The following is a 545,608-nucleotide window of genomic DNA, read 5'->3' on the forward strand; positions in this document are numbered from 1 at the left end:
TACACAAAGTTTTAACCCCCAAGGCTATTGGCCCATTTTTTCACTCTTTCAAATAACCTTGCCTCTCATAAATCTGTTGCTCATTTAAAGCAAACTTTCTGCTTGCATCAGAAATTACTTCCAGCATTGGATATGAGGCATTCTGCAATATGTTATAAAATGAGGGCTGGATTCACTGCTTAAATAAAGAAAACCAGTTTTCTTCAAACGGATCATTTATTGCTACCTTCATGCTGTATATTTATTATGAGGATATTGTCACATTTCTTTCAGTTTTGAAAATGTAAGTTGGATTTTCTCTTTCAGGTTGCCATCTGGTGTATTGCGAACAGTCTCAGAGAGTAAGAGGCCATCTGTTAATACTTTTTCAGGAAGCTTTTTATAGAGCAGTGAAGTGGCAAATCTCAAAAACACGTTGTAATGACTTACAAGATCTCGGGTATGTGTACAAGTAAAGGCTGATATTTTATTCCTATCAACAATATAGTTATCAAGCTGGGAAGGAAAGGAAGAGAAGAAAGAGAACTTGCACACAAATGCACATGCATTTTAATGGCTCTATTGCATATATTTTTCTATTTTTGCATAAAATGTAAAGCTCTGATTCAGTTTATGCTCACGCACTTTAGCAAGACTGATTGCTTCTTTGAGAAACCGTTTCCTTCTTTAATCATTAATAGAAATCAAGTGACCCAGGATTTTGCCTAATAATACTAAAAATGTAGCTTGTGCTACTGTAGCATGTGATTTTGTGTTTCTAGTAGCTGGTACAATTAAGATGCTGATAACGTGTACTGCAAGATGGCTGCCACGTAGGAAGGTCTCCAGTTCAGACCTTCTGCTTTTAGTGCCAGCAACCTCAGGTTCAATATCTGGTGTATTCCCATGGCAGAAGGTTAGTTCCACATTCAGCTCCACAAGTAGAGAGATTTTTTTCAGCCCAAATTTGATATGTTCGGTCTGTCATTGATGGTAGCAGTAGAAGACATAACTGGCAGAAGTGTTTCCTGATCAGCCACTGAAGTATTTGGGTTGTTGTGGAACAAAAAAGATTGGGAAGGAGCTAGATATCAGAATTGCCACTTAAATGCATGCGATGATGCTCGCTGCAGGAGTAGTTAGTGTTAAAACCGGCCTCGCAGTGTGTCTGACAGAGCATGCCTCTTTTTTTCTGCCCATGGTTGTAATTGTGCAATGAGAGGAAGCAAGTAAAGCCTTGTCAGGTGCTGAGATACAGGTGATGGTTTAAAAAAAAAAGTGCTGATGATTGATGCCTTCTCTTTATATTAAGATAAATTGAATGCCTGAGGAAGAGCAGAGGTGACCTCTCTGAGGTTATCCATGAGGTTCTGGTACAACTAGAAGTAGTTACTGGGTTTCTTCAGAGGCTCTCTGTGGGCTATATATGCTGAGACTTTTTTTTCCACTTCTGTTGACTTCCTCATAATTTCACTGTTCTGCAGAAACAGAGAGCTACATCACGTGCCTGTTGTGTGCAGTGCTGAGGTCTATCTCAACTCTCTTCTGGTTTCTCTGAGAGAAGACCTGAGAAAACACTTGCTTCTTTCAGGATCAGGCCCTTGGAAAGCACTCAGAGGAGCATCAGAGTACTGATTTCTTTGTAAGCTTGATGGGCTGAGGAAGAAAGGGAAGTGCTGATTAGCTGGGCAGATGACTAGTTTTGCTACCACAGAAAGATGTGATCAGTTGTGTTTTGTGAGGTGCTGATATAAATCCTCGGTGAATGGTGTGTTCCACTTCCACCTGCGCGTTATCTGAAATGGCCCAGTCAAGCACGTTTTTCTGTATTTTAATGCTGTACTAATTCTCTGCTGTGTGTGCTGCAGTAACAGGATTCTGTGGTGGTGTTCTTGAGTATCCCTCTACAGAACCTGCTTCAACAAAGGGTAACAGTAAAATCTTTTTCTCTTCAGTGGTTCCAAATTTAATAGTGAGACATCAAAAATATCATCCCAGTATCACTGATAATAAATGTCAGTGCTGCTGCTTGTCAAGGTCATGTAAACCTGTAGTAAGGGCTGTTCAGACTGGCATTGTGCTTAAATATTATCATCATTTAAACAAAACTAGACAGCTTTAAAAGTGAAGGCAGTATGAATATCACCATAAAATTAAGCCCACTAGCCAGTAGTGAGAGAATCTGAAGCCTGCATGTTGGAAGAGTTTTAAAAGCAATGCAGGTTGGTTTTTCAGTGCTAACAACCCCTAGAAATAGAGAAATAAGTGAGCCCAACTGTGTTTGATATAATGCAAGTCAGCTCTGCATAATGGTGTCTAGCAGTGGTCAGAGTATCTTCTAAAAGTTTTATTTATAAAAAAGGACTTTCTTCCAAATTATTTTTAGAAGCATTCTCTTTTATTGAATGAAGAAAACCTAATCTTTTTCTTGTTCCTATGTTTTTAACTTAAAAGGAAGATAAAGAATGAGCAATAGGAATTGGGGAGGGGCTATTTTTTTTGTCCAGAGTACAATATCAGCTACAATTTTTAGTTATGAAGTATGCTTTTTTCCTCATCTAACGCCCATGCTATGTTGCTGAATGATCACGACCTAATGAAAGGCAATAGGCAAACAGTCATAAATTTATTACTGTGTTATTTGAGAATGTTATTATCAAGACGTACTATTGACTTGAATTCAGCAAAGAGTTGACAGAAATTAGTTCTGTTGATTCTATTCTTTCATCTCAAAACAAGCCTAGGTAGTCTTGACTGGCAGCTACCCTGGGCTCTAGCTTCTTCCTTTCTTTGTTAAGCATGTGTAACTTCTGAGAGATCTCTCGAGATGTCAGTCAGTTAAGTGTTGGTATGAAAATGTGCGTTGTGTCCTTCATCTATTCAGTGTCTATTAAGCCAGGTCAGCATGTAGGCAAAAAAGCTTATGGCTGAAAATGATTCCCCAGAGGTGGAGGCTCGTAGAAGTCCCCTAAAAATTACCTGCCAATAGCTCAGCACTGAGAATTACAGCTTATTGGGCCACTATAGAGCAGGTCACTACACTCTCTACAGGTGACTGGATTAATTTAATGGTGCATTATGTTGAATTTTCAAGTGCCTTAGCATACGGGGTACTACTTCTTGCCATCAGAACGGAGATGTTACCGAAAGTACATTACCATCTGTGAGCTACACCTGAGTTGTACTGGTGTAATCTGGAGCCCAGGCCTCTCGAAGTATCGGGAACGTAACTTCCCTGTGTTGTGGTTTGTCTTGTGTTGCTGTGCTTCACGTCTATTAGCTGGCATTGTGCAGATTTACTGGGGTAATGAAAAATGAAAGATTGAATCTAGTCCTATTTAGGGTTAAGAGTCTGTAAATCCGCTGTGCTTGCGGAGACTAGGAATAATTTAAACACTGCTCACATTCCAGCCTCCGCAGTAGGGATGGGTATTTTGTTTTGAGGATTTTTTTTCCCTTATCTCAACTGCTGTACCATTTGGCTATCTGAAGCTTTTGCATGCCTCACAAACACCATCTGTTACAACCCAAGACACAAATACTGCAAGTGATTAGTAATATAAGCCAATGTTGCAGCTGTATGTGGTGTGGAAACCTGATAGAACCAGAACTTCCTTTGTAAGCTTGACATGCTGAATAGTGCGTTTGTGGTTTGTCTAAGCTTTTGCATTCATCAAATAAAGATTAACTTTCTGCTGCTATGGAGAAATGTTAGATTGAAAAAAAAAAATAATACCAAAACCCAACCAAAACCCCCAAACCCCAAGCGTTCCTTATAGGAAATGTTATTGGAGCACGTAAAGCACCTAGGACAGAAGGAATCCCTAGCATGGAAATGGTTCCAACTGCCACATTCTAATACTGTATTAATGAATCTTTAATGGGTTGATTAGTCTATGTATTCTTATCAATGCTCTTCCTAAGGTTGTAAAACACTGAAAATATACATATAACAGGGGTCATTCAGCTGTTCTAGCCATGGGCAGATTGCAATAAATACCAGTATATTCCTCTTGTTATTCAATATGTGTTCACAGCATAGATCAATTCTCCTTGAGTTCCAGTACGGTTTTGTCTCTCTTTGTTTTATCCTCCAGCGTCAGCCTTGATTGCAGTAATGGATGAAGAACTGCTTGTGCTGGAGGATACCGAATTAGAGTGGAACGGCATGTGTGCTCATGGAGGTACATGAGAGATGAACAGGAAAGGAGAGGAAAGCTTATATTTGACTGCCCGCAGGATAATTGTGTTAGCGCATGATAATCCAGGATATGGTTCAACCACAGAGACTGAAATTCTGAAATGGTGGGATGAGTCCCTTTTTAATGGTGAATAAAAGAAGCCTTTTAAATCAAGAACCATAACAGTTCTGTTATTGCTAATCTTCCTTTCCATCTCTAAGCTATGCATGCCCCTTTACTATCTTTAGGCATTTGGATTTCTTTAACATCATTAGTTATGTGAATAGCAAATTTATGGACATAGTTTGTACTTTTCTCCATAAAAATTTCTGCAAAAAACCACTCAGATTCTTGTCATGTTCTCATGCCACATAGGGCTTGTTTTCAAAACCAGGAAGAGTTTTAATTCTAAAAAACTCCTCTTACTGTTACAGATTAATAGGTCAAATTTGGAAGAAGTTAGGTGTATGATTTTTGTGCATTACTGTTCTTAAGTATTTTATTTTTTTTAGTATTTTTTGTCCATGGAGATAGGGCAAGAATTAATAGCCTTAAACTGAAGCAAAAAGTTCAAAATATTGATGAAAAAACTCCTTACTGATGGGGAAGACAGTGAAAGCGGGAGAGAGACTGTCAGGGAAGTTGTGATGTCTGCATCACTGAAGACCTTCAAAAACAAATACCATATTTACAGCCCTGATCTCACCATGGATAGAGGGATGAACTAAATGGCCGCCTGAGGTGTCTGCCAGTACTATGATCTGGTAAGCTTGGTGACCCAGGAGGTCTTTTCCAGTCCTATGCTGTATGTGAGAAATGTCAGGATCATCAATGGAGAGCAAGCAGTGAATGCTGAGCTGCCTGACTTTTGGGGCGCAATCCACTGCTGTGACCACACACCTGGGGCTTTTAGGATGTACAGGAGAAATTAAATGCCTCCCAGTGCACTCTGGACAGAGGGCTGGCTGAGCAGGGAGGTACTTAGTCTAGCTAATGGGAAGAGCTCAAGAATGAGCAAATCTTAAAACTTTTTCTCTAGAGCTGTGGCAGCAAGAAAGCATCTGTGTCAGGCCGGTGTATACAGCTGAGAAGTCTTTGCTGTATTATGTTGTCCCTTGCTAAAATACAGTAGTTGATCCTCAGGGTGATGGAGGAAGCATATGTTCCTCTCTCCTTGCCCTTTTCATGGCTCAAATCTGGGGTGTAGGACATCCAGATTTGATGTGGTGGTGGGCCTGTGGGAAAGTAAAGCCACCCTTCCTTCCTTCTTGAGTAAATCTTAAACACTAGTTCTTTGAGTGTGCTGTGGCCACCTGGGCATTTGTAATTAACCGCCCAGGACTCATCACGCCAGAGGAAGGCAGTGAGACTTCCCAGCCTTGCGAGCAGGTCATGTCCTCGGGAAAGGAAAGGTGCTGTCTTGCTCCAAGACCCTCTGAGGCCAGTTCGGTGCCCTGCCTTTTATTATGGGCTAGGCTGTGATGGAGGGAGCTGGTATAACGTTCCTTCTAGTGGTTTGATAACTCACATTTAAATAACGGCAGCGTATTCCGGAGCACTGAGCAGGCACGTGTTTATGCTGTACTAGTTGCCCTTTACTGTGTATTATGAAGTGTAAGACAGCAGGATTGCAAGTGGCTGTGATTTAAATGACTAAATTTACTCTAGATTAAATGTTTGCCTTTCATGTTTGATTTCTCATTAACTGAGAATTTACAAAGTCAAGTGCACAGTCCTATTCTTATTTGTAAACTTGCAGCTTTCTCTTTTAATGCCTAATAATAAGTTCTCCCCTCTGGTTGTTTAATGTATCACTTGTGATTCCGTTTTGACAAATCTCTCAGCAGTTCAGAAAACTCTTTGTTAGAAGGAAATAAATATCCTGCTGACTCAATGGGAAAGAAACGCTTTTTGTCCGTTGAAAAATGTTGCAGCCCTGTAGATTGGTCAGTGTTACTTATCTGAATAGTGCTATTGTAGAGAGGAAAAGGGTACTTTATTGGGCCAAAGAGCATTCAAGGGTACTGAAGTATGTAGGGCAAGGTTATCGAGGCTTTACTTTGGTAATGTCTATTTTTGCTTTGAAAGATCATCTTACATGTGATACTCGTCTCTGTTAAAAACATTGCCTTTATTATTGCAGTAGCTTTTCTTTTTTAATTACAAAATGCTGACAAGATGTTTTGCAGTGACATATTATAACTACATTAACCAGGTGCATTAGGATCTGTGTATATGGCAATTGATGCTTTCTCTTTGTCACTTATATAATGAACCTTCTGCCTGCACAGAATAAAATATTTATCTGGAATGCAGGCTAAAGCAAATGCTGGAGACTGGAGGAGGAAAAAACAGGCTGCCTGCAGTGAATAATTGTTATAATCTCATTGTCCTTTGCAAAGTTGTTAATTAAGGCCTTTACTAAGCAGACTGTGCTTGCAGGAGTCCCACAGAAGCCAAGTTGTTGCACTCTTGTGCATCTGTTAGCTTGCAGTGTTTTTAGCATACTTAATGCAAGGCTCCCCAAATTTTATCTTCAGAGAGACTGCATGTTAGGGGGGGATGGCTTTTAATGCTCTTCCCTGCATTTCTTTCTTTGAAATCGGAAAGAAAACAACACCTGAAGGAGACTGGGAAACTAGTGTATAGCACTTGAGTATCCTCCATCATAGATATTGGCATGTAAGCCTGCTAGGGATGTGGGGCTGTTAGTTTATTTGCAGGTGGTCTCCGGAGTTTTCTCTGCAAGGAGCAAATGGTATAAATTGTGTGTACTTTGCCTACTCTGGTTCCAAGTTCTTTTTGTTATTTAGTATTTATATTTCTGTAGCAACTAGAAGATCTGCTTAGGGATTTTGACCATTCCTGGTAGGCAGCAGCACAAATAGCGTAAGGAAACAGTATTTTAGTTGAAGATATCTGAGCTAAAAATGATCTATTGTTGTCAGTTTCTTTGTAGACATTAATGGAAAGGAGAATTTCTGAAAAACAGAATGAATTAATTTTTAGGTTGTTTCCTGTGTGAGGGGACAACATGGGAGGAAGCAAAGAAAGCAAGAAAGTCCTAATTTTAAAAAGTAGCAAATGGGGAAGTTTGGTGCCAAGGGCTGATTGGAGGCAAGAACTGACATCTTGGGAGCAGATGAGAGGAAATGGGATGTGTCAGTAAATCATGAACAGCCTCAAAACTCAAGGCAAGCAATTCATAAATAATAGAGAAGGGAGAGCCCAAGGAGGAAGGGGAAAACCAGCAACACATGAGCTAAAAATAAAGCTATTTGCAACGTGATTTGGGAGGGAATGGTAGTGGGGAAAGATTCCATTAGGAAGGCCAGGGAGAAGAATGTTGATGTGACAGTAGGGTTGACCGGTTCCTGTGTGAAAAAGCTGGGGCAGGGGGAGGAAGCCAAAACCATGATGCAGACAGAATCAGTGCAGTGGGGATGTGAAGACTGGAGTAGGGATGGATCAACAGGTGGAGAAGCAAGCAGAGCCAGCGTGGGGACTTTCTGAGCAGGGAGGCATGGAATATGGTAATGCTGGGAGTACAAAGACACAGAGGAAAATAAGAAATGGGATGAGGATGAGAAGAATTCCTGGAGAACTAAAGAAGTTGGCAGAAGTAGTTTCTATGATGGGAAGGGAGGAGAAAAGAGGCAGAAAGAAGAGGAAGGCGTGCAACTGTCTAAAAGTCTTGTGCCTTTTTGGTTTTTTCTTGGTAGAAAGCTGGCAAAAGCTTGTATGGATAAAGAATAGGAGGCAGAATGAATTGTGGAGGTGGATTTATTTTTATCAGAAAAGCAAACTTTGCTAGGGGGATGGAGGACGAAGTAATTCTGGTCTCCACGGTTCTACTGGAGCTGTTTTCTTCTGTATGAGCAGAGCTGAAGTGGTGTAAATGGAGGTGATCTGGGATGGAAGCTTGGAAAATGAGACCTTGTTAAGTGTGAAAAGCCAAGAGACACCTTATTAATGGAGAGAGAAAGGAAGGCAGTGAGGAGGGGTCTGAAAGCAAATAAAAGATTTTCCTGTGTGCTAGACACCTGATGCAACGGAGTTGTGAAAAAGCTGACAGACACAAAGTGGGAATGAGGTGGAGAAAGCCGATAGTGCTAATAAAAGGCAGTTGTAGAAGAAGGGCTCTGCAGCAGAAGAGTCAAGCCAGACCTGCAGCTGTGAGGCCGGGGAAATGAGTGGCCATGAGCACAGGGGGCTGATCAGCATGGAAGTTGCTGTCATTGAGAGCTAGGCTGAAGGAGAGCCAAGAGTCGGTTGGAGAGGAAGGTTGATGAGAAGTTGGATCCATGGTAGACAGTAGCAATGCTGAGTGGGCGAGATGGCAAGACTCCTTGTTTACTAGAATGAAGTATCTTTCTGCTGCTTAATTAGTTTAATTAGGTCAGTTATTTTAAGTTAGAACACATATTTCATAGTTTTTGGCAGCGTCTGTAAAAATAGGATTTTAAAAGATCAACAAATACGTATAATTGAAAATGAGCTCCCAGTTACTGACTGCCTCAGCCAGCTGTTCCATATTTCTTTGGTGGCTGCGCCGGGATGAGCCAGGAGCTGCCCTGCTGAGCGCAGGGGTGCTGGCGGAGGGAAGGATGGGTGCAGCAGCCCTCCCGTGGGGTCTGCCCAGGGACCAGGGATGGCTAGCAGCACAGCACGGCTGAATGCCTCCCAGCCTACTGACCCAGCCTCCAGCAGTTTGGATTTTCGGAGCCTGTCAGGTCGTTTTTATCCTGATTTGTCCTGTCTGTCAGTAGCCAAAGCGCTGCTCGGAGGGAAGCCGTGCTGCCACCGGCAGAGGTTGCTGCTGTTCTCTTCACCTCCTCCTCTTTTCAAGCTCGCTAACCTGTCATGTCAAGCATTTAGCTGAAAGCAGTGGGAATTGTGAAGCTTTAATGTTTCCCAGACTGTAGTCTGCCACATTAACAAATCTTTCACTTTTCAGAAGATGATAGTGTCAATCACGGTGACAGGCTGAAAGACACCATTCATTGTTAATTAATTATTAGCTGTCAACTCAAAGACTTTGTTGAACTAAGAACATTCAGGCAGATTGTGGATTTCCTCTTTTTATAACTTTATGTTTAAAGGACACTAAATACCCTTAATTATCAAAGTAAGTTGAAATCCTTTCATACCTCTTTCTTCTGCAGGTGACTGCTTCAGGTACAATATTAATTATAAATAGAATGAAGATTCTGTAGCTTCTTATTGCTGATTTATGTTTTCATAATGGATGAACTAAAAAGGAAGAAGTTTCCTTTCTTTGGTAACAGCCTGTGATCCTTAGACTGCCTCCAAGTTCTGGTGTTTGGAGGAAACAAACAAAAGACAAGAAACCTGTGTTTTTGGAGAAGTCCCAAGGACTGTATAACCTGAAATGGGGGCTGTGACTTCATATCTGACTCCACCACATAGATCCTTGGATCTGAGTTGTTGGAATACTTCAGTTTCACTCCTTGTGTCCGTAAGACTTGGACCAAGAAAATGAGGATAGCTTTCTCACTGGAGATCCTGAGGGTGAGAATGAACTCTCGCAGCATTTTCCTAAGTAACAATCTGATTTCCCAGAAGTTCTGGGCATGCCCAGCCGTCACTGCAGAGTTTTCTGATATGAGAGCCTTACAGCTAAATGGGAAGATGCTCATATACATACTCTTCTGGTTGGGGCGCAATGGCAGCGCCCAGTCCAGGAAAGCAGCTTGCGCACATCAGAACGTGTCTGCAAGTTTGAAAACACCATCCAGTCCTCTCTCCGTTTGGCCCTGACAAACTCAGAGGGACAGAAAAATACTTACCTACCTCATAAGAGCGCTCTGGGGCTTAATTAATGCATATGGGTAAAATGCTTTGAGATCCTCAGGTCATAATGATACTTAGCACTTTATATCTTCAAAGCCCCATACCCAATGCGAAGGAACTAATCCCAAACTAATTAGGCAAAAGGCACTATAAAAGTGCCAAGTGTTGTTATTTGCCTTAAAGTATTATTATTTAATCACAAATTGCCTCAAAGTGAAGTGTGACTGTATGAGATTAGAGACATAGTAATTAAGGCTGTGATTTAATATTTTAAAATTATTCAGCATACTTCAATGCAGCTCTTGAATATTTTTTTTCATTCTTTCCCGAACACCCGGCACACATTTTAATTTTTATAAACATTGCATCCTCATCACTTAATAGGCTTTCCCTCTTCTCTCAGTTGTGTGCCCTTAGGATGTTACAGTGCTGAGGGAAGATAGTTTGGTGAACAAGGGTTTGGCCAAGTTGGAACATAGCAGACTGCTTGTGTGCGTGTATGAATTAAATACGACAAGAAGGAAATGTACAAATAAAGTCTTTCTTGCACGTGTAGCAGGTATATTTATGTATGTGCTGTGTAAGTTCTACAATGCAAAACCAGCTATGAAAGCATCTGTCACCCCACATTACTTATTCTGCCTTTGAGATACAAGCTGTGGCAGACCTTCTTAAAGACGGCACTTCACTGCATGTCAGGGAGCAGCTGTAGTTGTTATACTGATTTGAGAAGCAATGACTTTGGGTAAAGAGTCTGGTGAAATTCACCCCTCTGTACAGAAGCTCGGCAGAAGGTTCAAGTACCACTTCTCCCCTTGATAAACCTCTTTTACAGGTGGAAGTGAATGTGAAGATCGTGTACAGGGGTAGATTTCATCCACAGTGTTACAGTGAGTTTAGGGAAAATCTGTGGGTGGGAATTAGCTTTCTCTCCTTTCTAAAGCAATAGAAGAAATTTATTTTTCAGATGCAAATGACTTGAAGCTCATGGTTACATGATGACTGGATGCAGCATGTCCATACTGTGCCACTGTAACTATATAGACCTCAGTGGAGATAATCCTGTCTTCTAGTGCTGTGACGGGAGATTATAATTAACAGTGAGGTTGAACAAGCAGGTTTATGGGATAGGAAGGCTTCACAGTGACAGGGGAACATGGAAATTTTTGACTGAGTGAGCCTTGTGGTGGCATGCAGCCAATATGGTGACATACTGAAAACTCAGTAGCAGCCGTGCAGTTAAGTCTGCAGAGTCGCCATACTCTAGTGAGAAGACATGTCTGTAGCAGGAGAAAGGGGGGATCCTGTAGCCCCGGACTGCAGTAACGCTGTGGTTCCTGAGCAGTCCTATTGCAACGGGTGCAATGTCTTCAAAAACCAAGTAGTGTTCAGCATGACAGCAGCACCACCGACGACATGTTTATATCTGTATTTATACATATTATATATCTGTGTATATATATGTATTATATACATGTTATATATATATAATGTATATAAATGCATTTACATCTGTAAATTATAATTATTTAATGCTTACCCAATCAAAATAAGCTTTAGGAAGTTTGGGGTTCTTTTGTAGAGCGATGGTTTCTTGTAAACCATAGCAAAAGGTTATAAAGTGAATTTTCATAGAGCCATGAAAACACGTTGTCTCTGGACTCTTACCTTCTCTCCAGTTCTCCTGCAACTTACAGCATTTTTATTTTTTTTTTTCATGTCTTGGAAGTTTGTGGATGCTGTTCTGTTCCCAGCTGGTCTCAGAAAAGATTTGAGACCAAAAAGCGTTGGTTTTGGTCTGTGTGAAATCAGAGAGAATTGCTTAGGTAGAAGTTGGTGAGGCTGGGCCTAGCTGTGGAAAAAAATTGCAGGATATTTGTATCTCTGTTACTGAGACATGCAAGAGATTGAACGCTTGGATTCAATTTTGAAACAGGCAAATTTTCAAGGGGTTCATGATTCACTTCCAAGGCTCAGGCTTCTATCCCTTGTGTTCTTTATCTTGCATGATACAGTAGCTGAAAGAAATTCAGCCACTGGAATGCAAAGCCTGTTTGCAGGGGACCAGATGCTCAGCTGTGAAACTAAAAGTAACTTCCCTGACTTCACACCGGCTGAGGATGCAGTACCGTACGGTGGGACTAGGGCTGCAGGATACAATTCTTTAATGGTTCAAAGCTTGAGATGGTTTATTTTTTCAGCATGAAGGGCCAGCAGGTTTCTGTTTATTCTGAGCTTGCTTTTACTGAAGTGTTCAGCTGTCTTTTGTGGTGTAGGTGCATTGCTTTTGCAATGAAAGCCAAAGATCAACTAACCTTTGCCATCTCATGGAATAAAAGTAAAAATCCTTCATTCTAACAGAAACCATCAATGTAAGAATGATCTTTAAGATGAATAACTGAATCAGGAATTTGTGCTTAGATACACAAGTGTGGTTTTATGCTAATCTTATTGCCAGCACATATTTTGTTAGAACTTCAGGCGTGGAGTGGATCTACTGTAATGCAGGGACAATTGAGTGCTCCAGATAAGTTGGTTCATTGTGGAGAACTGAAGCTTTTATTGAAGAGGCTGACAGGAAACCCTCTCCTGATGCTTACCTTTGATGGTAAGTGAGGAAAAGGTGAAGGGATGAAACAATGAAGTCTGCTGTACTGTACTTGGGATCGTATTTTGGTTAAGCTTCAACAGTTCCTTTTGTCTTAGAAGTAAAGGGACCTAGGTGGGTTGTGAAGGAAAGAGCTCAGGCTGGTGAAAGTTAGTGTGACTTGACTGAAAGGACATCAGCTCTCACCAGCTCAGCACCTGACCTGTGTGCCTTTACGATGATTCAACCTGCTGAGGAGCTCAGAACATGGTGTTGTCACATCCAGACATACACTGTGGCGAGTGACATTAATGTCTTCCCACTGCTTACACACCTTGGGGAAAGATGAGGTGAACTGGAGCGTTGACCTAAAAGACAAGAGCCCCTGAAGAGATAGGTGCTATCAAAATGTCATCTAGATAAATAAGGACCCGAACTCCTAGTATCTTAAGTAGCTAGACTATTGATTAAAGAATCATGATAAATGAGTATAAGGCTGTGAATTAGATCAATACCATCAACCTTAAAAGTCAATCTCCTGTACCATCTTGAACAGAGACACTAAAAAAAATGCACTCAGGAGAACCACAAATCCTTGGGCTGATGGTGGCCTTGAGGCTTTAAGTTTCTCTCTGCCATTTCTTTTTTTCTTTTGTTTCTCTGAATACACTTTAAAGAACTGGTAGAAGAAATGTTTATGCTTGCAAATATTTTGTAGTTTATAAAATTAAGTAAAACTACCAGTCATCAAAATCTGGGCTTCGGAGTAGCTAAAGATATCTTTAGGATGTTATCCAGCTCTTAGAAATTTTTATGTGGCATTCTTTGTGCTAAAAGGGTCAAATCCTCAGCTATGGTGGACAGATGTTGACCCTCTTGGGGTAAATTCACACCAGAAAAGAAGGAAGTCCTAAAATTTCTTTCTCAGAAAGGGGAATGTGTGCTTGGGAGATCTTCAAAAAAAGTCGTCTTTCTACAGGGATAAGAAAGAAAGAAGAAAGAAATCATAGAATAGTTTTGGTTGGAAGGGACCTTAAAGATCACCTAGTTCCAGCCCCCTACAATGGGGGCTGCCATGGGGGGAGACACCTCCCCCCAGCCCAGGTTGCTCCAACTCCCATCCAGCCTGGCCTTGGACACTGCCAGGGATGGGGCACCCACAGCTGCTCTGGGCAACCCGTGCCAGTGTCTCACCACCCTGTCAGTGAAGAATTTCTTCCAGGTATCTAATCTAAATCTACCCTCTCTTAGTTTAAAACTATTACCCCTTGTCCTGGTGCTACAGGCCCTACTAAAAAGTCTGTCTCTGTGGAGCCTTCTCTTCTCTAGGTTGAACAACACCAACTCTCTCAGCCTGTCTTCACAGGAGAGGGTCTCCAGCCCTCTGACCATCTTCATGGCCTCCTCTGGACTAGCTCCAACATGTCCATGTCCTTCTGATGTTGGGGCCCCCAGAGCTGAACACAGCACTGCAGGTGAGGTCTCATGAGAGCAGAGTAGAGGGGGAGAATCACCTCCCTCGACCTGCTGGTCACGCTTCTTCTGATGCAGCCCAGGATGTGGTTGGATTTCTGGGCTGTGAGTGCACGTTGCCAGGTCTTGTTGAGCTTCTCATCCACCAACACCCCCAAGTCCTTCTCCCCAGGGCTGCTCTCAATGCATTCTCTGCCCAGCCTGTATTTCTGCTTGGGATTGCTCTGATCCAGGTGCTGGACCTTGCACTTGGCCTTGTTGAACTTCATGAGGTTTGCATGGACCCACCTCTCAAGCCTGTCAAGGTCCCTCTGGATGGCATCCCTTCCCTCCAGTGTGTCAACCACACCACACAGCTTGGTGTCATCAGCAAACTTGCTGATGGTGCACTCGATGACTAGGTTTTGGAAAATAAAGTACGCTTGTTTTATGTGTTTTTCTGGATGAGACTTGGGAGGGTGTAGTTGGCCATTTTAGCATGCCAGGTATTGGAGCAAACTAAAAGTGGTGGTGCTATGCTGAGTCAGAGCACATTTTCCAGTAGTAAGGGTTTAAGGTCTGTTTCTCAGGTCATATTGGGCTTTTTGTGTAAGCTTCAGCAAAGTCACATAACCTTTTCCCATCTCTGTTTTTGCATATATAAAACAGAAATTATCTTTTATGTGCATGCCTCATTGGATGCTGAGATGATTCATGATTTCCTGTATCTTATTACTTCTTTCAGTTATTCTTGCAGTAGAATTGCTCCAGGGCTTCTTAAAGTACTTTCTTTCATTTGCCTACATCTCTACAAAACAAAGATGTAGCAACCACTGTGCAGCTATGGCTGTTGGTTGTAAAGACTGCTAAGGATGTTTGTAGGAAGTATTTCTTTTGTTTTCTTTTTGTGAAGAAAAGTCCTGGAATACCCAGTCCTTATTCTTGCTCTTCAAAGTCTTTTGTTCTTTAATGATGGTTAATTTCAGAGGTTACAGGTATGTTATTTGTATCTCACTGTGAGGAAGATACTTTCATCGGTGCTTCTGCACTGAGATAGGACTCAATTAGCACAAACATTACCCACAAAGGTGTATTTTTGTGATGCTGTTTTTGGAAAGTTTTGTACCAATCAGTCTGTGAGCAACCTATCTACTTCTGACTATACAGCCATTGCACTGAGAGTTTTTCTTAGGATACTATTAAGATGATTTCCCAATACTAATACGAGAACTGTATCTGTGCTGGTAAACCGTATGTGTGTTGATTTTAATAAAGCACCCTCTTGTCATCTGACTTTTTAGACAAAATTAACCTCCTGTGCAGATATCTGGCACTTATGCATCACTTGAGTCATCTTTTGATGTGTTGATTGTGATTGATAATGGTACCTAGCTCTTCTGCTGGTTTACATCACAGAAGCAAATTTCCTGTGAGCAAGTTAGCAACTCTTAAAGCAGAAACCCTCTCCTTCCCAGCAGCACCCTCATCTTCATCTTCAGAGTGCTGATGCTCCCACTTGAAATGAGGAGACAGGATTTCAAAAAACTGCTGGAGAGTAGTGGTCTGGGGCATTGCTCGGGAGCAAGCTGTCATTTATGATCACTTATGGAGGGCAAGTCTTAGTGCATAGGAAAGAGGGTTTCATCACAATTTAGGTGTGCACTCCAGGGAGTTTCAGTTCCTTTTTCCATAAGGGTGACGGTCATTCAAAAAGATCAGTGGTGCACTAGAACATCAAATTGCTTTTAATCTTTACGTGATTCTTTTCATGGCAGAAATTTGTATTAAAGAAGGAAAAATGTTAAGGAAATACTTGCTGTTGTTGGAAAGATTTTCCCAGATCATGATTCTAGAAAACTAAAAAAAAAAAATAAAAAAAAATTAAAAATGGACTCAGTTAGAAGTGCTAAATGAGGATCATAATGAGATATCCAAAGTCTTGCCAAGTGAATTTAATCACTTTCTGATCCCAAAAGCCACACAATTCAACTCTTTCTTACCATAATTAAGCAAGTGACAATGAGGATGCTATTCTAAGACATGGTAATGAGATGCTGTGGGGCCTGAATTCAGCTGGAGGGGATTTTCTATTAAATATTTATTGTATGTGCAGCTTCTTCAGTAGCTAGAAATACAGAAAAAGAACTTTAGCCAAATAGAACCTCTTTTCTGAAATTAATCTGTGAAAAACTGAAGAACTGTGATCACTTGGTTTTGGACTGACTATTATTTTTGGCCTGCGGGCTGCATTCAGCATCAATAAAAATCATAGTTTATGTAGGAGGGAAATAAATGGGAGGAAGTTAGAATGTAGGAAAATAAAAATGGAAAGGGGATGAAGAGGAAATAGGAATGTGACAAACCAATTAGGAAGAGTACAAATGATAAAAGTCAACAGAAATTAACTAATGATTGGCTGTGGAATGCTGAAAAACTAGAAGTTTTAAGGGGGAAAAAGCCATGTAGAAAGGAAGTAATTGGATAACAGAGATGATGGTATGAGCCAGTGAACTAAACAGTAAGACTTTTAAGCATAGTAAACATTTAATTCTGGATCCAGGGAGAAATGAAGTATGCTTTTATCACATTACTTTAGACACTTCATGGGGGTTATGGAAGTCATGGCCAGCCTATGTTTAACTGAAACTGTAGAAGAAAAGCTCTATCAAGGCCCAAGGGATGTACAACGTGTTTGAACATACACAGGTACAAGCCAAAGAGGAATGCAGGAGAGTCCTATTTAGGGTATAAAACTGAGCTTGGGCCTTCTCAGCTGTTGATTACCCTGACTCCAAAACCCAGCCTGCTTTAATGTTCCTCACACGTTCTGGTCATCTTCTGTGCTGTCTTATGGTCATCCTTATAATAAAAAGAAAAGTAGAGGCAGAGCAGAGTTCATTCCTGATTAGTCTAGGAGCACCTAAAATTATGTTGCATGGTGTTGCTAGTGGCTTCTTTATAAATGCAACTGGTGAGTAAAAAAAACGTGTTCTTAAGTGCCTTCTTGTTCCAGGCTGGAATGTGCAGGGACAACAGGTCCTGGGGATCAACAGAGCAGTGCAGGTGCAGGGGGACTTCAGGCTATGGAGGTGGTTGCAGACTGTTCTGTGCAGTCTACCAAGCTGTGATGTTGGGGGAGCAGGCTCTGACCCTGCCTCTGCCGTGCCTGCCCTCGGGAGCTGCCTTAAGTGCAAGGACTGCAGTTCTCCCTGGCTTTTGCCAAAGTCAGTCCACTGGATGTTCTCTGCACCCTGCTTGTATTCTCCGTGGTTTTGAGAAGCAGATGGACGGCTGAGGAATAAATGAGATCTGGGAAAGTGGCGGAGTATTATTAGCTCTGATGCAGAAACGGTGACCTTCCCTCTTTGCTCCTTCACCCATCTCTTCAGCTCTTTGGGCTTACTGACCATCTTCCCCTGGGTGTTTGAACGATGTCTCTGGGGTTTGTGGGAATCCCAAGGAGAAACAGCTATGTAAATAATAATAATTCCTGTCATATTTGCTAAATGGCACTCATAATTTAAAAAAGTTTTTGGCAATAGGATCAAATTAACTCGATGAGAAAGCTCTTTTTTCTTGTAAAGTACTAGGAAAGCTGTGAGACAGGAGGTGCAATTAATTATCTCACTTGGATTAAAAGCTCTTTTATTTGATATTTGATCTCTTATTACTTGATTTCCCACAAAATTGCTGGTAACGTGCAGTCCCACTTAATAGCTCATTAGCACTCCAGTGCGGTATTTGTAAGGTGGTCAGGTTTGTGTATAATAAAGCAGTCGCGGGCTAGCAGTGAATGACTTCAGCCATAATTAATTAATTAAATGTGTGTAAACCATGGTTCGTTAGCAAGGTGTGTGACAATCTCATGGTGTCCAATGTTGTCCCTCTAATCGTGTAATGGGCGTGATGCTACCACAGCATTGCTTCATTAGTTTCCAGCTTCTGCTAGTGTTGTTTAGGTAAAATACCTCTGATTTCCAGGGCTCATTCTAGTGACCTGATAGCATTAGAAAAAAATAGTTTACGGTAACCAATCGAACAGCATTTCTTACTGTTTTCACTTAAAACCCACACAATTAGAAATTATTACTATAGCTTAGCAGCAGTAGCAGAACATTTGCTAGGGAAGCTGGAAATCTCAGTTCAACTGTAGTTCAGGCAATAACTATTCTTTATACTCAATTATGCACTGTAACCCATTAGGGAAGTCTGTGGTTTCCTGATGTAGGTTTTTTTCCCCCCTTCTATGTTACAGCAAGGTTGCAGCCAGCTACAAGTATATTAGAAATTGCTATGATTGTACAATTATTCTGCAGGCTATCTAATTTCTACCCACTGTATTTATCTGGCATGTTTAGAGGCAGAACAAAGCCAGGAGGTTCAGACCTTTAACCCAGATGTTAAGTGTGGGAGAACGCTCATCTGCGGGACTGATGCACTTGTGGTGTAAAGCCTTTAGAAAGTCATTCTTCAGACCTGCTGCATCCAGAAACCAGTGAATACCTTGTCTTCTGGGCCTTGATGGTGATTGTCTGTTTACAGAGGAAGAGCTTGATGAGAAGTTTACTTGTGCCACTTGAAACCTTTTGCATTCAGCCTCTGTAAGAATGGGGTTGATTAGTTTTATCAGCATTTTGTTTTGCTGTCGTGAGCCAAGTAAAAATGTTTGCGGGCATTTGAGAGTGTGGATGTGATGATAACAAAACCAATTAAAGGAGGTACGCTATTCCCTGTTGTAGTGAATAGAGGCATTAAGAGTCTTGCTCTTCCTTTGTTTTAGATAGGTTCAGTCATGCTGAGCGTGAGCTTCAGGTTCTGCTGCTCGCATAGTTGTTCTTGTCAAGGTGTTTGTGTGCTGTGTTGTTCTGTGGTTGGGAAGGCAGGTGGGTTTGTGGTCTTAACATTCTGGCTTTCTGCTGCCTTGTGTCCGAAATGAATTCCTGGGGAACTTCAGCACCCTGTGATATTGATGTAAAAAACCTGCAGTAAAGATTTTGTCGATGCCTCTGACTTGTTCAGCAATACAGTTTTACAGTGTTACTGTCATATTTGACTGGTACTTAATTAGCTTTCTGTTCTTGATGTTTGCTGTACTCAGAGCAAGCGCAGGCAGTCTCTCCAGTGGGTGCATTAGAGGTCATTGAAGAGGGTTGTGATGGGACTAGAAAAGAACAGTGTGTGTCCTCTAGTTCTGGTGTCTTCTGTGCAACAATTTTCCCACCTGAGGCATGACTGACTTCAGGACTGTTTTCTTTTTGGAGTTAGTGTACTAAGTTCTCTATCAAAATAACCCTTGTTAGTTTTCTCCTGGCTGGCACAATACTTCTCCTTCCTCTGCAGGAAGGACTTTCTTTTTCAATTACGCAGGTCACTGTGGTGTGACTTTAACCCAGGCCCTTGGATTGGGTTGTTGGGTTGTATGGACTGGCATGGGAGACTTCACCCAAAATGTTGCTGAAGCACTGCAATACGCTCAGAAGTTTTATTTTTTTACTTGAAACATACCTAGCTATGAAGGACAAAGAGAAATAAGGTAACCAGCTGCATGGGAAATGGCACTGAGAGCAGCATCTCCAATTTCAAGAATTATCTGCTTGCCCTAATTCCATTTTATTGCCATAAGCCTGAACATGAGCAGGTAGTTACAGGCCAGATATGAATGTGCAGAGCTGCTGTTACCACCCCTTTACCCTGAGCACCCCTCATGCCAGTTTGTGCTGCCAATGCCTTCAAAGCCGATAGTCCTCATTTCAGTGTTTTAAAGTCTTATCTTTCAAGGTTCCCCTATAATATGTTTCTTTCCAGAAGTAGGCAGTGAAACCTGTTCTTTTTGAGTGGCGATTTCTAGAGGTGGTGGTTTTTGTGGGGGTTTTTGGCTTTGGTTGTTGTTTTGCTGGTTTTTTTTTTTTTTTTTTTTTTTTTAATGCAGAGGGTTCTTTTAAAGAAGGATATATTATTTCCCCCTCCTTGAGTCTTCTTTTCCCCCATTATTACAATTTTCAAAAATGTAGATGCTCCTAATACAACAGAGACCGTTCCACAGCTCTGCCTTTAATGGAGTGAGCAGATTGCAGTAAGAATGCGGTGCTGCTCAGTAAATTTAATGACTTTATGAAGATAAATGTTTCCCTTCCAAAGCCCCTTCTTGTCAGAATACATTTAATACTGCCATTCCTTTGAGAACTAAATTCCTGTAGCACTTTGCAGCGTATTAGCATGTTTTTCTCACCACATGAAATTGCACTTCAAGCAAGAAATAATAATGTTTCTGCATCCCCTTGTACATTTTTATTACTGCCAATGAATAGGAGTAAATTAACTATTATGGCTAGCATTATTCACAGGGACAAATTCCTAACTCATTTTACAGAGAATAATAAATAACTGAATAAATAAGATGCCTTTAATTTCACATGTGAATTATCAAAGATTCCTCTGAAAAGGAGGAACAGGGGCCAGTTGACTTTACAAACAAGATACAAGTCTTTAAGAGAAGTTAGATGTGTGTCCACTCATCTTTATTTTCTTTTGTCCTCCTAAAAGTATAATGAAGATCCTTATTATTACATGTGATTCCTATGAAAACAGGTTTCCCTTGTCTGATTATTTGTTTCTATGTGTGTTTATCCAAATACTAGTCTGGGAGATGAGCCACATTTTGCTGTTAGTTGCTTGGATGCTGCTCTGATTGATGGCAATTATCATATGGTTTACTTCATCCACAGACCTTAAATGCTTTGTAAAGACAGAGTCGTCGTACCCTTTTACAACAAGGGAAGCTGAGGCTCTAAGTGATGGGTGTCTTGTAGTAGATTACTCAGCATACCAGAGCCAAAGCTCCAGTATATCATGATGTCTTAGGCCATCCTAAAGATTACGTTGTCACTTGACAGAAGAACTGACCCTGTACGAAAGTCTTTTTTTCAAAAGAAAAAAATATCCTGATAACATGATCTGGTTCAGAAGGGGTCAGTCTTTATTTCAAGCATTTTAAATTGTGGTTATAAAAGATTATAAAAATATAAGTGTACTTTTGTATTATTCAGCAAGAACAAACATTTCAATGAAAACAAATAGTCCACAGTTTTGTAAATGGCAAAATGGGAATATTTACCCATGATTTTTTTTTTTTTTACTGTGGGAAAAAAAACCCTAAATTCCTGCTTCTTCAAAATCTGATGACAATAAAATTTTTCATTGAACCAAAATGGTATTTAACAAGGATATTTTACAATTTCTTCTTGAGTCTTTTAAAATTATATTTCAAGTCCATGTGCTTAATCATTGTGTCTGCTTTTCTGTCTGTGTTTATGCATATGCATGCACACATGCACACATTTACTTCAGCTTCATTCCTTACTGTTGCTGCATTTTTTTTTTTCTTCCAGCAGTACATGCGGATGCAGCAGTACCCTGCAGGGTGCATTTGGCTGCAGGTGGCTGACGCGTGCGCTTGCTCACGGTGGGAAGATCCCTTCTGACTGTATTTGCCACCTACTTCTCTTGACTAACCTGCGAGGGTCTGCCTTAAACCTTCAAACTGAGGAAATACAATTTCCAGTTCTGCGTATTGAGGTGAAAAGGGCCAGATTTTGTATTAAATTTGTTCTCAAAGCGCTACCACTGGGTGTTGAAGGTGAGGGAGGAGGCAGGTGTGTACCCACACATCTCCATGCAGCATCTGGGTTTTTGGTTGAGTGTGTGGAGCAAAACCTGCCCAACGTCCTTGGGTTGTTACTTACTCCTTGCGGAGGGTGTCTGCGAGGGTGGAGTCTCCATGATTTAACATACATCCCCACAATTGTTTTGTTATAAGTTTATACTTCTGTGAAGGTATGAAGATGTGTGGGTGCTGCTGTTGTAACTTAGAGTTATTTAAAGACAATCCATGAAGACCGATTTTACTGAATGGAAAATTGCCAGCCAATAATTGGTGAAAAATGTCTGTTCTTGAAAATTTCAAATTCTTTTTTGGAAGCCCCTCCAACCCCCAGCATGAAGAAATTTTTGTCGTAAAGGATTACTTTATTTGGCTGGTCTTTTTAGTTTGTTGAGGAAAACAACTCTCCTCACTGTTCTGTCAGCGTGAAGACTACTCAAAGCATCACACCAAGGAGGACCACTGCTTTCCACCCAGCCCTGATCCTAACACCTTGCTCATTCCTGGCTTGGCAGGTTTACTCAATGAAGCTCCTAAAGGGTTTCCTACCACTGGTAGCGGCCGGCTTTCCAGCGGGAAGCGGCGGAGCTGGCAGTGCCCTTCGGCAGCGCTGGGCTGGTGCCACTCTCCCCACTGGGGGGTCCTGGTCCTGTCGCTGCCCCCAGCGTGTGGGGCTGAGGTCAAGGTCAGGGTCAAGGTCAGAGTCAGAGCTGGGACTGCGCCAGCGGTGGATTGGGTCCAAGCAGTGGGCTGCTGGCGTAGGTAACGCAGCTGAGTAGCAGCACCAAATTCTCCTTTGTGCCCGTTAGTCATGGTGGTTTTTGTTTTTTTCTTTCTTCCCCTCCTCTGCTCTTCTGCAGTAACTGTTGTAAATTAAACAGTTACTTCTCTTCCTCTGGTTTCAAAGCATCAAAGATGTCTGTGAGCCCATTACCTTTGATGCTGATTTCCTGTTGGAATGCATGTTTTGGCGTTGCAACATCCTGAAAAAGTTTAATCTGAAGCAGAAGAACTGTAAAATGAAGAGAGCAATTATATACAGCCCAGAGCTCTGAGCAGCTGAAATGACAACAAAGTTTCATCTGTTTATTAGGTTAGCTCTGTTTCGGATAAAATACTATTAGCAATTTATGAAGAGGAGAGTAGGACTTTGAAATTGAATATCTGTCAATTAAATCTGAAATTCTTAATATGAAATGCTTTTAAAAGTCAAATAGCATCTATTAAACCTCCAGATTTAGTCAATGAGATCAGGCTGTACCCTGGGTATACACTGAAGGAAAAACAGTGTATACGTGACAAAACCTTATCTGGGAGTGGGAGAGGATCTTCTTGTAGGCAGAGAGGAAGAATGAAGAATTAAAACAGACTTCTACTCTGCAAAGAGAATTACTATGTAAAGATGGCTACAGTTGTCAAGGCAACTTTGCTTTTTACTAGTGCTCCAAATACAGGCTCTGAAATCTCTTCCTTCTGTGCCCCGCCCCGCCCCCCCCCCCCCAAAAAAAAAAAAAAAAAAAAGAAACCAAACAAACCCAACCATAAACCAAAAAAAAACCCCAAAATACCAAACCCCAACAACCCCAAACAACACCCACCCACCCAGATTTCTTTAGGTCATTTTTATTTTGCAATAGAAAATGATCAAGAAAAAATAGCTGAGGATTGACATTGCTTCCAAGAGGAAATAATAGAAAATCAGCCAATATTTGGAATTGATGTTTCTGTCTGTAACTTGTTCTTGGTAGTTAGTGATCGAGGTCTAGTGTTTAACAGGGCAGATTAGGGAGCCTGCTTGGAGTAAGCAGCAGAAGAAAAATAGATATTGATCATCTTTAACGTCGAAGTAACTTCTGAGCTCATTAGTTTTGATAGTGTCCTTTTGTCCTATGTTTGCGCACCACTTACCTATTGTGCGATATCGGTCCACTTGCTGTGATAAGTCACTAAAGCCTCTTTCTTTAGGCTTGAAGGCAAGCATGGCAAAGAGCACAAATGCCTTAGCTGACTCTATTGACGAAGCTAGCAGGGCAGCCTGGGTGAGCGGGATTTGCTGTTCTCTTTGCTGCAGAGTGCCCAACTGACTTGCCGTGCAGGGTGGCCTTTCCTGCTATGTTGCATTTTCACCTGGCGATTGAATGCTGAAAGACTGACAGCACAACAATGGCTGTGCTTACTGACGCATGGATCTTGCAGCTGTATCCTGGTGGGACCCTTTGCTTTCCAGACCAGAAACCGTCTTTTGGTGTGTGTAAATGTATGCACGCTTACGACATCCAGCAGAAAGGGCGTAGGGTTTTTGATCAGGACCTTCAAGTTTGACAGCAGTAACATCAGCATTTTCTGTCTCAGCGCCTATGGGCCAAACATGTATGCTTTAAATGATTTGTATGCCACAACATAATCTTCACTGAAGCTGTCTCAGCTTTTCTTATTTGGTCACAATAATACTGTCAATAATCGTTGTTTGTACTGATAACGCAAAAAGGAGGACAATCTTGTACCTAAAGCCTAGGGTTGAGCTTCCTGACTTGTACAGGAATAGGAATAATTTCTTTTTCTCTCTGTCTTATGGTACTTAAAATGAGAGCTCTGCAGGGCAGATGCTGTATCTTAGTGTGTGTCTATGTGGTACCCAGGACGTGCTCTGATCTCAGCAGAGCCATCAAAGTGATGCTTTATCACCTGTAATGTCAAAGAACAGATGTAGCTCAGTTTTTTCTGGACCATGAGAAGGGTTTATATTCTGCCTGCGGTGTCATACTTGAAAATCAGTATGGAAAAGCTGTTGTTTTTGAACAAGTTAATAATGTACAAAATTTTTTATAATCCTAACTTTAAATGATGGTTTCTGTGGTTTCATTTATCTTGGTGATACATTTGCATGACAGTATAAATGTCTGCTGAACAAACTCCTGACATTTTTAAAATGGTCCCAGAAATTGTCTTTGCCACGATACTTTACTGGGTGAACTTGATTGCCAGAGACCATACTGGGCAGAGACCATTACCCATACTTTTGAGGTGAGGACTTTCTGCTATGTATCTTGTAGAGTATCTTGCATGATCCACTGTGGCCTATGAGTGGATCCAAAACAGTACTGTAATACAGGATGGTGAGTGCCACTAACAAGGGTGTGATATCAATTTCCAGAGCAGATCAAATAGTTTAGTGTTGGATGGTTAAAAAGATACAGACAAAAAGTTCATCTGTATGTGCTTGGGGGAATAAGAAGAAATACGGGTAGCTGTGATGCAAAAAATTATGATGCAATGTGTTAAGGAGTTCCAGGACCACTATTCACATTGGCAGAATGAGTCGATTGTATGTTTTCTTTAATAGAATCATTGACAGGGATAAGACTAATATGGGAAAATAATTTCTTGCTGTAGGAAGGGTATATTCTTCACAGATGTTATCTTCACCGTCTTGGGTCTGGTTTGTGGACAGTGAAGGTCTGAGACCTTTGCTCCTGAGTTAGTTTGGAAACAGTGTGTGTTCTAGGCTGTGATTCATCTCTTTTTGATAAGGGCCTTAGCGTGCAATAAGCATGTAAGATCTCTCTCTCTAGGGCTATGATGTGCTGGACAAGTAGCATAAATGGAGAAGTGCCCACTGTAGATCTATGTTCGGTTCCTCCCCCATCCATCGGGACCATATAATCCTAAAGACTCAGTTGCCCAGGGGCTGGACTGGGATGGGTGAAAATGTATTTCTGAAATCTCTTTGTTTGTCTATCAGCATTGTCAGGAGCTAACTGCCTTTTGGAAGTCCAACCTTAAGTGTGTAGCTGAGTTGCATTATCTGAGTGTCTCCTCCTACAGAGCTATTACTGCTCAAAGGCCTCAGTGGGTACCTGCCTGCTGAAGGGCAAATACGGTTGTGCTGAGGAAGGGAAAAAATTCCCCAAACTCATAGCTGAGCTCTTTACAAGTTCCATATTGCCAAGTCACTTTTTTGTGTTAATATGACTCTCATGTACGTATGTTGGTTTTGTTTTTTTGGTGGAACACATAAAGCATTGGCACTTGTCTCAAGTCCTCCGGGATTGAATGTGCCTGTGATAAATAGTTCAGAAAAACATTATAGTAAGAAACATGTAGCTTAATGAAAGTTAAGCTACACTGGCATTTGCTGCTATGTAAACACCAGTTGTTAGGAAACGATAAGCATTATTGATATCCCAAATGTATGTATTAGTGGGAACAATGTTATGTAAAATGTTAACATCTGTCAAGACAATATAAACAATTATAAGTAACTTTCTTTTAATGATGCAATTATACCATAACAAAAGGTGCACTGTAAATTAACATGACACCACACCAGGTTTGTGTATTTTAGGGAATAAATTCCAACCCAGCTAAGAAAACAAATAAAGTTTCCAGAGAATCCCTTCAGAAAAAACAAAAAACTCTGCTAAACCTTTACGAAATAAAATCTGGGAACTGAGATTGTTATTAAATCTGACCTTGATCAGATTTTTATTATGTCAGAAAAAATGGTTCTTGAGAGACAGAGTTGTCATGGGATTAGAGTACATCTACAGGAAGATGTTTCCATGGCAACAAATCAAACACCATTTCCTAAGTCTGCAGTCGTCTGCTTCAAAACCATGAACTTAGCATTGAATAATTATAGAGAAACGCAGTAATGTTGTGTAAAGAGAGGGGGGGAAATAAATCAATCTGGAGGCAGTGATTTATTTTAAAATGCCAATTAACCCCATCAGTGTGATTGTTTGGAGCTTCTGTTGGTGGCGACAGGTCCCACGTAGGTATTTGGTTTTACAAATTGAAAGCATAATTTTTTTGTCACACGTAACCTTAAAAAAGTGAAAGACGAATCATAATTCCACCGGAATTAATGAAGTCTGAAAGTTATGTATAAAAGCTGTAATAGAAATTCAGAGTTGTGTCAGAGACTCCAGGCGGCAGTAGCACATGATACTCTACCTGAATTCTCCTCATGTTTGAAGGATCTGAAAACATACTTGATACGAGTACGTGTTTAGTCTCCTACAACCAATGAGCTATCTAAATTCATAGGCTCCAATGTCACACAGCTGTAATCTTGGTGGAAAGTTAAACCAGTGAACACATCACCACTTAGAACTTGGGGAGTGAGTTAAGGCTATTTAGTTTATCAGTCTTTTTCCCATTCTGCCATAATTGTATTATGAATGTATTGTTCTCCTCCAGAAGCCGTAGCTTCTGAGCTTCTGAATTTATCTGCTGCATGGTGACATCTGTCTCTGCCTTTTTTTTTTTTTCTCCCCCCCCCCTACAAAATGGAACATGCTCTTCCCCCCAGTTACTGGGATGTTTCCTAGATACATCTGGGACATATTGTACCACCAGGTTGGAAGACAAGTTGTGTTTTGACATTGCGCTTGATGAATGACCTTTAATAAAAGGACACAGCAGAAAAGCACAGCCTCTGAGCATGGAGTGCAAACAGCCTGTGCCTGCTTTCTTCATTTTGGGGGTGTGTTACTCCAGTGTGGAGGCTGGAAGGGGGTGTTAGCAGAAGTTTTGGAAACCCTAGGCTTGACACTCAGTAGTGAACACTGTCTGCGCTGTTGTAATTGCTCACACAGCTGCACATTCTCTTCTCCAGCAAGGTCTTGCTAACAGAAAAATCCTAGGATGGGCCACTTCTGTGCTTTTATTTCAGCTACTGATAATTTGATTAGTCACAGTCGGTGTCTCACCATTAGGTCACAGAAAGCCAGCAGAGATAGAAATGTGCTCCTGTTGGATTGTGGACTGCAGCAGCAGATCTACTGTCACAAATAAGGTAACACTAAATTGGCTTCTGAGTGCAAAATGAATTCTGGCAAAAGGTGTGGATGTTATGCTGCAAGGTAGGAGTGGTCTTAAGAGGAACTAGTGTAGCCCTGCATCTCATCGCAGCTGCTGCTTTCTCCTTTGCTGCTGGTTGATGGGTTCATTCAACCCATCCTCCACTTGTGATTCAGCTGCCCTTGCTCCCGGTGTGGCACAAGGGAATTTGTTGCCTGATGTGGTGACGAATCAAAGTCCTGCTCCAAATCGGGTCATTGGATACATGGGGGGTGCAGGTACAACTCAAATTTTCTCAAGAAACACTTGTTTCAATGTGGAAAAAATGCTGGAATCTGGATTTGTACAGTATTAATTTGCCTACCTCAGGAGACTAACTTCACATTTAAACCAAAAGCTGTATCTTATTTTAATTCAAAAGATCTGTGGGGGCATTTGTGTAATTTTAAAATCAGTGAGTCAGAATAAGGTAAATGCTGCAGCTGAAACTTTCATGTAGATTGAAATGATAGGAATCTTTCACTTCTTATGTGTGCACAATTTACAGCCATTAAAAGTATATTAGTGTCGTAGAAAATGGGAAAATTGTTTGTTCCCTGAAGGTGTAAGGAAAATGATACTCTTCTTGTTCACAATAGGGAATTATTAATAAAGATGGAGAAGTGATCTCACTCTGAAATACATGCTGGTTTTAACATAGCTAAAAATAATGGTGGTGATCTGATTTTTTAATGGAAATATACTGATAAATATTTGTATTTTCTTTCCTTCATGCATATTTTTCACATTAATAAGCCCATCAGTGAGAGAAATAGCCCAAAATCAAAAGGATCTCCATTACCACGGCATCACAGATTTCAGTGAGTTTCTCTTCACAGCAGCCCTGTGAGGTGGGATGAGGTCTTCCTCTTCATTTTTACCATTGGAGAATGCAGCCACTGAGAAGAGAGATATTTTATATTTTTTTTCTAACAACTACCTTGATATTCTGCGAATTCCAGGTGGTGCTTAGGTGCACCATTAATTACATGAAAACTCTGGAGTCTAATGACTTCCCCACACTACACAAGCTATATTTAGCAGATCCTGAGTTTGAACTTGCCATTTGCAAGGCTGTGGTTGCATTTCTATGGGCTGGCCTGCTCTTTTTGATGAGGCTCATGCTCTTAGGCAGCAACATCCCAGCATTTCAAGACCACTGTGCCACCTGCAGGTGGACACCACGTGGAGTGGGCAAGCCTCTGTTAGAAGAAACCAGCTGCCAGTTGAAACAATTGATCACTGTGCTTCAGCACTCTCCGATGAAGCAAAGTTACGTGAATTTAAGGGACATGAAGGAGTCTCATTAGAAACAGCGTATTTCCGTAGGTATCACAGATAAACCAGGCAATGGAAGGTTGCTGCAAGAAATGCATGCAACTTGGCAAAGCCCAGTGGGGTTGTTTTGGAGCTTCTGTGAGCCATTTGTCTCCTGAAATGAGGAGATGATGGTGCCTTAGTCTGTGCACCCATCAGGGCCTCCATGAGCTGGATGGTTTAGGTCCTAATTTAAAATATGCAAAAGATGAAAGCCACGGACGGCTTGTGAAAATGTGTTTGTGGGTGGAGCGTGGCCCACTAAATGGCATAAAAAGTCCTCTGGGAGAACACAAAAGATCTGAGCCATGTCCTTTTGTTGGTTTAACTCGTATACACCTGCATCATCTACATGTTTCTGGAAATGTCACCCTGTTACTCAGTAGTTTTCAAGTTATGTTGAAGACTTGAGTTATGTTTCCAAAACCCTTCCTTTCCTATTTTTATTTCACCTGTGGAAGTATGTAGAGATGCCGGTCCCACAAACAGCTAGATGGACCTGACATACGAGTGGGCGTACAGCGGAGATGGGTTCTATCAACCTGTGCAGATTAAAAAGCAAGGAGTAACACAGGGACATTAGGATTTCATTGTCATTCTCAGGTCAAACTGCATGTTTATTGCTGCTTGTTTACAAGTTGTTTTTTTGCAAACAGACTTGAACGTGCTCCAGCCAGTTCTCAGAGTTTGGTGTGTTACTGTGAGATATTATTCTGGTGTGGAGATGTCTAAATATTACTTAAATTTCTTCCATTATCCTAGCACTGAATTTGGCACTTGCCTGGAGAGTGTGCTGTCCTTGAGGGATGGAGGACAGGAGGGAGCACACAACCATCTGTAACCGTGACTCACCTGGAGTGAGGGAGGAGACCGCACTGTGCAGGCGAAGAGGTCTTGGGGCAGTAAGCTCCTGGCTGGTGTGGTTCTGCTGTCGGGAGGCTGTGGTGTGCTGAGCCACTGAAGCAGGTTTGGACAGTGCAGGATTGTGGTTCCTGGTTCTCCTGTGCAGCCGGGTCAGTGACTCGCTGTGTAGTGAGACAGAGGATCAGTTTTGGAGCATGATTTCAGAAGAGCTACCTAGTTCTCAGGGTTTTCCCATAGGGACCAGGTACCTCCTCCCTGCCAGCTCAGAAAAACTCCAACTCTCATTCTTCATAATTATCTGAGAGCCCTTGTGCCAGGTGCCAGCAGGAGGGCACGTAGTTATGAGGTGAGGACTTGTTGCTGTCAGTGTTGCTGGTACTTGGATAAATAAAAACATTCTTGGGCAAATGACGTGAGGTCAGAAGTCTGAAAAGATCAGTCTGGATGACTCAGACTACACTGAGGCCATCTATTTATGTGTAACATTCCTGGAACATCTTTCCATTTCATCAAATCTTAGATTTACAGGTTGCATGTCCTATGTAAACAAAGATGAATGCTGGAGCAACCAAACAAACTGCAAGTGAGGATCATAATCTGAGTGATTTTTCCTCTTTAAATAGAAGGAGGAACTGGCCCTGTGTTACCCTTAATAGATGATTCAACGTGCAATGATGATTATATTGCTTGAATTACTGCTGGAAAGGAAGGGCTGCGCATCCGAGCTGACCATATGGGATACCTAAGGGCTGGTGGTGCAAATGTTTGGGTCGGCAGGGCTGCAGGGGCCCCACCGTGATCCCTGGTACTGGTGGCACTAGGTTAAATATGATGGACACTTCACGTAATGAGGTGTGGGTTCATTATCCGCATGCTGGATTCAGGGTAAAACTTTCATGTGAGGAGAGACTGAAATAATAACTGGGATGATTAAAAATGGAAATACAATAAAGACCGTTATCGCAAAACTGAATAGCGTGACAGCAGCCACCGGCTGCTGGTTCTCGAGAAGGTATTGAAACGGGAAGATGCCACGGTTAACATTAACTGAGGCTACGCGGGTTTTCAGAAACAAGCCCTCCGATTAACCTGCTGCATTTACTGCCTCGGGATTTAATTGAGGCCACAAGCTTAGCCGGGCTCGGGAAGGATCAGGCGGTTTGCGTGGGCAGCGGGGGCACCCGCAGCCACCGGCGCTCCTTCAGCGTCAGGGAGCGAGCGGGGCCCTTTGCGGCGCCGGCGGACCCGGGCGGGGGGTCGCGGGGGCGGGCCCGGCCCCCGGCTCGTCCCGGCCCCCCGCACGTCCCGGCCCCCCGCACGTCCCGGCCCCCCGCACGTCCCGGCCCCCCGCACGTCCCGGCCCCCCGCACGTCCCGGCCCCCCGCACGTCCCGGCCCCCCGCACGTCCCGGCCCGCAGCCGCTGCTGCCCGCGCAGGGCAGGGCAGGGCAGAGCGCGGCGCCTGCAGCGCGGGGCGGCGGCAGCAGGTGGCGGCGTCCCCCGCCGCTCCCCGCCGCTCCCCGCCGCTCCCCGCCGCTCCCCGCCGCCGGCGCAGCCCCCCCGCAGCACGGCAGGCCCCGCACCGGTAACTCACGGCAGCAGGTCCCGCCGGCAAAGTAACGGGGGCCGCAAGCGCCGTTAGCTGCGGTCGGTGGGCCGGTCTGTTTTTAAGCGTTAAACCGAGGTTTTCTACCGAGGCCGGGGAGCCTGGCTGAGAATCTGCTAGAAATGACAGCGCTCATGAAAGTGGTTTTTCTCTTGCGGGTATGGTAATGTTTAAAAATTACTCTGAAGGAGTTAACACGTTAGCGATGGATTACTGACTTCCTGCTTTACATCTCTCTTTCTGCCCTGTTTTAGGAACGCCGGGGGCAGCCAGCGCAGCCTGCTGGGGATGGCTCTTGTAAACCTTAACTCGCAGCTACAGGTAGACGTGAGCTCCTAGAGGTGCAGTATAGCTGTTCCGGCTGTGGGACGTGGATATCCATGTAAACTTCCTGAGAGCTCAGCTGCCCAAGGCGAGTGCCGGCTGGCTGCCCGCAGGGCTCACCGATGTAGCTGTTTGGCCACTGAAGCTTGTGCGTGGCCACCAGGCTGTTCTGGCACCGGGGTCCCTCCAGTCACCCCAGCCGGCAGTGGGAGCGAGCGCGGACAGTTCGGGTATCTTTTCCTTCCAATCAATCCACCTCTCTATCTTCTGCAAGTATCGACTAGCTCTAAGGGCAGGAGCCATAAAATATTGGACAAGGGTTAGTTCCTGAGAGAACGTTATGTCGTTATGCTGTCTTTAGACGAAGACTGAAGACAGTAATCAAAAGGGCTATTTTTAACCATGGGTTGATTTATTTGTTTTTCTTGTACAGCTATTGCACCTGGAGCCGCTGATGATGGCTTGATTAATTCTCAGTGATTTTTTTTTTTTTTTTCCTCCACCTTCCTCCACACGACCCTGGTGACTGGCATGAAGTTGTGTTGCAGCGGGCGCAGCCACTGGGCTCTCCCCTGCAGCCCCAAGCACAGGCAGCATTGGGCCTGTCGGCGAGGGCAGAGATCCTGGAGCCCTGGATGTGTTTGGGGAGCGGGTGAGACCTATGGAGGTGAGGCAGCTGGGAGGGTTTTTCTGTTCCTCCAGCAGGCATGAGTGTAGCTGATCTAGCTGCAGGCCACCTACCCTGCGTACCGTGAGCCATGTAGCGAAGGATAGACAGTGGCCACTGTTGATTGCAAAGCTCTCCCAGGGAAGGGAGTGAACTGGTGATGGTTATTATCCAGCCTATGCTGGACAATGTGTTACCGTCATTGCTGGCTGTACCGCAGCTTGTTTGAAGCCAGTCTGAGTATCTGTGCAACACTATCATATGAACTTTGTAGCCCTGCACTGAAAGAAAATGAATGATCCTGAGATTTTTTTTTTTCTTTTTCATCTACAAAAGTTGGGCAGGTGCTGAGGAATCTCCCTTTCTCTTTGAGCTTGCTGCCTGCAGTGAGGGAGAAGAGGGTGGCATGGCTTCCCTGCCATATCCTGGCGTCTGAATCTGCCATTCCGGACACAGCAGCTTTGTAGACAGACACTGGTCTTGACTCTTGTAGCAGCACTTAATGCTAAGTAAATTCAAGGCTACACAGCTATTGGAGCACTGTGGGAACATAAAAGGAACCAAGATTTTCAAAAGTGCTGGTGGAATTTGAAATCTCAAACTTCAGGCATCTATCCTGAGAAAACCTAGGGAAAGCGAGTGGCAAACCTGCACCAAAGCAACCACTTCTGCAAAACCAGTGCTGCTAGTGTGTCTGCCCCATCCGGAAGTATTCTGAAAATACTCTGCCTCCTAGGATTTTGTAAATATTCTCCATTTCCCCATCGTAATTCACACCTTACTTTTTCTCATCTGTGTGACTCAATAACAGTCACCTCCCTTTTTATTTTCCTTAGTTAAAGGTCAGCCAGAGCTGTGTATTACAGATGAAAGGATGCAGCCCAAAGCCAGCCTAGGGGCCCAGTTTGTGTTGTGGATCTCTCCTGAGGGCACTCTGTTTGCAAGTGTGTGCCTTGCAACTTCTGAGAAGCCTACAGAGATTGCTATTGTTTAGGATAAGTTCTGTCAAATTTATATTCTGCTAGTAATTTTTTTTCTTTTCATATTTCCCTCACAGAACCCAGCCACTTTTAGGCTGTAGTTTCGAGCTTACTCTGTGCCACGTGTTAGGAATGACTTTTTGTCCTCAAAGCTGAAGAACATTTCCCACCAGTGCAGATGACGTGTCTCTTCCCTCCAAGGGCGTAGAGGAGGAGATGTTGAAGAGGGCAGAAAGTGAGCTAAGTTCTGTTCTCGTACTTGAAGGTAAAAAAAATTATGGTTTTTGTCCATCTACACATGTTCCTTAAAACCTAATCTTGTGGTATCTGATCTAAGGTACTTGAGCAAAGGGTAGGTAGACACAGTGGAAAGGAATTCAAAGGCAGTTGCGGTAAGCCCTAGGTGTAAATGCAACTGAGGAGAAATAAAAAAGGACTATTTCCTACTAAGACCAACCCTCAAAGAGACAGAACCTCTACAGGACTTCCGATAAGGAAAAGACGGGTTCACCATCCTCATTTTTCTCTGTAGCTCTTGTTTTCACCTAGGTTGCCAGGTGGATGTTTACTTCCAAAGCAGATGTCTCCTTCCCCCTGCCTGGATCCCGTTGCTTGTGGACAGCGTGGCTGCTAGCACGTTTGAAACACCTGGTTCCCCCCCTGATTAACACTCAGAGCCGCATCGCTCCGTGGCTCTGTGTTTTAAATCTGAAGCGTTGCCACGTGTGTCTTTATTTTAGTTTCCAGACAGCCCATGCAGATATGGGTGGTAGAAACATTATACATACCTTTGAGATGCAAACATATAAAGAGAATGCACCAAAATCTCCTAACCTTGTATCAATTGTAAAGAAGGAATTCTGTCGTGTGTCTTTTTTTATTCTTTTGGGGGGATTTTATCTATAAATTGAGTATGTTAAGGGAGTTTACCTCGCTGCAGGTATACCTACACTTTTGTTGTGATGGAGCATAGACTGCACCATGATTTCTGAGGAGGCTGCTCTTTAAAGAGGTAAGAAACAAAAATGACAAGCACATATAACAGATCATCTTAAGGTAGCACATTCTGCCTGACATGTAGCGTTCTGCACATTTTGAATTGTCTCCTGCCAAAATATTCAGGCCTGCAGGGGGAACCCTTGTTGGGAACACAGGACAGACGGATCTGAATCCAGTCTTGAAACTCCCTGGGGCCAGCAGTGTGATGTTAATGATCACACCACAGTAAGATGTAAAACATACCTTTGTGCAGCTCAGTGTAAACAGCAACTCCGGTATTATGATGTAAATGAGAAACCAGCGAGAGATGATGTGTGAATGGAAACACAGCAAGGTGCTCTGCGAGGGAGCAGGAAGCACAGTGCAAGGGGAAATTCTGCACAAGGCAAGTGAAGGTGGAATTAAAATGTGGGCTCGCTTTACTGCAGAGATAAACTTTAAATACTGCTTGTGCTGGTGCAGAAGGGAGGGAACTCACCAAGTTGAACCTGATCCCAGCTGAGGTTCTGGAAAGGCAGTGGACAGGTTACAGTGAGGCTTGGGTTCCTGGAATCGCCAATTAAGAGCTGAAAGATGGGGCTGGGTCCAAAGACAAGATAAAAATCACCTTATTCTAATATATTCTGTGGTCCACTTTCCTGCTCAAATCAGGGTCAACTTCGAAGATGGGCAGTGTTGCTCAGGACTTTGGCTGACTTTCAGTTACCTCCAAGGGTGGAGATAATTGTCTGGGAGGCTTGTTCTCATGTTTGAGCACCTTCATGGTGAAAACGTTTCCTGTAGCATTAAATAAGTCTGAAATGGCTCCATGGTTGGAGGGCATGAAAGATGAGAACATGACAACAGGCAGGTGTTAAAGGAGCTTGAGGGGGTATCCAAAGGTGCGGGATGTGCAGCTGGGTCCTCAGCTTTATTTCAGATGTCCCTGGTGTCTCTTTAAAAGTCCTCCTCTGTGTGGGTAGTGGCAGCTTGCCTGCGAGACACGATTTGCATTGGGTCCTTGTAAAACAGAAAATGCAGTCAGGGAGTCTGGTGTCACCAATGTAATTTAAAAATGTGCTGGGCAGCCAGAGCGGTGCTGTGTCTGCTGCTGGCTTTTTTGTAACAGTGATGTGCCTCTTTGTCCCAGAGTTCCCCGTCCTCTTCTTCTCATCTCTAGCAATGAAGTGAAGGGCTTGCTGGGAAGCTGAGCTTCAAGCTAGAGGAGGTCATACTTAACTAACCTCCTGGAGTTCTTTGAAGATATTACTGCCAGGCTAGATAAGGGGAATTCAGCAGTGCGCTTAGAGTTTCAAAGAGCATTTCACAAAGTTCCACATCAGAGATTAATAGCTAAGGCAAAAGGTAAAGGAAGAGGAGGTAATAGAGGCTGTTGGATCAAAAACAGCTCAAGGGCAGGTATGAGACAATAAGCACAGATGAAACTTTTCAAGCTGGCAGAAGGCTGTTCTTGGGACTGTTTCAGGACCTCTGTAATGTGTAATCCAGACAGCACAGAGGTGCCCCACCATGCTGGTGTCGCTAAAGCAGCCCAGGTTTGGCACCACCAGCAGCAAAGCATCCTAGTTAGACCCCCTTGTGCCTTCCCAGCCTGATCAGCTTGAGCCCTTTCATGGCTTTCTTGGGTGGGAACAGTTGTCAGTGTGGTCTGGAGTCACCGGTGTCCCTGGGGCTGCAGCAAGGGGCTGCCAGTGCTGCTCTGCTGCCGCGTGTTCCAGAGCAGTCAGTGTATTTGTGGGCTTTGAAAACAGTGAGCCTGCTCCTCAGAAACACTGTAAATGTGGAGCTGCTGATGTCCAAGAAGTTACTCCAGCTTTGCAGTGGGCTGAGGGGAGAGATCGTCTGGTGTAAGGTCTCCCCAAGACCGGGCACAACCTAAGAAGATTCACCAGGGCCAAAATCTCTTCAGTGTCTGCTAACAAATGGCAAAATGGAGTTCAATGAGGAGAGATGCAAAGTAATTAATCTGTGAGCAGGGAATCAGACTGGGGAATATGTACTAAACAGAGCAAACATTCAGCAGAGGGATTAAGAGAGGGATTTGATGGGGGTGGGGGGTTAGTTTCATTTGGAAAAATCATTGAGACTGTCCCCCTAGATCACAGCTGGAGTAAAAGGGCAAGCAAGAGACAAGGCTGCATTAATGGAGGGACAGGATGAAAACTGAAAGAGGTGATCTGTGTCTGCTGTAAAAGGCATTAGATCCCACCTGGAATATTGATGGCATCATTGGTCACTGTACCAGTGTGCTGCAGCATGAGGCAACAAAGAGCAGCCCTGCAGAACCCAGCCTGCGAGCAAGGGTGAGAGCACTGGGTTTTCCTCCTCAGGCTTCTGCCCACCCTGTCCATTCATCATTTAAAGATGAAATCTGAGGAGCACGAAGAGTTTCCCTTTAATCTCTAACAGAGGTTGAGAGTTTTGAAGTCAGTTATATTTTTTTCCAGAGTATTTATTTCTCCCTGTCTTTCTCTTGCTCTCTTCCCTCCTTCTCATCTTTCTTTATTAGTTTTTCCTCTTTTCTTCCCTCTGTCTCTCCTACTCCCAGTCTGGGGGTGGGGTTGTCTTTTCCCTAATATAATGCTTCTCCTCCACCCCTGCCCCAGAAGTGAGACTGTTTAGTCACCTTGCTGCTGCTGATTTCTGAAGGAGCTCCATCTCCAGCGAAGATGGTTGTTACTTTAAGTCATACAAGTTTTACAGGCTGTGCAGGAGGGGGAACAATACTTCCCCCCCCCCCCCCCCGCCCCCCCCAGATTTGGATGAAAGGAAATCAAATTCCTTATTGTAGAAGAGGAGGATCTCGGCAATCAAACTGAAGGCAAGGCATGGAATGTTACACAAACTGACCATCAAAATTCTCAGATGTGGCTTTCCTTCCACGCTCAAAGGAGTTCACAAGGCTGTGGCTGTTTCCAATCATAAAAAATTCAGTACCCAAATCTTCCTTTGTTTTCACTGGTGTACATTCAGGGCAAGTTCAGCAAGTTGCTCTGAATTTACCCAGCTATAAAGGACAGCTGATTTCGTTTGAGCTGTACAAGAGAATCTTATTTTTGCTTTCCGTGGATTACGGTAAGCTTGTCAATCAATGCCCAGAGCCAGTAAATACAATGCAGTTGTGCCAGGTAAGAAATGCACTTGACAAACTGTCATAATACCCATTTCTTCTGCTCCTCTCTCAGTAAGCCCTGACCACTGGAGGAAGGCTGAGCATTTTAGGTTTGTGTCTACCTTAAGCTGTTCATATAAGTCAAAGTCATGACAGCAGCTTAAATGATATCAATTAATTTTGTCTAAAATACTGGGTTTTTTCTTTTCATTAACTGATACAACAATCAACAGGCTGATGCACAAAAGGATAAAATAGGTATCTAATAAGAAAAGGAAACTTGTTATTATTATTGCTGTTTAAATCCGCTGAAGCAAAATCAGCTATTGCTATATTATCTGTGGAGTTATCCTTGCTATTTCAACTTGCCAAACCAACCTTTCTTCCCTTTAAATTCAGATCTTTAGAGTAACTTGCCAAAATAACATCTTGGCACCACTGAGGTGAGGATCCATGTTGTGCTGCTCATATAATGTCCCTGCTCCTAGAACCATTCATCCTGGAAAGATTTTGACTGGAGACTTCTGCTTTTAACTCTTTTAGCTGCTTTTGAAAATACTGCCTTGCTATCCTGCGGGAAATGGTCATGGCATAATGTACCATGACAATGGTTGTTGTGGAGAGTGTAAAGAAACATTTAAATAGAAATTACAGCTAGAAATGAAGGCGTGCGAGGAAAAGCCAAATTGTAGGATTTACCTTCCAAATCTTAAGGGCAAAGAGAGTCATTTGGCCCTTTTATTGGATGTAGCTGGGCAAGGGAAAGAAATGCCGAGTCTCATATGATCTTAATTACACGCTGTGGGTGCCAGCAACTTTCAGGGTACATGTGGATTCTTGACTGAGGCTCAGTGTGTGAACTTTGTCACTAGAGGAGTATGTCACACACAGAGCTGGGACATGAGCCATCATTCACAATTCAAACAAACCCCAAGCCCTTCAGAGATTGAAAAGAAATGTTCAGTTAACCATAAAAACCGTGGCATGGTTCTCCATACACTAGTGCCCTTTGGGAAAAGAAATACTTCAAGCTCCAAAATCAGGCCCTTCTTGTGAGGCTTTTTGACTAGACTGGAACTGTCAACTATTCAAGCCATTGTACAAAATCCTGCTCTTTCGCAACTCCCAGCAGTTTTTTCTAGACCAGGAGCACTGTAATTCTAGGGTGTAGAGATGCAAGTCCACAATGTCCCTCTAAAACCTCCCCCTTGATTTCAGGGGTTTCTTGGCAGAGGGTGACTTTGGACACGATGGAGTCTGGAGGTCCCTGCCTTGCCGTGGGGTGGAGCTGACTGTGGAGCAAAAGGCCAGGTGCTGGGCACAGGATGCTCTGACTGTTGCTGACCGTGGCAAAAGTGCCTGTTCCCCATCAGGTTTCAACAAGAAAATCTAGGTGAAAGAGATGATGTTGGGAACAAATTGTTTTTGCAGATATTTGGCCTTTGGATTGTCTTGTCTGAAGGCCTGCAAGACTTCACCTGTCTGGTATAAGCCACTCAGTGGGCTGGGCAGCAGCCCTGAGACATGAGAGACGGTGCAGCTGCTTCCATCCTCTCACTTAGAGCCACCTGTGCTACAGCGAGATGGTTGCATCCTCACCCACAGGACATATCTTACTTCGGTCTCACAAAAGGAATGTTGTGAGGAGCAACTTCTGTGTTTCAAGCGGGAAAGCGTCCTTCACGTCACCTCTGGAAGTGAAGTTAGGCCAGCTTCATGTTCCTACCTGAGCTGTGTCTGGGAGGAGGATGGCTCAGAGGGGTGTTTGTGTGCTCCTCTGAGACTGCATCCTTGGCAGAAAGCATAAACAACCGGGGGGATGTTCCTGTGGCCAGCTGTGTGCTAGCAAAATTACTGCTCTCATGATCAGCAATAAAGGTTTTGCTGCTGCTCAGAAATATACTGAAGGTTCAGACCAGAATGAAAATCAGTTCTACACACATTGAGTGCTCTTTGCTGTGCACGAGGGCTCCTCGTACTGTCTTCAGGGGGAGAAAGTCTGCTGAGGAAATCCATCATGTCCTAGCAGTTCAGTAGAATTACAGGGAACAGGCTTACTTACCTAAAAGAACAAATGTGAACATATGGAGATAGCCTTTTTTTTTCCCTGAACCTTAGGAAGTACCAGCAAAGATTTTCATGTTTGTAAATTGTCATTTTCTTAGATCAAAGCCTTATGGAAAAATCAAGCATTTTTTAATGAAAGATGTGATGGAAACTGTTACAGCTCTGATCCTCATTATTGCTTGAAGAGCAGAGGTAGCAGCAGAGGAGGAAAGTAAGCACCAAAGGTCAGGTATGAACCACAGGAAAAATGATGGGACCTCATCAGAGTTTCTTTGGCTCCCTGAGGTCCCTACCTGTCCCCTCAGGCAAGAGAGCCCTTTCTTCACTGGCTCCTGTGCAGGTCTGTCCCCTGATGCCTGAACCAATTGCTCTTCTCAGAGGTGACCAAACATGAGAATAACATCTTTGCTCATGAGAAACACATCTGGGGAACTGCTATTATCTTTCTCTGTCCTGCTTGCTCTAGTTCTCGGCTCCTTTTGACTTGGAGGGGGAGAGACTGGCGATTCAGCGTATGAAATGCCAGCTGGGATCGAATCAATGCCATTGATTTCATCTTGTGCCTCCAAAGAGCTGGGAGTTTTCCTTTTAGTTTTTTGTTTTCCTCTGGCTCTATTCTTTGAGAAGTAGAAGAATGAAACAAAGGCACCGAGTGCTGCCAGTGGTCCTCAGGCATAGTGGCCGGAGCCAGGGTTGCAGAGCCCTCCGTGGGTTTGAATAACTTTGCTCTTGCTGGACTAGATTGGGTTTGGATGTAGGAACTTGGTTTTCACTTTCTGGATTGCTTTAGTTCGCCGTTTGTGAGCCCTAACAGGACAGAGTACCCTTACTCACTGGTGCCAGTCCCACAGCCGAACCAGGGCAGATACCCAGCTGGTGTACCGGACAGCATGCTTTAGAGAGCGATGCTAGTTTACAGTTGCTGACGTTATGTCTCTATATGTTGGGGTTTTTTTGACAGATTGTGGTTGTGCCTACACTGACCGCTAAAGACAGGCACCAGTGACTGCTGTCGTGGCCAGAGCAAGCCCTCCGTGGCAGCAGGGATGGCAGGTTGTCGATGCGTTTACGGGGCAGGCATCAAGGGTGGGAGGAGGGTGCTGCACCCATAGCTGTCTGCTCCCTGCTTCTGGGGCTGGTATGGGCACAGCCTGTAAACCCTGCTGTGGTTTACCAGGTTAAGGCCTGTGCAGTGGTTGTTAATGCTAAACTTACACCAGGATCTCATGGACCCAGTAGTTAATGAAGTATCAGGAGGCAGAGCAGGGCAATTCCTAGTGAGGCAATTATAGTAAAATATAAACGGAAAGATGTAAACTTGATAATGCAAATGAGTTCACTTTCCTTTTTATACAACAGATGTTGTTTGACCTAGGAAATAGAATAATATTATAGAAATTGAGATCAGTCTGGGGGAAAAAAACAGTCGTCTAAAAATAAAACACAAATAGCAGCTGCTTGAATTGTATTTCTAATATATCAGTGATGACAGCTCTCTCTTTTCCCCAGTTGAGCCAGGAATCTTATGGAAGTGGCTGGTAAAGAAGAGCTGTTGCCTGAGGAGGGATGCGACCAGAAGTGATGGAGAGGCGGAGATGACACTGCTTTGTGTCAGTGTGCGTCCTGGGCAGGAAGAGTCCTCGGAGATGGGTGAGGCGTGCGGATGGCATCGCTGCGCAGGCACACGGAGGTGCTCAGGGTCAGACGGTCTCACTGTCGATTGCAGTAACGCTCTGCTGCAGTTAGGAGCAACACCAGAATGGGGTTGAATAGAGAATAGTAAAATAAATAAAGTAGTCCAAAACTGTGTTGTTGCCATAGTCTGGATCTCCATTTGGGGTGAGCTTTCTGAGCGGCGTTAGTTGGTGTCCTGTGCTTATCTAAGCCAGTTAAGCTGAACTCGGTGTGTCAGGGTGGTGGGTTGCGTCCTTTTCAGGTAAGTGCAAAGCCAGTTTCTCGCTCTGTAGGCTGTCAATGGGAAAAATAAGAATAAAACATGTTGACTTTTTAGTCCGACAGCTAGTGGTTTTGGACTGTCAGGCTTGGGCTGTTCAGCCAAGACTGTGTGCCTAGGTCTGATTTGCAGCGAGTGGTAAACACCTTCTTTTTAACAAGATGTCTTTGATCGGGGCTGAAGTTGAATGCAAAAATTAAGACATTCCTTCATCGTTTGTGACCAGTTAGGCTGGAACTGGCATAATATGACTGTGAGAAAAACTGGATGAGCTTTCCTTTGTGTGTGAGGAGCTCTGCCTTCGGCTGCTCGGTGCTGGCAGCATGAACAGGCGCTCTGCAGCTCCTCAGTGCTTGCAGTGCCCTGTCCACAGTATGCTGTAGAGCAAATAACACATTTTTATTTTTATACAAATGTGCATAACTTCATCCATTTCTTGTGGCTGCTCTGACAGGAAAAGGAAATTTATGACGCACATCACCCATTTATTTGGCACAGGCAGTGTTTATTGCTGAGGGAGGCATTCTCATGGAATTGATTGCACAATTTCCTCTTGGTGTACTGTTTTCAAGTAATATCCCAAGACCTCTGTGTACTAAGATACAGGGACACTTCTTTAAGGCCTGCAGAATACTACAGCAGAGGGGAAAAAAAAAAGCCACACAGTGGAAAATATAACATGAAATGTAATTTTCATTACACTGTAAATCTGGAGCTTTCTCCAGTCTGCTGGGAGTCTCTGTGGAAACACCCATTCCCAGTAGGTTACATTTCTAGGTTTCTCCACAGACCTAAGAACAGCTTTGGATTTTATGGCTGTTCCATTTTCACAGGTATGAAAGGTGGTTTTGGTTTGGGGTTAGTTCTTGTTCATGCTTTAGGCATGCCAGGATTATAGACATACAGTGGGGGGCAAAAATTGTGCATTTTGGAAAAACGAGAAAGGTATAGTGTGATGGCTTGCTGCAAGGGTGGGACTGTTGCCTGTCCCAGCAGACAACAAGGGGTTCGAAGATATTAATGTCACAAAAAGCAGGAAGAGAATGGTTGTTGCCTTGATTCAGAGGACCGTGTGGCAACATGTATCTTAAACACCAGGAATGGCACACAGTAGAGAGAGAGAGATGTATCTGTCCTGGAAAAGCATAGCTGTTGTTAATGTATTCATTATTTTTTTTTTTTAATTACTTTAATCTGCCCATGCACAGTCATTTGTACCAAAGGTTTGTTATAATAGTTGTCTCATTTGCATGTGGAAAGTTGTGTTTGCACACAAATACGTGCCAGGTGGTGACACTGGTTACAAGTAATCATGGGCTGAAGACTGGAAGCAGAAAATCTGGAGCTCTTCTTTTGAAAGGATGATGCAGAGTGAAGGGATGGAAGAATGGTGTCACGTAACAGCAGTTAGGGACGATAGGTTCTGTTCCCTTCCACTCCATAGGAAACACCAGTGACAACCCCGCACATACCTGCACGCTGAAGGTACACATCTGCTTACGGAAGGGTTGCCTGATGAATAACTTTTCTTTCCTGACTGCCTGGTGAACTGCTCCTCACCTGGATTGCTCTCCTAAATTTTTGGAGGGAGGTTTGGCAGCCAGCACAGCTTTAATTTTATCATTTCATTCCTCTGGCGACTCTGTCGGTTTCTGCTAACTTCCCAATTACTCTTTCAGGCTCCAGAAGCAAGCCGTCTCCTCCTAAGCTTCTGTTTTCACACTTCTGAACGGCAGCTACCACTTCTCAGCCTCTTGATGCTGCTGCTGGGGACCACCTTGAGCACTGAGCTGCACATTCTGCAGCTCTGCGGTTTGGGGTTGCAGTGCTGGTTTGCAGCGTGTGTGTGTTAGCAGAGGTGGCTGGCTCACTGGTAACGGCCTTTTGTACATGCTGACCTCTGAACCAGAAACAAGACTCAAACCTCAGAGGAGGCTGGTGATTCATCAAATCAGGGATCGACTGTGACTCAACCTTCAGATCCCCAGCTGAGGTTGTGTCCGTGGCTGATTACAAGAGGAAAACGTATTTAGCTATTTACAGGCTGTATCTCCGTTGACTGAGGACAAGGCACCATGGCTAAACATATTTATGTTTGTTAGATGTGCAAATTGCGGTTCCTTTGAAAACCTCACAGTTTATCAGAAAGCCTCAGAAAGCACATGGCTGTTTATTGACGCTAGAGGACTTCCTGAGACTATGCCGTGGAAGCGTTTGACACAGGCTAGCACGTCCACAAGGGAAAAAAGCCCAAAAGCCCAGACGCTGCCATCTGCACATGAAAGACTAAAGGTGGCTCTAAGCAGTCCTCTGTAGGAGATAATTTTCTCCCTCCAATTAGGGTACACTTTTTAGATGCTGTACTTCAGAAGCCTACAGTGTTCCCAAGCCCAGCTCTACAGTCAGTTGGTGGTGAACAGAACATATAAACTTTATATTGCTAATATATTTCACAGTGCTGTGTGATATTAGCAAATTCCAAATAGCTGTCAGGACCTCAAGGTATTCTGGAACATCCTTTGATGCTACAAAGTAATGCATTTTCCATATTATTCCTTTGAACACATTATATATGCAAAGTCTAGCACTTCTTATAGGAGAGGTGGAATTATCATACAATAAGATATTTTTTCCTCTAGTTCTTTCATGGCACATAACATATAAAATTTCTTCTTAAAATCCAGGCTAAGAACTCAAACTTAATTTATACAGTATTGAAAACATTACAGGGCATAAATCAGTTCAATTTTTAAAGTTCCTGTATGATATTTTCAGAGCAGCCAAATTCCTTCATTTGCCTGGACTCCTTCCAAAATTCTGCCAGCGCTCATGGAAATCTAAATAACTTTGGAGAAAAAGCAGGTTTTCTGTGGAGGCTCAGATTACCTTGTCACCCTTCCTCCACAGCAGACAGGCCTCTGATAAACATGGAGAATAGGGACAGGGAAATTACTTCATTACTTCGTGTCCTTTTCAATTACAAACATCAAGGAGCCTGAGCCTCCTGCCAGCTCACGCCCCAGACCCTTGCAAATTTGTGGCTTTCAAAAGCCAACAGTTGCATTTCCTTTGCCAGCAGGGATAAGTGATAGAAAGCGAGCAGGGGAGCTCACTTGAATTTTGTTCCTGAGTGTTATTTAAAAAGTTTCAAATCTCAGCTCTGTTTATTTAAAGCATGACTCCAGCTGAAATGGAAGCCTGTAAACCAGAGAAGTGATCAAAACAGGGTTGCACTTTTTTTTTTTTTTTTTTCCTGAGAATTAATCACTGAGTGGTGGTTGGTGTGTTACTGTAATTTTTCTGTGATCACTTAACCTGGAAGCGGTACTTCCAGGTACCTTTGGAATATTCTCCCACTGGCATCTTCAGATCGACTATTTGTACTGTTCATCTGTTGTCAAAGCACACGAGGTTAATGCATGGGTTTTCTGCTGGCTTTGCTTTGTGTTTTGATTTACACCTAAAGAAACAAGTGTGTTTTCTTTGATGTCATTTTTCCATTATTGACGAACTAATATTGCAAAAAATGGCTGTTTAAGTTCTTACTCTGAAACCTCATTATTTCTACAACAAAATATAAAGTAAAAGCCGTTGTCAGAACATTGCATTACAAAGGGGGAAAAATGTGGCAGGAGTGAATCTGATTTTCTGCTCTGAGTGTAAATCTTACAGGCTGAGCTTCAGCTCGGGGTTTCGGTCTGTGTCAGAAGTCACTGCAATAGAAGCCTGTGTTTGGGTTAACCATAGCTCTCTGCATACAGCTCTGGGGAGGGCTTGCTGAAAGGTGGTTGCAGGGTTTATTCTGCCTCTCTTTTATTTTTTACACCATGATTCTGCAGTGTGGGCTCAGGTGACTTGGTACCTCAGGCTGGTCAGATGTCTGCCCTGCAGTGGTATATACCCTGATAACCTTTGTGATCAGGAGGGAGGGAAGGGAGGAGAGAAAGGACAAGGAAAAAGGTTGGGAGGTTCTTCAGTGCCTCACAATCCAGGTTTTGCTTTGATATGAATTCAAAAACTCAGGCATTCTTGTGAAATGAATCGCAGTGGGCGTGCACGGAGCAAAGAGCTGAGCGCATGCAAACCAGGAGGCCATCCAGAAGTTCTCACTACAGCCTTTCCCAGGTTTCACTTGTTTCTTACTTACACATCACTTGAACACTTCTGTTTAAGTTGGTGGGAACTTTTCTAAGTGAAATTAAAGTGTGGGGAGTTGTTAGTTAGGAGGCGTGCAGCATCTTTTTTGTGCTATCAAAGCTTCATCCCTTGGCTAGAGCTCTCCTGGGTGCAGACTGTGTGTGGGGGGGTGTGTATGCATATGTGTGTACGTGCGCCTGCTTCTTTATACTCCCTGGTACCTCTTGGGCCATAAATATTGCGTGAACCACAACAGAGATATGTCTACTGCTGGTATCAGCCCAAATGTAGAAGTACATAAAACAAACAAAAAAAAAATGCTAAGGAAAAGTTCACCAGACTTGGAAAATCCCAGCTGGCCATGTCTGGGCTTGGGGAGCTGACTGATCTGAATGATCTGTACCTGAAATATTTTCGTGTACTCACTGACCCCCTAAGACTTGATGCCAAAATTCTTTTTTTTGCATATTGCTAAGGTCATAATGTGTAGGTAATTTTTGGTTAATGGAAATTTTGGGTGCACTATGAGCAATTTTTTCCCTTTAAGAAGGAAAGCTGCAGATGGACCCTCATTCTATTTGGTGATGTATATGGTAAGGGAAAGCATATCACCCCAAGAATACCTGTTCCTTTGGCAGATCACAAGAAGTGGAGAAAGACTTAGTGCCTGCTAAATTTAGCCTGTGCAAATCCAGTACATTCCAAGTCCATGGAGTGAAATACTGTTTGGAGTAAAATATGATTGAAACATTTCTGGGAATAGAACTCCACTAGCTAGTTTACCACCTGGACTTAGTTTTCATATTGTAGGATAGGAATTAAATTTTTTATTATTTTTAAACTATACACACACACCCCACCCCCACCCCCCAATATCAGGCCTCTTGTCTTCCCACTGAAGCAAGCAGTTAAGCTGCTATAACTTTAAGAGCATGAAAGCAAATGTTGTAAAGAGGTCACTGTAAAGGTCACACAGCAGGTTTGATGTGTCAGTGGATAAATGATGGGATCACATCTGGAACAGTTTGGTGAATAAATAAAATGTGAAAGCTCATATATCACTGCCCACCTTCCAATCTGTAAGGGAAAGAGAAAATAAATTCTCTAATAACCTTGTAAAGCACATAAAAGATATTGAATAAACTCTTGAAATTTTGTGACTAAAACTGTCCGTATTAAATAATGATTTTAAGAGTGGCAAAAAGCTTGAAATACAGTATGAGTCTTCCTTGTAAAATGTTGTTTTATTTTATGGTTTATTTATTAGACTATACTTGGATAGCTTTGAAAAATATAATTTTGAGTTTAACTATGTGTTATTGAAACACTCTTCCTTTAGATATGTCCCCCAGAGGTATTTTATATTTACACTTAGGGAAAAGAATTTTCAATTTTTATTACACAGTGCTGTATTATTGCTTATACTGCCACTATATTCTGCCTTCTGCAAGTAACATTAGTATATGCATATTTTACTGCCATTACCTTCAAAAGGCCTTAGAAAACTCATAGGTCTAAAATGATTTCTCTAAGTTGGTCATTACTGACTACTGAATTAAGATACAACAGGCAATATATTGTTTTACTGGGCCATTAATAATAAGCCCCTGTGAATTATAAGACAGCAAGCTAGAAACTGAGTAATTTCAGTCACCCAAGAAATGTACAGTATTAATAAAAGGCTCATAGAAACCTGTTCTGGAGTGTGAAAGCCTTTGGTGTCTGATGAGAGACTGAAGGCAGTGGGTGAGTTTTGATCTCCAGGTTCTTGCAGGCAGCTCCTTGGGATGCAAGTGGCAGGGGCTCGTGTAACTGCAAAGTATCACACTCGTGTAGAAAAATAATACATGGAGATGAGATGTATGTATGTATGATGTATAGTCACTGCCAACGGCTACAGAGGAGACTTTTGCTGTTCATTGCCTTCCCTTGTTGGAGAGTGTTGCAATGCCACAGCTGCGTGCTGAGGCACGCAGATAGCCACGCACACCCACGCACCACTGAAGTCACCAGCGTCCTGGGCAGGCAGGGGGTACACCCAGGCTGCGCCATGGGAATAGCAGGCAAATTCATCACGTCACTCCCACTGTCTTGCCAGGAAGAATAACCAAGGCAGTGCTAACGCAGTCACGGAGAAAGTGCCTCATCAGCTTCAGCCACAGCTGGTTGGGAGCACCAGGGTGAGTGCTGCTGGTGGTGGGCATGGATGTAGGAAGGTGTGGGGTGGGTGCGTGGAGGTCCGAGGTATGGTGTGTAGGCAGTGGGTGCTGGGATAGTTCATGAAGACACCTGAAATGTCATCAACTAATTATTCTTTGACTCCTACCTTTCATTTGTGCCGTGCTAGGCACTTAGCACCTGAGGTAGATGATGGAACGGTAACTAAAAAAAATACTGCAGGCAAAGTCCAAGTGGGTTATAACTAGAAATATGGCATTTATTTGGGAAGACCGTGTTACCTGTAACCTTTAAACTGAACTGTGGCGGCACTTGGAAATCACAGATCACCCTGTAACATTGCTAGACGTCCACTGAAACCGATGCCAGGAAACAAATCGATGACTGACAAAACCACTTGATTTCCCCAAACATGATTTTGTTGCAGATAAGTCTGTCCCACAATTTCTCTTAATTCATTTATTAAGCTCCATCCTGAAGTGGGTTTGGTTTCTTGTCCTTGTCGAACAGCTGTTCTAAATATCTTATTCCTTTGATGAACCGAAAACCTCTTCAATACCCAGCCAATACTTCATACGGACTTAGCTCTATTAAACTTCTGGCAAATGTATGGTCACGTGGTCTTCGAAGACAACCATATTTATTATGACTCTGTGCAGCTCTTTTCCTCAGAGGAAAGGTATTTAACTTGCAGAGAGAATCTTGTACTTAGCCCTGATTTCTGATTCCCTGAGCAGATCAGGGAGTGTGTCTGCCTGGCCATGGAACTTGGAGCTGTGGGTTTTTCTTTTTCGTTTTCCTGTGAAGGCGGCTGGTTGCTCTAAGGATGAATGGGAGCATGTGAAATACTCTGCAGAGTGGCAGGGCTGGGGCAAAACGTGACGCCTGTCCTAAGGCAAACAAAAGTTGTAAAGGCAACAATGTCTTAGCAGAGGCATGTGGAGAGGGTGCTGTGTTGAGATAGTGTTGGCCAGTAGCAGTGGGCTGTGAGTCTCTTTGCAGAAATTAAACTTACTGTTTTCTCAACTTTATTCAGCTTAATGTTTTCTTTTTGCAAGCTGAATACTATTCATCTCGACTTGGTCTGTCTGAGGGTCGCATAATAAAACCATGGCTTTCTCTTCTTTTCTCTTAAAGTTCCTCTTTAGAGTCCCTTTTTATTGTATTGCCTCTTCTCAGCACACTGTTGCTGTGGCTGTCGATAAACCTTCATGAATTAACCTGTTGAGAGGAGGGGTGGGAGAACCTTACATTGCAGCTATAAGTTTAAATGCTACTGTTGACCCTGGGACAATTTCTGCCACTGATCTTTTGGTCTACCTAATATCACTAGACATGCTACCCAAACCCTTTACTGATGGAAATTGTACCTAGAACAAGTAAGCAGAGAAGTGAGAAGATTGGGTGGGTGATAAATACATTAGGAAGAACTATTTCTGGCTGTGTATTTGGCAACTTTTTGAGGGTACACGTGATTTATAGATGTCACCTCTAAACCTATGTTAAGAGAATACTATGGCTGAAAAATAGCAGAATTTTATATCTGTACCTAATAATAGGAAGTTATGTAGGAAACCTCATACGAACAATTACAGAGACAATCTTCCCATGCTGAGTTAACGTCCATCCCTTGCATGTCCAGTCTTCTTGCTTCTTTATCCACCCCAGGCTTAGAAAGGATGTGGATTTGTAGGTCACATGTAGTTGTATCTGTGAGGCCGTTTGTATAAGACTGTGTAGTATACAGTATGTATAATATTGTATGTACAATAGCCATATGTACAATAGCAAGCAAATTAAAGTGCCCAGGAAATATAATAGTAGTAAAGCATAACTTTTGCTGGCTCTTCTGGCAATCTGAAAGGTTTTAATATTGTTAACGCTTTGAGCAGGGTTTTTTTTGTTTCAAGAAAACTGTAACTCTTCCCATCTGAGCTCGGGATGATCTGCACCCGTAACGACCATGGGGACAGCCTGCGAGGAGAAAGACATGACACAGAATTTGCCTGTGTGATGACTTGACTTGCGCAACCACCGAGAAAGCATCTGAGAATGGGTGGCTATCAGAAGCTTCATTTTTGTCACTAGCTGACGATTTTTTTACTAGCTGTTTCCGAGATCCAACCTCTACTTTCAGCCGGCTATGTCAGCCTGTGAGAAACTTTGTGCTCCTGGAGCTGGCTAGGGTTTCAACCCTCAGCTGAGAGCCAAACCTGCAACTCTTGCTCCCGAGTCCCCCTGCCAGCCCTTTAAGGGTTCATTCTACCTTATCTGGCAGCTGGGGGGGCGAGGAATAACCTAGCCTTAAGTCAAGTGGTTCAAAGTCCAGAAATTAACCCTTGCAAGCACTGGTTGTTACTATGCACACAACCTTGTGGGCAATCAGTGGTGAAGGTGAGAGGGAAACCCAGGAGCCCTAATTTCATGGCTGTGTTTCTGGCCGTGTCTTTCTAGCCCAGCATGGGTCAGTGTCTCTCAGATTTCAGTGGTGGCTAAGCCCATAAATATCACAGCTGACCTGGCATAATCCTGCAGTTCTTTGCCCCATTGACACCCTCACTGAGAACAACCACTGTACTTTTGGAGCCAGTCACTAGTTTCCTGTGGGATGTCTTCAGCTTCCCCGTACTTTTCTGAGAAGTTTTAATCTTGAGGGAATGTCTGGGTTTAGAAACATTGCACAGGAGAACAACTGTGCTGTGAGGAATATGGTTTTAATCAGAGTGAAACAATGGTTTTGCTAATTATGTGGTATACAGTGTGACAGATGATACCCTGTGCTGTTTCCTCTTTCAGACTATGCAACATCTTGCATTTTCTATTCCCTGCCAGAAGTCATCAATCTTTTCAAAATTCAGTTGAACAACTGCCCTTGCAAACAGACAAGAGGTTAACGGATGATACCGTAGGCTGAAGGGAAGTTATGAGATTGAGGAAGGAACCAGAATCTTCAGAATGGCCAATAAACTCATAAAACAGGAGCTGATGCCATGTTGTCAGAAGATCCAGTTGTTTTCATTTTGAAACATATCAGCACATTTACAAACTGTGGTCAGTTAAACACACTGCTAAATCAATACCTGAAACACTTTTTAACTTTTTCAACTTGGTTCCTGCAGCTGACTTTTCTGGGGGAGGGGGTTGGTCTTTGAAAATTTACTGTAACAGAACATATATGAGGTGAGATGTGATGCATGGCCGAGGCGGGGATCAGAGCAGTAATCCATTGTAGGGCTACATTATGGTTCTACAATACACCATCCATCTGTGTCAGGTGGGTATGCTTTAAATGGGAAGCGGTAGCCATTGGAACATGTAAGATTAATAGGTGATGTGTGTGTTAATCACAGGATCATAGATGTGGGGCTTGGAATGGTCTTTATAGATTGTTGAGTCAAATCACCAGGATCTCCTGCAGCTTATCCCAGGTATTTTCCATCTGAGCGTGCTAGCTAGTGTTGGCTGGAATGTGTCTGTTTATAATGCTTGCGCTGCTTCTCTCTTCAGAATGATACGCTGTTGAATCACTGTTCCTCTTGGAAAGTTTTTTCTTGTTATCTAATCTAAACTTGCCCTTCTGTAATTTAAAGTCATTACATCTTGTAGTACATTGCACTTGGGCAACCTTAAATAAGTCTTTCTACTCCTTTACCTTATTTCCTCTCAAGTATTAATTACCTCCAACCTTCTCTTTATTTCTCTGAGCTACTTAGGTTAACTTCCCTTAACCTTTCTTCAACCCTCCTCTCAAAGGTTACCGTTAGCTGACATATTGTCTTGAAAATGTTAACTGTTGCTAAAAGCACTTCTTATAGAGCACACTTCCTATGGACCTTACAGCCAGATAAATACATGTGCCTTTTTTCTAGGAGCTCTTATGGACGTAACACGGTCATGTAGGTGTTCTTAACTACTGGACTTCCCCAGCAATGTACTTGGTGTTCTCTGCTTTTTATTTGTAGAAGAAATCAGGGTTAACTTAAAGAGTAAAGGAGCTGACCTGAAAAGTACCCAATACAATTGCTCAAAACCTGAAGTGAAAACCTGAGAGTCGGTGTATGGCCTGGCAGTAAAATTCAATTGTGACCATCTAGAAAACAAATTCTGTCCATTAATGCCTCAAGATACTGAGGAAGCATGGCACAGCGCAGAGGGTTTAGTGCTGGGCTCCCTTCTCTTCAGGGGATCTGAGGGACTTGGATGGCTCTCGGAGCTGAGGCTCAAATCCTGTCTGCGGTCAGGACACCTCAAAGGTCAGTTGGTGGAATAACTGGGGTTTGCAACTGGCATTAGCTTGTAGACCCCCAAAACATAACTGCTTATAGTCACTAGTCAGGAAGTGAGGCAATCCAGAAACCCCTTCACTGTTGACCTGTCCTTGGCAGAATTATTCCTACCAAGAAATGCCTACTTCCAGAAACCTATAGAGGAAGGTGCCTGTGCTGCCCTGGGCACATGGGCTAACTTTCCAGGTTCTAATGCATGACGCTTATGGAGGAAGTGCCATCAGGGTATTCCTGCTCATTTGCCTTGGGAATTGCTTAGAATCTGGTCCTTAATTAAGAATCATTATGTCAGGAAGAAAAATTTTTGCTGTAGTAGTCTGAGTGAGGCGCACAGAGAGAGAATTTGTTATCCCCTTAACAATCTAGCCATTAAACTCCACACGGGAACATCTGTTTCCTTCATATTCTTTTGCAGAGGATGGGAGTTTGGCTCCCAAAGACAAGGAGCTTTGCTATCACATTGTATATTTTATTCTGTTCCCTTCTTTCACTTTTTCCAGAGGAGGCTGGAGGTGTTATTGATACCTGTCAGGAAAGAGCCCATCTCATACAACACAGGCTTCTTGTGTCGCCTTTGAGACCCTCCAGTGCTGCATGTGTCATCAGGGAATTAAGACGTTCAAATTGATGCAGACGGGATGAGAAAAAAACTGAGATTCTGGCAGAATGTTTTTTGTTCGCAGTTGTTCCCAAGCCAACGAAATTTGAGGATCCCTGTGTTTTAGGGGAGAGTAGAATTTGTGAGAAGACACCTCCATCTGACACGTGTATCCAGTCTGCTGGCTGACAAAAGCCACATATCCAGTGTGCCCAGTTTCTCCTGTGCCTGACAACAGCTTTTCAGGATCTGTTCTAGAAGCATATGAACACTGGTAAAACTGAGTTTTGCTGAATTCTTGCCCGGAGCTTTTCTGACTCATCATCTGGTATATTCACATGTAACTGATTTTCCCAGCAAATCTTTACTCCAGACCTCAAAGAGGATACAGGAATGAATGAAGAGTTGCTGTTTCTTTTCTAAACTTTCTGTGGAACAGATTGCTTCCTATTCTGTGGTCCTGATTGCATTCTCAAACCTGGTGCTGCTCTTTGTGCTGTTTTAAATCCGATACTTGAAAATGTTCCAGAATAAGGGAAATCCTTACAGTAGTTGTACAGCTGAACTGATCAGGTAGCAGGTGATAATTTGGTGTAAAAAGGCAAATGAAGGTGTATTTATGAATATGGCATTCTCTCAGGCAAATGAGAAAAGCATCCTTATTAAACTGTCTTTTGTGCCATATTATAAAAGAATAGGAGGCAAATTGTCATCTTCAGGTCACTTGCATGAAATGTTTTAACCTTGCAAGAGCTGCTTACTTTTTCTGAGAGAAGCCAACTGGCATTGCCTTCTAGTCAGAGATGAAGCATGGGGAGGCTCGGTGGTGGCTGCCCAGGGCCTGGCTGCCTTAGTGATGGTGTTTTCAGTTTGGTCTCCTGTTGCTCTGGTGTTTCCTCCTCCCAAGCTGTGTTATTCTCTGCAGTCACAAAGCAGTGATCTCTGCTGAGGTAACGTAATTTCTGGAAGGAATCCCCTAAAGAGAAGATTCAATACTGATTTTGAATCCTAAAGCTGAAAATATCTTTATATATTGGTGCCGCTTGACCACTGGATGTGTTGGTGTGCAGAATAGCGTAATGAGCAAGGACACAACAGCGAATATGCTGGTAAGAATCCTGGAAAAACCTTTATTTCACCAAGCTGAGCAGAAGGCTGGGGAGTGAATTCTTTACATCTAATAAATTAAGGCTGCTCTCTGTCCCCTGCGGAGGAGACAGGAGAACCTTCTGCAGATCTAGCATTCCCAGAAAGTGCCGATTGGCTGCGAGGAGTGCACCTCGCTGTCTGGCTGGGCACTGGAGCCCCCCCAGCAGGGTGGGTGTGAAAGGGGTGTACGTTCGAAGTACAGCTCTGTTTGCTGCTTGCTGGATTGCTCTCTGCAGGGAGGTAATCGATGGAAATGCGGGATCCTACCGTTATCACATTCGATGCTTGTACAGCAGTGGCATTGTTCGGTAAAGGAACCCTCCTTTGAAACATTCCCAGAACTCCAGATTTTGCCAACCTCCTGATGTCTGCCAACACACATGCACTTTTAGTCCCACAGAAGCCTGAAATCGCAGAATCCTGCAGAGACATCTCCAGAGGATCATCTTTGGCACTAAAATGGGGAATGATTATTCGTACAGGATGTGGAGAACGGGAAAACAAATGTGGCACCTTCTTGAAGGGTTGATTATGATAGCAGAAGAGTTGGGAAGTACAAAGCTGCCTTCTGGGACCAGCTAATTTCATGTTTTAGTTGCTTGTAAATAAGTGCAGTTTCAGATAAATGCACCCATCTAGCTGAGTGCACGTTTCATTACTGGGGGATTAAGCTCGTTTAAAGATTTAGGAGACTGCTGTGCCAAGTTTCATGTTTTTTAAAAGTGAGGACTGCCAAGCCCAGTGGGTGTAAGAGCTACTTTGGAGCACTTTTATGAACTATTCCTGATGATATCTTCAAAATATTTAAAGCAGCACCTGTCACAGACCGTTCTCTCTTTATTTTCTACTCATGACAAGTAATGGTACCATGTGCTCTCTACAACTGAAAATAACTCTTGGAATACAACATCCTGCAGCTTGGTGTGCAGTATATGTTGGCAGGACTTCTTTTTTTCCCTTTTTTAGCCCCTCTAGGGTTACTGCATATTGCGTATGAGTGCTAATAAACTGCTTGGGAGCCACTATTATCACACTAATCTGGATTTGGCATTGTAAGGATATTAAAGCTATTCCATTATCCGCCTGTGAATGTAAAATGCCATGGACTTTTAAATATTTACATTACTGTCAGCTACAGACCAAAGGTCTGAAGGGGCTGTATTCAGGCCTCCCATGATGGCGTCTCAGGCGTAAAGAGGGATTTAGCCTCCTGACTATGCAGGATAATCCAATCCTGTCTCCCTATCTAATGAACGGAGAACAAGTGATTGTGTGGCTAAGTTATGTGTTTATAGTAACTGATAATATTTTTTTTTCCTCTGATTTGAGAGGGAAGCGGGATCTGAGCAGTAGGTTAAGCCCTTGTTGTTCTGAATGCAGCTGCCTGGATAGCTTTCTCGCTTGGCATCTCGGGGTGCAGGTCTGCACCAAGGTCAGGCTGTGGAAAGTTTGGGGTCCTGTGAGCCCGGGCTTCAGGCTTGCTTCACCTGCTTCTCATCCAAAGAATCTTAACAAAAAGGTAAGCCTTTACCGGGACAGTTGTTTTACAATGCCACCGTGTCCTTTTAGGGCACGTTAGCCATTTTAGCCAAGAATTATTTGTGTTTGTGCTCTGTACCTGGTGGCTTGCGGGTCTGGGGGTGGCTGGCACAGCATGGCTCTTCCCTGTGTCTGGCGCAGTACCTCCATCACCACCCGACACACTGCAGGCCATGTGAGCGGTAATAGTGTAAATCATCATTAGCAGATGTTTATTGTTTCTTTTCAGAAAATCAGATTTGACTAATCAGCCTAAGTGAAACATATGCTGAATTAATACAAGTTTGTCTTTAAATAATTTGCATGCTTATTGCTTTTAACTGATTGTAATTGGGGCTTTTGAATACTTTTTAACAAACAGAGTCACCTAGGTTGAGCTTTTCAAAGCACTGACCTGGCATGTTGCCATACATGTTCCACTAATATTTGCTGGCTAAATGACCTGTATTGCACCGAGTCCAATCCCACTGTATCACAGAAAAAGAAGGACGTGTCATTGTTTCCTATTATGCCACGTTGGTTTTGTAATGAGTACAACTGAGGAGATATGTGTGCCATGATGAAAGATGTGATGATTACAGAGTAACTGAAGACCAGCAGAGCTTGTATGAATAATACACAGAGTTGACAGCATGCCTTAAGCATCGTGTGTGGTGGGACATCTCATTATTTTGGCAAGACTGCTCACCTGCAAACATAACTTCCAGCCACCTCTAGCATCCCCCCTGGACAACAAAGGGTATGTCAAGATTATTACAGAAGCCCGCGGCTCAGGGTTGCCCTACAGGTAAGCTCCCTGACCAAGCCGCACTGCCGAGGTGCTGTCTGACACTCTGATTTGAGCCTGCAGGGAGCCAGCTGGCTCAGCAGGCAGGGACACTTTGGGTGGGAGGGACTGGCATCCTCTCAAGTTCTGTCCCAACAGGCAGCATGGCTCAACTGGCTCAACCCACTTGTCTCTGGGAATCCAGCAGAACAGCCAAAGGCAGCAGAAACCTTGCCAGAGCATCCTGGTGTCTCGCTTCTGCTCCTAGCCAAGACGCCTGGGCTCTACGTCTAGCGCTGCTGTTGACTTATGGGCTTAACATCGGGCAACTTGCTTCTGTTTTACTCCCACGCTTTTTTTTAGCTGAAGTAAATTCTTGGGTGCAAGAACTGTCTCTCTTGATAGCAGCAGCTTGCACAATAGGGCTTTGAACAGGCACGTGCTTTTAACTCGGGCACCTCACTGGGAGCCAATGAACTGTGTGCTCCGGGGCTTTACATGGGCTTCTTAATGGTCTCCAGGTGGAGATGAAGGTGTGTGTTATGACCTATAACTTCCTAAATAGCCTGGGGCTGGCCCAGCCATGGTACTGCCTTTCTCTTCACAGTGTCCTGCCATGGTAGGCAGAAATGTGCTCCTTTAAGGAAATAATAAGCTGAGCAGCAGCCTGCAGCTAGGCTCCAGAAGCGGTCCCTTTTCCTGCACCTGCGCTGCTTTGGTTTGAAATTATCTGAATTTGGTGACTGTCAAAAATGACCCAGGAAAAATATGTGTTTGAGTGAATCTGGGGTGCCTAGGGGACAAAAGGCTGCCTAGCCAGCCAGCTGAGCTCTTTTCAGTAAGGTGGAAGTTAAATTTAATTGCAGTTCAATTTAATTGTATTTAGTTTCACACACTTGACAGCCCTGATCTGGAAAACTTAAGCAGTCCTGAGGACTTGGGCTCCTCGTACGCTGAGGGGGCCCTTCGGTGAAGCCGTGTATCAGCATCCTGCCACTGATCAATACTGTTCATTCCAGCAGAGGATCTGTCTCACCAGTACGACTTACTCTGCAGCGGAGCTGGCAGGGTTAGCGCAGGACTCAGTTTGTTCTTTTCATTCATTAGCTCGCTTAGATCTTTCTCAGACCATGCTGAAGACAAGAGGCACTTATTAAGAGCAGCAGTTTGTTTCAAGTGCTTTCTCATAAGTTTTCAAATCTTCCTGCTATAATGTCACAGCATCACTGGCTCCTGTGATGGAGAATAACAGTGGTTCATTAGGCTCATAAATCCAAAAGGAAGAAAGACTCTCCTGGAGACATGAGTAGCTTTATAACAAACAGAGCAGCGGGAGAGCCTGCAAATTATCAGCCCAATGCTTTATAAGCATTTTATCATCAGTTGGGGGAAATTACAATAAAGAGCAATGAGTAAGTGAAACATAAACTATGGCATAAACATGCCCCATGTTCCCTTCTGTCCACATTTCATGTAAAAGCTTATTTGAAGTCACGGTGCTAGGGTGAGAATCCAGGACAGCTTCAGAAGCTCTTCCTCATGCAGAGGTTTGCCCAGGCTGGAAATTACACAGGGTTATATGCTATGTGTACAAATTCTGCCAGAAGAGAGAAAATATATGCAACATTTAACAATATCTCCCCCTATTATTCCCATGCAAGTGCTGCATGACAATGAGCTTGATGATGTTTACACCCTATCCAACAGTTTTGCCACTACCACATTTTTAAGTGTGCAGCTTTGATTTATGGCTATTGATACTAAGATCCCAGCCTGTAAATTTTTACAGCAAGCAGACTTGAATTATGTGTTGAGTCTGCTGCACTGGATCAAAAATGTTCAAAATCCTCTCTGGGAAGATTTAAATGTATACGGTCTCTAAGCCATGGAAATATTGCTCTAATGTGCTTATGTGATTTTTAACAGATTGTGAGTTCAAATCCATTTATCAGCTGATGTCTAATGAGTTTGGCAGGCCCTTACTACATTAAGTATAAGAAAAACTATGAGCATAATGATGTAGACTGAGGAGAGTTTAATGAACAAATAAGTGACCTTCACGTTTATGTGAGATAAAGATTTCATGCCAATTTTGCATAATATACAGTGGAAATAGTAGAGTATTTATTAGATTTCTTCTCTCCTTTCTCCTCTTTTACACAACGTGTTTTTTGCATAGCAGACCTGTGTCATCCATGGTACATGACTGGGAAGACTGCAGCTGACTGGCAGTGGCTAAACCTTTTAATTCTACCTGGGGAAATCTGACAGAACAAAATAAAGGAGTAAGTCACCCAAGGCCTGCTTTAGGGTGGCAGCTCTGCTGGAGGTGAGCACATGGTTGCCACGTGTACTGGGGTTCACCTTTGTGTTTCCACTGCCATCCGTGCTTAGCACCTCTGCAAATCATGTCGCTCATTTTGATGCTTGAATATGTGTGTAGGAGCTTAATTACAGGCACTTGTCTCTGTAGGATGCATCCCAGCATTCTGGCCTGAATCCCAGTTGTTCGTTGCACGGTGTTTCCTCACTAGTAACTCTAGTGACTGCCTCTGGTGCTTTTGGAGAAAGGAGGGTTCTCCTTGGGCTGAGGAAATCTTGAGCTCAAGGATGCAGTTGAAGTTGACTGGATCTGGGCTTTATTTTTAGGGCTGCTTTGAATGATGAGGATGGAAGAGCAGAGTAAGGCTGCAAAGGTCTCCTCATCCTCCTGCCCTGCCATCTCTGGTTAAGCTCAGCTGCTAACTGGTATTTAAAATTCCCCTTCTCTCTTTAAATGTCACACCCTGCGTGGTAAAGGTCCTAGATGTTGTATCACCCCAGGCCAGTGCCCTGACTGCACAGGCAGCTGGACAGTAATGAAGGTGGAAGACCAGTACGTCTGGGTGCTGCTTTGCAGGCTCTGCCTGGTGCCTTCCACGCACCCGCTCATGAAGAGCCCTGGTGCTCTTGGCTGGATCCAGCTCTCCTTTCTGCATCCAGATTGGGCTGCACGTCTGGGTGCCAGCAGCTCAGACCAGCGGTAGCTGTGTCTCCATCCCACACCTCACGGGGGCCTGTTTGTGTACAGGTGTGGGGGTGAAAAGCTGTTAGCTCAATAGTGCTGTCTCCACAGCTCATCCTATCTCCCGTGATGCTGCGAGTCTCTCCCAGCGCTGCAGCTGGAGACCAGCAAGCATGAAGGACAGCCCACGCTTGTCCTTGCTCCTGCTTCCACCTTTCCACAGGGGTGCCTGGTTGCTGCTGCCTGCCTGCATAAAGCCATAAATAGACAACTTGCATCAGCCTTTGCTTGCAACAGTGAGATGGACTGGCAGGAAAAATAATAAGCTGTTTCTCGAGGCTGTGGCATTGTACTTTCATTAAAAAGTAACCAATCCGGAGGATATTTCCACCAGAGGCAATGGGGGTTTTCTGAGGCAGTCCAATGTGGTGGGAAGAAGAGAGTCGTAATCCAGTCGTTAAAAAAGGAACAGGGTAGAGAGGCAGTTTTCTGAAAGAAACCGACTGAACCACGTGGTAGGAAAAACAGTATCTTATTTACCTTTTTTCCCATCTTTTTTTTTGTTTGTTTTTTGTTTGTGTGGGAGCAGGAAAACCTGACTTCATTTTTCTATTTGCAGTGACCTGTGGCTTTGCTGCATGTCCTGTATGTCGCTCGGCAGGTATTACAAACTGCATTTCCAACTAATGAACTGAGTGAATAATTTATTTAATGTGTCAGACGTGGCAGAAGGTACTGCAGCCAGTCACTGCTCGTGAAGCTAATTGCCGCACTAAGAAAACAAATCTGTGCAAGTCCTCATTTCAAAGTTATTTCCAAACATTAACTCAAAAGTTATTTCAATAACGAGGCCTCTTAAAAGAAGCATCACTTTTCACAGCGCATTGCGTAGCTCTGTTGACCCTCCAGCACTGTTCAGCTGGGTGAAGCGTAGTTCAAACAAAACTTTAACCGTAAAACTTGGGCAAGGGGGAGACTGTGTAAAGTCTGTGATTAATTAGCAATTAGCAATATTGAAATGCAGTGAGAAGGGTGAGAACTGGTTCTGTGCAGAGATTTCTGAACCCCTGTTTGCTCAGAAGTGTTTATGCTGAGCCTGTGGGCACTTAGGAGGTCTGAAAGTCAGGTCTTCAAACAACCCAAGCAGGAGCAGCTTTGTGGCTTGGATGAGCAATGGTTTAGAAACTCATGTAAATATTGTTTTTATATTGCAGTTGCCAAAGTTGAACACACAGTTAAATTCACCACCGAGCCGAACTTTTCCCCAGCAGATGTGAGGTTGTGCGGTGCCCGTGGAGCGCTGTGTGTCGGTGCAGGAGCATTCAGATTGCCTGTGTCAAACCCGTGCTGCCCTGAGCTGCTGCAGATCCCTGTTTTAAGGCATTTAAGTGGTGTCTTGACTTCGTGTCAGTCTTCTACAGAAGGTGAGTTTCCTCGTCAGTAAGTGGGATTCATGCTATCTCTTGCCTGATGCAAACAAGATAAGCAATATCATGGGATTCCTGAACCTGCTGTAAATGGAAGCTGCTGGCCCTGTCCCCCACTAAGCACTGTGGTCTGGATGAGGAATAAGACATATCACGGGCAGAATTCCCTCCACCTCCTGTCCTGTTTTCTTAAGATCTTACACAGACCTCCACCGACTTGAAGTCACTCTTGGCTTATCTTGGAGAGATTCTAGGGGTGTTTCCCAAGTTGTTCCTTAACCTCCTAACCTGATGAAAGGAAGATTTTCAGGAAACACTTAGGCAGCTGATAGCAGGTAACTGGAACATGATGAGCTAGTAGCCAGCTCCTGCTCACCGTAGCTGTTCCTGGGAAGCAACAGGGGGAGATGGAGTTAGCTGCCTCCCTTTGCTCCACGGCCAAGGGATGTGTCAGCCTTGGTGTGAGTGAGTGTAACTCCATTAATTTGCATTTGATTATACCAAGGCTGAAGTTGGTCTGTGGTGTTTTATTATGTTCCTTTATTTGATTTTGTTTTATTTCTGCTTCCTATACCATAAAGCTGACCAGCTGAACCATACAGCATGTAGCAATTTACGGTAAACCCTCCTTGTTCGACTCAGTAATGGATGGAAACAATTCTGAAGTTAATGGTATTAGTGAGGAAATACAGTCATTCTTAACCGATCTTGTAATGCCCTTTTGGAAAAATGATACTTAAGACTACTTTTATCATTCGATTTACAAGTCACAAATTTGTGCAAGAAACTTGACTTTAAGTCAGTCACACACCTTATAAACTGAGCAGGGCCGGTTCACAAATGGTTTTACAGCTCCATACACTTCCCTGGAGGAGCCATCTCCTTCCTGCTGGCCAGACACATTGCCTTGAAACGGCTGCCAACTTTTTAAGAGTTCCTTTTTGGCTATATTCTTCTTTTCATAGCAGCATTCATGGCCCCAGCCCAGGTTCATAAGGAACAAAGTGTAAAATTAATCAATGGATTGATGCACTGTTTAGAATAAAAACAGCCCAGTTTTGGCTTCATTTTCTGCCCCTCCAGCCAAAAGAGTGCATGTGTGTACTTGAAATGTAATTTAGTTTTTCCTTTGCTGCCTGTTGATTTTCCTCTAATTCATTTTCCTTTTGCCTCTTATTGAGTCTCCTCTTGTCTGGGTAAGCTTAACCCTGTAGTGCCTGGTCTGTGCAACACTCGGCAACCCCAGGGACACTGCAGGTGGGACTTGGGATGGTTACAGGCTTCATTAGCTGCTGGAAGGGATGCAGCGATATCCAGGGAAGGGACGATGTCAGCTCAGCAAGCCACAAGTGAAGCCTTTGGTAGGTAAAATCTACCTGGAGTTTTAATGACTTGTAAAGCTCTGAGAAAACCTCTCACTCGATATTTATGGCCTTGAATGTCTTCCAAATGAACTTTATCTAAAATGTAGCTCAGCCTTTTTTTGGAAACATGTGTGTCTTGGTGGGAGCTGTTAACACACAAAGCTGTTCCTCCCCTCCGTGGACAGAAACCACAACTTCTCAGACACGATGGGATGTAACCTGAAGCTCTGTGTTACAGAGCTTTAGTGCATAAACATGCACATTCATACTTTAAAATTGCAATTATTAATCAAGCATCTTGAGGCAGAACGCGAGCCCATGTAGCATCTGAAGCAAGAGGAGGGTTTAGGTGGGCTGTTGGAAAATGGTTCGCATCTCAGACTCCAGTGAGCCCTTCTCAGACAGGGGAAAGTTGCCAATAGCTGTGTTGGTAACCTTAATTTCAGAAGTAGCTGGTCTGGGGAAAAAGTTAATCATATTGTAGGCGCTGTCTACCGCCACTCAATCTCATTTCTATCACTCTCAAATTCATGTATTTTTAAAAATACCAAAAGCAATTTAAAAATACATCTAACAGTAATCACTTCATTGGAAACAACACACTGCAATAACATAAAACAGCAGCCACTTTCCTGTGAAGATTTATGAGACAGACTAGTTTTCTCACAACTTATGTTATTCCTGCCTTATTGTTTTGTCAGCATTGGATATGGAAAGTGGATGATATGTGAACACTCTCCAGCACTAGAAAGCTTCAGAGTTTTGATTAGGTAACAAAATTGAAAAAGTGAGTTTGCTTGCCCTGTTCAATCTCTGTGATTTAAATTTGGGTGTAAGAAAGATACCTAAGCAGCCAGCTGCCCTCTCCCGAGCCCGTAGCTGTGGCTCTCACAGATCCCATCCAGACCCTGGTTCTGAATATTCCCTGCTGGGTCTGGAAATCCAAAGGGATTGTAAATGTCTCTGACTTTGCAGTATGATGAGAGGTAAAATGATAGCGATGGCAGACAAACAGAGACATGAAGGTGTTTCAGGGCATGTCAAACCATGGTGAGACAGGCCTGGTGATCGCATCAGTGTGAATGGCTCACACCGTGCCCAAGGGAGCTGCTGTCCCAGGTTTGCGGTGGCTGGCTGCTGTGGTCCCGTAAGAATCAGCAGTGGGACATGATGATGATGGGCCAGAAATGAAGAGCCTGGATGGAAAAAATTCTTCGGTAGTTCATGGGGGGAGCTTACGCCCTGTGAAAGCTGGGTAAATGCAGCCCAGTGTCAGTCACTTTGGGGACAGAAGGTAACCGAGAGGCTGCTTGGCAGGACACATGCTGCCAGCTTGCAAAGTGAAAACAGAAAGCAGATATTTTCGGCAGTTGTGTGTGTGTGCTTTGGGTTCACTCCCCCACCCACGCCTTCGAACCAGGATAAGTCTTCCCTGAATGTGGATATGAAGTCTCTATCAGATAGCCGGTACTCCCAATTACAAACATGCCTCTCGTAGCTTGCGTGTTCTTACACCAAACGCCTGTTGCATCCTCAACAGTGATATGCAGCAGCAAATGCTACCTATGGCTTTTAAATCTAGACCAGTAATAGAAGTGAAATTATTCATACATGTATTATATATCTCTCTATATACAGAGAGAGAATGTATAAATAATAAAATGGGGTTTTCTATATGCAGTATACTACCCTGGGACATATTACAAAGCACTTTTATTATAATCAGACAGGAACCAATAACATAAAAATGCACTATGCTTGTATTATTGCTTTTGGTTTCTCACACCTTTTAGTCCACTTCCCCAGTGGCACCCCCAATGGCGTCTTGGATGGCCTTTTTGTAAATTAATTGCAACCTTCTGAAAAAAGTTTATTGTGGAAATGTCATGATTCAGTGTATTCTCTACTGGCCTTAGGATGCCACAAGTCCCAAGTTCCTTGGGTAGATCTATTCACTGCACAGCTGGCTGCCATCTACCAGGCACATTTACTGATGTGAGACTATTTTGTACGCTCAGGCCATATATTCATAATAATTTGTAGCAATTCATTAAAAAAAGTTGCCTGTATTCCTAACAGAACAGCAATTAATGTGTATTGAAATAGTGATTGCTTTGCTGTAGTTCATTAGGAAGTCAAATTTTAATTCTTATTTAATTACAATGCAGTTACTACCATTTATTACCAATGAGGCAAAATAAAAGAGGTATTGAGAACTAATGATAATGTTACAAAGGTTCATTTGAAATTCACACACAAATTCCAATTTAATTACAATGGAATTACTTCTACTTCATTCGTGTGAAGTGGGACGTGGTTGCGCTTCTTGTTGAAGGATCAGCCTCTGCCAGCCATGGCTGTTGGTTCATGATCCTCTGTGCTCCCACCTGCCGCACACAGACCTGGTCCGGCGGGGGGGCAGCCGCTGTGCCTCACCCACAGCCCCCTGTGGCACGTCAGTTCTGTGCCAGGCTACACTTGCCCTGAGCCCGTGCCCACCCACAGCACCGTCTCACAAGGCCACCAACTCTTTGAGCTCTGCAGATGGCTGTGATGGAACAGGAGGAACCGCAGAGCCGGGCGGAGGTGTGCATGGGGGCAGCCGGTGGTGAGTGCCCTCTGCCTTGGCTCTCCTGCAGGGAGGTGGGGGCTCAAACACGAGCCACGAGGGCTCAGGAGATAAAATATGAACCACAGGTCCCCTGTCCAGCATTTGTGTGGAGATGATTTCTGCGTTAGAACAAGAGGTAGGTGGTTGTGTGCAACGGGGGAGGGACTGAGACATCCATGAGAGGGCACAGTGAGTTCCACAGGGGTGTAAAGCTGGAAAAAAAAGGTGGAAAAGTGCTGTCCTTGATTTTGACTGAGCGCAGCAAGGACTCTACTGGGTAATGGGGCTGGTAACACAGCTTTTCTCTGATAAGAGCTCTGCTGTGCTCTACCTTTGAGAGGCTTCGGAGCTACAGATATGAAATGTTTAAGTGAATTGCCCAGTGCCCTCTGAAAAAGTGTTTTCAGAGAAGATGGGGATTTATTAAAAAACAAACACCACCCATAGAGCCTAACGAGGCAGGGTACTAAACCCCAGGCAGGCTTCTTAACTCTGGGTCTGAGGGTCTGCCCTGTGTTTCCAGAAATGGGGCTGCAGTCCCTGAAGTAAAACGAAACCTGTGTCTGGGCTGCCCTCCCCTTCCCACCTCCAGGAAAGTTTGGCTCTGGTCTAACTTTAGACTCTTGCTTTGAAACAAAGTTAAGGGGTCATTTCTATTCGTAGCAAGATGACCTGGTAAAGGGGAATGTGAGGATAGTAATTTTTGCTTTCTGTTATACAGCCTGAAGTGTTTGTTACCGTGTGCTTCCCTTGCTTGTATTAAGGTTTCATGCCTAAAATTCCCCTTAAAAGAAATGATCCAACTCTGTCCCTGGTGTAAGCTGTTTACTGTAGTCGAAGGCACTCCACCAGGGACTGATTTGGTCAAATGTGCCTGATGCCACAGTCCTAACTCAGCAAAAATATTCCCTTTCTATCATCAGCCTGAGGCACAGGATATTTATAACACTCACTTACATAGGCCCTCATATTTTCCCTCATTCTAATTTCCCCTTCTCTTTATTTCTCTGTGTGTCTATCACCTTTTTCATGTCTCTCCAGATGCATTTCCCAGCATCAGATAATTGAAAGTCAGTGAACTGAGTTTCAGGTTATTTTGCTAAAAGATGCCTATTATTTTGATGAAGCAGGTGCACAGAATTAAAAAAGCCCTCCATAATTGCTACTTTACTATCAAGCTTCTGCTGCCTAATCTCCTTTGATGTTGGTAGAACAAGCTTTCTATCTCCTCTAGGATGATTACAGGGAACATTGCTCTGTTCCTCCTACAGAATCCATTGCTGATGGATATTAGACCTGGGTTATCAATTAAAGTTTCTTTATGTGCCAAGTGATTAGAACCAGATTGTGTGTGATTTCTAGCATAAAGCAAGTTGAAGTGATTTCTGCTATTAATATTAATTAATCACTGATATGTCAAATGTTCACAAATGGATGCACGAGGTGAGCATGTACAATTTGCTGCAGTAACCCTGGGACTGAAATAACAACTGAACTGCTCTCATTTAAACATTTGGCAACCGTTTCCATAAAGTCTTCCTGATGTAATTAGCTGAGGGGAAAAAAAAAAAAAAGAAAAGGAGAAGCTGAGGGAATAACTGGGGTGATAAAAGTATGGCTGACTCTTACCAAAATGGCTGACTCTTCCCCTCTTACACTCTGCTCTCACTTATGGGTCTGACACGCTTCAGAATTTTGGTGTAAAATTTTGGATACTGGTTATTAACTTTTCTGGGTGCAAATAATACCCAAACTGGACATGATGAAAGTCTTAAAATGTGCATGTTTTTAAAGAGATAATGTATTGAGAATGCTTGAGAGAGCAGGTGTATCTGTATAGACTCAAATCTTGGCAGGTTCAAATTTTTTTACATTAAAATCTAATCTCACTTCATTCACATCTTCTAGCAATGACCAGGTGATGCCCACCACCTCCTCTCAACTTCTGTGTGGGACTAGGCTACCACTCAGCTTACTCTGTGCACATGGGTAGGCATGTCAAACACTGGCAGAGGCGGAGCACATTCAGAAATGTGTGTATATTAGCAAGTTTGCTTGCACTGAGTGAGAGCATAGTGATTACCTTATCATATAGAGTGAGACAGGCATGTTTACAAGTATTTAAGCAGCACTCACTTCTGTTGTATCTGATTGCCTCCTAAAGGGCAATGAAATCCGGCAAGGAATCATTAAAAGTGTCTTCCAACCTAAATGAGTCTATGATTATTCCTGTTTTGGAGATGGAAAATACGAGGACAAAAAAGTTAAGTGACACCAAATACCAACAGCAGAGTTGGAAAATAGATAAAGAATCTTCTTAGTGTCAATCCCATGCTTCAGATAATCTTGGAGCCACAAGCTCGTAGGACCATATTATTGACATAATGGTAAAGGGGCACAGCGATGACCATTGCACCTTTGCCTGTTTAAGCCAGATGAATAGCTGGCAAATGGGATTGAACTATCCCACAACACTAATCACACAGCCTGTTCCCACTGATGTGACTTCTACTGTTGGCAGGAGTACAAACAGTGCTGCCAGGCATGAAGGGGCTGGGGTTTACACCCCCCCCCCCCAGGCATGTGATGTTCTTTACACATAGAGCATCATCAGATGCAGGTGGCAAAAAAACGTGCAACTGCTTAATCAGCTGTATAGTTATACCCAGGACATCTTCCAGATGCTGTCAAGGTCCTCTTCTCAGCTGTGAGCTGTTCAGGTGACTGGCCTGTAAGACCCAAATTTACCACTAGAGTAAGCCAATGCATACCTTTGGCCTCCCTGGAGGTGTACGTGTTTGTACCAGCAGTGAGTGTAGCCAGGTGTATGTGGTAACTTGTGGCTCTGGCAAATGCTTTCACATTTCTCCCAAGAAACGCATCTCTTAGTTGGACACTTCCTCTTTTGCATTGGCACATCTTAGATCTGAGTCTTGTTCAGCAAGTGCTCAGTTTATTCGTTACTCATATTGTCATAAATCTTATATAAAAGCAGTTATGAGGAAAGCATATTTTATTCTTTTATGGAATTCCTTAAAGCTGATGAGAGCAGTCAGGTGGCTACTTTTATCAATGAACCTTTGACAGAGCATTAGGAAACAGAGATGGTGCCTTTTAATAGACCGTTATTACCTGCCTTGGGTGCAAGGAGCTCTCATGCATTCCAAAAGTATATTAATGGCAGAGTAAAACCTGACTTAGAAATAATATCCCTGCAAAGGGCCTTATTTTCCCTCTCAAACTAATTGTCAATGGATTTAGCTGTTACTACCTACTGCAGACACCCGGCATGGGGGGCAGGTGCAGTGACACTCCGTTTGTAGCCCACCGACACGGAGCCGCGTGGCTGCTGCTGCTGATCCATGTCAGCGGAGGTGCCAAAGGCAGCGCGGGGCCTTGGCAGGAGGTGAGGGCACACAGCCGTGCCACGGCCCAACGTGAAGTCGTGGGTCCTCTCGCAGATGGACCACACGATGGCACGATAAACTGGCCCCCTTTGTCTTTGACCAGCGGAGGAGCCTGTGCGAAGTGTTTGTCTCCCTCTCCACCTCCTTCACCCCCCAGCCTGCCTGCACCAGCCGCTGGATTTAAAAGTGGAAAGAGATGTTGGGGAATGGAGTTATTTCCCAAAGGATCTGGAAGGGCAACAGGTGTTTGCAAAGCTAGAGTGCCACTGCATAGCATGCTTCTTTCTCTCACCGACTCTCTGACCTTACTGAGTTTGCTTTGTCTGTCTCCCCATGTCAGGGTGGGCTAGGAGAATGGTGTGGGACTGGTGGAGGTACCTGCACTGCCGCCCGCTGGACTCGTTTTTGACTTCAGAAGATCCTGGATGGAGCTTGCATGGAAGAGCAGCCCTCCGAAGGGCTTCCCAAGGTCCGTCAGGGAATAGCCTCCAAATGGTGAAGCTTGGAGAGAAGAGGTTCAAGAGAGGGAACAAACCCAAAGAAACATAAGGGAGAGTAAATGGGGAAAATGGACACTAATGAGGAAAATGGGCTCTGATGGGGAAAATGGACAGTGACTTCTGCATTTAAGCAAAGCTGCTGTCTGTGGGAGATGGTGATTCCAGGGAAGGATGAGACAAAACCTCTGGGAAACCCTGGATGGGATTTGACTACAGCAAGGAGCAAATGGAAAATTCTGTGCTGCTTCCACGGGAAGCTTGGAGGAATGAGGCTGATGATAGGGAAATGGATTTTTCTGTTTTAGGATAGGTAAAGCATACATGTTTCAAAGTCTAAAGAAGGGAATGATCAGAAATGCTTGCAAAATTGCTTGCCACAACAATGCAGCGTGGTGTGCGCAATCGCCACGGTGGTTCTGCTGCGGCGGGCACCTTTCCACAGCAGAAGAAGGGATCGATACAGCAACAGGCACCTCTGTGCTTCCAGCTCCATCCATCGGCAGGCAGGAACGAGATGAGCAGTAGGGGCCTGTGCAGCACTCGCGAGCACGTAGCAGTGTAATTCAGGAGATGAATGTGTGTCTGACAACAAACATACATTAACTGGCATTATCTCCTAAGATAGGGAGGCTGCAGCTTTCCAGCTTAGCAGCAGCTGAGCCACAACGTCACCTGGGGGGATATGGTCTGAGGCCATGTGATGCTGAGGGTCATGCTGCCTGGGGGGACTGGACCCCCCACGGTCACTGCCTGGCGCGGGTGCCTGTGCCGAGCGAGCCGCATGGAGCTGCCTTAACTACACTTCTGCACACGCGGTGTTTTAGGAAGCAGTGGGAAGACAAAGCTGGGTAAGGCAGGGCATTTCCAGCAAATTAACAAAATCAATAATAATAACATTCACCCTCTTGTATCGCTATTGTTTGAAGCCGAATTATGTTTTGCTATAAGCCAGTCTTAAAATAGTACTGCCTTTCCACGTGTGACTCTTAAATAAAGTTATGAATTTTATTGGGATCTTCCCCCCTCCATCCCTGCATAATGTGAATTTCTCCTCCTTTCTACTCAGGTAGCTTTTGCTTTAATGATCTTCACAGGCCATCTTTAAGGAAGAGGCGAGCAAGCAATTAATAAAAGTGTGAACAGGTGGTTGCTCTGCTACTAAAAAAGATCAGTAGTGCAATAATTTTCTAATTATTATTATACCTTTTAAAGGTTTTTAAATACATGATAATATATTTCCCCATCGTTTCTTCTGGCACCCCTCTTGCTGCTGGCATTATTTCTCATTCAGAATAATAATTAGTGACAGCTGAGGTATCTAATATATATTTTATTCCTTCTGTTTCAGTCCCTTAAGTAACCATCTTGTCACATTTGTTATGCAAATTTTCACACATTGCGTGTAATTTCAGCAATATGTGAGAATGCCTCTCAAAAATGCCTTGAGTATTTTGTTTTATATATTTGTAAAAAGTTATATTTTTTTTTTTTCTTGAAAGCAACTTTTTTTCGTAGCCCTTTAGAGAAATAGATGAAGCTACATAATAGCTCTTGCTTTACTGAGGTAAAGGAAAGCAAAGAAACATTTCTAAGTGTAAGGTGGTAATAGCCCTAGCAATAGCAACAATAAAAATTATTAACGATAATAATTAACAATAATATTTAATAATAATTATCAACAACAACAACAACAACAATAATAATAATAATAATTAAAGAGAACACTCTGGTCTTGCTTAAAGGCTGTAAAATGTACCATTAGAGAGTAAGTTGGTCTCCACTTGGACCGGTAAGTGTTCTGTATGTAAGTATTCTATATGTGTTTAATTAGAGTAAGTTAATGTAGATGATGGACCATGCAGACTGTCGAAGATACAGCGCACTAATGAGAGTTCAGTGCATCCATTACGCATTTGTCAGCTTGTAAAAGTTTTGTTTTCTGACAGCATTTGTCCTCACTGTAGGGTAAGTAAAGGGATGCTTAGACCCAAGACTCCGGAGGGACTAGCGGAGCAGCTTCGGAGCATGCTGCGGCACGGTGCCTCGGCTCAGTCCCGGTGCAGGTGGCTGCGGGATGCCAGCACGGCAGGAGCCTGTCCCTGGTGCTGGGCTGGGGGCTGCCAGGGCAGCGGAGGGCGATGCACCCCAACAAGGTGTTGGTGATCTGAACCCTGTTTGGTACTGGTGTGGTGGTTGTGGGTTAGCTAATAAGCCCTGCTTTCCTGCAGGAGTTCAAGCGTAGCGCTGGCCAGTTGAGGCAGGTGGTATCCAGGCTTGGACTTACTGATTCACATTTCCACAGGTGCAAACACCTCTGCGCAGAGAGTGGTGTTGCTGTGCAGATATACTCCCTGGAGTATCTTTTTTCATCACCCTGGAGCAAGAAATGCAGCAACTGCCTGGTTTTACCTGCCCCATCTGATTTTCCAGCTAGCACCTCAGATAGGACCTTCTGCTGTGCTGACGGTGGGGCCTCTCTCAATGGAGCAACTGGTAAAATTCCCATTCCCGGCTGCGGGAGCAGGATGCAAACCCAGTGCACTTCTGGAGGCATTTCCTTACACAATGTCCTGGGCCAAGATCACTTCCAACTTACAGGATTGAGGAAGAAGTGGTTGATCAGGCTATTCATCTCTCATTTAGTCCCTGTACTTTATTTTGACTCCTTCTGGCAGGTCCACCATCCACCCATTGGGCTCTGCAGCCGTACCTCTGCACTTGTGATAGGAGTGTCCCTAGCTTCAAAAAACAGCTGCGTGGGCTCAAGCCAACCTGTTTTCTTGCTAAGTTTAGTTGTACTTTTCTCGTATGAAGCTATGGATTTCTCTATGAGATTGCAGATGTGCACGAAGGCATCTATTAGGACTGTATCTTGGATTTCACAGCCAGAAAGTGTTCACCTGGGGGCATAAGACAATTTTTTCCTGAGCCTGTTTAACTTTAAACAAGTGTGGGCAGTCTCAGTTCAAAAAATACTTCCCTTCATTAAACTACTGTACTCAGGACCTTGCAGAATTGAGCCTTATTTGGAAAGGCATTGTAAATTCGCATGGGATATCTTAGGATACAGTTCAGGGGTATATGTGAGGAAGAGAAATATCTAACCTGAGCAGCCAGTGTGACCTTGTGTGCACACATATATATGAGGACTTGGACTTTCATTCTTGAAGGAAAGTCGCCTGGGTGCTTGCATTGCTTGCAGCCATGCAAAAATAAAGGAACCTGGACTTCTTATGCAGCAGGCTAATAAGAATATTATGAGTCTCTCACTGCTGTGCAACTTAGTGAGCAGAACTTTTCTCTAAAGATTTCACATATCACCTTCCAAAAAGAGTGAGTCAGTGGGCCTGGAATACTTACTGAATGTTTTTGCTGCGGTTTTTCATTGGCAAGGATCCTGGGGTCATGGAACTCTCCCACCTGGGCCTCCCTTTTACCTTTAATCACACTTTTGCACTGTTGGATAGTGACAAGCATTTGCCCATAGAGTCCCTTCAAGGCCTTAGAAATCTATTCTGGTGACCTTTTTCCATGCTTTGTTGGAGATGTGGTCAATGCTAGCCTCAAATTACCTATGAAGGGAATGATTAATTAGGCAATTTGAGGGAAAGTCAGATCAATTTTAAAAAACTGTTCTACCTTGCTGAAGGCTGGAAATTCTCTGCAGAAAAAGAGTGGTTAGTTTCTATAACCAAAATATTCAGGGAGGTTATATGAAATGAAAACTATGACAGCAATATTGTTGGCACTGTGATGAGTGGATGTGGAGAGCTGAGGTTTTGAGTCTGGGCTTCTGAACACCACCACCACCCCCCCCCCCACAGGTTCAAAACTAGTATTTGTTGTGAAATGAAAGATGACTGTGTTTGAACAACTATAAAAAATGTTTTTTAACATCTGGGGGGTTTTCAAGCTGGTACTAAAAGGGGGGGTGTACGGGAGGACGGAGGGTGGCATGGCTCTGTGTGTGTCAAGTGGGGAGAGGGAAGCAGCTCTTTCCCTGTCACCCTCCCACAGTCCCCAAGGCTGGCATCTTCCACAGGTACATCAGGTGTCCCTAAATTATGCCGGCGGTCTATCTTGTCAAGGCTCGTGTGCCAAGTGCGATACGTGCCATTGACTCCTGCTTCACGCTCCTCTGCAGCCAGGCTGGTGTCCCTGGCATTTGGGATGCAGTGCTGCTGCCGCTCTCCTTCACTCTCGCCCGGCAGCCCTGCTGCGGGACAACGGCTGGCCGCTGGTCTGCAGCCCCTGGGCTCCTGGTGGGGCTGGGAAGCTGTGACCCCCCGCGGTGGACCCCCCAGCAGCCCGCTCCTCTCCCCAGGGCAGCCCCCAGGTAGCACCTTGGGGGACCCTTCCAGCGTGTCTGCAAGGACAGCAAAACACTGCAAGGGTGGTCTGAGGTCCCACCTCCTGCATGACGAGGGATATCGCCAACACCAGGCTACATCAGCTATGGTTTTGCTTATGCTAGTCTTGAAAATTTCTTGGCCTTGACATTGGAAGATTTTAGCAAAAAATTTAAATTACTTGTCTTTGAAAATTAAGCATAAATCCCTAGAATTGCTCTGACCATAAAAGTTGGCAACAGGAAAGCAGATTAAGCAGCACTCTCAGGAATACTGTGTCATGAGCGTGCTGGTCCCCTGTCCACTACAGCCCTGGCTACCAGGGTTGGTGGCTTTGCTGAGAGCTGAGATGTGCTCGAACAGCTCTACGTCTGCTCCAAGTTACTTGTGGTCAGTGCTCGGCACCCTTGAGGATCAACTTCAGGGGGCTGTGACTGTTTTAGCACCACTGATAGACTTTCCTCCCACACAAATGAGTAGGAAATAGCAGGTCCTGAGCATCTGAACGCCAGCTTCTGCTGAGAACTGTCACTGCCTCCGAAACAAACCCTGGGGTCTCAGCAGCAGCACTTCGAGCAGAGCCTGGTGCATGTTTCAGTGTGGGGTGCTCTCATTTAAACTGGGGGAGCCCAGAGGTATAACTTTGGGGCTGCTTAGTCTGGCACTTTTTATGCAGAACAACCCCCCTTCCCCAAGCATAGCAGCTCTCTAACTTCCAAAGTTTTTGGAAGCAGATTGGGAGGGAGCTAAAACCAGCCTTGTGGAGGATAGAGGAGGGGTATTTTGCTCTCCCCATCCTGAAAAGCCATGCAATAGAAATGTAAATATCTGCCTTGAAGGCTTTCTTAATAAACCCTATAATTTCCTTAAAATTCTTTCTATAATATCAAAATCCTAAACCACTTTGAGATGAGCTATTTTAGACTGTAATTGGGCTATTCATTCCCTATGCATACAGCGATCCTAATCTAATATGTAGCAAGAACTTAAAAGCTAATCAATAATGGAACACGATTCTCTATCAGTAGAGCTGCCTGTTGACTCCTGTGAGAGGGATCTTCACAAGACAGCTCAGCTCTGATGACAGCCTTATATTTATTTTAAACATGAAGTTGAAACATCATCTTTCTCTGTATTGTCACTTCCAATTATTTTTGGAACAAAAACACCAGGGGGAAATGAAACGCTCATCCTGAAAAGCGCATTCATATTTGATAAATAGCCACAGATTCTGGAAAAAGTTTACTGAAATGTGGGCTTGAAATGCCTTCACATGCATTTTACTAGAGCCATTGATTATCTATTGTACCTTCTGTCTGGGTCACTTTACCAGGCTGCCCCTTTCCTATGCCGTAGAGGTTAAGAAAGAAAAAGGGCAGATTACCCTGGTGCTGGGCTTCCATGTTCTCCCTGAGTACAACTAAGGTGAAATTAGCACTGAAAGGGAATCAAAGTGAACTGCCACTTATTGTCCTTTGGTGGAAGGCAAGAAGCCTTTTATACCCTCACGTACAAAAGACAAATTCCCGTTTTCCACGTTTATGCAGTGGCTTGGGATGGAGTGGGTGGAGAAAAGAGGGTTAAGTGAGTACACAGATGTGCCTAAAACCATATCAATCATAGGCATGAGAAAATGCCGCCCTTTTAATAGGCAGACTGAACCAATGTGCACAGCTGGATTTTGAATTTTATGGGCTCACTCAATAAAATGCAAGTGGAAGACATCTTACATCATTCCCACAGCTCTGGCCATTTGTGCGCTGCACCACTTTCCCTCTGAGCCGCCCTGGGGATGGAGGAGCTGAAGCCCAATGGTTGCAGCCACGTACAACCCCCTTGCCGCTGTCTGGAGCCAATTAACGTGCGTTGTGGAAATACATGGTGGGTTTCTGATGTCACGTACACTTCCACAAAGTCAGTGGATTTAATCTGGAATTACTCAGGGTATGAGGGATCAGGCGCCAGCTGGGAAAGCTCCTCTCTGGAGGGTCCTAAATGCCAGTGATTTCACGTGATTATTTATTGAGCTTTATAATAGTGCATATATCCTCATGCACGCCCTTTCTCCTACAAATTACCCTACAACTTTCCAGTCCTTCATTATGTTGTAGAGGTTAAGGCTTTCCTAAGTAATCAAAACATCTAGGAAGGAAAGCTTGCTAAACGCTGAGCTAAGCTTAAACACTGACCCTATCTCTTAACTGTATCAGGAATTTTATGTACATCGTAAAATGTAATAATTACTATGGTAACTGCTCATTCATATTAACTGAAGGTGTAAATAGAGTTGTGTAACACAGCCAGTGCTAATGTTGGGAGCACAAGGGAGGTGTCCCCATCAAAAAGTTTAATTGATGCATGTGCCCTATAGGAAAATTTTCTTTTTTTTCCCCTTAATAGTTATATTTAACATATTTACGACAATTCTCTTTCATTCTGCTCCCACTCCTGCCTTGCAAACCCTTTGGGTATAGAAGGCAATTAGACAGTTGCAAGGAGATGGCAGATCAAGCATGAGGCTGTGTTTACCTTTGTTTCTCACTCTCGTTTTTAATAGTTCAACCTTTAATAGTTCAACCCTGCGATAGTTCAACCCTGTCCTTTTCTCAGATGATGCCCCATACTTCAGCTGAGCCACACAGAGGGAAGGAGAGTGAAAGTATGTATTTCTCCTTTTTGTGTGACCAGTGGTGGGTTATTCCCAGGCTTGGGCCCTCTGCTGCCATTGATTCCTTGCCTGATTCTTTTCACATCATGTTGCCACTATTCTGATCACTTCCATAGTAAAATTAATAGTTTCATGTCAGATGCTCTGAGAGGTCTGTAGGAAGCAATGCCCATGGAATGACTGGGAATTTTATAAATGCCAGTCTTGAACGGTATAATGTGCACCTCCCTAGCTTCTTAGCCATGTAACGCTTAGGAATTAGAAAGTATATATATGTGTACACGCACAAAGGCATAGTGATACATTAATTGCCTCTTCTAGTTGTCATTTGTTGCCTGAAGGCTAGTTTCACTGTTTGAGAGACTGTCATCTCAGGTTTTACAGGATTGAACATAAGGCTTATGCCTTTTGTACAGCTCTGATGGGAAAAATCAGTGGCATTTTCAGCTGCACATCCCACTCCTGAACAGGGCTTGCATGTTCTTGATGATCATTGCTGTGGTCAGCAGCCAGGTCTGTGTACAGACAGCTAAACACTTCAAAAAGCTTCACCAGGTCTTTGGTGACCATTGAGAATGTGGGCTGTCTATTTCCTGGCCGTCTCAGAGAAGGCAAGGACTGAGACGTGCTGAGATGCTGAATGGGTAAGTTACGGTGGTCTTAGGTTGTTTTAGGGCTTTAAAGCATTGGGGTATGTGTGTGTGTGTCTACCTTCCTACTGGTGGAGAGTATCCTTCGGTGTGGGAGCATTCAAATGGTGGATCACTGTGCTAAATCTGAATTGCAGCTCCATTGTTGTTGCCTTCTTGTTGGAAAGAAAAGACATTTTCTTGATGGCAGCTATTTCTTTTACTGCATGCTACAACTGGCAGCCGTTAGCTGCTGGACTACTAGCACTGAGCTGAAAGCCTCTGCAGCCCTGACTGGGTCCTGGAACCACACCATGCCGATGTATTTACCCCACCTCCTAAATGAGACACTATGGGTCAAATTAATTCCCCATGCAGTTGGTAAAGTCACATCTGACTCATCTAGTCCCAGAAGCAGAACGAATGTGCTTAGATTGCAGAAGGTATCTCCCATCTCTTCACAATCACACTCTCCATAATCCTTAGTTTAGTATTTTCCCTTTGCCTAGCTGAAGCTCAGTCTGCACCTTGAATAATACCTGTAAGTTTTTGATTGACATTCAGTCCTAAGCATTTAACTATCTTGATGTCTTGTCAAGTCATCCTTTGATAAAAGCATTTTAGATGCCACAAAATGTAATCACTTCACTGCAGCATTCTACATTGCAGATTCAAGTTTCTCTGCACATTTTTCAGCTAAGGATCTTGGCACCGTCAATAGATGTGTTCCATGGGTGATTTCGGATGGATCTATTAATACTGCCTTTAAGAGTAATAAGTCCTGCTCTTTTACAAAGTGAATCATCCGTCTCTCCTGTGGACAAGTGAAATTCTCCCTCATTGGACTGGCAGTCCACAAGTTGGCAGGGTATCCTGTTTTGTTAACAGTCTTCATACAGCAGTGAAGTAATTTCAAAAAATGTTGAGCCTAGTTTTGGGGCCAAGTAGTATGTCTTTTGGTTATTTGTTCTTCTAGACAGGCCACGTCACCATTAGTCATACTTCAGAACGATGGTTTGCTTTCATTATTCACTGACTGCACTGCTTCCGATTCAGCGCTTTCCAACTCAGCAAGATTTTCCTGTGCTAATTCATCCAAATAATTTCTAGAAGAGTTTATATCAAAGGATGCGTTCGCAATGTTAACAAAGTGCAGGGGCTTTGAGACAGCTTGTAATTCTGGTTCTTTAACAATGAGCTTTTTAGAGGTGTTTATGCCATGTATGTGAGCACAGTATGTGTCATAGGCATCGTAATGTGATTGATAGCCCTTTCCCTTTCTATTTATGTTCTGTTTGGGACACCTAGCACACACTCTGTGACCAGAACTGGGCTAATGTGGCTCCAGACCGGACATTTGGTGTACTGTGGCAAACCCAGCAGCCCCGGTGTGGTTTGGGACATGGATCAGACACCAGCACTCATGAGGGTCTCTAAACCTGGCCACCTGTTACCCCTTCACCCTTGTCTTACCTGACCATGACTTCAAACGAGCGTGATTGAGATCTCAATACTGTGGATTTTTGGTAGGGCTTGTGATCTGCGTGCTCTGATGTGGGTCCGTCTCCTCCTATGTTTGTTTATGGGGAGCGCAGAGTGCACCCACACATTTATATGGCCCACATCTGGCTCTACACACCTGTGACTCAGGGCAGAGGCTCCTTCTCACTGGTTGCGTTTCTGAATGGGTTTTTATTCACTTGAAGGCTCCTCGGTTTGGTTGCTGTTTCTGAACTCACCCCACAAACACGAGTCTGTCATGTTTCGTGTATGCTTACATTCCTGGGTTGTCAGCCTGCCTGTAGCAGCAGTGAATTGCAAAAGGAAAAAATTAGCAGGAAGAGCCAGTTAAGCAGAAACGTAACCGCCCACATCATCTGGTGTGTCCTACTTCACTGAAGCCATCTCAGAAACTAAGGAAACAAAAGCAAAACAAAGGGCACTTTGTATCTCAGGCTGATAGCATAAAATGAAGCTTTCTGAGAGCTCTGGGAAGAACCCAGAGGAGTTGCCCCAAACCTGGAATTTGGAGAGTCAGGGTACAGAGAAGGAGAATTTTGACAATTGAGAAAAAAAAAATATTTTGCTCTGGAACTAGAACAAGAGTTGCTCAAATGTTCACATTAAACAGACATGCTGTTCCTTTTAAATTTTCCAACCAATGCTAATAACCAAGAGTATGTTCAGGATGTGACTCTTCACAGTAGGCTCCAGTGACCCTTAGGACTGGCATCGACAACATCAACTTAAGTCTAACAAAGCTCACATCTCTTGACTTTCTATAAAGTCAATGAAAAGAAATAGGATGTTACATCTACTCAATGTTAGTCATTTACAGATTTGAGTGTAGACTCAAGATAGGCTCAAGAGACTGTATTTAGATTGCTCTGAGTGCTCTCTTACCACAAAAAAAGCCAAACCCAAGTATCAGATTGGTTAGGGTGAATCAGATTCTCTGAAGCTGCCGAGTTTCTCCTCTTGGTGATCAATAGATGGACTAGTGTATCTAGTTGGTACAAGTGGGATGCTTTTTCTGAATATTTCAACAGGTTTTGTCTTGAATTTGGAGGTGGCTATTGATTTTAGGTGCCTGGAGGCTTGTGTGTGGTTGCAGGCTGCCCTGCTCACAGCCTGCTCAGCTCCATTTTGAAGAGGCAAACATGGACCTCAGCTTTCACCATCGCTTCCCAGCCTCAAGGACTTGGCTTTTCCCTTTGACAACACTTTATGCCCATTTTCCCTCTTCCTTCCATCCTTCCTTTCCCACCCTAGGACACTTTTTTGGTGTTCCTGATCCCCAGCTGGTATGGCTGACATTTCTGAGCCCCACGATTACTGACTGTGTTTGTTGCTGCTCAGATCCCTTTGGGCTCTCCAAACCAGTACAAAGCTCTGGGCTTACAGCCAATTTACTCACAGGTTTATCATATGCTGACATTGTTTCTCTATAAATAGGTCTACCTTTACTGACATTATTGATTCAAATGCCTCTCTTCTCACTAATACTCCTTTTAATGTATCCAACCTGCCTTCGTATTTCACCTAATGAAAGGCTGAAGTTGGAGAGGTAGAGGTCGAAGAGGTTAAACTGCAAGCATAAGGGTCCTAGGCGTTAAAGTAAGTGTTTTCTGTGTGAGATCCACAAGCTTGTCAGTGGAGCGAATCTGCAAGTCTGAGCTCTCTTTTCCACCAGAAGAAGTAAGCTGTGAAGCCAATCTCACATTCTATTACTAATAATATGAATTAAAATACACTTATTTTGTAAAACCCACCCTCTGATCCATGCATGGGTTAACAATGATAACACAGACGCTGATCTGCCCATCTCAGACTCTGTGATTTTGAAAACAAGGAGCAAATTTTCCCTCACAGATAGGGTCACATCTCATGTGCTGTTTGTCTTGGAGCTAATCCAAATTAACCAACCAAAGCTGTAGTTGTTTTGCTTGTAAATTAAACTCATCTTTAATAGGTCACTTATGAATTTTCTATATGTAGGGTGGTGGTTTGTTTTGTTGGGGTTTTTTTGTGACTGACTTACCGGGCAGTTTTTTGTATGCAGTGTAGCTCTCTAGTGCAGCAGGGACAGAAGTGCCCAGCAGTGTGTCTCGGTGTCTACACAGGCAGCAGCACTTCCCTGCAGTGTGGTGGGACAATGCTCTGCTCTGGGCTGGGGACACTTGCATCCTCAGCGGATCGCTGCAGAGCAAGGCTAGTGGGTGACTTGTGCAGTGTGGCAGCTGCCAGGTCATGCATTGCATCCTGCAGGTGGCTGCAAATTCATTGCATCCTGGCAGAAAACGTTCTCCACAGACAGGGCTTTAGAGAAAGCAACATCAGCTGAGAGCCAAAGAACACACTGCAGACGGGTGGTGAGTGCATGGGGAGGTGGAAGGGCCAGGTATCCCATCTGTGCTTGCCAGCGAGGAGAAAGAAAGAGAAAACTGCAGATTGAGATCAGGGTAGGAGAAAGTCGTCCATTGCACGGGACTAAAAGTCATTCAAGACGAGCTCAGCAGGGCAAACCTGGCAGCAGCCCTGCCAAGGGCTCCTGGAGCCATCAGGGGCTTTGGGGAAGCTCCACTGGCCCCCAGCAGCACGTGCCTGATGGGAGGGCAGGTCTCCAGTGACAGCATCACCCCGAAGGAGGTACCTGGGACCTGGTTGCTCATCATCTCCACAGCATAGCTATCTCCTGTCCTCACCGCGTTCCTGTGCTAGGCTGGCAGAGTAAAACCCCCGACTTTGTTTCCTAGCTCACTCTGTGACCTTTGGGCTGCCGGACACAGCTCTGGCATGGCTCCCAGGAGCCACGGTGGCCGTGGCTGCAGGACTGGTGGCAGCCAACCCTTCCACCATGAGGCTGGGTGCCCATGGTGTGCTGGTGGCACCTTGGAGATGCCTTTGGCCAAATGGCCTCTCTGGGGCTGGCGGCTGAAATCAAACATGCAGCTCTGGCGAGGGACACTGCCAAGGCTGCCAGAGCAATAGGCCATTAGCCCCCCCGAAACCAAACAACAACCCCCACTCCAAATACATCACAAGAGAAGAAAACCTTTCACATTGTTAAAAGTTTATACTATCTCTGACTTCAGACATGTTGCCATTAACCTGGGAATTAATCAGAGATTTTCATTTACTCCTTGTTCTGAGGTATAATGAGCCCTTTAACAGTGTAAATAAAAAGATCTAAAGATTCAATAAACTATAATGTCACAAATGGCAATCATCTACCATGTGAGGCCTCTGTGTTAAAAAGCATCACACAGCTGGAAACAAATGCTTCTGTATAACATTGTAAATAACCTCTAAGCCCACTACTAATTAAACTGAAGCTTTGCTTCTCCTGGGCATTGAATATATGAACCAATTAAGAAAATATAATTTCTTTTCTGAGAGACCTGTGCTGTTGCCCTTAAAAAAATGGGGGTGGGGATGGGGGGGAAGATAGAGAAAAAGCCAGGGACAGAGAGAAATAAGGGGAAAGAAAGGATAGGGGAAAAAGAAAAGAAGAATGGGGTTTCACAGAAGGGACCACACTGATGCGCTGGGGTTACAATAATGAGACATTTCTGCTTTAAGCAAATTTTGCACCTGTAACCTGCAGAAATATAGCCATAGCACTTGAAAAATTACTTCAATGCTGCACAGTGCCATGAAAATTTATCTTTGAGATGATTTTATTGCATGGTTACCCTAGGCAATTAAATCAATAAATCTTAACTGTCAGAAAGGTTGGCCCGCTGCCAGGAATAAATGAAATGCGCGGGATCAGTAAATAAAAGGTTTCTGACAACTCATTCTAGGAATTATTTAGCAGTTGGGCTTTTTGTTGTTGGTGGTGTTGGTGTTGCTTTTGTCTCCAGCATTTATTGACGTTCTCCATGAGAAATGATTATGCTAACGTAAACAATGTAACACAGGGATATAGATAGATGGGAGAGTCAGGCTCTTCAGGGTAATGAATTACCCTCCTGGAATCACATGTGAACAGCAACTTTGGGGGGCTGATAGTGCTGGCGGAGGCGATTAGAGGTCTGGGGTCCGAGCCATGGGCTGGCAGCACTTCAGCAGCCCCAGTGCCAGACACCGGGAGGTTTGTGCGCTGGCCCACGATGCTTTGTTATTAAAATAGATGTGCTGTTTTCATTGACTGATACAGAGATGATTGAGATTGAAATGCCTGCTTGAGACATGGAGGTGACATTTCTGTAGGCCTAGAGAGTCCAGTGTTCACCACAGGAGATGCCAGTTTTGACAGCAAAATCATAGTTACACGTGTGTAAACCCTGAGTAGTCAATGCAGCTGCATTGTTTTTCACGCTGGTGTTACAAATCTGAAGATGTGAATCTCATTTCACTTACCCTGGGATTTGACAGGTTAAGTCAGTGTGTAATAACCTGGATTTAGACCCAGGCTCTGTCTCTCTCCAGAAGACATTGTGGTGAGAGCAGGTGACTTGATTAATAAACTAATAGATTTTTAGTCATTGTGGTCATCTACTTTAACCTCTTGAATAGCAACAGGTCGTTAAAATTCACCTGGTAAGTCCTGGTTCAAGCCTACCTTTCCTGGATAAAGGAGCCCATTCCTTCAGCAGGGCAGTGGCTGCCGGGACAAGCACAGCCCCTGTGGGGACAGCACCAGCTCCGGCTCTGGAGGGGGTTGGCATAGTCCCAGTGCCATTGGTGACAAGGACACTGCTGCCAAAGGAGGGAGCAACCTGCCGTGCAGCGGAGGAGGCCTCTCCTGCTTGGAACAGAACTAATTAGATGGTCTGTGAGGCCAGTCCCTCATCACCGTCACGTCAGGGCAGCCTGGGGAATATGGGTCTGTCCTTGAACCATCGAACACCAGCTCTGTGGAGCCAAGAAGGGATTTATATGAGTAGCATGGAAAAAAGCCTGCTGCCAAAAGGTCTGTAGCCAGTCTCTGGACACCCAAGCAACCTTCAGACGTAGGAGCTCTTAGGGAGAAACTCATCCCTCTGCCTGGGGCTGGCAAAGGCTTGCTGATGCAGCTTGCTCCAAGCTGGAGACATCATGTCATCTTGGCTGTGGAGCATTTCATATGAAAGCATTTCCTTCATGATACCCCACGGTTCTTCAACGCCAACGCCAGACCTTCCCAGGCATATTGCTCTTCTGACACATCCTGTCCCGGTCACATTTTGCAACCTTTGTGCTCCTGCCCCAGCAAATCTGCTGCCTTCCATTGCAGCTCTGCGGAGGCAAACAGGCTGTGGTAGGATGACACTCATGATCAGCAGCCCAAGCTCAGGGCTGCAGCACTACTGGGTGTGGGGCTGGGGCACCGGGGATGCCCTGGACACGCATCTGGAGAAGGCTCCTCTTGGCTAATCAGCTCCCAAACTATAGCGGGCGTGGGAGATCTGAGTGCTACACTTAATGAGTCCCATCCACTTCTGGGTACAGCTGAAGCCAAGGGGCTTTTACAACACTGATTGGCAAGCAGCTTCTCATTGTGGATAATTCCCTGCCAGCACATCCCGAACGCATAGGTGATTGCTCTTAAATTGATGGCTCGAAGCACAATAACAGCCTTTTTATTTAGTTCCTGCTTGATAGGCAGCAAATGTAGAGTTGCCAAAAAGAAAAAAAAGAAAAGAAAAGAAAAGAAAAGAAAAGAAAAAAAATACAGGAAGAAAAAGGTGCTGCAGTATTTGCTCTCTGCTGTACTACTGTGAGGCTGACATTCCTTGGAATGGAGAGTTAAAAAGGCTCCCAGTGCTGCCCAAAGACTGGGATCAGCACTAAGGGGTACTGGGGGCATGCAGAATTTTCCAGCAGCCCCTGCTGCAGGTGGGAACTGCCCTTCAAACACAGCAAACACTGGGGGGCTGCATTCTCACAGCAGATTAGAGCCGGCAGGCAGAGAGAGCAGCTGGCACTGCGGTTTCACTGAGGGTGGCAGGGCAGAGGGAGGCTGGCACCCTGGCACCGGGGCAGCAAGACTCTCTAAGCTCTCTTAGAAAGTGGAAAATGGAGCATTTTTCATGTGGCTTCATCATGTGCATCCACACCCTTTCCCCATAGTACCCCCCAGCCAAAAGGGTGACCCCCATCTGCCTGCAGCTGGCTGAAAGATGGGGAGCAAATGGTGGTGGTAGTGGTGGCTCTTGTGGGTTTTGTTTGTTTGGTTTTCGGTTGTTTTTTTTTTTTACTTTTTCACTCAAATTATCTTTTCAAAATGTAAACTCTTGAGCAAACCTTCATGTAATCCTATAAATACCAGCAACCGCATTTTCAGGCAGCTGCATGCCAGCAGCTGTGAATCAATCATCACTGAGTCTGGCAAAACACACAAGGTGCCCAGGGACAGCGGGCAAACTCGTGCGTAAGACACGTAACCAGAAAGCAGCTGAGAACAGCTCCAAAGTTGGTTTCACAGATGAATGACATATAACCTGAAGGAAAAGTGATCCTAAAGGTTTGTGCCCAAATTTGCCAAATATTTCTGGCTTAGGAAGGCCAATGCTGTCAGGTAATTTCTTTTCTTCTGAAGTACAGCTCCTGAGCTCTAACCTACTAACTCCTCCTTGTGTTTAGCTGTTTTCGTGTGCTAGGTGTACAGGTTCCCTAAAGAGAGAAAACATCTCTTTTTTAGAAGGCCAGTCTACATACATGCCTAAAAATATCAACAGGGACTATTCTGTAGCTCACATGAGCACGAACTTCTGTTTAATGTTAGCTTCACATGTGGTTTGTGTGCTGAACACATTTACATTAGCTGTAATAAAGGCCTTCGAACTGCGTGGGAGGAGGATGGGGGGGAAAACCCCCTGAAACTCCCCATGCACATGTGCCTTTTTCAATCAAAGGGATAAAAGGATATCTAAATTCACTTTGAAATGCAGCTGGTAAATGAAATTCCTCTCTATTACATGGAGTTGATACTGCATTGCTTTCCTTTTGGACGACGTAGGAGGGATTGAAGAGACTCTCAGACTTCTAGCGAAAGGATTTGGGCTGTGCTTCCTACTCCTCAGCTCCATGGGCCGCAGGAAGCTCCAACCAGACTTTTCAGATATAAATAAGGCTTCACAACCTCTACGTCTTTCATGCTGGCAACCAAACATCCCGTGGTCTAGAGCAGCTTGTCATGGGCCAAATTAATTCCTGAGGGAGTCGTGCAGTTAAATCATCTTAGCTGGCTGAGCAATTGTAGTGCTTCCATCTCTCTCGAGCCTTGCATAGCTCTTACCAACATCCTACTCCAGTGCCTCAGCTCCACGCAACCAGGGAGGAAGGGATGATGTCTCCCTGGCTGGGGAAAAGGGCACACAGTACCTTGCCTGAGGTGGTGAAATTGTGTAGGAAAATAAGCAGCCAAATGCCCACCTTCCATTACCTCTGTCATTGCTGTGTTCGGAGGAGGCAATTCTCCCTGTAGCATCTCAGCATCCAGCAGGCCAGCAGCTTTTGCTACTGTGGGAATCCCCCGTACTGGCTATATGAATAATTCTTTTTTTTTTTTTTTTTTTTTTTCCAGAGGGCTTTTTTTCTGAGTTTTGGAGTCACACTAACAGTGCTGTGTAGCACAGGTTTATGTGGAGCCATTCATCATTCATAGGCAGGATCACAGAACACTTCACAGCCAATTACAAGGTTACATATGCAGGGAACGACATGAGCTGCCTATCTGAAGTCAAGCTTCAAACTGGTTTCTGGGCACACCCAGAGGATGGTGAGGACTCGGGGAATGAATGGTGCAGGCAGCAACAGACCTGTCCTCCCTCCCACTGACCCAAAAGATGTCTGAGATATTCAGAGAGGATGTTTTCTGGTTCCTTGAATGCAAAATGGGCACATGTGATACACAATAAGCTCCAAACGCCCCTTTCCAGCTTTTCTTCTGAAGTGACACATTGCTAAGAAGGGCTGGGGCTCTAGCATGTTCTTCACATGTAACTATTTACACAAACAGGATGAGGGACACTGGAAAAGCCACAGCCTCGTTGGACCGGACAGCTTTAAGCAGCTCCATGGGATCAGAGCAGTGCAGAGAACTGGAGGATATCGGCGACTGGCCCTTTGTTTAAGGAGGCCATTACGATAAATGGTCAGCCTTAAACGCAGCCCAACGGCTACTGGGACGTCTCTCAGAGCATCCTTCTGCAACACCATCTGCATCCTGGGCTCACCGCCCCCCCTCCCCGGCACCGATGGGCTGAGACATCCCCGCCAGCTGCCCCCTGGCCCTGCCTTCCTGCTGCGCCTCCAGAGCTCCCAATCCGCCAGATGAAGATGAAAAGGTTTTAAGCAGAAACGTAAGTGCGAGGGGCTGGACAGCAAACCGCAGTGACGGCTTCTTTTGCTCAGAGACAGCGGCCCGAGCTGGACTTTGTGTCGGGAGCGCGGCAGTGCGTCCCTCCCCGGCGGGCGGTTTGACCTCACTTGCTCCACGCTCAGCAGCACCGAGCACTCAGCCCGGCGCTGGGCAGCCACATCACATGCTGCTTTGCATCTCTTGAGAGCTTTTTACATCTCTTTTGAGCTGGTATTCTTGGCACAGGCTCTTAGAGCTATTTCTGCAATGATGATATAAAACCTGGCGTTTCTAGTTTTGTCATCCCGGGAAGCCCCTGGGAAGAAATGCACCCCTGTGCAGAGGGTCAGCACGCTGAATTGCACCACTTTAGTCACGCTGGAGCCTTGGGCTGCTTGTCAGCCAGCAACCAAAAAAATCCTGCCTTTGAAGCCTGGCTCCTTTGCTCTTTAGGTTGGGTTTGGGACAGACAGGATTTAGGCTGCCGACTTGCAGCTGAGGCCCCTCGGGGATGGGGAAAACACACTATTGATCCTGTTACCTCACAGCTGGTATCAGCGCTACGTTATTTTCTAACATCAAGTCGTTTTAAGTCTCCACAATGACACAAACACATTGATTAAAAATTAAAACCAATGACAGCTCTCCCACAAACAGTACTTACTGTACCATACTTACTGTATCTTGGGAGGGGAATGAGAAAATAGCAGAAGACAGAATAATTTATAGTGATAAAATGGGTTACATTTTCATAAAAATTTTATTTTACCTTTTTTTTTAAATAATTCAATGCACTGGCAGTATAATTAATCCCTCTATGAGAGACACAAATGTACCAGTTCAACCAATATTATTTATACAGAGACATTGTGTTTAAAAACAACAAAAGTACATTTAAAATGTTTGTACATAAAGTATTACTGTTATTTCTTTTTTTCTGAAGAAGGAACAAATGTAAACAAAATGCGTAATTGTGCAACACGCTGGAAATACAAAGCAAAACAGGCAAGATACAATTTTATACATATAAAGCAAAAGAAATCAAACTTTTATAACTATACAACATTTCAGTAATTGCTTGACATTTTAACAGTTACCTTGGTCTGTACAAAACATCTTAACTTATACTTAAAACTTTACAAGAATAACATGCTTGTTCAGAACAAAGACACTTTGTGGAATTGCAATGATTATTGATATGATATCTGCACACATGAGGAAAAAAAGGGTACTTCAATAGTAAATAAAAAGTAAGAATGTAAGGTAAAGGGCCATTTAGTAAACCATAATCTAATTCCAATAGCTAATTCAGTTGCACTGCAATGCAGAAATTAAATCTGACTTTTGCTGGAAGACCGTAAGGTCATAATGTTGCTCTATTTCCAGGAGCCAGAAGAAAGCATATATAAATTTTCCTGATATTTTGGTTGATTACATGCGCACACGCACACACACACACAAATGGGGGGTGGGGGGAGCAAAAGGAAAAAGTAGCATTTGCCAGAACAGCCAGAAATGGTGGGCAAGAGAACGCGCATACTAGACTACTCCCCACATGGCTAGGTTAAGAAACCAAGACAACTAGAAAGAGAAAACATCCACTGAGTTTGCCAGGATTACTTTTCCTAAACCTTAGTTGTATTTAGTTTTTTTTTTCTTTTTTGTTGTTTGTTTGTTTTTTTTCCCCCCAGAAGACAGGAAGTAACGCAAATTGAATTGAGCCATTTTTAAAATACCAGGAGTACCACAGCCAAAGTCAAAACACAAATCAAAGGAGAGCTTAAAACCAAAGCAAAAAATAACCAGATCTTTCGACTCGTTTTCATATTCTGTAATGATATGGCCTAGACCTTTCGAATGCGGGTTTTAAAAAAACAGCATTTAAGATTCAGTAGAAGATATGCAATCCAGAGATGTCAAAAATACAGACAGGAATAAATTATACAATTTTTCATGGAATTACAAGGACTGTCAGCTTGGATAAAAGGTACATAATTTTGAAACGTCCTCAAATGATACATATGGCTAAAATTAAACTCCTGATTGCATCAACCTAACATATTCGGTGCCTGATTCTGCAATCTGTGTGCTGAGCACTAATTTACAGTTACTCCTGTGGACTTCAGTGGAGCAACCTGCCAATTAGGGTGCTCAGGGGAAGAATGGCAGAATCGGGCCTAGATAAATATTTGCCGTGACTTTTAAATGTACAAAAAACATTTGGCTTAGAAAAACCACTTTAGCCCGCTGCAATGTCTTTGAACTAAAGTAACAGACTCCATCTCTAGACTGAGAGCATTTATGACACGTCTGAATTTATTTGCCATTTTTCTGTGCAAGCTGATGCCAGTAAATATTTAAACTCAGAGGTAATGAAATTGCAACATGCCTTTTAGTTAAAACCAAAACATATGCAAGCCTAGATGGCAGGCAGAAATTACCCTCCAGTTCTTTTAGCCGGTATTGTCTGGTGCTGAACCAGAACAGTTCAATATATACTCAGCTTTAGTATGTGTTTATAAAGTTGTATTAGGGCATACAGCACAGTATGAAAAGGGAGAGGACTAGTTTTTCAGCTGGTGTAAATCAGTACTGACATCTATGGAGCTACTTAAAGGCACATCAGCTGAAGCTTTGGCCCACAGTCATCAGAAACATATAACCGTCATTCAGTCCACAGGTAAAGCTCTCAGTGGTGGAAGTGCAAGGTGAAAGTGTAATCGACATCAGATAAAAAGCTGCGCTGTTAGTCTCATTTCTGACAACACTTTTCCAGACTCTGTGGTCTAAAGCAGTTTTATGATGTGCTCTATACTGCATAGCTTTGCAAAGTACTATATTTCCTTACAGACAAGGATTATGGTACATTAATCGTTTCGTTGGCGCGATCAGTAAAAAAGGCATGATGAAAAAAGCTTTGGGAGTTTATCTGCATAGAGATATATTGGCAAAAATTAGTTTGGGGTTAGAGGGTTTACTCCTCCATGTGTGCATATTGGATTAACTCCACTGATATCAGTACTCCTGTATCAGTTTACACCAGCTGAGGAACTTGCACTCTACCTCTGTCATAAATAAAGCATGTGTGTTGCTATCCGCTGTTCAGTTCATTCATAAATTCAAGGGTAAATGCCTCCTGCCAGTGGGTCAAGGCTTCTTCATGTCCGTAACTCCACGTTATTTGTCACTGAAGTCAGTGGTGGTTTCCCTGAGCAAGGGCTGAGTCAACATATGGTCTGATTGAAGAGCAAGTTTGCAATTATTCCAGCACTAGTCCAGAGACCTTGAAATAATTTCAGTGGGGTGCATGCCCAGCCAGAACAAATATCGGTGTAATTCCATTGAATTAATTGGGTTAATGCAACTGAAGTTCTGGCCCAATCAACTGAACTCCAGTAATGCTATGCCAGTCTTGTTAACTAGCTTCTCCTTTGATAAACGGTGCTCAGCAAGCTCCATAAGACTTGCATGATTGCCATATGACAGCAGAATTTGGTCCCATGAATTCCACAAGCTGAGCTAAGTTACTTTACACTTGCTTAGCCCAGTTTGGTCCATTGCAGTTACTCTTGTCCATTAAAACAATGAAATTCACCTCAGAATCTGACTTTCCTTCTAATTCAGAGAAGAAAATAACTGAGTAGAAATTAGGGCTATCTCTGCTTGATGGGTTTTTCAATGGAATTTCAACAGGGTGACACACAACTGTGAGTAAACTTATATCCAGCAAAGAGAGCTTACAGAACTTGCATAGCAGGGAACTCAGTTAAAATCAAAGAAGAAAACAAGTCTCAAACAGCCGCATCATCCACTCACATGGCTTTTACCACTGGCATCAGTAGGACTCAGCTAGAGTCCTCTAAGCACGAGTGGTCCTGTGGACACTACAACTGAAAATGCAATTCTGCATACAGTGAATATTGCCTTAGGTTTATGATGTTACTGCATGCACCACTTCTGTCAGCTCATTTGGTGTTTCCAGGTGCAGTGCAAGTAAAAGTGAGTGCTCAAATCCAAGTCCCACCTGCAGCCGTAGAGGACCAAGACCTTGGTTTTAGGTCTTTAGCTCTGCTGTACCCAGGCAGTGGGGCTGGGGTCCCTCAGCCCTGTTGGGCACAGCACTGGTCCCCCAACACGTTCCTGCACACCAATACCGTGGCCAGGGCTATATGGGGATTCACACTGTGCAGACCTGTAGTAGTCCAACACCATGAGCAAGCTGAGGGCTCAGGGAGCTCTGTGGTAGGCAAGGTCAGGTCTTTTCTGCGGCTGCTCTCCAAAGCACTGAGTACACACATCGCTACTTGAGCTGGCTGCTGGGTCCCTGGCCTTGGTCCTTGCTGCAGTTGTAAGGGAAAAATGTTTTAACTGCATGGTGACTTCAGGGCAGTGACAAGCATTAGCTCTTTGCAACATGTGGTGGCACCCTGAGGTGGAGAAAGGAATCAGATGGGATGGTGCCATATTCGGATTCTGTAGGATACCATGGTATAGGTGTTATTTGGCGGGACATAATGAATGACAGTAATTCAACAGTAATGAATCCCCTTTCCCCAGAAGCACACTCAGGTTAAATTCATAATGCCAGACCACACCAACTTGCCCCAGTTTCTTTAAAACACTCTTCACATCTTTACTGTTGCCTAAGATGATTACAGTGTCAATGAGCTGCCTGAGATGTTGCTACATACCCCGTGGTTCTTGGCACAGCTTATCTTCATAGTAACTCTGTTGAAGTGCCTCCTGATGAGGCCAGGTGCGATTCTCACCCGACACCAGCTTTAGGCAGTAACTCATCTGCACCTGATTTTCCTCTCATTTCTATCTGCAGAGCCACAGGATCCCCCTGGATATACACAAGATCTGAACTCAATCTCTTCTGACTTCAACAACTACCACCATGGGTTTAAACTGGTGTGAGCTGATCAGAATCACTGATCTTGGAAGACAAAAGAAATAGCCAAAACATCTTTGACACAGGATGGCTGAAGTAAAGCTACCAAGTCCATCAGAAAGGCAGGTCTGACAGGAACACTGTAGAGAAGACGGCTACTCTGTAAGTCAGGCAGGAATGTTTTGCATTCAGTAGCAGAGGGGTTTCGATAATGGAGAGCCTAACTGAGCTTTTAGCCTATACATGTAGGCTACGAGATTCAAGCGATATGTCTAAAATATGTCACTATTACCGAGTGATACGTATCACTGTCTGGCTATATCATGGAAGTCCAGGAGGAGTATTAGAAACAGAGGAACTGAGCCCTCCCAACATTAAGAAGACTTGGTTTATTTGTGTTTATAAAACAATATGTAAAGTAAAGCTTGAAGATGTCTTAAGGACAGTGGACTGGCTTCTCATCCTCATCCCCTCTGCCTCTCTCCCAGCGCACTCCGGTGAGGTCAGAGAGATGCTGCGAGAGGCAAAGGCCCTTTGCAATGGCACCTCAGCCAGCGGGCCTGCCCACGTGCAGCGCATTTCTACACTTGCTTCAAAATGACAAATTAATTTTCTTTGGTGACTTGTGACATATTTTGCCTTTCTCAAAACTTCAAGACACTGGTCTATTGCAAATGACAACCTTCTGAAAAATAATACGTTGACACCACATTCAGTTTTGACACTGACTTCAGGGACCACAGGACCAAGATGACAGAGATGTTTCTATTTTCTGCCATGCGTTCATTGCCTGCAAGGAGACAACAGACGCAAACAGGACTATACACAAACTACAGAGCAACACGTTAATAATTCTGCTGCCACTCGGCAGTGGTAAGAGTGTTTTCCCTTCATGGCTATTGCATCTCTTTTTCCTGTGCTATGAAGTAATGACCAAGGACTTTCTGCTGCAAATCCACATCCAAATCCATACGTGTGTGAGTGTGTATGTGTACACACACAGACACAGACACAGTCGCTTCAGTACTGTGCGTACTGGAGTTTCTCCTGAACTCAAAGCAAACAAGTATATTAATACCTAAGTCAGAATCCTTACCAGCCCGATTTTTGCTGTCTTTTAACTTGCACTCACAAAACTAATAATTTGATTTAGACAGCATTAAATACTGATAAAATTACAATGAAAACATTTCTTCCAAAGTACCTAAAAACTTGTCAGTGAATCTAAACTGCTATAATGGAAGAACAACATAAAATCTGTGAAATTAAAAAAGCGTAGAAATTAAGGTCCAGATTCAGTTTCTCAGATTTTGTTTCTTTAGGAGGAATGACGATCTCCATCTTTATTCTTAAAAGAACCCCACACTGATATCAACAGACCTGTCCCTGTCTTTCAAAGGAGATAATTTATAAATTAGACAATATATTCACAGAGAGACTATGTAAATGGTTAAAAGTCCAAAGACCATGTAAGCAAAAGTGAAATTGAGCTATAAGAAGCAAGCTGTGAAAGTTGCCACTAACACTATCAACAAAAAGGCTGTAAACTAAACCAGAATGACTTTAAAAAAAAAGGATAAGACAAAATGAAATAAAATAAAATAAAAAGCACAAATACTGGGCCAAACCCAGCTATTCAAGCTCAGCGTGAACCATTTACACTGTTAGCTTGCTAAGTGTGGGAAGGGCAATTTGTCCTTTGAAAGGAGCCGAAGGAGCATGGCTGAGATCCGTGACCAGTGGGATATTGCCTAGGGGAACATGGTCCATACGGGAAACAGCATCTCAGGCTCTGCCTCTGATCCCTGCTCTCAAGGACCCAACACACATCACATGGCTAGAGATACTCATTGCACTCAGAGCAGCATATTCTGCCTGCACCTTGTCAAATACTTCACTTAAGACCTGCTGCAGCTCTTGACATGGAGGTTAAGTGCTATGTAAATGCTTCACTTGAGCACTGAGGACTTTGCTGCCCTTGGATCTCATGCCAACGGAGCTCCCAAATGCTTCTTTTTAGCCCTTTACTGGCACGCTCCTTTCACCGCTGAACTATTGATATTGCTCCTGAAGCATGGGACACAAATGACAGTCTTGTCAGCTCTGGCAATTTTTTCTGAAGCTTGGTGTCCTTCTTAAACCCCAGCTGCAGAAATCAAGAGATTACATCACTGTCCCAATTTATCGCTATTAAAAACAAATGTGTCATTTCTGGCCCTCAGCATGCTTGAAAAATGCCTGAAATCATGTCATGAAATCAGTCTCAAAGCTCAGTATCCAGAAGGCAATAACAAAACCAAAAAGGTTTATTTAAACAAAAAATCCCATGATCTCAAGCCAATCTTGTAAATTTTGGTGCTGGGTTCATGAGTTTGAATGCCTGAAGTAGGCAGTGTTTACAGCAGATATAGCAAATGCCCAAGCAAACACATGCTGCTTCCCCATGGATTGAAACAAAGAAACAATCTCATTTGATTAACTCCTCTGGAAGTAATATTTTAAGGGGTAAAATGATTCCATGAAGATGACATGTTGGCATTTGAAATGAGATGAATATAGTGCCTGTAAAAGTGCAATAATCCTTAATAACTAACCCAAAAGAAGCATCATCCCCAGGGATAAGACAGCAATTCACTCCCCATATTTAATTTGTTTCTAAGCTGCTTTTGAAACAGGATGGCTAAATAGTAAGTTGGCTTGTGATGCTAGATTTGACTGCTGGACTTATTATAATCATGCCATTGATTCAGCATACATTTCAAACTAAGTCACGGGATACAAAATCAGGTGGGCTAACTCCTTAAGCTGTTTAAGCAAAAGATTGTGAACTTGGGGTAAATTTAGAGATAGGTGTCTGTTTACTGCAAACAACAGGGGAAAGATAACACACTGTCTTTACCGAGTAGCTGCAGCTAACTCTTTAAACAGTCTTACGTCTGAAGATTGTATTTCAAGACGCTATCCTTCATAAATGCATGGAAGTCTAGGATTTCAGTCTACATTAAAGGAACAAGTGACGACAATGCACTTTAATTAGACTAAATAGTTACTGAATCTCATTAGTGAGATCTTGCAAAAAGAATGGAAAACTGGCTTATGACAAAACCACCCCAATACCACTTCATCTCAAGTATCCACCCTATTAAAAAAAATAAAAAAAAAATACTTCAGGTGTTGTCAACAACCACCTTTCATCTACATTTCTGAAGAGTTCTCACTGTTGTGGTTTTGTTCATTAGCTACTGGGGCCAGAATGATCGTGACAAATGTGGTCAGGTTCACGTTTCAGCCACGTTCCCGAAACCCTCAGAGAACAGATGAGAGTGTATTGACCACTTCAGGAGCAGGAACCTGCAGATAATATAGGATGTGCATATTCTGCAAATGTCCTTTGCAGACAACCTAACTGGATGATTTCTCTAATGACACACCTTGGCTACATTTACAATACAGTTTTGTGGAAAGAAATATTAGGAATTACTGTTTTTTAAGAAAAGGTAGTACTACAGGGAGCTAATATACAACAGCAACAGTAATGTTTGTCTGAAATGTGCATTGGGCAGAGTCCTTAAACTGCTCTTATTGCCAATATCCAAGGCCTGCTCTAAAAATTGTAACAGTCTGAACCTTTTAAATGCAAATTTGTTCTATTTGTCTGGTCACAACCCAGTGAGTAGAATCCAATAACTCACCAGATTAAAGGATATACAAGTTTATATAGCAGAAGGTAATTGCAATTAACTAATATCTGGATGGCATTTAATACACATATTGTATTATTTCAATGAGATGAGACAGAATAATATTTACATTGCTATGAGCATTTTCTGTTTATAGAAATGGAATTTACAGTTCAGTAAGGTATGCAGGCGTTATATCAAGAATGAGATGAGACCATTTAAAGTCTTGTGAATTATTGATATAAATTCATTTTGTTTTGTTTCATGCACCAGCGCTTCTTGCAGTGGCACCAGAAGAGCAGTGCAGTTTATAACTGGGGAAAAAAAGAAGAGGAAAGAGCAAATGTGAAATGGTGTAATTTATTCACAATTGCTTTGAAATTCTATCTGAATTGTCTCATTATTATTCACGCATTAAAGGAATGGTCCAAAACATGACAGCATGGGTAAACAGATGCAGAGCTTGGAAAATAGGTAATCTGACTGAAGAATTCATGGCCATTATTAAACAAATGTTATATTGCTTTTGGGTAAATCTGGTGATTTTATTTAATTTGACATTGTTTTCAAGATAGCAAGATAATACTGTTTGTTTCTAATGCTCTGAAATGAACAAAACAGGTGAAAATTGATGCCACATGGAATTATAATGTTTCAACAGTAGCTGGTTAGTTAAACTAGAGAGTTTCATGAAGAATCTGCATACACTTATTAATGGACTTTTACATACAATATCAATGCTTAGAGTGTAGCGGTCCTGTTAAAATCTGCTTTCACTGAGTCACTATGCAAGGAGAGATTGTTCTATGAAGAAAATTCTTGGATGAGTATTTGTTTCAGACTAAACAGTAAAACTGAAATAAAATTCACAGATTTAGTATAGGAATGGTAGATAAGACTATGAAAGCTAATATTTTGAAATTGCCTAAAAACTGCAATAAATTCTGCTGCCTGCTGAAATTAAGCCAACAATAAACAGGAAGAATGGAATATGAAAACCTCATTGCATAGTGTCATCGCTCTTTAATGAGGCATTCCTTCAACCTTTTACCTCTTAACACCTTTGGTGATCTTACATTATGTACCTGTAACATAGTCAATGTTCTCTTTTAGAGATTAAGCCTATAGGAAGTATGAAATCTTAGGAATGTACTGTGTCATGTAATGATGCCAGAATTAAGCGTCGAAAAGCTTGGTTCAGGTTCAGAAGATGAGTTTGAATGAATAGCTATAACTTCTACTAATTTATTTCAGAAGGGACTTCTCATATATACCCTCAAATATTTAAGACGCTTTGTACTATTTCTCAGGAATCCGTATCTTCTCAAAGTGCTTTTTTGTTTTCACTTGAAGGCAGCATGGACTTAAAACAATACTGCAGGGAATGTACCGTTCCATAAAGCACATAAGGATGGCAGGATCCAGGAGACACAAGGAATAGAAAATTGTCGAAAATGATTAGATGGTACAACACATACTGCTCTTGAGTCATAAGTTCCATTTATGGTGACTTCTACTTCCAATAGATAGGATATTAAAAAAGGCAATAAAAATGAAGTTACATGAATAAACTTCCAAAAATGAGTGGAATTCCACCAGTGATCGTCTCTGCGCTGGTAGAGGTAGAAGAATGGGGATGTTATGAACAGGGCAGCAGTCACTACAACAAATGAGCCTCAATGCGGAGCCAGTGGAGTCCTTGGCGAACATAACGAACCAGATTGGTCATACTGCTGTGTTGTGTTAAGGGTCCCATCACTGAGTCCAGGTCTACAAAGAATTCTGCAATATACAAGAAACAGAAGTCACTGTTTCAGGCAATGGTACAGAAATACGGGTATTACCATGATTTCCCACTCAGTAGCAGCAGTGCAATTAGTGAGTTCTCAGGATGTGGCACACATGAGCACATGGTTGGTAGGAAAGAAGTTAAACAAAGGCAACAATATATTTAAACAGACCAAATTAGATTATCCATGTTGGCAGTCAACCACAACATAGTAAGAGTGGTTGCCAATGGTCTTACTTTAGCTCTGACGATCTGCACTTTCAGTTTTTTTGAGCCTAGGTTTGCTGACTGCATGATTTAAATAGCTGGCAGTGAACTGTGGCGTTTCCTTTTCCATGCTGCACCCTCTCCTGGGCATGAAGAGCTAGTCTGGGTCTTGCAGAAGACCTTGCTTGCTCTTTTCCCCACCCTCCAACCTCTGTTACTGCTGTTGCAGCAGTTTTGGCCTTCTGTTCATTCTGCTGCACCTGCAGGCCCCAGGGGATGTGTGTGGGGTGGGAGGGAAGAAGGAATAGGAGAGAGGGAATGCAGCAGGAAAATATCATCTAGGAGACAGGAACCTATAAGGGGAAAGAAAAGATGGGTAAGGCTACTGGGATTTGGTGCTGGGGAGGGTTAACAGGAGGTCAGTAAAGAGAGAGACATAGGAAACACCACACCACTTTATGCCAAGTGTTAGATGCTGTCTGGGTGAACGACTAACCCTGTTAGGGCCAACAGACCTTCGTAAATGCTTTCAATGGAGAACCGGATTGTTTCCTCTGTTCTCCTACAGCTTGTCTTTTTGCTCCCTGGTGCACAGGCATTCCCACATAGACAACACTGACACTATATTTAGGCAAGTGGGAGCCCGCTCTCAGCTAAAGCCCCCCAGAGCTCAGATAACAACCAACAATCACAATAACCAGCGGCTGAGTCCTTACACCCTTACCCTATCTAAAATCCAGCGCATGGCATTCAGCCAGCTAACAGTATATTGGCTGCAGTTCGGGAGAGCAGATGCTGGGTACAAAATCAGTATCAGTACTTTCTTCAGCAAGTAAGTGCCGCTTTGAGGTTTTCTGTCCAAGTATTGACAGCCTGACCCTGGTCAGCTTGGGAGCTACAGCAGTATCACAGCACAAAGTGATTTGGCTGGAGGCAAGCAGAATGAAAGCTTAGGGCTATCACCAGTCATGTTAAGATGCTGCAGCCAGCAGTTACTTTTAATCTTCCTTCCTCTGTCTTTTATTGCCCTCCTCCAGTATAAAATCAATACATTTAGAAGTGAAATAATGCACTGTCTTGCTTGCATTCTAGAGATCTTATCCTAGGCTCAAATAGATAATAATTGCTTTAAACACTGAGAATTCACCTTAAAGCCCAATTTCAGTTCAACATTTCTTGAAAAAGCTACAAGTGCTGAAGCCACTTATTAAATTCATACGTGAAAGAATAGGACTTTGTTACTACAGAGCTGAGAGTTTTCTGCTGTAGCAAAAAAGTGCTGCTATCTTTGGAAGCTTTAAAAAAAAATATCTGATTTTGCAAAGTTAGCTGAGAGTTTGATGTTATAAATGGTGAACAGCTCTCCAGGTGATCCAACACAAACCAACCCATGGGCTGGCTTTGGGAAGCCTGCAGTTTAGCCCTGCCTGTGACAGATGCAGAGTTTATGACAAACTCCATCTATTCTCCCACATGCTCTGAACTCTACCAGCCAGGGGAAACCCAACCAGAGGTACGCAGCAGTATGTTCCCACTTTCCTTTGCGAACATGATCAGCTTGGTGGCTCACAGTTCTGTTGTTCTCTCTCTTGCTATGCCTTTTTATTTTAATGGCACATCTTTTGTCAGGCTGACAAGAAAGGCTTCTGTCTCCTGCTCTGAGCCAGTTGGACATGAGTCAAGTCCAAATGGGGAGCATGCAGCCATACTCAGAGGAGCACAAAACCTAAGCTGACAGCTGTGGACAAGCGGAGGCTGCACAGCTCCTACAACGTGGAAGAAATCTCTTCTGTCTGCATGGGCATGACCTAAGAAGCATCTATGACAGCAATAAGACCCAGAGGTAAAGGCTAATAAACATTACAACCACGGGCCCACATTTTTATACCAATCTCTATTAGCTCATCAGGGATATGTTCTTGGGCAAGACACACCTCGTGATTCAGAAGACAACAGAAAAAACGCAAGCTGACTGAAAAAAAAAAGTGACTAGATCTGTTTTTTTAAAAAAGAAAATTCATTTTTATCTTAAATGTGGTTTGGTTTTTTTTGTGGGCTTGTGTTTGTTTGTTTGTTTCTTGAGACCATTCTTATTTCGGGGGGGGAGGGCACGGAGGGGGAAGAATCTCATTTTTTGTGATGAACTGACTGCCAACCCCCTGACAGAGAGGCCAAGAGATCTTCCTTTATGTGGGACTCATGGCAGAATCTGGGCTTTGCACATATCTTGTTTGCTCTCATGAGGATTTTTGAACTCACAGTCCGCACACTGGTGTACCACAGCTTGGGCACTGCAACGGCTGGTCCGGCTGGCAAGGGTGGATTAGAGATAGCTATTGGGAAAGGGGCAAGTCCTGTCCCAGCCAGCAAGACATAGGTGTTTTGAATTATTTGAGAGCTGCAGATGACATCTGAAATAATTACAGCTAGGTTTCATGAAACACTGTAACATTCTTCACATCAAAGGTCTTAAATATATCCTTCTGTAAATGGAATCTATCACGTGACATGATGAAGATTTGCAGAGTACCACAGCGGTTCTTACATACTTTTTTGTTACACGACGCATTTTTCAACTTGCAGTTTAATTGTGTTTCAGCATAGAACTTTAAATTGAGTACTTAATTAGAAATGAGGTATCTTTCCAGACAAAATGTAAAGACAGACATGCTATAACATGTATGAAACTGATCTCTCTCCAATGGTTTATAATGCTTAAATGAAATTTGAAGTAACACAAACTTTCCATTCCTTCTAACATGGCTGCAGTTTGTGTAACAAGATATGCAAGAACAGGGCACAACCCTAGATGTCTGGTTCATGTGAGAAACCCTTATTCATGCATCCAGTCCCACTAAGGGACTGCTCATCTGAATAAAGACCATTCCTATATGGCATTGCTGAACTGGGTTTATTTAATCGTAAATCACAATGAGAACAAAGAAGAGTGTAGGGAGGAAAATGCAGAAAGGGAGTCAGCAGGTTTTTTCTCATCCAGCTCTAGGACTGATAACAGCAGTGGCTGGGTACATTTTCTGTCTGCTGGCTGAATGCCTAAGCTATTTTGATTCAATACGAAGTAGAACATTTAACAACTCCACAACACACAGGGCTAATTACAAGACTATCACCATCTCTTTCTCCTGTCAGGGCATCCTTCTGCATTCCCACTGTAACATTCTGCAGTACATTTGACAGGGAATCACTTTCACATTTTGTGAAAATGGATGCAGCTATGGAAAAAATCCAAAATGACTGTACTGCTACTAAATTAACCAATGCGAACAAAGACAAGAAGCAGTGGGGAGGACTGGACAGAACTTCTATTATTGTTCCTCATCCAGGGATAGATCATTATGACCCACCATCCAGACATAAAACTCTATAAATCTCAAGCTTAGTTTCTCTAAATCAGTGGAAATTTGCCACTGACATTAATGGGAGTAAGATCAAACTGCATACAGTGAGCACATTTGTCAGGAAAAGTCAGCCATCTGAAATCTCAGTATAATTTAAGAGAATGAGCCAATTCACGGTGAGAATATTTCCCAGTTAGTCTCTGTACCTCTAGTGTCAAAGAAAGCTTTGTCAATGATTTGTGTAAGCCCAAAGCTGGATTCTGAATAATTACATTATCATGGGGACGTTCACAGCTGGCCAACAATACGCCAAATTTGTCCTTTGGTAACATCTCAGCCACTTCACTATACTCAATATAACACAGCCACAAACTGCTTGGCAAAATTTCTTTTAAATGACTGTGGTAAAGACTTACATTTTGTTAGGAATAGCCAAGCAGATTTGCAATCCAGCCATAGGAGAGTCAAGGTCAAGGCTTTCAGTGGACATCTCCTAATCGGACTCCCTGCAAACATAACATCTAACGTTTGCTTATTATCCTGGCTAACGTTATAGTAGTCAAACCAGTTGACAAAGCAGTCTGAAAATAACCTCGGTGCTCTACGAGAAGCTGAAACTGTGAACAAATTTGCAGACTCAAAAGCTCCCATCACTTGGGGCTCATGTTCGCTAAATTATTTGCCAGCTGCTCTGATAACCCCATGTTCAGTGTGTGTTACACATCCCCCCTCTGTGCTTGACAAGAGAAGATATGCATTGGCTACAGTGACCAGCAAGCAGATTTGGTCTGTTTGCTCAAGCTGTCACAGTTGTGCTCTTAGATACGGTGGTTCTGGGTCCAATTCCCAACAACGCCTACGAGAACAGAAAGCAAGCTAAAGCTGATGAGCCAAAGGGGAAAAAAAAGAAGCGGAGTTGGGCACCTTTGTTCTCCTTAGTCAGCTTGTCAGCCATGTCCCAGTGCTCGTAGCTCCGCAGGACATTGTTGGTGATGTTGACGTGGCTGGCAGCCATGTGGTGGATGCGCTGAGGGATGGTGATGGTCCCCGCTGAGGAGGAGCTGGTGGTGCCCGCGCTGCTTCCAGCAGAGCCAACGGGGGATGGGCTCAGAGACATGGGTGATGGTGTTTCTGTGCTCCTGTGAGAGGTAAAGGGAGAGTGAGTCCCCCTCACACACCCCACTTCACTGCCATCCTAAATGCACTTGAAAAAGTAACTCTAGACCCCAGGCAGAGGAGAGTGTGCAGTAGTATCTCCTGGTTTTATGAGAAAGGAGAGCTTATAAACCAGGAATGATTGAAAATAAAAAGGGATTTAATTCTCCCTATAAACGAACCTGTTATTTAAAAAAAAAAAATATCTATCATAAAAATAGAGCAATTTTTCAGGGAAAGAAGTATCTCATAGCTGTAATGATTTTTCTACCTGCTGCCAGAAGCTGCAACGGCAGTTAGAAAACACTCAATGTGCAATATTGGCTTATTATCAAAGTATTTTGTGGAAACCACAATGACAGTTTGCTCCAAATACAGTCACCACAATAAGTAAAGTGCAAGTCTTAAAGCACCCCGTAAAGCAGTATTAGGAGCTGAGGGTACTGTAGGATTATGAATATCTCTATAGGATTCTTTAAGACTGGCTATGGAGATTTGTTTCTAATTGCCTACAGTTCATCCACACACTTTTGTACAGAGCACTGTTTTAAGTTACCTACTCAGTGCAGCACAAATGTTCTAATACAGATTTTCCTGTAATTCTAACACTAGCAATTAGGAATTGCCTGCTGGTTGCAGGGAGTGCAGAGGCCAGCACAGCAAGCCCATGTTTAGAGCTGTGCAGTGCTGAATGCTCATACACAGCTATTCCCTTCGAAAATTCATAGAATCACAGAATTGTTTTGGTTGGAAAAGACCTTTAAGATCACCAAGTCCAACCATTAACCCAGCACTGCCAAGTCCACCACTAAACTGTGTCCCTAAGTGCCACATCTACATGTCTTTAAATCCCTCCAGGGATGGTGACTCAACCATTTCCCCAGGCAGCCTGTTCCAGTGCTAGCCACACTGTTCCTGACACCAGCCAGGCTGCTGCTGGCCCCCGTGGCCACCTGGGCACAGGGCTGGCTCCTGCCCAGCCGGCCCAGCCAGCCCCCCCAGCCCCTTTCCCGCCGGGCACCTTCCCAGCCCCCTGCCCCAGCCTGCAGCGCTGCCTGGGGCTGCTGTGCCCCACGGGCAGGGCCCGGCACGGAGCCGGGTTGAACCTCACACAGCCGGCCTGGGCCCCTCGCCCGGCCTGCCCAGACCCCCGGCAGGGCCTCCTGCCCCCCCGCAGGGCAGCACTGCCCCAGCCTGGTGTCCTCCGCAGACCGGCTGGGGGTGCGCTCGGTGCCCTCATCCAGGTCGTCGATAAAGATATCAAACAGGGCCGGCCCCAGCGCTGAGCCCTGGGGACACCCCGTGTGCCCCCACCAGCGGGATGTCACCCCATCCCCCACCACACTCTGCCCGGCCGCCCAGCCAGCTCTTAGCCCAGCGCAGAGCACACCCGCCCCGGCCACGGGCAGCCGGTGTCTCCGGGAGATGCTGCGGGAGACGGTGCCAAAGGCTTCGCTAAGGCCCAGGCAGACACCAGCCACAGCCTTTCCCTCAGCCACTAGGCAGGTCACCTTGTCACACAAGGAGATGTGGTTCGTCAGGCAGGACCTGCCTTCCATAACCCCACGCTGGCTGGGCCTGATCCCCCATTGTCCTGCACGTGCCGTGTGACGGCACTCAGGATGATCTGCTCCAGAACCTTCCCCAGCACCGAGGTCACGCTGACAGGCCTGTAGTTCCCCGGATCCTCCTCCCCGCCCTTCTGGTAGGTGGGTGCCACATTTGCTGACTTCCAGTCAGCTGGGACCTTCCCCGTTGGCCAGGGCTGCTGGTTGATGGAGAGTGGCTCGGTGAGCACTTCCACCAGCTCCCCCAGTACCCCGCGGTGGATCCCATCTGCCCTGTAGACTTGGTTTAGCAGGTTGCTGACCATTTCCCCTTGGATTATGGGGGCTCCATTCTGCTCCCCATCCCTTTCTTCCAGCCCAGGGGGCTGCGCACCTGGGGAACAACGGATCTTGCTGTTGAAGCCTGAGGCAAAGAAAGCATGAAGTGCCCCAGGCTTTTCCTCAGCCGTTGTCACTACGTTTCCCTCCACATCCAATAAAGGATGGAGATTCTCCTTAGCCCTCCTTTCACTGCCAATGTGTTTATAGAGATGTTTATTACTGTCTTGGAGCAGTAGCCACATTCAGTTCTAGTTGGGCTTTGTCCCTTCTCGTTTTCTCTCTGCATAATCTCACTACATCCCTGTAGTCCTCCAGAGCTGCTGCCCCTTCTTCCAAAGGTGGCAAACTCTCCTTTTCCCCCTGAGTTCCAGCCAAAGCTCTGCTCAGCCAGGCCGGTCTTCTCCCCGCCGGCCCGTCTTTCGGCACACAGGGATAACCTGCCCCTGCTCCTTTCAGATTTCCTTCTTGAGGAACGTCCAGCCTCCCTGGAGCCCTTGGCCCTTGAGGGCTGCCTCCCAAGGGACTCTGTCGACCAGGCTCCTAACCAGGCCAAAGTCCGCCCTCTGGAAGCCCGAGGCAGCCGTCCTGCTGATCCCCTCCTTACTGCCCCAGGAATGGAGAACGATCACTTTGTGACGCTGTGCCCAAGGCGGCCTCTGACCACCACATCCCCCTCCAGCCCTTCCCAGTCTGTAAGCAGCCGGCGCCGCGGGGCATCCCCCCGGCTGGCTCCCTGCCCCGCTGTGCCAGGAAGGTCAGTGCCACACACTGCAGGAACCTCCTGGGCTGCTTCCCCCCCCTGTGCGGTGTGTCCAGCAGGCACCCGGTAGGGTGAAGTCCCCAACGAGAACATGGGCTAGCAATTGTGAGACTTCTCCCAGCTGCTTGTAGAGTGTTTTGTCTGCCTGTTCATCCTGGTTAGGTGGCCTGTAACAGATTCCCACCATGATATCTGCCTTGTGGGCCTTCCCCTGATTCTTACCAATAAACACTCAACCCTATCATCACCAGCATTAAGTTCTAGACAATCAAAACACCCCCCAGTATGCAGGGCTACCCCACCGCCTCTCCTTACCTACCTATCTTTTCTGAAGAGTTTATAGTCATGCACTGTAGCATTCCAGTTGTGCGAGTCATCCCGTCATGTTTCTGTGATGAATTTGTTTCAATGAACAAGATTAAGGGTTCCAAAAATCCCTCTCTTGCTCCCATTTGGAACCACTTACCTAAACAAATGCATTTGACTTGCTGTGGAATACATTTGAAACACAGGGCTGAGACGCTCCAGGCACTCTCCGCATGAAGCAAAGACACCAAAACTCTGCAGACAGGGATGTTGCAATCCCTCTCTTAACAGGCAGCCACTGGTGCCTCATGCTGTGCAAAAGCATCAAGCTCACTCTGACTCACTATGGGCTTGATTCAAACCCCAGGATAGAAAGGCTCCTCCTCTTGGCTTTAGAAGCAACTGTCAATGGTCCTGAGCATGAAGGCTGGGCGCAGACCTGCTGTGCTGATACCTTGCAGCTGCTGTGGGACAGGCTGCCACAGTGGCACAGCCTTGGCTGGAAGGCATTTACGGCAACAGCTTTTGCTGCAGATTTTCCAGCAGTGCTCTGCTGTTACCTGTGCTCAACAACAGGCTCTTGTGATACATTTCTTTCCCAGAACTAGAACCACGTTAATTCAGCAGCTAGTAGCATTTTACACTGCTTATGTGTTATAGTTTAAGCATATCCTACAGCACAAGCTCTTTAAGTCTCAAAACATCCTGGTTACTTGACATGCCACAGCATCTTTAATACACAGAAGAGCTGAACTATACTAGATTAGGTCTGGGAGCAGTTAAAAATCATAAGTATCTGAGGAGACCAGGAGTATTTTGTTAGAGCCACTTAGAACAAGCTGACGCACTTCTGCCAAATAAAGCACATTGTTCATTGGATTTACCCTGTTGTGCACAGCCATTATTACTGTGGTGAGTCTATTAAATCTCTCTATTTTGTGCTTTCTGTCACTAGAGGTGGGAAACATTTCTGTAATGAAACCAGGGAAAATTTGTTTCATTGCCAGCCTGGAACTCAGGCCAACTTTGTAGAGGTTCACAAGCCTTTCAAACAAAAGTGGGCAGAAATTCCAGTAAGCCAAGCTGAGATTTTTGAATGATTTGAGATCCTGAGCAGACTGCACTTCATGGCAATGAATAAGTTTTACTTTGTTAAAAAATAAATAAATTAAGAATATCCTGCTGTCTCCTCTTTCTGAACCAGGCTGCTGATCTGTCTCCAGTGGTGCCATACCCTGATGGTGTTTGGTCTCTGCTCTGTGGTGTGCAACCTCTCTTCCCATCTGGTGCAAAATTGCAGGGGAATAAGAGGAAACTGCAGAGTGAGTAGCCCTGGGGAAGTCAGAGCACACACTGCAAGTGGCAGCACCAGGCCCACGACAATCTTTAGGGCCACCAGGAGACAGGCGAGATATCAGCATCATGGAACAACTCTGAGCCAGCTGGAGAGCTTTTCTTCTGAGACTCCAGAGAGAAGGAATGAGAGACCTGAGTTTGGACTGTGGTCCTTGTGTGCTGGGTCACAGGTGTCACAGTAACACCCGTTAAAACAAGGCCATATCCAGTTTACTTCCTTATCTCCAGAGTTAGTGGGAAGAGGGAAGAGACTGATCAGCTGGGTATTATGTTAGAAGTGATGCTGACCTCAGTGCTGGGTTTTTGCTGCCCACCTTGTGGCCAGACAAGACTCTTCCCCAGTCAAAACCCACTGATTCTAAATCCTGGGCACCTAAACGGCTCCTTTAAATAGCAACAGAGATGTCATCACCTGCAGAGCACACACTTCATAGAGGTCTATTATAGGACAGGAATACAAGGATAACTTCTGGTCCACAAAATTTTTAGGTATAAGCTGCTTCTTAAGGAACAAAAGAGATGTAATGCTCCAGTGGTCTGTTTCGGCACTAAAACTTTATGTAAAACTTACTGTATTTTTATTGCAATACAAGGTTTCATTGACATTTAAATGCCTTGAAAAACTGGCACATATTGAATAATTTAATTTAGTAGTTGCTTTTCCAATGTTAAAATTATCTTTTCAGGTTTTTTTAAAGTGATTTTGTATTTCACCACTTTGTGTTATAATCTATACTTAAATATCTATATACACATACATATTCAAAATAATTTTGTGTATTTGGAGTGTGTGTATAGATATGTACACCCCAAAATATTTTTAGTTATCTAAGACAATATTTTCCTTTAAGCAAAATACTGGAATTTTTGGTTTTGCACTGATTCAGAACAAAGTCTGTTTGAAAACTTCAGTTCTTTGTGTGCTAAACTTTAACCCCTTCTACTGCTTTATTATTTTGTCTCCTTAGAGTGTCTAGTAGTCCTTTCTTCTTATCAACCACCAGAAAGAGACCATTAACAACAAGCATTTTCACCTAGACTTCAGCCTACTCTAATAAAGAAGGAAAGAAAGGTGAAGTCCTTCCCCTTTGTTTTACCTGTACCTGTATGCGTGGCCAGGAGAAAGGAGCAGGAGGAATGTGTGTCAGGTGGCAACAGACATTGCAAGATTAAGGCAAGGTTGCAGCAGCAATGCACCTTCATTAAACAGCATATCATAACTGCATTACCCTGACTTCATATCTGAGGCAAGGGTGTTTTAACATTAGTATAAAGCCACTGATAATTGGTTGACTAAGTGCCTTCACATTTTCACCACTATTAGGCCTTCAGTTTTATTAAACAGCACTTACCATATATCAATGAAATATTCATTGGTCTTTCATTACTGAACGAATCATTGAAAAATCATTGCAATGAAGGTTAACTTTACTTTGGCTTCCTGAAATGACATGGTACTTGCTAGCTAATTAACAGATATTTTTATGGCCTTCATTTGGCTTGAGAAGCAAACTATCGAAGAATTCAGCACAGACCCACCACAGCTGGTTTTAGACTTAAGGGGGCTTTGCACAAAGATGGAGGTGTGCTGCAGCTCTTCCTTCCCACCCACACGGGTACCTGATTTAGCCAAGGGGGAACCCCTCACCCCACAAGCCCAAGGCAGCTGTAAGATCAATTCTGTAGTGCAGAAGAACATTTTCTACCTGCTACGTATTTGAAACACACCTGTAGCTCCCAAACTACTGAGTCATGGCCTGTCCTTTGCCTTTAGAGGCACCAAATCATTCCCCCCCCTCTTGGAACCACTCGTTCCCAGACAGAAGTACTCAGCGGAAAATACTCACTTTCCGTTGCCACCCCAAGGTGAGGGGGCCTGTGAGGCTTTTGAAGAGTTCTGTAAGTACAAAACCAAAACGTAAATAAAGGTGATTCAAATACATCAATACTGATGACACAAGGCTCAAAACTCCCGGTTTTTGTAGCAAAAGCTACAGTGCACATAGCAGAACAGCTCTGCACATCAGTCCCATAATTAAACGGCTGGTGGAGGATTGGTAGGTTCCAACCAGTAGCTTGAAAGTCACTTGATGAAAGAGGGAATACAGTAAAGTTCAAGTAAAAGCAGATGTAGTTCACAAAAAAAGTGGTTTAATTACCACCAAAACAAAGTTCTTCAGAGTGCAAATGACTTCTTATCTTTAGGAGGACCTTCAATCTTCCAATAAGAAAGAAAAATAATTTGAGTTAATGTCTTAATGAAATCAGTCCCTCCAAGTTGCTAGGGAAGGTGGCTTGGGATTCAGATAGTAGCAGAAATAAAACTTCTAGTAACGATCTGCTTGAATACCCTTATTTTTATGTATTTTATTTGCACAAATTGCTTTTCCTTACCTGCTTACTCATTCTGCCTTTCACGTCTGTGTAGCACCTTGTACAACCCTGTACAAAAAGATTGCCCAGCAACAATAAACCCCAGATTTTTCCAGTCACTCTGACTGGCTGGTAACTTTCTTAGTTCCTACAAAAGGTGGTAGTATCAGGGCTGAAGCTATCTATGTATGCTTTCTGACGACAACCATTTGGAGCTCCCTTGCAAAGAAGTCAGCATGCACTGTGAAAATTCAATCAAATTTTACAACTCCTCTGCAAAGTATTACTGCCATTATTGCGAGAATCATCTGGTTACTGTAAATCACTATTTTGCCTGTGAGGCACAGAGATTCAGTGGAGCACAGAGCAGCCCAGGGCATGGCCCAAGGTCACGCAGCTGACTCTGGGAGCAAAATCCTACCCTTGACTTCTAAAACACGGCTAAACCTGCCGACAGCATTGGCCAAAGCAGAAAACACTGCCCAAACCATGATACTGGCCTTGCCTGTATGTTCCTATACAGCATCCCACTGTGTTTCATTAAAGATGTGAGCATAAAATGGAGTGTTCTGCAATACAAAGCATATGTAGTATATATATTTGCCACCCACTCATACGTAAGAAGGGGGGAGATCCTAAACTCCCCTGGAAAGTCTTCAGGGATGAAGAAGCAGCTTTGATGTTAGTTTCTACTATCTGGGGATCGTTCCTGACAGTATCTGGAGACAAACAGTAGGTCTGCAAGATTAAGACTAGATCTTGATTTGGAGGTGTTATTTGACAATGAAGGTATTTGAAATGTTTTTGCCAATTACTATTGACAACATATTTTCAAAAATATAGAAATCTTGTTCAAACTTCTAGGTGAAATGCATCAAAGGATGCTACTTTTTCTAATCTTAGAAGTTTCATTTCACTTAAAAAATATCATTTTAGTTGTATTTTACATCAAGTTGTCTCTAAATTTCAAAACTACTTCATGATTAAATGGTTATTTTTTGTTTTGAATTGTCAAACCCATCAATTTGAAATTTTTAACTGGATATTAATCAGAACCAGTTCTGTCCACAAATGGTTTCAATTTGGACAAAATGGCATTTGTGAGGAAAAATATGAAAGACAATTCTGCCAACAAATTCCTTTCCAGCTCTGCTGTAAACAGGGTTGCTTTTCAGTTAGAATTGGGCAAAATTTTGAGTAACAACTCTTCTCAAACAGTTAATCTACTTCATTTGTATTAAAAATTATTGCTAGTGAGCACAGTGAACATTGGAACATTGTGCAGCAATACAAAGCTAATACATAGTTAATAGCTCTTTTTCTCTTCTCCTCCTATGCCTTTACTACAAAAAGATCCTGAACATACAACCTGTACACACTCAAACACTACTTCTAGCAAATGAGTTACAGTGCCCATAGCGCACACACAGTAACATTAGCTGAAATACTCAGCTCCAACTGGATGCCTAAACCCAGCATTCATGATTTGTCTGTTTTATTACATTTTTTTCTTATAATTATTTTTCTCATATTTTCATTTACATTAAAAAACATTTTCTCCTGCGGATGCAGTAAAATGCTGGGAGTAGAAACATGTTCTCCATTGTACCTATTTGCACAGCTAGAGAAAGTAAAGTGTCTTTAAGGGAAGTGAGAACCCCCAACCCTTTTCTTTTCTTTCTTTTTTTTTTTTTTTTTTAAGAAATCATTACTTTCTGCAGAAAAAAGTTTACTAAATTTTTTGTCTAATAACCTTTTTTTTTTTTTTAAGACACTATATACATTCATCCTGGATAAAATCTGAAGTGGTTGGGATACATTTCATGAAAATGCTGAGGCTATAAATGTGTCTAGTTCAAATTTAATTTGTTGCACAAATCCCTGACTGAAAACTCCGTGAGTACAACACAGGCACTGCTAATGACTTCAAGCGAGCCTCAATTTGAGCAGATCAGGAGTAACTACTGAAGTTACAGAAATACACACAGAGGACACCAGCAGTCAGGACTAAGTGGTGGCTGCTAGTGTGATAGTACTGGCGTTTTACAGCAGTAGGACCATTTTATCACCATTCACATGAAAATATTAAAACTGCAGTGTTAAAAGTTTTACTGGTTTGCAGTACTAATATGTCAAAGCCTGGAACAAATTCACAGGGGCTGAAAAAAGCAACAAAAGAAGACTGATGGGCCGACCAGTATAATTACATAATTATAGAATAGTATGTAGTAATAATGTACAAGAATTAATGTATGCTTCAAACAGCATTAACCAGTAAAATATAAATATCAAAACCTTGGCAGAGCTGAAGAAAGAGTCTGTTTCTTAATTTAGAAACAGTGTGGACTTGTCATTCTTACACTGAGTAAACAGCATTTGACAAGGTAAAGGAACACATCACACAATCATGACAATCAGCTGACCTCCACTCAATTGAAGCTAAAGGCAAACCTTCAAGATGTGGATAAGGCAACCTGAAGTTCCATAGAAATAAAAGGAGTAATCTCTGAGTCTGCAATAAGCTTCAGCAAATCTCACAGAATTTAAAATCTAAATTTATCTAACTAAAGCCTAATAATTGCTTTATTATGGTTCATTGGGGGTCAGTTCATAATCATTTGCACATTGAAATCTTGAAAGAATCAGTCTCCTTTATAGAAACTTGCATAAACGTGACATCGTGTTGAGAATAATCTTATGTCAGTAGAATTACTGAGTATGGTCTTTTGAATCAAGTCACTAATCCAAAAATTCCCCAAATCACTCCTGTCCCCACTCCCTGGCAACCATCGTGCCTGCATTTCCCAGGGGAGAGGTTAAATGTGGGGCTTTTAAGTCATGCAGTTATATATCTGAGAGCTCTCAGTACTGGTATGAATTTCATTTCATATCAATAAATTAAAAAGAATAAAGATTACCTTAAAATATTCCATCAAAGATCTGGAGTACTTCATAGCATGGTCCTTCTTTAGTTTAAACATTCTCAAGTAGAGAAGTGATAAGCATCGGTAGCTGTGGTAATTAGGAAAGGATTATGTTAATTCCATTGCTTAATGAAACCTATAAACTGTAAAAAAAAAAAAAAAAGCTGACCTATATTTTGCAATTTCTGTTCTAAGGTTAGATTTTGAAACATAAGCAAATGGAGAAAGGAAAAAAAAGTGGTCAAAAGCATTAAAATCCCATCTTGATAAGAGTATAAATTAGCAGAATAAATGTTTAGTCAGCTGCTGAAGAAATCCATTAGTTATCCTTTAATAGTTTAATGGAAAACAAGAATAATGATCTTCTGTAAGCTGCTTAAGTAATTCAGTACTTTTAAAGTCCTCCTTAAGATTTTAGCTGCTTCTCTCATCATCGCAATGGGACTTACCATAAAACTGCTAATTTCTTGTCCCCTTCCGTGGCAGAAGAGCCTGTGAAATTCTTGAGTCTCATTGCATACCTTGTCAGAAAGGTGAGGAGAGAAGAAATTGGGAATTAAGATGTTTCCCAGAATACTAGTGACACTGAAAAATAACAGCCACACAGAGATAATCTTCTCTGACTGCAATAGCTAAGGGTCACACAGTTCTGTAATGATGAGATCAATGTAATATTCAACAGAAGGCACCACTTAAAATCTGGAGGGTTAAAGTAAATCATCAACTCATTTTCTGGGCCAAAATGGTAAACTATTCTTGGGCATATAAATGATATCATAACCAGCCATCCAGGCTGAGTCCACAAACATGTGATGAGTGTTGGACAGAGGCATAAGATCTTGGTCGTATATGTACTGAAGAGTAGAGTAATATATAATAAGGTTTTAGATATATAATACTTTGGGCTTGAATAATACCTTCAAAATCCTTCTTATAAATGCTTCTTCAAAGCTTTTAATATATTTTATATAGAAAATGGTTTTAAATACAGAAAAGGTCATGCTCAAAGCTTTTTAAATTCTTAGGTCCATTAATTTATGAGTGTTGTATACTTGGTCTTCCTTTTCTATTTAATTGCTTCTGTCCAGCATCTGGATGATCAAAGACTGAGTAGTCCTACCTTCTCTCTCTTCCCCTCCCCCCCTCCGCCTCCTTAACTGAGCCCACTCCATTCCATGCATTTAGTCTCTTGAAAATCAATTCATCGCATAAAATCATTGTTCTGAGCCCTAATGCAATTTCACAGGTACTTGTGTTAGAATAAGTAATAGGGTTCAGCGTTGCGTAAGAAAGTTTTAAGGTACCCAGGCAGTCTGGATGAGTTCTCATTTACAAGGAGGTAATGGAGTGCAGGCAGGCAGTGCTGCTCTCGCTCTGCCTTCCTCCCACCACCTCCATCATCAGCCCCCAGCCTGCAGCTGTAGCACACACCACCTGATGTGCTTCCTCCAAGTCCTATCTCATCTGCTCTTTGGTATTGTTCCAGACTGATCAAACACAAAGATAGATGTCTTTTTGGGGATTTTCAGTGTTTCATTAGGGAGCTTAGCATTACTATTAACTTAAAATCCTTTTGCCAGTCAGATGTCTGATATTCCCAACCTCTTTGGTGCTCCACTTGCTTTCACAAATAGGTGTCTGATGCAGATACTCAGGGCAGACACAGCTAATGCAAAAGGGGAAAATGGTGCCTCTGATGAACGGAGGAGTAAAAGTGAGAAAAATCTTCTATTTCTTATCTCACAGTAAAAATATATGTTAACATTAGGAGCCACACTGAGAAAGGGTGCGTGCAGAGCCACTTACTTGGTTTGCGCATTCAGCACCCACTGTAGCCCACAAAAAGTGTGTATTTGTCCATGGAGTTTACTGAACTTGTACCAGACTGCTGATCATCTGGGAAATCACCTTTTCCCATGTCTGACCACTGACAGAAATCAAACGGGCAAACCAGTCTTTCCCTGGCTGCCTAAAAGATGCTGCATACAAGAGCTGATAAGTTAAGATCTACCTTTGATGGTAGGTGATAGAATTCATCTCATCTGACTTTAGCTATTTAGAAGTTAGAGATCTACTATAACAAATTCCTCCAGATTCATCCATAGCCAAAATCAGTTCAGGTGCTGCTTCCACGCCAAGGTCTATCACGTAGCCTGCAGCAGTCCTGTGCTGATACAGGAGCTTCTGGGAGGAGCAAGGCAGAGGGGCTTCGTATGCTGCTCAGGTGCCTCTGATCGCCCCAGCGCTGCAGGATGGAGGGGAGCTGCAGGTATCACACATCTGTGAGCTGCTCCTAGAGCTGCCGTTCTCTGAGTTGTGGTGCACATGTTGTGGCTTTTGAATGAACAAAGATTTTTTTGGTCTGTCCGCCTCTGAACAGACAGACTGCTGGACTGAGGAACACCATTTTCAACTGTGCTGTGTGGTTTTCTTAAAAAATAAAAATAAAGGAGGGCTCCTGCAAAGAAGCATTCATTTCTTTAAAGAATATTTCTTTAAATACATTTTCTCCTGCCATAGAACTGTAGTTGTTTAGTTCAGGACACAAAGTACTGAACTGTCTGTCCACTGCCAGAGTGCAGGAAGAGTTTCAGAAGAGTGGAGCACCTCCTTTTCTTAAGTCCTTTGCTCTCCAAGGGTTTGACTTGGATCGTAAGTGTTGAGTGAACACAACTTTTTGTTGAGTAATCTCTTTAGATTTTCCTCTTCTCTTTATGAAGCATAGAATGTAAAACCACGTTTTTAAATATTGAACAGGCATATTAAGAGCTTCTTAAGATTTGATTCATTTTGTTATGCAAATACCTTCTTACTCTAAATGTACAACATGCATTATTTTTGGCAGTCCCTAATAGCTCATCTGGCATGTTAAAATCCTGCATGTTAAAAAAACCACCTTTGTCATATTAAACCCCAAACATTTAGGGCCTGATTTGTCTCCTTTTCTTTCTCTTGTGTAAATTGTCAATAATTACACTGACATTAATGGTGGTATTCCGAGCATACACTGGGGAAAGCAAAGGTGCATCACAGTGAAGAGGGAAAATCCTGTTGTCCTACTCACAGGTAAATTTAATCCTGCTTGACTTCACTTTGATAATTTGCACAAGGAAAGCAAACAATCCCTTAGTTACTCAGGAGACTATTATTTCTACAGAGCCAACACTATGAAACAGCTATAGGGAACAGTAGCAGATTTTAAAATAATAATTCAGACATTTTATTACTAAGTAAAGGTGCTCTCATCCACATTCTAGCCTATGAGTCTACAAAACTGTATTAAAACTAATTCAGCTGGTTCACATTCCTTTAACATTAAAAAATATACTTTTAAAATGCAATACATGTGGAAAGCTTCCTCTCTGGTTATCATCTTATGTGCCAAGTTTCAGCTTCTTTTTTTTTTTTTTTTTTAACAGCCAAGTTATAAACCTCTAAAACCAGGTTTGTAATAGAAATCCTGATAGACTCACTTTAATGTTTTGAATTATAAAACTACACCTTTTAAGAGACAAGTGTCATTGCCAAACAGTGAAATTACTATACTTTACTTCCACCCACTACATTTCAATTTTAATTTTATGAATATTGCAAATTATAACACTCACATTATAACCTCTAAAGGGGATAATTTATAAAAGCAGTGTCCATCAATTATAAATTTTCCATGACATTAATAAAATGGCAAGAACTAATTATGATGACTTCTGAGATGAAGATGCCTTGGACAAATCATTAATACGTCGAAATGGTATTTTTTAAAACATAGCAGGTTCTAATTATGACTGAAATGAGATGATGAAAATGATCACAGAAAGGACATTAACCTGATGAGTTCCACAGTCTCTGAGTACATGGTGTATGGAGATTTAGCTTCTAATGGATCTCGCTCCATAGCGTTCCCGCACTCGATGAAGGAGAGGGCAGCATCAGCATAATTCACTGCTTTGCCGAACTTCTCCAGCTGAAATGGGAATGACACCATCAAGAAAATCCTTCAGCTTTAATTTCTAGGTAGACAGATCATTATACAAAGCAACGCTAGCATTAGGATAAAAGCAAAGTGAGGCTGGTAGTTAAGAATGAATTCATACATTAATTCAGGTAGGGTCTATGTTTTTACCAAATATTTTCAGGTAGTATATGACCATACGCTCACAGAGCTAGGTCAATGTATGTCCATTGACAGGTATGGATTTAAACAGGCAATGACGTACACAAAGTATGCTTGAACAAATCCATATTAGGCCGTGATATATGAACTAAGTTTGGATGTCACTATGCAAGGGTTAAGTAACAAGTCCATGCCATTTTTCAGACGTCACACTGTGTTAACTGTTGATCAAAAAAACCCCTCATCACTTATGGTGATGACTGAAAGAGCAGGGAAAAAAAAAAAAAGACAAAATATAGCACTGCTAAATATTTTATTTTACTGGGATTTTATTGCAAAAGGTTTTAGTCCTCATAATGGTTGTGATTAAACTGACTTAGACATACTGATTTCTTTTTTTATGTGTATTGAATATTATATATGACATTTTTATAGTAAGTATTTTATAATAGTATTTAACATTTTCAATTTTTGATGGCTGAATTCTACTAATGTGGCATTTGATATAGGAGATCCAATGTACTTTAAATAATTTAAAAATTTCTTAGTATGTCTCTATCAAAATATTTTTGATGCATCTGCATATGTTTTCCATTCACAAAATGGAAGCCTATCATAGCAACATATTAAGCAGAACATTTAGTATTGGTCCAAGGTAACAGTTTATTTGCCTTTGTGGCTACTTCTAAGTAAACTTATAACTAGTTCCCCCTGCGTACATTTAATTCCAAGTTCTGCTCTTGTGCACAGATTATGTACAAAGCCTTTGTATAATTGACAGGTATTACTTGAACGATCACAAAATGGGAAATACTCCTAAATGTTTTCTCTCTATTTCAATGGCTATTTCTCAGAATAATCTTAAGATTCCTTTACTTCAAGTCTTCCAAAGACAACTTTTCTTGTGGTATAAAACCCCCAAAGAATCTGGCTGCCAGCAGATTTAGTACAGACAGGCAGTTTGAGCCAGAAATGGGATCCAGTCCTGCCCTTTGTGCCACGCTGACTCTAGTGGAGTAGGTGGAATAACTCCAGCTCATCACAGCTCAGCTGAGAACAGAACAAGGTGCCCAATTTCTCTTCAATATGGTACAGTCAGCTGCCACTGCAGCAGCCCATCCAAGTTAGCTGATTCCTTACTGCTATCCCAGACAAAAATAGGTTTTCATGGGGTTGCTCCCATAAGATGCAAAATGCCCTGCCTTTCACCAGAAATCTATTTTCCATACAAGCTCAGGAACTGCATTGCCACAAATCTCATTAACATTTGCTGACACATTTTGAGGTCACATGCATTATCTTTCTAGCCACTGCAACACATCTTTCAGTGCTGCGTGTGCTTTGTCATGTCAGCACCAAGTAACCAGAAGCAATTGTTTCCATAGGACAACTAACACTACGGGATTGCACAGCAAATGTGTTACATGGAGATAATTTGTGTGCAGCTGTATTGGGTGGAAAAAAAACAAAACAAACAAACAAACAAACAAAAAAAGTTGAGACCTAAATAGTGGAAAGAAAAAGCAGACACTTTGTTCATGGGTATTTATGCCTGCCAACATCATACCGGGTGGCCTCACATTCCCATAAGAGCACTCAGGGTGTCAAACTGCATGTGACAGGCAAGGCCTGCCTGTAGGCAGCAGCACGATGTGCTGTGCCTGCTCCTCTTAGTTCTGCTTGAAAAACACCCCTGATTCTGCAAGGCATAGTCAAAGGTAAGAGGATGGGAGGAGACAGGTCAACACTTTCTGAGTGAATCAGGCTGTGGAGGGAAGTGGATTGACATAGCATGTTGAGATCATCAGGAGCCTGAGCCTGTAAATATTTGCTAGCATAGAGCAGGCATCCCTGTGCCAGAACCATGTGTATTTTCTTTAAAGGTCAATCAGCTGTGGGAGGTGTTGTCAGTCTGCTTCTGCCAGCCTTTCCCACCTGCAGATGTCAGGGCTCTGGCTGAACACACTCTGCTGAGTCGGGCTGCAGGAATCAGGGCAGGACACCTCCTGCCAGGGGCAGGTTGGGAGGGACGACTGCTAAATTACTGACAGTCACCGTGGGTTGCCAAAACACTGAACCCACCTCCCACAGAAAACACACTTGGTAACGCTGTGCCCCAAGTCAAAAGGGAGGCCAGAGAGCTGAAGCAGTCAGCTTGACATGTCAAGCCTCCTTGAGCTCACCAACAGCAGAGGGAGAGCTTTTTTTATTTTTACATTTGGATGGTTGGTTTGGTTTTTAAAAACATAACGTGATTGCTTTGGAGGTTTTTTTGGACACACACCTATTTCCAGGCACAAAAATCTCTAATGTGGAATGATATGATATGCATGCAAAAAAACCACAATCAAGACAGTGAGAGGTGAATAATCACCCAGTTCTTTTTCACTCGTGATTTTGAGGGGCAAAGGGAATGGCCACGTTCCATTTTAGACATCCTAGTTTAAATAAATAGAGGAGTCAAGCTCCACTGAGCCTGCCTAAAAGAGCTGCTGTTCTGCACTCCATGTAGCATACAGGAGCAATGACCCTACCCACAAAACAAATGGCTATCAAAGGCACTTCAGTGCTAGCAATAGCTTGGATTGAACAAACTAACAGCATAATCTGTCAGATTAAGCAGTTTTATCAAAAGCAAAACGCTTTGCAAAATTAGGTCAATCTTGCTGGAATTTCATCTGGGATAAAATGAGAGAAAAAGCTTTCCCAACATTGAACTACCTAATTGAAATTTTTTTTGGGAAGAAGTGTGTTGAGCCTTTATTTACTAGCTCAAAAGCATGCAACAAAAATGAATATACGATTTAAAAATCAATTGTTGCAAATTTTAAATATTTGGATCAGAAATCTTCTGATTCTTCTACCACATGATAATGGGGTGGAGGGTGATTTGCCTTTCTTAACTTTCTGTTATGGAATATTTAAACACTTTTGATTTAGGCTCAAAGTGAATAGGAAAACAAATTTCAAATACACATCATCTTTCATGAATTTATTTTACATCCTTCACAAACAGCATGACTGTTGCTCCTGCTCAGAAAAGATACCGACTACTGTAAGGAGCTTCTCTTTTGCGGAAAGAATTGTTAATGGTGCTCAGGGTTTGAATTGTTGTGGACAGTGTGTTTATGGAGTACAATCTGAAGCATGCTTTAGTCAACGAAGAGTTCCTCTTGGTTTCTGAGGCTTTAGATGACATTCAGAATGTACATTTTTGTAACACCCAGCTCCGTAGTGGAAAGAGAAAAAAAACACCTGTGATAACCTACCAATGCATCTGCTTTATGCTTTAACTTCTTAGCCTCTTGCATGTAATAATCCGCATTGTGAAGCCTAAGGAGACAAAATCAATTTTTTCAAGTTGGACAAACATTGTTTGAGAAAATTGCTGTTTCCAAGAAAAATTTTGACATATATGCCCACTTATCTCTTTAAACCTTAACCTGGTATTAAGCTGCTGTGTGCAAAGATATGATGGGTGATCAGAATGTAAAATAATTAGCTGTAGAAACTGGCCACCCAAAGGACCCATTAATGTGTGCTGAACAGAGGAAAAGGAAAAATAATTTAAACTAATATTTAAAAATAAAATATTCTAAATTAAGTATCAGAAATTTCCATTAGAGGAGCCAAAATAAAAAAAATGAAGAAGAATTACCATGAACCAACATTCATGATCTGAAAACATTTATCAACAGAGTCTTCATTAATCAGTGACAACAGTTCATTTGTAATGATTAAAACTGTGCTTGCCTTTGTGCAGCGCTATCCACACAGGTGCCCAATGCTAGTGTTATAATCAAAGATAGTCTTTTTCACTGGGAGCTCTGCTGGCATGAAAATCCCAACTACATAACATGCAGCCAGCACAGAGATCCAATAATACTCACACATCATCAAATGTTATTTTAGGTCTTCTGGGCTCAGAATTCCCATTGGAAAGTGTTGGCATTGCAGACCAGATGTCTGTTTCTAGATGGCTGGTGTCAAGAAGAGTGTTGGCTGTTGGTGTGTTGTGCGATTCTTCCTCCTAGAAATAAAGGACTATTAACTCTTCGTAGTTCAATCAAACACCTTCTAACAATATTAGTGCTCACACGCACCCCTCCAAAGAAACCCCAAACAAACAAAGGGCCAAGGCACAGAGCAGTACTCACATATACCCAACAACATCCAAGTTACCTCACAAAACCATGCTTCCATCCTTTATAACATAAGCCCATTATATTAATTAGACAATATGACTCTACCTCTGACCCTTCACTTGAACTCATTAACCTATACTCTTAGGTGAAGTCAGCCTGGATACCACAATGTTACTGCCTGGAGACACTGGTTAAAGCAAATGTGGGGAAATCTAATGCAGAAGGGCTGGATGTATATCCACCTTCAAGGTATATCACATAAAGTAACCTTTTTTTCTATATTATTAATAGTTAACTGTAAGGTGTCTGAAAAGTCTGCTTGGATTTTGAGCAAGGAATGGTTTCCTCACCCTACACAGGACAGAGAAAAGGATGGAAAGCAGAAGTAAGGAGTTTTGACTTTCCATTGATTAAAACCAGAAGCATAACAGAAGGTTTTAAATCAGGCAACTGCAACTTGCAACCTAGGTCCACAAACTGATAAACTAAATTACAGATTAACCAATGAACTAGGGAAAAAATTCTAACATATTTCAGAAGACAAGTACTTCATGTATTAGGATAATAAAAAACCAAAGGATAAATCTGACTAGAGATGCTGGGAGTGAGAGGAAGTGGCCCTGCTGTTTACATAGCATTGTTTATTTGCTGACATATGCAGTTCATTTTGGCATTGATTTCAGTTGAAGGCATGTGTATTACTCTCGCAGCTTGAAGTGACACAATGATATCAGAAAGCAACAGGGATGAATGAATAAGGTGAAGTGATTTGTCACCTACGATCCAATGCAACTTGTGAGTTTTACTATTACAGTGCATGGTAACAGCCTCTCACAAAGCAGCGAACTATGAAAATTGGGGCTATGCATGTCCTTTTTTGTGGCAGAACCTTCTTCTTGTCTTTTAATTTTGACAGTGATACTAAGATACATTTTGATACTGTACATATATAGTTTGATAATGATATGTTTGAAACTCTAGAGGGAGGGCTATTTTCAAAAATGGAACAAACCCCTGAAGTTTCCCTGTTTAATCTAAAAGATGACAAGCTGATGTGAAATTTTACTATGCAGCTTCTAGTTTTGGCTCTTTTTTCATGTATTTTCAGTCAAAAAAAATCTGAATTTGGTGAAAAGCAAGTAAGAAAGAATTGTCTCTGTGAAAACCTTTCACGGCGAGATGGCCCAAACAGAATGATTTTTTTTTTTTGGGCAGGAAAAAAACCCAAACCTATTTACATGGCTTCTAAAAGCTTACATACATAATTCATGGATAGAGGTGTAAATAAACCTTACTGCTGGAAGCTGGGAGTCTACAAACCTGTGAGAAGATATTTCCTTGTGAAGTGTGCTATGGACAGGTAGCTTTTTGTTAGGTTTTTGTTGTCTGTTTAGTTTGGGCCACAATATTCAGTATACCTACAGTGCTTAATTCTAGCTGAGAATTTGCAGTAATTATTCAGGTGATGAATACCAAAATTCTTGAAGTTTTATTTTCAAAATGTGTGGTGTTGTAGTTACAGAGTTAAGGGAGTAACTGCAGTTACTTGGTGGCTGCAGGGGCTCTCCTCCAGGTGTTTCAGGGAGCAAAACACAATGCCAGGTAGATGCCTAATGCTGATGTAAAAATGGAACCTGCAAGAATTACTTATGCCCAGCTCTGCAAAGATCCACTCCTTGCTGCCCTGAGTGAGGCTACATACATAAGCATTTGAAAATAGATATTGGGGGAAAAAAAATCAAACAGAACAAAGCTAAGTTAATTTTATTTTATCTCGTTCACTTCCAGCAACTGAAGTTGGTTACTTACACAGATTCCTTTGGGGTTAGAGGAGGATTTATTTTCATTCTTTCTGTGTTTAGAAACAGAGGAGGAAGAGCTGCTGGTCTGAGAGGTGTTTGTGGTGTTGGTCTCTTGGCTGAAGGAGCTGTTGTCACTGCTGTGCCGCCGGTGCACAGGCTCATCCAAGAGGGGGGATAATGGAGGAGGGAACAGCTTCTCTTCTCTTTTCTTTGCCACCTTCTTGACCGAGCTACCGCTGCTCCTGGGACACAGATAAGAACCAGTTGCATTTTCAAGAACCTTGGTTAATCCTCCATGGCACAAAGCTCTAGATTTTATTTACTGAGAAGCCAGCTCTGCCCTCAAATAGGTCCTGCAGTCCCCATGTCCTAGGAGCTAAGTCAAAAGGGGACTGGCAGTGATAACAGAAGAGCCACCTTCTGCCTTTTCAATGGCTGCAGAAACCTCCTGCTTTGGAGGACGACTTCCAGTGCATTAGTACAAATTGCACCCAATTTAAATGCTAATTTGAGTCAGTCTTCATTTGAGAGGTCACAGAGGTTCTGACTCAGCAAAGTGCTGGAAAGTTTTATGCATGGGGTTAGTTCCTTTGACATCAAGTATGATTATTTATGTGTTTAACATTAAGCACCTTTTACAAAGGTGGATTAGGGCCCACATAAGCAACCTTTGCAAAAACACATACTAGCACGTGGCATGTGAACAACAACAACAAAAAATTATAATAACTACAAAAGGATCACTATAACAAGATAATAATTATTTGACCTCTAGAATAAAACCATTGTTCAACACTATGTTAAAATGATACGTTGTAGATGGCAAAAGCCCTTGAGCAAATATCGGTTGATGAATTGAACGTGATTCAGAAAATGAATGTGGTTTTGACATGAAAGCTCAAGTAATAGGATAATCTATTGTCTGTTTTATGTACAGAAATTGTTAGCTGGCTAGAAATGGCAGCTGTGGTACACAGTAAACCCAAAAAACCCTGCTAGACCTTTCTCCTCTCAAATCCATCAAAAAGGAAAACCCAACACCCCACAGACTGTTTAACATGCTTATCTACTAATAGATTTTTATTTTAGGTACTGTCCTAGTTCAGTCAATGAAGATAACCTCAATTTTAATCTTTTGTTAGACACCTAATATTGCACTACACGATCATTTGCTTTTCATGATTATTGACTAAAATTTCAATAACAAATTAAGTCAACAAGAATTTATGTTTTGTTCCCAGTCACTCTCAGTCAGTGTCAGGAATTATAGATCTATTTTGCCATAAACAAGGGGAAGAAGAGAAGGTAACCCAAGTTTCCTTACTCCTCATTTTGGAGCTTGCTCTCATTCTAGTCTGGCCTCTTTTGCAGTTTCACCAACAGCATCAATATCTCCACCTGCTTTGATCATTTGAACCTTTGGTGATACAAAAATATTTTAGCCTGTCTGTGATATCACATAGTGAAATCAAACTCCCCATGTTTCAGGTTTTATACTCAACTCCTCTACTCAAAACTATTTTAATTCGACTGAAGCAGAGTTAAAAATATCTTATTTGAAACTCTCTGATATTAAAGATCGTCAGACTAAAGAAAAAAAAATGAGCACAGAATTCATATTGCCTTACAGTAGGACAGATATGGATGCAGTCCTGCTCAAAAAACACATGGGCCTGAAGAAGATCAAAGGAAAGCAAACATGTAGGAAGAGACTGTCGATTCTTCAAGGAGACTGATTTTATGCACATGTGGTCCTGTAATATGTCCTCTAAAAAGTTTGCATTCAAAGCCCACTCTGTTAGCTTTCTTACCCCAAAAGGGCATTTTGGAACCCAGACAAGTTACCATAGCTATAGCACAATAATCCTCTGAACTTTTTCCAGAGGAAAGTTTTCCAAAGGAGGGTAAGCAGTGCCCCAAGAAAGCATGCACATGTTACTGGATTATACAGAAGCAAATCAGACACAGTTAATGAAATACCCAGGAGCAGAATTCACACCCTCTGCCTCCCGAACAAGTTGTCCTACACAAGGAACCCTGAACATGCATATAAGGGTGGGAGCACAGAGCGAAGTGCTCCTTCATGCCCCTGTGCACAGTTGTGTGCAGCTCTTCTTTATCCCTGGTACAGCTTTGCAAAGGGAAGAGCAACTGAGTCTGCCAAATCTGTCTCAAAAGCACCTGAAGAAAACCTGAATGAGAGCCACTGGCCAAGTCCTCTTTAGGATCTGACCCTGCATCACTACATGAGGCTCCTCAGCACATCTGTGGCTATTTGCAGGGCTAATGCAGGACTCTGTCACTTGTACAGTCTACCACTGCATGGGGGAATTTAAGGCACATATAAAGCAATCAAAGCAACATTTCACAGCTGCTACACGGAAGTGGAGGGATTAAGAAAGCAGTGCAAGAAAAAAATAAGAAGACTGGAAGGTACCGTAGTTAAAACTTCAAACTTCAAAACTTAAAACTTCACTAGATCATCTTTGGGCTCAAATATAAGATGGGGCAAACTGAGATATAGCTGCAGCTACTCAGCTCTGGCACACAAGTCATTCTATGGGTGGGAAGACTTAACCCCAAAGGGAAATACATTTGAGGATCCTTTTTTTTCTATGTAACTCAGATTAAAAAAAACCCAAAACAACCAAACAACAACCCAACAATATTTTATGGCTATAATCCTGTCTGGGTGTTTTCCTTTTTTTTTTTCTTTTTTCTTCTCTCTCCGCCCCTTTTTTTTTTCCTCTCCCTATTGCCCACTTAATCCTATGAGGTTTTGCAGAAATTAAGTTGACAATTTATTTAGCAATGTTCCCTCCCTCAGACTTACACCAAAGCATTTATGTTAACAATAACCTCCATGAAATAGGTTGTTACCAGCAGTTAACCAGATTGTCACTTTGCTTTGGGCTGTTAATGGCCTAAGAAACTGGTCTTTGATTGCAGTAATCGCTAATTTTGAATGAATTTATTGCAATAATTACTGAGACTCAGTGGTTTAATTTGCTGACATGATTGTTAGTTTAAGTATATTTAAAATCTAGGGAGAAACACAATAAAAGTGCAAGGAAAAAATACAAGCTGAACTGATGGTCTTGTGGCTACAGGGTTTTAATCTTTGTGTCCAAAAAGACCAGTTATCAAGGAATGAGAAGGCTCCCCATCTGCTTTTTTTTTTTTTTTTTTTCTTTTCCCAACCTGATTTCTTTTAGGGCAGAAAGCAAGGAAGCAGGCAACAAGAGGTCAGTGCATGAAGGAGAGAGAATTTCCATCTGCTCTCACAGTTCAAGCTGCCTTTCCTTGCCCTTTTTTTATCCACTCCTTGCGGTATGCAGTGGTATCTCTGGCCTATTAGTGAGACAAAGCCATTGTCTATACCAATCACTTGGCTTTCTTTTGCCTCTGCTCTCCCTGTCCACAATGAAATGCTGCACATTGACGGTGTATCTGATTTTCTGCAGGGGGTTAGCAAGGAAAGGTCACCCCCGCAATAGCCTGGACCATATGGCAGCAACTGAATGAAGCTGAAGTCATTGTCCTAGATGTGAAGGCTGCCTTTGCCATGAAGGAACCCCAATGAACGCTGTTGTGACTACCCGAGGGATGGGCTAATATATGTTGCCAAGTACAGGTGCATCTTTTACTAAAGGTCAAATAAAAGGGAACAGGAAATCTTGAAAAACAGGCTGAAATGCTTGCCTCAGACTTCCAGCACGCCTGTTGGTCGGCAGGCGTGTTTCACTGATATGAGCTTAGTTTGAAATTCACTCACAGTTTGCATCAGCAATTAACTCTCTGTGTTGTTACAAACTGCCAAACGTTGGCGAAGAGTGCTCTGTTTGGATTGGGTCTACCAATCAGGTATTCAGATATAAATGGTATTCAGCAGTACATACAATTAATGCTTAAATTAAAATTGCTCTGGCAAGCAAGTAAATACATAAATAATCCTCTGCTGCAAAGTGGGCAGCTGATTTGACAAAAATCCAGCTACACAGCAGTGTTTCAATGTATTACTATGAATTACTTGGACAAAACACAGTATCATTTATTCCTTCCTTTGGTATGAAATATCAGAAATAAGGAAAATACAGTGGCAATAGTTTGAATAATTATATTTTAAGTGTCATATCAGATTTAGGAAAATGCATCAGCCCCCGAGAGTGTGTGAGGGAAGGAACAAACACAGAGATAACTAGTTGGCTATGCAATGATTATAAAATGTGAACTGGCTTTTTGGTTGTGTGTACGACTTTGAAGTTCACAACTGGCCATTTGAAATTTCTACATGCAAATTGTACATGCAGTCATAGAAGCTTGTGGAAATTAGGCATATAATTGCCCATATTAGACATGTAACCCTTTAAAAATTAATTGTGCATCTTTCCTTGCTTTATTGAGCCCATATATTTAGGGAAGGGGTATGAGAGAAATGTATTCAAATGCCTAAACCACAGATATGCAGCCAGTGGGAGCTGCAAAAGCACAGGTGTGGCCTGTCTTTCACTGATTCCTCCAGATTCCTGAATGCCTCCAAATTTTGGCCTGGAGATCACAGTCTTTCTGTCAAAACACTCTTGTATCTATGAAAAAGCCCAGTAAAAGTCTCTGAAGTCTGCCTTGGGGAATTTGGCTTGTTGGCACAGGGATCAGATTCTAACAGGAGAGATCTAAGGTTCCTCCCAAGTGAGAACACCCACCATGAGCAGTAACACCTTCTTAATGGATGAACATCATCATCACACCTACAGCTGAATCACCCTCATGTCTCAAAGTCCTTATGTAAAGACTTAGGAGTTCTGAAAGAAAATACAGAACCTTTGGGAATAAAGGAGCAAAGGGCAAAGCCTGTCTTTCAACCTTTTACCACTGAAGTGTTATTTTCCCCCATGTCCTTGAACAGTGTACTTTCAGCTTTCCCTTTCTTCTGCCTCCCCTTATAACTCAACTTAACCCTCTGGAGAGTAGAACTGCTTGAAAACAATCTGGGGCTCTCCAGAAATTTGTCATCACACAGTTCAGCCAGCTCCCTAATCTTCCGGGAAATAAGTTGATCTACATTCAGTTGCATGTCTCTGGGAGCTGAAGACCTGCATTATCAAACAATATTGCATTTATTTCAAGCGAATGCAGAAAACACTAATAACAAATGCAGTGTGATCCAGGACTCCATCACTGTAGTGGAAAAGAAGTCAGAAAATTTTGCTTCAAAACTTGAGGCAGATGAGAGGAAAAGCTAGCATATGGAAATAACTATTGATGGACACAATTATATTTTAACAGACAATACCAAAGGCTTGAAAGCTCTGAGGAATCAAATTAATGACCTGGAAAACAAGCTCAAATTAAGAAACATCAGGTTGGGGGTGGATCCTTAGGGCTTGCTGGTGACAAGAATAGAAAGGTTTTTTTTAATGATTGCAGAGGTGTTGGGGATGGATAATCCTGGATTCCCTCTGCAATATATCTCTGCTCACTGTATTTCTAGCAATGACAATCAGGCAACACCCATCATGATGTTTATCAAACGTGCAACATGTTACAGATCACATGGTAATTCTCAACTCTGCTGCCTTTTCCAGACTCCAGCTTCGATTTTCTCAGTTGTAGAATGAGGCATTAGTTCAAGGACTGAAGTTACTCTGTAATTACACCAGTATAAATAAAATGATGCTGAACCTTCTTTATGGATTTTAAAATTTGTGTATTTCATTTCATAAATGATTTTTGAACTTCATCTAAATTTAAGTACTACTACAATCAAATTGTTTCCTGAAGCACATTGTGGGTTTTGTTCTTTGCTTGTCCTAGTGCAAAGCACAAAGAAGTGCCTCATCTCACAAAATTGATGACAGAAGGGAATTGGACTCTTTGGTTATTTATAGAATGTTAATCTTGTGATTATACTAATCAGAATCATTATTTACGTGGCACCTGTTTGCTCAAGCATTATAGCCTTCTCTCAAAGACATTCTGAAAGGCACAAACTATTTGATTATATGTCTGCTGAAATAAAAAGCATGTATGTCTGAAACATTTAGGATGGTCACCCCTGGCACTGCTGCATACACAGTTAAAGAATAAAAGCCACTGAAGTGGATGGCAAAGTCACTATTTTGTTCAATAAAACTGAGAACTGTCTCTTATGAAAATGAATTCAACAAAATAAATTCCAGGCAATCAAATAAAGTTCACTTTTAGTAGGATTCTCTGGCCATAGAAGTTAAGGATGATGAGGGCAAGAAAGCAAATTGAAAGGATGCAGTTTGGGGGTAGAAGAGTACACCAGGATTGTGGTGGCACTCTAAATTCCTAGTCCCCTCAGAAGGATGAATGAATCTCAAAACCATGTGGATCCTCTTCCTGATGGATGGGAATAGCAATGCTGGGTCACTTATGCTTATGGGCTGTAAACCCCATCTGGCTCTACAGCAAAGACATTTGTAGAACAGTACTGTGAAATCCCTTGTGAATGTTACGTGGAAAAAAAAGAACTTACTCTTTAGTGCTGGTTAATCTGTGATTCGGTATTGGAGAGATACAAGGTGGGAGCAGGCATGAAGCTGAAGGGTCCTCCAGGCGCTGCTTCTTGCTTTCAACAAAGGTATCCAGGCTTTCTGTCTGCTTTAATAAAAAAGGTGGAGCTTAACAGATCCAGCATCTATGCACAATTTCACTTGCCATTAAGAGGAGCTCAGGAATCTCAGTGTATTTCCTTTACAGTAGCAGCAGTTAAAATACTGGTCTAAGAGCAGTGAAAGTCACCTGAAATCAGGGCTAAACATGCTCCAAACACATGACATGAAGTTATATAACAAGTGACATAACCAGATAATTAGGAAGCAAAATGCCTCATGTGCTATAGCTTTCTTCTGTAGTGCACTGGAATTTAATTAATAATTCAGATGGAATGACTTGATAGCACCAAATCTTACTCGAGTAAATAGCTTTTACTCATTGACTTAATGGAAGTTGATGGGAAAACTTCCTTGAGTAAGTATTCCTCACAGGACTAAAAGGCTACAGGACCGAGCTGGGGTAGTCATTAATGGTGATAGCTGGTTTAAAATTTGCTTTGAAAGATTCCCTGATGCATGACTTTTGTGCCTGAACTAGGATGATACAAGCAAAGCTGATTACTGCTCTGTCACTGGAACCTTCATATCAGCCTTCAAGCCCACAAGTAGATGGCTAAAATAAATCTTTTAATAGCATGAATTAGAATCACAAATCAGGCTCTCCCTACCCTGTTTTAACTGTTGATATACCCTCAAGTCATCCTAATTGGTTTGTTTCCCCCTTGGGTAGCAGGGAACAATCATACAGCAACTGAACGGGCTGTTTCAGAGCGTAGCTGGTGTTTGTACAGTCCCAGAGTGAGATTCTTCATTTTGTTACTTTCTGATTCAAAGTCCCAGCTAATGAATTTATGAAGTTCCAGCTTTCATAGAACCCTGTTTTGGTTTGGGTTTTTTTGTTTGTTTGTTTTTTGTTTTGGGTTGTGTTTTTTTTTCCGGGCAGTCCTCAGTTTAGTTGCCAATACTGTACTCGTTGTTTTAGCCGAGACACCTTCTTCATCATACTGACACTCCACTAAGTTAGCTAGCAAGGTTTTCTGTATAATTAATATGCACTCTGGTACACTTATACATACACGTAAGCATGGACACTTATACATCCCTTCCCTTTCTAGTCTTTTCTCCTTCTTTCTTATATCTGTGCCTTTAGTATACAGCTAGACTATAAACTAAATAAAAACCTGCTGAGTTTACTTATGTGATTATTTCCACTTAATTCAACAGGGAAGGAGCCAGTGCAGTGACTCATGTAGGCAGGGGTGCAGACCCTGTGTCTGTCTGGCATTGTTTGTCTTTGTCTTGTGTTAACTCTCTCATACCACTGGACTGCTCAAACTCAGGATTTCAAGAAGTCCACTAGAAGAGACAGCTGAAGTCACATTCCCAATAATTTATAAAATTTGGGGTAAAAAACACCATACGCTATGACGACTTCTCACAGACAGAGCAGAGCACAACGATTTCAGCTGGAAAAACTGACTACAAAAATTCATTTATGATATAAAACTTCAGTTTCTTTTCTGAAAACACATTTAGTTTGAAGTGCACTGTCATATCCCACAAGATAGGATACCCTTGGGCATAAATAACATAAAACACATGATAAAACATAATGCCTTAAATCAAAATGTATTTGCTTTTTCAGGTAGCTTTGTAGAGAAAACAGCCAGTTAAGCAAATGGTATTTCTATGAACCACATTTGTTTATACAGCAAAACAATATAAAGACTAAATTCACCAGAAGCATAAGCAAGCACCATCCCATTGAATTTAATTAAGCTACGCCTGTTTAAGCCAGTGGTGAAAATGCCTTAATTCTGCAGACAATAAACCCCTGCCTTCCAAATAAAAGTCACATTTTTTAGGTATGGCTGAACCTATAGTAATACAAACTCATCATTGGGAATCTTTCTGCAGATTAAAGAACACTGGAAATTAATGGGTAAGTGAGCAAATACAGTGAAAACGCTTGTAAGACAAATCTCAAAAAGAATACACTATTCATTGATTTTGTCAGTTGGATTTTTTTTTTTTTTACTAGTTTCTGGTGTTAATTTGTAACATACTGGTAAATGCATGTCCTTTGTGAAAACAGTAAAGGCTTAGTGTTACGGTGCCTCCTTACAGCTCTGCTGCAGGTGCAGTGAGGAATCACTGACTACGGTCCTGACCTCGAAGATGCATGGAAACTCAGTGTTTTTCTTCAAATGATGAAAATTACTTACCTTGTGTTTCCTTTTGGATTTTGTGGGTGGTTTTTCAGCTGCTGGGGTAGGGGACTCTCGAGATGGTCGCCTGTGTTTCACATTTGCCTCTCTTGGTTCACTTTTCACAGACGTGGTCTCGAAAGGCTCTTGTCCAGGTATCCTAGAGAGTAAACTAAGGTCTATTTTCACCCACAGAGATTTGACTTCTTCATATTCTCTCAGTGGGGACAGAAGTTCATTTTGTACAATTGGGATAGGAGAAAAGAGCTGCTCCTCCAGGTCATTGCTGGTCTGGTCAATGGATGTGTTGCTGCCATTGCTGGTTAAACTACTTACGCTGAGGATGTTACTGCCAGAGTCCTTCACTTTGACACCGTTGCCAGACCCAGTGCAGGCTGGCAATACCTTAGCCTGCAAGCTCTCCTCCTGGTCTGTGTTTGAGTCAGAAGTAGATGAATCTGTTTCAATGAATTCCCGGGATTTGGGGACAATTTTGCTGGGGCCTCTGTACTTTTTCTTCTCTGAAGTGAGACCTGTGCTAGTTCGTGGTTCTTTCCTTGGAGCAGTCTTCCCAACTGCTGCTTTAGTTCGAACCTTTGGCTGCTCGGGGGGTTCCTGTGTGTCTTTTTCTTTGGGAGTGTTGCTGGTATTATTTGGTTTGGGCCAGTTATACTCTTCTACACTGGAAGTCCTTTCTACCTTTTTGGGTTGCTTTTTCCCAGTAGTCCTTTGTGAAGTTGGCTCATTATGAGCTGGTGACTTCTGCTTGGAGCTTTTTGCCTCTGGGGTTTTCTGGGCAACCCGCGGTTTGGCTTTCTCTCGGATGGGACTAAGGATCGCCCGGTCTTTGGAATCGGTCGGGGGCAGGCTGCTGTTGAGCTTCCCTTTGTTTGGCCCTTCGGCCTGCTGGTTGCTCTGGGCCTGGGCACCACTCTCGCTGTGAGGCTCATTCTGATTGTTGATGATGGTCTTGTTGTGGGGGTTAACTTTATTTAGCCATTTATCCAGCTGCCATTTGTTTGTTGAGGGAGGTTCAGGCTGCAGTTTGAAGAATGACAGGGAACAAATCTCAGACAGAAGCAATGCTTTTCCCTTTAAATGAGAACGTTTTTAACGTACCCTTTTATTTCAGTCAACTAGTGGTGACTGCTACTTTTATGGGAGAATTTATGGAGTATTTATGGTTAATTAGGCTTCCTTATCTGGTTTACAATGTGGCCCTGGAGAAATTTAATACAACTAAAAAGTTTAGCTAGTCCCTGAAGACATATTTTTGTCACGTTGCTTTTCCTTAGTCCCAGATGAATACTGTGTCAATAAAATCTTCTCTAGCTACTGGCAAAAATCTAAATATTTCTTTAAAGCAATTCAAATGTAGGCCAGAAGGATTCTTCCAAAAGCTAGAATGAGTATGTGGGTCATACACATAAAACTGTAAAGTACAAAAAAAGTCGACAACATCAAACAGCACAGAACTCCAACATTTTCCTAACAGGGAGCAGGATTTCACTCCCTTCCACTCTTTCCCCTCTAAGGCCCCACTGGGAGGGAACTGGGAGCGTGGCTTTACCTCCGGCGTGGCACTGCGTGACTCCTCGTTGCACTCACTGTCGCTGGAGCTGCTCTCGCTGTCGGAGTCGGACTCAGAACTGCTCTCGGACTCACTGGAACTCCCAGAGCCGCCGCTGGAATGGGCCAAGCTGGTTGTGTGTGCCACCGGCACTGGCAGGCTGCTGTAGGGAGAAGATCCTCTTGTGTCAGTATCTGCCTGTCTTTTTTAAAGTGTTGCCTTGTGGGGAGCCACCCAGGGAACCCTGTTGCTGCTGACTTTCCGCAGGGTCAGCTCCCCCCCCTGCAGTACAGACCCAGCGATAGCTCCTGCAGCCATGCCACAGCACAGCCACCAAAGGGGCCGGCTGGGTTTATGCTTCATGGCACACACTGATACTGGTGTTAATAGCATCACCATCACCCTTCAAATGAGAAACACTTCAGTGTCACAAGCCTGAGCTTATTAGCCCAATGACTGCGAAAACTAACAATCACACTTAAATAATTCATTAATGGAATCATGGTTTCTTCATTTTTTCCTGGTTCATTTATAATTTATGATCAAAGGAAGGACATCAGGCAACTAATATTGGACAGGGCATTTTAAAATTTAATTTTAATGAATACTTTTACACTGTGGCATACAAAAACTACGTGTTTTTGACAAATCTCCAGAGACTACCCAAGAAATTTTTATTTATAGCTGTTTTTCTCTCATGTTTATGATAATGCAGTGAGAAAATGGCATTCAGGCTGAAAATAAGCCTCTCTGTGAAATCTATTTTTCTGCGTGTTCAACTGTCCTCCAAGATGTATTTATTAGCAGTGCACTGGGCGTCATTGTTTTTCCTCAGCATTTATTTCTAAATTGAGAGGTTGGCTGACCCCCGTTTTTAGCACTACAGAATTCTGCCAGTCTGAGTCTTTACAAATTCATCTTTAATTTCAACTTTTTTTGTCAGGGAGATAACTGTAAGGTTTTATGTCTCTTCAGCTGATCTATACAGAGACTTTTTGATGATTGATTTTAAATTTGTGAAGCTGACAAAGCAAAGTGTTTGAAAATTGACACCATTTGCTGGTACTTCTTTATGGATATTCAATACTTCACCTTAATATATCATACGCTGTGTGTGTCCCGTATTGAGTGATCCAGAGATGCTTAGAAATTGTAATACAGCTTTGACTTCATTTCTATTTCCTTTTCTGCTTTCCTCTGAGAAGGATTCAGGTAAGCCAGGTACATGCCCTCCTTCCCCTTTCAAACTAAGATGCTATGTGCATCATGATGTCCTCTTAAAAAAAAAAAATCACAATAACCAAGAAACTGGAAGTTGGAAAGCCAGAAAAAACTGATGTGTGACCCTGTGCTGCTAGAGTCTTTTACAAGTATTGCAATTGGCTTCTGGGACAATAATAGATGGTCTTTAATTTTCTTCTTACACTAAGCTACTTTCTCTCTCCCTCCTTGTTGGTAAACCTATCCCTTACACCGTGGTTGGTAACATAACTGTCTCTTTGAGCATTGCAATGGCCCTGCAGTGCCCATTGACAAAACAGCTTGGTGCTTTAGGGTGCGTTAATGAAACAAAATTACTCACTTGGGTAATTGCTACAGATCACTAACTTTGTTGCTCATTAAGTGCATATACTTTTTTTTTTCTTCTTCTTCTTCTAGTGGCTCTTCTTCACTCAACTGACTCAAGTAGAGTTACTTAAAAAAATTCAACTGGAAGTAACAGGTAGATCAAAAGAACAGATGCTGTTAAAAATATGGGCATTTCCAATAGTAGTATGAAAAACTAAACATTGCTGAATTAAAAAAATGGATCTTATAGTTTGCATTTTTGTCATTAGTTTTGGAAACCGTTTGTGCACTTGCTTTTCTTTCTTTATCCCTCCATTTCAGTCAAGCTCAAGGAAGTGTTGGGAAATACATTTTCCACTTCTTTTTTACAGTAAAGGAAACAGAACAGTGGGATAAAAGTAAATGTGTCTGTAGGCAAGTTTGCCTTTCAGATCAGTATCTTGTAATTTTGGTCTTAAATTTTCTATTTGGAAAGCCCTAAAGGTGGATGAAAACCAAATTCTCCTACTTCATTACAATTGTTTTCAAGAAGAAAGAATAAGAAAAAAAAAGAAGAAAAAAAATTCAAGGATTCCCAGACTGAGGCGGCAAACACTGCAATTCCATTCTAAAATACCAAAATGAAACATTAGCCTTGAAAAAAAAATTAAAAAAAATTATGGGATTATCATAACAATGAAGTTGTAATTTAGAAATAATTTTTCCCTAAATCTGTCAGCTTCATCTATTTCACTTCTATTTTCTGTTTTCATCCCAAAATGGAAGTGAACAGAGCAATATTAATGTTCCATCCCTCCTGAAAACTCTAGTTCCCACAGCCCTAGCAGAGAGGCAGCTGTGAAGACGAAGAGAAGTTAACCCTCAGCAGCCTCTCCGAGAGCTCAGCGCCAGGGATGCGGCTGCCCGGCACACGCCAGTCCTGCAGAGAGTAGCAGGGCCCATGGCTGCACCGAGCTGGTGGGGCATCAGCCAAGTCCCCTGCGGGCCAGTTCCTGCAGGGAATAGCCTCGTTGTAGCCGGGCATATACACCTGCAGACTCTTGCAGTGACAAAGCTCCTTGCCTGGGTGATTTATGCCCAGGTAACCCCCATACAGAAGGATTTGTGTGGAGCTGCTCACACATCTGGGCAGATCTGCCTAAGAAAATGCTCTGTTGTCAGTGCTGGCAAGTTTGCTCTCATTAAGATAACAGATTTAAAGAATATCACCTCTTATAATAGATCAAAGAAGGAAAAGCCAGTGTCCCAGCAGCTAAGGGCAGACCTTTCTAGCCTTTAAACACAACCTACATCTTTTAGCACTTTGGAAGAGAAGTGACACTGTAGCCGGCATGTGCTTACACAAAACAACTGGAGTTGTACTGTAGCAGACTGTAACTGTCTGACAAAGAACTCAAAGGGCAAGAATAAACCCATGGAAATAGATGGCAGCTCCAACCTGGCCTTATTTTCTTTCTGCACACCAGCCTCAGAAAAAGTTATCATATGCCAAACATTACTGAATAACATAGCTCAGCAAGCTTGCAGGAACCAGACAGACTCAAAATAATGTTTTTCATACAAAACACAATGAGGTCATATTTGTCTTTCATCTGGGATAATAAAATTATGCCTTGGCTACATCAGGCCATTTCATGCTGAAGGCATCTTTGCTGATCTACATTTTTAAAGCAGAAGCATTCACTTTGCATCATGTAGTTTGGGTTGCAAGTAACTCTGTACGCTTTGCAAAACAATCAGGTAAGACCCAAAATGCCTTTCCTAGCATCTTGCCGTAGCAAAGATAGAGAGATCTTGCACATAGCTACATACACAATCAACTTTAATAATGCTGTTCAGCAGAACAGAAGAAAATATACAGGCCTTTCACATACAAGTGCACAGAAAAAAAATAATAATTGCTCCCAATAAATTGAGCTTAGCGGAGAGTTTCTGGGTTGTCTTCTGGGTTTTTTTCTTTAAATAAAATGTATCTTTCAGTTCCAAGGAACAGGTTTGTTTGCACTCTTCCCAAAGACTTCTTCAGCTTTAAAGTTAAATCACGTGTTTTATAAGATGCTGGGACAGATTCTGCAAATGTTCATTCAAAGAGCTGTTATACAAATAAATTTGCCTTCTTCACATAAGTATCAACTACACGAACTGAAGAGACTTTCAAAGCAAGCTTTGTTGTGTTGCTAAGATCCAGGCAAGGAATGCCAGCCTGGACAAGGTTTAAAATGGATTTAAAGCATTTTATCATCAGACACAAGTCCTCAAAGTGACTAAAGGGGGCAGGAAACACTGGTATTTGAAACTTGAATTTTTATTTCCCAGCGGGAGATGAGCACTCATATTGTTCCTCACTGTTTGGGTGGACAATGTTTTTATTTCATTTGAACTGGAAAAAAATATTAATAAAAAAAATGCTGCACAATGGAACACAGTATTGTTTGGGTAAATAACACTTAGAAAAAAGCCTGTTCATTATTCTCATTGAGATTGGAGGCCCCTACTGAGACCAGTGACCTGCTGTGCTGGGATCTGTGTAAACACATGGTGAGACACAGTCCTTGGGCCAAAGAGCTTGCAATCCAAACACGCAAAGCAAACATTAGCAGTAATACAATCATCCTCATACTCACCGCAGGTCTCTCACATTCTCTAAGTGCAAGGCCTCTCTGCAGCTAATGGAAACATCAGCTTTGCTCCACTTTTAATTTTGTTCTCCCTATTTTCCAAGCCCTGTGCTCAGCACTTGAACTGAATCCTGCCGGGTAGTCAGACATGCTCTGCCTCAACCCCGAGCCCTGACCACAGGTGTGCTATCTGGGAGGAAAAAATACAGCTGACTCAGCAGCAAGGATCCCCACCTGGATCAGCATCTGCTTACCCCTCTCCAGAGTAGCTTCTCTTGTGCCACAGAGATGAGGGACACTGGAGTGACACCCATACTCTTGGTGGGAGGAGAACCAAACCTCCATCTTTTGCAGAGGCCATCACAATGATGTCTCCAATTGCCTGCAGACTGATAAGCTGGTCTCCCTGCTATCAAACAATGAAGCAGACAGAAGAGACCTGCACATCTGACCACAATTTAGAAGGAAGCTCTTTGCAGCACTTTTACCTCTCTCTGTTCTGCTTTTGCAGCGCACGGCACTTCCCCTGTCCCTTGCTGCTTTGCAGCATGATTGTGCACCAAGTATGAGATGAGAAATGTCTTGAAGGAGGGTACAAACACCAGTATCACCAGTACCTGCCAGTGGTTTTCAGCACTTGTTGAGCTCAAGCTTAACTACAGAGCACTGGAGACTTGCAAGTGTGTGGGTGCTGACGGCTGCTGGTGAGGAACTCCATCAAGCTCATTACACACCATCTCCACTGGTACAGGTGATTTGCCTAAATTTAAATGTCTCCCTGCAGCTTGTCTACTTTTTAACTCATGGGTTATTTCCCCAAAGCCAATTAAAAGTAGACATGGCATTATTATGTGCCTGGATTATTATGCTGCCTAGAGAACTGAAGGCTTGAGATGCAGCTTACGCTTTTTTGTTGTTGTTGTTGTCATCTGGACTATTACATTATTTTCAACACATCATTTACTCTACTGTTGTAATAAATGATTTTCAAGATCAAACCTGGTAGTTACAACAAAGATAATGCGAAATACTAAAACTCATTAACCTCTAATAAGAAAAATAATAAACTTTTTACCCTGTAAATACATATGTAAAAATAAAAGTCATATAATTCAGACTAGTGCAGTAAAATTGATCAAGGAACAAAAATTCTGCTCAAGTCCTTCGCTGTCTCCCTGACTTTCCACCAATAAGACGTAGTCGTGCTAACTACTGTGAAGAGAATTTGGCAAATAGATGGTGCCCTCCAACAATAGGTTTATTCATTCCAACTCTTCCTTTTTAGGGTAACGATGAATTGGCCACTTTTCCATTGCTCTACCCAGAAATCAAAACGTAAACTTTGAGAAAGCAGAGAGCTGCTGGGCAATGGGAAATTGTAGATGGGAACTGACCAGTGAGTTAACAGTATATCAATGCTGGCAATGTATTTCCACAAGAAGCAGCACTCTACAAAGGTTGCTTTAATGCACAGGTCTATTTTTAGGGAAAATTAAATCAATGGAATCTGGAAAGGGGAAGGTCTATGCTGGAAAACTGACTACAGGCTTGACAGAGTGGTTGATCTTCCTGTTGAGGCACTGGATTGGGACTAGGGTTAATTTTGCTTTGTGTCTGAGAAGAAAATACTCAGTTCCTGCTGAATAAAAGAAAGAATATTTTGGCTACCCTTAATCTGGGTTGTTTATTTAAAATGCAGATTCCTCAGAACAAAGACTCTGATTGCACAGGGCACTGAAAAGTGGGTACCCTTTGCTCTGAACAAGACTTTTGTGCACTACACCTACACTACAGCATCTACCAGAGCAGACGCTAACACTCACTCTTGGGGAAGATACTGCTGTTCTCCCACTCACTGCACTTTATTCTGATAGGAGAGATTGAGGAACAAACTGGCTTCAGCTTTTCAGAAGCTAGCCCAACCTCTCCTCCAGAGTCTGTTTCTACAGAAAAACTGTGAAGCTGAGGGGTGTTACTAGGAGTTACTGGGCTCACTGAATTCTGCATAAATGTTCAAAAAAAGGCTGCTTCATTATTCTAGCAGATAATAATAGAGCAGCATCTAGCAGATTAGCATTTAGTGTCATAATTTAATACCATAACTGCTCAATAATGAAGTTTTATTTCTCTTCTATTCTTACACCACTATCAGGAAGTAATATTCTCCTCTAATTTGAAAGGGAGCTGCCATTTTTTAATAATAAATTGTTCATATCTATATCTTCAAACTTATATATGACTGCCATTAGATTGCTTTTTAAAGAAAAGGATTGCTCTGAATGATTTGTTCACTGCCTTTCCATTGGTTAGTATTAAATTATTTATCATCAGGCTGGTAGAATTCAAATCTAAACTTTCAAAGATTGGGTTGACACAGGAACTGAAAATCTGTATCAAGCCCTTCTGAAATATTAATCAGCACCCAGGTCAATGAAATGAAATAAGGTGTGGAAATTGTTACATCAGCTAACATTAGCATGCATAGTAAGACATCACTTATGATGGTGCTCTCATGTCAAAACACATGGAAGGGGAAAACCTAATATGTTATTCAGGAAGTGGCAGCTGATCTGCCTGTATCAATCCTGAACACTGTAATGCAAATAGGAGTTCTGATTTATTTTGAGGGGGAGGGTAATTTACAAGATGTTGTGTGTAAAAAGCTACATTCTCATTTTACTGTGTTCAAAAGTAACTGTTTTAATCAAAGACTGTTTATAACAAGGTTGATAGTGTTTCTGAAACAGATTTTTTTTTCATATACATATAACCCTTTTATACTTCTAGCCTTAAAGACCATAAAAAAGGATAGTAAAGATGAAAGAAATAAAAAGAATGACAGAGCTAACTCCTATGAGCCACAATCTATGTCAAAGCAGAACTAAAGTGATTGACAGCTTGCATTAGTAATGAATAGAGTGGGGAAAAGCTGCCAAGAATCCGTAACAAGGTCAAAGCCTTCCAATAAAGAATTACTTTAGCCACAAATCCTAGGTGGAACTGTGTACATACATCCGCAGTGTGACTTTAAGCATGGTAATGTTTTTACTGTCATATTCTGACCCTCTTCCAGGTTTTATTCCTGGGCTACAGTAAGTTCTGATTCTTCATCACACCTGCAATGAAGAACAGGTGTAACGTATCAAACTGCCTGTGAAATTGTAAAAAAACCCAACCAAACAGAAGAGGAAGAATTTTAATGGCACATCCCTAATGGTGCACATAAAAAACTTTCTGAACTATTGGTATGGTAATTGCTCTCCTTCCAATTTCACAGCACTCCTATACACACTTGACATGGAAGAGAAGGGGATTTTGCATATTAAAAGCAATATTGTATCCATGATTTGTGCATGCATCACCCTGCTCACCTCAGAGTTTGGAAACAATTTTGTGAGCATGATATTATTCAGGGAAGGCAATGTATGTAGAGCTTTTGAAGTACAATATTTTAGTGAATGGATTCAAGTGTCAGAGAGCATTATTTGTACTATGCCCTGATGTGCTACTGTTTGTCTGGCATCTGGAAGAACAAGAATACTATCTCTTACTGTGAGACTCCAAAGGGCCTCATTTGATGTAAATGGAACCATTTTATTATATCAATATTGCCCCACTGAATCAAGCTAGATATGAGTATTGATACATAGAAATCTATTTATTTTCCACAAAGGAAATGTGGGATACTGCATCCTTCCATACACTTTGTGAATCTTCTGTGGGAGTTTAGAAGCACACATTCACCCCTCTATCGTTTACAATTTTAAGTTAGCGTTAAAAGTTTTTTATTGAGTCACACATTTGCACTTTGATTTTACTGATTTCAGCAGAAAGTTTAAGTGTGGTCATGATAAAAAACATCCAAAGTGAACCTCTAAAAGCAAAGTGTTGGCTTTTTTTTTCATTCATGTATGGCAGAAACTTGGAAACATAACATTGCAAATTAATTACCCTTCTTGTTCTGTCTCAGTTCTACTTCAGTTTTAATTGAAAACAGAATCCAGCTTACAGAGCCCAGTAGGAAGAGAACTGGGAGCTATGGAACCAAAACACACTGGTGCATACGGACCCACATGACACCTCCAAATCCCTAACATTTCCAGTTTCATCTGCGATCTGAGGAAAGCTAATTTTACTATACTGACCGACCAAGCAGTCAGAAAACACGAGAAAGTAGGATTTTTTTCCTATCCCTGTATAAGACAATACCTCTGAGCTTGAAAAGGTACCAAAAGGCATATCCTGATTTTCCAGAGCTTTACAGCACACATACAGTCATTCACACCTGTGTGCTATGTACAAGTGTCATGTCAGCTCAGGAAACCATCTGAGGATTTACTCTGCAGGGGAATCCCTTGGGAGCAGATCAGCAGTATAACTACTTCCAGACCAGAGCAAAGAGCAGGAACTGGGAACATGAGAACATGAGTCTCTGCAAGCCAGAGAAGGGAAAAAAGCCTGTTGCAGTCTGTTAAAGCCACCCCTACTTAGAAAAGGTGCAAGATTGCTCCAACTGTTGCTGCTGTCAGGAGTATGATGAGTAAAACAAGCAACACAGAAAAGGGCAGAGATAAAAACCGAGTACAATCAGAAGAAATTGGTAATATTTTACTAAATGAGCTTCAGCTGCTCATGAACTGGTAGCAATCTCCATGCATTATACACTGTACAAAGCATGAAACAGCAGGAATGGTGCTAGAGGCATAGCGTGGTTCATAGGCACGTACCCAAATGATTAAGGCACAAATAATCCACCTCTATGGAGATGACTACAGCACCTTTGTAAAGAAAGAAAACCCTCTGGTTATAGCACTGGTTTGACACTTCAGAAAACTGGCTCGATTCCTCCATCTCTCTGGGTTTTAATAGGCAAAATAATTCAATTCCTGGCACTTCTTCCCTGTTTTTAATACAGATAGTATAGTGAGACTCCAAGCATATTTATGTTCATCAGATTTAAGTTGTAGGATAACAGGGGCCACAGAAGTACACAGACACTTATGAAAACCACAAGCAGACACTTAGTTTCACTGCTTCTGCCATAATAGTAAAAAGGAATCATTATTAATAATGGGCAATTACTCTGAAATAGTTTTTAAAGAAGTATTCCTAAAGGCACATGATGAATTTATGGCACACCATCAGAGCCTTTCATGGATATAAAGATGTACTTCAGCACACATGACTTGTTTTTTGAACAAGGAGAAACCTGTCTAGTGAAATATTAATAAAGCTGAATGCTGAAGCATAGGTGTCTTCCTTACAATTCATTTTATAATGGGGTGAAAATCTCCATTTGGAGTGAATATCTAAACCTTCACTATATTTCTGTCTAATGTGAGCTCCTTTTAATGCCATTGAATTTTGCCAGTTACATAATATGCTGCTTTATAGATTAAAAAAAAAAAAAGAAAAAAAAAAAGAAAAGGTATTAAATCTATTTGGGATTAGATATAATCTTGAAGGATCTTAAACTAAGAACAGAGCTGAATCTTTAAGCAGCATCCACCCTTAATTATGACATACGTAAGTATTGAGGAAAAAAAGGTGCTTCTTTGAGTGATAAATGGACCTGAAGATCCTTCACAACATTCACTATAAATCACAAAAGGCCATTAATAAACAGTCAGAAAAAATGACAGTTACTACAAGTATCTGCTCTCATACTTTGCCTAATACTATCAGTGTCATGTTTAAATCTGACATCTTAAATCTTCGACATGAAAACCCTTTAAGTCAAAAGGCTCAGGTATTTTAAACAGAATTTTCTATGCTTGTTATTTTGAATGACAGCAAAAGGAAACAGGGAATCTTTAATTCTTCAGTCCTATCTGGCTGAAAATCTTGCCTTTCAGACTTTTTCATCAACACCAAAATAAAGGGAAGATCCTATTCGCTTCCACACCTACTTGCTGGGATCTTGTGGGCAAGCAGAGTCACCATATCTTCTAGAGGGAGCTTGTGGTGCTCAGCACCGGCAGGATGCAGCTCCGTGGGAGTCAAGTCTGAATACCGCAAATAGGATTGCACTGCTTGTTTGCATGCTGAGGATAACTCTGAAGCCAGCTTTGATTTAAAAGGGAAAGACTAACTGGGATCACCAGAAGTAACAGTTGCAACACTGGATGCCTTCCTGAAGTGTTACTTCAGTGCTTTATCCCCTGTGTCACACTGCCTGCTTTCTTAACCTAGGCTGGGAGAAACTGGGATGCCTGGCAGAGGCAGGTAAAATCCGACCTGGAAAAGACTGTGGACAAACGCTGTATTCCCCAAGAGAGGTTCAGGAAAAGAGAAGTGGAGTGACCATAATACTGAGCATAAAGTGGGTTTTGTGCATGGGGTGCTGAAAAAAACCAATGTTTTGGGTTTTTTTTCAATGTGTACAAAATAACTTAGATCTTTAGGATTAGTTAAATGATTTTTTCTTAAAAAACCTTCCAGCTAAGCAGCTTTCATTCTGGAAACTTATGTTCCTGAATTACAAGAAATGGATTTTTCAACATTACCACCACCCACTTTTCCTCAGGCTGATGAAGGGTTATTGTATCAGCAACAATTTGTCAAAAGTCTGCCAAAACCCAAAGGTCAGGAAGACCCAAACACCTGGTGAATACAGAGGTAAATAGGCAAAGTTCAATCTCCTTTTTTTTTTCATTTATTTTATTGTTTTCAGCTTGATAATCATTGCTTTCGTAAGGTACAAATGTGTTCTTCACACACCTGCCCAGACAGCCTCAATCTCCGAATGCTCTAGTGTGGCATGGAGGTTGCCTGTTACATGGACCTGAAGCTCTCCTGCTTGTTAATGACAAAAATCAGTACCGAGGTGTCACTCTACTAGTGTAGCGAAGTAGCGAAGTATTGACTGATTTTCTGCATTAGAATTACCCCCACCCCCCACCCCCACCCCCCAATTTTGCCTGCAGTGTTTGGGATATCATAGACAATAAAGCTAAATTAACCAAGGACAGAGCTCAAAAACCAGCCCATACAGTTGAAGAGAGCACAAATAATCCAAGAGGCTGAGCAGGACTTTGTTTCTGCGACAGGGCTCCAAGGTGAACACCACCAGTGTTTGCATCCCCTACAAATGTGCAGGGAGAGACAGAGACACTGTGGCCCAGACCTAAAGGGCTCACCATGAATCTCAGATCAGCACTAGGCTGGATCCAGCTCAGTAACACTACTGCTTGGCTGATCTCTCTTTTTGCAGAGCAAAACCTAAAAGGCCAGTCTAAGTTCAGATGACACCTTCATAAGCCTGGAACAAATTAGAATCTATTCCATGCTTTGTTTCCTCCTTTGCTTTTTAAATGAACAACATCCCTAAATGTTCTGGTAAGTGAGTTGTGCAGGGGCTGCTGAGAGAAAACGTAGTGTGGCAGCATGTTCCTCCCACCACGCTCAAGTCAGGCTGGATTCCTGCACCGACAGACTGTCAATGGGAGTTTGACACGGGCAGAGTTTTGAAGCTGAAAGCTGTACTTGCTAGTTTTGAAGTGGAGAGGCTGTTATTTTTGAATCTGAATTCATAAAACATCACTTATCATCTAGGTTACAGATGGACTCAGGATCCCACACTTGCCTCCAGAGTTTGGATAACTCATACTGCATATCTGGGGTTTGGGTTCAAGCCCATCTTGAATATAAATTTAGAATGCAAGAAATACATGAAAATACCAGGCATATTATAAGACACTGCCAGCTGTTTTCTTCCACTTACAAGACCGTTTCTAAGAAAGCAATGTGTTTTTTTTAAGTATATGGTGGAATATGGGAGTGATGACAAGCTGGTATCCCTGAGTTCAATGTGAACCTGACCTCATTCTCAAGTTTAGGGTGTCTCTTGTTCCTGACACATGCCTTCCTAGGCCTCTCAGGCTACATTCTTTATTAAGTTTGTTGAGAAATGGAACAGTGTGCTCACAACCTTTTTTTGGATGTCTCCTTGAAAAATATCTGTGTTCTATCTGCGCTTAAATGACAGCCTGCTGCTTCTTTTCCAAGAAAATGCATGCCAAAAGTCCAGATAACATTTAACTCACAGGCTGGTATACACAGAGCTGGCCTTGTGGGTCATGTTCCCAACTGAGTAATGGACTCAATGTATTATCCCTGGCAAGTCTTGCAGGTTGGAATTTTCAAACAAAAGCAAACAAAATCAGCTTTTGTTTTGTGATTTGATTATTTTTTAATGCTACAGCTTATTCATTTTGGTTTATTAATTTGTTGGTCCAATGGTTTTTATGTGCTGCAATTCAGAATAGGTCTCTCTCTAATATCATGTTTTATATAGATATGGGAAATGAAATGTAAGTCTGATACAATTACGGTTGTATGCCATGCAAGACAATACTGTAAACACGACGACAGCCTGAAAAGCTGCTTAGCAAAATGATCTTAATATACAAGGCAGTGTGAAAATGTAAAAAGAATCTATAATGACAACAAAGATTAGCCATTTGCTCTCTAACCTTATTTACAGAAGCAATCAGAGGTATTCAGGTCGAGTTAATGACCCTGTCTCCAATTAATTCAATTGTCTACAAACAACACTGATGCAGTGGTTGTCTCAGAGTCTGCCACATAGTCTCTGAGGGAATACATAAGACTCCATTAAAAGTGACAATAATAATGCATTTATTACTGAAACACTATTGTATTATAAATAAATTCCTGATGTTAAATTATGCTCCACGCTTTAACAGAAATTCAATTACTGAAATAATAAAAAAGACGGTGTATTTGCCAAGTGCTTGGACTGTAATTTGGCTGCTTAGTTACCAGCAGTTGGCTGTTTTGCAAATTCTTGTTCATAGAGTATTTCTTTTGAATAAACGCCAGACTTTTTCATACAAATTTCATGAACAAGTTGCAAAATGAAATTCTGAGCTTTTGAATCCAATTATGAAAGACATAACTAAATCTATTATTGAAAAAATATTCTTGAAAGCCCTTCTTGCTGTTGTTCAGCTCTGTGTAGTAATTGAGGTAAGCCCAGGTGCTGTTCATTATGGGCCATTGTGCACCATCTGAATTCTGGGAACTGAGGAATTCAGACGGTTTCAACTCTGTTTGTGTGAATAACAAACAGGCGTGATTCGGAGGTTGTTTGTACAAGCTTGTGCATCGCTCTTCTGGGACTCCTAAGACACCTGCTTACCCTTTTGAAGCCAAAACAGTACCATTTATGTTCTGGCTATTCTTCCTGCAATGATTTTTGCAGAAGCAACATATTTCCCCACCCCTCTTCCCTCGGGCTGCTATCAATGGCGTAAGTAGGAACAAAAGAAAACAAGGATGAAAAAGTTATCTAGTGGGGACAAGAAGCCTTAGAGAACCTCTTTACGGCTTGATGAGATTCAGGCAAGGAAAACCTTGTGACAAAAGGAGGAACTTCTTCTCTTGCTTAGCATCATTCCCCCTCTCAACCAGTTTCCTGTGGCAGGCTGTTAAGCATAAAATATAGTTACTTTTTTTCTCCTAGCACCAATCTGTCTTCTCTCTTTGGGGCTTGGCCATGTATTTATCTTACTAATGCCTCACCCATTGTCTTCAGATGTTTTACACGGAAGACATGAAGAGGTGCATGCACCTTGCATCCTGCTACGTGAGTGCAAATGAAAAACTGCTGACAGTCTTCTTATTGGACCCCATAGGTGCCTGCAGCCATATGGCAGTGTGTACGTGGGTCCCGGCTCTTCAAAGGATCACAGACTCTCACTTCTGCATATTTCAAAACGTGCTGTCTCAACTATATATTTCTGCTGACAGTGATTATTTACTTTGCACTTTTATTTGTTGATGTATTGCTGGTACTTATCAGCAGAGATGTTATCAAAACATCTGGGGATGGAGTGTGTATGTAGAAAGCAGCAGCTAGGCAGCCCAAAGGAAGGAAACATGGAGGGGAAGTTCTTGCAATCTCAGTGTTAAACTGAGAGGTACATTTTTTTCCTTTTTTTTTTTCTTTCTTTCTGACACTGATTGCAGTTCAACTAAAACTGCCACAGTTCAAGTACTTCTGGGAATATATCGAGCTGATGGGAGATGTTATCAGACAACAACTTGCAGAAGTCAGCAGGCACAAGAACTCCTTAGGCAGGTAAAAGATTCAGATATAATTTAACATCTGCAATATGGTTTTCCAAAACTTGCAGCAACCAAGGTTAGACGACTTATTCTTTGAATTAACCATTTTCAAAAGCCATGTGCAATTACAACAGCAGACCTTAGCGCAACCTGAAAGTCAAGACTCGAGAAGAGGAAATAGTCCCATACAACAAACCAACAATTAAAGGACGGCAATCACTTTCCTGAACTCTGGAAAAACAGGCCTACAAGAAAGAAGGCTTGGGATTTCAGTGGGCTGCAGGGTTGAGGGTTTTACTACATGAGAAACTGGCTGGTGACACTGTGGAGGACCATATTTACATAGGATAAGCCTACAGACTTTTAAAGGGTGTTGACCTGGCAGTGAGGGACAAAGTGACATCCTATTCACAGTGTCTGACTTCAGTGATGAACAGCAGCATCCTCCTTCAGCCAGGGAACCAGAAGGACTCTGATCAGAAGTGGATATTTCTTTCCAGATGTGGGACCAATTAGCCACACATAGGGGAAGGAAATAGAGAAGGAAAAGGAGAAGGAAAAAAGGAAAAGGAAGAGAAAAAGAAAAAAAAGTGAAGGAGAAAGCAAAGGAAGCTGAGGGCACTCACCGGTCCAAAAACACTTCAGGTACTTAAGATGAAGGCAATATTATCATAGCAGATTACATGTTGAATGAAGTTCAACAGCAAAACAACATATGCAAGGATAAGAAACACAAGGAATTCTGTTGGGGAAGGTGGAGACCAAAATTACGTCCAGGCTTTCAGGCTCCAAGTCTAACATGAAGCTGAACTCCAAAAGTAACCACAAAGCTACAGAGTCTGTATATAGGCACTATTTTTCACTGGGACTATGCCATGCTTTAATACACTGATGTCACTTATTTGGGGTTTAGGCTTTCTTAGCAGTGACTTTAAATAAGACTTATTTATATTCTGCATTCATATATTCTAAGCAAACAGTAAACTAAATTCCTGGAAAAGGTTAAGTATCAGCTCTGAGAGAAATACTGAAGACACTGGGCTAGGTAAAGATCTGATTTTTGCAGTATTTTGTTCAACTTGTAGATATATGCACTTGGTGCAACCATCCCCACAGACACTTGCACTTCTGTACAATAAGAGAGACTCAGGAGAAAGACATTTGCTATGGACCTTGCTCAGCGTAGTAGCTGCTGCTCACATGTAGGGGAACTGCTTGTCACCTAAAGGAGAAGAGATATTTAAGTGGGATAGGCCACAGCCACTTCTTTTTTCTCAGTAAAGCTGGCCAACATGAGGGAAAATAGACTCTACCCTTTAAAAGGTGGCGAGTGTGAGCATTTACTTTGCGTAGGGAACACCTTCACAGGCCTCCGCACCACACCTCAAACACATTGTCACAGTGCTGGACTAGGTAAGACCCACAATGTCAGATGTGGGAGGCATTAAACATCAAAATAGATTATTAGCATGTGTGGCTTTAAGGAAAGGTCCAAGAGAGAAAGAGAGAATGGGAGTTTAAAGTATCCAATGAAAGGGGCAGCAAGACAGTCTGCAACAGGACAGAAGAAGTAAGAGGTCTTGAGAGAAGAGCTGAGGAGATACAAGAACACATGAGCATCCACAGCCAGAAGAAAGGGGGGCTCTGTTGAAAAATTTGCCGTTTTTGTTAGGATAGGAATGGTTAGTCCAGAGTTTGTGGACTGAAGATGGCCTTACATTTCATATAGCCCTTGAACACATGATTTTTTGGAGGTGTTATAGCTAGGTAACACTGTGGAAGGTACAAACATTTTGCCCAGCAAAAACTTTGGAAAGACTTACTTAGCTCTCAGATTCCTGCTAGAGAGACTTAACAGATCGCTCTGTCACTCCTTCCTTCTGCTAAAGACCCTCTCCGCTCTGCAGAAGTTTAATTCACTGAACATCTTTCCAACACAACCCGAGAAAGCAAAGTCTTACCATCCCAATCTTTATGTCAGCATAGCTCTGTATATTTCTTGGTAAAGCACAGCTAAGATGATTGTACAATGGTGAGGCAAGTTATTCAAATGTGGGACCTGAAATAAGGCTCGAGATGCTCAGAGGGTGACACTAGCAGCAGTACAGGCAGGCATTTAGGCAGATTATAATTATTGAAGTAGCAATTTGGCTGGGACACCAGGATTAACACCCTTAACTCAAATTCTTATGAGAAAGCAATGAATTTTTTAATGACTGCAAACGGCCAGGACCTTTCCTTTACACCAAATCTCAAGCAGCAATGCTTATGGCACAGTGTCCTCTAACACAACATAAGGTCACTGTTCGGAAGGGGGGGGCAGGGAAAACAGCCACCTAGTCAGCCCCCATGCCACTGTCCACAGTGCCCAAGAGCCCTGGAGAGTTTGTCTTGCCAAGCACTGCCATGGCTCAGCTCTGCACAGCTTCAGAAGGCTGGAGGTGAACAGTGCAAGTGGGCATGGCTGGGGGCCAACAGAGCATTTAGCTGTCATTATTCCTACAGCAGATTCATATGTACTACAAAGTAGGCTTAATGAGGGAATGTTAATTTATACCCATTGACAAGAGCTGAACAGGGCTCTAACACTGACCAATCACGGGCCTAACGGGTTTTAACACTTTGATGCACTATGGGATCAGAGAAAGTTACGGACATGATAATGTCTAATAAATCCAATAAAAATGGAGATCAGCCAAAGTAAGTTCCTGCATGTCAGATATTAAATATGACTAATGTTGTTTGACAGTGTTCCACAGAAGGTGCATTGGAGTCTCACTTCTTCCTTATCATTATCACAGAAAGAGAAAGGTAAAGCACTGCAGGAATATAAATAATTTGAAAAGCCTCATAGACAATATTCTACTGTGTGCCTCATTTGCACTTAAAAAACCCTGCCCTACAGACCTTATGTACTTTTAAGATTCATCTGAAAGATACATGAAGAAGTCTTCCAGTCAAAAATGTACATATTTAATGGAATTAGATCTCTAGGCAAGAAAATGTCAGAAGAAAAGGAGAAATATTAAAGTGAATGCAGGGTGCTCCTTTCTAGTGCTTTCCTGCTTTGATAAATATCTTCTGGGATGTCATTTACTAGAAAGTCATGATTTAACAAAAAGAAAAACTGCAGTATAAAATATACTCTCTTTATTGCTGAAGTAAGTTGCTATTTTCATATTTTCCCTCTGTATTCTGCTTTTGTCAGCCAGAGGCCTTGATATTTGCTTTTATATCATCCCCATTGAAAATGCAGTGATTATTGTGAAATATTCAATTGCAGAGCTCTTCTGATTACATGGCAAGGGGAGATCATAGGAATCTGTACTGCCACAGTCCTTTCTCTGCCTTCCAGTCTCATGTGAGGGCAATCAAACTTAAAAAAAAAAAAAAAAAAAAAGAAAGAAAAAAAAAGTATAAGACCCTGATTGTAGTGTTCAGTAATCACCCTGGGCCCAATGGGCTTGAAAGAAATCCTCTTTATCAGCCACATCAGCTCCAGCTGCTTTTGCTGAACAGCAGCTGAACATCTGCAGTGCTCTTCACCCCTCTACGCTGGCAAAGTTACATTGCCCAAGGGCACTGCCTCACCTACAAGCCTGCAAAGGCCCATGGCCTGATCCTGTCTCATCCTCAGGTAGGGGTACTGCAATCTATTATAACTTATTTGGAGGGTCTGGTGCTCCGCTGGTGATGCAGAAGGTTGTACCACAGATCTTGCCCCCAGCAGGACTTGAGAAGTGCAATCCTAATTAGCTCTTCTATGGAAAACATAGCAGAGCTCTTCGAAATTCTCCCCCAGGATAATCTGACAAAAACAAATCCTCATTAAAACCGGCATTACTACCTGCAAGAAAATTTCACACTCCCCTCCAAGTAACACATTTCTATTGGGAAAACTCAAATAAAATACTTTGAGTTAATTTCATCCACAATGAAATATTTTGTTTCATTAAATTGACTTAAAATATTTTATGAAATCAGTTAAGCCCAGAGTGCAGTCCCTGCTGAGAGCTTTAAGTTGGCTGTATCCTGTCTATGAGGGATGCCTTACGCAGTGCAATGCAAAGCCAATGGAACCTTTCAATCAATTTAATCAAAGTATGTTGTTTTCAAGAGTGTCAAAATATTTTATTTGAATGGAGATATTTATGAAAAAACACTTAATATAGCTGAATTCATATGTTTCAGTTTCTTTTCTGTAAGAAATTGTCAATTTTTCAGACAACACTAGAATTTTCCTCATTTTTATGCACAACCAACAGCTATGTGTTTCTTTCAAATACGTTAAAAAAAAAACAAACCAAGAAAGATCTGCTAAGAGTTTCCATGCTGCCTTTTACATGTAGGTTTTGCAGTGATGTAACTATTAGAGTGATTTTTTTCTGCACCCTGGTGTGCCATCTAGGACTTATATATTACAATTCATATATTACACATATGTGAGAACACCTAATACATTTATTTGATATATGAAGTCTTCAACAAAATGTCATATTCCAAATTCCTGTGTATTTCCCACCACAATTTACGAAATCCCAAGCAAAACTTTTAGTATCTCTTGTTTCTATAAGGGTTTTTAAGATGTCTCAGTCTTGGCACACAGGCTGGAAAGTTTGGAATTGCCTGACCAATACTATAGAGATTTTTGGGGAAAAAGACAAGCACATAAAACTAGGATTTCTGTTTCATGTCATGTTTTTAGGCCAGTGGACTAGACTCTACCAGAGCGTTTCTCCTTCTTACTAAATGCAGAATGCTGCTGCAGTAAAATACAGCCAGGGACATCCACGATACCGTTTATATCTTGTCAAATGCCTGCACATATTCATGTCTAACTCTCCCGCTCACATCTTCCATATTGATGGTTTGTCACAGATCCACTTCCCACAGCATAGGGAATTCACCCTATGAACACCCACACTGTAGCTCCTTGAGGGATGTTCCCTACTTTCTGGCCATGCTGACTGTTCAGGTAACAGGTGTTGATCCTTGAAGCGTCTTCGTCATCATCTGTATCAGCCTGCACTGCACTTAACAGCACTGTTTGGTTCTTAGGGAAAAGTAGTTTCAGACTATTCTGGTTCTTAGAGAAAAGTAGTTTCAGACTATTCAGAAGGCAGTCAGACGCTTCTGTATCAGTTATACTCACTGCACATTTCAAAGACTTTTTAAAAATGCTGGTTGAAGAGTTACATTTTGCAAAATGAGAAGTGTGAAGGTCCCTCCACAGAGCTGCCTGGGACACACGATGCGCGTAGGCATGTGTTCAATCACATTTGCCTGTTTCCACATAGAACTCGACTACAACTACATGTCATGGAGGAACTGATCCAGCTCACGTTAACTTGACTGAGAGTTGGAGCTGATCCTAAACCATACCCCTGAAGCGCTGCTGCTCTGAAGTACAAAAAAGCAATGAAAAAACACCAAACTTCCACAGCTTCATAGAGAAGCACCATACACTTCCTTCTTTCAGTTCAGTTTTACTGAAAGTATCCACAGCTTTACGAGATCTCCCCGAATCCTTCTGGGGGCTGTAAAGTGGGTGAACTTTACTTCTGAGCATGAGCAAGAGCTGCGTGTCACTGACACAGTCTCTCAGTCCCATTTCTCATTGCTGATACTATCTTTTACAGCAAATATTAGTCATACAAAGTCTATTTTGACTGGAAGTCCTAATACTGAGCTAGAAAGAAACTTTTTTTTTTTTAATGTTATAGATATTTCTGCCACTAAAGTTGAATTATTTTGAATTTACACCAGTGTGATTCCTGTGACTCCTGGCCCTACTCAGAGACTCTAATGCTATGATAAGCTTAGCTAGGTAAGACAGGCCTTTATTTACTTACATTCTATTAAATAAGTAGGATTTAAAAAAAAAAAAAAAAAAGAAGAAGAAAAAGAGATCTTTCATCTTGAAAACTAGCTTGTTTACCCCAAAGCAATAAACTGTTTGTCTTCTCTCTATGTCTCGTACCTCAGCTTCAGCTATTAGCCCCTCTTCTCATCTTGTCATCTTTCCCTATTTCTGCAGTGCTTTGGAGCAAAATTATCTGCTGGGGTAACTCCAAAGAAATCAATAGAGATATGCCAGAAGAGGTTTTTATTCATGGGATAAAGCCTTCACTGGTATACAATGATGCTGATCTAATGAAGCAAATGCTGCTTTACACTAGTTGATGGCTGTGCATTACGTCTGTAATGACAGAGCAGCTATCAGTGGCATCTGTGTCCCTTTGCTTCTAGTCTGCAGATGATTTTACGTTACCAGGAGTATTTGCTGCTGTTATTAAACACTGTGAAGTTTTCTAACATGCTGGTTAGCCTAGCCAGCCCACCAGCTGCAGCACTGCACCGACCTTGTTCCTGACGCGGCTAACAGAGACCAATGGCCCTGTGCTAGGAAAGTGCTCTGCCTACCCACAAACCAGGACAAAGGATTTTCTAGTGGCATTTAATAATTAAGATTTCTTTTTTCCCAGCCTGCAACAAGGGACACTGTAAGAAGTGGTAGAGATGATGCACACCAGCCTCCTGCTCATTAACACTCACTTGGGGAAAGAGATAATTTGCCTTTGTCTTTCTGAGCCATGTCAAGAAATTTATTTCAGCAGCGTCAGTCACATAAGATGATAAAAATGGTGCAAATCATGCAAAGGAAAAGAAGCTGCCTTAGCATGATTTGAGTTTATACGATGAATAAGCTTACTAATTAATTGGTAAAGTGCTATTTGTAATTGTCCCTCTCTGATAAATGGATTAGAACAGACATTTTAATGTGCATTTTTTTCTCATTGTTTCAGACACAAGAATATGTGCAAAACTGAAAAAAAGTGTGGTGATCCAGAGAGCAGGCTCTGGGAGATAAATAGAGGGTTATGTAAGACAAAAAAATGCCATACTCACTTCCTGGAACAGAAATCGCCCAAAGAGCCCAATAACTTTCACAATATGTGCAGTAAATGATGACATGAATGAAACGCATTGTTCGTAAATGTAGATAAATAATGCCTAATCACTTCAAGCACTCATTTAGTGCTCTGCAGCCTAGGAGCTCAGCTGCTGAGGAGTGAACAGCAGTCGCTTAGGAAATCAAGAGCACAACTCAATGTTAGCCTGATCCTGGGGCAACAGCATGTCCCACTGCAGAGCTGTTGGAGGCCTGTTCAGCGTCATACCTGCTGCTTGAGGAACCCCAGTTGACAGCAACTGTGCGTCTGCACGAAGCAGGGACTCTCTGGCAACACTACACAGAGGCAGGCAGCAAAGACCTGTTGTGCTGCCTCTATGGGACAGCCATGCAGTCCTCCCCCAGCTGGGAGCTAGGCTCTCCTGCAATGGGCCATGGTCAGCGATCTAGAAGGTAGCAGAAAAACTGCAGCCTGCATGTTTTCACTCCATTAGACAGATGTGGACTCTTTAGGACAACCATCACTTAAAGATACTGTAATTAGAACCTGATCCTGTGTAGCTGAATAATCCCGCATAATCTCCTGTATCCTGGGAGAAGGGCAGGAGAGTCAAGGCTGTGTCCCAGTCCATAAACAGCACTGTGGTGAGCATCCCTAAGCATGCGAGTTACATGTGTTCACACTCCCTTTGCTCTCCCCCAGCCCTGGCTGTGCTCCCTGCCCTGGGCTTTAGCCTCACCTACGATGGCAGCAGCGAGGAAAACGGGAGGGCTCCCAGTGCATTGCAGCACATCAGCCCTCCACCTCCGGTGCCCACAACTCATCACTGAGACATTTGCCAGTGACACAGCACACGGGTGTCACCGGAGGGTAAACGGCATCAGACCTCTCATCGTCAGTGCACTGCCATCTGAAAAGAATTCTGCAGTATCAATTCTTCTAATGGTATTAAAGGAGGCAGTATTACTTTTCATTTGTCCAAAGTAATCTGATTGAGTGTAACATAGCTGAAATTTCATTTCCTATATCTTTATTAAAGCACTGCCACTCTTTAAGGAGAAATGTTAGCAGAAGAATAAACAGAAACTATTTTTATTGTCTAGTTTTTTTGTTTTTGTTTTTTTAAAAAAAAGGAAGCAAAAAAGAAGCTAGACTGGCTCCATATTAGCTTATAATCAACCATGAATCAAAAAGATTTAAAACAAAATATTAAAGGACTTGTATCTGCAACCTAATTAAGTTTCCAGCCATCAGAGGGATTTGTTTAAATCTGACCTGAGTCATTCTAGTTAGCCAGGGCATGTTAGGTCTTACTGAAAAACAAAGATTACATATTAATTCAAAGGTTGTGTACAAGACACTAGTAGAGTTGAATGGGTGTAACAAAATGAAGTTAGTTAGTTAGTTAGTTAGTTAGTTAGTTATGGTAGTTTGTTTGCTTTGTGACATATGACTTCCTCCAGAATGCTTCACTCTTATTATCCTGCACTGGGACACAATAGTCTTTTAAGAAATACATAGTTATGTGATACAAAATGTTTGAAACATGTGGCATGCTCAGGTGGCATTTGCTCACAGAAACATTCCTTCTAATGTTTTCATTAGTGCCTTAATTGCACGTAAAGTATCAAAACTTCATTGACAAAATGTTACAAAAATATAGAAAGGCAAGCCTCAAAAGAAGCTCAGATTATTACTGACAAATGCCACTGTTTGACACCACCTTGCTCAGTAGTAAATGAACTAAAGAAGTGCTAATTGCTTTGAAGTTAATGAAGACTATATTGCCTTTCAATAATTGGTGTTTGTTTAACTACTATGATTATAGCTATCTCTTTCTAGTTGAGCAATGTAAGATGGCAGAAGTTCCACCTTTTAAAACTTTTAAATCCCTGTAGAATTGACAGAAAAAGCTGTAACCACAAATTGGTTTGCAATTTTCCTCTTTCTTCCCAGCAAGCTCTGTATGGTTATATTATGAACCTTGCTTCAAACAAACTGCTTCTGACTTTTATGATCCTTTTGTGATCTAAATGGCTATCTCATAAGATATTCCACTGCAGCTTCTTTTTCAATTGCTTTTACTGTGAAATGGCATTCTGGAGATTTCTGGGGACCATTTCACACTCTTACGGTATTGATTTGCTAAACCTGATGATAGGTTTATATTTAAGATGCAGTCTAGTATACAAACAAAGTGTAAAGCTTATGAAGAACGGATTCAGGACTTTCAATAACCCCATCTTCTTGATGGGGTTTGCCTCTTTAAAGAAGGTTAGTGTTTTACACTGAGTTTTTGAGTGCAGGTTGCTGTATGGACTGTGTTTCTAATTGTCTTGGAATGTTTCCATTACACTGAATTATGGTCACAGAAAAAATATGGAGAAGATGACTGCTAGCAACTTGTAACTCTTTCCAACATAAGGTCAGAGCAAATACACTAAGGCACTTGGGGACCTAAATGGAAAAATGGATGTGAGATTGTTCCCTGAGTTCTCACTTGTGAGGATGGCAGAGGATAGATTTTCTCCTGGGTACACTAGAAAGCTAACAACAAAACTAACTTCTTTGGCTTCAGTGTTGGAGATACACACTTTTCTTTAAAAGACCGATCATTGTACAATGGTTATGGGCCAAGAAAAAAATATTCTTTCATGGAGTTATAGCATAAAAAATAGTCAGAAATGATTTTTATGCAGAGAATGACACTTAATATTCTGTTGGGCCAAACCACAAGCCCATGGCTCTGCTTTTACTCAGGCAAATGTTATTAAATTAAGAGTTGGACCCAGGTAACTCAGTCAAAGCAAAATGAAACAATCAGATATTCACAAATGCAATGAAAAACACCCAATGAGCATGGGAATGACCGGACAGAGCTTGGAGTCTGAGTTCCTGGACATTTTGTTTAGAAGAAGGAGCAAACCAAATGCTATAAAGATGAAGAGCACTGTACATATACCCAAGTGAACATGACCATGCTAGCATTCCCCAAACGCTGGTAAACTCCTGTAGGGTGGTGCAAAAATAGGAGCGTGAGGGTCCGAGACAGCTTCTGGAGTGAAGGTGGTATTTGGGTATCTATACACCTGCACATGGGCAAATTAGGGAATGGAATAAAGAAAGTCACTGCAGTGGAGGAAACAGGACAAAAGGAGTGGGGAATCCTTTAGCCTGCAAGCAAGAGCAGCAATTAAAAAATCATTTGATCGTAGCACAATTATATGTTTTAAAAAATACCAAATGGCTCTTAAAAAAGAAGCTGAAGTACGTATGCAAGTATATATGTCCAGAACAATCCTCTACATATATTATTAGGTGAATGGCTTTATTCTTGAAATGTGTGGATGAATTTTGGAGTACATGCACGAGTGATGATATGATTGCATATGACTGCTGGGTGAAGTCTAGATGAATTGCTTGTTGATATTAAACAAATAAAGAAATTCCTCTAGCAATAGCTGGAATAAGTGAAGATAACACTAGTTAGAGCTGACCAGGGTCAGTTTTGCTTGCACAACAATCTCTCATGCTCATTTCTAAGTCTAGCCTGATACCTGACTTGTCTCTCTGCTTTCAGCCACTTCTATCCTTTTGCTTTGGTTTTGTATCTCTGCCCCTCAATGGTGTAGGATCTGCACTAGTTTCTTAAATGTCATGTAGAATAGAAAGAAATGTGGGATTTAACTCAATACAATTTTAAATGACAAAACAGGAACATAAAAAACTAAAGAATTGCCATTGCTGCAAGAACACTGACAACGGGCAGTATTTAATAAAATTCATGTGTGGTGGGTCAGCAAATAGACAATCAGAGCTGCAGAGCCCTTAATTGTTGGTGAGGGACTTAAAAATGTGTTGCAGTGAGTTTTTTGTGCATTTTTTGAGGCTCTCTAAATGAAAGTTTCACGTATGCACAAAAAAGCTGAGAAGTTTGTACCCTCCAGGATCTTCAGACTTCCGTAAGAAGTCCTACAAGATGTGCAGTCATGTCAAGGTTTTAAAGGGCTGATCCATTCTGGGAAACTATCCATTGTAGATCATATAAATCGCCCAAATCATCACCGGTACTATATCTCATTTTTATTATAGATCTGGCAAGAAACATCTGTCAAGACTAAAGCCTAACTACTCTCATAGTAGCTACACAATAGACATGGACATTTGAGAAGAACATTAACAGTCTAGATGACAGAACAGGGAGTATGTTTGTTAAATTAGCAAGTAACACCTGTGTGAGAAGATTAATAATTTGGAGGATGGGTCAGAAGACAAAATGATCCTGGTGAAGTGAAGATAAAATCTGCAGAAACAGGATAAAATACAGTGTGGACAAGTGCAAGGTACTACAGCTTGTCAGGAAAATTCAACAGGAAAAATACAAGGTAGACAATGACCAGTGAGGTAGTTTTCTAGAAAAATATCAGATGGTTATAATGGATTACACACTGAGCATCAATCAATAGTATCAGGTGGTTGCAGAAAAGGCAACCATTCTCTTGGGAAGGTAAATAGAAGTGTAGTTTGCAAAACATATGGCATAATTCTGCCTTATAATGACAGGTACGGCTTAAGCTAAAGTACCTGTTTACCCAAGATGGCTGTTGGCAAGCTGGGAAATAGCGTTTTGCACCCCTGCTTGTAAAAAAAGCCAAGTTCTGTTTCTGCGGTGGTACCTGAAATCTGACTATGTGTATCAAAGATGGGAACAACTGATGTCTGAGGCAGCAAGGTGCTTCTAGGTCTGGTGTATGGAATCCACAGAGGCCAAGGAAGTCTTCTGCTGAACAGTAATTAGAAATTTTCTTGTTAGCACCTGACATTTAATTCTTCAGAAATATTTCTCTCATTGATAAGATATTGGCAAGACAGTGTTCATTTGCCTTGTTTTATTTAAAAACAAAATGTCTTAGAGGCATACCTATATGTCCTAATGCCCTACAGGCTTGGTGTACCTGAATCTAGATATCTGTATCTACCTGTCTGTCTGTCTGACTGTCCATCTGTCTGTCTATCTATCTTCACACTGACCTATATAAATGAGACCTATACACCTGGATACACTGGAGATGGCAGCACACGGTGTTTCTGGCACACACCTAAAACTTTCACCTTACTTTTGCATCTCAGATCTTTTTTCACCAGATGAAAATTTGTGGTGCAATGAGATAATTACTTTTTAAATTTCTGTTCTCCCCAACAGTTTTGATTTTTGTTTAATTTTGATTTTTAATTTTATTGATTTTTAATACAAAGCACCTTGGGCTGTTTGTAGTCAAAGATGTCTTTGTCCTGTGCACATGTGGATTGTGTACGCAACTACAGTGCTGCAGAAGGCACGTTTCAGAACAGCCATTAAGGTACTGTATCCTCTGGGTCAGCTGAGAATAAACTGAGTAAAGTTGGCAAGAATTATTCTGTGATTTCCTCTGTGAAATATTTCAACAAGGTCTTTGAAGACTCAACCAAACATTCCCAAAGCAAATTAAGCAGATGACATTATCCTTCCCTCTTGACTTCATGCCCTGAAACATTGAATAGAGATGCTGCCAGGGTCAGATTCCCAGTTTCAGCGAAGCTACAGTGACTGAAAATCAGCGCCTGTCAGCAGAATAAGAATAAACAACACTCTATCAAGGAGGGACTCAACATCCTGGTTTTGAGACGGGCACTTTACAAAAAAGCATACTATGTAACAGTAGGAAAGCAATTCAGACTACCAACCTGCAAACTTTGTTCAGCATAATTCACAAGTAAGGGTCTCTTTTTTTCCTAATGGCTTTGTCTGGATATACTGGCTGTCTTTCTTATTTTAAAGAAATCATACTCCAATTACGCTTCTTAAAATAACCAAGACAGAGAGAGCATAAAAAGTTTACCTTTAAGATTAAAAACTTTATGCAAATACAGCGAGAGGAGATTGAACAATCCAAAATATACAATGTTATTTTTCTATGGCTATTCTAGAAAAACATTAGCAATACGTGGGCTACTTTTCAATGTTGGTATCAATATCAAAAGACTGGAAAATCTTAAAACGCTGAAAGACCATCTGTGCATGCTAGCAACTGCCAAATCTGCAACTGTGGTTTCTTCCCTGCTAATTCCATATTTTCCTGATAGATTAATGGGCACCATTTATCCAGGATAAATAAATGTGGAAGGCCTGCCTCCCCCCTTCACTGCGCCTCATCATTTTACTGATTTCCACCAGATCACTGAGCACATTAATGCAAGTAAGCCACTGTCTGGATTCAGAAATTATCACATTTGGTAGAGAAGGAATGCTTGGCATTGCCCGTTTCTTTACAGACCGAAAGTCCTTGAAGTTAAAAAGAAATATATTCAGAGAACTCCAGAGTACAAACAGCACAGACAAACTGCAGTTGATGGATTTTTCTTTCCTTTCCCTGACTTAAATGTAACCTATGCATAGAAAAGCATAGATATTTTACACATACTACTCTTGTTTCACCATGTGCATTTGTCTTGTTATTTCTTTTGAGAGGCATGTCAGACACATATATTTAGACTTCTAACTTGCTAATTTATGCCAGCTAGTGTAAAATTATAGGGTTGGGAATAAAGTTGCAGAATCAAACCTTTATATGTGCTTTGAAGGAAAATTTTCCACTATTTACAGTAAGACTTCCACAATCCACAATATGCTAATTCTTCCACCTAGTAATTTGCAATCCTGCATGCACACACATGCATTCACAGACATACATACTTCACAGGTTTAATAAGAGAACCATATTTCAATGAGCTCTCGTACTACTCAGATTACATTGATTTCTACAAAATGTATTGATGTAGCAGAGCTACCACATATCTAATAGTTTGTTTAATCTACAGAAGTCTAACTACATATATCTAACACATTATCTGGCACTTGGATGATTTAATTGTGTGTTCATGGGGCACTAATTGCAAATTTCAAATGCAAATAGTACATAATCTTGTTAAACACATTTCTTTAAGAGGAGGAGATATGCCTTTGCTGTGTGTCTGCTGTCCCCATTCACTGTAGCTCCAGGTTTTGCTAAGAGGTATAAGCTGATAAAGCCTGTTGGTGCATTTGCTGACATATCTTATCCTGAATGACATTATCATGGCATATTACATCTAAAAAAGAAAAAAAAATCACTAAGGACTGGGCATCCCACTGGCAAGAAAGGAGCATGCCTCATGCCAAAAGAAGCACACACTCCATGGATTTATAGGAGCAAGGCAGAGGATTGCTGCTGTGCAAGCTCTGACAGGGATGTCTGCTGAAGTTCTTTGCTACTTTCTTAATAGTCTCTGTCGTCTCTCTTTCCTTGTAAATACACATTAGGTTAAAAACAAAGCCTGTAAGTTCCTCCAAGTGAAGCACAAGTGAGGAGCCGCACAAAATCCCTAATCCTAAGAGACAGAGAAAGAAGGTAGAGCAGCACAGGTTCACCTTCAGCCTAAAAAACTAGCAGATGAGATATTTTGGTTGTATTTTCTACTAATCAGCCTCCCACTACTTAACACACTATTGTTTCTAGTGAGCTAAATCAGCAACAAGATTCAGCTAAAATAAATTACTATAAAAATCAAGTGAAAAATGTAATCTTCTTTCTCCAAGATGCTTTTCTGGATCTTATTTATTTTTCTAAATACAGACAAGAAGAGGTAGTCCTATTCTTTGTCTGTTCCAGACAGCTTCTGAAAGCCTGGACTCTATTGGAAAACCTTTGGCTTTTTTTCCATTGCTTGAAACACTGTCCTGGATTTATTTCCCATTTGCTTAATTTTTGCATATATAAAATGATTGGGTTTGATGCAGTTTCTTTACATTTACACCAGCATGATAAGCAAACTCAATCATATATATACATAAATTCATAGGACTATTAAGCAGAAACTTTTATTATTACTTAAGTAATAAGCTCTGAGATTACTTAAGTGAAAGCTTAATGGGGCTTAGTGGGACTTGAGCAGATGATGAAGTATTTTCTGAAACGGGGTTATTTCCAGAAGACTGTTTATAGCTTCTACAACCCTGACTGGGTCTAAAGTGACAAGCACCAAGCTATAACATTTTAAAAGTTGAAGCAACAATATATTCACAGCCTTAGAAACACACTGTCTGCACCTGCTTGTTCATGGACATAGTGGCAATGTCATCATTTTGAAGGGAACTGGTTATTCAGTTAAACAAATATATCAAGGGCTAGGAAGAAGAAGAAAAAAAATCCAACAGCCCCAAAAGCAGTTTAAAAAAAAAAAAAAATAAATAAAAAAAACACGGAAGTCCTCAGTTATAGCTTATCCAAGATTTTATGGAGGGAAAAAGCTTGACTCCTTTGAGCCAGTACTGTTTACAGTTGCTGCAATGAAAATTCTAATTTTGTGCTCTAATGAACACAAAACGATCCATAGACAACCTTGGCAAAACTTATAATGACTGTGTAATTGAAGTGACTTTGTCACATTAAAAAAATATTTCACAAAATTGTAGCAAACTGCCAAGAAATAAAACTATGGGATGGGCAGTCTTGGATATGTGATACAGACTGCCATATCATTCTTGCTGCTTGGTAAGTGTTGGGCTTATAAAGCTGTGAAAGATTCATCTGCAGTCACTCTTCTTACAGCATATTAAGACTAATTGTGAATTACAGCAAGTGATTCATCATGAATGTGTGACCTAGAATTTACTTTTTAAAAACACTGCTTGTGCTGTTACGCTATCTGGCACAATCCGTATGTGTGGGAGGTGCTATATGGTAAACTGCTAGGTCACTCTCAATGTACAGGTTGCGGAACACGGATAGACCCTCAAAATGTTCCTCCATTTTGGAAATCTTATGGCAAAGGGGCACTAAAATAGAACTGAGATCACAGCCCACTGGGGACGATATCGCTTCAAGCCCTGGCATGGGTAGAAGATTCTCCAAGACACCAGATTTCTCCAGAAATATCCCTGATGAAACTGGCATACACTTAACTTGCAGGGTTATGCTCACCATGATGCACATTCTGGCCATTTACTCCTTGAGTTTCTCCCCTCCATTCCCTATACCCTGACCTCCAGGAGGGTCCACACCTTTATTGTCCAGTGGGCAAAGCACTTGGCTCCTTTCATCTGCCTGTACAGACACCTCTCCACTGCCCAGGAATGGGGCTGAGCCGATGGAGAGAAGGTAAGTACCAGAAAAGTAGCAGTTTCTGTGTCAGCGAAGCACAGTGGTATTTAACAGCTGCCACGCTGAAATACAGAGGGATCGATTAATATCTGAAATCCAAATTCTCCTCTGATATATCTCCACATACATAGAACTTGGCTTTAAATTTCATAGTTTGGTTTCAGATACAACTGAGCACATATTTTCTATTTACTTAGCACAGCAATGACTTCAGCAAGCACCTGGGGTAAGTCCTGTAATGAATGTTAATACTGTCCCCAAGTGCAACGCAAAAGCTTTTTTTCTGGGGATTGAGCACCTAAGCATGTTTAGGAGAAATAAATAAATAATCTCTGCCTGTTTTCACTGTGGTAGATTTTTTTCCAGAGATCAGTATTTCAGAAGACTTTTCACATCGCTCTTTCACTTGAAAGACAAATCTGATTCGACATGAAGTTCCATTACGAAGAAACTGTTACATGTGATGACACTGGTTATTGAAAATTGAAATGAAGTGAGAGGAAGCTAACACCAACTTGTATGAAATTCTGCTATCTTTGAATGACACAGGGAACTCAATATATCTAATCATCAAAGTGAAGCCCATTGGGAACCGAACTACAGTTGTATTGCAGAAGGTTGCTACTTGATTGCTAGACCCAAAAGTGCTAAGCCATATGCCACTTATTTCTGTGTCTAAATAGCTTACTATGATTGATACTGAGGGTGGCTCTCCTCTTCACAGTAAAACAATCATGAAGACAACAGGAATTAGGAAACAGAGTATACAGATTATTTTTTACAATCCTAATTTTTAACCCTGCCAGTTCCTGGATCTTAATGTAATTTATTCTGTAATAAATTCAGTCCATGCTATTTTTTCCCAGCAGATCACTAGCTTTTGCACAGATCTTAGCTTGTGAGCTGCATTCGATATTCTTTTTCTCTCGCTACTGTTGGTGTGTGGCCAGACGAGCCTGATTATAAGGGCTCAGTGTTGGCCTTGAGTGTAAAATTTTTCCTGCTTTCTTTAGAAAGATTTTTTCCACCGACCTTGTGCCAATCTCCTTGATTTTTCTTCCTCACTCGTCTGTCTCTCTGAATCAGCCTTTTCCCAGCACTCCTCCAGCCTTCCCACACTCAAAGTCACTCCAAGGTCAGCGGAGGGCCCTCGTACGCGGGCGCTCCACGTGTCCCTCCTCCCAGCTGGAGGCAAAACGCGCTCCGTTTACAATATGCTCAGTTTCCACTTGACAAGGTTGGAAGCTGCTACATATATCGGAACTTAGGTCCCATAGTCAGAGAGAGCACAGCACTGTCAAGATATGACCCTCTTCTACGATTACAAAGCCAGCAAACTGGCAGGGTCTGATGGATAAGCCGCTACTTTAACATATATTACATCTGTAATGTGAGAGTTCCGTGACTCAACGCAGTCTCAACACACAACACAAAACAAAAATCAGCTCCGACATTACAAGCACCCCCGCTCCAGCAATGCTAATATCTTCTTTCATCCATGATCTTTGCAAGTCACATAGTGTTACGGTAAAGTGTTCTGCACTTAAAGGAATATCTGCAGCTTCCCTGCCACTATTAATAAAAATATTTAATGCTCTTGTTAGGAGGCGCCATTTGATTACTGAACTGTTATCCAACAAATCCTGAAAACAATTCAAAGTAAATTTCCCTAATATGTCTATTTTTCTATCCTGCCAGAAGGGTTGCTAATGAATTTGCTGCTTGACTGCACAGACAGATTGGGAACTATAACTGTGCTGGCCTGGGCAACATGGCACTGGCACCAAAAACCTATTTGTACCCATGCAAAGTTCTCTCTAGAGTATGTCTCTCATCCAGAGGTGATTTTCCAATAAAATCAGCCTCGATTATTGCAAGCACAGGAGCAATCCCTGAGGGAGTATATCAGGCAATTCAATACTAGGAAATGTTGTACTAGGCAAAATTAACCTTGTAGCAGTGTTATTTCCTGAAACATTATCTAGCTTTTGCCTTTCTTTCGTATTCATCGATCCTAAATGACTGGATTTTTTTTCTACTTCTCTCACTTAGCACAAGATCATTATTTTTTGGTACTTGTATTTAAAAAAAAATAAATGCTTGAAAGACACCTTTTTTTTCCTTTTATTTCACTTACTCATTGCCAAGGTAAAGGACTGTTTGCTGTATGGCAAGGACTTTCTTTTGGGTATATAAAAGGTGATAGTGAGGAGGACCACCTTTATTCTGCCCTATTTTCATGACCCTGCAAGGCAGAGGAAGCCTATTAGATATATTACTGGGAGGCCACAAGCCAGAAAGAGCAAGGAAACCTCATTCTTCCCTCCCACACCAAGTTGAAAGTAGGAGAAATGCCAGTGAAACTAGTGGAGTTTTGCAGTCCAAAAGAGAGCAGACACATGCCTACAGATTTCAAAGATGCTGTTCACAGCCTCAGTTAAAACCAGCTACCTGGTACCTGTATTCACTGCCTCTTACCAGGCTCTCCAAGGCAGGGATCTTCATCTGGAGAGTCTAGCATGTGCTAGAACCTAAATAAACCATATAGTCATATACGTATGCTAACACTACCTAGGGTTTTGCTCTGGATATTTATCTTCCAGCAGACAAAGATGGCATAACAGTGAAACCCAGCGGTATGAGATCTGAAGGCTGGTACCTATGCTGGATTCAGCCAGCTGTAGTGAAACCAGCAGAACAGGTACTCCCCTTTATGCCAGGATAAGGCCTTTTCTTCAATGTTGTTAGCATTTGTTGCTTGGTTGCAATATCTTAATTGCTCAGAAGGACATTTTTAAAGCATTAATTTAAAAAAGATCACAGGTAGTTAGAAAACAGCTGTTACTTAATACAATGCCCAAAGCAAACAGAATAACTGTATGAATAAATACTAAATAACTTAAAATGCAAAATACTAATCAGAAAGACAAATATAAAATCTAAAAATTCTCAAAACAACAGGATAAGTGAGGAGAGAGCAGGTATTCCTTTGATCAACAGCAGATACATGCTAAAACTGGGAAAAAAAATATTGACCTTAACTAACTTTTTTCTGTCAAAAGAAGAAATTGGGTAAAAGAAGGTTTTATTTGGCTCAAACTTTCACTTTTTTACAACTTTTAAAAACTGAGTTAAATTTGATCTTGACAAGCTGTATCACAATGAAGGTGTAAAAATGTTGTATTGAAAAATGACAAAAGTGACCCAGATAAAATGAAAATGCCTATTTCTGTCTAGCTGCAAGACTCCTGGCAAATTTTTCACAAATGCATGATTAGCTTTGGTCACCTAGCACATACATGCCTCTGCAAAGAAAAATACACTGAAGAGGTGGTCTCTCTAGCTGTCTGAAGTTCTGTGATGGCTACTGAGCAACATGCCTGGCTTGGCAGCTGAGGGGTGCCTTGTGGCTGGATACAGCCATCGGTGCTTGGTATTGATGGTGCGTGCTCAGATTTGCAAGAGATTAGATGAATGAGCTCTCAGAGTCTGTTCATCTCATTGTCTTGTAAGCAAACATTGTGCACTACACAGGACGTGTGGTAATTTAACCATCTACTATAAATTATACAATCAAGTCGGAAGCATTTCACTATAAAAATGTATTGCGCTCATTTGAAAAATGTGTGTTCTCTCTAGGTACCTGTTGTGGTGGTAGCTGAAAACCTTAATAAAGCATAAACTATTTTATATCTCAGGACTTAGCCAATGTGACTCATTTGTACAGTTTTAAGTCCAAACAAACTGCTAGTCAACTAAATTATAACTTATTACCACAGGCTACAGACTTTTAATACATTCTGTGGTTGGAACAGGACTGATTTACTGTTTTGGGCCCTGCCAGTAGTTATCATGCATCATTTCCCTAGAAATAAAAATAGCCCTACTGTGGTTATCCTTTGGACTGATAAAAATATATCTAACAAGATGTGTCAGAGGAACAAATTCAGAAAATAAAGGTAAAATATTAAATAGACTTATTATTTTATGTCTAAAGTACTACATCTTCCAGCTGCTGTGATGACTTTGGAATAAAGCAAAAGGTATTGCAAAAAGGAAAAAAAAAGATCTAAAGGAGCAATCGAGCTCTGATACAACCACATGGGGATAGCTGAATTGTCAGAGCTTTGCAAGAGTCAAAATTTACATAAAAATCAGTATTTAGGGATTAATGTGATATCATCAAAAAGGATTTAATATGTGCGTTTCTTTGCAAACAGTTTAAAAGCAGCAGTTCTATAATCCATTTCCAACACTAACCTTTAACTTGTAAGAGTGAAATAATCCTTCCCAACATTTCTAGAGTTCACATTCTGCTGAGGAAACATAGCCCCCCCCCCCCCAGTAAAACTCAGTGGAAACCAACAGTAGCATATATGTATTGGTTTTCAAAGTGATACTCCAGGTGCTGACTCTGCTGTGAATACTGCATGTTTGTACGGACTCTACCATGTGGCCAGGTTGCAGAATCAGTGGCATTTGGGGGTTTTGTGAATTTTTGGAGGGGTTTTACTGGTAGTGCAATAAACTGATCCCACTGACTGAACTGTGCACCTGTGTAGATGCCTAAGTGGACAGACTAGGAGGATCAGGGGCTAAAGAACATTGTCTATAATTGCCTGTAAGCAGGCTTTTTCCTGGATTTCTACTGGGGATTTGAGTGCTTTCGCATGCTGGACTTAAAGTATTAAAACATAAATATGTATGGATTTCTTTGAGAAATGAATATGGGCAGGCAGTTTAGACACTATGTTATAATGGATTTCTAGAGCTAATTGAATTGGTGCTGGCTGATTTAGTAGTTTGCCAGAAATAGTCCGAGGAGATACAACGGGAAGCAAGGTTTAGAAGCAGAGACTAACAGGTGCCGGTGTGGAAATTGCTTGGGAGTTTTACTGAGAATAAGAGTTATAGCAGGTTTGGGCTTTTTGTTTCCCTGAAAGCGGTTTAAGTCCTTTAGCAAATGTTCTTCAGGTAGACACACACATACACAAATGTCCATAGGTAAGTATGCTCATAGATGCCTATGTATACATGTATGTACATATATATACACATACATACACATATATATGGCCATCCTCCTATACAATTGTACATGAATAGGAGGCTTTTTCAACCTAGACATGACGCGCTTTTTTTCTTCTTTTTTTTTTTTTAATTTTTATTTTTATTAAAAAAAAAAAATACAGAACTACAGGACAGGAGATATCCTGCAGAGGAAGAGCTTAGCACCATCTCTGAGCAAGAGTACCAACAGCACACCGTCCCTTTTGTACTTTATTGGTAGCAAGTGCCTGATTTGACTGGTTAAAAACAAACCAACCTTCAGACTTAGCCCGCTGGCCTGCACTTTTGCCAATGGGAGCAAAAGATCTGTTTATGGTTACTGCTATTAAAGCATACATTAACTGATCCTCGGAGTCTGACCTGCTTGCCCTCCCGCTTAGTGAGTCAATAAGAAAACCCTCTGGCTCTGCATGACTTGCTCAGACCTCAGACCTTCCATGCAGAATAAGGTCTGTCCAGGGAGGGAAAAACAAGGTGCCACTCCAGCTGGTAAAACAAAGATATTTTTAAAGTGCAGCCAGTAGAAACAGTCACTCCTATTCCATGTATAATCAAGGATGAAAAGGCCACGAAAAATACCACTGCGCTTTGCAAATGAGAGGTCAATTGAAATGTCAAGATATCAAATGTTAATGGATTGCATTTCCAATGATGGTTAGGACAGAAAACCATACCAAATCAAGTCAGATGCCATTCTGAGGAGAAGATGAGGTTTATGGCAGGAAAAGACAATAAACACCAGAAGTCTTTCTGGTTAACAAACTTGTGGCTGATGGAAAACAAATATATTTTGAAAATATGAAAAGCAGTGGGATTTTAACACAAGCTATAATTCCAAAACATGTATCTGGAAGTCATTAAATCCACGGCAAATTTAAGCATATGCAGGTGTTTGGGGAAAATGCCATTGCTTTCTATTGAAGAATTTTAAAGGGACTATGAAAGAAGAGAGTATAAAGGACTCTCAGGAAAGGCAATGCTTTCTTCCCTGAAGCAAGAAGTCAATTCCAATATTCTCACAGTTCTACAGCAGTTCATGGACTACATGGATCACTCTTAAAAGCATTCATGTTCCATTTTAAAAAATTAATTTTTCTCTTACAAAACTGTTGTATTTTGTAGTGTTGGGTGACATCAGGCTTTAGCCAAATCATTTTTTCACCTGCCCACATTTTCCCAAGAAATCCATTTGGCCATTTTCATAAAGGACTGTAACCTGAGGCATTTGTTTAGAGTGACATTATATCCTGTCCTTCGTCAGAAGGGTGTTGCTATGCAAAGAACTCATTTCTGTAATATGGAAAACAGTGAAAAGGAACTAGTTATCCTCCTAACCACTCTCACTGCCCAACTAGTAGACACACAGACTTCCTTCCCCAACTGCAGAGAGACCAGCCCTGTGCTTATGTTAGCTCGCTGGTCACTCACACGCTTAGAGGGAAAATAGTTGTATTAGTGCCTTTTGAGTAGGAAGGCTCCTTGGTCTTTATGGCAGATACTTAATATTAGGAATGATGCACAGTGAGTAACCATTTGCTCTTTTCTGTAAGGATAACTACTTGCATGGATTCCAGTGCATATATGAGGAAAAGGGTTTAAAACAAACAAAAGACAGTATTTTTTCATACCCTGTGGTGCTCAACTCCACAGGATATTGTGGGCACAAGAAGTATAAACAGATTTCAAAAGAGATTTTACATGGAGGATAAGTCCGTTGGTACCTCCTAAACACATGGTGTGTGGTTATGAAAGTGTAAAAAGCTGTGTGCAGGAAGGTGGGAGGATACTCCCTGTGGAGGATGCCTCTGTAATTGCTGTTCCCCCCCCACCTTCTGCCACTGGCAGAGATAAAGCACTCGGTTGGTTGACCTTCAGTCTATGTTGAGGTACAGGCTGCCATGCCAAGTGTATTTGTACTTGAGAGTGAGGCCTAACACCGTGTCTGGATCTGAGGAGATCCTGCAGCTCAACCTGCTTAATAAAAGACAAGTGATGTGGTCCAAGTCAACGTGAATGTGATTCCTTTAGGCGTTATGCTGATGTGGGCTCCCATTACCTACCTAAGTCTGGAAAAAAATCTGAGAAGAGTGATCATCAGTTGGGATTCAGAACAAAGGTGCTATTGAATTTTAATGATATTGCTGTTTGCTCCCTATTCCATCAAATCACAGGGTATATAGAAAATTATTTCCTCTGGATGTCTCCTAATTCAAAACCATTTCTCATGTAACAGCTCTTTAGAAATTGTAAACCCTCCACAGGGTAAAATTGTTTAAGTCTTTCAGAGTCAGGGATAGGAACAGTGTGATAAGGACCAGCAAGTAAGTAAGAAAGCATCTGGGACTTTGCATCCAGGAAATCCCTTTCCCACTACAGACTGTCCATGTAGATACGGATAAAACCAATGGGAGAAAGCAAGTGTTTCTTATATGACAAGGGCAGGAGGAGATAGATAAGTTAAATGCAATGGATTCTGCAATTATGGGGGCCACCTTGGTGCCACATGGTTTTGGAAAAGTAACTGAAGTATCCCCACTACCCCCTCCACCCCTCAAAAAAAAAAATCAGTTTTGCAGACACAGAGATTTCTTAGCCATTTTATGTGTTTATTTGTATGTCAGATGATGCTACCAAGAAAGATGAGCTCCTATGGATGTGTCCTGTCTTGCAGTGCTACAAGCAACATGGAATTGAGACCAAGCCTTCTGAAGGAGCCAAATGCCACCTGCATCTACTTTGGCCGTCAGGAAGTTCACACCAGTTAGTCTAAGCACCTATAGACATTAAGAAACCAGCTGCTTGGCTGCCTTACTGAACTGTAGTAAGAAAACTTCCTGGTTTTTTTCCCTTCATAAAGTGTTAAGTGCTGGAGGGATTCAACAGAACAAAAATGAACAGTAAACTTCCTCTCAAACATTAAACCAGCAACATTAATAAACTGAGCAATGAAAAGTAAATCAACCATTTCTACAGAAATCTTCATCATGTTTCTAAACAAAAATGTTAAATAGTGGCACTGTTAAGGTCCTGTCCAAGGACTCCATATAAACCATATTCTTTAAAAGGGAGTGATTTCTGATTCCAGTTTTGGGACACAAGAGCTATGTTAGCACAATGTAAAAACATGGAAATTTTTTATGCTAACGACAACTACGAATATTTTATATATATTTATATATGTAAAAAAAATATATATTGTAACAGATGTCAAATGCAGTTAGATTCAACTCAACTTATTAGTGCATGGCTTTTAGCCAAAAGCAATTCACATTTGCAGAAGTGTACTATCACATATGTCTTAATAACAGAAATGTGTTTTTAAAAATGTATGTGGTAAGTCACATATGGTAGAAGAAATCTGTACAGCTTTCAGCCCTTATGACAATGGAAGCTGGTAACTTTATTTTGCGTAGCTGAAGAACATTAAAATTCAAGTGAAATTCTCTTTGACATTTGAGAGCTACAAAAGCAATGACTACAAGCTAGACAAGCCTGAGCTGTACTAAGTGTGGCTGTGACGCTGATATAAATGCTGTCTTAAAGACACTATTCTTACTTTTGCCCTGAGTGTAATATTTTAGCACACAATCATAATTGTATACAGGTACCTTAAATAATTACATGTTGCTGAAAAATAGTAGGCAGATTTTTCAGCTGTTTTGTTATGCAGAGTGTAATTAATATGTATAATGGATTCCCTAGGGTACTAATTGAAGCTGCCACCATGAACATAGTCAAAGAGAAGTTAAACAACCAGTTGGGGGAAACACGACAGGGTGAGATATGCACATGTAGGTAGAAAGAGCGAGACTGTCCATCTGGCTGTCTTCCATTCCAACATGCTACACTTAAGTCCCATAAAGGAATGATCTAGCCTAAATCACCCTTTCCCCCCACTCTCAAATCTTTCTGGTGGATTAATTGGGCATCAGTGTCACATATGCAGTTTAATGACTGAAAGGCTCAATATCTCTATTATATGTGTGAAAACTCAATTCAGTTGAGCCATTCCTGAGGATTTGACTCAAAATATTAAAAAAAGGTGAATGAATGCTAAATAATTATTTTGGAGTTGTTCCAGTGGACTCTTATCACCTTGCAACTCCTGAATCCTCTAGAATGTGAGGTCAAAACACAGCTTATTTCACAATCTCTAGTAAACAACCACCAGCTAACAAAGACTTTAATTCAGCTTCCGCTGATTTTGAACTAGCTCTATAGGCAAGAAAGGTCCCTTGTCTTATTAGAAGTTTCATGTGCTATCAGATCCCTGCTGGATCCTATTTCTAATTTTTATCAGATTGAACGAAACATAGAGAGAGTGATTTATGACTGTCTTGCCTCTTGCATAATCACTCCAAGGAGGTTCATACACATTTTGTGTTCACTTTATAACGGGTAAATAACTATACATGATGGAAGCCAAGTGAGAAGTAGAACTGTACTCTTTTGTAGTGTGCTAAACCACAATGATTAATGATTTGTGAGTCCTTTCAGTGCATGTTCTTACAAATACAAAACCATTCCAGTCCAACAGCCAGCATGATCAGCAAACTACTATAAAAATAAGAACATTTCCTCTGTCTATAACAGGAATATACAGTTACCGGGACTTAGTTAAACTGCAGTGATCACCGACTGAAGCTAAAAATATGTGTTTTATCGGTACATAAGAGCCCATTAAGACTGGAGTACTCATTATTTAAACAGAATCACTAATTGCTGGTAGCTTTAACTGAAAATGCCTTTTCTCAAAGAGCCAGGACATCTATACAGCAACTTTCTTAATTCCATGATATATGGTTGAGTGTTGCTGCTAGTGCCCTAAGATTTAAGAACTTCTCATAAAATGCCCTGGAAATTGCTCCCTGGTAGCTTGCTCATCCTTCACAGAGCCCTACTCTAAAGAACAGAAACATACGTGTGTGTATGGTGTGAGAGAGACACACATACAGAGTGAGAGAGCTCTTAATCAACAGGATGGCAAAGCCTTGATACATAGGTGCAAAATATTCCCATGTGTCTAGAAATCATTTGGCACATTCTTAGTTATTTCCCCCCTGTCAGACCTTCTCAAGGATTGCAATTAAAAATCATAATCTTTTTAGCATGTACAAACCTCCCCAAGGCTAGGAGCACTACATATTGAGTATGATTCGATATTATTTGGCAGCTATTCATAGACAACACATTAATTTATGGAAACTGGATGAAACTTGGGGAGTGCAATCATTAGGGACATATGAGAAATCGAAAGCTTTCCTTAGTGATACTGACCTTTTTATAGCTACAATTAGGGGCAACTTGAATCCTATTATCTCTTTCATCACCCTTCTTAATGTCCTAGTCTTTTTAGTGATTGTATACAACCACCTTGTTAAACTTGCATTTTCAAACAGATATAAAAATAACTTACTTTACAGGAATGTTTCTCAGTTTTGTCTTTTCAGCAGCCTGTAAACAGAAGAGGGGTGGGGGAAACAAACAGTTAAGCAACACACCAAAGCACAGCCAAGCCCCAGGAAAACATCAACTTGCAGATGCTCTTCAGAAGCTGCACAGCCAGGCAGCCTGCCACCACCCGGGTGGAGGGATGCAGGAGCTGGACCCTTTCAGAGAGACAGCGCTACAGGTTTGAAATACTTCTGCCCCAGTTAGTGGTATCAGTGTGGCTTGTTTATTTTTAATGGCCATGAGTGTTTCAGAACCACTTGTTCGGGGTGATTACTTCATTTCCTGCGCCGAGGTCTGGCCCCCTCTGTCACAAGCTATCTGTCCATAGCTGGAACCAGAACAACAACAGGAAAAAATAAAGGGAAGAACGGACTCCGTTTCCAAAACAGTTTTTATTCACCAGCAACAAAAAAGGATGACCAAATGTTCAGATCAATTTCCTCTTGTGAAACCTTTGAGAAAACACACTCCAAATCATCTAAATGAGTAAATCTTTGGGCCTCTCGGCCTGCACCACCTCAGACATGGAGTCTGGTTCCAGTTTATTGCTGAACCCATTGATCTGTGTACAGTCCATTTATCATTCATGAAAAGAGCCAGTGATCTTCACAGTATATTAGAAGAAACAACTCAGATCATCTGTCAACAGCCCTCTTATTTCTGTTTCCCTCTCCACGGGGATTTCATCTCCTTCGATTCTTCTTGAATTAAAATGTTGCTAAGCAACACAGCTGGGGGCACTGATGGCAGAGCCACACCAGTCTATCACACTGGTTAAGCTGCTCGAGATCTCAGAGGAGAGTTTTTTTTTAAATGCTTCTGTGGTGTAATTATGTAATCTAAGACAACCTTGCATCCCTCCTCTGATTTTTTTTGGAATAGGTAAATAACGTTTTAATGCAAGAGGGCTTGAAATATCACCTTCAGATAAACCACTGTTGTTGTATCTTTTCAGAGAATTCCTCCTAGTGTTTGCAGAACCAGACTGTAATAGATTTAAATGTGGAAAGCGGTCAAATGGTTAGAGAGATTACAAGCACTGATAGCAGTGAAAGACAGAATTAAGACAACGGATCCATAAACCTATTATAGTAAGGAAAGTTTTAGTGCTTAATTACCTTCAGAGATATTTTTATAAAGCTTACCAAAACTGAAGGGTTTGCTGAGGACCTTTAACCTCTGTTATGCTTAGGGATGGGAATAAAATGGTTCTCACATAGGAACTGCTAATACTAGTGGTCCTGAAAAATGCCCACACAAGCCCTTGAGATGTTAAATCTTTTATGAAATCTGACTAACTTTCAAAATCTCTGGTACCTACACAACTGGGTTCCAAATGTTGCTGGAATGTGTTTTCCCATGGGCTTTACAATGGGGTTAGTTTTTCAAAATACCTGCTGTTTTGGTGCTTTTACCTCCAATCATAGGAAACACAAAATCTGTGTTTAAATCCATGGAAATCCCTAATAATGAGTTTAAAATCTGGAGAAAGAATTAGAGCTTGTGAGAGCTGGAATGGGGCAACACCAGTCTTCTGGGCTGGTTCCCAGTGTCTGAGGAAAAATGTTTCATTTGGATTATGTTTTCCATCTCAAGAATAAATCAATGAAAGCATGATAGGAAACAATTATATTAATTGTACAGTAGGATGGCTAAATAAAACACTTAAACCTCAGGAAATGCTAAACTTAAGATTGCACAAGTGTTACAGACCCAAACCTAATTATGTCCTCTCAAACAAGCTTATGATGAAATGGGGTCCCTGCCTCATTAATGAGATAATGTGAGTCGTGCCTCTTTCCAGTGATACTCTCCCAAATCTCCCTCTTTCTGTTGCCACATGTACGTGCAGTCAGAAGCATGTTATTAAGAAATCTTTCTGAGTAATAAATTACATGTAACAACACAAAAACGCTTTATTTTAAATGGATTAAAACACCATCAAAAATGGCACTTCGGTTTCCCAAGCCTCCCACTAAATGCCAAGTTTCAGTCCCATCCTGCAGAGAACTACGGTATTTTTAAAGCTCATAAACAGCCTTCCACAATGGCAGACGTGTTTTTTGACTATCCAGTGATATTTTGCTTGACCCTTCTATATACCAAATAGCTGGAGTATAATAATTATGAGTTCAAGCATGTGAAACTTGCATCTGAATCAGGTTTTTTTTCCTCTGAATTTTTAGAAAATCACTATGCAAAAAAAATGGTAACAAAATACAGATAAAAAAAGAAAATAGAAGAGCAGAGATTGTCTAGGATCACAAGTAAATAATAATAATGCAGTCAATTCTAATACAAAGTAAGCGGAAGATATTCTGGAGAGCATGTGCATGATGGTGTGAGCTAAAATGTTTACATGAAAGATTAAAGAAGATGAAGATATTTCAGGGAGTGAGAACTGGCAATGTCAAAGTCATAGATATTAAAAGAGCAGAGCATAAACTGAATGTTTGATTTTTGACTACTTAGCTACATTGATGGCAACTGTTTACCCTGAAAAAAAACGTGATAGCTTTAGGGAGAAAGAATTATAGATAGATATAGTTTATTTTCTTGGACCATGAACATTCTAGCACATTTTTTTCCTTGGATTTTTACATGGAAAACTCCCACATTTTTTTTCCTTTTGTTACCACAGGGAGGCACTTCCCTAACTCTTTAAGAAAAGCTACGTGCTGGAGAGACAGTGTCCTTCACACACATGCCAACTCATAGAGTTTTAAAAAAAGATATTGCAAATGCTCAGGTTAATCTACATGACAGCCTAGTTTAATGTTGGATGATCAAGCAACTGGTCATTTCCTATTACAAATGATTCAGTTTGCCTCTGAGTGGGACCATGGTGATGTTAAACACAGCACAGAATATATGTCAGTCATTCCGTCTGAGAAAGAGATGCAGGATCTGGTCTTCTGCTTTTATTTGTCTTGTAGGTGTTGCTCATTCATTTTTCAAAGCGGATTTGTTGCGATATCATGAGCATGCCCAGTGGCAGAAGATAAGGGAAGGCAAAATCAAAGTGACATTGAGTAACTCTACACATTAAGCTTTGATGCAGAAACATATTGTTTGAAAATACTTGGTGTGCAGCAGGTCTGTCAATTAGAGCTAATTATTTTTCTCTGATCAGGAAGAATGCAATCTTGTTTTAGGCAGGTTTCTTTGAAATGTACGTCTTTTATATAACGTCATTATAGGAAAATACTTCTTCCAAATTACTTTTTTTTCAGGGCTGCTTAGCTATTGACTCAAATTGTCTGTGTTGAGTAGTTCTCTCTGCTTTGATAATTAACTTTTGATCATTACTGAATTTAGCAGCTCTAGTTAGATGTGTTCAGAGCCATCCTCCTCAACTATTTCAGTGTTCATCGCCTTTAATCTTTGAACAAAATGATCTCATTGAGCCTCCATCAGTCTCGCTACTCAGTGAATAATTCCTGTTTCTCATCTTCATGACTGTTTGATTTGCTTTAGACTCAATGCCAGCTTTTGATTATTAATTTAAGATATTTCAAAGACAAACATGTTTTAAGAGTTATTTTTTCATTATGTATTCCTAGGCCTTCACACATAAGAAACTGGTTTTAACTCCACGATTCCTAAACTTCACGTATTAGAAGTAGTATATAGAAATAGAGCAGGTAGGAGGTCCCTAAACTTTGATACATATGCCCTGAGTGGGAGATGCTGCTGTGAAAGATTGGAATGAAACTGGACTGGTATAATGTAACATTCAATGGGTGTTAAGAGAATTACAACATGGGATCTTTGCTAATTTTGAGCTTGAAAACTTGCATTAAAATAATTTAGGATGATTAGAAAATGGAAGCCAGAGTGAACCAGACAATCATTACACTTTAATTTGTAATTTCCTTCTGGTGTTGGTGGTTTTTTTTGGTGTTTGGTTTTTTTGGTGGTTTTTTTTTTTTTTTTTTTTTTCCCAGTTATGGCCTTTCCATAACTGTGCCTCTGCTCTCTAAGACCTTTTTTCAACAGCTGACTCTAGCATTGAATAAGAAGGAAGAAGATGAAGAATACATGAAAAGCAGTAAGATACAGAGGAACATCCATCAGAAAGTATTTGCCCAGGGACATTTTCCCATGACTTTTATAACTGTGAATGACTCCTACCTCTTACGTTGTATTACAACTGACTTTGGTGCTAGTTGTTTTAGCTTTAGTTCAAGAACCACCTGCACTGTGCTTTACTTGATCTACAGCATGGATATACCTATCAACTTATTTTGTTAGCAGGTATTTCAATATTACACAAAAGATTAAATATGGGAATAAACACAAACTACTTCCAGATTGTGCACAAGGATCTCAAAATGTGAAAAAAGGTGCTTTTCTTCATAGTATCAGTTACCACACTGGCTTTTGGATAGAAAGAACCAGAAACAGTACTGCAGTCAGTACAACTTTCCTGTATCACGAAGACTTGAGGAGAACTGACAAGAGGCTGGCTCAAAAATACCAAAGTAAAATAACTGGTATCTGCAGAAGGCAAATTAGATTTTTGGTCAAGTGTTACAGGGGAAGCATCTGTTATTCAAAGAAAATACATATTTTACACTGCATAACTGAAAATCCTGGATTTTCAGGGAAAAGTATTTGATTTCAAGAAAATGAGATTAGACAAAAAGTATTTTTTAAGAATCCCTCCTCACCTTCTTGATTCAGAAGCACTGATCCTACGGCAGCAATTGATGAGCCTCATAACGTTTTTTAGGGTGAGACAGATGGCATTTCATGCACTCAAACATGTTGGCAGAAGAAGGAAGGCCTCATGCTTTAAGTTCCTGCATAAACTGCTGCAAATCTAACAGGTTAATCTCCCAGTTTCTAACCAGCAATGTATGCTTGGGTGAATAGCTAAGCAACTCAAGACAAAGAAGTTTACAACCCACCATGCCATTCTCCTGTCCTGTAGGTTATACAAGAGACTTCTTGGAGACCCAATCCAAAAAAACCAAAGAAACTTTCCCTGTTAGTTGAGTTATATACATAGTTATATATACATATCTATATATCTATCTTTGTTTTACCATGATCTTATTTATACAGAATGCCTTACCTACGATCCTAAGTAACGAACTGAAAACTACTACTTACTTACTGTACTCTATTGTGCTCTGATTCTGTAATGATACAGTTCATGCTAACTACACTTCCTCTGCAGGAGAAGAACACAGTGTGCAGCAAACAAACCACCCAGAACTGTGCTAGGAGTTAGAAAGCCCAAACCCGAGGGCTGAAGGATTAGCATGTGATGATACATGCACAAATATGTGTTGTGTTCCATTATTTTTTTTTCTTCTTTACTTCATTGGTTACACTCTCCTCTACCTGTCCCCTAATGTCAACAGAGGATATTGTATTTCTTTCTTGCTAATTGCCTTTGACGTGAAGTTGGCAACCTTGTATTTGAGATTCTGTGTGTGATGTTCCGGGTCAGTCTCACCTCGAGGACAAAAAGCCCGATGTTACTATATCTAGGACCAAAAACCAATAGAGAATATGCTCGCCTCGTCATGTATTTTTAAAAAATTAGTATTTTTCCTTCAGAAGCCAAAGATGTGAGATGGATCTGTTAAAATAATTTTTTTGAAATATCAAGTCACCAAGCATGTGTTATGTACAAATCAGAATGGTTCATTGAACTCTCACTGTGTATGAACCACAGAGAGCTTCTCATCATTGCTTTGAGCAATGCAATAACCTTCATGGCTTCAGAGATGTTCAAGAATACTTAAAATACTGGAAATTTAATTTCAATTGGGGCAGTGGAGGCTGGGTAAAATGAAAACCAGAGTTTAGGTGACCAGATCTAAAACAGTCTTTCTGTGGACCAGGAGTCACCTTCACCCTTGATGTAAGTGAACTGGCTTTATCTAAGCAACAACACCGATATATTTGGGCTTCTGTCAGCACTTTTTCACAAATTCCTACGTTTCCATCAGGCCAATGGTGGAAATCAAACTAAGGAAGTGTGCAGTGAAAAATGTGGCCACTTCCCATTCTTGAAGGACTATTCCATATTTGTTTAAAAAATGGAGAAAAGAGCTGCACACACTCAGTGTGTACTTCACTCTGAGGAGCACTTGTTGCTTGTGTATACGCAGCTGAGCTGGTTTTAAATCAGCTAGTGTGGGTAGTATGGTTGTTGTTGCTTTTGTCACACAGGCTTCAGTCTTTGCTGAACTTTACAAAACAACCTGTCAGTGAATGGACTTCAGAGTTTACTCACATAACACGTATGCTCATTTTAGAACTTCAGTACCAATGTACCTTGACAGAAGAGGCTTGAAACAGTGCCTAGTTCCCCAAGTATTTTGATATAAGCTGGATTCTTTCAAAAATGCTTTTGATGGGAAGTTTCTAACTGTATTAATTTTGACTCCTCTGTCCAACACAGCAGAAATTGTAAGATGACATTACAAATTCTACTGATTTACTTTGGTAGTCCTACAAAACACTGTCAAGTTGCTTTACAAATGCTAATCAATGTCTCATGAAGCCTAGTAGATTTAAATGCTCTGATAATACTAACTGACTTGGTCATTGCCAAGTTCTATGGCAGAAAAAAGAACTCCTGGCTAGAGTTAGGCTTGATTTTTAATGAGAACTGTTTTATCTGGAAAAAAAATATACAGCCCTGGTGACAGAAAAAAGTTGGGAAAATTGTACTGAATTGTCCATGTTTCAGAAATAAAAATATTAAATTGAAATTCTCACTTGAAACATAATTTCCTAGCAAACAATTTGTTACAAAGTCATTGCAAATGACCTAGGCTTAGTGGATGATAATCCTACTGTAAAAATATAAACATCTAGCTAGGAATAAAACTCAGTATTTGCCATTGTCTTATTTACTCACACTTTTTTTTAATACATGTGTTTGGTTCAATGCTCCAGATGGCAAATAAATAAAAAAAAAAATCTATTCCTTGTTTGGTTTACTCCATAGCTGCATTTCAACATGTTAATGACACGATTAAAAATATTGAGGAGGCAAAAGAAACAGAGTAAAGGTCTGGAAAGATTTGTAAGAAAAACAAAAAGTCTCTCTAAACTTCCTTCAAGAAATAAGCAGCAAAAGGCTAGATTCAAAGAATATTTTGTGACCTCATTGCGCAGCTGCAGGCAGTCTCCAAGCCTGTGCACTCCTCTGTTTCTGAGTTCAAACAGACAAAGAACAATTCTTTGTATCTCCATCCCTGAAAGTTACCTGAACAGTGCTGGTATTTTAGGTCTTATAATGATGTGTAGCTTTAGCCTGCAATGTCTGATTGTTACTTTTGCAATGTTCACGCATTATAACTTGCTGTGTCGAAATGGAAAGGAGTACAGGGAGATATCTCAGAAGCAGCCCCTTGTACTGCTGCTCATTTGCAGTTTATGCCCTTAGATTTTCTGTTGTGGCAAAGGCCTTCATCTCATTCCTTCATGAGTTCGACCTGTCCTTAGTTTCTTCCCTACTCTAAATCATTGAACAGTGGCCTAGACTTGAGAAGCAAAAGGGCAGAGTCAAAGAGTACCAGCAGTGGCAGTGCTGGGAAGATGTGAACTGATGTTGCTATTGTTAACACCACCCATTAATTTCCAGCACAGGACTAAAGACTTTAAGGATTTTAATTTATACTGAACGCTACATCTACACTAAATGTTAAATCTATTACAAACAGGCAGCAGAGGTAACAGAGGCAAACACATGAAATAACTCTTTGCTGACCTTGGTCTGGTTTAGTACATTGCTCAGATGACTTAGCCAATTACTAAATTGAACAGCTCCAAAAATTATACTTAATAGTATTGCCATGGAATTGGTAATTTTGTAAAGCAGGCATGCTCTCTGTGAGAGCACCCTGCCCAAATCAATTGCACTGTCACACTGTGGTCCTGACCTGTCCCTACCAGCAGGCAGAAGGTCTGTTCTGGGAAGATTCACCCTGCTGGCACAGAATGGAGCACCTTCAACCCCAGCAAACCTTGCAGTGGCAGATTAATTCATCCTAAGAAAAATTAAGGTGTTTAGCTCTCATTACTGTTCTCCTTCTGGAATGCCTCCAGGGGAGATCAACTTTCACTTCTTCCCCCCTTATTCTGGCTGACAGAAGCTAATTACTGGATTTATCATGTCCTTTTCATCACCTACTTTACGCTTGTTCTGGCCACTTATGAGGCCCTCCTTCAGACTTCTGCAACGCCCCCAGTCTCAAAGCCAGCGCTAGCACTATCCTCCACAAGTGTAAAAAACTCCCAAGAATTTAGATTTTCAAGTTCACAGACAGTTGCTTGGGCTTCTACAAAAGAGCGGCGCTGCAGATGGCCAGCATAAGAAAGCCAGACACTTTCTTTACCAAAATGCTTCACAAGGCATTCATGATAAAAATCACACTCCCTTTTTGAGGAGAAAAGGGAGATAAATGTTTCCTATGTGGTCAGATTAGTGACTGTTGAGCACTGAGATGGCCTGCAGATATCACAGACTTCAGATTTATTTTTATAGGACAGTATGGTCAAGTCTGGCTTTTCTCTTAACAGCAACAACGCTGGTATCAATCAATTATCTCACCTGCTGCTACCTCTGTTTGCTGCCAAAACAATACAGGGCTTTTGCATAAGTGGCATACATAGTAAGAGGCCCTGGGGAAATATATTTTTCCTCCGTGCTTATAATAAAGACTCCTTTACAAAATGATGTGTGCACCAGCATGCACACACACAGAGTGCATGACCCAGCCTGTGGACTCAAAGCTGCAACTCCCCCCTCCCTCCGACCCCAAATAGGCTGACAGATCTCCAGCATCTGGTCCTTATGGCTGTACTGAGGAACAACCAGCCTTTCCACTGCTACTTCATTAGTGATGGAGGCATCAGGTCTTTCTAACGCTTCTCCTTCAGGTGAATGACGTCTTATGGTATGGCTGACAGAGCTTGGCTGCTTCAGGCTGGTGGCATAAGAAACTAAACCCAAGAGAAGCACCTGGAAGCACCTGTTTAAGGAGCGCTGAGGGGCTACCTGAAGTGCTTGCTTACTCGTGGGGAAATGAGGACTTCTTGCAGCTATATTTATTCATCTTTTCAGCTAAGGCATTTCATTCCCCCTTTGTAAGGGCTGCCTGCCTGCTTGCCAGTATTTTCTTTTCCTGTATTATTTTGTTGACTGCAGCAGAGGGTCTTTGAGACACTGAGCTACCAGTGCATATTAAGCAACTCAAGGAAAAGGCAAGTCAGTGGGAGGGATGGGGCTCCTCCAGCTCCTGTGCTGGTCCAGGCAGCTGTAGCCCCAGAGCCCAAGTAAGAACAAGGCTGCAAACCGCAGGGACAACCCGATTATTGCTGATCTGTAGTACTGTGCATTATATAGCAACCATTTGTCCTGAGAGTTGTATTAATCCCCTTCCTCACTGATGGATGACCTCCACAATAACAACATGTGCAGAAACAATTACATGAGATTCCGTGAATGTGAATAAGTTAAAAGCTTTTGATAACACTGTATTTTAGTGGTATGCCATGTTTTTCACTCATAACTGCAGTAAGCTCAGCTCAGACCTGAGTGGTTACTGAAAGCTTCTGCTGATAATAAGTAAATATATGATACAAACCTACATCATTACCATGTGAATTATGACCTTAGACATGTCAGCCATCAAATCTCTTATTACCAAAGATTTGTCTAACGGAAGCTGGAATATTAATTTTACACAGTTGATGATATATGCTTGTTTCAACTAGTGTTGTGCAGAATAAAATAATTTGAATATCAATTAAAATGGACTGAGGTTGCAAGAAGAGACATATCTTCACAGAATGATTTTTCATGGTTATAGACTGACAAGGTTGGAGAATGACTGTATTATCCTAATAGCTTCTGTTTTCATTAATGGCTTAATGAAAACATTTCCCCACAATTATAAAACATAACTGTAGATCTTAAACACTGGAATGTGGGTTCTTTATCAAAACACATGCTGCTGTGGCTACACTGATGCTGCCTCACTCTGGGATTTCAATGAAACCCAATGACAGATAAACTGTTTACATTAAAAGACTCTATCAAAGTTATTTTGCACCTAGTTTCATCCTAATCCATCTGATTTTTCTATAGCTTTGACAAGATGACCTCTCTCACTGTGTGTGCAGTATTGATGTCATTACTGAAGAGCTGTTCTTCAGCCTTTCTGCTGATAACAAAGTAAATGGAAATGTAGAGAAACCTTGCGGAGGTAAACATCTTGTTCAGGATCCAGCTAAAAAAAGGGGAAAATTACAACAGGAAAGGATATGTGTTGTTCCAAGGGAAGTGGTCCCTGTTCCACTTTAAAAAGTGTTTACATGATATGATGAAAACATATTGTATCTGAGAGTTTCATAAACTTTAAAAAAATTTAACTTGAGTAAGTGCTTTGAAAGCTCGGTGTGCCTTAGAAGAATTCAAAGCTCAGCCTATGGCTGATCACCTTTTCAGACTCAGCTACAAAGTCAAACATTTTGTATGTAATTACCTAATCTAACCTAGCAAACAAGATTCCTGTTTATGTAAAATACAAATGATAGAGTAGGGCCATGGATTATATGCATGTCTTGTGTTTGTATGGTTATCAGAGAAGGGGCAATTGCAGTGGCAATCATTAAGGGAAGGAGGGGATAAAAAACAAACTGAAAAGAAAAACATCTTATTGATTTGTTCTGCCAAAACCACTATACACATAAAATACTGAAAATGGAGCAGGTCTGTAACTACTATCAAAGTTTCTTGGGTTCAAAACCACACAGAACACTAGCAATGTTCTTTAAATTAAGTACGCATTTCAAAGGTTAACAGGACTATTCCTTAGGCAGAAGAACAAAGAGGAGCTGGTTAAAGAAAATTGGGTACACCACAGCTACTTAAAATACTGTATCCAGGCACAACTCATTTGGATGCCTTTGAGCTCAAAGCTAATTTGAATTATACAGAGGTGCTTTAAAGAACAAAAATACTAACCTGTGTTTTATCTAAGCTCTTTTAGCTGAACCCAGCTACTAATTAAAAATCTTCACTACTCTTCCTAATTTCTGATGTATTTTTTTAACAGAGTAATAAAGCCGTTTAAAAGCTCTGTCCTTCCTCACAGAGGAGTGTTAACATTAGCATCTCTGAAATGCCTTGTCATCTAATGGTTTTACTAATAATATGTCTGTCATCTGCCTTGACTGTATCACTCGTAGGCAATCTAAAAATATTGTGCAGTAAGACTTCTGAATGCAATATTGATGCATATGCCAACATTCCTCTTGGTGACAATACTAGAAGAGTTTAAAATCCAGGCAATGCTCAAATGTAACAATACCTCTCAAATAATACATGAAACAGATGTGAACCTGGTATTGTAAATATGAGACATAAAAATCTATTGGGTTGGTCAGTGTGCATATTAAAAACCATTCAAGTAGGTCAAATTGTGGATAACAAAACTTTAAAGACAGCAATTTTAATAAAACTGTCAATACAATTTTCTTTGTAAAAACATTTGACACTGATTATGCTGCTTATATTGAAAGAGAAACACAAGGTCTATATCTTTGGATCTTTTATTGAACTGTGAGCACAGCATCAATAACTGCTTCTCAGCTGTAAATGAAAATTGATTCCAGATCTAACCTGTTGTTTTTTGTGTGCCTTTAATCCCAAATCACCCACAATGAGACATAAGAATCAGCATTTTGTCTATGGGACGAAGCATGTGGCCAGTTCCAAAGTGTCTACACTGATGATACTGTGGGGTGTGTTCACATGTGTTAGATGCAGGCGGTAACTGCCGTCTCTCTAAGTGAGTCCCCAAAAGTGATGATGGGAGTTTACAGTTGGGGTGGAGTGACTTGTAAGCTGCCTCATGCTCTATTGCCATGATTGGTATGGTCCAAAACTTTACAGATCTGAAGTCTGAAGGGACCTGCAACGAACATCTTACTGGACCTCCTACATGTCACAGCCCAAAGAAATTCACTTGACTTCTGTATCAAGCTCACAATTGCCAGAAGTCTAAAAGGATAGGGGAACCACAAGGTTTCCATGCAATTTGCAGCTGTTTGGCACTAGTAGTTTGGATTTCTAGTCAGCTCTCACTTGTTGAAGCCTCTTACGCCCTCTGGGATGAAATCAAAGTGTATAGCCTCCTTTCAGGAATCTTCTTGGCGATACATTGGTAGGCCATATACATGCATGCTTTAACCAAAAAAGACCTAACACATTAAGGAGGGTTCACTGGATCAGGTTTATAACTCTTAGATACAATTTCCAGTTATTAAAAATCCTGTTTGAAAAGCAAATGTTAAAAGTAGGCAGCATATTCAGTAACAGCCTTGCTAATACTACCTAATAATAAATACCTTTCATTGACTTCAACCTGGTAGCTTTCATCTTAACCAGAAAACAGGCATAACTTCTTAATTAATTATATGACTGACTAGAGCTATCATGTGTATTGTGTTTCTCCTCAGCAGCGGGGAGAAAAGGAAGGAGATGTTTAACACCTAAAAGAGCACGAGATCCATGGACCCTTAAATAAATGCAATACTGATCAGAAACGTGTGCTCATTCAGAGGAGTGAGACAGTAAGACAGAAGAGCTTTGTTTCTTGCAGACAAACTTCTAACAATCTTCCACCATGACAAATGGACTACTGGTAGTCTCAGAAGACAGGCTGATAGATCAAACTCTTTCCACATACTATAGACATTCACTAAAAGTTGAGATCAAGGTGCATTTATGGATCAGTGTCACTACCGCCCCTGCTGTGTAAAGATTGAAGGGTCCCTACCAATTCCTAAAGGACAAATCCTAGGGCTCCCTACCGACCATCATTCTCAAAGAGTTTCAATTTCCTTGAAATATGAGCAGAAAAAAACCCAAAAAAACCAACAACTTGTTTTTTACATACTGTGTTTCTATTAATAAAAATGATTAAATGCTAGCTCATGCTTCATATTGTAAAAGCCTATAGTAAAAAAAAAAATAACAGAAAGATTGTAAAGAAAATTATTCCATTTCCTCACAGAAATGTTGCATATACTGTTAGAATGGTTTTGAGCTGAGAGTTTTAATCTTTTATCTCCCTGTCAGAATGCACACATGTGTACAGCTGAATTACAATGGCCATTTGACTGCAAAAACTTTATGTTAAAAGAACAAAAAATAAAAAAAAAATTCAAACCTTGCGCTTCACAGCTGAACATTCAAAACTGTAAAATTCACATATTCTAATTGCCTTGATCTGTCCCTCATGAATGAATATTTTATATACCTCTTGAAAAAAATACTTTGCAGTCAAAAACCATTGCAGTTACGTTGTTGATGATTATGTCTCTGACCAGTGGGCCAGATCAACTTTTCCTTCTGCTTCCAATACGCTCTCTTTAAAGAGATATGGCAGAAGCTGCTAAAGGGTGAAAGCACTGCCAGTGTAATGCGGAAGTGATGCAGCAGAGCTATGCTACTCAGCTTTTCAAGGTCTTAGTCTGGGATGCAATGTGTGACAAAACTCAGGACAGACGCATAGTCATGCATTCAGTTGCATGCATAAGAAAAGCTAACCTAAAAAGCTGCAGGATTCTTTCCTGTAATGTGTATAAGTTTGTCTATAACCCTCTATTTGTAATACAAATAGGAGATTCAACCATACTTATGTGGGGTACATAGAAAAGGTGGTTTCCATTGAAATGCAGGGCATTTAAGAAATATGCTCAGTGTACTTCCCATCCAGCCAGTTAATTTATTTTTTTATGTGATTGGAAGTGTTCATGCTTAGAATCCCTAAAGATACAGACCATAATCTGTTTCTTAAGAAGGTATTTGGGAGAGTTTAGGAGATTTGAATAAATTCTAATCACTTAGAATGAGATGAAGTTCACACTGCCAAAAGGGTACAGGTGGAGCTGGTGGAAGTGCTCACCGAGCCACTCTCCATCAACCAGCAGCCCTGGCCAACCGGGAAGGTCCCAGCTGACTGGAAGTCAGCAAATGTGGCACCCACCTACCAGAAGGGTGGGGAGGAGGATCCGGGGAACTACAGGCCTGTCAGCGTGACCTCGGTGCTGGGGAAGGTTCTGGAGCAGATCATCCTGAGTGCCGTCACACGGCACGTGCAGGACAATGGGGGCTCAGGCCCAGCCAGCGTGGGGTTATGGAAGGCAGGTCCTGCCTGACGAACCACATCTCCTTGTGTGACAAGGTGACCTGCCTAGTGGCTGAGGGAAAGGCTGTGGCTGGTGTCTGCCTGGGCCTTAGCGAAGCCTTTGGCACCGTCTCCCACAGCATCTCCCAGAGACACCGGCTGCCCGTGGCCGGGGCGGGTGTGCTCTGCGCTGGGCTAAGAGCTGGCTGGGCGGCCGGGCAGAGCGTGGTGGGGGATGGGGTGACATCCCGCTGGCGGGGGCACACGGGGTGTCCCCAGGGCTCAGCGCTGGGGCCGGCCCTGTTTGATATCTTTATCGATGACCTGGATGAGGGCACCGAGCGCACCCCCAGCCGGTCTGCGGAGGACACCAGGCTGGGGCAGTGCTGCCCTGCGGGGGGGCAGGAGGCCCTGCCGGGGGTCTGGGCAGGCCGGGCGAGGGGCCCAGGCCGGCTGTGTGAGGTTCAACCCGGCTCCGTGCCGGGCCCTGCCCGTGGGGCACAGCAGCCCCAGGCAGCGCTGCAGGCTGGGGCAGGGGGCTGGGAAGGTGCCCGGCGGGAAAGGGGCTGGGGGGGCTGGCTGGGCCGGCTGGGCAGGAGCCAGCCCTGTGCCCAGGTGGCCACGGGGGCCAGCAGCAGCCTGGCTGGTGTCAGGAGCAGTGTGGCCAGCAGGGCCAGGGCAGTGCCCGTCCCCCTGTGCTGGGCCCTGGTGAGGCCGCCCCTTGAATCCTGCGCTGAGTTCTGGGCCCCTCACTACAGAAAGACATTGAGGTGTTGGAGCGTGTCCAAAGGAGAGCAACAAAGCTGGTGAAGGGTCTACAGAACAAGCCAGGGGCAGGTGAAGGAACTGGGGGTGTTTCGCCCGGAGAAAAGAAGACTCAGAGAGGATCTTATCACTCTCTACAACTACTTGAAAGGAGGCTGTAGCAAGGCAGGTGCTGGTCTCTTCTCCCAGGTAAGAAGTGTCAGGAGAAGAGGAAATGGCCTTAAGTTGCACCACAAGAGGTTTAGATTGGATAGGAAGAAAAGTTTCTTCAAGCATTGGAACAAGCTTCCTTACAGAAGTACCATCCCTGGAGGTGCTTAAAAGACATGTAGATGTGGTTCTTAGGGACAGGGTTTAGTGGCGGACTTGGCAGTGCTGGGTTAATGTTTGACTCAATGATCTTAAAGGTCTTTTGCAACCTGACAGATTCTATGATGCTATGAAAAGGAAAAAGATTTTCTGTATACTATAACATTTTGAGAAAGTACATGAACAATCCTTATTGTGCTCTCTTGTCTGCCTGCAGGTTATGCTGTGAATGGTACTACTGGAAAGTCACACAGAGTTTCAGTGCAGTCTGAGGCTTCCTCCGGCTCAGGCACATTACCACCACATAAGGATTCAGCCCTCGAACTGGAACCAATGTGACACTGTTCATGCATGTGACGCTGCCTTTGGGTACCACTGATGTTTTGAGAGCTATCAGTACTCCACTGAGCAGTGTAGGCATAACAATGTCTTTTCTGCTTGGGAATAACATCAGAGATGACACCTATTCATGTCAGTGAGGGCTTTTCGTTTGATGTCAGTAATACTGGCCTAGGTATTTGCTTCTTCATTCAGCAATGATACATGATTACATCTTAGCAGTGTAAATTGGTAATAATTCTACTTAAGTCACTAGAAAACTACTACTATAGGATAACAAAAGTAACTCCTACCTGGTAATATATTTCCATTTCTGTATCTTGGGTATCTTGGTATCACAGTGTTAGTTTATAAGACTATTTGGGCAAGTTTCTAATAGCACAGGAAACCTCCCGGTTTTATAAGTCATCGTGTTTGTACAGCAGCGCACTGCACAGGTACAGGCTTTTAATCCTTTGGCTTCAGATGAGAATGCTAGTCTAACTTGGTGCTAGAAAATATTGACTTGTATGATAAGTGGTCAGCTGATACCAAAAGGCACATCTTTTCTGACATAACACTAAAGGATGGAATAGTTAGGTTGAAGGAGAACATTTAGATGGTTTAAAAATAATTAAGAAAGAAAGATCGACTTACAATTAACCTTTCACAGGCTGAACAGATGATCTTATGCTGAATTATAGCATTACCTTTCTCTGTGTTGCAAATGTTTAAACATTTGAGCCTACTGCATATATAAAGTAACATGAAGGATGAATTTAACCCAAAGTGTCCTTTTTTTGTCCTGATAAGAATGTTGAGAATATGAATTTCACCAGCTGTTTCCCAGCATTATCCATAAATATTTATAAAGTGGGAAGGATAAGAATGACATGAGACAGTTTTCAGAAAATTATTCTTAATTAACATCCCAAATAGTTTGAGAGACTTCCAGTATTGATTTACAGCTGCACACCGAGGATTTTCACTTCACAAATGGGAATCACTGGATTACTGACTATGGACTCCCAGCCTGTTAGTCACTGGCTGGAACAAAGCTTATGGACTCAGTCTTCTTAAGTGCAATTGTAGAAATGAATTGCAAAGTGCAAACCAACTCTGCGGTTGTGTTGGTGGTCTGTTGTGGTCATTTTACACCCACTTCCAAAAAGGTCATCAATTTCAGAAATTGAGTGTGAAACAAGTGGAGGCTGTTCCACAGATAGTTTGGTATAATGGAGGATAGAAACTCACAGCATATTAGGTATTCCTGGGTGATGCCATATGTGGTCTCTAATTCCAAGGCTAGTAAGTCATATTCTAGTTTTGTTTAACCCACTTCACAAAGTCAATTCATCAAAATTGACAAAATGCATTCCTATCTGAGAGTAAGTTTCCTCCCACACAGATTCTATGTGCAAGCAAGATTTAAGCTAATGGATTCTACAGCATTCCAGAATGCTTTTGATGCAAATATAGTAAACCAACATGAACATGCAATCACATTCAACTGATGAAAGAACTTTGTCAGGTTATACGGTCTATGCACTTAGGTCAGATGTGTTTACCTGTTCATTGTCATCTTCATCACTGCTGAGTTTCAGATCATCCTCAAGCATTCTGAAAAAAAGAGACAACAGAGAATTACATTTAATGAAGTAACTTTATATACAATGGGTTGAATTTCCCCTTCAGCAAAGTCAGAGGAAAAAATCCCTTTCAATTCAACAACAGCAAAATCAGATCTGGGATAAGTAAACGGATGGATACCCCACATATGTCTGCATTAGTCCTTCTGTGTGATGCTAGGTAAGAACAAATGACTTTCAGGCTCATCCATCATAAAGTCTGGCAGTCAGCTCCTCTTTCATGCCCTCTTATTTGCACATTGTCTCACAGTGATTTGTCCATATATAACATTTTTCTGAATTTCTAAATTTATTTATAAATTATTTTATTTCTAAATCAGTAGTGTATTTCTAAATCAGAAGGTGGAAGGGAAATTCAGCTCTGAGACTGTTAAAAACTGAAAAAAAAAGTCCTCCATGTTTCATTATTGATCTAGGGCATCACTGATCTTCTTTCAGGCCAGTACCAATCCCCGTCTCATCAAACTGAGAATGAGAGTGGAGAATAGCAAGAGGAGGAGGAGCTTGTTTGAGGTTTGATGGGACCTCACAGTTGCTAGTATCTGAAGGCAGAGCAAATGTTTTCCAAGCTAGGAATCTGCTAATTCATATCCCCATTTTTACATATATATTTTTTCAAAATAGAAAGAAATCTCACATAACTGCTCCCTGCCTTTGGTTAAAGGGTGAGGAAACTCCTAAAAGACATGGCTGTTCCAATGCCTCCTTCCTTTCCTTCGGTAGATGTAAGAGTGGAATAATGCCTCATCTTATATTACTATTTTTATTTTTAAGCCAAGAGTTGGGTATGGCAAAACACATGGGGTATGAAACCATATTATTTGCTGTGACATCTTTCCAGAAAAGGTATCTTCTTTTGAGGTCTGCCTATCTAGAGAGGCATGGCTAGCGGCCACCAAATACTCTCCTGTACAGCTTCCCACATATTCACGCTTTTATCAGGTGGTCCTCTTCAGAGCTGATATTCCTTTGGGCACACTTCTAACTCACACCCATCTTTTAACCTTGACACATTCTCTTATCACAGATGATGTATGAATGAATTGGCACATCCCATCCAGATCCACTGCGACAGCCACTAAAATTGCCGAGCTTCCTTTCTCCCAGCCTGAGCTCCTTCACCCATGGCAGGAGGCTTGCAAATTGCAATTACTGTTTCCTTTCTGCCTTGATGGAGACTGAAGTCTATGATTTTTTATTGTTAGCCTTTAAAGAACTGTAGCAATCAATGGATGTTCTGTTTGGAAGAGGTTTTTCCTTTGTTTGAAGACTACCGGTAAATCATGGATGCCTTGTGGTATAAGGAATTTTAAAGAAGGGACAATAATCCCAGGGTGGAAATACCAGAAGATTTGAAGCCATGCTCGTGCTCTTAAAAGGAAAAAGTGCAAGGAGATCTTTAAACCAGTTTGTAAGTCATCTGTCTTTCAGTGACCTCTGTTGTCGGGCAGCTCAGTGTTTACAAAGTATCTGGACACATAACCACTAGTCATTAATGTCTTGATAAACGGCAGATGCCTCCCTGTAATATGTGAACCCATAAAAGTAAGACTGTAGCATGGATAAAGAATCTTCTAAAAGTAAGAATTTGTGGTGGGTTGACCTTGGCTGGATGCCAGGTGCCCACCAAAGCTGCTGTATCACACCCCCGCCTCAGCTGGACAGGGGGCAGAAAATACAATCAAAGGCCTGTGGGTCGAGATAAGGACAGGGAGATCATCAAGAATTACTGTCACGGGCAAAACAGACTCAGCTTGGGGAAATTAGTGTAATTTATTGCCAATCAAATCAGAGTAGGGTAATAAGAAATAGAACCAAATCTTAAAACACCTTCCCCCAAGCCCCTCCCTATCTCCCAGGCTTAACTTTACTCCCAGTTTCTCTACCACCTCCCCTTGAGCAGCACAGGGGGACAGGGAATGGGGTTTGCTACCAGTTCATCAGACATTATTTCTGCTGCTCCTTCCTCCTCAGGGAGAGGACTCCTCACACTCTTCCCCTGTCCCAGGTGGGTCCCCCTGTGGGGCTCAGCCCTTCAGGCCTAGCTGGCCTCAGGGGGGTCCCCGTGGGGTCCCCAGCCTGGGCTGCTCCCCGTGGGGCCACAGGCCCTGCCAGGAGCTGCCCCAGCACCACTGCCGGGGGTCACGGCTCCTGCGGGCACCCCCTGCCCCAGGGTGGTCCTGCCCGGGTTGCTGGGGGTGGTCTGCTCCACCACGGGCCTCCACGGGCTGGGGGCACAGCCTGCCCCACTGGGGCTGCACCACGGGCTGGGGGCACAGCCTGCCCTGCCGGGGGCTCCCCATGGGCTCCCGGGGAATCTCTGCTTCAGTGCCTGGAGCCCCCCCGGCCCCCTCCTGCCCTGGCCTGGGGGGCTGCAGGGCTGCTGCTCTTGCGTAGTCTCTCTCCTCTCTCCAGCTGCTGTTGCGCTGCAGTTTTTTCCCTTTGTGGAATGCGTTATCCCAGAGGCGCTACCACCACCACTGACGGGCTCGGCCTTGGCCAGCAGCGTTGGCTCTATCGGACATGGGGGAAGTTTCTGGCATCTTCTCACAGGAGCCATCCCTGCAGCTCCCTACAACCAAAATCTTGCCAAACAAACCCAATACAGAGTTTGTCAGGAAATATTAACCTTTAGAGGCCTGGACTTTGGTGATAAACAGGAACTTTTAATGTTGTTTATCTAGCAGACACCTTCATTTGTTTCCCCAGTGTCATTACTTGCTGGGCCATTCTCAGTGTATTGCTGTACCTCAGTCTATCCACAGTTCCCCGATTGTTATCTGCAAGTCTCATTACACACCAGAAGGACAATACCCCCAGGAAACCGAGACCATCTTCATACAAGACTATATCATTCTGACTCTTAACTCTAATTCAATTCTACACTCCTCCTTTTAAACCTACATCTCACTTTAATGTGTAAATTATCCAGTGCTTTAAAGCAGCACTGCTACATAAAGCGTTCTATTATTATTTTTTTAATGCAGATCTAAGAGGACATAATGCAAGGATCTTTTCATGAACGAAGCCCAAAGGGTGGTGGTTTTTTTTTTCTTTCCAGCTATCTATTTTTTTTTTCCATTTCTTACACGTTAAATTCCCATTTGACATATCCTGGTAGAAATAAACCAAAAAGGACAAAGGAAATTCCGTATTGGATAAATGGAAAGAACAAAGAAGAAAACATAAAAAAGATAAATGAATACTCTTAGTAAACTAACCAAACAGCCATCTGAAATGGCTGATTAATAACTGTCCTCACACAGCCTGTACTGCAGACACTTTCTAACAAGTACAGTAAGCGCTAGACATGTTTATTGAATATTGAAAAATATAAAATGGATATAAAACATGATTAGTAGGAAGGACAACTGTTAGAGTTGGTTTCAGATAAACTAAATTTGCAGGATTTATGAGTTCCCTTCAGGAGACTAATGGATGTTTAGACAACTAGAGAGAGGAAAAAAATTGGATTTTGGTATTTCTTTAGCAGTTCCAAGCTTATCACTTGGAGTATATAATTCTTCTTAGCCTGTTCTGCTAAATGAAGAATATGTCACCCCATTCAGCTACAAAACTCAAACGTTAAACAACCAAACCACACAGCTTCTAAAATGCATCATACTCTCCTGGCAGATGGAATAATTAAAGAGAAACTGAATACGGTATCAACAATAAATATATGGCAGCCAGAGAAGTGACGGAATAAATTAAAAATACACAGTATGTGCAAATGAAAGTAGAATGCTGAAGAGTTCAAATAACCTGCTCCCAGAGGATACTGGTTACAAGCGGTAATATTTTACAGAAAGTAGAGGACTAGATGGTCTTCCACAATTTTAAAATGTGCTTAATATTCTGAAGACATGGGTCACAGTAGCTTGTACTGTTTAATGTTTCTATTAACTCTCATTTATAAGCGAGTAGCATCTGATAACACTCAAAGCCCAATAAGGGCTTTTTAAGATTGCCAGCAACCTTAATCCAAGGTGACTATTTCCCTGTCATATCTCGAGACGTAACCCATTTCAGCTTCAAAGCCCCAAGACAGAAGAGCTCTGTATCTACAGCTCTCTCTAACACTGGCTGGATGGGTTGAACATGAAATTAGGCCCTCTTGAGTGAGAGATCCCTGTAAATATGCATATGATCTATTCTGCTCTATGTAATTGTTAACCTCAGAAACACACAGACTCCAGATTACAGAGTGTATTTGTTATGAAGATCAGGCCAGCTATTAATAAAGGCCAATTTGGCAGATATGTTAAAGTTACAATGAATACTGTCAATGAGGGCAAATCAAAGAGAAAACTGCCTGTATCAGAAAGCTTTCTCCAGAGGTGTTATGAATTAATTTTATTTCCTATTCTTCTCTGACCCAGCTGACATTATTATTGAATATACATGTACTTGTTTGTCTTTTCATCCATAGCTAATGCAAAACACCACTTTAGGGAAAGAATGGGATTAAGTAGGATTTTTTATTTCATTATTAGAGCAATGCCATTTACTCTAATGGTTGAAGCTGTGTCAGCACATTTATTATAATCTACAATTTTCAGAGGTTTATAATTTGGAATGCGAAATTATTGCAAAGCAGAAACGTCAGGACAAAGCAACACATTTATCTGTAGTGTAAGTAGGGGCAATCTCATTGACTGACTACAATACCCACTTCCTCCAGGGATGAATCAGCTCCCAAAGCAAATTGTTCCTACACTACAAATATAGCTAGACAAATGGGTGAATGAGGGCTTTATAGGGATGAGTTCTGTAAGAGTCTACTAGAAATAGTAACAACAAAATATTATTTTTAGGAGCCTTCAACTTGTGCTGGGCCTCAGAAGATGAGATGGACCAAATTCAAAATGAGCTATTCTTACAATAGTTTTTTATGATTTTGGCAGAGCAAGCTAAATTTTTATCTTCTTTGACTCCTCACACATTTTCCAAAAATAGAATTCAAAAACTATGCCATGGTAATTAATCAGTTAAAACAATCAGAAACCCCTCTGTATCTATTCTCTTAACAGACAATGTCAAAAGATTATGCAAGTCCCATCATGGCTTCTGTTTCTCAGTGGGACAGACTGTTTTATACCTTTTTCCTGTCCATGTTCAGCTCAAATGAGTCACAGAGTCCCTCTAGTTGCTTCCAACAGTTGTTACAGCGTAAGTTACTCAGCTAAAATGTAAGTCTAGGCATGTTTTTTTAACTGTTTCAGAGAAATCATGGATAGTGAAAGGCCAAAGCTGCAGAGCAGGATGACCTAGGACTTGATGGGGTCACTGAAATAGGTTTTCCCAGCCATCACTGCTGGGAGGAGAAAAGGCAGCAGAACCTCAACTCAACTCTGAGGTCTGGGCTGAAACTTACTGGGGTGTCACCAAGCTGAGCTGCATGCACAGTGAAATTGGACTTGCAGCCTATCCCAACTGTTTGAGTTCAGCAGGTGTTTTGGGCACACCAGATCTGCTGGTTTGGGATCCTGTGAATGAGCAAGGGAGGATTTGATTAGGAGATGTGAGATAATCTCCTCCCTGAAAAAGCACTATCACGATAGAATTCAATTTCAGATCTTTTATAGACGACTCTGAACTTCTTAAAGGAGTATTTTCACAGCTCAACGTCATTTTTTTTTTGTTTGTTTGTTTCAAGTATAATGTATTTAAATGCTTTTTACAAATTAACAAGGTCTGGATTGCTAATAAACTTCTGAGAATGTTATGCATTTCTTCCTGTTCTGGTTGTGTAGGGCTGTGATGGGAGCACACTGTGTTTATAGTAAGATGTTATAGGTTTGGTGAGACATCAAGGAGGAGGTGCTTAAAAGGCAGCCTAAATAGGATGAGGTTCTGCACTTCTAATTTGCTCTGGGTTCAACTCGCCACTGCAGTGGAGCTCCACTTGGATGGAAAAAAGTCTTGTGGGAATGAAAAGGATGGAGAAAAGGGAAGAAGGGGCTGCAAGCAGACAGTGAAGAGCATACTTGGCAATTCCCTGATCCTGAGCTGCCCAGAAAGTTAACTCGCTCATGTCAGACCACATTTGTACAAAATGTATATCCCATCTGGGTCATATGACAGCAAACAGAGGTGTTGCTTCTGCTGGAAAGAGGACAGGCAATGGTGTTATCCAGACATACAGGCATGCCATTCGTTTCTTGTCAGGTTTGTCTCTGGTAAAATGGAAATACATTCATAAGATTGCTGCTTTTCAAAATGTTTAGCCCATTTGCTTTTGTAAATCTGTAATGTTGTTCTTGCAACCTCAATGGGAAAACCATGGTCCTGTCCCATTAGTGGGGTAGGATGTATTGATTAAATTCGACTGAAAAGTAGAAGTAAGGATGAAACTACCTAGTGACACAGAAGACACAGCCAAGCGCAGGTAAGGAGAAGCAGTGGCTAGTATGGAAAGCATATAGAGGATGCAGAAGTTCTCCGGGACAAAAGTTCCCTGCTGTTTCAACTTTCCACTGATACAAAAGGACAAATTTAAATGGAGGTTTGTGTGATTTAGATTGGAGTAGTATGCACTAAAACTAGTTATTCTGTTCAATATTAAAGAGAGAGCTTAGACTGTTACAGCAAATTGCACTTGTGTTAATTAATAAGACATTCAGAACAGGCAGGAATAAAATAAATGTCTTTGAGGTGAAAAAAAATTAGTGCATTACTATCCTGAGCTACAAAGAAGCCCCTGTCACACTCTTGTTTGCAGCGATACTTACGTGGAGGGAGCACCGAGAGGCAACCTTTCCTACCCCTGAACTTGCATGGAAATAAGGCCATCAGTTCAAAACAATCTATGCTGCTTTACCCTATGGACTTTATACCAAACTTGTTTTTCATTTTTTGTAGTATATAAGACTTCTCTGAAAGTGTTAACTCAAAAGGTATCATGCAAATGACAAACTGTATAATGGAATTCAGATGTATGTCAAGAATGTGTTGCACACACTGGAGTACAGTTTTATCATTTATCAAGGGGGAAGAAGGGGGCCTATGTGTGTGAAAACATCTAACAATAGATTTCCCCAGAGAAGTTTATAATACAGTGGACAAAAAAAATTGGGGGAATGAAAATAAATGGTAGAGTAATTGCAAAGGAAAAAAGATCTTTTGTTTTAAAACATCCCATTGATAAATCTTGAAACATGATATTCATTCTTTTGCTGAATGTGGAAGTCATCTTTAAAATATTTCCTCTGAGATACTCAAAGAGTTACAGTAAAAGAAAATCTCTGAAGATTAAATGGAATTTATAAGCACTATTTACATTAATAGTAAGGGCCGCTTTTCCAGCAGTTTTATACATACTTAAATATAGTTTATTAATTTTTCTTTCTCCTCATCCACCATTTTCATTCATTATATTCTTATCAATGATTAGGCCAGTTTGGCAGACTTTTACTCACAGGAGGAACTTCTACTCATTTGAGTAGTTTCAGTGGCTTGAATAGGACTAATTTGCTTAAGGTATAGATCAAATCCCATCTCTGGCCTGACATTGCCTCCCCTTAGAAAGAACTGAAGTCAAGGGTCATGTCTTCACCACAAAAAAAGCCTGTGAGCAACAGAGGTACCTGGTATCTTCCCTCCCACAGAAGAAGACACACACTAGCCTCATAACACGGTCAGCCTCCCTCTGGCCCAGCTGATGGAGAAAGATGGCTTGCTAAGAAACACTCCATTTTGTGTTGTCACACTCAGCCTGCCTTAGTGTTCCTGGCACCATATCAGTAATTAGTGTAATTACAGCTGGTGAGAGAGAAGTAACCCTGTGGTTATCTATTAGGTACCTCACAATCAGAGAGTGCACTTCATTACTCATTGCTCCGTATCATCTCTTAATTTCAAAAGGATTAAGCAAAGTTAATTCTTTCAGTAGAAGAATTTCTTTATCTAGCCATCCATTAATCTCTATGTATAAAAAGCTCTTCAAGGCAACTAAAATATTAAATTGCTACTAAGTGTGTTATAACTACTGCTCTGTTGACAGGCATTTTGTTTTTCATTAAAGCTGAGACAAGAACTTTGGGAGGAGGGAGAAACCCCTGCCAAATTTTATCTGTACATTACAAATGTAGATGGAAATCTGTACATTTAGCATGAATAATACTGTAGCAGTTCCAATAACTTCACATCCACATTGAGGTCCAATCTTGCTCCCAGAGAACACTTCCAATAGAATGGGAGCAGAATTGGGTCAAAATATTTTAACAGAGTAATAGGCAGCTTAAAAAGTCCCAAAAAACCCAGGACCTTTTTGTTTCAAGCTGGTGAGTTGATATTTTTGTCTTAATAACACTTACACCACCACTTATGCCTTCTGCTTAGAAAAGTACAATCTCTATTACGTTATGTCTCCCTCACTGTCCAATGACTCCTCAGTACAACATACCCCTCTGGCAAGGCCTGAGAATGATGTTTAATTCAAACAAAAAAAACCCCAAAAAACCAAAAAAAAAAAAAAAAGGGGGGGGAGGGGGAGAGAGAATAAACAACAGACAAAAACAAAGACAAGTATGGGTGCAGGAAAAAAAACTGGGAAGGTGTAATAATTTCTAAAAATGCTAGCGTAGAACTTGTATTCTTCAAGTTTTTGAAGAATAAAAATGAGGGCTCCACCTTTTTTAGTGTGCCAAAATCTGCCAGTGTTCACAAAGCTTTTGCTGTTTTCCCTTTGATCAACTGCAACGGCCGATATAATTTTGGGTTCTGCTATTTATCAAGAGCAATATATAGTCCAAGAGCCATTTCTGTGATACATACTCATTTCCAATACATTCCACATGAAAAACACCTGCTTACTGCAACCATATTTGATTAAAACTGTCTCCTAGCCAGAGCACCAGTATTTTCTCTGGTAAACAAGCCTTCAGTTGGCATATTTACACACAAAGGCTATGGGAACTTAGCACACAGTTAAACAATGATTGATAATTCTACAGCAACTTGTAAAGGTGACTTTAAAAATTCATACCAGAAAATATATTAAAAAGAGTTGTTCAGCAGGGAACAAATAACATAGGACTAGCTCATCTATCCAATGTTCTAAAGCGCATATGGAAGGACATTAATTTTATTCATTGATTATATTCTTTTATCTTTTATTTCATTCCCTTTTTAATCTGGTAGCAAAGTGAGTCCTTCAAGGAGCTGTTTGATGAACTGTCAGTACCAACATGACATTCGCAAATCTTTCTCTGTGCACTGTTTTCCCCTTACATAGACTAATCTTGTATCTGAAGAGCAGTTATTTTCTTTGGTAAATCTTAAGCTTCAATAACCTGGTCTGGAGTGGAAGCAGCTTTTTTGTTCATGAAAACCTTTATAGTGATGCATTTTTGTGGCTTTTTCTGCCATTTGAACTATTTGCCTCTAATTCCGAACCGCTGTCTGTGAAGTTCAGTGTCATGGAGAGAGACTGCACTTCAGTGTTAGCGATAAGAATGACACCAAGTCCTCAAGGCACTTTACAGAGGCAGTACAGACTGAGAACTACCAAGTCCCTCTACCCCCGTGGGTAATAGGACTGCACGGAGCTGGGCAGTGGGGTGATGCGGAAGAGAAACTCAACCAGTGCCTGCTATGGGGTAAGGCTGCACAGCAGCTGACCAACAGCACCAGTCTATTCCAGTCTGTGAGCTACAGTGGCACCCACAGCCATTCCACACCAGCTCTGTGTGATGGGGCTGGTATCCACCTGTCCCCTCCCAACCACAGCCCATTCACAGTAGCTAATGGAGGCAATGGGTGTCCAACACACAGCATAATGCACACAGGGGGACCTCTGCCTCCTCGCTGCCCTGGCACAGTCCTGTGGCAGGACCTCGGGAGGATGGGGGTGGTTTTCCAGTCTTCCTCCATAAGATCAGCCAACTTTATCCACACTTCACAAATAAGGGTAGATCTGAAGAGCTCTGAGAAAGGAAATCAAGGCAGCTGCCTGGACCTTGGGTGCTGAGAACAAGGTGTCAAGTAAATAAAAAGTGCAACAGAGGACATATTATCCCAAGTTCATAAATCATTTCCCTACTTTCTTTTAGCCATAACAAGGCCCAACAACCTCTTGACTACAATTAGCATGAGAACTATTTCCCTCCATAGTTTCCATTCTTTAATAAAGTCTTTGAACAGCATTCATAGCCAATATATGTGTATGCCTTGGAAGCAAACACAGGTCTGCAAAAGGGTACTGCTCAATTAATGTTTCTCCAGTGCAGAAACGTCACCTCCTATGGGTTCACAGCACTCCAATATGACATGGGAGCTTTTGACTCAGTTTTCATAGCTTAAGCCCATGTAGAAGGGAAAAACTATTTTGTCTAGTAAAAACCATTTCTGTCTAGTATTAGGATCATCAGAATTTTCCAGCTCAAACGTGGATGTCAATAGGGTTATGCCTTGGTTAAGGAGACAAGGACAAAAAGAACAGAGAAAGAAATGATGCTATGATTCCATGAAAATCCAATACAAAGTAGTAATAGAAAAGTGGAAAAGAGAAGACAGAGGTGGAAGAAAAGGAGGAAGAAAATGCCAAAGGCAAACTAAACCCATGTATCTCACTGTGCTTTTGTAGAATATGCACTTTTGCTAGCCTTGGTTTGGAGGAAGAATGGATGGTATAGGAAAAGAGAAGAGACATGGTCTCTTCTTGATAGAAAGCAGATTTTCCTTTAGCAGAAACATAATTTTTTTAACTGACCATTAGAAGAAGTATACTCAAATTACAGTATTTGCTAATGTGAGGAAACTTGCAAACTCCTAAAATGAACTCGAGATCCTCAAAAGCTCAGGCACTGCTGGGATCTGCTCACCCCCTCACAGTAAGGATAAAGAATATTTGGCAAGAAGCAAGCTGAAGACAAAGCCTGCCAGTTTCTTCAACAAAACTAGCCTCTAGAAAAGCTATAGTGACCAATGTCCTTGTATTTTAAATAGTTCAGTGTGAGTGGACCCTAACTAATCAGATGAGTGGAGGAATGGCAACAAAGCCTCTCTGACAGTGATCTCACGTTGACAGGTTTTTGAATCCCTGGGGTCAATTTGTCATCAAGAATGAATTGTGGGGGATGAGTGCCCCGTTATCCAATAAAGGGTCTGGCCGCTTCATTTCTGTGCAAATGAACAACAACTTCATAAAACTGTAAAGTATTTATTTACTTGTTCAAAAGGAACACTCAAGATGTTTAATAAAGACTGGTAGGGGGAGGTCTTCCAGTGGCAGACACTGAAAGACCAACACAGTGCAGCCATGACATAGGTTTCAGTGATGCGTTAGGCTGCAGAGAAAGTGAGCTTTAGTTTCAGAAACAGAAACAGAAACAGTGTTTGTTCATATGGAGACAAATGAAATTTGTCACATGTCAGATCTGTAAAGAATGTTTTAAGCTTAGTACTTGACTTAAAGACAGATTTTCAGGGGTGTGCATTACCAAAGCAGGATTCCAAGAGGGGATGCAAGTCCTGTGCACTGGCCTGCTGATGGTGCAAAGTGAATAAAGAGCAGGGGCTGGCTATAGAGAAGGTGAGCAAGTACCAGGGTCTTATGCATGCATGAGAGAACTGACTGGGGTTTTCAATGCTGCAAAGGCATTACACCTTTATGAAATATACTGCTGGACCGTGCCTGGTACAGAAGGTAATTTAGGGCTGATCAATAAGCAAAAATCCCCATAGAAAGCAAAGATAAGGAGATCTTGGGGAAGGTGAGCTTCATTTTCACTGCACTAAATTTCTGATCATTTTTTAAAGCCACCTCTCCTGTAGCTGCAAAATCCTGCACTGGGAACCCACACCTATCCCACAGATCTGATACAAATTTTGCAAAGAGAAATTAATCTTCAGTAACTGTTCACTTCTACCCTTAAATGAACATTCTGTTGATCAATCTAAAAATGTAAAAACAGATTAATACAAGCAGTACTACAACTAATGTAAATAGAGGGGATAAATGAATAAAATACTTAAATGATTTCTGAATCTGCATGATTTATAAGGCACTGAATATGCATGATAGAAATCAAGTACCAAGCACAGTCCTGAAAACACTGAGTCATACAAGTAATCCTTGCTCCTGCAAGCACTATTTTTCAGGCTCAGATCCAAACAGAATGCCTGACACTGTTTGCTCTGATAATCACTCTAAGATAAACAGATATGAATAATTGCAAATACTTCCAAGCATTTCCTTTCACTTACAATGTAAAAAGAAAAATTAGAGGATAAAATGAAAATGTATGTTTCCACTTCCAGATTTCATACATCATTAATTCTGTAAAAATATATCCATCTTCATGCTGATACTTCTCTTTGCTTGGCAAGCTTGAAGAATGCAATATGCTTGATAACCTGATTGAAAATTTGATCCTATTGTTTAACAAAATGAGGATTGTTTCATAAGGGGCTCCACCATGTCTGTGCACATTTTCCCCTAAGTAACAGTGTAAGACTTGTATTTCCCCAGACAGATGAACATTTGTGTTGATGTACTTGGCTAGAGATCCAATCTTGCCCTGGCTGTCATACAGGAGAATTTTCCTCAGCATTTTGAATTATGGCACTGAAATAATTTAACAGTGCCTTCTGTGCACATTAAACAAGTTTTCTGATACAGTTAGGTCTTACTGAAAGTTTGTTTAGCCAATAAATTGTGCCACATGGTTAAACTACGCTTTGGCCTGAAATCTGCAGAGGTTATTTTTTTTCAATATCACTGCAAATGGTGTAACTCAGGAAAAGCTAGCATTTCCCCATATTCACACACACCCTCCACATACAAACAGTCACCCTTCTTTGTATTCCCTAGGAAGTTACTTTTGAGCTATCTGCTAATTTGTGCTTGCAAAGCCCTCTTCAGTGTTAGAAGGATGAAGCTGGGAGGAACCAAGACAGGAATATTCAGTTATTGGTTTAAAATGTTACAGTAGAGATACCCACAGAAACTGTTTGTGCCTAATTACTGAAAGCAAACCCTGCAAATTACTATCACGGCTCTGATCCTAGTGAGAACGTGACATACATTGACATTTCCAAGACCAGGAGAAAGAAGACCTTCTTTAGCAGCTCCCTACTTTAATGTCTCTTTCCCAAAGTTATCCTGAGACCACTCTGGTCTTCCTTTACCTCAAAGCCTCTGCAAAACATTGTGATTGATTCTCTGAGAGATAGGTTAATATTATTTTCATACCAAATTCATTTAGTTATGAAATGAAATGCATGTTACCATTGAAAAAACATTGAAACTCATAACACAGTCCTCAGTGATAAAAACATCCCAGAAAAGAAAATTCCAGAATACTGATTTTGTGCCTCTTTTTGTACATTTATAGCAGGCCTGGCACTTGATTTCTTTGTCCATGACCAGCATACCTCAATGTTATTATAAGACAAATAAACAAGAATATTAGTACATAAAATTGATAAATGGAGACTCAATTTTTTCTTCAAAGGGCAAAACCTAGGGGTGATACAGACTAAACTTAATGTCATGGATAGTCTAATGACGCCATGACTTTACAAAGACAAGTAACAGCATAATAATAGTCAAAATTGTCAGACTGGATCAAGCCTGTGGTACATCTAGTTCTGCATCTTGTCACAGAAGACTTTTCAGTGGAACAATTTGTTAGTACTGAATTATTTTTCCTAATATAACTGGAACAAGACATTGGTTCATTATGCTCATGGAGCACATATGTCTCCCAAATTCTTTATTCCAATCTTACTTCAAAATCTCTTTGAACCCTGGCTCCACTGTTGGCAGCAACCTGAGTCCTAATTGTATGCTGTGTAAGAACCTATTTGTTTTTTCTTGGCTTTCTGAATTTCTCTGAGTGCCTCTTTCAAAACCTGATTTTCTATCAGGATAGCTACAAGGACATAATGTACCTTTTCCCTACAGTATTACTTTTGTACTTTCTCATCTTACTTTATACACCTGCTGTTGCAAGTCCAAGTCTTGGTGACAATTATCTTCTGAAGGAACAAGTGTCTACCTTTACCTTATGTCTGGCACACGAGCTGCAAAGCCCTCCCCACTTTTGCTGAGTTTTGATGTTAGTTCAGTTGAAACAGGATGAGTCCCACGAAGAGGCAATTGCATGATACACCTTGCACTTGGTGTGCTAGCTGTTAATCTAGAGACTAATCCAGTTGATACATATGGTTAGGTAGTTGGGTAACCATCAGGGCACAACACTACCTTTCGTCTCCTAAGGTAATGCAAAAGTCATATCTCAAATCCAATTTAAATTGGTGCTCCCTTGAGCTCACAGATAATTTCTCTCTAATCCTCTTCTGGTTGTCTATAGGGTAACCTTCAAAATCTCAGATATGACACTTTAAAAAAATGATCAAGTCATATTTTTTTTTTAGCACAAAACCTAGCTATTTTTCCTGGTGGCACTATGTTCCAGCTGTTATCAGATTCAAGAATTCTTCAATTGCCTTGAACTCTGCATTTATTTTCCTTTTCCAGATCTTTGCCAATGAAAATACCTCAGCACTGCTTGAAGAGAAAATAATCTTGTCAGTTTTATTGTGCCATATCTGAGATGATGAAGGTCATGCTAACTACAAGTCTGTTCCAATTGCTGTGGGGTTGGGTGAGGTGGGCTTTTTATTTTATTTTTGGTTTTCCCCTTGCTCCTACCACAAAGTAATAGGGATTTTCCCCTTTCATTCATCTTGCCTTTTGTTGTTTTTAATCGACCACCCATCAGTGCCGAATTGCCTTGTAACTGTCTGCTGAGCTTTCATTTGACAGAGATAGCTGCTATTGTTAACAGGAGCCTTCACTTCAGCCCATTTAACTTTCCTTGGTTTGACAGCTTCACAATAGCCACCTTCTATCTAAAGAAAACTGTGATTTAGTAGAAAGGGAATGTGGGACAACAGCCTGATCTGTCACTCAGTCTCCAGTGAGTTCTCTTGGCATAAAGTTCCCCCACAAAGCCAGAGGATGAAATACTACATGAAAATAAGACGGTCATGAGACATGTTCAGTTTTATATTCTGGTAAAATCTAAACAGAAATGACACTTAAAAATACAGCCCTTTCCTGTCAGTGATACCCTGTGCTGGGCAGTAAAATAAATATTTTGACTGATTTTAAATTTCCATTTTTTTTACTTCTATTCCTGAGCAATGCTTGACTTCTTTCCCCCCTCTTTTTTATTCACCTAGTAATTGTTCTCAGATTGATCTACAACTCCTAGTGGAAACAATATGTCACAAGTAAATTAAAGCTTTCATTGGACCAGTCATTGGTCCTACTCCATGTAAGTCTACAAGAAAAGATGTTGATGAATTAAGAGCCTGGATGTCCTCCCTTACCAACAATTAAAAAAGTCAAATTACAGCTGCCTAAGCACAGCCTCAGAATACTTCCCAGCCCAGCTCCACACAGCTTTCCAGTTACATGCAGTTTGGAAATGCATTTGTAGCTGATTTTTTACTGTTGTGCATTTATGCCTAATGCTCTTTTGCGGTTGTGCTTCAATTTGGTGTTACTGTTTGGCACAAATGTCAAGCTGTAGACATCCCACTATTAGATTTGCAGGCACCATTTTTCTTCTAGCCATAGTTAAATAACTGTGTTATTTTCTTATCCAAAATCCTGGATCCAAGTTTGATGAATGCTTTCTTGTTAAAAAATGTGTCTAGAAAATTGAATTTCATTACCATAAAGCATAATTTATTTCAGTCCATCTATATTCCTCTCCTTAGAGTTCTCATTAACTGCAACAGAAGAGGAGTGAGAAAACAAGAGTTGGTATAGGCACACACTGCAAAAGGAATCCCCCAACCTCACCGCCATGTTCACCTGTGTTTGAGAACTATATCCTAGTATTTAAAAAAATAAGTTACTCTGGTAGTGGTGGCTAATTACTGAGCAACATACGAATTTTCGTTTTGCAGCAGTCATTCAAAACTTCAGTTAAGAGTTTACCACAGCTATGTAGAAAAGCATGTTCAGAACTGGAGACAGAAAATTAGACCATGGATAAACTCCAGTAAAAAGACAGATAACAGTTACTAGAGAAGCATCTATTGCCCAGAGTTCACTTGTGAGAAAGTACCCATGAGGCTATAACTAGGAAGAACACCAGACCGCTCCACTGTTTCTAATTAGGGAGGACATCCTTCATTTTATAGCTCCTGTGGTCTAATTTGTAGAGAGCCATATCCCCTAAAGCTTTCTGTAAGCCAAATTAAAACTCATTCCATCAAGGAGTTTTAGCAATATACAGTCTCTGATCACAATACATACTCATGGTCATAGAGCTGCTTCAGGCAGTCAGCTGGGGGCGCATTCTTTTTTTTAGGGCTATTCTTTTTCCTTTTTATTAGGAAACAGCACATTTCTTCTAGGAAAATGCATTTTAAAGACCAGAGAATCTGTTTCTGTTTAAAGAGTCATTCATAAGAAAGAACAGTACATGCAGTCTCTCTACTGATTTTTCTGGTATTCTCTCACTTTTAATTAAAACATTTTTTTCCCTACTTTTTTAGTTAAGATACCTCAAAGCTTCAGGCAGCTCAACAAACATTGCTAGCAATTTTTTCTCTAAATGGAAAGAAAAAAGTTAGGGCTTTTTAGGAGACTTAGGACTCCATGAACGCTTTTGAAGTTTGCAGTCCCTTCTCAGTCCAGAAAACATTCATATCATGTGCAGCAAGCATCCTGTGTTCGACTCTGCTAGTCTTTAATCCAACTCTGGACAGGGAGAGTAAATTCAGTCTGTATGCCCATTCAGTCCTTGGCCTCTATGCTGCCACTAACAACAACAGTGCCAATTAGGATTACAGCTTCTGGATTTGGACACATGTCCATTAGACTCTGATTGAGACCTTCAATTCATTTCACGCAGGCCACTGAATAGCTCTGAGTGTAGTGACTTTTGTTCACTACAAATCTGCCTTGAGTTTGAACTGGTAACCTGAAGGTGAAAGGGCCCATCATTCTATTGTTAGTGCAGCCCGCGCCAGCCAGGGTCCCCTTCCCAGTTACAAGAAGGATTTGGTGTCACTTTGTTGCTGAACTTCATATAAGCACACACACACAATTTCCTGAAAAAAAAGATCCCTCTTCCATTTCTGTGGGATCTAATATAACCGCACAAGTAATTACCCATGCATCTGGCATGGCCACTTGTACCAATCAACGGTACAAAACCTAAGTTAGATGCTTATTTCCTTCCACATGCAAATGGACTAAGCTAAATTTCTTCAAGTAAGATTTCAAGAAAGTATTTATCACAGCTGGTGTAGTTACAGAATTAACCTGTGAAAAACCACAAGGGCTGAGGGATCTAACGAATAAATGGAAAACTACAGCATAATATCAAAGAAAAGGTCTACAGTCAAAATATTCCACTAGATAAAGGTCATATATTCCCCACCTCAAGGAACAGCACAGCTCACTTTGAATCCAGGCAGGTGAAAGCTTTGCCTAGATTTTTTGAGGATATTTGGATAAACATTCCCAACTTGTTTTGACAACGGATGGCCAATATGGCAGAGTGTTTCAGACTGGTTCACAGCAGCAGGTTGGGAATCAAAACTGAGCAGTTTGGCTGGCCCCAAAATGCTGAGAGCTATCAGCCTTGAGAAGCTGATGAAAAGGGGGTGCCCTGCAGCATGCACCAGTGCCTGGGTGAGGCCCCAGATACCCCCGAGGGTGCTGCTGACCCTCTGGCCTGCTACACCCACCTCCTTTCTCTCCATTCTGTATTCTTGTCTCTTTCATTAAGTCTTTATCCACTCATTTCAAACAAAACAAATATATTCACTGTTGTTTAAAGGTTCATCTACATTTCCTGTAATTATTTTCATCATCACTACTCTATTAAAGTTATTTCAAAGTAAACTGGCAAGACAGTGAGCAAGAGACTGTAGCACTGTCATGTGTCTTCCCCAACCAGTTAAATCTCAGCAAGAAGTTAAAAAAAAAAAAGAGATCTATTTAAAACCAGATTAAGCTCAAGCTGCTAAAGAATAATAAATTGCTCTATTTTAACTGACTGAACTGTGCACACTTAGAATACAACGGCATATTTCATTTGGGTTTATGCAATTGTTCAGTCTACTTTTCTACCATTTCACCCATCACCAGATGAGAGAACTTGTCAGGCAAAATTGTAGTTAATGATGTTTAATGGTGGCTAAGCCTGATAGACTTGTTTATTTCTTTTTCTTCTTTTTTGTTGCTTTACTCTCACTGAAATAATGAAAATATTACATGAACAACTTCTGTATTATTCGCAGGAAAAGCTTCCATTACCAATGCTAGGTAACATAAAGCTTTATCTGATTTATACAGCAATCTATATAAATCTACTTTTATGTTTTATTTGATTCCAGCCATTAGGTTGTGCTAGGAAGTAATCCTAAAATATATATCATAGTGGCAATTCACTGTACTATACCAAATTAATCTACATAAATCTATACCTGTGTACAGGGAACCAGCATGGTAATATCACCAGTATGGAGGAGGAATGGATGCCAGTAATTTTACTTGTAGGCTTTCTAGGAAGTTCAAGCTTTTTCTAAACCACTGAGCAGAATACAGATGTCCCCTGTTGAAAAATTCCTCTGCCTGAATTAACTGTATCATCATTAACATAGCCCTTACTTTTTAAATTTCAGAATACGAAACTGCATATTAGGAGAGGTATTTTCTCTTTATGACTGATCTAAAGTCAGAGAACTGGAGCACGAATGGGCTGTTTGGAACAGAATATCCATTTAAAAACCTGTATTCCTTACTGATTTAGAGTTCCTTACATAGCTGAAGCCAGTGTGCTTTGTACAGCTGAATGAGGCCAGCTGGCAAAGTAGAAGCATATCAGTATTCTGACTGCTTTTCTTTTGTTTGAATATTACCTCAGTGGCCGTACACTAAACGATGTGAACTTGATGGGTTTGACTATGACCTCAGCTAAACTGAACAATATGAAGCTGGCACATCTGTAATCTCAGGCTTGCTATTTTTCAATTTATTTTTCACCTGATTTGTATTAAGATGTGGTTCAAATTTTAAAATAAAAATAAAAAGGGCCCTTCTGCATTCCAAATCAATCAGCAAATGCTGGCATGCCAGAAGGCAGGCTTCATCTGCCTCTTCACACCACATTTGGTGGATCCCTGACTTATGAGAGCTTGATTTCTAAATGTTTATGCAGAAAGAAATGCTCTACACATCCGCTCATTCTCAGATAGCCTACAGGGATTTCTGGCAATACTATTTCCACCCCCCTGCCTTCCAGGTTTTCTCCCTGTGAATGCATAAAGACACAGTGACAGCAGGAGCAGGCTCAACCACAGTGAGCAGCATCCGTACATATTATTGCTATTGACTCCATGAGATAAGCTGGACATCTGTCTTTACTTTTAGCAAGTTCCACAAGGATAAACATGAACGTGAATGTGGGCTGTCCATGGACAGTTTACTGGTGCTCTTTTATAGCCCCATCTCATCACTGGGCTTCTGTCACTTTTGTCTGAGCTATATTTCAGCCTCAGGTCACAAGAGTTCAAAACACAGTCAATTAATCAAATGGTTTCTATGAACATAACTGCAGTTCAATAACTGTTTCCTATTCAACATAACCAAGGAAATAAAAGGAGAAGGTTAATGTGGAGATAGCTAGGTTACATGTGGAGCTTTAAGCAGCAGTCCTTGATTAGCCACCATCAGACAGGGCCTTTTATCGGTGGAGATGTTTTATGTGAGACAAAAAAACAAAGCTGGGACATTTATGGCCTGATCCTGCTCTCAAATAAAGTCAGGTTGAGTTCTTCCATTGACTTACGCATACTATGCACATACTATGACAGCTATGATCCTGACAATAAAATTAACACAACAGCAAAAAACCAAAAGGAAGATATAAAACCCTTCTCCTACGATGCACTGTGTTTACACTAAGATAGATATAGGATTCAAGTCTCTAGGGTGAAATAATTGCTCCCAAGAGGAGAGGAACTGAATATGGGACATGGCAGCTAATATGCCAAAGTGATGGGTAGGAGGGTGCTACACCAGCGCAACAGGTTTACATTCGTTTCAGTGGTACGAGGTGGGGTTTGCAAAGCTGCTGATTCCAGCTGGTGAAAGGGGAAGGCCCAAATTCCTCAGTCTCTGCTGCCCAAATATAACCTATCAAATGGGGTACGAAGCAGCACATTTAGCCTGCCAGCTGCCCATTTAGGAGGGCTTTTCTCTGTCTTGCTTCTATAAAATGTGCTGGGTTCCTTCTTCGCATCACCTATATCTGTTAAAAAGGGGCCAAATCTAAGCCCTCTAAGCAGCATGAGAATCATCCTTTGTGATGCGATAAACCCCCATAAATATGTGTTTCTAACCACTGAAGACAGCAAGCTTTGGAGGGCTTAAATGGAAAAAGCTAGTTTAGATGGAGCCAGTTCTGGGTATTGCTGCATATGTTAAGCAGCACTTCACTTGACAAATGGTCCCAAAGAAATCTATTGGCTATTCAGGGAGTAAGGTGGTGTTTGGTATGAGTAAGGGGAATAGAATCTGGCCCTTGTTTTATTTTCAGAGAGATTTCAAACATGTGTTTGTTCTAATCTTCCCTTCCTTCTAGTACTGCTGGTATTCACTTGGCCTGGCTTTAGAGGCAGAGGGATGTGAAAAACAGCACCAGTAAATAAAATAAATTATAAACTCTCCAATATACGACTAAAATAGCTTTTTTTCCCCCACTGTAAAATACGTGGCATAAACAAATTCCATAATGATGCTATGTGTTATAAAAATTTTATTGGCACTTGTTTGGAATCACCCGCATAATTTGCTTGTGAGTTCACTACTCGTGGGTAATGTGCTCATCCCAAATGCATGCTAAATGCCAGCTTATGTAAAAAGTCCTATTACAGTTTAGCAGAGATTACTTTTTTTTTTTTTTTAACAGAAGCCTCTTGTAGTACAGAGGGTCACAGAAATTATAAAAATCTTATTCTATAATAGGCAATGTTTTCATTAGGTTTATCCCAAACATCCCATGTTAAATTCCAAAAGTGCTTAACAGTGACACCTATATCCACTCCACAATCTTACTTTTTTCCCCTTCCCATCTCTAACCACATCTTTGTGTCATATCATACGCATGTGGCTTCACCTAGAGAACACGGTCCCTTGTGCTAGGTCAGTATAAAGACACACTATAAAAGAGTCCTTGCTCTAGCAATTGTACTGCCTAAACAGTACAGGGAATCAGAAAAAAAACGTTATTCCTATTTACAGACTGAGAACTGAGACACAATTTCCAAAAGGTCATAAAGTCCCTATAAAGAGCAGGAATTAAAATAAAATTCTCCTGAGCACAAATCCAGTGCCTTAACAACAAATTCATCTTCCCACAGCATCTGTGTTTTTCTTCATCTACTATATTCCATGTTCATCCCTGTACCATTTAAACATCCCTCTTTAGTACTGTGAGACAATTAGTACCTATCTTGACTTAAAGCATCACACACACAAAATAACCGTTGCCAACCAACTGCCTAAGCTTAGTATAAAGCAATTCCTTAGCCCCACAGAGAAAGCTGCAACAAAACCAGGAACAGACCAGATGTTGACTGGGCAGAGTTAAGCTGATTTTCCTCAGTTTCCTTTCATACTTTCCACTGCTTTCTTCTCTAATCATCTTCTGACTCATGATGATGCATGTGAAGATTATACAGGCAAGAGGCATACCTCCTGCATTGCCACATGCAACCTGAAATAAGGCCATCAGCCAAGGAAGCTCCTCTGGATACTTCTGTGCCTCCAACTACACACCCTGCTTGGACAGAATGAGGGAGAATTTATGTAATTAACTTAAGATTTTTTCTTTTTTTTTTCTGAAAAAAAAAAAATGGAAAGGGAGTAGGACGTCTAGAGCATCTAAATTTTTCTCTAAGTACATATTACCTCTCAATTTTCAGGTGAATATTCTGTGAAAATTCATGACAAAATTTTAAAAAAATAGGCAATGTTTTACAGACAATATTTTTCTGTTAACTGACATATAAGAGAACTCTAAAACTTGTTATGAATTAAGGTTAACCCTCAAAAGAAGCACCTAATTTGCCATCACAGCAAAAAAGTGAGATGAAGAAAATGTCTTGTGAATTGCTGGGCATATTGGGTATTAATGCAATATAGTTCTTTCCAAGGAAAATGGAAACTTTAAATAAGAAAGAACACATTGCCCTTCTAATTTTCAGAATTATTTCCTACCTAAAGATAGACACATCGCTTCATTTTCAATCACTTGAGATCAAGTAACTTTCTCTAAAATCCAAAGAACATACCTGCTATTAACAATCTCAGCAGTGTTTAATAAAAAAGCACTTAAGCACAAACTGTACTTAATTTATATGACGTGTAGCTATAAGTTATCAACCCCAGAATCCTGTGCAGGAATTTGCAGGAATTAAATATTCAGTTTTTCTTTACTGATTCAAGTGGGAATTTTTTTCCCTCAATTGTGCAAGCTTGACAGCAGGGGAAAACGAGTCAAGTCAACCCTCCAGCATGAAACTCTGTACCATGGTGGGTACTGGGAAGAGGAGAGATGCAAGTCTGCTCAGGGAAGCCAGAGAGGTAGCAAGTTTACAGATTTTCAGAACAATCTCAGTTGTCAATACAGGAATAAACATGTCATCTGTTTTCGTTGAACCCATTGGCAAAGCTATTACATTGCTGAAATTTGGTTAAAGCAGGAGTGGAAAGTGCCTGAATCAACAAAATAGATCAGATGTGCTGGATAAATGCTAAGTGGAAAGCTATAGGAAGGACAAACACACGTATTCTGCTTAGAATATATTAAAAAAGAAATGTCAGAGGACCAGACCAGTCAGTCTGGGGAAGGAGATGGAAAGAAGGAAGGTAATAAAGCAATAATCTCAGACGCAGCTCTGGAATTACCCAAAGTCTGCAGTGCTCTGTGGGGATTTTAAAGAGCACATTTAGGAAATTTGTTAGGAATTAGGAAGGCAGGGTCAATAAAGTTAAACTCTGTCAATAATCACTCTGTAATATGTACAAGTATCTTCCGCCACAGTGCCCGAGGGCTACCCCTGAACTCAGAACTGAACTTTTCAAATTTAAAAAGATCCATTTATTGCAGCAAGTCATTCGAGAAAATTTTATTATGGAAAAAGGCCTAAAAATAAAGCTGTTTTTTTAACACTCAGGACTGACACTGCCCTGCACCCCACCCCCAAGAGCATCTATGAACCAAACTTTGCCAAGAGGAGTATTTAATGAGAAGTTTTTAAGTCATTATCCTGGCCATAACAGCACCTCATGTGACTGCAGGGATTTGGGAGGCCAGAGCAGGCCACCCACGGAGTGACCAGGTTATCAAAACATGGGGCCCAGCTCTGCACTGGGCTTGCTGGAGGGCGCTGAGACCAGCAGTCACATAATGGCCAGGGAAGGAGGAGAACCAGCCTCTCCCATACCTGGTCACCTTCACGCCTCCGAAGAATTAAGGCCATGTCTCCAGTGCATCCCATTGTGCTGCAAGGGGGCTTTTGCCTGATGCAGAGCAAGCTGGTGCCCGTGCGGAGGAAGCAGAGCAGCATGGCACCGCCGCCACAGTGCCACCAAGCTGCTGCCATGGGCCATCGTGGGCCAAGGGGACATGGTAGCTCCTCAGCACTGGTGTGGAGAGCTCTAACGCAGGGGGACACCACAGCTGTCCCCATGGCTGTCATCCTCGCCAGCACTTCTGAGCATCACTCCAGCCTCAGAGGTTCAGCCACAGACATCAGGGATATCTTGGCATAGAGCCTTCAGGAGGCAAAGGGCTACAAAAATTCATTGCAAGCTCATGTTTTCCTTGAGTATTTACACAAGGCATGTGCTCAAAGTTAAAAAGCCCTCCACTCTCTCTTCTATAATTCAAAACATTGTGGCATTACGGGATGCTATTAATGCTGAATTGCTGCAGATACCGACTGCCTGAGACAGCAGCCACTTGAAGTGTTCTGCTCCCGGTGAAAATATCTAAGGTGAAGGGTGGGAGCTGTGTGCTATGCAACATCAAAGAGTGAAATGAAAAGTAATTTTTTTTTAAAGTAAACTACCTAAATCGTGGACGTTTTTAAGAGGGCTATCTAGGCCCTAGAACTGGATCTTGCTCTTTTTTCTCAGATGACATTCCAACAGTCTTGTTTATTGTTAAATGGCTCCATGGTGCTAATCTGGAATGGTATGTTACCAGGAAAACAGGAGTGCTTTAAGGACGTGGTTTTTAAAACGGACCTTCACGTCCTTCAGATGAATGACTCTAGTAACTTCACCGAGATGACTTTTATGACTAAATGTACTGGGATCCTGCTCCACTGTCAACTCATTCAATTCATCCAGCAACACACTAAGGCAAATAAATCCACTGCAGGTCACACTTGCAGCAGGTTCAGCTTTTGGGTGTAGCATATGAAAATACATAATTTCAAAAATTTCAGCTTTATGTTAACTTCTGATTTCCAGTCAGAATATCCCACAAAGGTGCACTTTGCCACCCCACATACCCAAGTTTCAATGCTGCTTGATAAATGGCCTTCAGGAATCCAGTCCTAAAGGCACTCGCCACTTAAGTCCTGTCCCAGTGAGGCATGAGATCACATGCACATAAGATTACAACCAAGGGTTGCCAACACAGCACACTTGGATCTACCATCACCCCTCCTCTTTCTTCAGCAGGAAATTTTGTTTCAGCACAATTTGAGAATTTTGTTGACAAAACCACACCAGGTCTTCTACAAGTGCATGCCTGTGAGTGCCAAAACACATCAGCACCATCTGGACTGAACTGATTGCACTTGGGAAATGCTGGAGTACCCTGAAGGCTCTCCTGGGGAGGCACGGCAAATCCCAGTGCACAGTAAATTAAGAAGATACGCACATGTTTCTGCATGGGAAACAGGTCAGGTTTGTGACAAACCCACTGAAAGCAGCTCACAGACTCTGTGGGACTGGGTGCTCATGAGTGCTGAACGATCTGCAGTTGAAAACCCTGAATGTTTAATTCTGCATCCCTGCTTCATTCGGCTTACTTACGCTTTGCAAAACTCAGTGAAATCAACTGCAGTTTGAGGGATACTGAGACTAAACATGCTTTTTTTCCGAGCGCAAGCTCTGGAGCTGTAAATGATTAATACTAATAATGGGAAAAATCTGTCATGTATAAACAATATAAACAAACAGCAACAACCACTTAAATTTGTTAATCTGAGAATTTCTTTTCTCTGATTCTCTTTCATAAACAAAGTATTTTTTTCATCAGACAGTATCTATTATGTTCAGCCTTGGTGTAGTTACAAGGCAAAAAATGTGGATTATTGATGAAATAGATCATAATGGCTCTTTCCAAGCCATTATCATTTATCATTTAAATGTGTATTCAATGAGCTTTAATCTGCAAATTTGTCACGACTGGGAGCCATTACGATTTAACAGATTCATTGTGTTTGCTTTATTCTTTTTTTAATACGATGCATGGTGCGTGTTCTGTAGACTACATGTGAAGTAATTTTACCTATCAGAATGGACTTCTTAAAAAACTTACAGATGAGCAGCTGTTTATTAAAGCCTTCAGTCTTTAAAAACACAACAATGCTGAAACACCATGTCGTTATACTAATAAACGAGTCCTGAAAAGCCTTCATAACCAGGTATATTGTGCTTTCTTCTGAAAAGTCTCAATCTCCCATTACTTCTAAGAACAGCACCAGGACTAGTACTATCTAAAATGTCAACTATATCAATTTTCTCCAATCCCCTAAATAGGTACTTTTTCTACAGGTTGAGACAAAGAAAACAAAATCAATGAATGCTCTCTCACTGGTATTAATCAGTCTGAGCTATGTACCATGTATTACCAAGGATCCAACCAATATCAATCCTTGTATGTTTTTTTTTAAAAAATTTAATTCGCAAGAGTCAATTAATAATAGCATGTAACACTTTGGCTAAAGCAAAATAGCATAGAAAGTTCTGTATTTTGGAGAAGGAAGGTGATACTGGATTTTTAGCTCAGTGTTTGCATAGCTGCACAGTTTACAAAACTGCAAGAAATGTCAGCAATTGGCAATACAAGAGCTTTTACTGGGTTTTGGCTATGGCAGATTAATTCCATATCCAGTTTGTACATAATTCACTTAACACCTTTTCGTACTCAAGTTTTGCAGTTTCCTGAATGAAATCCCTCTGAGAGTGAGCTGCATACTATCTTAGCAAATTCCCCAGTAGTCGCCAGTACCGTTGCTGTTTGCTTTGAAAGACGACATGATGGGTAAATGCAAAAAAAGCTTATAAACCCAGATTTCAGATCATCCTTTGGTTGTGATCTCCCTTTCCTTCTTAACATCCCCCTCAAATGCTGTATGGGGGGACGGCTCCTCAGCCAGGCATAAGGCATGATGCCAGCAAAAGATCAGAACTATTCATACCGTAGCACGGTTTACCTCATGCCTTTTCTATTTTGCAGCAGGCTGCTCTGAACTGGTTTGGGGTGGGGACATGGAGGCAAGTGATATGCACATGTGATTGACAGCTGTGCCAAGATTAGTTGGGAAGCGTGGCCTCCAAAATGGCTGTAAAACATTGTGCTCCTCCTGGGTGAGCTGCCTACAGCCCTGCTGCGGTGGGGCTGCCCTGGAGCAGCTGAAAGCTCACCAAGCACCGAAGGGCTTGGGAGAGAGGAGGCTCTGTGTGCCCCTGGAGGTGGGCTCCAACCACCCCTCAGGCCATGCCTGCAGGCTGCTAAAAGGAATGACAGTGCCGAAGGCTTTTCTCATTATACATCGCAATACTGCAAATCCGCAAAAGCCGGTGGAGAGTTGTAGTAGCGTAGCATGATACTGCTGCACTCTGCCCACGTGAGGTACATGTGGGCACTTTCATGCCACCCTTAAGCATGGTTTGACCCATGTTCACATATTAATGAATTATTAATGGATTTTCTGAGGATGGCTGACTTCTGTCTTAAACACAAATATTTCCAATCATTAAAAGATACGCATCAAAAAATAAAATAGGAATCATCTATTTGGCTTAACACAAAATAATCTCACATAAAAGGAAGTATTTTTTAACAGCGCACATCTACTTTATGGCACTGGTCTCTTAACTTTGTGCTTATGAGTTAGGGAAACAGCTCCTTAGTGGATTACTTTTCATAGTTTGCTCAGTAATATGTTTACAAAGCCATTGTTACAACTAGATGCTTATATATTTTGATATACAGCATGCACTAGAACAGTACATCTTCAGAGATTTCATGCTTATTTTAAAACCCATTTAAATGTTTCTTTACCTTCCCTTCAAGCCAAACACAAGTTTATTGCCAGATACTCCAGGGCTCCATAGTCCAGTCTGACAGCAATTAAGGCAGAATTAGTGGTGCTTTGCAGGAAATGGTAACAGTGGCAAGTGTACAACAGCATGGGCCAAATTCATCTCTGACAGCAACTCCTCTTAAATAACTAACTTACTCTAGGAATTAATTTGACACTTGAAATTTCAAATAATGGCCTCTATTTTTAACTGTCTGACACTACTGAAGCACAAAACTCAGAGCCTGAGAAACGTTAAGTGGGTTTTATTTTCCTTTGTTACAAAACTGCTCATTTACTCACCCACCTTTTGCTGTGTATTAAGTCAACAGTCTACTCTATAAATCAGTTTTGTTAAGACGATAGAATGCATTATTTCAATGCAACCTGCACTTGCTCAATGGTTACCTGCCCTTGATAATTGTCAGTATTAGTGATAAACATTATCTCTAAACCATGCAGTGAATGACACAAAACACCCAAAATGTTGTTTGATAACATCTGTAATACTTCCTCTGATCCTATAATTATACAACACCCCAATACATAATAAATCCAATAGTTTGGTTGTACAGTCTGAAGAAAACTAAAGGAAGTATTTTTCTGTGCATGCCTTCTCCTTGAACTTAGACTCTAAAAGTGGTCTTAGGATTTTGCAGTAAGTTTGGACACTAAGCTTTGACAAAACTATCTCTTCCAAAAATGTAATGCCATCTACCTACAGTTCTTTAAACTTTCTCCTAGCTACATATAGTACCTATGATCCAATCTGATTCTGCAGCAGTTATCTAACTGTACAGAGCATCTAATCCAATTCAACGGTATCTATTTCTCCGTTAAAAAAACTTCTTTATCTGATATGTAAAATCTATAGATTTTTATGGTTTTTTGTTGGTGGGGATTTTTTTGTTTGTTTGTTTGGGGTTTGGTTTTGTGGGGTTTTTTTTGTTGGGTTTTTTTTTTGTGTTTTTTTTTTTTTTTTCCATGAAGAAGATAGCAGTCCCTACAGGGACTGTAAAATGAAGGGCTAGTGGCTGCTAGAGGCAGCATCCCCTGTGTGATGGAGATCTCATTCTGGTCCTTCCTTGCTTTGGGACAGGGAGGGAGCAGGGCCCTCAGAGCATCCTCAGGACTCCCACGTGTTTGGTGGGAGCCGCAGGTTAACAGGACATGGTGTCACAACCTGATCTTCAATGCTATTTTATTTTGTGATGAGGGAGATCCTTGAATAAAGTGGAAAAGAGCAGAAAATCCTTTATGTGACTTGCTGCACCTTCTCCCTTCGGGTTACAACTGCATTCTGCTCTCCATGGGGAAAAAAACAACAACTTAACCTCCCTCAGCAGTGAAGGACTTGCACTATTATCTCCCCCTGACTGTTGCATTGATTAGATTGGAAAATGAGTAACTTTTATCACACTTAATCTGAAATAACACTACCTAGCTTATGTTTATCCCTTTACATCTACAGAACAGATAATTGTGTGATCCTGGCAGTCAGACACAACACTGTGATGTCTCTTTTGATCCCTGGTGTCAGGTTAAAGGAGAGAAAAATAGAAAGTTAACCTGTGATTTAACACTGGCCACTGTCTGGCTCCTGCTCCCAGTCTGGTCTGGGTGGTTCAGACCTTTGTGAGTGCCTGCCTGGCTCCCTTCTCACCACACAGGTTTACTTGCTGCCACCTCTAATATCAGAGTCTGTGCTAGATTCTGCAGCATGTGCTTTACTTTGAACAGCAACTGACTTTTGCCTAAAAGAAATAACCAAGACACAGTTTTCTGGGTTTTTTTGGTGGTGGTTCCCCCCCCCCCCCATTTCTCTCTTCCTTAATTTTTTTTTATGTACAGGGAAAGGCAGATTATTTCAATTAAGAGCCTGTCACTGACAACTGTAAGCAACGTTTCTTCAGTTCAGTGCAGCAGTGCAGTTTTAAGTTTCTCCCTGCTTCTGTCAGGATCTAATTTTCAAGGTCCTGTTGCCATGGCAGCAAGTTGGAATTTTAATCCAGTACTAAAGGTCAAGACAGGTCACCAGTTTCAGTTCCTCTTCAATCTCCCCATAAAGAGCCACAAAAAGAAGCTGAGATAAAGGTCTGACCTAACAAAAAATTCCAGTCTAGCACACAGCCAGACTTGAAGCTATATTATTTGTATAGGCTTTCAAATTTGTCTGGAACTATTGAAATTCATGCTAAATCAAATACGGACAGCACTGATTCACATTCCTCTCTCTCCGCAGAAAAGCATATATATCTCCTTAAAACACAGTTAGGTGCATGTAACTTATCAGGGAAAACCGAAAAAGCAAATACTTCAGTACAGTCTAACAGATAAATAGCTGTGAAAGCAATCCCCTCATTACTGGAGATATTTACTACTTTTGCAGACTCAGATGAGCCTGACAGCTGCATTTAAGTCTTTCTTGTCAGTACGAGGTAGATGAGTCAACACCTTGCTTTCAAAACCTATAAAGATCTTTTTATGAAGCATTTTGACTAAACAAGACTTTCCAGTAAGGGACAACCTCCTGAAAGCTAAACTACTGTCAGGTTTTGTTTACTATTTTTATCTTGAAGGATAAAAAGCTCCTGTGGAAATTAGGAAAAAAAATTTTATTTGCCAATTTTTTTAGGCCCCCTCCTGTGTTTTCCATAACACAGATTTTAATTAAACAATTGGTTTGCACCTACTGGAGTAAAGCTACAGGCATCTCCGTCCTCCTCCAGGGCTACATCAATTTTTCAGGAAACTGCAGTTACAGCATTAGGAAAGTCTCACGATGCATTTCTCCAAGATGCATGGACACAAGTGAGGGAAGCAGCTCTTCCTCCAGGAATTTAGAACAGTAATTAGCCTAGCAGTGGGGAATATTTTCCTTTTTCACCATTTGGGAGGATCTATTTGTAAGGTAAAGCTATTCTGAATCTGTGGCTCCAAGGGCTATCCAAGACGGAGGATGAGTGAGCGTGGCCTAGCCCCATGGGGTGTTGTGAGAACTTGACTTCATAAAAAATAAGCCCTCTGGTCAGAAAATTGATAGGCTTTGAACCCTGCTGAGCCCTTAGCCCAAAGGATAATGGTAGCAATATAAGTTCTTCTGGATGGAGAGTGTAAAGCTGAGAAAAATGTGGTGGATTATTTGGGTTGTCAGAGGGATTCAGAGGAAAGATGCAAAGGATTAACTTGTGATGTTAGGAAAAGTGGCTGTTAGTTTTACCTAGGATATTTAGAACACAAATTGGGAGTTTCAAGCCCACTCTGGTATTATGAATGCCAAACTTCCTGGCAAAAGCCATTCTTCTTTCATCACCCATTTCCGATTCTGACTATCTTGCAGCATGGTGCAGATGAATCTGGGTGATAATTTTCTCAGTTTGTCTCAGGCTACTGAAGCCTACAAAGCCAGTAAGATATGATGGTAAGAATTAAAGGGACTAGAGCAAAGGGTATCAGTGAAAAAGAGCCAGACAGAAAAATGGCATAGCTTTGAACCTCAAAGTTACTGACAGGTCAGAGTTAAGACGAAGGGGAGCATGGTGAGGTCCAAATTATGGTGGCCAAAAAGCCAAGCAAGAAGTTGGTTTATATGCATTTTATCAGCAAATGTGCAGCTCACGAAACAAATGGGTGGGAGAGGTACCAAGTGTGGTAGCTTCCTCTGCTCTATCCTAATTTACATTTTCAGTTTCACTGAGTACATTTGTTTTTCAAAATGAATGTTTGAAGTTCAGAAGTGATTCCATCCCACAGAAATGTAAATTGGGAGGTCGGTTTGAGACTGGCCTTAAGCCATGAAGGCACAACATATGCTGCTGCCTGTGGAAAAGCTCTTTAAATACAGGGAAACCTGTGACAGATTTGCAGTTGAACCAGTTTCCAAAATGGGAACTGATATGTAGTGGACAGGGAAATGCATCCCGAATTCAAACATGGTAATGCGTGTTGTTTACCTGCCTCTATTAATACCGACACCTCAATAGTTGCAGTTCAGTGGTTGCATACATTTGGCAGGGACACAGTAGTGCATCCTACTTGAGAACAAAGTATTTCAACTGCTACTCATTAGTTAGGGCAAATAAATGTTGAATTTTTAATGGGAGGTTATACTGTATCAGAGGAAATTCAAAATGGTTCACTGCTCACTTGAGCTGCAATCAGCAGTGCCGGCAAGAATGCAGTTGGTTAGCTTGTTTCAGGCATTCTTAAAGGCAGTTACTATGTAAGTCTCCGATTGTCAAAAAAAATTACTCAACATTGATCAGCAAAATATAAGAGAATTAATTTAGTTCTGTTCCCACAATCTTTTAAACTGATTTATAAACATGTCAGGAGAAAGAGATCATGGAAAAGAATGTATTAGGAAATAACTTTATTTTGACAGGGAGGTTAAACTGTATGTGAGCCAGCTGAATAATGAAAACAAATTAAAAGTCTAATTTAGAAATTATTTTGAATAATGGGCTTATCTTCAAGGATACAGGGCTTTTAATTACGACATTGGATTTTAATGTTATTTCACAGCAGCTGAAATATTTTGCAAGTTTGCTCCTATAGGCAACTGTCCATAGGAAATGCTTGTATGGTTTATTCCCAGTTACTTAGTACTCTGCTCAAGAGGAAAAGCCTGCAGTAGTGAGGAACAGAGTAATACAATCTTGACTGCTCCAACCCCAAGAACTTATGAAGCAAAGGGATGCCAAGCAAAAGAGTAAATATGAAAGATGAATGGCATCTTATTAAAACAGACCCCTCTCTTTTCATTTGCTGTTTGTCCCTTTAATATGTTTCACTGGAGCTCTCTAAAGATTAATGGAGTTCCAATTACATGCCACTGTTGTTTCACTTATCATAATTTGTACATGGCAGTGCAAGTCCCTTGTATTCATGACTTTCCCAGTTTACCCAGAGGGAATATCTTTGGAACTTCCTACTTCTAACAAACAGGCAGTACTTAGTGTAATGATTAAAGCTGGCCACGCTCGCTAAGTGAAAATGAACGTATGCTATAAAAGAAAGCAGGCTATCAACACTGTGGGATCAATTGATGCTCTTATGCTTTAATATGATCAGTTAAAAACTGTAATTAGAAATACTAAAATTTCAGCTTCTTCAGGGTATTACACCTGGGCTGGATTGTTACTGGAACACAGATATAGAGTTGGATACATAAATAGAAAGATTCTTCCTATTCCAGTTGGAGGTGAATTTTACATTTTTGGTTTGTGTGACTGAACTGGAAATGATGCATCAACATTGAATAATTCCTTTCAAGGTTAAGAATTCATCAGTGCTTCTTGATTTGAACATTCTGAATAACAACGTTACTTGTTGTTGCATTATCCAATATACAATCCTTGGTGTAAAATCCTCTTGATGTCTGATTACTCTTCATAAGGACCTCACGCTGATTCATTTCAAACCGTGAATTACCTTTAATTCATAGCTTGAACATGCTGCCAAATTTTGTTTTCCATGCTCCCAGGTGGCTGTCCCTGACACAGTGGAGAACTTCCAAAAAACCATTAGATACTTATGAAAAGTAGTTAGATATCAAGAAGCACATTTCCATTTTCAAACAGGTTTCCATCAAGTATTACAATAATCTTTGGGACCAGAAAAGTACTGGCATTTACTGAAATATTTTCAGTGAAGTGAACTGTGAAGTGAAATCCTGGCCCAACTGAAATCAGTGGTGAGCGTCCTTTGAAAAATCTTTGCTGAAATATCACATAAAGAGTTTCAGCTGCTTGTTATGTTTTTGAGCCCACTGCATTTAGTTGCTCTCTAGCCCCCACACAGGTTGTGTATCATTAAGTATGATGGATAACAAAAACCTCTATAAAGATAAAACAAGTTGGTTTCGTCTGATCCATAAAAAATTGCTGCTCTAAGTTTTTTAATGGTTTCCGGTAGTTCACTGAGCCCATGTGAAGGGCCTTTTAATACTGTATTAATACAGTAAGTATAGGAAGTAATTTTATGACAGGGGAAGAATACCATTATGATTACATTCTTCTTTTTAGCTAGGCTTTTATGGAAACTACCCAAGACTACTCTGCAGTATGATTTTGAAACACAGGATGTGCTTGATTAAAAAGGTTCTGGGTATTTTCCAACTGGACAGAGGCCAAATGCTAACAACCAAAACAGAACAAAAGGACTGGATGTTTGAGGATGACATACTTGCAGTGGTAATTATATAACAGAAACCTACGTCGCGAGCGGAGTTCTTACCCTCAAATTCATGGAAGCTGACAGAAAATCCTTCTCAGAGCAATTGGTTGCACCTTATCTGTTCCTGCTTACTATGCTTCATAATAAACTAATCAGAGTAGACTGGCTGAAAACTGACTGCACGATACCCAATGGAGATTTACAGTGAATTTGAAATTAATAAAAAAAAAAAAAAAAAAAAAAAAAAAAAAAAAGGAAGCCAAGTGTCATAGTTTTATATAGCCTGATTTCAGCTTTAAAAATTCACTATGGTATACACATACGCATGAGCATCAGTGTTCAAACTTTCATTTTCAAGATTTTTGAGTAGAAATTAGGATCTTATGTTAGTTACATGGACACATACTCATATACAACATCTCTGCAGAATTTAGAATTCCAGCTACTCTACTTTCTATTTTACCTGCCGCAAGGCATTTGGGGTTGGATTTCTCCAACACGTGGATGCAATAAAGTACATTGAAAAAGTAAAAAAAAGGATGCAATCCCTATTTCAGAAAACTTTACTTAGACAAGAAATCATGCACCTTGCATCTCCCTACAAAAGCAAGATGTTGGTCAATTAATCCACCTTACAGTATGTCACCTCTGTTCTTCCCCCTAAAAGCACACACCTGAAAGGTTATCTTGCAAACATTATACATCCCTTTGGTCTCATCTTCCATAATGCAAATGTTTCTACACCTGATTTCTGTAATGACATACAGGGAGGTTGGCTGCTGGAGCACAATACAACATAATGAAGGTAAACCATCTTTGTTCTGCATACATTGTTCAACTAGTCATGGTATAACTCAGCAATATGGTGAAGGGAAGCATATTACTACCAGTTCCTACGGGTTTCTAACAAAGCAAATGGCATCTGTAAGGCTGTCACTAGGACTAATGTAAATGAAAAATACAATTTAAGTTTCACTTGAATTGCACATAAACTTAATGTTGGGGAAATTCTAGAAACACGTCCAGGTTAAAAGGTCTCTGACAAAGCATACAGATGAACAAATGCAAATTCAGTCAGATTTGATCAAACTGAAATACAGACAAGAGATGCCATTGACAAAATATATAAGGAATTGGTGGGGGATACAGTTTTGAAGTCAAGAAGATCATTCCGTGTGGTTGACAGTGTAGCAACAAATGTTACAGGGGATAAGTTGGACTGTAATTCCACTCATACACTCCAATATCCCTGAAACTGACAATGTTAGAAAGATTAAATCCCTCTTAATACAACTGCAATCTGATAAATACTAGATTATTAAAATATACAATGACTGCAGGAGCTGTCAGTCTATCAGGGTTTATTTGGATTGTGCTATCCAGCTCCATTTGATACCATTACATCTTCCTGCCCCACTCTCTGCTTTAATTTCATTATGTCCCCAAATACTGTAATTCCCAGTGAAAGCAGTGGTAACTGCACACGCAGATCTAAAGAAACAAATTGGCCTCGTAATACCCAGTCTCACAGTGGACTGCCTCCTAACCTCCCAAAGCCCTATGGAAATTCTTAGAAGCTGCCTTAACAATTTTTCTGCAGTAAAAGAGAAAAAGTGATAGTAATGGGTTAGCTGATCTTCATTTGGAAGCTAAAAATAAAAGTAGCTTTATTGCAGCTCTGATCTCTCATGTGTAAAATCTATCACCTACCATAAGAAGGCAGTTCATTGCAGCAGAAATCTGATTGATAGTACTGGAACTTTAGATCAAGCAGCAGAACAGAGAGCAACTGGTTCATAAAATGTACTCAGTGTCTTCGGGTTTTATATCAGGCTTCCTATAGAGAGCTTTGGTCCCATTAAATGCACTATATACCACTGAGCTCTGAAGCACTGTTCTTTTGAAATTCAGCTTATAACTATAAACCATGATTGACAAGTCTATTACTGTTGGTTACAAACTATTGAAATATTGTATTTTATGGTATACTCACTAAAATATTTTTCACAGTGGAATCCAAATACACTTGCTTTAGGAGAAAAATAATTTTAAGATGTAATAATATTTTCTTACTTTTTTTTTTTTTTTTTTTTTACTACAGAATGGGCTTGATGTTAGGTTTGGATCACTTAGTTGTTCTGAAACATGAATGCACTCATTCTATAACCAAGAACAGTGGGTATAGTTGGCTACATTCTTTAAAAAACCAAGCCATTACTAGATATCAAACAGCAAAAGGTAAAAACTAATTTGTTACTAAGTTTCATAAATAAATGCTATTCATGCAGATGAATCTATTTATCATTAGCATTCCTATCCAATTTTCATTCAATCTGAAGAGAAAAAACATTCAATTTTAAAATTGAATTATTTGTTTAACTATAATTTTGTAAAGCTTTATTCAGCAAACTTTATTTGAATGAGTACTTCCTTGACTTGAGTTTATGAGCAAATAACTGGACCTTCAGAGCCCGGTGAGTACATCAGTTGATTCAGAACCCACATCTAGTCTAGTCCTGCATTTCTTACATGGTCACAGACAAATCACTGATCTCCAACAAGTCCTTTCCTGTACACATACTTGCACTCAGAATCAATATATTTGAATTCATTTAAAAAAAACCATGTAGGTATCTCCACATTGATTTTTCTTTTCCTACAGGGATTTACTTAAACTGTGTCGACTAGATTAAGGGGAACCACTAGAATAATTTTGCAGTCATTTTAAATGAACATATTGTATTTACATAAACATCAGTTAAGCTAGTGCAGTTCTCCATTCGGTAGTTTAAAATACTTGAAGACTAAAAAAAATATCAGCACTGAACTGAAATCAGACCCACACATTTTTGTAAGTATAAAAACAACAACCTACTTTTCAAAGTTATTATTTAATTCCTGTCTGTACATTACTTTGAGGTCCTGGGGTAAAAGTAAAAAAGCAGTCCAGTCTCCACTCACTGCTACATTATTGCAGTGAAGCACCAAAGAAAAATGGCTTAACACAACAGAGAATTATCTCTTCCACAATTTTCGACTGCCTTATTTATAGATAATCTGTGATTTTCAGCTGTTTCAAAGTATGAAACTCAAGACCAGCTTTTCAACACCAGCTAGTAGAATCATTCTGTGTGATGTGTTTTACTCTCTCTCGCTGTATGAGTGTTAAAATTCCTGCATCATCTGTTCATTGGGTTGCATTTTCTATTGTAAGAGGCTTAGCATCTGATGAGAGAAGCATAAAAGTGATTTAATTTTGGCAAGCTGTACAACTAAAATCAGCATTATTTCTGCTTAATAAACTCATCTTTCACACATACCTCTGTTAGCTAATGCTTAAAAAGAAGAAACAGTAATAAGCACTGAAAACATAAAACTGGTTTATGGCTAATTTTTAAGGACTACTGAGAACACCTGAACACCAGGACAACATTATGAGCAGAGCTAGATTTTAGTTACCTTTGGAGAAATAAGTTCATTCTTTATGATAAATTTGAAACAAGATTTAAAGCTGGAAATAATAATACTTACGACTTTTGTGGCACTGACTTAGTTGCAACTTTCCCTGCTGGATCACTCCACTCTGCAAACAAAGGAAACACATTTTCAAATGTCAAAAGATTACTGTAGAATTAGAATGCACCCAAAGCTGTCAGCCCATCTAATTATACTTGGTTTCACAACATGCCACAATGCATAACGTAATAAAAAATGGAACCGATCTGCTTTAGCACCAGAGAAATTAATTTTTTTAGGCTTTGTTTTAACGATCTTAAGCGGGGAAAAACCCCCAACAAAACCCAACTCTGAAGGTTAGGACTAGGATGGTAAAGACCTACTTTGTACATTGTATCCTGAGGTCAGATGTTGGGAGTCCTACAAAAAAGAACATACAAAATGTCAGCATTAGTTAAATAAAATGAAGAAGGTAAGATTGATTAAGGGCACTGGCATTACACAAACAAGGAAGGAGATGCTACATGGAAGGAATCATGTGATTGTTAAGGCAGCACCAGTGACATAAGCTTAAAAAACATTAACTGTGGAGACAGAGCACCATTGAGGGACCCTTTCACAGTTCAGACAAGAGCTTGTCCTCAGCTGTTGTAAATCTACATACCCCTTTATGGAGGCACTGCACAGATTTATACCCACAGTGGTCCTAGACTTCTCCAGGCTTGGCCACGGCTGTGTGTATGAGCCACCTTGATGTACAATTTAGACTGCAGCATGAATGCAACTATGCATTAAATTCAGCACCACTGCCTTTCTGTTTCTGATCTCACTGCTTGGAAATACAGTAACCTTTTGTTGATAGTCAGTTTTTATTTGGACTGTGACACACAGGATTTGATAAAGACAGAGGAAGCAGATCTTCAGCTGATGGAAACTGGTCCAAATCCAATGAAATCAATGGAAGTACAATAACGTTAAACCAGCAAAGAATCTGGCTTGTAACACTAAGCATGCTAATGCTGGGATTCTTGCTGGCTCACAATAACTGAGCTGCTTCCTTAATGTCACAGTGTTTTCTTGCTTCGTTTTTCTCTAGGCTTTATAGTCCACAGCGACTGTAATCAGCTTTCCTTCCAAGCAGAGTTTGATCATTTGAAATTAAGGTGTTATTTACAACCTCATCTTACAGACAGGCACTACTTTGCTGGAAGTGTTAGTTCTGTAGGATGTTAAAGTCATTAAAGCCCTCACTGCACTTCCTCTTAGGGCATTATTAGTTCCTAATATTATACTGTGCTGTCAGTCAGTCCCTTGTGAAGTAAATCATGCCCTAAGAGTAAACATGGCACTTTAAATTTGAATGTCAAAGGGATAAATTGTTCTGATAAGTTCCGCCTTTTTTATCACACTTTTTTATACATGTTTCTCATGAGGATACATTTTCTTTTTTTTAATAGTTAAATAGAGAACTTCCAATAGTGCCCGTCTCTGGTTTATATAGCTACATTATGTCTAAGTACTATAATTTGGCTAGCTATAATTCATTTAATGTGATGTTCTGAGGAAAGATTTCTGTTGTATTTTTTAAAGTAAAACTAGCAAAATTGGAAACATTTATGTGTTTGCTTATTTCCTGAAATGCTAACTAAAACCAAAATATATATATAAAAAAATCTGATTTATATTTTGTATCAAAGTGGTATCAGGTCAAGAATTTTAGGACCAACATTTAACATGTCCATAAATTAACTTTGATGTTGATCTTAAAGGTTTCAAGTAAACTTAATAGAAAGAGAAAAACAACCCAAAAACTTCAGCTTCTCTGAACCTGTGCTTATACTGCTGCCAGTGGAGACAGAGGCAGTCTGCAGGACTTCAACCATTTTCTGTAGAGCCCATCAAAAACTGAGCCCTACATTAAGAGATAGTATAAATTTTAAAAATACTGCTTCCAGTGGGCAAGAACCTACTCTTACTGTATTCATAGAGGTCAGATTCCACTTTGACCTAAATGGGTTCAACTGCCTTTAACCCAATTTGCAATAAGAATTATACTCTTATGATTTCTGATGCTTAATGCTGCAGCTACAGTGACAATGGCAGTGCTAGAGCAGTAACAATCACATTCCATTAAAATAAGGTATTCTGGGCACTGGCTTTGTTTTTTTAGGAGCCACAGATACTGTTAATTTCATATGATTCCCAATTAAGTATGGCAGCTGCATTTCAGACGGCAATATCTGCCAAACAGATAAAATCAGCAAAGGAACACCACATTCTAGTTTCTAAAATAGGATATGATCACTTGAACCATAAAGTCAAGCAGTACCAGTTTTATAAGCTATTTTCCAAGGTCCCACCTTTAGAAAGAAACTTTTATGTAGCTCCATGTCAGACTGGTGTAGATTTCCCACCTTGGGGAAGTTCTCCCCTTCCCCACACACCATCAGCTCACAGTTGTTCAGGTCCCAGCAAAAGACACCTCTGGCAATAACTGCCCTGGGTATGAGCTCAATCTCTAACAGTGCTACCAGAGTCATAGCTAGAAGGCAACCACAGAATGTGGGCTAAAGGCATGTTCAAATCATGCAGCTTAAAGATTCACTGCACGTTAAGTGAACTGCAGGTACTCTCCAGGCACCGGCCTTCGACTGCATGCTTTTAACAAGGTGCTGAGGATTGCAATGCACAACTGCACGTGCCTTTGGAGTGTGCATGCAGGCAGATGCCATTGCACTGTTCAAACTTCATCATGCAATCAACTACTAAGTAGGGTAACCATTTCAAATGACCGTTTCATTGCACTGCACAAATAATAATGGAAGAAAAACAAATAAAATATATTGTACTTAATGTAGAAAGACTCTCACAACAGAGCTAAAGTTCCCTTTCCCTCCACTGTTAACTTCTGCAGCTTTTAAATAAGCAATCCTAATCATTCCAACAGTCTGATTGGGAATTTCCAATTAAAAATAGTATTAGAAATTTTTGTAAATTGAACCAATTACAAAAATAAACTCTCCAGCAAAGAACACTAAACAGAACAGGATGTTAATCAGGTCATTGGTAATAGCCTACTTGTACCTTGCTTGGGATAGAAAACTTGGTCTGTTCAGCCTTGCCAGGAGTGTGAATAGCAGTAAGAGGAGGAGGCCAGGAATGGGTCATCTCCTAAGGAAGAAAAAACACGCTTTTGAAAACAAATTTGTATACGTAAAGAAAGAAGAGAGAAAACGATGATCACATACTGTCTCCTGAGACTGGAGATGTAATTGCTTAAGGAAGCATCACCACTCATCCTTACATAGCAGATGAACACCTTAACTACCCAACAGGCAGCACTTCCCAGGAATGAGGGTGAGGACAGGTTTTATTCTTGAAAATTTTGACCATCTGTGCATTCATCAGGTGGCAGCTGACTCCACTCCATGGTCAGCCTGTTAAGCTGTATGAAGCCATCACAGGTACAGAACAAGGTTTTACCTGCAAAGCTCAAGTAGGAAGGGGGTCCCTCCTGTATCATATTGGATGCAACCCTATGGAGGATTGCATGGTGGTAAAATACAACCCTATTCAAGATTGCATAGTGACAAAATAAACCAGAGGCAGGTCCAGAAAAAGCTGGAGTGGCCTTGCAGCATGAATGCCTGGTGTAGAAGGGAATGGGAAAAGTGTCCTATGCACCAAAGCACCTTCTCGTAGCACTGGCCATAGGCACTTACTGTAGTATGTAACATCACAGCATCAGAAAACTACTGATTCCATTTTAAAATGAGGGACTGAGAGATTAGGTGATTTGCACAGGGTTACACAGAAAGCCTGTATTTAACTAGGAATTCCAAGTCTCTGGTGAAGACCTGCCTATCAGACCATCTAAGCAAGTTGCCTATTTTCTGTATCACTGTATTAATTCATCACTTGTACACACATGTTCCAGCTATCCAGAAAGAAATCACCTGGGTGCCCGTGGCTATGCAACAGAAGCAGAAGTGGCAGCGCACACCCTGCTTTTTCATACCGAGGCCTACAACCACTGCCCCACCGAGCTCGGTGGGAGCCAACTGGGGCTTATGTTCAGAGCAGGGGGAAAAATATCAGTAAAATAGTGAAGTTGCAGAAGTGTTGTTTTAGGCAGAGCTTGTAAATGCCCTTCTAATGAGTGTGTTTTATGCTAGATGCTGCTCCATTCTCTTTTATCTTTGTTTTTAAAATATTGAGCAAGGCATTAATACCTGTCTCTGACAATCCATTATATCTTTGTTTTGGTTTTTCTTCTTTGCCTACAAAGCTCAGAAAGGATTCTTTCTTGAGACAAAGGAGACAAAGAGCAAAAGAGGGTCTGATCTAGGAAATATTGCGTGCATACTCCTGACTGTAGCAACCTAAACTTCCCAGCTGCTATTTTGCACTGGTTGAGTCCAGGGCCAGTCACAACAAAGCTTATGAACACACAAGTTTCCATAGGTAACACAGCCACCGCTGCAAATGCTCCACCAAAAAACACCCAACATAATACAATTAATTAAAGAAAATATAACTGTTGTCAAAAGGCAATGTGGTCGGTGCATTTGGGCTAAAGACATCGCCTGGCTGCCTACAGCTGGATGCTAATGTACAATCCACTGAAGATACAGCCATCAGGTTTCAGGTCTCCAGTTGTCCCTCACAAATCATGTGTCATACAGTAGGTTAGGAGAGAGAAAGGCAAATTATGCACCATCGACCTCAGTCAACGGGACAGGTGGACACGTAAACTTCTCCCAGATTCCTGTTAGGCACTGGTATTTGATTGAAGCCCATCAAATTTCCATCCTTAGCAATGCTGCCATTGCAGCAAGGTCTGGCTGAGCCCCGCAAGAAACAGAGCCCAGGAACAACCACTATGCAGAGAAGCCCTCAGCAGGTCCTGGTGGAGGCAGGGCGACGGGGGTGGTCCAGCAGTTCAGCCCCACTGGGCTCTGCCACTCTGCTTCTGCCAGCGCAGCACAACATGGACATGTATGCAGCTCACCTAAAGGGCCACAGAGCCGCAGCCAGTGGAGCCTGGGGCCAAGCTTTGCCAGTTCCTAGTGCAGATGACCCAGCGACAGGGGAGGGTGCAGTTCTCTCTGCACTCCTGAAAGAGCTTTCAGGTTTCTGCCTGCGGAGTTCAGGGCCTGTTTTCACTGCACAAAGCCCAAACAGTGGTAATAAGGAGGAAAGAGGCAGCTCATGAACGGCTCATCCCTCCCGGTGGGTGAGGCTGCGGCAGCTCAGTGCAATGACAAGAAGTACACTATTATATTGCATTGATTGATTGACCTCTGCACAGAGGAAGGCAGAAAAAGACTTAAGCATCCAGTGAACTTTTCTGTGACATAATATAATCCAAATCCTGCATACTGCTGCCAAATCCTATGCCATCGAGGTTGCTTTGTGGCAAATCTCTTCATAGCAAAACAATGAAACAGAGACTGTATCACATAATTAAAAGAAGTACAGGCAGCCTAATTGAAGGCAGAAATGAAGCATATTCTAGAACTGCAATTATCAGCTTGACTTCAGTTTCCCTCTGCCCATGCATAAAAGGCTTGACAGAGAGCATTGGATTCACGGGAAGGTGATGCCAGCAAATATTTCAGAATATTCACTGTCAAAACGCATCTAGTGTCCACCGCGTACCAACTCCGCAGGCTGAAGTGTAAGCAGATCTTACCATCTCCCTGTTAGGGGACACCTGAACATGAAACAGTGACAAAGGGAAAAATTACTTTGCTATTATTTGAGGAAATTCCATTACAAGGTAAGAAATCCTGACTCCACTGAGGTCAGAGGCAAAAGCCAACTTCAGAGAGGTTAGGACTATCCAATCTACGTGTTTACAGAGTGACTTTGGAAACATCAAAGTCTATTACAGAGGTACAAACTATCTACATTTAAGTATTTGACTTCAATTATCACTGTAATAAAAATTATTGGATTGAAAATTCCAGATAGGATCACACACGCAGAACAACACATGTCTTTAAAGCTCAGTGTATAAACAAACACCGTGTGGAAGTGGTGAGGACATACATAGCTAATTAGAGAAACATACCTACATCTACCTACAGATAGATGCCACAGCACTGTTGACCAAAGAACCTTGAATGATCGTATTGAAAGTTTTGAATTTACTCATCTGAAGAATGTCACTTCAAAATGTACGGGCAGCAACCCTGCACCAACCACCACTCAGCTGCGTATTATACTCACACGGAGCACTACTGAGCTACAGAACTACATGCAAAACCGGCACTGCGCTGTTTTCAGCAACGGGTCAAAACCCCAACCCCACATCCTGCAGAGATCTGACTGTCCGCTTAACTCTCTCCCACTCTGTTCCTTAAGCACATGCTCATTACTTTGGAGAATCAGAAGAAAGGATGTCATTTGTTTAATCATCCACATGACTTCACCATTCTTTGCTATGCCCCAATTTCTTTTGGAGGTCCCTCATCTTTTAGTACTCGCTAAGCTCTATTTTGTTTAACCTGTGAGATCTGATATATCTACCTTCTAATATGTTATGACTATAAAGAACCACACAGGCAGTGTGTGTTGTGTATGCATCCATTAAGCTGTATATATAAACATCCTGGTTTGTAAATACCTGGGAAAGCAGGCAGGGAATTGCGTATTTTTTTTTTCCAGGAAAAGTTAAAAAACTTTAATCAATCCAAATTTGGAAGTATTTAGAAATTCCTGGAAGTAAAAATAATAAAACCGAGCATATGAAATGCTTTAAAGAGGAATTTAATGGAAACAAAGTAATCCCACAAAATTGAGTTAGGATTTATTTTCACATGGTTTGGACTTAAAATAATTCCAAAATCATGTTAACTGTTGGAGTGGGTAGATGACTGCTATGGAAGCATGCATTTTTTTTATAGACCTGGAGATTAAATGAGAAAGTAAACCTGCACAGTTTGTTGGCTTAAAAGTCACTGTGGTCCTCTGATGTAGTAACATCAAGCATCCTCCTTTCTGAAAATTATTTAAACATTGTTTTAATAGACTCCATGTGCTTTATTTATTAAAGCTAAGCACGCTCGTCTCTTCGACTAAGTTTGCTTCTTTCAGCTATAAAAGCCCTTAGGTAAGTAGCTAAGAAGGACACATGCAGACACGATCTAATGAATCACCAAAACTACAAATACTCCAAGCAAACTTTTTAAGGGCTGTGGAGGTATAAGGCCAAATCACAATTTAAATGGGAGGAAAGAACCGGGGATATGGGGCAGATGGTAAATAACTTTACAAAACCAGTTCCTAAAATTAATAGCTGCCTTCAAGATTTATTTCCTTTCTCTGTATTTCATTTTTCCATCATTTCCTTCTTGTTGAAAAGAAAGTTTGCAGTGTTTTTAAATATGGATAAAAGCACTGAGCCAGGCTCTAAGAGGTCATTATGGAAAAAAGCAGCTAGACTGTGTACTCTGGGTTCCTACTGAGGCAGCTTCCCTTCCTACAGTGCACTCTAAACTGCTTAGCCTGATCTAATTTGAAGTCTCCCAAGATATAGGGCTCATGCTACTTCCCTTGGGAGAATTGAGGGGAGACATGAGAACAGTCTTCAATTACAGAAAGAGCTGTTGCTAAAGGAGAGAATAATCTGTTTTCCAGTTTTATGGTGGATATGAACTTAAATTGCAGCCAGAAAGATTCCAGTTAGACATAAGAAAATGCTCTCTAATGGCAAAGACCATGCAGCACTGAAACAGATTGTTCAAAGAACTACACAGACTCCATCTTTGGAGAAACACACTTAGAAGAGATTAGCATGCATCAGTCAGGAATGGCTTAGGCGGGATTGATTCCTGCATTGGGACAGGGATGTGGAGTACACGATGAGATTTCTAAAACCCTTCCCAGCCCTTTTTCTTGTTCTGTAGTTTGACAGATCTCTGTTGGCCGAACTCTACCCTTACTGCCTCTCTTGTGGACAGCAGATCCGCAAAAAAGCAGCAGAAGAAAGCAACAATCCTGGTGTTTTTCTTCTGTGGCATTAGGGTCCACAAAGGCAGTTTCAGGACTGACACTTTGCCCACATCATTAGAAGGCAGCCAGAGGAGCAGGAGGAGGAGCAGCCCTGCATGAATTCCTAGCAATAAATGGAATCTGAGGCCACTGCTGTTAAAGAGACCTTATCTGTGGTATTGTCTGTCAACTGCCCTTCTCAGTCCTTTTAACTCTTAGCTAAATCTGTTGCTTTAAACTTTCTCCAGTTTTTGGTTACACAGTATGTTAAACTTGCATTCAGAAAAAAATTAATGTATGATGAATAGATGTTCTAAGGTTATTATAAGCTTCATGTTACAGCTGGTGCTAAGCAACCTACTGCCTTGATGGAATAAAGATAACTAAGTGATTTACCATTTATTAAAGACTCTATTAATGATTTATTAATGTTTTATTAACTATTTATCAATGCAACCTTAATAAAAAGCATGTCTTGTTTCACAGTGTCTTTCTGGTTTCTGCATTCATACAAACCTGATCAAACTCTCTCTGCTATGAAGCCAGTAATGCATGAGGGGCAGCCTCTTTTCATGTGTGTGATGCATACTGAATTAAAAACACATCTCAGCCCGTTTCATCACTGGGGAAAAGGCTAAGGAAAGAATGAATATATACATATATATATATATATTTATACATGTACAAGCAAATGACACTAAAGCCTAAAGGAACACAAAGGCAATAAAGTTATGGGCTGTTTTTCATTCATATTCCTTATGAAGGAACAGAAAATTTGCCTGAGCAGTTGGGAGTATCCTGACCAGTAATCTGGCCTGCTTTATACTGAGCCAAAGGCTTCCTAAGGAAGGGGTTTTGATACATTGTCAGTATTGACAGGGACACTATAGATACATTCATGGATATGCATTTGCCATGTTTCAGTGCTCAAAAAAATTCTCAACACCAAAGGGATACCACACCGTTTTTTTCCTGTAAAGGACAGGAGGGGAATACTTCAGTGATGGCCTCAAAGAGAAAGGCAGTTTTCCTGGTATGAATGTTAAAGCAGCAACCTTTTTACTCATGCAAATGTTTTAGCAAATGTATTGCCAGTGGCTAGTGCCCAGTACATATTTTTGGAGGAACAATGCAGCAGCATTTGCAATGATGGCTTTGTCATACTAGAATTTATCTTGCTACTGTACCAAAAACTACTAGAAAGCCATTTGGAAATACAGTGCATGCACGCATGAGTTTCTTATTGAAAAGCAAGAGTTTGTTCTACAGAAAGCAACCATTTCCCTGACCATAATCTAAAACCACAGTGTTCACCTTGTGGGTTTTATCAATGACAACAAATAAGTTCCCTTTGCCCAAGTGGGGAATGGGAAGCATTTCATATCCTCCCATGGCAAATTAATATTCTTTTCCATATTAACAAGAAGGGGAAAGACAGGGAAGAAAAAAAAATGTATTCAGTGAAAATGAATGCAGAAATTGGTTTAGATGCCAATAGCAGTTGACTACAAACTTTACAAGATACATTTTCCTTTCCTCTTTTGTTAATATTTGGAAAGCCACAAAGAAAGTGATAGCAATATGGGCATTTTATTTTTCAGCTGAGTTTCTCAATACTGACTCTCATATACCTCACACTTTTCCATACATTTTCCTCACTGTAGCTTTTACAGCTAATAACACTCACATTCTTTGCTTAGAGCATTTAAAAGACAATAAAAAAATAGCAAATCATGATTGATGTACTTATTGCTCTAACCAATCTTGTGCATGTGAAGAAAAACAATGCCCCATTACAGTGAGAAGGTATCTCAGCTCAAGAGGCTGTTTTAGGGGGAAAAGTAATGATGTTATACCACATGAACCCACCACCAGGTTCCAATTTAACAAGTCCAACACAATCCTAAAAGTAACCACAGCCTATATAATAGTGCGTCAACACTGTCAAATGATTTAGCGCCATGCTGGGTCCTGGGCGCCAAATGGTCCATGCTGTGCATATAATAGTTCATTCCCAAGGCTCCTCTGTGAAACAGGTTGGTTACTTCTCCCCAAAGTGAATCAGGATAATTTTCTTCAAGGTCCACCTCAGGAAGATTATGTGGTCAAAAAACCATCCTGAGTGTGAAGGCCAGTCCTTCAATTCAATCCCAAGTATGTTTCGTGGCCTCGAGCAGCTCCTCAAACATTCTTGGTATTTTCAGGAACATGCAGCACAACTCCCTAAGTGTCCTACTATAGAAACATCATTATGGCGAACTGCAACAAAACAAGAGCTGTATCCTTACTCTTGCCAGGTTTAGGCTATCTGTATGAGTAAAGTGCAGGAAGGACACGGGGGGGGGTGTGGGGGTGTGTGTGTCTCACAACATAATCGGTGAGGTAGAATCGCACAGTGTAAAAAATGAAACAGGACCTTACACAAAGCACATGGGAGAGCTCTCTTGACAAGTCTTATGCAACGAGACAAAATTAAGAGTTCTGTGGAAAAAGGAGGCCTAAGAAATGAACTCAAAGGTAGATGCATCCTGCATGTATGATTGCTTCCCTGGCCCACACTGTCTGTCTTAGACCACTCTCTAAGCTTTCTAGTGAAAGTCCAGGAGATAAACAGGACCCAGGGTTGTCTCCGTGACATTCCATGAGCCTTCAGAGTCCAAAGACAGGTATGTACTGACCAGGAATAGTGACACTGAGGTAACTCCACTTCCCATCCAAGAGAGGCAAGAGGCATCTTGTCTACTTGCAGAGTATCTGGGGTTTGTTAAAGATAGGCCGTAATGGCTGCAGGCAAGGAGAGGATGAATAAAGCTTTGAACTTTTGCCAAGCACATGTGAGATACTGGGTCACGTGAGGTATGCATACCTCTATATAGCTGTTCTTCTGCACTGACCTACTGATGGGTCAGGAACATGGAACTGCCAGAATGGGTCAGACGTGAGGTCCCACTCACCTGGGATGCTGGCAGGCAGTGGTGGGTGCTGTGTCTTTCACAGAGCACACACTTCAAGAACACCAGAGCACCCATGAGGGTAAAAATCCTGATCCTCCATACTTACTAATTCTCAGCCATGCTGAGATCCTATCTAATACTGCATCCCAAACTGGATATTCAAGTAACACCAGCTAACACCAGTTTCAGAGTCCTAAAAGTTAAGGATAAATATCCAGGTGCTTGCAGTCACATGTATTAAACCCACTTCCAGAAAGCTAGGCATTCTTCATCTGTCACTCTTGGTATCTAAACTAATGACTTCGTTGTCCAATACACAGCACCAGAGTCTTGCTGTAGACAGTATGGCCAATGCAATACCTCCCATTCTTGGCAGCTTCTCATCCCCACTGAGATGCACAGCCATATCCCATTGATTTTATTTATTCAGGATGATACTTGTTGGTAACCATCTCCAGCGATGGCACATCTAATTTTCATGAGGGCCCCAAGAGATTGGAAGTATGCATTGAACTGTTAAATACAACATAACATCCTGGCAGTACAACAGTATAATATAAACAAAGGCACAATAAGTAATAAAAAGCTAATTCTTTCAAAAGTTACTAATACCAACATATAATTTCATCTCTGCAATTTAAAAAACATTGGCAACATTTCCCCAAGTAAATAAGCAACTGTGTTTTGAAACTATTCACTGCTGGCACTTGTTTAAGGGAATCTGGTAATTTGTTCCATCCATCCTGAGCTTCACAAGCAAAAAAGCATGTCTTGAATCGTCTGTTTTCTTCTCTGAAATTTAGGGTTCGCAACAAGAGGAGAGCAGAACTATAATTTAGAGTTACAAAACAAGACTGCACCTACCCTGAGGCACTCCACTGTGCACATTTATACAATACATTACACCATCTCCTTTACATTGCCAGATGTAATCAATTCCTGTTTGTTGTTTGTTGGTTGTTTTTTTTTCATACAAAATACAACAGTGAATTATGTAGTCACATGACAAGACCTTATCCATGTAATTTATTACAAAATGCATTTAATTTCTGGAGCCACTTATACCAATGTAGTGAAAAAATAAAATATCCAAATTCAGTATCAGGCAACATTAAATGACTAAACTACAAAACTTCTCTTTCTGTAGGCTTAGCATAGAAACTATTTAAGTTTTACATTGTGCACTAAGTTTTAGACCCATGTAACCAGTTTACAACCCACATCCTGACAATATGATGAAACAGAGTCTAAAAATCATCAGGAATTTGGAGGCATCAACTTGCGCTAGAAGACTCCAGCTTTAGTCTTAAAACAGGAGCATCAATTATCTGAAATAGCATATGGGGGAAATTAAAAAAGCAGGTTAAGCAACTTATTTGAGTTTAAAGCTGAATTCCTTTGCGTAAGCCATGATTTGCTTTCATTAAAATTGGACTCCAAGTTGTTAGTCATCAAATACAAAGAAATGAAGCTACCACACACTGCTGTACAATACACATTGAAATCTTTCACAAAAGCTGTTTTTTTGGCCTTCAAAACCAAGATTCTGCCAGATCTCTTTTATTCTGCTTACCACACAAGCAGTATTGCAGCATGGGTTTTCCTGAGTGGGTGTGCCAGGGCAGCATTTCTTTTTAATGTTGCGTGTTTCCCTCTTACATGGTCTCATCAACACCTCAGCTGTAATGCCATTAAAACAGTGGTCTGAGGCTGAAGTGAAGACACCGTGAATACCTAGAAAAGCTCAAACCTGCTCTTACAGAAGCTGTCCCTTTTCACCAGTTCCTTCTCTTCATCTATGTGCTTTCCCTACCATGTGTTCCAGTTGAAAACTTGCTTCTCCCTCAGTGTGTGAGGAATGCAGTCTCCCCTACAGAGTATGATTATCTTCCCAGTGCCTGCATCAGAGACTATGAATGCTTTGAGGGCAAAGACTGTCTCATTTTTTGTCTTATGCAATGCCTGGGGCAGTGGTGGAACTTCTGAATATTGGCTGGAAATCAGGAACAGTGAATATTGGCTGAAAAATTGTGGGCGGACAACATAACCAGGTTGAACAGCATTCAGCGAGCCCTGGATGGACAGCAAACTTCAAATTGAAGCCTGATCATTGGATCCTCTAATTTGGCACCCTGTTTTTTTGTAAGGTTAAAAGCTTAGCATGTTTGCCAAAAAATATACTATGGGTTCTGGCCTGTAACAGAGAGGTAGAGTCTTTGCCACCTCTCACACTCAACCCTTTAATTCTCTTCTCTTACAGAAAGACCTAAGCAGCCACCTGAAACCCTATCATGTGACCTGGAATTTATTATAGTAATTTTAGCCTTTGGAAAAGAACAAACATTTCAGTCTGGATTTCCTTTTCCTCACTTGTGCCTTGAAGCAGGTCTGTTCCTGCATCTGTGTGTCCTGTAAATCATGCCAACACTCCCCTTTGATCCACTCCTGCTAAGTTAACAGGTGTAGAAAAAAATGTATGTATGTATAGAAGATGTTTTGATACAACATACACTTTTTTGGCATGTCAGCCTTACCCAAATAAGCCAGCTTAAAGAGTAAAGAAAACTGAAGCCAAAACATGCTGAGGTCTTTTTTGATCTCCGTTAAGGTATGGAGGCTTCAGAATATTTCTGGTAGACAGATTCCCACTGTCACACGCATGTATTTGATTCCTCATTTCCCAGCTTGTTTTTTCTTACAAAGGTAATCCGTCTGAGGTTGGAAACATTACATACTCAGAACTGCCACTAAGACGTATGACAGCTGAGGTTGCTTGGTCCCACACAGAGTGGTCCTAAGGTCTGAAATCAGCAAGTTCAGACTATACAGCAGATTAATATATTCTCCTTCTATGCCTGCGTTTTTTAAACCCTTCTGACATCAAACTACATTGAAATAAACTAACTCCTAAAAACAGGGCTGAAAAATGGCAAAGTCCATAACCTTCCTGTCTCCAAACACTACACTACTGTTTTTTTCCCACAGGAAAACTACTGGATAGGACTCAAAAGCCACAGCTCTACAATGCAGTAAATTTGGTGCCCCAGCATTTAAAAATTATATATCTACATTACTAGACGATGACATGCATTGTCTTTGTTGCTTCTAGATGGCCAAAAAGGAATAGCAAACTGTTCATTAGTAATAGTTTATCAGGGGTCGTATGAGCAATCTGGAAAAAACTTGGAGCAAGCCCAGGAAAAGACCACCCAGTAGACCCATGGTTGCTAGTTAGCTCTAAGCAGCCAGTGCTATTTGCAACTCCAGCTGGTGTCAAACACTGACAATTGCCAGTTATCATACAAGGACAAACTGGAATAAACCTGCCAAAGCATACTTTTTTTTTTCTTTCTTTTTTTTTTTTTTTTTTTTTTTTTTTTTTTAAGCACAAAGTGCAATGTATTGTCATGTTCAAGCAATTACCAAAAGGAGTTGTTGATCTGGAGAGATACAAAGGCTAGATGCAGTAACACGGCATTTATTTTGAAGGGTAACTTGTGTTGTGAGACACTACAAAATGACAATGCTGCTGCAAAGGAGACAGAATGATACATTTAGTCAAATTCTCAGTCTAAGCCTTTTCAAAGAGCACAAGCAGTTAGTGTAACATTCCTCAGGGTTCCTGTATCTTTTCAAACATGATAGCTTTCTTGTAGTTTACACTTACCATATTAAGAAAAATGGTAATGAGGAGATCATGACAACTTCTTTTAAAAGCAACAATGACTCAATTGCCAAGGAAAAAAAAAAATAGTGTTAACTATTTTCATGAAAAGAAGCCTCCAGTGAACACCTCACTGCTGAAGCTGTGTTCTTTGTTTTTGTCTGAACTCCGAAATGACAAGGGGCTGCTCTTAAAAAATCTGAGCACCAGTTTTCATTTGATTGGTACAAAGCACCTTTTTCAGATAAACTAGCAACTCAGACCTCTTACTGAAAAGACTGGGGGCTCAAGAGGTCAGAAATGATAAAATGCTGGAATAAGCGGGAAGGGATTAATTGGCTTGATTAAAAAAAAAAAAAAAATCACTACTGGGAAGGTTCTCCTAAAAACCAAAGACCAAGGGTTTTTTTCTGAGGCTCAGAAGAATATTTTTAAAGGTTAGTGTACTTTGGGGTACACAAACAACATATTCTTTAACAGCATATACTCATGGCAAAGAAATTAATAGACTACAAAGCCCAAAGGGGCCTTTGACACTCAGAGCTTGTGCAATAAATTCCATCAGAGGATCTCAAAGCATTCCTCACAAGAGATCAGTACCCACCATTTTCCAGCTTGGCTCCATAGACGAAATTTGGTCCATGCCTTAAATCACCCACTCAGCCAAGAGCAAATACAATGAACACTACCCTGCCCTCTTTTTCTTTTTTCCCATTAGCAACTCATGCAAGACTCCTAAGTTCATGTATGACCATGTTGCTCCTGTTTCACTCTGCAAAGTACTAGTACATATTATTTCCACCTCCCCCCCCCCCCCCCCCCGCAGTATATTTGCTTAGATATTGGACAGAAGTTTTGGAATACAGGAAATACCTAAAGAGCTGTAAACTGTGGAGAAGAGGGTTTCTAGTGACACCCACAGCAGAGCGCTCGCCTTCGGAGCCCTGGAAGGCAATACAGTAACACTAACAGCAGGCAGAATAAATAGTGCATGCAGAATGTTGAACAAACATAAATCTGAGCACTTAGGTCTGAACTTCAGATTCATGTCTGTAGTCAGTTTTTATCTCTTGCCTCTGAACAACACCTCAATGACTTCAACTAATAAAACCATTTTCCTTTCTAATGCTACAGCCTGACATTTTCTTCAGCTGACTTCTGAAAGGCTGGGTGCCTGTATGACTGCTTTTAAATCAAACAGAAATGTGAGAAATGGGGGGGGGGGAGAAAAAAGAAAGAAAAAGTAAAAAGATTAAAAAAAAAAAAAAAGTAAAGCATTCTGGTCAGCTTTTCTAGCTATCCAAAGAAATTGTTACACAGCTGACATAAATCAACATGGCAGGATCTACAGGCTAATTAAACAAATGTGACAATTTTACTGTGACAATTTGAAAACGCTCAAAAGTGCCTCCCATCCACAGTGTGCATTCTTCTCAAATGTGTATTAAAACCCATGTACTGTATTAAGATATTGAAAGGAACTTACATATTCAATAAAAACCCACAATTATAAGCACAATTTGAAATATATGGCTAAAATAGATTGGAAGTTCATGAGGTTTCTCAGAACATTAAATTCAATGACACGCTTTCTTTAAAGAAATGTTAGAAATTCTGTACAGAAATGGATAAGCCACAGTATGTAGTGTAATTTTACATATCTGAATGAGCCTTGCTTTTGCACAATTATAACACGAATAATTCCAGCTGAGGACTGCAATGCATTTTGCTAGCAACTAATTTAACTTCACAGCGCGATGGCAGTGTGGGTGAGGTTCTATTCTCCTGTTTCATAGAAGGAGACACCGTGGAGCAAAGTGGCATCTTGGGGTTATAGAGGAAGATTAAAGGTAGGACATTTTATCTGAGTCTATGTATTCAAACATTTATTGAGAGGATGTTCAAAGAGATGGGAAGATGGACCATATCAGTCTTCTACTGGCAGGTATGAAGTGGTGTATTCTGAAGACTTTGACAGCTGAAACAATCGCCACAGGTAAGAAGGAAGAAACCTTCAGAAAGAGCTCCACTGACTATGCCGCATGACACTATTAAAGCCTATAGATCAATGGCAAGTAGCAAAGACATAAATTGCTCCCCCCAGAAAGGCAGCTTCCAGTACTGTTTTCCCTACAGAATGTGGAGTAACTTGAACTTAGGACAGACGGTGACTGTTGCCTTCCCATGTTAGGCTGCTTTCACAAACCCCATGAGGCTGGCAAGGTTGGTAACATGTAACCATATGACTCCTCCAAAGGGAAAGTCCACCTGCTCATGCAGGGGGTGTTTGAGAAAGACATAATTCTTGATCCGTAACTCAGGTGGTATCTGCATTCTTGCCTTAAGAAGCAGAGATTAGGAGTGACCTGAGTTAAATTTAGACTGCAGTACATGAGTAAAATGGCAACAAATATTCCTGATACCGGCTGTAACAGAACATTTCCACCCATTTCCTCTGAGAGAAACAATGAGATCCAAAGTTCTAACTTCAGGTTTACTCCAGGTGTCACCTTTGTCCTGTTTTCTTTACTTTCCTTCTAAGAGCACAAGAGCAGTGAAGCATCAAAGTTTGCGACATGGTAGTTGTAGTTAAAGCAGTGAAACTGAGCATGCCTCAAGTATCTGGCCCCTCGGTCCATTTTCCTTCATTTCTCTAGTTCTTTCCTCACATGCATTGTTTCAACCATCAACCAATTTTTTGGTAGGTTTTCATTGTCATGGCCAGCTGAAACTTCAGAGGAGAATTTCAAAGAGGAAGGTTCTTGAAACTCTTTCTGAAGATTCATTTAGTTACATCTTCCAGCCCTGCCTTCCCTTGGACACTGCAAGCCTGCCCAGCCTTTTCCTAGCTGTTTCTCTTGACTAACCACATATGGCCAACCTCCCTTCATGGGCCCCACCAGCTTCTTCAGCAGTGCTGACTGATGGGGATGCTTCCTACCAGGACTTAAAACCCACAACGCCTGCCCCTCAGGGCCGAAGGGATGGACCCCTTCCCTTTTGTGAAATAAAGAGCCACAGAAGATGCTACAGACTTTGTAATTTCAAACTAGAATTGTTTCTAAAGCATGCATCTATTTCAGAAAACATAACTCGATTTTAATGTTTTCAATGTCTTCATTCAGTGCCTAAAGCAATTTGTTATGTAGAGTACACATTATTAATCTACTTAAATGAAAGGTAACACTGCTAGCAGTTTAAACACTCAATGCCCATATTTAACCATGTTTCATTTTGACAGGACAAGATGAAATAACAGAAATGATTAATCTGAGACCAGAGGAATATTCTACTACCTATATTTCAAAATAGGACTACATATTTTTTTTGTTTAACACTTTGGCAGTAATGTGTCAGTGGAGTATAGGAGCTTCAGACGGCTTTTCTGCTTGACCGCACTGCATACTGTGCCAGTAGTTGTTACTGGTCATTTTGGAATTGGCAGCAGTACTCCAGGACAGGCACACAACAGGCTCTGAAGTACTTAATCATGGTTTTACACAATAAATTCATGCAGCCCACAAGGTCCTTAACGGACACCTGGTACAGCTACAGTCAAACACTGTAACTGTACAAGTGTTTTTCTGTCAAGTCCAGCACTTGGGGCCTTTTTTCATTCATCGGAGGATACAAAAGGTCAGAGTTGATCTGACATCCCAGATTCTTTGGGTCCATTTTCTCTCGCACTTTCACTGAAACACAAGTCTTTATTTACAATGATGAAAAGGGTTGGGTAGTCAGGTCCCATGGGTCTGCAAATCTGGAGTAGGAATCTAAGTTTTATGATAATCTCGACTCAATTACAAGACCTCATCAATTCATTTTCCCACATTTATGTCTCTCTCACTTCCAGTTATTTCTGGAACCACGAAACTTAGAGGTCTTTGAAAAAGTAGTATATGAAGTGACCAAAACTTGCAAGTGCTGCAGAGGGTGAACCTGACCTTCTGCAGAAGCTGCAAAACTTAGTATCTTCTCCTCCAAGACAATGACTTTGCTTAAATTACTTTTGTTTGAACTGGCTTTTAAAGAATTATTTTGTATATACTCATGAAGTATCATTATTTTTATCATAAAAGGGTACTGAATCAGAGTGAGGATGCCGAGGTTGTAACATGTTGCAATACATAGTGGATCATTTCTGAGGTGACTATCAATGAGGAAAAGGAACAAAATGTGGTTGTTTTGATGCAAAAGAGATGCTGAAGAGGTTGGAAAAAAGATAAGAATTAACACTTTTTCATTTAGTCATCCATTTCTCATGAGAGTGCTTTCAATCTCTTCAGGAGCAGTAATATATGTCCAAACTCTTGTGATGTCAGCTTACTTTATAGTCATTTTAGTAGCAATGGTAAATCTGGCATTGACAGCAGAATTATATAATACTACTGAAATCAGCAATATTTCAATTTGGCAGTATGAAAATAGATGTTAAAATATTATGGTTAAGAGATAAGAAAATTGAACTGAATACTGAGTTTGAAATAGGCGCACTGCAATCTCTCTCTTTTCCTGAATACCTTTTGTAATCTTTTTTTATTGTTACAGTGTAGACAGGCTGCAATAGACCCACATGATGATCAGATTTTACATTTCAAAGTTCTTTGCTAAGTAATTTCTTTAATACTGCTACAAAAATAAAACCTTTATTTGATAAATGTGCCTGCAGGCTGGAATCAGACCTTGCTTGTCTGTCCTGACAAAGGTCTAATCTTTTGCTGCCTCACATCTTGAAGAGGCATTTATCCCTGTAACAGGCAGGTGCAAAACACCACCTTTCGAATACAGGAAACACTGCACACCCACACGCATTTGTCAGATCAGACAGTCAACCTTTTCTCCCCGTCACCTCCCCAACAGCATGAAGCCTGCTTTGCGTTGATCTTGCAGCACAAAGCAGATTTATAGTACATATCTACATCACAAGTGAACTCCTTTACTATCTAACCTGCGCCGTGCCAGCAGTGCAACAGCGGCCCACAGAACGCACCGCGTAAGCTAAGTACTTGAGCATTGACACATGTCAGCTTCTTACTCAGCTAGCCTGAAGTTAGATCTGAGTTTTCTACATTATGTACCTTCAAGTCATAATAGACAGCTTTGGGATAATGCTCCTGAGGTGCCTGTCTCACGGGTGGCACTACGATGTTGTCACTGTGAAGGTGAATGGCCAAAAACTGTTCTGCTGTGTTTAGGTGTAAATCACAATGGCCAAGGCAAGCCTCTGTGTTAAGGGTCTGCTCTAAACTGGGAAGACCTAAGGCTGCATTCTCCAACTCCTAAAGAGCCTTTTGCACTTCAAGCCTACGCCAGACTGTCCTTAAATGACTCCATTTACTGATCTCACCATGCCTGCGTGTATACGCCTGGACAGTGCACAAAATGCTGGGAAAAAGCTACTTTTGACCTTCCTGGAATTGTTGCTGAACGTTTGTGCTGGTACTGAGATGAGAATTGAGCTGATCACCTACTAAACCAGGAATGAACTGTTCTCAAAGAACTACACAGCATTTCCGTTTTTCTGGATTGAGACTACATCTAGAGAGTCATCAGAGTAAAGGAATAGTTGCTTCTTTTATGTATACCTAAAGTAATGCAGGGGTAACTCCTTTTTATTTAATAACAGCAGCAGCAACGTAAGTGGAGCTGCTGCCAATTTATACCAGTGTGGGAGGAAGAAGAATTCAATGAACTCAAATGAGATCAGAGGTCAGTGGAATTACCCCTTGATTTATTTTTATGTGAGAGCAGAAACTGGTTCTGCCTCCATTAAGAAAATGCTGATAAAAAGCTGAAAATGCAATGGCTTGGAAATTGCTAAGAAATTAATTGTTTTTATCCATCCAAATCTTCATGTACATAAGCCAAAGTCCAAAGGAAAAAAAAAAAAACCAACAAAACAACCAACCCTACAGGGTAACATATTGCCTTTTTCAAAGCAGGCTATTATCCGTTCCTTACACGCTTCCAAAGGCTGCACGCCAGACGAGGGACAAAGGCCGCAGATACACATTTACACGTGGGTTAACTTTTCAATCCATTTTTTCATTTCAATAGAAATAATAAATCACCTTATCCTGGAGAAAGAAGCAGCTTGACACAAAACATACGGTGCTGGGCTATTTTTATAGCACACCTAAGACATATAGGGATTCATTTATTTACTCAGCTATTTAAAAGTGGCTACTCTTACTCATTCTCTGGACAGCTAAATGCCAGGTTGCTAAGTTACTGTTACTTGACATCATCTCCTCCCCAACGTGTTCCCACATTTGACAGGTTCACATGATTTACTAGGCCAGTCAGCTCGTTATTCACTTGTCCAATGACGTCTGGATAATCATTTTAAATTCACATCATGTCCTCCCCAGCAAGCCCCCAGATTCCACATGAAAATATTTAAACTGCCTGTCAGCTACTAAGTGCATTTGTAACCACACTGGACAGTGTACCTGTATTTTTCAAATTACAATTATTATAATTAGGTTTAGCATCGTTCTTCAATGTTGGTTTGTGTTTTAGAAGAGAAAACAATTACTGAGGGGCAAATAATGGGCTGTATCTGTTACAGTCTAATTTTGCTCTGTGAACAGCTCACCTCAGCTATGGATGATACATATTAAATCTGTTAGTGCTTTCAGTTGGCATGATGAAGGTAATACTACACATAATTTGCCCAGTCAAGGGCATTTTCACCTGCTGATCAATTTACATATTCTGCAATGTCATTAGACTTGAGCTAGTCATCAGAAGAATAGAAGACCATACACATTACAGGCTTTGCTCATTTAACACCAGTTATTTTTACACTAATTACAATCTGAATTATATTTAGGATTTGTTTGCTTCCAGACGAGAAAGCTTTTAATTAATAACACAGCTGTCCACATAACATCAGAAGTCCATCTAGTTACTTGATGCCTTACTACAGCAAATATGTACCTACAAGAATTCTTTTGTTCTTCTAAGCAGGGACAGATTTTTAGACAGAAGTGCCTGCCCAGATGGTTAGCAACACAGACACGAAAGCTTTATGTGTACAGACCAGAGCCTCACTTCTGCAGGATTACATCTAATCGATTGCCTAAACAGCTAGCCCAAAGTTTCAATTTGTGCTACAAGTCCTCCAGAAAATTTAGTTAAATAAAATTTCCTTTCTTTCCCATGTAATGTTGTATGCTTATCACCTCTTTACCCAGAGGTAAACCAATTCTAAGGGAGGTCCCTTCCTAGGCATAAATAGGATCGCTGCTAGTTCACACTCAGTGTCACACCTACCCCCCCCCCCCCATGCCTAGGCCATCAGGTGGGTCACATAGCCTGCAATACCAGCAAGGCACACTGATGTAAAGCACTGGTACAAGTGGCACAAGTCACAGCTTCAGAATACTGTTTTAAAATGTCAGTTCTCCTGCCCTGTCTACACTTTGTATCACAACATTTCAATGAACTCATTTTTCAATGGCTGCACATAGCAAGTGACAATTTAATTTAAATCCACATTAATGAAATGTGAACTACACACACACACACACACACACACACACACACTGTGGATTGCCTGTTTTCCGCATTATCCATGCTTTCAAAGTGGATATTTCAGTGTTGGTTTAAAAAAATAAGCCACATTTTGGAACCAAAAAAGGTGTACTGACCACCACTGTATTCACCTTCATCATTCAATTTGGTATTAGCAACCTGTATTAAATGCAAATGCCCTGCACTACCTTTACAGCTTGGCCTTAGTTATACAAGATGATGATATTATTATTATTATTATTATTATTATTATTATTATTATTATTATTATTATTATTATTATTATTATTATTATTATTATTATTATTTTAACGACGTTCTCAGCCATCCTGATTAGAAAAGCAAAATCAACAGGAGACTGGTCTGCCATTAACCTTTGGTTGTGGTATCAGGAACAGTCCTTAAAGCATTTACACAAGATGATGACATAAGTAGCTAAACATTTCAGGAAATCTGAAGGATTTTGTCTCTAAATACTCAGGGGTCTGAATGGACTCAAGACCTTTCCCCTCACTTGGCTGGAAATTTTGACCATAAACCCAATCAAACCTTTCTGTCCTGGGAGGAAAAGGAAAAAAAAAAAAAAAAAAAGAAAGATTAGGAATTGCAAACTTCTACAATTAGAAAAAACATTAATCAAGTTCAGCTTGAAAAAAAAGCTCTGTAAAATCAGAGGTCACGGATCTTAGCTTAGGTACCTCTTCCTTGTAAAGTCTAGCAAAAAAAAAAACCCATAAAAGAGTTACAAGAGTTACTGTGTTTTTCTGAGGGGTGAAACATAATTAAGTCACTTAATACTCTTGACTTTAAAAAAAAAAAAAAGGATAAAAAGCAACTTCAAGGCATGAAATACTCTCAAGGAAAACTGGCAGGCAGCATCCTTGCTCTGGCACTCGGGGGTGCACAGCGCAGTAGCGGACATGGCCAGAGCAGAATGTGCTGATGTTGCCAACGGTTTGGTTGGTCAAAATGGACACTCTCACCACCCTGTCTGTCCACCTGCAGGTCTTGACTGTCTCGTAATCTTTCTTGTTTACCTCTGACACATCCATGACAGGATGGAAATGTGAATAGCCTAATTTTTACCTGGGAAAACTGCCATCATGGACCTGAGGCCCACACTCCCAGAGGCTCTTCAGAGCCTAAGTAAATGGTCCCAAAAGGCCAGAAGCATCTGTCAGGGCTGAAAACTTAATCCAGGTTCTCAAAGCATAAATTGCTGCTGAAACCAAGGGTCATCCTTTCATCTGAGCACACAGCCTGAATGTCCTGACACAGGACCCCCATGGGAAGCCTGAAGACTGGACTTTGACCACTGCTGGGCATCACATTCTCTTGCTGACTTTCTCTCTGTTGCCTGTCAAGTAGAATATGATACTCTGCATGCAGCCCAAACACATTTCCCGCTAGCTTACTCTGCATTATAAATTTGCGAAGAACAAAGTCATTGACAAAACTCAGGTCCTTCTACCTCCACATGTGCTTCAGCAACACACGAAGCTGAAAGCTTAAAACGCTGCCACTGAAGGCCGCGAGCTGGGGCTGGGGTTTGCTGGGCCTGTGACAGGTGGCCCCAGAAGCGGCTCGGTAACCTGCTGCTTTCATACACGCAGGGCCTGGCTGGCAGCCTGCAGCCCGCTTGCAGACAGGTTACAAGAAGGCTGCAGACAGCCTGTCAGCGCCCAGAGCTGCCTAACGCCATGCCGATGGCATACTAAGCCACCCTCAGCGTGTCAGAGCGTGCAAACGCACCTAACTGTGCATGCGGCAAGGGAGCGCAGAGCCCAGGTGAACCATGGCCAAGGTCCCACGCTCACCTGCCCCACGCCAAGCCCGTACCTCCCTACCTGCTCCCCGGCACAGGCAGTTTCATATGCTCCCGACAGCTTCTGGCTATGCCTGCGGCTATGGCTGACAGGTTGCTCCACAGCTGGATGGCAAGGCTGAGCACAGGAGGTGACTCCAGGCAATCTGCACCTGGCAGTCAAGAAAGCTCTGCTGGTTCGTATCCCTTTTTTTGGGTGCCCATTACATACCCTTGTGAGACAGATCCCCAGAGACACAGAAACCTGCCAAAGAGTTTAACAGCCTACTGGTGGCAGGAGGTGCTGCCTGCAGCTGCAGGGGCTCTGCAGTTCATCCCCATTCTCTGGAGACAACAGAAAGTCCTGCAAACAGTCTCAGCGGGTTTCAGAAGGAAGCCTGGGACATTCTGCCTCTTTTTGTTGAGTTTGTTGAGTCTTTTTGTTACAGTCACAGGGTAGGAAATAGGATCACCTCCTCTTGATTAGAAAAAAAGACACCTCTGCTTCTGTGATTTATATACATTGCTCCCACATTAAAACTGTCACCCTGATAACTGATCCCTGAAGTTTGTTACATCACATTTTCTTTTGATGCTGTTTACTGAAAACAACTGCTTTCCCCAGCTAAGAAGTCATTCATTCCAACTACAGTAATGAACCTAACTGAAATATATAAACAGGGGAAGAAGACATTTAAAATGTACCAAGTATTTTGCACAATCTTTCAACATTTTCTTTGCTTTTGCTCCTTTAGTGTTCTACAGGTAATAAACCCCTGCTCACTTCGAAGGTTGAAACTTAATTTTACTTATTTCCTTCCATTCATTGCTTCTGGGTGCACATGCAGATGCACATTCCTCTGTTACTGCAGGTCAGCATGTGCATGCTTGCCTGCTGGTTCAAACTACTCCTGCAGCAACAATGGCAACCCATAAGGACATCAATATCACCCCAAGATAACGTGTGTACACAAAACAGGAACAAGTTTCCAAAACTATTTAACTCTGAATTGCAATGAATACTGAGAAGCCTATTTTATTTTATAAGCAAGAATAAGTCCATGTCTTTGCAAGCAAGTTGGCACAATTGTTACACATGACTTCAGGTCTGGGTTACTTTGCAGCAGTTGCTTCTAGTGATAAGGACACGGCTGGCACAAATTCCCACTGAAATTTTATCCCCTCTACACCGAAAACCAGCAGGTTGGCTAGCAATCCCAGAGAGGTAGCTCTGATAGACGACAAACTCAACCCATAAGGATAAAACCTGAAAGCCCAGATAGGGACCAGTGGGTTGCAAACCTGCCCCCAGGCAAATCTCATGGCCAACAGGGGACATCAAAGTTGGGGTGTCTGGGAAGAAGCCCGTCTTACACTTAAAGTAACAGATTTATATATATACACAACTACTGTTCACACTCCCCTTTTACTTGTTATATGATCTTCTTGCAATTAAGCCATGCTCAGTTTGGAGTGGTTGCTTAATTTTTCTGTATTCATCCACTGACCAGAGCACTGCCAGGAAAAATACGTCTGTAGGTCTTTAACAAAACCATGAACGATGAACAACTGTAGTCTGGGGGAAAACAGGAAAAGGTATACTGTAGGTCAGTCTGTGAGTGGGAGAACTAAGGCAACTCCACCTCAGAGCAGGAGAGAAATGTGTCCTGGAGAGACTCACAGAGCTTAAACAAGGACAGGAACGTGTGTAAATCCTGACCAAGACAAGCTGGCAGATGCAGAGTATTATGTGAACCGACCTTACTCACTAAGGAGCACCCTTGGCCTACCCCTTAACCATGTCTCTCTAGCACAGACCCACTAATATGTTATTATTTAACTACAGCGTTAAAGACAGCCATATAACCCTTCTTCACAAAAAATGAAATAACAGCACTACAGCTATATGAAGAATACAAAAGCAGACATTATTACTCACCCGTAATATTTCTTCCACACAGCTGGAGTCATTGGGAAGGGTAACCTAGGTTTAAAGAAAAAAAAGAAATGCTTAGTCAGGTGCTGGATGCAAAGTTCGGTCGCTACAACCACACAGGTGAACAGATAACAAGCAACTGCCTCTGTTTGAAGGCTGCTGTGCCACTCTTGCTGCCTACCAAACTTTCCAGTTCAGATCAACATAAATCATCAGCAGGACCCATTTTGTCAAAAGTTGGTTTTTCCTTCCACACTGTTTTGTGCTACTAACAACACTTTGGAAGCAATAAAGTACTCTGATTTCCTCACAGTTGAGAACTGGCACTAGAATTGCCTGAAACTTCTGTAATTGAAGAAGATCCCACTGTTAGTCCTATCGGCAGCCTTCGGAGAGAAGGCGAGGTTTGTTTTAACTTGCTGCATGCTGCAGCAAAGGACAGAGGTGATAACAGTTAGGAGAAAGCTGTTATCATCAACTATCTTATCCTACAGCTTAATAGGCTAACAGCCAAGACAGCTCTTAAAACTTAAACATATACTGTAGTAAAATACTGGTTGGACTGTAAGAGCGGCTGCTGATTTTGTTGTCCCTCACTTCATCAGCCTGTTGCAGGTTAAGCATCCTCTGAAGACTGAACACCACACAGGAATTCACCTCAAGAGGCTTGACAGATATTCCTTCTCCCCTTCAAAAGGTGCGATATGCACACAACCATACCCACACACACACACAGTGCTGTCCTTAACGTTTTCTAATTGAAAACACTCATTTAAATCGCACTTGCAGCATTTGCCACAATCCCTCATTCTGAGAACATGAAAGAGCACAAAACCTCTAAATACTGTGAACAATTATGTAAACAGGGAGACACGACCCATACGTATAACCATTTTGTAGCACTTGCAGGTAGTTATGATGGGTTCTTATCATGAGGATACAGCAGCAGCAGAAGAGACAATATTCAGGAAGGTACCAAACCCCATATTTGTACCATAAATATTTAGAGAGAGCTTTCTGCCCGATGCTTCTACCTTATTGCCCTTGGTAACTAGTTTGGTTAAAGACACTCATGACTAAACTTAATCCCTGCCATCCTAATCTGCTATAGAGCTTGACCAAAAGCACCGGCTATGGCTTTCCTCCTGTATTTCAACCAGCACTAAGCTTCAAGAATAAATCCACATGGCTACAAAAGTCAAAGACCAGAAACACCTATTAGATCACCAAGTTCACACTCTGCTAATGTTGCACATTTTCCCCATTTCTTCTAGTACTGTGGCTACTCTGACCCAAAAACTGTAGGGGAATGGGTCTCCCATCCCTTCCCTCAATAAAATATGGAGCAGTGTTGGAAACTATTTGGCCCTTTTTTTGTGATAACTTAAAATTTTGCTTTCAATGTTACCTCAGTCTTTCTGTAGAGCTCTTCACACTACTCTAAGCAATTACTTCAGATTCATACCATGCACGGACATACAGAATTATACTCCACTTTTCTCAAATGCTGTACATTCAACTTTTACCTTCTTTCCCAATAAACAAGATTTTCCATCCCTTTGGCTTATTTCATCACTGTTCTCTGAATTTCCAACAGTTCATCAATATCTTGGTAAAGAAGTACTCAAGTGAACATGACTACACTGCAGGGATATTAGTGATTTTTATTTACCCCAGCAACTTAAAATTTTCTATAATATCACTTAAAAACATTCAACTGACCAAAAAAGAGCCTTACCTTTTTCACCCAGTTCCTACTCAGCTCAAATTCTACCTAACAAACCTAGGCTGAGAACTCCCAGTGTTTAGCATTAACTGCAATAGGCATGCAGTCCACCCTCATACTGCCTGACTTGATATTCCAGCGCTTCATTGGCCTTCCTTCATCTCTCTGCTTTTCACTTAAACAACTTTCTTCCCCTCTCAGTACCTGCAAGTTCTTTGCTCATCTGTGTTTTCCCTACCTCATACCAACTCTCCAGTCAGCACGGAATATAGTTAATTTCAACAAAGATTAGCAAGCACAGCTATTACTGCAGTGCTCAGTGGGAGTACATATGTCTCTAATACACTCCTGATTTTTTCATTGAAAAATTAGTATGTTGGAGTACGAAAAAACAAAACAAATACTCCCCCAATAAGCCCACAGTATACACAGCAACCACAAAATCTCTCACAGCAGTAGCAGGAGCAGCCCAAAATCCAGCCGAGTGAGTCAGACTGGGAAGAGTTAGAGCAGCAGAGATACAGAAGCCCCCTCTTTAACACCCCTCCCTAGCATCACACATGCCATTTTCAATGGTTAGCCGAGATACCATGTGTGTTCCTTTGTTTAAAAATGTCTTAATTGTGATAATTGTGTCCCTGACTATTTACACAGTGCAGAGCATGTTCCTTCTTGTTTCCCTGTCCTCTCCCAATTCACAGCCCTGTTTATGTTACTTCAGAACTAATGATGATAATAACAATAAACATACCATTTTACTTTAATAAAGCCCACTATATATTATGCAATCCCAACCAGCTTCTGCTGGCAGCACTTGCTAATAACTTTAAATGCTCATGCATCAATTTCATTGTGTTAATGGCAAAGAAGATTTTAATGGCTTGACAGAACTTTTGTTCCCTTTGGCATTGCTTTGTTTTGAATCACTGGTATTAAAGTAATGCAAGATGTCAAAGTGCTGTGATTATCATATAGGGAGATCCAAGTAGGAGCTAGCACAAAGAGGAAAACATTTAGATTGATGCAAACATTAAAAGAATAATTATTACAACATGGCTATCAGAGAGAAGATCAATGTAAGAGTCTTTCAGTACATTACTATTAATGGATTTCTAAAGAAATGAGACCATTTTTCTAAATTCATGCTACAGTTACACATTCTAAGAGACTTGAAAGGCACAGATCTATTAGAAACTTAGTCTATCCTGGAAAAAAAAAAAAAAAAAAAAAAAAGGAAAAACAACCTCTCAGTCTTTCAAAGTGTAAATCAAAAATTGCAAGTTTAATCGTCCATAAACACTTGCATTCAGCTAACAAGTGCAAGCAGGCCCACTTGGCACACCATGGCATCCAAGCAGATTCATCAGGACAGAATGAAACACAGCAGATACAATATTCATCAACTTGTTGAGTACTACTGCTGTAACAAAGTTGGCATTAGAATTGCCATTAATAAAATACCACATTCCTCTTGTAGTTTAGTCAAGATTGGACATCCATCCCATACTACCACTTTCCTAATCTGATAAAAATCAAGTAGTTTAGGACCCATTATGTGATTCTCCACCCCGTCTCCTGCTCAGCTTTTATCGGTAATCAGATTCCGAAAAGGAGGCCACAGCCTGCACTTCTGCACACTTTTGGTGCTTTTTTTTCCTTTGTGAGCAGCATGGTCTAACTCAGCTGAAAGGACAGATTCCAGGACTTTGGCATCCATAAGACTGAGTAGTTGCATTTCACATCATGAGCTCTTCTCTCGGCCGGCAGTGCATTCATGAACCTCAGACTCAAGAACAGTGAATATTACATAAGCTGCAGACAGACGTCCTGAGGTAATAAAATGTCAATCAAAACAAAAAGATTCCACAACAGCTACATGCTACACTGAATTCATCTTCCAATTTCATTTTAATCTGGCAAAACTCTTTTGCATCAAACTGCTTCATGTTTACTTTTAAATATTGCTTGCTAAAAAAAATGAAAGAATAAGAAAGGAAAGGTCAGATGGTCAAAATATTCCACCTAATACAAGCCAGCATTATAAGGCTCTCTTCACATTTTGGTGTCACAAGAGAGAACAAAACTGAAACGATGTGGAACCAAAGGTTTCATGTATGGCTTGGATGGCTCAGTACTAAACTTTAAAGGGAGGGAAGGAGGGCAGAAATCTAAAAGTGAGGGAATAGTAACCTTTAATGTTAAGCAGATCAAATGACATCGGGTGAATGGTTACAATATCTGATGAGTCATGTTGATCTAACCTTCCATTTATTCATTCAACAGTTCCTTGACCACTTTTACCTCCTGGACAATTTATAACCTGCATGAGATCAGAATTTGTTTTTGCAGCACAGAAAATCATATACAGTCTCTTTTCCCTGTAATTTACATCCAACAGCAGGCATTTCTCAAATATGTTAGCAACAAAATCTTCCAACAGACTTGTCAGAGTAGTTCTGAAAATTCAAATGTAGTGTCAGAAAGCAGAAATACACAATGAATAATGTCTTTGCCAGAACTGACCGACTACATTTTCATCTGGATAAACTGTTAGTGAAAAAAAACCCTGGCTTTATTGATGCACAATTGTCATTCAACAAGTAATCTCTTCTTCCTATCTTTGTTTTACTGGAAAGATAAATGTTGCATGTTAAGTGAATGTAGGAACCCACTCTCATTTCTTGCATATGAGCACCTATGTGCATATACATCAAGAGCTCAGCTTTCATTGTCATCTCTTTATCAAGGAATCCATTTTGACTCTGGGGAGATGAAGCTCATACTACTGTTTAGTCCTTCGAACACAAATTGATTTTTCACTTGCTAGCAAGAAAAGATCCTGTGCATGAGCCTTGATTGATCATTTCCAGTGTGCACTACACAGCGATAAGAGGAAAACACTTTAGAGAACCAGAAGCAGCAAAACCAGGACAGTCAGCAGAAGCCTCGTCCTGTGAATGCCTTTGGCTCCTGCCAGAGCAGGTTAACAGAATGTGCATTATTTTTTTTTATTAATATAAGTGGGAAATGGATTGGGCAGTACTAAGAATAGGAGGGTTTTCAGACAAAAGATGTTGGACTAGATTACATTTGAACGTCCTTCTAACTTATATGAACCTATGATTCAATTTTTGCAATATGCTCACTACAAATCTAAGAAGATGCAATACTCCAAGTGCAGGTGAAGTATAACACCCACACCTTTCCAACACCAGCTTTCCTTTGATGTCCATCAGTATTTCCTTGTATGCTCTTCAGTCATTCCCTACATTTCTTCTAGACTCACCCCTTTTTAGACAGCAGCCTGACCCTCAGCTGCCATCTAACTACACATTTCTCCTCCCGAGGAAGCCTTGTTTCACATTTACTTGAGGTAAGCTTCACAGCACTGCTCAGAGCCCAATGTTCAATCCTCCTTGGGTCGTTTCACAGTTCATGCTTTTGTCTGTTTCCTATCTCTCTAATATTTCATCCCCAAAGGGTCATTCATGTTAAAAACACCTGAAATAGGTATCAAACAAATCTCACTAGCTGGAAGCATCTTGGCTCTTCCTCACTAACTTTAGTGCAAATGGGTAAGAATGGGAGCAGCAAAAGAGCATGGAATGAATATTGCAACCTGAGTGGTATTTTTTTTTTCTGGTGTATTTGATATTCATGAGGTTATCACCAGCATATATTAGGACTGTATGTTTGGGCTCTGGAGGAAACTGAATGAAGTTAAACATGATGGTATGCAAAAAAACCCAAATAAAATCACTCCCTTGGTATTCAAATACATACATGTGTTTTTCACAGGGCTATTCATTCTCCAGGGAGCCATTTGTGGGTCCCAAATAATGTATATCCACTGTTTTCTTTTAGTACCTCCACCATCCTGGAACCAAAATACCATGAGAAGACTACATTTCCCATTATTTCAACCCCAAAAATATCTCCTGGGGCTTATTAAAAGGTCTGTGAAAATATATACTTTATATATATATAAAAACATAAAAGAAAAACTACTGCCTAAAACAATATACAAAGAGCTGCTTCTCTATTCCCCCTTAATACAAATACTGCAGAAGCAGTTGTGTCAAATATGCATTTACTGGAGAATGTGAAAACAGGAAAAAGTTTTAAGGAGCAGCCCAAGTTAATTCACTTGTTAAGATAACACAGCCTGGCCTGAAGTCAGTGCTGCTCTTCTAGTGGTGGATGGAGAAGTTTATGCTTCTTCCCTCAAGAAAAACACATTAGCTAGAAAAAACAACTGAGTAGTGTGGTCCAAAATGTGACTGAATCAGACTCCTGCTGACTTCAGCGACCTTCCCAAAAAGTCTCTAGCTGAGGAGCCAAAACTGCCCACAATGGGTACCTTTAGTTTCATACGAAAGACAATGACTGATACACTCCTCTCTGGTCACCTAAGAGCGAGACAAAACGGTGCAGTTACACCAGGCTGGGGCACTTGGGTGCTAGCCCCAAAATCGAAGGAATTATCGTTTGATTTCCTTACAATGAACTCAGCTTACAATGCTGTCCCAGTCAAAGCAACCCCAGCTGCAAGAACAATGTTTTGTCACTGGCATTTAGCTCTGCTAGAGCAACTTTTAAACCAGACTGACCTGGATGTGACAATTACATTTTTCTCGTTCTTCCCAGTACATGCTGTATTTAGCCTATTTTTACTTTTCCATTTCTTGATGTTTTCTTTTAACAATACCATTTCAATGTTGATCAGCATGAAATAGTCTCCATGAAAGCACAATATGCTGGTGTTCAATTTAAACTCAATGGTTCTCCATTATTTTCATGCAGCAAATTGCCATACTCTATTAGAAAGACAAGCCTGATAAAGTGATCTCTCACTTCAAGGTCTCCTGGGAGTTTTTTGATGTAGGTAAGGCTGCACATTTTACTTATGGAATGTTCTAAATGTAGTATTGTGTAAGTTCACCACGATGATAATACCAGAGTAACTGGTAATGTCAGTATTCAGCCAGGCCCCAACAAAAGTGACATTTGCAGTACTTAATTTGTGACCAAAACACTGGCTTGCATAAAGGCTGTTACAAACATGTAATACTGAAAAAGATCAAGGAATTCTGTAATTCCACATTTTCTTTTTGTTTCTTTTTTTTTCTTTTATCCCTTCTGCTATCTCTCTGTGTCCCTCCTCATCCAATGACTCCAAGTATTCATTTACTTATATAAAATAAGTACATTTTCTTATATGCCTTAGTATTTTCACCTTATTCTGGAAGAGGTTACTTTATACATTTTCATTAAATTGATGATAAAAGACACCCTGACCTAAAATGCCACTGTGCACTTGTCCACTTGAAACATCAAAGCCTGACTAACAGACTATACAACCCTCTGCTGCGGTGAGATATGTGGTGTGGCAGAAATAAAGATCAAGTGTCTGTTTCTTGTCTTACTTTTACCAGTGTGAATGAAATCTATCTCCTCTGAAGACAATGAAGCAGTAAAAGTATAAGAGGAGTGTGAAGGCAGTTTGGCTTCCAAGTCTATTCACCCTCAGTTAGGGGGATGTAAATTAGACACCATATTTATTCTCAGAGTAACCCTTTCACAGTAGAACCTCTTGGAAATCACTCAAAATCCCTTTTCTATACAGACACAGCTATCTAAATTTAATACAGCTTGGAACTGGATCTCCTTCAGATCTATTTCATATTAGTGGAATTTGGTGTCTTTTCCCAGCACACGCCAGCACCAGAGCAAGCAGCATCAGTTAGGAGTTGTCTAACTTCCTGCTAAAATAATAGCAAAGTCGCCAGGTCAGACTGTGACCTTGGTGACATGACTAAAACTCCGCTGATGCTCATGAAGTTGCATCAGTGTAACCTGAAGCACTATTTGACCTCATGAATTCAGACCCTAACATTTCTTTTGAGGTTTTAAAGAGGAATCTTTTTATAAGCATCTATTTTTATCTGACAATGCCTTTACTGTGGCTACAAGGATACAGTGGGTATGCCCGTTATCTATTCCACTTCTTTATTTAAAAGTATGAACACACTTTTAAAGGTATGAATGTACTCCTGGGTTTAATTTGTACAGTAGTTTGCATAACTGCAAGGCCAATGCTGGACCCCAAACTACTTGCTCAGACCTTGTTTGCAAATCAGTTGTTTCATACATCACTCCACCACAGTCAGAACTTGCAGATCATGTCCTCATGACTGTCTTCAAAACAGAGGGTGAGAATTCAAAGGGCAAGGATACGGTCCTGCCCAGGAGGAAACAAAACAAATGTATTTTAGAATATCTTAGGGTTCAAATACCAACACTACCCGTTAACATAACTAGTCCACACAAATACATTTTTTACATAAACTTCAATCAAATAAATTAGATTCCTATATGAAATAAAAACCATTTTCCTTTTATTAATAATAACAAAATAGCACAATTAATGATTATGTCTTTATTGGGACTGGATCCAAATTTAGACTACATTAAGAGCCAGATCTTATGCTCATTAAATAGTAAGACACATGAATATCCCAATTGGCACTGAATGTCACAGTTATCACACAAAAGGGGAGCTAAAATAACATTTTTTGGATGGTACAGAACTTAGAACAAAGAAAATCTGATTTTGAATGGGATCTTTATGGCCTCTTTTTTAGTTACATTTCTAATTAAAATGCTTTGATCTATTAATGCCAAGGGATGCTGCTAAATGTATTCAATGCAGAAGTCACATACTTTTCCTGAGCTCCCCAAATCTCTTAGATCTGTACGCACTTATGCTGCGTGCAGTTAAACCACTCACTAAAATGAAAAGATATCTAAGAATAACTCACTTCCATTAGATTTATAAATCACATTAATTAATTCTACATCTCCAGTGGTGTAGAGACCAAACTCTAATGCGAGATCTAATTAAAGAAAAGGGGGAAAAAAATTGGAATTGAAACACAGAAGTAACTGTTTAGCCTCAAATTAATGAGGCGCTATGCTAAGCAAGAATGTCCATAAATCCCTAATGAGGATTTTAAACACATTAAAACTTCCTAATACAAAGTGTTTGCCTTCCTTTTATCCAATAACAAATAAGCCAATAATTTTCTGCCTCTAAATGACACTATTAACTGTCATGGCATGTTTTATTTGACAAACCCTCCATTCAAATACAGTAAAACCAATTAATTTGCCTGCTGTGAAATGTGTTTCTTGATAGCTTTTATGTGATTTTTCTTCTCAAAGAAATGTAAATAGGAAGTCAATGTAGGTGCCTGATTTTGCTTAAAAATAGGCTGCAATAACTATAGATTTTCTAGTCAGTTTGCATTTCAAATGAATTGAAAGATAACCTCCATTTTCAGGTCATCAATCACATAATGGTCTCCTGATAAGTAAACAGTTACAGAGTAATAGTTTTATTACTAGGGAAATGCTCCCATATTTGAGCTGTGATAGTTGCAAAATTACCATGTTCTTCTGTTATAAGCGTTCCCAGCCAGGGTGCTTAGCCTCTCTGCCTTCCTCCCCAGCCCCGCAAGGGCCCTGCCACCGCACCCCCAGCAGCCAGTGACACGGGCACCGTGCACCAGAGGGTCCCCGCAGCCACGGGTGATCTTCTGCCTCTGCCCCGCATCTCTTAAGTGTGAGGTTGCCAAGGTGTTACCTTTCCTTTTGGTCAGAAAGATCTATAGAACAAATAAAGATAATTCTGTGGTTTCAATGGTCCCCCGGGCTCCCCTGAGCAGATCTCAGCAGAGAAAAGCAAGACCGTGTTACGACTGTCCCACAATTAAGCCGTATCTGAGTCTCTGAAGCTCTTCTAAGGTTTTGTCACTGGGAATACCAACCTACTAAAAAGTACACATATTGTACTTCAGAAATACACTTTTTTTCAGTCTGCACCCACTATGTGAACTGAACTGCACTGTAAATTGAAGGCAAAATAGAGGATAATACATGGCATGCCATGCTTTATGGGGCCTAACTGAATGCCAATTAATCTTTACAACATATGTACAGTTCCATCAGCTCTTGCATTGCATCACAATCACATGGAGGCTATGGTTTCTTTGCCTTAAGATGGAAATGACACTTTAAAATCCACGACACACCACACATACACACACAGAAGGAGCAGGGAATTAAATAAAACAAAGATGCCTACCAGCGCTGAAAAGGACATAACTGCTTACTTATTTAATTGTCTGCAATAGATTACCAACCAGAACCGGGTAATTTACGTAGCATACTATGACAGCTGATTTCCAATTTGCACTATCTTGTGCGGGTATTTCTTATTGAAATAAGCAAAGAAAATCTGCAGCCTCACTCGGAAAAGCCATGCCAAGACATGTGAGAAGGGCTGGTGAGAAGTGAGGCTGGGACAAATCAAAGGCAGAAAAAGTGCTCTGGAGCTCTGTTAGCCACTGGCCCCATCGCTGAGACACACAGTCCCAAACCGTTATTCATTCCTTTTCCCCAACAGAAATTTCTGTTACTATTGCTAGAAATTTTTGCTGTAGTGACCTTTCCACTGGGATGTCTGGAGAAGCAATTTGTATTTAGATATTATTATCATATCATATAAAATCATATAAATATGTATCCAAATAAGAGAAAAATGCATTCTCCAAATACCTGTATTTTGCTCATTAACCACAATTCTTTTAATAAGCTTAGGAACCGAACTGCAGCAGCTTCAAAAAGTAAATTGAAAAGACCCCTTGTCTTGCCTGAAGAGTGACAAAAACATTTTCTTTCTATACACTCTCAGGTAACAAAAATTCCCAAATTAAATTTTAAAAAATCCTTAGGTGAAAGCTATGCTTGTCGCAGTCAAGTATCAGCAAATCAATTTCATGATGGATACAAGATTTTGAGCTTAAGGTATCGCATACTGTAACCCCTGTTTTGCTCACTTTGCAACCCAGTGTTCCTGAAGTCTGAACTAAGCTCCCACTCTCCAGAATGCGGCTGTCTACATCTAATTTTGCTGATAAAATGTAAATAAATATTATTTATATTTTTGCAAAGAATCTGATAGGATATCCCACATCAACAACTTTTACATCTACTTCTTAATCGAGACATTGAATTGGGCTAAGACCACCTGACATTATTTCACTTCTGACCTTTTCAACTGTCAAAGCAGACAGATTTTTATCCTACAAGATTCGAGCCAAAGCCTCAAAGGTGCAGTGCCAGAGCATTAATCCATTTCACTAGACAGTCATTGAAATTATAATTGAAAGTTCAACTTACTTTAGCATTTTATCCTGAAATACTTCTGGCAGCCCAGGGCAGAAAGTCGAAATCTGGTTTCCAATGGAGACCATTTCCAATGGTTTCTAAATGTTGGCAGTGAAATTCCTTATTGTCAAAGAGATCAGCAGATGCCGGCTTCCATTAATTTACTTTCTGTGACTGCTGCTCACTTCAGGAAGCCTTTCTTTACCTAAGGATGCTGACCTGCTGCCGGACCCCATCAGAGACTGACTAGGAAAGACACTGATTTATTAGGAGACTGAGGACACTTCAGGAGAATTTCCTACAGCAGCTGGGGCAGAATCCATCCCTACATTTATTCTGACAGTGCCATAAGCAGAAAACCAAACCTGCACAGAACACAGAACACAGATGTGTAAAAGCTCTAAACTCAAGCTAAATAACCTGAGTCATGTGTATCACGCTATCAAGACTAACACCAGAATCTGAAGGATCGGCAGACAGCTTTTTCTCTTCACCAAAAGGCTGTCATAAAGGAAAAAAGACCTGAATCTGAAAATAACATCGCCATTTTAAGTAGTAATCCTTTGTTCTGATATTCTGGAGCTGCTCAGAGGTCTGTGGCCAGAAAGTTCCTTATAAATAACAGTTTATTATTCTTAGACTAATCTCAAAAGCTATCTAAACAAGCATTTATGTTAACTTGGAAGACATGTTTCATTAAAATCCAAATGTCTTTTTTCTTCATTTTTGAAGTAGGGGCTGGCTAGTAATTCTTGGCATCTTATCCAGAGGCTAAAAAATTTCCATTTTGGGAGTGGGAAGGGGGAACAGGGAACATGAGATCTAACACCTATTATGCCACAATAGGTCATTTTATCAATGTTTTCAAGACTACTATTGTATTTGCTCTATAAATTATACTGTCTGTATCTACACAAGGCCCCTTAAATCCTTAGTGTCAGGATATTAGCTCCTTAATTCAAAGCACTGAGAAATAATGCTGCAGCAATGCATGAGCAATGGGAACAAAACAGCCTGAAGACCATATTAACTGGATGTGTGTTGGGGTCTCCTTGAGGCGCAGCGATCTCAAGGCTCAGCTCTCAAAGTCAGACCATTAAGGCAAGGAGAAAACAGACCAGCTCCCAGGCAATGCAGATCTCACAGAAGGGCATCTGAGACAAATACCAGAAATACACGATACCTTAGGGACATCAACAGTGACTTTAGCAAACCTTCTGTACCCTTGGAGAGGGTGTCTTGGCACTTACTGCTTCAGCACCTTTAATTACTTTGCTGTTACCAGCCCCATCTGAATGTCTGTCTCCTACTCTGCCCATGTGTATCTGCACGTGGGTGTATGTGCATTTAACTGAGTGTATATGTATTTCTCCTTCCCTTTCTTCCTACTTAGATCTTAATGGCAAAGATGGTCTACTGATCTGTGGACTGCTGCTAGCGTTATTGCACACACACGGTGTGACGCCACCCACGGCAGATGTGTTTGTGTCCAAGTCCTGATCCAGCACAGTAGCAATCACTCTTTGGATCCCTGTCTGGACTATCACCTTCAGTCTAGTTTGCTGCACTGTACTCAGTCCACATACTCCGTCCATGTTCCAACGCACAACTGCTGTTGCCTATGATGGGATCAAGGCTCTTTAACAGTCAGTTGTCATAGAAAACATACTTCATTTCAAACAGTTTTGGTTTATTTTACAAACGTTACAGTAAATATTCTGACAGAATTTATTTAAAATAGAAAATAAAAGAATTTTGAAACCACAGAGGCAGAGAGGATTTAGGAATTTATATTTTCTATTTTGGTAGAGGTGTACTGCAATGTTGGCAAGTTAGTTAACCTCTGCATTTCTTTGTTTAGGCATCTATATAAAACCAATATGGAATATATAACTAGCCATCACTTAGTTATAGCAGGAAAAGAGTGGTTTGGAGATCCTCAGCAGGATGGTGTCATATAGGAGTGACATATATACACAAAGCTGTATACAACTGGAGATCCCTGACTGCTGTAAATGTCAATCCTCAATAAATGGTTTGACCTTTTTTATCTATTATTTCAATTTTATAACTGAAATCAGGTCTGACACACTGAGCATTTCAGGGGAATAAATGCAGCTTGGGGATGACTTTACAGTCTCATGTCTCACATCACACCCTTGAAATGCAATGATCTCCCCAGAAATACAATGCTGTCTTGGTACTTAAGCCCCAAGGACCTCCTAGCATCCGTTTGCTGGCTGACCTAACAAGCCAATGAGCCCATTATCAGCGTGTCTCTATAAGCCAACAAGGTTTCTTTTAGTGGAACTGCTTAAAGCATAGAGCAGCTTGATCTTAGAGAAGTTATTCTTTAGGCATTTAATTGAGATCTTCCATGGGTACAGTCACCTTCTGGATGAACCCACTTCTGCACTTCTACACAGAGAGGCCAGGGTCACCACCCTGCTTAATCGGGGCGTCTCAGTTAAAAACTGAAAGTTAGGTGAATTAAATATGGATCACAAAACCCACAATTGTGCTGCAGCTCGTGTGCCAGGCTGAACTCACAGTGTAGAAATGTTAACAGATGGGGAATAAATTCCCCATCAGACAGTGTCTTGGGGATCTGAATGCAAGACTGAGCCAAGCACTCTTGTTAAGCTAGACAATGAGCAATTTGTTGTCTAATGATAATTTGGAATTGGAGGGAGGAAGGGGAATTGCTTTGATGTGGACTTAAAACATCATTTAAAAAACTTTTCAGAAAGCTGACTATTTGAAATTGTTAATTTTGTGTGGATTTAAAAGAACTTCACTATGACAAAAATGGAGGTGTCTCCTACTGATTCCAACCTGGTACAACACTTTAATTAAGAAAACAAAATAAAACAGTGGCAGGAGCTCCAGAAACAACATAGAGCTTGTTTTAAAAAATGGAAATACCAATTAGGGAAATACCTAAATGTCTGCTTCTGATTTTCACAATTTCCTAGAATTCGTAAAACCCCATAAAATAAAATAAAAATATTAATAGAAGTGGCAGTGCTGCTAAATTTGATCTTCCACTGTAGAAACTGTGTCCCCCAAGTTGCAGAGCTGTGTGACTGAATTTCAGGATTCCCTCACCCACAGCTTTGCCCTGGAATAACAGAAAATCCAGTTTTCCTTCCACATACAATTTGATTCATTGAAATCACAGAACTGTTATAATACTAACTGGGGGGGGGGGGGGGGGCAGGGTTTGACACAAATGCATCTGTTTGCGTGCTACCAGTAAGCTCAACAAAATGAAATGAAGAAATTCAGAAATTATCAAACAGGCAAATTTTTCTCATTGGCTTTTGCAGAAAACAGCCCCACTTTAATTGGCTGAAGGGAAAAAAACCCTGTCATATCTGAAATAGCCAGGAGAGAGAAAACAGTGGCAGAATGATGTCCTCCTAGGTGAGGGTAGTCCAGGACTTAATTCCATGTGTCAGGGCAAGATAACACACAGTCATACGCACATGATCTCATCAGCCCTTCAGGAGACAGGATTTAACTTGATGTTTGGTAATATTATTTTAGAGACTTTCTTAATATGTTTGCAGAACACACAACCAAGGAAAAAATGCCGTGTAAACCTCAATCTAGATGCCACTTAAAGGGACATGCAATCATTATAATCAGAGTAATTGCGGCATTATTAATTACAAGAGGAAAAAATAGATAAACAACCAGTAGGAATTCCACGTGTTGGCAAAAGCGTTTGCTGTCTATCATCCTGTTCACATCTCTCCCTCTATGATGCCTATGCAAGCTTCCATGTGTGCATTACCTGGGCTGGCAGCATACCCAACACGTGCCAGCCCAGGGACATTATCCAACCTATCAGGGGAAAAAAATTGCTTCTGCCACTCCTGTCCTGCCACCACGAGTTGCTCAGAGAGCTCCCGCCCCTCCAGCAGGCCTCCAGCGGGCAGGCGTTACTGGCAGCGTGATGGTCCCCATTATAACAACACTGGTTTGTGTTTTGCAAAAAGTCATTCCAGAGCATGGTACCGACTAAAATCCAGGGTCAGTTACTACATCACTTCTCATTCCTTGAGATGACTGCAGGCATTTTCAGTGCTCCTGCCCTGAATCCCTTTCTGCAGGTACTCCAGGCAGGAGTTTCCCAGCAGCCTCTGGGCAAACCTGACCTGGTTCCTGTCACCTTCCCCAGTGGTATTGGGGTTTGCAAGTGCAGCAGTACAACCTGAGCTCCTCCAATGAGCTGCCCCTTGGCTCCAGCTTGAGCAACCTGCAAGCCCTAAGACGCAGGAGCTGGTTGCACCAGCAAAAGGGGTTGTGCAGGTTTGGAAAGTTTCCTTTTAAACAACAAAGGGTAAAAACTTAGTGCTTGATTCTCCGTTGTAACTTGACAGCTAGAAGGGAGGTGTAAAACTGTGCTGGAACCAACCCCCTTCTTAGAGAGTGGCCTGGCCAGGCTTCCCGGAGTGCTGGATTTTGTTCCCCACTGCGCCACATGTGGGTCCTCGTCCCAGCATCTGCAGAGAGGGGCTCTCACAGCAAACTGGCACCCTAGCCCAGCCCCTGCTCAGCCCCACAAACACCAAACACAGCCTGAAGCCACCCTCAGCCTTCATGCAGGGCCAGAAAAACTAACAATCAGAGCCTTCTTTTAAGCCATGAAAGCTTAAACTCCATAAAGCTTGACAGCAACTTGCACTCCCAGCAAAGCCATGAGCATTTTCAAGCCTTAGGGAGACAGACAGACACTTGTGTGTTTTTGTATATAAAGTCGTATGTATTTGTAAGCACTCAGATGATTTCCATACACACCCACCAGCCACACAATGCAATAATAAATTATTCCAATAATTTTGCATTACTCTAAGAAAGCAACAAGGATAAATACAATTGCACAAGGTTTAAAGGGGATGTAAATCAGCATTTAAAAAAAAAAAAAAAGCAGCAAGTTAACACGAAGCTGTTTACTCCTAGAGAATCTCCACTGCTCTAACATTTCAGCAATAGCCTCCAGTCGTGAGTGTGCTGCAGGAAGTAACACAGAGCAGTTCAGCAGATGAAACAAAGAGGACCTAATTACCATGCGAAGCACAACATCCTTCAGATGTGATGAGAAACGTGACTGCATGAAAAACTGGTCCTGGGGAAATTTCAGAATATGACCACCCAAGCATAAAGAAGAGAGTGGTGAAAACCAGAGCAACTGCAACATGAGGGTATAGTATTTCTACACAAAGAATATTAAACACATGCACATACAGGTGTTGTGTACATACAGGCATCTATATGCAGCCACACCAATACAAGGAACTATGGGATCGTAGATGAAAGCTATAAATGTATAAAAGTTTTCAAAACATATGCTACATATTAATTAAAAAAAATAATTACATAAATCCTTTGTATGTTGATTCATGGAGATTCTTGAGGGAAAAGCAAACAAACAGCCAAATGCAGGTAAAACAACAAAGCAGCCTGATAATCCAGCACTATCCTTCCATTTTCATGATACTTGGTCATTTAATATTCATTTTTGCCTACAATTCCACAGTTTGAATGTAAATAATTTATGAATATTGGCCATAAATTATTTTGGGGTTTTGTTGTGGGTGTTTTTTTTGTTTTGTTTTTAAAGAAGAGGAACATGGATGATAAACCGACATCTTGGAGCAAGGGAAAGCCTGATTCTCAGTTACAGGCAGAGAAGACGTATCATTTGCAAAAAAGTTCAAGGAAGTATTTAAAGCCATAATGGAGAGAATGCTGGCTTGTGCTGTAGCTGGCCTCAGCACAGAGGTCATGCTGCTGGCTCTGCAGTTAGTCTCTGCCAGCTGCACAGAGCTCCCACTGGTTTGGCACCAGTGCAACTGGCGGGACCAAGACCCCCTTCACGAGCATGATATGAGACTATGCTCAGGAATGGCCATCACTCACTCCAAGGTGGAGATACAGCATACCATGTCTAATTTTGATCTACTAAATAACATACTTTATTGGACAAGAAATTACTAAAAATTGACCGCCTCCTGAACACCCTTTTGCTAGAGAACCTGAACAAGGTAGACGTTTACCTGTTCGCTTACTACCCCAGCCCCTGGGGGCATGCATGTGTGTGTGAAGTTGATGGTTCATATTGAAAGGCTGTTCAAGGTGTGCAAAAATTAGAGAAATAGTTTGCACGTTCCTTGGCCTGATCAATACCGCTCTCCAGCTCTAGAGTCCCTTTATTGATGACAGCCTCTCTCATTGCAGTGATTAGAGAACCTACATCTTTTAATCACAAAGAACATGACAACTACACCCTATCTATAGCTTTGTGATTTACAGCAATTGATGCACTATCATAATTGCGTTAGTGCAAAGATAGCTTTTAGGTGTTACCCAAGCAGCTGAATTTAAATATGGTTGCATTTGTGACAAACTGACAAGGAAAATCTGACGTTTGAATCCAGCGCTGATTTTAACCCATTCAGCATCCCTTGTCTTCCTCTGCCTGTTAGTGGCAGGAATGAACCATTCTTTTCTTGCCTCATCAGTTCTAACACTAATAAAATGGAACACTGACCCGTGGACTAAAAAGAGAAGCCACGTGATGGGGGGTTGCCTTGTGTGTATGTTAAGAGATAGAATATAAGTTTTGGGAGCAACATCCCACTCTTGTAATAAAGTATCAACTTCTATTCCTATGAGTGGGTGGATTTCAGCTTAACTAGTAAAGCCCTTATTTTGAATTTTTTTAGAAGACTCCCCACTTTATACCATAAAGTCATTTGAACACCGATGTTTCTTTTTAATTTCAGGGGATTTGTTTGTTTTATTTTTAGCCTGATTCCTGACAGAAATGAGACACCCACACATTGCAGTCATGTGAGCCTGAAATAATGCATGTGTTTGTGCTCTCATACAAAAAGGGTGTTCAACCAACCCCTGCTGCCCAGCATCAAGGTCAAAAGATACGGAAACTCTTCGGAGTTTGAAAAGGTGGCAGTAGGGGAGAGGAGAGGGACCCTACTGCTGTCCCATTACAAGAAAAGCTAATAAAGCTCACCCTTTGTAAGATATCAGAGGATCTGCATGAGAGAGAGACATTACAAGCCAGGCTTCATTAGCTCCTCCGCTCACAGAGTGACTTCTTTTTATGAGAGAACAGACGATTTCACTCTCCTGAGCTGAAAGCAAGCTCAGGCTGGCAGGGAAGAATGAGACTAGATGAAAAGCAGGTTCTTCTTATCTCTTTCTAAATATTATCATACAAAGTATTGGCTTGCATCCCCCTAGCAGCATCCCACCTGACAGCGCTCAAAACAACTATCAAGTGCCAGAGCTGGTGCCCACTACTTGCAGGCAATGAGAATCAATTCAGAACAACTTGCACCTTTTCCCAAAGCCTGACCCAATGCCAGAATGACTGTGGCACATGTCACGGACTTCTTGGAAGACCTCAGTTCAGCTTGCTGCTCTGCCAGATGCTTCTCACGCAAGCCCAAGAGACCACACTCTCTGTCTGACCCTCAGCTTCTATCCAAAGCCCAGGACGATGGCACAGAGACTCCGGGAAGACCACAACACACCTGACAGGAGGAAGCCATTTCACAGTTCCCTACACCAGCACCTTGGCTGCAGGCACACAGCCAGCCACAGAGCATTTCCTTGTGAAGCCGTGGATTTACAGCAAGAAACCAAAAGCTACAAGCCTAATGTGTCATGAAAGATCAAAGACACTACCAATGTCCTAGATCTCTGTAACAGCAGTATCCCAGCACAACCCTGCATCACCTCCCAGCATCCCCATTTATGTGGTTAAGTGCTGGCAAGCACAGCGCTGGCACCAGATCTAGCATGCTCTACATTTATCAGAACAACGGGCAGGGCTGGCACTGTTTCTTCTCTCACTTTGAACACAAAGGACAAGGCCCGGAGTGACCAGCACATTCACCAGCCCCACAGCAGGGAAGAGGGGGAAGACAAAAGGAGAACTGAACAGCTGACTTCCTTTACATCAACATGAAACCTCAGAATTAACCCCCAACATTATATTATACAGTTAATTTATGTGCACCATCCTGGTGATGTTTCTGAATATTTTGGACCACTGGGAATTATAAGGGCCTCCAGACTGCAGGCAGGAATCCATGAAACAGAGATACTTGCTCTCTCCCTTCCTCAGCAATGATCATCTGACCCATACAGTCTGTCCAGCCACTACGTCCTCCTCAGCTGCCATCTTCCAGGAAGGGCTACTGAGCAGGATGTAGCAAGTTGCCTGGAATCAGCATTAGTCTGGCTGTAGACTTGGCTTTGCTGCTGGAGCTGATAATTTTCTCCTGATGACAGAGCACAGGAATGGACTGAACTGTGTGTTTAGTTTGGGAACGTTTAAATAGCTGGAAGGATGCTCAGTGCCAGTGTGTGTAGAGTGTTTATTGTTCTAAATTGAAAGCCAGTATATGAACACACATCTTTTAAAAAATCCGCTCTTCTCCTTAAAGCCCTGAAAACCCACCCAGACTATTAAGTTTTGTTTCTGGGATAAAATCTGTCCGTCATTGCTGCATGTATTGCAGGACTATGGCAGTGCTTTGAGCAGACTAGTTTCTTGTGCAGCTGTGCCATGCTTCTGCCTGTTCCCTCTATACTACTTGAGCTGCAGTTCCATTAATATCCAGGTACACACTCTGAGGCACAGGGCTGTAACCGTGTTGTGACCCAGCTGTATTGACATACTTACCCAGTCTGTTGTCTTGAGGCTCTACTGACAAGTATCAACTGAGCCGCTAAGCACAGATTTAAGAAACTTGTTTTAGGCAGCTGCTGGATATTCTGCTGGGTATCCAGTCTGGATATTCTGCTTCTGGATACAGCTCCCAAGAATAAACAACTGTTGTAATCACAGTAAAATAAATACTTTATTACAGTTGAATAATGTTGGTTCTAATTACAGTATCATTGAAGTATTTTCCTATTAGAGGAAGATTTCCACTTATTCTTTTTTATATTTATTTACCCAAAACATAATACTCAGCATGATGTTTGCAACTGAGCTGCTGCTGCTGTCTTTTTCTGCCAGTTTTACAGCTGGGTTGTTAGGCAAAGTTGATCTCACGTCCCTCCAAAAATCAAACAGGTATCAGCTTAGCGCAGAGGACTGCTCTCAAAATGGGGCCCTTCCTATGCCTTCTAGAGGTTAAATCGCCTGCAACTGCTCTAACGTCTGAAGGGGAGCCTTTTCCAGGGAATTAAAAAGCCTTCTGGGTCAGACCTAACAGGCATTTAGCTTTGTTCTCAATGCTTTGTTGGCTATGTTAAGGAAAATCAGGTTGATATTTTGGTATAATAGGCTGTCTTTTTGCCAAACAGATACTCTATGGATTAGCACTTAGTAGGAAGAAAAAACTGCTACGAGTCTTGTTCCTCTGAGTAATTTTTCTCATTGGTGCTGCAGGGGGAAACTGCAACCTCTTAAATACTGGACAGGCCAGGAACTGAATGAGCAACAGCTTTATTTCTGAGTCTATCCTGCCAGTTACCTGCAAAAGCCTGAGAATTCATGACTTAGCTGCAATAATACAATCTTGCTGGCAAAGGTAAAAAACCAGCTGATAGCCCTGTTCTTCCTCCCTAGTTGTTCCCTGCATCTAAGCTCCTACAGACTGCTCCTTCTCACCCAGCTCCCATGCTTTTGGTTGTGTAGATGTTCTCTGAGGATGTGGGTAATCCAAGATTATAACCTGAAACCTTTACAAATACTGCTATGTCAGGAGTGGGTTATATGGGAAAGTGCAAAGCCAGTGTTACTATTTATTCGGGCAGTCTAGAGCAAAACTAAGCTCAACAACAACAGGATGATTACAATAAAACTGGAAAGTGCAGTTTATAAATGTAACTCCTTCAGCGATGATGATACCACCATGCCATAACCTCAGCAACCAACCACAAAACCAGGTCGGTAACCCATTATGCTACAGGGGCCATCCCTAGAAGCATACTCAAAACCTGTCAGACCCTTCTAATAAAAGATTCAAGTTATCTTGGTAAAAAATAATAATAATAATATATAAAAAAAATGAAAAGGGTTTGAGGGGAGATTATTTATTGATTTCTCATGGCTTTGAGCGCATGCCCTCTGTATGCTAGGACCAATGCTTATATTCATTGAGAAAAAGCCTTAATGTCTTTTCCCCCCCCCCCCAACTTTTCCTGGAACCATTGCCACAGAAAGCACCAAGACATGAAGAGGCTTCCTGATACACGGAAATAACTCCAGACTGAAAAAATTTGCCTTGTGCTGAAGTCTACATTCCCAGCAGACAAGTCAGGACAGAGAGAGCGACTGGAGGCACAGGAGTGCGGCAATTGCTGATCCATGGAGTGGAGACAGCGACACATTTAGGGCCCAGAGAGGACCAGGAGTTTTCTGGAGGTTGTATGGGAAACTGGGAATCATATCCAGGGTCTGACACCTCCATTGGTGAAACTGCCAGTGACTTCAAACACCATTGACTTATAACAGCTACGACAATTTACACCAGCTGAAGACCTGCCCCCAGGAGTCCTGCCTTGCCGCCCTCTGCTCTTACTGCTAGAGATCGATGACTCTTACAGGTCAGATTTTTTGTTTTGTTTTGTCAGGCTTAGATTGCTTCTTTGTACACTGCTGAGATCAAATCAATTACTTTCCACTCCAACCATCTGACCAAAGTAATTCTAATGGAGCAGAAAGCAGAAACTCAGATAAAAGAAGGGACAATGTATTTTTCACTGTTATCTTTGTGCTGAACATGATAAAGAAGGAATGAAGGCTGAAATAAAGACCATTCTTAATAATTCCCCCTCACGTAAGAGTAATGATCTTAATTCCCACCCTTTGTCTTTGTTGTGGAGATTGGGGACATGAGTTTAGATGGAAGATGAACCCTGTAAGTCTTCAAAGGAAAAGCACTTATAACAGAAATCCTGTTTCCCTGATAATCATATCCAGGAAAACTATTATTTTGGAACGTGATTGCATTTTTCAGCTACCTAAATATCATTTTTACTGTTCAGCTGCATGAAAAATTACCTAACCTGTTGGAATGGATTTCTTGACCCACACATAGCTACATTAAAGGGTGTAATTTAATGCAATCTAACTAAATTAGCACCAATTAGACAGGCTAAATTAAAGGGCATGTCACTAATAAATTTTATGCTAAACATATTACTGATAATAAGCTCACTAAAAATTGCATAATGAAATAAAATATTATTTTTAACACTGCTCAGTCTAAATATGAATATATAAAAAGTCATGAAATAATGAAATACAGTATGCTAATTCCCAGTTGCCTTTCAGGGTAACATCACAGCAATATTAAAATGCACTGATTACACTGGCGTTTAAAAACAACAGGTCAAATCTTACAGGGAGGCAGAAAGCCAGGCCAAATTCCATGCAATATCTAGGATCCTGATCCTGCAAACATTTACATAGATATGCCCCGCTCCTTTGAACTCAGCAGGTCTGCTCTTGTACATGAAGTTGTTGGCTTGCTGCTGCATCTGCTCAGAGAGCTGAATTGTAACACAGACAGGGTGTGAGGGAGCACTGCAGAAAGTGGGTGGATTTGCATTTGGACATTTTTTCTGGAGAGTATTTTTCAAGTTTTACTTTCCAAATTACCAAGTACAAAAGCTTTGCAGTACGCGCTTCCTAACTGCTGTATGTAAAGGTATCCCACAGCACAGAAACTACAGTCGAGGAACCTATTCAAAGTTTTAAGCAAGCAGTTCTTTGATCTGTGCAAGTAAGGCTGATTTCCTACAGCTCTCTGTATGCATGCATCTCTCTGTCTTCTATGGCTGGATTCTCTGATGTCTGATGAGAGCTGGGCTCATACTATGTCCCTTTTCCCGACCACAGCCCTGCTTAGGCTATCTCATTCCTAGCTGACTGCTTGTTTTCACAAAACTTTGAACCTGAGAGTGCATCTCTTCCAGATTTGGTGGAAATTGGTCAAGAGGTGCTGGGTGGGCAAAAAAACACACTGAGGTGCCCCCACTTGCATTAGCTCCATTCCTACCAGGAGGTAGTGGGAATGTGGTGACTCATCTATAAGCATGGTTTCAGAATGCAATGTTTAGCAGGCTGAAGGCATCGGTGTCCACATTTTCAGCTATGCCCCAAAAAGCAGCTGGGAAAGGTGTAAATGAGCCATTTGTGACTCCATTCATTTTCATCCTCATGGAAGCTCAAAACTCTTGGATGCCATTCACTCCCAAGGGCTATTAAGGTACTAAATATTGCCAGGCATCCTGGCTGCATTCCCACTTAATGCACACGTCCTCTGCTGGGCGGACCCAGAGGTTTATAACCCTTGTGCAACCTCTTTCTGACACAAAATGATCAAAAGGCCAGGCAAGCTCTGGCACTCTGTGTACTATTCATCTATCAGATATTTATTAATCAGTAATAAAGTAAATCAGGGATACTAAAGTAGAAGTGACATCTTCATTAAGACAGAGCAACATGTCCTGAATAGTAACAAGAATGGGCTTCTGGAGCACATTCTCTGCATTCACACATTAACTAATTACGGCCCTCAGCAGGGTCCTTGCTCACACGACTTGCCTTTTCTCACACAGGTAGTCTAAAGTTAGCAGGCCCATTCATGTGAGTAACATTTGTAAAAGCATGTTCTAGCCTCCAATTCCTTGTCTTCAGCTCCTCTGCAAAAATCAAATCACCAAAAATACTTTGAGGCAGAAACAGAGGTACTGTTTTAATAAATATTCTGCAGAAGAGCTACAGTTTAAAAAAAGTCCATCTGGAAAGTGTTAAATGGCTTACTGATACCCTGTGCACAGGTTGTGACTGATGTCTGATGCAGAATTGAGCCTTAAATCAGAGATGAAGGGCAGTAATTTACAAGTAAAACTATATAGGGAAATTTTTTGAGTTAAAAAATTAACATAGATGGACATCACCCACATTTCAAGACTGCAGCCCATTTTCTCAGAAAACAGGAAGATTTCATATCAGAACATGTTCCTCCTCCTTCATAAATACGCCTTTTCCCCTCTCATAAAAAAATAAAAAAGGATTTGTTGGATTCTGTTCAGGCCACAGGAAAAAAAAAAAAAAAGGCATAACGACATTGTGCAGTGTCCATTAAAATCCCAAAAAGTGCTAAAGGCACCTGCAAACTTGGCTTTTCCTGCTTTAGTGCTTCCACTGTTCAAACAGATTTTTAAAATATCTAAGAAGCCATGTGAAATGACCACTGTTAATCAAAGACTCCTTTCAAATTGTATCAAAACAAACCCGCATCAAAAACGGTGAACTGCCATCTATGCACACTTTATCACACGAGGAACTGAAAAATGACTGAACTCACATTGGAGCATATTTTGATGAAAAACTTTGGCTTTGAAATGAAAGGGGTGTGTCTGGATTTTTTAGGAGTGCTGTGGTTTTGTTTTTTAAAAATATGAATTCCTGATTTTTGTATTTTTTTTCCCATCCAGTCTTTAGGTCAGCACCTGTGCAGATACTAATTGCCATCATTTTATTTACTTCAGATCAGCTTTTAGAGTATTATCCTCTGCAGGATATAGCCCATAGGAGACAGAAGTAGAATTCCAGGACACTTCTGTGCATCGTGCACCATGCAGCATAAAGTCCCAGATGGTGGTTGCCTCTCTGCAAAGTGTTCTTGTTAAATCAAAAGCAGCCCTCTAAACATACAGCTTCACTATCATTTCAAAAACAATACACAAGTGATTTATTCTTTTTAAAAAAATTATCAGTTTGGTTCATTAACCTAAAGCCATAGAAAAGCAGGAGTCAATTACGTTGCCACATCAGATGTGTGTAAAGATAATTACCCTGAAAAGAAGATGTGAAGGTGTCCATAAAGGCAGCGAAATGTGACCTATTAAATCAAGCTGTAACCTATTATGGGTCAAAAAACACATTTGTAGGGCCAACAGGCTCATGGCAATGGCCAATCTAGCATGAATTCTGCAGGTGTCTTTTTCTAATAAACATGAAATCTATCCTTTTCATTCCTGCAGTGTTACTGCTTCTTACCTTCCATACACAGTTTACTCAACACACATACAAAAATGATACACCAAAATGTCTCTCCAAAATTATGCAGAAGAACACACCATGTATGAATGGTTAAACACCAAACAGAAAATAAGCATCAGAAAATCCACAAATAGCACCACTACCCTGCTGCTTTACTGGGCATTTCATAATGCTGTTAGTCTCTCTGTCATATTGCACAAAGTACCCTATCCTTAGTAGGGTAAATCTGCATTGGAGTCAATGATCCAACTCAAGACCTGACCCAGCTGTCTGTGAAGAGTGATATAAATCTTGTAAATGACCTGAAATTCTTGTTTTGTGAAATTTTGTAACACTAACTTGAAGTTATTTAATAATAAAAAAAAAATATTAATTAGCATGCAACTTTGGTTAGTTGTGACTGACTTCTGAGTGATGTTCCTTGTGATTGATCTAAACTACTGCATTTCCAGTAAGCACCTCTAATCTTTGAAGGACCTCATTTAACCAGTTTAGATTATATTTTGCCTCATTTGTACTCACTGCAACAAATGGGTTGAAAAAAATCTGCTTTATGTCACATGCTCAAATGTATAGGTATTACTGAGACTTCTCAGAATGCCTTTCCTTTGCTTCTCCTTTGGGATCATTCAGAATAACCTTTTGGTTTATAATGGGCTTGATTCTGCTTTCACTTTCACCAGAGGTCTAATCAGAAGTGATTAAATGTAAGTCACCAGAGTTCTTTCATGGTGATCCCAGTAGAACTGAGTCTGTAATTAAACTTGCAAATTTTTAAGCAGAAGTACTGCATTAATACAGGCACACAGAACTGAGGCAGAAACACTGATGGCTTGTAAACAGTTCACCACAGCGCTGAAGGCTAGAACAGCATCAGTATGGGAAGCAGATGTATTTCCGATGTAAGGAGCTGCTGTGTTGATGGTCCTAACTCTGGTCACTTCAACAGAGCCAGGCCAGATGACCAGCGGGAAGGGTCTCAGTCTTGAAGGGGGCACAGAAATGGACTGCAATCTGTGCAACACAGCAGTAAATCATGAGAAAGTCATGCTAAGTCACCAGAATTAATGCTGTAAAATGCAGACATTTAGGTAAAGAACCAGGGCCAAAGTATTTACATTGTTAAAATTCTGATCTGATCAAGTTATCAATCAGGGAAAGAGTGCATACTCTGAGAAAAACATTTATATACAGATGCATTCACCCTGGACTAGGCAGCTTTGCAGGTAACACACACAAACCCCCACCTCTGCCTCCTTCAGAGTTATTGTATTTTTGTTCTTTTCTAACGTACTCCACACTCCTTTATATCCTTCACGCTGCATAGTTGGCTTTTAACTGTTCTAAAAATAACAGTCATTAAAGGAGGCACAGAGATGTTCCAGTCTCTGTCGAATCTGAATTCACACCAGCTCTGTCAAGGAAAGTTGGCCACAACGCTATCTGCAGCAGGTGTGAGGCCAAGCTCCTTTTTGGAGAATTAGTCTCATCCATCATATACATTTGTTTTGGGTTAACCAGTATGTTGCTCACAGCAAACAAAATTGAGAAGCCTCCTACCCAGTGCAGAAGTTTAAAGATTGGTCAGTAAAATAAAATGATTCTGCAGAGATATCTGTGGAGGTAAATTGCCCACTTATCTACCTTACTTTGTAAGCCATGTCAGGTGTCATATAAAACATTATTCCTAAGGGAGTAAGTCACCTTCATAATCATCATAGAGGTGAGCATGTTTGGCAAACTAACTAAATCAAAAGAAAAAAAACCAAAACCATTTTCTTCAAGGAAACACAATTTGTGTAACACAGAAGTCCAGCAAATGAAGGCTTAGCAAATCCAGTACCTATTGTTTGTTTTCCTATGCATATCTGTATCTGTATACATAGCTTTTAAGAAAACCCACACTTAGCATGGTTATGATGATAGCAACAGTATTCTCTGTGTTCCTTCTTTTTCTTAAGCAATTCCAGAGAAGAAATTAGGTATTGATTCTCTCCCTTCCTATGTCATCTTTTCTCTTTAAAAGATTCACGGTTTTCAGGCTTTAGTTCCACAAACCAGTAGGTAGCATCCAAACAAGATTCACTTTTCTGAAAGGAGCCCTGATTGGTATTAATTCTTCTGGCTTTCTTTTTTCTCCAAGTATTTTTTAAGCGCCTTTCTAGAGAAGCTGGGAATTAAACATTTTCAAGTTTCACAGGACAAAGCCAAGAGAGTTGCCCCTTCACACTCACACTAGACCAGTCAACGACGCTAAAATAGCCTCCTACAAGTTAGGCAACTGATTTCAAATTTCCAGCCCCAGCTGACACTGAATTATCCTGCACAGAGAAGAGCAGCAAAGAGAGACTTGTGTCAGAGTAACCGTGACCACCCTGGTGTTTACAATACTGAGACGGTATGTGACAGATTAAGTCACTGGGTTGAATACACCAAGTTGAGCTCAAGAGAGTGGAAGCACGAAGCTTTGCCATCCCCATCACGAGTGCTTTGACTGCTGGAGAGAGTATGGTTCCTCACCATTCTCCACCAAAACGTTGGCCCTCTCCTGTCCAAACAGGGAGTTACAGTGGAAATCCCTTGAACTCTGAGAGCATGCTAGCCTTCGGTTCAATGAGTTCCTTCAAATGGGTCACCGTCACTTGCTGATGCAGAACAGCAAAGGGGCATCAGTGGCTGGAGTCTCCAGCCTGATACTGGTCAGAATTGGCCAGAAGCGTGTGAGCAGGGGCAACCACACCTGTGGTTTTCCAGAATTTTATCTGTAAATTATAAACTTTAATCCCAAGAAATTCACTGGTGCCATCATGAAGTCCTGTCCTGCAAAATTAATTCCATTGGAAACAAAGAGTTTATTGTTGAGGCAGATGTAAACTGGAGTACCTAAGCTGACTTCAGTGGAGGTGGGCTGATTTTTGTCAGCTGAAGATCTGCCCTTGGTTCCATTCAAAAAAGACAAAACAGACTCTTCCGATCAAGAGGTGGAATTCTATAATTCACTTAATGAGGAAGAGCTAAAGTCCATAGAGGCAGTAATGGTTAATATCAGATTTGTCAATCAAAATCTATCAACGTTGAGTTGCTAATTTGATTTGTGAAGTACTGTAACAAAGATTCATGTAATTTTTCCTTAAGGAGTATTCATCAGATATTAAATTAACCTAGTAGATGTTTGTCCTGTTTTCCAACTAAAAAGAAATGTGTTCACAATAGCTTACAATACAGGGCAAAGCCAGTCAGTATAGAAAGAAAGAGAAAGGTCCATTGATTTAACATTCATATTTACTCTAGCTATGTTTCATTTAAGTTTGATTTACATTCCTCAGCTCTTCATAGAGTACCTTCAAATACGGGTTCCTGCTGGCAAGGTTAATTTCAAAAGCCAACAAACTTAAGAGTTCTGCTTTAACGAAAAGTAGGTACTTAATAGACCATTCCGACCAATGAACTCTTATGCTGGCATATGGACATACACATTTTGGGTATCATTTGTAACTAGGCTTGTGTTTTAGAAAACCACAAGATGACTGTTTATCAGAAGTACGTTGTCTTTACACCTCTGTTCTACACTAAATATTTCAGAATCACTTTAAGTCTTATGATTAAACTCCTGTATTTAATGTAACAATAAAAGGCACTGAAAATTAACCGATTAGTATCACAAACACGCATACCTAGACATAGCCTTAACTTTGGTTTTATAGCTAAAGTTCTGTATTTGGGAGGGAAATACAGGCAAATGGGAATTAACAGAAAGAACAGCCCTCCTTCAAGCAACTGTATATATTTACTTGTGGCCATTTCTAGGCTTTGGATGAATGAATATGTATGCAAGAGGGAATTTCTGGTTTTATACAGAAGACCAGCGCCAGGACTATGTTTCACTCTGCCTGACGAAAGCCACGCTTCAGGTGAGCTGATTCCACCATGTGTACTTTGAGCTGACCTCCTTGAACAAACCGTCCTATGGCATCAGCTGAATAAAATTTCTAGTTGCAATGTTTTCTTCAAAATTACAGCAGCTTATACTTATCACTTAGGGACTGCATTGTACAAACTGCACCGAGTGCCTTTGCACTCCCTAATTTAAGTGGGACACTCCCCAGGAGAAAAAGCACTAATTTACAGCAGTTGTGGCAGCACAGGGCCCATAGAAATGCTACAGTTTAGATTTACTTTAATCACACTGGTTATTTTTTTTTACAGCTAACATAAAAACTTCACTTCTCATTCATATTTTTCAGTATTTTGTTTTTATGTAAAATAGTAATAATCATCACGATAATAATAATAATAATACCAGATGTTCGTGTAAAGGCAGCTCATTAAATCACAGTTGTGCACTCTTCCATGTTGTAATTTTCTCAGATAAATTTCCTTTTCTTTAAGCAGGTAATAAATACATAAAGCTTTTCTATCTATATATCTTTTAATCGACTGCAGTCATTTAACCTAGACCCTCTAACCAGATTAATAATAGAAAACGTGTCATAACAATTCCTTACCACAGGATGAATTATCATTATTGTTTTGGCATTAAAAATCCTTTCTGCTACCTCAAATTACCCTTCTTTTCAACAGTGCACAATACATGAATCACTTCCCTAATCCTACATGTTACTAAAAATCACATCCCAGTACAATAGAGCCATCTGACAAGCTACTTTCTGACAGCATGCTAAACTATTGTGGTGGTGAATTCCCAGAGACCCTCTGGATCTGTTTCATTAATAAAAGTTGTAAGTGAAAGCCAAAGAAGGAACTGCTCACAGCCTGTGAGAATCCACCTGAAGGCTGAACTTCACATCCCAGCTCTTCCCATCATCCTTAATGTCATGGAAACAGCTTCCTTTATGCCAAGGAGGTGTTAAGCAGACAAGCATCATTAGAGCTCCAGCTATACCTCTTTTGAAATCTAAAATTCTAAACATCTGGATTTTTTTTACAGCTGGGGGCAATTATAGTGCTGTTTCCAAACACCATAAATGTGTGTGTGTATCTGTAGCATTATACATACACAGGCTCCAATTCTCAGCTGCCTGGTAAATCAGTCAAATTTGACAATGTCAAACGAGTCGTACTGGAGTTACTAGCCCTCCGATTTGCAGCCATACATAAAAGAATGAGTGATCTATAGACCAAGGATATTGTTGAGAACCAATGAATTAAAGTTTTCAATGCTGATTTTTGATACTAACACACTCCATGGTTTCAAGAGAGCCCTTTCTTACAGCAACCTCACAAAACATATTTTATTCCCTGGGACTTGAGCAGCGAACCCTGCTTTCACGGGGAAGCCAGGGGCAAAATGCCCAGTAAGCTAAATGAGCAGCATCTTCCTTGCAAACGGGACAGGTTTGTATATGTAAAATGCTTTCAAGGTATAGGTACTTAAAAGTGAATTAAAGATAGGTTGCACGGGTATTAGATGGGCACAATCCTCCCAGGTGCTGGGCACCTTTAATTTACTGCTCCAGACGGACAAAAGAGAAGCTTGCTCTTCTCAAGATCAAATCCTGGTGTGGAAATACTTTGCTCAGTGACTGGTGAACCATTCATAATGCACACTTAGAATTTTTAGATGACAGTAAGTAGATGCATGGACTTAAGGCCCTGCATCAAAAATTCTATGCTTCCAAAGATCTAGAACACACTAGACAAAATGTTGAGTCCATTTCTATTAGTACTGTTTTTGAAAAGCTATTAAACCATCTGCCCTCTTTATGATCTTCTAATCAGAACCAACTTGTGCTTCTACCAGACAAGAATTTAGGCAACTTTTTATTGCAACAAACCAGCATTCATCAAAAGTGCCGTATTTTTAACACTAATTCTAATTCTAACAAGCAGTGCATTTTGTGTGCTTTCCAATTATGCATGAGAAAAGTCAGTGTAAGTGTCCTCTCTTATCACAATTATCTGTTTCTAATTTCAATTTTGGCTATGACTTTGCACTCCGTGATGTAAAAGTAAATGTTCCTGTCAGATAAAGATTAATTTGATTTAAACCCTCTTTGTTCTAATTATATATTCTATTTCTGCTCACCATGCAAGTTTCGTTTGAAGCCACATCTGTATTTTATCACAACAACGAAGAAATTCTGTGGTATTTAAAAAGGTAACTACAGGATTTCAGCTAGTCCTGTCAGGCACTGTTATGACAGTGTATGCTAGGACTGTGCCAAATGAATTAATATTTTAGCTAATTTACAGATTACTGTAATTATTACTTGAATATTAAAGTATATGAACTTTTATCAAATGAAATCAAACTTGTTGCCCTAATCACTCCCTTTAATCCTAAGGAAACGTGACCTTTATGGGCTTTGAACATGAGCACACTGGAAATACTGAATGATACCCCATAGGCAGAATAAGAGATTTAACATGGAGAGAAAGATAATTTTATCTCTAACATGGAATATATATCCCTGGTACTTTCCTGTCTGGAAGTCAAGGTTTTGGGGACAGTCTAGAGAGATTTCTGTCATTGAGCACATCAACACTATGTGGGCATTGCAGAAAGAAGATAAGATAGAAATAGTAGGTGGGTAATTCTGCTGTATTTATCCAGACTCTGAGTGGAGTCTCACACTCGCAGGCATCTAAAGCTATTTGAACTATGAGTTTTGCAGGGCCTGCATTGCAGGGAAAACTTCACAACCATAGGCTAATCCTGGTTTTGACCAAAATGGGACGTGACCCATTGGCCATGCCTTCTGACAAAGCTCTTCTGGAGGTAGCTTTGGCAGAGGTATGATTCAAATATTGCCAGGACCACTGTGTCTAACCTTGCTTGCCTTTGCATCCTGGAACAACAGTTTTTTCCACCAAAACCATGACAAGTGAGGGCTAGCTGCCTGTGGAGTCAGGTCACCAGGCAGAGCTCAGAGAGGTTTCTCATGTGTCTTAACATAAACTAGGTTCGCACTCACAGTCTTTATCCGACTGCCTTCACAAAACTTACAGCAACTTTAACGGTATTCATCAACTTCTCTGACATTTGGTTGAAATTGCCCAACAAAATCAAAAACCTTGATACATATGGACACAACCACACACATGAACCCCTGCTTTTTTAAAGGAGTTTGACTTTTAAGACTTGAGACTTTGAAGGCTTCACCGAAGCATGCAGATGTTGTACCAGTTCCTTTTCTGCAGTTGCAGAAGCCTGGTTTTCTACCCAGAGTCTCCTTCTAGCCCATCCTCTCAGCTGCTGTCTCCTCCAGATCTCATTTCTCTCCCCTCTCTCCACAGGAACAGCCATACACACCTACCCGCTGTAAGACTCACAAAAAGCAAATTATCGCACCTAATTTTCAAAATATAAAACATCTAGGATTCATTAGAAAACTAAAACAAAATAAAAATAATTTGGATACTATAAAATAGAATTAAAAAAATCCAATAGCTCCGTGGTGCAACATTTCTTTGAACAGTTTTCTTCTGACATTTCTGTCCACCTCAGGGGGCAACCACTCAAATAAACAACCTAAGGACTTGAGAGATCAAGATTTAGACACTTACCACTCACTGGCATTTAGACTTCCAACTTGATCTGTGCCAGCTGCTGCTTAGATGCTGACTTCTGAGCATGTCAAGGCTGCAAGCTGGCACGTAAGTACTTCCAACTGGCTACTGTCTTCAGACTACATTTACAGCATCTTTTGACTATTCTATGGTGTTGAGAAAAACTAAGCCTAAAAGTGTTTTTACACTACTTCTCATCACTTCATTCCATTATTTATAAATGAGAGATGGGATGCACACAAAAGCATTGTTTGTGTTGGTGTTGTTACAAAAGCTTTTCCAGGTTTTTTTGTTTATAAGAACATTGCTGTTTTCCTTGCCAAAACAGAAATACACTGCTGGAATACGCTGTGATCTCAGCACAGTGTTTCTGGACAGGGGGTGACCTTCTGCACCTTTTATCTGGAGGAATTTGGCCCAGAGAGGCAGAAATCAAACAACACGTGATTCAGAGTTGCTTCAGAACCTGTCACCTCTCATCAGAATGTGATTTAGTGTAACCTGAACAGGGACAGCTCTGCTATTTTGTATAGGAACCAACATGACATTATCCAGAGCCAGGAGGTCATTGGTTTAAATCTCAACTAATCTGATGTGTCAGACCAAAGGCTCAGATTAGGCAGTTGGAGAAAATGGAAACATTCCTCTGCAATTTAATATCATAATTAACTATAGACAAATGATACAACTACCTCAAAAGAAATAAAGCTTTAACAAGAAAAGATAATGGGTCAAATTCACCGTTGGTATAAACTGCCAGAACTATGCTGATCTTACAGATCTCTGCCAGCTTTCACTAGTGGCAAATTAGGCTACAATTAATGAATTTCAGTGATCAAACTTCAATTAATTGTTCATTGCTGAAATAATCCAGCTGGAGATGCGTGTGTGCAGACAAACACTTTATAAAACCATTGCAGCAGTACTTCAGTGACCAAACAACAGACAGTACAAGGAACTGCAGCAATAATTCAGGAATAATAGGTAAATTTACGTAATAATTTTGGTTTAGTTAACCTTTTAAAAACAGACAGATATTTACTGCTACCAGAAAAAATATTCTGCAGACTGCGGAGACAGAAAGGACATGTATTGTAAGGTTTTACCTACAAGGCCAAATATTCCTAAGAAATTAATGACTTTTATTGAAATGGGTTGGACTACATCCATCTGCAGATGAGTATTAGCTGCATGTGCTTTCCTGGAGAGCATGCAATAAAATGATTGAACCAGTGATTAAAAGAAACACATTAGTAAAAATGTCTACCATAAATTTATAATGTACATATTTAAACTGAAGTATCTCTGAATCATTACAAACATCATTAAAAAATGAACAGTGGGAGCAACTTCAGGATACTGGCTCCCTTCTCCTGCGACCTGATTACCTGAGCTCTCACCTAATCAGGATGGCCATTAGAATTCATTGGGGTTTATCCGTTAGAAAATACATTCTTTAGAAACGAGGTCTTGATTCAGAAAAGCATTTAAACAGGCTTGAGTGCTCTTCCAAATAGATGTGGTTTCTATGTTAAGGCCTTGATTTGGCAAGTGCTTGTAGACTTTTAACAAAAATATAGTTTGCTTGAATTCAATTCAACAGCTTAAATACTCCAAGCAAAGCATTTATGTCAAGGGTTTGATTGGAGAGGGGTCTAACATGCATTTTTTCATTTTGCAGATGTTTGTTTTTTGAGGACATAAATAGAAAAGTAATAATTCATACTTTAGCAAATATGTTAGTGAATCTGTATGATAAGATAAAATCCAGTAGCCTATAGAGCCCTCTGTAAACCCATAATTCAACAGCAGGCACTCCTGTTGAAGAGAGTACCTCTGGATTGACACAGATGTAATGGGGATAGCGTTGACATGTTGGCCCTGCTTCCTAAATACATTTTGAGGGGAGAAAAAAAATAATCCCACAACAAAAGTATCTGGAACTGACGAAGGTTGATTGCTTCTGAATGACCTTAAATGCCTCTTTTAATTCTACAGCATTGCCCCCTGCTCTGAACTACTGAGTTGCCTCTTAAATTCATTCTTATTATTTGCAGCAGCGGTCTCCTCTGGCAATTTATAACCACACTTCAAATTTACCCCATAGTGTGTAATTTTCTGTGCAAAAAACATGAACTACAAAGCAGCCACACAGCTAAAACAACTAGAGAAATAGTTTCTACTCATAGTTTATCCTGGAGAATTTAAAACAGTGTCACCCTAAGGCAGCTTTTTATTTTATAAAACAAGAAGTAAAGAGTACCTTCCATGACTTCCACATACAAAAAGTACAATTAAAAATGCACAGTATGAAAACTGTGGAAGCGAATGAACCTTGTCAATTTTCTACTTACTAAATCCTTATTATCCCAGGAGCAAAAAGCTACATCGCCACCACCTCCCTGATGTAAGCCGAGAAAGATGGCAGAGTTACTCATTCCCTGAACTACTCCATCTCTAGCTTTTGTGGATTAATAAAAAAAAAAGAGACTGCGCTTCCCAGGTAAATGGATGACAGGACAATTGTTCTTGAGATGAATGATATTAACTGCAGCACAAGGCAAGGAAGAAAAAGTGGATTTTAATGCTGTTGAAAATTATGGCCTTAAGAAATGTAGTGGATGACTAAAAGTCCTCTATTCAATGAAGAAATCATTGGGAAGTTCTTGGCAGGATGTCAAAAACTGCATTTAAGACGACAATTAAAACAGTATAATGTAAATGCTATAATTAGAACCATATCTGGTTGAGCAATACACTATTTGTCTTCCAGGATGTTAGAAGAAAAACTCCCCATGAACTGTTGCCAGTGTTTATTGGGGTATTTACCAAATAATACAGATCTAGCAAGAAGATGAATTTTGTTACCGTAAAGATTAAGTGGAAATATGCAGACACCTTTGCATCTTGAAAGATTCTATTTGTGTTATTCTACAGGGACAACAACTGAGGTCCCCCTTTCAATTACGCCAACTCAGGCCTGCTCCCGTTAAGGTGTCAGAGTTCTGTGCAGTTTAAGTCGGTACAGCTTAATTTGCACCACTTGAGAAAGAGCCCAGAATTTAAAGTAGACAAAGGAAACCTGCCAGAAGTGCTACAGGGAGCCCAAATTTCACCTACAGAAAACAAAACAGGGCATCTGTATCACACATTATGATGCAGAAACCATGGAAGCCGTAAAATGAGAGGAACTTGCCTCAAAAATAAAGTTCACACTTCCCAGTTAGTGAACACAAGGTTTAAACAGGGGATTTGCATTGATGTAAGGAAGACATGTAAGAACAACATTTAAAATCAAATAGAAATTACTTTCATGACGAGCCCCTCTCTTTGGGAAGCAGTGAAGCCCCGATTCAACACAGCACTGAAGAGTTAACCAAGTGGTTGAGCAAGTAACTCAAATCAGGGACTTCAAAAACTTTGAGCGGTGTGAGCAATGGCAGCACGTAGGACCTTTCCACCTGCTCCTCTGAGCAGACTCCTGCGGCTGACGCGCGAGGGGCAGCCGGCAGCCAGGCATGGTCATCTCTGATGGAAACGGGCTGGATTCTCCTTTCATAGCCCGCATGGCAGAGCAGCCCGGGAGCTGCCCGGAGCACGGTGGCACTCTCCGATTATTGCCAGCCTGGGTGGGAAGATCTGTTCCACACCACAATGTGTGAAGTACCTATAGAAGCCCACAGGCCATTGAAGCTCCATGTGCTCTGGAGCATGACTAATCAGGGACTTCAAAGCTTTGAAAAAGCTGAATTTCTTGACGATTATCCGAACCAAATTTCAGAATCTTTTGAAGACGGTTTGTCTCTGCTCAGGGGGTCCATTTTACAAGGCACTGGGAGAAGTTGCAATTGCTTAACCTCATTTTAGCACGCAATAATTTTAGTGTGTGCTTTCTCTTCTTAGTGCTCTTGTCCCAGCCACAGAAGTTAGGGATCCTGATGTGCTGGGTATCTAAGATGGGGGACACATAAGAAACCACAAGGAAACCATGAGAACAGTCTAGTTTTCCATTCTGGGCCTGGGAACCCTGCAATTCAGATGCACTACCTTGTGTTCGATACTGCCTCTTTGTGGAAAAATGTTGTTATACATTATAAAGTTTAATTGTTCAGAGAAGCTTCTGATCTGGTTTTGGAGGACAGTTTCTCTGAATTTGCAATAAAATCTCATGGAGGATCTCCTAATATGGAGTTTTATTTCCTGTGGGAACACTTCTGTGGAGGAATAGGCAGGGGAATACATAAGAACTAGATGCAAATTCCAGTGGTACAAATAATCATAATGTTCAGCACAGTGATTATACTGTGCGTGATGCAAGCTCCAGCAGAGAAAACCCACACATACGCATTTCTTTTACTGAAGAAAAAGTAAGTGTAACATCGAAGTTTAAACCTTGCTGGTTTTCCTTTCTCCCACACTCTGGATTGCATAAATTCTACAGTATATTTTACTTTACTTTATAGGTTCTGATTAGTCTAGGTGAGATAGAGGGTTTTTTTCCTAAGCCCAAGAAATCAGCTATTATTCTCAGCAGTAAAACATTACAAAATTAATGGATAGCCTATGAAGAATACATCCCTATCATACATAGTGCTACCCTGCAACTCAGCCTACAAAGCAAGCAAGCAACAAATTTCACAGATACTGTAACCATCGAACTAAATAATAAGTCTATTATCTTTAGCAATGTATTGCCTTATACACATGAAATATAATAGGTATTAGTAAGATACTTCTCCTTGTACATGACAGATTACTTCAGATTATTTCAGCATTATTGGGACCTCTGGAAAATCATAACAGGGAAAAAAAAAAAAGGACAAAAGAAAAAAATATAGCCCAAATTTGTTAAGGTCAGTGAGTAATTGTTAACCTTGGAGGGGAAAGAAATCAGTATTTTTACCAACAGCACTCAGAGCCTCCTGTAAATCACATTCATATTCACATATTTAAGCATTAATTTACATACTTAATTTCTGACAGGTTGACAACTGCAGTCCTTCTATCCTCTTGGTGTAAAGTAAGAAGTCAATTGTTATTCAGTGTATCAGTTACAGTGGTAGTGCCACTAACTGTATTTTATATAATGTGCTATCTGCAGAAAAGCAGATAAGAATTTGATTTAACATCCAATTAAAAGCCGTCATTGAAAAATTACTTCAAATAAGCCTTTTATTTTCTTTAATCAGTCCTCAATTCAAGCCTTCCTTGGACCTACTGAACCAAGCATCAGGACTCATGAATTTTGATTAAAAAATTTGAGCCCATTTCTAACTTAAGCAGATTTTTTTTGTTGCACTGTTTGATAGAAATTTAATAAATCTATGAATCCTTGCCAGCGTCATTTATCATCTTTTTTTCCGCAAGACTGGCCTATTATGCCTCGGCAGTAAATTATGAGGAAGCCAGCAAACCAAAACTTTTCAGTCCGATACTGAAGAAGAGATATAATCACTTGCATTGAACCATATAATTATAGTAGAATATGAATCTCTGAAACATTAGGTCCTGTTTTGAATATGTAATGCCCACGCTTTGAGAGCCTACAAAGATTTCTAGCTGATCTAATATAGCTCAGTTTAGCATCATATTGAACAATTTGCTGTTAATGAAAATGACAGCAAAAGCCATAAACAACAAGCTGGGAGACTCGGTAAGAATTATTAGGGAAATTTCCCTGTCTTTGGAAGAACAAATCAGAAAATCAAACAGTCACCTTTTAGGATTCCAAGTCACCCATGTTCATTCTGAACAAACACAGGGAGCTTAACCTGGGGCTATGTTCCCAAAGTTTTGCTTGTTTAGGGCTGAAGTTGGAATGTGACTGAGAACAGCTCAAAAGCCCTGGTGATGCAGCTCATATGCGCCTACAAATAGGCACTGCTCCTCGTTTCCCCTCTGAAGGGCAACTTCACCCACTCCATGCACGTGTAGCTTTATTAAAAGCATAGGGGAGCCACGTGCTTGGCTGCAATGTAACATCGGGGTGCTGTAATGGTTGGTGCAGAAGCGTTCACCTAAAGTGTCCCTAAGGACCACACTTTGGTTCCTCGGTTTGATGCTGGTCTCCCCACCTTTCCTAGAGAGTTGTAGGAAGAGAGAGGCCCCTCCAGGGATTAATCTGGATCAGGAGCTGTATTAGCTGCTCCAATTCACACTGCAGAGATGCCCATCTCTGTTGATACTGGTTTCTGGGAGCCAAGGAGACCCTCTTCATAATTCAGCCACTAAATTAGGGAGTCAGACTCAGCAGCGTGAATACCTCTGCCTCCAGCTGCCCACCACTTTAGGTTGGGAACTCTGAATTTACAGTGAAGGACAGATTGCCCTGGGAACACAAGGAAGCCGTGCATATATATGTGAACACAGACACAAGACAGAAAAGAAACGGTGTTTTGGAAAAACATCCAGCCTCGGTTTTCCATTATATTTTAAAGGAGGTCCTTTCTTTGTTCAAAACCTTTTTTTCTATCAGAAGAAATTGTTCCACAAGCTGTGGAAATACCAAGGACTGGGTTAGTGGCCCACAGTCCATGCAGAGCAGAACAATCCAGTACCCACCCACCCATCCTGGCTAGACAGGGCACGTACAGTACCATGCACCTGGAGCTACATACACATTGGCCAGCCGGTTAATACCAAACGTGTGCTACCAAAGACATCACACAACTGCTCCAGTTAGTCAGGCTTTGTAGATGGTCTGATGGAATCTCATCTCTCCCTTAGGAAAATTAAGCAATAATATCTTTCATTTCTTCAGCCATCAAAAAAGGTTGAGTTAGGTCCATTTTTGATCCTACCTAAACTGGTTCTTTCACCATCACTTCGAAATGGAATTGTCAGACTATCTTAAGACTGACTTTGTAAATAATCACATTTTTTCAGGCTTTGTTTTTTTTCCTAATATGAAAATGACCTGGACTCTAGTCTGGCTGATATAATGAAACACACTGTGTCAAAAGTTTTGTTGTCTGCTGTAAAGCAACATCAGTTTCTTATTTTACTTTGAAACCACAGTGGAACTTTTGTGTGAGAGTCTGATGAGATAAAGTATTCATTCAAAAAAGAAAAAGGCTGTAAAAAAAGGTTAGGCTGAGCTGTAAGAAAATTAAGCACCAATGTACAAACAAGGATGGATATTCAAAGGGGGAAAACAGAATTTTAAATGAAAAAGCCTGTCAAGTATTCACAAATTAATTAAGAATAGATCTAAAGTAGATGAATATTCTACTTGAGTGGCTGTAGTATCTTCAAACTTTTTCTAATAAAGCAGCCATTTCTTCTGACACTATCTCCTAAAAACAAGGAGGTATCTTGTGATTCTGTAGTTAGGGGTGTACAAATATGTGTTATTTCAGAACTGCTCTATAACATAAACCACTTTGCTAAAACTGATGCACTTCATTACAGCCTGGACAGTCTTCAGACAACTGAGTTGCAGGAGATCAAAAGGTCCTTGTCCAACAGCTGGCTTCACAAATTTGTGTTATGACTTCTTTATATATACGTTATGTCAAACTCGTGGACAGAAGGCACTAGGTATGAAGTTGGCTTGCAAATATATTGCTTATTACACACAATGAAGTTAATCTTTGCAAATTCAGCTGGTGTATGAATGCTGAGGGTAACCAGGTCCAACCACTCTTATGGCACTCCTGATATAAATCACTCCAGCTACCAGCCTCTGTTTATTCTACAGTAATTTCTGATCCCTCTCCATCAGCTAGAACTAGACACAACCACAGAGCCTCAGTGTGCCTTAGAAAAACAGTCCAACAGTTCCAGATTTCACAAATACCTGTTCAGGAAAGCATACAACTATGGGGCTGGCGGAAAGCTTTCAATCAGCTCTGCAGTTTAAAATACTTTAAGAGCTTCTTAAAGTAAAAATAATGCAAATTGTATTTCCTCTGATCCATGGCAGGGAATAAAACTTTTTTTTTTTTTCCCTTGCACCTTTAATAAGCTTGGTAAACGAAGTGTAACCATACCTGCTAAATTACCTAACTGATGATCTCCTGGCACAGAGAAGAATTTCTGTCTAATAAAAACAAAACTGCCCATTGTGGGACATTTTGCATTAGACTCAGAAGAGCACAGGGAATAGAGTTTCCTGCCCTGATTTTGATGCTCTCTACAGGAATTGCCCTCTGGCCCCTTGGCAGGAGCTCCATGACCCAGCTGAGCTTTCTACTGAATAGCTCAGCAGGGTGCAGGAGCCAGTTGTGTGGCTTCACATGGTGCAGAAAGCTGTGGAGCTTTTCTCCTGAACAGCACCTCGGCCATTTTGAAACATCTGCAATAGCTACTATTCATGGTACGGAGGGAGGGGGGAAGAAATTCTCCAGCTGTTACGTCTCTGCTGAATCTTTTTTATTCCCATCTACTGCCCTCATGATGATTTTGAAGGACACCAAATGGTTTCCATTATTCAGAATGAAATAACATCTGCTCAACAAATATTGTTACTCCTTGGGAAGCACCTCATTCAAGCAGCAGCTCTCTTTACAACATTACAATACAACACACTTTATTTTATATAGTATTCTCACAGACACACTCGAGAAAGAAAGGAGGGAAAAGTAGAAGTAGCTGCAAACAAAAAGAAAATGAGAAAAAGAAGAAGATAGTGTTTAAAGAAAAGATCTTTTTCTGTAGTTGAAGGGGTGGGTAGACCATGTCCCATACTTGTAGGGCAGCTCAAGAGGAAAAATGACCTCTCTTCAGTGCACCAGCTAACACACCAAGAAGGAAAACTGTCACAGGGAGGTGGCCATGCTGGGAGAGGGTATATGAGCAGATGGACATGAGGTCAGTAGTATGGAATAAGTCCAAAGAGATCAGTTTTGAGTTTTATTTAGACTTGAACTGAAAGCTAAGAAAAAGAAATGCAAGTTACTGAGCCCCACTTTCTTAAAGCAGAAAAAAAAATAAGCTCAGAGCACTTAATTTTTAAGATCAGACTTCACATTTCTAATAGGCATGTACAGAGTAGGAGCTACCAGCACTAAGCTGTTACTGAAATAAAAATGTCCTTTTTGGCTGCTTGTTCTTTCACAACGTATTTGCTAGAGCAGACTAGCTCAATAATCAAAAAACTGGGTGGCATTTAATATGGGAGTTCAGGTGCTGACACAACACAGCCCCAGTAATTGCTGGACTGTGCCCCTTGACTTAGTGAACACACTTGCATATCTCTTTTATCAGTTTAATTGAAATGTTAAAAATCACAGAAGGATAAGAATATGCAGTCTGCCCAGCATGTGGACACCTATACCTGTTTATTTTCATTTTGCTACTATCACCTTAATTTGGACGAGCAATTAAAGAAAGAAATATGATCACATGGAGGCGTATTCCAGCATTAAAATGATCGAAGGGCATACTTCTTAGCTTTATAATTTCTTTTTGTTCAGGGGATGAGTGAATTCAGCAACATTGCCAACATTTCAATTTACTGAGGCTTCACTAATCCTGCAATTTCTCAGCACCTGTCAGAAGGGCACCAAAGACTTCCCAGGACTCTGCCTATGGAGATGCAGTCATCAGATTACAGGAGAAAGCACAGACATCTGTACAGATGACCTCAGAAAAGATCTTTGTAACAGATAAACCCAGGAGTTATTTATTGTACTTCTGGCAAATAACTATTTAACCAGATTTAGGGTAATTTTTAGACTAGAGATAACATCTATCTAAATTCTTATACATATAATTTCTGTGTGATCTCAAGTTTTGTCATTTGTACGTATTTGTATAGTGATTATAAAGCTCATATGTTTAATGTTATCTACACCTTCGCATAATGTGCCAGATGACATAACCTATAGTTTGTAAAGACATCATGACATTTAAAGGTCTATTTCCATAGTTATTAAAAACTGTTTAGAGACACATAAATAAATATATTTAGATTGTTAAAAAAAGTCTTCCGAAGTTTATGCTTTTTAAATCTTGATTCTATAACACTGTGCCAATTCTTACAGATTGTGATTAGTGAACGGGGGACTAGTAAGTATTTTACTTCGTAATTCATAGTGTTTTCAGCCTCAGAAGAAAAGCAGAAGACATTCCCAGCTGTCTGAAAACCACAAAAGTTCTAACAGTCGAAAAGAACAGATCTAGTCGGCTCTAGTTTTTGTTTGTTTGCATGTCTAAATTGTATTTTGAGGAAGGTAAAAAGCCTCAGATGCTATATGAATTTTCTACATAATACTTTAAAAATGTTAATTTTACAATTCTGCTAGCATCTCATAGTCATATTTTACTTTAGATTACACTAGAGTATATCTGTGCGCTACGTTATTTCAACATTACCACTGTGTTTAGAGGAACCGCTTAAAAATAATGTGTTTAAGGATAGCTTACTGCAAAAAGTAAAACTTGGCCGCATGAACATATAAAAAATTAGGCTGCTGGTAACCTCAAATTCAACACGTAAACAAGCTCAATGGCTGGCTGTATCAGGAAGGCGTGTGCCTCTATCGGCTTCAGCCTCTCCTCCACGTAATGCCTCCAACAGCAAAGGAATCTCATTAACAGCAAAACCTGGAGACACTGTCACCAAAGTTCATCCTGTGGCACCTGCTTGTGCCAGCGCGGATCCTTTAAGTTGCATACTAAAGATTTTTCGTGGTGAATGAGTGTTTCAGGACAAGACAAAACAGAACAATAACTAAAGCGAGGGCAGGAAACACAAAAACCCCGCAGAGCAGCAGGAGCAGCAGGCACAGCAGAGGTAGTAAGAGACTGACGTTCAACTCTCCGAGTCATTCAGATTAATGAGCTCTAGAAATGTGGGGTCCCACTGTATTAATATCCATTACATAATGTGCTTCCTCCCCTAGTAAATAGAGGATTCAGGATGCCTGGGGTATAGACAGTCTCTTACTGAAGATAATGGGCCCAAACTGATTTTAGACACAGGTCCCTTTCCCTGGAGACAGTTCCTAATGATCTCCAGTGTTACAAAGGCATGACAAAAATATAAAGCAGTCACATTAGCCCAGATAGATCTTTAACAATTACCTTGACTCCTGAAAGTAGTCCATCATATCTCATTCGTATAATTTGTATTTTTCTGTTTGTACTTACATAGCCTTCCTACATTAGTCCATTGTACTATAAAGGGAATATACATTTATTTTCCATGGGCACACCCAAACTGTCTTCAGAAGCTAATGCTTCTCAAAGGCAGTTCTTAATTTTAGTTTTCTTTCCTAATAGTTAATTGTACCATGAGTGTTTTATCAAATTATATTACTGGAAATTGCTAATATTACAAATGTATAACTATAATGGATGTGGCTGTTTTCTAAATACAGGTTCCAATCTGATATTTACTTCTGCTGGAAACTCTGGAAAGGCTTTGCTTCCTATTTGTGCTTGTCTCCACGCAACTAGGTGAGGTCTGCCCCCCCCACATTAGTATTTTGTCAGCCATACAGTCAAATTAAAACATTTCTTTATGTTTCTGAGACTGAAAGCCACAATTTTCAAACATTAATTACATTCACCAGTGGTAGGGAGTGTGTGCATACACACTGATACATTAAGAAGGTGGCAAGTTTCCAAAAAAGCCTAGCAGCCAAAAAAAATTAAACATCAGTAATTTATAAAGAATGATCGAGTTTTAAGAAAATATGAACTTTTTGCTCAACTGCATTTTTTAAATATAGCATGAAGAAAAATAACTGTGCTTCCTGGAAAATATGAAGAGGGAAATAGAGCTTTTTGAAACATCCAGGAACACTGTAGTTTTTATAGGTCTCAAGAAGGAACACAACAAAACCATTATGTTTTTCTCTTAAGGACCGTTCTCACCCCTGTAAAACTCAGCTGGAGCTTTGCCACCTACTGTGGGGGAAGCTGGTGACGCTGCCAGCAGGACATCCACCCCAGAACCTCATGGACATGCACCAACCCAGAAAGTTGAGGCAGAAGCTCAGCCCGAAGCAAGTGCACTCCCTATACCAGGGGAGCACTAGGTCACTCCAAACAGAGCCAGCCAAGAAACCAAAAGAGACAAAACCAGCAGATCCTGAGTTCATGCTCCTGGCTGCCTGCTTGTGCCTCCACCTGCACATTTTTCAACACCACTTAAATCCAACTGAACCAGTACAGCCATGAAATAAATAGGCAAAAGGGGCTGATAGCTCAAGGTGATAGGAAGAACAACAAGATTTGTTAGGCTCCTGCTGCTTAACTAAAATACCTGGTAAAAGACTTGGTAATAAGTATATGGAAGGATGGTAAATAAATGAATTAAGGCATGGAAATGGGGTGTGTAAGGCACTGAGCTGTTTTGCTGAGTGATGAGATGCTAAAGATACAGAGAAATGTTTGCTTGTAACGTTCTGGTCTGCAGCAGGAAGGACCCTTCCCCTCTTTATGTGAGGGCTTGCCTGAGTCAATTCCTTTTTGTCCTCTTTTCTCTAGGTCCCATGAGAGTCTCTTTAGTTTGTAACTGAATCCCCCTTCCTGCAGAGCCCCCTGGCTACAACTGGCCAGGTGGAGCCCACCAGCAGCCATGCATCTTGCCTGGTCAGCCCAGATGCTTGGCAGGGTTTGTCTGCCTGCAGTGACAGGCCAGGGACATTTGACAAGCAGTAGATGAAAACTGCCTTTTGGACAAGATCAACAGAGCCAGATGTGTGATTGCAATAGCAGCCAGTCTCAGGGGCGTGAGATACCAGTGCTGTGCACTTGGGAGAGTGGCTGTTGAATGTATGGCTGCTCTTGGCCGGCTGCCCTCAAGCTGCCTGTCAGCCAGACAGTCAGGATCAGCCTGTCCCCCGGCCAGCGCTCCCGAGGGAAAGCCTTGCCATACCTGCCGGCTTTCCCTGCTGCTCCCAGTATCCTGGGCTCTGTAAGACACACAAGTTAGCACCTAATGTGAGTTGCAGTTTCACCAAGATTTTGCTTTTTGTTCCCTGTGTTGCAGGCAAAACCCACCACCAGCCAAACGATAACTAACACACCAGTACCAGCACCTGCATGGAATTAATTGTCACAGCAATTAGTATTGGGCCCTAATGACTATTTGATTGTGGGGCAGATCTGGATTCCCTGCTCAAGCCTGGCAGAGTCAAAGGCATTAATATCAAGACAAAAAGATTTGGCGATATGTTTGTATATTTTATTCTAATAATGCTCCAGGACAAACTCCGAGGAACGACATCTGCAATATTTACAGCGACAAAGTGCTAGCATAATATGCCTTACTCTGTGCTGAACAATTTGTAAATGTCTCATTAAAATGTACTTTTTGTTTCTTCCCTCTTCACCTTAAACTGGTTCACCTCCTTGGTTTTCACCGTTTTCTGGGAAAAAATGTCAAATCACACAGTATCAGAACAGCCACTCTAGTTTTTTTTTTCAATTTTTGAAGACATTCTTAGATACATTATTCTGACACATTCTGTGGTCAAAGAAATGGTTTTTAAATTCACATGTTCAGAATGATTTCACATTTCCATTTTCTTTTGTTTATTTCTAGGACAAGCTACTTATAACAGCTACAGTTGTCTCTAATGACACAAATTAGATACAACCCAATATAAGCAAATATTGTACCTACACAGTTTGCTGTGGTAACATATTCTACTATTACATGCTTACACTTAAAATGCAGGAATATAGGTCAAATGGATCTTCAATCTATTTCAAAACAATGAGAGGAAAAATGATGTCAGGCACAATCTAAACAAACTAAAAGAGTAATTTAAAAAGCTACGGAGAAGAAACATACATGCCTGGCTTTGCATGTCCAGCAATATCTTTAAATGGCTTTATTACTTGCCATCTGTTTTGCCATTTTCCCTTAGTGTTTATATACTTATATAAAAATTCTGCTTATATATATGCAACACATTAGTCTTTTATGGGAACAAATCAAATATAATAGGCAAAAGGTGCTTTATTTTTATATGAAAGGTATGACCAAAAATAGAGTGTAAAAAAGGTAGGGATGCAGGACTGTTCTTGTCCATTGAATAATCCTTTTTATACGTTCAATAAATTGACCAAGAAAAGTGAGCGTGCCTCCAGCCAGGCGAAGTTTTACTATTCTCCCATGGAACATCCACCCACTCTGTTCCCATTACATTTCTTTGCAGCTTCTGATTGCAGGAGAATATAAAAACTGTAACTAGGTAAGACTGAAATGAAGCAGGGATAGAGCAAAGCCATAAAATGGGGATGCAAACTTTCCCAAAGTTTGAAGGTGTTTGAACCCAAGATTTTGGCTCAGACCCATCCTTAATTTGAAGCAGCATCTGGCAGGCCAAATGCTCTGCAAACGCTGGCACTATGAAAGATGAAGTCTCATGCGACACAGCGTGTTGGAAGAAACGCTTCCTCCGTGGAGGAAGCCGGGACGCACAGGAAGGGTGAATGCAGGAAAGCTGGAAGTTGCAGCTGCATGGAGGGACCCAGCTCCCACCATCCCTGTGGTGCTCACTTCAGAAGAGAAAAGACCTCCCGCTTTGGTTCATGTGGCGCTTGTCCTCCCTGCTGATCCTCTTGTTCTCACCCCTATTCTTCTTCCCGAGACCTAAACCACATCCAACTCAGGGACACAACTGCCAAGACACTGGGTCTCTGGCGCTGTGGCCTGGGTTGCTGCACTCCATGGCCGGGCTCCCCGAGCCAAGCGCTGTGTCCTCAGCTAGCACAGCCCATTACAGGATCCCAGGAGTCTTTTCACACCTGATTTTCAAAAGCATTTAAGTGCCTAAGGATGCGTAGGGATGCCTAAAGGGATCTTCTATAGGAAAGAAGAAATTTCAAAAGTACCTTGAGTCCGGTGTTCCTAGTGACTTGGAGAGTCCTGAGTATTTCTGGAAACCTCACTCAGTATTATCTACATCCTTACCCATACACACAAGCTTGGTCTTCTAGCCTTAAAACTCACAATTTTCCACCCAAAACAGGCAGAAGCTTTATCCTCATATTTGTGCATTTAGTGGCAATTGATACTTAATTACAGCCGAAAAATCTATCCGTGTATTTTAACAGTTTGGATGTGGCCGAAAATAAGTGGCTTATTAACTGCTGTGAGGAACATTTCACAATAGGATCTGCATTTTTCTAGAACTCTGTAATTAAAGTATGCGCTAACGTGACCACAACATTTTTAAACAGCTGGCACATGGAGCTGAAAAAAATAATTAGTTTTCAATAAAAAAGTTGCTTTTTATTACCCAGGCAAAGTTCTCTAGCGACTTTTAAGGATCTGCCAAGTGAAATTCAAAAATGAAAATAGACTCTCTATGCTGGCTGTTAGCCAAGCTGAATGAAACACGAATATGCTGATTTGTGCCAAGTATTAGACATGCTGAACTGAGGCAAAGTGGTTAAGTATCTCCCCAGGTTGAATGTTACACAAAACAGTGTACCTGCCCCCAAAATCACTGTACTCAGGGGGCCCACCGCTGTGGCTTTCACTCGTTTTATCCTTCTTCTCCCAGCAGTCAGGAAATGAAAAAGTGGTTCAGAAGACAACCGAAATATTTCTCTACAAGAAGCTGAGACCCTTGGCAGCAAAACCTATATATCTGGGTTTAACTGTTACATAATTAGGGGTAGGGGAAAGGAAACCCAGTACCAAATACGAGGTGGCAGCCTAATGGCACTTTCTGACAATAGACTTGTGACAGCTGCCCTGAGCTCACCCCGCTGTGCAGCGCACCCACGGCTCCAGGCATCCTCCAGTTTGCACATGGACTAGTTGTAGAAGTAAGCCACAAATGCAGCGTCTATTTTACAACCTTCGCTTTGCTGATAAAAAAGGGAGCTTGGGAGACTGTTTTATTTTATAAAATCTATAATCCCCACAGCTGTACCTGAGAATGAGCCTATGCTTCTTACCCACTACACAATGGCTTTTTATGTTTTTATGGAGTTCTTCCCACTACTAGTCCAGCAAACTCTCCTTGCATTTCTATTAATGATAATGTCTTTGAATACAGGCAGCCCACGCAGAATAAGTGAACCACTAAAAGCAAGTGGTGTGCGATAAGAGGCTCTGCAACAAGTTGGGACTTTTGGCAGGAAAACCTGTATGTTTGGTTTGAACTGTTAAATAACTACGGGTAGGGGAAAGCAAACCCAGAAGCAAATAAAAGACCGCAGCCTAACGGCACCCTCAGCCAACAGGCACATGAAAGCTACTGCACTTTAAGGACATACTGAAAGTCTTCCCAAACTTCCCAGGTGTCTTAACTTTCCTCATCACTTGACAAAAGGTGAAAAGATAAAAAATAAGACAAGTTGTGATTTCTTCCCATCTCTCATTGTATCATCACCGTTTAATTCCCAGATACTTAACGATCACTTGAAAGCTTATAATTTCTCATTCACAGCTATTGGGAAAGCACAGTGCCAGTAATCCCAGGTTATATAGTGGAATTACAACTGGCAACTGGGCACTTTTCTGAAAGCACCAAATACCCTGTGATTCAAGCCAGGACCTAAAGGTACTTTGGCCCACTCCACTCCACAGCTGCTGTAAGAGTTATTTTTACAGCACAGTTTGTCTACTGATTTACTACTACTGTTAAATGAATTCTAAAATTTGCTTAAACATTTTTGTTTGAATTTGAGGGAAAAATAGCTTCATTAGCAAAGGCTGAGTCTAATAAAATGGAAATAAGTTGTCTGCCCCCCAACTCTCATCTACTAGCTCTTAACAATTAGGCAAATTGTGGTAAATGAGTTCCAAGGACAGGGGGAAATGAGGTAGATTTGTATTTCATGCCCCAATAAGGATAATTACCATGCTATTGTTATTTAACATATAAATAAAAGTATGATGGAAATACATTTCGGAGTTTGAGTATTCTATAGGGTTCCCTTTCACAGCACAATGCTAAAGCAAGCCAAACCTGGAACCAGTTACTTCAAAACATATTTTAATTAAAACACATGGGCTATTTTCAGGTGGATAAAATCACAGTGGATTCAATGGCAAAGGGCTGACTGAAGCTGCATTTGCACACTGAGTAAACTGGTGTTAAATCACTGCAGCAAAGGTGCTCTGTCCAGAAGGCTTTCAAGTATCACAAGTAAAATAAGTCTGGGTTACTTAAGTTCTTACAGCTGATCCCCTTTCATGGAAAAAGCCAATTACAGATCACAGATGTCTAGACTAATCCTTTTAAATATCACAGAGGCAGGAAATAATGTGAAAGTGCAATAAATGACAATTTGTATAGCTTGGGTAGTGGTAGAATAAGACGGCACATGAAAAACAAACACAAAAAGGCTCAAACTGACAAAGGAAAAATAAAGGCTTATATTAACATTCAAGCTCAGTATGGTAAGACTGGAGACCATGGGCTAGATTCTGTTCTGATTTACAGCCTGTAAATCCCTTTCAACTGCATGGAGAAAAATTAAGCACATAATGTCTGCTTGCGCTATTGAATTACTTGTTCCTCCTCCTTTCACCTCCTTCTCCTTTATTTCAACACTGCATTTTATTCTAACTTTTCTATAATTTCTGAAGTTTATTTTAATCATGGGAAAGAAAAATTCTATTTTCTAACAGTGTCTGCATCTTTCCAAGGCATATGTCTGGTAATTAGCATGGTGGGATCATTAGCATAAATATACAAAGAAATTTGATTTTAGAACACGAATACCATTTTTGCTATGGAGCAATATAGGACAGGTGACAGGCCCAGCTGGGAAACCTCTTTTTCATTTTTCTGTGACCACAAATCAGACATCTTGGGCTCACAGCAGGACAGGCTCTACTGGCAGTAATTGGCACCATCTGTAGCTGTCAGAGCAGTGCCTGGCATTCCAGCATTTCATCTTTCCAGTCAAGGCATTCATCACTAGTCCAAAACTCAGCCAGCTGACACTGAAAGATTAACTTGCATTGATTTGCTTGGATAAGCTCGCCTGTGCCTCAGTTGGTACTGAACGTTCCTGTTTAATAGCCATCACCATCACAAGATGTTTACAAGGTGATTGTCTACTTAGCTTTTTCCATTCCCCTTCTTGGTCCTAATGTGTTTTCAATTATTATAATTTAGGTGATAGTGAATTAAAAGAAAGCGAACGTAGCTAGCAATCAGAGAGCAAGACTTAATGAAACGATTAGAAATTCACAGCAGTGGCTGTTTACTGGTCTTAAATGAGCAGCTTCTCCCACCCCCGTGTGTGTCAAGAGACAAAACTTGTTGATTTGGGGGTTCAGCAACAGACCGAGTCCCCGCCAGCTGTCAGTCTGCATGATAAAACTAAATGAAACTGTTATTATTTTCAAATGCAATTTTCCAGTACTTGGGTAATTTGGTTCACATTTTCCAGGAAAGCTTTATGGTAGCTACACCAGATGCAAAGCTCAACCTCTTTCGCTTAATCACCTAACGCTATACCTACTTACTAGTGTTTTTTTTAGTCTCTGATGTGTTCAAAGCCCAGAGCTTAATCTTTCACAGTCATACAAGGGTCATTACTATTTCAATTTAGAAACCTAATGTGTTCTGTAGAATGTTTTGGGGTGAACAAATTGAAATCTGAAAGCTAAAAAATCATGTCAATTTTAGCAAATGACAGCCAAATGCAAGGACTTCCGAGGCAAACATGAAAATTTGGGAGTCTTACTTAAATGACCATCCTTTTTTGAAAATAAAAATAAAGATTCGTCTATGAGTAAATAAAGGGGATTACTGGAGGGTTTCTTAATCACCTATTATAGCTTATCAAAATCTTGCTCAGAAATCACTATTACTTCTCTCTCCTAGGCACCTTCTCATTAATGGCTTATTTCCCATAGCACAGGTGATGTGTCACAGCCCACAGAACATGTCCACATAGGGCTCGTTGGTACTTGTAGGGACTTGGGGCCTTCTCTGTGTATCTAGTTCAGACCAAAAGGTCTATCATCCCAGGCTTCTTTCTGCAACCATTTTGGGATGAAACTGCAAGGGTTGACAAGTTGGAATGAACACGGAAAAGCACCTGTGATATCAACGTGGTGTATCTACAGAGCACAATAAAAGACTAAGGAGAGATACCTGCTAATGCCATGTGTATGAACTGGCTCATCGGAGCAGTGGGGTACATCAGCCCAGGCACAGCACAGTGTTCATACAACTACACAGAGCCCAGCAACTCTGCTGCCTCCCGGGGTAGGGAGGTATCACCCTGCATCGTGCACAGCCAGCTATGCACTGCACTGAGCGGCACACATGTGCCTCGAGGAGGCCCTGCTCACCTTGTGGCACTTGTGGATAGGCAAGTTATAAAGCAAAGCACTCACAGACAGCAAGTGTTGTGAGCGTGCATGAACTGCTGGGACACCATGGAAAGAAAACAGGTCAGAAAGGGGTTGCAGAGCCTGACTGTTGGGTCCTGCGGGGCGAATGGGATAGCAGATCCATCTACAAAGCCCAAGGTTGACTTTGGGGATGGCAGCCTCATCTGGGCACGGGAGCTCTGCAGAGCCAAAAAATAACAAAAGCAAATTCAGCTTTGCGTGAGGTACAAAAACATACATGAGAAGGTGACACTGCATCAGGGAGCATGAAAGCAGGCAAAACAGAGGCTCAGTCAGGGGCTGGTGGTTCTGAGCAGAGCTGAACTTGTGCTCCTGAAAGTTTTGCCTCTGAAAACAGGGTATTTCAGTTAAAAGGGAATATTGTGGCTATGATTAGCAGTGTCTTTCCCAGCTCTGACATAGACTGCTCTGAGAACATCTCCTAAACTTAGAGCCACATCTTAAACTAGGCTTATGACTTAGTGGTTTTTTTCCTTTTTTGGACAAAAAAGTAGCAATTTCCTCTTTTTACAATGAAGATGGGATGTACAATACTCCATCAAACAGAAGACAACAGTGGTATTTAAAATATCTTATATAAATTACATATATTTTAAACTACCTTTATTAAAAGCATTTCATCCACTACAGAAGACTCATAAGTGTTTGCAACACATCTGTGGAATAAAATAAAGAAAGAGTTAAGCATAAAAGAGTATTAAGTCATCTGGTTTGGAGGGATTTTTGTATTAGATCTTGTTCATTTATTAAGTGTAATGTGATAGTGGCCAGATGATTAATACAGTGTGGTGGGAGTGATGTAACAGGAAAGATAAAAATGGATATCATAAGCGGAGAAGAGGACAGAGATGTGGAGGGGGTACGCAGGGAGGGTTGGGATAAGAAGGTTAGTGTTTACAGTGTCCGGGTGTGACGGACTTCCTTTGGAATGGGCTTTAGGGAGGATTTAGTCTTTCAGTTGGTGATTATATCCCACAGGATGTCCGAAGTGAGGGAAGGGAGCATGGTGTTCCTCTGGTTTGAGACAAGTACTACCCCTAGCACCAATATGTTCAAACCATCTTTCTGCATCTATGAGGAGTGATTTTGGCGGACTCCAGCTATGCTGAATGGTGCCCACTGGGCTGCCCCATTGCAAGCCTGGCAGGGGCTCAGGGCAGATGGGGCAGAAGGGATCTTCTGTGAATAAGGAGTGTGCCGAGAAGGGAGTGTCTGGAAGATTTGTAAAACCCTGCTATTAATTAATGGGTATAGCTGCCTTTGGCAAGAAATGCCTAGAGAGCAAACTTAGCTATTAACAGTGTTCACTGACAAAGATCTAAAAAAGGTGGAATTTATCCAGAAAGCCTCACTGCTTTCAGGTATGTATTCTACCACGGTGGTTGACACCTCTTACATGCAACTGTATTTGGGATGGATCCTTTATTTGGCTTGAACCAGAAACTAAAACTCAGTAGCTAACCAGGTGTCCCATAGGACAGTGCTAAGGAATTTAGTTATACCTGTGCTCACTTTGTGACCTGGTGGTCTGGACAGGAAAAGAAACGTACTCTGTGATATGGTGTTGATGTAGTGAGTATTCTACTCTAGGGCCTGTGCAATTGTTGTAAGGGTCAGCTTTTCAAAAGCATTCAGCATCAGCAAGTTCCACTGGGGAGGCCAGATTTTCCAAAAAGATCTAATCACCCAAGAACATCTATTGAGTGCCTAAACCCGAGGGGAATGTAAAGGATATTCTAAGTTGACCAGATAGTTCAACTGCGATTTTTATGGTATGATCACACCAATTCAAGGTGCATAAGGTGATGTCAACATACAGGAGAAGCAAAGAAGAAAGGAAAATGCCCAAGGTCAGCCATGGTGGTACAGTGCGCTGATGTGCTTAGAGCCAACGGTTTTATCTTTAGTAAGCACACTCGACAGTTTTCACCCAGAACAGCCAGGAATATAAAACTATTGCTGCTTAGAGGGCAACTTTCTCTTCAGAGAGGGAACTGCTCAGGGGAATCAGACTTCTGTATCGACTTTTACATATACAGAAGGCGACTACAGGAATTGGGCCAGACTGTATTGCTCCAAGGGGATAGTAAGTCCTGTGGTGAGATGGAAATGCATGTGGATTGTTCTAAAACCCTCTCTTCCTATGCATTTTCACATACTATTAAAACAAACTGTACTTTTGTTTCCAAATAAAGTTAATCTCATTACTAGAGTTGCATCTGGGCTAAGACTCACAGCAGAAGGCCCAATGTCTTAACTCCTCCATAATGTCCAACAAGCACCATTACATGCAGAACTCACTTCATGAGCCAGAGTGCTGCAGGATGTCACCTGAAGAGAGCCATGAGCCAGAGGAGAGCCAATGCCCTGCCTGAGGACGAGAGAAGATGCAGAGCCCAAGCCAGGCTCTCCGGTCACAGAGCAGTGCAAGAGAGAGAAACCAGCAGAGCTCAGCTCTCCCCTGACCCAGGAAAACCAAACTGACCTTTTCTCTCTCTGGCTTAGCTGGTACAGTACTGGTAGTTCACGACTTGTAATAATTTACCAACTCGATTAACAATAATGAAGGTAGTATGATCATAAAGCCTACACAGAGGAGGAATCCCAGACAGCATGGAGTGGTGGGAGCTGTCAGCACTTCTTTCAGCCTTTATCAACAAGGTCAGTAGGTATCTGCAGTGTGGTCCCTCTTGCATTTAAAACACAGAGGGCTCTGCTGCTTCTGCTTCCCTTTTCTGACCCTTCCAGATTCAGCGAGGCAAAGCCAGGATCCTGTTTTCAAAGCCCATGAACAGAACTCAAGAGGAAACTTCTGACAAGAAATCAGTTATGTGGACTTCTGGTTTAATGTTTCTAAAGGGTTTTAAAAGACACAATTCAGTGAAACACTGAGGAATTAAGTATGGGCTCTGGTTTTATGAAGTTTCATGTTTATAGGACTGGAAAGGTTTATACTCGAAATGTCTGTTTCCATTAAATGGCAGGTTCTTTCCATACCTTGCCCTCCAAAGTCCACTCTGTACATGCAATGCCAGCTCCTTTCAGAACAGCCCAGCAGACAACAGCTTTTGGGTTACACAGTAAAACAACACTATAACTATAGTCTACTATAATCTTTACTATAATCTAACAACACTAAGATTAAGGTAATTATAGAAGAAAAGATACATTCTGAGGCCCTTTATAAAACAAAACATCTTATTTATGGAATTAAGCCATATCTGTTTGCTATCAGATCAACTACAGGAGTAAGGACCTTTACATTTTTAAGATTGCAACTTTTTTTTTTTTTTTTAAAAGGCATTTACCTTTACCTAGCAAGCATTAGAATAAATCTACCAACTTTGAAGAAACAGTGCTAGCCCACCAGATGTACGTGAGTTCTGAGACATTTGGCACTTCTCCTAAAGCCTAAGATACTCCATCATTTATTCACATGAAGAACTTAATTTCAATTTATTTAAGAATTTCTAGCTTACACAGTCCCAGAGAAAAGGTTCAGAACGTTACCCTTATTCATTTGGAAACCAGAAAGCAAATAAAAGCACATAAGACCTTATTACTTTTTAAAATGTCATGATAACTGTTCAAGCCTCGTGATTTTTTGAGAAAGAACCTTTGTCTGTCTTTGGTGGGTATTTTTTTGTTAGTTTTGTTTTGGGGTTTTTTGGGTGTGTGTGGGGGGGGTGTGTTGTGGGTTTATTTAAGTGCTTGTCAGTGACAACATCCAGTTTGATAAATGGTTGGTTGTAAATGCAGGCTAGGACTTTAGACATTACAAACCACATTTTCCAAAATCATTATTGGTCTGTCTTAATTAGAGGAAGTCCAACTTGAATTTCAAACACTTCTGAATGTTTTCTGTGGAAGTCAGGCTCTTTTTAGGGTCCCTTAGCTTGTTCCGCTCCCTCCCTAGTACCTGAATACACTAGACAGAAGTGTGCATTAGAGTAGAGTACGAAGCTTTGAAACTCCCAACAGAACAAAGTTCCCTGGAATTCCTGAATTCACTTATTTTAGGTCTGTTCTGAAATACCATAGGAGAATTTGCTTCTCTTCCAGCAGCAAGCCTCTACCAATAAAAACCATTATGGACAGATAAATTAGGAAAATCCATAGCACAACCGTAATTTATAAGAGATGAAGGCCTTTGTATACATTAAGCACAGTAATAATGATAAGAAAATATTTGAAAACAGATAGTCTGATATGGTGTTTTCAGCCCTTCACATTGCATAACTTTTATTATGGAGTCTTGTCTGCTTTTCACTACATCCATGTTGTTGTCCTCATTAATGTCAAAAGGATTTATGTGTGCATACGGAGGGAAGAATGCCTATGTGGTTGCAGTCTCACCTGTTATCTTTCTCTTGTCATTATCTAGCAAATTCCCTTCCAAAGGACAACATTTATAGCTCACTGGTAAATATAAGGCAGATAAATTTTATGTACTGAAGCAACATGAGTATGAAGTTGGTCTGACTCAATTGCATCAAACCAGCTGAAACAGATATTATATACACAACAGATGCATCTCTGGTTTCAAAGTTTTCATAAGGAAAAATTCCTCTGGGCAAAAGAAATCAAAACATTAGGATAAAATACATTGGATCTCAGGAATTTCCTTTGCAATTATTAGGATCTCCACAAAAATGACCCATTAAAAAGCAATCCTTATTTTTCAATCCTATCAGCTACAGCACATCATCAAAAGTTTACATAATTCTTAAAACCAGATACAAAATGTCAACAGACTGCAGCTGAATGCATCATAGATACAGAATACTCTTGCAGAAGGTTTCATTAAGTCTAACGTGATTTACAGGACTTAAGACACATTGCTTCAAGATTTTTATATCACTGCAGTAAGTACTCCAGGGATGTTTCGACCCACTCAAAATTGTTTTAGCTCTGCTATTACCTGGGTCAGAACTGATGGCAACATATATCAATTAGATTGTAGCAGTTTAATACCTGCTCCTATGCATCTGGTCACTCAGAGATTCACATCCTAATATTTCCATACCCTACACAGAATATTCAAACTGAGCTCTGGAATGGGCTAACATTATCCCATTTATTTAAGAAGCAGTCTTAAAGAAATGGCACCGGGAGACTATACACGTTCAGATTACAAATGCCCACTTCATTCACGACAGACAATGGTGCTTTTTCTTTTCCCTTTTTCTGATTACTGCTAGATGTTTGCCTTGACCATATTGAAGATTATGGTGCAGCACTATAACTAATTAGGCACAGCGGACTCTAGACTTTTTGATAAACTGAAGTAGTATCACTGACATGGATTAACTCCAGTTTAGGGTCTAAACCCTCATTTTTTACTATTTTGATCCCTGTTAAATAGAGAGCATTTAAAAAACAGAGTGCCACTTCAGTATTTTCTCATATCTAGAGCCAGAATACATGGGTGCTACTTCTGTATAGAGAGATAAGTATAGCTAATGACTATGTCAATGTTGATCACTGTGTATATTTTACATGACATGGCAGTTGGGTAGACCTGCTTTGCTGCAAGTTGTTAGTTACCAATTTGATTGGCAGTGAATTTGTCCCTGAAATTTACTCAGCTTGAGGAGAAGTGCCCCAGTGACATAATTTTATTATTCAAAGCCTGGTTTATCCACAAATTTTTCACCAATGCAGCACAACATGGTTAGAGCTGCCTTTTTAGTAACACCTGAGAGGCTTAATCTCTAAGGTAAGGAATTTTGTCTGGTGTCAAAGGCTGAGATATTTTAGGAACGTCTGTTGCTTACTTTTCTGCTGTAGAGGTGTGAGGTTTTTAGATTGCTAGAAATACTGGGTTTGGTACATGGTGTATGTGGCAAGAGACAGTTTACAGCCAAACGGCTTTACACTGATTGAGGGAGAAACCTAAGGTCACTAATATATTGTTTATGGGTAGGCCCTTATGGTTTATATGCTTTTCTGTACATCTTGTTTCATACAGGTGACATTTTTAGCATAAGAGAAACAAGACATCAGCAAAAGTCAGTAGGATCAGCTTCTACAGAGCTCTTCTCTGCCTCTCCTTCAAACAGAATGCATGTCTGTAACAGAGTGCCTTATCCTAGCAAAAATAATATGAGATTTCAAGACCTTTTGCTCCCTACCTGCGAGTGCCAAGATGTGAAACAGGAACAAAGATAATTCAGTGTAAACACTAAAAATATAGTTAAGCCGCATGACCAAGAAAAACATCAGGGTTAATAGTATTCTGTTAGCGCAAATAACTGCACATATAAACCAACTCAAAATCTTACTTGCATATTACGCAGCAGTAGCATTTTTACAATAAAGCTGTTAAAACTTTACAAAACCTTAATAAAAGAAGAAACTAGGCCTGTAGGGGCAGAAATCTACAGGATTTGCCCTCCAAACTTTCCAGTGGGGGAAAACCATCTCTTTCAGAAGAACTGTGTGCAGTTTTACAGTGGTCCTGCTTCTGCATGAATTTCAGAATACATTTACTAGAAATTCATTACATGAAACATTTATCCCATGAATAAATTAGAGACTCTGAAATACAATGCAATAAAACTTTTGCTGCTAGAAAGATTTTTATGGGTGAAATAATGTGAAAATTAGTAACATTAAATATGATTCTCCTTAACCCAGAATAGTCACCACACAATTATTTTGACATGTTCTGGCATACATCATCATAGATCTAGTCAAATAGTGTTATAGAACAGATTTTGAACCCTTTTATCAAGCATTAAGGCACACACAAAAAAAGGCAGTGGAGGGGAGAGTTTTCAATCCTAAACTTCTGAAGAGAGCCATTTTTGCCATTACGTTCAAGAAAAGCAAGATGACTTTTTTCACAATGGTTTTATTCAGTCCTTGAGTGGATGAGCAAACAGTTTTACTTTTGTCTCTGTTGTGCGTTAGGTATGAAACTCTAGCATGGAGTAATTGCATTTAAAAGCAAGTATTCATGTACATTAAATGTGAAGTCTGCATGCTGTGTTGAGGCATGGGATCACTTCTTTACTAAAAAATGCAGAACTTAATATGTTTACAAAGCTGCTCTTTGCCATTAAGTTAACCGCAGGTAAATCCCACTAACACAGTGTTAGTGCTAGTCTTCAAGGCGACAGATCCCTCCACCCTTCTTCATGCAGAAGAGGTTTTTAAGCGCTGAAAGAAGATGCCACTTTCTGTGAGTAAACACACCTGAAACTTTAAACCCTTATTGGAAGGTATAGTATTATATGAGGTCAATATACATTGAAATGTAGTTTCCAGATAGACTGACAAGGCAGGTGAGATCTCTCACCTATGTTTCTCACCTGATTATAGAAAAGAACCTAATCTTGGACAAAATGATGTGCTTTTTCAGTGACTAAAATCTGGTGGGATGAAGCACAATGCGAGGATTTAAACCTAACTTCAGATATCAGAATTTTCTTATCCTATGCTTTTCCAAGCCTACTGGAATTGTCACGTCTCACAGATCTGTCATACTGCACTCAGCTGCTTCAAAACACTAGTGCCACACTTGCAAGAAAAGTGTCCCTGCTTTGGAGTGCTTGTTTGTAAAAGAAAACAGACTATTTTTGCTTTATTGAGGAAGGTATTTTAGGACAAGAGAGACTGAATCCATGTATTTACTTTGGGCATTTCCCTGTTCATAGATTTTTGTCTAGTTAGGTGGATCTGGATTTTGGCAGGCTAACAGCAGACTTTGTTTATTGCCTGTTCTGAAGAACAGGCACTTGCGTGGAGCCTTTCTGGAGGTGCCCCTTTTCTGACTCAAATGATTAAATAAATGTTTATTGAGTATTAAAGTATGTCTTTTTCTTAGGAGGGAATAAAACACTGATGGAACTGAAAGTGCAAGGGTGCATAGCACCCTGTGCACACCAGCTATTCTGACCCAGGGTGCATGAGCATGACTGTATTCAGAGGAGTTAAATCAGACACCCTTGAATGCTTTATCTTCCTCTCTCTCTGTTTAGTTTCCCACAGCATAACTTTACACATTACCTCATGACATCTTTATAGTGGTGGAGAAAATGATGAGACTCCAGTCCTTGAAAAATCGCAAACACAGACTCATTTGTAGCATTTGGCTGCTCTAATTAGCACATCACTGAGGGGTAATGAATAGAAGTCTGTGAAGAAACTTAAAAATTTGTACCACTAGCAATGTTAGAGTAAAAATCAGAACTGTGAGTAACAGTACTCCAAGGATTTCGGTAATTACTGGATACTCCCAATATAAGGTCTGTCACTTGATCCTAAGGGATTCTAGGGCTTCAACAAGCCCCAGAGGCCCAATATTCCACCCCAATAAATGAGGCTCACAAAGTTCACTCAGAGTTAAAGACATCATCACAACTCTATTGTTCTTGCTTTCCTTTGTTAAAGGTGGTTCTTAAACTGCACGGAATTACACAATCTTTTTTGTATGTTAATCATTGGACTCCTCCATCTGTAATGAGATATTATAGTTTCCATGTGTGTGAAAGCATGGAAATTACATCACTCCAATAACCAAATGTGCAAGGACACAATGACTCCTAAAGCCCAACAAACAGCTGCAGTATTTGTATTAGACAAAATCCATTTAACATTTCAATGGTCTCAACACAGTTGAAAGGTGTGAAGGTAATCAGAGGGGATGGAAATGTTACTCTTCAGGGGATGGAAGGAGACCTTGACCAAAGAAAGGGCAGTGTCCACACCTGCTCCTGCCTGAGCACTCAGGCCATCCATTCCACCACCCCGTGAGCCATGACAGCACAGTGCCACATCTGCAGCAAAGCACATGCACTCTCCACCCTCTGAAAAAAGGGTCACACAGGCCAGGGTACACCAGCCTGCAAGAACCAGCCACGGGCAGCCCTCAGAAAAGATCAAGCTGGCTCTTTCCAGCTTTAGGAAGAGGCACTGGCCTGGCACATCAAAGCTCCCTCCCTTAGCTAAGCAAGGGCTTCCTCCTCTCTTACAGAGGGAAGCTTTCAATTCTGACCCATTCTCAACCTGATGTAAAGGGGCTCCAGCCTGTAGTTTATAACATATATTTTAAAAGGCCCCTTAGGATCAACAACTTATATAGCAACTTTCAGTTGAACCATGCACTTGTAAAGCTAGATTAAGCTGGGGCCTAAACGTCATGACCCTTTCCTCTTACCTACTCCCTTTCTTTCCACCTCCCATCATTTTTGGCTTTTCTCTAAGTGATTTCACTCTAAGATTCAAAACAAACAAACAAAAAACCAACAAAAAAACCCAACAAAAAACCACACACACACCCCACAAAAAAAAAAAAAACGGAAAGAAAAGAGACAAGAACCAAATTCTGTATATAAACACTGGCAGATTTCAGGCTTGCTTTTCATCCTGAACCTAACGGGCAAAGAGCGTCAGTGCATTTGCAAGCTTTTCCAAGTGAGCCTAGAGGGGCCTGTTTACCAGAGATCGAATCTCTGGCAAACAGCTCATTGCAGCTCTTCAAACAAGCTGAAATTATGACCTTATGTTATTGTTTCTCAACAACCCAAACCTTTGATGTAAACTAATGTTGACCTTTCCAGCATAAATTTGACATGAAGCCACTTTTGTTTAAAATGCCCTATGAAAATTCAGCTCCAGTCTTATTGGATAAAGCCTTTATATGGGATAATAAATAATAGATAATAAACAACTGGAGCCAATTTAGTCATTGAAGTATTTTCTTTTCCTGACTGGCTATCATAATGGATCTTTTCTACCTTGGCTTATGTAGGGCTGTCTCACACCACTAAGGGCCCATCCAACATGAGCCAAATCCTACTGAAGTCAATGGAAAAACTCGTGAAAAATTTCAGGTCTTCAGTCTCTAGGTGATACCTAGATTACAACTAAATTAAATTGCCTAACTCCCATGGACCTCTGTGGGTTTTATATATTAGGAGATATTCCTACCACCCACCTTAGCTTTAGGTGTGTGTCCAAGGTAAGCAGATGTCTCCAGAAATGAGATAATATGATTTGGGGAGTTAGGTTCCTAATTCAGCCTCAGCAAGTGGTTCCTTTTGTCAGCTACAGAAAGCATACCGAGGTGGTCTCCTAATATAAGCACCTTTCCTCTACTGAACTGGTGACTCTATTTTTGTTCTACCATACTCACCAGCAGTAACCTGCACATCTTCCCAGGCTGCCCAAGAGTCATTGAAGTCTGCTATGTGTAGGTAAGCTGCACATTCTCTTCCAACAATGTATTTCATTTTTCATGACTAATCTCTAGCCCCTTATTGTTTTGCTTATTAATTTGTAAAGTAGTAAAAGAGAATCAACAGACAAAAAGGAAGATAATTCAGTTAATTTTTCAAAGTGCTGCTATTAATATTTAGTGTTCTCCTCTCCAGCTTAGCAGTTTTAAATACCAGAAATTTAGTTGGAGAATCCAGATAAAAAATGAGCAACCTTTATGTGGAGTCCATTAACTAATGCTAAATTAAAGTGGCATTGAAATGGAATTAGAGGGATGTGTATAAAAAAGAACACGTGACAAGCACATGGATACCACATGAATCCATTATGATAAGTATTCTTCCAGTAAGAGCAAATGAATTCATTCTGACCACACACTTAAAATAAAGCCAAACCTAATTTTTTTTTTTAATCAATGTCAAAATATTATCTCATTGTTAAACTAAACATACTATCTTTTACTGGGCCAAAAGATTCATAAGACAGTGCTTCAGCGTTCAAAATATAATTCACTATAATTCACTATGTAATTACTTATATATATCAAATAGTAAGAGCCTCACTTTCTCCTACAGATTTTGCACTCCAAACTGGGGATTCAACCCTTACTGAGCCTGTTACGGTAATCTGCTTTGCTGCATGACACACTCTTAAAGTGCCTGAATTCTTTTCTGCAGAAAGCTGGTGTTGCCTCCCTGTATGCCAAGCTGAGTAAATATGAGCAAGCCACAAAACAAAGGTGATGAACCCAAGCATTTATGGTAAGCTCCACTGACAGCAGCACGTTTCCTAACCTAATAACCACTTTCAGAAAGGAGCATAACTATCACTTGAAATAAATATCCCTTAATATTAGAAATATTAAGCATGGGTTAACAGTTTAGTTTGGGGACCAGACTAAGAGGCCATGCATTTTTTGGAGAGCAGAGATCCATACAAATAAAACATACTTGTAAAGTTTGCTTGCTTATCATAAAGCAAGTCCCATGCAAATCACAGAAACAGCAGTGACAAATTTCATGGGTTGGTCATGGAAAAATGGCAGATTTCACAGCATGACACTGATTAAAAGACATGGGCAGAAAAATCACAAATAAAGACATTTAAGCTGCCAAGAAAATTAATTGTTTTAAGTACTGAATTCCTGCTTTATTAATATACTTCTCCTGGATAGATATTCTCCAATGCAGCAAAACTGTCACTAAAACAAATTTGTAACACAAAAATTCTCCCAGTTTTAGGGATATTTTCCAAAGGAGATCAGTGTCTTTAAATCTTAATTTAGATAACCACTGAATAATGAAGCAGACAACAATCCAGGATGACAAAATGAACTTTCCGGAAATATATTTTCTGAGTATAGCCTTCCCTGAACTGGCAGTGCGAGCCTTTATGCCAGCGTCAATATCAAGTTGCATTACAGCTTTCTGCACAAGAAGAAATCTCAAGGGAAGCCTGGTGTCAGATAATAATGCCCAGTTCTCACTGATAGACTAAGACTTCCCATTTATTTTTAGAGGCATTGGCTAATCTGTCATCACACTGTAGGTCCATGTCCAAGTGCTTTCCAAAATTTATGAAAAATTCAAAGCCACGCACAACACAGCTGCTTTAGGGTTCGCAGAAAGGAAGGTTAAGTAGCTCAGCTCAATGCAAAAACCACTCTGTTTTGGTGTGAGGATGGAGTTTTCATCTGACCTCAAAGATGAACATGGGAACAGTCAATTAAAGCTCAAGTCTCTATTACAGCCCAGAGACACTGGTGGGAACACAGAATTCACACAAAGGAAAAGGGTTGTCTCCTGCCTCATCCAGTTCATTCCGCACCACCAGCTCTTCCTGCCATTCTCCTCCATGCTCTGTGAAAGAGGCTGGAGAGGGAAATGATGATTCTGGAGAAAAATAACCCAAACTGCTTACTATAACATCATCCTGTGCTCTGTGACTTGGGTAGGAACCAGAATTTGCATTCCATAAAAAGTCTGCTTTTTAAAAAAGAAAAAAAAAACCCACCTTGTCTCTGTCAGAAGGGAAAAACATAGTCAAGATAAAAATAAAAATTCCGGGGAAATCATAACAATGTCCATTCATTTTAAAGATAAATTCATAAATACTATGATATTATGTTGCAGAAAAAGATTTAAGAACTAGAAATATTCCTTTCTGAGAACACCAAATGTTTTGTTTCAATTTGAAAAAAAACCCAATATATTCCATTGCACTGATTTACTAAACCACATATATTCCAATTCATTTATTTACTACATCAGTCATTAACTTTTGGCCTTTCAGACCTTTCAGTGGCTAAATCTGAATAACCAAAGGTGAACACAACAGCACAGTCCCTACAAGCACACCATGTCTCGGTGGAGGAGGAAGGTAAAACTCTCCAGTACGGTTCCAGGGTTCAGCTGAATGTGGTCCTTTACTGCAGATTTCTTTTAGGATTGGAAAGGACACAGGCCCCTATGACAGCGCAGCACTTCTCAGGAACACAAAGACAATGCGAGGAGAATTTTGTGAGGGGAGCCTCAGAGATCATTCCATTTCCATATGGAAGGATCCATATGCATTCTTTTAAAATGAACCTCTTATGGGGCACGTCTGAGCAAGCGAACCTCAGATGTCCTCCCCTCCACGGAATGTGGCACCATCCCCTCAGCTGAGGAAAGCCAATGCAGCACATTTGGTACAGAGAATTAACCTGAGGCTTTTGCACATAAATGAGGCCCAGAAAAGTACAGTGCTCGCAGTATGCTGGCTACCATTTTTTTTTTTAACACACTTTCTTATTAATAAGTAGTGGCACAAGCCAAAGAAAACTTCAAAAAAAGGAATGGTTCTAGCACATGCTGAAGAAACATAGATGATCCCTCATGCAGAAACAAAAAATGACCCCATCATTCATTTCTCAGAGGAAGGCAGCAATTTCATGGGGCAGTAGCCACACAAGGGACAAAACCGAAGCTGCTCTTCATTATTATCTACCTCCCAGTTCTGCTCATCTGTATCTGATCAGACAAATGTGTTCAAATTTACTGTGAATTTTAAACCCTTGAGGTTCAAAACATTAAGCCAACAGGCTGTTGACCAACAGTGGAAAATTAAACCCGACCTGGCTGAAGGTGTGAAAAAAAGTGAACACTTCTGGAGTTTGAGTTTTCTCTAGTTTCTCACACAAGAGCAAAGATTAATTAATAACTATTTCAAATTATTATTTCATGTGTCAGTCTAATGCTCTGACTTTTCCTATGACAGACCTTGGCCTCTAGCAACGTGGATGCAAAATCTCTTCCAAATATCAGCGGTACGCATATGGCATGATGGACATTTTTCAAAATCTACTGCACCCCTACATTTTTCTCGATTGCTCAACACATTGGTAGTCATTACTGTAGCAACTTACTTCAAGCCAAGAGATATAAATGTCTCTCTGTGCTGACTGGCAGGGTGCTGTAAAACAGCACATGCAGCCAATCAAACACACATACTCTCTCTTCCTCCACGGGGATACAGTATGTATTTTCATGGTATAGCTGGGACTGATTGCCATCAATCAAGACCTGGATTGCCAGTCCATCTCCACATCTAAGCATGCTGAGTGAAAGGCAAATCTAATTCACGAGTATTGTTTGGTAAACTCCTGAAACTTTATTAGATTAACTTTTTGGACAAAACAATAGAAATAATCAGTTCATCAATTCAGGAAAAGATCTCAAAAGTCAAAATGCTTCCAAAATTAGATCTTCTCTGCTTTTAAAGGTAAGCAGATGGAAAACATTTGATTCTTATTTATTACCAGTTAAATTTATGTCCCTTATTTCACCATAAACTACAAGACTTCACAAAAGTGTATCTTATTTCACTGATCTTTAATAACCTGAAAACTGGTAACAGAAACCTATAATGAAGCACCCCATATACTGTAAATTAAAAATAAGTAAAAGACCTCAAAGAGGTTTTCTTCAAAAGCTGCTTCAGTTTAGTGTTTCATTTTATATATACACTATGAGAAAGACATCTGTAAACATTTCTAAAGCATAATGCACAGGAACTAGCTATGTTATTATCTATTCTAAGCACATGGTTCAACATTTGTTTATGCAAACCATATAATTGGAAACTCTGTCCATTTTCTGCTTGTGCTAAATATTCTGTGTATAAATACTTTTCATAGTAGATAAATAGGGGTTTTATTTAGGTCTTATCACCTTCATATTACATATTCATTGATTTCTAAACTGCCTTAAACAGCTCTGTAGATGTGAAACATTATGAATTCAGTTTTGGCACCTTGGTATTAAATTTGCATATCAGGTCACGCACCGCTTGACATACATGCAAAATTGCACTGCGGCTATTTTATTACAACCCACAAAAGATATTCAGAAACTGCATGCAGCATCAAAATAAATTAAAATGGATAAAAGACCCAATAGTGAGCCACATTTTTTTTATTGTTTAGTAGTGCCTAAAGCCATTTATATGTTCTAGTCAATAAACAAAAGTTACACTAAAACAATTTTTAGCCTTTCTGTTATTATATTTTAATTGTAGGGGTAAATATATTTGTCCCTTTATCAATTGTATCCCTCTTAAGGCTTGAAATCTTTGAAATTGTATGCTATAAAAAGTAATATGTACGGATCACTGGCAAGCCTTCATGTCTTTCTGCCTATGTCAGAATGTATACAGACCCCACGTGTCAAGAATCAGACATACAAAGCAATATATTTGTCTAGTTGATTTCGTATTTGAGATGTTTTTGTAACTTATTGTGTATGCCAAGACTGCATTTGCATGGAGACTCTGCATTTACCCAAAGTTAAAAGTGCATCAGTCAATGCTGTTCAGATATTCCAGCGCCCTCAAAATATACCAAGTAACTACATTAGGTGGTTCGTCTGTAAATTGCCCTCTTTATATTCAGTAAGCTGTACCAAAGACATTAGAAAATTAAATAGTAGGGGACACATTTTCCAATTGCCCCTTGCTAGAGCTCCATTTCAATGTCTACTAACATTTCAGGATAAATAATTTGGCATTTCCATTCACGTGTTCCCATGCCACACTCACTTGGCTGCTTAGGTACCTCAGCGTGCCTGCAAATGGGGGACTCAGGTGTCCTACAAACTCTCAGGGGAGCAGAACGGTGCCCACAAGGCAGCTGTGCCAGCCCCATGCAGGTGCAGAAAGGCCAGGTGAACACAGACGGCCTGGCCGCCTCCCCCAGCCCCACTGTACTCTCCCCACGCTGCAGCCAAATGGGCAGGCAGCATGAGGAGCTACCGTGTGGCTGGAAGGGGTTCCCAAAGAGCCAGCCAGGGCTTGCACTGGGAGCCTCTGCCACATGCCCAACTGCGGTTGTTTTTATCACCCTCTGAAAAGCCACGGTTCCCTTCCATGTAGATGCAGGCAGTACAAGCATCACCTCGCTCTGCTTTGGGTAGTGAGTACATGTGAGCACAGGACTGAGCCTGCCTTGCCCAAACAGCTCAACCCCGGCCCCTGAGCCAGAGCACTGGGACCTGCTGCATCCCCCAGACCTGCAAGGTCAGGCAGAAACACGCTCCAAGACCACAGCTGCACACACCCCGTTGTATCCCCCCACCCCCGCCACGTGCGCCCAGGAACACAGCAGAGGTGACTTTTCCTACATGTGTCGTACTCGACCACTAACGACCCTTAACCTTGGGAGAGCCATTAGAAAAAATGGCTGGGGGGGGGGGTTGTGCAAGAGATACAGCAGTGCCTTCCAAACTGTATATTCCATCAAATCAGGGCAACAGCCTAAATGAGGGAAATCCTGCAATTAACACGTGGCAAATTTGAGAGTGCATTTTACTGAGTTGGTCTAACTGAAGCTAATATGAAAATTAGATGGCAGAGCACCCAGGTAAAGTCAGCAACCAACATTCATCCACACAAATGAAGCAGGTGATGCTTGTACCAGTCAGTGTCTGCGGTTAGGCTCTCAACCAAAACTTCTGGCTTCTGAGTTTGCTCTTTTTCTTCTTAAAACATCACAAAAGGAACTTGAAGATGTGCTATCCTCAAGAAAAACACTGAGTGAACTGTGGGCAGAAGAATCAGAGCCTCATCTGTAGTAGCTGGCAGAGGCAGACAGACCTCTTAAGAAACGTGAATGACTGCAGCGAAAATTTAAGCTAATCAGGACCACTATCTTCATAGCAGAAACCTTAAAAAATTGACATAATACAACAAATTGGTTCAAAGCATTACTACAGACCACCATGCTAAATTCCCACATCCTTAGCAGTTTGTAAAAATGTTTAATTTATGTTTATGTATTCTTATTCAAAATGTTAGTTAACAGCCTGTAGGGACCTGGTAATAGGATCCTTTTTTCTTTTTTATGTTTATTAGCTACATTAATGACTGTTTCTGCAATTCTGCTACAAAGACTTGCGTTAATGAACGCCAATTAATTCTGAAATGATTTTAAACAAAGGGTGATGAGAATAACCAATCAACCATGACAGTGTAAAGAGCAAGCAAGCTGCTGTGACCTAATTTTTCTGTGTTGATTCTTTGCTGTCAGAATGCATTGTTATTCATCAAGAAAACACCTATAGATTTTGCATATACATACTACAAAATTATAATTTTGGAAATGTTCTGTTCTTTTTCAACATGGGAAATTATTTCATTTAAACTACAGTTTTCACTAATACTGACTCACAAATTGCAAATACCGGGCTTATCTCCACCAGCATTAGGACCTTACTAATTTCAGCTTCTTAAAATTTAAGGTATAAGTACTGGCGCAAATGCTTGGAGCATTTGGCCTTCCAGACACAAATATAACAAAGAACCATCTCTCTGGTTCACATTGTTTAATTAGAGGCATAATATCCATCAATCTATCTATTTTCCACAACAAATTAATCTTTTGGCCATTTAATTCAGTTCACAAGTCCTGAGTACAAAAAATTCCCTGAAACCAGCAACAAGTTGAATGATAACACTCCTGAAATAACACATATATGTGTCAAATCTGACCTAAAAAGTAAATAGACCATGCAGGCAGATATGACTTATGTGCCTATTGAGTGAACAAACATTTTAAAAAAGCCATCCAACACTATTCTAAATTTAAAGAAAAAAATGAAATTAGAAATACCATTTGCATTTTCACCTGGTACCCACTTAGGTTATCTGCTTCCGCTACAAGAGCCTTTCTTGTATCTAACAAAAGCTAAATATATTAACATTAAAATGTCTATAAATCACAGAGTGTACAAACAAACCAAATTCTACCATTTCATTTTGTAATAGACATACATTGGGGAATGGACCTTGCTTATTCATGGTTCGTTCATAAACGTCCTCTTAGTACCAACATAATAAGTGGCATTAAATTTACCACACAGTAAAAAGTCTTGTTTACTGGTGGTGTTTCAACTGGAGATAACACCACTGTTTGACAAAGATGCAGAAAATCACTAAGCCTACATACTAATACACAAGGCTTCTACTGAAGAAACTACTTGTTTGTCCCACAAGTCTTACAACGTCCAGTGCTATGGGATCATACTACAAAAGACAGGAGAATATGGCATGGATTACAAAAGGCTACTAAATGACAAAGTAGTACACTGAAAAAGTTCAGCAGTAAAAACATGCTTTTGTGAGTTTACTACCTGGTGCCATGGGCAGAGCATAAAATGGAACTAGTGAAACTCGGCAGAAAAAGAGGCCCTTATCCTAAGCAACACCAGAAAACGCATAACTACTGACAGGTATATGTGATACTACTTCTTAACGGAGGGAGGAGCATTCATACCTATCTCTATTGATCTTTGTTATGACCCTTTGTAGGCAGGATCCACAGCCATCCCCTTTCTTCACTCCACCTATGCAGTCTCATCTTTTGTGAGTCAGATCCAGTCATGTTGACATATCCCTCCTGAGCTTTTAAGGTACTCCACAAAGGTCTAAATCTTGATAAAGCCTAAGTCAATGCAGCCACTTAAATTCCGTAAAGAAGGACCTTAAGCTTTGGTGCTGAAGCTGAGGCAACTGCTCCTCCCATCCCTTGCCTCAGGAAGAAGAGAAGGAAAATGTATATGGAACTATACATGAGGCTCATGCTCTCAGAGAACTACACCTGGAAGCATTCTTCAGGTGTCCACTAACCTACTTCAAATCCAAACCTGAGATCAGCATTTAGCCTCCTCTTTGCAGCAGGAGATGCTCTACTTTCTCATGGGGATGTCTTTTATCTCTCAGAAAAGCACAGCTGAAGTAACTTCCTTGGAAAGAAAGGGCAGGAAAAGAATGAGACAAGAAGCTTTGGCACACAAATCTTTTTGTTCAGTTCTCTACATGCAATACAGAGACACTTCTATTCTCAACACAGCATGAAAAACATTCTTCTGTAACAGAGCACAAAGGTCTGTATCAGTTTTACTGGGAGACACTCATAGCAGTAGGCTTCACTTGAGTGAAGACAGAGGGCTGGATCCACAATGCCACAGAGGCACAAAACGAGATGGGCTTTGGCACCTGTATGAAACAGGCACAGACAGGCTATGTTTAGAAGATGGCAATCCATTTCAGTCTCCTTCCACAGCAGATGCCAGCCACCCCTGACCTATGGTGCCAGTTGATCTGTGAGTAGCATTCCTCCCTCCAACAACAAACAAACTATGTTCTTGACTTGTACCACTTGTGGCAATCATTTTGGTGGCATGACGTCAGGGTTTTGAGAGCCGCAGTATCAGCATTCAGCAAATCAGGTTTTCCAGTGTCCATTTATTGAAGTCACTCCATATTGTTGCTGACTGATTCATATTTATAATGATAAAAGATTTGCATTAACATCTAGCCCTCTACAAAGGGTTTATTACTGAAATGCCAATTCAACCATAGCTGTAATGACCCTATTTTATAATGCACACATTTCAGATGCTTTTGCAAATGGTTTAAAAAAATGGAGCAGTTAAATTATGCTGCTAACACAATATGAATGTGTCATCACACCCTATCAAGCAATTTCATATCAAACAATGATGTGATACGGAATTTTGCTGTTATGATACAGAAGAAGGAACCTGGAGAAAAAAGTGCAGTACTAGAACAATGATGCCCTACACCACCTTACATTCAGCAACCTGGAGTATCTTTCAGCTACGAGAAAGTCTAATAGACAGATGAAAGACAAAGATGGACTGACATCTTATTAGTTCTCTTTCCCTTTGGTTTGTAAATACTAAATGGATGGTCTCAAATTTACCATGTGATTTCAACCAGAAAAACTGCTGCGTGAAACAGCAGATATTTCAACTCTAATGAAGTATTTCAACCCCAAGGAAGCTTTATTTTCAAGCTCCCAAGTCTTCAGGCTTTTCATCATCATATTTCTGTATGCACTATACCACTAACAATGCAATATACAAAAAGGACAAAATGTCAGCCCTCAATGGGAATGAATTCACCACCCTTCAACATTCAACAATCAGACCTTGCTTAATTTAAATGTGTTAGATCATCAGTCTATTATTCCTCCAGCTTTTTATAATGATTTCTAACACTGGCCAGACATTGTACACCTGGCTGGAAAATGTTTCTTTTTAAACAATGCAGGAACTAACCAATATGTAAACCCAATAATTAAATTACATTTAGCTGCTGGCCATTGTTATTCTGCACTACTTTCCCACCGAGGGAGCTATAGTGATCCGATTTAAACAGCAATCTAGAAGAACACTTTTCATTGCCCATGACTGTTGTCCAGAGTAAATTGGCTCACATCAGATTTGACTCTAATTTCAGTTTCAGAACAGTTAATTTGAACTTAAGCACTGTCAGAAGGGCTGTTAACAAGAGGTGTCTGCAATGGCATTCTTCTCATTGCTGTGCTGTTTAAATCCAGCAACAAGAGCTCCTTACAGATCAAATGTGCTTTCTAGCATGCCATTTGCAATGTTGTACTTAGTGGAAAACAACTTATCAGATATTTAAAAATGTGAAAGGAAATACACATGGATGCACACAATGAATTCTTGCTATATGTATGCCAAGCAGAAGTATGGGTTTTTTCATAGATGTAACTACCTTGTGACTTAATCATCCCAGTATTAACTGTATCTTTGTTTTTTATTGTGGTATTTTGGTGTTTTAGCAAAAAATGTAGGGTCAGCTTCTGCCCATTCATAAGTTACCAAGAGATCCATGGAAATACCTAAAGGCTGAGTTTCATCATCATTAGCTATTACATTAATAGCACTAATGTCTTAAATCTTAATATTCTGGCTCATTAGCTTAGGTAAAACACTATTAATATAAAAGGTGAATTTTAGCTAATCAACAGAGTTTATAAAGGCTTTTGTTTTGTTTTAAAGCATTGTCTCTCTTGCAGTATTAGCAGTTAGTACAGACATTAAATCATAATAATTCTATAATTAATAATGATAGTAACATCTAACAATATAAGATCTACTATCACTTTGGCTCAGACAGAACTTAACTTAATTTTACTCTATCATAAATCAAGCCTGTTATCCTTATCCATACCCAGCTGGTTGATGAACTTTCTCCCCTCAAAAAAGTACAACAAATTTATAAGGGACTGAAGGGAATCTGTAGGTTGGTTTGTTTTGGATTTGTTTGTTTTCAAACATACATAAAGAAAGAAATTATTCTTAAGAAAGGCTAGGAAATTGGTCATTTAAGTGACAATGCTGCCTACAGAAAACAAAATTAAAAGTGTAAGAACATATCTGAACAACCAAGATATTCCAGTGGTCAAAGGCAGACTCCTGATATTTTGGCATCTCATTAGAAGTCTCCTGCTATCTCTGGTGCCTATACACAATCACAAAGAAGTGGTACAGCACAGACTGCTAAGCAGAAATCACGTAATCAGACTATTAGAAAGGACAGTCCATTGTGACAATGTTAAAGAGATTCGTTTGGCTCATTGATATACAGTAAACCAGAATCCAGACCTGCACTCTGAACCCAAATGTAAATGCTATATAGTTACATACAGAAAACACCATTGATTCTGATGGAATTGAGCCAAATTTGCAAATGCCATTGTGAGAAGATTCCAGCTACAAAGTCAAACATCATTAGAGCATCCATTACAGACACTCCTGTGGCTCCAAACTCTGCCTGTGCATTCGGTGAGGGAGCTGTTTTCTGTTGCGTTAAGAATAAAGAGTCAAAATGTGCCCCGAGTTGTACTTGAATGACTGGGAGTATACATGCATTTGATAAATACATACTGGATACATTATTAACTCGAATTTGTTTGCATATTACCCATTTGCATCTTGTGTTGAATTACTAACTGTATTTTTAAGTTCAGATGTATCTAAAATAATTAGCTATAGCAACACCAACATTTTATTTTACAATTAAAATACGTTCCTTACTGTTTTTCTTGTGTACTTGTTCATTTCCCCCCAGACATAAGTAATGTGTAGACAGATACATTGTTTATTTACGACCCCAGTGACAGTTAATGTGGCATATGTGCCTACAATGTTTGACAGATAAAATGAGTTATTTACAGAAGCTGGGTTTATTATGTATGAATACTGAGGCTGCTATAGTATTTGGAAATGTCTCCACTTATTTTCCCAAGAGCCTGTTTCAGTGAAAGTTGTGGTGTTCTGACGTGCTACATAGGAACACAGCACAAATACTCAGTCCAGTCCAATCTATAATGCAGTTGTCACCTGTACGTGCTAATTTCAGAGTGGTTCTTTCTGAATTTATTTTTACAGGTTTGATCCAAACACTGCTGAAGTCAATGACAAATTTTCTATAAGCAAGAGTGTGTTTGAATTCAGTCCTTAAAAATAAAATCTCTGCAGAAGAGTAGATCATATCTGGGTCTTACTGTTCGGCACACTGTAGAATAGGCATCGATGTATGACAGGGAGGAAAAGTGTAGAGCACTTTTCATCTATTAACCTTAATTATAAAGGGCCAAAAAATCTTTCCATTGAACCCAAAAATAAAAATTGCACTGACTTTGGCAGAAGCACAAATTGATCCTCCTGGAGAAAATGCATTGATTTTTCCTTTTTACTAAATAAATTCAAAAGCTTAGACACCAGATTTTGAAATAATTACTTAAATCTATTTTACTTAAAGCCAAATGTGCAAGACTGATGTGCTGTGGGGATTTTTCTTTTTTTTTTCCTTTTTCCCAGCAGTCTCCTTTACTCCATTTTCTATCATTCAGTTTTGGAATGGTTCAGAACATTCTCACAAAATGCTGCAGACAATGTCAGTGGCAGTCATCACTGCTTACTGCCTTGGGTCTAAACCTGCTGCCTATGAAGTGCAGCGCTTGTTGTGCAAGCATGTTACACAAGATGCTGCAACTTTAAAAGCCCAGTGTCAAAGGTAATCTCTAAGGAGACTTGCATAACAGCCACATGCAAAAATCCCAGTGTTGGCTTTTTGTTGGTGTTTTTTTCTGTTTGTTTGTTTGGGTTTTGTGTTTGTGGTTTTTTTTTTAAAAAAAGGAACACTACTTTTCCAAATATTTTTTTCAAGATAATATTTCTCAATAAAGCCATGCGCACATTTTGCTTGATTTTCAAATGGCTTTATACACATCCTATATTGTATATATTTTCATACGCACATACAAACTCTTGCTGTAGCTATCTAGGCCTTGAAAATTTTGGAACCCCTTCAGGGAATATTTGTGCTGTCTATTGTGAGAAGACCTGAGTTATCTCAGCCTGTGTTTCAGGCTGGAGAAAAAAAAAAGTGTAAACCTGAGCTGAAGTTCTCAGCACAGTTTATTAGCTCAGACACAGAGCTGTGGTAAATGCAGTCATGTGGCTTTTTCTTTTTTCCTCAGAGCAGACAGAAAGCAATCACTCACAAAGGAGAACACTGTTCCAAAATACCTGCTATGTTCTTTGCCCGATTTGACAGTCAATCCAAAGTAAGACTTTGCTACAAGGATGTAGGATTACAATAATCCACATGCAAAGTCCAGCCATCACCACCATAAAAATACATGAAAAATGGTGGGAGAACACAGTTGAATACTTTCTCTTATACACATACAATACAGAAGCTTTGGTTCTACACCTTATACATGGTGTACTATCATCACCTCAAGGTTCAAGAGCAGCTTGCTAACTCAGAGCTTCCTAACAGAAGATTCTGGATTGCTTCTTGGGTACCTAGCACTCACTTAAAGTGTTCAGGCTGTCCTATGACAATAGAGTACAGGTTGTGCTGCTATCACAGCCACAGCTATTTGCAACATGCATCTGAAGGTATAGAAAAGGAAACTGGAGTTGGGCAGATGTCTCCTGGTCAGCTTACCTCTCCTTACAGTGGATGCATTAGTCATCTCATCTAAAAACACATTATAACACATTATTGTGGTCACTGTTACTCCCCGCAACAGTGCAGACAAGTCATAGTAAAGAGGCTAAGACAGTTGAGAAGTCAGCCAAGAGAATATCCTCCAGGTTTTCCCTAGTCCAGGTGGGCACTCTTGCTGCTGCTTCTTCTGGGCAGCCAGAGTCCAGCATCCTGCACCTGTAAATACTTGCCTTGCTCTTCCCTTGCAGTTTTCCCCTTCTCAGGCCCTTATCTTTCTGTCACATCCACTAAAGCATGCACTCATGCCTTCACTTTTGTGCTTTTCCACCTAGGGACTGCACTGTCTTCCTTTCCTGTCCTCCAGCTCCTGAGGCACACAGTTTTTGTCCCTACACTGTGATCGACAAGTCAAACTCTTCTCCACCTTCCCTCCTCCAGCTCCCACACCGCAGACCCACACCCTGCCCCACGGCAGACGGAACAGTAAGTGCTGGGAGCCGTGGGACACCAGCACTCTGGGCAAAGCTGATTTTGCTTCATTTTGAGAGGGACTAAGTGTGAAAGTAGCTGGGGGAACAAAGAGGAACTTAAGAAGTAATTGTGTGATCCCACTCAGCAAGAGACAAGCAAGCAATGCCAGTAAATTTAAGCATTGAACAGAACACAGAGCATTCAGCTGAAAACGGATTCCCTTGGGTCTCACTTTTGGCGGGAGGACCAAAAACAACAATTGTTTGGGCCTGTGATATTTGTCTGTATTCAGGGCCAAAATCAGAAACCAGATGCAGTGAAGATCTCCACGTGGCTTTATGTTCACAGGAGAGGAGGCAACAAAATATGTAATTCCTTTCCACTTTTGTCATGTGCGAGCTATTATGAAACCACAGCATTGTGCCAGGGAAAAACTGTTCAGCCTCTGTATTGCAAGAGTGGATATAGATCTAAGTGGTCATACGACTGTAGGTACCTGCTGATCTATAATTTTACATCTAGGTTTGTACATTTGCACACACACACAGAAAACAAACTGATGACATCACTGCCAGAAAAGCAATCATCTATAATGTCTGCAAAAAACTCAAGTTCACACAGTGCAGAAGTCAACTTTGCTTCCTGAACTTTGAAGAAACAGGTAGCCACAGAAAGGGGAGTAAGAAGAGATCTGCAAGAACCCCATGAAGAAGAAATGGCCTGGTTCTGGAAGATCCCAGACAGAGGCTGTAGCAGTTGGGAAAGTCAGGAAATGCACCCTCAGCACATTTTAGGTGTTCCCCCGTGTCCTCTGCCACAGGCTCCTGCTGGAGCTCATGCCTTCGGTTCTGGCTGCTCTTGATCAAGTCTCCTGTTTTGCCAACACAAACTGTCACATTTTTACTTATAGAGTTGCTTTCAGCCTGGGCTCCAAGTCTACTGGTGAAAGCAAACCCACTTCTCTTTCTGTGCCCTGTGCCAGCTCTCTACATGGGACAACAATGGAAGTACCCCCACTACGCTCCACCGCCACAGGCTTGATCTTTCTCTGGACTTCTCTCTCTCTCTCCACAATTACAACAAAACACCATGGGTAATCCTGGAGAGTGCCAAATAAATACTCTCACCATTATACACAGGTTTGCTATCATAAGGGAGTCATGTTCAAGCAAACTTTTTATTAAGGTCATGCCACAGAGATAGCATCTCTTCTTTTGTCTCCGACTGTTGACTTTAGACCTGGAAATCCCACTCAGTAAGGATTTCTGACAGCACCAAAGGCCAAGGTAGCTTGCAGTAAAGCACTGTAGTGTGCTGAAGTAGTTTAGCCCAGCTTGCTGCAATCGCATCTTTACTCACCATGCAGTGCCCCATGATAGCTAATGGGAAAAATAATTAAATACAGGGCCTTTTACGTAGTCAGTATCCCAAATAAACTTGGCCTTGTTAAAGAACAGTCCTTGAAATGGTTTATCTGTGAACGGTATTTCCTATGTATTTGAGAAAAATAGCCTTTTCTTCAGTATCAGAGCTGCACGTCTTCTTATTCCAGCTATTTGTTCTTGAACGAACATATTTATTGTGGCTAATGAAAGGGGAAATCCCTCTCTTTGTTCATGCCTCTGTTCCCTTCTGTCCTTCAGTGACCTGACATGTGCTTCACCCTAGAAACCAAAATGACTGGAGCAGCCAAGAACATGGAGAATTGTTCTGGGCTCCCACTTCTGAAACCACATGGAAGATTTGTTATGGGAAATCTCCCATGCTAGGCTGTAAAAATAAGCTCGCTTTTAAAGTGCTTAGTTATGGAAGTTGCCTCCATCACTTACAGAAGTTTTCCCTTCTCAAAGAGCTTGACTTAGGCTGTCCCTGGTAGAGGTTCAGCCCATGGTGTGGAGAAGGCAGGGTCTTCTCCGTTATTGCCACCTGCTCATACAAGGGTTTACAGTGCTTATAGGCAAGCTATAGAAGTCAGTTACCATTTCTATAACACTATGACAGTTAATTTTATCCCAGGTCACCACCTGTCCCAATGCCACAGAACTAAGCCCTATCTAGGCTACTAAGTGAGCACAATAGAAGTCTATCTGTACAGAGAAAGAGTTGGTGCCAGAAGGCAGTGAACACACTGTGTGCATCTTGGGGAAGAGGAGGCAAGAGAATGGGCTGTGTGGCACCAGTCTGACTTATCCTAAGCATCAGAGAGCACCTGGTGCACGTCACAGGCACCCCTGCAGAGCTTCTCTTGTTTTCCTTTCAAGCTAAAGAAAATTAGTTCATACATCCTGAAACCACTCCCCAATGAGCCAAAAAGATCAGATTTGTTTCCAAAGCGTTCTCCTAAGATAAACTAAAATGCTAACAGAAATGCACCCTTTTTCTTTCTAGCACCTGGCTCATGTAGCCAAGCAAAGTCAATAGTAATATGATATTTCTGATTTGGCTAAACATCTGAAATCTGGTTGATTATCTGAAGTCTTCATTATAGCTAAAATACTCGTTCTGAAAAGGTAGGATGAGAATTACAAGTAAACAGGCCATCTCTCACAAGATCTGATACTTGGGGCTAGGCACTTAAAGTATGTAGAATACTAATAAAAGCAGGAAAAAATATTATCAAAATAAATCAAATTTATTCAATATATCAAAGTATATTAAAAATTGTAGCAAACAATTTTCTTGATGAAATGCAGGTGCATTTACATCTTAATAAAATGTGTTTACGAAAACAGCATTTGCAAATGCTTTTTTTTCTTCTCCTCTGAAGAGCAGTAATTCTCTGTATTCCTGCTACATCCTACTCTTGCTGCTAGTCCTAAGTCAGTCTTATTCAGACTAGTCATTTATGGTCCAGTTTTGCTGCTTCTATTCAAAATCAGAAAGCCTTAGTCCTCATGTGGAATTATAGGGATTACTTGCACAGTAATGCCAACATCAGAGGGTGAGACAGACCTAACCTGGTTGTACTTTATGATCACCTCTACACCCCTTACAGAAGGGTCTGCTCCTCAATCTGGTTTATTTTGTTTATCTAGAGTACAGTGAATCAGCTATTTTACATTTAAAGGAACTGGCAAGAAGTAGTTTATCACTCCACTACAAGGAGGGGAAAAGACAACAGTAGTTTAAAGTATGAATTTACTGGTATTTAAATTTAAATTTATTTGCATTTACATGAGGAAACTTTTTGAATGCAGCCTCACCACCACCCTACTCTGCACACTCATCTTCCATCTGGTGGTGGAAGAAATAATTTACAACAATGCAAAATCATCAACCGTTGGCACAGACAGTGCATATCCCCTCATTGGCCTTTTGTGACTCCACAGACCTTAGGAAAGTTTAATGGTAAAGTTTTTCTTTCAGAAATATTGGCAAAGCCCTAAATCCCTAATTTGCAAACTCGGATCTGCAAACCATTTGTGGTCTATGACACCACAATGCGTGGTCCTCGTCATGAAACCATGTTAAATGGTGACCTTTGCGATCATGGTATTGTGCTGCAAATGATGTGGTTGCTAGGATAATTGCTTTGAATAAAAATTACTCTTTTTAATATTTCCCTAGCTAAATTTGTGCCATATTTCATGTCAATGAGTAACTGCATGTGTTGGTGGAAAGGGAAGATGTTACAATCTCTCTTTCTTCCCAATGCAAAATATACCGTGAAGTTGACTTCATAAGGAAGCCACTTAAGAAAGCTAATCCTGGATATAAAGCAAGGCTAAAAATCAAGCACATTCAAGTGCCATTATCATGTGCTAGTAGAAATTATATATATTTTTGGGAAGTTTTTAGGTTCTAATGACATGGACATCAGGGTTTCTTCGCATCAAAAAGGATTAAACCCCACAGCTGTAGGTTACTGACCAGGACATGAGATCTTTCATTCAGGGTAAAGTGTAAGTGATAAAATCCAAATCCTGACTCCTCCAAGTGACCTGCAGATCTTTATGGGTTTTTAAGTTTACAAAGGGTACACGTCAGGGTTTTAACATATTTAAGAAAGAATTATCTCAATGTTGATATTTAAAATACTGGCAAATGTAAATGGGTGCCTGGATATTTACAAACAGCAGAAGTAATTGCCAGCTTGTCTTGTGGATTTAAGTGTCACAGCTTGCAGCTCAGTGAAATATAACCCAATGAGTTTACACGTCTGGGGGATATAACAATGGGAAATTATTCTGAGGAAGCGTGCAAGGGAAAACAGCATATATTAACTGAAATATGTTTAGACTGGCAGTATTAATTGGCAGTATTAATGGGGATTGAGGCTTACACCTATGATCAATGACTCCTATCAGAGATCTTTATATGAATCCAAAATAAAATAGGCTTATTAGCTTGGAAAGTGACTGAATCTGTACTTAACTTGCCTTTTCCTCCCTCTGCTCCCAAATCTTTTATTTACACTCCATGTTATTTTACAGATGGCTGCTTGAACAACAACCATAGAAAAAAAGTAAGATCAACACCTACCTTCTTCGTAAGTGCCCTCCACCAGCTGTACACAAAATCACGCTCACCAATGTGATAGTGGGAGACCAGCCTTGGAACGCAACCTCAGAAAACCTCTTGGAGGTGTTTTCTACATATTCTTTTGTCATGGAAAAGAATGGTCACTCCCTCCCTAGGAAGAGAAGGAGATCCTCCCTACTCTGTGGGCCAACCATGCCCTCTATTCTCCGTGAAGAGTTAGGGATCTATAATGCTACCATAGATATCTCTATCTTCATTGTGTGTATTAATTTAAGAGTGTGAATATACCCATTTGTTCAGTCTCATTTACATACTTAACTAAATTTATGCTATTTTGCTGCTTTCAAGACTCAGCATGAGGGAATGGGAAACAAATTTTGCAGTGACCCAGCAGGAATCGAAAGGCAAAAGTCAACTCTTCTACTCACAACAGGAGACCTGGTGTTGGTACTTGCTACATCATCATGATTTTCAAAGGAGAAATTTTAAAACTTCCTTTGGCCTGAGATGAAACTCTCGGCATTTTAAAATTGTTTTTCTCTTGCTTTATTATATGAGGGAACGATTTAATGTTTCTTTTAAAATGGGAAATGGTATCACTTTCTCTGCCATAACAAAAGGCTGTTTTAGATTGTTTTATTACACCGTTTTTAAAAGCACATTGCCACAGCGTTTCATAGGAGTGTATTTACATTTACCTTTCTAAAACACACAGTATATTATGTTGCAATTAAAAGCCCACAAACTCAATCTGATATTTCTTCACTAATTTATTCCCAAGCCAATATGTATTTTAATGTTCCAAACCATTGCTAATTAACACATGGAAATATTTTAACATGGATTTTGATTAATTCCATTTAACAGTCTAACCAGTACTAAAACATATGTGGTGTGTCATTCCTTTCTTTTGAGGAAGGCATTGGCATTAAATCTTTCAATCTTCCTGAGCACCAAATGCTAATTTCAGGAAGATTAAATAACAGACTGCAGCTACAGTTTCCTTTCTTTACTTCCCAGAAGGTGAAATGAACATATTTATGTGGGAGGAATTTCTTTACTGCACAAGCCAAAATACAGAAATTAGATTTTTTTCCCCAACATTGCTAATACACTAGCAATTGCCTGCCAACTAAATAACTTTAACCTATATCTGCAGTTCATGGAGAGTTGCCAAGTTATATGTTCAACTTTCTTTCACTCTGTTTTTTTTATTAAAGTATTCCCATATGATGTTTTCACTTGCAGCTCCTAAATGCTTTTCCATACTTGAATCAGAGCTACCAGCCTATAGTGGGGTGGCTCTGGCCATAAAGCCGGACATGCTCATATAAGACCCTCCTCTGATTTTCACACTTTGAAGGTATGTTACAAATATGATTCATATGGTATTCCTCTAATGGTTTAAAATCTGACTATAACTCTGCACATCAACAAACTAAGCATACAAAATACCCAGAGGTATGCATGCAAGTAAGCATCTTATGCATATAAAAATACAAGAACACAGAGCAGGAGGTGGCTGCCTTCAGGATCTTGGGATAATTGCTCATATCTTGCATACAGCTTTTCACAAGATGGAGTTTGATGAGCTTAAGAACAGTTAAACATTTCTGCTCTTGCATTTCCCACCAGAAAGATGACTATACCTGAGTACTGTAGCTCCCCTTTGCCCTACGGTGAGTCCAGTTTCCCTGTTCTTACTTCCACTGTCTCTTCTTCCACTCTGCTTCATGGTCAGCATGTTCCTACTGAAAGCTGAACAAAGGTTTGCTGTATGTTCAGATCACACCTACATCTCCCTCACTCGCTTAAGTAACCTTTTCTTCTTATTCTTTCCCTAGGCCTTATTTCACTTGTTGCAATATTCTTTGTAAATCTTCATTCTGCTTGATAATATATGATACTACCCCTCTCGCTTTACCTTTTGCTAGCCGTACTTCAGTCCCGACTGCTAACACAGCATCTGAACAGTGGTTTGTATTTGGTTTCCTATTGCTTCTACAACATCTAATAACAACAGCCTCCACACCATTCAGCCACCCAGATTCCTGCCGTCTGCAAAAAAGCATTCCAGTTGTTTCTTACTGATCTATGCCTACCAGATAAAGCAATGTCCAGTTTTCTACCTGACTACCATTTTCACCAGGATTACAACTTTCTTCTCTGAGTCTACATTTACGCCCACTGATTAGCTTGTATTTTCTTTCTGCCTCTTTTTATACTTTTAACAGGTGCTTGTTGGATGTAACGTTTTCATCATATTCACTAAATGACTTGCCCGGGGAGAAAGCCAATTATAGCTACTAGCAAGAGTCCAAGCTCTTGCTCAAGAAGCAGAGGCTGTCCTGAGAAGCCCCAGGTTCAGTCCCAGTGATGATTCACAACAGCTGTCATTGCCAATGCAAAAAATCTGTGCACACTCTCTTGACTGTACTTTAAAACACACGTGCCTTCTGTGTTATCAGATGATTTAAAACTGTAATTCCTGTGCTCTCTGCAAAGAAAGGAACAGAATAATTTGTGGAAAAAATACCTGAAAGTTATGACAGGAAAGAGCAGTGAATATGCAGGTAGGTTCTTTCAAACGAGCTGTTTGTTACTTTAAAGGTTCGCATCAGATAAAATAATATTTAACACAGCTGATGGTGAAGTTTACAAATGGCTATTCATTCTAGCACAGAAGGCCAAATGCTGATACCCAAATACCTGCCAATTCTGTCCTCAGTAGGAAGCATGCATGCTGTTCACTTGAGGGCTGATCACAGCCCAGAGTGAAAACACACATCATAAAAAATTCAAGTACCTGAAAACGGCATTTCCGTATCTTTTCTTACATGAGCATTCTTTGTTTTACAGTTCACAGAGATTATATTTATTAAAGCAGGACATGTTCCAGAAAAGTATTACCAAATAGTGCAAAGGCTCCAACTTGGTTGCACCTGCTAAACTGGTCTTAGAAGAACACCTTCATTAGCTGACAACTAAGCAGACTATCAGGATTCCAAGAGCATCCTCCCTCATGCAATTGCATGCCAGAGAGATGGAAACAAGATGCTGAAAAAATTAGCTTTACCAACTCCTGGTTATTATTCAAAAAGTACACTACCAGTCACAACACTTAACACTGTTTTTATATGGCTTGTGATGTTTTCCTTAATTGGAAGAAGCAGAAAAGATCCAGTTTTATCTATGGAAAAGTAGCCATAGTAATACTTTCCCACCAGATATCTGAATGATATTCCTCTAAGGATGAAGAGCAAATATTATAATCCCCTTTTGTAGTCAGGGGTGCAGTGCACCAAAGCACTGAGGACCACCAATCAGAATGAGAACAGTATTGATAAAGACTCCTGCCTTCTGTTTGATTAAAACACCTGTACAAATTAAATTGTCTGTAATGACTTTGAGAAATACCAAAGCGCCTGTCCCATAGTCACACGCCGAATCTATTTGCAGAGTTATGAATACACCCTACAGTCCCGCTGCAGCCATTAAATGATGCCTCCACGTCTTTGCTCAAGCAAAACAAATCCTAATATTCTACCACTCTCCCCAAAGACTCTGAGGTCATTTTGCTTTGTGGCATTTCACATTACACCATTTGAATAACAGTATTTCTTACAATTAGCTTGGACCAATAACAAGCCACTCATAAGCAGTTACTTTGGCACTGAGAATTTCAAAAAGCTTTCAAAAAAACCCCAAAAAAACCAACCAAACCAACAACACAAACCACTTTTGAAGAGACTGACTCTTCATAAATAGAGGTACTTGAATTTCACTGAGATTTTTTTTTTCTTCCTCCCAGCAAGAAAAGGAGTAGCTTAAAACCCAAAACCCCACTAACAAATGCACAATAGGAAAGAAGTATCTAAACCTTCTTTCCCCAAACTAAATACACATGGTCAGATCTTTTAACCACACCTATTCAACAGAGCTGAAGTGCCCTGTTCTACAGCCTTATGTGAAATGGAAAGGTCCCATTGGTCACAGTCATTCAAAATCAGGCCTTAACTATGTTTGTTAATGTTTGATTTTAAACAGGCAAGCTGTCCTCTTGCTATCGCTGCAAAACAGCTTTGCTAGCAATTGTCCAAGCAATCGGACAGTAGCCTTACAAAGGCCACAATAAGAGGTCTTCAGCTGAGTGGTGTCATATGGTGTTCATTTAGAAGTATCACAAGAACATTACTTCTCACAGTATTTACAAATGAAAAACATATGGCGGTAACCTGTAATACTGCAAGAAATACTGCTCTTTGGGTTTGTTTCTGGCCTCAGACTTTTGAAATATGAACCAAGCAAAGGGATTTCAGCTTAATGCATGATTCAGTCCATTTTTCAGAGCCCAAAGTCTGGGGAACAGCTACAGCTTGCATCTGAAAAAAGTGATTTGCCCACAACTATGGGTAATATACTATAGCTGGCAACTAGAGTAGCATGTATATCAAAAAAGGTGTGGGGGTGGTTAATTAAAGACATCTACATTCCATTTAATTAAAAAAAAAAAAGATATTAAACTGGCTTTGGTTCCTATAGTTTTGTAAGTCATATATAAGCCTCCTGCATTTACTATTTAGGTTCAATCAATATGGTTATCTACCTGTCAATTTTTCTTGCTCTTTAATGCAGAAAGAGAGCAGCCTTTTTTATAGCTAGCTTAGAAAGTACTAAGCTAATCAATACATGCAGCGATAACAGAATGATTTGAAACACGTAACAGAAGCTTATCACTCTGCAGTATACTGAACCCATCAAAATATTTTCCTAGAAGTAAAGTGAAAATAGAAGATCTCCATTTTTTATTACTTAAGTGGGTGGTGACATAGATTTTGTAGGCCTTTTGGATTTGTTCCTAGCTTTGTATTTTTGTGAAAATTTGGTACACAAGCATTTGCTGCTTTGTAGGAACATGAGGCCAATTTTGCAGTAAGATTTAAAAACTCTGCCTTGACAATCAAACATTATCTCAATTGCCCTTGATTTCCTGTCTCTAAACATTGATTGGAAATCCATGCATTGTTCTGGAGAACTGCACATAAAATTTTTCCAGGAACACATCTTCTGATATTCCTGCAGACCTTAAACCCCTTTGCTTTACTCAGTACTCTCAGTAATTTGTGTTTGAGCCAAACCTGAAAAGTACAGGCTTTCTTTCAGCTACCTCCTGCCGAGTTAGTCAATTTGAAATAATTTGTAAGCATCTGATTCCTAGAGGTTTAAATATACATGCATGTATCAAGATTCTGGATTTTAATGCGGTAGAGAGAGGTTCAGCTGTTATTGTGGTCTCTAGCCACTACTTTTTTCAAGAAATGCAAAGGATTTAACTATGCAGTTCTCTGAAGGGTAATTAACAATCATCTGCCATCACACAATTTAAGTAGGTGGAATGCTACATAATACAAAAGATCTTTGCAATGTCCCAGGCTTGCCACAATTCACCAAATGTTAAATGCAAGCTCAAAATTAATATATATATAAGTATGTAAGTATGCATATAAATGTAGAATAAAGAGATGAGTCAATAAGAAAAGAACAGGAAATAATGTTTACAGCTTGAGGCTTTCTGTCAATTTTTCTGTTTTAGCTCCAAGGCCCTTGTTATCAATTCTATGTCATGATGTCTGGTGTATTTCTGAATGTCCTCCTGAAAAACGATGGCCTTGTGACTTCCCAGTTCTGAAAGGTCTGCTTCCCAGTTTCTGAATCTCAGAGGCTGGCAAGCCTGGGTGCTAGTTGTTTCATTGGGTTTTACTCAAGGCACCAAACGGTAAAAAGTTTTACCTTCACCCTTAGAAAGCAATATTGATAAGTAAAACAGAGGAGAAAGGTTTAAGAAATCAAAAGGATCACAAAATCATAAAGAAGTCTACAGGGGCTCTGCTGTTCCCATTGCCCACCCAGAAACAGCCACTCATAGCGCAGGCAGGTCTGAACTAGCTCCGTGGGGTGAGTCAAGGTCTGGAAATCACACGACAGCATCCACTCTGAGGCAAGGATTAGTCCACAGGTGCATAAGTGCTGCTAACACTACCTCCTGACCCCGTCCGGTAAGTCTGTGTGAACTTACCATGAATTTCTACAAACTCAGAAATCACTAAACCACAATCCGTTGCACAGTGGAGACATGCCAGCAGCAAGGCATTAACAATGTTGTCCGTTCCAGAGGAGCTGAAAGATGGATGGGCATCTCTGAGGGCAGAATTGGGCCCAGCGAACGAACAAAGATTCTTGGAGCCACACCTCAAGTGACACAAATTATGTTATAAAATTAATCACTTCCTTACACATGGCAGAATGCTTCCAGGGCACTCAACATCCTATTCCATTAAGCCATGATAAATGAGACCATATTTCCACATCGGTCTGAACCCATCTTTTAAATCTGCTTGTTCAAATATTTGGTTACTTATTCACTTCCCCCTCAAGATAGCAAAAAAAGGTCTTTTCCAACTTTACATGTCCTAATAGATGCTGTTATTGCAGGACCATCAGCTAGGAATTTTAACAGAATTCCTTACCTTATGAGCATGCAAAATTTTGAGAGAAAAACATTTGGTGAACAATCTCTATGTGTACATTCAGCCACTTGAAAAAAATGGACTCCAAGATACAGGAGAGACGCAGAACAAATTACGGAGAAATGCCTTCGAGAAGTAACTTTCCTACTGCTAGCATGAAGATGATCACCACCACCACCTGGAACAGTGTTAGGATGGAAACCTATGGAGCAGGAGCAAAATTGTTTCAAGCAGATCACTACGGCTCGGGGTGGCTAGGGAAGGTTCATAAATTGATAAGCACCACTGAAGGATCGTAAGCCTCCACATCAATTGTATAAAGATTACAACAGAGCCACTCACTGCAGCCATTCTGAAAAGGTTATGGGTTTCACAGGTGTGCACTGTCAGTTCTGATTAAGCTTAAACTAAACCAGTTATCTATAACGCTGGATTGGAAGGAGTTTTATTGCTGAACGCAGGGTAAATCAAACTCAGGATACACATCTGTGGAAAAACACAGAGGGCCAAAGTTCACAGTCCTGATACAGGCAAAAAAACCCTCCAAACTCAGGAGGAGATTTGCCTGTAAAGGGCCCATTGGTCTGGCTATTGTCATATGTTCTGTGTTGGAAAGTTATTCATCACCTTAACACAGCTTTGGGTTTTCTTTCCCTCTTCAGATTATTGTTCGCTCTTAATACACGATTATTATCTGCATTCATTTCTAAAGTGCCTAGAGTTTAGCATTTATCTGAACATAAATGAAATTAATTATACACCTATACTTTTCACGACATAGGATATAAACTAAAGCAGCTATAGCAACAAATTCACAATGTAATTTTTCATCTGTGCAAATAGGAACCTTTCCAAAACCAACAATTCACATCAGAGGTTCTTAGAGCTATGCAGAAAGACTCTGGGTAAAATCCCGTGCCCCAAAATAATTGCTAACAAGTCAATTGATTTCAACAGTACCAGGTTTTCACTCAAAAACTAAAGAAAGAAAAAATGCATTCTCAATAGTTGATACAAGTTGCAAAAGGTACACTTTATTTCCAAAAACACCTCATACTAATGCTGCACTTTAAAGTGCCTCTATTGATTCATAGTGTTAATAGATGGCAAAAGTGAAAAAATGTATTTGCTTTTGCAACATCATTATTTCCTTTGTATGCAATTATTTACTTGCCAAACAATGCTAGCGACAAATCGCAACAGACTATGAAGCCTTCTACATCAGCAGATTTTTAACCTAAGGTAAAAATAAACAGAAACATCTGTAAAGTAATCTTGTACAAAGCTACGTTTATTAACAAATACATTTTCTAATAAAACACCATCTGCAAGCAACCCTCAGCTTCCACTTGATATAAATAGGCCTTTTACTGTTTTCAGATGCAGTTCCCAGAAAATTATTCCAAGCTCTACTGCAAAACACATCAGTCTTTGTTGCTGCCTGGAATGTTAATAAATAACATCAAGTTTTTAAATAGTCAAACAAATTATTGGCTTGAAACAATTATTCCAATAGAAAAAGCTGACCTTTTGCAATAAAGTGGTTTAAGAATGCATTACTCCTCATTCCTAGTATAAAAATATTACCAAGCAGGGAAATATTTTGGGGAAAACAGAAAGCTATGAAAAACTCATATTGCAATTCTGCTCATATGTACACTATAAACCTACCTTGCAAAGGTTACTTCTTTAGAAAAAACTCAGAATAAGAGAAAAACTATACAGAGTATGAATAGTTCAGTTGGTATCCTTATTATACATCTGTGCTTGGAATGGACACAAATACGAACCAACTAAAATGTTCCTCAGAGGAGCACTGTACTGACCAGCAATACAAAATTCGACAGCTTAAACTGTTGGTAGCAGAGATTGGGACTGAATCCCAATATTAAAAGCTCTTCAAAATGCATAAAAGCTTTAATGGGACACATTTTCATAAGCGTTACTCCGAACTTAAGCCATGTTAATTCCATTAAAAGCAACAGGAATTTAGCAAACTCTGCAAATAAACTCCTTACTGGTAGAACTATTTAGTACCACTGAAATTTGAACACTGCAGTTATTCCTTAGAGTTTAAAACAGCAATCTTCCTATCAAACTGGCTCCTACCTAAAAAATGCAAGATTGAAAACTGCTGATGAACTGAGATATTGGAGGTCTCTGTCCAGAATTCTAGCTGGTATAAACATATTACACCCAAAAGAGATCTAGCCTTTTAATATTAATCAGAAACAAGCAATGTTAGTATTCCAAACTGCGCTTTAAAAACTTCATTAAATATTGCTACTGGAACTATCACAATAAACTTTGCCAAAAGTAGTCATGCACATTCTAGAAAAAAAAAAAAAAGGAATGTTTTAGACTGTAATTCCAGGAAATGGAACTGCATACTTCCAGAGAAAAATATTCAGTGCATGAAATACTCAAGCAGCACTAGAGAGAAATATTTTAAACTACTTACTTCACTAACAGGAGGAATGTTGAGCTTTGGTACTTTGTTCTTCGAACTAGGCGTGTTCACTTTTCCTTCCAGCAGTGTTCCAAAGGACTGATTTCCATATCCACTCTCAATTTCTATCGGAGGTTTCAGTTCAGGTGAGTCATTGGGTACCTGGTCCTGACCATCCATAGGCCTGACATATGCTGTAGGCTTTTGCTGGACCATGCTGTTTTTGCAGTGAAGCCCTGGTGGGAAGTTCTGGGTCGAAAGACCGTTGTTCGCAGATAACAAAGAAGTGGAAGGAAGTGGAGATCCAGGACCATGACCTACAAATTCAAGCTCTGTGGGTGACTTGGAATGACTGTTTTCTTTGTAAGTATGTTCTCCAGGTGCTAACTTTGAATGAGTATGCCTCCTCGAATGTGAAGATGCTGCCATAGAATTTGCTTCCTCAGTTCCTCCACTTTTATGCTGCTCACTCTGACAATTATAAAGGTCTTCAAACCTGCCCTGTGGCTGGTCGTGAGAAGAACTATGCTTTGTTCGACTCTGCTGACTACTGGATTGGCTTGGCTGGGCCCCACTAGAGTTGTGACCACCACGTGACCAGTCTGTCCTCGACTTCCTGCTGCTCTGGTGACTGTGTAGCAAAGTAGAATTAGATGACAATGAAGAAGGCGGAGGCATTGATGTCGATGAATGGCCACTAATCTGATGAGATGGGATCATCCTGTTTCTTGGTTCTGGGAAAAAGTTCTGTTCATTTTTGTCAATGGGTGTTTGTGGGACAGAATTCTTTGGGATCCCTACAAGGTGGCTCTGGTTGGAATGGTTGGTTAAGAGGTCCTTCATCTCATCATAATTTCCCAGTGTGTTCTGCACACGGTTTGCAAGGGCATCGCCTTTATTTGTCTAAAATATCAAAAAATAAATAGAGGAAGAGTGAGTAAATTTCCGATTACAAGTTACTGCTCAGAATAGTTGTCTTAGAAGATGGCAAATGTTAGCTGTTTAATGGTGTCATGCTGACATTTAATTTAATTTCAATTACATTTTGCATATGTTATGTGAGAAAAACCTATCAATAACTGTGTTCAAAGAATCTCTTGAAACAGGCTTGCATGAGTAACACTTGTATACTGCTTCCCATTTTCTTAAATATGCTCTCAGAGAAGTGTTTAAATTGCATCAGTTATGGATGTTAGGAGCAAAATAAGCTGGGTTTATGTCAGAGATGTTGGGCTTGTACATTTCATATCGTGCAAAACATGAACGTGCAATTACTGGCTACTGAGCATTTGAATTGCAATCACAGAGTTTATTTAAGTATGTTATTGCTCTATCAGCCCCTTGACCCATAGTCCTGCCATAAATAGAAGCTGGGTAGTCTGTAATAAACATACAGCGCCAAACTCTTCACTCCAGTGTAACTCCAATTACTTTTCTATAGAGGCTTTAGATTGACCTGAGCTATCTACCATCTGAATCCAGAAAAGAAAAAGCTTCTACCCACTCAAATGCTACAGTAGCTTCAAATAAAAGATCATTCAAAAATATTTTCTTATAGAACATAAATAGACATGATTGCCACATTCTTAACTATCAGGATTCTTCCATTGTCTGCAGGCTGGTTGTATTTATGAATCATGCTTTTCTTTGAATTCCAGTAATTATTGAATAAATACTGACTCATCTGTGTTTCAGTGCTATTATACTTTTTCTTATGAAGCATGAAGTGCTTTTTTTTTGTTCTTTTTCCTTTTCCCTCTCACTTGTAAAAAACCTGGACAAATAAACTGGAAGCTATAATTAATAAGCAGCTAATTTCCTCTCTCTTTCTGTTCTAACTCACCCCACAGAGACACAAAGTACCAGCCTTCTTATGACCTTTATATTCCACTGAAATGACCAGCAGAGAACAAAAACATCTTATTCCCCATGCTTATTAATTTACAAGACTCAAAGGATAAAAAACAAAGCAAAACTGTCATTCCTGTTCAAGCAGACAGTTAACTTCTACAGTCTGGAATTACATGACCAAGTTGCAGTGTACATAAGATACTTCAGGATACAGCCAACTATACTTCTCCTTATGTTTGGGGTGTTTCTTCACTCACTACAGCAAGCAGTGCCACAGTCCAAAGATGTCTCAACACTAGGTCATAAAGATGGGAAAAGGCATCACTATGAGCTTGTGCTTGGTTAGAGAGTGTCACACTCCATTTCTTGACGAGGTACCCTACCATGCCACTGATTTAATTTTCTTGAAGTATTAAGTAGAAGTTTGAGTGATGAAAAAAATCCATGCATGGATTTCTCCTGAAATATCTGCTTATACTACCCACTGCTGAACTAGTCAGGAGATGAGAATATTGTAGAAAGATATTTTTTTTTCCTTAGTACTGCACATGTCATAAAAAATGTTGAAAAAGAAGATAGTAAATGCAAGTTTCTTTTTTCCCATTCTCAGGGATTGTAACATATATTACCACTGCACTAAGGCAGTGATTTAAAAATTAACTGTTCAATGTTGTTCTCACCTATATACATTTTGCCAGTGCTCCTAACTGACACAGTTAATAATCCCAGTTGTGGAGAACCACGAATCACTTTTATTCACCAAGTCCCTAGGTTGGTCATTTTAGTGGCAAAAATTATATTCTAGCTAAGCCAAGAATAAGGTCTTTGTATATGAGCAGTCTCCTTCAACTGAGTTGCACAATGAGCTGTTTGGGCAGCAGCCAAAACCAGACTCTCTCTGTTCAACCCCCAATTTAAAACAAGGAGATTCCATTGTGCTTAAGGGCCCAGCAAGAATTATGATGCAAAGTCTAAACACTTACATACTTGTTCTGTTTCCTCCTTCCCCAAACACTTTAACTCCTTATGGGATAGCCCATAGGAAATAACCAAGTATTGAAAAATGCCTGACCAAATGCCTTCACCTCTGGTTCAGCTAGACTTCCAGGGTGCATTTAGCTTACTTTCCAGAAAGCAAAAGTTTCTTGTTTGTTTTGTTTATTTTGTTTTTTAAAAAAAAGTACTGACAACATATCATCACGGTAACACTTCAACATCACAGCATTAAATGATTCCTGTCTAGATCCTCACAGAGGGAATCAGTATTTTAATTTGAATGTAGAGTTTTTCAATCATTTTTGTGTTGGAGGTAACTGATTCTCAGATTATTTTCTATTACATGTCACATAATAATAAATATAATTTTTATTTGATATTAACTCTGTTTCATGCAGAATGTTCACTTCTGGCGATAAACTATACTGTATGAATGTTAGGAATTATTATTTGTAGTCATTTACTGGGGGCATTAATAACAAAAAAAATATTTTCTGAAAATCATGGAGATTAAATTAAATATCCTTAGCATATTTTAAGTGCACTAAAGCCCATATCCAATAGTTATTGAAGTCAATAGAAGGATTATTACTCTGTTCAATGGCCTTTGGACCAGATTGCAAAGCAAAAAACACACAGTGAATGCGAGTAGTCATGTGGCTTATGCTTAAATCAATCTAGAGTGCATACAACTAACACCAGAGTTGTTCATTACAACCTGAACAAGCTCAGGTGTGTAATGCAGTGCACTACCTGCATTTAAGACATAAAGCATATCATTAATGTTTTTATTTTATTTCCTCAACAAATTCAGGGTTCTCATGAGAAGTATTCTTAACAAGTCTGGATACCAGCAAGACAAACACAAAATCCATCATAATTTCTGGCTGCTCTTTGTTACTTCCAGTTTGGGGGCAATTTCTGCCTTCATATCTGGATAACTGGCTGATTCCTTAAAGGAAATTTCTGTACAATTTATTTTCTGAACAGCATGTTGAACCACAATTTTTCCACTATCGAGGAAATGCAGTATTTTCGGAGTATTCCAAGCCATAAATTATATGTCTGGTTTGTGACTCATGGCTAGTAGTGCTCCCCCTCATTCTAGGCTCTTGTTAATTTAGGAAATGTACACCTTCCTACATTTGCCTCTATTGCTTTCAAAAGAAGAGCTGTAATAGAGTCCTATTGGAAGACTAATTTCCTAGCTAGCTATTGCATTATAGTTTCACAAAGAAAAGAACTAATGCACTCAAACTTATAGGCCCAGTTTACAAGGGTTTTGTGAAAATTTGTATGAAACTTGAGGTTTCATAATTCATTCACTTTCTTATGCCTCATAGTTAAACTAACCTCCATGGATTAGAAGCTGAGATCTTTTTTATGCTAAACTTGAATAGCATGGAAGGGCTTTACCTTACCATGAAAAAGATAAATGATTTAACATTCACCAAAGGCTCCCCAATGGAAATGCTGCCCATTGGGTTCTCTTTCTCAAGCTGAACTCTTCTGAGACAATTCCTTTGAAAAGTAACAAAAATATTCCTACTGTTCCCTCTAAAATACCCATCTCTGAAACTCTTTACTAATTCAAAACATTAAAAGGTATCAACAATTCAGTAGTAAAATTGCAGCTTCTCTCAGGAAAACTCTGACACCGCTTTTTCAAATGTCTGTTGTCATAACACTGCAGGCTCTTCTCTGATCACTTCTGCAAAATCAAGCATTAGCAGGTTGCACCGGAGTTCAAAGGCCAGACCAGCAACCCACTTGCATTAAAGGATAACACAGCCCTCACTGCCCAACCTTCCCAAAACAATGCTGGATATCATCACATTGTCAAAGGTGTTGTTTCCCCACATGAGACAGTGGCGCTTCAAAAGAACACTCTTATATTTTAATAAACATCTACAAATGTATTTTATACACCCACAGAAATAAATATCTCTTTTCATGTATGTGTACACATACATACACTACAAAGTATCAATGTAAAAACATGAGCTTGTCCAAAATTATAATGATCACTTATGTTTTATTTGACAGAGGGGTAGAAAGATGCTCTAACAGCTAGAGCGAATGCATGATAGATGGACGCAGATACTCCACACACTAATGATACACAATGGCAGTAAGCTCCACGAGAAAATTTGGACTCCTTTCTTTGACCAAGTTTTAATATCCCCAACTTTAGGGTGATTGTAAAACAGTTGCCAGTTGTTCAAGTCTTTAAAATGTCAAAACAGCAGTGGTGGTATTCCCCACCCCAACAGTCCCTTCTCTGGGTTAACTGTTGAAGTAAATGAGAAAAGAATGTTAAATGAGTAAGGACACTACATCTGGCAATAAAAGAAAGGAAAAGAGACCATTTTCTGAGACCTGATACTACCAATCTTCCCTTTGCCACTGTAGTCTCCATCCCACCTCACATCCCCAGACCTTTCAGAAACTTATCAGCCATCCTTTGAGCTGACGCTCATTAGAAGAGCTAGCCCAGCTGAGGATGTGGACCTTGCGCCTATCACAGGCCACCACAGCTGAATTTGTTGGACAGTGTCTAATCTCACCCAGGTCCCACTGAGAGCAACCAGAAGAGACAAAAAGATGGGCGCAGCTTATTCTGCGCCCAGGCCTCGAGTTTCACCCATACAGAAACATCTGTTCATCTCAAAATGGAAAATGAATTTAAATTGAATATGTAGCACATTTGTTCTCACCTCATGGCTTCTTCATTTTACTTTAGAATAAATACGAACAAACTCCTGAATTTAAGTTTTGCAGTTGCTTTAGAATACAAGTCACTACATATCCCCTAAGAGTTAGATCCAGCTTTCATTAGTTCCTAGGAAAGTGTACTGGCTGGTTCTTAGCAAGGCAGAACTTAGAAAGAAAATACCAGCCTATCACTTTGTAATTTTTTTTTTCTCCATAAGGTAAAATATAGGCAAGACCTAGCTTTCCTATTCAGTCTTGGTTCAATTTGTTTCGCAAATCTAAGACAGATGTAAGTATTTTTGCAAGCAATTTCCTCTTAATTTTTATCTGTCACGTTTTATAATTACAATTCTTTTTTAGGATAGTAACACATTATACTTCGCTCAATCCCACAGATCTGACAAACTTCTCTGCCAAGCAGGTAAAAAGCAATTAAAAAAAATAAAAATAGTTGTTCAGGAAAATCAGTAGGGAAATTTTTTGCTTTTTAATTCTTCATTTTTTTGACAAAACATATGCTCTGTATATGATTGTTGCCAATACATGCACACTAAACAGATGTAAAATCACATACTATCATTCTTATGGTACAATAGATACTGACAGGCTGTATTTTTAGTTCCTGACACAAAATTTTGCAGTGATTTGCGTATCGGTCTACCTACTGAAATCCAAATGACCACTTACATGGACAAAAACGTTTGCACAACCTGCAGGAAGTCTCAACAAAATCAGTTCATAGTATGTTATTAATCCCCTAAATAAAGTGCTAAAATGCGGTTCAGAAATAGTGCATTGATTAGGCTTTTATAAAAACAAAACAAAAGACCCCACAAACAAACTGTCCTAGTGCATAGACTTATTTGGCTGAATAAGTCTCTGTCACAGATGAGTGAAATGCACTTTGTACAAAAGAAAAGGAGCAGTATGTTTTACTGAGGTAAAATAATAATTTGACAGAGTTCAATAAGTTGGATGGCATTTAACACAGTTTAACAGTGGTTTGACAAGGTTCAATAAGTTTGATGGCAAGGTTCCCCTAATTAATTACTGCATAGAAGAAACATACAAAGGAAAATCGAGTTACAATGATTCACACAGAGAAGGAAGATGCAGAGGGAGGAGGACCCTGTCATTGAGTCATGCGGTTCAGAGTGGACCCCCTTGCTCTCTAAACACCTTTTGGAGCCTAGGTGCGACTGTATCCAATCTTAGTCTCAGACCTGCTCAATGGGTTATGTCTAATAGAATTATCCATACCATATTTACTATAATATTGAGTAGCTACATGGATTAGTAATGTTTCATAGTATTAATTCAGCATGCTATCAGTCACTTACCAAGGATCTGCCACAATAAGGGAAGGTATCTCTCTTCCCTGGGTAAGGACGGATCTCTTATTCTCAGGTAAGGAATCTCTACCCTTGAGAGGTGTCTCCACTCAAGGGCAGAGTTACCTGGCGTGCAGTCCAGCTGCAGTTCAGGGAGAGCCCAAACTGGGCCCACCCTAATGGTAATATTTATAGGGTGAAGTAGTTGGCTGCTAGTCAATAATACAGACAAGATAGATGTCTTCATTTTAGCTCTGATATCTTGACTGTACTTCGGTTATCTTGCACTTCTGGGTTTCGAAACCAGCTTTCAAAATATTTTTCAAGACACCTTCACTCCCTTGTAGGTGAGCCAGGAGCTTTCCAGCTTGCAAGTTCATCCCGAGGACATGAGGCCTGTTGCTCCTTAGTCAGCCTGAACCAAAGTACAGCTAGGAGTCAAGTGTATCCATCACACTCTCCCAGTCTATAATTACTAGACACCATTTGATAATAATGCTAGTCTTTCCTCCTCCTTTTTGGGCGATTTTCAAAGAGCCCTCATCCTCCCTATAGCTGCTATCAATGTAAAATGGAAAGATGAAGTGGTGGCCTTTCAATAGATGGCACTGATTGGGAGGAGAGAGAGGTACGGAAATTTACATTCTGATGAATTCTGCAGGGAATGTCTTAGTGAAAATCAAAGCAGCAGAAATCATAAAGGGGGACATCCCTTGGTGATGAAAATCTCAGGCAGCAAAGCTCCTTAGAGAGAACAAGACTTGTCATTAAGTCCCTTTCATACCCTTGTTATGTTCCCCAAAGATTCAAGACAGTCTCCCAAAAGACTTCTTTGGATGGTTATGATGGCACAAGAAAGCTTATGGACTCATTATCTGTAGAGAGGGCATCAGTTTTAACAACTCAGGTATATTTTCTTCTTAAAAATAAAAGGAGTAAGTGGTAGCTGTGTAGGTGCGAACCCACTTCTAGAGATATCAGCTGCACATAATCCCGTGGCATGACTTTGCTGTGTGTTTAGAGGAAAAAATCTTGAACTGGATTGTAACCAGAATTCCAGATTCTATCAATGCTGATTTGGATAATCAGTGTATTGAAGAGTGCAAGTACCAAAGCAGATGCAATATTTTCATTTCTTAGAGGTGATGAGCTCTATTTGTGTTTGCAAAATGCATTTAGGCAAAGGACATTTGCAAATCTAAAGCATAACAATGCAATTTACCTTGTAGGGTTCCCCAAAGAGGTTAAAACCTGAAGCAAAGAGATCTTCATCTTGCTGGACTTCCTGGTTTCTTCTCTCCCACTCTTTCCGCTTAAGCGCACTCCGGTCTTGCTCATAGTGACTGAAGAAGACAAAGACAAAAAAAGACCACGTTACTTTCTCCATAATGTAGCTACATGTTCATTACAGTAAAGAGCAGCAAAACATCAGAAACAATGCAACTCCTGAGGACAATTCTGAAAGAAAGAAGCAGCCACTGAAAAATTTTCCCAAATGTAAATTGGGTACCACAATACTATGTGAAATTGGGCAGTAGGACAGTCAGTCAGTCCACTTTAAAATGAAAACAGACAAAAAAGTTCTTTTCAAATTAACAGAGCATTATGCAGAACAATAAAATACATTTTGACATATTTGTATGAACAGTCTGTAAAATACATGCCACACACGGACTAACGCATGCACGTATGCTCACAAAGAAAGTGTCGGTGCAGAGAAAGCAAATGTGAATTCAAGGAAGCACAGCAACATCTTCAAATCCATTTAAATGATAACCATCCATCCCAATGCTCCAGTTCAGCCTCATGCAATTTAGACCACCTAATTCTGTCCCGTGTACTTGTTAAAATCTATGTATGGCTTCATTTGTGGGTGTCAAGGGAGTTTTAAAAAGTCTTTTTGTAGCAGGCTCCCAGAAGGGACTTTAGGATAGTTGATTCCAGTATCAGACATTTCTACAAACAAACAAACAGAAAAGCATCTAGCACCTCAGTGTAGTGATGGCGAGTGGCACTTATCTGTATGTCAGCTTACTTTGTGCACCTGCCAGACCTAGATGACAAACTGAGAGACCACATTCACTTCTCCCCTGAATAGCACTGACGTACTTGGTCTCTTGCCTTTGCAAAATACGTCCTGCTCCTCCGAGGGAAAAGATACAACTAAAACCCTGAAGGAGGGGGAAAAATAGGAACTGAAAGAGGAAAGGAAAAGATGCATGCTTCAACTTGCACTGACAACCTCTTATGTGACAAGCGTTAAGGGACACTTCTGTGCTTTCAACCTATATTTGATTTGTTATGAGGCTTTTGGCCCTGTTTTGTGTCAGTTAATTAGCTACCAAATTCCAGACGACAATTTGAACAGCAGATTCAGTATATGTACTGATGTTATCTGTTGTAAGCAGTATTGCCCTGATAAGATTCTGGACATGCATGCACACAGCCATACACCCCCCTCTATGTACAAATGCATACATAGAAGCATACATACATATTACATATGTAACAAAGAACAGTTAATTCTCCTGTCTCTGGTGAGAATGAATTAAGTCTCCATAGAGCTCCACTGCACTTGGAAGATAACCAAATATCTACAACTTTTGCCTTTTTAGCTCAGCATGATGTTGTATTGAAAGCTTCACACCGAGAGATATAATGAGGAATGAACTGCACAGTGATGAGGCTTTAACAGTGTATAAAGTCACTGATTTCTGAGTGAAACCACAATTACTAATTTGAAGCACCAGCTAATTAAAACCACTGCTATGTATTTAGCCTCTTGTTATACCTACTGCAGTTTATAATTATGAGGACCTCTTTATCTACTCAATTAAAGTTCTTACGATTCAGGCAGGTTGTGTTTCAACCTGCAAGCCCTGCAGAGAGCACAGGAAAGCATATGTCTGTTGCCTGATGACTCCGTGTATCCTTACGCTCATATACTTGTTTTTGTACAGGGAAGGAAAGAAAAAGAAGGAAAGAAAGAAAGAAAAAAAAAAAGGTAAAAAGAGGGAGGAGACTAATGACACAATGAGATTTCTAAATAAAAACTATGAATTCATAATTGGTTAAAGCAATTCAGGATCATTCAGGCTTGGATTGAACAAGGCTTGAGTATGGCTTGTAAACCGAATGCAAAGCCACATGCATAGGCTGAGCTGAATGATTTCCATTCACATGTTAGAAGGCTGAAAAAATGCTGAATTCTTTTACATGTTAGAAGGCTGGAGGGGGGGGGGGGGAATTTATTTATTTATTTATAACACCTCCTGATGTAGTGACATCACTGGCACCAAGAACAATCTCCAGGACATTGTTATAACCTTCTTAGTATTTTTGCAGAAGCTGAAGTACTATTTGGTGGTTTCCTGACGGAGACAGAAGGGAAATTATTGTAAGCAACAGTCACTTTACTATACTACGCATGAGCATGTTGCTGACACAATAATGCAAACCACAAATGATCTGTTCACTAAAATGTGAAGGGGAGCACAACTCCCCCTTCCTTTCATGTCCTAAATAAAGATTAAAATCCACAGGTATGGGAGTAAGTACAAACTGTTTCCCAAATTGGTACACAAAGATGAGGACAAGGTTGATTTTATCTCTCCCCACAACTCTTCTGGAGTAAGGGGCTGGTTTAGCCCAAGAATAACCCATCCCAGGAGCAGTAGGAACACCCCATTCATGGGAGATATTTCCAGCGATTTCTTTAGCAGTTTGACCCATAGACTGTGTGACTCTTGCAGCACAATCAGATCATTCTGAAGTTATAAACCCAGTCCCAAGGCCAGCAAAGTGGATCTAGTGTAAACAGGGTTTTATATCCTGCATAAGTAATCTCTGCTTATGGTAGCAGTACTATCCCAGACACTGCCAGCATTCACTTCAGAAAGAATTATTCATGAAAGTTAGAACTGTGTTTTACAGCTTCCCAATGGCAACCTTGGCCTGGAGTTTCAGCATGAAATCCTGGACCCATTCAAATCAAACTGAATTTGGCCACTGAACAACCAGATCACAGAATCACAGATTACAGCACAGACCTCACCCTTCACATGTGGTTCTAGCATTTTGTTATTTAAAAGCTGGCTTTGGTCTTAGGCATGCAAAGTGCTTAGGTAACCAAGTGAAGCATTATGCCATATCCTATTTGAAAAAAAGCAGCAAAGGCTCTAAGACTACTTAGATATGTTTTGTGACACATTACAAAACCACAAATTCAAAAATTATGAAAACAGCAGTAATTCAAAGTGGCATAATCACTTTAAAAGTCATTAACTTAAGCTAAGACAGCATTTACAATGTTAATAGCAAAAGCTTGGAAAACCAGTATTTTCCGATGCAATATAATGAAGTCTTTCTCTTTAGTGCATGTGTTTATGAAAGATATCTATTCCATGGCACCCAAGAGGTGAGCACGAAGGCACATCTCATGCCCTGGACCCCAATGGTGTTTACAGACTACCAAATTGTGAGCATACATTTTACAACACAAGCAAAGCCCTAAGTGAATTGCTACCTCTGCTTCAATCCAAATCTCTCTCTCATATATTGTCTGTGAAGAAAAAAAAAAAAAAAGAAAGAAAAAAAAAGGTTCATTTTGAACTTTCCACTTACACAGTCACATGGTGATTTAAGAGTACCAAGTATCTATTCAAAAGGAAGTGGTTGCTCATCCTGTCAGGTCAATTACTTGGTTTATTTCTCTGCAAACGTACTTTTGCTATGGGAGTGCTTGACAGGGTGCTGATTGTTGCTATGGAAAGTCAAATATTGTAAGATCATACACAGATCAGGATAACAACTTCTTTGGGTTCCTTGTAATGCAAAGAGGGATGCTGATTAGATCTTAAGGCTGCAGTGCACTGAGAACCTAATGGGAAGCTCTCCAGAAACACTTAATGCAGCCACAATGCATTCTCTGGGACTTATGTTTAATATTCAGCTTAACTAATGTTCTGTGAAATACAGATATGTGATTAGCAGTGAAGGTGTCAGTGAAAACCATAGTCAGATACCATGAGGAAGACCAGAGTTCAATCTGTCTCATTAAGTATGAAAAAAAAAGCTTCATGACTCCTCTAAAGCTAGGAGAGTAAGAAATCACAATTACAGACTTCTACAAACATCTTAAAAAAATGTCTTAGAAGAAAATAGCTGCAGGCCATGATATGCACTGTATCCAAGAGGACCAGTTCCCTAGACACAGCTATTTAGTGACAATGTAGTTGAAATACATGAGCTTTATTGTTTTGTAACACTTACTAATGGAATTTGAATGGCGAAGTCTGTACATAGATCTGAAAAGATCAGGAATGGTGAGCCGTAAGAATGCTATAAGAGGACACGAGACCACTGATGTACAAATTACCAGCATGCTGGATCTTGCAGAAAATAATAACCATAACTGTATTATTGTTTTGGTATGTTTAACATTAAGGCAGGCTGCAAGTGCATTTTGATACTTAATCCTTTACAATCAGACCAGCACACGTCCATTTATCACTCCTCTCAGCTACAGACACCCTAAGGGACAGCAGTCAACAGATGCACTGTGTCGGGCCAGGTGCTTGGCCCGTCTGAATCTGCAGAGTGTCAGCGAGGTCCATGGAGCTGCACCCTTCACACCCGCTGCAGCCCAGGATGGCTGTGGGGACAACCTGGAACAAGCAGAAAAGGGAGAAGGGGAGAAGATGGCTAAGGCAGAAGGAAGTTATATCAAGGCAAAAGATAACAGGCATGCATGCAGGTTTTGGGTTGGAAGCTAAAAATGCAGATCTGGTGATAAGAGATGGAAGTCAGACACGAACTGTCTACAAAAAGGAGAACTAGGAGAAGAATGAAGTTTGGGGCATTGGGAAGGACAGTGCAATCGTTTGTGGTGAAAGTGAGAAGATGTGGTGCAAAAGATCTAGAGGGAAAAGAAAAAATCTTTTAGGGCAGACTGCAACAGAGCAAGAGGTTAGAGGGAAAAGTTAAAGGAAAGTTGATGAAATAAGACCAACAGCTAAAAGCTAAGACCTAGCATTTGGGGTTTATTTTCAAAGACGCGCTAACCAAAGCCACACAAGTAGTCTCCCAAAGCATGGAAGACTAGGCAAGGCAGACAAAAGCCTGAAAGACAGGAGAAAGAGTAGAAGAAAGAAGTCAGACCAGGCAAGTTTGAAGGAGTAGTCGCTGTGATATGAAGAAAATGATCAAACACCTAATGCTGCGGAAGAATCATGAATGAGAACAGAACACTGCTCTGTTGATTCAGTCAAAACAACAAAAGCCCGATAGGGAAAGAATCAATAAAAAAGCTTGAGTAAAGAGGCTTTAGAATAGCAACAGACTACATCCACAAGGATAAATGAACAAAATTCAAGAAAACCAGCATTTATCCACAACTTAGGGAAGAAGTAGTTGCTGTTCTCAATAACATGTCTGAATTCACAAAAATGCACACTATGAACAAATTAAATATGCCCCTGTACTAGTTCCACCCTCCTTAAAATATCAAATATGCCTAAATGATGAAAGAAGTTCTCAAACGGAAATGTTTGTCATTTGTGGAAACAATAAACAAACACAAGCTTCTAAACTAAGACACAGTGGATATAAAATGATATAAATTTGAGAACTGAAAGTCCTTTCCCAAGGTTATTTCTTCATAGTTCTGACTTTGGGACACAATTATTGCTCCACCAGAAGCACTCAGGAAGTTGGTGAAGTAAACTCGGAAACTAGGCTTCCTGAAAAACTAACTCCTATGCTTGCACAAGGTATTAAACATCCCAAATCAACACTCACTCATGAACAAATTTTGACTTACATGAGAAATCCAACTCAGGTCAATGACAATACTCCCATGCTTACCATACATGCTTGCTTTTCCACACCAGGGCAATTCTTTTTCCATGTGAGTGAAAACATAAAGCAAAAAGCATTTCACCTGATAATCAAACTAGGTAAAAGACTACTTCCATCAAATACATTACAATGGGTATTCACCTCTTCATAGCTCCAGATTTACCTCACCGTAAGTCCATTCAATTCATGTGAAAGTACCACAATACTGTACAAGGGAAGGAGAACAGGCTTCCTTGGTATATTCAGCTTCTCTCAGTATACACTCTGGTATTTCAGTACATTTATTTCAAATGAAGGAAAAAAAAAAAAAAAAAAAAGCAGTCTCAGGGTTTTAAATGTCGTTGCAAGTTTTAAAATTCGTTAAATGAAGGAAATTTCAGAACCTCTATTTAAGCAAAAATATGGTCAACTTAACATAACTTCCCCCTCATCTGAAGTCTTTGTTTCACTTAATGATAAACATCGTAAGAAGTAGCACAGTTAAAACAGCAGAATTCCTCTTCCTCTGTTTATCATTATTGAACTTGCATCTTTATCCTGGTAATTTTACTACTTGACAGAGACCAATCAAGCCACGATAGAACAGCTTTGCAACTTCTCACTGTCTTTCATATTTAACATTTACTTTAATGTTGTGTTCTTCATAGCATGAATAGTAACTGAAAGTATCTAGCATGGAATGTATCTATCACTGCACTTCAAGATAAATGATTTATTTTAAAATATAGAATATTCTGTCTTTGATGTTCAACAGTTCTGTAGAGAAACACTTGAGATGGTCACTGGTTATCTATCCACATGAGCTAAATCTCTTAATTTGCATTAAAAACAATGCCATTCCTGTAGCACGTTTGATAGAGAATACAGAAGATTAAAGCCTCTGAACAAAATAACACCCAAGAGACCCCTGGGCAATTTATGGAAATTTAAGCTAGGAGGCTAAGGGTTTGGCTTATATTTGTCATACTCTTCATTCTTCCTAGTTATTCCCGCTGCCCATCCCCCACCCCGAATACCTAGAAAATGTTATTTTCACTCAATTTTCTCCTCTTTTTGGTATTATGTAGCCCCAAACCTTTCCTTAATGTGAATTTTGAAGGAACGATTCTGGGGGAATGGATGACAAAGATAAGCTCCTGAATAGTAAGGGTATAAAGAATAGATGAGGTTTCAAAGGGGAGCATTTATTGTTTCCTATATCATAGCACATTGTCTTTCAATATGATTAGTTATCAGTCTGAGTTATCAAAAACTGGGATGAAATAAAGCGCTTACGCAGTTATGCTTCATTGATGTCAACTACAGGAGCATGAAAATCTCCATGAAGTTGGGTAATTGATGTGTAAATCAGAGCTCAATCACTCTGTAATAGAAACGGTCCCACTGAAAGTATGGTTGTTGAACAGCATTGCAGAGGGATAGGAAAGAAAGACAGAAACAGAGCCACGATAAGACTTATTTATTAAAAATTATAATAACTGGCAATTTACACAATTTTCTCTTCAAGAGAGAAGTGCTGTCAGAAATATTTAAATGCAAGCTGCAGACCACTATATTTGGATATCCTTATTCGGCAATAATTAACTGTTTCTGTTTTATTAAAATGCTTGGGGACACTGTTATGGATATTTAAAAAGCAAATTAAATGAACACGTTCAACCTTTGAAAGGCAACACGTGTAAATGACATCAACAATTGTAATTTGTTTAACAATATGTGTTCAAGGTATGTTTTGGATTCCTATTACAGTCTTCTTGTCAGTTCAAATTTGCAGTGTGAGAAACAAAAGCAAAACTGAAGGAAAAGAGGAAGGGAATAAAAAAAAAAAAACAAACAACTAGAGAGAAAAATGGTTATAACCACAGCTCCAAAACGACATTAAAAGACAAATAGTTGTTAGAACATCAGTCACAACTTTCCAACACGTGCTATTTCTATAGAGTAAACATCTGATACATAAGGGAGCTAGTTAAGATAACACTATGGGGTTATTTTTGTTGTAATTTTTTCTTATAATAAATTAATGCACATCAAGGCATTGATATCGACTTCCCAGAAACACCTGGAATCCAGTATTCTAGTTATGAGTTACACTAAGCCACTGACAAACTGTAACAAACTTACATAAATGAGATATTTATGAGCTTTTTTGTCACCAAATGAATTACACTCAGGGCACAGGAGTTGGATTAAGAAGCTTTATTAGAGGGTAATGTGCTGTGACTGTAAGGGGACTCTAATTACTTAAAGAGGGTTGAATAAGGAAGGAGGTTCAACCTAAATTCCCAATGTCATTGCCCTTATGAGTTATACGGGATATGACAGTTTTGTTTGGTTGGTTGTTTTAATTCTGTTGATCTCTCCTGGGATATGAAGTTTCTTCAAAATTCACTGATGGCAATGAAGCCATTAAGTTTTTGCCAAAGTACGTACTATAATTCAAACATGTTTCATAACATATCTCCTAACAGCTCCGTAGTTACCATCACACTTCACATGCCTATCAGCACCAGCATTCTATGTATTAATGTGTTACAGATTAATATAGCTGTGTTTAGTTGCATACTCTGCATTATTCCTTGTACACATCAACAACAAACATGGCACAGTACCTCTACAGAGTGTACATTTGTACATATATTACCCCCAAGGCATAACAGTAATTTGATGTAATTAAAGATCTTCTGACAATGCCTGTTACAGTCTATTTTTCCTTCACCTGGATACCTCAAATTATGAAAAATTTCTTGAGTGTCCAAATTTCCATTCGTACACATACCATTTTCAAAGGTTAAAATGTATGTTAATATATGGAAACAAAAATTCTTTAATTTATTATCACTTAATGTGTAGAGATTGTATTATTACATCTGAGCTGAAAACCACTTTGGAGCTCTACTTTTATCTTTACTTTTTTTTCATATTTATGATTAATTTTTTTCTTTACTATTGCTACTCCAAACTCTCCTGGGCACCTGTAGGATGCTTTCTTAGAAATAGTCTGCACATTGTATTTTCTTAAAATATTGGTAATGATATGCAATAGTTAACAGAAATAAATCTAGCCTTTTAAAAAACTTTACAAAACACTCATTGATTAACACAACGTTTTGGATACAGATGAATCAGCAGACTCAACTGCTTGAGTATTTTATCACAGAAGTGCTTCCATGCTACTCCTACAGCTCTAATAAATGCATTCATTTACTAACAGGCACCTCTACTCCCTTGAGCATTTTCACATGCTGTGCAGCTCTTTAACCAATGTTCTTAAATTTTACGTGTGCTGAAGAATACCATCACGGGAAACCCAAGAATTCAGTAGGATGACTATTTCATTCATCAATTTTAGATTGAAGGAGAAATGCACACATACAGACTGATTCAGAGACCCCAATGCACAGAAAAATAGTACCATAAGTCTAATATAATTTAATTGATTGTTATTTAGGACATTATTTGGCTAGAGAAATTACCTTCTAAATAAACTTTTCTTCTCTCCATTGCAACCCTATATAATTGCCTCCATTTGTTGTAGCAATATCTACTAGAAAGGAAAGAGATGATCAAATAAATGCAAGGTGATCTCATATCAAATTCAAGTATACATGCATCTGCTTTTCAGTGCTGTTGTGAAATATTTGCACTAGCAAATTGCAGGAGATGCAGTGATTTTGTAGCCTCATGAGACTTAATGCTCATCAGTTTGGAAAGAACCTAGAACGCTTCAAACTCCAAATTTTACGTCTTCTTCCACTACACCTTAAAAAGCCACATAGCAACAAGGTGCCTGTTACACACAACTTAGGGAAGAAAAATAATGTTTTGTACTTTTTCCGTAAAAAGATTCAGAGTCAGGAGATCAATGGATCATCACCATCACTGGCTTCTAGTGAGGAAGACAATCTATAACAAATACTGCTCACGTCTTCAGCAAACATGTAATGTTTATTCCTCACTTATAAACAGAGTATAAAGTATGACAAAATAATCTAACCAAAGCAGCCCAAAGTTCATCAGCATTGCTGAGGTTTACATCCTCTCTAAGGGTGTAGTTCAACTTCAACTGATGCTACTGGCAGTTTTCCCAGTGAATTCAATGAAGGTTGGATGGGACTTAGCCATATAATAATGACAAAAACACCAGGTCTCAACACAGCCAGCTCTAAGCAGCAGCAACTTAACTGGTATAAACTAGCTTTTTTGTTATATGCCTCATGCTAACAGAAACTTTTTATCCGCTGCCAAGAGTTTAAAAGGTCTTGAGTACAAACCAGCACATGCCAGAGCTTCTATGGTCATTATTTACAACAGATATTGACTGCATAGATTTCCTGGTTGACAAATGCAAATTAAATTAAATTTAGGAGTTGATATTTTTTTCAAAAGTGAAATACCAAATAAGCTTCCCAGTCTGTCCCACAGCCCATTACCACTTTGAGCTTACAGGCAATTTTCTTCTTTTTTTAGTGATGTTATGGATTGTACGCATGACATATCAACCAACTGACTGGGGAATAATCAACTATCCCACAGTAAGTAGACACACACACCAGCCAGCGGATCACAGACCTTGTCACTGAGAAAATGTAAAGCAAATGTACCATGCTCCCTGGAGAAACACCACCCTTAAATTTAACTCAACATGGGAATGCTGTGCTTTTAGGGATATGGCATGTTACTGACACAAGTCTGAAATGTGCCCTGGGATTTAAAAGCTAAAAATGAGGACTTAAAAACAAAATTGTAAAATAATTCCACTTCTTTAGACAGAGTGAAATCATAAACAATCTTATTTAGACTGGTCAGAACTACAACCTCGTATCTGAAATTATTTGAATTTTTAAAGTGGGTGTGATGCAAATGATTCCAGTACTGCAGTTTCCAGAGCCAAACAGAATGTGTATCCATTTCCCCAATTACGTTTTGACTGTGGTTGAAATCTCACGTGTATAACTGACTTCATGAATGACAGAAATCTCACAATGAAGAAAACACAGCCATTTAAGGCCAAATTCCCAGAATAAAGTAAGACCAAAGCTCTGTTTAACCCACCCTGCTTCTGACAACAGCCAACAGCAAATGCCCAGTAGAGCCCCTAGGAACACAGCAAAGTGCTCCCCAAAATACTGACATTGCCCTGAGAAATTTTTGGCACATGAAGCTACGTGTTAAGTACAAAGGACTTGGTATCTTTGCATTTAACATCTCTAGAAGACTTTTCTCCAAAGAATGTACTCAAACAGAATACTCTGTGTCAAGGAGTTTCACAATCTTTCTCAGAATTACTGTCTTATCTCAAACTAGGTTTAGCACTCATGTCAGTCTGAAAACCTGATTGATTTAACAAGATTGTTTGTATTTTATTGAATATGTGAGAAGAGAATTTACATGCATTTTTGGGGAGCACCTAGACCTACTACAAGCAAAAAGGAAGCTCCTGTGCCCTTCAGTCTTTGGAGAATCTCAGGCGCACATCCCATGACACTAACTGTACCATGCATTTTCAATACCAGACACATGGATTACTGCATCCTGACTATTAGTTATTTACACTTCACACCCTTTATATTTTTGTCCCTTCTGCTGTCAATTAGCAAATTAATATCATTCTCATAACACGAACACAATGTGTTATTTAATAAAAGCGCATCCTTTTTAAATTCCCTACCATCAACCACTTGTCTACTAAAATATTATACCATGTAACATGCAAATATTAAAATGAAATGTAAAGTTGAGTCATATTCATTGGAGGCTGGCCAACTCCAGCACATTTCAGTATTTAATAATAAAATAGTCTAGTGTAAAAATATGTAAACTACCGTCCATCCTGCTTTAATACTCATTTAACATGAGAAGAAAGTGAATGCAATTTTGTTTAAATATTAAACATTACATTTCTTCTTTTGATTATTAAAGTATCATAAAAGCTATATGAAAAATGTGTTTGCAACCTTCTTCCTCTGAAGTCTTATAGGTCACTTACAACTAAAATTTTTTCCCTCTAGCTGGCTTCTTTGGGGGAATCTCAAAGCTCTACAAATCAGAGCTAGTCATGCCTGATTACACCTCTGGGAAGGAGCAACTACTGTCAAGCAAAACAACTGAGAGAATGAAAGTTTAAGTGCATTCTTGATGGTCATTTCAAAAGTACAAGATGACTGGTGGAAGCAAACTGAGGACTCCCAACTTGCAGAAGTTAAACTTCACCATAAGACCAGCTGTAACTTGCAACCATTCATCCACCACTGAACTCCGACATGATAACCATCAAGATGAAATTTAAGACTGTCTAACAGTTCCATACAGCAAGAAGGATTTATCTTTATGTGCATTTCCAGAACATTGGGTCATACACCACAAGACAAGTTTTCTCCTGCTGAATGTCACTGAGAGAGGTCACCAAGGATATTCTTATTACGTTTGCTGGAAGGATGGAGTGTATCAAATGATCTAATTTTGTGTAGTGCCCCACTTACTTTGACAAACTGATACTGCACAGGACATAATGTCATTAGGTGATTAAAGTACAAGAGCACTCAGCTTCCCACCTCCTTTCATACCAAAGGTCCGCAGGTACTACTGCAGCAGGCTTGAAATTAGGAAAAGTTCTGGCTACAGAGGTAATACAGGCCCAGTAACATAAAACACCGACCCTGTCCTCTTACCAGGAACTCCCATCCCGGCAGTGACCAGAAATAAGCTTCATAGTCCCCCTGGGAGAGCCCATCTTCCCCTTAGCCTCTTGAAGCACTTTTAGTACTGGCAACTGCCCAAAACCACATGTGACCTTCAAGCATCATGCCCATGGTCCTCTGACCCCAACAGCAAAAGGACTCCCAGTCTCCCAATTAAGCTGTACTGACAGTAAAGCAACATGAACAGTCAGGAAAGTGTGATGTACTTCCACTTTTCAGTTGGTATTGCCTTTGAAAATCACTAACATTGAGCTCTCCTCATTATGCCACATGTATTAAAACCTCAGTACCCACGGTAGGAAATGTGTGTTTTGTCACACACACTCTTTAATGTGACAGAAATACGAATTTATGTTTTCTTTCATACAAATACCTAATGGGGTTTGAATAAAATAAAATAAAATCTGCACATTGCCATGTGGAAATTAATTTTAAAGAACTGTTTATCAATTTAATTCCACTGATAGTAACAGACAGATTTATGAGGCAATTAACTAAATATTTGTTTTTTCACATTTCAATTCATTATCGTAAATTAACAATTTTCCACTTGAAAGTCTTGCATTGCTACACTGAAAGCCTAAAAAAAAAGTATATATTACTGTCAGTCTAGGAAGGATTCTCTGATTTTTACAATGTGGATTGTTCTCCTCACATTAATATAACATGCTGTAGGTAATTCAATGCACCCCCCCCACACACACATTTCTGTATTACCCCAGAACCTGTCATTCTTTAAACACCAGTTTCAAGCAACTAGACATAAATACAGAATAATTACAGCTCTAAAGCCAATGTAACATCTGTTCAAGCAAACAATCCCATAGAGTGGGTTTTATAACCACAGAACACCCACCTATGGTTAAGACAAGCTTGAGAGAGAAAACCAAGTGCTTGGACAGATCTAGCCTGGCCTTCCGAGCCACAAATGCCCACATCAGCCAACACATCCTAAAAGAGCTGATGGAAGGAGCAAAATGAACTAAGCCTAAGCCCAACATTAAGTTAAACATCAAGTAAAAAGTTCCAACAGGAAGGGTCAGCCTTTGCTCTAAGGCAGCTCATCTCCCTGGCCAGCACAGCCCCCACCCTCAGAAGAGGAGGTCCCAGGCTGCCTCCCTGCACACCAGGAGCCACCAGCCAACGCCCCCGGCACCACTCAGCCATGGCCAAATGCGGCTTTTCAGCACGTCAGCCAGGAGAGCACAGTGCCCTGCACTCTCCCCGCTCCACAGAAATGTGCATATCATTCACCAGGAGACCTGAGACTGCACGCGCATAGCCACATTTCACATCTACCTTTACATATTATCTTAATTAATAAATTCAGCTTCAAGAAGGTCATCTAGCCATGGCCGTGTGGATCTCTTCACCATTGCAGGCCAGGTATTAACCACATTAAGCAGTAGTCAGAAGACAGAACTACAGCTTTATGTTCTTTTAAATAGTATTGTACCAAATCAATATCAGGAGGAATATACTTTATGAACATAAAAGCATTTTCTTATATGACTCCTTGGATTCTTTTCTCCTGTGTCCATGTTTCACTACCTGAACAGAAACAGCCATGGTCCCTCCATACCTCAGCTTGCCATTATGGAGAACAGGTCTATCAATATTTACTGGTCTCACGAGTTTCTGCCAGGGCAACTTGTCAAGGATGAACCCTCCTGGGGAAATCATACCAACTACATTCTTCAATTCTGCACAGATTCCGGCCAAGTGTTTCCTTGAATAAAATATAGTTTGCCCACTTTTTAAAAACAGTCCTGTTAATTCACTGGATTACAGCACAATCACATCAAAGCATTAGTCTAAATAGGATTTTGTAGCCAGATCTGATCTACAAGATTTAACATTTTACATGCCTCCACCTCATAACGTCCACAGAAATCATCAAAGGGAGACAATGGGACTGCCTGCCACACCGAATGACAAGAACCTGTGATTCATCAGATAAATTGCTTATTGTTTTCCATTGTTAATATTTACAAATATGGTAACAACAACAAGGAACAAAGGCTTTCCTGACAGGTCTTAATTCAGAACAATGTGCAAACACTAGGTAAGCAGCTAATTGCCATTAGCAACATGCATTCCAAATTGAGAAACTGAGGCATGGAGAGATTAAAGGACTTGCTCATGGCCACAGGATGAACCAGCATCAGAAGTTGAACCACTTCCCATTGCCCATGTCTTAGTCCCGTTACCGACAACCCAATTAACCTCCCTTTTTAATGGTAAGGAGCTACTATTACAGCATCTCTATTTGCACTACCTACCAGAAAATATACCCCACCCCACACCATGTTGTAAGGGCTAAAACCTGAGTGTTACCATTAAACTCTATTTATAGTGTTTGTCTCTTTCTAGTTGTAATACCACCACAGCCACCATCAGCAAAGTAAAACTTCATTTTATCACTCAGGAGGATAATTATTAAATTAGTATAATACTAATAAATGTTAAAGTACTCCAACTGGCTAGTAGAGAGGCATTAATTCTTGGTAAATGCTCCATACATTATTATTTATCAAGTTAAGCACTGCGTAGTATGTTATCCTATCAGTCTATCAGGTTAAAACAGATTAAATACAAGCATAATATTTGAGCATCATCAAAAATGCAGATAGCAAATTAGTACTGCTCTTTATCCTTTTTACTTTAAAAAAACAATACAACCAACCAACAAATAGTAAAACAAAAACCCCAGTAAATCAGTGACTCTGTATAGGGCATTTTCTGGAGACTAATGACAGGCTGGAATAGATGGCCCTCACTTGTACTTTAGGTTATCAGCTCCTCCCATCTGATCATTAATTCCCCAGGAAATGCCTTTTGCTTCAATAGTTTTTGCTTAAATAGATCACCAGTGAAAGGAAAAAAAAAATAATGCCACTAGAAATTAACTACTGCAGGGCCTCTGAGTTGCATCTGCCATAATTTGCACATAAAGACTTTACAGGTGACTTGCAAAGGCACTTTTAATTGTATTTCTGACTCCTCCTTTTTTCCCCTTAGCATGATAATAAAGACAGCCGGCAGGCAAATTTTGTGAAGCTCCCTGTAAGCTTGCAGAGAATATTCAGAAAGGTTCTTTCACATGCTTTCCACAAGCTCTCATACATTAAAAAAGTGCAGGATACTGAGCCTTAATTAAAAGCTTCTTTCTAACAGTGTGAATTTCTGATACATGAAACAGCATTAGGCCCCTGTTTCATCTGGAGAGGAAAGGAAAGACAGGAGAGAAGGAGAAAACAAGCTTTCAACCTCTACTTGAATAGCAAAAAAACCCTAAAAGAACATATGACCAACTCCTTATTTTGTTTGCAAGACACGTTTAATATCAGGATGCTGTGAAGAGGCCCTGCATCACTCAAGTTTCATTATCATTACAAAATATAGCAGAATGCCTTTACTCAGAAGTTTATTATCATAAATAATTAAAACAAAACTATCCTTATGGTATGAAATAAATGAACAAAGTACATTATAGGATGCATTTGCTCTAGGTTTTATAGCTGTTTGCTGGCTCCCTACATCAGAAAATTCTGGAATTTGCAATCACTCTCCTGATCATTAGTCTGAATCAGGAAAATTTCACTGCAGCTGGCTTAAATGACTTGTTCTGTCAAAAACAGGACCAGAAGTGCTCTTTACTAGTTGCATATGCAACACAAAATACATTTTTGTGATAAATTGATGTGATATGCAAAATGTTAAAAGAAAATCAAAGCATAGGATTGATTTATGAAAAAAAAATAAAGAAAAAGAAGAGAAAGAAATACTAGCTCTAAAATTAAAAAGATTGTCTGATTTCTAATTACAAAAATATGCTTAGGTACAGATGAAACTATTAAATCTCCGCAATACTCACGCTAGCAGTATATTGTTCTCATAAGCTTGAAAGTGTTGGGCACACTCATGTTCTTTGAAGTTTTGCTTTGTTCCTTTGACTTATTTTATGCAGGTCAAAGATCACCATCACTGCACATATCTGTCACTGAAGGATAATAACGCTACAACTCAGTGTGGAAGGAGGCTAGGCTGGCATGTTAAACTAGCAACAGACACATCAATCTTACTATTCTTGAACACCGTGCAGTTCAGCGCCGGGAGGTTCGAACTCAGAACTAATGATAGTTACTAGTTTCTGCATCTTGATGCACCAGGTTAGGTCTCTCTTCTTTCGAGCAGCCTGTCCCTATGGACAAGTAAAACATGCCAGGAAAGCAAATTATCCTGCTAATCCAGCAAACACTGACAGAACCCTACTGGAGAGCAGCAGGATTGTAGGGAAGCATGCAGAGACCCGTGGCAGCAAAAAAAAGCTTTCCAGGGAAAAGACTAGGAAAACAGAACAGTCATCAGCGGTTGGTTGATAATCATAATTTGTGAGAACTGGAAATACTATTATTATTTGTGCAGGAGCAGATAATGTGAAATATTGGAGTATACCTATTGTCAGTTAAGGAACTGATAAGTGCCAGCCAACAGGCAGGTCAGAATGTAATCCCTCATCATCAACTAAAAGTTTTCTTATATATTACTTGACCATGATAAACTGGGAATCAAACACTTTTTGTTTTGAGCTAAGAAACCAGCGTCCAATATGAATCTTTAATGCATTTACCTGTCAGTCCTTTGCGTACAGCAAGTCCAATTAAACAAACCCAAGGGAGTATGGTACCTGATGAAATTCCAATCTCTGTTTTACATTTACAAATAAATGAAATCAATGTATGCCTATAACAAAAAGTACCCATATTCCTGCCTCAAAATGAAACTCTGCCATGCCAAACGTAAGAATTTTATACATTAAGACAATGGCATTTTATAGTGCCAAAAAGAAGGGAAGGAGAGCTGATATTTATGTCTAGTGTTCACACCTTCACTTGTCAACACAAGGCTCTAGTGTTAAACACCAAAGAGGACATCTTAGCTGAGGGTTTTTTGGTTAAATTGAGCCAGATTTTAGAGCAGATATACATGGGTAGATGTGTTTACACTGCCCCAGTTTCCAAATGCCCCCAGCTTACACTTCCCACCACATGGGCTACCAGAGAGGGAAATTTAAAAGAAAAATATCATGTAAAAATCATACATGTAAGTGCTTGAGAAACCCAGGAGGTGAAGAGGTATCTTTTGTGCTGAAATTGTTGCAGCATTTTAACACAAGGATAGGAAAAAATGGTTACTGATTATGCAATGAGTTTAGAGGGCCACAATTTTCTCATACAACATGGAAACTGAAATTGCAAAAATGACAAGAACATATTTGTTTCTAGTTCCATTGGGTCATCACCTCCTCCAGGTGCCTAAAAGCAAGTACCACATTCCAGCCCACAGTTTCTATTTCTATCCCAAGCACAGCCCAACAGTCTTGTGGATCAACTTTCCCTCTTTGTGCACCAGAACCAAATCCCTTCAAAATGAAGTGGAAGCTCTCTGCTGACCTCAACAAACATTAAATCAGACCCTACTGCCAAATTATGGCTTTATGTTGCAAACAGACAGAATTTATCAAACCCACATCAAAATATATAATGTAACACACAAGCATAAATTATTTTTAAACATACTTACACATATAAATACTACCTTCTTTACACAGGTATTTCCACTGAATCATTATTAAGAAGGAGCAGGGGGTGGGGGAAAGGAAACCTCTGCACCATCAAAGCTGTACTTTGTACCCATGTACTACTACTATTCCCTTGGGAAACTACTCAGAGAAGTACTCTAGGGAGCCAACTACAGCTGTTTTACAATAAAGGAACTATGTATGGTTTCATATTTACACTTAAAAAAAATTTTGCACTTAAAATGCAGAACTGGTGAGAGAGAAAAATATTAATATATGTAGGGCATTAGAGACATCATCAGCTATTCTGCAATCACAGCACATAACAGCTCAAAATAGTTACTGAAGTCGCACAAACTAAAAAGAAAAAAATTAAAAAATAAATTGAGAAATAACACTGAAATTATTAAAGCCAGTTTGATGCCCAGTAATACAGTTGACCCGCACGATCAAACAAGCCTGTGGTCCGTTAGGGTGCAAGATGAAATATCCTACAGGAGTTTGAATTCCAATCCTAGCTCAGGAGTTTCTCTTAATATCAAAGTAGCTTCTTAGGAAAGCAAATGAAGTACATTACCTCTGGTAATGGTAACCATTTACTCCTTGAAAAGCCTTGAGAGAGCTCTCACACAGGATAGCCTATGTTTTATTAAATCCTTTTGCATATTTTTATTTTCAGGTCATATAACCTGAAGGACAAAGGATTTGCTTAAACTTTTTAAAGCATTCTGCTTTTATCAAGGATTATTCATTCTCATTCCTCAATAATTCAAGCTTCATCCTAACAATGTACCATGTTTAAATGTGAGCAGCATTAAAGCAGCACATATTTACAACATATTTCTGTTGAATCCCAAACGCTCAGCACAAACCAACCACTGGCAATACAGTCAGTAGGAAGACCTCACTAAGATCTTCAGTTATTCACATTTGCTGTTTATACTAAATAGAATCTCAATATGAGAAAAACTTATTTAATTGTATGGCATGAGGATATAGTCATGTCTGCCTACAGGTAGTTATTTTGCTATTTAGAGAATGAGAAACAGAAGGAGGGACGTTCCCTCTTGACTCATTGTTTTACAGTTATATTGAATAATAAACTATGACTGCCTTGCGTCCTAAGGTTGGCCGGAAAAGCTGTATTGATAGGTCAGCTAAGCTTTGCATACAGATGCCTTGTTTTGCAGAAGTAGATCAGTGGTCCATTACATATATTTGAAGTAACAAATATAATATATATTATTTTAAAAATTCTTAAGATAATTAAAATAATGCAATTATCAAGGTGCTTCTATTAGGAATCTCTCATGGTCATTTATATGGTTATTTTGGCATTATATAAAGCAAATACAGAAACATTGTGTACGATCAGAGGTCATGCGTGCTGATCCACACAGGTGAACACTGGGACATGTTGGGGAAATATATAGGAAAGAGGGTTCAAAAAGGAAAAGCAATTACAGGTTTAGTTTGGATTTCTGTTAATGACTGAAAAGACAGGGATTTTAGAAAAGCAATGCCTGACACACAGACACAAACTTCCCTCCATTTGCCAGATGAAACGCACGCTGCTTCTTCTTCATCACGACATACCTCTCTGTCTTCTCAATAGGAATGAACAATTCCTGATACCAAACTGCTCAACCAAACAAAAGAGGGCCTCCCCTGCTTAGCTGGTTTATTCCCTACCTCCTCTAACACTTGGAAAAGATTCAGACAAGAGCTACAAGAGCGATCTGAGCGCCTGGAAAAACTTGCCTTAGACGGAGAGACTACAGCTCAGTCTATTTAGTTCATAAAGGAGAATGTTAAGAGGCAACCTGATCACAGACTATGAATGCTTACACAGGAAAGAGATTGCTGAGAGCAGATGGGTATTTAATCTAGCAGAAAAAGGCATAACAAGATCCAGTGCTTGGAAGCTGAAGGCAGTCAAATTCAAACCAGTTTACGCAGCATCAATTTTCAACAATAACAAAATAATAACTATTTTAACAACATAACTAGAAAAGCAGGTGATTCACTGCCATTTGGAGCCTTTAAAGAGGCATTGGAAGTCTTTCTTAAAGACACACTACAGCACAGGAGGTTTGGCCCAGGCCCTGGTACAAGGTGTTCTCCAGCCAAGCAGCACAGCTCTCCTCCACCCTTGCCCTTCACAGTTGGGGGGTGGGGGTGGGGGTGGTCCTCACTCAGCACTTGGTGGGGGGGCCTTCAGGAGCCAGACCTGCTGGAAAGACAGACCTGTTCATAAATGGCCTCTTCCGACCCTACGACACTCATCACAGGAACACAACAAAACTGCATGATGAGAAGTTTCCAGCATATGTTAACACCGACATTCACAAACTTGTTCAGCCTGGAGAAAAAGAGGCTCAGGGGAGATCTGGTTGCTCTCCACAATTACCTGAAAGGCAGCTGTAGCAAGGCGGGTATCAGTCTCCTCTCCAAAGTAACAGCGATAGCATAAGAGGAAATGGCCTCAAGTTGTGCCAGGGGAGGTTTAGATTCAATATTAGGAAAAATTTCTTCACCAAAAGGGTTGTCAAGCACTGGAGCAGGCTGCCCAGGGAAGTGGCTGAGTCATCATCCCTGGAGGGATCTAAAAGACCTGTAGATGAGGCACTTAGGGACATGGTTTATCGGTGGGCTTGGCAGCCCTGGGTTAACGGTTGGACTCAATGACCTCAAAGTTTTTTTCCACCCCAAATGCCTCTATCATCCTACACTGAAGTTCTAAGCCACAACACAGAGAGGTATTTTAAAAGGATCTTAGGTGAAAAACACAAAAGATACAAAGTGATGCACCTGAATCCATCACCGTTACACTGGTCCACAAAACAGGAGTTATTCATATATGTTCTGACCCACTGGGCTATTCCACTGCCTTCCCCCAGACAGCCCATTCTGCAAAAGCAGCAGTTGCCCATCTGCCACTGGGCCACGGTGCCAGTACGTGAGGCTTACTGGAAAAGCTTTGAACTCCACCACATCTTCCTCAGCAGGGACTGGACCGACTTGTTTCAGGCAGCAATGCGATAGTTAAATACTACTGAACTGCTAGGAAAAATACCATCAAACCAGTTTATACCTCACTGTATTTCCTTTCCATTCAAACTGTATTATGCTGCATACCATTTCATCACTTCACAATGCCACAAACTACCTTTTAATGCAAAACAAAGCTTTTCAATGTAAAGCCCCATATCATAATCCAGGAGAACTTGTCTTATCTATTTCGACAGCAAATCTTTAGTGGCAACCACATGTTATTGTGTTTTAGGGATTGAGACTTTTGTATGAACATGCTGATTGTCTCCTTGAGACATATATAATCAGCATTTTGTGCCAAGAAATACTTAGGCCAACAGAGACTTATACCATTCTGAAATGTTGTTGGAATTGAAAATGTATATTTTGGCTTATTTCCTTAAGCCTGCAATAGCAGGAATTTCTTAGGGGTTTTTTATTATTTTATTTTTAACTTCATTCTCTTGTCAAACTCAGAGACTGAACAAAAAGCCAAAACACATGTTCTGAAAGAAAGCAGCAATACCAATAAAATAATTCATTCTGATACACCAGTGCTACCTAACACAGATCCCTCCTGGAATACGGACAGCTGCCTCAGAAACTATTTGGTCACTTCTGCCTCTGTCCATGGCTGAAGAGCTGCCCCTATACACTGTCTACTCAGAAGCAGGCAGCTGTGAACGTGGAAAGGAATGCACTTTTTTAGATAAGTGAGTGGGTGACTATGAATCTTATACATCAGAAACGAGCAAACACAAAACCAAACAAGTGTCTATTTGTATATTTCAGCAGTTCCCGATTGTCAGTTTACTGCTGAGAGGAGTTGCAGGAGTAACATGTTCAGTATTCAGAGAGCATCCTGTCACATTTGCTGCAACAGATATTTTTAACTCCCTTTTGCTCCATATGTAGAATGTGCAAACACACAAAAGAATGTCTTAATTGGTCCTGCTTTATATAAATGAATAATGGGCTAAATGGGTTGAAGTGAATGCCATATTTATCTCTCCACTGAGGAGACACATGATGATTCAGAAACAGTGAAGCCAAGAGGATTCAGAGCCTTACTCACAAGTGGAATATATATCTCCTGTCAATACATTATGTATTCCATTTCTACTACAGCCCCCTAAAGGCACAAACAGAAAAAGAGAAGCAAAATCTAAACGTTTCATTTCTGCTCAACATACATTCATGGATGTGGGAGGTTTTTATACTTGCTTTCAGGACATAGGAATTAAATCTCTAGAGCTCTTTATTTTACTGAGATTTTGTAAATACTAAACTCTCCAGTGTTAGTTTCATCATTTGATATTACCACTGCCAAAAGACATTTTATATTCCTAGGAAGCAGGGGCAGAAGTAACAAAAAAAAAAAAAAAAAAAAAGGCCTGGACTTGCCCTTACTCACATGACCAGTCCTACTCAACAGCTGACCAGACCAGCTCTACTCAACAGCTGCAGCATCTTTTTAATTAAGCAGAGATACTTCTTTTCAGGCATTGAAAGGCATGTAAGAAAGAAAGAAAAAAAAAAAAAGTCTTTTTTTTTTCCCCCTGCTTACATGCTTCCATATACGACTACCGATTATAAACCTATGTAATCAGCATATGAAAACTTCTTTTTAATCCTCCTCTTAAAAATACAGGCATCACAAAAGAGCTCAAAAAAAACCCCAAAAAAGCAGGATGTGCAAGACTAGGATGGTATTTTGATTCTGCTGATTCTGGAAGCTAATATTTTCAAGTGCTGCTGGTCTGGTTGGATTTTATAATTACACTAAGCAGAAAGCAAGTCTCCTCTGCACTCACCCCGCCAGGCAGGGAATCACTTTTAGGGCTAGTGGAAAAGTGGAACATCTCATTTCCATTAATCTGGCTCATAGCTTCAGATTCATAGATGGCATTAGCAGAGCACTGCTTTCAGCCAGAGTGGAAGTCCAGCCTTGTCTTTAGCTCTGAATTAATTTAAGCATGACAGAGTAAAAATACAGGAAGGATGGGGGAAAAAAAATAAAAATAATGTGGTAATATTTTTTCACTAGAAGAAAAAGCTTTACAGAATGTATAGGTTCAGTTATTCCCAAAGCGGTGTTTTGTTAGTAGCATAGTTGTGCATACAGTGCCATGGCTGGAGGATCTGCCTTGCCCACGGCAAGTAAGGTAAAGCCTCAGGCACATGTAATTTAAAATTCATTTCTACTCTAGCAGACAGCTTCAGACCAGCACCTGTTTATTTTACAAATACAGCACGCTCAATTTGCATTCCTGTGGTCCCTAAGAGCTAACACCAAAAGTATCTTTTGTTCTAGATGTGTTTTAGAAAATAATAGACAATTGTGTCTTTAAAATCCATCAGCACAGGTTGCAAAGGATCCCTCTGTGTTGTCTCATCAGTCCAAGCCTGCAGTTATTTCCTACTGGACACTGCAGAGCGCCTCCCATTAGAAAGTGCCCTTGCTGGCAGAAGGTATTTGCCAGATTATGTCCAAGCCAATAATCATGGCCGTCACACTGTATATTTTAAACACACTTTCTTAATTAAAAGGAAAATAAGGTTCCCCAAACTTCAGTAATTCCTGACTCCACAGACAGTTACTAGGGGTGAGCTTACACGTGGTATTTGGGGACGCTACATAAAAACAATGGGCAAATATTTTGTTGTCACATTTTCCTCCTCCTCCATTTCATTACCTTAGTACTTAAAATACGAGATATTTAAAAACAAGTAACTGGTCTCGGTAATGACTGTTCTTAACAACTTTAAATTCTCATTTTGTATTAGGAGTGACATTTAGAGGGAGGGATGCAGATCAAGCTGACATACCTGACGGTTGCTAAAGCAAGAGACCAAGTGCTGCCCTCAGTCACCTATGGGCAAGCATTGATAGTAATAAAGGACTTTGACCTGTACCAGAGAACAGAACTTTGGCCTAAATACTATTATTCTGATCAAACGATTAGTTGATTTTCTACGTCACACTGTTCAAAAATAACTGAACGCCCACAAATCCTGCTGACTTCCCTTATAAAGCCACAATTAGATCCTTTACCTCACCATGACTTACAGATGGGAATTTACAGCAACTTTCATTCTTCCAGCTTTGGCTTTTTAAAGAAGTCTTTCTAGGTTTACGTTTTTTAATACCAGTTTATTCTCAAAGCAGCTAACAATAGATCAGGCTTTTGCATGAGAAATTTGAAATTTATATGGCCAATGTTGAGCCATATCTGCATCAAATTATATGAAACCGTGGCTTCCATGAGTCTAGTTATGCTTTCAAAGAGTTACTGTAAGAAGTAAAGAAATGTCAACTCTAGGGAACGGCTCATTCAATTTAGCATAGTATCAGTAGCAAACAGTTTTGTTGACATCTTGATTAATGCTATTTTTTTTTTAGAAACATAAATGTTGGACAAAAATAAATAGGACAGTCACCTACTGATTTCTATACAACAGGTTACTAAGTAAATGGGGTTAATAAGTGTAGAAGATGCCATTTTCCAAGCACCATTTACAAGTGAATCTTGATTTCTACATGAAAAGAAATGCCTGACACACCACGGTAACTTACATTATCCACCAGATCGCCCCAGTTGAGTTCTAAACCATAAATAGTCGGACAGCACAAACAAAGGTCAATGGGTGAATTTACTGCTGGATGATTCCATAAATTACTAATTCAGAACACCTAAAACCCAAACTATACCTACAGGCATTTGAGACAAACAGAATGCCACTGTCTTAGTAACAAGAGAAGACAAGTGAAATCCAGTCTGCTTGAGTGTTTAACACAGACACTTCATTTTTTGAAACCTTAGAAGTATAAATATTATTACAGAACCTTTACAAAAATTTGTAGTTAGTGGATCAGGGACTAATAAAAAATATTTCCCCACCTACTGCAAAACTGTTTAGAACAATTAGTCACAGTTAAACACCTCAAAGAGCTCAAAAATTAATTTCGGTTTTCATCCGAACAGAAGCTCTTAGAAACTACAAATTAGGATTCCAAGGAGTAAACTCATACATCTAGTATCCACTAGAAGCCTGCCTGCTGTACAAAGCAAAATCATATAAATGGAAAGGACATGGACAAGGTATCAAATAATGAATTTACTGTGTCCCAAGGACTTGGAAATGACAATGAAGACTTGGATATGTCCTTAATTGGTTTATTCAGCCATAGGTCAGATACGTTAGTTTCAACTCCACCTAATACGACTGGCTCTGCTGGACATGTTGTCATCAAGCATGCACTAGTAGGAGATGTATTTGACATACAAAAAATGCTGTACGCTAATCCAAGAATAGGAGTGCTCAGCATTCTATAATTACAATGATTTACATGCATCTTTCTTTTTTCTTTCTATAGCTATGCATTTGCTGAAGGTGAGAGAAGAGTTTGCGGTTTCTAATCCATTTTAATTCCCCTGCCTCCATGAAAGCTGAGGCCAAATTCAGAGGGTATCAGTCAAATTGCTTTACTTCTGAAGAACATGGCAGGAGAGCTTGGATTGAAAGAGGAAGCCAAAAGAGGAAAAAGGAGACAGGAGATTCAGTCAAGGGTGGTGTACAGCAAAGAAGCTATTCAGATTTCCAGAATAACATTTGGTTATTAACTGTACTTACACTATAAGAAAAGACATTATGTATGCCGATGTGACTTAAGATCCCTTCTAATCCCTCAGAAAAGCAACTCTGTCTTTTTTCAGCTATGCATTTGGCAAGAAAAGAAGATATAAGCAATAGGATAAGCCTGGCTTGTGCTCCTAGTACACTATGCAGTATTTGCTTCCACTGTTCCATAATCAGTTAATACTGGGATTCAACTTTACTAGTTCTAGAAATACACGCAAGATATGAGGTGACAGCAGTCTACACTAAACACATAGGCTTCCACTGTACTAAACAGCAAAGGGGGGGCCTCCGAAGGTGAATCATTTCAGCCTGAAACACATCTAATTGCCTATGTTTTTCCATGGAGGAAGTCCACACGATCAGACATTCAAATTTCAGCAAGAGGAGACATGTCCTAAGTCTAAGGAGAAACGTATTCAAAGAGAGAGAATACTTATCTTCGAACATCTTTCTGTGCATAGCTGCATAATTCCCCATGTTCATACACACCTCTCCAAGTGTCTGTGTGGTATGGCAAATTACCAGACCAACATTTGATTCAGCAGGGGCTGGAATCAAGGGCTTTAAAGCATTCAAAATGCAAATGGACAATGATGTACCTTAGGTCATATCCCTCATTATGTGAAATTCATGCATTCGCCTCACTCTGCACTCTGGCTTCATCAGGTTGTATTATTGTGTATGCTCCAAACATATCCATACACAGCCAAACCAAAGGTTTTTTCCTGAGCAGCACTGGCTCTCCATGAACTAATTCCCATGCTGAGAACTGATGCTGCAGGTCTGTTTCAGACAGAGTGGCGTTTCCAGTGGAGTCCAGCTGCCACAATCTACCTACTGCAGATGGACTAATACATTCCTTCATGGGTATTGTCTGAGTTGCAGGGCCAGAAAGCAGGGGAATGTGTAACAGACTGAGCTCTTGCCACATTGTGAGAAAAGGTAAATTGTCAACAAACATTTCCTACATCTGATATCTTTTGTATGGAGAGCTACGCTTTTAATAAAGAAGCAGCTGCCACTGCTGAACGATTAATCAATACTGGTAAGCTGACATCTTAAGAACTTGCTGAACTAAAGCTTTTCTTTTCCTCCTGCATTTACAAATAAAGTGCTCACTATTTGACTAAAGCCTGTCTACTTGACTGGAAAATATCAGAGTCCTATTTAAATGACATTTGCAGAGAATGAGATTTTATCCTGGTCGCTGCTCCTTATCGCTAATAATAACATCAGATTAGTGGATTTAGGCCAGCCGAGTAGCAATGCCTTTTCTGATCCCTTAAAGCAGCTCTTTTCCATCTGTCTAGCCAAGCTTTCCTCTGCTTGTATGGGCCAACGATTAGGTCTTAAATGGAGCTTCAATTGATACCATGTGGGATATCTATACAGAGGTTCATTGTGTTGCTAAATTCCAGCCAAGACATTTATCAACTCTGACTGCTGCTTACTTCAAAAGAGAAAAACACCTGGATATTTACAGATATGAACATTCCTACACTCTGTTGCCTTCTTGAATAACTACAATAATTAGACAATCTAATTTTAAAAACACACCATTTGCTTTAAAATTTATTTTCCGAATAAGATACAGGATCAGACACTAAGCTCATGTCCAATAACATGACTCAGCTGAGTACTGCAGGGTAGTCGATGCAAAACTTTCTGCAAATTCAGAATCTGTCCCACAACCTGTCAATTAATGGGTGACTTACACTTCAGCACAGTGTGGCTTGTTAGCAATTGTGGTTTTCAATCAGGGCTTTAGAGGTAACAACTGAGCAATGTGGGTGCAGACAGAAAACACGCTGCACACACACACACCATATACACTCACAGCATGGTAAAACTTTTTTTAACAATTACTGGCTTTGTCATCATTGTTTTTATTAGTGGCTGAGTTTAGCAGCATAAGCAAGATGTAAAAAGCCAAATGCCAAACACTCTCAATAAAAATATTAAAGCCAATTATAAAGTAAATCTATGTTTTATTTTCCCTCCCCTTTTTTGCAGTTTTTAGTCTAAAGTTCATTTTGTATTCCTAGCTAGGCCACTTACAGTACGTTAATAACTGACATTTCCTCTTCTTAATATATAATGCATGCTTGGCAACTGCTGTGCACTAAAGATAAGATGTGAAACCAGTAGCTCTCTTAAGAAACCAGTGTTTCTAGATCATGCAAATCTCCTAACTCCTGTGCCCGTTTAGCTTTTAACAAGGTCTTGCTCATTCCTAACCTTGACCAAAAGTGTTTCCACATGGCAGTCAGACTCGTGCCAAGTACGGCTACACACAGAAAGTTGCCTGACTTAATCAAGCAATGGTGGAGACATGAAATGAATATTTAGCAAGGTCAAAGTCAGATTGCTCTTTGAGAAGCAGCAATTGCTGACAGTTGAATGAACAGCACACAAATCTGGGATCCTATTTTAATACCTACATATTTTTACTATTTTTCATCCTGTTAACAAAACTGCATTAAAACACAATATTAGAAATCAAAGAACATTTTTATGGAAAGGATACGATCTACTGTATATTTATGCATGTCATAAAGCTCATAATGTATCTTGCATGAGACCATTTATCTTCATTTCATAGGGTCACAACAAGTACACGCTACTTTTCCTTCAGGAAGCCTGTGGCATGTTGAGCCAGGCATCAGTCATAATAAGAAGCAAAAAGACAAACTAATTTCATTAAAAAAATAGTGCATGAAGTAAAATGGAAAACTCCAAATTTTTTAATTAACAGGATTGTGAGCATCACTTATCTTTGAAAACAGCAAATTGGAATTAATCACATTTCAAGACCAAGTTAATATTCTCTCTCTCTTCTACAAAATCACTGTGATTGATCTAAATCTAGTTATTTCATGCAAAACTAGGTTAAATACTGTGGATCTTTATGACCACACAGAAAGCATTAACATGACTGACTAGGCTATTGTATTTCTGTTGCTGGGTAAGCCACAATAAGTCCAACTGCAAGCTATCAAATCAGGAAAAAATCTCCAAGCCCTAAGTACAAAATGTTTGCCTGGTACTTTTCACAGGAAGAAACCACTGAATTTGCCTGGTCATTCAGGTCCAGTAACAACATCGTCCATCATACAACCCTTTTCTCCTCGGCACACGAGGGCACAACAAGCCAAGGGCAACCTACCCGCCCCAGTCACCAGCAGAACTACGACAGTCCTCAGGCTGCTCCCATGCCTGGCTGCCACATCCCCAGCTGGAGAGGGCTGCTGGAGCACAAAGTGCTGCTACTACTTGATCTTTCAAGCTTTCTTTCTTGAGAGCATGATGGCAGCCTACCACATCTGTTCCAGATGCAGTCAGGACTGGTAGATACCAGGTACATTTCTCCATGAGAGGAGATGCTAACCTTTAGTCCGTAAGAGGTATCCAAGCATTATGGTCCCTGAGTCTGAGCAACTCTGCTCATATGCACACAACTATCAGAAATTATGCCATCCTGATTTTTAGATTTGTTTTGTGGGGTTTTGTTGTTGTTTGGGTGTGGTTTTTTTTTTTTTTAACATGCACACATATAATATATATACACACAAGTTTAATATTTATGAATTACTATGTACAGAAACATGCTGGTATCTCAGTATGTCGGTATCTCGGTATGTCTAGAAACCATTCTACCTCTGTGACCATGCAAAACACTGTTAACGCCTCAGTAATTTGGGATAATGAGGAGTAATAACAGTATAACAAATTATAGCAAACATCATTGTAAACCATTTTCAGATTCATATATTATTTTCTGCACATAAATATACCGAAGCTTCTTCATAGTTTAACCACCAGTATTTAACACCCCAGTTCAACAGCCCAAGTTCAGGGTTTATCAACTGTCTGAAGCTAATGCAAACAAAGGCCATATTTGTTTGCACATCAAAAGAGAGCTACATACTGTCAAAGACAGATCTATACAACATCCAAAGAACTGGCAGTAAATGGTGGTTTTATTGAGAAAAGCTGGTGACTCGGTATTTATGAGTTGTAAATGACATCTGACTTGATGAGTCTTCCATTAGATGCCGAGACTGCAGCTCACCATTTCTCTGATCAGACACTGGCGAGATTCCCCACCACCTCCCAGTTCAGTTTCACATAAAATCTTAAACAACTTCCTGCTAGCAAGAAAGCAATTGCAGGGTATGTGATTATACAAAGACAATCAAATTCCTGGAGGAGCAAAGGTCCTCATATGTGGGGTCTTTTGGTTTTGGTTTGTTGGGGGATTATTGGGGTTGGTTTTTTTTTTTGCTTGGCTTTTGTTGTTTTAGGTTTTTTTTAATCCTCAGGAGGGTGATTTTCTCACAACACTCACATCCTCTATCTTATTGTGCCTTATTGCTTAATTAGCTACCGGATGAAATGTAGTTCTGTTTGCACCAACTTTATGTCTACTGTAATTGCCCTGAGTTGCAGTTCCAAGAAGAAAAAATGGATCAAATAACTACATATATTTTGTTTGATTAATCATGAAAAAATCATTAAGGGATTAAAATGAAACCATTTTACTCCTGTTGATCATGTTCAGCAATTTGAAATTATTTTATGATCCTGATCAATGTAATTAATGAGAATGGCTGTTAATTAGTTACACTAGCAGGTGGGCCATGAAAAACGTATTCACTTAATACCATAGAATATCATGCTATTAGAATTTGTGTTGATTCTGTAGCATTCATGGAATAAGAGATTAAAATCTGCACAGGACCATGGTCTTTGAATTTTCAGCACACACACCGTGCATACACACATGTACACTCAGCCATGCAAAATTACTGTCGTAAAGACACCACAGACACACAGCTGTTTGGAGATTTAAGACCATAATCAAACATTCTTCTTTTTGCGATTGTCTTCTTTACAACAAGTCCCCACACCAACTCTGACAGTAAACCCTCCTACTGCTACATCAGGAACAAAACAGGTTTCAAAGTAACTGGGGCTTCGCTCTCAGCATCTTGATAATTCACCCACCCTCATCTGGTCCTTTCTAGTTTCTCCCTAAGGAGAGGGCTTTCTTCAAAAGAAATAACCTCTTGGGTGTGAACTTGAGACACAACAAAAGTGTTAACTGCTCAGCAGCGCTATGTAGCTAATTAGCAATACTAAGAGTTTAAGAGCGGTTTTGATTATCATGGGGTCTCTGTGACATATCCTGAGCCCCAAGGAATACAGGCAGCTTAATGCTCTAAACACACACCTTTTTTTTTTTTTCTCCTTTTTTTTAAAGTAAAAACTGAATTGTAGAAAAATTTATATATTTATATAGTGTGATACAGCTTAGGTTTACATTTCCTATAAGACCAGAGTACAAAGTGTAACACTATTTAAACTGAGGTAGTAGCACAACTCCTAGAATTCCTCTCCAGCCAACTTAGAGATTGGGTCTAAACACTGCAGCAACTGTAGAGAACGAACAGCCCCACAAAGGTAGAAACCATTTCTGAAGCATACTGGTCTACTTAAAAGACAACACAGAGAAAGGGAGGCCTGGGCATGTTAACAGACTGGGCAGGACAAAGGCAAGAGGAAGGGATCCCCACACCTGAGCATAACATTTCTGCCCCCTTCTTTCCAACAAGAACTTGGTAAAAGTCAGTGATAGCCTGCCTTGCTCTGCAGGCTGGTTTGTCCAGCCATCTGCGGAGGTTCTTCCCCGCCTTCTCTTCTGTGCTATAATACACACATGAGCCTAGGTATAAAACCTCTATATGACATTGGCTATACCTTTCAGTCACACGCAACCATGTTGCCGTACTAAGACAAAACTACATCCGATACCTATTAAACTTAAACTATTGCTTTAAAATACATGTGGCCCTGGGGTTTAAAAAACCCAATCAATCAAACCTTCACAGGTCATTCTTAAATATCAAAATGACAAGCACATTAGAAATAAAGATTTGAACTTACTATTTGGAGATGAAGGCATTCAAGATTAGGGCCCCCAAAGGCAGAAGCAGGTTAACAGGAGAGCTCCTGGCTGCACACCTAAACACACGGCCAAGCTGTGGTGTTTGCTTTTGGTAGGGAAACTCCAGGCGAGCCTGAGCTCCTGATCAATCCCTGACATGCTGGGTCAGCCCATGGCTCTGAACTACACTGTTTGCAGAAGGCTTTTTTTAATATTAGCATCAGAAAGAAGGCAAGGGCTGTCTCCCTTTTAAAAAAGACTGACATATCAATGAATGAAGAGACAGCAGAGCAAAACTGGTATTATAAACCTTAGGGGTGAGCAACTCTGGCAAAAGGCCGATTATAGCAAGACTCAATTTTAACAAGCTCTTCAATGGCTGCGACCTCTCATCACCATAGGCATCTAGGTATAAGAGGAAGGGCTATGTTTTAGTGAAAGTTCTCCCCAACAAAAACAACAACTTCCTTATTGAAAGAAAAAAAAAAAAAAAAAAAAAAGAGGAAAAACCAAAACAAACATCACCATTGTTTCTATAACATCTTAATAATAATACCAGTGGACTGGATCCAGATTGTAAGGAATCAGCCTCAGTCTTACCTGCTGGTTCCTGCACTAAATATTCCATGTACATAACTGTCGGCTTCAGCCAGTGTATATTGGCCTCTTCAGATGAAAGAAAATTGGTGTCGGCAGCCTCCTGAGCACATTTTAATAATCAGCCTGATCATGGGTGCATGGCAGCTGCTCGATTGATGGTGTTAGACAGCGAATAAAGAAAGATGCCAGCAGTGCCCTCAGATCTGACATAACGAGGGAAACATCAGTCATTTGGCTAAAAGGCTCATAAAGGCTCCATCAGCTGTGACACAGGAGTCTGTCTTATGCAAAGCTAATGAGGAAATGTGACAGTGTTAGCATTCTCTTTAGACAGTAACAAGTTGCAAGTGAGCTGCATTTTAGATGAAAAATCCAGTTGAAAACAGAGCGGTTTTCATGATCTTTGCCTAAATAATATGCTGATGTCTGGGAAAGACTGTTAGAAATCAAAAGATTTTGAAAGGGTTTTAGGGCAGCCATTCCCAATCACAGCAGCCTGTATATTGATTCCCAATTGATACCATGTGTATCAGTACATGTAAGGCTTATCTTATCTGACTAGACTTTGACCATCCACACCACAGATCTCACACTCACACATGCTGCTATTCCTCCCTTTAATGCTGGGAATGACTGGGTGTCCTGTGGTCACCAGTTAGCAAGGTCTGGGCACAAACAGGGCTTTCTAATTGATCTCTGCAGACCTGAATGGGAAGTAGTGAAGACACAGCTGCATAACCCAGTCCTACACTGGTCTGCTGCTTTACTCCCCTCGGGGCTTTGGAAGCAGTGGTTTGCAGTCACTTGAGAACAGCGCCCGTCCCTACTATGTGAATATTTTAAAGCAGTCATCCTCCAGGAGAGTACAAGCAGCTAACCCTACCCATGTATTGGGTTGCAGATCCAGACTGTGAGAACACTATACCCAGGAGCTGTCAGAAAGGTTGCTTTGGAGAGTAAGGTAACAGAAGGGAAGTGGGGAAGAAGAGACTTAGAGATTAACTTTCACTTTCAGTGAAATTTCCATTTCTAACAACTTCTTCCATTTCAGCTTCCTAGCATGTTGATATATTACACTAATTATAAAAATGACCTTCTCCCCTTCTACATTTTTTCTTCCTACCACTGCTCCAGTTGATAGATTTACAATCTAATGTTATTTCTGTGTATGCCATGAGAGCCATTCCAACAGCAACAGGGCATTATGAAAAAAAAACAGTAAAAAGGTAATTAGAAATCTTGCTGAAATGTTATGTTTGTTACGTGAGGATTACAATGAATGATTCAATAAGCCTCAAAGTTCATCCTTAACATTGATAAGTGGGTTTCTGCCAAGAAATGCACAGCTGGTGACAGCAGGGATTCAGGGTTTGGGAGGGACACACACTTCTGGGGTGAAATTGGAGACAGGGATTAGAATTGGAGAAAACAAAGGAGGTCTTTATTCCTGGAAATGTTAAAGTCATTTTTCAGTGGCAAGGGAAATGCCACTTTTATAGCACATACCTAATCTTTCCCTTAGTTTTGATAGCAGATGTTTAGTTACATAGGTAGAAAGTGGGATTCCAGTGCTGGAACAAAGCAAACGGCCATCAGGTTTTCTGACTGTTCCTCAGTCACAGCAGCACTGCATTATGTCGTGTTGTGGCCTTGTGCATGCCACTTAGTCTACCTGTATCACTAGTTCCATGTTAACAGAACAACTAGAAAAATAAAATTATACTGATAAGCAGGGTTAACTCGGTACACAAAGAGCTGTCAACTCTGGGACTACAGATGCACAGAGTTTTCCACAGGTCATAACATCTTATTCCAGATTGTTCCTGGCCAAAGTTACATTGTTACAAAGTTGCAATAATAACATACAATGTAACCTGCCTAAAATAGCAATCAGCTGAAATAACTTATCCTAAGAGGTTGTCCCCAAGTACTCTCAAATGCTGTAAGTGATGTTTCATTTTTCTTTGAGGTCCATATCAATTGATTTTTTATCAGTCCTCTGAATGACCATTTACAACAAGTTTCAAAATAACACTCATGGACTATAGCTGCAATTAAGGTTAATTAGTTAATGTTTCTGAAGACTGTTGAGATTCTTGAATGAAAGGTCACATGCTGTACATCGGTGCTTTACTGTATATCAGAGGAGAAAAAAAACCCCACATTTTCTTACGTAAATTAATTCTCTGGCCTCCTTTTAGACCTCTGTGCTGTAAGTTAACTTTGTTTAACTGCTTTCTTTGTTGTAATGACTTACAGACCATAATACCTTTCCTGGGAAGAGACTTCAAAATTGCACCAGCACTTTGGAACACCCTGTCAGCATCAGAGTTAAACTGCAAATGGTCTAAGTGCATAGTTTTTTAAGAATAGGGCTTTATTTCTGCTGAAAGTTAATATCACTGAGGTATTTCACTTTTATCTAGCTCCATTTGCACTTGTATTTGCTTGGTAATGTGGCTTTGCCAAGTTATACTAATATAAATTATAGATTATTGTTTTGGGACACATTCTTTTTTCAGCTTATATTGTAAGGCTGCACAGTTTGTATGTGGTATTCTTCCCAGTTTACTTTCTATAATGTATCTGGTATAACTATTTAGTATAACGCATTAGGTTAAGGGTATATACTGCCTAGTTTGTGAGAAGCCAGGGAAATTTTCCTGAGAAATAAATGCATGCCCTAAAGCCATTTTTGCAAAATACTAAATGGTAAACAATTACAATGCTTATGCTAAGCTCCATGTTAACAGCTGCATGTATTATAGACTGACATACTGAACATTGATACAGCAGTGTCTGTACAGAATGTATTTAAAAACATATTTCAAAGCTTGTAACATGCCAACATGCAAATTAATAAATTCTTCTTTCCAAATGTCACCGGCATGGTGATTTCCTGCCAGCCTGAGCGTCATTCTCCCGAAGCAGTAAAAGTAACACAGTCAATCTCTTCTGAATCCTATCTCTCCTGCTTCCTGTAGGGTCCCTGGGAGTTTATGATTCATATTCAGAAAGCTGTATGCAGTAGCCCTTTGGGGATATATATTAATGAAGAAATTTTCTCATGCCAGAGCTGCCTCTTTATTGGAGTACGAAGGGTACAGTCTGTTCTGAGCGGCTTTTTAATTTCTCATAATTAACCCTGCCAGAATTAACATTGGTGGCATCACTGACAGCAAATTAAAGAAGCCACATCAGCAGAGTTAATGCTTTTTCTGTCTTCCCCTCTTCCTCCCCCCCTCTTCAGCCCCTCCCATTTTGCGCGTGTATAAAGAAGAAAGTTCTCAAAGTCTGTCAAGACAATCATCTTGTCATTGCACTAAAAGCCCTGCTGGGATAGGTATGATTAGAGCATTTTCAGACTTCCCTGCCGCTAATACCAACCTATTTCAGCTCTTAACTGGCCACGTGCCATGTAGATTTGTGGCAAAGATCCATGGTTTCCGTTTCTTTCACTCCATGAGGTACAGTGGTTCACCTGATCTCCACTGTGAGCTGATGGAACCAAGATCTAAAGCCCACTGCAGCATTCAGACAGTCTCTTCTACTGACAATGTATTAAAAGACAGATCAGCTGTGCTTTGAGCCTCTTTAATCTAGCTTCATACCAGGCCCTTTCACACAATCCTGGGCTGATGATGAAAACAGACTATGAAAACCAAGATATCCAAACAAACACTTTTTTTCTTCTGTTAAGCCAGAAATAAATGTTTTAAGTTTTGATATTCCTGCAGCCACTTAAATGTAAAATTTCAGAGAAGGAGAAAAGGGCTGGAACTATCAATCTCCTACCTGAATTTCTGCATGTCTGACAGGAGAGAGGGATCCCAGAAAAAGCCCAGTGCAGTGAATGCCATTATAAGAATTACAGTTCAAGCCTGCTCACCTGCCCTGCACGAGTGCTCTAAGAATCAAGGCTCTAGAGGTCAAAACCTAGAATGGCTTACACAAATATTTTCCCCCTTGTTCGATCATTTGGTGAAAAGTGACAAATTGTAAAGTTGAAAGGTCTAACAAAAGCAAGATATGGTAAGACTACTGCTGCAAAGCATGCGGAGCACCAGCGGTTGAACTAAAAAAAAAGTGTTCTTCATTCATCTACCTACCAATTTATGGGGAAATCATATTTATTGATCCTCTTATTCCCACAGTATAATCATAGCCTTTCTTTAGAAATGAATGAAACTTGTGATCATAGTCACTTTGCTTTCTGCAAAGGAGAACCTAACCAATACACATCTTTCTGCAGGATCATACCAGGAGATCATGAATTTAAGATCCCACAAGGAGGATTTCCAGTACTACACCTGCTACTCCACACTTGCTTCTGTTCACACTGCCTTCTTCCCAGGGACCTGGCATTGCACCCTAGTTAAAATTTCCAAGTGCTAAAACACCTGCCTGGACTTCAAAATGCCCCTGTAAAAAAAGATGCAAATTTGGCAGAGTAGAGTATGTGAAGTATCTTCCACCGATTACCTGGCGTGATGTTATTGTAACATATCAATCTAAAAATCCCAAATCCACAAAGCCAATGATGTTTTCAGAAATTTGAAGGCTTAAGAACAAGAAAAGGGATTTCCATCAATAGAGGGTAGAAGTCAGGGAGAACACAATGGTTATAAGCAAGTATGTGACAGCTAACAGAGGTGCACACACACTTCCCTCGACAAACCGCAGATTGCATTGTAAAACACTGCAGTTGGTGTAGCGCTGGAAAGATGCCAGTGCAACCAGAACGATTATATGCTTCTTGCATTGTCATCTGACTTGATAGGCAGTGTTCGAACACAATCTGTGAGTAATTTTAGTTTGCCACAGAGACCACCAGAGGGTAAGAATCTGATTTACATTCAGCAGTCTGAAAGGTCGCAGCAATGATGGTACTGCAGATTACTTGCAGATATGACAGCAGCATCAACTGTTCGAGACCATAATATCAGGTGTTTGTGTGTGTCTCTGTATATAAGAATGTATGTAGAGTTCTGTGAGAAGGAAACTAAAACTGCTAAAAAATTGTCTTCATTAAAACTGGGAGACAACTAGATTTTTGCAGAAGTTGTTTTTAAGATGACTTCTTCTGTGACTAGGGAAGCACACAATCCTAAGTGGGAATGACTTTAGGATAGTACTGGCACCATGAATGTATCAGTTCACAATGGAAGAAGGAAGGTATGTAGCACTAACATACTGGAGTCCCACCTGAAAGGCAGCAGAAAATGAGGAAAGCCAAACATGCCCAGAAGACATGCTCTTCAGTTGGTTATAAATTCCTATGTGATCCAAACTGCTTTTGTGGGAATGTCAGTTTGACTCATCAGTAAATTGTCTTGCATGCAGCTACAGTATGGACCATATTCTTGTCTGTCTTTAACCTCTCTAATTGCTCTAAAAGTCTGAAGGATGCTCAGAATTTTAATTAACTCTGTGACTCTTCCCAGAAAACACTACAGCTGAGATTATCAACTGCATGGGATTTCTGGGGCTGAGTCTTCGAAGTCCTTGGGTAATTATGAGACATTTCCAATAGGGAGCAGATATTTACACATCTTTCTGAGTTGGCCCTCCTGATTTTATGACTATTTCCACCACTAACATACATCTTTTTAAAGGTCTACAGAACGTAGCTGGGAGTGCTGTAGAATAATAAGCCAGGAACAGGGAATACATGTGAAAAGGAACAGCCAAACAGTGCTCAGAGTAACTGGGAAGGCATTTAGAGCTTAGTGTCGAAAAATCTCTGAAGCCATTTGTTCTCTGTATGGCTGCAGTAAAAGAAAAAGCAACAAGGACACAGAGATGCATCAACAAATGGGTGCGATACAAATCATAGGAAGTAAGACGATTTCTCTAATAACTACTTCACAACTGGAATTCCATCCAAAGTTTTAACCATCACACAGGTAAGTTAGTTTTACTGTAGAGGGGGTGAAACTTTAAAAACCTTAAACCACCTTGGATACTTAAGGATCTGTTGTCAAGACAGGCCAATGTAACCAAATTTATTCTTGCTAGAAAAGCGGTAACTTTGAAATGACTGAACAGAAATATTTCATTTCATATTAGGAAAATTTTAAATACAGCACAGATGTGGGAGAGGGGGAGAACCTGTTCATTATCAGGTTAAATAAAAAACCAAAACAGAACAGTGGCCATCATTTCACATTTGGAAATAAAGAGCCAGTATCTGCTCTCAGTGACAGCTATAAAACTCTCATTGGTTTCAATGAAAGCTGCAAGTGTGCATCTAATTGAGGAGTCTGGATCACGAAATGTAAAGAAAAATCATTTTGCTTAGAGAGTAATGAATATGCCATATTACGCTGCCAAGTAATATTACTGCCACAAAGTCTCAATGAGTTTATGAAACAGATTGATATTTTTATTAGTAGAGAGTAGATTGAAGGAGAGCAACAAAACAAAATGAGGATGAAAAAAGGTAAAAGAAAGCAGGCTTACTGGGCCAAATGGCTTTTTCATGTCCATAAATTGCTAAGTGTATTTCTAATTAATTTCCCAATTCAAACAGCCAGAAATAAAAAACAGAGGCTTTTGAGTGTGCCGTGAACTCAGGAGAGACTCTGTAGACTTGGACAAATAATAGTATAAAATGGTTTATGAAACCAGAGGGTTTATGGTCTATAAATAACTTCCATGTATTTTTATTCTTTACACGTACAATATTACTGAGGACTGGATGATAGCTTTTCACTGCTGCCTGGTTGACTTCTTCCACATACACACCCAAGGTAATGACGATATTGATCCTGAAGAGACATTTTTTGAGACAGATAAAAAAGCCACACAACTGAACTAATAGAAAGGGCCTAGCAACTTAGTGGTAAAGCTGTGGTCCTTTAACTGAATAGCAATTGGTGATACAGTTTAAAAAACCTACATCCTAATATCTTAAGGGGTCTGGGATGAAAAAAAAAAGAAAGAAAAAAAGAAAGAGTAGGACATCTAAAAGATTATTTATGGCAGTTAGTGCCTTTAACAGCCTTTTAGATAGCTACTATGTAAATTTTTAGTCATCCAAATATTATTTAAATCCAAAAGTATATATGTGTATTTGTCAGTGTAAACAAGAGACTCACTGAAAGAATGCTTCTGATCTTTTAAGACTTACAGCATGCTCTTTTTTGGCTAAATGTGCAATTCAAAACGTGCCTAATTCCTAAATCCATATATGTGACACTGCCTGGGTTTCCATGACTACTGCTCTGAAAACCATATTAATTATTCAAGAGGTCCATGCAATTCTCCCTGCGTTCCATAAGGAATGCTGGGAAGCACTGTCTGCCTTTATAGAGCAATACAGATATTTAAAAGGACTGCATCACTGGCTCTAAATACCACAGATATTTTCTTACAGCACTATGACATCTGCATGATAGGTCCCATAAATATTATTTAAACACTCCAATACATCGGTAAAAAAAAAGAAACACCAACCAAAACCAAAAGCAAACACCCCCAAAACAGGAAAGCTCTAAAAAAAAAAATATCTGTATTTCAACAATCTTCAAAAAGGTGCTTTAACTCTTGTCTCTATTTATCACCCTGATATAATCCTATTTTAAACAAAGTCAGCTAGCTTGCATGCAGTGGGGATTAATGGCCTGTGTTTTTCTAGAGGATATAGTTTCAAATTGTGAAACTTACATTAAATCAAATTTCTCACATCAGCTGTGACTAAGCAGCTGTTTGCCATATCTGTTGATCTCTGTATATTTTAATCACCATAATCAGTGCAAGGAACATTCTTTATAGATAACATTATCAAAACACACTGTAACAAAGTAAGGAATGTCAGTGTTCAAGCAGTACATACCACCGCCGACGTCCTGTCACAGCGAAACGATCAGTGCCAATCAAACGGGAGCAGCACTGGCGCATTACCGGGCCAATTACTCAAAGGCAGAGAAGAAAGGAAAGTGGGCCAGATCCTCTGCTCAGTGGAAGCAAGACAATAGAGTTACCTCAGATTTATACCTGTGTGACTGAAAGCATAGTCTGGCCCAGCATCAATCTTCCCGACACAGAGTCGCTTGGGATCTCAGATTGGCATATATGTAATACTCAGGCAGCCCTTATGGAAAAAGTCCATAGAATGTAAGAGAAAACGATAGCTTTTCTACAGAATTTTGTAAGTCAAACCACTATATAAAATGCCTCTGTTGAGATATATTCTAGATCTCAATTAAATGCTCTACATTCCTTCCATATTTTAGCTGCAAAAATAATATTCTCTACTAATGTCTATGTGTTTAGGGAATATTTTTCTATAACAAAACAAATAAAAAAATCCAACCTCTCTTTTTTTCTTTCCAGAACCTCCAAGCTGCAGCCCTATTACATTATCCAGTAACATCTAGAGAATATCTGAATGTGCTGCTGACCTTTTACCTAAAGTGGGGATTTTAACGGTAAGGTTGATCTGAATTTCCCCAAAGCATGGGTACAGCCTTCTTTTAGTCCTGTCACCACATAAAAAAGCCAAGTGAACAACAGGGAAAACAGAGCTCCAGGTTCAAAGCCTATCGAAGTTGGGATACCATGAACAAATCCCAGACTGACACTCCCTGAGCATGATCTAATATACAATAGTGAACAAACGAAAAAGTGCAGAAATATTTTTAAGTCTCAGAATCATGGGAACACACACTCTGCCTGTGCATGCCTCTCCCAACATACTGTCTCTTTACAGTACTCCTCACACTCATAACATTTTACAAGCTGATCTGCATCCTGACACGGGTCACAGTATAGTGGTGATGCAGGAGCAGGACCCAGGACTGAGATTACGGTTTTATCTGATAATCTCCCACATCCTGTATCACCTACTTACCCTCTCTCAACATCTGCCTTCTCCCCTAATTTCTGCTGGATGAAAATCTCTCCCCCTCTATGTAGAGCACCTAGCACAATCCTCATCTCCACTTAGTTTAGTTGGAACAGCAAGACATTGTTATAATACAGTTAATATACTATTACATACAATAATAATTTCCAGTTGCCTGTTTTCAGGGTTTGTTTGTGGTTTTTTATCTTCCTCCCAAACACATTTCACTAACAGGGCACCATCATTATTATTATTATTTACTATTCAGATTGCAGCTCTAGCGCCCACAGTGTGTATTCTTTATTACTCCCAAGTTCTCACTTGCCATACAAAGTGCTCCATCCAAATACAGATAAAAAGTAATTTCCTCAAGAGCAAGGTGTGAACTGAGCATACTTAATTGTGCACTGTTATATCAACTGTATAATGTTGCAATAAAATTCCAAAACAATGTGATTAAAAATTATACCAAATGAGGATACCAAGGTGCCATAGACAGTCAAAGAGCATTTATCCAATCTAAATTATATGCTAAGCAAATAAAATAAACATGCAATTTGCTAATTAAAGTGCACTCTCATGTATCCTGTAACCACCATAAATTATACAGCAACATTTAATTTTTTGACTCTTTAGCAATGTTTATGACTGCTTTACTAAATTAAACGCAAAACGAAGGGGGCAAATTAGTAAGAAAGCACTGCTTTCCCCCTCCCATTTCCTTTTAGATTTATTTTTTTCATAGTTGGTTTTGTTTTGTTTTTTAATAATTGCACCTTCCTACAACAGTATCTTAATTTTACTGTAGGTCTTCTCCATTTTCACTTCCAAAGTGTATGTTCTATCTGATTTAAATGACAGCTATTTGCTTTTCCAAATTTTCTCCAGTAGGGAAGTCAGAGCATTTTGTTTATCTTACTTGAATAATCCTTTAATAAGAATTCTATGCTATTCTATGGCGTTTTCTTCCCCTCAAACAAGATGAGGATTTTCAATCCTCTCATTTCACCCAAAACAGACTTCCCAAATCACAAATGGCAGCTGACTGGGTTCTAGTTGAAGCTGTGAGCCTTCCATCATCTGGAGTGAAACACTGAAGGCATTCCTGGATTCCACTCAAGGGGAACTGTGAACAGTTGGGGTTTGTTTTCTTTTAAAATATAAGAAAAGTTTCAGACACACTGTTTGCCTGGCAACCAGGTCAGCTGTGTTTTAGACTTCTCAGAAACAATATTTTATCCCAGAACACAGTCAGGTAAAGACAAGGGGGTGGGAGTGGGGTTTAGAAACCACTGTTCAATCACTTACTCTACTCAATTGCTTTGCAGCTTCTCTGAAAACTACAATGGGATTAATTATGGGATCTGACTCTCATCCTGGTTTCCCCCTTTCCTGTTTTCCATACCTCCTCTGCCCTTTGCACTTGTACGTGAAAGGCAAAATGCCTGTAATTAAGAGTATTGAAGCAAAGTGGTTTATTTTCATATTCATGCCCGATACTCAAAGATTAACATTCCTCAAAATTGTCCATCTATCTGAACTTGAGAGACCATCGATGACTCATGCTTTTAAGTTAAAATGAGAGCATCAGACTGCAGGACAATCTTTGTAGTTGGCCAACATTATCTCTAACAATAAAACATTAATGAATGTTCGGCAGTATTTGCATTGGACCTGATGTTCTGCACCCAACAGTTACCTGCAAACTCCCCCAACCGCGGCATACCACTGGCACTGAACCCTCTATAATTGTGAAGTTAATCACAGACTATTTAGCCTTCCTGGGTAGCAGTGCCGCTGAAACAGTTTAGCAGATTCTGACGCATTCTGCATTCTAAAGAAATGCAAATCCAAACCAACACACAACTGCCAAGACAATACAAGAGTTTTAAGCAACTGTAAAGATGATTAAGGGCAAGAAAATCTTTCAGCTGAAGTTCTCCATCATTCCAAGAAGCCCCAGATGATTGTCTCCAAACAGGGTACAGAAACTGCTACTGTTACAACCTTCTTACAGAGGTCAAATTGCTTTGTTGGAAATGTACAACATTAACAACCTAATGTCAGTAAATTCATTCAAAAGTTAGAACCTTTGCAGAGCTGTTTTTTCTAGAATATTATAGAAATTAACGCTAGAAAATGCAGGAAAAATATCTGTCAGCAGATACTCTGCACAGCGTAGGGCTTCTTACAATAAAGCAACTGAGGAACAGTTTCTCCAAGCCTTTTAGTTGCATTTTAGAATGGCAATACTGTTTCACATGTGTCCTCCTTTCGTAGCAACTAAGATGAGTATATATATACTTTGTTGGTTACAGATACCTTTTTAATTGGTATTACTTTGCTGGGAGGATCAGTGAGTTAACTGCTCTATGCACGGTGCTGCCCAATTTGCAGTTTTGCTGCAAGACCTTGTCCCTTAGAAATACTCCTAATTTCCTGTCTTCAGTGAAAACTGCTTCTCACTAGAACAAGGAAATAGTACTGCTTGCTATGTAATCTGCCTCCTGAAACCTTGCCTAAAGACAGCTCCTGTTTCATTGGTAATTTATTTTTTGGAAAATGGGGGGGAAATGCATCTCTTTGTGTCTTTCAAAACATCCTTTTTCTAATTTTTCCTGCTGACTGGCATTTAATAATATTGTTTCTGCAATGAACAGAAAGCATTAGATTCTCTGGAAAACAAAATGTTGCACTTTTTTTTTTTTTTTTTTTTTTTTGTTAAAAGCAATTTCTTCTTCTTACACAGTTAGAAAGATATGTTAGCTAGAAAATATCCATTATGCCTTGCCCATGGAGGGGTGTGACACCATCTCTCAAACCTCTCCTTACGCCATGTGATGTAAAATAATTTTAAAGTACTAGACAGAAAGAGTCCCTGCAACCCTGCAGGTTTAAGGATGAATCATATTTTCTGCTCTCTGAATTATGTCTCCATCTGCTTTGATTTTTGTGATAGGAACCAGACCTTGGACTAAGAAGACTGATGCCAACAGCTTGTGAAGCCAGTGACCATCAAAAAGATGTGGTGGTTTTAAACTGAATGGCCCGTGTCAGTAAGTATCGTTAGACTAAACACTCCAATACAGAGGAATGATTGCTAATTGAGAGGAAACAGCAGATGCTAATTCAGGGGTTATGAAATGGATTTACTTAGCATAGGTGAGGTTCTAGGCTTAGGAATATTTGGCCCAGCTGTTTATCAAACTTGGCACATTTACATATGACCTTCTACAATCCCTCCTCCCCTCCCGCCTGGCTGAGAAAAATCAATAGTGCTTTGTTGTAGGGTTATGAGAAATTCCAGAAGTGCAAGATAAGCTACTCTCTTGGTTCAACCCTAACAGCCAATGGAGCTCAAGGGAACTCACAATTACCAGGGATATGGCTCGCTATTTCTGTGTTGTTATGACATAAGGATATTTTAATGCTGGGAAAAATAGTTGCCATCACTTCCAAATTTCTTTCTGAAAGATAGTTACATATCATGTCCTGGGAAGCCTTCCTATGAGGCCTGAACTCCTGGACAAATGGAATCAGAAAGTCGTTGTCCCCACCTCCTCCTTCCAATGTGTAACAGCAAACTTATTTTTAAAGTAAAATACAGTGGCAGAAAATATTTTTAATTAATTTCCAAATTGTTTAGAAGAGCCCACTTTATACAAAAGAAATATAACTAAGTAGCAATACGATTCAAGTACTTTGTAGAGTGGGATTCTTCTCTGTTTTACTATTGCAAAGCAAAAGTAACACCACAGGACTGAATTGTTTTACACCAGATTTCCAGATAATAAAGGAGACCTCAGCCCTGCCTGTTGACCTCTGCAGGATTTTTGCCTAAGTGATTATTGCAAGATAAAGCCATTTGACATAAAGAGGAATGAAACTGAATTTTAAAAGAAAAGTGTGTAACTGAAAATGCAAGGCAATTATCTGATTACTAATAGGAAGAGGTACAGAGCCACGATGTATAATGTTCAAGGGATTATCCAGCTTTGAACAATGCTTGCTTAACAGCTGCTACCAAACTGTGGTTTGTGTACTTGGCAGAGTTTCATTAACGATAATCTACAGTGTTTACAGCCCATAGGCTTCTAAATATGTTAAGAACCTTTTTTATTTGTATTTTATAATCCTTTTCCCTTATGTTTTATGTTTTTCTTGATATTTTTGAGATCTGAGGAGGTTTATGTTTCAAAATGATTCATTCTGCTCTGACAACTGCAGAGCAAGATTGCAGTAAATGTTCCCTTGTTATCAAGACTATGTATTTATAAACAGAAAGGAAAGCCATCTAAATTCATACCAGGGTTTGGATCACCACCAACTAATACATTCAGATGCCAATATACAGTGCTCCATTGTTTACATGCAAAAGTAAATGTCAAACAGAGGTGTCTTTGCCAGTTACTAGATATTCCTCAGTCACTTCTTGAATCTGTCAGGTTGCAGCAAATTGAAACTGCCTTATTTTTGACATTGCATTTGACCTGAACCTCATTTAGAGGAATCCTGCAATTATTTTAAAGGTACCATATTGATTAAGACTTATATTTGCTTCAGAATTTGGTTTCCAAATGTTTCCCTTCTTTGCTTTTTATGGCAACACTTCGGTTATATTAGAAAAACAGAACATAATTAAGAATATAATTCTGTTGCGAAGGGGATTATGTATTATGTAGTATACTAGGAAGAAAATCACAATTCAAAAGCCAAGTCACTGAGTCCTGGCTGTAATCGTTTTGACACACAGTATTTCAGTGGTCATGATTCTGTCATGATAAAGCCAAAGGAGATTATTGCTTCAAAGCAATTAGCATAGTTAATTTTGACACAGGACAGCACACTTCTCCTTCAGTATTTTCCCCCTCTTTTGTACTCTCTCCCTTTTTGACATCTGATTCATGCAAGTTCCCGTTGAGGCTGGTTTCCCTGTCTCAGTGATGCTCAGCTGCCGGGAGCCCTCCTGCCAGGCTGCACTCCCTGGGGGTTGTGGCAGTGTAAAGAGCTCCCTTCACCCACAGCGGTACGAACCAGAAACTCTCAGCGATGTGCTATCCTCATTCCAGCTGGTATCACAGGGGCATGGACATCGCATCTCAAGCAGCTAGAGGGTTTTTGGTTTGGTTTTTTTTGTTTTGGTTTGTTTTTTTGTTTGTTTTTTTTTTTTTTTTTTACACTGGCCCTCCAGTGCGCTGAGCTGCTGAGCTAGCCTCAGTAAAATGTTCACTTGAAAGAAATCCTCTCCCCTCCTGATCACTATTGGTTTCTATAGAAACAAGAAGAAATCTCTGTTCTTCTCTAAATTTTTTCCCCTAATGCTTTTTGCAGTACTGTATGAAAGCATTTTTTTAAATTTTTTTTTTAGACTCCACAGCCCTCCATTTATAACCTCATTCATCCAATTAAAGAACAATAGATTAGATTAAAAAATGGGCATGGGGTTTAAATTTTAAGCAACTCAATCCTATGCATTAACTATCTGTGGTCGATCCATCTCTCCTGGGTCATTTTATGACTCAAGCATTTCAAAGTAAATACTTTAAAACAACGGTGCATCACAAGAGTTAAAAGGGGTCAAGAGGATATTTACTTAACCACTAGTTGACTTTTTAACTTAGAAATATTTAAGCAGTTACTGTATTTAAATGAAATCCATCTTCTCAGCATCCCCATAAATTACTCTAAAACTCCAGGGTTCCTATCCACGTTGTGAGTCACCACCCCAATGCCTGCAACTTATTATTTAGATAACTGTGATGTTTGCTTGCTTTGTTATTGTGCCCTTCTCCAGAGACTGCATTTGCACCGGAATTGCTAAGGCTTGTAAATATTGTATCTGCCTTGTTGTAATCACTAGGCAAATATACTTGTACTCAGTCATATAAAAAAAAAAAAAAAAAAGAAAGAAAAAAAAAGTCTAAGAGCTGTTGAGCCGTGAAAAATTTCTCTAACAGGGGCTTGACTTAAAAAAATTAGAGAAGAAAATCCTTACAACAAACAGACTAGCAGAGACTACACTAGCCAGAAGTGAAAGCAGTAATACAAAGACATTATTTGGGATCTACTGTTCTCTCCTATCAGAAAAAAGGGAAGCAATAATCATTATTCACACCATGATGATGCATATAATGCTTTTTTTTACAAAAACAATAATGGGCACTCATTTTCAGTGCACATAAATAACTTTCTTTTATAGTCAACTCATATTTACTCACACGTTTACTTGGAAAGTTTAATATTCATGCACCACAAATCACTTACTGTAGGTAGTGAGTTGAACTAAACAGAATAGAGGTTGATTATATTAGGTGATTGCAGATGGGACCAAATTGATTCCTGATATCATTCTAACACAGTAAAGTGACACACAGGACAGCTTCTGTCCAGTTAGTCTGAGGGAAGTGTTCAGTACAAATACTGGTTTTGCTACTGCCTCTACTGTACCAGCACTGCCAGCTTATCAGCAGAGATGACAATGGAACAATCGTGGAGTTGCAATCTGTGAAGTGCTATTTGTTTTCTAATCCTATGTTAGCTTTGGTGCATTTTTTGCTTTAAACAAATTGAAAACCTTCTGCAGGTGCTAAGAATATTACGAGAGTTGTAAACTGAACAAAGCACTGTGTCACACTCTTCCCTACTTAAACTGTAAGTCAGCACGCAATTCTTGTACCACTATTTATTTTCCGTCTCTTTTTGAGGAAAAAAAAAAAAAATTGAGGAAAATTGTCTGTCTGAGTAACAGCCTTAACCAGACCCACCAAGGGCTTTGAGGTGACTTCAGTTCTGCACATTATTGTGCTAGATTCTCAAAGATGATGCTGGAAGTCATAACATAACATGCAATTCTTGTACCACTATATATGATGTTATGACTTCCAGCATCATCTTTGAGAATCTAGCACAATAATGTGCAGAACTGAAGTCACCTCAAAGCCCTTGGTGGGTCTGGTTAAGGCTGTTACTCAGACAGACAATTTTCCTCAAAAAGAGACGGAAAATAAGAAAGCACTTATTGTATTGTTTCTTTAAATAAATAACTTGCCTCATATTTTTAAATATTTTTTCTTGTTAGATTCAAGATGGTGGCTCCAAATGCAAAACTCCTAAAATAGTCTAGAACAATTGAACAGAGAAACATGCTAATGTTATATTTTTTGAAAAACATTTAGTCCATCATAAAACAGCTGATCAGTATTAATTGTTTTACTTTGCCAGAGAAAACTTGTCCCATAACTAACATATTTTCAATTTCTTAGAAAAATAATTACAAAGTCTTTGCTTCATGGGCACTAATCACACTAGAAGTCATCAACTTGCAGAGGTTTTGTTTGATTTCACCATAGAAAAATATTGTGTGTTTACAAAGAACCATTTTCAGCATCAAATCTCACTCTGTTTTGGAATGTTCATATAATTATGACCAAAAAAAAAAAAACCCCAAACCAAAACCCAAAGCCAAAAATCAAACAAACAAAAAACATAAAAACCCAACAGTCCCATCACAGAGTGGCACTCCTCAAAGGCTAACATGAGAAAAGATCTATATGACTGGATTGTTTATTCCAGAGCTCAGCAGTCAATCGGTGATACACCGATATTGACAAGGATGGAAATATCAAATGCTTGGTGATTTGCCAAAAAGTTGCATGGTATCTCTTACGCATTTTCGTTTTCTCTCTCCAGGGAGAAAGAGCTCTGTACAGCTTCATGCACAGAAATCTGTTTTGAAGGATATGCTGGTCAAAGGAGGGGCCTGAAATTTTCAAGTCAAGAACCAGGAGAAAAATGTATACCACAGCTAACTTTTACTGTCACATCTAGAAAGCATTTAATACTCTCCAAACTCAAAGTCAACAGATGCATGGCATAGAAGAGTGTAAGATTTATACTCTTAAATGTTAGTTCAGAAAAGATCTGTAAAAGCAGAAAATCTCTGCCAATATTAGACTATACTGAGGCCCACTTGTCCTTTAATGTGGCAGTGGGGGAAGAAAAGCCACCTTACTGAAGTTATACAACTTCTAGAACAGAAAGGGAAAACAAGTAAACCAACCAACCAACTCAAAAGAACCCCACACCTTTGCAAGCAGACACTCTACTTTGCTAACAGCAGAACGTGCCTTCATTCTTTACCTTATTCCTGGTTTACTCTACACCTAACTCCAGGTCCCACTTGCGTATGGCCATCTCCAGCTCTCCTGAACACAGTTAACTGAACTCACTGCCTATTTGCTGTGGCCACTATTACGAGATTATGTAGCAAAACAAGAATATCCAGTTGTTGGTCATTGATTTATCTATAAAACAGTAACTGTAAAAATGATAGAAGAGGTTCTGTACTAGACAGTCTTGTGAAACAGTTTATTACTTAAGCATTAATGACCCGTTTAGAGGTCTTTACTGGTCAGGTAATGACCAGCTAAAGGAGTTAAGGGCCCGAGGCAAAGCACTCTAATAAAACCCTGCATACAGCATGTGTTTGGTTCCTCCAAATTCTATTAGGAAAGAGAAGCGTAAAGGGTAATGAAAGACATGTCCAAGAGGCACTCATATCAGCCCTCTCATTTTATATTTGGCATAACACACATGGCCTTATTCCAGCAGCACAAATCATTCCTTGTTTATACTACCACCTATCACGGAGAAGAGCAGTAACTACAGCTGAAAATGGCCAGTCATGATGTTAAGGACCCTGTTGCTTTGGGCAAATAAACCTTCCTCCATCTGAAGGAATCGGTCCTACTATTTGAACACCCAGTATCCTTTGCACCTACAGCGAATGCATGCTTGAAAGAAAAAGAAGGGAACCAATATGTTGCCAGGTATGTCAGCCAATCCTGTCAGTCCTAAATCCTACTCTAGCAGTTTAACAGTGGAGGGATTGTTTTCTGTATTCCTATGCAATTCTACTTGAATATGAATGTCCACTTGCTTTTTACTGTTTGCATTATGAGGAAAGGCATATTAAAACAGGAGTTTAATATTGATATCTCCACTTTAAGACTGAGACAGAACAGCTGTATATATATGTACTTGCCAGTAAATTAGAAGCCAAGGGTTGGAACTGTACCCAGGGCCTCACTCTTGGCTTCAGAGGCAGGTAAAACACTCAGGCCCACATAACCGCATCTCACTATTACAGCCCCACAGCATCATTGATTTTGGTCCTGATTTATAGCATCATTTGTTCTTGATAAGAGCCACTTGCCAGCACTACTCAGAAAAAAGTAAAATACAATTCAAGAGTGGAAATTAAAAAGAAGAGAGGATAAGAGACTAAGAACTGCTAGAAAAATGTGCAGAGATTCCTGTATTTGCAGGATAAGATGTTCCAGGTACAAGCAAGTTTATTTGCTCAGCATTTACTACTGTCTCATCAACAATAAAATGAGGATAAAAGGCATTCTGATGACTCAGTCAAAAAGTGACTTCATTTCACTGTCACTTCTATGACTATACTATATTTTGAATCTTTATTTTAAAAACCATTCTGTAGTGTTTACATGACTAATTATAATAGCTTCTTTAGAGCATTTCCATTTTTTTGTGTGTGTGTAATCAGCCTTTTAAGCCATGTTCAAGGCTTATTTCATATCTTAACAATCCTTCAGAGCCATTGCAACTAACCATATAAATACAATACACACTAAGCCAAATTTAAGTTTAACTCCTGTACTGAGTAGAAAAATGACGGCCTCATACTTACACCTTCCAATTTTCAAGGTCAGATATCTCACTGCTTTATTTCAGATCATCTCAAGTGATCACAACACAATCTAGGCATTTACTGAAATTAAATTTTCCATCAAAAGTGGGCAGTGTATAAAACATACACAATGTTATTAAATAGATACGATTACTTCTACAGCTGTATGCTTTGAAGGGCTAAGGATACAAAAATAAAATCCAGGCCCTAACTAGAAGTTGATTTTGTGCATGCAGCACAAAGCCTGAATTCAAACCAGAAAATTTAATCATTTTTTAGAGTCAAATTATAAATTTTTGCAACACAGGGTTAACTGCAAAAGTGCTGACACAACAGAAAGTATATAGTGGCGCCTGCAAGCAGTGCTGTAATTAATCTAAGTGTACTGTCATTACACTAAACGCTGCTTCTGCAGGATCATTCCAAATCATGAAGCACTTTCCCTCTTTCTCAGATAACATGCAGTTTATTTCCAATCATGTACGTTTCCAGTTGTGGCATGACTTGCTAAAGAAACATTAGGTCTTGAAGCAATATCTTAATCAAATCAGAATTTTCTTCTGTAAAACAAATCTTTGGCTTTTGGAGAATTAGTAACATCTAATGCCTTAGGATAGAGATGTGAAACTGTGAGCTGAAAAATGCACTGCTGGAGACCATACTCAGCCTTCTTGCTTCTAGCCATTTACAAGTACATCTATCTAACCTCCTACCTACACACCTACACTTTATATGGTCATAAACCACCAATACAATATCTAAATTATACCCTGAAAACTCCAGGTTTGAAATAGGTTGTATGAAAATTCACCTCATGTGGTTTATTCATTTCTGCAAGAATAGAAGGCTTTGATTCCTTTTGGATGGAAGTCATTTAAACAAAGCCCAACAGCAAACATCCATAAATTAAAGCATTATTGGTATTTATGCAAACAGATACGCGTAAACTGAGTGAATTCTGTGTAAAAGGCTTGATAAAACCCCAAAGAAGTAGAATCTTGTATATAAACCATTAACTGCATTTACAAAGTTATTAAGTATTTTGTAAATTAATACTTCAAAATACATCCTACAAGGAAAGAAAAAAACCCTTGTATCCTGTTTGGAAACCTGTTTATTCACATGCATTTAAGATTTTTCCCCTACTACCTCTCACGTCCACTGAAGTCACAGTGTTGTAATAAACTAAGAAAATATGGAAACAGAATGAATTCAAGTATTTCACTATATCTATTTGAAGCTGGTAATTTATAATGGACCGACATCTATCCAGAATATACTGACTTGACTTTAACATAAGCTATATTTGAAGCAATTGTCTGCTTCAGGAACTTTACAACCAAGCTACTATGACCATGTTTACAAAATTAAAAAATATATACCAGAATTACTCATTCTTAACTTTTGCTATGCGGGTCATTGATTAAAGACCAGTTGGAATTCTACAACAGGACTTCTATAATAGCAACATTAACACGGAATTGGTATGCTATATTAATGTAAATCACTTTGTAAAACTGTTAGGCTCTTCAGCGTAGTGCTGGGTAAATTAATATACAGAAACTGAAAAAGTAGACAGTAAAAGGCAAGGACAAGATTAGAAACTGTAGCCACTGGGCCAGCACAGACCACTAAGTTATTCAGCGTCTTCACCCTTTGCATACAGCAGAGTCGCAAGTGAGAATTAGCCAAACCATCTTCAGATTAAAATACACTAACACCAGCAAGCAGATGGAGCATAATCATTCATGCTAAGGCTATCATGGTGCAAAGTCAAGTTACATTTTTCTACCAATAAATGTATTGCATCTAGTAAACAAAGAATACCGCAGTACACATACATACTCAGAGAAACCACAAAACATGCCTGATGACTACTCTACATTTCAGGAGTGAATAATGATTATAGGCATATGGCCCTAGCCTATAGTGTGTCAAAACCTAGAGCAAAGTAATATTAACAAAGTAATCATACTTATTCTTTCATATCTAAAGATGGCAGTCCACAAACATTTTAATTTAGCAATAATTTTGCTCCCTTCCTTGTGCTGGCAGTGGCATTCATGCAACTGCACAGGCAGATAGACCAGGAAATTAATCTGGCTGCAAAGTAATTTCGCTCCCTTCCATTCCCCCTTTCCCTCCACTTCACCCCCATTCCCACCCCACCACCCCCTCAACAAAAAAAAAAAAAACCAAACCAAAAAAAAAAAGCTTTCAGCAGGATCATTTGCTTGATCTGCTTCACAACATGACATTCTAAAAGCCAGTACCAGCACAAGGCAGACAGAACAAACACATAGCTGGGGTAAGACTGAAAGACAGGATGGCATTTTTCCTCTCCTGCCAGCCTTTGTATATTTCAGGTTTAAAGTGAAAGAAGAAACACAGCTACAATTGACAGTGTCCAGGCTAGGGATATTTTACAGATGCCTAAAAAAAGTATCCATGGTTCATTATCCCCTTTGTCTTTTCAAGCTTTCCAACATTTACCTTTGGAAATCCAAACTACCCCTGGCTCAGATAACCACATACAAAACGTATGACTGTAACAACTAACAACATTGCCATGTCCCCTGTGCCAGGCAGCAGTAGCACATCAGGCTATCACTATAGAACTGGAACGGCCAAACTATGCCAGCTCTGCTATAGCTTGTAGGCATACCTGTAGTAAAGAAAATTCAATAACATCCACAGAATGTGCTCATGGAGTTCACCAATTTACTTGGTGGGATAATTCCCTGAAGTACAGAGACTGCCAAAAAACTGTTGAGGAAGAACATCTGAGGCCAACGTCCTAAAACATTCAGAAAAGAGGTGACCAAGGGTGCACTGTCCCCTGTTGACTGAAGAAAGACGTCAGCACTAAGAGGCAAGGCAGTTAAATTGCATGGCAGGTCATATTCCACCATTAGCCACACTGGCCAACTCTGAGCATCCCCATGACACAAGTATGCTTGAGAGCCCAGGTGACCATAGCAGGTTTTTTGGGGAGCCAGAGACAGGTTCTCAGCTACTGCCTCCACACCTACTTAATCCACCTTCATATTTTTAACATCCTTTCCTCAGCAGCTTTAAAGACCTGCTACAACCCAAAGCAGCAAGCAACACTGGGAAGCAACTAGTGCTTTCCTAGATGCAAAACACCCCACCACGGTGTGGAAGTCATGGTCACATAGGTCCTGCTGAACCTCACAGGCAATGTGTATGCTCCCATGTTACAACAGCAGTTCACATCTGTCAGCCAAGACTAGAAGTGGTGATCCTGGTTATTTTGTCACTTCCTACCTGCTAGAAGACATACAAACACTTCAGACCAAAGACCCAACCAACCCCCTTCAGGTGAATCCCAGGCCACAAGGCTACAGAATCAGACTTACTTCTGGCGCTGCGACTGCTGCATTTTCGGTTGTGTTGTGGCTCATCTTCAGACGGGTGCATAGAGGCCAGTTTCTCCAGGATAATCTCTCCCAGACGAGGGCAGCAAGCTCTGCCCCTCAGGGTGCTGAGAGCCCCAAAGCCATGTTTTCTTTGTCACCAGCTTATTACAGAAAAGCCACACAATACTATTAAGGCAGAAACATCGTTGAGGTTTTTGCTAGTTTTAAGGAGACAAGATGGGCTCAGATATCTTGCATCAGAAGAGGGCTGTAGGCACCAGATCATTAGTGGGCAGATACAACCCTGAGTCAGAGGCTTATGCCAGCCCTAAAAGGCAGGAGCTCAGACATCACCGTGGATCTTGCATTTGCTAGTGGCTAAATCTAGTGATTAGTCAGCACTGAGAGCTGCTGAATCACTCTTCAAAGGCACCTATCTCCCTGCTTACATCAGCTAGGCAGCCACCGCACTTCACTTAAATAGTCTGGGCTCTCCATCTGCAGCCAGTACCCTTTTACTAAGCTTGCACAATGCCTAAACTATGATACATAAGTCTGATCCCTGACTTGCCACTATACCTGCTAATAAAATAATAATATTGACATGCATAACAAAAACATGCATATGATTTTGTTTTAATTGTTCATATAATTTTCCTGATAATTTGAAATGCAATATAATATTTATCTTCTGTCTTTAAAATCATGAATATATTTGAAAAGAACTTTAAAAGATGTTTAATTTTGACTGTCTCTCATTATTAATTGTTTGGGCATTAATTATTTTGGATTAAATGAATGTAGGCATTGATATTCATAGAAGACAAATGACATACTGAGCAGATGAGACAATTAGCACGATTACTTCAATAAGCCCGAACTCCCCAAAATCTCTGCATCATTAAAAAATCCCTTTGACCAAAAAAAAAAATCACAGGATTAATAACATATTTTATTACTGTGATTCTTTAATGTTTTACTGACCGTGACAGACCTCACCTGGCTACATCTGAATTCTGTCAACTCTCATCGTAACAAAACCCAGTCCTGAAGGTAAGGTGCTCTCCACAGGGGCCAAACAAAAGCAAATCAATATTTTCTAGCTAAAGGACAATCTTTGAGTCAAGATCTGTGTGAGGAAAATCTTTAGCCAATTGTTAGAGGAAACTAACTACTTGGAAACAAATAATAAGCAATTAAACTTATTGCTTCAGAATTTAATAGAAGTTTTAAAAACAGTGGCAATTATCTTCTCATGCTAGTGGATGAAAATAAATGTTAGCAGTACTTAAAAAAATATGCATGCAATAGAAAATATTTGTGAAATAAAACAGAAAAAGAAATAAAGTAGAACTTCTGCTCCTCATTGATAAAACTTAACAAAAGGCATATTGGTGTATAGTGGCTTTGTCCATGACAGAATTTTGGGATTGTTCTAATATCCATTTTGACAGAAAATGGCTGTTAAGCCCTGTGTAAAGAATACCTTTGAAAAATTTCTTCTTTTTTGTTTCCTTTTTATAACTGAAATCAATTAAACAATAATTAAGAATTGATTTTGGAATGCTTAATCCTGCACATTTGTGCAATTTTAAGTTGGGGTTTGATTTTATTTTTTTTTTTGCTTCTGGAAAGACATAAGTAGCATTGAACAAAATCCTCAAGACTTTTCTTACCAAACAGTGGGATTTATTACAGACAGGCAAATCCTACTCTCCTTATTTAGAGTGCTCCTATCAAAGTCAACGACACTGCAGCATCCTTTAAAAAGAACAGAGCTTACACTGTATCACCCACTGGAGTCAACAGGAGCACCAGGGGGATGATAAACAGAGCTATGTTTCAGAAGTACTTTAACACCTAAACAGAGACAAATTAGAAACACTTAGGGAAGATGTGTATAAGTAAGGTTAATACAATTCCACAGAATGTCACAGTTCAATTCAGATCTCCAATCTGTCCACTCACAGCGTGGCAAAAAGTCAATATATGTATTTCAAGAACTATCAGTAACTTCCCCACTAAATCCTGGTTTTACTACGAACACGTGAGTCTTCCAAAAGACACAGGTTACATCAAACAGAAACATCTAATATGTCTGTACTTGAAGGCTGTGAGAAGGACCTCATCCGACCACGAGAGGGAGAATTGAATCATACACATTGTTTATTCACATATATTTCCATCTCAAATCAAGCTCACAAGGAGGGCATTTCATAAGTTCAGTACACTCAGGTGACCCACCCCTGATCAAGTCAGCACTAAGATCCCTGCCTACACACACTTAAAGCAGCAGGGAGCAAAACCAAACCCTAGAACCTCTCTTTTATCAGGGGATGTTGAAGCACAGTCAGGAATGGCGGGGTCACCAGGGACACACCATTTGAAGAAAGCAGGGTCTGAATTTTTGTAAGGATCTTAGGAAAGACTCAGGAAAGCTGCAACTGAGATTCTTAATTTTTTTATTCCAGATTCAGCTGTACTTTGTGGTTTTCATCTCAAAATAAAACACTGGCATACGCTCTTGGGGCTACCTATTTCTGTAGTCCCACTTCACATGTGCCACTGGTGCTCCTAAGTCTGTATAGGCGGGCTGGCTAATTTTTATGTAGGCTTTTAGCCACTGGGTTTAATTCCTAATGTTCCTGCTATTTTGGATTTTGCCTGCTAAAAAGTCTCCTATTTCTTGTGTGGAAGATGGCAACAACTACGACTAAAGCCCCCCAAAATTCAGAAGGTCCTGATAATACAGTATTTTCCAGGAAGAACATGGGACACTGAAACCTGATCATTTCCCCATGTCTGCAGACTCAGAGTTTGCTGACAACCCCTTTCAAGCCTGCTGCAAAGTTCATCTATTTTTTGGCCACCGGGGAAGTCACAGACTGAGGGATGTATGAGGCTGTCGTGAGAGGTTTATATTTATTACATTTATTGCTTTTGATAGCAATAAGTAAGAGTAGTCCCTGCTGTACAGGACTTTGCTGATATGCAATAAGTTCTTATGTTCTGGTTGTGTTTCAGTGCTTGGAGAAGTGCGGAGTAATGGAAGTAAAAAAATAAATTACAACATGTGGGTTTTTTCACCCACCTTCAAAACAAAGTCCTATTCCTCATTTTTCAGGATCCACCATTACTCATGCTTACTCCTGAGGATTGGCTTTGTTTACAAAAGAACTCATAACCATATGCCATAAAGTCTATCTCAAAGCCTCCCTGTGTTATTTGTGACTGGAATAATCACAGACCATTTATGAGAAATTTGAGGCAGTATTAAGTATAGAGCATATTTTGGTTGTTGGCCAGGATGTCTGGACCTTTTACTGTACTAAAATATATTATGCTAATCTCCAGCCAGCAAAAGGAGATGGGAAGAAAGCTCTGTTCAAGCAAAGAATATCACAGCAGATGTGACTGGGTGCCAGACCTTACTTGTCAGCAGATAGATCTGGAAACCCCATCCCAAACCAATAGGAGTTTCTTAATCTACTGATGTGTAACAAACAGCTACTGATCTCATCATCAAAACAACAATACCCGATTCACATTCTGCTGCTTCTGAGGCACGCAGTTATTTTACTCCCTTGGATTTTAAATTTCTTTTTCTTTTCAGAACATGACTAAAATCTAATCCTACGTATAGAAACTATTTATAAAAGCCAGCTCGTATCTGAGATGCAACAGCGATATGAGAACACCTGAGCCACATTTACATTACAGCTGCAACAAAATTAACGAGCTGACCTACCAGAGACGGGAGTCAAACCAAACTTTTCTTGCACAATGGCAAAAGCTTTGTTCAGAAATAGGTCTATTTAGATTATTTTATATTATAAAGTTTTATGTACTTAAGCATCAAAGAGGAAATTTTGCAACTCAAGACACAGAAAACCAACTGCTGTTAAATTACTACGCCACAGCTGTACTGAACCTACAAAAAACACAGCTCACCAGCCCATTTTCCAAGTGTGTGGAGAAACCAGCTGCAACTACATCATCCCGTGTGATGCTGCAAAGAAGCATCTTAAGAATATACAGGTATACTGTACACATGATAATATACATGCCATACACCATGCCTATACATAATACATATATATCAATCCCCTGTATTAGCATACAGCATATAAACAATACCAGCACCTACAAAGATGTGTATACACGTATATATAAACAGAGCTATATAAGAGTTCTCTAAAGCCCAAGAGCTCTCCCTAGCACACACAGAGGACTTGTTCATGGATGGTGTATCCTAGATAAATGTGCAGAATGCACTCAATAACAGTGGAGCTGGTATGTCCCCAAAGCTATTGGGCAGGGCAGGGCAGCGGGGCTGCCACATGACTTCCCTTGTTCCTGCAGCAAAGCACACAGGAGAGGGCTGGAAGGCACAACTGCTCCACTTCCCTGATCAAAGTGTTTGTTCATAGGCAAAAGGGGAAAGGTCCTGCCCTGAAAGACTGCCAGCACTGACACAGCACAATCAGTTTATTTAGGCGGGTACTTTTTGGAAGGTTAAAAAATCTGCAAAGTTTTAGTGAGTTTTGCAAGTCCTGATGAAAGCAGAAGTTCTCAATGGACCGGTAAAGCCTGCCAGTGATACTAGAAAATATCGATGCCAGCACTTCTGATAAGCAGGTTAACCTGTAATGCTTCAACTACTATCCTTGGTGTCACTAACTGCTTCCTTCTGAGCGTAATTGACTCCAGGGGAAAACAAAAGAGGGGATTTTGTTTTGACAAATCCACTGCAAGGCACCACACTAAGGTGCCAAAGGCTACTTTGTATTTACAATGCTGATGATACGAGCAACTCAGAAGTTTCCTGACCTCAAGTACAAACACAACATGAAAGGTGATATATCAAACTGACACTACCAAGCTAGGGAAAAAAAAAAAAAAAAAAAAAAAAGAAAAAAGAAAAACACCTCAGATTTATACCAGGCTTGCCTGCCTAGCATAAATACTAACATCAAGCTATGCAGGCTTTGTTATAGCGCTGCTTAAAAGTTTTGTGATGCAGCACAAGGGCAAAGCAGTCCAGAACCAAACAGAAAATGTTTCCAAACATAAAATTATAGGACAAAGAAATCTGATGAACCTGGAAAGGAGTTTTCAGTTCACAGAGGCTACAGCACATTCAGGCTTCTATTAATCTCCCTTCACCTTATGCCTCATCTTACATCCACCCTGCAGGCTGTCAGCACCACTCTACTTATTGTTCCTACACTTTTTTTTTTTCCCCCACCATTCGCTTGTGCACGTGTGAGCCCTATCCTTGGAAGGGTTTCAAAGGATTTCAAGCGAGCCCTTAAAACATGCACCTTCCAGAAAGTATTTGAACCCCAGGCTTCTTTTAATTGTGGCATTAATAAAACTACTCTTAGAAAGTCCAAACAAAACCAGGCTTTTTTCCCCCAAAAAAGGTGCCTGTTGGTTATCTGGAATCAAATAGAGTATTCCCATGCTCAGGTTTGAGGTCACCCCATCTGTACTTTTGGGGTAAATTGTTAAGAGTGTTTATCCATTTTGACCTGTATCTCAATTGTTCCAACAGCACAGGCCAAAATCTGCTTACTGTGTTCTAGGACATTCCCACACAACTGAGGCAAAAGAGATTTATTTTTTTTTTTATAAGAAAGCAGAGATAGATAAAAATAGTATTCCAGAGTATCTAAACAAAAGTAATAACACAGAGGAAATTTTGCTATAATGGTACATGATGTCTGAATGACCCCTTAAAAGAGAGACATTAAAACAAGTTCCTCACTATACAAAAGATAAAATAAAAACTTTGATCATAAGTGAGTATATAGTAAAAGCAGACACTTACAACACTAAGTTTTGTAGTGCTTTCTATATCCTTTCACACAGAACAGGCTAATATTTTGAATATTTTGAAAATATTAAATTTGATAACATGGAGGTAGTATTGCATTTCCTCCAAAGAACATACATTTGAATAACAGAATTTATAATATGAGCTCTGTATCATAATTTAATTTAACCATGAAACCAATTTCTGCCTTCAACATTTTATGTTTTACGGTATGAAACAGAACATTATTTGCTGTAATGTAGTTTATTTAACCTTAACCTGATGTGGTGCAACAGTGAATACAGATACACTCAAAATGTTAATAATATGACACGCTGAGCTGATTAAAATTTCAATTGTGTTTCCTCCATCTCCTTTGGAAAGTTAATGAATTAATGAATCTTTAAAGGACAGTCAGGGAGGCCTTAAAAAGAAGATGCCTTTTTGAGTAAGGAGAGAAAGTGGCAGATTACAACTTAATGGCTTCAGAATAATGGTAATTTCCCTATTTTCTTCACTTGCCTTAGCTCAGCTAATGGCTTCATTAGTGTCCACACTCTCAAACGAATAATAGAGGACCATGTCACATCCATCTTAGTCACATCACAATAAAACCGTTAAATACAATTCAGCTACCTGCCTTCTGCCAGTCTGTGCTAAGAGGCAGAATTAGCAGCACAATCAATACAGAATACTGTTATTAGATTTTTTTTCTTTTTTGAAAGAAGTGTATCATCAGGTATAATCATGTATTGCTATTTAACTGTAGTGCAAATTTTATGCTGATCAGGTAACTAGAATTACTCAGAAAGGACATAAAATGAAGGGGAAAAAATTCTGCTTACTTTACACCTATTGATCAGAAAACTCCCAAATTCCAGCTCTTTATTTGATAAAATTGATGGATAACCTCAAAGTCAGCAGAGATATGTCAAATTCTTCCTGACATCTCCTATATCAAATCATTTCACAAACCAGGCTAATGAAGCAGCTAAAAACTTCCTTGGCTTTAGCTACCTCTGTCTTGGGAGAAGAGAGTCCGTTCAACCAATTAAGATTTTTGGTGGGGGGGGTGGAAATAAATCTGTGTAACTGAATACAGCTCCATCAAAAGGTATGAAGACTGATGCAACAGGTTCACAAACTGATCTTGGAACTGTAAAAACAAATGAGAATCATGACTTTTTAAAATACTTTATAGGATTTTAATTTTCAAAGGAGTTGAATTTCAATTATTTTGTGATCATTAGTTTTAAACTGGATTTAAGCAGCATTGTTCATTTCTACTCATTATATGGTTTGGCTACTCCGTACAACATGAAATCTCTGTTCAAGCATATTTTTCTCGTTATATACATATTTTGTACAACAATCATTATGCAGGCTCTTTAACAATAGTAGTTGAAACATGCACACTTGGCAAAATCTAATGCACAACTACTATTATCCTCTACTTTTTATCTGTGGAAACCAAAGGAGCAAGCTCCAACTTCTACCTAGCTGAACTGCAGCTGGCAGTAACACACAAGTAACAGGGGGAGGAAAATAGCCCATTTAATATATAACGAAAATCTCAAATGCTTCAGGCAAAATTCTGTTCTCAGATCCACACCACAGATCCTAACTCCAGTGCTCTGCCCCTTCTTGACCTGAGTATCTAACGCTACCAGAAGCTGCTACGGACATGTAGAGGCAAAGGTTTATTGGATCATACCAATCTAAGGCAGGATTTTGCACAAAAGGATTCCTGGACTGATTCCTCAGTTCTCTACACAACACTGCCACAACCACATCCAACTGACATCCAGGAAGAAACTGCTTTGTAAATCTTAGAATACACGATGTGCTGGGCATCTGCACTTGTCAGCTGAATAAATTTTTCTGACAACATAAATCTGATCCCACTGAGAAACCTTTTTGAAAATACATTATTGACTGAAAATATTTATATGCAGCACTTTTCCTGTTAGCAAAGGTAATATATTAACTGCTCTACCATTACCGCAAGTAACTTTAGGCCTAAGATAAAGTATTTTCGTATGCAGGCTATACATCCATTTTGAATTAAAACATGATGCTGATATTAAACTAAATCACAGCTGAAGTCTGTCTTAAACAAATCTTGAATGATACCTGCATTCTAATTTTTGAGCAATTAGTGAATGATGAGACCTTAATGAGAAATACTGCTTTCGAAATATGTAGCTACAGGTAGACATGAAATATCCTTTTTTCCATATTATGACTGTTTATCATTTTAGTTCTTAGTTGTTATTTTACAAAGGATTCAGTGAATTTCCACAGACAGAAGAGGCACAGAAGATCACCTACTTCTTGTCTACCTTAGAATACAAAAACCTTATGTATACAAATAAACCCATACAACCACCACAAATCAACACCTCTCTGAGTCAGTCTACCACTGGATTTCTCTGAAGACTAGTTCATAGCTCACTGTCGAAGGACTTACTCCTAATGTCCAGGCATACAGTCTTGGCCTAAGCCAATTCCCATCAGAATGGAGGAGGAAATCTCCACAAACACATTTGCCTCTTAGACCTCAGAATTTATTTAATGGCATCATGGTAGACCCCAACTTTTTATTGTAAATGTGCCAGTTAGGGCCCTAAGTAATTCTATGAGCAAGCACAAAGAATTTTATCTAAAAACAGGGCAAACCCAATGGGTCATAACTCAAGATGCTGTTATAGCATCAGTATTAGAGCATTACCAAGTACAGCAAACCCAGATGTGACATTTATTATTTGACATCAAATGGTCACAGTATTGCCTATGCTTTTTTAAAAAATAATTAACTTTGAGCACATCACTGAAACAGAACATTTAAAAAAATGCAACGGTAATTTTAACATTTATTTTTATAGGCATCCTTATGAGTTCAAAGTAAACTTTTTTCTGCTAACTTCCCCTTTAAGATTTCTGCATCACCCTCTCTTTCACTTAATTGCCCATAGGAAGAATATCTTACTGCAAGGGAAAAGATGCAGAAGGGAGATTACGATTTCCAGTTAAGTTAGGCAAGAAAGATGCAGTTACAACTTTGCTGCTTAAAGTACCACACAAACCAGTTCTACACCGAGTACAGGTCCCCTCAGAGTAAGCTTGCTTAGCATGCAAGTACACTATCTGCCTAAACTCTGCTTTTCTGATTAAAGTTTTGTATTTAATTAAAATTGTCTTTAATTAAAATGCAAATATTCTAGGACTTTAACAATAAATTGTTTACACTAGACTGGGAAACAGCCCTCAAAGGCTTTGGAAAAAAAATAGTTTCAATTGCAAGCTGTATATTCAAACTTCACTGCTCAGTGAAAATGGGTAAAGATCCTTTTTTCTCCTATTGGCCTAATCTTTTTTAAACAAATGGGAAGATATCTCAATTTGTATCTAGAATTCACATAGCAAACAATTCCCAAAGTTATTGGCTGTTGAGCAAGTAATTAGGCCAGTTCAAAACATCTTTTGTGTTTGAAACAATTCCTTTAGCCAGTTTTGCTAGGAAATGATACTGACACCACAAAAGAATTGCCAGTTAAATGAATGATACACTAGCCCCTTCACTGAGCGATAAACACCGGTGCGCCCCTGTGTGCACACAAGCACCCATCTGCATCACCCCTTCGCTAGAAACATCCTGCTAGAGGTTCAAAAATGGCTGTTCTGTTTACAAAAGAGCACAGTTTAGATACAGCAGATATATAGCCTGCTCATTTCTTTCTTTAAACACACACAGAAAAACTCTACTCCCTAGGTTTTGATTTAGTGCAAGGCAGACTATACGCTCTGCAGCATCAACAATACTTTTTGTATGAAGTGTTGCAACTCAAAGGTGAATTATGCTTATGACCAATCCATAACCATCTTCTACTAGAAAAAAAATTGAGCCCTCGTAGTTAATATGACTTAAACTCCCAAACATACAACTTTAAGAACTTTAATTTTCTTTCCAGGGAAACTTCAAATTAGGCTTTTAGTACTCTAGTGTAATAATCAAAATCTACAATTTTGCTGGTTTGGACAGAAATCCACCAACTTCCAAACCTTCCACAATAGAATAAGAATAAATAAATAATAATTGAAAAAAAAAAAAAGGTAAACCATGCTTGGAAGGTTTTACAGTTCATTTAGCGAAATACTGCATTATGCTCATCACCATATCCCTGTTCAAACACTGAAAAGCAGTGATGCAAGTAAAATCAGAAAACGGAAGTAACATTTAAAGTTTGAAAGATCCACTTACAGAAGCCAATGGAACAAATCACATGTGGGAACTTTCTAACTGGAAGTCTTAGATAGAATAATGGTATGAATATGACCCTGATGGAAGTTCCATAAAGTATCCTCATTCTCTCAGAGAAATTCTTACGAAGACCCACTTGCTATAAATTTGAATTTCCTAAATTCATTGCAGATCTGAGAAACCAAAATGAAATAAATTACCACAGTTTGACACCATCTCCTTCATCACAGTAATTCCAGATTTCAGTATAAAAGCCATTACTTAACTTGCACGCCATAATTTACACACTCTTTTACACAATAATTTTCAATCCAAGAAAAGATTAATTTTCCTTTTATAATTATCTTGTGTCAAAGTCTTTAACCTTTTCATCTGAAAAGCTAGAGCTGGATTCCTTCTGGAAGCATATGCCCAGAGCTCAGCTCTGCTCAGTGTGCTGCCGCAGGAAGATGCTGGACGTCACTGGCAGGAGGGGGGAGCAGCCAGCTCCACAGGGATGCGAAGCAAGGCAACGCTGCGAACCGAGGGGCAAAGGCAACTATGGAACCTGCCCCACTTCTGTACAATTCAACAGAATTGCAGAGTTTCCTAAACCTGAGGGAAGACAAATAACCTACCTATTTTTAATAGAGCACATGATCACTTTAGTGTTTCCACAAACACGCCCCTACAGCAAAGTGGCCCAAGTACTGCCAGTTTGAGCCAGCATATCGGTGAGTTAAGCTCACTGACCTTCTAGATTTCTCCATTGAAGAATATTATTAAATAAACCTTAATGGAGTGCACCAGTGTCACCTACAACCAATTACCACCACCGGCTGCTTTCCAAACACTCTACAGCAAAACCATTTACTGTAGTAAACAAAACCTGTGTCAGTCCAACATGAAACTGTACGTACAGCACAAGATCCACCTAAACCACGGCGGTGTGCAACTGCTACTTAATTTGCATAATGTATACAAATTAATGTAGATGCCATAATTAGCATTTTGCAAAGGTTTCATGAAGCCCCGAGAAGGTTGGTGTGAGCCCAGGCAGCAGGAGCGCCCCTCGCCCAACATGGCGCCCACGCCCCAGAGCTGGCCTCTCCCACAGGCCGGGCAGCAAGCGCCCTTCCCATAACACTGCCTCAAGGGATTTCATTCTGGTGCTTCTCCAACGTTGTGATAAAAACGGAGCAATACTCTACCTTATTAAAGCTTGGAGTAACTTAACCAGAGCCATACACACTTGCCTTTTCAAACAGGCATTTTCTAGTCACAGATGATAGGCCTGGGCTGCTTCCAGAAGCTGGAGTCTCACTTTGGGATAACGCCCCAGTGAAAGAGGTTTCCTGAAAAGAATCATCTCTATCTCTACCTTTGCCCCCTGTTTGGCTTCCCAGTGCGGTGCTGGGGCCAAGGCTGGCCCCAAACCCCTTGTCCACGAGGCCCTGCCATGCCTGTGGGACCACCAACATGCTCCTGCCCAGGCCAGGCGTCCCCTCACAGGTAGTGACAGATGCCTCTGTCTTTACTCCTCCTGGGGTGGCAGCATCCAGCCCATTCAGTGGCACTTGACGTGAGAAACAATTTGAAGTAGAGGGAAAGGGCCTTAGAGCATTAAATACATCAAACGGGGCTCACTCCCATCTCCCCAGTGTCTGAGGGAAAGCTGTTATGGACCCCAATGAAAGCATGGCTGTGCTCATCCCAGCCCAACCCTCTGGCCTGCCCCCACGAGCCACTCTTCCAGTGCTGAGCGAGGAGGACGGGTGAGCCCGGCAATAACACTGATCAGAGCCTCGGAGCAGTGGCTGTGATCCACAGCGAGGGACACCAGCGTCCCTGATGCTACCACATGCTCATCTGGCTTCACCCACATGCCACATTCTCTTCGTTTTACGGGAACGCACACCACTGCATCAGGGGTGAGGAAGGTGATTTTATATGACTACGTGGTCTGCGTGGACTTCCTTCCAGCTCAAATTGTCCAGTAAAATGAAAAAAAAACCAACAAACCAACCACCAACCCATTTTAAGTGATACAACAACTACATTCTCAATTCCTAAGAAAGTGCCACTCCATTACTGGGTCAGCAATTAACTCTTACTTCAGGCACCCTTCCTGCCTGAGGAGCAGGCTGCTCATTTTTATCCTGTTTCCAATTTACCCGCTGGCAGAGGTGCATGAGAAGTCTCTAGCAATGAAGTTGCAATCCCGCGTCGGTATAAATTTCCTTTTTGAGAAGTTTCAATCTTGTTTTATCAGAGACCGGCGGCTGTGCTGAGGAAAGCCTATAATGATTTTCTGTTTTTCAGGCTTATTCTAGAATTGCATCTATTTTGGGGTTTTGTTTAGATCTGTCGCAGCTTTCATACCGTTGATCATGTTGTTTTTCTAACCCGCCCTGAACATCTGTTGGCTCTTTCCGAGGCTGCATAATCCTGTTTTTTTTCTCTTATGTATTCCACTGCTATCAGCTGGCTGTTATTCTTGTTTTTATTTTTCAGTGTACATTTTATTTCTTTTAATTTGAAAAAAAAAAAAAATAAAAGCACCAAGTCTTTCTGGCCTCATCTTACCCCACACAACAAAATCCTACCTGCCACTGCTTTTGTTTTGTTCTGCTGGTTTGTTGGGTTTCTTGGTGTGTTCTTTTTTTTAAACCTGCATCAATGCAAAAAAATCAGCTCACAGCAGACCTAAAGGTGGAGCAAGAAGATGATGAAGGATCTTGTTTTCTTAATGATAAAAATCAGTACTTATAAAAGATGCCAGGCTGGCAGCCCTGCAGAGAACAGAACATACACCGTTTAACCACAAACCAGACACACTCACTCTCAGCAGGACCACTGCAAGCACTGAAAGGGGAAATAACAGTCAAACCTTGGCCTCCTTGCTGGGGCTGCCAGCGAGGGCAATAATTAGTGCCAAACGTGGGGGTGGGTTTTTTGACATTGACACTGGGAACTGTTTGGAGACTACAATTATTTTGCATAGCCTAACAAACAGTTATCAGATGGTAACAGCTTTTGGTCACTACCAGGCTGGACTGCATTCAAACCCAAAAGAGACATGTATCTCCTCAGCCAGCAAGTCTCCTTACCCAGTGATTACAAAACAAGTAAGATTTTGAGGTTGACAAGAGTCCCTTTTAGCAGCATTTGGATTATAAAATTGCTCTGACTCACCGCAGCGTATTGCTCCCTCTTAATTAACACTGAACTTTATACATGTCTAGACTTCCTCCTGCAGAATGGCAGATTTTGGCCTTCATGAATATCATCTGAAGTCATATTATTTACAGAGCCTTTATTCATTTCAGTCATTTGTTTCAAACATATTTTCCACAGAAAGAAAAAATGCACCAACTGCTGGGCCATTTAATCCAAACTTAACAGTTTAGATGTTTTATTCAGCATTTTAAAAAGGATTGTCTTAGGGAATTTTATGTGCTGCATTTCTAATGTTAACTTTACAGATTGTAAAGTGCCTTGGGATGCACTAGCATGAAAGGCATTAAGGTATTGCAGGATTTAACCAAATGTGTATTGCACTAAAAAGAACCTTTTATGAAAGCACATACAGATAAAAACCACAGTAATGCTAGTGTTTATTAAGAGATGCTCAGATTTATTTCTTAAAGCAAAGCAATTTTCCTCCTCCACTGGCAAAAATGATCCTTTGCTAAATTAAAAAATTTTCCACCAGTACTGACATAAAGTTGCTGAAATTTTATACTTTATGGGAAAATATATTTTCCCATATAAAAGTTTGGTCTTAAAAAAAAAAAAAAAAAAGGGATTCACATTCCTTTTTTGAAGTAGATGGGTTTTAGGATTTCTGGTTCGGGGGGATAGACAGAGGGGTTCCTCTACTATTTAGTAGCCTGAACAGATTAACTAACTATATTAATTAGTTTGGCTATTGTTACAGGATTTTATGGGTACTAAAAAGGATGAATCGCACATTTTGATCCATGCTTCCTATTACTATAAAAAAGTTGCATTTCAAATACAAGAAAAAGCTTGTACAGCTAAATCCCTTGACACGCCTGGAAATCACAGAGTAGGCTTGTACACCAATCACTTATGAGAGAGGATTTAATGTCAGTGGGTGAAGTTCACCACTGCGAGGAGGAACAGCATTAACACAGACAGAGCAGCCTTATCAAGGAGAGGTGGGGTACTATATCAGGCTTTATCTCCACCCTTTAAATGGGAGGGTGGATTTGATCTTCACCACCTCCTTCCCCATATTCCACCTTTGTAACACCCAAGTACTCAAGCTCTGTGGTCTCAATCCAGATACTATTACAGTCTGTTAAAAAAAAAAAAAATCAGTTGATTTTAAAAGGCTACAGATAAAGCCCAAAGAAAGTGTCATGGATTTCAACTCGTAGGACTAAACACAAGATCAAAGTTTAAGCACAGAATATATATATTATTCCAAAAAAAAGTAACACTGTTGGAACTCCTATCATTGTGGCATCAGAAGAGAGGCAACAACCACTTTTTAATGCCAGATCCACCTTTTCATTAAAATTACATTAAAAATAAAACAGTGAAGAAAGTTAAAAAGCAGCATATGACTCCTACCAAGGAGGGAAGGATTAGTTGTCCTTTGCATTCCGAGTATGAAAGTTATTATGACAGTCACAATACATACTCAGAGCTTCAGATCTTTTTTGAATGATAAGAACATTTTCTCAAAGGCTTTCAGTTACAAAATAGCCCTGAAACAGATTTGTTTCTTTAGAGCATCTGTAATCCAAAAACATTTCTTACAAATACAGCTGAAAGCGTTCATATGTTTATAAGTGAAAACTTTCAGACAACTGGCCTGAAATCCAATAATATTCTCCTGTTTAAAGAAAAACAGTGGAGCTATGTCTTTCAGTTACAGTGGGTCATAAAACCGAATTAAAAAAAAAGATACTTTTTTAGCTAATATGCCTTTTAACTACCTATCTCCCATGCCATTCAAGTACAATGGCATTTTCAGTTACACATTTGTTATATTTTGTTTTAACAGAACTGTCTTTTCAACCAAAGTTCAAAGCAAAATCAACCCATACAACTTAATTTATATTTTCACTGTAGATATGACATCCCCATCTCAGTCCATTCCTCAGAGATGTGTTTCCTCATGAAGAAAAACCAGACAACACAGGTTAGCAGAGTAACATTTGCCAATTCACACAGACCACATTTCAGTGCCTGTAAAATGGAAATACTACTGCCTATGTATCTTACACCTGGATTCAGCCATAGTTCTCAAGTGCTTTCTGCATGCCTTTATTGAAAACACAAACAGTTTTATTGAGCAACAAGCTACATGGCAGGTTGGAATATGCAATTGTCCTTTTCCTGTGATAGATCTCAAGCTGGGAAACCCGCAGCTTCTAACCTGTAGTTGCTCCCATATCTCACACTTCAAGCACTGTCAAGATCCTGATATAAACCTAGGTCTTCCCAAATATACTCATCCATCTTTTTATTTCCTATCTAACAAAGATACCCACCAAAAAAGGCTGATGGAGGTATTTCTCCTCTATATCACCGGACGTGTCAACATGCCTGTTCATCAGGCTGCCTATCAAGGCATGACTGCAGTCGGTTAGTTTTACGCTGATGTGGTGTAACGTGCAGTTGTTACTACAAATATGTCCCCTTACTTAAACCCAGTGTTTTGCAAACTGTGCACCTGTGTAACAACAGAACAGCAGATCTGGGGACTCCATGAAGAGCAGTCTTGCCTCCCAGATCTGATTTGAGCATCACAGTGGATATCATTGACTGACACTGCAGCCACATACAGAATCTTTTACCACAACCTTTTTGTCTATGTGTTTATTTTACACTAATCACTAAAACATCACAGCACAAAGTGTTGTGTTATCTCCATATCTATCTCAATATCTGTAATTACTTTCTCTTTTGTGAAAACTAGGACAGGGAGTTGTAGCCCTCAAAGATTACAGATACCCATCTTCCTAAGCCTGACTAAGCCTAAACACACAACAATTATAAGATGGTAAACAGCAGTAATTGTACACTAAATGTCTTTTTAAAGAGCCAAATGTGCACTTAAAGTTTAACTCCCACTCACTGCTGCTCCAGAACAAACAGAATTTTTTTATTTTTTTTTTTAAACTTCGTAGACATAATGCAGGATAGCTTCAATAAAGCACTGCATGTAGTAAAAGCATGTGATGATCTTGTAGTCCAAAATAAAGTGCAACGTCTGGTAATTACCATGCATTGATAGGAAAGGAAGCACCCAGAGAAATAAGCCACCCTCACCCTGCAAATGAGTCCAGCTGCATTCCAGTTTCTCAACAGTCAATTTATTACCTTATATATTTTAAAATAGGGAGTTGTTTGCGTCTGTACATCTCTGTAAAATACAGCTAGTTTCATGACCATTATAAGTAACTAAGGCTTCCTCTTTCCACTGGAACAGGTGGCATGCACAGGGCAGAAAGCACACAGCTATTTTTGTCCCACCTGCATCAGAACTAAAGCTGAGGTACCACTCCAGCCCCACTCACAGTGAGATTACAGAATCTTGAAACTTCGCACAAGCCTCACAATAGGTTTGCCTTTTGTTGGCTTGGTGGGAGATTGCTTTGGGAGTGTTTTTTGAGGGACAGTATTAAATGGCAAGAATTAATACAAAAGTAAGTCCCTAGCTAGCATGATTCAGAGCACAGTGGGCATCAATTACAGGCACAAGAGGGACTGAAATACCCCTTTTCCTTCAGGAAGCAGCCAGACCTGAGCACAGAGTAAGAACCTAATTCTGCCAAGGCCTCTTGAGAGGCAGAGGACACTGGTTTCCAGAGCTGTTTCCCTTATACGTGTACATTATGTTTAGTGGAGGGAGAAGGGGAAAAAGAATTCAAACATTTTAAAATAAGTCATAAAATGTAGCTGAGAAATTTCAAAAACCGTTTGTTCTTGGAGCATGCTGTAGCATGAATTGTTGAGTTAGTGAGTGGGTTAGGCAGGTGGGGGTCAGTCTTTTCTTCCAGGTAACCAGTGACAGGACAAGAGGAAACCGCCTCAAGTTGTGCCAGGGAGGTTTAGATTGGATATTAGGATTTTAGGAAAAACGTCTTCACTGAAGGGGTGGTCAAGCATTGGAACAGGCTGCCCAGGGAGGTGGAAGAATCACCATGCCTGGAGGCATTTAAAAAACACATTGATGCAGTGCTTAGGAACATGGTTTAGTGATGGACTTGGCAGTCCTGGGTTAACGGTTGGACTTGATCTCAAAGGCCTTTTCCAGCCTAAATGATTCTATTCTGTGACAGATTCCAATCTGCCAGGGGAGTGTGACAGCTCTCCTGACAATTAAAACGAAGAGGTTGTGTGCACGAATGGCAATGCCTAGTTATGGAATACATAAAATATATTATAAATATTCCAGCATTTCCAAAGAAAGTCTGTGCCATTTAACCCCCAGAGGTATCACATTTGTTTCTTCCTTGTCCATGTTCACCTCTACACTTCCTTATAACAATGAGCATTTAGACACTTCCGTAAGTCAGGAAATGCCCTCCTCCCAGGCAAAAGAGCACTTGAACACAGATATGTTTTGCTTGTACATATGAAAGATATTTGAAAGACCTCAAAGTATCTTCACAACTACTAAGCATGCCCTGAGCCGCCTCTAAAGCCAAGTGTATGCTACAGTATCCATTTTGCAAACCTGTAGCGCAAGGTAGAGAGACAAGATCGGCCCAGAAGCCCAACACAGCACCCTCTAACTGGAACTCCAATCTAGTCTACAGCCATCACACTGGTAGCTATTGCTATTTATTATCCATCGCTTACTGCTACAATAGTGTCTGGAGAATAAACAGTTAGGCCACACTACTCTGTGCCATGCAAATATGTGACAAATGACTACACAGGGATTTTACTGCAATACAAAAACTGTAATAACTAATTGCCCTTGCATGAAGTATCACAGGGCAGGGGAGAAAGTCAGAAGATATTCTGAAAACCTTAAGCTTTTCTATTTTAGGAGTCAAATCCAAACTTTTTAAGCCTCCCCAAAATCTAAGTGTTAAAATACAGGTAATTTATTTCGTTCTAAAGTGTGCCTTTACTCCGAACACAGCAGCTAAGCAAACCAGCACCTGTCAAATCTACTGAACTATTCTCTATTTAACCAGAATTTACATTTAGTTCAGTCAATTAATATAAGCCTTATCAGGTTCATGATAATTAGCACACTTATTAACAGCAGTAACAGCAGCAGAAATGGTGTCAAAAGAAGAGCTTTGTTGTAGTCCTGTTGTTACCACTAGAGACTCCTATCTGATCTTACCTGGTGATCTACTTGCTCTTGTACTGCCAAGGAGACCCACTTACTTTGCCCTTAAGCCAGACAAATTCCTGTGACAAGCAGCAGACTTAGGGTAGCTTCCATTCACAGATCACTTTAAGTACTTTACAGGTCATGTGCTATTAAACTACTTGCTTTACCAATTTCTTTTGGCTTACCCAGGGCTAAACTGTTTTAGTTGGAGGAGAAAGTTGGGTTTTGGTTTGTTTTTCTTTATTATTTTTTTTAATTCCTCCCTCGCTGTTATATTTTAACCATGCATGTATTGTAATGTTTGTGCCATTATAGTTAAGGGATGTTGGACCAAAAAATAATTTTAATCAATAAGGGAAAAAAAACCCTAACGCTTTTGCTTTCCTTTGCTTTACAAATATTGTTAAAGTGCACATTAACACATGCAGACTTCTTAACGCAAGTATCACTTGCGCCAATCAATAAGGCCCCTTTTTGGTATTTTTTTTAAGGAAGTTTTTAATGGCATTAAATGGCAGGTATAATTTATATCCCTCACACAGCAGATGTCCTCTCACCTGTCAGTCCAGAACTTTTAAGCATTTTGACCAGATTTGTCAATTTCCAAATCATTGTTTATATACATACACACTTTTTTTGTTACTTTCTCTTGAGCTGCAGGGTCATAAGGGTATAATTTACAATGCAGAGTAGCATTTTAGTAAAAGAGTAACTTCAAAGCATAATTGCTGATTTCTCCCCTCCCCAACTTGAACTAAGCAGTTTCCTTTTCTCTTAAACTCAGAGCTATTAAGCCACATCATTAGTCCAAATTATTTTGAGAATAGGGCTAAAAGTTAAAATTCTAAGGGAGCATAGTGCTGATCTTCACTTATCACTGTTCTTAACTACTCAGCATTAGATAAGACCAGGGGAAAAAAAAAGAAATCCGTAAACTGTACTGTGTGGCATATAATACAGGCAGACAACTTCATAAATAGTGAGACAGTGCCATAAATTAAGAGCCAAATCAGAATTTGAAACTTAATTTTAGATTCCTAGGCTTTTTGATGTTCAAGACAGACCACTAACATTAGTTCAACATTACCTCTTTTTGTAACAGTAACTACAGAAGCAGGGACAATTCAATATAAACTAAGTTGAACTCTAGTGAAGGTGTTTCCAGGCTACATTTTTAAGAACATACTTGAAAAACTGGCAGAACAATCCAGAGCTCTAATATTTTCATGAATTCAAAACAATGAGATACTTAAGACTCTATTCGCACCAAAAAAAAAAAAATAAAAGAAAGAAAAAATAGAGACTTAAATGTTTCTAAGTGGAAGAAACATATATTTTCCATTTGAACTTTAACACTTCACTCCTGACACACAATGAAAAAAGTGCTTGTATATAACTCAGCCATGTCAGCAGCGAAATGAATCTCCGGGCTGTGCAATGATCTAAGAAAATCTGAATGGGCATATGGGAACAGCTCATTTTGCAAGACCTCCAAAACCAACCTACTGGTAAACACCGGAGGGTGCCTGCCTGCCTGCATACTCACATGCCTATTTGTCGTTATTCTTATTCATTACTGAGTCATTATTATTATTTAAGTGCCGACAATGCACTTGTGAACCAGAACAGATGCAAAATATCCTGTGCTAATGAGAAAATCAAAGCCTTTCTTATATTAGCAATTTCATATTATAGGATCTCTTTATTTTTGCCAATAAAGCACAACAGTAATTAATACAGCAATATTTTCTTATTGTTCACAAGTAAAGCAAGTAAAACTGCTCAGATTCTGCTTTGGCTCTGCCCCCTACCAGCACAAAATACAATAAATACTACTGAAGAATTCCTGTCAAGACAAACAGCTGCCAAATAAAATGCAACCAAAATCTCCCATAAAAGGCTGTTGTCTGTTTATTCAGAGATACAGTCAGTACTCCTCACAGAAAACAAACAGTGTGGCACTGCTCTTTCATATTTAAATACTTATGCTGTGTCTCATTGCCATAACCATCTCACGGGATAATTTGTTAACCGAGTGCTGGAAGGTTGCATTAGTCCTCAGTGTATTATGAAACCGTGAGTACAGACAGCATCAGTTCATGTTCTTGCATAGCAGCTAGAACCGTATGTAACCCACATACACTATCCATCCCTGAAATTATGCTACTACATATATGGGAAAGCTGACAAATACTTCCATTTAAATAGTTGTGCACACAGAAGGCGCCAGGTTTGGACATTCTCTGATAGCAGTGATAGATGTGTGCTCCGGCCACGTGCAGCTCCAGGATGACCCCTCCAACAGGCCAGGTTTGCTGGGGAAGAAGGTGGCTGGGGAAGGCTTCCTCAGCTCCCGAGACACCTGCAACGCCCACATTCCCCAGCGCCGCTGAGCCACACACCATATACGACTACCCATTTTTAAAGCAACGTCAGAGATACTAGGGCTGCTTCATGTGTGTAGGTAAGCCTGCTGCAGAGGATACTTAAATTTAGCTGAGAAAGACGGCACTGTTCATTCAGTAATGCCAAATGGAAACTACTTGCCCTCAGGAAACCAATCCATGCATACTCCTTGGATCTGGCACCCAAAAAAACTACAACGTAGGGTATATCTCCACCTCAACAAACATTACTGTACTTTTGAGGAGCATTCTGCATCATGGGAATGTACTCATGACCAAAAATACTTTCATGCTAAGTAAAGGGTTTTTTCCCCTCAATTTCAGTAATGAACAGAATTTAAGCAAAAAATGACTCAGCTGTGCCTGTATGGCTCAGTCGGTGAGTGCACTGCTGCTGCACAGAAAACAGCCAGTGTGGAGCAAAGAGCTAGGTCCCACTGTCATTGCTCCTAAAATAAAGCAGCTGAGGGACAATATGTAGTTCTTAAAGTCTTGTTCAAGAAGCTTGCTGAAGTCAGAGGCAGGCCCAATCTTGCGCTGAGAGTCAAACAGGTATAACCCTCTATTACCACTCTATTGCAGAGCCCAGTGCAAGCCTCCCTGCCCACCCAGGTGCTACAGCTGCTCCCGCTGCTTTTGCAACCAAAGCCTGCAAGTGGCTCCTTGCTCTACAGATTTTGTATCAAAATGTTCCTACTGATTCAAAGTATGTGGGAAAAGGAGCCAAGCCTGAAATGCCAGAGCCAGTAAAACCACAACATTTATCAACAAATGAAAATGTGAATGAAGAAGTTTCATCCTCAGCAAGCCCTCAGAAAGGAGAACAGAGATCCTCAGAATCTGCTTTTCTGACTAAAAAGGCAACTGAAAGAGCTGCATACTACCTCTCTCTCAACGTTGGAAACCAACAGAACCCCACGTTCAGAAGACCAAGTCTGGCCCTAAACACTTAGTGGGATTAAATAGAAATGGCAAGAATCTTAAATACAAATAAGAAAACATCTATGAAAAGATCATCTGCTACTCTGCCTCTAAAGGTCTACATGAAAACAACGGCCAGTTGTTAACAGCAGCATCCTGTCTATGACACACATTTAAACAAAAGGAATAAAAGTCATAAACAATAAGCCAACATTTCAACAACAATGGATAAAAGCGCCTAAATTTGTAATTTTGCATTAAATATTTAGCTTAATAAAACCAACAACCATGCATTTGAATTAGAAGAATGTTTTAAAAACACTAGTACCTTGACAGATGAATGACAGCTGGACAGTTTGATCACAACTGACAATTCACATTTAAGTTCAGAGGAATACCCAATCTTCATGTCCTCTTCAATCAGCCATAAGTCAACACGTGCTTATTAAGCATGCACTTGTGTCCACTGACGTAGGCATACTCACAGTAAAGCAGTGTGTGTGCTTTAAATACCTTGCTGAATCTGGCAATGCATCCACACGGGGCCACGCCACTAAAAGCTATCATTTTCAGACTTTTGACAGGCACCCCTTGCCACATCCCCATTTGTTCCTGGCTGGGTATTTTCTTTGCCAGAATGTTTATAACCCCTTGTATTACCCTCCCAAAGCTGTGACACAGTCTTAACCACAACTTTGAAAACACACTGACATTATAATATACAAACATGTACAGAAGATATACACACTCAGACACACCAGGGGATAAAACAGACTGGGAGGAAATGAGGAACTTTATGTTACTGTCTTTTCTAATGAGATAGAAAGTGGCAGATGTAAAGGTTTCATTCAACCGACAATCTCTTTTATGATATGAATAAACTACTAAAACAGATTTAATCCTTTCTAAAAATCAGATTATAAGAAGCAGACAAAATCACAACTTTATTCAATACAGCATTTTATCCAGTGTGACTAATGCATTATTTGTATGAAGTTAAAGTGGAGTGTTGGAAAGCTATGAAATAAATCAAATGCTCTACTTTATGTAATCTTAACAGACAGATCCCATTAGGATTCTACTATGCATAGCTGTTGGTTAAAATCATTGACCAGTATCCTTATAAATTAATCAACTGAGGTAATGCTGGCTTGGCTGTCATCATTTACTCCTAATCTGCATTTAGAATTCACTTCAACTTTGCAAGCCCTTTGGAATAGGTTTATCAATTCTCTTGCCCTTGCTTCAGACATCCACCTAACTATTGTTTACAAAAAACCTGGTACAACAGAACTCTACCATTTATGCTCCTTTTCTTTCCACAGACATTAGAGCATATATTGACACTGTGTTATAATTAGTTAGAAAGATATTAAATCTTAACCAAACATTCTAGCCTGCCTCAATTTTTTGATGAGACCTTTTATCACTGAAGTTGAATTTACAGGCAGATTTTGCAAGTTTACACAAGCAAGAATCATTACAAAATCTAAAATAACCCAGATCTTGTTGAAACACAGCTAGCGGAACACTCTTGGTTATGGATATACAGAGGAAAAAAAGCGTTCTAGATATCAGGTTATTTGTGAGGCTCTAATGTGTTTTCAAACATACAACTTCTGTGTTATGTCTATGTATTTTATGCAGTTTCTAGTCATGTTTGTTAGATGTCTGCATGTCATGTTCTGCAAGATTCATGAGCAGTCTACAACCAAGCAAAATTCTCACACAACAGCTTGTCTTGGGTAATGGGGAAAGAACCAGGCAGAGTGAAGTGACAGGAAAGTGTATTATTTATTATCCTGATGAGGATAACACCTAGTCATGGTCTACAACTCAAATGCGTTCAATGTCCTGCTGGTGGGGCTGTATGATTCTGAACAAGTACACAGGCATTTCCCTACACAATTATCAAGACCTTCTTTAATTATGCTCCCTTATCTATGATCACTCCATGTGCACATTAAAGTACGGGCCGTTCAGGCAAGGGCTCTTTAAAGAGAGATGGAAAGACTGAGTAGTAACAAAAATATTGCAGTAGATTGCATAACGTTTCTGGACCTCTACGCCAGAGTAGGTAAAGGTCATCTTCTCCAGAAATAGAGTGAGAAAGCAAAGGAAGCTCTAGCTAAGTATGTTTTAGAGTTTACTAAATCGAGGAAAAACTTCAACCCACTGCAGCAGTCTTTAGCTCAGCCCTCTAGTGCAGCTTTACTGGCCCACAGACAACTTTCAAAGCCACAAAGACAATACTTATAAGTAGGTAGGTTACTAATAATCTCTCTAGTTGCCTTAAAATGATACATAGGATTTCATCAAAATTTGTTCCCTTCTTCAAAAGCCCATTGTAAATTTCAGAGCCAAATTCCACCAACATAATCTATTAACACACATATGTGCAAATACCTCCTGCTTTTCAGGGACACAAAACTAAAGACCATCAATTGTTTTTGCTGCCTGTTTTCCCTTGAACCTTGAAAGAAAGGATCTTCAAATGAAATTTTGCCTCTGTATTTATTTTCTTTTCACATCACAAAGATGTACCCTTCCTAGCGCTTGCTAAACACAAAACAGTAATTTGTATCCCCAAGTGGTAAAAATAGAAAATATGTTCAGTCTAATAACATATGTGAAGAAAATTCATGCCCAGGGTTAACCAACAAAGCAGCGGTCTGCAAGAAACAAAGGCAGCTGGCTCAAAGAGCAACAATGCTTCTGAAAAAGTGTGGATGTACTATTCAGTGAAGCATCCAAGACATGACGTTTACTTAAGCTACAGCTGCATATACAAAGCTTTGCTATAAGACCCGGGAAATGACAAGTCTTCTGCAGTAACAAGGTCGTTCTTTCCCGGAAAGGTCCATGGCAGCCTTTGCTCTCCAGCTGAGAGCTGGGTAAATTGTATCAAATATGCACACTGTAAATAAATTCTGCCCTTCAGAAGAGTTTCTCTGCTTTGATTACCTTTTCTTGCAGATGTGCTCTGCCCAAATCCTACCACTTCTCTTTACAGGCTTGCCTTTCCCCTACTAATATATCTGCCTAGGTTTCTGTCTTGCTCTATCATCATAAACATTCATAAACATTAAGGGACTTAACCTCATCACACCCCTGCGGAACAGGAAAATATACCCATCAGAGTGGGCAAGCAGTGAACTGGAACTCAGCTGACAGCAGTCCTGACCAACGCCAAGCCCTTCTGCAAGTCACTTGGCTCCTCTCTTTCCACTCCCCCGTGTACAAGAAGGGGTAGTGACAATGACTTCTCTGTAAAATGCCTCAGTCTACCAGTAAAATTCTGAGATGTTGTTCTTCTCACTTCATAAAAGGAGGTAAAGCAGAGAAACATAAATCAACAGCTTGAAAGGTCTGTGGCCAGAAACGTTACCCCATTTTTCTAAACATGTGTCTGATACCATCAGTACAAAAGCTGCATCCAACACAGGATCTCAGTGCATAAGCTGTGCCATAGCCAATCTGGGTCAACACTTTGCTCTTCTTCTAGGTAATGCAGTACAAGGAAGGTAGTGAAGGACTATATAGCTCGAGTGAAGTTCAGAGTAGAGAAAATGTCAAAAACAGGTCCCAGCTGACCCCCAACAAGATGAGTGAACAAAAAACACCAGATAAAGGCAACTACATAGTTGTCCCTTCTCTCATGCTTTCCACCTGAACAAAAAACCCGAACAAACTAAAAAGGCAAATTACCAAAGCTGTAAATATCATTATTCCACTTTGACAGATACAAAGTGACTTCCCAAAGGCAGTAAGGCAGCTAGTGGCACAGCCAGTAAGAGAATCCACGTTCTGTTCCTAAATACATGTTCACCTTGATTTAGAAAACTTCAAAAGGACGACAGCACCTTTGCCACGTATCACCACAAAAAAAGCAGGACAATGTAGCTCCTTCTCCAAGCAACCACTACCCTCAGCCACTGGCCAATGCCTCAATCCCTTCACCTATCCCTCTTCAAAGGCTTGGTGAAGACAAATGGGCTTTCCAATGTGCAACGAAGCATAAAGCCATGAAAATCAAAGGGCTGCTTTTTGAGTAAATATGAGCTCCAAAGCCATTGTCCTCTCCCACAGAGGAGATCTATGAAAATGCTTACTATAGCATATGCACAGTATTCTTTACAGCTTCGCCTCCCTGCTGACCACCAGCCCCAGGGCCCAGTCCGCTTCCCATTACAATCAGCTTCACCACACCCACTGACTTGTATTGGAATTCTTTCAGGGACCCTAACTAATGAGTTTTTAAACACTTGTAGACAGAGAAGATAATTCCTCATCATTATTCTTCATAGGAAACACCAGGAAGAATGTCATTCCATTGTTCTACAGGAAAGAAACTGGAAGAAAAATCACCCCCACATTTCAAAGAGCAGCCCAAAGGTTTTACACATGAATTGGCTACAGCAAGCTATGGGTGTCTCACCTGAGAGTTCAGGAAAGGGGCCTAAAAAGTAAAATCTTCTAAAATCTAGCCCCCTGCAATCGTCTCACACACTGGCCTCTATGCAAAGAGGTCCATAACCAACAGGCATCTGTTTTTCCCAGTCTTGAATACTACATTCTTAAATACATGGCTACTGACAGCAGCATAGAAATAGGCTCACCTAAGCACCGTATTACTGCAGGACCTTAGTTTACCTCATGATATGAGACTGAATTAAATGGGAAGTGGCAACCTTAATGACACTTTAAATACAAAGTTTTGCATTTGCTTTCTCTACTGACAGTTGTTTGCTTTTTTCCTCACAAGTGAAATCTTGACCTAAGCCAGTGATACAGTAAAGGATGAAAAAAGAACAAGTAGACCTACATAATGGATTGTTACCCTCAGAGATAAAAATATTTTAGATGAAAACATTCCATTGTGAAGCCACCTTCTCAGCACAGATCACAAGCCACCAAGTACTGCTCCATTTTTACCCAGTCTTACTTTTAGGTGTCTGTGGGATGTCTTTGTAGGATGCAGATACCATCACTTATCATAAGGGCCTACACTTAAATAACCAAGAAGAAAACTTCTGAACTATGGTCAAACCCTGATAACAGTCCATGCAAAGTGCCATAAGGAAAAAGCACTAGTTTCTGTAGCAAGACATCTGCAGGTTTGAATTCCAGGCCCTGAAAGTGATGTAGAGCTACAGAATTTACTTATTCCGCAACACCATGTACACCCACAGTGATACAAAAATAGCTATTATATTACTTGTCAAAGGAACTACTGAGTGATTTTTAACTTGGTGCTTTATCTCATTTTCCTTGCTGGTTGTTAATACCCCACCCCTATAAAAAAAAAAAAAAAAAAAAAAAAAAAGAGTGGGCTATTCATGTCTTACTATAACTAGTAGCACCATGCAGCATCTGAGTCAGGAATCTGAATTGCTGACTACAGCTCCTCACTAAACAAAACTTGCACATTATATGTAGTAAATGGCATTCCCCCATTCTCTGTGTTACCTTCAATGAAAATTGGCTTCCAGTTGTGGTATCATCTCCAGCTCTCCTTAAACCTCACCATCTCAAATCACCTGGAATAAGAACTCATCGACAATCCCCAGTAAAAAGACACAGATTAACTGCTGAGGTCAGATAAAGAAAAAATCCCCCAAGTAAGAGCTTTCTTCTCCTGGTGGCTTGATTTGAACACATTCATAAAATGTTATTAAAACATGATATAAAGTTTTACAGAAGAAGAAACTACTGACTAGACCTTTGTTTAAAAGTCATAATAATTTATTGTGTGGATCTGCTATGTATGAGTTGAAAAACAGTCTCTTCATGATAAAACAGTTTGTAACAGCTGGGAAGTTAACTGCAGGAAGTTTTGGTTTATAGCCTTACCTCAGCTCTCTAGTTCCATATCATTTTTTTTTTTCAGTACTATGAGCCCAACATGGTAAACCCATCGCACTGACTGCACTCAACAGTCTTGTTGAAACCAAGGAGTAATATGCAATTCTTTTCTACTTTCTATGAGACCTCATAGGGCTCCAATACATAGCTTTTGAAAACAACTCCCTCCAGCTCATTCCCCAAAATCTTCGCTCACAAATGTAGATGGGATAACACATACCTTTTTGGTCAAAAAACTGTATTATTAGAAGTTATACAAAATGGAGCTTAAAAGCTACTGACATGCATGTTGCCACCCTTCCACTCATTTTTTATCTCTACAGTTGTCCATTACTCAGGAGTAACATACCTTCTGACCTCTGACCAAAGCTATTAGAACAATGTAAACAAATATTTTTATTACAAAGCATCAATATGTAACATTCAGTAACAATAATAAGAATGAAAGAACTGTCTTTTCAAGTCACTGTTGTGACTTCCTGACTATATTATACTATGAGTGGTCTGGAAGGTTATACTAACTTGACATATGACTGGATTTACTATCTTCTTTATTGATGCTTAAGAAAGAATTCATAACATGGCAAACCCTGAGTTGTGGCACAGTTTCAGTTTTCAGTGTTAATAGATGTTTGATGGCTTTATAAAATACATTCTGTTAACTGCAACCAAGAGAAAAGATACAAACTTTCCTCTCCATTTTTCTTTTCTTTCTTCTCAAAAGAAAGGCAGTAAATTTGAATTAGACAGGTTCAGAACTGGGCTCTGTGAAGCTTTTCCACACGCATAATATTAGGTGTGCACAAAGTGGTTTTCTGATCCTAGTCGTTAGAGAGTTGCTCCACATTTCGTGAAGCCTGCCTTTGGCCAAAACAGGGTCAAACTCTCTTGAAGTCAATTGAAAGCATCTCCATTGACATCACTGGCTACTGGCTTAGGCCAAGATGGAGGAAGGCATGGGTACTTTATGGTACTTATTCATTATATACGCTTAAAAAGTATCCAGGAGCCCAATCCTTCAAGTTCTCTACACAAAGAAACCCCAATACCTCAAACTAAAGGCACCAGGGAAACACAGGATGGGGTCTATCTCTTCAGATGCTTATTCCACAAACTTCATGGGTTCAGTGTGTTAAACATTTCCTACAATTCTTTTAATTTCTTATTTTTAAAATGAGATTTGATAGTTGCACTCTTTCTGGCTGCCCAGTTATTTGTGTAATCATGTAAAACTGCTGATAGATTTCAGGCAAAGGGATGTGTACTGTACAGGCAAAAATAACAAAAAATAATGTCAGTTTCCATTCCCACATATGTAAAGAACTGGGGTTTAGTCACTAGTAAAACACATTGAGCATTTTGGGAGTGCTCAAAACCCCCGTTCAGTAAAACATAACTTGAAATCAGAGTTGTTTCAATAGGACTGCTCATGTGCTTAAAACTGCATACCTGCCTAACAACCCCACAATATTAAGGCCCATGTGCTTTTTCTAAGTCTTGGAGCCAATTTTGTCCCATCTTGCATGATGGGAATTTTGCTTGACTCAGATAAAAACAGAAATTGGGCTTCATAACACAAAAAAACCATCATAACGCTCCTTCCACAACACTAGAGCATACCATCTCAGTCCTAAGAAGCCCAAAATGACCATCAGTGCCCACCCGTTTTTACAGAAATCATTTAGTATATTTAAGTTAACACTTTACAGGATGTCACATTTTCCCTTTAAATTATTTAAATTCCAGGTTGCAGCAACAGTCTTGTCAGACAGACAAAAGGAAAAATTTTGCTTCCCTGAAGGACCTGCATCATAACACCATCTTTTACTCAAAAAGAAAATCCCAAACAATATAATTGGCATTCGAATATGAAGTGCTTAAACACTCTGAAGTTCTGCCTGGCTTCAGAATAGCTGAACAGTATCTGAAGTATCTACTCTCCATCCCAATTTGTGTATTTCAAAAGTCATTAAATTATTGAATGAATCATTAGGAAAACAATTCAAATGTTGTTAAACTGATAGTAATTTTGCCTCATAGGATAGATGTGAGCTTAATGTTAGCACATGGCCAAGTTCTTTTAAGATTTACACTCCATAGAGTTCCATATCAGCCAGGGAAGAATTACTAAATCAGGATGTACTTCAAGTATAGGTTTTGGCCCAAGACTATTTTTGGTCTTCCTCAGCTGCTTGTTTTGACAGCATCTAATCCCCCTCACCCACCCACCAGCAGCCACACAATCCATCCATTTACACTTTCAAAGCAAATCGAAAATGAAACGTTTTCAAATAATTACTTGGGGATGTCTGTAACACGAATCCAAAAAGTAACTGCAATTCAACTGTAATATTTCTTAAGGAGAAGAAAGGGAAGAAGACAAAAACGTTACAGAAATTCATTCAAAATGTGACTTTCTCCTACACTAATGCTCTCACCATCACCCCCCCAAAAAATATAAAAAATATCAATCTAATTCCCAAAGACCCTCTCTACTCTATTTCACACATTCCCATCAGAAACACAACACAACACTGTTTCCAAGTTCAGATGACTTTTCATTTAGTGTGCTATTACAGACCCTGGTGAAAGAACAGTAACTGAGAAGGTCTTCTGCAGAGGCACAAGGCAAAGAGAAAAGAGGGCAGGGGGACGGTGGGAGGGAAATACCCAGCGCTGGAACTGAAACAGTTCACCTTTGTCTGGAGAGCAGGATCACCCCCTCCAGGTTGAGGACTACGTTGAAAGAACACACTGCTGTGGCACGCACTGGTTTTGCACTCATGCAGGAGAGGAACCTGGCCCACAGATGGCCTGTTCTCAGCTTTGTCAGCCACAAACAGACCTTTGAACTTTCTATTTATATAACAGTTTAGTGAGTTTAAGCCTCTTCCTGTATAACTGGCAGTTTGCTGGTTTTGCTGCAATTAGGCTACTTGTGATACATAATATAAAAAAAGAAGAAAAAACAACAAACCAAGAGGCTTGTTCCTCTGCAGTGAGATGTCTTCCCCACCACAGCCACGCAGCTACAATGATACTCTTACCTGCTGATCTTACGTCCCTTTGCCAGGTTTTTATTTTATATACCTCAAGAAGCATTTTCCCACTAAGTATTTTCCTTCCTTCCACTTTTTCAAAGATTGGAGGACTTAAAAAATATTAATAATAACGACAATAAACATAAACTGTGAATCTCTCCGCCTTTGTTTGCGTTAGTAAGGAGCTATATATTCTGGGGTGGTTGGCTTTTTGTTGGGTTTTGTTGTTTCCCAGCTGCTGATTAATGGCACCACCTTACTCCGTAAGCAGGTTCAAATCTAGCCACATGGTCCCAGGACACTTCAAGATTTCATTTACTTGGTTACTACAGACAAGCGTGGAAAGTGATTTAAAAGATGAAATTTGATTTTTAACAGCAAGTGGTCCCCTCGGTGCACACAGGCATTCAAGCTTTTCATTATATCCATCTCCCTTCCTTTCTCCCTCATAGAATGGCTCATATTAAATGCAAGCCCAGGTGAACATTCCTTATTCATCCAGGAATCATAGCAGACTTCAGCTTCGGCCCTTTCACCTCAGCCAGAGTTTAGATTCATTTAAATTGTTTTGGGGGTTTTTTTCAGCTTAAGTCTGGGAAAACATCCACTGGGATAGCTGTGGCCTTATTTTACACATTTTACCCTAGTGTTAACAAAAAAATCCCACACCAACCCTCAGCCACGTTCTTGACAAAGGTTCAATGAAACACCTCATTCTTATATTACTGTGATCTCTGTTAATATGGGAAACTAAAGGGCTGATTCTGCAGTTTGTATCAAGACAAAGCTCCCACTAATCATCTGGAATGCCAGGTGAGAATTTAAGAACATACGTAGCAGCAGCACAAACTATAACTCTGACAGTTCTTCACAAAATACGTTTCAAGAAGTGACATAAAGACATGCCTCCATTGGAGGGGGGGGGCGGAAATTATTTTTCCCATCAGCCCAAAACTTTTGAGGAGTCATTTCCTGAGAGTATGGCAATGTACATCAGACAAAAAAATAAAAAGAAAAGAAAAAAATCTCTGCTCAAGCTATAAATATATTTTTTTAAAATATATTTCTCAGGCTAACTATGTTTCTGTTGTACTTTGCATACAGATAGTACATACAAACACCCACACACACGCTGTAGGCCTGAGCTTGCCGTCTTGGCGATTGCAGCACAGATTAGCAGAAGTTTTGGGTTTACAGGGAGTGCAGAAGAGGGTCTGTAATTGCCTTACAAATGCTTGTGAAACACCTTTTACAAAGGCCATCTTACAGACAGAAGGAAGGAGGACAGTTTCAAAACAAGAAGCAGCAATTTACAGATCATGTTATGTATGCTTATTTGTAAATATTATGAAGTAACTACACAATATTGGATACACAGACAAAAATCAATAAATCTTGATGGGTGAGCATGCGTATTTCTGGGTGTGTGGGGACGATGCATGTATAACATATTACATATATACGCATGCACGTCTTTATGGATAGATGAGCTAAATTCAACTCTCCTTAAGCAATGCAACTACTTATCAGAGACAGAAATCTTTAAATCTACAATAAAATACATGTATGTGCACACACATAGATTATGTACCTACATATTACATACATGTGCACTTGCATATGCTAATTGGATTATTAAAAGCTAAATCCAACTTGATGTCTGCACTACGTAATTGTGTGTGAATGCCTGTGCCATATAGAGTTTGTGTACATATCAAACACTTTGAAACAAAGTAAAAATGTTCTTTCCTCATGGATCCTAAAAACACTAAAACCATTAAATTTCACTGTAGGAAAGCAAGCAAATGGCATTTCTAGAATGAGTGGTAATATGCTCATATTTTATGGAAAAACAGAGGCACAAGGTTCCTTTCTTTCTGATGCACATCTCTAAATCCACATAAAACCATAGTCAAATGAAAGTAAGTTATTAAGCAAACATTAAAACTCAATACCTATAATGTGCTTAGTATTAGAACTACACCCACATATTGGGTTGTAAGAGCTTCTACTAAATTAATGATGTTACCCACACTATAAATTAGGCAAATTGTATGCAAATATTATTTGAGTAGTAATACGGTGGTTATCAGTTGTCTGCAAAATAAATTAGTGTAGCAAAGTAAAGATAGTGTGGTGGAAGCATAATATTTAATTGAGCACTAATTTTATTGTGATTATTACCTTTAAATAACAACAGCATGGTTATTAAAAGATGTAATATGATGGTTTATGCAGAGCTGATAAAACATGCACATGATCCAAAACGCCTGCTTACAGATTAACATTGATACAGTGTAATTTACGGGTTCCAAGGATTTACTCCAAATTGCTGTAAAATAGAACGTGACAGGTATTTGGTTCTGATTATCTTGGATTTGCAACCATAGCTGTTAAGACTGTGTTTGGCAAAATGATAGTTATTAACTAAATATATTATCTCTTACTAGACATACCTTTATATTATCAACAAAGTAAAGTAAACCCTCTGCCAAACATGAGGTCCAAATGCACATGCATATGCACACATAATCGGTGTGACATTTAGAGATTAGGATCACAAAATACAGTATTTTAGTCTCCTTCTTTCTTGGCAAACTGCACCTCAGCCTAATAGCATTTAACAAAGCAGAAACCAACCACTGAATTTCACCGTGCAGAGTTAGGAATTAGAACTGTATTTGCTAAATTGAAAACTAAATAAATAAATAAATTTAAACCCCCAAACAATAAAAGCAATGAAAGAATAAACATAGTCTCATTAACCAGCCGGGAAAGTGACTAATACCTACCCAGATTCTAACTTTCCCGGCTACTTGTCACCCATCGAAAATTCCTTAACATTCACTTTGGTAACAAGTTTACAATACACTTAAACAGATGCACCGACCTTTTCAAGGTGTGCACCCATTTGCAGAGCAATATAAATCCAAAATTCCACTCTTTTAAAAATAATAATAATTAAAAAAGAAAATAAAAGAATGAGGGGAGGGGAAATATCTGTTATAATATCACGGGGACCGATCTTCCCACTTCCAAAACTAACTTCAATAACACTTCATCCAGAATAAGGAAACCAGCGGAAACAGCAACAGAAGCCCCCACACCGGCCAGGGCTACAGCTGAACTGTGCCGCACCGCAAAACTCCAGTTGCGTTTCTCCCCGCGAAAGGAATATTGTCACTGACAGCAGAAACACAACATGAGCAGAGCGGCGATCGCGGGGAAGCATCGCCCCTCCGCACCGCTCCCCTGCCCGGCCGGGGGGCTGCTCGGGCTGTTCCAGCCGGCACCCGGCACATCCCGGCGCTTCCCCGCCGCTCCCCCCGCTCCGGCAGCCCGCGCCGCGCTCCCCACCGGCGGGGCCGCGGAGCGGGGCCGGCCCCGGCGCAGCTCCCCGCGGGCACAGCGCGGACCCGCTCCCCGGCGGGCACCGGGTGCTTCGCCCCTCAACAAAGGCTAAGGCACCGGGGAGCGAGCGGGGAGGAGAGGAAGGAGGCAGCTGTGAGGGGGAGAGGGGTGGAGAGACAAGGGGGGGGGGGGGGGAACAAAACCAAAAAAAAAAAAAAAAAAAAAAAAAAAAAAGAAAAAGCCACCAACGAAAAAAACCTACCACTGCTGCTCTAAGTCCCAGTCCCTGAAAAAGTCGAATAGGTCCATAACGATCTGGTGGGGAGACTCAGAGAAGTGGTGCCCCCTCCCCGCCCCGCGCCGCGCCGAGGAGCGCGGAGCCGAGCCGGCACGGCTAGGGCTGCCCGGCCGGCATGGGCAGCGGCGCGGCGGGGAGCGGCGGCCGCCGCGGGGCCGCGCGGAGCCGCCCGGGGCTCGCCGAGCGCCGCCGCCGCCGCCCGCTCCGGCCGCCGCCAGCAGCGCGGCGCGGCTGCTGCCTGGCTGGGAGAGGCAGGCACGGCGGCGGCCCGGCGCACGCACACACACACACACTCGCACACCGCGAGGGGAGGAGCCGGGGCGGCCCGAAGCCGCGGCATGGAGCCGCCGCGGCAGCACCGCCGGGATCTGGCGGAGCCTCGCCACCCCCCGCCCGGGATGCGCCGGGAAGTTTCGCGGGAAAGGAGAAACGGCGGGGACGCGAGCAGCGCGGCTGCGCGCCTCGGGATAAGCCGAGGGTGGCCGGGAGGGGAGGGGGAGAAGCGGGGGCAGGGGAGAGGAAAACACAAAAAATAGGCACCTATAATTTTATTGCCAAAGCCAACTCCCGTGAGCCAACCAACCTCGCTGCCACCGAGGCGGTAGGCGGCGAGGACATGGCCCGGGCAGCCTTACGGGGGGATGCGCGACAGCAGAGGATAGACAGGCCCGGACAGCCCCCGCAGGCTGGCCCAGAGGGTCCCCCGAGCACTCCCTAGGGATTTGCTCCAGCTGAGCAGCCGGGATGGCAGCCCTTCCCGGCGCCTGCCTGCTTCGTGCGCGGTGGGAAGGGGCCCGGCTCACCTGCGGGCAGCAGCGTGCTGCAGTGCTCCCGCAGACACCATCCCGCTCCCCACCCCTCCAAGGGGAGGCCAAGCTCAAGTCCCAGGCTGCCCCACACGTGACAAGGCAGGGAAAGGGGCCCGCTGCACTCGCCATCCCCTACAACAAATTATTTTCTACCCAGGTTCACGCACCCTGCCCACACGCTTCTGTGTCCAACTGCCTACTAAACAGTGTATCTTACGATTCTCCACATCCATTTTATAAATATAAATCCCAGGTACACATACCCACTGAGCAAACAAGTACATACATTGCTATTGCAAAGACAAGACCAAAGCTATGTTCATCTTTACTCCAGTTTTCCACAAGACCAGTTGCACCCTGAACTTCCCTGCATGCCAGCAAGTCTCAAGGACTTTGTGTTAGCAAAGTTTGAAACAACCCTTGCTTGGGGGGTAGGGTGTGGTGGCGAGGGGCCATCCTGACAGCCATGCCCCAGCCCCAGCAGGCTCACGCAGCTGGTCACAGTGGCCAGACTCCGGTGAACCCTCAGAAGCATCTCCACAAGCTTCCTGAGAATTAAGAGAAGTGCAAGATTATAAATTAGATCAGTTGCAGAGCAGCTAATGTAATCCAGTTTCTGCTGTTTTAAGGAGTACACCATTCTTTAGAAGCACTATTGGGTTAAAAATGTTGCTGAGGAAAAGCCATGGGACTGTTATCAGTGAAAGTCAAGTGTGACAGACTTCATCATCTTAGCTTGGGCTTCACTGCAAGATTCATGTTTGCATCGCGTGTCTTGCAGGCCCTCAAAAGGGGGGAGCTCTGGCAAGGCTGCGCCGCTGACAGCCTGCATTTGCACCCAGCAAAACCCAAAGCACTGCTCCTCTCCCTGCTGCGGGCAGGCAGGTGCATGCAGCATTTCCTTTCTAGCGTCTCCGTTTTCGCTGCTCTGGGCCTTAAGATTTAAAATAATATGAGTCAGGGCCTCGTTTCTTATTTTAGCTTTGTCGTCGGTTTTAAAAGCCCCATTCAGAAATCAACTTGTGGCCAATACTTTGAACCACCATGGGGTGTGGGGGGTGTGTGTGTCACCTTTTCAGAACTTTTCTCCAGAAACAGGTACAGAGGGTTTGGTGGGGTTTTTTGTTTGGTTTGGTTTTGGGTGGGGGTTTTTTTTTGTTGTTGTTTTTTTAATTACTGTTAATAAACATAAAATCTAGTCTGTCACCTAATCACTTTCAACAATTTACCTAATTTTGGTGTCTTGAGCTTGAACCGTTAAACTGAACTAAATGACTTACTAAAAGGATTCTGCACTGCGACTTGCAGGAGTGGCCAGTTCTGCTCCCCGTTTGCAGAGAGGGGCCTGGTGGGTGCCAGCCAGCTGCCCCCACACTGACAGGGTCTGCAGCAGCACTTGCTCTTACCCAGTATAAAGAAGAAAACCCTTCTCAGGTATGAGTGCCTTCACTCTCTTGCAGTAGACCCTTTCCAATTCTTCAGAAACCAGCAAAAGCTGCACAAAACTGTTCCCGGGAAGGCTTTCGGAGCTCATTCTAGCAAAGATAAGGGGTGGGAGATCCTGCATGAGCAAGCCAACCTGCTGTTCCCATGAAGGGCAATAGCAGACGCAATCCCTTTCCCCAAAAGTTACATGGTTTGGCACCTGGAGCTCCCCAAACACCCCACACCCTCAGCCACACAAGAATGTTCGTGCATGAGCCGGCTTTTTGCAGTGAGGTTTCAAACCATCCAAGGACATGCCCGAATGTCACTGTTGCGGACACCCACCAAGGCTCCCCTGGGGCCCAGTGCCAGAGACGCTGCCTGCTGCCATGGGGGCTGGCGGAAGGGTGCCTACTCCACCCCTCTCCCCAGGGACACAGCACGCTCTGCTGCCAGCGGCCACACCTGGCTCCGCTCCCCCTCAATGTACAGCAGGCAGAGGGACAGCCAGCCGAGCCCACCGCCCACCACCGTGGCTGCAGACCACGGGAGCGCAGGGCTGCGGGAGCGTGTGGGGCGGCACGTGCCCCTGTCATGCATGGCTGCCAGCAGCTGGGAGCAAGCAGCCAGCTCTGGGGCAAGCACGAGCATGAGGCTGGCCCAGCTCCTGCTTCAAATAGCAAAGGGTTCATTTACCTGAACTGCCAGGAATAGAAAGTTCAGCTGCCCTCAACATGACCTTTTTTACAGTTACAGTGGAAAATACAGCTGCGGTTCCCAGCACCTGCAACAGCTCAGGACAAGGATAATATAATCAGCAAGGCCTCCTAGACCTGTTCACCATTGCTCTGCTCCACAGCCTCCTACAAAAGGCTGGCTCAGCACTAGTCAGGCTCCAGTTTTGCTGATGAGGCTGCAGGCTACAAGGCCTCCCGCCATTTCACCCTGCGCCAGCCAGCCCTTCCCCTGCCCATCTTGCTCTACAGGACCAGAGCTGGCTTTCCAGCAAGGCGCTCCAGGTGGGTGTCCCCGTTCAGGCTTGGAGGAGAAAGCAGCCTGCCAGAGCATCCCCTGATGAAGGCACAAACACCTGCCCCCCTTGGGCAGCTGCTGCTGCTGTGGTTGAGATTGAGCAGCCGCGTGTGGAAGCACAAGCCTAAAAGTGCTGTACAACCAAGGGAGCTGCTGAGGTTGCACCAAAATGGTTGGACTTCCCCCCTGTTCCTTCAGGTTTAGCAGCAGAGAGCAGGGTTGGGGCATCCCAGCCTCAGCCTTTCTCTTTCAAACCAACATGCATCCCATTATAACCTTGGTACCAAAGGCTTCCCACATGTGCACTGTATATGCAAAGGGAGATATGAAGTCAATGAGAAAGACATGGAGAAGTGGTAAAGAGGGTCCGTTCAGCGCTCTGCTCCAAAGACAGGGCTCAGCAGCTGGGCTGCAGCTGCCCTGAGCTGCCCTGTTGTCCCTGTTCCCAAAGGAAGCGTGGCAGGACTGTGGCCATGGTGGGTCTGGTAAGAGAGACTAAGGCCAGCAGTCCACGGCTGCAGAGGCAAAAGGTAACTGAACTGCAACCCTTGTGAGACAGCACAGAAACCTTTTCTGCTGAGAATACTCCATTCGATCCAAAGAAAACCCTATTTTTCCACAAAACAACAAGAATGAAATCAGTTTTCTATCCAGAAAATGTTAATGGAAAATTTGTGCTCAGCTATGCTGTTGAATACAGATTGGAGATACCTGGATTTCTGAGGAAAGGAAGGTCAAGTCATTTTCACAGTGTGAAAAATGAAGCTAGCAGAGTTCATATTTCTCTGTGAGGCAATGATTGATTTTTCCTTCTGTGTCTCATTCATACTGCACTAAACATGTATGGAGAACAAACTTATTACACCTTAGATAAAGCACACAGATTACATTAATACATTGAAAATTAAGTTAACATTAGCATCTGTTTGAAGGTAGCACAAGAACATTTAGCCCAAATCTATGAGAACAGGACACTGGTATGAGTACATAAATCTTATCCTAAAGCTGCTATATCAGAAAAAAAAAAATCACCGTTAAGATGTGCATATATAAAGTAGGAACCCATCACGTGCTGTTTCTGTGGCTATATTTCCTGCTTGGAAGTACATAGGATTTTTAGTTACTAAAAGTATGTTGTTACTCAGTTTCAAGTGCATATGTACAGGTAATCTTTATTTTCCTGCCATCTTAATTGTAATTATCATCTCTGTGCTGCCTGGATAATTTATTTAACTGTGCAGAGCTATCCTCTTATTAGCATTGTTACTCCTATTTTATGAAACAAGAATAATTTAATACAGTAACCACTTCTGAAAATATATTGATAAAGTTTTCTTATTGTGAGAAGGGGGAGTGTTCTCACATCCTGCTGAATAATCCTTCCTTCAGTAAGTTTTTCTAGAGTCCTTTAGGGAACACAGCATTTTGCTATTATTATTATATTAGGGTTCACAATGGCAAGCTCTTACATGACGAGCTTATGTTAAGATATGTCCACAGCTAGTTGCAAGGACACACTGCATTTCGTCATGCTTTGCTCATACAAGGTGCTCTGTGGGTGTCGTAAGGTCCCAGGATAGTCAGATGTGGATTGGTCATCGGGGATTTCAGCCCCCTCTTTTGGTACCTCTCTGCATGTTGACCACAAGACAGCAAAAGCCCCAGGGATGCCACTCAGGTGGTGAGAAAGTCCATCCTAATACACGTTGCAAACTAATGCTTTCAAGAGGTACACACAGATAACCCAGCAATCACGTTAGAAGTATCGTGGGGCTTAGACAGAGACACTGTGTAAGCACAGCTTCCCCATGATGTTTTGTCACCGTCAGAAAAAAATCAAGGGGAAACAAGGCAATAATAACGAGATTCCTGTTTATTACTGTCACTGCACATTAGCCAGGTAACTGAAAACGGTCAGAGTAGCCTAAACTGTCAAAACTAGGCAAGACAGGCACAATATTCAAAAGCTATGAGAAAGTCACTTTTCAGAAACAAGTAACCAAAAAGATCTATTGGAAAACAGATGCAAATGGATTGCAAAAAAGCAAGGGGGAGGATTACACAACTAGGAATTTGGAGGGCAACAGTGGTCAAAAGTACAAAGGCTCTATGAAAAAAAAAATAAAATTTGACTTTCAAACAGACATTAATTAATTAGGATCAGCACAATTTGATTCTTCTCTCCCATCTATCCCCTTTTTCCTTTCTTTTTTCTTGTTTTTAAGTTAATGATCAATACTTTGTTTTGCAGGTTTTAAAGCAGCTGGCTATCTTCTCAGACTTAAGGAAGAAAATTTTATTTCATGTTTACCAACTGGTTGTAAATGATGGGCCAAAGTGAGCAGCTAAAGAGGCAGCCATCTGTTGCAATCCTTTCCTTTAACCAAACCAATTGCTTACAGCCCTAGCATGGCTCTTACCCTCTCCTAGCCTGGCACACAGAAGCAATCCCTGTAGTAGCTTTTTAACTGATTGCATGACCATATGTTCCTTACGAGTGGAACCAAAGTCAACACACAGTGTAAAACAAAACTACTGTACCAACTTTGAAACACAAACACAGCCAGAAAATTGAAGTGCAAAAGCATGGTAAAAAAAAGGCTTTTCACATCAAGTTTCCTTCTTTCTGCCATGTTGCTTTCACAAGATAGAAGCACTTTACAGCAACGATGTCTATATATAAGCTACTGAAGTACTGTCTTGTCTTCACTGATTTTTATGATGATATTCTCTAATGCACTTTGCAGAAATGTAAGACTAGGCAGAGCTTCCTTTTTATGAAGGAAACAAAAAGACTAATATATGGAGGATAGCATTAGCACAGAGGTGGAATATCAGACAAGAAAAGTTGATCGCTTGTTCCCTTTCTATCCCCCTCCCCACCCAGTTTCTTCTGTTATTCTGGTAAAGTCACTCTTATTTTCATCCTCTTCAACCTCAATTGCCTGGTCACCCTGTGTTAGGAAAACAGGCTTTCCTGTCTTCTACTAATATTAGAGCATGGTATCTCTAACAAATACGTTGAGAGCAGATCCTGTAGCCATTCAGGATTAAGGAAGCAACATAATCCAAGCAACAGCTTGAGTATTTGTCTAGATGTCCAATACCAAACAAACGAATCTGATGATAAACACAAAGCATTAAAGTGCAAATAGCATCCATGTATATGAAATATTCCGTGTATACAATGAAGAAGTCAGACAAAAATAACATTCCGTTAAGGAGAGACTTTCCCCCAATAGAAGGTTAATAAATACTGGCAAAATGTTTCTTTTCTGGTAAAAAGCATTAATAAATTATGTCAACTTAATTGCAGGATCACTGTGTTTTCACAAATGCATACCCAGCTGAAGTTATCTGGGCTTTTTGTTCACAGATTTGAGCAATTTCACAGGATTTTGGGAGCCTTTTACTCGTGCATGGAGAGGCCAGTAGACTTCTTCCCAGCTGTGCTGTGAGAAAAACAGAAGTGTCTGCTTTCCATGGGCAGACACAGCCAGTCACCCAGACACTTAGGCCATTAACAGAAGGATCCCATAAACTTGTTACGTCCTAGTTTGCTATGATGTACCAAATGTTATAGTATAGCATATACCTTTACAGTACCACCCCATGTATCCATTTTTTGGCAAGCACAGAGCATTGCGTGAATGTTGGTGGGTTTGGGTGTTCACACACCTCCACCAGCTTTTTACAAGAAACAAAAGCCAGTTCTGACTTGAGAAAAAAGTTCAGGCCCACCTACAAGACAATGACGGAGAAGCCTCCCCAGTCAAACTCCATCCAAGCCCTGGAAGACCTGGTGAAACTGATACTCCATACAGAAATAATGTCAGGATTAGAGCATCAGAGATGGTTCATCAAAGGCCTTTAAGAGGTCTTAGAAAGGTTTCAGCTGAGAACAGTGGAAGACCATTGCAGCCATTTCATTCAAGAGGTGAACGTCTGGCATATTTATTTCATAAAGTGAGAACCAGGATCACAAACAAATAGCTAGAATGAGCATTATTCAGCCTTTTTCCTGGCAACCAGCGTAAACAACTGTGTCTTGCTTTTTCTGGGAAACCTGCCAGGTGAGTTTTGAAAGGATGGTAGCGCTGATGGCAGAGTCTAGAGGGTTCGCTCCATGTGCTAACCAGAGGTCTGTTAAAATAATCAGGAGGGGGAGGCAGAAGCCTTCATCTTACACAAGAGAAGAGGGTCGGAACATAATGGCATTGCTGGGGGAAACAGAGAGGGCTATTAAGCTCACTATGGCATGGACTTTTACCATGTGTTTGCACAGCTCCAGCACTGAGGCACCCCAGAGTAAAGTCTTTAAAAGTGGTTAAACAACTTATGCTCTTAAAATCTATTTCCAAAACTGGGTAGTATAACTTCCATTTACTCCCATCATTAGGCCACCTGGGGTGCAATTCTGCTCCCAGTTTCTTTTTCCCCTTATTCCTGATAAAAAACTGCTGCCTCATCACTTATCTGGTTCACTTGTGATTCTGCTGTTCACAGTGGCTGTGCCTTGTGTGGTCATCTCCACTGCTAGAAGAGCTTGGTGGCACCAAACGATGTTATCCCATTTTGTGATGTTGCCACATTTACTGGAAATGAATTTCCGAGGAAAAGAGTGAGTAATTGAAGAGAATTCTTAAATCAGAATTAATCCAAGCTGCATAATGAAGACCTGCCAAGTGAAAAATTTGTTACCGTGACTTACATATTGAACTGATTTAAATGACCTAATTTATGAAAATGCATTTTAGAATGCCTTTCTGTCATCATGGAAAACTAGTCCTATAAGAGTCAGTAATCATCATCTTTGTGATAGTATTAATGTGAATTTTACTATTATATGGTATAGATTATTAGCTGTTTCATCCCTAAGGAAAACACTGACACTGACAAAAGGAGAATTTCACTTTGAGTGAAAAAGCCACACTTCGCAAGGAATTTAGAAGCAGAATAGTATTTATGTAAATATAATGAGAAGATTATAGCTGATCTCCTTGACATTATTCTTTCATAAAATGACGGAAACATTAGAAATTTATCTAGGACTATGTTAAAATAACTAAATATTGAAAGGAAACCTTACAGCCAGCTACACTGAGGGGACACCTGAAGAGCCTTTTGTCCACTCTGTTAGGAATAGAAACCTCTTTGTGTATTATAGGTGACTCAAAGCAAACAGTGCTTATTACAGATAACAGTGCCAACCTCTGTAAGGACCGGCTTGACAGAAGAGTTGACCTAAGTGATTATAGACCCTTCTATTGCTTGTTCACTATCTTTTAGTTTTGAAGTCCCAGAAATAATAATTGAGCCTGATGATGCATCTCTTCAGTGCAACTGAAATATGATATACTCACAAATACCACATTTATTTATTTTTTTAGAGGTAGAAGCACAATATTGCACTATTAAACTCAGCTACAAAAGCAAGTCACCATGTCAGTGGTCATACTTGCAAATTAGTTTCAGGTACCTGCTAGACATCATGAAAAAAGAAGTCAATCAAAAGCAGAACAGCCAACTACAGCCTAAGGATACTGAAAATGCAGAATAATATGTATCACCCCAACTGCAAACTTAAAACTGCATGACAGATCAGTTGTTGGAAGAAAAAGTCAACCACAGATTAACGCAATCAAGTGACTAATTACATGACTGAGAAAAATTAGTATCCTGTGCATAGAAAGATTTCTTTTTGGATTACAGTGACAAATGCTTCCTGATCTTCCTAAGACCTGCATGCATTTACTGATAGCTCATTCAACAGGCCTCAGAAGAGGCAAAGATTTTCTTAAGTAGGTGCTTGAAATCACATGGTGTTTTTAGAGGAAAAATCAAAACAGTTCCTTTGGTCCTGGTTTGTGCTTTTAAGAATATGGTTTCAGGCATAAACATTTTAAAAATCAAGGCAAGAGCCATAGGGAAGGCTGTGCACAAGAGAAGTTTGTAAGCAGAAGCAAGTCAATAAATTAATTAAAGCACGCCTACCTAGGTCAGGACAGCTGCTATACCTTTCTGCACATTATTTATAAAAAAAAAATCATTACTTTAGACATTCTTTATGATAAAAGTGCTTTACATGTCTCATGTTTCTTGTAATAGCAAAGCCGTGAAGTAGCCATGAACTACTAAGTGCTACTTCCATTATGCAACATGAGAGTGTAATTTTGGTGTTCTCCTCATGCCTTCAATTTCTGAAATCCAGTTTTATCATATAACATTGCCTGATAACTGGGTTCCATTTTCCTTGGTCAAAACACAGAACTACTTGAATGTATTTTAGAATTAGTTATGTTAACTTGTACTTTGAGAGAAGTCACAGTATTAAATGATAGACACCCATTAGAAGGAACAAGTTTGAGTCATTGAATCCTTTATACAACACTTCTGTAAAAATTTAAACATCATTTTGAGAAGTACAAAACGTACCCGTCCAGTGATATCTGTCATTACTCATTTTTCATATACTCAATGTGATTATTCATTACTCAAAAAATGACATAGTTAAATGCTAAGTCTTGCTAAAATATTGATCATAATATGTAGGGGCATATAATTTATCTGAATCAAGTGAAATATGTTTTCCTCACCAAGATGATGAAAGCTTGTCTCATTACAGCATTATTTCTACTGAAGTTTCCACCATTAGTTAGTTTAATGACTCTGGGAACATTTTAATTGAGAAGATCCCTGTATAAGTTGCTCATTCAAGACACATGGATGGGTTTAGATTCGGGAATGAGAGAAATGTGCAGTCAGCTGTGCTCAGCCTGAGAGTGCAGGGAGAAGGCTGAGAACCAGATACAACAAAATACCCAGATCAGGAGATGCAAAAGGAACTGAAGGGGGAAAAGCGATGTGTTACAAGCTATGAGACGTGAAAGGATGTAACTTGCTGGTGAGAATACTTGGGCTGGCAATGTAGTGTACAAACACCCATTTGCCCAAATCATTCTCACCCACCCCACCCCCCGCCTCAAAAAAAAATATATATATCTACTGAGGCCAGTGGAAAACTACGCTGACCTTTGAGAATCAAGCCTGATTAGAAAAGGTAAACATTGCTATTACGAGCCTTGGTTACACTCTGAATATCTGCTTTGTAAAGGAGAACAAATGAACCAGCAATCTTGCATCATCCCTACGTGCCCACAATGATTCACATACGTTCAGAGGAAAAATCACGGTAAACCACTGTTTAGTATCAGCTACATGTAGATGATCAGCAGATCTGTTCAAATGGTGCTCTGCTGTCCTCCCTGAGGGTGTGAGCTGGGTTGTTATCAGCAGCTCTTCCATGAAGTCTTGTATTGATGTCACGCTACTGACAGCAAAGCACTGATACCAACACATTTTGTAGCTAATCTTGTCCTTGTTACTGATAAATTAAGGAAGGTGTTGCTGCAGGAGGCTATGCTCCCACTGTATTAGTGGCATAGAAGTGGGGTCATTCCCACCTGTGCGCACACTTCTTTGAAAAGAAAGTAATCTAGGAGAAAAACGGACACAAGTTAATCAGAAAAATATACTGGGATTGGAGACATTTTTGTTTCTGCTTCCCAGCAACTGAAGCAGAAGCCAAGAGGAGCCTGAGTGATTTGCCTCAAGTCACATAGTTCTACACGTTTTAGTCTGGATGTCAGATCATAAGACCAAACTGTTCAGTCTCCTTTCAGTTGCTGCTGATATCAGGAAACCCCACAGGATTTATGCTTTTAACGCCCACAAGTTACTTCAGAACACACAAGACATGGAAGTTTGGGGATCTTGAAGTACAGTCTACCTTGTTCAGTCATTTACTTGTCTTAATTGAAAGATCTTTAACTTGGGACCATATCTTTTTGTAGCTGTCTACAGTATGCAGCATCAGTCCTTGATCCTGGATGTATTCTTGGAGAGCTGCAATTACTGAACATGAGAACTAGTGTATTTTTGTAGCAACTGTTCCAGGGCACAGACAGCTGATTGAAAGCAAGCAAGTTACTGAAGCACAACTAATTACTGTCACACACATGCCAAAATAAATAAATAAATAAAAACCAAACCCCAAAAAAGAGGTACTTGGAAACACCATAAGGGGGTCACCAGCTCTAATATCTCGCATGTAATTTTGTGCTATATGCACCACAGCTTACATTCTCCTTCTGAGGGCTCTTACGGGACAACCTCAGATATTATGTGGTGAAGTTACGAGTCCAGGGCAAAATACACATTTGCCTTCAGGAAACTGTTACCCAGGGAAATGCAGTGGAACTAATCAACCTGGGCAGCAAAATTTATGTGAGGTTCAACAAGGCTCAGTGCTGCGTCCTGCACTTGGGTCACACCAGCCCCACACAGCACTACGGGCTTGGGGAAAGGTGACAAGAGGAAACAGCCTCGAGTTGTGCCAGGGAGGTTTAGATTGGATTGTAGGAAAAATTTCTTCACCAAAAGGGTTGTCAAGTGCTGGAGCAGCCTGCCCAGGGAAGTGGCTGAGTCACCGTCCCTGGAGGGATTTAAAAGACCTGTAGATGTGGCACTTAGGGACATAGTTTAGTGGTGGGCTTGGCAGTGCTGGGTTAATGGTTGGACTTGATTTTAAAGGTCTTTTCCAACCTAAATGATTCTATTCCTCGGAAGCATTGCTGCCACAATGCATCCCTCATTTATGAATTGAAATAGCAGAGAAAACCATAGCAGTTTAAAAATATATTTCTATTAGGAAAAAGTGAAAAAGGATGTATCTCTGAATATTTCTCGGAATGCCATTGTATTGGATGCTTCCAAACTTGGAAAGCTTAAGTCTAGAAAAGAAAAAAAAAATTAAACATTATAGGATTCATTCTAAAAAGTCTTACATTTTACATAAAGAAAATTAAGTGTTTGACATAAACACTTCATGAGCAAGATGATTTACATTATTTTCACTTTGTTTCTGATTATTGGAAATAAAAATATATAATCCTGCATTCATTTCTTACTTGTTCCATAACACCTTTGCTAAACCTTTCTATGAAATCATACACATGCAAGATCAAAACAGAGATGGGAAGTAGAATGTGCTTCATTATGACAAGTACAGCTCATATCCTCCTCCACAACACAATTTATTAGTATCTAATAGAATTGTAATGTTTCTCATTCTCCATTTTTACAGCTGCATCAAAATATTAAAGTGTGAATTGCAATTAAACTCACACAGTGCTCTTAGCATAATTTCCCTTGTATTAATACTTAGCAAACCAAGTTATCGGTGTAATATTACTCTTGATACTGGTTGTCATAAAGGGATAAAGCCTCCAAATAGTAATAAAGTATATTTTACTGTAGAGAGAGCAACAGTACAAAAAAACATTATGCTACCAAAGTTGTTAATTTCTGTGGAAGGGGGTGGGGAGAGGAAGGCTTTTGACTCCTTAAATTATAGTTTGCAGGTTAGTACACTGACTCACTTAATCTCTCTAAACAGGTAATTTACTTACTTTCTGAAAGCACCCATGTGCAAGGAAATACTAGCGCACTCCAAGGATGATTCTAAGATTGATTGCTTGGCTCTAGTCACCAATGACGTTAGGTAGTCTGCTAAGCTCTATTTTACATGTGTCTAAAATGTTTAAAGATTTTAGAGGCGGAAAAAAATGGAGGGGCAATAGTAGTTCCAGATAAGCAGACCACACACTCATAAACTGAGGTGGACTGAAACATTTTGAAGCAGAAGGGCTAAACTACTACTTGCAAATGGCAATAGGTAGGTCAACTAGGGACAGAGCAATTGCAGGTGTGATATATTATCCATTAAGAAGCTCAGAATTTACATTTTGCATTTTCCAGCTGTTCCTTAGATTTTCAGTTTGCTGTACCTGTTTGTGGTTTATAGATCAGAACAGAGCTCTGCAAGAACACGCTCATGGAAGAAACTGGAAATTTTAGTGCTTGCTTATAAAGGGAAAAAACAACAACAAAGCAGCTGTATTAAATTAATTAAATGTCCATTAAGTGGACATGACTTTGGTAGGATTGCCTGGGCTGGATAGTTCTATAAAAACATCTAGGAGTAGAACTTAAATGTCAAGGTTTAAGTTGTTGCTGTCTCTTAAAAGCAAACTATTTCATACTTTAAGTGCTGACCCATAGCGTAATCAGAGGTGGAGCTGCAGTGTGGGTCAACATGTTTGATCAGATTTGCCTGGTTACTCAAGAGGTGGAAGCAACAAAGACTTGGCCGTGCAGGCTGCAACCTAAAGCCTGGTGAGCTTGTGGAGTCTGTCCTGTAAATCACGTCATGAAAACAAAAGACCATTTTATTAAGTTCACAATGAAATCCCAGTCTCAAGGTGATGATGAAGGAGATTTTGAAAAAGATTATCTTGACTTATTTCAGACAGCCTTGTGGCTTTGCTAACATTCAGTATGCGTTATTGATAAAGGACCCTCATAGCTGTTGCCCTCCAATTTACAAAGTCATTTCTGTCAGCATGGATTTCTCTCCCTTCCAGATGAAAAATCCCTTTGCACCAGGGTGAAAGACTGTTGGGTAGGGGAGGTGGTAATCTGGATAGTCTCCCCAGTCAGCCTAAGTGAGCCTTCTCTGCGCTCTCCCTGCAAAGCGGCCTGGCTGCACAGTGGTGATCTCCCTTTGGGCTGGGACACCTCTCGTGATCTCCCCTTGGGCTGGGACACCTCTCAGGGTTGCTCCTCAAGGCAGAGAGACCTTTTACCAACAGCAGATCTTTGAATGAGCCTGATTTGAATTCACTCTAAATTGCAGCTGTATCCACGCCAGGTGACTCCCCCTTGAGCAGGAAACTCTCTCAAGGTTTGAGATTCCTTACCTGAGACTAAGAGAACCTTCCTCACCCAACGAAGAGATTCCTTACCCACAACAGATCCTTGCTAAGTGACTGATAGCATGCTGAATTAATAATAATGACATAAATACTCGATATTAATTATTACAAACTTTGTATAGAAATTCTATTAGACAAACTGTTGTCAAAGTCCGAGACTAAGATAGGACCTAGCCACACCTGAGCTCCATCAGGAGTTTATAAAACAAGGGGGTCTACTCTGAACTTCACGATTCAATGGGAGTGCCTCCTGTCTCCAGTCTGCGTAAATCATTCTAGCTCAATTCTAACTTGTTTTTCCTTTGTACATTTCATTCATGTAATAGAGTGAACCTTTCCATTGAACTTCTTCACACTTCTACAACCTCTTATTAAAACCACTGTTGCTAATACCTCCAGCAATGATTTTTTAAGTGATCTAAATCACTCATTTGCAACAAACAGGAGTCCAAGTCACAGCCTGCAGAATTAACGCTGGGGTTTCTGGGATTTGCTGTGTCATTCATAAGTGCCAGGATTAACTGCATCATTTCAACATGTCAGACATTTCATATTTTTCCTCCCTTTTCCTTCTCTCTCCCTTATATTTTATCTCCCAGAAGTTTAATCTCTCCTGCCTAAGCCACCAGCTACCAGTAGAAAGCAAAGTACTTGAATATGATGAAAAGGCCATTAATTGCCACCAGCCTGACCTCCCATCACAGGCTGTCTCCCTCCTCACTTGGCATGGGGAAGTTAATCTCCTAACTCTGTCCTTCTGTAGCTGGTACAATAATTGCTTCTGAACAATAGCAATGGTGACATTACTTTTGCTTGTGAGGCTATGTGAACTTGGTGAGCTGAAGCCTACAAAAGTAGCATGTTGACATTCTGTATAAAAAGTCAGTTAAGTGTTCAAGGGTCTAATCCAAAGTCTATTTAGTGTTCAGTAGAAGTTTCAAATGTGGCCCCTAATATCTTAAGTGCATCTTAGATGTCAAGCACCCAGGACTGTGGCAAGGTTTATTCATCTAAGTCTGGCTGAAAGTAAAATTCTCCATTCCCTCCTCTACTCCTCACGGCACATTTCCTAGTGGTATAATTTACAGGAAAATGATCAAAATATCATTAAGAAATGTCAGTACTTTCAGTCAAGCTCCCTTCAGAAATATAAGCAGTGTGTGGCAGGCATAATAAAGTCATGATTAGGAGTGTCCTTTAAGTCACAGGAAAGGGAGGCAGAGTAGATATGCCCTATTCCATATCTGAAGAGGCTCTTTGCATGACTGTGAGCAAGTTCATAACTAGCAAATGCCCAGGCATAACTCAATCCTTTAATGCCTGTAAAGATATTAGTACTTCTGCACTACCCAGCAATAGCAATAACAGCATCATTTTCTCCTTGCACATAGGAAGCCACTGAGAAGCCAGCCCAGATAAGCACATTGCAGAAGCTGCTTCCCTGCTCAGCCTAGCTGCAGGGCCAAGCAGAAGCAAAGCAGCAGCTGAACCACAGAGTGCAAGAAAGGAGACTGATGTGATCTTTGACGTTAACAACAGATGCAGTTACTCCAGAGTTAGATTTGGTTTTACCCTGGGAAATGAAGAATGATGAGGAGGGGGCAAAGGACCTAGAAGAAAGACACCAGAGCAAGAGTCAGCGCTAAAGAAATGAGTTCTGCATGAGCACCACCAGCTCTCCTCACCCTCCTCCCAGCCTTGTTTCTCCTAGCAAGCCTGTGTCCACAAACCAAGGCAGACACATACGCAAGAAGTGATCCATTTGTCCTGTGATAACATTACTCTAATTAGCCATATATCCTTGGCATCTAGGACTACATCTGGAAAGAAAAAGGCATTCTTCATTACTTGCTCTTTTCCTACAAAGAAATAACAACATGGCCTCTTTAGAAGATATGCTTCTAAAGAAGTGAATTTCGATAACACCAGGAGTTCTGTGAAAGTGTTTAATAGTGAGTTCAAGAGCAACTGAGGAAAAAAATGCTCAAATAATCAAGCACATCTCTGTACATGGCACTAGGTTTTTGTGTTGACTGCTTCCTTCACATTTTGAAGGAAGAAGCCCACGAGACAACAGAAAGGAGTAGGCATTTTCTGACATTATTCCAGGGAGTTATAGCTGGCTCACTTCCAGAAAGAACACTCCCAGAACCGGTATTTCTATTCTAGAACAAAAGCATGTCATTTTGGATTCCTTAGCCTTTTTAGAAACAATAGTTCACCTGTTCTATTTGGCAGACTCTGCTAAACTCACTTCTCTGAGTAGACACCCCCTTTATTGTAAGGGACCTTTTTAGATCCAGGTAGAATATTATGTGACCAAACTAGACATGAATTAGAGAGAAAAGTGTGCATTTTGAAGTGCTGAGTATACAAGGCACCTGTCAGAGATGCTGTGGAGTTTGAGATCTTAACAACTGCAGTCCCAGCCCAGGACCAGTGGATGGAGAGATATATAAACTTCAGTTTAGCTTGTGGCAAGGCCACCACATATATGTATACATCATGTCAGTCATAAAAGAGGTAGCCAGGAGTGTTTTGGGCAAGGAAGCTCCTGATCTTCAGGCACTGTAAAGGAATGGGGTCAATCCTATCAAAGGGTTCTCTGCGAGCCTTTTTCTTTCTCAAAAGACGCTGTGCAGATCCTAAATCCACCTATGTCTAGGTTGCCAGCTTTGAGGCAGATACCAGATTGTTTTACTTCCTAAGTTTGGACATAGCAAACAAAAAGAAAACCCCAAACCGCAAGATAATACACATGGGAGCTGTGAACTTTTCTTAAAGCTGAAACGATTCTTTCATGAAACAAAATATTGCTGTTAGCCCACTCTTGCTGTAAATATAATCAGTGCCAAAAGGTACATTGGCTTTCCTAGCCCCATTTGTCCAGCTTAGTCATAAAAAGTCTTGGTACAGAAGCCAAAGCTTAGATGCCAGCTAAAACTGTGGTAAAGCCAAAGGTGAAGACTAGATTGTACTGTTCTACCTGGTGGAAAGAGTGCATAAAAGCACCCAAAAAGGATTTGACTTATAGACAAGGTGACAGTATTTCTGAAATAAAAGATTGGAATACTTTCATAGTGACTTTTTTAGGGTCATAAAAAAGACAAAATACCCATTTACAAAAGATGCGTGCTGGTGGTGTTATTGCCAGCTCACAAGGCGATAGCTACACTTGCATATCACTTATAGCATAGGTTTATTTCCAGACACTCAGTGTTCTGGAGGCATTGATCATATACTGCTGAACAACCAGTGTTAACATCCACTTTGAGCAGAGGAACAGCTTTAAATGTCTCTACCGATCCAACTTTTTCTCTCTTCACTCCTCTGTTCAGCAGACAGAACACTTGTTCCACTGGACTGTTTATTCCTGGCAAACATGGAACAAATTCTTCTCAGCCTTGGAAAAAGAGCAGCTCGTAGTTATTAAAACAGAAGGAGAAGCAAAAGAAGAAAACTGGGTCACTGAGGTGTCAGGAAAAAAAAAAAAAAGAAATTGCTGGGATGTCATGAGAGAAAAGAAAAAAAGAGGAAAAAAAAATCAAAATTGTCCCAAGTTTTGTTACAAGAAAAGGCAAGCTAAATGGATCTTCAAAAGAAGGTAGGGATTACATTACAGTGCCATACCATGACTTGTCTGAGCTGCCAAAGGGTTGGCAAATCCAATAGCTCATGACCAGAAATAAAGGGCAATTATAGCTGGGCAATGGAAAATTGATACCTCAAAATGTATAAACCCTTATGCTGATGCCTCCCAGCAAAGAACAGAAGCTGGACTGGTGGATTTCCAATGTAAACTTATATTGTCTTTTTAATTCTGCTTTTATTTAATGTCTCTGTCCTTTATGTGGCATTAACTTTAATGTAATATTGAAGGCTTTGCTTTTAAATAGCATCATAAGTGTAAATGTAATAGTTACATAATAATAATAATAAATCAAGAACATACTAGAGTCATTGCAATAACTAATAATAATGTTAAGACACAGGCTGTGATGCATCTAAAGTTCAGTACCTTAGAGAGTTAATTAGTCCTAAGTTAATTGGCAATGATCTTATTTCTAGACAGGAAATGTAGCCGATTATCTTGTTTATGCTTAAACAAGTAACTGAGGTCACAACAAGACTTTTTTGGTATTATTGATTGATTTTTAATTTCTTAATTAATTTTTATTGACTTTTCAAGTATCTTGCTTCTTGACTTAATTCTTTGCTTCTAGGGAGATGGAGCTACTGCCATGACTGGGGGTAATGTAAAGTCACAGTCACCATTTTAACTGCATGAAACAAGTAGTTTTCATAACTGTGCTGTAGTTTTAAGATGCTATACAACTACAGATAAAGCTTTTGTGGCAAAGTGCAAATTGACTTACTGTTTTCATGTCACGCCTACCTTTACCTGTCATAAGGTACACAGCAGCATCAGAGATGCCAAATTGCATTTAGTCATTCAGACAAGCACTGCTATGTCATTTCATACGTTCTTGTTAATTGTACAACCAGGACCATTTTATTGCTTCAGGAAATTATTACCTTTAAAAATAGTTAATGGATAAATATATGAAAACCAAACCCAGGTAATGTTTTCCAGATTAGAGTTATGGGGGAGAAAACCAGTCCTTTACAAGGCAACTTTGTTCCATCACAGCCTACTTAGCATCTTGAGCCTTTTATAATCACAGGTGGCTTCTCCCCACATATCCTTATCCAGAAACATCCCATAGTATACCCCTTATTAAACAGACCTAAAAAACTGAACATAGTGTTAGACTTCAGTTCATGGGAAAGTACAAGCCAAAAAGGACCTCTAGCTCATGGCATCCCCAGTGAATAAATTCTTTAACTGCAAAATCACATAGCATTATATAAAATTAGCAACCCTTTACCTTGCCTTCTGCCATTTTAGATCAGAATATAGATACAGAGTAGTGAAACACCTGATGGGCGACGGTGCATGGGGATGGATCTGACTGGGGAAGTCAGTGTGGGGTGAATTGTACAGTGGTGCCACTGCTGCCCCATGGTCCCATGCCCCTGTGGGAGAGCCCCCGCAGCAGCACGGCTAACGCATCTCCTGCCAGCAGAGCCCCAAAGGCTGGCTCCTACAAGCAGGACTTCATTCCCTGTACACTGGTTTGGGTAAGCTAGATGTCTGTAAGATGCCCTGGAAGAGGGAAGATAAACCCAGAGATAATTAAAGGCCACAAATGATATGCAGGAAATTAATTCCTGACAGCATCAGAGGGGATGAATTGGTTCCAGGAGGACAAAGTTTGCACTGAGGAAAAGCAACAAGACTTCTTTTAAAAACAGAAGTGTAAATAGAAATGATAGTGCTTTATAGAAGACAAAAGAAGTGCAGATATGACCATATTTTAAACCACCACAGCAGCAAATGGGATAAAATTGAGACTAGTTTTCTGCTGCAGATACAGAGCAGTCCCAGAATGGTATAAATACTTTCCTTCTTTATCCCCCTCCCTGCTTCATATTCAGTCTTTTCATTTTTCTCATTTGAAAAAACCCCACTGTTCAGGAATTATTTGACAAACCCATGATTTTGGATATTTTTTTTTCTTCCCTTGTGTTAATGGGCCTGTTGTCACTTAAAATATTCTGGCAATTTAGAAATTATTCTTTACGTTGATGCAAAACTCTTCTGCTTGATTATGTTTTATTCTATTGCTGGAGTTTTCTACTTCCTTCAAGTCCCACTTCAGTATCCCTTGAGTACCACTATTTCATGCTATTACGATTTCAGGCCATATAATTCATAGCAAAACATTCATTTTCAGTTTTATCAGATATTCAGCACTGAACATTGTACCAAGCACGCTGCCCTGCCCCCCTTTGTAGCTGGCTCAGTACTGCCCAACATCACCAGTCTCTCCAATAATGGAAGGTGGAAGTTGTCCTTTAAATAAACACTTTCCTTCCAAGAACTACATGGGCTGATTTCCCACACTTGCCCCCTCCTACGGAGTTAGCACAGCTGTCCTACAGCAAACTGCTCCCCAGACTTGCAGCATTTCGGAGGCAGCCACCCCAATACTGAGGGGGGGGGTGTATATTCACATATGCTGAGATTTAGTCCAGGGCCTCATTTGTGCCGTAGGTAGTTTCACCTCCCAAGAACCACAGGACTGGTTCTAGTTTGGAACATGCATTTTGCCACTATCTTATCTGGAAAGCAAGTCTATTTATTAGGGAACTAAACCAAGATATGATGGCCTTGGTAGTGTTGGAGGAGTTTTCAGGAATAAACAAGAGAATTTTATAAGGAAACACATAAATTTTGTCCTGCTTTCCCTCATTTTCCCTGCTTTTATGCTGTACCTATTACAAGGGTGTCCTTAAAGCTTAAAAATCTGCTATGAGGGCTTATCCTTTCTTTCCACACTCGGAGCCTAACTTTTACAGTGCTAGGGTGGATGTTTGTTTCACTGGGAAATGAGAGTGCTTCTTCACCTGAGTTTTCTGATCTTGTGGTACAAACACCTTCCCTAGCAACTTGTTCCTTATCCACCTGACACAGGGAGAAATCCCCTACATCCAAAGAGCAAGCCCATACCTCTCCCCACCCCCACTTCACTGGGAATTCTGCTTTTCCTGTAGTTCAAAGCAAATTAAGAGCCAATGTTTTTGGGGTGACCCTATTTGTAACTTCATTTTGTACTGAGACAAGTCAACCTCCTTTTTGCAGGTTGGAAAATAAATCTTATGAAACTCTCATGGTTTAAAAACCAAAATAACTCAGAGTAATTTACACTTTCAAGAACAAAATATACTTTAAAAAAAGTAATAATGGTAATATCTTCTTCATGCTAGGTAAGATCTAGGACACACAGATAATGAGTGGTCATCAAGATTTTATTCTTGTATTTATCGATCGAAAAATTCAATATATTAATATGTTTAACTCCCTTTAAGTAGACTGAAATAATTCCTTAAGTAGAATGACCGGAGAAAAATCTTTCTTAGTTTTGTCCACAGGCATAAAGCCTGACCTTGGGTATCCACGTGCCGTGCAACACAGCAAAGCGGAGGAGCCCAGACTGGCACGGGGAGGCCAGGTCCCCAGTTGCGTGGGGGAGCACGTGGGGTGACTGAGCAGTGTTCGTTAAGGTTTATTGGCTGTGATAAAGCACTCTGCCAGCACAGCCACATGATGCTGGTGTTTTCACTGGTGGAACTGGGAGCAGGTTTTGGCTCAGTCGCTCCACCCTCCTTTGGATCAGGTGTAATTTAAATTACTGTTGCTCCCCACATACCATTGTAAGGTTATTTAGCCATTTGTATTCTTGCGGGGGGGGGGGGGGGGCTAGCACAAGGTACTGCTGCTGAGGAACAAACTAAAGCAGTATTGAGAGAAGACAGTGCTGGGAAATTCTTCTGGGGACCTCTGCTCTCCATGCCAGGCCAGCAGCTACACTATTCTCTCTTTGGGACAGCCTGAGCAAGACAATGAAATTGAAACTTCTGCTTTTATTCTTTTATTATCCTGCCCTGAATTTTATGGTGTACCTCAGAATGTATCTTTAAGTTATGAAACTGCTGTACCACCATATTTTTTTCTTTTTTTTTTTTCCTGGTGGATGCTCTGTGGAGAGAAAACTACCAGTAGCATTTCTGTAAACATCTCTCTTCTTGCCTAGTCAATGTATCCTCAGTTAAAAATATATTAATAGCCACAATCCTCAGCTGTGCTCATTTACACAAAAAGAGTGCCAAATGGTACAGAGCCTCCTTTGCCGCCTCTTCTGAACAGATATGAAATGCCTGGAGAGCACTGTAAAGATCTGGCTGTGTCCTATACAATAGTGGATGCACTGATGCTAACCATTTCCAGTACGTTTTGGTTTGCTCCTGTTTTGCTTAATCCCAAATTGAACATTAAATAAAACAAATTAAAATTCTGATGGGGTACACAACACTTAATAAAACTAATGCCCTGGTCACAAATGCCATGCAATTTATGAGTGTTGTCCTCTGGGTAATGACCAAGACAAAACAGAGGTACAGATGCACAAGAAATTAAAGCAGATTGGCCTAAGATCAATTCTGTTGTCAGCTGTGTGGTATAACTGGGACAAGTCATTGCTCTCTGTATAAACACAGGGAGAAAAGGCAGGATGATGAGGGTCATTTGACTTCATCAAGACAAAAGTATATAGGTAAACTCTCCATCAAGTACAAGCCATTCCCAGCAATTACCATTTTACAAACTGTTGCAGAAACCTCCTTTCGATCAGCCCTTCACTTGCATTGTGGGTGAGGGAGGCAGAAGCAGCACATGATCATTCGGCCAAAAACAAGTATTAGCCAAAACACAAGATGTGCAGAAGACTCGTTGGCTGCAAGCAATGATCTTGTTGATCAACTGGACAAGGTTACAAGCACCAAAACCCCAAACACGTTGCTGCACCTGGACACAAGAGCTTCGGCAGCACACTCCATGTGCCCAGGCTGGGTGTCACCGCTGGCAGCTCAGATCAAGACACCTTTTTCAGGTGACTCTGGATCAAACTGGGCCACATCTCAGTTCAGTTTCCACAAAAGGAAGCCTTTTGTCTGCTCTGTGCTGGCTCCACAGTGCAAGCCAGGACACAAAGCCAACCTGCAACACAAATGCCCAAAGCCTGGACAACGCAGCCACCAGGCCCCCAGCACCAGCTGTTTGCTCCACCTTTGCTGCAATACTTGTAAAGCTTCACGCGTATCGTGTGTGGGCAGCTCGTTCAGCGTGTGCATACAAGTACCCGTTTCTATGCAGAGAAGTATTTCTGGGTTTTAGGCTGGGGATTGGAGTCTTTTAGTAACTGTAACTTCTTTTAAATTAAATAGCTCTTTTCTCTGTGGTGTTAACTTCCCAGCCTTTGTCTCGCCACTCATTTTCTTTTCTCCAGCCACAACTCAACTAGCGCTCATATGCCACCCTGTCCTGGTTATGGTTTGATGTTTTAATTTCAGCAGCTTCTCTGATTTCTTTGGTTGAGGGTCTTTAGTTAGGGTATTTGGGGGGTTGTGTTTGGTTGGGGTTTGTTGTTTTGTTGGTTTTTTTTGTTTGCTTGGGTTTTTTTGGCTGGTTTTTGTGGTTGTTTTTTTTTTTTTTTTTGGGGGGGGGGGGGAAGGGGGAGGAATATTAAGTTTATGAGTTCCTGATCTTCTTGTCCAACCCATTCCCCCCCAATCCAGTTTTTAGTTGTTACAGTCATATACAGCTGCCCTCTGCAAATGAATATCGCCATTGCTACACTTCAATACTTTGTATTTCCAGCCCCTTTAAACCTCTTACTTTAGAACTGTTGTGCAATAACATATTGAATAAATGAATAACCACTTCATACTGCTCTTGTATTTATGAATAACCAGAGAAATTTTTTTTTTGGCAGTGAATGAAAAAGTAGATGTACTTAAAAGGCTCCTAAACTGTATTTTCAGTTGCTACCAGCTGAAATCAAAGAGGCAAAATTACTTTTTTCTGCTTAAATATTTAATTGATTTTTCCTAGAATACTGTCCTCCCTCTTTCTCAATCCAAGGCATGCGCAATGATTCCTGGCTATACTGTAAGGCATTCTTCACAGATCTAGACCCAATCAGAGTATTTATAAAAAATGGGCCACAGTAATTTTAAATGCATTTTTAATGCATGTATTCTACCTGTATATACTAGCACCCAGGAACTTCACAACAAAAGAACTGAGTTTGACTCTCTCTGCCCAACGTGCCTGTCTACAAGTCCTGTGTCTGCAGTGCTAAATTACACCATATTCCAGCTGCCCATGGCTTCAGACAGCCTATGCACATTAATTGTTCCATCCAGAAACAAAATTGAGAAAGGCATGTGGGAATGTGCATGGAGCGGGGGGCAGAGTTATTGAAATTCATGTATTGCTCTGCTTGATTCCCCAAGCCATGCACAGGAACACTCAGCCATAGGCGGCTACATCACTGTCTCGGGGAGAGGGAAGAACTGGGGCAGAACTGTTCCACTGTGTGGTTTCACTGCTGGTTGCAGCTTTTCAGACATGCAAGGCATAAACCCAAGAACCTGGCCTGTTGAGTTTCAGTGCCTGCAAACCCAGAATAAAATATACCTAGAGCTACTGTGGGATTTGTGTACCGATTTATGTGCATTTAATCAGACACCAGATATTTTCTGAAGATTAAAAAAAATAAGCCTTATAAGGTCTCATTAGACAAAAGCAAAATAAGCTTATTCATTCTTCCAAGCTGAAGGTCAGTTTCCCCTAAGTGTGCCCAACAACCTGCCCAGTGTTTTAGGGACAAACTACTTTAGTCTCTCCAAAACAGAAACAGTAAAACACAAGCTTTTTCAAATCAAAAAAGAAACTTTCTACTGCACAGAAAGGCCACACACAAATACAGCAGCACCCATGTAAGCCTGCCTGTATGCTTTGGTTCTCAGAAAAGCCGTCCACAGCCCTTCGCTGATGTTGCTGCCTTAGAAGCATCGGTTGTTTCAGCAGGAAGCTCTGCGCAGAGGCATCCCAGCATCAGGGCAGGCTTGAAAAGAAAAATTCTTTTATTTCAAAAGCCCATTCCTTAATTCTTCGCAACTGGTGTAAATCAGGAGCTCCATTCCAGTTGCTCCAGTGTAAAACCACTTCAGTTTAGAGGGCAGATCCAAGTTTAATCTTCCAACTTGCCAAAGCACCTGGACTGTGGCTGGGCGAGCAGGCTTTTTGCACGGTTTGGGGCTGGAACAGAGAGCTGCATCTCATACAGCTACACTGGTCATCTCACTGAGCCCGACTCCTCTGCACAGTATCTGACAGAATACAGCCCACAGGGAAGGATACTAGTACAATGCATTTCTTTCCGGTTAGATTTGAGTTTTGCAAATGCAGATAACTTTTTAATATTTTAAAGTACATTTTGAATTACAATTGTAATTAGGCAAGGAGAGTTTTTTCTCATAATCACATGAAATGGCCAAAGCAATTTAGCGTTCCAATTTTCATATTCATAAAGCAAATATTAGACTGTCCAGTTACATTATTGAACAATAGATAACAATCCTAGGTCATACTGTATGTCCTTTTTAAGTAGATATGTAATATGGAAGATTAAAAAAGTATTCTTCTAGAATTACAGGGGGGATTGTATAAAATTTTTATGGTTTAGAACTGTAATTCTAACCAGAGAAGAAGCCAAATTGTTTCTCAACGTTTTCAAACCGGTGCTTCCAGGACACAGCAACCCTGAGATAAGAGAACCGTATATCTTCAAAACAGTCACTTAAAAATATGAGCCCATTAATGTCAGACCCCTGTTAACCCATAAGTCCAAAACTAGAGGCAGGGCACAAGATTATGCATAGGAGCATCATCTACTAATTGAAAAAACCCAAAGTTAATTGAATATATATTTGTTCACCACAAATTAGGTAAAACATCATTCTACCACTCCCACTTCATAATAATTCCTTACAAACATGTAGTCTGCTATAAACCATGTCTTCAAGGATCCCAGAAATCCACATTTTTCATAAATACATTTCCTTGAGCTCTCTGTATCAGTGCTATGTTTGTACCCAACTGGATCCTATCACACAGTATTCTTCAGGCACGCAGCTGCTTTTCTGTCTTTGGCGTTTTAAAGAAAATTAAAATGAGACTTAACACTTTTAATTAGATGTTTAATTCATGCTTTTGTTAGCTATTTCCTTCCAATCTGAATTTTGTCACAACTATAACAGTCTTTCCACTGCCAATTTTTTTTTTAAAATGCTAACTCAGTGTCTCATAAAAAATGTGTATTGCACAATTTGGTAAAGAATTTGAAAGTGAAAGTCTCATTTGTTAGTAAAGTAGGAAAGCCTAGCAACTGTCACAAGCTGTGGCTGCAAAAATATGCAATGTTCAGGGAAAAAAAAACCTCCGAAACCAAAGGAACAGTTTAAACACATTTTATAGGGGATACAATAAATGCAAAGTTTAAAGGACTAGTTGAAAGAGTAAGTCAAGCAGACCATGGGTCTTACCAATGAGATGCAAGTATTTTACTACTATTGTTTTATTTTTAAAGAAACAAATGCAGAAATACTCCTCTAAAAACAAATGGAATAGAGGTCAATATCTGACGAAGGTAGCAAAAAGCAGCCCAGTTTTCAGAAGGAGCTTCCTATTTCTACTCTCACTGACACACAGCGAATTCACAGCATTGCTTTCCAAATCCTTCGGTAGCAGCTGAGTTACATTCAGCCAAGTGATGTTCCCATTAAGAAAGCAACACCAGGCTAAGTCCCATGCCTTCTCCTCTGCTGTCAGTTATTGTTTACAGTCACAGGACAAGGGCGAACAGAATTCAGCCTGTCCTCAGGACCACATCATATAAGTAGTGTCTGAGCATTTGCTGAACTTTCTCTTTTCCCTCCAGCCTCTTTTCCAGTACACCACCAGTATCACCTACTGGTTAGCACTTTGTTGGTTTTTCATTGGCCCACTGCACAGTGTAGGAACCATCCTTGTTGCTGTATTTTACCATAGGAATAGGCTGCACAGGTTGTGGAGGCAACATCGACTCATGTGTTCCTGGGCGAATCTGTAAAGGCATTTGTTCATACTTCTAAATGTACAAGTACTCCAGCACCATAATGGATTACCATTATTATTAATAACAAAGAGATGTTCTATTGGCCAAGATTCCTGGGTTTACTGCACCTGTTGTTCATGGCCTAAAACCAGCATCCCTGTTGAATTTACTTGTTGATCCTCTTGCACACACTGAGCTAACCTGCTGATCCTGCTCGCAATTTTCTGAGCATGCCATACCTGTACAGCCTCACTGTGCGTGCTTGGGTTAGTCACTCCTAACTGCAGCCCTCAGCTGGGCTCAACAGCAAACCCCAAGGCTTGCTGACACCCAAGCTGTGAGCTGAAGGCAGCTTCTATTCAGCAATGGAGACAGTTTTGAGGACTTCCCCAAAATATTTAAGGTTGTTTGAAACGGCTGGTTCAGTCTGGACACTACCGTTCTGCTTCAGAAAATGTATTTCCATGTATATTCTTGTATAAGGAGATTGAATAACCTTTGGATAGGTCACCTGGGAGGTTTTGCACACCTTCAAAAAGTGACCTTAACATGCAGAATCCAGGCAGGCTAAGAAAAGTATGGTTCTACCCACAGCGTATACAGTGCCACGATGCAGCTTGTCTGAAAGCCCTGTCAAAGCAACTGTGATCCAAAAGCTGTGCTCACAGTCTGACTCCACCACCAGTAGCGTGTTGGCCAGCAAGAGCTGGTGGCCATGCTTCTTCACCATTCCTCCCTTTGTACAGACCCTGTCACCTGTGCTGCAGCCAGCAGCTTTGGAGCTTGTATTTTTGGATGTAAAATTATGAACTGCTATTACTTGTGCTACAGAACTAACACAACAGGCAACAACTGCAGCAAAACCCCCACCCTGACTTGTACCAAAGCATCCAGCAGGACAGGTACCTCCCTGCTGAGTATTACATGGTGTTGGCTGCTGGTAAAGACTGCCAAAATAACTATCAGTCACTATCCATGTGGACATTCACACCCTGAACAATATGTCATCAGAATATCTGAATCACTAACTGAAGGAAGGAGAAACTCATCCTGGATAGCCTGCGAACATATGGGTTCATACCGTGTTTGATCCCTTCCTCTCCTTGAAGCAAGACAAGTGAGATATTATCTGAGTGGTCGTATTTGCATCGTTTCAGAAAACCCATTAGGTGATAATTTGAAAACGTCTATATAAGAAGCAAAACCTTAAATAACCATAATCTGGATTTCACTCCAGGTAACTGTGCAAAGACCTACTGTATCACTAATTTATTTACTTACATATTTACTTGAGTCAAGTTCTTGGCAAAGCAAGGTCAAAGCCTCGGCGGTCAGCTGGGGAGACACCACAGAGCTCTGGAACCACCAGCGGTGACACACGTGTGCACAGGTTGGTAACAACCCCCTGCACAGCCTGTGGCTGCAGGTGCACAAGGGTGCATCGTGTACGCTCAGAAACAGCTTTACGTTTGGCTTTCTTCTCTGGGTGGCTGAATTCAGAAGCCACTCCAGACCCCTCTCAAAGTCTGTTCTCAGCTGGGAGCCTGGTTAAATCACTTAAGGGGAAATTGAAATCAAAGATGGTTTGCTGCACCCAGCTGAAATGGATTGTTTAGTGATTACAAAAATATAACCCTGCAAGTGGGCTCGTGGTTCTGTGGAGAGGTAGAAAGGCTGGGAGCAGCCTGCATGAAAGAGAGTAAATAGTTTTGTGGGGGAAAGGCATTTTTTGTTTTTAACATAGCTACTAATGAAATAGCAAGAGTGGCTTACAAAGAAAACATGCAAACACTAGACTGCTGTGAATTATGCAGTTTGGTAAGAGATAAAATAATAATCAGCTCACCATCAAGACCAAATCCCCAAGCTGCTTGTAGGATCATGATCGGAGTGGTGTTGAGTCATCTCTTTTGCATACCTCTGCGGTACACAGCATTCTCAGCATACCAAGAGCTGCATCTGCCAGCGGAATCCATCGACTGCTGCCACCCAGGCCCAGCCGAGCAGGCAGAGATGGCCTCCACGGCTACTCTGAAGACACATTTTGTAGGATGAACAACTTCTTCCACTGCTGGCTCCCAGCCATCTCTTCTTCCTTCATCTCCGCAGGAGGCTTGCTTCCTTCCTTCCTTCCTTCCTTCCCTCCCTCTCTTCCCCCCCTCTCTCCCTCCCACACCTGCAAAAGGCTGAAGCTTTCAATCAGTGGATGGGGATGGTTAGTGGCCAGCTGAGCATTAATTTGTTGGTATAAGGAGGTGTCGTTAGCACTAGGAGCCCTCCCTGGCTGGGTGTATTTAAGGAGCTGTTGCAGCAGTTCTAGGCTGCCTGATAACCTCCTTGTCACCTCCCTAGGTGGCTGTAGTAAAAGTGCTGCAATTGTCTTTAGAGGAGCAGGAACCTGTAATATAATTAAATATGTCAAGTCAGTTCTGATCCAGTGTGTGGAGACCCCAGGGTAATTTGCTTCCCTTTATAAACCTGAACTCGATTTGCTTAATTTCTTTCTAGATGAACCTGAACGCTGGCTTTCAATTCTCATGGTCTCTTATTTATTATTTTTTAGACAGTTCATCCCTCCAGACACAAATCATAATTACCAGAGACCGGAGGGAAAGAGCCCAAATTCAAATGAATACATATATACATATGTGTGTGTGCACATGTATATTAAGCTGCTGCCTGTCAAAGGCAGTTTAATGAAGCTGGAGGGAAGCTTTTAAATAAAGTCATGGAGAATGTCAAGCAATGTGAAGCAACCTAGTTAAACACAGGAAAACCTGTCCTCCCTTTCGTTTGGCTTCTGATTTATGTCAAGCTGAAATAAATGATAACACAAGGTTATTAGAGTTCCCTTTGATATAAATATGGAGTGTATGCATTTAGAAATCTTAAGACTATAAAACACAGGTGGAAGCACACCATCCATAAGTTCCAAGCCATCTCATTTAAAACACATGCAAAGCACACCAAAAAGAGAGCAGGAGAAATAAAGATTGAAGTCTCAGAACTCTTCTTGAAGCACAAATTTTCTTGAAGAGCGCTATTAACCCAAAATTGTTTGAAGGCAGACTGGCCGGTCTACAAAAAATGCCAAGATCATGTTTAAGCAAAACCTCCTGCACATATATTAGTTTTACAGTTGTAAAAAGGCATAACCACAGCAGGGTATGGAAACATGCTGTGAAGGAGCATGAACCATCTAGGGAACCCATTGCCACCTTGCTGCGATGCTGGGCTGTGTGGCAGAGGAGAGCTCTGGTGCACGGCCACAGCCTTCCAGGGAGGCACCGCCGGTGACGCAGCTGTGTACATCCTGCGCGGTCCTTGCTCGCCCACAGCCTGTGACTGCAGGTGGGTTCCTGCGGTTGCCCCATGGGCAGGATCTCTGTGTTGCCGAGGTAGTTTCCTACTGCCTAATCATTTTCCTCATTTCTGGAGCGGGAAATCTCTGTAAAAAACTGAACATAACCCGCAGAACATAAATTCCGAGGAAAGTGGCAAAGCTGATAGTAGTTCTGCCTTTTCTCAACCTCTTTTGAAGCAAAACATTCTGATAGTGTATATATTTGGCTATAAATAATAATAAACTTTACAGAAAGGAAATGAATGTTTTTATACATCTCGATTCAACAGACTCCAGTTTAATTCTAAGTGCTTCTTTTGAGAAATCAGTTGTGAGGTTGATTATATGTCAAAATATCCAAACCAATGAAGTTATGTTGTTGATGCTATTTCAAGAACAAGTAGAAAGAGTAATTTAAAGAGATAAGACCAGCAAAGAACAGAGAATTTGCATATTTTCTTCTACAGGTGACTAAAGATCTAATTACTGTTGGTAAAAGCAAACCCTTTGTGTCAGAAAGAGTGCTTACTTCAGGGGCTGCAGATTAAAACACTCTAGTTAGTCTTTTTTGTATTCAGGAAAAAAAAAATTAGCCTATAAATTCTTTTATACTTTCAGTGAAGATATTTTTGGAACTGCAATAAATTTCTCATCACATATAATATACTACTGTCTGATTATTTTTTTTTTTAATTTTTACCTTCAAATTATGTCTAAATGGGACAGTCCAATTATGTCTGATTTAATGTTCTAATGTAATCCTGTGTGATTACAAGAAAGGTCTCAGGTTATTTAACAAATGACGTTTTGGATTTATTACAAAAGTGGTATTGGAAGTATAGGACCTGTGGGGAGCCAATTAAACTTTCCTGGACATCATCTGCTTAGCAGTGTCCTCCTGCCACTAACCTGGTACCTTGCCTATGGAAATATCCAAGTTGCTGTGCAGTGACTGGGAAAGTGGAGTTTAGTTCAGGCCTGTATCCTTTAGGAGAGCAAGAGAGAATGACAAAAGATAGATGATGATAGCTGTTTCCATTACTGACCATGTCAAAACAACCACCCTGGGGAAACAGCCTGGCCTTCTTGTCTGTGGTATCCCGAAGAGTCAACGCCAGAGAAAGACTGTGCCCCAGTAAGCATGTAAGTAAATAAATCTTGAAGGAGAAGTGGACTCGGCATATACTCTGTCACCTGAACCAGGTTGCCTCCCTTTTGTACAAAACCGATGTGAAATGTGAAGTTATGCCCCATCCATTCTCACTGTCTCAATGCATCTCTGTGAGAATCCAGTGTAAGGCACGGCAGAATCGATCTTGCAAAGCCATCGTGGCTGGGGAGGATGTGTGAGGAAGGCTGACCCTGTCGGGGTTGCCAGAGCTCAGGTAGAGAGCTACTAGAACTGGCAATTAGAAAAGCTAACTTTTAATTGCAAATGAAGCAGGTTTGTTCAGTGGTGGACATGGAACCATGTGATGACTCTGTTACAGCACCATTTTCAGGAGAAAAACTTGCACTTGAAAATGGATTTATTGGAATTTTTATAGTTGCACTTCTGGTCATGAGGTATCGATTTTTACAGCTAGATATAAATGAGTTAAAATAAAGGGGAAAAAATCCTAAGCTTCATCTCAGTGACAAAAGCGATGTCTGCTCTAGAAGCCTTTTGCTCATATAGGCTAGTCTTACTGCTCAGCCTTGGCACCACAGCCTTTGTGTAGCCAGGCCATACAACAAAAATTGTATCACCCCAGTAAAGCTACTTGCAGAAGTAGAACAGGTTTCCTAGGAGAAGTGCAATTTTAGCAGAATAATTCTGTTTATATAGCAGCTTTCCCTGGTGCAATTATGATGACTAGATATTAGACTCCTCTTTCTCTGCACCTGAGAGGATTCTTACCTGTGCCAAGAAAGCCTACAGACCAGGCCAGAAGCAGAAGTTGAGATAATTAGAATACAGATAAGCTCTTTATGACTTACCTCTGTTTTGCCACTCTTATTACACAAGCAAAATGAAAGTCATCTCGTTATACTAGAAACTGTACCAGCACTCAGCCCTGCTACTGGTTTCTAGCTGGAAATCAGCTACAGTGATGGATGGAGTGAAGAACAGGCAGGTACAGGCACGGAGAGATCAAGGGAGCAGCCAATCGTCACAGGAAATGTGATAATCTTTTGATCTCTTGCTGTATCCAAATCATCTAAACACGGCAACCGGCAACAACAGTATCACATGAAAACCCTCATTCTGCCTCAGTGTGCCTTGCAACCATTTATATATTCCCCTTCAGCTCTCAGAAATCTTATGCTTGTGTTATTTCTTTATTGCTTGTTTGTTTTTCTCTCCTTCACTGCAGACTAGCTCTGCTGGTCCCACTGTCTGGCTGCATTAGCACTCATCAAATATAAAGCAGAGCGTGCGATACACTTTTTCAAGGCATTCAAGCATGAACTACGTTTCACTCTGGAATCCCTCTACCCTGTTTTGCTCCATAACTTTTCCCAGTGCAGTGATCAACCCGTCCTCCAATCAGCTTTACAACCTCACCAACAATACTGCTCCATAGATCAGCCCGGGTTGCTGCAAGATCATGATGATTTTATGCTTCCAGCCTGCCACTTCACACTGCCCCTAACTACCCAACGAGTGGAAGTCCCAGGGTTGTTTGTAAACTGGTATGTCTAGTGCAGCCAGCAGGCTGGCCTGGGTTGTAAATGTGATGTATTTCATACTTAAGTAGGAGTGTCAACTGTTAAATCCATTCCTTGCTAAAAATAAAAGCTACATTATAAGCCTGATACTGTAGATCACTTTAAACCAGATACTGTAATCCCCACTTGAGACAGATACATGACCTATTAAATTAAACATAGATTCCTTCAAATTGCACGCAGAAACTCTCCCAGATCAGACTGACTCCACTACTCTACCCTGTAAATAGAAATATTGAACTTCTGTATATATTCAGACATGATGCATATAGTCACTTATCAGCTTTTGTATATGCACGCTGTATTAGCAGAGGTGTGCCCTGAAACAAAACCAATGTTGGCGACATTTTCAAACTGAAATACCTGATACCATCTTCCTAAGTACCTAGTTAATTTTGTTAACAAAATAGGTATTTAATTTCTGAATAGGTGACATGTGTGGCAGGTGAGGAAAGAAAATGCTGTCCATATAAAGGTGCTGATAAATTATTTTGGGGACCCACATTTGAAAACAGAGCTGACAACCTCAGGAATGCCCTTAGATTTGAATAATTCCATTGAGATCATCTAGATTTTTTTCTGGGCAAACACACATTTCTGTAGAATTTGCAGCTCAATAAACTCTGTTGTTGTTGTAGTTGTGTTTTACAACTTTCTAGCTGTCTTCACCCTGACAGTGAGGGGTAGCTTTGGTGATTTCTGTGAGGGGAAAGTGGAGAAGAGCACTAAGATGACACCGTGAAAGAACACAGCCTGTGACCTGGTCCGGAGAGCGGCTTTGATCCCACCAAGGCTTCAGCTTCTTTTTTTCATGGTTCCCGAGATGGATGGAAGAATGAGTACTGCCTTCATGTGGATTAATCTGCAGAAGGAAAGAAAAGGGTTATGCATATTTTATGCCTGTGTGGCATCTACTTAGTGTGCTTTACCACTTACTGAGCACGGGCTGGACATTGCATTATATCATTATGTACAGGGTTAAAACCGATTACTGCTGAGTACCCACACCCAGCGTTTCACAGCTGCTCTCTTGCTTTGGCACACAATCAGGGCTTTCTTCCAACACAGCTCAGCAAAACTGCTACCTCCATGTCTTGCAGCAAGTCTCATTTATTTATTCAGATTTATCACCACACCTATCAAGCTCTTCGCTTTTACTTTTTTTTTTTTTTTTTTTGACTTCCCAAAACTTCATCACCTCAGCTGTTTTTCTGAGGGCTTGCTACAAAACAGGGGTTCTTTCTGCTCTTTTGGAATGCTGGAGCAGCTCTGGTATTCCCACATAAAGCTCCAAATTGGGAATGTCAAATTAGGATCAAATGCATCTAGAAAACAACCAGCCAGCTGACCAAACAAATGAATAAGCAAAAAACTAAGCCGGTTATGTGAGGCCACCATCCAGGTGGATGCAACAAATAATGCTTGCACTTCTAGAAGAAGGATAAATCAAGATGATGCAGTCTGTAGCAATATTACAGGGGTAGTATTTTCCCACGCACTGAAATGAAGTTCTCTTGAGCAATTCCTGCAGTGGATGAGTCACTGTCTGTCTTGGATGGTTTATTCAGAATTATTTCTGTTCAGCAAGAATGGAGGAGAAATCTTATTCTCCGCTGTATGTGAGCCCTCATATTTGCAAGTATTGTGCTGATGCAATACAGTGTTTCACTCCACAGTTGCACCCAAGTTATAGTAAGGTGTCTCTCAATGAGTCTGAGCTTTTCCAAACAGCATATCCATGTTCAGAAGCAAGGAAGCTGAATGCACTTTATTTTTTTCAGGAAGATTTGCTCCTGAGCTGTGAGTGGCACATCAGGCGCCGAGGCTATTAAGGTAGTAGTAATGGTTCCGTGAATGGGGAACGCCAGCTGATGGCAGTGGGAAGTGTGATGCCTTTCTCAGAGGTCACAGCGTTGGAGAGTAGCTGTGATTGGGAAGAGCTGAAGCCATTCCTCTACGAGAAAGTGTGAAGCCAGCCTATATATTGGCGAAGCCACTTCAGGGATGTGCTTCAGCAATAAGACATGACAAGCTGTGAATTACAGCGCATTAATTCAAGCCTAGCATATTGTCAAGTATGGGGCCAAAGGGCTAAGAGCCATCCATACAACTAGGTGTGAATTAATTCACACTAGTTCACACACTGAAGTGTCTTATTGTGATAATAGATTTAATACTCCTAAAATGTTATTTTAAAATATCTATATATTATTAATTACGATATAAGACTTATGCCTCCTGAACACTGAATTATATCTCAATGAAACCATTGCTCAAAATTCTTATTAACCCGGAAGGTCACTCAATTTCTCCTGCCCATTTCGTAATAATAAATAGCATAAACTGTTCAGACCATTCCATCTCTTTGTTACAGGAACTATCACCATAAAAAGGGAAATCCCTTTTCCTGTATGTAAAATTAATGAACAAGTATGTGGTTGGATAAATGTTTCCTGCATGTAGGTGTTCAGCCATATGTTTCTGGATTTCTCTTTGATAAGTAAGTGCCAGCTACCACTGAGTGATTATGTGCAAAAACCGTACCAGGAGGAAAGGTGCCTGTACACAAGCTCTAATCAATGAACTTTGCTACCCATCAATTCATATTTCCAAAGTGCTCGCATTGAAATGAAAGTCATTATGGATGTGCCAATTAGTAAGAAAAATACATTGGGCTTTTGTCTCTTGCCAGTGGAGGTCAAGGTACTCTAATTTTAATAGAGTGTCATCCAGAGAAGAGCTAAAAAACAGATTGGGTGGAGCCCAGCCCTGGGGAAAGTCTATTAAAGCTGATGGGAATTGCCTAGAGTGGGTCAAACTCATTCACTTCTACCAGGAACGAGTTTGGTCCCCTGGGAACAGTTAAATATTAAATCCATTTCTGGTTTTTGTTTTGTTTTGTTTTTAACTGAGTCTGGGGCTTCTGAGCTGTTTATAAGAGAAAATGATATAGTAAATTATGTAAGATAAATGATACAGTCTGGCAGTGTGAGAAATCTACTATTCGTAACTAATTCTAATTTTTTAAGCTACTGTATGTCATAGCTAAAGCGGCACATGCTATCACTGAGCTGTCTTTGAGATTTACTACTTGTGTTAGTGTTTCATCTCTGGTTTGTTTAAAATGTTTGGGGGGCTTGAGTCTGTGGTGCCGTGCTGAGGCTGTGAGCTGCATGTAAAACGCTGCAAATGCCCTTCTGCAGCTGGGCGGGTGCACGGCCAGCGCTGCTGTGGAGGCAAATTGGAGTAAATGGCCAACAGCCGTTTAAATGTTTCTGGATCAAAAGACGGGTCTATCAAGGTGTGACACTGGAAGGCCTTGGCATGGGTGAAGACAAGCTTTTGCAGACCTGAAGGGAGCAAAACTAGTCTGATCTGAGGCTTAGTACAAAGGCAGCCATGAGAATACGCGCCCTCCACACACTGGCTGAGCAGACCTGGCTCCTCTTAAGACAGAAGGCTTCCAAGTGAAGGTTTTTACATTTTATCGATCTTTGTCTTTTATCTTCCTCTGCAGCAAACCTTTCCAGCAGCACAAACATTTTATTAGACAGTTACACTGTTGTGGCTGCTGTACGTTCCTTACAGAGCACACTTTTTCTATGCTGTGCCATTTTTCCCTTACAAAGCAAGTTAATAAATTATATAGTTATAAGGTTTGATTGCATCACGTTCAAGCTGCTCTCTCCGAGAGGCTGTGTTACCCAAGATATTAGCAGGGAACACTGCTCTGACCTCATTTACTGGGCAAGCAGGAGCGCTGCTGAGCTGCAGACCCTGGAGCATAGTGAAACCATTGTCTCCATCCAGGACAAGCCACGGAGCCTGAACCGCAGGAGCGTAACCTTGGATGTCCGTTAGTGTTTCAGGCTGTGTTACACGGGTAAGCAGTGAAAGGAGACAGTATCTAAGCATCTGGGAGAAAAGTCTATGACAGGTTTATTTGATATTTTTACTGGAGACCATACAATTACTGGAATACCTGGATTTATTTAAATGGAAGTATTATAGAAATATTCTCTCCAGTGGTTTCCTGCATGGAGAGGAAATTTCATTTTGCAGCCAAAATTTTGTCAGAGGGTCACAACCTCTTTCTCAATGCTGAAAAACTGTTGGAACTCACTCTCTAATAAAACAAAAGTCTTTCCAAGAGATTAACCCCCTCAGCCCACGACAGAGGGTCCCTTGGTGCTGCATGTTGCCCAGGGCCATCAGTGGGCCAGCATGGTGTGCCAGGGTGCCTTCTCATCTGCAAAGGGCAGCATCCTCACCAGGACCTGCTCTGGGGCTTGAGGCTTGGCAAGACAGGCACAAAATGGAAATACTAACACAAAATATACATTAACCCTGTTTCTGAAGGCAGAAAACTTCTGGTGAGGGAATATTGCTGGCAGGCACTGAGGGATTCAGAGAAAGAGCATCACAACTACAGCTGAGGAGAAGGGGTACAGGGTCCTGACTTGTGCAAAATCCAGCCAGGGTTTGTTTCCTCACAAAATTATTTCTGCTTGCTGTCTTCTCAGTGAAACCTTTTAGACATGCAAAACGTGTGGCTAAAACAGGAATTCAGAAGTACTGGTCTGCACACTTTGAAGCGAAACTGAAAGTTTCATTTTGGAAATCTCTATGGCCTGGTACAGTCTTGCTCTGCCCCATTTCCCTTCCGTGGAAGCAGCTCCCGTGGGCATCTCTGTGCTAGTGTGCATAAAAAACACAAGGTAGGGACAGAACAAGCCTGTCCCCCTTTTTTTTCCCCAGCATCTGAATTGCCAGAGCTGGAGAATCAGAGCTGGAGTCCACCTAGTCCAGTTTCCTGTCTCTGATAGCAGCCACGACCAGATGCCTTGGACAAAGGCAGAAAAATCTCAGTTTTGGCAAAAAAAGAATAATCCAGCCCCCTCTGATGGGTCCATCTTAATCTCTAAGAGTGGGAAAGTGTTTGAAACTCTGAGGTATAAGCTTTTACATCCTTTCTACAACTCTCTTAGCGTTAATTATCATAACTCTGGCACCTCTAAGAACTTGTTGTAACATTTGGCACTGTGTCGAGAGTAAAGCGTGTTGAAAGAAGAGAACAGGACTTCTAAAAAAGCTGAGGCACTGCTGGGATTATTGACTCAAGGACCTTAGTGAGGGAACATAACACAGGGTCATGTTTCCCAGTAATAACATGGGTGGTTGACTTCCCAGCATAAGGAAAAACTGGAAAAATTGGAACTCATGTTGTTTGGATAGAGCCCAAGAAGTTACTGGAGATTTACAATTAGATCATGCAGAAACTGTGGGCTGATTTGGTTTCATTTTTTCAAACAGATGTTGGAGAGGTCCCACAAGAGGTGGTGTGGAGGGTGGCTATATTAGTAACTGAAATAAGTGTAGCTAATTCCAATTTAATACTGTATTTTATGCACTACAATCACTTTCCTCAGTGTAAATACCAAGCATATTAATTATTCTATGGTAATTTTCTAGCTTTATAATTAAGTTGTTTCCCTTTAAAGGACCTATAGAGTTGTGGCTCTGATTTTTCGCAGGCATTTCTCCTATTGGCAGCAACATAATCTGTTCCATTGTCACTGATGAGCTCCTCTGACTAAGAGGGAAAGTGACAGTAACGTCTATATTGGAACATCTGGAATGGGCCAACTGCACACTGCATTAAAATATGAAGTGGAGAGCAGTCCCGTGGGGCTTAACAGTTTAACAGTTCCTCTCCATCTGTAATTCCTGTCATTCCTGGGTGCAGTCTGTAAGCTGTCACACATCACAAGCATTTGCGGAAGATACGTAAATTACCAAAAGCTGACCACAACAAGAGAAATACAAGCTGTTCTGGGACTGTTGGTCAGTGTGGGTTTGTACAGCAGAATTTCATTTTCTTCTGGGACACTGGAGATTGTCTTAGGCTGGGGGTGGCATGTAGAATAGTATCTGGTAGACTTCCTCAGATTGTTCATCTCCTTTGCTGTCTCATGTGGTCCTTTCTGCTTTGCCATGCTTGGGTCCTGATGCTACCAGTCTGGCTTTACCAGATTGTCCTTAAGGACAATTATTTTCTGTGGTTATATCCTTAATTATATCATACAGTACCCAGGAAGCAAGCAGACTATTTTCCCCGCTGTCTGCTATTAACAAAACCCCAGTATTGCCACCAGCACTAAATACTGTAGTCAGAAATCATATTACCTAGAGAACAATCTTGTTTTCTTTTTCCCAACAAAACCAAACAGAACAAAACCAAAGCACGGCTTTGATGTTCTCTGGTGTTTATTCTGTAAATACTGAAGGACACAGAGAGCCCTAACATGGAAAAAGCTCAGCTGGACAGCCAGCACCTCACAGAGCTCCCTCTGGATTCCCTGGAAATCCTGAACGCAGGGGCACAGACTGAGCAAATCCCACTGTGGCTGACCCCCCTCTTCTTGTACAGGCACCTACCAATACTAAATTCTCCCTGTGCTTTGGACAAAGCACAAATAAGCTTCTGGAAATTTTGCAGTGGTATCAATGTCCTCTCTAAAAATAGAGCATCAGCTCTTGCTGAGCGTAACATCAGGAAACCATCATCACGTAACGGTTGTTCAACCTGCTGACATGGTGTTTCTCCCGTACTCCCGCACTGAAGAGTAGCCAACCCTTTCATTCCTCCATTAGTCACCTGTCATATTTAGAAGATAGTAACCACGAAATAAGCGACCTGGTGACTCTTGTAGCAGTTTGGCATATTCGTACTTCATAGCATGGCTGTAAACTCTTAATATTTGTGTTTCTCAAGCAAAGGACTTGGTGTGCTCCTGACACATTCTTCCTGTCCCACCTCAGCATCAACAGCTGTTCTACACGGCATCCACTGGCTGAAGGTGATCAAGGGTTGATGCTTTAATCAGCCATGGTTCACTTTTATAAAGTTCAGTGGGAACCGAATGTGCTCACAGCCTTGAGGCTGGGGCTCGGAATGGCTGGACCAACCTTTAGACACCTCTGAAAGCCTGCTCTGATGTGTATTTAGTAAAGTGAAATGAAGACTGTAGAATAATCAATCCCTCTATCCTGTGACAGGTCAATTGCTTATTTTAGAACTCTCTTGGCTGGTTGATTATTTAATTTCCTTGAAAGCAAGAAAAATAATCATTGTGAAAGTTGCTAATGTACTCCAGGTGAAATGCAACTAAACCATTCGTTCCAATATTCACATTAGCCAGAATACACTCGCAGTTTTGTGTTTTGACCCTTTGCTCCTTCCATGTCACAAAATAATTATAAAAATGATTAAATGATTTTAAATTATTGAATTCTAATTTTTTAAATGATTGACTTGACATTTCAATTCATTAGCTTTCAACCTGAATTGAAATTTATTCCACAGTCCTTTTCTTAATTTGTTATGTTCCAACTTTTCTGTTTACATGATTGTCACTAAATGAAGAAATCATTAACCGTTGTTTTAATTGAATGTCATGCTTTGTATGCAGTGCGCTACAACAGGACTTTCTGTATATTTACTGTAAAACAATCAAAACATGGAATTTGACTTTTCTTCTCCTAAATTTCAATACAATTTGGGATTTTCATGAAGCATTTTTGTAAAGGCAGATTCATGTGCACTTAAATAACATTGATGGAATCATAAAAGGAAGCTGTAATTATACTGTCAAATTTATTTTATTTCTTCTGTGCATTTCTAGCAATATTTAGAGCTGCTTTATGTTTCTGCTACCAGATAAACCCAACTTGATTGCCAACTGTGTAAATTAAATAATCAGTTACTCTCTACGTGCCGTGCCCTTTCACAGCTTCTGAGCTTCCTCACTCACATTGTGGTAAAAGAATACCAACTGCCCTTCGGTGCTACTCCCAGGGACGATTTGGGCTGAGTTATATATGCCAAACTGACATTTCAGGCCTCTATATTTAAACCTCTACGTGCTTTCACCGCCACATTTCATCACACAGCTGTGGAGAAGGAATGTAATGTCCGCTTGGGCTCCACCGGGAAAGTGCTCCACTGCCAGCAATGCCTCGGTACTCCCAGAAGTGAGTACATCTGTGTTTCTCTCTTCCCTAAAGCACCCCGGGGTGCACAGAGCAGATGTCTGTCCCTGGCTCCCTTGCAGAGGCCATGCCATGCTGTGCCATGCCATGCTGTACCCACACTACATCATACCACTGTTCTTGGGGCAGACCTGAAAGACATCCAGGCAGCCCATGTTTTCTGCCATCTGGACAGAGTAAGGGACAAGATGAACTCTCAGGATCATCACTAGACCTGTTTTGGCGATAAATATGCGCAAGAGTAAAAAACATCCATGAGCAAGGTTGAGCGTGAGTCCATGGGCATGTTGTTAGACCCATCATCATTGGAGTGGCTTGAGCTCTGCTCTCCGCTGTCTGTTTTTGGTTTTTTAAGCACTGGCCCTGTATTTCCACAGGACTATGCAACCATCTAATTACACATAAAGCAGATTTTTCGATTAGTATTACAGTCAAGTGCTTTCTTTACCTGTGAATTGAAATGGGCATGTATTTTTCTACTCCATGACTACATCTATATTAATGTTCCTGCAGCATCAAGTACAAAAGCTGAGTTATTCAAAAAGAGGGGTATGGCCATGGAAAGGATCCAAGCTAATCAAATGGAAGCAATTTCAATTATATAATCAAACAGTTATATTTTAATTATAATTGTTGCCACAGGGCAGCCCAGGATTACTTTGTGTGAACCTCTACTTAAATGTTTATTTCTGAAGAAAAATATTATAAGGCATCTACGGCAATTTCATTATTATTAAGAAACTAAAAAGAATCTATAGTTAGCTAAGGGACCAGTGCAATTACCTACATCATCCTTCAGAACAGTAAAATGTAATAATAAGCCGCAATGAGAAACTGGAGCCTTAGAAATGAATCAGATGGCACTAAAAGAGATTCACTGACAGGGAGCTCAGGGCTTACTGAGCTGTTATTTATTACAGGGCTAGATTTTTAAGCTACACTAGTGAAAATAGAGCAACAAAAAATATTGCACCAGAATTAATTGTACAGATCCACCCTTCAAGCAAAAATAGACTATCAGGAAGTTGTCTGAAAGTGAAGTTTCGAATACCGAGAGCTTAATTCATCTCTCTAAATCTTCAGGGAAACCATCATTTCTCTGACAGAGAGCTGAGCACAACTCAGACCCCACCCTCCTTACAATCCACATCCTGCCCGCTTCTGTTCACCCCCCTAGATGGTCAGAGAAGCTCTTCTGGAGTCCTCTGATCTCTGCTCCTACGAACGCAGTGCAAGTATGCGTTGGTGAATATCCAGCTTCAAGCTTTTCTGATCCATAAGACAAGCATTTTGACTTTTAACAAGACAGCTGAGTGAAAGGAAGGCTTTCAGTGAAATCCAATCAATTGCCATTGCAATCCAAGTGAACAACAATTTGAATATAAACGGGGGGTGTATTTAATTTGATTTTAGAGTTTTGCTGGAGTTTTGTCATCACCAGGGAGCAGAGCTCAGGTCTTCTCCTGCCCTCACCATGTTTCCCCTTGGTGCAGCTGACATGGGCTATCAACAGCCACCTTGCAGGCTGGGGGCCATGGGCACAGGCAGAATACTCTGAAAACCTGCTCATATTCCATATCCTATCATACCAGAGTACAAAAACCCAGACCTTCATAAATTCTGCATGATGACAGAGAAGAAACTGCAAGAATGCACCCCATGGCTTGCAGAGGACTGGTTTTGTCTCTTTGAAGTAGGACTGTGCTCCACAGATGATAAGGAACAAAGCAACTATGGCCGACATCTGAAGATATTGTACCTTTTCTAAATGTGGGCTTGTATGGATTGAGAAACTAAAACTGTACTGGAGAATGTAGGAAAAAGAGGGTTTATTCAGTAGCAACATTTCTACTTTGTTTTGGATAGGAACAGTGGAATAAGGCTCTTGAGAAAACGTTTGTTTTATTTTCTGTGTTGCTTTTTGGAAATAAAATTGGATCAGAGGAAAGTATGTCCTTCATTTCTTAACCCAAATTGTCATCACTCCCAACATACTTTTGGATGAGTAAATGATTTGGCTGTTCCTTGCTCAGCTCTTTCTCCACCCCAATGACTCATCTTTAGAACTGACCCATCATTGAAAAGCATCTGCCCTCCAGGATAACATTTTATCTAAGTGCTCAGATTGGAGCAGAATTTTCCACACACTGATTCAGACTCCACCAGGACAGTTCTTTACATCTTCTGATCACACCCTGCTCCCCACAGATTTTCTCAAAGGTAAAAACCCAATCCAACAATGATGGAAATCCTGTCAATATTTGAGGGTGACAAAAGTAACATAGACATAAATGTTAAAAAAAAAAAAAAAAAGTGAAAGATTTGGTTAGATGCACTATTCATGCTGACAAGACACAAAAAGAAACATAATATGGATCCTTAATGTAAATTTTACTTGCTTTCTGCAATAAGTAAATATCAGAAACCAACCAAAAATACTCTAATGGCGTGTTAAGGCCAGCCTTTGAACATCTCATTGCCTTGAGAAAATTTACATTCTGTGCTCAAAAATAATTGCTAGCCTGAATTTTAACATGTCTTGGTCTGTAGACTAACCTATGCAAGTGCTTCAGCTATTGCTGAAAAAAAAAAAATTCTAGGAGGGCACTGGAAAAATTAAAGATGGAGAAAGACTCCTCAGCCATTACGTTTACCTACCATACCAGCTTCCAAAGTTTATTGACACTGAACCCTTAGGTGCACATGCTGTTTTGCCTCTTATGCAATTGCTATTAGCTTTACAACTATTTCTTTTTCCTTGAATACAGCTGATCAGAAAAGATGTTTCATGCTTATAATATAATTTGTTTTTAAAAAGTATTTCTTGCCTGAACCACTGCCAAATAGCTGATAGTTTTACTTTATAGTTTCATTTAACATTGGCTTTATATTACACAAAGCACACAGAAGAAAATGCATGGAAGTCTTAGGGCAAGATTTTGCTCACCTTCTTCATATACAGGTTTATATTAATCCAGGACAATCCCACTTTGGAAATCTACCATATGCAATGGCATCATTTAATTATAAGATAATTACTGCTTTCAGTGAGAACCCTTTGTGATCTGCTCAGCCTGAAAGCCTGGGGGAACAGCAGCAACCAGTTACAGTTTCCCCATTTCATACACCAGTTTGTGCCAGGCCCAGCACAAACCTTGGAATGATTTAAGGAAGAGTCGCTGTTGCCTCCTACCCTGAGAGCCAGCTCTCTGTCTTTCTGTTCCATCCCTTTCCCCCAAAACAGTCTTCCTAGACCTCCTCCATGCACAGAGCCACATGCAGGAACCCAGTTACAAAAGGATTTGAAAACAGTCCTGTTCAAACGTTACATGGTTCCTCTCATCCATTAGCATCGTGGTGTTTCCAAAGTCAGTTTTGCTGTCACTGTCATAGCATTAATATTATGATTAATGGCACAACGTTAGACTATAATGTGATGCATCTCCTGGGCTTGTAGAACAACACAGAGGACTTTGTAGATAGGCCTTGAACACATCCTTGATGGCAAACCTTTCTGTAAGACGTGACCTTTCCTCTGGAAATAACGCTGCCGCAAACCGATCATCTCACAGGCAGGCAAAACAGGCACAGCCGGTTCATTTACATAACCTCATCCAAGCTCCCTTTCAAACATTTGCATCAGATCAAACTACATTTACAGCATGTGCTTGATACAACGTGGGACCCTGCGTAGCGCAGCACCTGTAAGCCCGGATAAGATACATTATCCACGTATTATGGTCAGTCCAAAGATGTAATTTGGTTTTGCTGGTGGCGTTCTGGTAAATCTGCCCATGGTTTGGTGGATCCTTGGCATCCACCAGGACTGTAAATCATCTGCCACTCTTCAGTGTTTCTAACCACAGTCAGGGCACACATAGTCTCAGCACTGTAGTGACAGCAAACTTCTTGATGGACAGATACTTAACACCTCCTGAAAACTGCCTCCCTTTTGAGTGTCTCAGGTTAGAAGCTCTAAATCTAAATCAAACCATATTAATTTTAAAAATGTAAATATTTTGAAGCATTTTAAAATTTATATTTATTTATTTATTATATTTATTATTATTTTTATTTAAGTCACTTTAAAAGACATTGAGAAAAAGACCAAATCACCAGCGCCCTTTTATATCCTCTGGTTTCCGTGGCTGTGGTTGGAGGAGGTCTGTAGTATCCCAGGAGTACTGTTTTACCACTTAACATTACTTTCACCAATAAAAGCTGAATCAGCTTTGATGCTCTGGTCTTAATTGTTACAGCACATTGTGTTCTACAAGATAGAATATGGCACAACTGGTACATAATTAAAAGAAAAACACCGGGACACTCGAAGGACAGGTCGATACAATAAAAGGGAAAGCAAGTAAGCGAGCCACATCTGCTTCTGACAGCCAGACTCTTTGATTAGCCATTAATATATATGATAGGTTTGGAATTGAGTTTGAATAAACAGATAATTGAACAAAAGTCCATCAAAAGGTGCAAGGCACAAATGTAGTCTGCCTCACCAATGGGGACAGGGCTGCAACACATCATAAGGCACCTGATCTTTCCAATGCTTTTGGGATGGGTTGACCTTGACTGGACACCAAGATGCCCACCAAGCCAGTCTATCACTGCCCTCCTCAGCAGGACCAGGGCAGGGGCAGGGCGGGGGGAATAAGATGAAAAAAGCCTCGTCAGTCAAGATAAAGGCTGTTTAACACAGCAATAGCTAAAGGTCATGAATAGAAGCAAAGGAAAACAAAAGATGTTATTCTCTGCTTCCCATTAGCAGGCAATGTCTGGCCACTCCCCGGGAAGCAGGGCTTCAGTACACCTAGTAGTTGCTCCAGAAGACAATGTTGTAAATAACAAATACTCCTCCTTCCTCCTCCTTTCTCTTAGTTTTAATTACTGAGCAGACATCATATGGTATGGACTATCCCACTGGTCACTTCGGGTCAGCTGTCCTGGCTGTGTCCCCTCCCAAGACCTTGCCCACCCCCAGCCTAGCGGTGATGGGGGCAGTGCTGGAGAGACAGCCGTGATGCTGTGGGAGCGCTGCTCAGCACCAGCCAAAGCACCCTGTGTTATCAGCACCGATCCAGCCACCAGCACAAGCTCAGCACTGTGAGGGATGGTAGGGAGAAAACAAGCTCTGTCTCAGCCAGACTCAATACAGATTTCTTTCTGCTGTTACTCATGTCACAGGTTTCAAATAAATCCCTGAAATGGGATGAAAAATTAAATTTTCAGGATTGTTTGCTAACTGAAAACAGAAAACCATGAAGATGATTCAAGTTAATTCAATATTTTGATTTCAGTTCTTTCTTTTCCTTTCCTCCATTTGACTTCTAAGTTTAAGTTAATCCCCCAAATTTCCCAATGTATGATGATTAATAGTAGGGACATATTTTGACAGGGATATTTTGAGTTCTGAAATTCCATAAAACCAAATTTCTTTCCAAAACATTTTGGATTTGATTGATTGGCATCTCTCAAGGATGTGAAGTGAAACAAAACACTTTATGGAAAACACCTACATCATACTGTCCCCCCTAAAGCTGAGAAAGGTGTCTATGGGACCATGATTCTCCTGCACAGGGATACAAAGTGCAGACACCTGTGGGGGCTTCACCCTACCGGGTGCCTGCTGGACACACCGCACAGGGGGGGGAAGCAGCCCAGGAGGTTCCTGCAGTGTGTGGCACTGACCTTCCTGGCACAGCGGGGCAGGGAGCCGGCCGGGGGGATGCCCCGCGGCGCCGGCTGCTTACAGACTGGGAAGGGCTGGAGGGGGATGTGGTGGTCAGAGGCCGCCTTGGGCACAGCGGTCACAAAGTGATCGTTCTCCATTCCTGGGGCAGTAAGGAGGGGGTCAGCAGGACGGCTGCCTCGGGCTTCCAGAGGGCAGACTTTGGCCTGGTTAGGAGCCTGGTCGACAGAGTCCCTTGGGAGGCAGCCCTCAAGGGCCAAGGGCTCCAGGGAGGCTGGACGTTCCTCAAGAAGGAAATCTGAAAGGAGCAGGGGCAGGTTATCCCTGTGTGCCGAAAGACGGGCCGGCGGGGAGAAGACCGGCCTGGCTGAGCAGAGCTTTGGCTGGAACTCAGGGGGAAAAGGAGTGTGTCCAGAGCCGGGCAGGGGCTGGGGCAGGGGCTGGGGCACGAGGCTGATGGGGGGTGGCTGAGGGGACTGGGGGGGCTGGTCTGGAGAGGAGGAGGCTCAGGGGGGCCCTGACCGCTCTCTGCAGCTCCCTGGCAGGGGCTGTAGGCAGCGGGGTTGGTCTGTTCTCCCAGGTAATGAGCGACAGGACAAGAGGAAACGGCCTCAAGTTGCACCAGGGGAGTTTTAGATTGGATATTAGGAAAAAAATTCTTCACGGAAGGGGTGGTGAAGCATTGGAACAGGCTGCCCAGGGAGGTGATGGAATCACCATCTCTGGAAGTGTTTAAAAAATGCATAGATGTTGTGCTTAAGGACTGTGTGTGATGGACTTGGCAGTCCTGGGTTAACAGTTGGACTTGATGACCTTTTCTGATCTAGACAATTCTATGACACCCACCACCCTGTCCCTGTCCAACACACCAGGAGACAATAGCAGAGATTTTAGGGTATAAGGGAGATGACCAGCAACGCATTCGGTTAAACAGTAGTTTTGCCCACACCTTTTCTTGGTGATAGACTGGATCAGCCCATCCTCTTTGAGGATCTTCCTTGTCCCTTTACAGGTCTAAGCTAATTTCTGATGGGTACTGGAAATGTCCATTTGCATCTGTACCCCTAAAAGCAGTGCTCTGCCAGCCAGCACAACCCCAACCCACCCGTGTGCCGTCTGCATCTGCCGGTCTGTCTCCACATCCCACACACACAACAGCCCCGTGTCCCACAGGTCTTTTATCAAGTCACAACCATGTGCTGCATTTCTCAGCCAAATTTTGCTTCACCTACAGCTTCAAAAAATCATAAAAGAAGACATCTGCAATAGTTTGGGCTCCCTGGCATGACACAATCAGTAATGGCCACTGGCTCCTAACTCATCAGAGTGCACTCCATTTCCATGTAATTGAGAAGCAGACTAAGTTTGCACAGATTATATGGCTGGTTTAATGAAGTTTAGTAAAATGAGCTCATTAATGCAGCTTTCAAAGGAACTTCCATTTTCTACATCGCAAGGCATGATTTTACAATCTTTCAGCACTAACATTAAAATCTCTCCAATTCTGCCATGCTGCCAAATCACAGAGTGCATGTGGAAACTCCAGAAGTTCCTCTAATTGCTTGTAAAATGCAATTGCCATCCTCCAGTTATGTGAGATGGGGCCGCAACTGGCATTTTCCTAACTGTGGATGGGATCTGCTGCTCTTGCTCCTGTTTGTTTGTTTCAGGAATGCAATGAGGAACGAAGAATTTAAAAAAAAAAAAAAAGGAAAATCAGAAAGGAACTCCATTTCTAACGACACCATATGCATACACACGCACACTTTCATGTTTAAACACCCCCAGATGAATATTTACCATATGATTTCTAATTTCTATCACACAGTTGTTTTATCACACCATTTGAAATCTTCCAAGGTGGTTTTGCAAAGAGGTGTTTTCTAAGACTGTCAGTGCAGTCCTCCAGAAAAGCAAGCAGGTGCTGCTGCGGAGGGGAGCGTGCAAACCGCTCACCAGAGTGAAATATCTAGTACAAAGATTTCTCATGTCTCTGAAAGATACCCAGAAGTCAATTAACCTGCTTATAGCTCATCATACAAAAAAACCCCAAACCAAATCCATTGTCTTGGACAGTATGGAAATTAATTTTTTCTGCAATCTCAGTGGCGTGATGGCACTTGTGAAGTTGTTGTTATCAAAGAGGAAATGCCCATCAAAATGATAGAATATGTTATCAGATCATTAGCCCAGGTATCTGCCCTATTTTATTTGAAGCATGAAGCCTGCTGGAGGTGGTTAAATCTCTCCAGATGGTTGTTCTAAAATAAAGCCTGCCTAGCTGTATGTAATGTAAATCAAGATAAGGCAGGGAGCTCAACAGTTTTGGAGGTTGCCATTGTAGGGCCTCACATTGTGTCAATATGGAAAACGACAAAGGAAAAAGATGAGGAAAAAGGAAAAGCTTGTATTTGAGAGGAGTTTATTTTCTTACTGATGGCAAGAAAACACATGGACAGAGATGGGTGGCAGTAAGCATGCGCCTAATCTTTTCCTCGTTCCTTTTTGCCATAAAACTGGACATTAACACACCTATGTATTAATGCAGAAAATGTCCAGCAATGGCAAGGAGGCCTAACAAGGTTCCTTCGAAAGAAGTGGTGATAAATCAATGGCAAGGAGGCCTAACCAGGTTTCTTTGAAGAAAATGGTGATAATGCTCTAGCTTTAAAAAATTTGAAAGCCACCTGTGAAGAAATTGCATGTGCAGTCTCTGCGTGCCCTTACAGCCATCCAAACACATGGCAGAAGCAAGAGAGAACAACTGGGATGCTCTTCCTCTCCCCTCTTGAAAGTGGAGCAGGCTGTAGGCAGAACTACCTTAATCTCAAGAATGTATCATCCTAAAGCACCTTTTCCTCCAGTTGTATCCCTTAGGAGCCAGGAAACCCAACTGGCAGAGTCTTGTTCTGAGGAGAAAAACTTACCAATGGCAAGAACAGAAAAGAACACTTTTTCTTTTGCATTAAAGAACACAACGTTCTTTGGCTAAAGTACCGAGGTCAAATGAATAGCCAGTTCACATCGGAAAAGGTAGTAATTATCTTTAGCTCTCCAAATAAGCATCAATCACTGCTTAATTAAGGCCACAGTGTAAATGGGCAGCACTAGACTTCTCTAGAGAGGAAAATCTCATATTGTGTATAGATATTTCCTTTTCCTAACATGTGCTTTGGTTTACATCCACATATAGGGGCTTGGGGTGACAAATAACATCATTACTGGAAAAGAGTAAACAGCTCACAGAATAATTTCCATGATTTAATACAGCTTCACTTGCTGTTCATAGAGTATATGTAAACAGGTTGTGATTTTCTCCAATTATTCAATTGAATTAACTTGACAATACATATATATATTAACTTGTTTACATTCTTTTATTGTGACAATCAGTTGCACAACACAATATCTGAGATTTAAGCTCTGTTGGTCCATTGGTCATTTTAATCATAGGAAAGTACTTCTATCCCCTCTTTAGATATACTGAGGGTGAGGAATCACCTTTCCTATACCTGTTCAGCACCCACAGCAATTTAGTTCCAATCCATTCTAGAACACATGCATGCTGCCATAACTTGAATTTATGAGGACGAGTATGAAACTGCTATGAATTTAAATTTCACAGTATCCTGGCATTATGGCATGGATCTATGATCATAATAGAAGAGTTACAAAGCAAAAAGTAGAAGTTGCCCAAACACTGAAAGGAGCCAATGCCTCCAGTATTCTTACTCCTCTTCATTGGTTGAATGGAATAAAATGTGGCATTGTTGTTAGAAAAAAACGCAGTCTTTCTCATAAAGAGTCATTCTACCAGTCACTGAAAAGCACACGACAGTCAACCACCATAAAACAAAATAGATTTTAAATTATTCTCCAGTGACCAAGACAACTAACATTTTATTTCCTGAAACATCTTTGACATTTCTGCTTGTTTTTTAGACCGTAGCCATGACATTATTCTCTAATATTTCTCTGATCTCCTAAATTTCAGAGTCATGGAGGGAAAGAGTTGCCCAGCCATCCTAGGTTCTCTTGGGTTTCTGCCAATGGCAGAAAATCAATGAGGATGGAAAGCACAGGACTAAAGATGATTCCCGCTTTGCGTCAACCCCTCAAAAAAAATAAAGTTCTTCTGTATAATCTTATATGCTTGTTACTGCTTCTGCTTAACATCTTTGAATAACTGGTGGAGGAGAAATCAAGAGAGAAAACAGACTACAGTGCTGATGGCATTAAGCCTCAGAGATTAGTTAGAGTTTATCTCAGCACAGATGGTGATCCCCCAGAGGAGACTTGGACCTTGGTGCATCTACGTGTTATGCAAACACAGAACAGAGATGGTGACTGTCCCACAGGGGTTTCAGTCTGAGTAATCGCTTTCTGTACAATTACCCTCATTCAAGTTCATTTGTAGCTTAAAGCGTTGTTCAGCATGAACTAGAACATCGGTCTGCACTTCCATGTAGTGATGAACAGAATCCTTAGTTTGCTGATTACGTTATTACCGATACCGTTACTATTACTGTTATTTCACTAGATTAAAAAGGCTAAGGGAGATGGGGATTGGCAGGAAGGTCACTCTTGATCTGGATGTTCCCAGCTGTAGTTCAGCACAAGCAGGCTACTGCTGTAATTGCAGACAACACTGTTCAGGAACAGTAGAGTAGGTAGAAATAAATGGTGATTTCCAGCTGGAAAACCTCAGCTGGGCATTTGGGGCTGGACTGTATCTGCTTCATGCCAAACTGGGTGAACATTGCCTCTGACCTTGCTGTGACCGTGGCCCGCTCTTCCCATTGAAATGGGAACCTCCCCTCCTTGCACAATATAAAACTAACCTGAGAGGAGGTTCCAAGTTTTCACCTCATTAGCCATTCTGGTGGAAAGCAGCTGTATAAAGAAATACATATGAAGTCCAGGTGTGAAAGATTTTAGTGTTATATGGCAGTTTCTAACTAAGCATTCACCATGCACGAAAATTGCAATTTCAAGATTGCTACCAAACCAAACAAAATGGAACATCTTTGAGTGTGTGCATTTTAATAGCCCACACTTGTGGAAAATGTTGGCAATGTTTTTGAGAGAATGGACAATTTTCTTTAAGTCCCAGGTTTCTCTTCTCTCTCAGCTTCTTCTTCTATTGCTCTCTTTCTATTCAGCACCAATTTGCTGATTTGCAGTCCCCAAAGACATGTGTTTTCTCTTCTTATTTGACTCCAATTTTGGCTGGACCTCAATCCACAGCCTGTGTGTTCTCTGCTCAGAGATTCATTATTAAGTACATTCTAGTGGTTCTTGCATCCTGCCTTTTATTTTCCCAGGCCTAAATCCACAGAGGGACTAATGAGCCTGAAGTGGAACATGGGTGGAATGTAGGTATTTACGTAGAAGAGCATAATTCCTAAAATGTCCTACATAAAGCCTAGCTGGATTCTCCAGATATCTAAATTTGCATTTCTAAAGTCTGTAGGCATTTAACTTGCCTGTCAAGAAGTGTTGCCCTCCCAGAACAGCACAGTAGGTCAGTGCCTCACCTGCTCAGGGGCTCTCCAATTTGTCAAGCCACAGTCCAAATCACTGCAGGAGCCGGAGCCAGACACCCAAAGCAAGCTTAGCATGCACAGATGTGAATGAGTTGCACACAAAAGCACAGCAGTGAGGGAACCTTTCATTTAGCTGGGTGGTGGTGTCCATCTTGTCTATATCGACACCAGCTCTGCTCAGTCTTTTACAAAATATGTAGGAGGTCTCGGCTAAAATGCCTTTCAGGAAAGGGAGTTTAAAACCCTCTCTCCCATCTTGTAAGAGTACAAGTGGCTCTTCTGGGTTCTGGGGCTCACCACTCTTAAAACTGAAGTTGCAGCTCTGTGCAGGAAAACATTTCCAACTCCCTGTTCCAAAGAAAACTACAACATGCATGACTCAGATACCCTAAACTGGGGTAGGACTTATAGTCTGCACTCCCAAAATTTTTCAGACATTTTACATTAGATTATCTTTGGACAGGATAGACAAAAATATATATAGGACTTGCCTGAAGCTTGGGGTGCTTTGCATCACCTTAGGGATCTAAGACACACTCTTTGCAGTCTTGGTTGAGGACTGGCATAAGTAGCTTTTGCTCAATGAACACTTCTGAGGTGCCCGTCTTTGCCCACACAAAGCAGTTTAAAGCCTTTAATTCAGACTCACAGCTTCCACAGATAGTCAGGCTCTTAAAAGCTAGGTGCAATGGTGACAGGCATCCAAGACCGATCCCATTTATAGAGCTAGCCTTCAGCAGTTTCCTTCTTCAAGTGAAGAGTCTTTTTAGTGTTTTCAATCTACAAATCAAAAAGCAAAATGTAAATACTCTCTCTCTCCCTGTATAAGATGGACAGGAACCTCACTGGAAAACAACAGGCACTATGTGTCCATCATCACATGGGCAGGAGCGTCTGGTTCCTGAGCAGAGATGCTTTAGGGTGCAAGGACTGCACAGAAACTCCAAAATGTTTTGAGCAGATGCCTGCCTGATCTTTATGTTTTGGTGACTGGGAAATTGAACTATACGGCATGCATCCCAGCAGACAAGGACAGATACAGCCAGGATATTCATTAATGCTTCCCCTAAGAATATGACATAAAATAGGAAATTAGTAAATTGCCCTCTGACACAGTGTTAAGTCCTAAGTATTCAATCCATGCATTTTAGGAGCTTGTTGACAAGCTGGAAATGATCCAAAAACACTTTTGCAAAGATTTCAAGACCACAGAACCCATCCTGCAGTTGGAGTCTCCAGAAACTCCCACTGTTTGTTATGCCAGAGAAGGTCAATGGGTGATTGAACTCATGGTCCGTAAGTAAGGAAGTATAATCCTTATTAGGAAAGAGGCATTAGCGAAAACTCAGAAATTAGGGTTTTGTGTAGAAAGGAAAGAAGCTTTCATACTTTCATATTTCTGGTAATAAATAGTGATGATAATGGAGTGATACAAATATATATCCACAGTTGGAATGAATTCCTTGGCACTTGAATTCTTTAAATATAGATTGTCTGCTCTCTGGGATGTGCTCTCAGACAGTATGAGAGCAAAGACTGGACACAGAAATGCATGGGGGCATGTCTATGGCTCTGTGGTGCCAGTAATCTTAAGGTCATCAGAATGGTTCAAGCTATTTTTAAGAACCTATGCATCTTTTGGGATAAATTCTCCATTATTTGCACCACTATGCAGTATTTTTTCTGTCACAGTTTTACTCTGAATCTTTCAATGAAACATGTGATTTTCCATCTCATTCTCCTAGACTCTTTTTGGCAGGGATTTTCAGAGGTTTTTTTATCCTCTAAGGATGTCAGAAGGTTCTGTATTTTGTTAAACTTTGTGGTAAATAACTCAAACATTTACTTTCTTATTTCTCTGGCTGCTTCACAGAGAGAGTGCAGGACCTTTTCTCCAAGTCTGTATATCATGTCCTGGATCTGTAAGGTGGTACTAGGAATAATCTGAATGGTTTCTAGGACACTGAACATAATTTCAATGAGTAAGGCTGGTAAAGTCATTAGTGGCTACACATAGACACTGTGGTGGTCAAACAGTCGTTCTGTGCTCAGGATTTCTGTTCTACTGCCTGTCTCTGGTGTTGACCATATGTACCCTGCTTGGACAGCCATCACCTCTGGCTACTTTTATCACCACTCTGGTAGTGTGATACCTGCCACTTCTGTGATACTAATTACACACGTGCTGTTCAGTTATGTGACAGAGATCATACAAACAAACAAACAAAACACCACTGTAACGATTAAGGGGAACACCAGTGATGACTTAAGAGAAGACAGAAATCTGTGTTACAGCGTGCATCGTTTGTCCCCACAATTCCTGTTTCAGAGCCACAATTGCAAGTACCAATGCATCAGCTCCTGAGCAAGAAACACTGCACTTTCAAATGACTCGGCAAAGCAGTAATGAAGAGAAAATTTAATTTATTTCAATTAAGGAGGTTTATGAGTTATTACTTACAAACTTTGCTAGCAACCATGAGTGACTGCCACTATATGGGTTTTTTTTTGAACTCCAGCTGAGCCACAGAAGCAGAGGGTTGTGAAAAGCTACCTGACTGATGTGTTGAGCTCCTGGATTTCTACCATGCTAGGACTGAGTGATCTTACAGCTTAGTAATGACAGGAATGATTACCTCTCAGGATGGATGTAATGCTACATTTCAGGGCTTAGGTGCATAACTGCTTTCCTCTTATTATATCTCCCTTTTGTACTCGATGTATTCTAGTCAATGGCACTGTAATTTCCCAAGCAACTCCTGCTTTCATAAGGAGCCCTCCTAATGACTCTGCCTTCCCTCATTTTCTCCTCAACAAAATGAATAGCTTCCCTGCCCTAAGCAAAGCCTGTTTTTATTTTCCCTCCTTTACTTTTGTGCTTGCTGTGATGGACCTTAAAGATCTGGCCATTTTCAAGAGTTAATGAATGCAATGCTGAGGAAAAGCTCCATGCCATTCAGCGGGGGATGCTGCAATACCACAGCTACCCATGGGACCCTGGTGCTGGGCTCCAGGCTCTGCTGCCTGCACCACATTGCCCTAGTAGCAACTGGGTATTACTGGGAAGAATGAGCCAACATGCGAGTGGCTAATTTCTGGCCCCTCTGCCTAATCACAGCATGCTGTGAGGAATTTAAGCAGAGCATCGGACACGTGGGCTCCAAGGCAGGAGAGGGGTGTAATCTGCAGACCCCTGTAAACTGAGACGAGTAAGATACAGAGCACAGTCACCACCCCAAAACTAAACACAAAGTCTGCGTAAAAGCTGGAGTTATTTCAGACTTACATCAGTCACCTGGCATGAAACACCCCCTACCTCGGCCGTCCTCCAGCATCAGAGATTTCAAATACACTAATACTGCCTCTTCATTATTTTTTTTTTTTGTTATTTTAAATGTTGACTTCAGAAAGTAATTCCCATGCTGATTCTCTACAGATATTTATCAGATACAAAAGGTAGTATCAGACCTACAAGTGCTGACAGCTCCCTCTGTACCAGGCTGGTTTGCCCTTGTTTGGTAAGGTATGCAAGATGTATTCCTTGAGCCACTTGTTATACAAGGCAGGTATTGAAAGGCAGTCAGCATTCCTGGATACCTTCATGATGATGAGGGAAATCCTCCAAGCCATAGAAGCCAGACGGTGGAAATCAAGCATTTTACTCACCATTGCACCGTTGCATCTTCAAAGATCTCCTCTCCTTTATTTTACAGCACTTCATTATTCTCTCTTTTTCTCTATCATGCAAATCCATAGGATGCGATAGCTGCTATTTTCTTCCCCTGTTCCCCTCTGCTAATCGTTATTTCCTTCCAGCAAGTAACATTTTCAAAATGCTAGTATTTATTTTGTATTTACCAGTTTTTCCTTTTTTAAACATATGTCCAAATAAAGAAGCTGACAGTATAAATGACACTTGCAGCCTCATTTTTGCATTCGCTTCATGCAGAACATATTCATACTCACGGCACACTTACTAAAGCACAATATCCCTTTAAATCACTCTGAACATAATATCTTTAAAGCACTGATTAAGTAGTTGCCCCTATCAATGTAACTACTGCCTGCTAAGTGTGCTGTTAAATCAGCAGCTCATCAAATGGTCTGATGCTAGGATGTAACAAGTTTCTGATGGAGTTGTGCTCCTTCAAAGAACAAGCATTTTTTTCATCACCCTCTTAGTCACCTAATTTGACTGAGATCTAAGATCCTAATGCATCAATCTTGTTAATTCTCTTGCCAGTACATAAGAAATTGAAGCAATAAACCACAACCTGTTTGTAGTGGTGTTAACATTATTATGTAGTACACCAGCTGACAGGAGCACCGCTTTTCCATTAAACTTCAGCCGATACAACAAGCCTGTAGCTCTTGGGAGTGTCTATCTTGTCATGTCTTTTTTCTTTTCTTCTTCTTTCTAAACCACTGATGACTCACCCAAAGCGCTGACCTTACATTCACTCTGCTAGTGCTGGGTTTTGCATCGTAAACCACTGACACGGTCTCTCATTTCTATTGTACTTTCTCTTTGAGTGATGCTATCATTTATGTATCACTAATGTTAGGACTCCAATTCAAACCAGCAGGTGCTAAACATTCCAGAAGAACTGTCAAAAAAATTTCTAATGGGGTTAAAAAAATATTTTCCCTCTAATCTGACTCCTCTAAATAGTTGAACCTTTTTTGTTTAAACATAAAAAAAAAAAAAAGAAAGAAAGAAAAAAAAAAAAGAACTAACTCAGGCAAATAGCATCTGTTTCAAAATGTCAGCCATAAAGCTGAAGTTTGGCAAAGTTGTATATACAACTATAAATATAACACAGCATATAATAACACGCAGTGTTGAGGAACTGTAAGCATCACTGATAACAGCTCACCCTTGACAAACTAGCTTAATCATAAAGAAAGAAGTTTGATCTCAAAACTGGACACAAAAAGCTAATGTAAGCAAAGTGCTCTGTAAAAGCCCCCATGAAAAGTATACAGAATGAAAACCATAAGACAGGATTTTAATGGAAGCTTTTTCTGAATAAAGGCTACAGCATTCCAGCTCTCAGGAGTCACAGTGGTGCTGGTGCATGGGAAAAGGGAGAGAGGGGGTTCTGAGGGCTTTTATTTTCACCTCCTACATTCAGGGCAAAAACTGAGTTGTTTCTTTCTGCAACCCGGTTTTCCCATCTCTAATTATAGTGCATTGTTTCCTTCCAGAAAAAAAAAAAACCAACCAAAAAAACCAAACAAAAAAAAACCCCCAAAACAAAAACACAACAACCCTACACCCTTCTTCATTTGCCAGAACATGCGTATTCCCCATTGGTGGTTGTTAGAGATACCCTACTAGTATATAACTTTCCATGTGAGGGCTGCCATGGTAACACAATTTACTGTATACCAGGGTTAATATGTGCATAGACACAGAATAATGTGCAGACACACAAATTACTGCTTCCCTATGGACTGCTGCTTCTGGCACTGATTTTGTTGCTGTTGTTGGACACATGCTTTATACATTAAAGGCAGAAAAAAACCTCTTTGCATTTGATCTTGTATGCTGACTGTTAGGATATATAACAGAAATGTGTTCTTTACACTTGGAGGGAGAAGAGGTTGCAAAATCACAAATGCATTTATGCTCCTGAAAATGCTACATGCAAGTGACGTAAATTCTGAACTGATCTCCAGGCATTTTTACATATGGCAAACAAACAGGCGACTGTTTGTTAAAGGTCGAGTCCACTCGCAATGGCAAAAAGTTCTTTATTCTAAATAAGGAAAGTATCATTTTGAAAAATAAATGAATGAGGCAAAATAAAAGCTTTGCAAAATAGCAATGGGATTTCCTACTCTGCAGCTGTGTGCTATTACCAGCTATAGTATATCACTCAAATGCTGCTTTTAAAGGGGTAACTGTCAGCCTACAGGGATTAAGATTGAGAATTTGCAATTCATCATCTTTATTTGGAAGTCTGGTAGCTTGCCTGCCCAAATTAAATACTTTCTTTATCACAAGTATACTTTTCAATTAGTTAGAAACATGGACTGCATTTGATTTCAATAAATAAACAAATTATGAACTCTTGAATCTTTATTAATTTAAATCAACAGTTTAAAATTCCGTTTTGCAAAGTACATGACACTCTGAGATATCTTAATATAATTACACCAACCTACTTTTCCGATTGTCAGAGTCTCAAACGTTGACTCAATTGCTTCAAATACAGCGCACTTTACGCAGGCTGCTGGCATCAAGCTCCTTGAGGATTTTGCCACAGAAATTTCGCTAAGGGTGACACTGAAAGCAGAATCAGCCCCACACATTTCCACCCTCTTTCTTTTTTGTCTCCTGAGTGCAGATTTGCAGCTAGGGGTAATGTTAGTTTTTCTGTTTAAAAGGTTACCATAATTTGCAGAAGTGGATTTGCAACCAGAATAAACTTGAACTCTCACTGCTGTTTTCAGCACTGTTTACAGCATTCAGGCAAAAGAAGCGGGGGTGGAGGGAATGTGTGTGAATTAAGAAACTACCGCTTTTAACACAGGTTAGCTGACCTACACATAGGCAGGGAAAAACAAACACAGTGGAGACTGAAGGAGTGGACCCTGTTGCTTTAGATTACAGCCATTGATGCAATCACTGAAATTCTGGCTCAGCTGTCTCCACTGCAAGACCAGCTCATGCATTTGACACACGTTCAACTCACTTTTATATGTGAACGTAGGTGCACACACAGGTACTCATTTACATAGGTGCAGAGGCATGTTTACGCATTCATATATGTTTTTAGGTCCTGGACTCTACAGACCAGGTTCAGTTGCGGTAGGTATCACACATATGAGAGGAGAACATGCTCCCAGAAAAGGCTTGAGAAGGTACAGAGAGTAGCAGTGCCCTTGATTTAATTCGGTACCATGCGTCTAAGATGGTTTTTGACATTACTGGCTGAGCAGTGTGGCTAATAATGAAAATTAACACAGTACAAACTTCTCATCTGACTGCATGTCTTCTGGAGAATGAGTTGAAAGCTTTGACAGTCCTAGGAACCTTTTGGAAATGTTGGTTTGCAAAGTTTCCATGGGCTTTATGAGAGACTGTAAGATTTCCAGGGGTGCAAGACAGCATACCATGCATCACCACGACCTCTTGCAGACAAGCCCCTCATGGGTGCTCAGCAGCTGTAGGGGTGTGGGTGTTCAGTGTCAGCCCAAGGCATGCTAATTCAGGTTCAGTATTGTGCTGGCTATAGCTGCACGGTTTTCATGACAGATGGGGTCTTAAAAGTATAAATACCTTTTCCTTTGAGGAGGATTTAGTGTTTCTGGAAACTCCACCCCTAATTCCTACTTCACGGTCATATAGGCCTGCTTCCAACCCTGTGGCTAGACAACAGCTCCTACAAATTCCCCCACGAAGCTCTTTACTATCCCTGAATTCTCCCAGCCCCAGGCTCCTGAGGAGATCACAAGCCCCTTTGTTTTCAGCACTGGATTCTCCATTAAAGCCATGAACACTAACGGCTTGAACTCCAGTTAATGAAACATAACCACACAACTGGAGGTATTCAGCTACCGGCACGGAGGAGAGAAGAAATAAATCCAGATAAAATGAATAAGTGCTATATTGCAGCGGCTAAATGACTAAACCAGCAAGGACTAACTGCACATCAGGCTGTTCCTCCTTTAGCGAAAGGGAATCTCCTTTGGTAACCATAAACACAGAGAAAAGCACACATAGGACGCGACGTATTATTCGCCAGCTATAATCGTTTCCTGTCAAAAATGGACAAACAGGCAAAAGTCATTAGTCTGACTCTTCTCCCTGGGTTTTACCAAGCAGGTAGAAACTTAACGCCAGAGGTCAAGCACGAAGTGCTCCAGCCTGCCCAAGGAAACGGGCAAAACAAGAGGCCACTCCAGGCGACGCGGGGTGCCCCAGCCTGGCACTCACGCAGGGCGCTCAGCCCGCCGCCACCAAACCTGCACTGCACCCGCAGCCCCCACCAACCTACACCCCCAGGGGACACTCTAGTGGTCTTTCAGTGACTGGGTCAGGCCCCAAAAGCGTTCCCAGCTCACAGCCCCTCGGTGCAGCCCGGCTACCGGGGCAGGCTTCCCTGCGCAGCGCTGCAGCTGGAGGTACAAGACATCTGCCAGGGTTAGTATATTGACTTGCAGCAGTTGGGAATACCATTAATCTAAACCACATACAAAGAGTTTTGTCCTTTGTAGGTCTCCAAATGTTAGGTAGCATTCAGCCTTAATAAAAGGCCATTGCACTTAACTGTGCCTTTGTAACTTATACATCATACAAGAGCACAATTTGTTCCCTTTTTGCTTATGTGTAACATGACATGATACTCATCTTCAAATAAGGAGCAATAGCAAGTTCATCTATGGTTTTACAAAATAACATTTTTCCTTTGTCTGACACCAGCCCCCCAAAACAAATCAGAACCCAAACCAACAAGCTGACAGATCAGTCCAAACAAAGTCTTATTTTGGAGTGCAACAATTGGTTGCTAACCCTTAATCTAGTTGAAAGTTTACAAATACCACATAGAAAGCAGGTTCATTCTTCCTTTTCAGTGCACAGAAAAATAATATGGTGACTCCATTCTATTAATTACAAACAAAAATAATTGAAAAGTGTGTGCTCTCTCTATTTTATTTCACAGGAGAAATATACTCAAATGCATCAAGAAGCCTCACATATGATGGATAGTTCTGGACTGAAATTCTTTATTGGCATGATCGAACATTCACTAGGCATTTCAAGAGAAATTCCCTGCTGGCCTTACTTGGCAGTGGCTATGGTCATGTTTTGTCCAGGTCGTGCCAACTTCTCCCTGGGCATCCCCCAGGAATGGCAATGGCTATGCTGGGGCGTGCGGTGCCAGTCCTTCTACTGGCCACATTCAAAGCTGACAGAAATAGAACAATTTGTATTTTTAACTTAATTTGCAGTTTAAAATTAATTTATTTTTTTTCCCCCTCCTGCTGTGTTTTTCAAAACTCTTTGTGTTAATTTCTCTAGGATTTATGAAATACTGCACTAAGACAGGAAGCTTTTCAGGGCATCTCTGCTGTATATGGTAATGCATGCGTCTACCTGCAGACACGTTGCTCTGTGGTTCATTGAAAAACTGAAACAAACGCATTGAACATATTTCTGATTGACAATGATTATTCATTTTCCCCTTTTTTCCATATTCATAGAGTTTTCTCTAAAAAGAAGACCCCATCATCCTTCACCAGTAAAAGAAGAGCTTTCCCCTGCAAAGTCATGATCCAAGAAACTATTAAACATCAGGATGGCTTTGGTGCCATTCAGTTCAAGGTTATGAAATGATATGTGCAGTACCTGATTTTTTGTTGTGATGTATATCACCTCAGAGAGATAACGGAAAGTATTTCTGCAGTTGCACAGCCTAATCACAGAGAAAAGCTTTCACAAAACAGGCAAGTGACTTCAAAATAAAAACCAAATTCAAAACTCATTAAACCCAGCACCAGTTCCTAGGGAAAAAGAAAAAAAAGAAGAAGAAAAAAAACCCCCACACTTTCTCTACTATGTGGCTATTGTACCTATTCATCCAATTTTTGAGTGTTTTAAAATGGTTTAAATATAACGTGCAAGTTACATTTCCAAGCTGTGTTTCAGGAAAGGCCTTTTCAGTGTGTCCTCATGGAAAAATCATGCCACGGTTTAAGTGGTGACATTTCAGAAAGCAGGGAAGTTGCACAGTATGAAATTGTCTGACTGTGGAAGAGATGAATATGCTATTTACTATGATAAGTACTAGTTATGTCCAATAATTCAGAATTTACTCTTTAATATGTGCAAGGGGAATGCAAGCTACGTAAGTTGCAATTAAATGCACCTTAGGCTATTGAAGTGATGAAGAAATAGTAGGAAAACCATAAAAGAGATCTTACAAGTGAGCTATGAGAGAGGCAAAAAAGCAGCTCAGTTTTATGACAGACATCGTTAGGTGGATCGGAAAGCACAGACACATTACAGAGCTCAGGTTCTGCAAGAATAAGGCAATGAGTTATAGACCAGCAAACAGATGGGTCAATATTATTTCCAAAAGTATAAACTACACTCTCACAATTTCTTCTAGGACTATTGAGAAGAGGCCAAAACCCAGGTTTAGGCTGATATTACAACAATGATTCTCATGCAAAAATTGACTCATTTTCTCCAGAAAATTAAATGTTTCATACTGAAAGTCTGTTTAGAGAGGGACTCCAGCTGAACACCACTTGGGTCTGTACTCCCTCGTGTAAATCTTACAGACTGGCACGAAAGGTTGTGAGAGTCCATAGAAAGCAAGAGCTGCACAGAGCACGCCGATGGAAAGCAGAACCACCCCAGCAGCAATGCTTGACTCTTCCAGCTCTCTACTCACTCACAAAAGGAAAACCAATTACATTTACTGACTGCACCAAAACAAAGATTACAATAAATTCTACTTAGAAATGTGTAGATCTTCCCCAAAGTCATACTGGAACAAATGATAGTTTGAGGTTTCGGTTTAAGTATGCACATTTGCAAACTTGCCCACACTTACAGCCAGTGATTGCCCAGATTCTCACTCTTCTACAAAAAGATGCAAGACACGCTAAGCCAAGAAAAATAAGCTTGCCTGTGAGCCCCAACTCTGCTGCATGGGTACAAAACCCTCAGAACCTGAATAAATAGCATCACTTCAGAGTTATGCTACGGCAAGATCAGTCTGAGTCCAGGTTGACGTGGCTTTTGAAGGAAACCTGGTTTACAGTCATTATTTTTAATGACTATACCTGAATTAATTCCAAGTGTTTGCAAAAGAAGCCTATCTGTGGATTTCAAAGAACACCAAAAGCAGGTGATGGAACAGCATAGGTTTTTATGTCATTCACATACTCTTACCTACTTGAATTTTCTACAGACGTGAGGAGAGGGCAAAAATGTCAACAGGTACCTACACTTCAGTGGCTCTTAGTTTTACAGCATCCATAAAACTTTCTTACTTCACACCATCTCACTGGCTATTAGGCTGGCGATCTGAACATTTGCCATTATTGTATTTGACCGTAGTGTAGAAGAGAGAGCAGGATCCATTAAATATGCATATGTAAACTCCTATATAAATATCAGATTCCTGATTCAGTGTACCTGAACTTAAATGGTACTAAATACTTCCTTTTGACATAAAAACATGGTACTGAATTTTGAGAAACTCACTTTCCAAGCCATGTGTCTTGGTAACAACTGGAAGTTATGCATCTCAGCTCCACAACTGTTGAGAATAAAAACAGAGAACAAGGCCTCTGTGTAAAACAGGATATAGCCAGATCACAGATTAAAATAAAGTGATTAAAACACCAAGAGAATGTAAAGCTTTTCCTTATTCATTACTACATTATGCAAACTGTAAGCATCCAAGTACTGCATGGTCGCCAATAATAAATAATGATGAGAGATTCAGTTTTCAAGTTGTATACAATACTGAAAATTCAGCTAATAATTTTGCACCTGTGTACTATAATTACATGTTTCCTCTTAAATTTTAATGTAATTAATTAACATACTATTAGCATATTTTTATTTAAGGAATAGAAGAAAGGTTATGTTTTGCTTCTTTTAGATTGGGAGGAGAGACACTTTACTATGAAACAGGATTTCTGTTGAACTCTCATGGAAAAATACTGTCTATATCACAACCGGTTCAAAAAGAAAGTGATGATTTTAACAAATATCACTCCAGTAAGGACTGTTATCAAGATTTCCATTACTTTTGTCTACTTGGTGACTATATAGTTACAAATTATTCATTGTCATGGTTTTGGGTTATAGAGTTAATTTTCTTCTCAGCTGGTATAATGCTGTGTGTGTTTTGGATTTAGGACGAAAATAATGTTGATAACACACCGATCTCTTTAGCTGTTGCTAAGTAATGTTTATACTCAGTTAAGGACTTGCCAGCTTCTCAGGCCCTGCCAGCCAGAAGGCTGGAGGAGCACAAGGAATTGGGAGGGGACACAGAGAGGGCAGCTGACCCAAACTAGCCAAAGGGATATTCCATACCATAGAGCATTGTGCTCAGTATATAAAGCTGGGGGAAGAAAGAAATGGGGGATATTTGGAGTTTGTGTTCCCAAACATGCATCACGCATGCTGGAGCCCTGCCTTCCTGGGGATGGCTGAGCACCTGCCTGCCCATGGGAAGTGCTGAATGAACGCCTGGCTTGGCTTTGCTTGTATGCACAGCTCTGGCTTTACCTGTTAAACCGTCTTTATCTCAGCCCGTGAGTTTTCTCACTTCTACCCTTCCAATTTGCTCCCCCATCGCAATGGGGGAGAGTGAGGGGGTGGCTGTGTGGGACTTAGCTGCTGGCTGGGGTTAAGCCACAACATTCATATACCTGCAACTACATTCATAAAGCTTCAGCATGCACTGACTGTTTTCCAACAACAGTTTAGATTGCATAGAATAAATTATAAATGTAACATTCATTAGTTAACAGACTCACAGTAACATCACCACCAACAGTGTTAAAAGAAACTTCATGAAGTTTCATCATGAGATACAGCACAGTAGCGTAAAGAAAACAGAGGTATTTCATTACCAACTGAAAAACTGTTGAAATATAACTGATACATTTGTCAAGGTTTGCATGCTAGAAATAGTCTTCTCATTTATTTTCTTTAGCTATAGTTAATGGTTACAGTAAAGAGAAGTTGAGTGGCATTTCAAAGAAGAGGAGGGATCATTAGAAATAATAAGTTGCGCTTCAGATAGCAGTGAAAGCTAGCATTCAAGCTTAATTTGTAAAAGCATTTAAGAGACTGGATGGTGCTTAGAAACAAAGGCAAAATACATTAATGTCCGGAAGCTGAATGCATTATAGACAGTCAATTTAAAAGCCCAACTCCCATCGCTTCCTCCTAGTGGAGCTGATAAGAAAGAAATACTGCAGCATCATGGACTCATAAAACTCTGGTTGTAGATCTGTAAACCCAAATGCTTACCTTCCAGAGCCCATGAAGGAAAGAGAGGATTGTATTTGAAAGGCTCATGCGGAGTAAGTTCAGTAGCACCTCCCACAACGGACTGCTCTGCTCTTTGCTGGGTTCTGCTTCAGTGTCAGAACTGATAAACAGATGGTGAAAACTATTGTTCTGCTACAGATTTTTTCTGCAATATTATTTTTCTTTATGTATTTCTACAGATTTTTTCCTACGGCATGCTTCTGTCTTCCACTTATTTCTCCTGTTCCATTTGTTTAATCTATAAGGGTGAGGGAAGAAATGAGGAGAGGCAACACATGGCCAGCAGTGGTTTATTGAGAAAAATGTATCAGAGAAAAGAAAAATGAAATAAAAATATTGGGTAATAGTTTCAGTATATTGAAATCCATGATCATGTTTTCCTCTCTCTAGCAAGTGTTCCAAAGGTTTGTCCAGTTCTCAGGAAAACTCCCTCAAATGCCCATGAATTTATGGCTCTTTTTGAAGATCTTAATGCCCAGTGGAATACAGATACCATGGAAAATCATGACTACAGAGGAAGAAACAAGCAGTCTTTCAGTCTCCTCAGGGTTACTTACTTGGAAGACTGAATTAATTTGTCCTCTCAATCCACAAAGATGCAGTGAAAGAAGAGTACATGAAATTTGCTGGAACTCATTCAAAACATGCAGTTCCATTTCTAGGCCATATGCCCTGAAAATCACTTAGGCAATTTTCTCATATGTAAAAGGGGTTGAATTAAACCAATCTTTTCCCTGAAGACATTGTAAGGTTAAACACAATAGTATTTTCATTTAAAAAAATACGTCATGCATAGAGAAAACATTGTTCTTTTCCTGCAAAATAGTGCATTTTTATTGTGACTAGGAGTCAGGGGTGGTGGCGGTGTGGGGAGTGCAGCAAGAGTAATCTTCTATTGATAGTTGTGCTTATCCCATAAAATTTCATGAGTAACACTTTTCTCCTTGATTAAAATAGCCCCAAAGGCCTTTGTTTCAAATATTATTTCTAATTATTCATGGTTTGTAAATGCAATCACAAATAAAGATGAGAGGAAAGCAGGCTTACTGCTTAATGAATTGGATGGAACTACCAAACTTTAAAGATGTAAAGAAATGGATATGAACACTCATATCTCCAGTCTAACAATTAGATTGTCAGAGGTAGGATTTTCTTTTGCTTAGTAATAAATTTGCGCGAGTCGCTTTAAGTATAGTGTCTTTACTCACAGTGAGCAGAACAAAAGATTAAAAAGAAAAATGATGTGAAAAATAGAGGTGAAGGTGCTTATTTTCTGTTGACTTTTCCTATTAATTCTGTACAAGATGAGTGCTTGCCAGAAACCCCACCAAGACATGTGAGGGTGAAATCCAGGCTAGGTCTTGGGTTACAACTACTACTGGGTATTTGCACACCAGCACAGCAGGTCTAACTTCCCTCTTTGTGAAGAATTAAAGGCTAGTTAAATCCCTGGCCTTTCCCTGTGTAGATTGAAATGTGCCATTTTGGACATCCTGTGCCCAAATTCCATGATGCAAGGAAAAGACAAATTCAAGACAGAGCAACCTACAATTGTCCACATGGAGAAACTCCAGATATTAATTATGCAGAACCCAACTGATGCAAAATATAAAGGGATGGATTTCCAAAACCTAGGTAGATTCTCAACTCTACTGTAATGGCAACATTTTGCAGATATCTGATCAGGCTTTATAGAGTGAGGTACTGCCAAGCAAGTAGTAGGAATTCAAGCAATGTACGAAAGCTTTCATATTGTCACAGCCTGGTGACGTTTTCTAGTTCACAGAAAAAAACCCTGCCACCTGGTGTTAGAGCATGACGCTATGTTTCAGGCGCAGCCCACTAAGGTTCTTGCTAAGCCAGAAAAGTGGTGATGTGCTTTAACACTTGTTTCGTTGGAGGATGGAACAGCATGGAGGATTTTCCTTAAGTACATCCACAAAGCTGTATTGGAAGATTAAAATATTATATTTTTTTTTTAAATAAAGAACCTACAAAGCTTGCCGTGCCCATGTCCTTAGACCATCATAGCTGTAATTCTACCAGATCTAGCAACATTGTTGATTTAAAAAAAAAAAAAAAAAAATAAAAATTGTGCAGGAGTGTTACTTTGATTATAATGTGCTCATGTTTCCCATGTTCTTTCATGTGGACCAATTTCTGAAAGTATCTGTAAACTAGAACTCCTTGTGGAACTACTGGCTTGTCTGGATTTAGCCACACTTGAACATCATCACACTTTACTCAGCTTTCAGTGTGTTGCAAAGAGAAAAACAGATACTTGAAGGGAAGGCTTAAGGAAACGCCAGGCAGCCATAGTCATAGATACCAAAGTGAGATATGCTATATTAGGGTCCTGCCAACTGAGCACTAAAGCAACAGACACACACATTTACAACATGAAATACATTTCAGTTCTAAAGCAAAACGAAAGCCTTCGCTCTTCTGTTACTCCACCAAGTTTTACACCAGAGCAACTGCATCTGCTTCTGAATGACCCACACTTTTGTCCGAACATGATCTGGCCCTAAAATACAAAGAGAGGTTAAACAATACGTGGGGGAAAGGAACGCCCAGGCAGCCAACACCTCCACAACTGCCTTTGAATACTAAACAATGCACAGCAGAAACTAGAATATTCCCTGTTTGTCTTTAATCACTGAGCACCGCTTTTTAAAATTTAAATTCGTGCCTTTGAGTCAGTTTTTGTTGCCAAAAGCAACAGGTCTTAACAGATATAGTGTGAAACCTATTGTTTAGAACTGGCACTAACTGTTCTTCCTCCCTCTGTAGCAGTAGGGAGTTTTTCCAGGTATGTGGGAGGCAAGCTGCTTGGAGCCATTATATGGCTTGTTCTCTGCATGATCTCCTTCATTAAATAATCTTTTAATGCAACATTAATAGTAATTGCAAGATTACAGTTCAAAATATTTGATAACATCACACTATGCAGTTGAAAAGCTACCGATCTCTTCTCTAAAGCTGGCTGTGGGGGGCAAGCCTGCTGTGAAACACCACCAGTCCCTTGAACTGAAAGCATTGCAATTCCCTTTGTTATTTCTGTTCCAGGTCTGGATGTCGCACAGGTGATAAGTGGTACGACCTAGCAACGGAGGGCAGAAGGAAGGAAAACAACTGCTTAATTTGGTTTTTACTTTGAACTTTTTAAAGGATCTGAAGAAGTGTGGGGTTTTTTTATTGACTTTCAAAGTGGAGGACTGTTGCTCACCTATTAGATGACGACATTTATGTATCGGTACTTGCATTCATAAGGTTTCAATATCCATAGATATTTCAGTAAAATTATTCAATTACCTATTTTGAGCCATCTGCTTCTTTTGCACATTCTTTATACATATAAAAAATTTAGTATGAAGGAGTTTGCAACCTTAGATTGTGCAAAGCACTAGCAAAAACGTGCTCGAGCCCATTATTCTGCCCAAGTCAAATATCCTTTCTCTTGTGATTAGTATTGACTCTTTTTGACTGGTGACTCCTTCAGAAGAAAGGATAAATTGTAAGACATTGCAGATACCAAATATTTAGGTATAGGTAAACCACTAGTCTTCCATTCTCTCCCATCTAAGTATCCATCAGTGTTCTAAAAATCAGTCACCTACAGGTTAAGAAATGAAAAAAAATATTTACATCCTCCTCCTCTTTCTCCTGAATGTTAATCTTCAATATGAATCTTTAGGTTGATTCTAAATTTGAATATCAATAGTAGTCCTAGTAACAATAAAAACATTTCCTACCTGCAGTCGTGGCTTAACCCCAGACAGCAACTAAGTACTGCCTCTTGCTCACCTCCCACCACCTGCCTGACCCGCGCCCCCGGCACCGGAAAAAGGTAAAACCTGTGGGCTGAGATAAGAACAGTTTAGTAATTGAAATAATAACAATAGGAATAAAAATAACAATTGTAATGAAGAGGGAGAGTGAGAGAGAGGAATAAAATCCAAGGGGGAAAAAACCCACCAAGTGATGCACAATACAATTACTCACCACCCGCTGCCCGATGCCCAGCCGACCGGTGACTCCCAGCCAGCTCCCCCCAGTTTATATACCGAACATGATATTTTATGGTATGGAATATCCCTTTGGCTAGTTGGGGTCAGCTGTCCTGGCTCTGCTCCCTCCCGGCTTCTTGTGCACCTCCTACCTGGCAGAGCCCGAGAGACTGAAAAGCCCTTGACTCAGGGCAAGCACTGCTTAGCATCAACTCAAACATCAGCGTGTTATCGGCATTGTTCTCATTCTAAATCCAAACCACGGCACTGCATCAGCTACTAGGAAGAAAATTAGCTCTGTCCAAGCTGAAACCAGGACAAGAATTAATTTAGATCACAGTTAAAAGAAAATGTTACCAGTTCATTGGTTATTATTTTTGCTGTATAAAATTCCTTAACACTAGACTCTCAACTGTCCTCAAGGTGAAACAGTCAAAAACTTTGCATCAGGGAGCATAATAAGATGGAAGAACTCAGGAAGCACACAGAGCAAGCCACAATTTTCACTTGCACAAAGGTGTTGAGAAGAGTTCTTGCAACAGCTTCACAACCGAACAGTTAACTAGTACTGAAGAAGGGCTTAAAGCCAAGACCTTGTGTGATTGACTGCATTAGTCCAGATGAACTGGTCAAGAGTCATCAGAAGCCCAGGTTGAGGATTATAGGATAGCTTCCCATTAAATGGGCACGAACATTTAGAAACTCCATAAAAACCTGCTGCCTAAATTGGCTTTACGTCACCAGTTCAACATAACTAATGCTTAGTTCAGCATAATGTTAACTAGAATAACCTTTCAAGAGCAGCTTTATTTTGGAGTAAGGTAACCAAGCTCTTAAACTCAGTAGGCAAAAGTGAGGACTAGAACTCTCCAGAGACCACGGAATATGATGTCCTGGATGGACATCATTGCTGCCTTCTATGTCTGTGAGGAACTCTGTCTTAAATACTGAAAAAAAAGGTTTTTAGAAGCCATTTCATGATAGAGACTATTTGCGATCACTTTCTCTCAGCAGGACAAAGCTGTTGTTTCATTGCAAACATAACCTACTACTGATCTGTAGCAGGCTTTTACAGAAATAGCTGAACTCCAGTTTTGTTTTCTGATTCCCTGTCTTAAAATAAAACCATGTGAAAACAGATATGTCCCAAATTTTCAGAAAGGTGGGATTTAGGAATATAGCCAGACTCTCCTTGTGTATATATCTCTCTATATATCTCAGCACTCATGGTTAGCATAAAGAAACACATCTGAACCGTGTGAGAACATACACATAGGGGATGACATTAGAGCTGTGCGTGGCATTTTCATCCAAACATTTTTTTGGTGTTGGAAAGAACGTACAAAAGCCAAAAGACACGGATACGTGTCTAGCATGGAACCGCCATTCAAAGCTGGATCAATACAAGCTGTTCCATGAACCTAGGGAAGTCCCATTAGTATCAGAAACCTACAAGTATGGAACAGATTCATTAACCAGAGGGCAGAGGCTGCAAAGGAGCCCAAGAGCCACGCAACAGGCAGCTCAGTAAAGACGCAGAGGTACGAATTCCAACCTTAGACCTATGCTGAAGCCTAACCCCAGTCAGCTTGGTTGTATAAAGTACTTCCCTGGGGCTGTGAAGGGAGACCCCCATCACACTCCCTGAGTTACTACTGACTGCAAACGTGCCATGCCTCAGCCACGCTGGCCCCGCTAGACCACAAACACCGAAGCTTTACTGGGCATGGACAGGCTCTTAACCTTGCATGACAGGTGAAGGCATTCCAGTAATTGACTTAGTTGCAGGCATAGACAAATAAGAAGTCTTATCGCTGCCATTAATAACAAAATAGCTATGAAATGACATAATTTAAATAATTTCAAAAAAATAATTGAAAAATGAACAGCAAGATTCATCACTAAAAGAAAAAAATAATCAAATCAGAAGTAGTCAGCCACTCATATCCCAGGGAACTTGTAATAACAGTGTTTTCTGCAGGACATATTAGTTAGAAATTCAGAAAAAATGTAAAATATTTTATAATTTATATGGTATATACATACCGCTGAGTATGAGGAATTCTTTCTGCATGAAAAGCCAGCAAGTGGCACCTCATTAAACAGGACCTAGACTTAATCTAACTTGGAACAGATAAAAAAGAAAGGATTCATATGAAGCTATCCTGCCTGGGGGTTTAATCTCAAAGCTTTCGAGTATAATGAATGAATTAAGTAGGGCAAGTGATTAACAACAAAGAAGCGATCACATAATAAAAACAGAAATAGTACTGAATTTAAAGCAATGTTTCCATTGTTTATGGACAGGACCCCGCTGTGCTATTTTTATTGTTTCAACTCTTAAAGAATAGGTGAACCATATGACAGCACATGTTCTCCAGGTTCAGATGGAAAGACGTCGGAAAAAGCTGCAAGCAGCATACCTAATGGTGCATAAATAATGGATTGTTCGGATATCAATATTTGTATCATTACGAAAATAAAATTCGGTCTGTAGGATTCACCAATATTTTAAAACTTATTTCTCTTAATGATGTAAGCGTGGAGTAAACACCATCAAACTTACGATGCTTTCTCTTACCGGCGCACGTGCCACGGCTGGTTTGCCCACCCGCCAGAGTGGTGTGAAGCACGGGCAGACCCACGCGAGGCACCCAGACCCTCCGGCGGGCACCCCACGCTGTGCAGGTGGGGGCGGGGGGAGGCAGCGCTGCCGCCCCTTGCAAGCTTCCTGGCTGCGCTAGGATCCAGCACACCCTGACAGATCGCAGGGCTTTGTTTGGGCTTGTGCTTTTATGGCTGGTGTAACTCAAATTGAGCTGACTGCCAATTAATGCAAGCCGGTTCCCATCAGGGTAAATAGGAGATGTAGACGGGTACAAAGCAGCGCCCCCCTCCCCACAGCTACACCCTAAGGTAGATCAGGTAACACTGTGGAGAGTCCAGGCTGTCAGCCCTAATCGTGTTATCTAGACTGCTCTGTTCTAGACAGTTCTTGCATTGCGTTCTTCATCCCCACTCTAGCATTACTCAGTCCCGCTTTATTTTACTCATGTTAAATCATATGCTTTAGTTTAGGGAGATCCTGAAGGAAACCCACTGAGCAGAGGTCAAGATAATGCACAGCCAACAGTGAGAAGACTCAGGAGACGTCTTCCCGGCATAGCAACCTCCCAAGTTAGCCCATGTGACATGAAGGACAAACACCCCACAGACTACTGCAGGCACAGCTAATTGCTCCCCAGGGAGCTAGGCAAAACTAAGTCAGCACTTTGCCACCTGTCTTTACCTACACAGACCCAATTTTCTTGAAGTGAGAGGGCTTAACAGTTCTTCCTGGGTCATCGGTTCTTCTCATAGTGCGTGTTGAGCACTATAATGTCATCAGGTCTCACACACAACATCAGACAACATAAACCAGGTACCATGGTGGCCAGCAGATTGAGGCTTGAGATCTCTTGGATGCCTAAGTGAAACCTGAGAACACAGAAGAACCAAATAGCGCATTTTTTATTCTACTAAATAAAGGTACCGACCCACATAATGCTTCAGGATCTAACAGGTATCAAACGAATTGCACATAATCCTTCTCTCGTGGTATTAAATGACAAGAAAGAATACCTTTCTCAATGTCTTCTCTTTTGTTGCCTTCAGCATTAGATAGATTTTTTTGTGTGAAGCATGCCTAACAGAGGGATATACACACAAGCAGCTTGAAATTTGAGATTTCAAGATGAAGATCACTAGGGAAAAGCCCAGATTTTCTCAAGGCACTTGATTGGCTCGTAAATTTTGCTTTTCATTCACTAAAGCTTTCAGGAAAGAGAAAAAGAGGATAAAGGCTGTAATTGATGGTACAATGCCCACAAGCCTCAACAGATGTGATCCCTCGTAATGAAGCATGTGGGCCTAATTTGGCATTACTTACTACCAGGAGGATCTTATGCAGGGTATCTTTCTAAATCTATGTTTTGTTGGCACCTGTGCCTTGTTGAAACTGGCATAGCACCTTCTCAGTGGGCATAATGCCATTCTAGCAGATGGGCATGAGAGCAGATAGGATGCCAGAGATCTAGTATTGCATTTGCAACAAACTTAAAGTAGCAGGGTCTGAGGTCTCATCACAGGACAGCTGAGATGGGAAGACACCTCTGGAGATCAGCCAGTCCCACCCCCTGTTTTCAGAGCAGGATCAGCTAGAGCAGGCTGTGTCCAGTTGGGTTTTGAGTATCCCCAAGGATCGAGACCCCACAGCCTCTCTGAGAAATCTGTCCCATATCTGGCCCGTCTCACAATAAAAAAGTTTTTCTTATGCTTGAATGGAATCTCCTGTGTTTCAGTTTGTGCCCATTGCCTCTCCTATAACTGGGCAACACTGAGAAGAATCTGGCTCTGTCTTCTTTACTCCCCCATCAAGTATTCACATGGACTGATATCATCCTGAGCTTCCTCTTCTCCAAGCTGCAGTCCCAGCTCTCTCAGCCTCTCCTCCTATTGACAGATGCTCCAGTCCCTTAATCATCTTCACGGTCCTTTGCTGGACTTTCTCCAGTAAGTCCATGTCCTGTACTGGGACACAGCACACCAGATGTGGCCTCATCAGTGTTGAGTAGATGGGAAGATGACCCCCCTCGAGCTGCTGGCACGGCTCTTCCTTGTGCAGTCCAGGAGGCTGTCGGCCTTCTTTGACACAAGGGCATATTTCTGGGTCATCCCAGAGTAACGAACACAAAGTGCACACCTACACAATTCTTAGGCCTAAAGGTATGCTCTGTGCTTGGGAGACCATGGTCCTACCAGGAGGGAAAGTGATCAGGGAAAGGAGGGTGATCCAGAGGCACTGTACACCTAGCACTATCCCCAGAATATACCAAGAGGTGAGAGGAGATGCCAGAAATTAACCTGCTTCCCAGCTAAATACATTATATATGAAAGCAATGAACTACACCTCAAACTGGAAATAATAGTTTCTGGAACATTTCTAAACAGTGGAACTGCTGCAACCTATGGATCAGGCACCACTGAAAAAAATAATTCTGCTGATGCCAATTTACAACATCTGACCACTAGGTCCAGTACTTTGAAATAGCCTAATGCTTCCTCCTGGTCCTTCAGACCATTAATTCATTAGCTTTCAGGTGCAATGGCACCTCCCTGTAGCACCCATAAAAGCAATTAAGTCCATTGGAAAAAGAAATACCAGATACAAGCTAAATCCTATTCTGTTGGGAAGATTAAATGACTGAATTTATATATTATTATGATGATTAGATAATTATTTTTTTTTTAAGTAAAAGCAGGAAAAACAGGACTCCATTTTATTTTAAGCCTCTGAATTTATGGGCAGAATTTTCATGCTATATATGCATTTGTATCAACTGACAATAACTTCACTGTGTTAAGCAGAGTGGTGCAAGATGTGGACTTTAGCCTCATCCTCACATATTACTGCTCAACTTCATGAAATGTGAGCAGAGTTTGCTGGATTTGACTCTATTTCATTGCTCGAGTGTTCACTTTTGTTGCAGTGCAAGCACCTACTGAAGCAAAGAGAAGACCACTGGAGCCCATAACTATTATCTTTGGGTTATTTGTTGTTGGTTTTTTTAACTAGTCCTTGGTGCAAAGGGTGCTCCCCTGACTGAAATTCATCACCTGAAAGAGGAAATAATGCATCCTGGATGACAAAGTGGTTTATGAATATTCTTCTACTAAATCATTGCGACAAACTCACAAATCACAGGAACTGCTTCGATTGAAGTGACCCTGTATTTTGAAGTGCATGCATAGTGATTTGCATGATATTAATTGTGTTAAGGTTTAAAACATTATTAACATCTTTGCTCTAAACCTAACAGACCAATTTATTCTAACTAGCACTAATAAAATGTATCATTAGCAAACAGGGGTTAGTGGAAACCACAGCACGGAGAACACGCAGAAGAATAACAGCTAGTTCAAGAAAAAGGATTAAATCCACTTCAAGCTGGCACTGTACAAGTGGCTCATCAGAACATTATTCTAACATATGATATACCAAAAGTGTAGTCATCTATTATGCTCAGTATTAAAGCAAAATAGTACTTAAGGAAAGTGATGCAGAACAAAATTATATTAGCTTCTTAGATCAACTTTAATGATACCAAATTTAAACTATGATATTTATGTGCTCATCTTCTTATCTTCTAAAAATATTCTTACACCAATTAAACTTGCAAATTTTAAATCTGTATTTTGATTTGCTAGAATTTTTGTATTCAAGAGTCTAATTATTACCACTTATTTCCAGCATGATAAATTAATTTTCCTGCTTTTGCCTTTATGTCTTTAGTTATTTGTTTTTGAAACTAACCTGCAATGTTGATAATTCCAGGAAGACAGAGGTTGCAGTGCATTTTGTTATATTACAGGCTTGGTCTTTCCAAGTCTTTCAGAACTTTCAGTGTTTTTTAAGACTCGCATTGTACCATAAAGTAAAATACAAACCATCTTGCAATTAAATCCACATCAAAATCACACAACACAGGGAGTTAAAATCAAAGAGAAAATAAAGTTGAATATTCTGCAAAAAGTCCTTTGACAACTTGCAAGCTTAACCCAAGTTTGCTGTGTCTTAACACACAGCATCTTTTCTTCCTTTAGATGACCAGGAACATCTCTACTCATCTTCCTATTTAACTTCATGTTTCGCATTGAAAAGACATAAATATTCTAAGCTGCTGTGCTTTCTACCTTTATATAAACATTGAAAATTATTTCATATGAAGAAACTCAAACTGTCTCCAAGGATAACATCCAAAGATATTATAAGCATTAGCTTTATCAAATGAAGGCTTTTGTCGGGAGTATCTGGTAGGAAGCAAAGTTCTCATAGATGGTATATTGAATAAATGAACATTTAAGTACGATACAGAACACTGAGTGAGCCAGATTTTCCTGTACAGGTACAGAAGTAAGAAATTACATGTGGTTTTTCTCTGCCTTTCTAGCTCAGCCGTGTTTATTCCATTCTCGTGTGCTAGTGGACATCCTGTGGACCAATACTTGTTACTGAACACAGTCCTTCTGAGAGGGTTTGGTTTAATTACTGAAAACCGTGAGATAGCATTTCACACTCATAAGGAAACAAATAAAATGAAAACAGAATACACAAGAGCTAGAAGGCATCAGCAATCTACAAAATGTACTATCAAACCAGAAAGACAACAGAATTTTGAAAATAGCAGATCTCCATTAGGATAATAAATTTACACTCAATGATAATTGTACCAAATATGGTAATTTTAGGCTCTAACTGTGTGTTTTAAGCACCGTTTCAAGTGTGATGAAATAGAGAGAAAGTCAATGAATTAAATCTACCATGAGAAAAATGTCTGCTCTTACAGTACTTGGCAAAAATCTGGTGCTGGATGAAAGCATGTTAGACTTCAGTTCAACGCGGATAAGGCAGAGGTAATGCTGGTTGGCAGACAAAAGTGTTTTGAAGAATTGGCAAGGTCTAAGAATACTCCCTTGGCTGACAGCATCTGCTAACCCATGGTGAAAGCACTTTATAATCTCAGGGTTTCACTCTTCCTTGCTTCTGGGCTGCAGATAGCAAAAAAAGTCAATCAAACCACGCTAGGCATTTCTCTGATCAACAGGTTATCTCTTTGCCCCTCAGATTCAACCTCTGTCCAGTTCATCTGTTGCCATTTTTACTTCAAACTAGGCTTGTAACTCTTGGCTGTGGTTCAGTCCTACCGACAGATTTTGGCAAGAGCGGGCCAGCGCTGCTCCCTGGGCGCAAGGCAGCCCGTGGAACACCAGCTACACCTGCGTTCCCTCCTCCCTGCCCCTGCACCCAGCAAAGCACCACTTGCACCACTGTTCACAACCAACAAACAACAAGCTGCAGGAGCACAATAAGAATAAGCAGCTGTTTAGCGTTGAATCCTTTTGTTTGAAGGATCTGGCTGCACATAAGCTTGCAGTGGGATGCTTTGGTGCCTGGGGGAGCAGTTTCCCTCCTCTAGTCTCTCCCAGGTGCTGTTTTTCTTTCCTCAGCCTTCCTCTCACTGACCCATGGACCTGCTGCTTCTATTTCTGAGAAGGGCTTGGACATAAATGTTTAGATTTTGTCAGGTCCACACGTTTGAAGAGTCAGTTCTCCCCTTCACCCACTCCCACTTTCACACTCTCAACACACAATGCAGACTGTGCAGAGCATACCACATCATAGCAAGTATTTAACAAATATATATATATATATATATATATTTTAGGTGAAGTATGCATGCCTCAAATCATTTTGACCTAGATAGAAGCTGCTTTTATTAAGTTGCCACATCTATTACCAAGGAGAAAGAGTCAAGTAGGCTATAGTATTCCATGGGTTTCTTTTTACGAGCTTTGCTCTTAAAGGGGAACTTTTGAAACATTGTTCTCTCTCATCAAAGAAGATGAGAAAGAATAGGATTAAGGTGAAGAGAAGGATTTCTTTGAATAGGGAAGATATAATTACACATTTTCCATGACATATGCTGGAAAATGTAATATTGGATAATGCAAGTAACCTCAAATTTTTATTGTATTTTAATAGAGAGCTCTAAGATTTTTATATTATATACAGTATATAGTTATATGTATAGACACTTCTCTCACATAAAAAAGATTGAAAAGGAATCAAACAAGAATAAACTCTTCCTCCCTAACCACTGAGGAAGCATGATAAAGAAGGACAATATCAGATTACCTACAAATTTTCCATCCCATTGTTTCCTGAAAAATAAAATTTTATAATGAACATACTCCATACAAGCTGCGCAGAGCAAGTATCTCTTCCAAAAATGCACAGAGCAGTAGTAAAAATCAAGCATGGACTCAACGACATCTGTTGTGGCATTGTTATCAAATGCCATCTTTTTTACACAAATCTATAACAGTCACCACTTTTTTGTGTGGAAATATTAGTTTGTCTGCGGCATCTAAAAGTTGGCACACAAGGACCGACAGATGCTTTGGTTTTACCTCATCTTCAACTTGCTTGGCTTCTCATTACGCTAGCTACAGCTCGGCAAATTATTCCTCTGCTTTGGAAAGCCGACAAAATGCCATCTGTCTCTGCATGGTTATCAAAACTAATACTGTAATGTGAAAAAAACCCTAAGATCTGAAATTGTACCTGGCAACTACATGGTGAGGTCGAGCATCCTGTTAGATTACTCCTAGACACAAATTTCTGTGAGTGGACACCCACCTGTCCTCCCGTGCACCCAAGCCTAAGGAGCAGTCCGTCTCTGACCTTTCTGGCACAGAACTGTTTCTCACGCCATTGACATTGACTGACACTAATTATAGCTTAGAATGCAAAATGAGGTAGCTTCTCACCAACTGAGACTCCAAGGTCACTATGATTAGAGTATGAGTAGCTTTTGGATTTTCTTATAAAAATGAGAGGCTGGATGTGTGGAGGAAAGAGGTGGAAAGGTCAGGGAAAGAGAAAGAGCAAGATTACATCAGTGTGGTTCAGCATGTAATTGGGTTGGTCCAACAGCTACAAGATTCATCACGAAGGCTTAAGGGAAGAGAAAACATGAACAAGGTGTCATTAGATAAACCAGAAAAGAACAAAAAGGTATGAAAAGGCCTGACAGTCCTACCCATAAACTGACAGAGAAGAAACAGTCATCCTTAGAGCTTCTCTTCCTGCCTAAATACCATGGAAATTTTTCCACCAACTGGCAAAGTGCAGCCCAAAATAAATAGCTCATACAGACACATGTAACAAAGCTTGCTTTTCTACACTGCAGATACACTTAAATGCCAGCTCCAGAGCTGGCTCCCGCTAAATGCGTCTGGTTAAGAAACCATCCCTTGGCCAACCTTATTCATGGAACTGAACAATAAGGCTATATTGCACAGAGCATACAAGCCTAACTTTTATTTCATGTTTAGAACACTACAGAAAGACCATCAATCTCCCCCTTACCATCTGAGATACATTGAACTGAATATTAATTTTTTCCAAAATTGCATAAGCTTAGTAATATTTAATATGAGAAAGGCTGACTCCAAAATTTCCTTTCCCTTATGTATTTTCAGGCTGAAGTTACAAGTTCCTCTTATCTTGCACTGATGTATGATAACAACAGTTCCCTGTTGATACAAATGTGAGTTCATTCATAGCTATCCAAGGTAGGAGAACATTCATATGAGGAAAAAATGCTTTGGATAAATGGTGCTTACATGCGTGTGTGTGTGTGTGAAGAAATTTTTAAGTTTAACTTAACAAAATCGACATCTACTCCTGAGTTTCTACTGCTTTCCGCTATTCTTTCCATTCCTATTTATCATGATTATTTATTTATTTCTTAAGAAGGAGTTTGTGTAAAAGACAGACACCTTCCACGCAGCTCTGGAAATGGTTACTGAAGATTCCTTACAGGCATTCGTTGTCTGCTCTAGTGAGCAGTCCTACGGCATATGCCTTAAGAATGATGTTAGTTTAAGTTGTGCTCTGCTACCTCTTTGAACTGGCACCATAATATAGGACTAAGAAATCATTATATCCCACTGGAATCCCTTTCTGCAGAAGAGGCAGTGTTCATTGCCTATCAGTTACATTCACACCTCATCTAAATGAGTAGAAAAGAACAGAAAGACAGAGAAAGTGCAGAGCTTCCTCTCTTCCTTCAAGGCTCCTTTTTTTTATATTTTTTCCCCCTCTCCATACAACATTCTCCCTTGTGTTCTTGGTTCTGCTGTATTATCATGAGCTCCTTGGGAAAAGACCTCTTCTCCCTATCTACAAAGAAATCGTTAAAAAACAGTAATGTCTTGGATTCACTATGTAGTTGGTTTCTCCTTGTATGTTCTTGCTCCCAGCAGTGTTAAGTCCATGTGTAGCTCTTATTCACAGGAAACCCTTTTAGTCTTACAATGAGGTCTTTGTAGAGAGTCTTTGGTGTTATTATTCTGTATTTGCAAGGACTCTTGAATACCGGCCTGTCTGGGACACAGTATCTAGGGGAATAACTAATATAGGCTAAACGTAAACTAATTTTGGGGAACAAAAGCAGCCTTCAAGCTATATGCAAAGTTACTACAGGCTGTTTTTACAATGAGGGTGAGTGGAAGTGACAATTCTTTTGCACTTAATGAGCCAGAGTAGCAGAGATTAGAGAAACCCTCTAAATTATTTGGCTGTTGAATAAAAATCCAATTTAAATCTTGTGGAAAGTAAGAGCTTTGGTTCAGCTGTAGAATCAGGGTGCGTAAGCAAGGAAAATAAGCAGTCATTTAGATCCAGTCCCTAAACCAGTAACAGTTTATTATATAAAAGCCAAGCACAGATAATGAGAAAAAGAATATGTTAAGAATAAAAAGGAAAAGAAATCCTTGGGAGACCAAGAGGTTTGCACAGTGTTACAAACTATTCCATGCAAAACAGCAGCTTTTCTAGAGAAACTGATATGCCTCCCTCTCACACTCCTTCGGGTCAGGGCCTCTGAGGGGACAGCAGTTCACAGGGAAGCCAGCGTGACAGCATCACAAGACATTTCTGCTTACTGGTGCTGCTCAGCAGTACCCATCATAACTTTTCAAGCACTTAAAAGATACTGTGTGAGGACTTGGGAACAAGGGAACGCACTGCAAGGGAGTGAAACCAGCAGAACAGCAATAGAAGAGCAAAGAAAAGATTTACACTACGGAGGACTTCAGTCAAGTATTCTCAGCCTTTTTCATCTTGGAAAGTCCCACTTCGGCACAAGCCAGGAAAAAATTTTTCATTTCTTGTTTTGTTCACAAGCAAAAACTGTAACTTGGCAGCGGTCCAGTCCAAACAATAAACACCAGCAGAACTTTGCCAGTTACCATAGTGGTTATACATCTTGGAACCTATTCTTTCCTCTTTACTTTGGCTGCCTGTCTCTACAGTCTGCAAGCTATTCAGGCCAAGGATTGTCTACTACTATGATGACCACATATGCCAACTCAGTGGAAAGGAATGCAGAGCTATGTCTACAAATAAATATTGACTTTTGGCCTTCTTGAAAAGTCTGATCCCCTAAATGACAAACTAGTCTCAAAAATTGAAAATTTCCTCTCTTAACACAACAAACAAAAATAACACACACAATCTTCCCAAACAGCGCTGTAACTGTTGGTTTAGCAGAGTTAATGAAGACTGTCTTACTGTGACTTTGTCATCCTTAGGCGGATGTAGATGCTAACAAAAACCGCCTCATTGAGGAATGGGGCATTCACATCCCCCTTCTTTCTGGGAAATGCATTATTGAAACTCAGAATGCAAATCCAACTTTAAGTGGGACAATCATCATGGTCTTCCACACCATGTGCTTTTATTAAGCTTGCAACCATACCTCATTGAGGTCTCTGCTTTTCTATTCTGTTTCATAAAAGAAAAAAAAAAGAAAATCAATACACTCAGCTAATAGGAGGGGGATAGAAGAGGGGTTCTGTGGCATGATCCCATCACCTTGTTTCTAAAACAAATAAGGCTAAAAACCCCTGAAGGTGGTGGAGTTAGCTCAGGCTACAGCTGATGAGGTTTCCCAAGACAGCTCAGCTAATCTAATGCCCAGATGAGTCCACAACACCCTCTAGCCCATTATTAATTACAAATCTATAGAGCACGTCACTGTTCAGTCCTTAGAAGGCAGGTCTTTATGGTGACGGTAAAATTCTCATTAGGCTACTGGGATTCTCTCTTCCCTTTATCTTATGTTTTTGGTGCTCTATAAATACTGACGAAAAGACATGATGAATCAATGAGTGATTCAGATTTTGCCTTCAGTCTTTATCATCAGGCATTTATCTGTTTTTTGTCTCTGGAGTTTTCTATCCTGCAGTAAATTTATTGCAGTGCTTTTGAGTGATTTTTTTTTTCCTTTTTCTTTCCCTCCCTTCCCCCAATACTCCATTGATTTTCTCATTTTTACAAATAAGCATAGCAATAAATAAAATTACAAAAGCTCAGGACAGAATCATAGCTGAATAAATACACTCATCAGGAATAAAAAATTGTTGGCTAGACTGGGGAAATTACAGCTCCCTCATGTACATTCTTTATTATGAAGTGAAAATGCAATTAGTAGAGCAGAAGACTCTCAGAGCCAGGCTTCTATTTCCCATTTTGCTACTGAGGCACTGTGGTCACAGGTGGTGTACTTTAAAGTAATTGGGCAATATTACCAAAGATGAGGTGAAAGAGAGGTGTTCTAGCTCCACTAGCACCACTGCCTGACGAGGAGGTCATTGCATCACCCTTCTGTCACCATCACGACTCCATGCAAGGTCAGCGTAACAAATAGCCATCCCTCAAGTTGGCTGAGACACGTATAAAGGCAATGTTGGCAAGGCGATTTTTAACTTCTTGGATTAAAAAGCCCAGTTATATAGAACATACAGGAATGATGGATCAACATTCCTCTGGATATTCAACATACTTTAGGATGCTAAGGTCTTGTTCCAAGGTATCATGGGATTATTTTGTGACCTTAAGCATTTGCAAGGTCCCAGCATTCTGCTCAGATGTCACGGAGGAGTATTTCACAGGGCAAGAGAAGACGTACTTTCTACTGTTCAGTTTTTGCTTTCTACAGATAGATTTATATTAGTAGAAATAGTCTCCCAATACTAAAAAAAAAAAAAATAAAATAGGGCAACAAATATATAATAGTTTGTTGTTGGTTTTTTTGTTTGTTTGTTTGTTTTCTGAAAGCAACAGCTTAGATCTGTTTCACAGTGAAGGTGCCGCAATTTTTTTAATATTCTTATGTGCTTAGAAATTTGTAAAGATTTATCCTTTTCGGGGAAAAAAAAAAATCTATCATTTCACTGCCTGAAAACTAGCTATAAGAAATATTTTCAAGTAAAATATCTAATAAATCACCTGTTCTTTCTCTGCATAAAGAATGTCTCTAAACAGGTTAAGAAAATAGGATAAAAAGGCGCCAATACCTGAACCTCTGTCGTATGTCAGCTGTAGGTTTTCCATGGCATGAGCTCATTTAGCCCGACAGCTGGGGCCCTTCAGCACAGCCGTGCGGCGCTACTGCGTGTCACGCAAGCCCGGGGCTGCCCGCGGCGGGGAGCGGGGCCGCCTGCCCCGGGGCGCCGCTGCCGGAGCCCTGCGGGAGCCGCGCCTCAGCACCGCGGCCAGCTCCCGCGGGCGGCCCGGGCGGGCGGCGGGCGGCGGGGGGCGGGCGGCCCTGGTGCGGGGGGACCCTCGGCGGGGGTGCGGCGGGACGCCCCCCGGCATCACCACAGCCCGGAGCCGGCCCAGGGGCGCGCCATGGCCCCGCCTGCTGCTGGTGTGCCAGCAGCCTGTCCCCGCCAAGAGGTCCCCGCGAGGGGCGCGGAGCCAGGAGGATGGGGACTCATTCTGCCCCGCTGCTGCCCGCTGAGTGGTTTAGGCAGTACCTGCACAGCTGCTCGCAGCTGCGGCCTTGCTCAGAAAACACATTTTTCATCCCTGTCGTGAGACGCTTTTGAAAAACTAAAATACCGAGCGGCACAGGTGAAAAATGAACAACAAAGAGAAAGAAACGTCAGGGAGACAAAACTGAAGGAAAGCACAAACTGAAAGTGGATACTTGCTTTTTTGCTTTCCGTGCTAGTTTAAGGACCATAGCACAGTTTGTGCCTGTTTTTAAAAGGAGCAACAACAGGGCACGGGAACAAACCACAAGGCAGCTGGAAAGTACAGTACTACTTCATGGCAAGATGCAATTCCTGAGGGGAGGCGGGGGAAGGAATATAAATTTATAATCTCAGTTGAAAACAGGGTAGACTGTGGTTGAGAAATTAACTGTGCTGGACAGCAAAGCTAGTAAGTGAAAGCTCCATCTGGATCAGGCTGACACTAAAATAAGCTGCAATAAAGTCTGGCAAGTTGACTAACCTAAGCAAAATGCTCCCCCAACTCCCCCCTCAAAAAAAAAAAAAGCAAACCAAACCAAACAAACAAAAGAAAAACAAAAAACAAAAAAACAAAACACCAAAACCCCAAAAAACAAAGAAAGAAAAAACCCGAGAAAAACAAAATAGTACAAGAATTAGAAAACTTGGAGAATATGGAGACTGTGGGGTGTGGTGGCAATTTGCATCCCTAGTGTAAGAAACAGTACAGGAGGTGCATAAATGGAGGAAGAATTCATCGTGCATAAAAGTACCTGAAACCTCAATGTTGACAGAATTCCAAAGGAGATGAATATTGCAGAAGTTGTACGTGCAAAGCTGTTTGGGCTGATGACTGACCAACATCATACGTGACCTCATCTCGTATCAGAGAAGCTGTCTCTGGCATAGGAAGTAAAGGAACCACCTCTGAACACAGGCCTCATTTGGTTTTGATAAAACTTAATGAGATGGACAAAAACAGGGCAACTTTCTTAATGGTATTTTCAAATGAGGATCTCAACATCCATATCTACACTTCAGGAAAGTTAACAGGCAATATTTACTGCTATATAAAACAGACTTGATTTAGGTATGCTGCATGACAGGAAAATATTACTGCTACTAGAGTAGTCATTTGTAGAGTCTAGAGAGCAGCTGTCACTTAATTTTATAGTCTAGTCTAAGCATAAAGAATTTTACTTCTTCATGATTGTCCAATTGCCAAAAAAGAATTGACTGTTACATAACTGATTTCTAAATTCTGTATTTTAATTCAGTGAGGTCTTAATTTGTTTGACAGAATTCTGTCTTTGCAAAGACGGCCCAACGTGTCATACAAACCTGCCATTCTACATCAAGAATTTTCAGGAGGCCCCAGAAAAACAGAGTCACAAAAAGATAAAAGTTAAGGACATTTGCAAGGTTAAAAAAAAAAAAAAAAAAAAAAAAAAGAGTGCCACTACAGAAGGAAGGTGAGCCCACCCAAACTTGATTAAAGCTTTCAGCAGAGACTATTCAGTACATATTCCACCTTCCAGGCAAAAATAAAGTTCTTCACTTCAATCAGTGATACAGGATAAGTAGAAATAAATTTCATTAATTGGATGTATTTGAAAAGGTCATTTAAAAATCACCACAAAGTAGACCATATCACTTGGGCCTAATCCTGCCTTCATGGAAAGCAATGGTGTTCCTAAGCTGTCTCAGTGCTCAAAAAGAAAAAACGTTGGCTAAAAAAGGAGGGTCACAGTACGTACTGACAGGCCAGAAGAGATTATAACCAGAGATAGATTTCAACCTCACATTCCTTTCCTATACGGGGTACTAAATCGTATTCAACACAGTGGTAGCTGAGAACTGATAAAACAGAGTGCCTTTATGTGAAAAAATACTTTCAAATCAGTGAGAGTAAAACATGCTCAGTGATGTATGAATAATAACCCGTCTGTTTCTCTGTATTATTACAACAACCTTTTCTGATTTACTTGAATATCTACCTGGGACAACCCTGATGCACTGGGAGGGAGAGAAATATCTTGTTTTCCAGTAGCTCCAGGGTATGCAAGTACACAGCAGAAATTTGGCCTTATCCTCAACATCAACAAAAAAAATCATGGTGGAGGTATCACGGTCACATGCAATGTTTTGCCCAAGATATACAATACTGAACAAGGAACTAGTAAATCAGTAACTTACATATAGGTCCCTTTTTATACAGTCTGGGCACCTGACTTTTTGTCCATTGCTGTGAGTCAGCTTGCAAGATGAACTCATGGATTTGGGCTTCTTCCCCCCTATCTTCTCTCCCTGGACACCAGTAAATACAAAAAGACATCTCCTCTTACGTTCTGTGTTTGCTGTGGCCTTAAATCATCTATTTCTTTGGGAATGGATAGACAGTTTCTTATTTCCTTCTATAAGGAGCCACATAGGATATAGTCCATGTTAAATATATAAACTTACTACTTGCTACTAAGAACAGAAACAACAGTCATTCCTGGCAGGATGACTCCTGATGTGAGGACAGGACTGTGAGCTAAGTCAGAGCTTGTCACTTCTGTGCCACTACCTCCCTTGTAATCTTCACCAAATCCATTAATCTCTCTGGATTCCCAGTTTCCCTTTTTTTGTGCAAAGCTTTCTTGCCTCTGGGGGACATTACAGACATTAATGAATTTGTCTTCTCAAAACGCCGAGAGGTCTGCTCACCACTGGTTTTGGAAAAGTATCACCATGATGTTAGACTGGCTAGAATGGAAAGAGCAAAACCTGTTTTGTTTGGATCCCATATAAGGGATATGTATTAACAGCACTGACAAAGGACAAACACCTCTGGTGGAACTGGGAAAGCTGCAGGAAGGAAATACCTGCTGAACTGACCCAGAAAGAGTTAAAAGTCTGATGGAAAAATCCCTATGGGTCTGAACTTAATGTGCAGTGACAATGAGGAAATCCATCTGGATGTAAAGCTGCAAGAAATACAAGGCATTAAGAAAGGAGGCATTCATGCTTTTTATGAGCTAGGAGTTATTGTATCCAGCATTTGTCATGATACCTTAGATAACATATAATTGTTCTCCAAATGGTTCTCCACAGAGCACGCATAATGAAGCGGGTTTCAAAAATGCAAGCTTTGGTGGGAAGAGAAAAAGAGTGCCTCATGGCAAACGTGAATGTTCCTTGCATTTCAAAAGGAGCCAGCTTCAGTAATTCAAATAAATTATTCTCGCTGGTAGCAAGCATGTGAACAGCCCAGATTGCATTTAAGATCGGGAAGATAATCAGAGCTCTTGTCCTGCAGCCTTTTAAATCCAGGGTGCTGGTCTGAGACTTGCAGGCAGCCACCTCCAGCAAGAGCTTCACAGGGTCAGCCATCGTTCCCTTATAGGAGAGCTAGGGCTTCCAACAGGTGAATCATATATGCCGATACCTGATGTGCTCTGAAACTCGTTAACGTGCTTATTACCATAACGTTTAAACAAATATTTTATTAAACGTGTTTTTAAATAGCGCTGTTTTGAGGGTGGAATGAACAAGCACGTAAAGTAGAAAAGCAAAGTCAGAACCACAAGGAACAGTGCACACTGGTTATTCCTTGAGGCTGCTCATGTTTCAAACACCCCCTCTCAGAGCTGCTCATGCTTTCCACCGAACACGACAGCGTCTGCTGGTGATTGACACTCAGCCATTACACAGTGCAGTTTTGTCAGCAGGAACTCAACGAAAAAGTGAAGCTGAACACCTTTGGATAAGTGTGCACTCCTGAAAATGGCCATAATTTACTCAAGCCTCTTCCATTGATACTGATAGGAGTAACATTTTAAGATAAGCCTGTAGAAAAAAACTGTAATTTTCTGGTTTTTTTTTTTTTAAAAAAAAAACCATACCAAACTTGTTTCTTTCCCTACTGCTTTTGTGGGAAGAGGAAGCCCCAGGCAGCTGACTGCAAGCTCTCAGTCACCCAGTGGCTCTGACCTACAGAGCATAATACAGAGCAATCACACCTCCATGGGGTGGCTATTCAGAGACATTCGAGCCTATACAGGTGAACTGGGTTCCTTGCTTTTTTGGGTTTGTATTTTTTGTGGGTTTTTTCTTTTTCTTTTTTTTTTTTTTTTTCTTTTTTTTCTTTTTTCTCCTCTTCATCTCTGAATTCCTCAGTCTGGACCAGATTTTTTTTTTTTATTTATTTTATTTCATTTTTATTATTTCACCTCCTCTTTACCTTTGCCTCCTCCAAAGGTACATCAATCACCACCACCAGTTTGAGCTGGGAAAGGAAGGCTATTTCAAGGTCACTGTGTAAAAAGCCCTAATGCTTTTCAGTGAAAGGGAAGGGAAAAGAGACCATAAGTGGCTTCCTGTTTCTATTCATTGTTTAGGGAATCTCCTTGGGAAGGAAGGAGAAAGTATGCATGGAGGGAGAGCTGTACAGCCAGAAGAAGAGGGAAGAGCCATACACAAAAGGGCAGTCCATAAAGATAATATCCTGCAAAAAGAAAAACTTACCGGCGTGCTAATAGATGAGTTGGAGAGAGATGAAGGAGACAAACCCATTCTCCAGAGACAAGTAGTTCCCTTGAGGCCAATCAACCATGGAAGGGGCTGGCCATCTTTGGCAAGGACAGATACCACAGAAGGGAAGTGGGGGAACTGCTACAATAAATCTGCATGTGTTTTTTCCTGGATTTTCTCCATGCTGCCAGAGGAGCAGGCTGCATGTAGCAGCTGCTCTTCAGCTCAGCCCTGACATGGTCTCTTGAGCTAGCCAGTGCTGCTTCTTGCACTGTTCAGGTGGGTACATGGGGGGAAAGGAGCTTTTGCCATGGAAGCAGCTTTGTAACCTGCTTCCCCTTCGTCCTCTGCTTTCCTCCAAGCTTGCACGTTAGTGATCTGCAAATAAGATGCTGACGCTGAAGGACCAAAGGCAGCAGAGGAGTTGGCTGCATTCTGCCCCTAGTTGCTGTGCTTGTCCCCTAGCACAGGCTGGAGAACCACGTCCACCACCCCATCCCCAAACCAATTTCTGTTACCTAGGCCTCTGAACAGCAATTGCTGCCATTAGCTTTGGTTTTACATGCACTATTTATATTCCATATTTAAAATAAAACTACGCTAAACACACTTCAGTGTTGTTTTACAAGTGAGGAAATATGTTCAGGCTAAACTGAAGGCTGGATTAAGATGCGCATACACAAGGGTAAAGCTCAGTTACTACTTACTATTTCTTATTAGCAGAGTATTTTGTAACACTGGTTTCCCTAGGCTTAGGGGTTTGTGTTTTCTTTGACTATGTGGGCACAGGAAAGGCAAGGGACGTGTCATATTTTTTATTTTTATATTGTTTACAAACTACAGACTTGCAATAGAGCCTTTATATATCATCTTTCAAAACACATTTTGAATACTGTTGCTGTTGAAATATTAGGTTTCAATACCTATTCACCTACAGTCACTTACAATGACACTATTGTTCTAGGTGCCATACTAGCACAGAATAAAAAGGCAATCTCTATCTCCAAGAATTTATAATCTACAGATTACACATAAAATTTAGGCAAATCTTTTCAAATAGATATTCTTATTTTATTGCTGAGGAATTTAGATATAAATCTTTTTTCCTCAAGTGAGATTCCTATAGGTGTCTAAAGCACAACAGTGCCATTATGAGGAAATTGTTTTAAAAGAATACACTGGTGTTTTTGTTAAATGTAAATAATCACGCAGAGCCATAGAAAATACAGATTATTTTTGTCACAGAGAGAAACAATGTGAGTAATTAATAATGCGGACATTCTTGAACTTTCATTTCCTCTTGAGTACTGTGATGTTTGCTTTCTGATTCTAAAGTATTCCTACATTATGCTACAGCAACAAGCCTCTCATCTTTAATTATCAATTCCCCAACAAAACCAGAGAGGTAAAATGTATCCGAGCCAAGATACAGAGGCAAACAATGCCCCCCAACTGCCCTATTGCACTGCATTTCAGGGAGCCCATGGAGAGATTGCAACACAACAGGAGAGCTAAAAAAAGACAACCCTGGAACCTGAGATAAGGAAGCACTGAGAAAAACAGCAACCACAAGTTCTCATGGGATGAGGCTTGGCTGACGCTAGAGCAAGAAATACATGAAAGAAACAAGCGAACCGCACCCATGAAGTGACAGCTTCTGTTCAGTGATAAAGACCCAGATAGGCTCTTGCAAGCTGGGTCTCTGCCTTGGTTATTTATATCATTCAAATAGGAAAACCTATTAATATATAAACAAGAAGGCTGGAATCAAAAGTGGTCAGCAATTATATATTTAACCCTCTGTATAGATTTTTAAAATAGCATACCAAGCACATCCTGTAAAGAAAGTTTAAGCCGTGCTAAAACCAGTTTCTGACTAAAGGCTAATAAGCATATTAGTGCAAGATTACGGACACAGTTAAAACAGGTAAAATTTTCAGTCTTGATATCTCTACCCCACCAGTCCTTTTGGGAGTAAGGCAAAAAGATTTTGCCATCTCAAGCTTGCGTTTGCATACATATCAATTTAACACAGACAAAAAAACCTAAGCATGGTACCCCTTTAGTGCACAGCAACAAAGCACGAAGTTGTGGTGGGGCCAAAAGATGAATTTTATTTCAGCCTGAAACCAAAGCCTGGTTAGTTCCTTTAACATTTACATTTTCTTTTCATTGTAACTGTGCTCCTTTAGAACTTTGCCTCATTGGTCCCTTAAATTTAAGCTACTTTTCCTGAAAGCATACACAAAAAGTAAAATAAAAGAATACAATCCAACCCGTCTCAACACGTAACCTATGCTATTCCTCTAAGTGATGCACTGGGGTTCTATAAACAACCACAGCATGAATAAAATTCTCATTTTTGGATTGATTTCCCTTACCATTTCAGCATCACCAACTACAGGAATTAAATACCCTGATCTCCCTTTTACCCCACCAGTGTCCCATAAAGACAACTGTGTGCTACTGCTTGGCAGGCCACGCACACCTTCCATAGCTTTAAAGACAAAACAATTCCATTTTAATGAAGTTGTCATTATCAGTAAGCTTTTACGCTTCGAAAGATTCCTGTAGACCCACATCTGTCTGTTGATTGCTAGCGAAGTTGAAAGTAAGCTGAACTTTGTTGGGGAGGCTTGAAAGGCTCTTCAGTGATGAAAGGAATTGACTTGGATTAGATGATTGGAGGGATGGGTCACACTCCTATTTGTTCCTAAACTAATATAGAGTAAACACCTACTGTTTCAAGTCTCCAGAGACAGATGTTTATGCTCTTGATTCAGCTCTGTTCCTACATGCTTTCTTTTGCCTGAACCACCTGGCCATCCATATATATAAACCTCTCGGGCATGCACTTATTTCTGTTTTGAACCTGTGTTGGTTCAGCAAGTCTGTAATGTCAGTCTGTAACACTCAGTAAGCCAGCCACGGGAGTAAGTCTCAGCTGTGCTTTAGCTTCATTTGATGTCTCTGCCCTGGCAGTTCAGGCGGGTTAAACAGCCCCACAGTTCCTTGCCCACCATTTGGCTGCTGAGAGCAGGAGAGCTCTTGCCCAACTGGGAGAGGATGACAGAGCATCCCAGCACAGGGCACTGCATGGACCTCCAGCCATGCAACCACAAGGAAAGCGCACAAGAGTTGAGGTGCAGTTATAAGGGAGTGGAAGCCTAAGAAAACTAAACTAAAATAAAATTTTGAAAAAGTCTGGTTAGATCCAGCTCCAGGCACTGAGTCTTACTGCACAGCATAAATTTCTTTGGATACAGCTAGGTAAACTCCAGCTTTTACCTCTAGAACACTGAACTCAGGAGTTAAAAGGTTTTGTAGGTTTACCCCAATAGCCCCATCTGTCTGCTGGATCATGCAGTAAAATTAGAGCATTGACTATGTTACAGGGTGAAACAAAAACCAAAATAGGATTTGAAAACAAGCCCTTCAGGTAGAATAAAGGCGATGTAATTAGAAAACATGATACAAAAAATGATGAAAACCACGAGATGGACAGAATTATAACGACGACACGATCTAGTATGTAAATTAATGCCCTCTAAACAGGACAGGATTGAAAGTCAATACTTCTGTTTATTGATTTTGGCAACGATTTGTATTTCTTACATCTTTCAACAGTATGAATGAAACACTCTGTATGAAGTTACTGCTGAAAAACAGGCTTTCTGTTTGTAATTTGAAAATTAATAAAAATAATTTAAGCAAACTGAAGTGAAGGCAACAATGTAATGCTCTACTCACTGTTCATCAAGGCAAGTTTCAAGCTTAGAAACTAAGGAAAACCATGAACCATAAATAGCATTTACAACAGATCTGTTTTTAAACGAGGTAAGGGAAAGATAGAAATATGACCTCCAGCAGTCACACATTTAAAAATTAAACTGCAAAGAACACTGCCATGTTTTATTTCATTTTAGACTATATTCAAAAATTTCAAGTGTTTGTTCTTTAAAGACCCAACTGGCAAAAATAAGCTAGTTTTACAAGCACATATAAGGTATGCTTAAAATTAATCAGTTTAATCCTGCACTGTGTATTGTATGTATGGCTTAACCATGATATTTTCTTCATGCAATGCCCAATATTAATTCTAATCTCAGACTGCTCTCTACTGGTAATAAATTATGTTAAAATTCATTAAATATCTGCAATACCAGAGACATGTAAAGAACTGCAGTTGGCATATATCCTATCTTCAAATCAGCGCAGGAATGAAAGCCTTAAGAAGGTGACTTCAATTTGAATGACAAGTAAAATGCAAATGCTTAAGCCAAAAGATCATTTCATTTTATATCGACCCATCATGGCCCTATTTCTGCTCCCACTGAATTTAATACCAAAACCCACAGCTGTCCCAGATTATTTGGTAGGGGCCTGGTCTTTTGAACATAATTCTTTCTGCACTCAGACAGGATGGGACTTGTAAGAATAAAACATGTTGGCTGCAAGCGGAGAACGTGGACAATTTGGTCCTCATGCTACTTTAGCTTTTCTTGACAACCAGAGATGTCTTTGTGAAAGAACTTGAACTTGTCATTAATTATTTTTATTACAACTACTGAGTGCAAAATAATTAATCTATTTCTTCTCACAATTTTGTACCTTAACAGGTTGTTCCATGATATTGGAAGGCACCGGTATAAGCCTGTAACGTAGTACCACACACTACAACACTGGCACTTTTCTTTTCCCTATGGCATAGAAGCAGTGCATTTGAAAATAACAGTAAAATACACTGCTCACAGTCTGGTCTTGCTTCCACTGAAGGTAGTAGCAAAAGTCCTCTGAAGATCACCAGGAAGTGTACACGATCTGAACCTGAGGGTGGTGGTGGTGGGAAATTAGACTCTGGGTTTGGGGTTTTTTTCTTCAGGTTACAGAGTAGCTGGACTGCAGGCCTTGCCGAGGTCCTAGTTTTGAACTTCACCAGTTTCTGAGACTAGAGCTCTTCACACCAGCTAGCATTTGTGCCTGGTCCATCTGGTTCTCATGTATCTCAGACCAGCCTCCAAGACAAAAAAACCAAAGCAACCCCAAACTTCAGAAAAGAGGTTCTGAGACAAGTTGAAGTCCTTTCCCTTTGTCTCCCCTTCCTACTTGCTTCAGTGGGTGACCATATCTTCCAGTCCCTCTTCAAAACATCTCTTTCTGACCTGGCACTGATTTGCACAAGAAGGGGAAAGAAGTTAATGGCAGGGATTATTCACCCTGTCCAGTGCAGCATGAGATTGTCAGCCTAGATCCCTCTGTTTTTCCGCTTCGTTCCTAAGCCACCTGTTGCTCATTTTGTTTTCCACACATTCTTCAATAACTGGCCAAGCTTAGCTCTGCTTCTTGGTAGAGTCATAACTTACTTACTGTATAGTTCCCCCTGCAACTTTTTTTTCCTAAGCTGTTCAATTAATCAATTTTTAATGCTTGTGCATATACTATATTTTGTTTTGTTCATCCTTAAAGTCTGAACCTATGGCAGTCATTAAAATAAACAGAAATTGGGGGGGGGGGGGGGGGGAAGCAGAGAAAGCCGGTCACAAAATAAAGCCCCAGAAAATCAGGGTTATAATAGGAATACTGGCTGATTTGTTGCCTCCCTCTGTGCCAAATTAATCCAGTGTGATAACTATTTGCAAACATATGGATCACATGAAAAAAAAAAAAACCCTGAAAACTCTTGTAGGTCTGCAGAGTTCAAAAGCAATTCTCATCATGGGATCTTGCTTCCACTGAATTGAATTCAAATAATGTCATAGTCTAGCAAGAATTTTAATGAGCTAAATCTGAGTTGCTCCATGACTCTAGAATAATTTCAACAGTCTTTGGGACTTTCTTAAGCTGTGAGAGCCTACCCCCAAACACCACAGCGCTGCATGACACAGCCCTTTCCAGCAGTATCATTAGCAGGCTGATCCCAAATGTGCCCCACTACAGCCAACAGTCTCAATAGCGGTGCTGGAGGACTCCTCTGGGGTGGACCCCAACAGTGGTACTCATAGCTGTCTTGAGGGAATCAAACTCAAGGCAAGGTTGTACTACAGAACTGAACTGCACTTTGTAAAAGGGAAATGACCTTCATCTTTCTGACCACTGAATATACACCAGCTATCACCCTGTTGAAGCAGCTTATCCCAAAACACTTCTTGCCTCTAGTGTCAGAAATTTATGATTATTATTATTTTAATTTCATAGACTATGCAACATTATGTACTGGGCTGTTCAGGAAACATGGCAACGTAGATCATGCAGCACAGCATTGAGTTGCACAGCAACCCATCACATCTATGAAACAGAATGCACTAATGGAAAATTTTAAAGATTAAAAAAAAAAACAACACAACAAAACATCACCAAAAAACCCCACAACCCAAAAAAAAACCCCTCAAAACCAGGCGTTGTTCCAACAATCAGCCAAAGAACTCAGGTTAGAGAATTTACTGCCCAGTTATTACGTGACTATTGGATAGAGTTGACAAATATTTCCTCCACTTTCCTTTGCTTCAGAGTTGGCACTGCTCTTCTGCCTTTTGGAAGAACTGGAGCTCTTGCCAGACTGCTTGGCACTGCTCTAATTGACAATTTTAGGGCAGTAAATTAGCAGGGTTTTTCATGTTGTTTTACTTCTAATTTTAATCAGACATACAGCCACTTGGCACACCAAGCCACACACTCTTCCGTGCAAGTTCACAGTGCCTCCATAAAAATACCCTCATTGAAATGTAACTTAACTTTAAAAGAGTCACACAAAAGCAATGTGCTGACTAAATGCGCTAGTACGGTGCATTGAGAGACTGTGAATTCCAATTTCAGCCATGCCAGTCATTTGGCATTAAAATATGCACCAGCTGTGAGTGTTTGGATCTCGATAAGTCAGAGTGTGCTGGAAAGCTGACAAGATACTGCTGTGAAAATGTTTCCAGCCCCTAATCTCTGCTGTCTCCCCTTTTTCATATTTTGCTACCCATGTTGGTGTATAATGCAGGGAGAAATAAATGCAAAATCCCAAGGAAGACATGCATGGGGTGACACCAAGTATTTATGGAACTTGTAAGATAGTGCTGCCACTCACGCAGCTCTCCGGACTCTTCTTTGATGAGTTGTGTCTGGTCAACCTTTCCAAATGGCTAATTTATTTTCTTTACACTAGGAAGAGCTTTGTATTAGTAAAACTGGGAGGTGTAACATTTTTGGGAAAGGGAGGAACAGTGGGAGTGAAATCCCCAGAGAGCCCTTCGAACTGGGACACTAGCTGCTGTCAAAGGAGCTGAACAATGAGTCTCGACGAGGAAGTATTTTTGGACTGATTTATCAGTAGAGCATAACATTCTGTAAACTCTGTTTTGAGCAAATATTTCTTTCCCTTCTATTATTTATTCATATCCACATTAAATCTCATACACAAGACGCCAGATTCTAACCTGCTGAGGAGGGCAAAGCTGTATGCTTCCCATCTGTTCTACCTCGCCAGCAAGATGCTCTGGATCTTACATCCTGCTTTTCTAGAAGGAAAAATCTTCCTCCCTTGTCACAACCACCTTCCCAGCCACACGGCAGGGGTAAGCATGGGTGGGGAAGGTTGCAGCATCGCTTCAGAGCCTGAACCTTTCGTAGCAGAGGGCTGAAAAAGGACTGCTGAAAAGCGACGAGCCCCTGCTCAGTTTGCAGCAGTTTCGGCAGCACTGAGGTTGAGCTCAGCGCTCCGTTGCAAGGTAACCGCACCATCCTCCTCCTCCTCACTTCTCTGCCAACACCAAGGGACACCGGAAAGGACATCACACAGAACCTGGGCGGGTTGGCAGAAAGCAGGAGCCCTTCAGCCTGCACCCCGGGTTCCCTTCCCTGCTGCTTTACAGGTGTTGGGTACAAAGGAAAGGCGAGGGCTGGTGAGCCGAAGGGCTGGGACAGCAAGCCATGAGCGAGGGCAGCCCTGCTCCAGCGGTGGGACAACACGCAAAAGGGCAGGAAGCTGAGGTAGGAGCTACAGGACTGCTCCATGCCAACCTAACGCAGTCAAATTCTTTACTATCTAGACCAAATTTGTGAAAGCTGGCAGGATTCTAGCTTTAGCTCAAGGATGTTTCAGTAATGTAAAGACCTCATAAAACCTCTAGCCTGGGGAGAATTTCATCCATCAAAGTGAGGCAGAGAAGTATCAGAATCATGCAATTATCCAAAGGCGCAACTACATTCCCCCTCTGGAGCCAGCCCCTGTCATTTCCATGAATGCAGCTTTAGCTAGGGAACCCCCCTCACACCCTACACACACATACTCACACTATTTAATAGCAATTAATATTTTACCAAAATTTACCAATGTTTTACCAAAATAAATAAAATTTACCAAAATTGTGAGTAAGAAGAAGGAGGATACTAATTACAGAGCCTGACATTAAAGACGAACTGCTACACTAGAACTTTTTTCCCCAAATGAGGTCTACAGGGGTATAATGTAAATTAAAGTATATGCACAAAACTCTGAGCTAACCAAAGCAGTGGTTTATAATCAAACTACCACTCCACAAATGCAAAGGTCACCTTACACAAAACTGAACAAAAGTGAAAAGAAGTCACCTGATAAATCAAATAAAGCAGCAGATGATTCTTTTTTCCTCTCCTTCTCATAGAAACAATAACTGAAATAAATAAGTGCCTCACAGCCAGTGCCTGAAAGTAAAAAAGCAATCAGGTGCAACAGTTAAATCCAGAGGAGTTTCCCCGCTTTGAGTCAAGCTCACTGCAGGGAAAACAGAGCAAACTAATTATGATGTAAATCCACAATGAATGATGCAGAAATAGTATGCAATGTAAACAATAATTTTGAAATTCCCAGTTTATATCAGCACTGATCTGTTTTATACACTCCAGAAGTATAACTCAGAAAAGATATTTTTGTACTAATGAGAGACTTCTACTTTTTAATCAAAGAATAAATTAAAGCATTTTCAAAAGCATGCCAGCCTCATTAATTAGTTCCATTAAAATGTAAAAGATGAGTACATACATTTGCCTCACTTTGCACTTGCATCTCTTTACCTTGAATATCCCATCATGTATTATTACAGGCTTGGATGGAAATAACATCTATTATTAATATTCCTTGACACCTCTCATTAGAAGATCCTGCATTCAGTTGTTTACAGTTTATCTCAATTATAACTATTTGGGCTGAAGTTTGCACGGTGGGAATTTTAGAGAATTTCAGCCAAAGCATTTCTGCTTTTTTCCAAGGTTGAGATAAGGGAAAATAAAGTACTTTATCTGTGTCAAGAAATTCTAGCAATTGCTTCTTGAACATTAAAAAGACCTAAATGAATCCATTCCAGAAAACATGTTTTGGAAAAGGTTTGAAATATAAGAGAAGGCTACTTCATGCTGTCCTTTTGAAAATCCATTGGCATTTAGGAAGTCACAATCCATCCTGTTTTTCACAAACCAATTTATTCATCAAAAGTGTACTAAGCTTTTCAGCTTCATTCCTTAATTGCATCAAGCTAAAAGTGATAAAGAACCGGGATAGGGCTACCACTGCCTGTCCACCCAGGTACGGTGACTTTACCTATAGGGTCCCTCTTCCACCAGATCAGAAGCTCCATCTGTTTGTGACAAAGCTTGGATTTCCCCATGCAGAGGGTGACAGAATGTCACCCGAGCACCTGCTCTGAGCTCAAGTGAGGGAGGTCTCTGCCGATTTAGGCATTTCAGCACTTTCAATCCACTGATACCTCCAGTAAGTATTACAACAACGCCTCGGGACAGAATTGCTACATATTCAGTTCTCTTCCAAAAGCTAGAAAATCACCCAAATCAAATACCCACACATTATTTTCTGAAATGTCTTTGGATGGCCACACTTATCACTCAGAAGCGAGGAAATGCTAAATTTAAGCCTGTCTCTGCCACCGTAAGTCATTCCTCTTTTTGTAAGCAATATCCTAGTCTTTCTATTTTCCCCACAGGGCCAATTTCATCCAGTGCGCAGCAGGAATCACGTTCACTAAATGAGCAACAATTCAATAATTTCTCCTTCTGTCACTGTTCATTACTGGTCTAGAGTCTTATTTTTTGCATAGTATTTAGACCAAGCTCCAAACCCAGCATTGTTTCTGTGTTTGCCAGTGCAGTATCAGACCGTTTCCAATACACTACTTGACTGACTTTCACAGTATTCCTGTGAGATGAGGGGGTTCATTACTCTCATTTAGAAATGACAAACTAAGGCATCGAGTCCTATTGTGCGTGTGGCATAAACTGAAAAAGGAGTTCTAAAGTAAAAGCAGAGTACAGGGGAGAAAAAAGGCCCTGTGTGTTTAACTACTGATGACACTCACAAAATGGAGAATCGCATCCGCGTCTAACACTGCATTTCTACGCACAACTAATTGATCCTGCAGAGACGTGTGCCCTGTTACCTGCAAACACAAGATGCCATTAACACTTGTGCACTGAGGCTGGCGGTCTGGTTTGCAAAGCTCTACCGGCTTGGGAGGACACACGCTGGCTTCTAGCAGGGGAACGCATTGATGTCACTGAGGGGCAGAGCACAGCAAGGTGCACAGGAGCCGCTGCAGCCTGCCAGGCAGCGCTCTGCAGCAACGCGCGCCGAGCGGTTTGCAAACCCAGCCCTCAGCTGAGCTGCCAACCCAACGGGCACCAGCCTGGTTTGGTCCAAATGCTCAGCAGATTGCTCTGGTTGCAGACGCACGCGGCGGTTAAGGCCATTTCTGAAGGCAGCCCTGGCTGCTTGGGACGAGCCTTGCTGCAGCCCCGCAGCCCCCTCCCGGGCCAGGCAGCGCGTGCTGCCGGCAGGGCTGGAGCAGCTGTGCTTTTCATGAGAAAGGCAATTCCATTAAACTAACAGCTGTGAATGGAGCAAGAATTTACTTTACTGTGACTTTATTTTCTGTGATTTTATCTACTTATCTTTACTGAATAAAGCAATTTGAGTCTGATTTTATTGTCTCATCGGTCAGACTAACAGGTGTCCCAGTTGCAAGAGCTACCAGTAGATGCGCGTTTCCTCTGCGACAGAAGGAACGACATTAGTCCTTTTTGATTCTCTAGCAAACAAAGGGATTCTTTAGAGAGAAAGCAGCAAACAAATGTTTGTTTATGACAGTATTAGCACTAGACATTAATTGATAAGTGTCTAAAGCCAACCCATTGTTACTGTAAATGTAGAAAGCATACCAAAATGGAATTTCTTGCAGTGGGAGTACAAAATGCTCTCCTTGTGATACTAAGCCCTAGTCTGTGTGGGCTGACAGTACCACCACATTTACTGCATGCTGACAACTGAGTTATGAAGTGTAACACTATGATACAGAGGTGTCAAGATTGCTGAAATTAATACTGGGATGTGTGGTGTTTAGCTTGTTGACTCAGCTGACTTAGGTGTGTTAGTGAAGCAGTATCATACGGCAGTAGAGGCACTGCAATTTAGCATAAAGCATAGCTATTTCTATTTGGAAAGATTTCTGATGCTTTCTCAGAAGAATGTATATTTTATACTAGACTTTTCGCTGAAGATATCAGTTTCCTGCACAGGCATATGTCTGTTATTACAGATGGGGAAAATGTAGCAGAGGTGGAGCTACTCAGAAGGAGAGCGGCCAAGTGAATGATTTAAGATTCTGAATTACAATACTCTACTCCCATTCCCTGGCTCTAACCAAGAGACACTAAGCCCTGGAAGACAAAAGCTTTTTACTGTTGCTGTAAGCAGTATCCTTTCAGAGCTCACATGTTGTCACCGAGCTGAACAAGATGACTCAGAACCAGGCTGTAAGGCTGGGGAGAGATTCCAGAACCTCCTTTATCAAGAGACCATATGTTTACTGCTTGTTCAGGGGAGAGGCTGCTCGACACAAACAATCAAGGATATGGTTTCAACTTGAACAGTTCCAACACCATCCAGCAGAGATAACAGAAGCTCTCTGCCACACACGTTATCAAATCTCTTGCAATGGCTTACATATTCTGTTAATCTCTCTTCAGGTATCGAGAAGAATTAATATTTCACCCTTAATCTTTACAGGGAATTTTCTCACTTTCCTTTTTAGAAGTTAACTTAGTCTGATGTGGAGGATTACTGGGATATCTTGAAGTCAGTAAACACACTTGACTAACATCTGCTGCTCTGAATCAGGTAGTAAAGACAAAATTCTCCTCTATTGAAATTGTCCCAGCATAGGTGAATCAAAATTTGGATCTGGAAACACATATTATTCTTTTTGAGGGGAAGAGTGGAATCTCCTGTATTACCCAGAGAACTGCTGAATGCTTTGCATATGCTTTGCCTCAGGGACCTCTTGAGATCAGCCCAAATATTGGTAGGTTAACAGAAAGCCGCAGACATCCATGACAATGAGCATACTGAGCTACTGACACTGATACCATGGCTTCCTGCATAAACATTGTTTTATCGGCGTCCAGGAACACTAAATTCTTAATGAGTAAGCCTTGGAGTAGGCTTCATTTTAACACCAACCTGAATCCTGATCCTACTGCAGTGAACACCCGTGTTTCCTCATCACATTGTGAGTCCAGCTGTGCAGATGATGGATTTCTCTAGAACACCCATATTTCAGAATACCCTGCTGGGGGCTGAATTACCTCAGGCTGAGCGAGAAACGGAATGCAAACCCCTCATAGCCTAGGTGTGTGCTCTGGCCACTGTCTGTCGTGCAAAACCTTCTCCTCAGAACGGCTCTTTCTGGATGCATTTTCAAACAGGGGAAGGTGGAAAACAACTTGTTACCAGGCTTAACTACCCACTGGTCTGCAAAGAGCTCACCCAAAATTTTTGGAGTAAGTGTCAGTCTTTCCCTTAGTCCCAGCAGTATTCATGTAGTTATGTTAAGTTTTCACTTGTTCAGTAGGCGTTGTAAACCCTGCAACCCATTACTGCTTCAAAACAAGGACCTTGCCACCTCATCTTGTATGCGCTGGAGCTAGTGACAGCACTCAAAGCAGCCACTCAAGGACACACTAAGTCGCTGTGCAAGTTCTGCATTGAGGGTCTCCATGGAATAGGATTCAGCTGGAACAACCAACAAAACACTACACAGGTGCAAGCCGTAAGAGACGTGCCTTGCTACTGTCTATCAGGAGACTGTTGTAGCACACTCACTAAATGAGAATTTTTGAATAAGAACTGGAACACATTTTTTTGCAAAATTGCCACTCTTCTTTCTTACTACATGGAGAAAACACATTCCACTGAGAAACTCTTAGAATTGCCTCCAGAAAATGTACTTCTGTCATTCACATTTCTTAGGATAAGCTTGAGTCAAGAGTGTAACCTCCTCTAAGGAAAAGATGAGTAAGGCTTGCTCCTACAAAAATTAGGGGGTTACTTAGCCTGACCAGGAACACCTGAAATAACACAGACTAGTTAAAGACAGACATGTTAACACAGGACAGTTTTTAAGTTAATCTGACGAAGAAACTCATTAATTTCTTGTTTCTGCTCTACACAGGTAAAGACAATTATACCATTATATCTATCTATGCCTATATCTACATATACATATCTATCTATATTTAGGTTCAGCTTGAATTTTTCTTCTTGGTTTAAAAATATTTCCTGGGCTACCAGTTATAGCAAAAGGAAAATTGCCAAAACGTCTCAAACATCTCAGGCAGCCACATGTGTTAGCTCATCATAGCATGCACACAGATATTTATGTTCCCAGCTCTACAGCAGTCACATTATGGTTTTAAGTGCGTATCTCCTACAGACAAAGAAATCTGAGGCCGTCAGTCATTACATTCATGTTACCTGAACATCTTGCCTTTTACTAAAGTTTCCATGCACAAGCAATATTAACATCTGTTTCAAGGATCTCTGCTGGAATTGTAGCTTCACACAGCCAAATTGCCTATGCCTCCACTGAGGAAATGGCTATTTATTTTATGCAGCCATCTGGGCTCTAAATAGTCTGTTTTGTCATTTGTGGTCTTGTTTTCCAGGGTTTCTTGTATGAAATTTGATTCCTTCATAACTTATTTCTTCTGTAAATGACATTTTTTTAGTAATCAAACTTGAGAATAAATGGTTCATAAGAGAATTACAGCATCAGTGTCAATTCATAAATATTTTGGATCTAGACCCAAATGGTCTAAGTTTTGATGGTGTACGTTTAGATTTTTTTCTGTGGAGTCACATGCAAAAACGGTCTTTACAAAACCCTCTCCCAGTTAGATGAATGACATACATTGTTGCAGAATTTAATACTCAGGATGATACTGGTTCAGTTGTTCACATGGTTCAAACACAGACCCTTACAGTCTCAGAGCCCAGGCTCCACCTTTTTGAACAAAGGGACCGATAGTAATGGCTAACAGCAGAAGCAGAGACTCACAAACCTTTATCTCCAGTCTATAGTTTTTGCTTGGATTGTGACAGAAATGCAAATACTCCTTTCCCTCCTCATATCACGCCCTCTCAGATTTCCCCTTAATTGATTTTAATCTCAGAGTTCATGTTGCAATCCAGAAAGTATCAGGTATCTTGGAAGGCCACTTACAGAAATGGTAAGAAACCCTGAATCACAGATGAGAGCAGCTGACTTTCCCAGTCCCCATTTGCCGTAGTCACAAACTGGTTTGTGTTACCCCATAAAGCCCATGACGTTACACAAGGAAACCAAGAGCAGGACTCTGAGCACCCTCAAATCTGCTCACTGTTCTCTAGATACACAAGCAACATTCCCCTTCTACCCACGAGAAATGGAGCTGTCTGTAACATAGAGCCAACACTACCTTCCCACACAAGCAGGCCAAGAGGTCTGTTCTCCCGGAGATCTACCCCACACAAGAGCCAACACCACAACAGTCCGTCCGCTGTACCTCCTGGTACACCTCTCCCCTGGCCACATCCTCCAGCAAGGAAGGGTTCTCTCACTCTTCCCACCAAGGGTTAATTTTCTTGCTACCGTTACTTGCTCTGCCAAGGAGGCCAGCCACATAAACTAGCTAATACTAACCAAGCTGCCCTCTCCTCTTTGATGAAATGGTCACGAGGATAAAGCAAGTAACAAGCTACACCACAAATAAAGAATAAAGAGACCATAGGGAAGCACATAGCTAAGCTTGGCAATATAAACTCATTCAGTTTATCCTCCTCCAAGTCTAATTGCTGAGCAGAAGAAACAGCCCTATTCCTCTCTACTCTTCATCAGCTGTGCTATATCTACTCCTATACATCTTAAACATAGGTTTCAAACTTTAGGAGATACAGAAGAACATATTGCTAACAACTCCCCAGATCAATTTCTTTTGTTCCCCTTACCTTGCCCATCACTTTATATTACTTACCTTCCTCGCCACCTCTGCACAGTCCATAGGTTCTGGTCTCTTGTCTTGTGCTTTACCTACTTTTCACTCAGGTACAGTGCCCTAATCATCAGGTTCGTCATCTTCACCTGCATCAGCCACTAAGTGGTAACTGGCTGCTGGCAAATGTTTTCCAAGCAGCTATCACAATCTCTTCCTCCAAGCTCTTTCTTAAGACCCCTTTTTTCAACAATACTTTTACATAATCAACACACCTTCACAGACAAGGCACCAAGGGTTAATACAGAAAACTCAAAGCCTGTTAGATTCAAACAGAACACAAAAAGGAAGAATATATTGAGTAACCTAAGACCAGAAGTTCCACAAAATTCTGTAAAGCCTTAATTCAATACTGGCCTTTTCTGGAGCTGGCATGTGGCTTCTTTTCCTCCAAAGCACCACTCATTTTCAAGCTGTACTCTTCCAATCTAGCAAACCATGACTGGGGTAGGAGGAGGCTGTCACAAACCCAGAGAAATGGATTTGTCATAGGTTTGCCTACACTGCTGTCAACAGGTCCACAGCAGTTGTAACGAGACAATCAAATCTGAAAGGAGACAAAACCCTTTTCAGCTGTTTGTCTGAATAAATCAAGAAATAATTATTCTTTTCTCTGAGGCTAAACTCAGATGGATTGGCAGAATTCTTCCCTTGCTCAGCAAAAGTAAATACGAGTAAACCAGCTCTGAGCAGTTTTGCCACTTTAGGAACCTTGGCAGTAGGGGAAGCTCTACCTCTCTTCGCTTTACCCTGTGACGTAAACCACTGGTCTCTGAAGTGCCTGAGTACTTACTTTCATTTAACTGGAGTCACTGAGCTCAGGAAGGTGACAGCTAGGAGGAGGCTGATGTTTGGTGATCATCTGTGTCGATGATCTAGTTCACACACTAGAAGACAATTAACAGGTAGGTGTGGATGTGAAAGGCACTAGTGGAAGGATGTATGATGCCCGCCAGCACACCGCCTGGCTCAGTCCCATTCACCGGGAGGCGTGAGCAAATTCTCCTTAAAATAAAGAAGCTGAGGAGCAAATGACCAGACTCTGCAGCTGACTGCATATGTAACTTCAGGCCAGGAGTAAAGAATACCTTCCCAACCCTGTAATGATGTGTAAAACCATGTTTTATTACAGATTATAGGGGCCTACTAAAGCAGCCTGACCACATGATGTACTAAGAATAATTATGAACTGCTCACCTGATTCACAGTAGTCATTAAGTTGCTATATCTATAACAGGTTTAATAACGAGGTGAAGAGTTAACGGGAAAGTAAAAGTTATATACCTATCTCTTTGGTCACTGTTTCCTATAGGACTGGGTGTCTACGTGGGGAGAACCAAGTAATGGAGACAGAATAAACCACAGAAGATTCTATTTAAAGAAGGGGGGAGTGAGGTCTCTCCTTGTACTACACTAAAGCAATGGTCTGTGTGTACTCGTGGAGGTACACAAGGCGATCCATTGGAAGGAAGAAAATATTTTTCACACCATTAATAAAACAAAAAATAATGAAAACCAGTGTTTATTCCATCTTTATCGCCTCCTTTAATTTTTATTTTTGTGTATGTTTTCTAAGGTACATAATATATTAGTACAGTAGTAGGGGTACATGCTCAAAAATATTTTACTGATAGGGGCATGTGATCAAAAAGCTTGGAAACCCAAAGGACTGGTCTTGCAGGTAGCACCAGGTCAGCTCTAAAACTAGTAGTGCTGAAACAGCAAAACAGCTGGAGCACCTGTTAGCTATTCTACTCTCAATACTAGTGCTAGAACCTGACCGTCCTGCCCTGAACATCAGATCAGCCCACGTGGAGTCACAGAAAAGTGAACAATCCTCTGGATAGTAAAGGTGAAAAAAAAACCCAACAAAAAACAAAACACACCAAAAAAAACGCAAGGAAAATTCAGTTACTTGTTACGCATCTTTCTATTGTTCCAAATAATTCACGCTGTAACAACTCTAACCTGTCAAGATGAGCTACAGATGATGTTTTAATCTTACCATCTTATTATGTGCAGACTGCAAATTTTAAGCATGTCATTCATTATTGGCTGTATGCTTCTTATTAACGGCATTAAGCAAATGGAAAAGCAATTGTTCTAAGAAAAAAAGTTTAAAAATACAAAAACTGCTGCAGTAGATAATAATTCCTTTGGGTTTATCCTTGCATTCTTAACAGTATATATTACTTAATTGATAGATCATAACAGCTCATTTAAAGCTATTAGGTCTATTGCATAAATATGTGGTCAAGAGCTTTTTAATGCACACCACTGTTACCGTAGACTGTAACAGCTGCTTTGGAGCTGTCAGCCTAGTTTGTCACAATCTATTTTAATCTGAAAAAAAATCTCAATTACTTTGTAGTTGCCAATGCGCTATTTAAGCTCATTGTTTGGTGCCAAAGCTGAACATTGAGCATGGTAGGTGTAATACTAAAGCAACTATGAAGAAGAGACATCACTATCATCAGGCAAATCACAGAGGACTCAAATTCAAAGTTAATGATGGTGATGCTTGCCATGTGCTTACAGAGGACAAACAATGAGAAAAGATAGGGTGGGAGACATTATTTCTCTGTTTAAGTCTGTACTCAGCTACCCTAAAAACCTGTGAGGAACCTGTACTGCTATGTTTGTAGTTAAAAAGAAGCATCTGCTTGCTACCCCCACTTCCCAGCTCAACTGCCTGCTGCCAGCCAGCTGAGAAAGCTTTGCTGGGAAAGGGGGCGCAGCGCAGCTCACCCGTTATAGCAACCAGTTCGGATCTAACCAGCACAATGAGAGCTTCTAGTGCAGGAAATCAATGGAAAAAGCGATGCCACCTTTTCCTGTCTTTTGGCCCTTTGGTATGTTACATTCCCTCTCCTCTGCCCCGTAAGTACAGACAAGTGTTTGAGAAGGTCAGATATAGGTGCACAACTTTGCAGGTAGGAAATGTATGGAGTTCAGGAAGTACATTTTGGCTCTCTTTAAGTGCAGGCAAAAGCTAATATAACTGCACAGAGAACCCAGCTGTCTGTCTCTACCAGTCTCTTTGCTCAGAATGTGATTCTCTATAATCATGTCATTCAAAGAGACTTTTGCTAAGTACTGAGGGAAAAGTGGCTTCCTTTGGTGAGGGGAGGAAAATGCCTGTTGCTGCAAGCTATCCATCATCTTAAAAAAGTCCAAGATGTACAAAAGCTCCCTAAATTTTTATTCCCAACAGAGCCAGATAAGACCAGTGTTTTCTTGACAGGCACTCCTCCCATGTCAAAATCTACGGTACAGTTTTGCAGACATTCACCTGCCTGCTAGGTTGGATAATAAATAAATGCCCATCATGTCTTTATTTGAGAAAGGTTTTCTTCTTGCTGCTTTTTTCTTTTTCTTTTTCCTTGCACATTTGGGGAAAGATACCCTTCCCCCCAGCCAGGAAATAGCCATTTTGAGGTAAGACCTTAAAATTGATGATTTTGAAAGTTTTCCCTATTGCCATGCTGTTCTGCTCCTGCATTCCTGTGGTGCCAACAGATGAAGTTGTAAGCCTGCTCGCCTCCCTGCATCTAATCCTGATACTACTCAGCAGCAGGGAAGGTGGGCAAATGTTCACTAGCAGTTGTTGGCAAAGAAACACAGCAGGATTTAAACTGGATGATGCCACTGCATGTGTAAAACAACCATTTGAGCAAATGCTGCTATCTTTAACCAGTAAAACAGAATTTGCTGTTAACCTTTTGATTCCTAGCTAGCTGCACTGATGAGTGCACTGATGAGATGATTAAATGTTATGCTTTTTTTTGAAAACAAAACAAAAAACCCCGAGCTTTTTGACAAAAAAATAAGATAAATATTTGCCGCAGTTTCTGTGACAGACTTTTAGTGTGGTCACGTGTAACAAAAATACATTGCAAAAGTCAAATGGGAGTAAGATTCTGTTGCATTCTAGTAAAATGTCCCATGTCATTTTTCCCAAGGTCATTTTTCCCATGATCTTCCTTCTCCTCCTTTCCAGCTTGCACAGCCTGGTCTTTAGTTGATGTGCCCCAACCCCAGATGTTTCACGGTTTAACCAGTCATTTTATAGCACTCTAGGACTGTTATGAATGAGGAGGACCATAACAGTAATTTGCCATGCTTATCCACTATTCAAAAGCTAGATCTCATTCACCTACTGTGTCATCAAAATAACTGGTCAACACCACCCCAATAACTGTTTTTCCCCAGGCTATCAGGTTTCCTTGCTTCTGATAGTTGTTCATACAGACCATCATTCTTTAAAGTTATCAGTTTGGTATCTGAGAAATATGAGTTGAAATATCAGCTAACAATGCACTCTATGTTAAGATGGCAATATATTTTTTCCTGCCCTTCCTTGAAGATGATGGGAAAAGATGCATCACATCATATCTTATCACGTAGCCAACCACAATTCTTATATGTTTAGCTATTTATAAGGCCATGCTTAATTGAAGAAACTGCTTTTCAGTACTGCTACCTACTGAAGTACATTTAGTTGAAACAGGACTTTCCTATTAGGAAATGTATGCAAGAGCATTTAATATCTGTGTATTAT

The 545,608-nt window shown here is 40.7% G+C and overlaps 1 protein-coding gene across 2 annotated transcripts; it reads right to left on the reverse strand.

Annotated features, from left to right (window-relative positions):
- Window positions 1–86,549: 86,549 nt before the first annotated feature.
- Window positions 86,550–437,847, reverse strand: AFF2 (AF4/FMR2 family member 2). Of its 2 annotated transcripts, none has more exons than XM_037408027.1 (21): window positions 437,691–437,847; window positions 349,368–349,488; window positions 341,265–342,155; window positions 251,925–251,969; window positions 229,111–229,197; window positions 226,410–226,446; window positions 226,102–226,153; window positions 188,944–188,995; window positions 171,778–171,815; window positions 130,920–131,082; window positions 129,368–130,387; window positions 127,064–127,185; window positions 120,569–120,803; window positions 118,505–118,644; window positions 117,884–117,947; window positions 114,328–114,464; window positions 110,950–111,021; window positions 110,495–110,588; window positions 107,051–107,100; window positions 100,662–100,876; window positions 86,550–96,164 (listed from the first exon to the last, which is right to left on the reverse strand). In XM_037408027.1, exons 1-21 carry the CDS (start codon window positions 437,735–437,737, stop codon window positions 96,043–96,045), a joined length of 3,804 nt encoding a protein of 1,267 aa, XP_037263924.1. In that variant the 5' UTR covers window positions 437,738–437,847; the 3' UTR covers window positions 86,550–96,042. The 2 variants fall into 2 exon arrangements, with proteins under 2 accessions (XP_037263924.1, XP_037263923.1); XM_037408026.1 differs by having other exon boundaries at window positions 127,064–127,188.
- Window positions 437,848–545,608: the final 107,761 nt, after the last annotated feature.

The sequence above is a fragment of the Falco rusticolus genome, chromosome 14 (assembly GCF_015220075.1).
Source record: "Falco rusticolus isolate bFalRus1 chromosome 14, bFalRus1.pri, whole genome shotgun sequence".
In the NCBI taxonomy this organism is placed as follows: Eukaryota; Metazoa; Chordata; class Aves; order Falconiformes; family Falconidae; genus Falco; species Falco rusticolus.

Excerpts from the sequence above, each read along its gene's own strand:
- AFF2 (XM_037408026.1), bottom strand. The coding sequence starts at position 437,737 with ATGGACCTATTCGACTTTTTCAGGGACTGGGACTTAGAGCAGCAGTG. Across the intron at positions 131,083-171,777 it reads CTGAGAAACATTCCTGTAAA|CAGCCTGCCAGTGCCGGTGG; the intron begins GTAAGTTATTTT and ends TTCTCCCTACAG. Across the intron at positions 117,948-118,504 it reads AAAATAACATTTGATGATGT|GCTTCACAATGCGGATTATT; the intron begins GTGAGTATTATT and ends TTGTCTCCTTAG.